Source organism: Copadichromis virginalis, linkage group LG1 (genome assembly GCF_057382275.1).
Source record: "Copadichromis virginalis isolate Kocher_CV1m ecotype Utaka linkage group LG1, C_Virginalis_male_GT1.1, whole genome shotgun sequence".
Classification (NCBI taxonomy): domain Eukaryota; kingdom Metazoa; phylum Chordata; class Actinopteri; order Cichliformes; family Cichlidae; genus Copadichromis; species Copadichromis virginalis.
In genome coordinates this window covers 23,409,242-23,868,806 of record NC_140618.1, presented here as the reverse complement: position 1 = coordinate 23,868,806, position 459,565 = coordinate 23,409,242, and the positions used below count along the sequence as shown (strand labels likewise).

The window sequence follows — 459,565 nt, the reverse complement described above, 5'->3', positions numbered from 1 at the left end:
TTTCAATGTCAGCAGTATTAGAAAATATAACGTTGAATCAACGTCAGGTTTCAACATTGATTCAACATCAAAACCTGACGTTGTTTCAACATTAAAAAAGGGTGCAAGAGTGGCGTTAGGTCAACGTCACACTTCAACGTTGGTTCAATGACACAGCCTGATATTGACTCAACATTGTTTCAATGTTTCCTTGCTATCTGGGTAGTGTTGTACGCCACATCCCCATTGAGTTCCTGATGAAGGCTCTTAGGGTCCCATTGATCTTGTACAATTCTAGGCATTCCAGTATCCAGCTGTGGGGCATTGAGTCATAGGCCTTCTTGTAATCAATCCAGGCAGTGCACAGGTTGGTCAGTCTGGTCTTGCAGTCTCGGCTGATTGTTCTGTCTACCAGTAGCTGGTGTTTTGCGCCTCTGGTATTCTTGCCAATTCCTTTCTGTGTCCCGCTCATGTATTGACCCATGTGCCTGTTCATCTTAGCCGATATGATGCCTGACAGGAGCTTCCATGTAGTACTGAGGCAGGTTATTGGTTATATATATATATATATATATATATCATAAAATTCAAATTCAAATTTTTTTATTTGTCACGTACACAGTCATACACAGTACGATATGTAGTGAAATGCTTGGACAACTGCTCGTGACCTAAAGAAAACAAAAAAGGAAAAGGCTATGAATAAGATAGGAAATAAATATGAAAAATTACAAAGGGTAAATTTAACTAGGAAGGAATAAAATATAAATTATGGTTAAAAATGAAATAACTGTACAACACAAATTAGAATGAAGGGTAAATTTAACTGGGAAAGGATAAGATAAAATATATAAATTAAAGTTGAAAATAAAATAACTGTACAACAAAATACACAATATAGAATAATAATCTGACAATACTATAATATTGGCCTAGAGCTGGGCGATAGAACGATAACGATATGTATCGCGATATAACTTTTACGCGATAGAGAAATTAAGCTATCGCGATAGACCTCGCCGCTCTCGTCCTCTTAAAAAAAAAAAAGAAAAAAGGTCAGCCAATCTAAATTAAGTAGCGCAGAGCCGAACCAATCACAGCCGCAGCGTCACGTCGCGTGACTTGTTACGTACAGCACAAGTGCCAAGCCGCACGTGGGTTTGTTTGGGAAGCAGCCAGCGGGTAATGGAGCCAGCGCGTAATGGAGGAAATGAGTGTGCCGACTAGAAAAATCAACCGAGCGTGACCGAAGAGAAAACAGATGATGGTTCCAATGCCGGAGAGATTGTTGAACGGAAGAGCCATAGAAGTTCCGTAGTGTGAAGGTATTTCGGCTATTTCAAGTCTGACAAAAAACAGAGTAGCGTGCACTGTAAATTGTGCCGAAAGCAAGTCTGGAAATACAATAAACTGGTGCATGCGTCACACTGTGCGCCACGTTATTGTTTCGGTGAAATGAATTTCTACAATACTGTTTCTGTTAATTGTACTCTCTGCAGTGTTTAAATGCTTACATATATACACACAGTTACTGTCCCTCCACACATACGACTCGGTTCTGCTTCTATTAGTGATGGGTCGTTCGCGAACGAAATGGCTCTTAGATCCGGCTCTTTGACGTGAACGACGCGGGCCGGCTCCTTATCGCGAGCCGTCACGTGGGTTTTTTTTTTTCTTTCTCTCAGCCTCTCTCTCGCACTTTTTTTCCGCTTCACTCTGCACGCGAGCCTTGTGCTTTACGCTGGGCAGAGGGGGGAGGGGCGGTAGTTACACTCAGTAGCACAGGAACAGAGCCAGAGAGAGAGAAAGAGAGGCAGGGACAACAACATTAGAAAGGTATAGTAATCATCCACAACTATTTTCGGTTGCAGATGATAAAGGATTGAGAAAGTTTATTCATGCAGGTCCATATGACAGAGAATATGCATGTTCTTTTAGTTTTCATATTATAATTTATATTTAATTGTGTTGTGGTTTGCAGTGTTTTGTGTTCTTTTCATTTTAAATTTGTGAAAGGAAAAAGCTGAAAATTTAAATAGTTAAAACTTGAAATGTGAATAGTTGATTTTTGTATTATATGATTTATTTATTACATTTTATGTGGAGTGAATAAATAAAAGTATATTTACGGTGGCCCCTAGAGACAAAGCACATACAAACTTCAAATCACGTACGAACTCTGAAGCATGTACAAACTCCAAAACACGTAAAAACACGTACAAACTCCAAAACACGTAAAAACTCGTAAAAAACACGTACAAACTCCGAAGCACGTAAAAACTCAGAAGCATATAAAAACTCAGAAGCACATAAAAACTCAAAACACGTACAAAAGACAACAGAAGTGCTCCAGGATGCTGGGCGCAGTGTTGAGCCTTTGTTATCTTGTGGCTACACAAGCCAGCAAGTACCAACGACCGGATTTGGTGTGTGGTAATAACAGGTAAATGAACTTTTTTTTAAATTATTTGAATATATATATGAGTGCCTGTGTATAAATACACAAACAATACACACATGCTTTCAATTGTGTAATTTAAGTGATCTAGTAGCTCTGCTTTGGAAGTTCAGTTCATGCTAGAAATGTGTTTTGGAGTTTGTACGTGTTTTGTCTCTAGGGGCCACCGCATATATTTATATAAATAAAACCACTTGTTTTTATGTTAGTAATTCCTTTTGTGCATAATTTTATATTATTGTTAATAATAAATTAATTAAAGCAACAAAACAACCTGAAGAGCCGGTTCGGAGCCGAAAGAGCCGGATCTCTAGTCTCATGAACAACATTAACTAATTGTTATTTACTAACTAATCTTAACTGTTCAGCACAGAAATGAAGCCCAACAATCATGTTTTACAGTCCCGTGGTCTCAGCCTCAGATACTCAACTAATCAAAGTGATGTCATGACAAAAATGAATGACTAACAAAACATTTTTCTCCTTCATTTCTGTCAAACAAAGCTGTATGTACCGTGTCTCGCGGTTAGTATCATGGTTGCTAGGCAACCTGAACAGCGCGACAAAGCGTATACCGTCCCATTTCACAAGCCTCTCACTTCCGCACTTCTCATACTTATAGTACGCACCGTACGTAGTATGCGTAGTGCGCGTACTTCAAGCGTGCAGACCCTGAATTGGGACACAGCTTCAGGGCCTGTTGAGCTGATCGCTGGTGTCCTGAGAAAAATGGCGGCTCATTCTTTATGTTACAGAAGCAAAGAGACACAAGACCAGGCGGAAAGGGACGATCGTTTGGTGAAAATGAGAATCTGCGAATATGTGGAACACGGAGAGTGGAATATGTAAACAAACTAACAAACAAACAAACTAAAAAAAGTAAAAACAAAACAAAACCAGTGAAGCTGGAACACCGGGGCTGTGAGCTCGGTACACTCTGTCAGCTGACTGTTAGCAGAGCTAGTGACATCTCTGAAAACATCTGAGCACTTTTGCAAACATGTTCTATGTTGACAACCTGACCAGACAAGTGACGCAGCAACATTCGGGGCTAAAACACTATTAAAAGTGTAGTTGGTGACAGAAAAACGGGATATTTTACTTTACACCACCACCATTGCTGCCTGTTCATTCTGGGATACTTACTGGGCTTAAGCCCGGGTTGTTTTGTCAGAAGCCCGGGGTCTTTTGGAGTGTAATTTTTTCATAGTTAGATGCCTGGCTGACAACTGTATAAAACAAAAAGTACACACAATACTCGAAGCACATAGTGCACACTGCCTAATATTGGTATTATCCGAGCGCGGGCACTAAGGACTTAGCGAGGGGGCGGGGCAGCTGCTGCCTGCGAGTGCTGTTGGAGAAGCGCAGCCAGGCAGACAGAGGACAGCTGAAGTTTGACCAGGTACCAAAGCAAATCATTCGTACTGTACAAATAATGTAAATGTGACGGTGTATCACGAAAGATTGATATCAAACTTTTTTTTTTTTTTTTTTTTTGGCCTGTCCCGTTTGGCTCTTTTGCCATCAGAATTGTTGTCTAAAGGCAAAGAAAGATGCCCAACGGGTTTACTTTACCAAACTGACCATCCCAGCCTTGCCGTAATGGTCCATTTGATTCACCTTTTATTGTTTATTTTATTTTCACTTACTGAATACGGGACAGACTTGACTGGGGGAAAGAAGGGGAGAAAGAAAGAGGGAAAGAGAAACAGCTGAGAAGAGGGACGGGGGAGAAGGGCAAAAGACAAAAACCAACAGAACGGGCAGAGAAAAAAAAATGCATATATCAATCACCTGGATCACCTGCTGAGAAAGAAAAAAGAAAGCAAGCAGAAGAGAACAAGAGTAATAGAATAAACAACATCACAATGATATATGGGAATATGACAGTAAATACTAAATGTTAAACATTATTGTGCAGCACATAAGATCAACAGAACACAGTGTGCTTTGAGGTAGGAGCCAAAAAGGGTGTAGTTTGTGGGTGTGATCACCCGTGTGTACACCTGTGAGCATGGACGCGCTTGTTTTTTGTTTTTTTAAAAGGTTCCTTCATGTAATAATCTGCTAGAGGGTGTGGGGGGGCCACAGCCCCGTCCTCCAGGGCGTGAAGCAGGTGTGGAGGAGATCAAAACTCCAGACATCCAGAGGCCCCCAGAACACAAGAGACCAAGGAAGACCAACAGAGGGGCAGCTGCGCCACTGTCCCGGAAAGAGCTGAGGAGAGTCCCAGATGAGGGCTCACTCAGCAGCCGCGGAGCAGAAGCCAGGGGGAGTCGCAGTGACGCGCCCGTGAGCTCCGCCGGCAGCCAGCTGCGCCTGAGTGACCGAGCCCCAGGCCGAGAGGCCGGGGGCACCCCACCTCCGAAGTGGCCCGAGCAAGCCCCAGGCTCCAGGCCCCGATAAGCGGCTGCCAAGGAGTGAGCCGGTGTGTACCTGGATGCCCATCCCCGGACACAAAGAACCACCAACGCACCGATGTCTGAGGGGGTCCGCCACTGGCAGGGGAAGTGGTGGTAGGGGGAGATAGGCCTCCAAACCTTGGAGGGCCTGAGATGTCCCCAGAGAGGTGGCGCCTGACACCCAACCTGACATATAGACACAGACATACAGGCACACACAGATACAAACATCCATTCCCACCCTCATGCTCTCATATGCACTTACTCCACACTCAACCAACGTGGAGACAGACATAAAGAGACGTTGTACACACGATCACACTCCCCAAGCGTACTCTACAAACCGGGTCTAGGTGCCCCCGCCCCTGGAGGGGGGAACTGCACCCAGACCCAGGTGGTGTTTCCCTTTTCCCTGCGGTGGGGGGAGGCAGACCGCCCCGACTCCGCAGCAGCAGGAAGGCTCCACACTCCAGACCGCAGTCGGACGGCCAACTCCTCCTCCTAGTCCTAGCCCCCCTGCTCCAGCAGGTCGCAGAGAACGGGGGTGAGAGAAGACTCCGAACCTCCCTCCACCCGCTCATTGTAATGTTGATGCATGTGTGTTCTAAGGTGCATTTAAAACCCAGGAGGGCTTGGAGCTACCTGCCAGAGAGCAGATTGATATCAAACTGATCACTTGACCCATATTACGTTACTTGCTCTTCAAGTGAATCAACAAATGGCGAAATGAAAAGCTGAACAACAACAATGCTGTTTCTTTAGAGAGTCTTAGCTTACGTGTGTTTATTTCATATTTTCAGTTGTTTCCCTCCATGGCTAAATAAATCGGTTTCAGTAATGCAGTGATATACAAGAATGGACATAAGGAGCTTCTTTCAAAGAAAAAACTCTGGTAGATGTTATTTTATATATTATGCTTTGTATGTTGTTCAGTATATTTCTATGCAAAACAAGAGGAATTTCAACACACAGCAGTATATTCACAGTTTAAACCAGATATTTACATACACTTTATGGAAAACACAAGAACATTGTTTTACTGTACAACATCAATTTAGAGTAAACTTGTTTTGTTTTGGATAAATAAATATTGAAATATCTTTTGAATTCGTTAAATGTCAGAATAAAGAGAGACAGAGCTGTCTATTTTTTATCACTTTCATCAGATTTAGGAGTACATATACACTAAGTTTATTTTTAAGAAGCTTCTGATAGGTTAGTAGAGTCCATGTGAGTAAATTGGTGGCACACCTGTGGATATAAGGCAAAACACAGAGCCTGTTTCTGTGACATGGGAAAATCAAGAGATGTCAACCAAAACACCAGGAAAAGAATGTGTGTGGCTCCATTTGGAATACAATTTGGTGATATTTACAATTAAGAAATACAGATAGTTTCTCTCTTTACTCTTAAAGTTAACAAATATGTTTTTTATTTGTTAACTTAATATCTAGTTTCAACTGTATATTTTATGATGTTGGTGTTTGGCTTGATTGTCAGCACAAAGAGGGAGAGAGAGAGAGAGAGAGAGAGAGGAACAGAGAGGGAGAGAGAGGAACAGAGAGGGAGAGAGAGAGAGAGGAACAGAGAGGGAGAGAGAGGAACAGAGAGGGACAGAGAGAGAGAGAGACTGAAAGACTGGAGGCCATTGATAGCAGCTTATGGAGTGTTTTTCAGTGGTGAGTAATACTATATAGTCTTTTGTGTCCAAGTAGTTCATACATTTAAAGCTATAAAAGAAACCCATTGTACATTTTGAAAGCAGTCATTGAGAAAATGTACCACTTGTACTACTTTTCTTCTTTTGTCCCGTCAGTCTCTGTTTTTTAACATGTACAGATTTTCCCACGTTGCTGACTTAGCTGTTATTTCCTCTTTCAGTGTGAATACCTGCATACGATATTTGGAAATTACTGCAAGTAACCCCCACTGTCTGTGTGACACGTTAATTAGCGTTTCCTCTTTCTGCTTCAGTCTGTGTGGTCATTGTCTGTGTGTTCTCAACAAGAAAGACACACAACAGGAGAGCATAGAGGCAGAGAGGCAGGCGGAGCTACAGACAGACAGAGCTACAGAGCAGATCACAAAAAGGAGATTAGAGCAGAGGCAGCTGAAAGGATATCAAAAGCAGTAAATAGTTTGTTGAAGGTGGATATGGCCAGGTTAGATGTCACAGAGATGTTTCATGGCATTTCGTTTCCTGGACACCTGCACACTCAGGATTCCTTGAAATATGCTGTCAGCTTTCCATTTCTGGATACGGATATTCTCATAGTGTCTTATCCAAAGTCAGGTAAGAGAGAACAAACTTCCAAAGATACACACACACACACACACACACACACACACACACACACACACACACACACACTCCAGTCTAACCAGATGAGCATGTTAAGCAACTCAGTGAAAACATGGTGACATAGATTGTGGTGAGTTTAGCAATTTACATAATAACTTCTTACTTTTCATTTTAAGCATTTCGCTGAGTTTGAGTAACTTTCTATGGTTTATATGACTGAATTTCATCAATGTGGGCTCATCAATGCCTCTCACTCATTCCTCTTAACAGGTACCACATGGCTACAGGAAGTTGTGACTCTCATACGCACCAGAGGGAACCCAGGGTTGTCCCAGACTGTTGAAAACTGGAAAAGAGCTCCTTGGTTGGAGCACTATTATAGCTCTGCTCTGCTGGAGGCCTTACCTACTACAGCTCGAGTCATCACTACACACTTGCCTCATCACCTGCTGGGCCCTGCCCTCCAGCACTCCAAAACCAAGGTCATTAAAGTGCACATTTAATTGATAGATTTATTCTAAACATTCGCCAATGTTGGAGGCTGTTACCCACTGAGCCCATGCCTGCTCTCTGCAGCCTGGCTGACGTTAGCAGTTTGCCGCACCAAACTAGTCTAATAAGGGGATTTATAAAACTACTGACTCTACTGACTATTTAAGACCTAATACTGAAAGCATAACGTGCCGGCATCAGATCTTTAAAATGTGCATGTGTATTTTTAACACAATGAGACAAGTTAATACATTTATCAAGCCAAATAATGTCCAATTTGTAATGTCATGCATTCATTTAAAAATAATTCCTACAGGACATTATTAATTATTTTGTGGTAGATCCGAACAACAAACAACACTTCTTTATCTGATCAGGCAGAGTGTCCAGTTGACTGTAGTGTGGAAGCTTAACTTAACTCCACTGGTTTGGCTGGTTTATATACTGATTTGACAGATACCCTATACTGATGTACACAGTAAGCTGAGTTTTGACTTTTATTTGTTGTTGTTGTTGTTTTTACTAGTTATGGTATTATTTACACTTTGTCTGTCAGATAACACAACTAGTTGATTTTTCTGCTGTAAATCTCATTATTAAGCTGTATCTCAGTAATTGTGTATTTTTTCTTTTAAAGCAAAAACACAAATCACAGAGAAACATTTCAAGATTGACAGCTTTTTCTGAGAAAGCACTGTCATCCAGACTTGACAGACTTTTAGGTGCCATGAATTTAACTGATAAATATTTGTGTTTTCTGTTTTTGTTTCCATTGTGGGAAAGCGTCTAATTCTACTTAATCTTGACTGCTGATAGAAGTCTAGGGATGATTTCTTGAGCGTAAAGGACAAAGCATAATTTCTTATTAAGTAAAGAGACCACACCCAGCTATGACACTGTGGGTCAGTTGTCCAGTTAAATTAAAATCTCTGAAAATGGGGGACTATGTTTAAAGGTCTCTGAAATTTCTACAGTTATTGCAAAACTTTTGTGAAACTCCTGGAGTAAAAGCACATAGTCTGATTTAAAATCCTCTGTGGTTGTGCACAGAGGGAAAGATTACCACAAAAAGGATCAACTAAATATTTATGGACATAACTGTGAGTAAACTTAACAACACATGTCATGTCACAGGTCATCTATGTGAGCAGAAATCCTAAAGATGTGGTCGTGTCCTTTTACCACTTCCACAAAATGGCCAACTTCCTCCCTGAGCCTCATTCATTTCCAGATTTTTTGGACCGATTCCTGGATGAAACAGGTGAGGGTGACTGTTTTGCTTGTTGTATCATTGTGCAGCTACAAGTTTCAATCTGATCAGATGTGCAGTATTTCTTCACACGCTTGTTTGTTTCAGTTTCTTTCGGTTCCTGGTTTGACCACATTAAAGGCTGGACCAGTCAGATTAATAGCAATCTGCTTCACATCACCTATGAAGAAATGTCGCTGGTAAATTATTGCATCACAGCTAAGCACACTATCCCCTGTAAAATATTCATTTGCTTTGTTCCCTGGTCACAAAGTCAGACGCAGGTCTGAAAAGTGGAAGTACACTTCTTCAAACTGAACCCTATGGCTCATTACATAATTATTTAGCATTTCAAGGAGGTCTCTCATGTCAGTGAAGTGAGGAAATTTAAATTGCACTCTTCTTCCTGCTGCCAGGATCTGCACGGCACCATAAAGAAAATAAGCTCGTTCCTTCAGTGTCCCCTGGTGGAGGACGAGGTCAACAACTGCGTGAAACACTGCAGCTTCAGCAGCATGAAGGAAAACAAGATGATCAACTACACTCTCGTCCCTCAGGAAATAATGGACCACAGCAAGGGCTCCTTCATGAGAAAAGGCAAGTTCTGCTGAACTGTAAGCAGATTAGATGTCTGAGAGTGTCTTAATGTGACCAAAATAGTAGCTGCAAAAATGCAACTTGCTGATAATCTACTGACAGACTTTTGGTAACCTATGACACATTGAGAGCTCTCATCAGTGTGTCATAGGGCATGATAGACGAATCTTAGAGGTCTCAAGAAAATAAAAGGAAATGGAGGAAAATTTATGTTCTCAGTAGCTTTGCTTTTTGCATCATTTCATCTTCATGATAATTATCTTCAAAATAAGTAATGAGAGAAAAACTGTCTGTTTGGTTTAGCTGCACAGTTCACCGTTCCTGTTCACACTAAACGGTCTAAGTGTTTTTAATTTCCTTTCAACTGAATAACAACTTCACCCAGCCTAACCGCAACCTGTTCACAATACCGCCATCTAGAAGGAGATATACAGAAATATCACCTTTGGTCTTCTGGCTGTGAAACTATTCAATTAATATTTAATGACTCAATTATAGACATTTGAATTTTTGAAATTGTCCCTTTTTTAGTAGCATAAAATGACGAGGTAATTATTCAGTCTTCAATAGTCCTATTCAGTCTTGTCATACATAAAGGTTCAACTGAATGATAACTCTTTAATATAAAACACAGTACTACCCAGTAAACTATAACCAAATCCCTTTTTAAAATACATTTCTGATTTATATTTGAAAATCACGTCTTTGTTGGCCTTCAGACAACAGTTTTGATGGCTAAGGAACCAAACAGGACAAAAAAAAAAAAGATCATTTTGACTTTTCTCTCTGTCTTTCCTTTTTGCAATGCAGGTAAAGTGGGAGACTGGAAAAACATGTTCACAGAGGAGGACAGTAGAAAATTTGAAACCATCTTCACCTCAAAGATGATGGAGAACAGCACTTTAGAGTTTGTGTGGGAGTAGTGGTCCTACAGACCACGAGAGTATAGATCACATCAACTGATCCCTTTCAAACTAGTTAATCATTTATGTGTGGATTACAGTATATGTTAACCCTTCACTTGTTTTGTGATAATTATGTTTTGAATTCTTTAATTATGTTGTTCATGTGAAACCTACAGTGATGCTTTTGAGGTTGTCTTCTTCTTCTTTTTCTCCTTTTTAAGTTATAAATAGATTAATAAAGCTTATATACTTGAATGTGTCATGTCATTTTTGTTTCCTTGGTTCAAAACAAGTGGCACTTTACACTTCAGGCTAAGAAGTTGACAGTTACGTAACCATGACAACAAAGAGCAGAGGGAGAAGTCCAGGTGACAGGGTTTAACATAAAGCTCTTTGTCCCCATGCCTGAGTCGCCCTTGTGTGTCCTTTTACTTCAAACACCTCACCTCTGTTTAAGCAGATTTATATGCATAAAAAAGTAATTTTATTCAAACATCAGGTATCTGTTTGATTTGGATTTGAATTTTTGAAGCACAACCACGCTTTAGACTTTTTAAGCAGTCTCTTTAGTCTGTATGTATTTATGTCTGTGTAACAAGTGTGTGATGTTGAAACTCACAGCACTTAACATGAGCAGCCACTGAGCGTGCTTTTTATTTCACAGGTGATTGTCTGTGCAGTTCATGTTGATGTCATGGTCCTGGGCCATGTTGGCCCAGTATTCTTAGTTTTTGTGTGTTTTGTGTTTTGTTCCCTATTTATGCCTTGGTTCCTAGGTTATTTAGTTAAGATGTTCCTTATTTGGTTACCTCCTGTGTGCCCCTGTGTATCTGTGAGCCCTCGTCTCTCCTTGTGTTTTATTCCATGTCTTCCTCAGCCCGTTATGTCTGTGTTCTCCCCGTGCTCTCTCTCCTCCTGTCTGAACCTCCGTGTACTTCCTGTTTTACTTTGACAGTCTCTCGTCAGTATGCGTCATGTTGTGTTCACTCCTGCCCTGTCTCGTTATGGTTATCTGTGTCAGCTGTGTTCCCCGTGTGTTCCCACTTCCCTCGTTAACCCTCTGTGTATTTATGTCTGCATCTCCCTCAGTTCGGTGTCGCGTTCTCCCTCATGCTGTGTGTGATTCTCCCTGTGTTTCTTGGGGCGCTTTATATTTAGTTTTTCCCAGTTTAGTTTCGTATTACCTGTGATCTGCCTTTCCAGCAATAAAGCTGTGTTCTCTGAGTTTATTCCTCGTGTCCCCGTGAGTGTGCGTTTGGGTCCTCTCCTGCCTGCCACACAGCCGAATCATGACAGTTAGTGTGCAAGAATCTGCGTTTTGGCTACTTCATTGAGTGCGTGCACCTTTAAATCGAGACGTCATCTGGCCTGATTTGAAAGAAACCATTCAAACTCAAGCTTGAAAAACCTTGAAGCTGTGAAAGCCCCCTAATGAAAGAATCATCACTTCTGAATGCAGTTAAGGTTTGTTGGAGGTTTATTGGAAAGTGAGCCAAATGAGAGAAAGAAAACTATGCTTAGGCCTTCTGCCTTTGATTGTGAGATAAATATGTCTTGCAGAACATTCAATACATTTTGGATTGATTTATCTTTACCATTTATTAGGGATACACATTTCCCTCTGTTTATAAAAGACGCTGGCCTCTTCTTCGTCTTTCACCTTCTGTCACTGATTATTTCGATTTTTGTCACAACGTCCTGAATATTCAAATTGACAAGGGCACACATGTGCTGCTATATCAGCTGCTGATAAAGCCCCATACACAGCCCCACATGCAAACACCGGTGATTGAAGCTCTCGAGCTGTTGTTGTGCACACAGGCTCACACATTTTGGTCATGTGAGAATTCACTTCACACCTCTCGTACCCCTCTCTGACTCTGCTGAGGGCAAGGAGGTTGAAGGGTAAAGCTGCTGCCAGTGTTAAACGGTTTAAACACAGCAGGACTTTTAAAAAATTGGATTTTTCGTCATTTAGCCTCATATTAATCATTATCAATGATGATGGCAGAGTGTTTTGGCAAGGACAAGATGTTTGGCTGATACAAAGGTTGCTGTAAGCTGTAATTAGCCCACACATTCTGAGATTTATATTTTGTTCTTAGATCAAAGATTTTATAGACACATTTATAGACAATCTACTTATATACAAGATGTTTAACATGAGTTATGGCCTGCTCTGGATGTTATGAGATGGACCATCTGTTTTTGAGTAGTTTGCCTCCATTCCTGGAGGAGTGCAGCATGCGGCTGTGCAATGCTGGTTGGTTGTGGCTTTCTTTAAACATGTTGACGCTGCATCTCCCAGGCATGTTCAGTAGGAGGCTTACTGAGAGTAAATCCTGGCCAAGGAAGTATTTGGATGTGCTCCTGATCCAGAAAGGTCTGTACTACTCTGGCAGTGTGGAAGTGGGGATTCTGCCTCACATGTTGATGTGGTAAACTGAACCAAGTCTCAGATGTGCAGGTGAGTTACTTTGTGTTTGGTAAATAAACGACTTCCTGACCTCTTCCTGACTTATTCTTCCTATTACCGGTTTTAGTGTAGACTAAATTACTACATTGTTGTCATAGTATGACTGTATTTTTTAGCCTGTTTCCTAAATGCTTTTACATGAGAGCAATCCATATGTCACCAGTGACATAATGCCAGGACTGTTGATATTATTTAATAATTTGTTTATTTTATGATTTAAAAATGTTAGCTGTATGACCTTTAACCTATGGTACATTGTTATCTGGATTATTACATTCAAAATGGCATATGTTTAAACATAAATACATACAAGCATGAATAAATGTCACAATATTTGACTACAGTACCTGAGTGAAAATATGTAGTTACTTTCCTCCACTCAATAGAGGCATCATCAACGCATTAAAAAAGGGGCTACCCATGGTAATTTGATCTCTATAGCACAATTAAAAGCAACAAGGTTGACTACAAAGCAATAGAGTTTTAAGACAGAGTTTAAAAGACTGTAGAGACTTTTCAGTATGAATATTGAGCGGAAGGTTGTTCCACAGTCTCGTGGCTGTAACTGCAAAAGCCGGATCCCCTCCGCGCTTAATTTGAGACCTCAGCTCTATTAAGAGATTCAGGCTAGATGACATCACTCCAGCACTAAAATATCTATTTGATGAATTCAGTCGAGGTGTCAGTAAAGCATGATAATTATCACGTATAAGAATATATGTAAAAACTGAATACAGACATGGATACTCTTTAATGGATTTTAATGATTCTGAAAAAAAGAGAAATCAGGAGGATAGATACTGGCATTTCAGCACAAAGACTGGTTTATATTTTAATCTTACAGTTGTTTTGATGGCTGACTCTATTATTTCCTGATAAAATCTGAAGGGAAGTGTCCAAGCAAGCACGTCTACCACGAATAAGGCTATCTATGATTAACAAATGACAGGAAAAAAAATCCTGCTCTATTATTGCCTTATCGAAAAACGTGCAGTGCAGTGAATATGGCAATGGTCAGTGAAGCCTAAAAGGATTCTGTTTCCCAGTTACCCACGACAACAGAGTACACAAACCAGCAGCTGAGTACACAACGCACTTCTAACTGACTGACTGACTTAGAAAATAGCTTTATTTTGCAGAACTGGTGTCACAAAGACCCATTCGTTCCCATGAAGATTAAATTTACAGAGTAAATTTGCCTTGAAACTGAGTTCCTGTTTGTTGTGACAAATAAGCAGGACGGGAACTACAGGAACAGGGCTGTGTTGGGAAGTCTGAATAAAGAGCTTGAATAAAAATGACTAGACGACAACAATAATGACTTCCTGTCAAGATGAACCCATATGAGTTCAGGACCTGCTAAAACTTTGAACTGAATTTTACGTGTGACACCTCTTTTCGTTTGGCCTCATGCCCCACAGTTCATCAGATGTGACATATAAACCTCCAAAATCTTGTCTCATCTTTAAAAGTTTGGTGTTTTTACAGAACTTGGGTAACAAATATTCAGTAAAGTGGCAGTTGAGAGCAGTGAATATTTTAACATGAATGATAGTCTACTTCTGCTGTAGATGCAGTTAAAAAAACTGAATTCAGTTTAAGAACTAATGCATATGATTGTATAAACTAAACAAAAATGTAAGTATGCATTTAAAAAAAATGTCCATGTTAATTCTACAGCTGTGACCTATGCTGGTGCTTTCAGGGGTGATGGAGTCAGACAGAGCACTCCCTGACACTGGTAGAGAGTAATGGTGTTTGACAGGGATATTAATATTTTAACAGCCATGGAGAAGAACTCCTTGCACTCTGCTGCAGATCAGATAAAAAAAAAAGTACTTTTTAACTCTCTGGATTTTTATTTCAGCTAAAAAAAGGTCAAAGCATTAAATGATTTTGCGCACACTTCAGCGAGCAGCTTAAGGGGTAGAACTTCTTTTTCTATTGTTCCTGCCCAGGACTGTCAGCATGCCAGACAAGTGAGCTGTTATAAGATCGTGAAGTGATTTACAGACGTGGAATTAGTATAAAAACAGTCAGACCACCAAAGAAAGGACTGTAAATTCATGTTTTCTTCTCTTAATCGTGAGCTTTCAAGGGAAAGTCCTGGCCATGGGAAGCGCCTTACATTTGTGGTACGATGAATGGTAGGTGTCAGTAATAAGGATAAATATCTTTGATGTCTCGTTTCAGGGGCAGTATGTTGGTACAGTGAGGCAGTTTGGTTTAAACCTCCTATCACCTGCAGTCTTTTAGAGCAGAGGTACCAAAGAGTTTGAGTTCTCTCCTGGTACCACGTCTTCACCTCCTACAGAATCAGAATCAGAATCAGAAAGGGGTTTATTGCCAAATGTTGAGCAGGTTTACAACATTAGGAAATTGCTGCGGTGCTTCAGTGCAAACATAGTGTCATAAATAGCACTTAAATAGACATGGAAAAAAATAAAAGTAGGGATAAGAATTAAAAGTGCTACGTGGAAAGATATGTGCATGAGATATACATGAGATATATACATGAGAATAAGAATTAAGAGTGCTACGTTGAAAGATATATACATGAGTGCAGGTGGTGATCAGTGCCAAACATGGAATGATGCAGTGACACAGCGTAGGGTCATGTGTTAGTGGCGGGTACAGTCATATGGTTTAGAGATGGACCGATCCGATATTACGTATCGGTATCGGTCCGATACTGACCTAAATTACTGGATCGGATATCGGAGAAAAATAAAAAATGTAATCCGATCCATTAAATATCACAAAAGCACCTCACAAAACTTGCAACACGCCGTAACTCGCCTCAGAACGTTAGCAGTCGGAGCAGTATGCATCACGTGATAGAGCAGCTGTGGCATGCGGGACCTGCTTCGCTAGCAACCTGGCATTTCATCTCCGACAAAGTTATCCCCGAGAGAAGTAAAGCAAGTGTGTAAGTCCATCTCTGAATGTTTGTAAAGCATTCCCACGTTAAGCTTAACGAGCGACTGCCTCTCGCTCTCCGGCTGCTACTTCAATCGTGAAACTGCTTAAATCAGCTGATCGGCTTTTCTGTCGCGAGTCCGTCTCTCTTGTTTGTTTTTGGTCCACTTTGCACCAGAAAGAGGAAACCAGCGGCTGAACAACAGCAGCACGTTTAAGCTTGATCAGCTGCTGTTAGAATTTATTTAATATTACTTTCTACTCCAGGATCTTTTTCTACGTAGCTGACGGCTGGTAACTGTGCAGGGGCGGATCTAGCAAAGTTTAGCCAGGGGGGCCGATAGGGCATGAACAGGGAAAAGGGGGCACAAAGACATACTTTTCTTTCTTATTCTCATTTAAAATGTCTAGCTTTTAATAAATAATTATCTGACACCCAAAGTTTTAATTTGATGTAAAATGAATAGAAGTCAATTACTGTACATAGTGACTATTAAGTCTAATATATATACCCTAGTAAGCTATAGTACATTTTCCTTTGGGAAGGTACCATCTGTGCAGTCTGCAATTTTGTTGAAGAAAGATGTTGAATCTATTTAATATTTCTTGAAAAATAATTGATTTCTGTGCATTTTTTTTCACACTGCATCAAATTAAGGTTGATTACGTTGATTAAGCATCATGAGGTGGAGCGTGAGGGGTGGTTCCCTATTTTTTATTTATTTATTTTTGTTGTTGCTGGGAGTTGGAACCCTATTAGTTAGGTTGCTTAATATTTACGCTAAGTACTCTTTAAAATACCAGAATAGGGAGGATGGTGTAGGTCTAAGTTTATTAGATTGATCAGTATTGCTGAACTATGAAATATTTTTTTTGTATACAGGTATAACAGAATAGCTTTAGTGTAGTTGTTGTTTTAAACTTGAGTATGAACTTGCAGACTTGCAAAATGCAGCAAGATATTTTAAAAAACAGTTTTGTTGATTAAAAAACACTATATCGGATTCATATCGGTATCGGCAGATATCCAAATTTATGATATCGGTATCGGTATCGGACATAAAAAAGTGGTATCGTGCCATCTCTAATATGGTTATTGTTCATGTGTCCAACAGCAGAGGGGAAGAAACTGTTCTTATGGCGAGAGGTTCTGGTGCGAATGGACCGGAGCCTCCTGCCTGAGGGGAGCAGGTCAAACAGACTGTGTCCAGGGTAGAGATGGACCGATCCGATATTACGTATCGGTATCGGTCCGATACTGACCTAAATTACTGGATCGGATATCGGAGAAAAATAAAAAATGTAATCCGATCCATTAAATATCACGAAAGCACCTCACAAAACTTGCAACACGCCGTAACTCACCTCAGAACGTTAGCACGTCGGAGCAGTATGCATCACGTGATAGAGCGGCTGTGGCATGCGGGACCTGTCGGTGGTCTGGATAGCATTTGGAGCTTCGCTAGCAACCCGGCATTTCATCTCCGACAAAGTTATCCCGAGAGAAGTAAAGCAAGTGTGTAAGTCCATCTCTGAATGTTTGTAAAGCATTCCTGCGTTAAGCTTAACAAGCGACTGCCTCTCCTGCTGCTACTTCAATCATGAAACTGCTTAACGATCAGCTGATCGGCTTTTCTGTCGCGAGTCCGTGTCTCTAGTTTGCTTTTGGCCCACTTTGCACCAGAAAGAGGAAACCAGCGGCTGAACAACAGCAGCACGTTTAAGCTTGATCAGCTATTGTTAGAATGTATTTAATATTACTGTCTACTCGAGGATCTTTTTCTACGTAGCTGACGCTGGTAACTGTGCAGGGCAGGGCAGATCTAGCAAAGTTTAGCCAGGGGGGCCGATAGGGCATTAACAGGGAAAAGGGGGCACAAAGACATACTTTTCTTTCTTATTCTCATTTAAAATGTCTAGCTTTTAATGAATAATTATCTGACACCCAAAGTTTTAATTTGATGTAAAATGAATAGAAGTCAATTACTGTATATAGTAACTATTAAGTCTAATATATATATATATACCCTAGTAAGCTATAGTACTTTTTCCTTTGGGAAGGTACCATCTGTGCAGTCTGCAATTTTGTTGAAGAAAGATGTTGAATCTATTTAATATTTCTTGAAAAATAATTGATTTCTGTGCATTTTTTGTCACACTGCATCAAATTAAGGTTGATTACGTCGATTAAGCATCATGAGGTGGAGCGTGAGGGGTGGTTCCCTATTTTTTATTTATTTATTTTTGTTGTTGCTGGGAGTTGGAACCCTATTAGTTAGGTTGCTTAATATTTATGCTAAGTACTCTTTAAAATACCAGAATAGGGAGGATGGTGTAGGTTTAAGTTTATTAGATTGATCAGTATTGCTGAACTATGAAATATTTTTTTTGCATACAGGTATAACAGAATAGCTTTAGTGTAGTTGTTGTTTTAAACTTGAGTATGAACTTATACAAAATGCAGCAAGATATTTAAAAAACAGTTTTGTTGATTAAAAAACACTATATCGGATTCATATCGGTATCGGCAGATATCCAAATTTATGATATCGGTATCGGTATCGGACATAAAAAAGTGGTATCGTGCCATCTCTAGTCCAGGGTGAGAAGGGTCAGCTGAGATCCGAGCTGCACGCCGCAATGTCCTGGAGGTGTACAGGTCCTGCAAAGATGGGAGTCTGCAGCCAATCACCTTCTCAGCAGAGCGCACAACACGCTGCAGTCTCTGTTTGTCCCTGATAGTGGCTCCAGCGTACCACACGGTGATGGAGGAGGTGAGGATGGACTCGATGATTGCAGTGTAGAACTGCATCATCGTCCGTGTTGGCAGGTTGAATTTCTTCAGCTGCCTCAGGAAGTACATCCTCTGCTGGGCTTTCTTGATGACGGAGGTGATGGTGGGCTCCCACTTCAGGTCCTGGGTGATGGTGGTACCCAGGAAGCGGAATGAGTCCACAGAGGTGATGGGGGTGTCAGTCAGGATGATGGGGGGGAGTGGGGCTGTGTGCTTCCTGAAGTCCACAATAATCTCCACTGTCTTCTGGGCATTCAGCACCAGGTTGTTGTGGCTGCACCAGGACACCAGACGTTCAACCTCCCTCCTGTAGGCAGACTCGTCCCCGTCCGAGATGAGTCCAATAACGGTGGTGTCATCTGCAAACTTGATTAGCTTGACAGACTGGTGGGTGGAGGTGCAGCAGTTGGTGTACAGGGAGAAGAGCAGAGGAGAAAGAACACAGCCCTGAGGGGAGCCGGTGCTGATGGTCCGGGAGTCCGAGACATTCTTTCCCAGCCTCACATGCTGCTTCCTGTCCGTCAGGAAGTCAGTGATCCACCGGCAGATGGGATCAGGCACATTCATCTGGGAAAGCTTGTCTCGGAGATGGTCTGGAAGGATGGTGTTGAAGGCAGAGCTGAAGTCCACAAACAGGATCCTGGCGTAGGTTCCTGGGGAGTCCAGATGCTGCAGGATGAAGTGTAGGGCCATGTTGATGGCGTCGTCTACAGACCTGTTGGCTCTGTATGCAAACTGCAGGGGGTCCAGGAGGGGGGCCGTGAGGGTCCTGAGATGGGAGAGAACTAGGCGCTCAAAAGACTTCATGACCACAGATGTCAGAGCCACGGGTCTGTAGTCATTTAGTCCAGTGATCCTAGGTTTCTTGGGGACAGGGATTATGGTGGAGGACTTGAAGCAGGCAGGCACATGACATGCCTGCAGTGAGGAGTTGAAGATGCCAGAAAACACTGGGGCCAGCTCGTTTGCACAGTGTCTGAGGGTGGCAGGAGACACACCGTCTGGGCCGGGAGCTTTCCGAGCATTCAGGTTCTTAAACTGCTTCCTCACATCTGCTTCATGAATATGAAGAGTTGTGGTGGGAGGAGGTGGTGTGAAATCCTCTTTTGTGTGGGGTGAGGAGGGGGGTGTTGTAGGTGAACGGTTTGAAGGTGGTGATGGCTCTATGGAGGGGGGAGAGGTGGGGGAATTAGTGTCCAAAGTGCCTCTATTGTTGGGGCCGTTGGAGGTGTGAAGGCTGCCTGATGGCTCGTCAAAACGGCAGTAGAAGTCGTTAAGGGTATTGGCTAAGAGCAAGTCATCAGTGGAGTGGGGGGTTTTAGGCTTGTAGTTTGTGATATTCCTAAAACCTTTCCACACAGAGGCCGAGTCATTCTCTGAGATCTGCTGCTGCATCTTCTCAGAGTGCTGATGTTTAGCGATGTCCACTTCTTTAGTGAACCTGTACTTGGCCTCTCTGTAGCAGTCCCTGTCTCCGCTTCTGAACGCCTTTCTCTTTTCCAGCCTCAGCTTTTTGAGTTTAGGAGTAAACCAGGGTTTGTCATTGTTATAACTCACCCTGGTGCGTGATGGCACAATGCTGTCCTCACAGAAGTGGATATAGGAGGTGACAGTGTCCGTAAACTCGTCCAAGCTGTTAGAAGCAGCCTTCATTGTGTCCCAGTCTGTGGTATCCAAACACGTGCGAAGCTCCTCCACAGCCTCGTTGCTCCACAGTTTTTTAGTCCTCACGACAGGTTTGGAGAGCTTCAGCCTCTGTCTGTACGCGGGGATTAGGTGGATCATGACGTGGTCAGAAAGTCAAGCTCGGGGCACCGCGCGATAGGCCCCGCTGATTGTGCTGTAACAGTGGTCTAATGTCCTCTCCTCTCTGGTCGGGCATTTAATATACTGCTTATATTTTGGAAGCTCATGGCTCAGATTGGCTTTGTTAAAGTCCCCAAGAGCAATGATGAGAGAGTCCGGGAATGTCCGCTCCGTGTGGAGAATCTGCTCCGCGAGTGCGCACTGAGCTGCCTGCGCATCTGCGTCTGGCGGGATGTAAACAGCGGCCAGGATGAATGAAGCAAACTCCCGCGGAGAATAAAACGGTTTGCAGTGGATAAAAAGATATTCCAGAGAGGAAGAGCAGTGCTGAGCAATCACTGTCACATCTGTGCACCCAAAACATAAGAGTTAGTTTAGTTGTTGCTTTGATTTCAAACTGTTTAGACATCAAAGTGTTCAGCAGAAAAGGCCCCAAATGGATTTGTTAAATGAAAACGCATAGCTTGATGGGGAACTCAACAAAAAACAGAAGCAAACAGAGGGCTTAAAAACATGGGAGGATATAAGGGCAGTGTGGCAACACATGTATGTATTGGTATATTAGATGACAGGCTATCAAAATAAAACAGGAAGTAACAAACAAGGTAAAAAAAACATGGAGATTAGACTGACTTTTGCATCACTTCATGCTTCCTGGATGCCTCTATTGGAAATGTTGGAGAGAATATGATTTTTGACTGTCTTGGGTTGATTTATAAGTTTTTCTTTTCTTTTTTTTCCTGGTAAAATCCTGCTCTCCTCCTTTTTTAAGATAAAGTAACTAAAGAAAATCACCATAATTAGAAATGCATGGAGGAAGAAATGAGAAGAAGGAAGAGAATCACAGTATTTCATTTCTTGAGCAATTTTATAAAAGCCAGCAGCAGTTTCCATCGTGGAGGCTGGGGACTATAGCAAGCAGATGAAATGACTCACTTATATATTTGAGATGATAGTAATAAAGACCATCAGTCTCATTATGCCTGTCTCCTTGACCTAAACTTGTTTGTCTTTACAATACAATGAAAAAGATTCCAAGGTATAAAATCAATCATCTCTCCTCCACACTTTGATTTTTCCTTCTGTTTTATCTTTGCTATCACATTGAATCAACTAGACAGGCGGCTGTCGTCATATCACTGTTCAGGGCATTTGTTGTTGAGACAGTTCGTGATTTGTGGCAGAGTGAACACACCTGCCAGACAAAAATATCTTTGAAGTCTTGCTGCTCTAGGTGAAAGAAAAAAAATGTGGAGGCAACACTTAAAGTCCTCAAATTCTGAATTGGGTTATTTTCTTTTGATTTATTGTTAACTTTTGCTTTCACGCTGATGACTGCACATGATGAAATGTAGTCTCAACCTTTGAAGCTCTTAAGTCTCTTTTCAGAATGGGCAACAGGGAAACTTCACGTCTGCGCAGAGCAGTTCCTCATGAGGACACATTATTAATCTGACACCTGTATCAGCAATGATGTCTCACATCATTGTGTTTAAGGAAAGTAGACAAAATAAAATTCAGTTTTTGAAAGTCAGTAAAAGATGATACGGAGCATTCTGAATACAACATAATTTTTCTTTCATAAATTATGGCCCTTTTAGAAACATCAAGGAGGACAATAAAAGGTTATTGGTTTCACAAACAAATCTGACCCATGCTCATAATTTCTTTTTTTAAGAAGCTGAGATGGATCAGCAGGACTTGGTGGCTACATCCATATTTGCATAGTCACTGGTCCAAAGGTTGTGCACCCATTTGTCCTTTTACATCATTTCATAACTAGTTGATATTGGCAACATCTATTCACCACATAACCAGCCAAAAGTCTCAGACTGACAGCTTAGCTAAAAGGAAGCAGTTTTACCATTTTAGAGCTGTAATAGCAGCAGCATTCTCTTCCTTGACAGAACTCCTCACCAGTGTTGTGGAGTTGTGTTTCGCTTGCAAGTGTTAGTTCAAAATGTAAAATTGAGCCAAATGGGAACCTCCAAGGCTAAAAAATTATGCCAATGCCAATGTTTCTCAAATGGCCACTTGCAGCTCCAAAAGTAGGTCAGCCTTCTTTAAACTACCCACAGCCAGCTACAATATGCATGTGTATCAGTGGATGTATGGCCATTAATTAGAGTTACTGAGTAACTTGTGCTTTTGGAGGACTTAATATGATTAGCCTTCTAGTAGTATTGGTTATTGCCAAATACAAGAAATCCCATTTAAGAATAAGTTTATGCTTACATTTTGATGAGTGAAGGTCTAGAGTCTCTTTCTTAACACTAACTAGCCAATAACTGAGCACAACACTCATCCAAATATGGTCCCAAAATAAAGAGTCAGATAGCAGTGGGTAATATTAATGTCACATCTTTATTATACCGTCTTTGAGTAGAGCTCCATAGCAGCTGATGGATTTCTGTTATAACCTTGGCACAACATAACGTGAACACTTCCATAATTTGATAACTGAGCTGTTGTATTTTATTAGACCTCACATCATCAGAGCTTTCTTTGTTAATGTATTAAATGAATTATTAACAATTTTTTCAAATTTTACATCGCACATGTTGGACAAAGTGGTTAGCAAGATGAAACTCCTTTGTTTACGATGCTATATCACTGAAGCTTGTTTACTTGCTAATGGTCATTGTGTTTCCATATGAAGCAGCAATCATAACTGATCCCAGAGCAGTAAAAGCTGAGACACTGGCAGCTTGCTTTGTATACTGGTCTTTCCTTAGTTAACGGTGAAATACTAGTGCTTTATCCACAAGGAACATGTGCAAACCACCAGAAAAAAAATCTGCTAGCATTTTAGCTTTAGCTCGAGTCTTAACGGGAGATAAACACACTGGTTTGACAGAGAAAGGTGCCGTTTCCTATGAGCATGAAACAAGCGCAACTTTCAGCGAGTTGCAAGAAGGCAGTATGTAAATGATGGATACACATATTAATTGACAGTTGAGATGATGATGATGATGAGATAGCCTTTATTTGAGGAGCTTTATGACATCACTGTCCAAGATGAAAGGAGAGAGATTGCTTTTACTGTGGTACATTTTAATGTCTGTTCCTTCTTCTTCTTTTAAAAAAAAAATATTCAGTGTATTTTTCCCTCTCTTCACAGATTTAAATGATACAAAACAACAGGTGTTACTTCACAAGCACTTTAAAAAAAAAAACAAATCACAGATTAAACACCTCCTCAACACTTAAAGGACAGCCGAATTACTACTGCCTTTTGTACATCTCAGACATCGCTTCAAAGCGCACAGCAGTTGATGTGTCTGTATCTCCTCTCATAATGCTGTGGATCCAGGGCAAATACGAGGAAAGCTTCATATACACTGCATGCTTGTACCTAGTGCAGGATTTATCATAGGAAAGGATCCCTGCAGCATATATGTCCCCAGTTTCAGGATCTGTGACAGCCAGAGCGCCACCTGCATCCCCAAAACAGACATTCTCCTGATATTCTGTGGCAGCAGTGCAGATCATGTCATCATCTACAGTTGGCGTGAGTGCAAGACTTTCATATTCAGCCCTACACTCAGAGTGATTGGCCAGTGGGACTACGATGTGTTTGAGAAAGGGAGAAGGGGTGAGAAGGGGTCCCCAGCCCCATCCAGTGATAATTCCTGACCCACGCACGGCCTTGGCCAGGTCCTGGCCTCTCTCTGGTAATGGGATGGGGGTCACTTTATCATTTATAACGACAGGCTGCTTCAGCTGGATCAGAGCCAGGTCGTTGTTCCAGTCAGACTGATTCTGAAAGCCTGGATGGAGAACAACCTGCAGGAGGGAAATGCAAAAGTTTGTTCTTAAGTTTGATGTTGCATTTAGCTTTGTATTTTTTTTTCACTTTCAAGCAGTGCTTCCTAACACAGAATAAACGTGTAATGAAGTATGAAGTAAGAGCCATTAAAATGATGACAAATTTCCCGTTGATAATAAATTTTAAGGTCTAAAGACACGTAAGTATGCCAGATTTCAAAGAAGTTCATAAAAAGTGATATATTTTCACATGAATCATTTGGTCTCATTCAGTAGAATTCACATCACTCACCCTGAAGGTTTGAACAAATTTCTTTAAGCTCAGAAATGCTAGCAACTATGTGGTGTTAAAAAGCAATCCTTTCATGACTTAACTTTGACTTTAATGAAAAAGATATCCACATACTTGATTATTTTATAAACTTGTGGAACCTTAAAAACATGGTGTGTATAGAAATGACAGAACAAGAAAACAAAAGAAAAACAAACATATAGTAAAATAATATAATTCTTGACTCTACAACAGTTTCCTTTCCTCACCTTCTCAACAGCAACCTCATTGGAAGATTTAGCATCATCCTTTTTTCTAATTCCCAGGTACACTTTAGGGATGACAGGCTCCTGTCCCTGAATGTCCTCCCGACTCTTCCTAACAAAAAGGTTTCTTCCAGCCGTCAACACCCAGCGGTCAGAGATGAGAGCACCGCCTGCATAACCTCCATCCAGCATGCTCTCAGCAATGTAGACCATGGCCTGCCAGGGCACATGAGGAGCCAGTTTCCCACCAACCATTCGCCTGGAGCGGACAGATGCTGTCCTGGAGGCTGGGAAGTTAACGCAGACATTCTTATTTATAATCCTGTCGATCCTGTCAAATATTGTCTTGGCCTACAGTTCAAGTTTACACAATTTAGTTCATCACAAAAAAGCTTCGCCATCCACATTTTACAAAAACTATTGACCTCTGGAGACCATTTATCCACATACTGGGACATTAGACGTTATACTCGACCGGCACCTCATACTTTAATTCTGCTCAGTAAAGTGTTTAAACTCATTATCAACCTCTTTAAAATACTTTGTGTTAAAAAAGGATACATTTTTTACCTGTGATGTCCGACTATAAGGCACTCTCAAAAATCGACAGTGCACCTTATAATCCCGTGTGCCTTATGTATGAATTCTGGTTGTGCTTACTGACCTCAAACCGATTTTATGTGGTACACGGCGCTCAGCAATCTGTCAAATGTTTTAGTACGACTTTGCTAAGCTACGAACCCGCAATGCTTGATCGACTGTTGGAGCATTACGGCTACCGTAGTCAGGAGCCTCCCGGAGTGATACGTACTGTGCTTCAACATAATATTACTGTATTGTGTGTGTATAAGGACCCCAAAATGGCACCTGTTAAGAGACATGCGTATTAAGCGGATTTTAAACTCAAGGCGTCACGCAGTACAACTTGGGAACAGAGCAGCTGCGAGAAAATTCAGCATTAATGAGTCAATGGTGCAGAAGTGGAGGAAGCAAGAAGAATGAGTTGAATAAAGTTAGACTTATCTGACTGCTTTATTTTTGCTTAATGCGCCTTATAATCCCGTGCACCTTATGATCTGAAAAATACGTATTTGACTTATTTATTTGGCACACTGCAGTTTCATGTTGCAAAGCACCTCTTTTTAACTTTTGTGGATATTATACATGGTTATGCTCAGGATATGTCCATATATTCCACTGCAAATGCCTTTTGGTTAAACTGTCAGCAAGGCATTTGCACTGTTACATTTTTATATAGCTTTAATGCACATAAAAAACTGCTGCTTGTTTAAGTGAAAATACATTGATGGAGGGTTTTTGCACTGTAAACTATTTTGTCTCGCATCAGTTACATCGTCAGTTATATCGTCATCGCAAATTTTCAAATATATCCATCCATTCAAATTGGTTGAAATTAAACATTTAAAGTAAACTACTGTGCTTTGCTGCAACTCTTAGCCCTACATAATTTGCACAAAAAACAACATTTATGCCCATAATGCTGACTTTAAGTAATGTGATCACATGTACATTTTCCATGTAATTTTGTCACATAAACACAATGTAAACCATTCAATTCAATGGCATCTGGTCAAATGCAAGTACAGAGTATAGATTTGTTGTCCTGTAGTATCTTTGTTTTCATTCATTTTATAGTATAAAGTGCTTTGAGATGACTTTTATTGTCATCTTAATTATTATCTTTTTTAATGAAGCACAAATTTTTTGGTATTCCCATAAATTCTAATTCATTTGTTGTTGTTGTTGTTGTTGTTGTTTTAAAAAACAGCTTGCAATTTTTTCTTTGCCTGAAACTGTCACAAATGTTATGTTTGACTCGCTCATCCTGTTTTGCTGCTTTCTAATTTGTTCTCTCTCTGTCTTAATGAGACCTCCTGCATAAACGGATATTTAGAACATGTTTGTTTTAGGCGTAGACCTTAAGGACACTTTGTCAGTTTGAGCATTTCTGCTTTGTTAACAGCACTTTTGCTCTTTCCCATTTTCCCTCAAGTAGAACTTAAACCTAATTAATAAAACATGACCTGCTTGATGTCAGGCTTGTCACGTTTTACTTTGTGCCCTTCAGTCATTAAAGAATATTGTTATCTCTTCCTGCTTTTTCAGCAGAGCTTTTCCATCTGAATACGACACTTTCTTGCTCTAAAAAGCCTTTTCAAAAACAACAGACTTTAAATAATGTATCATGGAGCAAAATATGGAATCTGTTCTCTGTGCTTTTCATCCACTAGTCTTTTGTGTGGCTGAGATAATCATGAAGACCGCTTTGACTAATGTATTGATAGCTCCGTACAGCACTGAAAGACTATCATCAATTTTCTTCTAATTTTACATCCTTCTGGCAGAATTAATATACCAAGAATGAGTTCCAATATTTTGTTCATTTATTGTATTAAGTACAGCACATAATGTATTACAAGAAATGAACAACTTATTATTTTAACACATCACAGCAACAATGAATGGATTTAGTATCTGTGCTACATTTCTTGTTTTCTTTGTCTCATTATGTTAATATTTTTAGTAAACAATAGCATCCTTTGTCTTATTAAAAATGTCTTTCATCACGTCTCCAGTGGGTTCAGTTATCTTTCACTAAAAACTGATTGTTTGGATTATTGTAAAGTTTTTATCAGCTGTTTGGGGAGAAGCAGGGAAGCAGAAGATTTCCCTTTCAAAGGCAGTAGCCTCAGAGCCAAATGAAGGGAAAAAAAGTCACCAGTCCTCAGATCCCTCAGGAAAGCACGTGTCATTTAATGCAGGAGTTATCTGTCTGAACAGCAGCTGCAGAGGAGGTTTCGTTATAACCCAAGGGTGTCAAAGTCATTTTAGTTCAAGGAATACATGAAGCCCAATTTCATCTCAAGTGGGTTTGACCACTAAACTCATATTTAATAACCTGATATTTATAAATTCTTCCCTTTTAGTTTAAAGAAGTATAAGAGCTTTATTGCAGTAATCAAATTGAATGGTATACCCATTTACAGAACTGATGAACAGCCTGCATTTAAAAAAAGCAACTTTGGCAGCTCTCACACCACACTGTGGTATGCAAATGTGTTAGGTTGCAAAAATAGACCAACAATATAGGAAAAAAGTCTAAAAACAACAAAAAATTTTTGCAGCTGTTACTGTAATTTGCAAGCCCCCCCAACTGGCATAATTTGGAGCCCTTTCACAGCCCACTTCTACGTTTGACACAGCTGGTGAAAACTGTTTTTTTCACAGCTTTGAACTTTGTGGGTGGTTGAAGTGAAAAAGCGGCTGCTGCTGCTGATACTGAAGGAAGTGCAGTGGTAAATGTCACAGTAATCTGAGAGTATGGCAGTAAGTCAAAATACGGTTTGTTCCACACTCATTTATCGGAACAAAGCTGGAATGGATTACCATAAAATTTCATGTACACAACAATATCACAGGGGTATTCCCTGTATATTGTCATTTTGTTTTAGTTACGTTTCCGAATTTACAAAATCAGTTCAGTTAGTTACAGTTAATTATTTTTAAAAGTCATGTTTATATGTAATTAACAAAAATGTCTTTTGACATATAGTTGTAGTTTTTAGTTTAGTTTTGGTTAAACTTTACTGAACTTTACTGAGACCCATATTTAAACTGCAAGCGTTTTGATTTTTTTAACTTGTGGTTTTTAGAAGCGATGAAATGCTTCTCCAACTGAAAACGCAACATTGAGATAAGAGAATCAGCTTTCAGGGTAACTTGATGATGCTTGAATACTTTTAACTATCCTTGTTTGAATTATTTGACTTTATGCTGTTATTTCTTATTTCGAGGCCAACTGAGCCTACTATACTGGCTGACTGATCTTTAGCTGTGATAACCTCTGATTATTCTGCTGACATTCAAAACAAGTTACTACAATCTGCAAAATGAATGACTTCTTTTTGTAGTAAGTGCTAATTAATGTCAATTGTTAGAATGCTTACATGGATATTTACATCACTGGCTTACTTATAAAGCAAGATATGACATGATAAACATATCTGTTAAATATCAGCTGTCACGGTGAGCCAGTTAGCGTGCTGACGTCTCAGTTTGACTCAAAGCAGCATTGCTTTTTAAGGCTGCTTTTTAAATGCTTGGCTGGTCAAATACTATACCATGCAGAAACCTTTTTGTTACATGAAATATTGAAGTAAAAAGCTTATTTCGAATTAAGAGTATGTGTTACCTAACACAGAGGCTTTCATCCTTTCTTCAGCATGAGCCACATCTGCCAGGCAGGCCCACGCAGCCAGGACGACCACAGTCAGAGAAAACCTTCACACGACAACAAGAGAGAGAAATGATGAATAAAAATTAAATGCCTCTGCTTCTGTGGGTCGGTGGAGCTGGGAGCAGATAAAAAAATAGAATGAGAAACTGTAAGGAGTCAGTTATTTAATTACTGAGATCGATATATCAGCATTGGATTTACAGCATGTAGGAAATGATAGATGACGAATGGAAAACCTTTCATGGTAAAACAATGCTTTGATTTATGGATTGTAATTATTAAGAGATTTGATGAAAACCAAAAAATAATCCAACTTACGCCATTCTGTGGATCATATTCATCTTCTTCAACAATGCTAAGTCTCTTCTGTCGAGTGTGTTGTGCATTTTTCTGCTGGGAGTATTTATATCTGCTCAGAGGCAACACCTCTGCTCTGGAAATTTCTGTTTAGAACAAAAACATCGATTCCTGAAATCTAAAATAAATAATTGTGCAATCTGACTTTTATTCCTCTATTCAGACGCTCTCTAAAGACTAGAGTCAGGGTGCATACAATCTGGGGCATATCCATCTTTTGTTAATATATATGATATATTTTGTTGTATAATAAACTGAATTAAATTAAGTATAAAAATGCACAATGGCAAAATACCATAGCACAGTGGTAAAACGTGTTAATTTCTGCTGGTTTAGTCTATTTTTTTATTTTTTGTATTTTAACACTTTAGCTCAGCAGTGGATCTAACGAACTGCAGGTTTTGTAATTCTGTGTTTTTTAATTTTGCAAAGTATAACAGTTTGTACTTTGGTCATAGATTTACTTCATAGTTTACTAAAGATAAACAGTGCTGACGGATTCTGACACACTGCTATCACTTGTGGATGAGAAGTATTTTGCAACACTGTGTTCTGTTTATTTTGTTATTACACAAAACAAGGTTCAGATGAATGGGTTTGTCTGTAGGGAACAAAAACACAGCATTTCATCAGATTCATGGAAGTAAATAGTTACCTTGTGCTGGAATAATTTAGATGTGTTTCATGGTGGGAAGTCCAGAATTGAGGCTTTGGGCATTTATTTAACAGAGGCTGTGTAGAGGTTACTCAGACGTGCGATTAAAACACGTCTGTGTTCACTACAATGTTCTTATTAGTGATTATAACTTTATTTCGCATTGGGAGTGGTCTAACCAAGGTTGAAACTATCAAGAGGAAGAATCATACAGCCTTAATGCCTAAAATGTTGCGATGCGGTGTAAAATGAAATCAGAGTTTTTCAGAAGTAAAGATGGGCAAAGGGCCCAATAAGATAAAAAGACTCTGAGAGAAATCTCTCTGCACAAGAGACAAGGCCGAAAATCGATACTGAACGCCTATGATCTCTGGGCCCTCAGGCAGCACGGCATTATAAATAGTCATGGTTCTGTCATGGAAATCATTGCATGTGCTCAGGAACACAGTTAACTATGCTAGCCACAGACGCAGGTTAAAGCTCTATGACACAAGGAATAAGACATATGTGAACATATGTTTTAATTGCCACGATCTTCACTGGGCCAAAGCGCATCTAAAATGGACTGAATTGAAGTGGAAAAGTGTTCAGTGGTCAGATAAAACAAAATTCGTATTTATTTTTGGAAAACATGGAAGATGTGACCCTCTAAAGGGACTAACAGTGCTAGGTTCAAAAGCCTGCATCACTGATGGTATGGGGCTGTATTAGTTTGGAATTGGCAGTATTGGCACATGTGAAAAAGGCACCATCAGTATTGAAATGTATATACAGGTTTTACAGCAACATATGCTCTCACTATTTATTTTTAAGGGAAAGCGTTGCATATTTCAGCAAGACAATGGTAAACCACATACTGCATCTATTACAACAGCATGACCTGCGTGCAGTCCAGACCTTTCACCAGCTGAAAACAATTTGGAGCATCATCAAACAAAAATATGGCAAAGAAGGCCCAGGACTAGAATCCTATATCAGACGAGGCTGTCCTCAATTTCCTGACATTTATGGGCTGCTGTTAAAAGAAGAGGGAATGCTGCACAGTGGTAAACAGGCCCGGTCCCAAGTTTTTTGAGACATGTCAATGACATCAAATTCAAATTAGACTCAATATTTTCCTTAAAATGACACTTTTTAAAAAAAAATGTTTGATATGTAAATAAAATATGAGATTTGCATTGGATTCCGCTTTTATTTACATGCCACACAGAATTAGTCTTGTATGTTATAGTGTTTGCAACACGTATTGAGGATTTTTGGACCACTGCGATAGATCATCAAAAGACCAACTGAGGGAACTGCTTATGGACAAATCGTATTCTTCCCTCCAGTAAAGTTCAGACTTGCAGAATCAATGCCAAACTGAAGGGAAGCTGTTTTGGCAGCTTGTGCTGGCCTGACACATTTTATTTTGTGTTCATTTTTTTATGAGTACTGACAGAAAATGTGTGGAGGCCATTATGCTCTCATTCTCAGTCATGCATTAAAAACTATCAGTAACTGACTAGATAGATTTAATATTCATGCTCTGTACTTAAAATATAGTCTAATTGGGTGTGAAGATTTGACTTCTAGGGAGCCCTGAGAAACATTTCCTAAGGGTAATCAGTTTAAGAACATAACTTGGTAGCAAAACCCTAAAACTCTAACACTAATGTCAGGGTAAGTCACTTTATGGCGGCGGTGCTAAGGAGATGACACTCAGGCGAGTGCACTTTTAATTGGGTCAGACACAGAGCTGTTCATTTAGGAAGCCCTTCTGTTCTCTGAAAGTCCACATTTCAACCTCATCACCGTGTCAGTGGGTGCAAACTACTCAGATCATGCAAATATTTTTCTGGGACAGAAAATGTCACAAATGTTTGTTCTTTACCCAGCTTTGTTAGCGGCATTGCTCTGGAAGGCAAGGTTGAGTAAAGTTGCTATGAATCAATCCAGTATGTGGGAATGGCAGGAAAAATGTACACAGACAGAAGTTAAACCTGCATTCTTTATGATGACCAACAGAGGGCGACTCCTCTGATTGTGGAAACAAAGTAAAAAAGAAGGAAAGGAAGGGTTGACAAATCACTAACACATGTGTTGTCCCTGATCTTATAGGAACTTCATTCAGGTTAATACTGCATGTTTTATGTTGGATTATTCACAGTGTGACTCCCACCAGAGCTTGAGCCATTCAGTTTGTCTGCAGGCTTCACACAGCAATAGATACAGTATGTATAGCTGACAGTGCTGTACCATCAAAAGACCTGTCACTCAGGTTGGTAGGCCTCCAAATGTAATCAACCAGAACAGAAACCAGGCTATAGCTCCCTGACTATAACATGGGATATGTCCTATTTATTTGGCAGATTTACAAACCCCTTGAGGATTAAGTTACATAAAGCTGCTCAGCACGTACACTGTTGTTTATTCCTCAGGCCTCATCAACATTTCTTCAGCCGAATGCTTCAATTTCCATTTCAATCTCAGTGCATTTGCTGTTGAATGACTTCAGCCCGTCTCGTGGAGATTTTGTTAAGGCAAGAACAAATCAGTGCTGTGTACTTAAACCTGATGTTCAGTGTTTCCAATCATATTTGAAGGTAGGAGGTCTCACTTGAAAGCTGTAGTCTTTTCTCCCTGAGGAAAACAACAGAGGATGGATGTGACCCTCAAGCTAGACAAGCTTTGCACATGGGCCCAGACCACTAGGGGCAAACGATGGGTGCCATTGAAATGGAGCTAGAGATGATTTTCAGCAGCACAGGCACGTGAAAAGTTCAAAAGTGAAAGCATGTAAGAAAGCTACAATAAGCTTGAGGACAAAGAGTCTATGCAGATAATGAGGCGTGGACTGAAAGTGAGAATTCAACAGCAACAGAAGCTCTGAGACACAACAGCATGACAGATGTTCAGAGCACCGAGGACCAAAGAGAGAAGATGAGAGAGGGTGGGGGGAGACACATGAGAGGCCAAACATGGGAGGGAAACAAAAAGAGAAAGGGAGCAAAGTGCTGCTGTGGACTTTACCTTGAAGCTCTGGGAAAGACCGTGTGCATGTGATAAGCTGTAGAGAGGGGAAACAGTGAAGTAGTGGGGACTGGAGATTAAGCGCTCAATGCAAGGAGAGAGAGTGGGAGGAAGGAGAGGGGAGAGGCTGAATCACATGGACAGAGAGCCGGAGTGTGTGAGAGGCTTTGTGCTTAATGTGTGCTTCTCGGGAGAATGAATGATGAGGACTACAGCTCCACTTTCTTCTCCACTGGACGGTGTTTAACAGGAATTTATTTCCACTAAGTCAGCATCTAAATACTGGATTTTGTTCCTGCTCTCAACCTCTGTCTTGCCAAGTGCTCTGAGGAAATGCCGGTAAGATTGTCTCATTAGATTTCTTGTAAATTGTGTTTTGATTAAATGACAGCAGCTCTTTTATTTTGACACAATTTCTTGATAATATAAGGCTAAATCCCCACGCTGTATGCATTTAGCTCTGAATATTAACTCATAATTACTCACTTAACAGAATTAAATTGTAATGTGTAACATTCAGAAAAATACTATAATTATTTGAAGCATAAGACTTATATTTTCACTTTAAGTTTACCAAAATATTTATATTTTAAATAGTCCCATTGCATTTTTCTTTGCTGGTTGTTATTGGACACAAACACTGAGTAGTCTCTGCGGCCACACAGATACGTGTCTCGTTCAATTTCAATGATATTTTTCACAACAGTTGTTTTTAGTGTTTTTATTTTCTTCTGTTTTATTAAACAAGAAAATTTCTTCAGTTGGAAGCTTTTTAAGAAATCTTAATCAGTGTAAGCTAGCAGTGTCAGCCTAATCAAACCTTCAGTGCTTTGTATTGGGGAAAACGCTTCATACTAACCTGCTAATCTGTCAGGTGTATCATGCTTGGTGTCTGACCATTCAGGCATGCAGCAGCTGTTGGCTGAGTCCAGAGGTGGGTGTGATGTCTGTTAGCTGTGCATAATTTCGATAGGGACAGACAGGATGTAAAGACATATAAGGACAAGTCCAGAAACACATGCTCTGATGTAAAAAGTTCATCATCTTGTGGGTGAATGGGACTTTTCAAATGTATTTAGTTCATTATTAAATACCATTACTGGGAAACAAGGCAATAGCAATCCTTGAGAACCATGATATCACTGACAGAAACAGCTTTTAGAAATTGTAGTGTAATTTTAAAGAAACATAGGTTTTAATTGATAAATTATTGATTTCTATTTTTTTCTCCCGGGAAACAAACCTGAGAAGAAGGGTGTAAATGTAAAAGCGTAAACTGGACATTTGTCAAATGTTTGATATGTTTTTACAGTTAAATACCAGAATGTCAAGTCTGTGATGCACAGTTTCTTTTATTCAGTTTGTTTGGGATCATTTAAAAATCCTATTAAACTATTTTTGTTCTTCTTGTTGTTCTTGTACTCTCTAAGTATTCATTTGTTACCCTAAATGCACAGCAAAGACCACACACAGAAAAAGAAAAACCTAATTTAAGTGGTTTAAAAAGGGTTGAGGGACTTCCAGAGTATTTCCAGATGTTGCAGTCCATAAAAAAGGGGGGTACACCCTGAATGTCTTATATGATCTCTCCATATAGGGTATCTATATATGTTAAAAAGGGGCTTTTTCAGTGTTCAGATCATCATTTTAAGTGTAATGTTAAGAAATTTTAAGCAATGGAATAAAAAGAAGAAAAGCTAGAATGAGAAACTACTGAAGTGACAACAAACACTGCCAGAGATTTGTTTTTTCAGACAGAACAAGAGCAAAAATATTCCCAATGATGTCAAAAACACACGAACAAAGGCAAAAATGTGAACTCATTTAAAAAAAAATTCAATGCTTTATAAACTGCATACAACTATATAACTGAACTGCAGTGATTTGATCATTCAGACTCTAAAGTTAAATGAAAATAGTACAAGGATAATTGTTTTATTTTGTTTTTTGAACACTTGCTTTCATTTATTATGAAAGCAACATGTTTAAAAATGTTGGGACACGACCATGTTTACCACACGTTTCATCACCTCCTTGTTTTTCAATTTGGGAACTGAGGATACTGACTGCTGTAACTCTAGAGATAAACACCTTTCCTTTTATTAGTTGATATTTTAGTTACTAAACAATCCAGGGCTTCCTTTCTCACATTTTTTCATCATTTCATAATGTGCAATTTTAAGTTGGGGACGACTCTGGACTGAAGGCAGACTCTTTGTGATGAGCCATGGTGCTGTAATACATGCAGAAGGCGATTTGGCATTGTGTGTGTGAAATTAGGAGTCCTTCCCTGAAAGATTTTGTAAAATGGCATCATGCATTACTCCAAAGTCTGCAACATCATTTAGCAATAATGGTGCCTACACAGATGAGCCCATGCACTGCAGAAGCTCAGACCATCCCAGGTGTGGATGGGAAATTAGATGCTTACAGCTTAAATAGATTAGTCTGAGGACAGCAGCTCATACTCTGGCAAAAGGATATGAGATGGATCTTTGTCAATTTTATAAATGAATCACTTTTTTTTTTCATATTTTGACTGGAGAGACTGGCACTGGTTTCCTAGAATGGTCAAGAGGGTGGTCAGCTCAACCAGGTGAGCCACAGCAGTGCCTTCACCTGGTGTTCTTTAAATGCTCTTTAAATCCTTTGAACCCTAACCCTGTGATGTTCCTGTCCATCCAATTTTTGGACGTTGCTGGCATCATATTCAACAAAACTTCTGCGTTCAAACATTAGAAATGTTAGTCTTGTACTATTTTAAATAAAGTAAAACCTTTAATAAGGTTCTCACATTTTATAGTGTCCCCACTTCTTTTTTTATAACCCTGTTTTTGTGAACAGGGTTATAAAACAACCCTTTTTAAATGTGTGCCTGTATGTGTTTGCTGTACACAGTGAAACAAACACAGACAGAATGACAGGCCAAGATGTGAAGACAAAATTGTATTTCTGCTCATGTGCTGTGGCAGTCGGCCTCAGGCGACTCTGACCCACTTATTACTGCAGATGACCCCTGTGTGCGTTAGGCGACCTGGCTCGAGAGCCCTGACCGGGCCCCCACGGTCTTCCTACATTATCTGTCACTCAGAGACACAGCCCTGTCAAAGAAGGTTCACTGCATGCAAGAACAACAACCTAAATGCAGCTATTCCACCACAAAGGACTCCATATAGCACAGCATTGTTACTGGAGCTTCTTTCGGGTAGTTTTATCTGTGCATGTGTTTAGAAACCAATAATGAACACTTAATCGAATAAATAATTAGAAATGACTTATTAAGTCAGAGTTATTTAGTCAGAAAAAAGTTTTTCCAGAAAAAACTAAAGACGTTAGATGTAGCAAAAACTATCCAATTAATACTCACACATGCAAACGCAAACTTTTTTTAAATCTGTCGGAAATGTCAATAAATTAAAAAATTTGAGTGTCTGGCAATTATTTCATGGTTCAGGCTTTACAGGGTTCAGAGGCATCTTTATTTCCAAAATTATTTATTCTAATGGCCATCATCTTCACTGTTATTCCTCATATCGGTTTGCACTGTTGTCAACACTACATTCCTGTAGAAAAAGACCTGATAACAAGTCTTGTAAATGGCTGTTAACTCAACAATTTATTTCTTGAGTAAAAAAATAAATAAATAAAATCGGGGAAGATCTGAAGACCAAAAGAGGTGAGAAACAGGAGAATTTCACTCGAATACACACAAAGAACTGATACTGTAGCTTATATATTTACTACTTTCATACCTCAGAAACATGACGCACATTGAATTTTTTGAAAATATTTTTTTAAAACATACTACACAGTAGACAGCCCTGCAAAGTCTATATCAATTAAAGAAGTGTTGACAGAGACTGAGCATGACTAATCGTCATTATGTGAAGACTTATTTGTTATTTGCTATGTGCTAAAATGTGGACATGGCAGAGTGCCTATCAGCCACTGCAACTACTTTTGCAGTTAATATGATGTAATTAATGATAAGATTCATTAAAACTGGAGATGAAATAAACATATATCTATGTAACGAATCACAACCAACATAGTATTAGCAAAAGAAACAAACCAAAAGACAGTGACGCCGTTCTCATTCACAAAAACCTGAGAAAACTGTTCAAAATACAGTCACCTGCTCAACTGATCATTACAGTTTTTCTCAGTCGATTTGGCAGTTACTGAATTTTACATAGTACCTGAGTCAGCTGCAACAATCAAAACCCCATTCACATTTTCAAAACTTGAATAGTTCACCACTCTTTAAAGTCTGAGTCATCAAAACCTTCCTGACTAAAGAGTTCTGCAAACAATGTAGAGTAAGAAATGTTCAGAAGCAAAAATGAAATGTGAAGGATTTTTTTATATAAAATGGAGAAAAGTAAAAACATACTCGTGAAATTGTGTGCATCAGAAAACAGACAAAGAAAATAGATCTGAGAACAAAGCACCAACTACTCTATGAAGTAGAGTCACACTACATACACTCAGCAACCACTTTATTAAGTATGCCTGCTCCACTGCTCAATAAAGTAATCCAAATATCTAATCAGCTTTTCACATCAGCAGCAGCTCCATGCATTTACGTATGTAGACATGAACAAGACAGCCTGCTAAAGTTTAAACCGAGCATCAGAATAGATGAAACATGGCCGAATGTGGCATGGTTGTTCGTGTTAAATGGGCTGTTCTGAGTATTTCCGACATTGTTGATGTACTGAAATACACAACCATCTCCAGGGTTTATGGGGAATCGTCTGAATCAGGTTGAGGTCAGAGGAGAATGGCTAGACTACTTTGAGTTTATAGGAAGGCAAGAATAACTCAAATGGTTGATTGTCTCAGACGGGCTGGTTTGTGTATTTCAGAAACGACTGATCTCCTGGGATTTTCTCTGCACACTTATCTCTAACAGAGAATGGTCTGAAAAAGAAAATATCGAGTTCTTTGAGTGAAAATGGCTTGTAGATGCCAGAGGTTAGAGGAGAATGACCAGACTGCTCCAAAATGATAGGAAGGCATCAGTAACTCAAATAACCACTTGTTGCAACCAAGGTATGCAGAAAGGCATCTCTGAATGCTTGATAGGTCAAATATTGAAGCAGATGACCTTCAGCAGCACACCGGCTGCCTTTCCTGTCTGCTGAAAACAGTAAACTAAGAGTAAAGTTTCCATGGGTCAACCAAAATTGGACAACAGAAGATAGAAAAATGGTATTGTAATGGTGTGGGGATATTCTCTTGCCACTCTTTGGGCCCCTTGGTAACAACTAAGCATTATTGTATATTGAGCAACTGTGTGATGCTATCTTGTCAATATGAACCAAAATCACTGAGCAAGGTTTCCAGCACCTTGTTGAATCTGTGCCATGACAAGACAGGGAACAGAGGAACTTCAGGAACGATTCTAACTCCCCCCTAAAGACTGCTATAGATACCTGAATCATAAAGAAAAAGATTAATAAAACTCCTAACAGCATAGAAGAATACTTTATTAATATTATGGAAAAACATCTCCCAGCTAAGAAACATGTTTCTCATATTTACAAAAGGATTATAAAGGAGTCATGCCAAAACACAGGCTATATTAAGGAGAGATGGGAACTAGAATTAAATGTTATAATCACAGATAATATATGAGAAGAGTTGTGCAAAACCTGTCAAGAGGGAATAAGAAGTCAATTGTAGAGAGAATTTGATTGGAAATTTAAAATCAGACTTTTCAGTACACCTCTTGTTATCTCCTCAAACTATAAAGAACCTAATATAGAACTATGTTGGAGAAAATGTGGGGAAATAGCAGCAAAGTGCACCTAATAAAGTATCCAGTAAATCTGTGGTGGGTAACAGAAAAGGTGTACAAAGCCTCTCTCGATGGCGGCCATCTTTGAGCTGTAAACATCCACACCAATCCCATGCAGGAATCTGCACACTCTAATTATTACACTCTTACTCAGATTTAAGACACAGCAATGGAGGGCTTTTTATAAAAGGAAAGAAAAGCACATCAGTCGCACAAGACGACAAAAACAGCAGTCGTAACGCCCACAAACAAATGCGCAGGGTAACTGTTGATAGTTAAGCAGTTTAGATGTTGGATCTTTGGTCCAGAACTGATTTCTACTGAGACATAAAAAATAAATGACCTTTGTCTTGAGGACTTGAAATTTCAAGTTGTGAAAAAGCTCGTATGTAAATCATCATGCAGCCTATTTTGTTGTGTGTGTGTGTGTGTGCGTGCGTGCGTGCGTGCGTGCGTGCGTGCGTGCGTGCGTGTGTGTGTGTGTGTGTGTGTGTGTGCGGTCTTTGCTGTCAGCTGCTTGTCTCACTGTGCCTGAGGTCTTGCCACAGGGAAGGCTTCCACTTGTCATCTTCACTCAAGGTAAGGGCAAAAAGCCCCTTAATGAGGTTCATCTCCCATCCTCCCTTAAATAATTTTCCTTTTGTTTTACCACCAGCACCATCAGGAAATTTAAAGTAAAATAATTACTCTGACTTGAAAGCAGTTGTCTAATCCTGTTGATTTTAAGAGCATATAATTTAGACTAGAATCAGTTTTTTTAAACACCCCTATGACACTGTATCTTTCACAGACAAAAGAATGCACTCATAAAAAGACGAAACAGTCAAAGGCTGAACTATGCTTGACGTCATAATTCCTCACCATTCGCTGCTACCCATTTTAAGAATTTTAGATTTTCAAGAGCTGCTTTCATAAATTGTAAAATGAAAACAGTCTTCTTTAAACACTCTCTTGGCCTTGTTCAGGCTGAGTTATCATTGTGCCTGCAGCTCAGTGTTACCGACACAGAGGGGGAGCAAATATCAAGCTTTAGAGAAAATCAAAAGGGCAGATGGATTTTCTCACAATCTGAATTTTGCTGAACTGAATAACAGATAACGATTCTTCGAAGCTCAGAATTGATTTTCAACATATCTGGCTAATAAAATGAATGCCTTTGGCCACTGCAGCACTGAAATGACAGGGATATTAAGTTTTTGGTCTGAGACTTATAAACTATAATCTAGTATAATCTGTAAAAGAGGAAAAATCTGTTTAAGAAAAGAACAAAACATAGAAATATTCTGGCCACTGATAAAGTCATAAAAATACAGAAAAATAATTGTTTATAGCTTTAAATGTCATATTTTGTGTTAAATAAAACTAATTTACAAGGGTGGAAGCAATGAAATGAGATCTTTCTTTTGGCACGATACAGCATAGACTACAGAGCACTGTGAAAACGTCTCAAGTTTCTTTATACGTGGCTTGGAAAATGAGTTAGCACATTTTTAACAAGCTTGAAAATCAGTATTTATTCTACAACACTTCCCTGGGTAAGTGTTCTTGTAATTTCTTGAAGTAGTCTTCAGGAATAGTTCTCCAGGCTTCTTGAAGAACATTCAAAGCCCTTCCTTGGATGTTGGCTGCCTTGTTCTGTTTTGGTTCAATAATACTGAGGTCCAGGCTCTTAGGAGGCCAATCTGATCATCCTAAATGATGTGTTTTTCTGCCCAAGCATATTTTTCCTGCACTAGCAGTGTGTTTTTGATCGTAGTCAATCAGATGCTTTCCAGATAGTATTGCATGTTGGATACAAATCCAACAATACGTTCCATCAATTTTGACAAGATCTCCAACACCACTGCCTGAAGTGCAGCCTCAAACCGTGACAGAGCCTCCACTGTGTTTACAGATGGCTCACTGTAACACTCACAGTTTTACCTCTCTGAGCTCCTCTGCATATATTAATGACACTGTGAACAAAAGTTTAAAATTAACAAAGTGCATAAAGACACAATTTAAAATAGGTTCAGTTGTCTGTTTTGTGTAAACACAACACTGGTTCATCACTTGAGTAAGGTGCCTTTTTTATTTGAATGATCGATACTGTAGCTCAGTGTTAAGTGTGCAAAACAACAACAACAAAAAGCAGAAAAATGATAAAAGCATCCATCGACTGCTTATTTCTGCTCTAAAGTGTAATCTTATCATGGCAGGTCTGGGAGGACTGACTTCCTTTAAGGAGCTGCAGTTAATGACACTTCTCCATTGTCCTAATTTTAAAACCCTGGAAGTTGCCCCTTGGTTTTTGCTGTGAACCGCAGCTGAAAGAGACTTGACTCCAACTAAATGACAGTTTGGGTTTCACTGACGACAACTTTCCATTGTTAGCTTTCAGATGCACCACAGTGGGGCTTGTGAGACGGCGAGGATGTAAAATTCATTTTAACAGAACTCCACAGAGAGCCACAGCTGTGCATTTTCCTAAGCATGCTTGAGCAGCAGAGGGGTCTTTGGGAAACTCAGGAACATGATACCAAAAAACAAACATTACAGATATGCACCGGATGTGTCTGCTGTTATTTATGTGCAGCTAATTTGTAACAACAATAATGTTTTCATGGAGGCATATGGGGCCAACCAGATTATGTTTCTGTTAGGATAAAGACAAACAATGTTAATATTGAAGTATTCAACATACTTTTAAGCTTGTGTTGAGACACTGTCAGCACACATCAGACTGCACTCTAGTTTTATGCAGAAAGAGACTGAACAATACAACAATACCACCCTGACCGAGTTGGTATTGTTGCCCAAAATTAATCACAGACAGGAGTGTGCTCGCTCTTCACACTTTGGACTCACATGTCTATCCTTTGCATTCATATGACTGCTGCTGTGGCCAGGACGTATAAATGTAGAACATCGTTCGCTCTGAAAAAATGTCTCTAAACAATCCAAGCAGCAATTGCATTTCTCAGCACAACATAACCATGAAAACGAAAGATTCGTAATTGTCTTTTGAGGCAGGGTTGACATGAAAGAGATGAGCTCAGAGGAAGAAATATCAGAAGTGACGAGAGCTTGACAGGAAAGCCTTGCTTTGAAAGTACAAGAAGACAAATAAAGCTCTTTCTCTTTATTTTACAATGCGAAAAGGTGAGAAAACCACGAAAGCTCATTTGTACCTATGAGGAACAGCATGCCCCGTTGTTTCATAAGCATACGCAAACGATGGGTAAACATGAAAAGTAATCACATACTTAGGATTTCTAGTATTTTGAAAAGCAAATGAGATAAAGCAGCCAATACAGAACATAACAAATTAAAATTAAGGCGTTAGGAGTGATCCAAAATCTTTTTGTCACATGAAAAACAGAAATGTCAGACAACCAAATGTCTTTTTTTCGTTTCAAGATAACCAGGGATGGAAAACCTCCAATAATGAGAACACTGTTTATAATTTACTCAGATGATAAGTGTGAACACACCACTGACATCTAGACATTTGCAATCTGACAGGCCTTATCAACATTAGCAGGAAGTAAAAGTGTTTCCAGCAAGTAAACGATTGACCCACACATGCTGGAGACTGAATCAGAATCAGAATCAGAATCAGAAAGGGGTTTATTGCCAAATGTTGAGCAGGTTTACAACATTAGGAAATTGCTGCGGTGCTTCAGTGCAAACATAGTGTCATAAATAGCACTTAAATAGACATGAAAAAATAAAAGTAGGGATAAGAATTAAAAGTGCTACGTAGAAAGATATGTGCATGAGATATACATGAGATATATACATGAGAATAAGAATTAAGAGTGCTACGTTGAAAGATATATACATGAGTGCAGGTGGTGATCAGTGCCAAACATGGAATGATGCAGTGAACACAGCGTAGGGTCATGTGTTAGTGGCGGGAACAGTCATATGGTTATTGTTCATGTGTCCAACAGCAGAGGGGAAGAAACTGTTCTTATGGCGAGAGGTTCTGGTGCGAATGGACCGGAGCCTCCTGCCTGAGGGGAGCAGGTCAAACAGACTGTGTCCAGGGTGAGAAGGGTCAGCTGAGATCCGAGCTGCACGCCGCAATGTCCTGGAGGTGTACAGGTCCTGCAAAGATGGGAGTCTGCAGCCAATCACCTTCTCAGCAGAGCGCACAACACGCTGCAGTCTCTGTTTGTCCCTGATAGTGGCTCCAGCGTACCACACGGTGATGGAGGAGGTGAGGATGGACTCGATGATTGCAGTGTAGAATTGCATCATCGTCCGTGTTGGCAGGTTGAATTTCTTCAGCTGCCTCAGGAAGTACATCCTCTGCTGGGCTTTCTTGATGACGGAGGTGATGGTGGGCTCCCACTTCAGGTCCTGGGTGATGGTGGTACCCAGGAAGCGGAATGAGTCCACAGAGGTGATGGGGGTGTCAGTCAGGATGATGGGGGGGAGTGGGGCTGTGTGCTTCCTGAAGTCCACAATAATCTCCACTGTCTTCTGGGCATTCAGCACCAGGTTGTTGTGGCTGCACCAGGACACCAGACGTTCAACCACTTGTACCAAAGTCACTTGTACCAAAGGTGCATCTGTGTAATCTAATTTATTGTTTGTAAAATCTTACATCTCAGTAAGAGTCACTTAATTAAAACAAATAACAAAGTGACCAAAATTTCAAAATGATGAAATTTCTTATCAGCTTTATAAATATAAATTTATTTTTCTGTTCATAAAGCTACGTTCAGCTGATCCCTTATTCACGAAGGGTCACCACGTGTTTCGTTTAGCAGATATTTAGCGTGATATCGTTTCCGTGATATCATATAATTTTTTTTGTCTCCGCCCAGGATCAAACCCACTTCACTAAATTGCTAATAACAAGTAAAACGTCAGGTTGTTTTATATCTGGCCCTTGTTTCCAGACAAGCTTTGAGGGTCTTTCATATCTGATCTTAATTCAACCCTGAACCATGAGCCAGTCACAGAAAAAATACACAAGTGTTTCCCTTGCTTCTCAAGAACCTCTAATTCCCTGCTGATATTAGTGAAAGGACTTCAGCCACAGCTGTGATGTTTTGTTGACCATGTTTCTGCACACAAAGCTGCACAGCAAATGCAGGCTTTGATTTGGTTTTGCTCTGGTCTGAATATGTCCACTCCTGTTACCTTTTGTTTCGTCCTCTGTGCGTACCTTCCTGCTCTCTGGCCCAGTGAACAGCATAAATGATTGAAGGACTCGTGTATTTAGTTGTCAGCTGAGACAGACATTTGGTACTGAACTCAGAGTTTCAGCATGGGAACTGACAGCATCGAGGTGCTTCCAACAGTGTTAGGGCACAGAAACAGCACGTAGCTGGTACACACAAGTAATAAATTCAGTGCCAATACTCTCCAGCTGGAGAAAAAGAAGACTACCTATGATTTGTAAGGCTATTTTTTATTCAGCCTTTAGTGTAACATATCTGTACTGCAACATAAGCACAACCTCTCTACCCTACACATGTCATATACTACAGACTTTTAGCACTTCAAACCCTTTGAGTCAAGCATATTATTGGATTACATGCTTCAATTTATATTAAAAGCTATGTTTGTAAGAACTGTTTTAATGCCACTGTTTGAATGGCAGCAAAGATATAGAGTATACACACTTATGTCTTATGGTGGCTTTCAGAGGTTAAAATCAAACATCCCTAAATTTGCAGATGATACATATATATTAAAAGGTTTGCTACTGACTGCAGTAACCGATTCAAAGCTTTAAATGATGTGATTTTGAGTGCTGCAAAAGTGCTATTGTGTCTGGTATGAACGACCTAAAATTATCTGACATTTGTTAAAAAATAAAATTTCTATTGAAATCATGAGAAATAACAAATTTAATGCGATTTTTAACAACTGCATTTAGAAAATCTTTTTAGAAATAGAGAATTAGAAAAAAAAACATTGGTTCAATTCGGCCATCAAAAAGAGAAATACCATGACTGTTAACTGTTGGACATAATGTGCTTATTATGTGATATAAGGTTTTCAATGCTTACCTATTTTTTTCCCATTAGGAGAGTTTCCCAGTCCAGGACATGGTCTCCTGAGTGGTCCCGCCACCACTGCATCACAAGCCTTAAAACCAGTCTAACCTGGGACATGACTGCTCTGCTTCCCAACGTCAGTGTTCCTGGGAGTACGGCAGCTTTGCTGGTGACCACTGACTGTCCGTTTAACCTGACTGCAGCTGCTCAGGCAGGACTGGGGTCAGGCCATTCACTGGCCCCACTATGTACCGTGTGTTGCTGTGGGGTTCTCAATCGCACCTTGGCAGTGGCATTCATGGTCAGCCTAGCATTTGCCATCGTGGTTGGGAACGTGGTCACACTTACAGTGTTTGTGCAGACCAGACAGTCGAGAACACCACAGGGATACCTGAAAGGTAAATGTTGTGAACTGTGTGTTGAGACAACTTTTGTTGTAATTTTGTGCTATATAAATAACATTTATTGAATTGAATTAAAAAATAATAATTGAACTGCTTTATCACCACATCTTAACATGTACATCTAGAGTGTAAATCAAGTTTCATGGATTGATTCCAGTAGAGCCCGACCAACATCAGATATTTACCGATATTTGATATGAAATCTGATATCAGCTGATATATTTTTTTCTTTCAGGCACAGGAAACATAAACAGATTTACCTGACATTGGTCATGTGCAGTTATTTATAACTCCTTACTAATATAATATAACGATTCTGTTCATATTGCTACATTAAGTCATAGATCACTGGTTTACATTTCTTGTATCTGCTGGCTGTTGTGTTTGTGTGGTTCCACATGCAGGAACGTTGTAGAGTGCCCTCTGGTGGACAAACTATGCAACCTTAATACTAACAACAAGATTATAAGAGTTTGTTCCACCTCTTCTTTCCTTTTGTATTTTAATTTATCCTCTGGTATATCACATAGATATTACTGGGCAATATATCGTCCCTCAACATTATATTGGTAGGGCTCTAATTTCAAGAAACGCAAAAAACAATTCCTTAGTAAAATTTAATTTCCTGTTTGTAAAATGCAGTAATATTAAAGAAGACTTTTTTTTTCAGTCTAGAGAGATATAAGAGAATCTTTAATTTTAAGCAATAAATATATTGTAAATTGTATTATATGTATAATGTATAAGTATTGCATTCCTTTCACAAGGTGGCAGTGACCAGAAGGGATTATAAAGTATTATAAATCAACTTCAAATTCAAATTCAAATTTTATTTGTCACGTACACAGTCGTACACAGTCGTACACAGTCATACACAGTACGATATGTAGTGAAATGCTTAGACAACTGCTCGTGACCTAAAAAAAAAAAAAAAAAAAAAAGGCTATGAATAAGATAGGAAATAAATATGAAAAATTAAAAAGGGTAAATTTAACTAGGAAGGAATAAAATATAAATTAAGGTTAAAAATGAAATAACTGTACAACACAAATTAGAATGAAGGGTAAATTTAACTGGGAAGAATAAGATAAAATATATAAATTAAAGTTGAAAATAAAATAACTGTACAACAAAATACACAATACACAATATAGAACTATATAAGAATGTATGAAGAAATATAAATAAATAAATAAATAAATATATACACAATAACAGCAGCTGTACAAGTATTAACTGGAAATGAAGAATATAGTGACCAGTGTTGTGCAATCCACATTATGTCTTATATTAAATAGTTTCATTCAGCACAACCGATTCATTTAAATTTATGGAAAACCTAAATCAGAAAGGTTGTTTTTTAAATTCTGCAAATAAAGCAGTTCTTGTGATTAATGGTAAAATGCTAAGTAAATGATAATAAGGAAAACTAAATACAGCTATCCAACATGACATCTTCCTCTTCTTTCTTCTCTGTGACAGTGTCTCTGGCCATAGCAGATATGATGGTCGGTGTCCTCGTGGTTCCTTTTTCCATCTACACTGAAATCTCTCTGATGGTAACCACCACGCCCCCTGTTTGGTATCAGGGTACTTCTACTTCCCCTGCCAACTCCTCTTCTCGTGGTGGACTAGTAAGCCCATGGCAGCCCTGCATGCTGATTGGTCCAGTGTTTGCTGGATGCACATTTGTTTCCATCAGCACCATTTTCCTAATGACTTTGGAGCGCAGTGTGGCCATCCTGTGGCCACTCCAAAAGGACGCCTTGGTGACCCGAAGACGAACTCTGTTCCTCATCCTGTTCTCCTGGGCTTCCAGCTTTCTGCTGGCTTTAGCGCCTCTCATCTTCAGCAGAAACTTCACTTTGGAGTACAATGAGTGCAGTCGCATGTGTAACTACACCCCACTCATGCTTGGAGGCCATCTCCCGCCTGATGCCAACATCTTGTTGTTATTCCCAGCGTTCGATTTCACACTGCTCGGTGGCACATTGGCTGTTAATATCGTGTCTTTCACTAGCATTCGGCGGTACTCCCAAAAACGCAAACTACTCTCAGAGGGGAGTCTGAGCGATGGAGGAGGAGGAGGTGGAGGATGCCCTCACAGGCCCTCTTTTTCAGACATCAAAGCAGCCAAAACAATTGGCATATTAACATTTGCCTTTACAGCATCCTTCACGCCCATTGCAGTGTTTGTGCTCGGGAACGTGGTGGGATACACCTGGTGTAATTTCTCCTTTTTTGCCTTCTGGATTCTGACAGGAAACAGTTGCTGTAATGTTATTATTTACAGCGTCAGGGACCACCGCTTCAGGAAGGGTGTGACCCTGCTGTTTCAACGAGATCAATCCCCCCCGCATGGCGAGAAGAACTAAGAGACGCGTAAATCTGTGTTGTGGCTGTGACCCAAAGTATGACTTGGAATAGTTTAAAAAGTAGAGAAAGGTGAAGAATGGGTTTATTCGCTTACTCTGTGAAAAGATTGTCATCCCTTTCCTGTTTTCAAAGAGAGGAAAAAAGGAACCCTGCCTATTTCAACTTGTGGTCCTTAATATGCCATCAATAATCTCTCTTGCTAAAGCATTATGTTAAAAACATATGAATTTCATCCATTAAAAAAGCAGCAACGTTATTCCATATTATGACCTATAAAGGCTGTGATTATTTTACATGTGCAATGCACTCTGGATTGATGATGGAAACGAGTTCGACTCATTACGCTACGAAATGTCTAAAGGAAACAAGAAAAGAGATATTAATCTACACAGTTTTCTCATCCATAGCAAGAGAAAGGGAAATGATCGGGCACATGCGGATGAAGACAACTTCCAAAAGACCCCGAGCTGTGTTCTTGACACTTCTGTACTAACACATTTGATTAATTTAGAGCTCACAAACACTTTTTGTTGTTGTTGGTGAGAAGCAGAAGCTAAGACCAAAAGCTGCACCTATAATTTGTCTCCCCAAAAATGCAGACAGCAAGTGAAAGTGAAAATAACTTTAAGATAGCCTGGGAACAGAAAGTATTAAATGTAAAGATGCTCTGCAGGCAGCAAAATATAACTTATGGCAGGTGCTGCCTTTGAAAGTGCACCAAAGTGTGTTTAAGAGTCTATAAACATAAAGTGTCTTGAGGAGAGATTGACTACATTAAAAAGGTGGATGGTCGGCTGAAATTACAGGTTAGGAAAGACATTTTATCATAACCTGATACACTCCCCTTTCACACCTCTCAAGTGGCTGCACAGAAAAGGATTTTGTCCCATGCTTGCTTCTTCAGCTCTGTGATCGTCTTCATTGTTGGGGTTTTTTAGTGAAGAGGAAACAGAAAGCAGGAAGAGAGAGTGGTGGAAGACACTCCACAAAGGGCCACGGTTCAAAGTCAAATCTGGTTAAATGCATTTAGCCTTTCAGCACATGGTTGCCTGCTCAACCTGGGAGAAGGTCATCCTCGTTTTTTGTTTTTTAATTCTGAGTTATGCCAACAGTCTTTTCATGTTCAGTTATGTCATTCTCAGATTTTAGTTGAATGGGATGTGCTATCTAGCCCAGCGGTTCCCAACCCCTGGGCCTCGGACCGGTACCGGTCCGTGAGTCGTTTGGTACCGGGCCGCGAGAGTTGAGGCTCAGGTGTGAAATGTATAGTTTTCAGGGTTTTTATCGGTTTTCAGCGTTATTTTGTTATCGTTTTTATCGTTTACTCGGTTTTCCTTGGTCTTTTCACGTGTGTTATGAATAAATCTTCTTTTTTTCGCTACCGGTACTAGTTTTATTTTGTTGTATTTATCTGCGACACCTTAAAGGCCGGTCCATGAAAATATTGTCGGGCATAAACCGGTCCGTGGCGCAAAAAGGGTTGGGGACCGCTGATCTAGCCTACCTGCACCATAAATAACAATGGTGGCCTATTATTTTTTTTTATTAAAAAAAAACTAAATATCTACATTACATCATGTTTAAGTTGTTGTGGTGTTGTGGGCATAATAAGTCATGTCTTTGTAGTCGCTTTTTTTTTACAGTTAGTAAACATATTTATTTCTGCTAAGATGTTGACCATTTTACCACTGACTTGCTTTTTAAATCAGCCTCAAGTGGTCATTTGAAGAACTGCAGTTTTTGGCATTAAGCATTACCTTCATTATTAAGCCCCATAATGATCAAATCTGCCTATAAACACATAGAAAGTTTCCTTACCTTTCTTTTTTTTTTTAATGTGAGTTTCTGTGGTTCATGTCCAGGGTAAAAAATAAATCAACAAATAAACAGTTGCCAAGTAACCACTCTAGACGATTATTGGTGTCAACAAAGAAACAATTTAGTAACACCTTTGTGAGGTTTAGAGGTGCTGGTAGGCGGAGAGTTTTGTTTTTGTATCCAGTTTTTAGACCAAGCCATTTCCTGGTTTAAGCTAATTTGAGGTGTTTTCATCACCTAACACGTTTCCAAAAAAGCCGAGGCTCAAGAGTTCCCATAAGTCAAATGTAAATGCCATTCAAATGGAAACACATAAAACTTTAAATGAAAAAGTTCTGAAAAAGTTAAAAAACGCTTTCAGGTTTGTCCACATATTATGGATCGTGACTGAAAAGGTCATTAACTGCACAACAGCAAGTCCTTGCAGTGAGTCTACTGCCACAACAAATCCATATCCTCTCCCCGGGTGTCCTTGTTTCCTCTCTCCAAATCTAAACCTTGCTTTCAAAGGGCTTTAATGAGCCTTTCACAAATTTCAGAGAAAAAAGTATGTCAAGGAGCCACAACAGCCACAACTGCATAATGAGTAGTTTATTTGTAACTTTTTTTTAATCTTTTGTTTGTTTTTGTGTTGTTTTTTAATGACAGCAATGTTTTTGTCACCTGTTAATTTATAATGGGGTTTGTTTGTAATTAGAAATCATGTTACAGCCTCCTCATAGGAAACAGTTAAGGTTACTTTTAAAATCCATTAATTCAGTTTATTTTGATAACAGTCTGCCTCAAGTATCAGAAATGCACTTTATCAGTTGCTATATGAGCCATTTCCATTGTGCCAGGTGTCGGACACAAATATTATTTTGGACAGATTTTTATTTTTAGCTTTGTATTTTGTCTGCATATTAAAGAATGATCTGTGTATTTATTAACCCTTGTGTGGTGTTTGTATTTTTGTTACTCAGCCAGTGTTCATGGGTCTGGTGGACCCGCTAGAGTTTTGGCTTTCCAAATTAACACTATCAAACAATTTTATGTTAAATTACTCAACAGATGTTTACTTCATCCCAATTACAAGACATATGAACAGCAAACATGGTTAATTTTTTCCCTTTACCTTTGTTAGATCACATTTATGAATTAATGTGCTTCTCGTTTTTCTTTTATATAAAATGTTATAAATAAATCAGTTATAATCAAGTGGAGTGAGTGGAAAGACACAACACATTTACACGTGAAAAAATAATTAATTGTTTAATTTTTCTTTTGAAAAAAACTGAACACGGGTCTCACAGACCCGAACACCATACAAGGGTTAAATCAGTACTGACTAAATGAATGGGACTCCAGCCACTTGAGATGTAGAATAAAAACATTATGATATATAGCGGACCCTCGGTCTATCTTTTCAGGGTATAACATACAATGTATAACATGAAATAATGTGTTTCTTGTGTACTTAAGAATTAATTATATTTATAAATAATGAGAATTTTGAAGTATAAAATGTCATTAATTTATTTCTTGACAGAATAGCTTAATTTGAGCTATTCTGTCACAACTGAGATCCCTTTGAATGCAGGGAGGAGGTTATTCTTGCCATTGCTGCTGTAAGCAGTTTACAGATTATTCTGTGAATCCATAAACAGCAACCCAACAGTTCGATTGACATAAGAGTGAAAACATTTTTTGTAACTTACCATGAAGTGATTGTTTGACATTTGGAAAGTACATTTATTAGCTCACTGGTCACCTTTACCACAGCAACGAAATTGAAAAGAAATTGGTATTCCACACACAAGTACCTTGGTTTTTAATGTCAAATATGCTGACATATGGTACATGGAAGTTTGTTTTTGGCAATATTAAGAAACATTTGATTGATGCTAATGTGTTTTAAATGGACACTCGCATTGTAATGGCTGATAGGCAAGTTAGATTTTAGAGGTAAGTCTGAAAACAAGTTCTAAAATACACTACATAATAAATCAGCCTCCCAAATCAGGGAACTGGAGGAATCTGTGGAGCTTGTGATTGCATATTTGGATAAAAGATTTAAAACTGCAAAAAAGACAAAAGGATAAGCCAATCATGTAGCTGGGAAAATATTAGAAAACGACGACGTAAGATAAAATAAGAATTTACCTGCCAGCAAATATAAAGCTCACAATTAATATGTTTTATTTATTTAACCCTTTCACGCATAGTGGTCGCTACAGTGAGCAGCTATTCAAAGACTGTTTTCTTGTATTTGTGTCAGTGTTGATGGTATACTTGCACATAGACCACTACGTTGGACACTGATGTGTCACTCCATACCCTGCCACCCTCTGGTCGTTTAATGTTACTATAGATGTATGCCGTGTTTCATTGTAAATATTGTTATTTAACCTTGTCATGGATGAATTATGACAACCTCAATCAGGATTTTTTCTTACGTATTTTTATTCATCTTTTCATGCCTAAAGATGAATAAAAACACTTAAAAAAAAGTCCTGATTGAGGTTGTCATAATTCATGCATGACAGGGTTAAACCATAAAAAATGAAATCAAAGACACTTTATTTTTATTTATTTACACCAAACACCATTAAACACCATAGACATGCAATTGTATATATTATAAAACATTTACAGTCGCACAAATTTTAAAAACTTGCCCAAAATTTGTACATAATTTTTAGGATGAGCTTTATTGGGGCTGGAAGGATTGTGTTACCTTTGGACAGACCAGTTTAGCAGTTTGCCCCGCCGTCCAGTGTTTGTGTTAAACCAAATTGCGGGATTTTTACCTTTCTCAGTTCTCAGTAAGAAGATTAATAATGTACTTACCAAACTGTCAAACTAACCATCCATCCAGCCATCCATCCATCCCTCTCGCCCTAAGACAGCTGGGATAGGCTCCAGCACCCCCCGCAACCCTGAAAAGGATAAGCGGAATGGATGGATGGATGCAAACTGTCAAACTACTCATTTAAATCATAGATCTCACAGAATGGATGAATGAATGAAAAACATTTTCCAGGAAAAACTATCATTATCTTCTAGTTTAAAAATTTGTCACAGCAAGGTTTCAAATCAAAAGCATTTCAATCATCTTGGGCTCAGTGTAAAGGTCAAATTGTCTACTACTACTGCACTACTGAGACTATAAACTTGTATGAGTTGTGCATAATTCCTCAGTGGTGACTGCGTCAGATTTGGTAACAATAAATGTGTTTGTGAACACATCATTTGTGACTTTAATAGGTTTCAGTGTGACAGTAATGCACTCAGTTTACTGCGATGATATTCACAACCTCCACAGTTACTCTTGAGTATTGAAGGGCTGTCACATTATGTAATGTGAAGAAGAAGGAGTGGCAGTGACGCTATGGGACACCTGGATACTTAGCATGGAGGACTCTTTGACTGTGTACAGGAGAGAAAGCAGAATTAGGTAGACCGAGTTCGCATCTTTACATCTAGAGAAGAGGATCCTAAAACCGAGTGACCTAAATTGTATTTTGCGTGTGTGTGCATTTGGGTAGATGGGGACAGAGTTTATATTTTACATTTACACGGTTAAAGCGCAATCTTGTAATGTGGGAAGACATTTGGGTGGAGACGGAAGTGTAGAGCAGTAGACTTCTATCAGTAGTGACATGATAGAAGTCTACTCCACCACCAGTCCCACCACAAGATAAATGAGCTGACATTTGGTTGCTCATGTAATTGAGTTCAACGATGAAAAACGCAAAGCTGTCCGACAGATATCGGGAGAATGGGTAGAAACAATAAAGAGAGAGAACAAATCATGTACTCTGGAATGGCATCTAGCAGCCAGTAGCCTCATATGTCATTTATAATCAGTACAATAAATGAATCTGATCTGTATTTCTGCTGTGGACTCATTAATCAGTACATTGTACCCTCACAACAGTCCTGTGAATCATGTTCATTGTGCAGAGCACTGACTCACTGCATCATTCATGCATGCTTTCATACTTGCTGCAGGTGGATTAATGGTGGGTTTGTTATAGTTGTTGTTGTTGTTTTTTATATTTTGTGAGTCACACTTTTGCAAAGCACGAGGCATGTTTAAAGCTGCATCTGGCATTTTGAGACATATTTGAACTATTGCCGCTTGTCAAGTCAATCTTAAAGACATAAATCAGTGCCGTGGAGTATTTGCCTTCATGATTTTTTTTTTTTTTTTTTTGCATACTTCAGCTCATGAAACAAATGTTAATATTAGACAAAGATTACTTGAGTAAAAACAAAATTCCCTTTTTAAATGATGATTTCATTTAGTGAGATGAAAAAGCTATCCAAAGTAACTGCTCTCCCAACCTTGGCAGCAATGAGCCTTTCACATCGCTGTGGAGGAATTTTGCCCCATTCTTGATGGTAAATGGTAAATGGCCTGTATTTATATAGCGCTTTACTAGTCCCTAAGGACCCCAAAGCACTTTACATATCCAGTCATCCACACATTCACACACATTCTTCTGTGCAGCACTGTTTTAATTCAGCCACACTCGAGGATTTTTTCACGTTTAACTCATTCCCAGACAGAGTTTCTGGTAGACAGCAGAATTCATGATCCCATCAGTTACGGCAAGTCCACATCTTGAAGCGGCAAAGCAGCTGCAGACCATCATACTACCACCACTATGATTGACACATGACTGTTTGTGTGATGTTATTTTTATGAAATGCTGTTTTTAATTACATGTCTGATTTAATGGGACTCAAACCTTCTAAATTGTTTACATTGCTTCCCAAAACTCATAAAATTTCAGTGGGCTGGCCACTCCTGGGCAGGTTCCCCACAGTTCCAAGTTTTCACCTTTTGTGGACACAAGCTTTGTGTAGTCCAAAAGCCAGTCTGTAACCCTGTCCAGATTGATAGATGTCAGTGACTTCATTTGTCACCTGTTTCTTCAGATTGTGACATGTGTGAAGCAGAAGTGTGCAGGAGGAAAAAGTCACGTTTCATGTTTTGTTTTGTTTTTCTTTCTATTCACCTGTCGTTCAGAATCTTTGTAAGACAAGTAATCACATGATAGAACTGCAGTGTGAATTTATCTGGATCTGAATTTAGTACATTACTGTTATTTATAAGTCAACAAGGAGCGGGAGGCTGAGGGACGGTTATTTTTCAAACAGGGCTCGGTAGGTTTGGATAATTAAAATTTGTTTAATGATGTGAAATGTGTAAGTGTGACAAATATGAAAAAAAAAAAAACCATAAGAACTGGAGAAGAGGGGTAAATACTTTTTTTTACAGTACCATAAGTTTATATCATTTTAATTTTCAACAGCAATGAAAAGACTTGTTACCTGAATATGTTTTCTATTTCTTTTCTTCATATAGTAAAATCGTCCCTGACAAAAGATTTTATGCTATAACGTCTGCTGCTTACTTGTTCTTTTTCCACTGTCTTTGCTGGACCTTCACAGTCCTGAGTGTTTGTGTGTTCATGCAAATAAAAAGGAAACTAGATCTTTCAAAACATCATGCTAGTAGGCTTAAAAGTCCACATGATGTCTTTAACACACTGTACACAGTAATTATGCTTCTTAAAAAACAAATAAAAGTACATTGGTCTTATTTCTACTTGATTACTTACAAAAGACTATGGAAGCCCTTCAAGACTCACTAGCTTGATAATCACCACTCATGGATATGCACACTTAATGATTACACGGGAACAGGAGGAATAGGTTTAAAGGTGTTGTGTGTTATAACAAGGATACGTCAAGGAGAAAAACAAATTCAGTTCCTTATTTTAAAAAAAGCTATAGAGTGACAGTAAAGGCTAATTTGCAAGTAAAAGAAAAAAACATGAGGGAAATATTTGTTATTCAGAATCATTTAAATGTGTTCAAATGTCTGACGATAGTGTACTTGAGACATAATCCCCACCTTTGTTTTGATGGACTGAAGAAGTGAGAAACGAACTGCTTAAACACAGAAGAGACTTTAATCAACGGCTTGAAACAACAAAGTAGAGATTAAAGAAAATGTCCGTTTCCCCCGTGACTCTAAGGGCAGCACCAGGGCAACCTTCTTTTTTGTTTTAGACAAGCGCTGTATCTCTATAGTTACACTACAACGAAACCACACACAGACGTGCACAATAATACCGCCAGCGAGACATATTGTAAATGGTAGGTCAGAGATCTTTAGAGCCACAGCAAGGTTATATATTTTTGTTTGTCCCGTTTCTTTTATTTATTTATTTTTGCCCCCTCTCTCGTTTCAGTGTCCTAATGAATTTTTAATTGTCTCTCTAAGCTCTTAAGGCAAGAGATGTGTGTCAGAACCAATAAAGCACAGAGACCACCTGTGGCTGGTGTCTGTTTTTGGCTCAACAGAGGAAAGGGCAAAGGCAGAGATGGCTGAGAGGGGTGACATGGAAGGGGGGCGTGGGAGCGGTGCTTAATCCAGCAGGGGCAACAGCAAGCCACTGTCCACTCTGGGTTCACATGAATTAAACTAATCTGTAAGATGATACAAAACAACTGGGACTGCCCTCATCTCTGTATCCCTCTATGCTTTGCAGCAGTTAAAGTCATGTGAGAAAGTTTCCTGCAGCAAGGTGTTCAATGCACCACTGTCTGTCAGCGTGTCCCTGACCTGGTCTGTTAATATTCTGAAGACCTGGCTGTACACTTATCATGGAGACTGCTATAGTGACGTTTGGGAGTTCAACTATTCACTCAGCTGCAGAGAGATAATTGGTCCTTATCCCGATCTGATTGCCTGCCATCTCTCATATGTAATTGACATACTCTGGAAAGTGAACAGCTTCCCTGTTTACTGGTTTATTGGTGATGTTTGTGAAGTGCTGCATACAGCTTGAAGGGAGAATTGGAAAAGTGTAAGGTTGGCATTATTAAAGTAATCATTCATGCAGGGTCAAAAAGAGCAAAATATCCTTTAAGAGCCCAAACAAAACCCCAGCGCCATCACCACCCATCCATGCTGCTCAGTCACACATCATGCTGATATGTCAGCTAGATTATTCATCCATAATCACAGCGTGGCCCCGGTGAGCTGACCTGCCAGCGCACGTATGCACAGACCTTTAGTCTTCCTGGACTCCCCGCTTATGTTGTCAGCTATAAATACACAAACCTGCACAGTTCATCCAGTCTCCTCAGTGAGCTCACTAGTGCACTTAACTTGAGTGTTCCTGTCACTGCAGTCTGTCCTCGTGCAGAGAGGGTGCCCTGTAATATTTAACACAGAGATTTTACCCTGTTTGAAAAAGGTGCGATGAAAAGACAACATCTGCTGCTCATGACGTGATCAGTTTTCAAGTGAAAAGTACACTATGAACTTCAAAAGTTTCATGCCTTTTAAATATTAATCATTGTTCGCATCTGCTTAAAAATAGAAATTTTATTAGTTACACTGCAATAAAACACTGCCGTTAGTTTCTCTATCTCTCACTTTGATTGATTCCAGTGCACCTAGTGTGCGTATTTACTGAATGGCAGTTATCTCTGATGCCTTTCAGCCAGCTTGTTTTATGCTGTCCTGGGCTAATGAGAACTGAAGTCCCATATGGCTATACAGCATGGCTGAGAGAGAGTGGCTGTTTACTTACTGTTTTGGAAGTGGGAGTTATGTAAACCAACTGTAGGACAAGATTAAAAATAGAAGCAGAAAAGTCACACAAGCTAGGAAAAATTGGAACAGGGTCATTTGCTCTTTTGCCTAATACTTTCAATATTCTGTGTGTATTGAACCAGTCATTAATAGGAAATGTAAACAAATTAACTCTATTTAGATTGCAGCAATATATGTACTGTATTGCAGCAGGATTATCTGAATTCACCTTTTGCAGCTATAACCATATCAAGGTTTAGGAGTGTGTTTCTGGGAATTTCTGACCATTCTTCTAGAAGCACATTCATGAGGTCAGTAATTTATGTTGAAAGAGAAGGTCTGGCTCACAATTTCTGCTCTAATTCCTCCCAAAGGTGTTCTGTTTGGTTGAGTTGGGGATCCCCAACTCAACCAAACAGCATACCAAAACATTTTGGAAAATGTTTTGGTATGCTGAAGCATTAAGAGTTTCAGTGTAACTAAGAGGCCGAGCCCAGCTCCTGGAAAACACCCCAACACCATAATCTCCCCTCCACCAAACACAGTCAGACAAGTTCTCCTGGCATCTACCAAGCCCTGGGAGCTTGAGGGTGCTGCACAGTATCTTAGCTGTTCCTAGGACTGTGCTCTTCTGGACAGAGATCTCCGATGTTGTTCATGGGATCTGCTGAAGCCATTTGCCTAGCTTGGGAGTCACTGCACCTAGTGCTCCAATTACCACAGGGACCACTGTTGCCGGATTGCGGGGCAAGCTGTGTGTAAATTATTAAAGCACCCAGGATGCAGACATTATTGAAGTGAGGGAGCTTTATTAATGGAGGGTGAATATACAAAAAGGCGAGGGTGGCATAAACAGAACTCAGTAAAACCTAAACTGGGAAAAACTAAGCATGGAAAACAAACCAGAAACCTAGAGACACACACGTAGATACACGTAGATACACGTAGATGCAGGGAGATGCAGGGAGAGACAACGGAAGAAGATACGCAGATGAACCAGCAACCCACACAAGAAAACACAGGGCTTAAATACACACAGGGCAATCAGGGAATGGGAAACAGGAGGGAGGCACGGCTGGGAATAATTGGACATAATGAGAGAAGGGAAGTGAAACTAGAAACACTGATGAGAGACACAGACTTACAAAATAAAACAGGAACTCACACATGCAAAGACAGACTAAGAAATGCGGACATGGCACAGGAATACACAGGCAGAAAAGACTAAACACTAAACTGACGAAGAACAGAACCAAAACCCAAAGAAATAGAAAACCAGAACCAAAATACATCACAATAATAGAAAACACAAAACACTGGGTCAAAAGTCCCAGAATCATTACAATATACAGGGTGGGCCATTTATATGGAAACACCGTAATAACATGGGAATGGTTGGTGCTATTAAAGTTGTGGCACAGATAATATATATATATATATATATATATATATATATATATATATATATATACACACACACACACACATATATATACAGAGGGGGTGGCTGATATCCAGAAATCCTACCAGTGGTTGGACAAAGCTGGACTGAAAGACAGCACAGAGGCACTAATCATGGCAGCACAAGAACAAGCTCTGAGTACAAGATCCATAGAGGCTGGGGTCTATCACACCAGGCAAGACCCCAGGTGCAGGCTGTGTAAAGATGCCCCTGAAACAATCCAGCACATAACAGCAGGGTGCAAGATGCTAGCAGGCAGGGCATACATGGAACGCCATAAACAAGTGGCCGGCATAGTATAGAGAAACATCTGTACTAAATATGGCCTGGAAGTCCCGAGGTCAAAATGGGAGACGCCCCAAAAGGTGATGGAGAATGACCGAGCTAAGATCCTGTGAGACTTCCACATACAGACGGACAAAATCGTGGTGGCTAACCAACCGGACATAGTGGTGGTAGACAAACAGAAGAAGACGGCCGTAGTGATCGATGTAGCGGTTCCCAATGACAGCATCATCAGAAAGAAGGAACACGAGAAGCTTGAGAAATACCAAGGGCTCAGAGAAGAGCTCGAGAGGATGTGGAGGGTGAAGGTAACGGTGGTCCCAGTGGTAATCAGAGCACTAGGTGCGGTGACTCCCAAGCTAGGCGAGTGGCTCCAGCAGATTCCAGGAACAACATCTGAGATCTCTGTCCAGAAGAGTGCAGTTCTAGGAACAGCTAAGATACTGTGCAGCACCCTGAAGCTCCCAGGCCTCTGGTAAAGGACCCAAGCTTAAAGGAGAGACCGCCCGCAGGGGCGAGTGGGGATTTTGTATATATATATATATATATATATATATATATATAGGCATATATTGGCATGATAACACTTTCAAGTCAAACTGCTGCTGATTGCAAGCTATTGTAAGGCATTTTCCAGGCTATAATATTTATATAAAAATACTAAACCTGTGTCAAAATAACTTTGGTAGTACAAAGCAAAGAGCACCCATATAACATACATCTCATGCAAATTAGATCATCTAACAGGGCTGTATCTCCCTCCTGCCTCTCTAGGGGTTTTTTTTTTTTTTTTTGTATGTATAGACACCCTCCCATCAGCTGTAATCGGTTTGGGCAGGGTGGTGTGTGATTTATAGCTCTCTCTGCCTCCACCACACCTGTGACTTCCTGTAGCCAGAGGCTTCACCAGCTTTCATAACAGCCATCTGCAGAAGGACACTTGTCTTTATTCTTCAGTCACGCTGCAGTGCGAACATGGAGCATTCAAGTTCAAAATGAACAAAGTTCTTAAAGTGCTCACGCCACCATCTTCCTTTTCCACCCTTCTTTTAATACATGTGTTTTGTATCCAATTACACTAAATTGGAATTCTTATCTCCATCACCTTGCAGATGTTCCTCAGCAGTGTCTGATTGTTCATTTATTTGGTATTTATATGCATTTTCTCCTGTGGCACACCATAAAAACAAAAAAAGTAAAAATCCTGGAAACAATCTTTCTACAAAGCTCTTGTTTGCATGAAATGCAATGATGTATGAAAGACGAGGAGGGTGTGGTAATGCTGGTGCCCACTGTGGACATCAAAAAAGATGTTTCCTATACCGAGAACTGCGTAATGAATAAATACTGCGGATAACATAGGTCAGAGACTTTTCCTGAATCAGACACCATCCTACAACATACTAATACTCATTTTTAATATTTATATTAAGATTAAAGGCACTCATTTCAATTCAGTCGGTGGATGTGGATAAAATCAGCAATGATTTTAACTCTACTTTTTCTCTAAAACATAAATGACTGGTACTATAAGTGCTAATTTGGTCTCTGTTCATTTGAAAGATATATATTCTAGAAAATACTCTTGTGACTGGGTTGACTACCAATGTAACAACACGCGCATGATTTAACAAGGTAATAAACTAGCCAAAAGATAATAAACAACTAATATCTATAAAATGTGTAAACCTTCAGTGAATCTTTCAGCAAATGTAACTTTGATAAGTCACGCTCAGCTTAAAAATATGTCAATACAAATATCCAACTGAGATTACATCACCAGCAGGATTTGAGAAGAACATGTTCCTTATTTGTTTGACCTGACACGCTCTCACCTGTCATTCGTCCTGCTTGTTAAGGAAAACAAACACCTCAGACAGCACGGCTGCAGGCTGCTTTACATCCACCTTACTTTCTATGGATAGCTTCACTAGACAGACAGACAGACGGACGGACGGACGGACGGACGGACAGACAGACAGCTATTTAATATTAGTAGGTGCATGCTAGCTGCAACAAGTTTGCATCTGTTAGGTTAGCAGGTTTACTTAGTTATTAGAAAGTGCTCCCGAAGATTTGGGGAACATGTTGTAACAAATAATGGTATTTTTTCCTACATGCCGTTAAACAACTAAATGAAAATCGCAGTCAAGTGTAATGAGTTATTCTTGATGCTAGAAGTGTTCTCTTGCTCTTGCTTTCAGTTCTGTGTATCATTGAGATGTTGCACACCTTCACATGATGTTAACATACGGATTACACACACACACTGAACTGTATATGGTCAATGAGAACACAAACATTATGGTACCGTGTAGCTACATAAGAAGCGCCTTCGGGTGCAAATCCTATTTGGACTTAAAATGCATACATCAACATGTAGACTTGGAGGGGGGGGGTCCTCGCAGATGTGGCTTGGCTAAATCAGGATGCCTGAAAATCATCTGTGAAAAAGCTGTTTTCAAGCAACCTCAGTGGATTTCAGAGTGATCACATCATCTTTGTAACATTTGTGGATGGCCAGTGACCCAGAAGACACTGAATCCTTCAGTCCTTATATTTCCCCTCTCTGAGTCCCTCTAATTTAAACAGCGTTTCTTCTGCTTTGCCACATAACAATGAAATGCCTCACCTCCCCATTTACAGAATGTTATCTTTATGATTGCATCATTCTAAATGTACAAATAAATAAATGAATATTAATATTAATAATAATAAAATGTGTTCTGGTGACTTGGCCTGGCATTTACTGGACATAACATCACACTGCAACACCCCACAGTGGATCTTTGTACTATACACATTTAAAGCAGACCGGCTAAAGGAGCGGACGTGACCACACCAAGTGTCACGTCTGTCAGCTAAGAACAGGAAAATGAGGCTACAGTTCACACAGAATAGCAGTATGAGAATTTGGTGTAAACATCCCAAAAGTATGGATCCATCCACCCATATTAAGCAGTTCAGGCCAGTAGCGGTGTAATGATGTGGAGGATATTTTCTTGGCAAACTTTGAAACCTTGAATTTCACATTCTTCAAATGCCACAGCCCACCTGAGTATTGTTGTTGACCATGTTTATTCCTTTATGTGTATTCAACATTAGATGGCCACTTCCAGAAGGATAAAACACCATGTCACCAAGCTCAAATCACTTCAAACTGGTTTCTTTAACATGACTATGAGTTCACTTCACTCAAATGACCTCCAAAGTCACCAGATCTCAGTCCAATAAAGCAAATTTGGGATGTTATGCCATGGCAGACTTGTATCACTGATATGCCGCTAACAGATCTGCAGCAACTGTGTGATCCAGTCACACCAGTGTGGAACAAAATCTCTGAGGGAGCTTGTTGAATCTATGTAACGAAGCATTACAGCAGATCTGAGCAACTCTGAGCACACAGATGTTAATGACAATCAGCCCGATGTGTAGAAGTTGAATGTTTACTACACTTGAGACATTTACCAAAACTTCACAATGATGCTGGAGAAATAGTGATAAAAGCCGGCACCATCATCTTTGGGGACCATTCCAACCTGTACAAAAGTTTCAAGCAACTCGTTTAACAGTTCATAAAACATTTTTTGTAATGACATTTTTTTCTCGTGTGACATTTAGCCATTTTACACACAGCTAGCTGCTTTTGGGTTTGATCAAATCATGTAAAACAGCCAATTTGTGAAAACTACTTTGTGCTCTGGAGCATTTTTCATAATTATCTGACATTTAGGCACTTCATTCAAAAACAATGATTTGCTTTCTACACCAGTGAAAAAAAGCTGCAACCCTGAAATTTCACAAAATTATAAACCTTGGAACTCTTCTTCCACGCTTCCTACCGCATTAGCAGAGCTTTAAACGTTTTTGCAGACAGATTTTAAGACTGAATGAGCGCTTTGTGCTAATTGACTGTTTTTTCATTCAGCAATTTTCTTTTTTCCCTCGCTGTCCTATTACAAGGACATGCCCTCCACGGAGAATAGTACGATCCATGCAGTATTGAGTAGAAGAAAAAAATGCTTCCGCTCTACATCCACATATTGGCCTTGTGTACAACACTATCTACAAAAGACAATATTTGGTTAATCCTTGCTGAAGATGATGTACCTGGCCTTTCCTATTAGTGTTCAGATTTTAAAAAACGCAGCACAAACACCATCTCAGGGACAGATAAGTGCTGCCTCCTGGCTACAATCAAAGTTATAAGAGTACATGTAAGTGGCCCTCAGTTTTAGTTTTGCTTGTCTGGAGGCTAGGATTCGCCTCTCCTGCCCCTCTAACACCACACATGGGATAAAACCCAGTCTGGACCTAGAGTAGCCTCAGGAAAGGAAGGAGGCGGCGCTTGGCAGCTCACAGCTGATCCTCACAGATTCTCTGGCTTCACTGGTTGTACCTAATGACCGCCGTCTATTCTGGGATTAACAGGCAGTACTGTGACGGGATAGAAAGGCGTCTCAAAGTGTCAATAAGTGAGAAATCCAATAATAACTATAAAAGCAGCAGCCGACACCAATGGGAGGCCATGATGCAACACCGCTAATAGAACAGAGAGGAGTGGGAGTCCAGCTGAGAGGAGCATGACTTAAGGGCTTCATGCGTTGCTGTCAAGAACACAGAAAACTCAGAGTCCTTTCATGTCTGAAACTACTTCAATCACAAGAAACACTTCATGTATGGATCTATAATAGAACATATATGCACAGTTCCTCCTAGAGTGAACCTTTTATGTTGTTGCTGCACCTTCATTTTTTTCTACTCCACATGAATTATTCCATTATTAAGACCTTTATATCTCCACATTTATATAAAACATGCCAAAACAATTTATTAAGTCAGTTCCAATCCCCATCACTCTCTCACACACACACACACACACACACACACACACACACACACACACACACACACACACACACACACACACACACACACACACACACACACACACACACACACACACAGCAAAATGTAGTGATGTATTTAATCTACTTGAAGGCTAAAGGCAGGCTGTTAAAGGAAACTGAAAGATGTTTATTCTTTGAGGAGCATCACAGCACTGAAAACAGATTCTAAGATGACGTAAAACTTCATTTTTGTTAGCATGAGAAGTCAACACATTCAGCTTATTGAATCCTCTGGATAGTGATAAACATGGGCTTTCAGTAGTGGTTACCTTTCAGAACACAAGTTGGGTTTTGATCTTTGAAGTGAAAAAGGTACGTTTTACACACTGAATCAGAAATAAGTCTAGAATCTTTCTAATGCGTCACCTGCAAACGTTTCAAAGCACATATTCAGAATACACCAGAACAAAACAAGCGCTCTGAAAATTTATCAGCCCAGCAATTCCTGAATACTGGCCTTTGTGGCTCATTGGTTACTGAATATTTTAGTTTTGCACTTAGAAGTAAAAGCACGACATTCTCTGAGCAGGGAAATGAATAACAAAACTATCCGTTTTACTTGGTGCATGTTGTCAGGTTCAGGGCATTCTTCTTTGTAACTTGAAGCTCCACCATGAAACAGTTCAAGTCCTTCAAGGATGCTCCTGTGATGTTTCAGAGCAAAATAAATGACTTGATGGTATCTGAGCCTTTAAAGTCTTTGATTTTATTTTCACACAATACCATTACAAATATGTTTCAAGGTCATATACTCTGCATCACAAACAATGATTTTCTTCACACTGAAGAAAAGTTTGCATCATTAAAAATCAGTTGTGGGGCTTGAAAGGTTTAGGCCTGCATATGAGAAACACCAACTGCTGTTACACTGTAACAAAGTCTGAATGTCTGAAATCAAGGTACAGATCTCAGGTTCTTAATACTTACGACAACATAAAACACTGATCATTACTCACTTACTGGTTTTTACTGTGATTTCAGACCATAATGTGTACTCCACCCTGGAAATTAAGATGGACGGATAATAAATACTCCGGATTCACCCCAGTTCAGGAGCCACGGCTGGCTACGTTAGCAATCCCCCATCTCCCGATGTGGGCTCTGCTTAGGAGTCGACTCATCTGCTCTGCCTGTGATCAGCTCCAACTGCCTCGGACACACTGCTGAAACCCTGATCTCTGTGGAAGCAGACACAGCAGCGTAGGTTATAAGTATTTGTCCTGAGAAGCAAAAGGACCGGAATAAACTGATGGAAGCCTGTGCTCCAAATTTGTATCCCGTAATAACATAAGATTTTAGGCACAGCTGTTTCATGCCTTGCTGAGGTGTGCCAACAAAGGTACTGATAAAACTGAGGAGTGATACAGTCTGGTTAAATGGTTGCTGTATGCATGTACAAAAGTTCTTCTGAAAATGCAATGAAAGGGAAGTTTTTGGGGGCTGGTGATTGCTGCTGTCTCAGACTTTAAACAATCATATATAAATAAGGATCCTCCGACCTAGCAGCTAAATATCGGTATATCACATCAGCCTGGCTACATAGTAGAGTAGTTAGTGGGCAAAAAAAGATGTCATCTACTGGCTGCTGTATGTCTGTTATCATGTTAACACACCTTTACACTGGCTTTAAAAAAGGGGGGGGATGAAGAGGTTTTAAAACACACAGGGAGGAGTGAACGATAAAGTATCGCCAAACTCTTATTTCAACATGGATATTGGCTAAAGAGTTTAAACCTTTAGCAAAACTTATAGTATGAATACAATCTTCATTGGTGTTAATACAGAACACACAAGTTTGTGTTTCTTCATACTACAACCATTCCTGGAGCTTTAACATCTTCAGATTTTTTATTTTTCCTTCTATGTTCACCTTCAAACTAAGTGAAGTTGTACTTGAAGCCTCTATTCTGTTTCTACAAGCTTGCATATCAGCCCAGACAGTCACAATTCTTGTGTCCCTACACTAAAATTAAAATTTATAAACAGTAGGAACAACATCCAATAGTTCTAAGAAAAATGTGTCCTAAACAAGAACAACTCTTAAAATAAACTATTAAAAACACCAGAAAAATTCTTAAACCTTTCACTTGAGAACTCGGCCTTAATGGTTATTTTCATACTCACTTAAGAAGCTGTTCCAGTTCTCGCTTTATCTTTATCACTACAGGTGGACCCTGATAGGTCAAAGCAGTGTAGAGCTGAACCAATGATGCACCAGCACGGATCTTATCCATTGCATCCTGCCCACTAGCAACACCGCCAATCCCAATAATTGGTATTTTACCTACAATAATAACAACATACAGGAAATTTACTTTATATGCACAGTCGATACTGAGGGAGATGGACATAACTCCGTACCTTTGGTGAGGTTGTACATCTCTCTGACAGTTGTAGTAGAGAGGTCTCTGAGAGGTTCTCCACTCAGCCCTCCAACCTCAGACTTATTTGGGTCCTGAAGTGTCTCTGGCCTTGACACAGTGGTGTTAGACACCATTAAACCATCCACTCCCAGCTGGAAACACAGAGCATAAGCGGAGATAGAAAGTAGGTGTCACAGGTGGCGGCACCTACAGCAGCAGAACTGATGTATGTATGCGAGTGACCTCTGATGTGAAATACTCAGTGACAAAGAAAGAGACAAAGTGTGATTCGCTTTCTGTTCCGTCCTCAATGTCACATCTACTAAAGTGCAACTCCTCACCGCTCCAATGAGCACAAAAACCTACTGAAGTAGTGACAAGGTTACCCGAGCACAGAGGAGGAAGGGAGCCATGTGAAGCTTTACGCAGAGTTAAGGCTGTTTTTTTTTTTTAGTTTTTAGATAAAGCATGTTTTACTTTAGACATAACAATGATTCCCACCTCAGTGACGACATCAGCAATGTCTTGTTTGTCTTGGGCAGTTAGGTCAGGAGCAATCTTCACCAGGACGGGAGGTTTACGCTGTTCCTGCAGGGCATCACGTTCTTTCTGCACCTGAGCAGATAGTGCAAGTGATGAGGTAGAGAGACTAGTTAGAAAGATGGTTTACTGTGGCATAAGATCTAAAGCCTTGGAAATAGGAAGGGCTAAAAATACAGCCTATGGTTCAAGAACTGATGTACAGAAAAGAGACTTTGGAGCTACAGATTTTATTACATTGAATACCTAACATATACCCATCAAATCCACTTGAATGCCTTTCTAATTATTTTCAGTCAACCTAACGGGGAGTTTATAAAAATGCCTTTTTTTAAATTCCATTCTTACCCATCACTACCCAATCTGAACCAGTGAAGCCAATGAGTACTCAAATTGGTGCTGATGGGGCATGAAGCTTTTATCACAGATGTCGCAGTTCTGTGACATTCATTAACCCTGTCCTTGACTTATTTTCCCCTTTTGCTGCAAGGGAAAACAACATTTGCTTCTCACTGGAGGGGTGTGGGTGGAGGAGGGTGGTGGTGGGTGTGGGGGGGAAATACTACAGCTGGGGAAGCTGTAGAAGTTAAAGCAAAACCAACACGGGAGAAATACTATCGATTATACAAATATCAGCTGAACAAATCACTGTTGAAACCATTTTTCAGTACACAAAGGCAAAATTAGCACATGGCTACAGGTCAGATTCAAAGCATTGTGTTCAAGTTACAAAAAACTACAAACTGTTACGTCAAAAGAGCAGCACATATGACCTAGTGGCATCTAGCAGTGAGGTTGTGGATTATAACTTCAGCCTTGAATAGCATCCTCATCGTCACTTTTCAAGAGTGTAGTCTACAGGTTAGTAAAGATAGACAGGTTATGTTGAAGAATAGAGGTGATCATACCAAATTATCAACTTCAGGCTTGTTAGAACTGCTTCTTACAAATGTTATTGTCTTATAAACTGTATTACATGGCATGCGTCCATTAATCACTGCACCAATATGCCGGTGAGGATTTGTTTGTGCTTCTCAGTGTTTGCAATTCAATTATCACTTCTGTAGTCCTACTGTGTGCAGAAGCTGGCGAAGCTCAGCCTTGCCCTGTAGATCCCGGAGACCTGGTGTATTAGGGCTGCTAACGTTGACCACCAGGTAGTCGGCCAGCGGGCCCAGCACTTTCACGCCCTCCAGATAATCTGTCCCCGCATCCTGTGACAGCTTGTTCTTCCCCAGGTTGATGCCGAGGGGAAGGCCAGCTATAAACAAACATGCACACACACACAAACAGGAAAGTTCAGAAAACACAGACACAGGTTGCATCATCAGGCACATGACTCAACTGGGGCACAAGCTGCTGACGTGCTAAATGAGATTTAAGTAAGTATGCAGGCGTGATTAAAATACAAGATGAGGAAAGGTCAAGATCATTAAAAACATATTTAACCTTATACATAATTTAATGCTGACATCCCACATCTCAAGCCACCAAAAAAACAAAAGTATGTAAGATCTAAATGAAAGTGAACTATGTAATCTCTGGTGCCACATTTACAGTACTTCAGAGAATACAAAGAGAATCTGCTAACCTTTACTTCGCCCTTGCTGCGTTTCTTCTCTGGCCTTCAGCCTCGTGTGTACTTCTGCCAGACCACAGCTGTTGAATCCATATCTACACACAGAGGGGGTAAAAAAAACCCTGTTAAAACATTGGCTTAAACTCTATGCACGTACCAACAGACAAACTGAAGCTTAACCCTCTCAGGCCCAAATTAAGTTTTTTGTTGCTAATGCACAACCAAGTCCTGCAGTGGTACTTCTGAGTAAAAGAAACTCATAAAATATGTATGTGGGGTAATCAGGTTGTCAGTTCTTAACTGTTGCAAATCTGCAACGTCTGCCTGGAGAGGGTTAAAATCATGTCTGTCCACACACACACACACGCACGCACGCACGCACGCACGCACACACACACACACACACACACACACACACCCTGTTTAGTAAAGAATGTAATTAACTGACCAAATGTCACATACAGTCAAAAAACTATAGGTTTGTTATGGCACGTAATTTTGTACAAGACATGATAATGTGACAGTCAAGCTGACCTTTGACATTTCGACATCATATTAAACATCTTTGAAATCATGAGTGCATGAAATCTCTACCTATGTAAGAAAAACCTATAATCATCTCAGAAACATGTAATTTAATGCAAAAAAATCCAGTGATGAATTACTAATGCTTGTTTGTTGTATATGCTCAGACCTGCAAACATCCAGTGCAAGTATCAGTATAACTAATATCTGGCTTACTTTTTGACATCATTCTACCTTTCTAGTATTTTCTACAAGCAAACATCCTCTGCTTCCGGATTAGGCTGGCAAATGCACTAAAGCAGCGGTCCTCAACCCCTGGGCCTCGGACCGGTACCGGTCAGTGAGTCGTTTGGCACCGGGCCGCGAGAGTTGAGGCTCAGGTGTGAAATGCATGGTTTTCAGGGTTTTTATCGGTTTTCAGCATTATTTTGTTATCGTTTTTATCATTAACTCGGTTTTCCTTGGTCTTTTCACATGTGTTATGAATAAATCTTCTTTTTTTCGGTACTGGTACTAGTTTTATTTTGTTGTATTTATCCGAGACACCTTAAAGGCCGGTCCGTGAAAATATTGTCGGGCATAAACTGGTCTGTGGCGCAAAAAAGGTTGGGGACCGCTGCACTAAAGGATATGAACAGCAGATGTGGCAAAAGTACAGACTTTCTTCGCTTAATTCATTCAGTGAATTAATGTAAGTATCCTCATTGTAAATGCAATTTAATCTCTGCTATGTAACCTAAATGTGAGCATGAGCACCACTGTGGCCCAGTCCAACACAGACCTTTAATTCACCAAATTACTGCAAAACACATCAAATACAGATCCAATATGTGATTCAAATTACACATAAGCTGTAAGTTGTCTGAAAAATAAATACTCAAGTACAGTACAGGTACCTGAAAATTCTACTTAAGTATTTGCACTTTGTTACTTCCCACCTCTGATGTCAGTGTGATGTGCATTTACATAAGAGTTCGACAGGTTACTTACAAGCCAGTGATATTATTTATATTGGCGCTGAGTGTCCTATACTTGCTGCTGTATCGTCCTGAATGACAGGTGTCACTACACAGACAAAACCTCAGCATCAGCACTAATGTAAGTCAAAAAAGCAGAGAAAAGATTTTCTCTTTCCTAGCTGTTGCATCATTGCCCTCTGAATAATTTGGGAAACTCACTGACATGACGGTAAAAACCAACATGAGCATACACTCGTGTCTTCGACATGGCTGTGGTGAGGTACACGACTGGCCAAAAACAGCATCAAAAACACAACACCTGTTGTCGTCATCATTGTCGTAAGCGCACGCCAAAAGTGACGTCACACACCAACACTGATGCTGCGGTTTTGGACAATTTACGACACCTACCATTCAGGAGAATACTGCCCACAACCTCAGTGGCAGTGTTGTCTGTGTTTAAACAGTTGCAAATGATCTCTCATATCGCTCATGAACGACATGTTGTCATTTCGAACAACAAAGGACATTTCTGTCACAAGATAAAAGCTGCAATCAGTGCTCGGCAAAGAGATTTAATATATTCTTTATTTATTAAGTCTCACTGAGATTTAAAATCTCTTTTTCAAGAGCAATCCAGCCAAAAGGGCATCAGGAATGACAACAAATAGAACTTAACAAACTTAACAGTTCTACAAAGATGTTCATCCAAAAAATTGTAAAACTCCTTCATAAATCCTGTCGATTACAGACTATTTACAACTAAAGATAAGGTTATTAGACATAAAACACACACAGAACCATGAGCCATCACTTTTTACTTTCAGCTAAGTATGTCAACCTAAAGACATAAAACAGGCCTTTTAAAGCACCAACTGTGGTGCAGCACTTCCAACCTCACCTGTTGATTATTGCATTATCTGCAGTGAGGCGAAACACGCGTGGCTTCGGGTTCCCCTCCTGAGGTTTGGGAGTAACTGTCCCCACCTCAACAAAGCCAAAGCCCAGTTTGTACAAGCCATCAACGGCTTCTCCGTGCTTGTCGAAGCCGGCCGCAATCCCAATCGGGTTTTTGAACTTTAACCCAAGGACGTTGACTTCCTGCAGACAAACAGAACAAACCCTTAGAGAAGTCCAGAAGCGCATGCAACCCACTGAGGAGACAGCCCTGTGACATGCTTACCAATGACGCAGGGTCCTGGTAACGGTTCAGAGGTACCAGACCCAAACCTATCATCTTCACTGCCAGCACATGGGCTGTCTCAGGCCCCACAATCCTCTGCAGCAGGGGCATTAGCTGGTTGGCATAGAAACGCTCATCTCCAGTCACAGTGAGGTAGGAAGCGAACAGGAGGCTACCTGAGCTGATGACCTTCACGGCTTCTTTTAACTTTTTCTGTTGAACGGTGATAAACATCATGTGACCAGACTGCTAAGAGTTCAATACGACTACTCACTCTGTTTACAATGACACAATCTGGGGTTGAATAAACAGACACAATACAAATAAAAGTATGTGTGGTATCAAACACATACCTCACTCATGTGTGTTTTAATACGAAAATGCATTTCAAATGGACAAAAAATAAAGTATTATTAGTAAAAAAAATAAATAAAAAAAAAATTAGTTTTATTTTTTGAGGTCAGGTTTGGTCCCTGTCAGTAGTAGATGCAAGATACGCATTAAAAAACTTAAACAGCAGACTTTGTTCAGCTTTCTTAGAGTAAATGCAATTAAACCCAATAACAACTCATTCATTGCATGCAGAAGAGACGACCTGGAGTGTTTTACAGTAATATTACTTTCAGGCAGAGAAAACGAGCTAGCAAACAGGAGCACAAGTATCGCTGCGACGCTGAAACCCTGCCAGACAAACTCTGTTGTCCACGGTCTCTGACGTTACCTTCAATCCCGCCATAGACGCAGTTTTGCCTTCGCAATAAAGGGCATTGAATGTATTTCCTAACATGTTACACAAACCCACGCGGTGTTAACTTCCGGCACATCATCTCGCGATATTTCAATCATGGGCGGGCGGACAGTGACATTCTCAGATACCACGGGTGATTAAAGTTGACGTGCATTACACTACATTACGTGTGTATTAGATTTAATACAGGTTTTTTTTGGTAATTATTTTTTTAATAGCCTCTATTTTTTATTCAGTCTAGTGTCAGTTGGTTTCCAGAGTGGATTTTCTCATTTCAGTTTAGTTTTTATTGTTGTGAAAAAGTTTAGTATTATTTTTTTAATCTTATTTAATTTTTATGCTTTATTATTGTATGGAGAGCATATGTTGGGGACAAGACTTAGGAAAAGCAGTACAATAAAAACACAGAATTTCTTGAAAGTAGTTCAAGTCTGTTGTACACAAAGTCTTAATAAACATGTTCATCTAAGCCTCATTAGGTGTACTGTAATAAAATTAATACCAGACTAACATGAAATAAAACGCAGGATATTTCCTCATTTTAATTTAATTTAATTGAATTTTAGTTTTCCAAATTCATCAAACTCTTTTGATTTTATATATTTTTTTCAAAAGTCAAATTTTTATTTTTATTTAATTAAGTAATTTTTTTAGTTTAGTATTAGTTAACTATAATGCCTTAGACAGGGAATAGGCAGGGAATTTAAGAAGAGAGACCTGATTAAGTATTAACCTCTTAACCCCTAGTGTATCATATTTGATACATACAGTTTTTGTCAGACTTCTACACCATCAGTGTGATTTTTTTTCCACTGAAAAAAACACAAAAAATTGCACAAAGTCCTCAGGAACTTCTACAGATGTACACTGTTCAGGAAAGCATGTGGTAAAAAACTGCACAGTACATCACTTTACAGTAGCAGGGTTGTTAAGACAATACTCACCCACAACACAGCCTGTTCACACATTTGCCCTCAGGTAAACTGTACAGAAGGCTGAAATGAATGATTAAAAGACTCTCACTTCTATCCACAGGCCATCAGACTCCTGAATATGTCAGCACAACCCTCTCCCACCCCATCACTACTGTTCACTGCTACTGTAATTATTATATTCTGCTGTTGCTGGGACAGATATATTTCCAGACTAGCTCAAGGCATTTCTTTAAACTCATTTAATTTTTTTTGCATATTTATTACTTATAAGCATAAGTAATAAATTATTTAATAGTAATAAATAATAATAAATCATTAATTAATTAATCATTATCATAAGTAATAAATCATTTTCCTTTGTAAATTTCTTGGATCTTTATTGTTATTTTATTAGAATGCTATAATTGTTTTGTGTGAAGGGAGACTGACAAAATAAGAATTTCACTGTACATTGTAAACCATTGTGTTTATCTCCACTGTGCATATGAGAATGAAACTTCATAACTTCTGGTAACAACAGGGTAATACTGAACAACAGTAGACTACAGGGATCATAACAATGGACAGCTAAAGCAAAAAGAAGACAAAGAAAGAAAAGAAAATGCAAACGACTAATAAGAAGATGCTTCTCACAAAAAGTCAACACGAAGACAGGCAAGCGTTGATTCAAGAATTATTTTGGGGGAAAAATGTCATTGTAATGGAATAAAGTGTTTTTACTGTTAACTGCAAATCAAACAATGGAATTGTCCTTACTCTTAGAAGGTCAGCCTGACTGGCCTTTAATGACACCGAGTGATTCCTTCAGTTTGCATCTTGTTTGAGTGTCTCGGGTGATTTTCCTAATGTATTAAGAACATATGCAGGGTTTCTCTGGAGAAAGCTCTCTGATTTTCATGTGATGGATTGAAGTGACCTTGCTCAGTATCTGTTCCAGCCACAGTTCGAGCAGCACTAAGCGCTCGTGCTCTCCACAGAACAATAACAATGGATACGGTACTCCGGACAGCTGTCTTTGTGTGGATTTCAGCTGGATTTCTGTGTGTAGCTGAAAGAACCGAGAACTGTCCAGGAAACAACTTCACGGCAAACTGTGAATTTGTTTTCAGAAATGTATGTTTCGAGTTTGTTGGAGAACCGAAAACCTATTCCCAGGCTAGGAGCAGCTGTGAAAAGCAAGGAGGAGAACTCCTGAAGGTGATGAACAACCCAACCAAAATCTTCTTGGACAACATAACTCAAGACTGGAACACCAACTTCAATCACACATGGTGGCTTGAAAAGACAGTTGGAGAGGATAACTGGAAATCCACCGATAGTAAGTAAAATACACAAACACAACATGCATTTTGGTGCCGTAATTTTATTTTCTGTTGCACAGGTTATTGTGCTTTTGTGGCCTGTGAGTTTTCAAGTGAAGGCATGTCTGACAGACGTTGGGAAAGAAGAAAAGAAAAAAGTAATACTTGTCTGTTTGAATTGATCAATCACCAGTGCTTTGGGTTTTTTTGGTTTTTGGGGGGGTTTTTTGGAGGGGGGGGGGGGGTTGCTAATGGTTTAATCACAATAGTTTTGTTGGCAAGCAATAAGATACTGAATGTCGATTGTCAGTTTAGCCCACTCTGTGAGCAAGTAAGTCCTTCTCTCTCTCACTCAACTTCCCTGTCTGTCTTCACTGCTCCACTATCTAAAAAATCAAAATGCCATAAAAATAATCTTAAAAAAGAGACTGAATGTCTTGTTTGCTTTAAACAACCCTCAAATCTCTTCACTAACTGTGGCAGTGTCATCATGAGTCTCTCACTGAAATACTGCCATTTTCAAATCAACCAGGACCTGAAAGTAAGTTCAGGTCACTATATCGTTAAGAAGAAATAATTATACATTACAATAAATTGACATAAATGTAAGAGAGGTTGATGACGTTTGTGTGCTGAGAAAAGGCTGGGTTTCATTTGAATTTTTGTCATGTCACGAGCACCAATTGAATTTAAATATTTTTGAATATGTTCCCTTGGGTGTGTAAATGCTTTGTTTTGTTTTTGTTTTTGTTTTGCTTTTTAAAGAAGATTCATGTCATAAAATAAGACAAACTTGCAGATCACAATAAATAAATTACCCAATAAGATTTCCAACACTATTTGCTTCCTGTGAGGGATTAGGTTAAGGTTTTTTTTACTTTGCGTCTTTATGCGAGGCCTGCTTTGGAGGGTGAGACGAGTCAGGCTTGGTAGAGCCTGAATAAAGCTCGATGAGCTAACCGCAGGTCTTCTGCAGAGGGTTCGAGGATAGCCTGGTTGCATATTGTCCAGCTGTGGGAGAGCGCATATTCTCTTGTCTAGAAGTGAAAGTAGATGTAGACAAGGAATGAAGGTATAAGGAAATCTCTGTGAAATGAAATCCTTCAAAACTAAATGAACACCTGTGCTGATAACTCTTCTCCTTGATTATATATTTTATGCTTTACACCCATGTCTCCAGAATATGGAAATTTGTTTCCACATCTGTAACAAAGAAAACTTTTTGTGTTTCTCAAGCGTTGAGAAAACAGCTTGAAATTTCAAGTTATTAGGTCAAAATGTTTAGATAATAATACAAAATTTTAACTTATGGTGGCAGAAATAAGTTTCCGTACCTGAAGGATTATCTCTACGATGAGATGTTTGCCTCATAAGATTCCCACAACACTACCAGGATCAAAAAGGAAAATCTGCTCCATCCACCTGTGTTATGATCATTCAAATGTGTGTTTTTAATTACATAAAGCAAGAAATGAGAAGACTTTACACATGGCTTTATGTGGCTTCTGGGATCATCTGTTTACATTTTACCTATAGATTATTGATTTGTAAATAATTAACCGTGTATTGACAGTTGCAGCCCTGTTAGTTGTTGTCTCGTTGTTAAACCTTTGTCTCAAAAACTAACCTTTCCTAATGCCATTTCTTTTCAACAGAAAACACCTCATGCACATACATGAAGCTGAATCCTCTCCAGCTCGTAACGTCTGACTGTAAAAAGAAAAGAGGCTTCCTCTGCACCCACAGTACGTGAAGCTTTCTGATCCGAGCTTTAACCTAACCAGATTTGTTTTCATTCTTCATTTGTGCTCTTTCATTCATAACATAACTTTGTGTTTTAAAGGTTTACAGTCTCCCTCAAACACAAAGGTAAGACAAATAAATTTCACAGGCAGTAATAAGCCATGCAAGCCTCCAAGACTCAGCTTTCATATTGTCCACCTTGTTCATGTTTTCTTTGTAGTGTACCGAAATTTCCAGCCATGCAACCAAACTTCGTAAGTTAGAATGCACTTTATTTGTGTCTTCTTATTCAACACCCTAAATGACATAAATCTAGTGTTGTATCGCTTATTTTTTCCCTTTTCTTTTCTTTTTTTTACTGGACCTTGTTAAACATCACATACTCTTTGATTCCAGGGCACAAAAGGGGTCTACTTTCAGATTTAATTCCAAACCTTGACGATCAAAAGATCCAAACAATCCTTAAAACAGCTTTGGGTACCTTAAACATTAACGTATTTCTCAAGGTGAGACAAATCATTTTACATATCAACATTTTTTTTTATAAATTATGAGGAGCTTTGAATTACAATTTTTTTTTTTTTATAAAAAAGCACCCCAGAGTTAAAAGCTGTCCCTTGTTTCTGAGACAGGATGCAGACAGAGTACTAAATACGATGGACGTGACACCAGGGGAACCGACAAATAGCAACGGGGTGGGTACCTTTATTTACGAAAGCAAGAACACTTTCATCATTACTGTTTTTAGTTTTGTACTGTTATTTTTTTTAATTGACATTTAGGAATCACTGTACCATACCATCAACTTTAGCAATTTGTTACTACATCCTCCTCCCTTTTTCTGTATTTAAACAACTAAAATATCGATACAAAAAGAATGAAAGAAGAAGAAAGAAAAGAAAGAAAAAAGAAAAAGAAGCAAAACAGAAAAATAAATAAAAAATACAAAGGAAAAAAAAGGCATGTAGGGAGTGTGTTTCTGTTTCCATTAATATAATTTATATTTCCTCTAGTCTTCAAAGGTAAATATCTTCCAAATGTCTCTTGTATTTTTGCATGTATTCCCTTCCAATAAGTTTTAATAACATGACAGTCCCAGAAAATATGATAGTGATTTGCATTTGTATTTCCACAATTTCTCCAGCAAGTGAGAGGGTTACCTTCATAGTGAGATTTTTGGTGAGGTGTAATAAAATATCTTATCAGGTTTTCCACCCAAATTCCCTCCAGCTCTGTGAGCTGCTACATTTCCATTGATATGCCCATATTGTCATCATTACTGTTTTATTCTCATGTTTTTATATTCATGCTGTGCTAAATTCTCCCTCCTTTTTCTTCCAAAAGAAAGCATTCGTGAGTAATTTGTTGAAAAGTGTTGCGTTACTGAACGCCTCATTTGCTTTGAACAACACCGAGACACTCAATCACATCCTCAACTGCAGCAGTGCCATCCTGAGTCTGTCACTGAAAAAATGCGATCATAAAAACAACCCAAACCCTAAAGTAAGTTCACGTAACTACATCACCAGCAACATAAATGTCTCTGTTATTGTTTCAGCTCTCACACTGGAATGATGTTTTTTCTTCTCCAGGATTTGTTTGGAGATGTCCTTAAGATTTTTGCGAAAGTTGCTAACCTGCTATCAGGAGAGAACGAATTTGTCATGCAATACCCAATGGGCACCATTCATCAGAAAACGTGGGTATTTTGCTTTAAAATGTCACTTGCCTCTGCTTTAAAAACTTTTACATATAAAATTAATTTTCCCCTCCATCAGACAAAAACCTGCTGACATTGGCAATTCAGTGCTGGGTTCAGAAAAAGTTGGCAGTTCCGCTAAGCTCCCTTCAAATTCAGTGCTTGGACCAGTGCTTAATAAGTACAACAACAACATCATCTCTCAGGTCTGAGTATGTGTGTGTGTTATCATCATTAGTGTTTTTATCTTTGCTGACATCCACAGCCTGTTTAACTGAGCATTTGTCACTATTAGATGACTACGTTCAATGAAAATCCCTATCCATCTGAAGACAACATAACAGGGAGTGTGTGCAGCCTTTCACTTAGTGATGGAACGCAGGACATTAAGGTGGCAAACCTGACAGAGATGGTGGAGGTACAGCCAACTTACTGCTTACTGTATGAGAACAGCTCAGTCGACATTATTCATTATACAGTGGACATTTTGACATTGCAGTGTCTTGCAGTTGTAGTAGAAAAAGACAGAAAAACAAAAATAAATACACAATTAGACAAAACATAATAAACATGCTGAGATGCTTACGCAGACAATGAAGCCACAAAACAAAACAAACAACATAAAAACGGTTCAAAATAATCACATACAAAGTCCAAAAATTCATAATGTTTAGTCATTTAACTTACATACTGTTTTTCAAGCCTTCATTCTCAGTGTACTCCAAACATGCTGTCTTCCTGAACTCCTCTTTGCCAACACACCTGCCAATATCAAATTTCTCCGCACAGTCAACACACCCAACGCAATTACAAAAGTGACATCACAGCTATAGAAAAATTAAGAAAAAAAATCTAATCGCAAATCTTGTTTTATTGTCAGTTTTGAAAATATCAGTACCGGGAGGTATGAAAGTGCACAATAACCTACTGGAAGCACAAAGGCACAATTACTTAGATGAGATCAATTATATGCGTATGCATCAATAACATGACGTTAATAATTAACTGTTTAAACATCGTGATTAGTGTCAATTATCTTTACTAAAATAACATGATTTAAGGTCATAGTTTTACTTTTTTGTTTTATTTAATTTTTGAATAAGGAATACCAGCAGTTCCTTCATTTGCTAATTGTTTCAAATGTCAGTTGTCACAGGAGGTGACTTTTACATTCTTAGTGTAGCTACAGTTAGAAGAATGGAGGTGTAAGTACAGTAAAGCTTTCAGTGATGCCTGGTTTATAGTTTTAATCGTTTCTAATATGTAACTAGTAAATAACCGATTAAATATGAATCAAGATGGGTCGGTTAATACTAGGAAGCTTGCTTTAAAACAAAAACATCTGAATATTTAATTTTAAAACCCAGACTGAAATAAGATGTTTTTCTTCATGCCACAAATTCTTTCCTTCCTTTCACCAGATCTTTTTGGCTCGTCCAAATGCTGCAGCTCTGATCAACACTACTGTCGTGTTAGAGAAAAACTCAAAATCGGTGACTACACTCAATGTCTCAGACCCTAATGTGACGATCTTCTTCGGCGTGGAGCCCAATGTGAATGTGTCACTGGTTCTCCTCTTGTCTCATGGGTTGCCTCCTAATAACACAAACTACAGCAACAGAACTGTACTGAACCGCACAGGTAGCTGTCAGCAAAGTCAAATTAGGTCACTAGAATGGCCACACCTCGCTCTGGTATTATTTATATGTACTGATCATAGCAAAAACACTTATTTATGCAGTATATTTAAGTTTTGTTTTCGGGGGGTTTTGCTTTTTTGCTTTAGAGGGATTTCGCTGGATGATAACACCAGAGATGTTACAAAAGACTCCTGGGATTTGGTATATTGATACAAGAGTTTCTGATTCTGAATGGCAGCCAGACATGAACCTGAAGATCACCACTTTTATGAGCAAGTGCCTGTACTGGAACACAGACGCAAAGGAATGGAGCACTGAAGGCTGTATGGTATGTTTTCCCCTGGATAAAATCTGATCATTTGGCTCTGCATGCACTATAATATTCTAGCATAGGTGAGTACCAGTCAGTCATGTGTTGTGTTTTTCCTCAGGTGGGGAAAGAAAGCACTCCACACCGAACGCAGTGTCTCTGTAATCACCTCACTATCTTTGGGAGCTCCTTCTTTGTGATGCCAAACTACGTCGACATATCCCGCACTGCAGAGCTGTTTGCCACTGTGAATCAGAACTATGTGGTGCTGGCCCTGCTGTGTGCATTTTTCGGACTCTACCTGATGACACTGCTGTGGGCCTGCTATGCTGACCGGAGGGCACGCACAAGGGTCAGCCTGTCTCCCGCCAGTTTTCATAAATCCAGCCTTTTTTTGCATGTATATTTTCATGTTATTTAACATCACAATGTTGTACGTTTTTGAACCATCAGAGAAAGATGACACTCTTGGAGGACAATCACCCAGCTGCACAGTACAGCTACCTGATCGGCATCCAAACTGGACGCCGCAGAAATGCTGGGACCAGTGCCAATGTAAGTCTTTTTTCCACTGACAGCAGAGATGGGCAGATCAATCAAAATATCATTTCAACTCAGTTTTATTTATATAGTGCCAAATCACAACAACAGTCATCTCAAGGCGCTTAGTATCAATAATACTAATACAAGTGCTGGTATTAGTATTATTGATACTATCACAATAGGATTGATACTTTGCTTGTATCCTCTAAGTTCAGTATGTAGTCCACTGAACTGTGTTAAATATTCTTTTAATGAAAAATATACCTCAAACATGCTCTATTAAAAATCTCTGAAGCCTTTCGTGTTGATGGTCACGTCTTTATTTGTAGCTGATGGCACAATATAGCTTTAGAGACACATCAACATTCCAGGTCGCAGTTTCAAAATACACAAAAAGCTGAGAAGCATTGCTTTGTTGCATTAACTAAGTTTTGTGAAAAGTACAAATCACAGTTTTTAGTGGTCATTAAAATGTGTTTAGAATTTGCAAATTGATGATGACTCATCTGATACATCATGACCCATTGCTTTCCCCTGCAAAGTGTCGATCTTCACAATACTGGCCCTGTATTTACACGGTATCAGATTGATACCAAAATTTGCAGTATCATGCAGCACTGACAATCACTACCTTACAGACAGGCAGTGGATTCAGTTCAGTTTATAGTGGGAATTTAGTTGATAAAGAACATTTACATTTAAAACAAGTCAATATATTTGTTAAAAAGAAAAAAAAAGCTCCATTTAGGCAAACAAGAAGCAAACACGGCCATCGGAAAAAGGACTATGTAAATATGGGCGCCTCCCTAAAGGATAGGCTCATTTAAATTTTACTACATGTAGAAGACTATAAACCACAATCACTGCGGATAAGAGATGATTACAGAAAACAAACCCGATTCAACGCTCAGACAGGCATCTTAGTGTTGTTTTCAGACAGGATGACATACCTGTCTTTAATGAATAAGACTATTTTACAGCCAACTCACAACTTCCCACTGACACTGGATTACTGGATAGGTTGACAGAGTCACTCACTATAACAACAATACTATGATAACTATAAATGAAGAAGTATGAAAGAAATTCCTAAGGACTACATGTCAAAGAATATTGTTAACTTGTGTTTTCCTAACATTATTTTGTCAAGCACTAATATTATATCTACAAGAAGAGGGAAGGTACTTAAATTAATGGAAGCCGGTTTGAAATTACATATGAAATCCCTCTAGAAACCTCGGTCACCGGTTATGTCAAGTCTTCACAGTTTGTTGCACAAGGCCAAAAATAGTGCGGTCCTTCAAGTACAGGGAGTGCAGAATTATTAGGCAAGTTGTATTTTTGAGGAATAATTTTATTATTGAACAACAACCATGTTCTCAATGAACCCAAAAAACTCATTAATATCAAAGCTGAATGTTTTTGGAAGTAGTTTTTAGTTTGTTTTTAGTTTTAGCTATTTTAGGGGGATATCTGTGTGTGCAGGTGACTATTACTGTGCATAATTATTAGGCAACTTAACAAAAAACAAATATATACCCATTTCAATTATTTATTTTTACCAGTGAAACCAATATAACATCTCCACATTCACAAATATACATTTCTGACATTCAAAAACAAAACAAAAACAAATCCGTGACCAATATAGCCACCTTTCTTTGCAAGGACACTCAAAAGCCTGCCATCCATGGATTCTGTCAGTGTTTTGATCTGTTCACCATCAACATTGCGTGCAGCAGCAACCACAGCCTCCCAGACACTGTTCAGAGAGGTGTACTGTTTTCCCTCCTTGTAAATCTCACATTTGATGATGGACCACAGGTTCTCAATGGGGTTCAGATCAGGTGAACAAGGAGGCCATGTCATTAGTTTTTCTTCTTTTATACCCTTTCTTGCCAGCCACGCTGTGGAGTACTTGGACGCGTGTGATGGAGCATTGTCCTGCATGAAAATCATGTTTTTCTTGAAGGATGCAGACTTCTTCCTGTACCACTGCTTGAAGAAGGTGTCTTCCAGAAACTGGCAGTAGGACTGGGAGTTGAGCTTGACTCCATCCTCAACCCGAAAAGGCCCCACAAGCTCATCTTTGATGATACCAGCCCAAACCAGTACTCCACTTCCACCTTGCTGGCGTCTGAGTCGGACTGGAGCTCTCTGCCCTTTACCAATCCAGCCACGGGCCCATCCATCTGGCCCATCAAGACTCACTCTCATTTCATCAGTCCATAAAACCTTAGAAAAACCAGTCTTGAGATATTTCTTGGCCCAGTCTTGACGTTTCAGCTTGTGTGTCTTGTTCAGTGGTGGTCGTCTTTCAGCCTTTCTTACCTTGGCCATGTCTCTGAGTATTGCACACCTTGTGCTTTTGGGCACTCCAGTGATGTTGCAGCTCTGAAATATGGCCAAACTGGTGGCAAGTGGCATCTTGGCAGCTGCACGCTTGACTTTTCTCAGTTCATGGGCAGTTATTTGGTGCCTTGGTTTTTCCACACGCTTCTTGCGACCCTGTTAACTATTTTGAATGAAACGCTTGATTGTTCGAGGACGTTGCCTAATAATTATGCACACCTGATATAGGGTGTTGATGTCATTAGACCACACCCCTTCTCATTACAGAGACGCACATCACCTAATATGCTTAATTGGTAGTAGGCTTTCGAGCCTATACAGCTTGCAGTAAGACAACATGCATGAAGAGGATGATGTGGACAAAATACTCATTTGCCTAATAATTCTGCACTCCCTGTATATACAGTCTGGGTCACTTCACCGGTACGCTGTGCTCTCCCGCAGGTCACAGTGAAGCTGATTGGCTCAGAAGCAGAGAGTAACGTACACACTCTCACAGACCCAGAGAAGCCAGTGTTTGAGAGAGGATCTGTTGATTATTTCGTGCTGACCACACCCTTCCCACTGGGTGAAGTGCAGACCATCAGGCTGCAGCACGACAACTCTGGAGGTCATCCATCGTGGTAAGGACATGAGCAGCAAAAAGTAGATCGTTTGGCGTTACGTCAGATCAGGATGAAGTGCTTTTCATCAGAAATGAGAATGTTTTCTCTCATACGTGTTGAAAAGTTGGCAACTATTTAAAGACTACTATACTACACAGACAGCTGTGTGTGTTTTTTTATACTTGGATTGATTTGGTATTATACAGGTAAGGGACTAGTCAAAAGGGACTAGTGCATTAAGGTGCTTAAAAATGCCTTTAAATACCTTCCTGATGGGTTTATTTATTCGTTTCAAGTCTCCTTTAATGCAATATAATGCTCATTTTGTTAACTGTGACTCTATTTAGAGTAAAATAGATGATAAAGCAAGGTATGATTTACAGTGTGGCTATGAATATATAGATTTGGGTTCTACTAATGACGTCTGGTGAGTGTTTCTTTCACATGGTATGGCGAGTTAAATAACTGAATTCTTTTTTTTCTGTTTTGGTGCTCCTAGTTTGCAATGTTGCTTTTTATTTCCATGATTTTAATTCCTTAGGTAAATGTTAAATGTGTCATCTTTCATTTCTGTATATTTTTTCTTTAAAGGTACATAAACAAAATGACTGTACAGGACCTCCAAACGCGACACATGTGGCACTTCTTTTGTGAATGCTGGCTGAGTTCTGAGCGCGGAGACGGCATGACCAAAAAAACCTTCAATGCTGCAAAAGTCAACGAGGTTGCCAGCTTCAGGTTAGAGTCCCTTTACACTGCTGAAAATAAATTGCTCATCACATCGCTTAAATTAAGTGATTATTTATTCTCCGTCCTCTCTCAGGAACATTTTCCAGACCAGGACATCGACTGGTTTTAGAGACGAACACATCTGGGTGTCCATCGTGGATCCTCCCTCACGCAGCCCGTTCACACGTGCCCAGAGGGTTTCTTGCTGCATGTGCCTTCTGCTCTGTACCATGGCCATCAACATCGCCTTCTGGAACATCCCTGTGGATCCAAACTCAACAGTACTCTTTTCAATTGGTGATTACAAAGTCTTAGATTATTGTTTGATTACTGATTACATCTGTTTCTTAGCATCAAACAACAAAGTTTAATTCAGGAGGGGAACCTGCTCTTTGTGCTAATATTAGCAGTGTTTGGATAAGGATTACTGCTCACAAGCGATTGTATCTAGGAGCAAGGCTGCATGCCGAAGGTGAACATGACTGGTTCTTAATAATTACCTACAACACATTTGCATCCAGATGTGCACCAAACTCAGAACCTTACTAACTCCACCTGGCCAAACACTGTTAAAACTGGTGCTTTCTTAGCAGATCTACGTGTTATTGAGTTTTTACATTTTGCACTTGGATCTTCTGTTGATGTGACCTTTAGTCACACCTTTCTATTGTATGGATAGATATTCAATATTCAAACTGAAATAATGTAAAGTTGATTCCACGAGGTCAGAGAGCAAACAGTCGCACACAGCTTTCTGTTAAAATCAACTGAGAAAGAACCCTGCAGTAAAACATTGCATTACTGTTTGCAGCTGTTTATTTGGGTGTTATTAGCTGGAGCTGTATTAGTTGCTTCACATCATCATCACCGTGTCCTTTGTTGTGTCTGTCCAGGTTCAATAAAGATGACCTGGCAGGACCTCATGGTGGGCGTGCAGTCCGGTCTCCTCATGTTCCCAATCAACATCCTCATCATCACAATCTTTCGAAGCATCAAACCTCGCATAGTTCCAAAATCTAAAAAAGCTGACCCTGAGGAGAACGTGAAACCCCCCATACTCAACATACCGACTGTGCTGAGGGTGCGTTACATGTTTATATTTGTCAGATGACCCGTACTCATCACAGAACCTGCAAGCCTGAGATGTTTTTTGAATATAGTCCATGTCATAGTCCGTGTAGCTCTGGTTTCTCCTTTACTATTACATACTTATCTATGCAGTGAAACAGTGCACCGCTCATGTATAATTTAGTACTTGTTGTTCTTCCCTGCAACAGGATGTAGAGCAGATCATTTCTTTGGCGAGCAAGAGCCCAAGAAACAAGATGTTAGAGATGCACAGACTGGAGTCCGTTGTTGATCTCTTCTCAGCCTTGGACAGGTTGAATGAATTAATTCAGCACATGCAAGGTAGTTTTATTTCATTCACTTTAATCTCAGCAAAAGAAAGAAAAAAGAGACAGATAAAATGTTTATAATATACTCAAATTAACATGAATACACATAAGCAACATACTATTAGTGATCTTAAACTAATAAAAGAGTACATAAGATGCATAAGCTTATGAATACAGCAGTTTGTTGCTACTCTAACTGAGAAGAACCAATAAGACGGCTAGTGAACGCTTATTTCCTTGCTCTCACCCCATCAACAGTTATTTCAAACAATCTAAAAACTATCTCAAAGACCTATCTCAAAGAAACAACAGTGCTGAGAAACATGACGCTTGTATTTAAGGCTTATTTTCTTTTTTTTTTATGTTGTCAGGAAAAAAACATCAATACCATCAGACGTGTCTTTTAAAGATTTCCATGTAGCACACTGCTAGGACCTATTTCTTTCTATTCAAATTGAGTTTTAGGCAAATAACTTCTCCTCTGTCTGATCAGGCCAAGCAGCAGCACTTTTCTGCCTTGTGTAGTGTGACAGTAGTGTTACCTTTCTTCTCAGAAAGAGGTAACTTCAAGAGAAATGTAACTACCTTCTTATGTATATGTTTGAATATAAATCTTTCTCAGGAGAGAGTGAGAGCGACCATCACTTGGTGTACTGCAGCAAGTTTCTCCTAGCTAGTCTCTGTCATCTCCTGATGTGCCTGGAGAAACTGGATTTCAGATACTTTGGGACTCTAGACCAGTACCAGCAGGCCCTCAACTACACCAACGCACTGGTTCACAAGACTGAGATGGTCTTCAGCAGCCACTTGGCCTACTGGTCAGTACTCCAACTGCCAGTGAGACAAAAATATTTGCAGAGCTATTTGTGCTATTATACTGAACTGGTACGTCATGCGTGTGTTTTTTCTGTCCATCTCGTCCCAACCCAGCCCACCTCCTGCGAAGAAGCCAAAGAAGAAGGCAACGACCATCCTGGGCTGTTGGCTGCCATGGTGGTTTGTGTTTGTAGGCTGGTTCCTGTTGCTGTCCATCAGCGGCATTTCAACTTTCTTCACCTTGTTGTATGGCTTTCAGTACGGCAAGGAGAAGTCCATCAAGTGGGTCATGTCTCTGGGCCTCTCCCTTTTCGAAAGCATCTTTATTCTGCAGCCTCTAAAGGTGGGTAAAATAAATCCTTTTTTTTTTAAAGTCAATTCGCTTGGCTGATAATCTGAAGTGTTTCCTGCATGTCACACTCTGAGATGATGTATGTATTTGAAGATACTTGGGTTTCTACAGAATGTTATAGTTTGTTTCTGTTTTTGAAATTTCTGCAAACGTGTATGCAACACTATTCGTTTCTTGTGCGGTCTGCTTTTTCTCACAGGTGATAGGCGTTGCTGTGATTTTCGCCCTGCTGCTCAAACCTGTAGCTGTAGACGAGAGTGAAGAAGTTGAGCAAGTCCTGTTAGGTAAGAAAACTTGTTCTGTAGTCTCTGTGCAGCCAGAACAGGTCAGTGCAAAGCTTTAAGTATATACTGTGATGTGATGTTTTTGTTGAATAATTTTTTTATATTTACAAAAAAGTACCCATTTTTTCTCTTTTATAAATATTTTTATAATATTTTATAGATATTTACTATAGATATTAAAATTAAATAAACATTTTTTTCTTTGATAATAATCATTAGTAGTATTAGTAATAACAAGTCACTTTTGTTACTCTCTTTAATGACCTCTTTGTGCTACTTGTGACGTTTTTCTCAGCAGCGTATAATCAGTATCTTTTCTTTTTGGAGTACTTTTTTTAAAATAAAAAAAATTAGAAAGCCTTATTGTCACCGTACTAAAATATAATGATGTTAGGAGAGCTGCTATTGTTTAGTGCATTAAAGTTCTTAACATATTGTCCACTATAACACTATGCATCTGTGTATGTATCAGTCTTATACAACTGAATGTAAACAATTAGATTCATGAATATATATAAAAATTAGTAGATGCAACAAGGATGCATTTGTTGCAAAAAGCAAAATTGTGGTGGACTGATTTCATTTTACATGTTTGCACTGACTTAGAGTCCAAATGGCCTTGGCATTATGATTCCTGTGGCCTGTAGCTCCTGTCAGAGGACAATGGGTCAGATAGGTGGTCACCAGGCTGTCCTAAAATCAAAAAATATGAAGTTTTCATTAATTCACAGAAAATGAAACAGGTTGGATGAACCTATTTTGCGTGTACATGTAAAAATAATCATTCATATTTCAAATTAGAAGAATTTATTTACCAACATGCAAAGATTATATGGATTCATATTAACCTGAGATAGTGTCTAAATATTATTCAACACACAGGAAAGATTTACTGCAACCGTCTCATTCATATTTCACGAAGCAGACCAAGGAAGCCTTTTCCCCTTTTTTCAGCTTGGCTGCCGAGAGCTCTGATGTAATCATGCAGATCACACACACCCAAAATTTTGTTGACTGCGATAAAGGACTGACCCTTTTCTTTTCCTGTTACCTTTCTCTCGTGCATCTGTGTATCCATGTACCCTTTGCGGAGCTTAAGATAAGTGCTTTGAGTCTTACAGTTGTGTCTTCTCCATTTAACAGAGCAACAGGAAAAGTGCAGACAGTACAGCGGCAGGGACACAATGTGAGGTTACTGCATTTGACGACATGAGCTGACTCCTCTGACATGCACAGCTGCGACACATGCCCCGCCCCCCCGCTTCTTAGGAAATCTTTTGCACTTATTGTAAGTTTTACTTTCTGGATATAGAGTTGCATTACACGTCATGGTGTTTTGTATGTGTACAGAGGTTCCAGTGCCTATGAGAATCTTTTTGAAGTTGTGAGTCATAATAATGGGCAATTAAATAACTGTTCTTGTATGTGAAATTCACCAGGATTACGTATGAGAAAAAGAGATTTTTTTTCCTTTTTAAAAAAACTGTTGATACATTCATTTAATGCTAGTGCAAAACACATATACAGATTCAGACATATGTAAACACGTTAAGAACTATTATCATCGAGTGTGAAAAAAGCTGTCTTTTATCCAATAAAGTAGTGATCCAGGAGAAATAGAAGAGAAATTTCAACAGAAAAAAACCTGCAAAGTAACTTTAACACAGCTTTCTGTTTAAATGCTTCCCTATGATTCTAACGGTTAATAGTTGTAAATGAAGTTGTGTGAAATAGTGCGAAGGTGCTTTTATGTTGCTGCCCATCTGGGAGCTAATGATTAATTGATTACATTTTTCATTTTACTCCTGTCACTGTAATTGATTCTGAAAGTGTGTTTCATGCCTCTTTATCACTCTTGGCTGCATCTTTGAGATTCATTCAGTCCTCAGTTTAAAAGGCTTATGTAACAGATCTCATTCAAGTTTGTGCTTTTGGTTTGGGAATACAAGCTGTTCTTCAGACAGCTGATTGTCCTGTCTTAGATCTTCTGTGCTTAATCACAAATGATTTAAACTATTTATTCACTGGTGTCATACAGTAGTATTATATGTGTGAATTTCAATAAACAGCTCTCTGGTAAAATCTGCAGTTGCTTAGTTGATGTTTAATGTTTAAATGATTTATAAAATTGAACTCAGGTCAAAAAGAGATGTGCTGATCTGTGTATGCATCCCTAGTGAATCCCAGAGATGACCAGCAGCTTACATAACAATTAACAGTCATTGCATTAGTAAAATAATCAGTGCACAAAGACTATCACACCAGATTACCCTGGAAAGCGGAACCAAAAGGTGGTATTTGAGACCTTTGCATGATTACTGCTAAACCTCTTGCAAATTTTGTATGTATGATTTTATAAGTTCAATATAAAAAAAAGAAATTAACTACCTCCCAGCTTTAGTACTTCCCACACACGTTCATCCACATTTTCCCTGGCTGAGGCTCAGGAGGTGGAGCAGATTGTCCACTAAAGGTTGGGAGTTCAGTGGCTGGCTGCTCCAGTCTACATGCCAAAGTATCGTGGGCCAAAACATTGACCCCCAGGTTGCTTCTGATGCGTTCGTCAGAGTGTGAATTGTGAAGTGCTATATAAGAAGCAGTCCACTTACTATTTACAAACACACTCCCGCATTTAGTTTGTTGGGATCTACTCATCTCAACAGCATCCCAACCCTTGGAAACAGAACTCTCGAGTCTTTTTTGGACACCAGTTTAAAAAACAGTCGGCTCAATCACACAGAAAAACACAAATATTATCACAAGTGTGTAAAACGGTGTGACCACAGACTACAAGACTCAAGAAATTCATCTCATACCAATTCAAAACTACAGCAACCTCAAGGCATTTTATATTGTAAAGTAAAGATCCTACAATATTAGATAGAAAACCAACAACAAGCCTATAATTAGGACTAGGCAACAGTGGGGAGGAAGAACTCCCTTTCAACAGGAAGAAACATCCAGGATAACCAGGCTCAGGGAGGGAAAAGAGAAAAGGAAAAAAGGAGATGATAGGGAGACACAGATAAAACAAACTATGAAAGAGAAAACATGAGCTTTAGGAAAAAGTAAAATTTTAAGCCTAATCTCTCTCCCAAATCCAAACTGAGAGCTGGAGTGAGGCCTGATACCTGAAGGCTCTGCCTCTCATCCTACTTTTAGAAACTCAAAGAAAGAACAAAGAGGAGACTGTCCAAAGCCAAATGATCACTAAAACTTAACAGGATGAGTTTTCACATGATTGAGCCGCTCTTAACTCACACCTGTATTGATCACAAGTGTCAAACAGAAAATGAGTCAACTATGACTTGATGCAAGACTATGTTGCGATAACTGAAAGGATCCATTATGTAAAGAGGTTAGTTTCACATTAACTTAAATCACAGTATGTTTTACATAATTGAAAAAATTATTTCCCTTTCAGAGCTTTCCCTTAATATTAGCGACCTCTGCTGGTTACCATTGAGCATTACAGGTTGTTTTTAAAAAGAAAAACTGATGGAAAATTATGTGCAGACCTTACAAGCTTTCCAGTTCCAAATAGTCTTTTATTAAATTGTTATTGTAGTATACATTGTTTGGGGGGAGGGGAACTATTTTTTGCAACAAGACACTATTTTGTGTCTTAAAGTTTAACATGAAAGAACAATCGAACATAGAAAAGACAGTGAGGAGATCACAGTTCTGTAGGGTTAATTATCTCTCTGTTTTTTCCCAGCTCATGTAAAACTATTAATTAACTGCACGTATAACCCAGTGGGGAAGCTTTTCAAAGCGCTGAGTCATATTATTCAAGGCCACCGTCTATTTGCCATGCAAGCAGAGCCCGGTGTAGTCAGGTTACAGGAACAATAACAAAAACCTCTCACTACACTTATTACAATAATTAGAAACATCTACCTCTAATGCCTGTACAGATTTTTTTTAATCTATCAAGCAAATTAAAACTCAGAATCTGTGGAGTGTAACGCAAATAAGGTCAATTAGAAACTGAAAAACGCATTATGTGTCCAGTCTTGGTGGATAACAGATGCTTAATCCTAAAACAGACTGGCAAGGCCTCAGATGAGAGGTGAAAGGTAAGGCAAATGGAGTGGTGAACATACAGTACAAGACCCATGCACAAGATCACAATGGCACGAACTTTTTCCTCTGCTCTCAAACTTTACATCTAATCAAATCAGTTTGCTGGCTGGCTGCTTTTGCCTGCCAGGATTTTAATTGCAAATTTGTTTGTTCAGTCATAAAAAAAGTGCAGGTATTTTGTAAAACTGAAATTCAAAAGGGCAAAAAGAAAACTTTATTTGGAGATAGTGTATATAAAACAGATTTGTCAAATATTGAACAACTCCCGGTTGCCAAACTCCTTTTCCTATACAGTTAAATCATTCATGTACATAAGTCTACCTATATTGCTGTAAGTGTATTAAATTACAGATTTCCATACATGTTGTCATTTTACATCTGTGTCCCATCGCCCTCAAACGGAAAAGGTTTGAAACCATACTATTTTTCTGATACAAATACACCTTGAAGTTTGAGAACCTCGGTAATAATGAGTATTTAACAATCCCACAGTGAGAAAAACTGCGTAACACACTGAAAATATGGCTTCTATGTGTCCCGGTACAGCTGAGAAAAACCTCACTACTGTTGGAGCCTCACTTTGGAAACTAAATGGTGATTTTAATGCGTAAAAGCTTGTTCGCCACAGAGGTGGCGCAGCCCGCTATACCTGTCAAACTGGTCTGAGACGGGACTGAGCGACACAGTGGCAAAGATCACAGCGACAGTGTGTCCAAAGTAGAATAAAGGCATGTACTATAAATATCAATCAAACCCAAAACCTTCAGAAAAATCAACACTTAAGATCTAAATGTGAACATATTAATTACCACACAGACAAATGGAAAAGGTTAAACTTCAGTGCGATTTTAAATAAGGAGCGAGAAGGGGTGAATACCCGCATGATTGTTTAAGATTTTATCCAACGTGCCAAATAGAAGAAATGAAAACATGTGGCGCTAAAAAGTACTCTCTCTCATTAGCTGGTCACAGCTATATAAATGAGGTAATAGATTACATGTATGTTTAATATTTGTGTAAAATTACTTCACCAAGAAAGAGGGAGGAGAGCTACCCAAATCTGATTCAGAGCCTTGAACAATTCCTATTTCCTGTTCTGAGCTGTGTAGGTGACACAGGCCTGTTTATGTATATCAGGTTAAAGGATTTAGGTCTTCTTCTTCAGCTCCTCAAAGCGCCGCGTCAAATCATCAAAGTCAATGTCATCCGAGGTGGTGTTGCTTCTGCCCAAGGAGGATGTTGGGAGTGTGTCAGGAACAGATGGGAGTTCTGGAAGAGCGTTGTTGTCATAAATCTGAGCCGAAGGAGCGGGACCTGGAGAGTAACAGGCATTAATTATTTAGGAAAATGTTTGGCAGGTGAGCATTTTAAGGATAACTTAAGTCCTACCCTACTTTATTTTCCCACCTTGTTAAAATCTACTGCAAACAAGACAGATTAAAATAAATAAACAAACGAGGTCTGTTCCACAGACCTCCCCCACCTGTGAGCTGCACTCTGTAACCTTTGCTTTCATTAGTATGAGCCTCACCATCCTTCTGCAGCAAATACACATCAAAGCAGCAAATCTGCTTCCAACAAGCACACTGGCATGCTAATAATGCTCAATTTGCACAATAAATTACAAGATAATTTTGTCAAAGAGTTACGTATATATATGAAATGTTTTAAAAAATTATTTCATGTGGGTAGAGTTAAAAGATTTAAATGCTATTCAAGACTAACTGGCACAATGTGGGTTATAGTTATTTCAGTTGATTCGCTGACAATAAGAAAACAAACTATTCCCCTCTCATCATTTAAGTGCTGCTGATTGTTGACAGAACTCACCTACGCCCTGGGAAGGAACAGAAGGTTTTTCAGTTAGGTCGTCAATCTGAAACAAACAAATGTGTTCGTGATGAACTCATCCCCATATTTAAAAACAAAAACAAATATATACATATATTTGTTAGTATTAATAAGATTTTGATTAATACTTCATTTATAAAAGGCAGATGCAAAAACAAACCAAAAAACAAAAAAGAAAAGAAAAATGGAAACCATCACCTTTAGTGTGCAACACTAAACATGATTTTTGGTAAAGGGCCTCAGTTATCGCTTCTTTCAGTCCCGCTAAGAAAAGCTGATCAGGTCATAGTTAGTAGGTTAAAGTTGGCCAATTTCAAGCTACCTACATCCGTGCAGATGAACCTGAATCTGGGCCTACTCTGAGAAATAATGTTAAAGTATGGAGGACAGGCAGAACTGTAAGCAACCCGAATAAACAGTTCTTCCCTGAGTGGTTCCCTGCCCTGTCCGTCTGTCCATCTTTGGAAACATGAAGGGGGCATGGATGGAGGGGAAGGGTTCAGTCGTACAGACTTACAGACTCGTATGTAGGGGGAGAAGTGGGCAACTGAGGTGGCTGCCCTCCTCCCATGGGGGGCTGGAAGCTGTTGTAGGTTCCAACGGGTGCATGAAACGGTTCCTGGGGGTAAGCAAAAAAAAAAAAAAAAAAAAAAAGAAAAAAAAAAAGAAAAAAGTCAAACAAGTTTGAGGAAGGTAGTACATATTACACTACAAGGTCAAAAGTATTGGGCCATACCCCTTTTGTGAACATTTATGAATGAATGGGTCATTCACTGTCACTGAACAGGTACTGTAATACAATGTTACCAGGTTAACAAGTCAGGCTGTTAAATGAGTCACTAAGACTGCTGACTCAATAACTATAGAGTTCTAACATCTGGCATTAACATCAGCCCAAAAACTGCGTGCCAGGAGCTTCATGATATGGGTCTTGATTGATTCCAATAGGTGTAGGTAGCCCAGTACTTTTATCAATATAGTGTATAGTTCTCATACAGAGTAAATACAACAAACTAGAATCTATTTCATCCTGGTGATCTTACTGCCATTAAATTGTCCTCAAAACAACATGCTTCAAAAGTCAGAAGCAGCTGTGAAGGACTTTTCATACTGTTAAAATGTAACAAAATATACTTTTTTTTAGAACAAGTGCTGTAAATGCTCCATGCCATCTATGCCTTTCAGAAATGGATGAAAAGCTGAGGGGTCACTGCCAGTAGTAACAATTTGCTAATTTCTTTAGATGTTCTGAGAACCAAAAACAAAATTCCATCCAGATACACATGTAGCAATATCCTGAAAATGAGCATAACATTATCTGCATGTCATTACAAGGCAAAGTTAAAAAAAGTGTTTTTGTTTTAATATCAGTGAAATGTTCACATTAAATCTGTAACAGAAAGTAAAAAGCAACACAATATTATTCAACTAAATCATCGTCTTTAAAAGGAAACTCTTACAGCTCCATTGGGAGGTGGATAGTTGAAAGCTGTTGGCATTGGCATAGCCATAGGCATGGGCATAGGCATATGGATTCCAGGAGCTAGAGGAGCTGTGAATCCTCCACCACCTCCTCCTCCAAACTTCCTGTCATTGTCGACATCAATCAGGTCTGCCTCCTCCCCAGTACACACCTCGGGCTATCCGGAGAAGTAGCGGATGGTAAATAAACAAACAGAGGGCAAAATTTCCAACTTTCACATTGAGTAACAACAGATTCTTTGCTGCTTACCCGGACCATGGCGTCAGGTTCATAGGGGACATTGTAGTTCTTTGCGATCTCTATCAAGTAGCGCTCGACCAAGATCTTGGGAGGAGCCTCAACACTCAGTTTGTGCATCAGCTGAAATCAGATATTTGATTAGATGTCGCTAAGAGCACACTAGACAAAAGGTTCATACATTCCTATACAAGCTTGTGGACAGTCACTGGGGAAAAAAAATTACCCTGTCGTTGACTGTGCCAATCTGGTTTGTCCTGCATAGCTTGCCGTACTCCTTGCTATATTTTGCACACAGCTGTTCAGACACCTGAAAGAAGATTTTAGAAACAAGATTGTCAATACTGACTTGAAAGGAATAGATGTAAATACCAAGTGTTTATTATCACTGGAGACAAATTTTTAGATAGAACTTACAATTTTTAGCTCAGACACCTCTGACTGCAGACGAGGAGCTGCCCAGATGAGAGTGGACACTGCTTCCTGTAAGCCTGGATCTAGTTCTCTAATAATGGATAAACAGCAACCGTGTTAACGAGGACGGACACTGAAGGTAAGGAATTTACAATGCTCAGTACTCACTTCATGGACTGAATGAGGCCAAAGCGAGTCAACAGCAGGTCACAGTAAAGCTCTAAGATCTCCATGGCTTCAACCAGATAGTCCTCTCTGATGATGTGCTCCACACGGATCCGTGCCCGCTCATCCTTACCTGATGACAGGTAATCTGCAATCTCTTTCCTGGCCTTCTGAGCAAGCTCAGCTTTATATTAAATTTGGCAATATGGGAAAAGGAAAAAAAAAACATTAGAACTACTTTACAAATAAAGAGCCACTTCAGCTATTGGAGAGCAGCACAGTGACTCACTTTTCTTTTTCTCAAGGAGTTTGAGTCGGTTGATGACCAGTCGGAGATTGACTCTCAGCCTCTCTGATTTGAAACCTCCTCCCAGCATGATGACGGACAGCCTTTGGACAGGAGAGAGGAGAGGGGAAATAAGTGAAGACGACCTATGGAGCCCATCTAACTTACCATCTCTGATCCAGTGAGTCACTCAATCATGTGAGCATGACCAACCCATCGTAACACAATGACTCCGCACATTCACGCGAAACACAACACAAACACACACACGTAAACAAGGTCAGGAATAAACATAAGTTAGTTACCAACACAAAGTATTAAACTACCAACGACTCAAAACATTAGCTTTAGCTTGACGCCGAGAACAGGTAACAAGAAGGCCAACCATGCTACTTTAAACGATACCGTCTTATCGTGTCCAGTACCGTTTTATCCATTAACATTACAATCATTCATTTTTAAAAACCCGAGCCGGTGCTTGTGTGAACAAATCTGCTAGCTACAGCCTTTGCTTTGTTAGCAGTCTTCTGTTATCGTTTGTGCTAGCTACCGACCTAGCTCCGTCGTTTAACGTCAACAAAACCAAGTCAAATACACTGAAAGACTTTAAGAATTCAGGTAGTTTCGAAATAGTTTAACAGGTTAAAAAAAAAGCCAGAAGCTTACCTGTAAATACGAGTCGAGCGCACACACCAACTTATTTGAGTCTTGTTTCGTCGCTCACTTCACTTCCGTGATTATCTCCAGTGACGTCATGGGGAATAACCCAGGGGCGGGGTTGCTGTCCGAATCAAAGGAGCGTCAATCACAGGTGCAGGTGTGACCCAGTTGTCAGCCGATGACGTTACTTTTTCCTTTTCTTTTTTTTTTTTTTTTTTTAAATATGGCCCCAATACTTCTTCTTATAGATAAATAAAACAGTTTGTATGCTATTTTAGAAATACCGCAGCTGTCCACAGTACAGGGTAAACCAATCAGTTTAAATGCTACCTAACACAGAAAACTCCAAAAGTTAATAGTTAACAGAGGTTAAGTTAGGTGGAGGCTAATTACAATGTTTGTTTGTTTTTTTCCTTTGCTTGAAATAATTTAATTGTGGGATAACCCAGTTGATAAAATTAGGGGGGACAAAGGTGGGTTTGGGGACTAGGGGGTATGAATATATTATCAAGATGAAGCAGTCTGTTTCAAATCTGTGGTTTATCACAGCATAAATTAAATGAAATAAACCTCAAAATTAAGTATCCAAGTAAACATTGTACCATAGATTTAAATGAAATAAATATCTGACAAGGATGCCCCCTGGGCGCCTCCTGGGTGAGGTGTTCCAGGCATGTCCCACCGGGAGGAGGCCCCGGGGCAGACCCAGGACACGCTGGAGAGATTATATCTCTCGGCTGGCCTGGGAACGCCTTGGTGTTCCCCCGGATAAGCTGGAGGAGGTGGCTGGGGAGAGGGAGGTCTGGGCCTCTTTGCTTAGGCTGCTGCCCCCGCGACCCGGCCCCGGACAAAGCGGATGAGGATGGATGGATGAGTATTTTGTCCACATCATCCTCTTCATGCATGTTGTCTTACCCCAAGCTGTATAGACTCGAAAGCCTACTACCAATTAAGCATATTAGGTGATGTGCATCTCTGTAATGAGAAGGGGTGTGGTCTAATGACATCAACACCCTATATCAGGTGTGCATAATTATTAGGTAACGTCCTTTCCTTTGGCAAAATGGGTCAAAAGAAGGACTTGACAGGCTCAGAAAAGTCAAAAATAGTGAGATATCTTGCAGAGGGATGCGGCAGTCTCAAAATTGCAAAGCTTCTGAAGCGTGATCATCGAACAATCAAGCGTTTCATTCAAAATAGTCAACAGGGTTGCAAGAAGCGTGTGGAAAAACCAAGGTGCAAAATAACTGCCCATGAACTGAGAAAAGTCAAGCGTGCAGTTGCCAAGATGCCACTTGCCACCAGTTTGGCCATATTTCAGAGCTGCAACATCACTGGAGTGCCCAAAAGCACAAGGTGTGCAATACTCAGAGACATGGCCAAGGTAAGAAAGGCTGAAAGACGACCACCACTGAACAAGACACACAAGCTGAAACCAAGACTGGGCCAAGAAATATCTCAAGACTGATTTTTCTAAGGTTTTATGGACTGATGAAATGAGAGTGAGTCTTGATGGGCCAGATGGATGGGCTCGTGGCTGGATTGGTAAAGGGCAGACAGCTCCAGTCCGACTCAGACGCCAGCAAGGTGGAGGTGGAGTACTGGTTTGGGCTGGTATCATCAAAGATGAGCTTGTGGGGCCTTTTTGGGTTGAGGATGGAGCCAAGCTCAACTCCCAGTCCTACTGCCAGTTTCTGGAAGACACCTTCTTCAAGCAGTGGTACAGGAAGAAGTCTGCATCCTTCAAGAAAAACATGATTTTCATGCAGGACAATGCTCCATCACACGCGTCCAAGTACTCCACAGCGTGGCTGGCAAGAAAGGGTATAAAAGAAGAAAAACTAATGACATGGCCTCCTTGTTCACCTGATCTGAGCCCCATTGAGAACCTGTGGTCCATCATCAAATGTGAGATTTACAAGGAGGGAAAACAGTACACCTCTCTGAACAGTGTCTGGGAGGCTGTGGTTGCTGCTGCACGCAATGTTGATGGTGAACAGATCAAAACACTGACAGAATCCATGGATGGCAGGCTTTTGAGTGTCCTTGCAAAGAAAGGTGGCTATATTGGTCGCTGATTTGTTTTGTTTTTGAATGTCAGAAATGTATATTTGTGAATGTGGAGATGTTATATTGGTGTCACTGGTAAAAATAAATAATTGAAATGGGTATATATTTGTTTTTTGTTAAGTTGCCTAATAATTATGCACAGTAATAGTCACCTGCACACACAGATATCCCCCTAAAATAGCTAAAACTAAAAACTACTTCCAAAAACATTCAGCTTTGATATTAATGAGTTTTTTGGGTTCATTGAGAACATGGTTGTTGTTCAATAATAAAATTATTCCTCAAAAATACAACTTGCCTAATAATTCTGCACTCCCTGTACTTGAATTCCACTTTTGAAATAAAATAAAATGAAGAGCTGCTTTTCACTGTGAAATTGATCGTTTCCAGTCTGGGAAATTACATGTCTTTGATCTATAAATACAGTCTTTACAAAAAGATATCAATTAATATGCATTAGTGAGAGAAGTACCTACTTTATTCAAGGTTTAGAGGCTATTTTATATTATTTGCATAGTTCCCACACTACAGAGTGAGTACAATACCCAGTTGTTGTCTGCCCAGAATGATTCAGAGGATCACTAGCTTACATTTTATAAGAGTGTAAAGAGATAAGACTCCCTTAGAAAATGGCTTAATATTCAGAGGACCGTCTAAAGCCATGTGGTGGAGTCTCTATTCATACAGAGGGATATGGGAAATGAGCAAAAACCAAACAGAGCACCAGCACATCTGTAATCCTGATTATTTTTAATCAAAATGTTACAAGAATTTCAGACATAACATTTATTTTGCATTTTCATAAAAATATATACAATAAATCATTGCTAATCCCTAACAAACCATCACAGCTATTATAACTTGAGTTTGCTAACAGAAACCTCTTTGTTTTTCTTCTTCTTCTTTGAAGGCTGGTCCTTTGCGCTTTTGATCTGACTTTTGACCTGGTCCTGCAGCTGAGAGAAGAACGCTTGAGAGGACCGCAGAGCCTTGTCCTTCCCCTCGTCCTGAAACAGGAACACTTGGTTAGTAAAGTCACCTCAGGAACATCTGCAGCATAAAGTAGGAATTTGTGTAATGTTTACAACAAAAGCCTTCCTTAAAGGTGTGGTGTGTCTGAGAAGTGGAAAAGGCTGACTAATTGTTTGCTAAAAATAGATTACCCAGTCTGTGATGGCACTACATAGTTAAAACATGAGTTAATCCATAGAGCACAACCTGCTGAAGTTCAAACTGTGCATCAGAATGAGGAACACCGGTGACTTTGAACGTGACACAGTCGTTGACTCTGAGAATATTCTGAAGCTGCTGATCTACTGGGATTTTCCCCAAACAATGTCTAGTATTACAGAGAATGGTCCGAATAAGATCAAAATATCCAGTCAGCAGTAGTTCCATGTGTGAAAATGGCATGTTGATGTAAGAGGATAACGAACTGGTAGGAAGGCAACAGTAACTCACAGAACTGCTCGCTACCACTAAAGCCCCGTTTCCACTGGTAGCTACTCAGATCGACTCGCAACAGTTCGCCACAGTTTAAGTGTGACGTCGTCAGACTACATGCCACCGATTGGCCTGTCAGGGGGTCACTCCATGAGTCATTAGATTATCTCATTCATGAAAATCAAAACTGCCATTTTTTAAACCCAGCTAGGAGGGAAATGGCTACAAATAATGCCGGTGCCTCCCGAGTCTGACGGAAAGCCATAGACCGAGTAGCAGGTATATTCTTGCCTCGACATCCACCTTTGTTGTAGGGTTCACGTCTCAAACTAATCACAGGATGCTTGGCCATGTTGCTATGACAATGACCACACACATTAGGTGGTACTCTATTGTATTGGAAAACCAGTCGATCCCAATCAAGTCGTGGCGAACAGTGGCAAGTCGATCCATGTAGATACTAATGGAAAAAGGGGCTTAAGGTATGCAGAAGAGCATCTCTGAACGCACAACTCGTTGAACTTTGAAGCAGCAGAAGATCACACTGGGTGCTGCTCCGGTACGGACATGAAACTGAGGCTGCAGTTTTCAGAGGCTCAAGAAAATTGAACCACAGAACATTGTAAAAATGTTGTCTCGTCTGATGAGTCTTGATTTCTGCTGCATCACACAGATGCTGGTTATAAACAACATGAAACAGGGCTGTAGAGTGTGACCAATTTGGTCGCAAATGTGACCTAATTTCTCAATGGTGTGACTAAAAAAAACATCCTAGGTCGCACCGGTGCGACCAGGCGTTCGAGTTACTAAAAAAAAAAAAAAGTCTCCACATCTCTGAAAGTCTCTGTGTGGCCAACAGCAGACAACATTGAGCCCAAATCATGGTCTAAACCAGGGGTGCTCAATACGTCGATCGCGATCGACCAGTCGATCGCAAAGGTAGTATTGGTAGATCGCATGGCATTAAAAAAATAGATGCCAGCCTACCATCCATCCCGTCACTTGATTGATACAGGGAAGCCAGTCAGATGACATCGGATTTTTTTCTGACGCTTAGGTCGCTGCGCATGTGCAAACAGCGGCGCGAAGTGTAGTAAAACTGACAAGCTAGTCAGCGAGTTAACTCCAATTTTTAGCTCTCGGTTTTTTCTAAACCTAAGAAAGGGTTAAAAATGAGTGAGGGAGCTGGACCAAGTAAGAAGACAAAAACGTATCACTTTCATACGGAATGGGAGGAAGACTTTTTTTTCACGATGTCATTTTCGAAGTGCGTTTGCCTCATCTGCCAGGCTGCCATCGCAATGCCAAAGGAGGGAAATGTGGAGCGGCATTTTCGAACTGTTCACGGAAAATACGACACTACATTCCCGCCGAAAAGCGAGCTAAGAAAGAAAAAGGTGAAGGAACTAAAATCCCAGTTGTCCGGACAGCAGTCATTTTTCACACAACAAACTTCAAAAGCGAAAGCCGCCACCGAAGCATCGTTCCGGGTGAGTCACATCATCGTTAAAAACAAGAAGTCTTTTCAAGATGGAGAGATGGTAAAAGAGGCATTCGTTGAAGCAGCTGACTCATTGTTCCGAGACTTTAAAAATAAGGCAGAAATAACATCTTCGATCAAAGCTCTCCAGCTGTCAAGAAGTACAGTTACACAGCGCTGTGAAGCCATGGCGGAGGATTTAACCCAGCAACTTTGGAAGGACATCGGAGATTGCCAGTGTTTCTCTCTGCAGTTGGACGAATCTACGGACGTGAGTGACACAGCCCAGGTGTGCATTTTCATTCGTATGGTGTTTACTGATATCACTGCAAAAGAAGAGCTATTAACAGTCCTGCCCATGAAAGAACAGACGCGAGGAGAGGACATATTTCAGTCGTTCAAAAACTTTATCGAGAAAACCCAGCTCCCAGTGTACAAATTGGTGTCTATTACCACAGATGGAGCACCCGCAATGGTTGGCCGCTTGAATGGATTTATTGCCAAGTGCAGGCAGGACGATGCTTTCCCGGACTTCCTAAATTACCATTGCATAATCCACCAACAAGCGTTATGCGCTAAAATGCTCAACATGAAGGAGATCATGAATGTTGCAACGAAGATCGCCTGTTCTATTCGCGCCAGATCTCTTCAAAGACGGTTATTTCGTGCACATCTGGAGAAGGCTGACTGCGACCACTCTGAGTTGTTGCTACACACTGACGTGAGGTGGCTTAGTCGAGGGAAATTCCTGCAAAGATTTCGAGAGCTCTGTCCGGAGATTAAGGAGTTTTTCCGTGTAGCTGGACAAGCAGAATACATGCAACTTAATGACGGTCAGTGGCTGTTAGACTTGGCATTTTTAACCGATCTGACAAACATGTTGAATGACCTTAATCTACAGCTGCAAGGAAAAGACAAAACAGTGATCAACATGATCAGCTCAGTTAATGCTTTCAAACGAAAGATGCAACATCTCTCTTTAAAGCTGCAGCGCCATGATTTGATAAACTTTCAAAACCTGGCGTCAGAGCTGGAGATGCAGGGGATGGCCTGTTTGCAACTTGACAGTGCACGCTACACAGAGCAGATTGACAATTGTCTGTCAGAGTTTGACAAACGCTTTCAAGACTTTTCTTTGCTCGAGCCAGTCGCTACCTTCATGTGCTATCCTTTTCGGGAAGATGCTGATGTCGATTCACTCGCATCAAAAATTGCAAAACTATTTCACCTGAACTCTTCTGGAGTGGAAGATGAGATTTTGACACTACAAGCCGACATTGAGCTGAAGTCCAGAGATCATGGACAGTTCTGGAACTTACTCACAGAAGTAAAGTACCCCAACATGAGGAAATGTGCTGCCTCTTTGACTGCATTATTCGGCTCCACTTATTTATGTGAGTCATCATTTTCCCACATGAACATCATTAAGTCCAAGTACCGTTCCACCATGACTGATGAACATTTGGAAGTGTGTTTGAGGCTGGCCGTCAGCAGCTACTGTCCGGACTATGCATCCCTGGCTGATTCAATTCAGTGCAAGTCATCAGAGTAAACTCAGGTAATGACAAAAAATTTACATTGTTAATTGTGTTGTGAAATATTGGATATTGCGGTTATGCATGTATATACATTGTAGATATAAAGAATCCTCAATATATTTATAAATAAGTATATGTTTTGGATTTTTGTAGTGGGTAGATCATGTTGACTTGGTCATTTTATAAGTAGCTCACATGCGGAAAAAGTGTGAGCACCCCTGGTCTAAACCAATCTGAGGTAGTCAAGGGTAGAACCTCTCAGATGATGTCAGCGAAGCACCTTAAGCACAATAACTTTTTCAGTACCGTATTTTTCTGACTAGAAGGCACACTTAAAATCCTTTAATTTCCTTTTTTTTTTTTTTTTTTTAAACAAAGCATCACATTGGTGTTTAGTGATATTTAGACTTAGTTGTATCATATGAATAATGATTACTTTCTCCTGTGTGCATCTTTAAAGCACTTCCAAACATTTATAACGTTGATCTGACAGAACTCTGAGCAGGTTGATGACGACTTCCTACCGAGAGCAGCAGAGTGAAGCGAGATCAGGCACTCACCTTGAGTATCGTCGCTTTGCCTCCTTTTGTGACTTTCTTGAGGGTTTCTGTCACTTGAGCCTTCGATGGCTTTTTGTTCTCCTCTGTTTTATTGGCCTCTTTAAGTTTCTGTTTCTTTTCCTTCTCTTTGATCTTCAATCGCTTAACCTTCTTTTTGTTGCGCCTCTCACGTTTCTTGTCTGTTGATGTCTTCTCTGTCGCTCCCAGCAAATCTCCCGCTTTGTTCTTCTCCTTTGGTTGGAGGAGAGGATTGTTAGACAAAATCCTCATATGAAAATAATGGACTTCTGTACATGGATTGAAGACTAACCTTGATTTCTTCTGGTGCGAGTAGCGTAGCATCACTAGTGCTGACAGGAGCCACCTCCTCCATTGTAATGGATGGCAAATTAGACACCACTTTGACCTCAGGAACGGGCTATGGACAAAAGCAAACATGAATACAAAATGAATCAGAAACCTTTTACCTTTCACAGTACAGCACTGTGTAAATATACATTCAGTTTATCCAACGATAATTACAGCTTAAATTAAAGACTACAATCACGTTGGGACAGGTTTTTAAAGAACCATGCACCTGAGAAACTGCAGAGTATCTAGTTTTAGTCACTGCTAGCAGGAAAAACTCACCGGCTTAGGTGTGAAGTGGAAGTTGGAAAGAGCATCTAACTTTAGGAAGAGTGTGTCCATAAGCTTCTGAATTTCTACATGGGCTGGGTTCTCCTCCTCCTCCGTTTTTTGCTGAAATTACAAAAGATGATAATAATAATACAATGAATATTTGAGGAAATGCTTCATATGTGTCAAAGTTCTAATGAAAACAAGAAAAAAAGTCAAACCTGATTCTGCTTGAGATATTCTTGCTCATAGATTTCTGCTAAACTCTGCTTGCTCTTCTCATGGTCCAACGTGAGCCTCTTCTTGTACTCAAACACCTCCTCCTTAGGCTTCTCTTTGCGAACCACGTCATCGAAAGCCTTCCAGAAACACAAGTATAAGTAACTAGGTTATTCATTATAATAATATAAAAAATGAATAATAATAATAAAAAAATACTGGTTACTGTTACTAACTTGGTCTTTAATTCTCTGTTTGATGATGTCTTCCAGCTGTAGTGTAGTTTCTTCTGTGATTGCAGGGGCTGAAAAAACAAATGAGAAATTTTACTCTATGATTTGACATAATAAGGCTGCTATTAATTATTCAAACTAAAGCATGCACAAACAGAGTGGGAGTTTGGGAGGTGCTGGGTGGTCACTAACCCGTCCTGGACGTCTGCTCAAACGCCACGTCTTCCTCCAGCATGCTGTTTTCAGGACGGGTCTGTGCAGTTACTTCTCCGGACAGCTGCCAGGGTTTCTCTGCTAAAGCTGCTTTCTCTAGCTCTTCAATCTTCTGGGACATCTGCAGGTTACAGCAAATGCAGGATTGCACAGTCACCAACAGTGAACTAAAAATCAGCCCTGTTGGGTCAATGTTGGGTACCCATGATCTGTGCTCCTTCAGGTACAGGTGAGACATTCAATCGAAGGAGGCAGGTAAGGAGTTAAACTAATCTCCACTCTGAAGCAACTACCAACAAGAGTGAAGGACGCCGTTCACTAATGTGATACGTTGGGAAATTTACACTATAGGATCACCTATAGTGCAAGAATCTGAAATTTATGATTTCAAAACAAATAAACAAACAAACAAAAAGTGGTATTAGCACTCCGGCAGATTTAAAGAGTGTACTCACACAAAGCAATCAGTATCGTGCCTAAACCCCCAAATTCTAGTTCATTCGTCAAGTGTGATCGCTGCTCCCCACTGTTTAGTTCAACTCAGGCCTGATACAGATGGATGCAACTACTACATCATCATTCACTGGTTTCTGAACTCCTGATACCTCGAAATGAGAGTTTTCACCCTTGCCATCTCGGTGTTTTAAAACCAGATGAGATGAGGGGTGGATCTGACTGTGAAACCACAAGTAAATCGCCTAATAAGCTGTCAATCACAAGCCAATGAGCATAACCTGGATAATTCTCCTTTCTGACAAACACAATGACCAAAATTAATCAGCAAAGTGTTTACAGAGGTTCATTTACTTGTAGACTTGAATAGGATTTTAAGTCTTTCTGCAACCACAACTATGCCACCTGGGGGCCATTCAAAAGAATGCAAGTTTAATGGGGCCTTTTAAATACATCTATAACACATGTGAGAGGACACATGCATCCTAGAATTATGAACTGTGCTCTACAAGAGCACTTTTAAGAGTTTTACGTGCATGAAAGAGCAAGCACGATACAAGACAACCACACTTAGTGTGAGCACACCCTCAGTCCTCTTGTGATTTAACACTTTATTTTGCTTTTTATTATTCTGGAGGGCTTACAGCTGCATCCTCTTAAGTCAAACAGGGATAAATTGGAATCAAATTAAAAAACTTGCTCCAACTTGCTGTGTTGGATATGTTAATCAAACCAGAGACATCTAAAACCTCGTTTCAATTGCATTTCATTTACCTTTTCTTGCCGTTTCTCAAACGATGATTTTGCTTCAGACTTGGCTGAGCCTTTGGCTTTTCCTCCCAAAATGTCCTCCACATCCTCTCCCTCGCTGTCTTCATCATCCGAGAGATTAAAGGTCACTTTCTTATGAGACGACCTAGACTGACCCCTCTCCTCTTCCCTGCCAAAGTGCAGACACGAACATGGTGAAATTGACTTCTCCCACACATAACTGCACGTTTTATAATTTTTGATTGCACTTACTCATCATCACCCTCCTCTTCGCCATCATAGTCGTCATCTATTACTTCTTCACCTTCCTCCTGGCTTTCATCCACGCTGTCATCCTCTCCATCTGACGGGTCGTCTGTTTTAGCGGGTTCGCTGTCCACGGCGTCAAAGAAGTCCTTGTACTTGAGATTCCTGGAGCTCTTCACCTGTCGGTATAAAGAACAATCAACATATTTGCTGTAGTTTGAACTATTGGGAGGCAAAAAAAAATGAGTGGAAAATGTGTGATAAGTTACATACAGTATTTTTCTTTTGCTTTTTGGTGGAAATGATTTGCTCTAGGTCAAGATCATCATCCTCATCTGAGGGCAGATCCTGAAAATAGTCTACGTCATCTTCATCCTCCTTTCCCTCGCGCTTGTCCATATCATCCAAAAATGCCTCCATCTCTGACAGTTTAAAGAACTTATCATCAACCTCAGAGGGCACCACTTTTGCTTTGGATGCCTTCCTTCCTGTATCCTTCTTCTGTTTCTCTTTTTTCTCCAGAGCATCCACATCAAAATCCAAATCAGAGTCATCCTCTGTGTTATCGTCTTCCTCCACAGCCATTTTCTTTGTCCGTCTCGGTGGTTCCAATTCTTGTTCCTCCTCCTCTTCTTCATCGTCATCATTATCTGCTGATGCTCCTTCTTCTTCTTGACCACTCTCTTCCTGCTCCTCTTCCTCCAGCACAGTTAACGTCTCATCTGCTAAAGCTTCGTCTATGGTGTTTTTAAAGTGTTTCAGTACGGCTTTGTTCTGCAGCTCTAGCTCCTGCCAAATCTGTTCTTCATCAAAATTTTCCACAACCAGCTGAGCTAGCGGGCTTCCTGTATAATGTCCAGGTTCCTGAGCTTTGTGGAGGTCATACAGAGTCTTAGTGATGGAGGTAAAGTCTGTTGCCACTTCATCTTGAAGGCTGCAAAGATGAAAAGACACAGAATTAGTCGGGTATGTCTTATGATGCGATATTGGGGGGGGAAATTTGTTGTTGTTTTTATTAAATAACTGAATTGGATGAAAGTCTGTGGTTTATTTGTTAATGTGTTGGTACAAAAACAAAACCACTACATTTCATCCATACATCTTCTACCGCTTATCTGGGTTCAGGTCGCAGGGGCAGCAGTCTAATCAGAGAAGACTTCCCTCACCACCTCTTGCAGCTTATCCAGATGGGTCCAATCACATCCGTGACCTCGTTCTTTCGGTCACTGCCCAGAGCTCGTGACCATAAGTGAGGGCAGGAATGTAAATCGATCGGTAATCCAAACTTCATTTTTAGGCTCAGCTCTCTCTTCACCACAACAAACCGACAGACTATCCGCATCACTGCTGATGCCGCTTCAATCCATCTGCCAGTCTCCTCCTCCCCTCATTCATGCTTAAACTCTTCCACTTGGGGCAGCAACTTGCCCCATGGGACTGTTTCATCCTTCAAATTATTGATTTAGTTGCCATGGGATGATGTGGCCTGTGGTTTTGGGCTGGCTCTAAGATCACTACTATACCACATACAGTCTAGAAGTGCACGTTTTGCCACTTTTCAACAATTTTCTTCTCTTGTTTCAGTAGCTCAGAATGAAGTGAAAATTTGATACAGAAAATCATATTTTTATGACTGCAGCAGTAGCATTCGACATAAATTACTACAGTTGCCACTCCAAAAAGCAATGAAATGCCACAATTTGGGATTGATTAACAATTTTCCTGTATTACGCCGACTTTTGGGCTCCTCAAGAAAAAGCTGTGCTCTGTGTGTGTGTGTGTGTGTGTGTGTGTGTGTGTGTGTGTGTGTGTGTGTGTGTGTGTGTGAGAGATCCAGGCCTCCCACACCAAAACAGCATTGTGCTTATTTGTTAAACTGCTTAAGCAGCTCCAGCACCAAGAGCTCAGGCCTTTTTTGACTACTGGGCTTTGAGATGTGCCGTCTATGGCAAACCTGTGGAATCAGTCCTGTTCTGTTGGGAAAAACTTCCCTGTCTGATTGTGGAAATTCAGTAGGGCTTCTCCACCATTTTATTCATACAAGTTGTCTCCCGTTTGGTGAGGGGTCTTAACCCCCATTTGAAATACGGTAACACAGACTTGTGTGCACAAATGCATATACCGTACTAGATATTTACTTCATTCAAGACATTTGAAGTTTTACATTTTCTAACAGGTGTGGACTTTCTGAGTCTAAATCAGGATTGACAAACATGATATGCAATGAATAAACATCTGGTGTGTCACAGCAGTTGGTAGTCTAACACACGTCAGTTATTACAAGCACATCATCTTTGTTTTCTTTTCTTTATTTTTTTTTTACGTAGCTCTACAGACAGCTTACAGCAATGACCTAACTTTTATTTTATGAGCATAAATGTTACTGCAGTTGGATACGCTCATACCATGAAGATCTGTTTAAAGGTGTAGCAATCCCCAAATGCGTGAGCCAGCTGATTTTAGGAACATAAAGCGACTAAATGTTTCTACATGAAGCAAAAAGGAGAAACTCGCCTAATCATTTATATCTTACCAAAACCTCGACGTATAAACGTGTTGTCAGGTAAATGTGTTAATGCTGTGCTAACGCTACAGTTAGCTTCAGCTAGCTGGAGCGAATTTATAAAAATATTTAACAGCTTCTTCAAAAGATTAAAAAAAATTACTCAACGCAAACAACAAACACTTACCCGAGGAAGTTTTCTGGCTGTGCTGTGTTGGCATTTATTTTCTTTACACACTCTTCCAGAACACCGAGCACATCTCCACTAGCCATGATTGTCCCCACATGTGTGGCTGTCTGTGTCGCACGTAAACAGGCTCACCGAGAAACCGCTCTGTACCTGCCACTTGGTTCCGGGGAACGAACATGGCGTCCGCCGTGCTGAAGGTTGCAGGTCTGTGTCAACAATTATTCAGCTTCGAAATTTTCGCTATTAAGTTCACTGTTCTGCAAACGATAAACGATGATACTAAGCTTCGTTATAGTGAGCTGTAATTTTTTTCGGAAGCTCAAACGAGCCCGCAAAGTTGACGAACATAAACAATGTTTACGTTACATCATGAACCAGAAGCACTCAAAAAGCGCAAACCTCCGCCAAGGCAGCTCACTCTGTATACAGTATTTACTTTTAAGGGAGTAGTATTGTATTTTCTCTATATTCAGTTATTTTCTTTGTTCTTTTCAAATATACTTTAGGAAGTTTGTAGTGCAGCAAAAAGGCTTTTGTTATTTGCCGCCTTGAAACCCATTTGAATATAGTTGGCATAATTTTGAGTATCATTTTTTATGTGGATATAGTACATGTGTAGCATTTATTTCAGTGGTTCCTAAAATGTTTAGCAATACATGTCAGGTGAAAAAAGTCTTTGACCAAACTAGTTTTTACTTTTGTTTTCCAATAAAATAGCTCCACATAGCGTTGTTATCACCTCTCAATCAATTCAGTCTATCAGGCTATCAATTGATCAATCAATTGACCTTGAAGGTGACACATTTGAAATCTTTACAATCTGCTTTCTCCATGTTTACAATACACAGGACAATCATAAGAATTATAGTTTCTAAGTTACAAAGCTTTTTGTGAATTTGTGACCAATAAATCATTACGCTGACCTTGGCGGATGTAAGCCAAGTTAACATGACCCCACGCTACACCCCTACAAAGTTTTATCATTCACTTCAAGCTGTTGCGTTTACAGACAGAGATGCTTGGCCAAGGTACCTATTAACTTCCTAACTACTAACTTAAGCCAAAGCCATACCATGAAGTAACTTCACACTGGAGCATTTTATTCCAAGATTTTTGTATGGCAAGGAGATGTGTGTAAAATTATATGGGTACTGTTATTTACTCTCTGAAACACAGGGTTGACCTAATAACCTAATTATATGTATATGTTCAGTACATAAACAGCAGGTTTCCCAGACAGGGATTAAGCCTTGTCTGAGACTAGGAGAAGAATTCAAAGATGACCTCCAATGAAGGCAAAAACAAGATTATGGCCTGGGAAACAAAAGATTGCTCTTATAGTAATAAAACAAAGATTATTGATATGTTCTCCTGATACTTCAGCTTTAAAATAAAAAACTAAGTATCATCAGTAAAAAACTATGTCTTCATAAGGAGACGGTAGGTTTATTTTACAACATAACTCAATAAAGTCATTTGAAAGTATGAAACACTTTATTGAGTTGAATGAATGGTAAGGTGCAGAAAAGCCAAAATGAGGGTATTATTTTATGCTCAGTATGAGCACTTTACTTTAAAAAGTCGTCTTTAAGGAATTGCCCTGTCGATTGGTCGTAGGAGGAAAAGTCTTTCTTTCACAAATTAGTGTTATTCATGTTTACATTAAGTCAGCAAGCATCAAACAGAACACCAAACGGTAAAGATTGGTCTATTTATTATTTATATGATCTAAAACCAACAGTCAGTCACACAAAGGAGAACAGATTTGGGAGTGCAGGAAGCATAGGATTTAAATATCATTAATGTAACTCGGGACTTGGTCCAGAATATACAGCATACATCAAAGCTACTCGAGTAGAAACAACAAACACAGCTGATCTCTTTGTATTTTAATTTCATATTTAGCGGCGGGTGTTTCCAGATGCTCTCGCGTCGCGCTCCGGAGGGCACATTCAACAACGGTGCCCCTCCATCAGGGTGTTCCCGCGTCTCTGTGGAAGCTGGGCAGGCTTAACCACATCGCCATCGCTGTCCCCGACATGGAGAAGGCCACGGCGCTGTATCGGGACGTGCTGGGGGCCACGGTGAGTGAGAAGGTGCCCCTGCCCGATCATGGTGTCTACACTGTGTTCGTGGAGCTCGGCAACACCAAGCTGGAGCTGCTCCATCCTCTCGGAGAGAAGAGCCCCATCTCGGGCTTCTTGTTGAAAAACAAGTCAGGAGGAATGCATCACATTTGTATCGAGGTGAGACGGCGATGACAGGGGAGAGCTTTTATTACATTTTTGCATGGCTCTGCTTCATTTATCTGTTCACGTGACCCCAAATTCACGAGACTGAATTCAGAATTTGTTCATTTTCGTACTTCCTCTTGTCTACGTCTACTGTGACGTGTATATAATGAATGAGTGTACTGGTTTAAAGCATTAGTTGCACTAGTGTTTTATGAGACAATCCTTGCCTTCTGGTTCATATTCATTTTCCTTTTGCTCTGAGGATGTGCTGCAGCAAAATCTTTCTCTCGTGTTTTATGAGGATTGTGAGTCAGAATGGCCCAAAGAAAACATGCTTTCCTTCAGACTGTGACATGGTATTTATAAGAAACTGTTGTGTTGCATTTGTTGTGTTGTGAACCGGTGTAGTAGTATGGCTATTTGGTACATATAAATACATATGATATGACCTGGGATGACCACACGATTATCTTTGCTTGTGTTTTTATTTTAAGATCTACTCTGAATTTACAAATACCCATCATAAGGTAATAATTTAAAAGACGGAAACTAACAAATTAATCTAAAAATGAACATCTTCAAACACTAAAAACTGAAAAATAATTGTCATCACTGACCATGAGAATGGCCTAATGTAATATTATGAATTTACTAAATTACATAAAGTAAAATAACTTTTTTTTTTAAAAAAGCAGTTCAGCTTTTGCAGAAATCATAATTACTACGTGTATCGAAGCTTAAAAAGTATTTAGGAATAATTATCTAGGGCCTGTGTGAGTGTAGTAGAGTTTGTTGTTAGTGTTATGTGTTCATGTCAGACAACAAATGTCAGTGTTGTTGTTGGTCCTATAAATCCAGTAACAGCTTGTCCCAAATTATGTGACTCAGCACGGGGGGCCTGTGCGTTAGTTTGCAGTGTTATGAGAGTTGACACTCAGTTGTGATCATTTTTAACCCTAATGATAACAAGTGAATTGAACAATAATGTTTTGTTCCCCCTATGACTGCAGGTAGACGACATTAGCGCTGTGATAGCCGACCTAAAAACCAAGAACATCAGAATGCTTTCGGCGGAGCCGCGGATAGGTGCTCACGGCAAACCGGTCATGTTTCTCCATCCTAAAGACTGTGACGGTGTGCTGGTGGAGCTTGAAGAAGCGTGAAACATCACATCCTGCTGTTGACTGAGAGTTTTCCAGGCAGTTTGATGATCAGAGTGATAGCGGGGATTGTTCCTTATAGCACTTCTGCTTTTGGAAAAACAGTTCTTCTTTGTATGGAATAAAGTTTTATGTGGTACATTAACATGTGATGTATTAGTATGCGGTGTGTTGTTCTAACAGCTTCCCCTAAAGTGTTTGTGATAGAAATTTGATATTTCCCATATCTGCTAATTTGTGACATACAGTAAATGGTGGCTTTCTTAGATACAGCACTGGGTTGGACTTCCTCTTGGGTTCAGAGCATGAATTCAACAAGGTGCTGGAATCATTCGTCACAGATTTTGGTCCATATTGACATGATAGCATTTTTTGTCAGCTCATCCACAACGTCAATCTCTCATTCCACCACATCCAAAAGGTGCTCTGTTGGACTGAGATCTGGATGGTGACTCTGGAGGCCATTTGAGTACAGTCAGCTCACTGTCATGTTCAAGAAAACAATTTGCGATAATTTGAGCTTCGCGACATGTAAGATATCCTGCTGTAAGCAGCCATCAGACGATGGCACACTGGTGTTTAAAAGATGCTCAATTGGTAAAAAGAGTCCCAATAAAATCTCTCCATCACTGTTACAAAACCAGCAGTCTGAACAACTAATACTGACCCTACCATCTAAATACTGAAGCAGAAATTGAAAGGCAATGTTTTTCCAGTTTTGGTGAGCCTGTGAATTGCAGCCTTAGCACTCTGGTCATTCTTCTTTGAACTCTTGCATTAGGACTTTTTTCACCCACAGAAAATTCTTAAAGCATTCATAGTTAAAGGATTTGTTGTAATGTAAATATCCAGACTTTACTTAACTTCACTAGTAGACAGAAGTGCATTTACAAAGTATGTAAGAGGAAAACGCTAAGATAAAATTAGCACCTAAATAAATAGAGAACACAGACTATCAATATCAACGTCTATGAAGACAATTATGCTTTTAAAGAAAAGAGAGCTTGAGAGAAAATTGAGTAGATCAACTCCTGAAAATCTCAGACCACCACATCTAACACCAACAACCATATTATGTTTAAAGTCACTGACGCTCAGTTTGAACCTCAGGTCATTTTGACGATGTCTACATAAGTTGCTGCCACGTGATTGGCTGGTAAGATTTACAGTAGGAAGCAGCTGAACAGGTTTTCCTGATAAATTGCACAATGGGTGCATATAAAGTAGGATAGCTTCAGGTGGGAGTAAGTTTGATTTTCTCACTAACATGAATTCACTTTTGCATTTTGACTGACATGGTTTAAATTGGACTACTCTGATGCATTGATTACTGTCCCTTTAAATTTTGAACTAGTTCTGAATAAAATATGTTGATAATATATTTTTAAATGCAAATCAAGCCAGGCAGCACGGTGGTTAGCACTGTTGCCGCACAGCAAGAAAGTCCTGAGTTCAATTCCACCTAGGGTTGCCAACTCCCTGAAAAATAAATAAGGGACACCTCGTGGCCAGGGCCGGGCGACCCAGTTGTCTTCACCCTTCCCAGTGTGGTGAATTTTCTAGCTCTTTTTTTGTGTGTGAAATTATTTTTTTAACCATTTGACTTGAAGTTGATTTAAGTACATGCATATTCTATTCTTTGTGATATGAACACATGGGAAACAAATGATCATTTAGCCATTTATTTTTAGCTCAAAATGACAACATTAACACAGTAAAACAGGTCTCTTTCTTAAACAGAAGCCTGTCATGCTTAACTTTTGAGAATATAAGTAAATCTTTCTTTAAAAGAACTCTGTCCTGCTTAACTTAAAATAATAGAAAACAATAGAAAGAAAAACATTCTTGTAACAGTGCACATATAGTGCATTTAGTACAATTGGCTTCAGCTGAGGTATTATTTCAGCTTTTCTAATGCTAATCAGTTGCTCCTGTTTGTAAACCCGCTTGTTCCCATGATTACGCATCATAACTCATCATCATTATTCATCTATGTATTACTTTTATGTATTAGTCATCTATTTGTTGTAATCATCTATCCTTGCAGTTGTTTATTACACAAAATAAATTATATTATCACACTTCTGGCCACATAGCGCTGATATTCATTGCACATGCCCATATTAACTTTTTCCAGCCAGGTGTTTTCCTTTTCCCATTCTTCCCTTTCTCTGAGGGGAACAAACATTGCTGCTCTAACGCTGGGCTCACACTGTGCGGTTTTAGGCCCATTTTGAGACGATTTTTGAGTGATCGGACCGATTTTGGCCTTCATCGTGCGTCGTGTAGTATACGTGGGGTAACGAGAAGTGATTAACACCTCACGACCAGCTCCCGATCATCAATCGCTCGTGAGGGTGTCACCACAGGCGCTCACACTGCTCACACGTAAACGTTGGTGAAAAAGACGGCGCAGCACGGCTGTGCAGCGTGTGATCTGGACACAAGCGATGGAGGCACAACTTGTAGAACTTTGAAAAGCTCATCCGAGCCTTTTCGATGTGGCATCACAAAATTATCACGACCACAACAACCGTGAAAATAGTTGGATTTACACTGCTGCTCAATCACAGCTGCCTGATCAATGTTTTTCATTAGCAATTTAGCAAAGTTGATGGTGGTGTGTCTGTGTGAGTGAAAGACAGAGAGAGCGAGCGACAGATTTTCTGTTATAACCTTCATGTTATGGAGGCACAGTGTGAGCACTCAGGTCGCATCAGAGCATCGGGCGGTATAGTGTGAGAGTACATCGTGACATACGAACTTCTAACCCCTGCGAGTCAATCGTGCAGTTTGAGCAGGAGCTGAATAACGTGACTGAAAAAATCACACAGTGTCTGCCCAGCTTTAGGTGTACTGTCATCCGAGACTTGCACCGCAGAGTCGGCGTTTGTTCCCCTGTTGGCCATGCTTCTTGTTGTGGTCATCTGTTGTCTTCCGGTATTTTCTCCGCAAGCGACCTTTCCTCGACCAATGAGATGAGCGGTAATCTGAATAGTCATACTCGAATTGTCATAAGTGTGCTGTCAGCTCATTGGTCACAAAGCAGGAGAGGGGCTGGGAATTATGTTTTCAAACAAAGCGTTAATTCCATTAAAAGTTATAGACTACTTTTGATTCTCACTGTATTACGGGACAAAGTGCGTCCCTTATTAGCTCAATACGGGACGTGTACTTTTGTTTCTAAATACGGGACGATTCCGTATTTTAAGGGACGGTTGGCAACCCTAATTCCACCATCAGGCCGGGATCTTTCTGTGTGGAGTTTGCATGTTCTCCCCGTGTTTGCGTGGGTTCCCTCCGGGTACTCCGGCTTCCTCCCACCGTCCAAAGACATGCAGCTTGTGGGGATAGGTTAATTGATTAATCCAAATTGTCACTAGGTGTGAATGTGTGAGTGAATGTGAGTGTGAATGGTTGTCTGTCCCTGTGTGTTAGCCCTGCGACAGACTGGCGACCTGTCCAGGGTGTACCCTGCCTCTCGCCCTATGACAGCTGGGATAGGCTCCAGCGCCCCCCGCGACCCTGAAAAGGATAAGCGGAAGCGAATGGATGGATGCAAATCAAGCCATAAAAAATAAATCTTAAGTTTGTTTTAGGTGAAGCCCAAATACGTTCATTTCATTTAGGCTAATTAACACATTTCCCTGGCATACATTATCCTGCATTTAGTAACTTGCAGTTTTTTTCCATTATGGCGGCTTGTAAGGCATTCTTCCGCCTTGCTGACACCTTTACTCTTGCCACCAACGCTGTTGTTAGTCTTGCTGGCTGTAACTTACCACTGGAGGGAGTCACAATTAATACCAGAGCGCACAGTCTGTATCCTTGGAAGAAAACATGTATGCGACTGCAAAACAGAGGGAACTGCTGATGACGCAGACTCTCGGACATTTCATCTTGATTTCCTGTACAAGCTTTGCTCAAGCTGGAAATCCCCAGATTAGTTTCGTAAACTTTGAGGGAAAAAATAAAATAAAATACTGAGGGAGCTTGAGAACGTAAATTTGAAAAACTTGGACAACAAACTGCCAATTAGTATAACATCAAGGTGCTTATTTGGGATTTCTGGTGGGTACGTTTCAGGAGAATTGAGGCTCTCTGAAAACTGTTTACGTTCAGCTAAACTGACTATTTTGCTTGTTTATGCTAAAACAAGAATTGCTGCCAGACTTTAAACTACCAGTTGCTGAAAAATTTAAACGGACCTGACATTTGTGCCATTTAGCTCCAACGTGTGTGAATTTTTTATCTGAAGGCAATCAGCTGCAGTTTATTTTCTCTGGAGAAGGAACTGAAACAGATTGATGTTTGGTGTAGGCAGGTTTTTTTGCACTTTTACCATCACAGAAACATGAAAGACAAAAAACTGTTCAGAATCCAGAGGGTTGGTTTATTTGGTCTGAGTAACACCTCCAGGCTTTAAAATACAGCAAATATGTAGCAATGACGAGCATTTCTAATTGTAGAGAGACATGCAAGATATAGGGAGGGTTTGAACAAACTCACAGGGGCTTCTAATAATAACATGAGTAATAACTTTAAAGGTCTAACCAGCAACATGCAGATGGCTTTTCATTTTGAAGCAAGATACAAATACACATAAGCTGTAGTAAATGTGGTGTGAGAGATTTAGCTGCTCTCTTTGCCAAGAGTGTGTTTGTCAAACAGGTACTCCGCCATGCCATTCTGGGGAGCGCCCATGCGGCGCAGATTAGTCACCCAGTCAGCCAGCTCTTTGATGGACTTCACCTGCTCATCCAGGTAGTGATTCTCAATGAAGTCGCACATCTGAAAGAGACAGTTTGGTTTAATAAGACGACACCAAAACAAAAACCAAACAAAAAAACCAAGAAAGGAGAGACATCTCCTGCATTATACGTACACTTTAAAAATAAATGTCATACAGGCCACATCAGAGTCACCTATGTTTTTATATTACACAAAAAATAAAATGGATTTCCAGATTTGCAGGTGTACAACCAATCAGCATGCCTTACGTGTGTTCACAATTTAATTTTGGTGTTCCTTCTCACTGCACTTTGCTGTGTAACATACACATCATATTTTAGTACTCACATGTGGGTCATTGTGTTCAGAGCAGAGTTTGTGCAAATCCAGCAGTGACTGGTTCACGCTCTTCTCGAGCTGCAGGGCACATTCAAGAGCCTCGACACCACTGCCCCACTCATCCCTGTCTGGCTTCTGCAATTAAAGCATCATAAAAAAACAAAACCCAAAAACAAGTGAGACATTTATTAATGAAAGATAAACGTTCACCAACCTGACCTAAAAAACAAGCTTCCTGAATATGTAAAGCAGATTTGCGGTTTAACGTTTCACTCGAGTTCTGGCGGTCATGTTTGCACGCCCGAAAGCGATAAGAGACTCTGCACGCCCACGCCCTTGGTATCTCTCTGTCCCTATGTGAAGCTTAAGATAGCCCAGAACAATCTCACACTCAGCCAGAAGTTAACATAAGTTACAGTCCATTTGTTTTCACAAATCTCATACCTTGACGTCTTGGAGGAAGATCCTTCCACCCCTCTGGTTCTGCAGTTTCATTAGCTTCTCAGCGTGCTCACGCTCCTCATGCGACTGATGATGGAAAAACTTGGCAAAGTTGTGCAATGCCTGGTCATCACGATCAAAGTAGTAGGACTGTAAGGAAGAAAGTTTGTAAACTTTAGGTAAGGTTTTTAAAATCTACCTGCCAAAACCATTACAAACAAAAAGGACTTGTCATACAGAGGACAGAAACCATAGTTGCCTGCCTGTTCTTTATACATACTCAAAGGAACTTCAACTTTTTTTAATTCAATACCTAAACATTAATATCCCCTCAGTTTAAAAACCTCCCTTATATTTGACTAATCCTGTTTAAAAAGCAGCTTGCTCTGATAGTGGGTTATTTATTTATCCATTTTAAATGGCAGTAGGCTGCTTCAACACCTCCGAAACCACTTCCCCTGCCTTTTTCTCAGCTCAATGGCTGTACCTGGACTGAAACCAAGCACAGCACTTATACCACATAGCAGCCTAGTTAAAAGGAATTAAAATCACTTCTTGATTATAAATAAAATCTACTCACACTTCCCTTTTCTCTGAGCACGATTACCCAAATGTCACCAGATGTTACAGACTGGTACTTTCCACTGAGCTGTCCTTCAATAACCCTTTTTAATCTGACCGTGCACCATGGATTGCTCTTACCATAGACAAGTAGACGTAGGAGGCATACAGCTCCAGGTTGATCTGCCTGTTGACTGCAGCCTCGCAGTCCTGGTGGAAGTTCTGTCTGACCTGGGAACTCATGGTTCTGAAACATAAAAATCACAATTATATCAGTAACTAATTGCAAAGGTGATTAGAGTAGGACGAGTTCAAGAGCAGTGAAAAGGTTCTGATTAATTTATTTATTTATTTATTTTTTTTAAATAGGCTCCTTTTACTGTGTTTAAATACATTTCTGGGGTTTGGCCCACGAACCTCAGACAATAGCTCGACTTATAAGTGTCACACCTCATAACAGCTGCGTAATACTGATTGTGTTGCTCAGTATTTTTGATGTTTGACGAACGTTATTCTTTCATCAAACAGTATCACTGGGCTAGGCCATGTACGTTACGTAAGGCAAAAATCAGGGGAAAAAAAGTTTCATGAAAACATTTGCTAAACTTTGCACTCTTTACCATTAAAACAGGCCTTAATTACATAAGTCACAACGTAAAGTATGAATCTGGTTAAAGCTCGACTTGTTTAAATAAAGTAAATATTTATTTAGTACGATGTGTTTGAAGGAAGCCACACATGGCGCTGAAAACACTGCGCAAAGCTTGGGCAGCCAAATGCGTACAGGCCCACACTGACTGCGACCTGAAGCGGATAAATCGAACCAGTATTATCAAACTACAAAGCCAATGGCAGCCTGGAATCTATAATCAAACATAACGATAAGAAAAGAAAACATAGGGAACGTTTCCTTACCAAATTTCAGTGGCAGGTCTTGCTGAGAGGAGGTCGAAGCAGTGCGTTGTTAGCAAAACAAAGAGTTAGCTTCCGAGCTAGGTGGTTTTCAAGGCTGACTAAGCTAGCTAATGTTTCAAGTTTAAATTCACTCGATGTATCGGAGCGACTGGTCCCGTGCTGTGCTGTATAAAGACAGTTGAAAGGTTGCCGTTCAAGCACTGTTGAAGCAGGTAACCTTCACTGTCCGATAACGAGAGACACGACTGAATGTTTCGACTCAGGCGCCTGTAGATTAGCACTTAGTGACGTCACCTGGCGGGGGTGTGGGAGGGGCCAAGAGGCAGAACATCAGAGCACGTACCCCAGTGTTAGTGAGCCTATTTGACTTTATTTTGTTTAATTTCAAAACATCCTTTTCATCATTTTCATTCACATGTGAACAAAGTCAACTTAGAAGTGATAATACTAACTAGTTCATACGTCTTTGGTCCTGTTTGTGGTTTGTAACAAGATCTGCTGACTCACCTTTGATCACGTGGAATGATTCATCTATTTTTTTTTATTTTTTTTTTACTATGTCATTAAAACATTCCAGAAAATTGGAGGTTAAGAAACAGTCTCATGATCACTTACCAGAACATGACTAACAAGTTCATTATGACACCCTGCACAGGAGTTGCCTTGGTAAAAATCCATAGCGTAGGCTTGTTGTGTCATTACCAAGGCAAGGTTTCCCAAAGGGGCAACCAGCTCTCCCTAGGGTTGTTTTTGTTTGTTTCTTCACTTTTTGTTTTTAATGAGAGAAAAAAATAAACACTACTTGCACATACTAAGTATTGTATTTGTTGGAGCATTGTGTGTAGTTTTCCTCACTTAGATGCCAACAAACTGGGATCTAGAGTACACTCACAATTTCTAGTACAAGTTTGGACCAGCTAAACTCTTCATCGCCTAGATTTAACAAGGTGCTATAAACACTCCTCAGAGATTTTGGTTCATATTGATGTGACAGCATCACACACTCGCTCCATGATGTACATTTCCTGACCCACCACACCCCAAAGGTGCTCTACTGGATTGAGATCTAGTGTCCATGGAGATCATTTGTGTAGTGAACTTATTGTCATCTTCAAAAAAACAGTTTGGGATGATTCAAGCTTTGTGATATGGCACATTATTCTGCTGGAAGTAGCTATCCACAAATAAGTGCATTGTAGTCACAAATGGATGGACATGGTCAATAACAGTACTCAGGTGGGCTGTGGTGTTTAAATAATGCCCAGTTGATATTAAGGGGCTCAAAGCATGGTGAAAAATATCCCCACATCTTTTCACCACTACCGCTAGTCTGAACCACTGATCCAAGACAGTATGGATCAGTATTTTCATCTTGTTTACACCAAATTCTGATCAGGATTCTGAATGTGGGAGCAGAAATTTAGACTCATGAGATCAACATTTATCCAGTCTTTTGTTGTACAATTTTGGTGAGTTTGTGTGAATTGTAGCCTCCGTTTCCCATTCTTTGCAGACAAGAGTAGCACACAGTGTGGTCGTCCGCTGTGTAACTGCTTCAGGTTTTGTGTATCCAGTGTTATGCTCTTCTGCACACCTTTGTTGTAATGAGTGGTTATTTCGGTAACTGTTGTTTTCCAGAGTTTGAAGCAAGTCTGGCAATTCTCCTCTGACATCAACAAGGCTTTTCATCCAGAGAAACTGCATAATTTCTCTTTTTCATACTCCGTAAACCCTAGAAATGTTTGTGTGGGAAAATCCCAATAGATCAGCAGTTTCTGAAACACTCAGACCAGCCTATCTGACACCAGCAACCACGTTCAGAGTCACTTGAATCATCTTTCTTCCCCCATTGTGATGATAGCTTGGTTTGAACTGGTTTGAACTAGCAAGTCATTGTGACCATCCTTAAAAACCTACTTGCACTGAGCCGCTGCGGTGTGATTGGCTGATTTTAGGTATTTACATTATCAAGCTGTTGAACAGGTGCACCCAACAAATTGTCCACTGAGTGTATGTTTGCTTGGAACCCATTTCTAAAGTTTGGAGGTTGTTTGAATTTTTTTTTAATGTATCTAACTTGAAAAGTAAACACGGACAAGGTGTTTCGGTTAAAATTTTGGCACAGATCATAAAAAAGAACAAATATGCTGTAATTGTTTTTAAATTAAAATGTTAAAGCTTTTTACAAGGAAGCAAATATTTCAGCATTTGATCTTTAGTTTTCAGTAGGAACGAATCCATATTTGAGCCAAATCTTTCTAGGGAGCTATCTGTCTCTTTTAAACAAGAGCCAAATATAGAGCAATGTCCTAATATGTGGGACAAGGGTTCAAGGTATAAAAATGCTGTTAAGCTCCACGTGAAGCAGGACACCTTGTCACCCTAGATACTTGGAAGAGGCATTCAGTAGAACTCCCAGTCAATAAAAACAACATGTGATGTTTGGTCCCATATAATGAGAGAAAATCGCTCTTGATACTGGACGCCTGCGCGGTTTATACTGTGGTGAATAATTTACATTCTGGGTGTTGACCTTTACACGCTGATAATATATGCTTTCAGGAGAGTGTTTGTTTTAATTTTATTATTGCTTATTACACCTGAGCTGTTTTGTAAAACCGTTTGTTCCCTGCTAAAATCTAATGAATTAACCATAAAAGTATCATTTCTAGACCAACGTTCGAATTTTACATACATGTAGTTTTACGTTTTACTCACATCAAGCACTGCAAAACAGTCTTCTTACTTGTTAAATATGTATTTTATAAAACATTAAGATGTATGCGAATAGATATTTACTAATGTGTAAAGTTGTCATAGCGACAGGCTGCCGACACTCAATCGGCGAAGCGTTTATCGTTTACACAACTGTCTTATTTACCTTTACGCTATGCAATTGAAGCAGCAGCATCCTTTCTTTTCCTCAAAACTAATACTTCTTTTTTTGCAACTTTGCTTTTCCCCCTCTGAGGCTCACTGCTGCTGACGCACAGAGGACTACGTGCAGCTTCAGCCGTGCCGGCAGCAGTTCGCCGTCACGTGACACTTTGTCCCTAGCTGTTAATAATTTAAGTGTTAGCCTCACAGGTGTCAAGTGTGGATATCTGCGTCTAAGCTCGTGGATAATTCAAACCGCTGAACAAAAGCCCAAAAATGAAGGATTTGGTGTCGTCTGCTTTAGCGCTCAAAGGCTCCACAGCGCCATCTACTGAACACTGGGCTCAATCTCATCAGCCAGAGCCTTTTCAGTTTTTTTTTCTCCATTAAACTGAATAAGATCACATACCCGAACAAAGAATAGGCCCGATCAGGTCAAATTACACAACCCCCCCACACACAAGTTTTAAAGTAAAGAGAAAAGCTGCATAAGAGGGATTTTGTAAAAACTTTATTGATCAGTTCAAGGAGTTTAATCGAAAAGGCCGAATCCCATGTCGTCATCGGACTCCTCAGACTCTTCCTTCTTCTCCTCTTTCTTCTCCTCAGCTGAAAAACAAAAAGCACTTGACATCACGTCCTGCTGTCATCACCATGACACAGCAACCTGCTCACGTGGTTGCCTAATATAACGGTTGTTTTAAAATATATTTAAATGCAACTGATTTTTATTTTGGAATTTCCCAGTTTTTGTTGAGTGTTTCTTACACGCTGCTGTATTAATATAAAAACAAAAAAAGCCTCTTTTCTAAAACCATTCAACTTAAAACCGTAGAATAAATTTAAATGCCTGCACTGTATTTACCCAGTATAGTGCGGATTTTGTGTAGATTAACTTGTGTAGATGCATCTTTCATGTCAACAGATCATTATTTGGCTCCATGTAGTCGTACAAGCATACAAGGTGAAGGCAAAATCACAAAGTGGCAAATATGATTGATGGTGCCAAACAAGGTGCTAAGCTGCAATGCTCACCTGCAGCAGGAGCTGCGGCTCCGCCCGAGCCAGCAGCTGCAGAGCTGGCAACGGCTACGGCACCACCTGCTGGCATGCTGGCCAGCTTACCGTAACCTGAGGAGACACGAGTTGGCAGACATGAAGCACAAGTGATAACATCGACACTCAGCAGTCAGAAACAAGACAGAGGTCAGAAACGGTCCGTTATCATTACATGTGGTCTGACTTTACACATCTGATTAAATACAACTTTTTTCTTATCTTATATTCAAATCGATTCACTTTGTCCAGTGAGATATCATGCCCTGCGGGTTTATAGAAACTATGGCAAGAAAACTCATTATCACAGCAAATGCACCATGACACACTCAGGAAATATTTTATTTCAGCCCACAAATAGGGTGCAAGATCAGCTATCACGAAGACCCAAATAAGAAAATCAAATATTGATGTTTTGCAACTTGCACTCACACCATCCCAACTGTATTTTAGGATTGTTTTTGCATTACAAGTATCACTTGCTGCATGCACCAGTAGCACTGATATTAACCCTTTAACACTGTGCCACTTTTCTGCCCATCTGCAGTACTCTACATTATGACGTTTATATTTCATTCTGTTGTTCTTCGCTGTATCTTTTTTAGTAGTAGTTTAGTAATGAGTTCTTTTTTTAGTCTTTTAAACTTGCTACTGGGTTTCTGTTTTTTACTCCTATTGCACTGAGTGTGTAAGATGACTAATAAAAATTAATTAAGAAGTATAATTTGTGCATACAATAAGTAATTTGTCTATACACAATACCCTTATGAACCATTTTCAATGAACAAATTCTCCAGTATAACTGTGGTCCATACACAGTGTGCCATCCTCCATTACGGAGGAATCCAGCATTGAGAGCTTAGTTCACTCATATTTTTAATAACTCTTTTTTTTTTTACCCTTAAATCTGTTTTCCCTGTGCGTCAAATGAGTTTATCACTAGTCACAGTATCCAACATCATAAACTAGTTCAGACCCCTGCAGGGAGTCCATGTCAGTATTAAAATACTGCCTGAAGCCATTTAATTCTAAACTTTCAGACCTAACAACATTTCAGCCAAACAAAATTGTAAACCAAAATTAATCATGGTCTCACACACACATAAATGAAACTGTGGGAAACTCACCTGTGGTAATAACGTCATTCACGTTCTTGCCCTTCAGCTCACTGATAACCTGTTGAGAGAGAAAGATAGACGCAATTATAAACATAACCTAAAGGTAGGAACCAGCTGCCGGGAAAAACTGAAGCCACAACAGTAATAAAACACAAACAGGAGCAGGTGGCTGTGTACCTTGTCGAGGCGTGTGTCATCGGTTTCAATGCCAACGCTCTCCAGGATCTTCTTGATGTCCTTGGCATCAGGGTTTTCATTGCCACCGAGGGCAGCCAGCAGGTAAGCAGCAACGTAACGCATCCTGAAACACCAAGTTTACTGGAAACATTAGTAACCATGCGGGATGTTTTTATGGACACAGGAAAATGAGTTATGTCTAAAGTTCAGACAATCTGTTTTTGCATTAACAAAAGTGGAAACACAACAACTCATACAACATGTTAATTTTTCTTCATTATCAGCATATGCTAAATTTTTATATAAAAATCAAAGCCTGGAGAAAGTTATGGTATGCCTCAAAAGCTCAATCTCTGATTTTTATGTGAAAATGTTACAGTTTATAAGCAGGGGAATATTAAATGCTGTCCTTGTTAGTGCATCATTTAACAAAAAAAACCCCAAACAAACAAAAAACATCAAAAGACGTAGGGTCGACCCCTTTAGGGGTCCGTTTTTTCCTGGGTTTAGACAGCTACAGGACTGTGATCCCAACGCATTTCTGAGTTATTACGGCGATTTTCAGTAAAACAGAAGTTCGCTGCTTTACTTTACAGCCGATACCCATCGTCCACTCATCTAAAAACTACATATTTTCGAATATTGAATATGCTTCTACTAAAATACTGTTTTCTCTACCTCTATAAATCCTCAAAAATGCGACAATGTGGGAAAACACGGCATAATTTTAACACCCATGCGGCTCTCCGCTACCATTAGCCAACCTAGCGTAAGCTCCGGGAGCCAAAGAAAGGAATTAATGTTGGCTAAACGCTCTTTAATATTCTTAAAATGCCTGGGCTGAAAGTGTACATGCTTATCTGGGTGGCTCAGTTATTTTCTCAGTGTTTAATACGTTATTTACGTTTTAAAACCAAACTTACTTGAGCTAGATAGGAGAGCGCGTGTTCACTCTGAGGTTAGCAGGGACAGAAAGGAAGTTACGTCACCGGAAAAAAGCAAAGTAGCCTTTCTTCTTCGTAAAAGCATTAAAAGTAAGCAGGAACCGAGGCGAGGCCTGCTGCTCAGGAGTGTGTTTGCAACCTCGGTGTAAAAACTTTACCTAACGCGAAATATTACACAAAAAATACATTCTTCTTCTTCTTCTTCTTCTTCTTCTTCTTGGATTGGATTTGATCTTGGATTCACCGTGGATTGAATATCTGCCTTAATTTCACTTTATGTCTTGCATCCTCCTCTGGTATACCAATCCTCTCCATGTCCTCCATCTCTCACTCTATGAATCAGTTTTGTGGTCTTACTCTTTTGCTCCTAACTGGCATCTCCATATTCAACATCCTTTGTCTCTCTAACTTTGCTTTCAAACCGTTCAAACTAAGCTGTCCCTCTGATGTACTCATATCCTGTATAAAAGATTTGGAGCTTGTAACTACATGCTTTATTGATATGAAGCGCTGGATGAAATGTCACTTTTACAAGAATCAAGGTTACTTTAATGTCGCTGTGTAAAAAAAAAAGTGACACTACACTTCCTTGAAAATTAATTTCTCAGGAGTTCTCAGGAAACAGTCTATGTTGTACTTTTTGTGACGAGGCAGTGTGTGTTGTGTGTCTGTGTGAGGCCCCTGAAACTTGACACTCTCTCCAACCCTTTTCCATATATGTGTTGTGAACAAATATGAAAAAAAGACAGAAATCAGGAAGAGGGCAAATACTTTTTCACAGCACTGTATACATAAGGGCGTCTAGAGAGTCTCCGGTTTCAGGGACCTCACATGGACACACAACACGCACCGCCTCATTAAATAAGCATAACACAGACTGTTTCCTGAGAACAGCACTGTATGTTCAGTGGTAAGTGGCCATTCTGACTTCTCCTGAAATCAATTATCAGCTCTCTGGTCCTGTTGGTATTTAGAACCAACTTGTTTTTAGCACATCAGCCTGTCATCTTCTGAACCTCTGCAGGCAGAGTCATCTCCTCCACTGATCAGCCCCGCCATGGCATTGTCTGTGGACTCAGTGTTGGGTTTTGTGTTACAACGCAGTGTGCAGTCATATGCATACAGAGTATGTAGAGTAAAGAGAAGGGCTCCAGCCGCAACCTTGAGAGGCTCCTGTACTGAGTATGTGAGTGGTTTGGCTGTGGACACTTGGAGGCCTAGAGTGGACATCCTGTGGACATTTTTCTTTGATTATAAATTATTATATATGAAACTTGACCAACTGTGAATAAATGTAAAAGTTTACAAGTTGTGGGCCGAGTTTCTTTGGAACTAACTTCCAGTGAGCCAGGGTTACAATATGGACAAATCAATGTCGCAAAACACAGCTGTTTTTTGTTAACATAGTGCCTAATATAATGCATAATAGTAATCAATTGCTAATTAACTAATAATACAGTATTAGAGACGTTTGTAAAGCCTAATCATAACCCTGTTAGATAGTGAGGAACTAAACAAGAAGAAAAGCAGTAAAGACATTTATGTAGATGTATTATTTTAATCTTGTGATTTTTCAAGATGGGTGGGAACGAACCTCTGAGATTTATTTCAGCATAGTGCAACATTAAATTATAGTTCGCTTGTTTTTTAATTTGCACTCTGTCCAGTTAAACAGGAAAAGTAAATAAAATCTTAAATGATCCACAAAGGTTACTGGGAATCCATATTTGTATCTCATCCAGGAGACTTTTATCAGCCTTCTTCTGGTGCTGTTTGCAGAAGTCCATCCCCACCTCATTATTTGGGTCAATACTCATGTATAAGATAAGATAATAATCAGATAATATCTATAAATCATCTGCATCTTTTTGCACATGAAGCTTTGTGCTTTCGTGACTCTGCAGCAGCTCTCCTCTAACCATTTCAGTGTGTGTTACACTGTATATGAACATGAATCAGCTTCTTCCTCCTTGTCTGCTGCTACTGCTCACTTGGCTCCTGGTCCGGTTTGGCTTCCTGCCTCTTCTTCTGTCCCCGCTGCTGCTGCGTTTGGTCCTGGGTGTGATTGATTTCAGTTGCCAGAAGAGACGAAGTGAACCATCCACACATGAGAGCCTGCGACGGATGGCGTCAATGCCATGAGAAGGCAGCAGCTGTGCTGTGCTCTCAAGCTGTAGTGTGAACAACCAGCTCTAATGAATCGCTGTCACGTGCGCTGCTTGGTTCCAGGAGAACAGGCCCGAGCTCTTGTTACAGACCTCCTTCCTCTCAGACATATACAGTCTGGATGGGGTGCAAAGACTACTTAATACTGACAAGAGCAGCAAACTTGCAGGAGTTACCTGAGAGGGATACTTGTCAGATAGGCAGACTGTTGTCTTAAACGATCTTGGATGTATAACATTTAGTGAGTAAGCATTTATTTCTGGATTTCATCATTCATGGCGATTTGTACCTCAAAGCTACCTGTGCACAGTCTTCATGTTGATGTTAATGCCAGAGGTTTGGAGCGCTGCAGTTTCTGAGTCTGCAGAGTGTTGGTGGCTTAGGTGCTTTTTACTACAAGCCCCAATAGAACCTTTTAATGTTTACTTTTAAAATTTCAAAGATTAAGAAGTGTGGCCCAATACCTTTGTCTGTATAGTGTATTATTAGCCTTGATATTTGTGAATGTTAACAATTTATCTTTGCATTGAAAAAACCTTAGGAAATACTTGTTTTATGGATTTGTACTTTATCTTTCCTTTTTTGTGGAAGGAGCCAACAGAAAATATCTCTGGATATCAATGAGTGTCAGCTCCTCCGCCCTCTGGAGCAATCAACCCACAGAGATGACTCATATTGAATATGTTTCGAATATAAAGGAAAACGATGGACACAAAAGAACTGCTGACCTTCACGCAGTCATGTCATTCGTTCCTTTACTTTGTTCCCCGCTGTTATCCTATGCATTTCGCTCTACCCCTGATGGCCGTGTCTCTCTTTGTGTGATTGTGTGACGTCAGAAATTAATTTCAACCTGCCACATAGTATGTCTATATGTTTGTGGCATAGAGCCATAGTTGGTTATATTAGAGAAGTCAAAATAGCTGCTGTGAAAAAGGCTTATGAATCACATTCACACGAAAGCCGTTTATTCAGACAACGAATTTCCAGTTTCTATGCTACTTGATTTTTCTATATGCATCTAATGATTAATACAGTTTTAAATGGAATTCTGAACTTACTCATGATTGTCATGGTTGTGATTTTATTTTTATGTTCTACTTTCACATCCATTTGGGTATTTCCATAATGCTCCGACCACGTTTCCTTACCTTTTAGTTTTGGTGATGATCTGGAAGTATGTGAAAGCAAATATTTGACCATTTCCTCTATGCCATAACAAGTAGTGCTACATGTTTCAAAAAATAATTAAACATCCTGGAGTGAAAGAAAAGAGAGAAATAACAACAACTATGCAATAAAAAAAACATAAATATTGCCAGGGTCCATAAAGATCACCAGGCCTATATTTGTTTTGTTGAGCTGGGAAATCACAGCTGCTTCCTCCACTGATAGTTCAGTTCTCCACACTGACTCATGCTGGTTGATTAGTGTCTCTTCTTTTTAGCTGATAGAAAGGCCAGTGCTTTTCTATTTACAGTTTTTTTGCTTATGCAATGGACATTTTTCCATCTAGTGAACAAGTAAGCAGACGAGGTTTAATTTCCAAATTAAAAATACCTCAAATACTTAGTTTTATCAACTAAAAATGCTTAATGAGACCAGTGTAACTGCATTAGTTCAGTTGAGTTTGAAAACCTAGGGGCCATCCGAAGCAACGGACAGGGCCTCTTTTCCACAGTGTGTTTTTTGTCCTGTCTTCCTCCCCTCACCCTCCACTGGAGACTGTAGATGGCCGTCCTTATGTTAGCCTGGTTCTGCCGGAGGTTTCTTATTGTTAAAAGGGAGTTTTTCCTTCCCACTGTCACCAAAGTGCCTGCTCATAGGGGGGTTATGATTACTGTGGTTTTCTCTCTAGCTATCATTGTAGAATCTTTACTTTACAGCGCCTCAAGGCAACTGTTGTTGGGATTTGGTGCTATATAAATAAAATTTAATTAAATTGATTTTAATCGCACAAGAGATGTGAAGAGGAGAGTGCAGGCAGGGTGTAGAAAAGGGGTGAGTGTGAGAGAAGGACAGCAGAAAAAGTGAAAGTTTATAAGATGAGACCTGCTGTGATGTATGGTTTGGTTTGGAGATGGTGGCACTGACAATAAAACAGCAGGGTAAGCTGGAGGTGGCAGAGTTAAAAAGACGGGAGTGACCATAATGGAAAGGATAAGAAATGACAGAGGATGTTTAAGATGGAGCTACCAGGAAAGGAGGATTGTTCATGGATGCAGTGAAGAAGGACACACAGTGGACTGGAGGATGTTTGATAGGGTGAGATGGAGGCGGACCCCTGAAGAGAGCAACGGAAAGAAGATGATGTTATTTTTGCTTCATTATTTTTGTACTATTTTGCATGCAGGGTTAGCAGAACACAAGCAGCTAAAACCTGCTGAGACTGCACCTCTTCTGACAGCAGGAACCATCAGTTCATCTTCCAGAGTTTTCCTTATTCCCTGTGTCTTTGCTCTTAGAAAGTATCCGCATTGCAGAAATCATTTGCAGATGAGATGAACAGATTTCTACGTGGAGCTTGCACATTCTCTTTGTGCCTTCCAGCTCCAAAGACATGCATGTTAGGTTAACTGATGACTAAATTGGCCCAAAGTTTAAATGGGAGTGTGAATGGCTGTCTTTCTCTCTCTGCTAGGCCTGCAATAGACTAGCAACTGGCTCCAGCACCCTCAACAGCACTTTCAAATTTGCCTTGTGAATTCCCTGAAGGGTCCATGTTACCATTTCTGATCACATGACCCACCTTTTTCATGCTGCGCTGCTGCCATACTACTCTTTTCTTTATAGATTTACCTTTTTGACACCTACCTTGTACCACAAGAGTGACAGAGATGTGTCTTTCTTTCTAAAAATGAATGTAACGTGTAACAGATAGTGGAAAAACACGTTTAAAAGTCATAAACTTAAGCATGGTTTATTAAGCCTCCTGTCCAACTATTATGTTCTACATCACAACATTTTACATTCCACATCAATGTAACACAGTAAATTAGATAAACAGACTAGAGAACATAAAATAACACAACACTATCTACAGGCAATCATAAATAAGCAACGACTAAAACAGTATCAACATTTTAAGTTTGGTCTCGGTCCTAGAAAGAAAGGAGAGATCAGTGCAGAGCTCAGAAAAGAGGAGCTGATCTGTGACAGTTAATCTGTCCCACATCTGCCCCGCTTTTCAGAGACGCTGCGCTGATATGGCCCTGGTACACAGTCAAAATGGAAGTACCAATCATTCCTGGTATCTGATTTTTTTTTAGGAAAATCACTTATAAAAATTGAGAAAAATATCAAAAAAAGAAAACCATTATAAAAAAATACTCTATTGACCAATACACAATGAAAACGGGTAGAAAGTTGAAGGTTTACCTCACCAAAGGTTTGTAACTAAAATCAGACTATAGTCAGTGACATTCAGTGGAGAGTGTGCAATATCAATACCAAGTCTCATTACATTTTTTTCCTGATTTACTATACATGTTTGTATGTGCGTGAGAAGTGAATCTAGCTAGCTAATGTTAGTTAAAACACAATCAAGGGACAAACTATACATCATATTAAGTCTTTTATGTACACCCCGACTGCTGTGCTAAATGTTCTGCCTCCAAACAAAAGCATAATCAATGTAGTTTAAATAAACTGTTACGTGAAACTATTCAGGAACGCTTATTTAAATCCCACTATTTAGCATTTTAGTGTGTACAGCAGTGTACAAGTAACCAACAAAACCACACTATACTGTAGTTGTAAGGACACGTAAGAACATTTCTAATGTTTTTAAATATTTTTATTCTATTGCCTGTCACAATTTGAGAATACATCACATTGTTGACAACTTTTAGTTTACAACTACATTATAGCCTGTTAACTACTGCTTATGAATGTTTAATAGAGAGCCATCTCCCAAAGTTTTGCCAATTGCCTTCTTTGACTCCTTCATGGTAATCAGTATGTTACATCAAAAAAACAAACAAAAAACCTCCCAAAATTTGTAAACATCTCATAGGATCATCCAACTACATGCAACTCTTCTCAAAATCCTGCTGAATGTCATATTTCATTAGACATTCGTCTACACAGCCTTATTGTTGTAAGTTTAATAACATTCTGGAGGAAAATGACAACTATTTTGCACCAATAAAGGTTTTTTTTTAAAGACCTTGCATAGATAATTGATGTGCATTCCACATTTGCAGCGCGTTTTACTTGAGACTTTGACCTTCAACTCAGCTGTCTTCATAAAGATAAATGGATTACAGGGGATTCACCCACCAAATTTTACCTGTACTCGTCATGTGTCGTCATTTCTTGTGATATTTAAAGCATTATTTAAGTACCATACGATCAGATGAGAGTCGATGACCCCTTTCACTGACTTACAAAAACCTGCTAATCAAAGCAACAGCTGAGCAAGTTGATGTGAGGGAAACGTGCAGAGACATTCAAATCATCAACACTAGCACGCCACTTTCAACTAATAAAAGGTACTGCTTTTTAACCAGTGATTCATTTCAACGGATTTAATCTACAGTAATCTTTTTACGAGTCTTTTAAAACTTAAAGGATCGATTACCAAAAGCTCAGAAGCCGGATTTTAGATTTTATCCTCCCAAAAACAGTACCGATGGACCTCTGAACATCCCATTTATGATTTGTTAGTAACTTGGGGAACATCAGAGTACGCCAGGAGACGGTGGATAAAGTAATAAAAGAAACAGATGGAAATACAAACAGCTATGGAGCAGCTAACCAGGCAAACGGAAACTCAAAGTGACCTCATTTCAGATGACATGGTCACAAGAACCAGACAGCACACATCTATCGTGCCCGCACACGCCAATCAGCGGCATGCTCATAAGACTCCCTCTCGATAAAACGGTTCGCTTCTGAAGAACAGTTTGGCATCGGATGGTTAATCTACACCGATAGGAATCACTACCGTTACGTTACTACCTTCCTGTCTCAATAATGCCAGGTGTTGATCCTGAGACTGGACAATAGTATGGCTTAGTCAGCAAAAGCCTGGTTTCCATAATTCTGTACACATATTATTAGAACTACCCTGCAAACAAAAAACCTCTAGGAATAAATCTTTGAAGTTAAATCTGTCCTGTAGACATTTTGCCAAAAAAGGTGGATGATTAGACATCTAGTGAGTTGATTTTTTTAATTTAAACAATACATTTTATTTTTAAGAGAAAACCAAGACTTGTGGACTTGTTTGACTGAGATGCTGAATGAAGATTTCCCTATGATGACTATCAACACAGTAGCTAAACATGCAGCCACTTCATAACTATAAAATGTGGAACATGAATAAGTGTAACTGTGGCAGCCTACACATTAAAATATACAGTAGACAATTAAGACTGTTTTGTGATTTGCCTGCTTAACAATTCACATCAGAACAAACTTGATTGTTTGGCAGTATTTGGTAATAAAGTGTTTCTCATTTTTATGATATGCATTTTGTATATTATATATGAGTACATTTGTGCCCAACCCACCTAAAAAAGAAAAAAGAAAAAAACTTATTTGCGCAAAGATGAATGGAAAATGAATTGGTAATAACATGCAGGCAAGACCAAGTTTGAAATTATTGCTGTAAATTATTGAAATATGGGCTTTACTAACATTTTATTAACATTTTACAAGCATCAAAAAATGGTTTTTTTAAAAGTAGCTGTCGATAGATCTTACCCAAGCACCTGTATCGTCTTTTGTTCTTTAACATGAATGCGATATGTGAATAAAAAAACGTCAGGTTAAGCGAATGTTTGATTTACGACTCCCTTGCTAGATGTTAAGTTACAAAATGTAATAAAAAAAACTGATGAAAGATTACAAATAGATATATGTCACTGCAGCACATTTACAGCATAATACACCAAACACTGTAGAGGTTATATACAGTATGTGTACTAACATTTCATTCATTGAACAAGTGATCAAAACTCACATGCTGCATTAATGTGACTGAAGTTTTGGTCACACGGGCTTAGAGGCTGGTTGGCAACCCCTTGGTGTCCTCTGGTTGCTAGGGGGAAAACGTGTATTCCTTGACTAGTTGGTGATTGCTTGCAAGCAGGGGGAAATGAGCTCCGAAGAGGGCGCTGCACCAAAAATCTCAGACACTCGCCAATTACTCGCTGAGCGATAGTGAAACTTGAGGGAGTGCAAGTTTGGAGAACTTTCACCTTCAAAGTAAAAGTTGTGTCTTACTATTGCTGTCAACATGTTTTAAAAGGCGCAAATGGATCAGCTTCTGGTTTGTGTCACAGTTTTTGAAATTTCACTCAGTGAACAGTTGGCGAGTATTTGGAGCTAAGTTGGTATTATCCATGCAAACTGTAAGTAACCACAGCAATAAGCTAGCAACCAAACCTCTTTGTTAATCATTTCACGTAGTCGCTGGCAGCAACTACTTGCCAGCTGGTTGGGGAGCACACTTATTTTCCCTGGCAACCAGAGGTTTCCAGGGATTTGCTAACAAGCCTCTGAGCCTTTGTGACTGAGGCTGTAGCAGTCGATTTCACAGATAGCCAGCAATCTCCAGCAAACAATCTCCAATCGGCTGGATAATATACATTTTTCCCTAATGATCGGTGGTTGCCAGGGGGTCACAGCTTGGTTTCTAGGCTTGCATGACCAGGGCCTTACAGAGACTGTAGGCATCTGACTAGCTGAATTTTACAAATGCCTAATTTTATCTTATTCTGATGGTCACTGGATAACTGACTTCTTATCAAGTTCTGTCACTGGCAGAGTAAAAATGTGACACAGTACATTCCTCATTTATGTCAAAACAAAATAACTGACTTTCATCTCATGTCATACTGACTCCAGAGTTTCGAGGGTTTATTTTTTTTTGATAAATGTGCGAGTCTTTGTGGTGTCAGCTATTTAGTTCACAAGTTGCTGAGACCCCATTACATCACTTACTGGAGCTTTTTATAGCGTGGCATGATGTTAAAGTCTTGCAGGGTAAGCCTAGAGAACGCTCAAACATAATCCAGCACTTTTGCTACTTTTTGTAGGGTAGCCATAATACCAATCTAACAACTTATCACTTTTTAACTAATTTAGACTGTCGTCAGCACCTCTAAAGCTACGGTCTCTGAGAAAACAGGTGAAAAGCATGAATTAATTCCTGCCACAATAGTTTAATTTCCAGAAATTTAAACGGCTAAAGAAAGAAGAGAAACGAAAAAACAGTACATAAGATAAATGTGTTTGCCCTGAGGCACTTGGTAGTGGCTCTGATAAATCACTGAAAAACACTACCTTTTCAGTCAAAGCAGTTGTATAGTTTGTCTCAGAAGTTGCATTCAAATTGTCAATTCAAAAATAATGCACATGGTGTGACACACACTGACAATCGTGATCTTCCTAGTGTTCGTCTAGAGTTGTAGTGTCTAGTACAATACACGATGCTGAATATCAAAATGCTAAAGAAAAGGGCAGAAGCGCAATATACAGTATGTATGAGCTAAAACTAAACATGAGCGTGTTCTTTTTTTGTTCTTTTTTCAGGGGCGGGGAGATGAGAAAGGGATCAGAACAGATGGCCAGAAGGCTAAAGAAGGAGAGACACGGGAGCTGGGCATCAACATGGGAAAATCCTACTTGGGAAAGTTGTTCTGTTGCCGGCGCTTCGCCGACCTCATTTTCTCAAAGCGTGACTCCATTTCCTCTAGGACTTTGGGGGTGTACCTTACTACCAGCTTCACTGTGCCCTGAGCTGCTTTGAGGAGTTCCACAGCTTTCTCATGGTGCTCTCCTTCCACACTCTGAAGGCAAAAGAAACAGAAATTGAGTTTACGATTTCACCAGGAACAGATAAAAGTCCATGATCTCTACAGATTAACCTACTGGGTCCAATTATTAAACACAAGAGCAACGAGGTATGTGGCCACTTTTGGAGTAAACAAGAGTTTTATATGTACTGGAGTGAATGTAGTTCCAACATAAGCTCTAGCAGCTGTTCACATAAAACAGCCTGCAATTTGGAAATTTTAATGAGGGAACAAGCTGAGCAATAAACAAAGTCAACTGGATGATTGCTATTGGCTGAACTTTGAGATTTACACTTCCAGACAATAGCATGGCACGTTTACATTCAGTGTTCCATCAGTACTCACTGTGTCCATCTTTAAGCCATAATAAACATGTTGAACACATTAAGATTTCCAGAGCTTTACAAGAGGAACCTGACACCTTCATTATTTACATCAATGTACTATTACTACCATCATTATTATTATTATTATTAGTATTATTTCTAAACGTACACAATTGACAGCTTCCTGTCACTGACATAAGGAAATGCTTTTCCATTGCGGCAAGAAGACACCAAAGACTCCACAGGGTTTCTGAGGTTTTTTTCTGACAGCTCACTGGTAATATGGATTACTGAAGAAGGTTTAGCTGGTAAATGGCCATCATTGTCAGACTCTATGGCTAACAATGAACCAACATGATGATGATAGTCTGAAAATAAAAAAGCACAGGTGAGCAAAGGGGATTTTATTGATTTTTTTGGTTTTCTTTGTTGATCCAAATTCCACTGATTGAATCCTGTCAGTCCCTATGATGGACAAACTGTTGCCAACAACTCCAAGCTACAAGCTGATATCTTCTTATAGCACTCCCCTGTTTATTAGGCTTTAATAAGCTTAATTTTAAGGCACTACTAGAAGAGTTTAACGAGCGGGAGAGTTGTTGACCTGCCTTACAAGTTCTCATTAATAAATTATGGTGTAACAAGTTAATAAACAACGATTTTACAAGTAGATGGGACCCAGATTTTTGCACGGTGATTGCAGTTCCTTTTTTTTTAAATCCTGAAACAAAATCTAGCTGTGCATTTGTTTTTTTTGAAGAATGTATTATTTCTAATATCTGTCTGTTTAAAAAAAAAAAAAAAATCTGAAATAGAGAATTTGCTCAGGCTCAGTCTAAAATGTAAACCATGCTGTGAATTACACACACACACCACTCCATTCACTGAGAGAAGCTGGTCCCCTCTTTTCAGGCCTCCATGTCGGTCAGCGATGCCTCCTGGGATGATCCGTGAGATGTAAATTGGTGAGTTTTGCTCCTTTCCGCCCATTATATTGAAACCCAACCCTTCTTCTGTCTTGGGCAGTTCCACAACTCGTGGATGTGAGTGTCCCTCACTTGCTGCAAAAGCTGCCACTGTAGCCTACAAATAGGAAAGTGGTGTTTAGATATCTCGTCTGTATGTACTGCAGTCAAAGCACAAAATTACCCATTTTAAGAAATTAAATGTCTGAAATTAAGATTACAAAAAGACCAAATCTTGTATTCAGACAGTAACTGACAACTGTCTACCTTTGCTGTGGCATTGGCCCTGACCTCGGGGCTGCTGTTGATGTCCACCGTTTCATACACATGCTCATAGACCTGAGGAGATATTAGTGGACAGTATTTCAACCGGCGAACACAAAGAATTCAAACCAAACCAAAGGGTTAATCTTCTATAACCCATAAAAGCTGTGGGCAGCCAGCATATTTCTACTACTGTCACAAACACTTTTGGACACAGTATACTTTAAAAATTTGAATAAATCTGGGGGAAAAAAGAAATGGCTGTGCAATTTAAGTATTTTGCAATATTTTACATTTTATTTCACACTATGGCTGACGTACATCTGTAAACAGTGTCGGTTGTCAGTCCACTATTTACAGCATTCGATCACATCAATTTCGAGGAGGCTGCAAAACTTTGTAAAAGGGGACTTATATGATGTGAAAATGTTTATCAAAGGGAAATGTGATTGTTCAGACTCTCTAGCTTAATGTTATCTGGTATACACTAGCTTTTGTTCTTATAGCCGTCTGGCTATCAGCTGTCCCAAAGTGGCAGTACACTTTTAGTTATTTAGTTAGTTATATTATCGGGAACGAATAAGTATGTTTATGCATGTTTTATTATGTTAGAGTCTCAATTTCAGTTGCGGGGATGAGGCGTGAGGTGAGGAAAACGAGAATGAGTTGGAGGTTAGGGAGCAGAGAGGAGGGGTGGATGTGCCAGATGAAGAAGAGGAGGACAAAGAAGTAATGATAAAGAGATGTTGAAAACATAAATGTACAAATCTTAAATGGTCATATATAGCTGGACATTAAATTTAAACTAACTTTTTTACCAGACTTCCACTCTTTTTCTTAATTCTGGAGTATTCTATTGGGAATCCTATTGGGATGCAGAGGGTTAAGCTCCAAACTGTGAACTAATGTCTCTTAATTAAGTGTTTGATAAGTGAATGATACAAGACGAAAGAGACTCACTTCTCTGACAGCATTACAGAATTCACTCTGTAGGACCCTCTGCAGTGCCTGCAGCTTCTGGGGAGGCACTTCCCCTGTCCTCTGGAGTTTATCAAGCAATTCAATAGCACGGTTGATATCTGTCAACAAGAACATGTACATAACCATTACTGAGGCCTGCAAATGTAGATTTTAGCATTGGCAGTGAGAGTTTCCCACATCAGTGTCAGAGCACATTTACTTGCACTACATTTGTTCTGATTATAGATATGCTCCGGACAAGCTTGACTCCCACGGTCACCAGAACATACTACAATTAGTACAAATCGCTATAATGCAATAATAAAGCAACTCTCAGAGTAACATGAAGTAAATTCAAGGCACCAGGCATCACGTTTTTGTTTTGTTTATTTTGTTTTTGTGAATGTACAGCTTACGTTAATAGCAATGAATTCATAAGCATTTGTAATTTTATTAAATATTTCTAATCGTGAAGGTTTACGTGTGTATTTGTGTAACCCGTAAGTTTAAACTATCACACAAATCTGGGCTTCCTCTGCACATTTCAGCAACACACACCCAGAACTTGTTATTTACAGACAGGTCACAAAAATGAATATAATGATACAACCAGCGTAACTGTAAAATCTTCTTTCTTTTATGGTAAGATACAGTGAACAAACCAGCCAGATTGACTAATCACTGTCTGTTGTCATTAATATTAGCTAGGTGGCTAATGTACTAAGTACAAAAATGTAGCCGTAATAGCTGTGGCTGCTTTAGCTGGGTGACTATATATACATAATCATACAAGAATTAACCGCAAGATGTCTATTCTATCGTTATCCCACCATAAAACAGAGTACACAGACAAAAAAATAAACCGCTTGCTTTAATGAGCTAATGCTAGCTAGGCTAGGTTTATGTCGCCCGCATATCACAACAAATATTTTTAAGCTAAAGCTAGCTAGCTAATTAACTTCACCTCTTTCCAATCGCACGGGCTCCCCAAGCGATGCCATTATTGAACTAGGAGGATGTTTGGCGTTAGGGAGATAGTTAGCTAAAAGGAAAAATACTGAAAACTAAATTTGGTAATCCTGGCTGGCGTTATGTGCGCTTAACTGAGACGATAAATCAGATTAGCCAAGTTAGCCGGCTAGGCTAGCTGCCAGTGTCGTGATGCATTCAGGGAAACCTCGTAAAACTGTGAACTCGGAATGTTCAGTCACATTCTAAAGTCACTGCGTGTGTATTTGTTACCCTATCCTTTTACTAGACGACTACTCGTGTAAAACTATGATATATCATACATACATAAGACACATAGCTTTACCAATATTCCACCTCGCTTTAGTGTACAAATGTCCTTTCTTTAATTCGTCCAAACGTACACCTTAGATAGCAGCTTCAAATGTTGTATATTAGTAATGCCATATTTAGTTTTAAGCACAGAGGTTTGATTTTATTATGTTTACTGCTGATGCTGACAATGAGAGTAGGGATATTTTTGTGCCATGCATATAGCCCACTGAAGGTCTCGTTGGCTAGAATCCAAACCTAGATTCCATATCACCATTTACCAACCTGAGGGGCGGAGAACTCTCCATTTAACAGCTTCTCTCAGCCTCCACAGACATAGCTCAAAGGACGATTACATTAATATGTACTGTCATAACAAGGGCCAGCCAGAGGAAACTTTATTTGGCTTTTTGTTGACGTCTGATATGAGCGCTCTCTCTGCCACCCCCTACTGGTGAGCTGCATCACATTTTGAGCCTCCATAAATGCAGAAAACTGCAGCTGCACTGCTTCTCTGTATCCTGAAAGTTTCGAGCATGATTCACTCCTGACCACACCCCAGTGGGCGATGAACGCAAATCTTTTGACAGGTGATGAAAAATACCTAACGTGACATCACAAATGTGGGCGTGGCATAAAGCAGACACACGGAAAGACTTGGTGAGCAGCAGCTTTTGTTCTTTTCTTAACACAGTAGACCCATTGTTTTCCTAAAATATTTTTTCTTCTTGTTTTTATTTCCTCAGCAACAGCAAAGTAATACCACATTATACTGTAGGATTCACTCATATGCCTGATTTATGGTCACACCGAAAAACACCATGGGCTTCACCCTGCCTCCCTTTATGCACTCTTTTATTAAATGTTGAATTGGCAGATTACTTTTTTGATCTTTGTAAAAGATAATAGCCTAAGGCTCATGCTCATGATAAACAAAACACATCCTTATCATCTTATCTAAAATGTTGAATGGCTGATTCATTGTCCTATGTGCTGAGGACGGGATAGTGTCATTCAGGTGGATTTTTCTGGAAGACCAGATCATTTATGATATTGTTCGTCTTCCCACTGTTTGTGTTGCAGAAGCCTCTGTATCTTTTTTTTAAATTTATGATATTAACTCACAGCATCATCATCAGCCTTCTGTGAAGGGTCCAAGCAGGGCAGTGAAGAAGCTGGCCCATCCTTCCTTCAACATCTTCAGATCTGGCTGTCTTCGCACTTACCTTCAGGCTGATGGAGGCGTGGTAAAATGAGGTGATTGTGTTCATTCATAAGGGATCGCTGGTGTTTTGAAGAAATTTTGTATATTCATTTTCTTGTTGTTGTTTTTAATCTTTTTGCAGTATGTTCTAGAAATGTTTCATGTAACGAAGATGAGACGCTGAACATATTTTATTGTATTCCCACTAAAACCTTAAGCTATGGAATCCAGACTTGGCAGGCATGCATTGCAATGAGTTATTAGCTGCCTGAGGGAGAAAGTTGATTCTTTTAACCCAGGTGCCAAACCAGTTATGGAGATCGGCTTCTCCTTCTGATCGCAGTGACTTTAGAGCTAGAAAAAATCAGTGGTGATTGTCCTATTGTGGAGGAGTTAAAGCTGGGATTACAGCACACTAATAACAAAACACTGGGTGTACGTTTTTAATGTACACAAATGTATGGGTGGTTGAATCCATCACTGTCAAGCTCAGGCAGTGTACCCACTTGTACTAGTCTGCACTTGAACGTGTAGGCGCTTTTCTTGTGTTAATAGGGTCTCGTAATTGTGCGACATCACACATGCCGCTGGAGCAAAAGCTCTGAACACCTGTGTATGAACACTAAAGATCCAAAGCACATAAATGTGTTTTGAAAAAATGTGCTGGTGGAGAGCAGGAAGCGGTTTAGGGGCACCTCCTCTCTCCTTCTCCAGTTTCTTTTCCTTCCTGAAGTAGCTGAATGACAGCAGGAGCTGCTTTCTGTACTCTAACACTCGTTATCTTTCAGTGACCCAAAGCAAGGTCTCGTTTTCTTCTCTTAAAACATCACTTCTTGTTGCTCAGGATTTGAATTTCTGCTCTTTCATGCTTCAGACGTGTGGCGGTTTGTGCGCATGCATGTGTGCATATGTGCCTCCTCCCTCCTTGCCTGCAGACTGTCCGTATAATAAAGTTTACTCTGCCTAAAAATGCACCGTTGAAACTTTATCGACATTGATTTTGTTTTTCAGTTGCCTATAGTCATTTTTATTTCTTCAAATATTTCAGTTTAATATTGCAAACAACTTCACAACATACAAAATGAATAATATTAACCCAGAAACATGTCAATGAATAAATTTTATATATATATATATATTTATATAATTTTTTATATATATATCTTGTCCTCTGGTGGGGATAAAAAAATAAACAGCAAAGCTTTGACAACAGCACCTTGACATAGTATGTAATTCCAACATTACCTTGAGAAGTTTAGAACAGTAAACAGATAAATTACTTGAGAGGAAATTGTTTTCTGCTGAATATGTAAACGGAATGTTTTTTTTAATAATTTTTTTTGGTCAGCATCATATCCTTTTTTTTCTGTAAGTGGAGAATTTATCGATTTACAATTGAAGCAGCATGCAAGCTTTTGAAGATGGAACTGTCCTCGCGCTCTCTCTGTCTCCCTCTTTGTCTCCCTCTCTGTCTCCCTCTTTGTCTCCCTCTTTGTCGCTCATTTCTTGCCTGTTAATTTTTTTTCCTTCCTTTTCTAATTCTTGGCAACGTAAACAAATCACAATGTCTTGAGGAATGTGATATAGTAATTTAAACTGGGCGCAAATGACTGATCAGATTTTTTTTAATTGTTTACAAGGTCATGAATATGTTCAATAAATAGACTGTAGTATCACTTTTACTGTATAAACTTCATCTTTTTTTACATGCAGTCCATAAAATTTTCATTTGACGGAATAATTTACCCTGTTATGTATATATACAAATAGATATTTTCTCTTTATTCTCTTTTTTAAACTCTTCAATAAAATCTATACATTTTATACACTATCTCCCTCTTTTAATGGTCAATGTGCATACACATGAAGTGTCTATCCTTATAAACCGCCAGCCAATCTTCTTTTTGCTATCCATGGTAAGCGCTCGCACGTAGGACTGGGTTGTCCTGCATTGGGAATTATAATGCCGCTTGTCTATTCCTCTGCAGCCCTCCTTTGTGTACCCCATGGGGTTGCATTTGGTCTCATAAAAGTATTGCTTCAGTTGGCCATTGGGGACAGGGACCTTTTCCATGACGGTAACTTGCTGCCCGGACATGTCTATTGCAGTCTTTTTATCCACAGCTGTCACCCACTGGCTAATACTGTCACACACACTGAGCTCTCCACGTCGTGAGGGATCGGAGTGTCGCCGCACCCTCATGGACATATTAGCGGCATCCAGATAGTTTTTGTATTCCTCCAGGAGAAAGAGCAACGGCGGCTCCAAAGGCACTTGGTTGCTGATCATCACCCGTGAGTTGTACAGATCGACATCCTTGGCCTCCGTGGTGACCACAGAGGATGGGCCACCACCTCCCTGGCTCTTATCGGCCCCCTGTCCCAGCTGCGCCGCCTCGCCCTCCACCTCCAGCAACTCCTCTATCACTTGCTCAAACGTGTCTGTGAGCGAGGGCAGTTCCCCACGCTGGCCTGGGCCTCCACCGCTCTGGGGAGTCCCATGGCCTCTTTCGGCCGTTGCAGCAGCGCCCAAGTAGCCTTCCGTCCGATGGCCCCGCATGCCCGGGGCATCTCTCAGGGGCGCAGCTCTCATGCAACTGAAGTATGAAATAACCATAGTAAGGAACAGGATGGTCATCACTCTTCTAACCTGGTGGAACTGGAGGGACGGGAGAGAGACACAGAAAGAAAACAAGAGGAGAGAGGAGGGTTGGGGGAGGGCGAGAGAACGAGATGGTCAGTCAAAGAGCATCTTCAACAAAGTTAGCTTATTTTTGATCCATAATGCACCATGTAAGCCTCTCCTCCTATTTCCACCCTCCACTCTTTGTTTTGCAAGCCAAAAAACTGGAGCCAGTAGCTTCGGAATAATCATAACATGTTTTTATTAAACTGATATTGGCACTGTGTCATCGGTGTTTTCAAATTGTTTGCAAACTGTAATCATTCTGTTCCTATGTGAGGTCTGGCTTAGATCTCTATTTGTTGGCAGCAATGCACAAAAGCTGTGCTGAGCATCAAAGCGGCTGCTTATTACAAAAGATAAGATTACACAAATAGATGTGGAAACATCCTAACAGCTTTTTGACTGGTCTGTTAAAAGTCCAATCATGGCTTTCTGTTGGAATAATTGGCTCTTTTTCTTTCTTTCTTTTTATTTGGCTGTACTAAAAGCTCACAGGTGCCCCCTGCTTTTGGGTAAGGAAATTGAGGATTTTCATTCTTGCACTTCATCCTGTAGTTGTTGAATTCTTGTGGATGGATTTATGCCCGCCCCCCCAACCCGCGTTACGAATACGCGACCGTGACGTTACCGTACAAACAAATCACCGGTATTAACACTTCGGGAACCTCCGGTGTGGACAGCACTACCTAACAGAGTCAGTGTGTTTGTGTCAGCGCTGGCAAACACTGATGCTCCAGTATTACTTTATTAAAAAGAGAAAACAAAAAAAAAACTGGTCAGTACTACACCTTGTAGTCATGAATGGGAACTATGGGTTTGTTGAGGGACACTGTTTGTTTTCGGCAGGTGGAAGGCGAGAGCACTGCGGGATGAATTAACAGGAAATTGAATGACAGAATGATTTGACATCCTGCCGTGCAAAGCACTGCTATCGAGGCTCTGGAGAACAACTCAAAGCACACGCAAAACCAAACTGAAACACTGTACATATATATTGTAAAATTACCTGAGCATGTGTGCGTCCCTTACCTCTGAGAAGCTCTAAGATTCACAGCAAATCAATGAATCCAAAGGACATAGATCTTAAAACACCCATAATTTAAAAAAAAAAAATCTAGATCTTGCTTACCACAGGGGCTAATTTAAAAATAGCCCGGCCGAGGCTTTGACTGCACTCTGCATGTCCAAGCCTGACACAGGAAAACACGGCGAGAGCGAGCCCCTGCTCCAGCCTCCACTCACAGAATGGACACAAGGACCTTTACAGTATAAGGAGGAGCAAAACCCCACCTTAAAAGCATTCGTTTCATTCTTAATTGGTATCTGGGGCTGTGGCTGCAATTAACCGACACCACGGTGACTGCCATAGAGATATCTCGTCTAAAAATAGACGTGCTGGGAGTCTCACAGTCTCTATTCAGAATATCACATCCTTCTTCTTAATGAGCCACTCATTCCCTGAGCTCAGTGACGTGCTCCTCCGGAGTGTGTGAGTGTGCGTGTTAGAGGGAGGGCATGGGGAGGGGCTGGCTTGTATGTGTTTTGCAGTGAGGTGGTGATGGTGGTGCTGGTGGTGGGGTGGGTATTTTTCCTCTTACCAACTACAATGGGGACAAAGCCAAGAATAAAGAGCTAATTGTCAACTCGGATATTGTTAACAAAATTCCATTTATGGCTCATTAACCCTTCAGTTTTGTGAAGGTTGTGGTTAATGATATCTGAAATGATATCTGAAATGATATCTGCGAGGCTTCCCAGCACTGAGAATCGTGTAGGTTTTTACGGGATCGAGGCCAGTCACGAGCTTTATGTGTAGGATGCATTTAGGCTGATATTATTATCAGCATCGCGCTCAAATGGTTCCACTTCCACAAGAGGGAAATGAAGGCAGAGGGCTGATTACTGTTAGGCGTCAAACTTCATGCTGGAAATGGTGCAGACGAAGAGTGCTGCATCTTCCGTAACAGACCACAGGGGTAATATTGCAGTAGCAGGGGGTGGAGAGAGTGCCAGCGTCATTTCGCAGCATAACAACCACAGATGACGTCTCTTCCAGGTCTCCATAGGGGAGAGAATGGAGAGAAGGGGTGGGGTGGAGGAGAGGGGGGGAGAGGTTGCTGGGGGTAATGCCACTCAACAGTGTGCAATTGCAGAGCCATTCCCCCGTGTATCGTCACACCGGGAACAACAGATGATTTTATTTCTATCTCGCTGATTTCCTGTTTCCATCAGTACAATCAATATGGCTTATGCTCTCAATCAACATCCTGTTAAAATGCGATAAAGCCAATGAATCATTTAATTGCTGTGGGACCGGCGGAGGATCTCTGGCTTATATCTGTGAGAGGCTAAATGTGACAACATCCAGTGTCTGAAGATTTTATGTGGATTTCACAGTTAATAAAAAAGCAGCCCGAGCATTAACAGGATGAGCAATGAATAATAAAGCAAGGGATGGATTACATATGGAAGAATAAGACCCCCCCCACACACACACACACTCCTTTGGAGCTTCTAGTTCTCAGCTTTGTGGCAACTTGTGCTTGAGAAAGGTGCAGTTTCCTCTGAGCTGACTGTTTAAAGAATGCACAGCCATCTAAACATGACATGCTGAGAACTGAGCTAATAACATGAACGAGGGAAAATAAAGCCCACAATAACTGCTGCTCAAACATGCCTTTATTCATGACAGCACGCCTAGAGCGTGAAACACCCCGAACAATAGCAGCAGGTGAGTGTATGGACTCTGTCTTCTGTTTAGCTCCAGATGACCACCTGTTCATCTGCTTTGAGAGCACGGCTGTATGGCAGGGATATGTAACTTACCCTTGCAGTTATTCTTTGTGCCAGGTGGGGATTAAAGTGATAAATGCCTCCTCTGACAGACGCTGAAAAGTTTCCCTAAAGCATGAAAGGACTAGCGTGGCTAGTGTTATTACACACTACAGTAACGTTCCCAGCCTCCACGCACATGTCTGCACACTTTATGGGTTCATCTTTACTAACGGCAGGCGTGATATCTTATAAACCACTGCATGGGGAAAAAAAAAACACATCAAGAGAGGAGATCTGAAGTGTGGTTACCACATTTGAATGGAAATGTGCGACCCCATGGCAACATTTGTTCTCTGCCTCTGTCTCTGCTCCCTCGTAGGCACCCATCTTTGTTAAATTCCTCAAGAATACGGTTTACCTGGCAACATGTTTTATCACGCTCAATAAGTATAACACACAAAGCCAAATGTTCCGTTTGAGAGCAGGAAAAGTACAGCAAATATTATCAAAATGGCTACCATAGGACCCCTTGTGCACTACAATGCAGCACTTAAAGAAAAAAAACAAACAGGCATTTAGACTTAATTGTGTTGTCTGCAGTAATGGCTGACACATGTGGAAGCTTGCTAACTGAGATCTGTTTTCAATCTGATGCAGCATCAGAGCACGTTTTACTAATACATGAGCATCACTGAGGATTATACCTGGCCGCCAGGCCAACCCCAGCCACTGCCACAGAAAGCCCAGCATTCAAATACCTGCTGAGTGATTTATGCTACCCAAAAGAGCTGTTAACTCCCTCCCACATTGCGTGCAGCAGTGGGCACTTTAGAGGATACAACAGCAACATACAGCATGGTGAAATCCTTACTGATGTGCTTAGGTTCTTGTAAGCTTAGCGAAGAAATCCTCATTTTAACCCATGAATGACCAACAGACCTGCGGCTGCACACTGACAGCGCTGCTGTGCCCAGCTTTGTACACTAGATGGCATATGAGACCGTCAAATAGTCTGAGCTCGTTTTCTTCCACCCTTTCTCCACCTTTCTCTCCTGTTTTTCCTTCCTCCCCATGATAGATAGATAGATAGATAGATAGATAGATAGATAGATAGATAGATAGATAGATAGATAGATAGATAGATAGATAGATAGATAGATAGATAGATAGATAGGACAGACATTGTCTTTTCCAGGGCATAGTCATACAAGACATCTATAAAGTTAAGTTGGATGTTGTTTAGTTACAAGAATGGTTCATCAAAAAAAAAATTCGTCATTAAACCATCTATTAATCTGAGATTACTTCTTGAACCACATATTTTCACATCGCAAATGAGCCAGTTTCCTCCCACTTTGTTTGAATCCATAATTATTGTGAGGTTTTGGGTTTTTTCAACACGAGCACACACCGCCAAAAAACAAAACAAAAAACCCAACAGTGTGTGTTGGCCGACCGAGCTAGGCGTTTAGGTCTCGGGTTTCCTATAAAGTCTTAATGAGTTCATCAAAGTTTTTTCCCTCCAACAAAACAACAATACAACAAAAACTGTCTGGAGTGTTTCTGTCTCTTTTCTCACAGAGGAGGAGGTGGAGAAGGAGGAGGGTCCAAGCTTGGACGAACAAATGCAGACAAACAGCCGGAGGAGAGAGTTTATTGAGCAATTTATGTGCGTAAGGTTTCCTTAAAAACAGCCACACAGATGCACACTGGACGGCTTCCACTTTGCTAGCTATGGAGAAATGCCTACCTATATGTACCACTGGCTGCTCCAATAATGTAACCACAGACCTTTTCCCCCCCTTCTTCTTCTTCTTCTTCTTCTTCTTCTTCTCGAGATTACATCTGCTGAGCTCGTGCTCCCCACTGGAAACCCAATCAACATAATAACTCCGTTTTTTATTAATGAACACGAGGATAAGGTTACACATATCCCCTCTCGGGCTGCTGCGCTGTCTGTTCGCAGGATAACCGGGCTTGATCGAGCTACTTTTAGACCCCCCCCCTCCCCCGCCCTACCCAGTCCACCCCCCCCCCCCCCCCCTAAACACCACACACACACACACACACACACACACCAGCTGTCTTTTCCACTAGCAGCATCAAACACGGCGAAAGTGCTTAAAACAAGTTATCAGAAAGAAGCAGACACATACCTTTTAGTGCCCAGTCGTAAAACAGACCATTCAACAGGACGGTAGTGTCATCTGGGATGTTTTGGACAACTCCCCGAGTAATTTACTTAAGCGGTATTTCTGACCCCCCTTCCCCCCCAAAAAAACACTCCTCTCTCCCGACAAGCTTCAGGATATCTCTTCAGCTTTGGAGCAAATAGATTAAATTATTGATAGTGGAAATTGCATGGCTGAGGTAATGCACTCCCATGGCTGCACGGCTCCTTTGGAGATCGCCTGAAACTGAAGTTGTCGCATGCCGAGACGCCGCCGCCGCAGCACCACCACGGAGATGAGAGACCTCTGGAGCTGAAATGAGGAGCCTCTTTGCAACTACAGTAACTTTACTACAGAATGACGCTGCAACATGTGACCTGCCGCTGGCTGACTGCCTGGTCGCATCCAAACTCCTGTTTAAAAAGCCCCGAGGCGGAACTATTAATGCGCGTTCAGTGTGCATTATGTATTATTATTGTTTATCTGCATAAGCCGTAGCCTGCAAAGGAAGCCTCCTTCTTCCGTATTTTTTTTGTACTCAGCCTAAAAGAGGTGGCATTTTTTTTAGAAGGTTTTGCGTAACAGCGCGTCTCTACCAAGTCGTGATACACTGCGTGCCATTTACAGATGGCCTATTTGTGTAAAATTAGACATCGGAAAAATTAAAAATAAGCATTTTCTGTTACGGGTCTCGAAATAGTGTCGAGACTGGGTAAGTTATATCAAAGAAAGCTTAAGTATTTGTGTGAAGGAGCCATTTGCGTGCCCCTTTCACATCATTTAATCCATCTTGTGTTAGTATCCCTGATATAACATATGAAGAACCCTCTCATTTTCTTATATAAACTAGATTTTGATTGTAATTCTGATGCTATATACACAGAATAAACCCAAATCCAGTATAGGATTATCATCTTATAATTTAGCTGCTGTAAAATGGCAGTGTTGGATGCTAACAGGCACAGGAGGGAGGTAAAGATGAGAACTTATTGAAAGCAGTTCTCCTCCTTGCTTTTAAAGTGAGCCATCTCTACAACAGATGGATGGCTCCCCTGCAAGGTGCTCTGCAGTGTAGTAACCAGCTTTCATGGGTTATTATTCCCAAAATGTTAACCTAAGCAAACCACATCATATTTACAGGGAAATCTTGGACTGCGAGGCTGATTTTGATATTGTTTCTCCCCTTGGTTCACTTTCTTTAATGAGGCAGAATTCAAGTGAAGATGTCAGCCGAGGCACAACCTTTCAATGGGTGATGAACGTTTGGAAATTCCACCTCTGATGAATACGAGAGCGAGCATAATGGAGAAACAGAAGCTCATTATCCTTGTGACTTGGCCTCGGTCCAGTGCAAAGATTTATTGTGATGTGTTGGCTATATTGCCATAATGATTCTTCCCTGCACAAGCTTATGAACTGGAGAGCTCATGTTTGGCATGTAGCTGTATGGGAGTGGATGCTCACACCTGCTTAATGAGTCACTCCCACCTCCAACACCCAGGGAAATGCCAAGATAGATATAGCCCTCCCCGAAGGCTCACAGGAGGTGAGGGCAAACTCTAGATGACAAAGAGTTGCATCAGCAATCACTGAGCGACATGACTCCAAAGAGGATAAAAAAAATGCACACTGCACAAGGGGGCTGTTCCAAACAAGTAATTCATAAATACATCACCTGGCATCTCATTAGAGGAGCAAAAAACAACAACATGGTCTCTCTCATTTCTGCAAATACAGCACAACTGAAGGTGGTTTATCAAGAGAAGTTGTATGGCTTGCACGTGTTTGAGGCTGGATTTCTGAATGAAATCCACACAATGCCTAATATCTGCAAGGAAATAAGGGGTAGTGGGGAGTATTAGAAGCCCTTTGACTCCTCCAGTTGAGGACCAGACTGAAGCATGACATTGTTGACCTAATACAAGTCACCCATGAGGTCGATTTGAAAACCACTAAACCATCATTGGATCTTGTTGAGGTTTGAGATCTCTGAAGATGAAATCTTCTTTTGATGTCGTATGGCAACTTTTCATATGCTTTAGTGATCAGAATGACAGGCGAACACATGTAATTTGAAGTAGCAGTTGGGTAGTTCTCTCCTTATATCTTCCCAGCTCACGACCCTTTTTGCTGTTTGGGCTGCAGGAAGAAGAAGAAGAAGAAGAAGAAGAAGAAGAAGAAGAAGAAGAAGAAGAAGAAGAAGAAGAAACAACCACAAGACCTGACAACACGACCCACTTGTATAACCTTTCAAAGCTTCTCTCGCCAAATGCAACACGAATGCTGACAGGTCCACACTGCCGAAAGCTTCACTTAACAAGTAGAATTATGCCTCCTTGCATGAGAGAAGGGGACCATGTAACACAGGCGAAATGACTTTTGCGAAATGTCATTTTCACCGGGGATAAAGCAAGGCGATGAGGGTATTTTGATCAAAGGGAAATTGCATTGCTCCTCAAGGAGGCAACTGAGAAAACATTTCTTTGGATGGAGGTTGTGTGACGTCAAAGGAGACGAGGAGTGAGCTGAGTGAAAACTCTAAATTGATAAAGTCAGTGCAGGGCCTTTTTTGAAAAAGAAATAATCAGATGCTGGTGTGAGGAGTTAATGTCATCCCTCCTGTGATGACAATAACCTTTAATGTGATCATGAAGCAGACAGCAGACTGGGTTTCTAAGGATCATATATGGCCTATAGACTCCTCCTTCCCACACCCTCATTCAGCTGATACATTATTTCTATAGTGGCAGACTGCAAGTCACTCCATAGCCTGTGAAGCCTCTGTCTCTTTTCTTGCCTTCTGCCCCCCCAACACCACACTCCCCCATCACTAATGTTTGCTTCACTGCTTATAATAAAAATATTTTCTATTTTAAAAAAGAAAGCAGAATTTAAAAAAATGCTAAGCAAGAGAGGATGCACAAAATTAAAACCCTGCCTTGATTTGCTATAGAGCGATTTCCTGCCACCATATGGAAGCAAAAACGCAATTTTCAGAATAAAGGCCTGAAATTAGATACTTTAAATCAACCTTACGGGCCAAAGCCGGCTCACTTTCCGTCTAACTGGCACTCAGGAAACAGCATTAAAAAAAGCTGTTTTGATGGCTTCTGGAAGCTGTCTGAAATCACTGATGTGCTGCATGTTCACATACTGCTGGGAGACACACGTGAATGGTTTGCCGGAATCGTCGAGCATTTCCTGTCACGCCGCGTCATGCATCCTTGTTGTCCCGCAGTGGTCCGTCATATAAGATGTCTTTACAGTAAGAATATTCCAACTATGTATTAATAACTCATCGTGGGCTTCATCGCTGCGAAACCACAGTCACGCTGCTGAATGACGAATAACTGGTAATTAAATGTTCGGAATAAAGGTTCAAGGCTTCGCCTCCTGCCAGAACTTGTTTAAACAAGCCTCTTAATTGGATGAAGGTGCCAGTGATGAAGATGACGATGATGTGGTGACTAAAGCAGGAGCAGCAGCGGGGACAGCGACGGTGGCGGCGGGCGATGTAGCCTACATTTTCATAATGATTAAGATGATTAATTTTCAATCTAAATATATCGTGACGTCCGCCTCTCTGCGGAACCCAGATTTTCGAGATCTATACACCCCCTGCCCCCAATAAAAGAAAAATAATAATCAATAGCCTATTTATAATTTATATCAGACATCAAGCGATTGCATTTCATGAATGAAAGCGGGGGGTGGAAAAAAATCCGAAATCCGAGTTTTACTGGGGGACAAACGTCGCCCATGTCTATATAGGGAAAATGGCATTTAAATCCGGATTTTTCCACAAAGTGCAGAATTAATGGCGTCGGGGTAAAACAAGAAAGAAAAAGAAAAAAAAGGATATAAAAACCGACACACAAAGACCAACAATTACATGATGGAGAAAAAAATAGTAGCTGCACGAGACAATCTAACACGTTAATAATGCTATCTTTATTTCCACCCAGGGCGTTTCTTTTTCTTTTTTCCCCGTTTAATTTAAAAAAGGCCCATCCGAAAGAATTTCATCGGATTTTTTTTTGCAAAGAAACCTACCATCAGGTTTGTTTTTGACGCCCACCCCAACTCTGCAGAGCTGAGAGTGCAGAGAGAGAGGGGAGATTCTCGGTAAAGATAACACACGCGGAGACGCACGCACACAGGCGCGAGCGCACGCAGGCGCACGCCCGCACACAAACACGCGCAGCCCCATTTATGGACTGATCCGCTGACGTACATTGCAGAAAAGTGCTATAAAAAAACCTTCATACATACAAAGTGTGTCGTGCCACCCCACAGACCCCTCCTAACCCGCCTCCGCTCATCCCTCCTCCTCCACCCAACACGCCCACGCCCACACCATCTAATCCCACGTCTCGATGGAAAAAAAAAACAAAACATAAATAAATTAGAAAATAAAAATAAAGCCACGGCCAGAAAATAGAAATAGAAAAAAATGCTTACGTTTATAAACAGTGCAGTCGGAGGGGAAAAAAGATGGTGCAGTAGAAAAGAAAAGAAAAGAAAAAAGGTGAGACAATGATAGCATCTGTGAATTAAAAAAAACATAAGGCCAAAAATTTCTTTAAACTGTCACAATTCCCCCGATCTGTCATCCAATGAACCCTTCCTTTCGTTTCGTTCGGCAAATTAATGATTGGTCGTAATTTGTGCAATCAGCGGGTTTTGTGGCACTGATGCCTGGAATGTGGCTATTAAAGTCGCGTCGCTGCCTTTATTAAAGGAGCATTTTTATGAATGTCGGGTTAGCCTAATAAGTAATGTGATCTATTTGGGTTTCAGCGTCTCATAAAATGAGGAGTAATAGGTCATAATATGCGGAAACCGATCTGGGCGCATTACATTGCTGGGTTAAAATTACGGAAAACGCCAGCAGAAGAAGAAGAAGAAAAAAAGGAGGGGGGTGTCCCATAATTCAAATGTAATTAGGGATTTACTGGATACTTTCATATTGGAAGTATTTATTTGAAATCGCAGCCCCCTGCACGAGAAGTCTTGATTAAAACAGGACTGCCAGTGGGCGTTGGGGCTTTTCTCTTCCCATGCTGTTGTTTTGCCATGCAATTGCTTCGACTTGGATCAGAAATCTTAAATCTTTGACCAAAGGGGGTGTGAGTGAGAGAGCCGGGGGGGGGGGGGGGGGGGTAGACAATATCCACTGCTTCTGCATTGGTGCGAGACGAATTTTTTAAGGCTACAAGTCCTTCAGGAGGGCACAGAAATAAAATCTCGGGGCAGTTTTGGGTGATGATCATGTAAATCAAATAGGCGAGATGAGTGATGCTGATTGCTTTAATTTTAAATTACACAAAAAGAAGAAGAAGAAGAAAAGAAAGCAAGCGAGAAAGAAAGAAAGAAAGAACGAAAGAAAGAAGCGATGCTTCCCGAGCAATTTCCTCTCAAGCCATCTTATCTCTCACCATAACGTTCAGCCATAACATCTGTCAGAGGATGGACTTTGACCACGCCCATCTTTATTGTAATTTCACACAAGAATAAAGCGAACAATTTGTACACAGTAAATGAGCCTCGCTTTGGCAGCAAATCACACGAGTCTAAAAGGGGCGAGGAATTATTTATTCTACCCCCACCGCCCTTCGCTTTTTTTCTTACATTTAAGGCTTTATTTATCTTTTATTATCACTAATATTTTTATTCATTCGTAGCCTGCAGTCTGACAGGTCGACACAGAGCCGTGTACGGACAAAGAGGAGGAGGAGGGGAGGAGGAGGGGGGTAGGGTAGCAGGTGAAGTGAAAAGCACCTTATGAATGAAACCGTGGAGCGGTCGTAGTAAAAACACAAGTGATTTGATGGCGATGACGGGAGGGGGGGCTATGGAGGGAAAAGGGGGGGGGTGCTGGCGCGGGAGGGGGGGGGGGAGTAGGGCTATTTTTGGTCGATAACAAAATCCGGAGGGTTTGACATCAAGACAAAACATGAATGCAGCAGACCAAACAAGAAAAATAAGCACAGATAGACAGATAGGTAGATATTTTATGATGTGCACGAGCATCAGTATTCCAGTTCGTGCTGAAAGTATCACTGCAGCGTCTTAAGTCCCATATTGGGAGCATGATTAGGCACAACGCAACGATTACGCAAATTGTGTTGCAGCAGTGTTCGGAAACTCCAAAAACGCTTCGCAAAGCTCCCCGCATGAACGTGCACGCACCTATATTATATTTAAAAAAAGAAAAAAAGCTTAAAAATAACAATAAGTTCAGGATTGTTTTTAAGAAAGAAAGAAAGAAAGAAAGAAGGATATGCTCCGCCGGGTCTTGGTCACCTGGATCGTGCTTCATTTCGGACTTATTTCGGTTATTCATGTCCACAATGAACACACTGCAAAAGACGAAGGGCTGCATGCTGTAGTTTTAAGTTCATTTCGGAAAAAAGCCAGCCGAAGCCTCGTGAAAAAAGCCGACAGGAAGAAAGGATTCACACAAAAAACAATGGATTGTGCTCTTACCTTTATAAGGGCTGACAACCACTATGTGCGTGGTTAGATCTCCGCGACCAAGACTTGCATGTCCCAAAGTTTAACGCAGTGTGGGGGGGCTTATAGGTACCGAGAATGTGATGTGCAAAAGACCAGACGCCCTAACATTTCAACTTTCACAGTGCTCTACAAAAAAAAGGGGAAAAAAAGAAAAAAAAAACACATCTGAAGCACGAGCTCTTTTAATGGCAAGCGCTTTTCTTTTACCCCCTTTTTTAAAATGTTTTTTCTCTCTCTCTTGCTCTCTCCCTCTCTTTCTTTTTAGAATCCGGTTTATTTTCCGTTTACAGATCACAGGCTCCTTCAGAATAAGCTTACCAAAAGTTGAAAAAACAATCCCAGGTTTGGCAAAGGGGGGCTGGGAAAAGAGAGAAAGAGAGTTGGCGTCCACTCGGCGTTTTAGTCCATGCACGACTCCGGTGCCTCTGTCCAACGTGCTGAAAGCATAACACAGCCAGGGTAACTATGAGGGGCCAAGAAAATAGCTATATACTTTTTTTTTGAGTGCCCACTTTAAACAGCTCTTTTTCACCCCCCTACTCAGCTTGCTTCCTCGCGTCTTGTCACGTGTATTTTCCCACCCCTTGCCAAACCAGTCCTCTTAATATTTGATCACATTTTGGTCGGACATTTCCTCCCAGATAAACAGCACCTATACACCACAAACGCCGGCTCAGTTCGCTTGCCACAGAAAGGCTACACTCGTACGCCAAATTGTAACCGGCAGCGCTGATACTGTGCCCCATTGTTCTTAATGTCATGCTTATGACAAGTGTGACAGCCAAGTGGCACATGTTGCTTATGTTATTTAAACAAGCATGGCCACCGCTCGCAAAAGGCAACATAAATGCATGCATAAAATATAAACCCTTCTCTGCCAGCACTCAGCCCTCCAAGGCAGCCTGTACAGCCCACATCACATCCACACACAGCGCGCAGACACAATGTAATATTTCCTTACCCCTCTCACTGTACCGGCATATCCTGAGCAGAGAAATGCCACACAATCCTTTCTCACACAGGCTTTGTCAACATCAGCCTCATCAGACATGGGTCTCGATACTGAGTTTCTCAAGTAGAGTCCAACCCTTCCAGCAATGCGTTGCCAGACTAAACAGCAAGCACGACTATTTGCTGGTAATCATCCCTTATATGCTGTGTGTTTCCATTGCTACTTACCATTTTCCCCTACGCTGTCCTGGAGATAGAAGTGTCTTAATATCCACTCACTCCAACAGATGCTGGTAGGTAATGTGTCTTGTTTGAAGTCATCATATGAGAACTTCTGCTGTGCTCAGTAGATCGCCCACCACTTCGCTGACTTATGAATCTAATAACCCTTTGCAATATCGGCGTGCTTAAACTCTGTTAGGCAACACCTTGGTGGCTCTACAGTAAAGACAAATATCAACAAGGCTGGCTTGTCAGAAAAGCTTGTACAGATATACGTAACACCCTCGCCAGGACAACGCCATTAGGGGGTCTTACGTGATTGAAATAAGCGACGGCAATACAAGTTTATGGGGGGCACTCGCTCCTGACTGATCGCCTCGTTCACCGCCTCAAATCTTTAAATCCGCATCGAGGAACAACGAAAGAGACATAAAAACTTCTGAGACATTTCTCGATTCACGTGTTTGTGTAATAGACTGTTAACTCCCTCTTTGGCGAAGGGCCATGGGCCTATTACGCATACGCACAACTGGTCATTTAGATTGTTCTTACGGGCGATGCGCAGCGGGCTTTTTGTCTTTCTTTCTCTCCCCCCCCCCCCCCCCCCCCCCCCCCCTCACAAAACAAATAGACATTTACAGCGCCCCGGTGTCTGCTTGTCAAGTTCTAGAGGAACTTGTTGCTGCTCAAAACGAAACCCCCCTCCGCCCTTTTCTTCCTCCCTTTCCTTCTTTCTTCCCCCTTTTCTGCTGGACCACACTCCGTCTCTCTCATATATATATTTACATATATATACACATATATACTTACACTGTCAAACTCTGCTGAAGTGCTGCGTTTCCCCCCTTCAGGACAGAAATAAATGTGAAAAAAGTTAATCCACGTCCTCCGGAAGCGTTATTACACCGAGAGAAGCGACCACAGTGCGTGAAGTCACGGATGATACTTTTCGATCAGGAATATCTGGAAGTTCAAAGGCGAAATCTGTTTTCAGTAAAATTCCATCAGTTACACTGCCAACACTCAGCCATCTGATTGTTATGCAGTGACGAAGCGCCGTACTTGCAAGTGAAGCCCCAAATGTACTAAGTAACATGAGTAATAGGTGATGCCTGACTCTTTGCCAACATCCCAAACTTTTTGAGTGCGTGTGTAAGAAAAGTGTCATTCTGTGCTATGATCTTTTTTTTCGTCTTTTTTTTTTTTTTTTGGTCATAGCTTATGGAAATAACGCTGCATGGGTGGCGCGCTATTGGAACCTGTAGGCGTGCTTCTTCAAAAGAAAAAAAAGAAAAAAAGAGACAATAGCACCAATCTAACAAATCTTTGGACTTTTCTCTGGAAACAAACAACAAAAGCATTAAATCCCCCCCCCCCCCCCCCCCAAAAAAAAAAAACAAAAACAAAAACAAAAGCTGCTCATCAAAGTGTTTCAGGTACCTGGATGCCATCCCACCCACACCTGCTGCTCTGATACTGCTGTTCGCCTTCACGTAGGGGAGTACATGTGCCAAAATACGCACTGATTTTAATATTGAACCTGAAGTCACATTTCTCTGTTGTCAGTGGCACTTGTCAATATTGTACCAAAACTTCTGACACATTCAAAAAGTCTTTTCTTGGCGAGCGCAGCTGATTCTAATCTGGTCTGACTACGCATGTAGCTACTGTGTCAGCCTGCTTGTAGAGGCAGTGGCCAAAAACAAACAAACAAAACAAAACAAAAAAGAGAAGTTTTTTTGTGGTTTGTGTCAATACATTTCTGCCTCAAAGACACAAGATGGCATAATTAGATAAAAATAAAAAACATATATGTGTGTTTAATCATAATTATTACTGGGCAAGAAAGATGTGGTTCTCCGTGTACCAAACAGGCAAGCAGTGCTGGACTTAAGAGCCACACATAGCTTATTATCCTTGAACTCGGTCCTCGCAGGCTTTTCACACAGGGGGCTACTCATTACAGGCGACTAATAAAAGGCAGTGACATGAAGAGAGAGGTAACACATATCAGCCCGGGTGAAGACAGCACGAACAATTCCCCCTCTTTTCTTTTTCACCTTACATGATTAAATGATTAGGATGTATGTGTCCCCATCACCTCGCAGGCTCCTACCATCATCCTACTCTCAGGCCTTTTTGCTTCCTGACGTGGTAACTTGACTTGCTCCTACTTGTGATGTTGTTAACACTTCCTCTGCTCCCACAGCTTTTCGCAGACTCTGTTACTGACTCATGCTCGTCCCTTTTCCACTATCCGTGTCCTCCCCCGCACTCTTCAGCACAATATCTTATCCGAGTCCGAGGTCATAGATCAATCACTTCATCCCCTGGGCTGCATATGACTGCATGGCATTTTGCTCTATGGTCTGCCAAGATACTTCACCTCTTTTGAGCTTACTCTTGGAACTTATAAGAGTTTGAGTGAAATATATTTTGGCACAGGGAGTGTTATTAAAATGTGTGGCCAACGGGCTGCACCTCGGGATAAACACGGGGGAAGAATGTGCACTGTTCCGGCCTTTTCGAGGTCTGTTAGGAGGTACAGGTGTTGGTGTTAATCGGATACAGGCAATGCAGCAAAGAAGATGTAGGATGTCACAATTATAGCAGAAGCAGTCGTGGTATCTCTTTTGTGATTGGCTCATTACCACTTGTTGTTGTCGTTGTTGCTCTGTATTTTTGTAAACCTGTCTTTTAACCTCCTGAGCTGCACGCAGCTTTTAAGATGTAACTGTGTGTAAGATTTTGTCCAACCTTTTTCCCAAGGAGCTTCCAACAATCTGCCCGTGAATGCCTGAAAATGACTCTCAGCTCCACCTCCTCAAATGACAACTGTAGAAAAATTAATCACCAAAAAAAAAGAAAGGGGGGGGGGGGGGGAGTATTGTTAAAGCCATTTTAACACTGCAGTCATCATACACCCCTGTTGACATCTGCTAATCACATTTGGGGCCCATTGTGGTCTCTGGAATCATTACTAAAATGCAGAGTGCCAGCCTAAAAATTTTGAGTCTATAAGCACTTTCCTCCTCCCCCTCGCCGTAATGACAACTATTAAGCGAGGATGGATCCAGTCAGGGCTGTGTGTATCATTACTCTGTCTTAATCTTTGTCCCATAAATATTGATAACAAGAGCCCCACGTCATGCGTTACTAGTACCTGCTGTTAAAAATAGACGGCTCGCTGATGGCAGGTTATCTCTTACTGTCAGATCCCAGTGTATCTCTACCTCTTGTATCTACAGGAAGTTGAGCTCTGGGACAAACAAAGAGCAGACAGAAAACAACAAATAGTCTGATTACACATGAGTACATCAAACCGCCGGATCTCCTGTCTCCTCTGTTTACCGAAAACAAAATACAACTTGTGGAAAATAAAGTGCCAAGTATTAAAAATGAAAACTACGGATTTGTTTTACAGGAACGCACAATCTCATAACGAAGCAGTCAAAATAGCTTAATACAGTCACCCTGTTGACAATGTGCTTCATGCTGTACATCTGTCATTCTGTAGTGCAGCTTCATAATATTTCTGTAGCGCGTGGAATTAATTATCAGGCTCGGTCGATGACTCAGAGCTCAGGTCTTCAGAAAGTAATGCAGCCCGTAAATAATCGCCCCTACTGCCACCATACTTCACACTGATAGCGAGCATTGCGTTTGTGCTAATTTCGCTGGTCTATGTATAGTGTGATGGACAGTGTTAGAATGAATGATATCTGGGTTGCCCCAGTGGCTAAGCAGGGGCCGAAATTGAACCGAATGAGCTGCTGTGACATTGAGGGGGTTTCTATCTAGCTTTGCTGCCTACACTGTCATCCATCTTCTTGTGACCAGTTAAACACCAGGTGACTGTGTAAACTCTGCCTTTAGGGCTTCGGGGAGGCGGAGGCGGAGGGGGAATCTGGAGCACCGAGTGTGACATAGAAGTACACTGATGTCTTAACTCTGACTAACTTCCGTCTGCTCAACAGCCTGGAGTGGAGGGTGCTGCCTGTCTGCTGTTATCTTTATTCCTGCCCTGGGTGAGACGTGTAATCCGGGCCTGCCACTGGACTAAGAGGCTGCTGAACTACAGCGAGCACAATGAAAATGACTAAAATAATCTAGAAGGTGTAAGCGCAGTCTCCTTTCTTGGTCAACAAGAAAAGTGAACACAGAAATATGGATCTGAAGTCGTCTCAGATCAAATATTGCCCCAGGACTGTGACTTATTCATGGATCAAACGAGGGCTCGTTGCACTGAGATGAGATTGTGTGTGTGTGCGTCTGTGTTTGTGTAAGCCCTGAATGTGTATGGAGTGGTGCGAATTTGAATAGATATATTTGCATCTTGTTGCTTAGCCAAAGGCATTATTGGCTCCCAGTGGTCGTGACCTGAAATTTTGCATGCAAGGCAACCCTGCAAATGGTAGCCCCTTTATGATCAGCCAGATATTGCACAGTGGACGTATGAGCCACTGACCTTCAATGCAGCGCATACATGTAACACTTGTCGACACAGATGTTCACATTTCATGACTGCCTTGGCTTCTTCGGTTCCTCTTCTGAACTCTATGAGAAAAAGGAGACACAGTAAAATAAGTGCAGCTGCATTAAAAGTATTGTGAATGTTCAGGCGGATTTGGCAGGTTCGGTCATTAATATTTAACCCTGATGGCCGATATGTAGTCAGACATGCTGGAATGTAACAAAAAAGGAAGGAAACGATGGTAGTGACAAAAAAAAAAAGAATAAAATAAAAATATCAAGTGTGTGGTTATTTTTATAGGTTACAGATGTACAGAAGTCATTCCACAGTAATATTGCACACATACTCAGGAAGTAGGAGGTAGATTGTCTTCTCAGATATTCACTTTGTGTGATTCAACCGGACACCGGTGAGGTGGACTGAAGCAGCACAGGCTGTTGACCTTGTAATGGATTTCTGAGTCCGACTTTGAGTTCACAGGCATCCTCTTCTATTTGCAAGAAAAGAAAACCTTTTTTTTTTCATTGTTTAGGTTTCCAGTATAGCCACCAGTTCCTTACAGTACAGTTGAGCGTAAGCCAACATAAGCAGTACCACCAGTCTAAACTCACATCGGCATTATTCATTCTGTAAAACAATCTGTTTTTATGTAAAAGCCCTTTTCTGACCCCCGTACTAAAATGTCTATGCGATGAATATAATCTTTATCTGCTTAAGCACTTGTGGGCGCCCCCAGGAATGGAAGGGTCAAGAGTTTTTAGCTCTTTTACTGGTCGTCTGCTATAAAAGACAGCAGCAGCCTGCAGAGGAGGTGGATGCTCGTGACTTGGACGGCTGGCAGTTCAAATCCCTGGACTGACTGACAAAAGCTGTGTAGGAAAGCAACGCTGCACTCTGCTTCAAAAGTGACTCGTCAAAGGGCGGCTGCGTGGAGTTACTTAAGTCCCAGCTGTTTGGTAACAACAGTGTAAAAGCTGCGGCTGCAGATGTGAGCGCGTGAGCTTTCTCTTCACCTTGTCTGGACTCATTTTCAGATTTGAATCAAGCTCAAATTAAGGCCAATGGCTCGCTGATTAAGCATCAAGCAACATGTGCAGCAGCTACTTAAACAGGTTGTTATTCTAAAGGTAGAGCCTCAGAACATTTGAGATTTATAGCTCACCCTTGAGCACAACACCTTTTGCTCCACAAAGCCCATACACTACCTGATCTGGAGCTTTCCGTGATATCTCTTCATCAGTGGATCTGTCTACTTGTCATGCAATTAAAGATCTTGCCTGTTGTTTGCTTTCTTAGTACTTGGATGACTTGCCAGAATAGGCTTATACTGAGTAAATGGCTGTCTATGTTTATGAAGAATACTGAATATCTAGAGATTTTATTTGTTTTTAACGTGCGGTGTCTGCAATAAGCACAACATCATATTATATTTGTAAAGTTTAAAATGGTGACAAAGCGGACAAAATAGCACCAACCTGCTCCAGTTTGTTTTACTAAGCTAAACTGACGCCCTGACCTGACAGCACAGCAACTAAGCATATATGCCCAAAGTCCCACTCCCCACCATCCATCCCCCAAAGCCAGACAAGATACCCCATTACAGTTGACAGACAGACAGTAGGCACAAAGTTTAAAATAATGGTCTTAAAGGGAATAAAAGCCTTGCAGTGACTGGTGAGGGAATTGTTAAGGATAATACAAAGGAGTGGGATTTCTTGTGCATTTGTCTGAGAGGGATATCCCAGCCAAAGTTTCTCTATACATCAAAGGGCCGACACAAATAAAAGCACACTTGTCAGGGGCGAACAAACTGCCTCCTTTGTGTCTTCTACCAACCAAATTCAGGCGCACAAAGCCTTTGGATGTACAACACCGCAAAGAAGACATACTATTCAGATGACATGCTTTGCTCTCTGGTGGTTTGCTGTGTGCTTTTGTGTGCCCTTGACCAGGACAGATATATAATATCACTGGATCAAAATCCTTTCAGTCCCTTTTACTCTCGTTACACTCCCTCCCCCATACACTCCACTATTCTTTCTTTCCTTAAACAAAGTAAACTTGATGCAGCCAGATAACACTTGCAGCCCTCAGGCCTCATGTCCAAAAATGAGTCTCAGGTTCATTCTGGCTTTTTTTTTTTCTTTTTTTTTTTTTACAAACTATGGTCAGACTGCATGGCCACGTCAAATCTTTGTTTGATTTCTTCTAACATCTGCCAGATATTAAAGTCCTGCAGAATAAATTCTTATCGCCCACAAAATATTTCCATGCTATTAACAAATAAGAAGAAGGAAGTGAGATGAGTGCGTGTGTATCATTTATAACTTGCTTTCTTGCTTTCATCAGTCTTTCATGAACTAAATGTTATTTTTTCCTTACAGTGCTTCAATTAAAACCCACGTCTTACACCACCCTGTATCATCCAGGTAATCCAGATAATTAACTGGACAGAAGAAGCTGCACTGTTAACCTAAAGTTATGTTTATAAAACCTTTGTATGTAACCTTTGTATTTCAAAATACTGATCAAATGAGTGTTGCCTCTTCCTGCCTTGAAGATAGTTTAAAAAGAACACAAACAAACAAACAAACAAACAAACAAACAAACAAACAAACAAACAAACAAACAAACAAACAAACAAACAAACAAACAAAAAGAGTAAAGGGAAAAATCACTTTTTGGTAGAAATGTTACTGATATATCTTGATTGAACCTAAAAAACGTTGCTTTATTTTAAGATCTAACAACAAAGATTTACAGTACTGTGCAAAAGTTTTGAGTCACCCCTTATTTCTTTATACTAATTCATTTTTCCAATGTTTTTGCACTAGTTCTTCAGGCTTTCTCAAGGTCTTCTTTGGACTGGTTGCTTTTTCACTCATTTTCAGTCCAGTTCTTGTACCTGGCCATTTTCAGAAGAATTTATTTTGTGTGTTTTTTGTTTGTTGCTTTGTTAACACTGACCTATAAATCATTCAACCATAAAAAGACACCTAACTCAAGGGATGAACCAGCATTGTGTATACACATAAGAGACATAGCAAAGAACCAATTTTAAATGATATCTTTAGGCACTTTGTTACATTCAGTCTATCACAAAACACATATTTTATTCCATTTTCTTCAGCTGAATCCATAAAAAATGCAAAAGATAGCACAGTTTGACAGTCACAATATAGTATTTTTGCCCAACAAGATGATTCCCAAAGAGCCATTTGTCATTAGAAAACTGGACAAATGGAGGTTTAAAGAAGAGGTGGCAAGCCTAAAAACTACTATCTACAGCTGATGAACAGTATCTGAAAAAAATCTATCTATGGCATGAGAGATTCATCAGGCCCTTCAGTTGATCCTGATGCTGTTTACTGAAGCCTCATCAGAAATGGTCTCAGTGGAAGGGTGGCTGTCAAGAAGCCATTCTTGAGGAAGGGAAACCGGGAGAAAAGGCCACACAAGATCTGGAATTTTTCAGCATGACAGTGATCCCAAACAGACTGCCAATGCAGTAGAAGCTAGATAGATAGATTTGAAGAGCACACAATGGAGCACTACCAGTCGTGGATTGGCCTCCTCAGTGCAGAGATTACAACATTATTGAAACTGTGTGGGATCATCTTGATATACAGAACAAAATGCAGCCAACATCCAAAGAAAAGATTTGAATGTTTGAGAGAGAGAATTCAGGTTGGGTTGAAGAATAAAGGTGGTCATACCAAATATTGACTTTAAAGGTTGTTAGAATTACACGTATTATACAGTATTGTCATGTGCATTTGTACATTTTCACTCCAACTATTTCCAATTTTCCTAGGAAAACATAAAGAAATGAGGAGTGACTTGAGATCTTTGCACAAAACTGTATTTACTAAAAAAAAATAGATTTTTAAATCTTTAATTGAATCTAATAGTACATTTGCTTTAATTATCGAGAGTTCCTAGCAAAGCCTTTGCAGTTTTCTTTTTATTGTACATGCATGAAACGAACTAATTCCTGATTCCTTTCAGTACAAAGACAGGAAAATCATTTTAGAGGAACACTGATTAATGATTTTACAAAGATAAGATGTGTGTGTGCGTGTGTGTGTGTGTGTGTGTGTATGGGTGGAAAAAGTGGACTGAAATTTAAAGATTTTATGTACTATTTCTAGTTGACCTTTACTCATGTAAATATATTTGAGAAAAACACAAAAGTACAGCTGAGTTCACTCGGAAAAATAATGGCAAGGACCAGTGTTTAACTCTGCCTTAAGAGATTTCACTTCAGTGTGTTGAATAAAAAAAAAATCTGAGTGAATGCAATGACTCATCATCAGGGTCATTTGCCTTTCACTGCAAATGAGTGTGGGTGTCTGCCTAACTTGCAGTTATAAGCTGGATATTGTTTTCTAATCAGCAAAGAGAGAGAAAGAAAGGGTAAGAAAGAGAGACCTAGTGTTTTTGTGCACAGTATGCATGAAAGAGTGCAGAAGCACGAGTGTGTGTGTGGCTTTGTGCAATATGTGTGTCAGAGAGACAAAGACTGAGGGCCACATTTAGAGTCTTTGAGATACATTGTGCGCCCGGAGACACGCGTGTTATTTATCAAACAGGCGCTTTGGCCTGGAAGTGCAGCTTCCTGTCAACTGACAGAGAAGCCCTGTGTGTGTCAGTAGTGAAGTACGCCTCTCAGACCTCACATGCACACGTGCAGAAAGTGGGAGGAGATATGGCGGGGTGGTTTTAAGTAAGAATTTTTCATCTCTACAAAGCAGATGCAATTTTTTTTTTTTTAAATTAAAGGCGAAGGTAGACAGGAGAAAATTTAATTAACCTCTGTCTGCAGAAATCCAGCCCACATACAGCTAGAATTATATCCATGGTAACACTTCATTTGAAAGGGTGTGGATAAGGCTGGCATTACACTTTCATGGAAACCTGATCATGAATTTAACTTTATGATTGCTGCTAGTGCCATTTAATTCAGAAATGCAGCCTTAATTGGCTAAATGCTAAGTCCAACGACAACATTTTTCTAAAACTTTGGGTCAGTTGGAGAACAGTTTTTGACAGTGAAGAAGCCTATAAAACATGAGTGACACTTCACCCATTGTGCTATTAAATCTAGGGTCTGATATACTAAATAGTGCTGATCAATTCAGTACAATTAACTATTACTCTGGGAAGCTTCAGGTCTTGGCATTCATGTGGCCATGTCCACATGTAACAATTACAAAAACAATCCAGACAGAGCTTGAGAAACACCACAACCACCCCAAAGCAACACAGCCTTCAAATATCTGGAAAATAGCTAACTAAAGCAAGCGGACAACAACATTTCCATATACATAAATACCACATCACACCACCATTAAGGTGAACAGGGTAAAGCTGATCCACTTGGAGCAACCATAGCAGTAATAAGGTATGCAAAGGCGGTAAGTTATGGTACACAATAACTCCTGTCATAAATTTCTGAAATTTTTGCTGAAGTCCCATTTTATGCACAACCGGTGCATTTATATATTATTTTCATTTAGAAGAGGAGGGTAGTTTCTGATGAGCAGTTCATTTTTTTCATCCACTGCCATAACGGCCGTTAGAAAAGTTTAATGCAGGAGGTGAGGACTAAGGTTTATGTGATCTGCAGGCAACTGTAAAGAAAAATCTGATTGTTAAATTTTTACTTTTCTTCACAATAAACTCATGCTTCCAAATAAATAAAAGTATAAACAGCATGGTCTTATAAGCTTTCACTGATTTCCAGAATGCTGGTCTGTCATTGTTGTCATTTATGCTTGCTTGGTTAAGTTTATGCAATAAAACATTTTGGTTAGGTTTACGAAGAGGTCATGATATTGGTTAAATTGAACATTTTTTTTATTGTTAACCACAACAGTCTTCCATTTACCCAAATGGGGTTAAAATGTGATGGTTCTTGCCAAAGCATGATCAAGGTTTAGTAGTGAGAACAGGTTAGTAAAAGCCACTCGGTAAGTGCACATTTGCTTGGATTAATATAATTTGCTTAACAGGTTCAATAGGTTTTGGGTTACATGTGTATTGTGTGGCAATATTCTGGATCAGTTCCCAGACTTTGTGTTAAAGTAATGCTATGTAAACAAACAAAGGGAGAAACAATTTGAAAATTTTGGAGCCTCTGACAACACAAAATCTCCACAATGCAACACCAACACCACATCACACTGTAATATTAAAAATATTAGCTAGCATTGGTATAAATGACTACATATCATTCTACTCTCTGAACCTTAAGATATGAGAGTGAGTGCAGCCTGGACAGGTGTACACAGACAAACAGGTCTCTGAATTAATTTAACATTTAACTCTGTAACATAACAGTCTATGGGGACTGACAAAGATTGATCAAGAAGTTACCTTCAGACCTCAAAAATGAAACCAAAAGTCCCCAAAACCGCTGTTCCTCTACCTCCCACTAGGCTGGTTCTAAGAGGACTAACGTGTCCTCTTAGAACCAACCTAACGGGATTAAAAAGCACATTTTACAGAAATTTTACATTTTGCACAAAAAAAAAAAAAAACAATCAATAAAAATGGCAGCCCCTATCTCATAAAAACTCAGAGTGGATTAAATTATTTTATACCTCATGTATGTGAATGTGCTTTTGGTTCACTTTAAAGATTTGCCTAACTTATATTATCGCTTTCTATGTGGTACAGACATCCAAGAAATCTGTGCTTCATTTGTGGTGAGTCAAAGTTCCTCTATTTTACAAACCTGTTACCCGAGCACCAATTAGCAGGTGGATCACATCTATGCAGTGTATGCAAGCAGCTGCCAACCAAGCCAGCTAGTTAGCTGATCACTTAGCAATCCACCTTCTCATCCAAACATGGTAACTTATGGCTTTAGAAAATACACAAAACATGAAAAAGCTTGCACTGAAGCTTCAAAACCAATATTGATCTTGTTTCTCGCATGAAGACCTCAGGAAGATAGGAATCATCAGCAGGAGGTACTGTTTTAAAACATATATTTATAGATTTGTTATTAGCTGTTTACATAACAACTTTAAATTTCAATAAGGAAGCGCCTATGATTTTGTTGCAGCCCTCCAGCCAAAGATAAACCTGACAAAACCTTCATCAGTTTACTCCAAATAACAATCAGATTGTCGTTTGGGATTGGACTGGTGAGATATTATGTTCCCAACAATAATGTGTCCCGTATTTCTAGGAACTGCAGATGAAATATAATTAAAACATTGCAACAATCATGTGCACCCTAATACTGAAGGAGAAACAAGTGTGAGAGTAATAAGGATGTTAAAGGCTTTAAGTTGTACTAACATAACAAGTGCAAAGAAACCAACAGTAGAGTGATACGAATGTGAATCGAGCAGTTTGTACACACCCACACAGTCCTGAGAGGAGTTCTAATCAGGCAAAGAAAGTGAAAACACCTGTGTGGGTGTAACATGGATGTGGCTCTAACTTTATTTGAAACAAAACCAATTAAACCCAAATAAAAAGTTGCTCCGTTGTTCGATAAAAAGGATGTCAGGAAGTGTAAATGGCCCGTGGTGTTGTGTTGAGACTATAGGCTACTGGCTTTCCCCCTGCAAGAACTACCTGCAGGGGGAAGGCCAGTGTAATCTTAACACAAGCTTGTTTTAACCAGCCTGTGTGAGCACATACATTTTTTACTAAATGGGCAGTGTGGCTGTTGAGTGTTTACTGGTGATACTCAGACGGGGGATTCTCGGTTAAGATTAAAGTTGTCTGGTCTATACAGGCTTTCCCAGCTCCAGGTTGGGAGTGCATTAAAAATGGCTAGCAGGACTTTTTCTTCAAATATTTACTTTACATTGTAATTTACAGGATAATTTATGAGAATATAAAAGTGTCAGGCCCACATTGTGTGTACTAGATGCAGTAAATATTAGCTCAGTCACACTAGAGTGAAAATAAGATGGCAGCCTGCTTAGAAAAATTGGTGGCTGTCCTGTGATTGCTTTCAATTTTTTCACATTTGGTGAGCACTTTTGATCCCATTTTGATTGCGTGGGTCATTCCTAGTCACACAATCATGACAGATGGGTGAATTTTTGGAAGTAATTGCAGTCAGATTTAAAAATACAAACAGATTGTCAACACGTTACAGTCAGTCTCCGCGAATGAGCACAAATTGTCTGCAATGCGTCTCTTTGCAGCAGGGAAGTCAATTCGGTTGCAAACCGGTTTTGTCCTGGTTATATTCCTATATAAACCAGGTTTCTGAGCTCCTATGACAATTTGCGGTTAAATTGCTGTCCTGCAGCAACTACATCAGTATTTCTGGAGGAATATAAAGTCCTGGCTAGACTCTATATACGTATGTAGATGACAACAGATGGCAACACCTTTTCACTGATTTCTTACAGCTAATATTATCACAAACAGACAATTTGATCCCAGTCAACTGGAAACTGATAGCAGACTAACTCCATCTTATTGTTCTGTTTTATTGCCATCAGACATGGCAAACCTGGTCTTGGCTTTAGAATCAACATTTCAAACATGCTCATAAACATGACAGGTCCAAAACATTAAAAGTGAATGCTGTCTAGCTGTTGGGTGGCACATTCTTACTCTTTGACGGCGCAGCCTAATATTAATTGTACCTAATCTGGATGAAGCCTAAAGCAGTCAACGATGTTTTAATGCCCTTTGCCCAGGTTATAACCCCTTTACGTACTTGTTACGACTGTGATTGCAATCATATGTAAATTTGAGTGCGCAGGTGCTCCTCCGTGGTTGGTGCATCCAGGGTGGATGGCTCGCACCGATTGGCTGAGGACCGGGAGGCAGCGAATAAGAAGAGACCGCCAGGGACTGCCATGTCATTCATCCTCGACCCAACCCAAACGGCAGACCGTTCACCGTGTCACTATGGTACTATGTTGGTTAATGTAAGACCATGTAGGGGTGGACCGCCTTTTTGTTTGATCAGTTTTCTCCTGTTTTTGTTAGGCAGGGAGGAAAGTGATTGTCGTTTGGTTTAGTTCTTTTGAGTAGGTAAGTTGTGTTTTTTCCTGAGATAAGCCACATTTTGTTTGTTGTTTTGGCCTTGGGTTCACCCTGAAGTTATGGTATGCTCCCTTCCTTTTTTTAACTGCACTCGTTGTAAATAAATCACTGTCACGAAATATTAAGTGTGTGACGTGCTGCTTGGGGTTGGACGGGGATGGATCACCCTTTATGTTGTGGTCTGGCCGCACCATAACAGTACTCATTTGGTGACAAACATCTTAAAGTGGATATAGTGTCAATTTAGTTGAACAAGAATGTTAGAAAACACAGTTCTTCTCATTTTACCCCCAAGAAGAGGCCACGTGCCATCCATTTTCTTGACTGGGAGCTATCCCAGCTAACACTGGGGGAAAAGCAGCATTCTCTTTGGATAGCGTGCCAGCTTATCACAGGAAAAAATACACACACACAAGCAAAACTACAGCCAGTTTAGCATCACCAATTAATCTAACCTGAATGGTTGACCTGTAGCAGGGAGGTGGAAAAACCCACAGAAGCACACAGAAAGACTCCAGGTGAACCCAGAACTTTCCCCCTAACCACTTCAATCCAATTTCACCATAGGTGAAGTATAAAGTACAATTAAATCACAGCAAAGTGGCTCCCGTTGCTTGGTCATCAGTGATAAACTTTATGGTACGAACCGTATCCGCTAATATGCCAGAAAAACAGGATGCTGCAAAGTAAACGATAAACAAGGGAGAATTTTACATGTTTTAGGGGAACAGTGCGTGTGTGAAAGGCTGCCGGGAATCGAAGATGATTTGAATGGACGCATGTTTCACAACCATCCACAAGAGGCGGAGTCACCCATCCACCCAGCGTGCAGTCTTCCTGGAAGTTGCGGTAAACGGTAACGAGCATACACTCATGCAGTGTATAAAACCACTAGGTTTGGGATTTAAACCCTGTCTCCATGGCAATTGCTGCAATGATGACAAATTTTCTGTTTCAATAAACAAAATGGCAAAAAAAGAAAAAAAAATCCACAACTCTGTGCGTGTGTGTGTCAGGATTTCACTGATGCACACGTCACATGTGTTACACTGAAGGGGCACATCAACACCACAGGACATTTTACACGGTGTGCCTCACAGACAGAATGAAGCAGAATTGGTTTGTCAGAGTTTGTATTTGCAGTCTGCAGGATCAGACTTTAAGTCAGCAAAGTACTTCAGAAGACGCTGCAAATCGTGAAATGTTTATTTGCAAGGCTACCTGCACCTTGCAGCTCATTCTCCCGAGGATGAGTCATCCACAGGCTACATACAGTACATTTGAGGTGAGCTTTGGATAAGCTCCTGGAGGAGAATGTAGAGGGGCAAAGAACACTGCTGAGCCATCACAGATGTACTGATTTTCTGTCACATTGTTTCACAACAGGAGACATTACCTGGTAAAGGAAACTGTAAATCTCACCCATCCTTCCCCTCCCCTTCCCTCACGATTACCACCGCACAAGGTCCTGTCAACAGTCAGATGTGTATTGATAAAGAGAGCCAGATATTTGCTGTCACATCTTTTTTCTCTCTCTTTTCCTCGCAAAATATGCTGGCTGAATCAACTGCAGTCAGAAATGAAACGGTTCTGCAACTGCTGGGTGATCAGCGAGGATGACAAACACATAACCATATATAAATAAAATCAGATAAATCTCTGCTGCACTTATCACCATCACCATCATCCTCTCTGTGCTCCAACATGATCAATCGACAGGCTTTACAAAGTCAACAAAATCAGCAGCTCTCAAACCCCAGCACTTTGTAATGTGTCCAGCGCAATGTTCCGTTTATGAACTTGCTTAGTCCCTTAAATGTTTTAAAATAGTGCAATAGTGCCTACAATTAAACCAAGAGGACCCATTCAAATGAAAGAGAGAAGAGCACTAAATGCTCACACTGGAGTAGCCAGAGTGCAGTCTTGGATAAACAACCTAAACAAATGATCAAACTCACAATTTTCAGAGCACCTGATGAATACATTTATAAACTCTTACCTTGTCTAGAGTACTACACCAAACCACCTTTTAAACCGAAGCACGTCTCCAAATGTGCTACACTTCAACAAACAATACAGGCGAGTTTATTGTGTTGTTAAATCTCTGTTCCTTTGCTTCCCACAGTGGGATTTACTGGACACAAATGTGCACGGTGTAAACAACCATGTTCACATCCCTGTTTTACATGCCAAACCTGGGTGCATCCCAGGAATTTCCATAAACCCCATTTAAATATTTGCATTAGGCATCACGGGACGGGCCAACGAGCAAACGCAAACCTTTGGTGCTTTTCTTATGCTATGTTTTTGTCTCAAAAAAAGAAATGAAAAAAATTGAATGAATGAAAGTTTCTTTTATGTTATATATGACTAAGAGGTCACAGATTTTTCTTGTGCCCCCCCCAGGTGTCACAGCCATGTGATTCAAGGCCAACAGAGGAAAAACAAAAGCCAAAAAAAAGATTAGTGGTAAAAAAAACAAAAAAACCCAAAAACAAAACAAAAAAGGACAGACACTGGTGGTCAGCGCTCCACTCTGACATATTGCTTTAAGATATCAGGTCATCTAATTAGACAGGGGGCGAAAAGTTCACAGCTGTGACGTGCGGCCTTGTGGGAGTCAGGAACATTGCAGGAGAGATCATACGGTTTGCTTTTATACTGAGCGGTCTGCTCATATAATGGCAGCCAAACAAAACAGAAGGTTTCCAATCAAAAATGTATTAAGGATCATATTAAATGCAATTGTGATTTGTGTGTGTGAGATGGTGTGTGTGTGGGGGGGGGGGGGGGGGGTTAGCAGGTTAAATGTGGCAAATGCTTCACAGGCAAATGTTTCATGGACAGCCAGCATCTTTGCTTTGAGCAGCCCTGTCTGTTGTCTGCTTTTAATCACTCACCTCTGACTCTGCATGAGGTTCACTGAAGGTTATTATGCCTGTAATGAGGAGCAATGAATAAAGGAGTAAAATCTAAATTCCTCTGTATGTGCTCCAGTCAGTCTGGTGATGAGACTAAGACAGGTACTGGTGATAACATGATGGCAATCAATCAAAAAAAGAAAGAAAGAAAGAAAAGAAAGAAAAGAAAGAAAGAAAGAAAGAAAGAAAGAAAGAAAGAAAGAAAAGAAAAGAAACGAAAGCACTCCTTCTTGAGGGCAAAATGCTATTAAAGTCCCTGCCATCTTCGTTTAACAGTAACAAAAATAGAGTTAACAACTTTGTGACGCATTTGCACAGGGGTGTCTTTTACTAACAAATGACAACACATAGCATGTAATGTCTCTCAGGGAGGCGAGATAAAACAATGGGTCCGACATGATCTGAGATTCTACCTGCAGTTGCTAAGCAACACCCACCTCCAACCTCTCAATCTGTCCCATTGGTCAGCAGGAAAAACGCACAAGGCGTCCCATTGGCTAAGAGAAAGTTAATAAACTTTAGCCAGAACCTGCCTCCCTGTGTGCGCACACACACACACTCTCTCTCTCTCTCTCTCACACACACACACACACACAATGAAGAGATTCTTGTGAATGAGAGCATGAGAGGGTGTCAGTGCTTGCGCAGTACAGTGCTGATATATGCATTGAGCTCCTGAGCTAAAAATAAAGATCACACCGAATGCTGTGCCACTGGAAGTTGCAAGACTGAATTCAAAGTGACAAGTCTAGTTCTCTCCAGACAGAGCAATGAGGTCCCACCCTCATAATAGATCCAGCAGTTTTTTTTGTCTTTGGTTTTTAGTATAGATTTCAAACAGAAGCCTGTTCCCAGTGATTCACCACATTTCATCAGTCTAAAAATGTAACACAGGGAAGCCCAAAATATCTTCAAGGCACAACTTTAAAGTGGCGTTTAGCAGTACTTTCCAAAAAGAAAAAAAAGTAGCTTCTTATAAGACCATGCTCAAGTATATTATAATGTATGTCTCTTAATTAAAAAAAATAGATATATATAGATATATATCTATATATATCTATGCTGTATTTAGCTTAAAAAAACTGGTGTGGCAAACGTTGGATACTTATTTCGTTTTTACTTTAATCCTGAGTCTCTCTGTTACATATCTATTTCAGCCATTTGTTTTTTTTTTTTAAATGAATTTAAGCTCATTTATCTGTTATTCTTAGCTAAACAATTTATTCATTAGTTGTAGCTGTTTAAAAGAGCTCGACACAAATAAAGAAAACACAAGCAATTTAGGAAACGATTTCACAGGTTTCACAAAACATGTGCATCATTTTAAAAAGTGAGAAATTAACCAAGTACAGAACCAAGTTGAAAATTGCCTACAGTGCATTGGCGCTGCACAGCGCTAACGCATTGACGCCGTGCAGCCCCACACACGAGGCAATCCGCGTGAACTCGCTAACGGAAATCTGCCATGTTAATGCGGTTATGGCGTTAACGTCATTTTAACGAGATTAATGCTGATAGCACTAACATAGTGAGTCAAGAAGAAACCTATTGCATTTTCAATTACAGTGTAACTAAGGGAGAATTCAGGGTCACCTTATCTATTAGCATTATCAAAAAAGTAGTTTTAAGTCTTATCCTAAAAGTAGAGAGGGTGTCTGTGCTGAATTCAAACTGGGAGCTGGTTTCACAAGAGAGGCCTACAATGAATTAGTGCATGACAGTAAACTGATAAGTAGTTTTCTTTTCAATGCAGTCCACCACGATTCCTTTATTGACCACTATCACTCTAACATACCTTCTGTATAAGAAAAAGACTTTTTTTTTTTTTTATGTATGAGGCAACACCAAAGTGATTTGTATCTCCACCTGGGGATCTTTTGCTCAGTATAAAGGAAATCAGCAGCTATATTGACATAAGCAGAAAACTTGATGGCCCAAATATGAAAGAAAAAAGTAGTCATATATCAACATTTACAGACAGCTTTGCTTTACATGCCTATTTGCAGCTGTTAGATTTATTTATTTATAAATGCTCCAGAGAGACCTCTTTGGTAAGGAAACTTAATTCTCTGATCCTGTGATTTAACCCTAACAGCACAAAGGTCCCTTGTTCAAATCCATGCTAGGGCCGTTCTGTGCTCTCTGTGCATATGGTTGAATGCCTTATCTTGCTGCGAGTGGTGCTTAAACCCCATATGAGAGCCACTTTGACATATTTGCCTTACTTGTATGAAGCCTGAATTAAGTTGCCTACATTGGTGTTGGAGTGCAGCCTAACTTTGTGCATTGTTCCTCCTTACAGCCAATACTTCCAAACAGTAACAATGTGACAATTGTGTTACGCTTTGAAGGACAATTGTAAATGGTCTGGCAGTCTCCACCTTTTCCATGTGTTCTTTTTAAACATATTTTTGGCAATTGAACAAAAAACAAAAACAAAAAAAAAAAACCAGAGCAAAAAACACCCAAACACAACACCAAAGTACTTTCATCTGTAAAGATAGCATCGCTGGAATCACGATCTCTTTCCTAAAAGCATATGAATGTTATAGGAAGACAATAAGAGTTATGTGTGACTCACTCCTAGCTCAGTTCAATTTTGCCTGCCATTGTATTTTTCACCTTCTCTGAGGCCGTCTGATGTCACTTACTTAGTGTTGGAACATCTTGTAACTGAAACGTCATTGAGAACCACATTCACGCGCAGCATCAATGGCACAAAAAGCAGATATTACTTTCTTTTTTACTTTTTTTTGATGAAAAGGATCTTTTTATTGAAAAACCACAGATTCTCTTACAAGCACTTTTATTATGAAATATCTATAAACCCATGTTATTACCTGTACAGGATAAAAATAACACAAACAGCTCAGAGTCGAGCAGTTTCGATGTTATTAGCTGCCCTGGTTAATGTGGTCACCTAAAAGCTGATCACCATTTGAAAATAGATCAAAGTACATAATGTACAAAAATATCTGCAGGACACACAGTGATTTATCCATTTTTTTTCTTTTTGCTGTTAGTGTGAACATAACTTTAATAATACAGGTTAAAATACAAAGAAAGGCTCCAAACTAATACAAATCAAGAATAATCTGAATGTTCTACAACTGCCCATACAATGCTTATGTACAAGTGAAAGTTCACTTCAGTGCAAGGCTGAAAGGAAATAAAACGCGACTCAGTAGAACTTTTATCCAATTACATTTAGCATTTCTGTATGATTGAGCACTTTCTTCTAAGCTTTGGAGAAAAAAAAGATCTTCTAAAAACACCAATGAGGATGGAAAAGGTTCAGGGTCGAAAGTGTTTTTAAAGGCGATATGACTTGAGCTCAGTGCTGCCTCACATGCGTTTAGCCACTCGTTTCAGCTGCTGAGATGTTTTATAGAAAATGGACTTGGGTTTCTGCGGTTCAATGAGGTTAAGATATCCTTCAGAAGCGCTCCTCACAACTCTCCGAGGCTTGTTCTCTGAACCTGAGGAAGAAACACCAAACAGAGGATATGGTCAAGAATAAATAAAACTGTACTCCTCTATTCCCGATGGATCTCAGTAGCATTCGGTTACTGATCGCTAAATTCATATGTAATGTGATGAAATCAAAGCATCCTTCTGGTTCACATGTAGAGCAGAATTAATTCTGGAGTTATGAGAGAGATGCACAAGTCAATAAATGCGTTTGGTCTTTCAAAGCAATATCTGGTGTCAATATACACTGTGACCGTTTGCTGGGTCAGGCATTCAATGTTCTGGCTTTACAGTGTGTGTTTGTGGATGTCCTGTTTTGACACTTACCAACAAAACGATGCACTCTGAGTGGCCTCTGGGCCACCAAGGAGTCTTTCTTTACGCGCTTTGCTGCATGTGTTAACTCTTCTCTGAAGCTGCTACAGCACAAAAAAACAAAAATACAAAAGAAAAACAGAAAACGTAATCAGGGCCAGAAACTCAGCACTGTCCTGTCAGAAATGTCTGTTGTCACTTTTGTGGCCATTTTAAACAGCTTTAAGAGCTTAATTGGCCAAAAACACAGAGAGGTATATTACCAGTTAAACTTTCGCTTCCCTTGTGCAGCAGACGTCATACTCATGTAGGTCGGGTTGGTGCGTCTCGCTTCTTGGAGCGGTGCGATCTGTTGTCTGTAGAGCAAAGGTTCATGTTACATGACAAGTCTGCTGTTTGGCACATTTCCCTTCAAATCCACCTCACCTATCTTAATTTTTGTTGTGTATTTCTCAGCTTGATATCTGGTGTGCATGCAATCAGAATTTGGATATACCAACTTTGCTGTCAAAAAGTTGGCTTATGCAAAATGAGCATCCTACCTCATTTTCAACAGTAAATCAATGATTTTTGGTTGGGTGTGGCTCTTTTTTTTTTTTTTTTTAAACAGGACTCTGTAATCTTGTGGCAAACTGATCTTTCTTTTTCTTTACGACATCACTTCAGTTCATTGAGGTTTGCAGATTTTCATTTATGCACAGCTCTCTTAAGGTCTTTCTGCATCATTTCAGGTTGAGGTCTGGACTTTGACTGGGCCGTTGCGACACCGTGATTTTTCCTTTTCAGTCATTCTGCTGGAGATTTGCTGTTGTGCTTGGGATCATTGTCCTGTTGCTTAACCCAGTTTAGGCCAAGCTTTAGCTGACAGATAGATGTCCTTACATTTGACTCAAGAATACTTCGAAGTTCATGGTTGACTCAGTGACTGCAAGGTGAACAGGTCGTGTGGCTTTAAAACAAACCCAAATCATCGCCCCTCCGTGCTTGCCAGCTGGTACGAGGTGTCTGTGCCAATATGCTGTGTTTGTTTTTCACCAAATATAGCTTTCTGCATAATGGTCAAAGTTCGCCACTTTGGTCTCAGCTGTTCTAAGGACATTGTTCCACAAGCCTTGTGGTTTGTTCTGGTCAAACAAGTAATATTTGTTCAGTCTTTTTCTAATTGTACTGTTATGATCTTTAACATCTAACATGCTAACTGAGGCCTGTGGAGTCTGACATGTAGCAATTTTACTAAAGACTGCACAGTCTGACGTTGGGGTGAATTTACGACGAGGTCTGCAGCGGGGAAGATTGTGATGTTGTGTTAATGCATACCAGAATGCGCTGCTTTTATTAAGGTGTTCATATATGGCAAATTAATTGTGGATGTTGCATTAACCATACGTAAAGCTCTGGTCTTTTTTCCTCCATCTAGCAGCAGCTGGAGGGCAAGTGCTCTCTTAAAGGCTGGATTAGCAATGATGGTAAATGGCCTGCATTTGTATAGCGCTTTTCTAGTCCATAGGACCCCAAAGCGCTTTACACTACATTCAGTCATTCACCCATTCACACACACATTCACACACTGGCGATAGCAAGCTACATTGTAGCCACAGCTGCCCTGGGGCGCACTGACAGAGGCGAGGCTGCCGGACACAGGCGCCACCGGGCCCTCTGACCACCACCAGTAGGCAAACACGGGGTTAGTATCTTGCCCAAGGATATTTGGCATGCAGCCAGGATGCAGCCTGGGATCGAACCACCGACCTTCTGATTAGTGGCTGACCTGCTCTGCCACCTGAGCTACAGCCACCCACAATATGATATTTATTATTTGAGGAAAAAACAGCTTGTCATGATGCAGTGTATTTGTGCTGTAGTGAAGATGTTTTGAAACCAGGCAGATTGTTTGTGGAGCCATTTCATTGTTTGAGGTGATGCGTTTTGCTTTTGAGGTTGGTCAGGAACAAATTTATCCAACAAGTAAGAACGATTCTCATTTTGTTTGGCACTTCCAGCCGAAGACACAAGGTCACTGCTCAGCTCAGTTGACTTAAGCCTCTTTGCCCAATGTTCCACTCTGAAGACTTGGTGCTGGTGAGAATAACTCTACTCTCTATCTTGTTTTGATTAAAGTCTGAAGGATTTACCAGTTGTGGGTGGTTTAGTTACCGTGTGCTTTGAAACATTTAGGGGATGATTTTAAAGATCTTGTGGAAAGAATTAAAAGGCTGCATTAGTACTTGTAAACCAGCTTTTAAAAATGTAATTTGTTTAACTAATTCTGTTAAGAGTCTGACTCATACAGTTTAACCCACTGTGCTTCTGCTTCTGTTTTTGTAACATTACCAGCTCGTGTTGAGAAAACCTGTTTGGTGGATGAATAAAGGGGTTATAGATCAAGTATTTTTTCAGCTCTCACTCAAGACTAGCAAGAGAAATCGTGTGCAAACTGTGCAAAAACCTAATGTGGAAATGTGCCTGAATGTTGCACCAGGGAGTTGCCGTAGCACGAATGCTGGAGTTGTTTTGCTGTCTTATACAATAAAAAATTAAGCTCTACTGTAAGATACACTCACTGAAAGCATAGATAACAGCTGAAACAAACATTTGCCGTTAAAATTAATTTTTTTTGTTTTTTTATTTTACCGTTTGGTGGTCATCTGATTCCCCTCCATGGCTTTGTTAGGTTGACCCGAGACGTCTGTGGACGTTGATGCTTGACACGGACTACTGCTGCTTATTATGATGGTTGCGTTACTTGCAGCTTGGTCTTCATTGTCTATAACTTCAAAGGTCATGTTTGGATCCATGGCACTGGAGGAGCCTGGCAGCTGGGCCTGGGTGTTTTTTTGACACGGTTCTGGCGTGCACTGGAGAGGAAACACGTCCTCCTCAAATTCTTGGCTAGCAGCAACTGTGCGGGGGCTTTGCGGTGGAAGTAACGCAGATAAATTTCTCCTGATGGGCATTCTGGGAAGTGATTCCTGTGCCACATCTGTTTGATTTCCTTTGCCTGGAAAACCAAACAGCAGCAGTAAAATCAGTCCAAATCAGAAGACACAATAATAAACAACATTATTCCCACCAACAGGAAAGATAATGGCTGCTCTTATTTTTATCAGGGGCCTAACATTTTCTTAAAACAAATCTAATTATTTATATATTTGTTTTTTCTGTTTTACTGATATCTTTTTTGATATCTTTAAAAGCGCCCAGACTCAGTAAAGAAAACAAAAAGGCGTGTTGCATCAATCTATCAACTCAGCAAATATCTGATCAGATTCTGATGAAAACTGCGGGTTGGTTGCTTATGCATGGCACTGTCAGTGCTAATCAAAACACACCCACACAGCCCTTTGAAAGCAGATTGATTTTTTTTTTTCTTAAACTGTTGGAACTCTTAATGAATATAATTAAAATTAACTTTAACTTTGTTGCTTATTTGGTCAAATTTTGTACAAAGCATTTCTCAAAATTGTTGAGACCAACACATTTCAATGACTGTTAAGACCAACCCATTTCATATACGGATTCTTATCAAAAAAACTAATATTTGAACAGTCACAGATGGTCAAACCTGGACTGAGAAAGTGGAAAAAATTAAAGTGGAATGCCCCTGTATACTGCTTCCTGTTTCCTGAATTCATTTCCTATGCACACACTGTGTATCCAGAGTTTATTGCTCCAGATGCCGTATGTGTTTTCAGCCGGTCACATGATGGAAGAGGATGTAAGTCAGCAATGTCCCCATTTTATTCCGTGACTACAATGTTTGCTAACAGTATTAAAACCACCTCTGCAATAGGTTATTTATATTTTAGAACTGAACATTTTGCAGCGTCATTCGACCATTTTCCACACGTGGAAGCGCACGGAAAGGTTATTCCCCCCGTATGGACTTGATCGACACTTAGCAACTGAGTGTACCTTTGACGATTACTGTGTTTGTTGACTATTTTGTCAATAGACCTTTGTATCACTTCTTAGACAATAATTCAAGCCTGTGGCCTGCCCCACATTTGGTCCTTGAGAAATGATTGGCAACAACTAATAAGCTGATATTATTTCGACCTTTCTTATCAACGTGTTCCTCACAACTGCGGGCCTTGGAAGTGAAAGCAAATTAAACCACTTTAACGGTAAACACATTTCTTCCCAAATGATGCAGTCCCCAATACTCTATCAGTTATACGCGCTTAAGAGTAAGCCCTGAGCTAAAGAGTGCAATTTAAATAATGTCACAGAGAAATTAGACCGTTCCCTTAAGTTACACTAAAAATGTGATCACTGGTGTTGGAGCCATTATGCACAGTTCCCAACCTGTAAACATTAACTCTACAAAGTCAAAACTGAGGCGTGCATTGTTATTAAAAACGTGGAGCTTAAACACATAACAGTAGCTACAACTGCTGGTGTTGTTCTGCTTTGTTTTTAACAAATTGATTTAAAGTTACATTCTGAGAAAACGTGTAGTATTTTGTGAGAGAACCTGACCAATGCTCTAAGAGGAGTACCGATTCTTGTCAGAAAGTATGACAATGACCTCAACTGAAACACAATTTGGGTGAACAGTTGAAGCGGCCTGTATGATGCTTAGTTAATACGAAGGGTTAAATGTGTCAGATTCTGGTCAATTGGGTTTAGAGACCAGATGTCAACCAGAAATTAGCCCTCCCAGGATGGCTGATGGTGTTCGCTGGAAGAGTGACGCCGAAAACCTTAGTCAATACGGGCCTAGAGACTGTTTGGGGAGAAAAAAGTGCATTCCCTGACCAGTTAGTGAGTTGTTGCAGGGGGTTACTTGCTGTTATAATAACTATTATTGTGTAGTATTTCATTCACTGTGAAAATCAACCTTGAAATGAATGCTGATGTGAATTCGACTAAATATTAACATATGTCCACCTTTTTATCCAAATATGGTCACCCCCCCCCGTTGTATATTATTTTATATCAAGTATGTTTATACAGATGATATTTTCTGAAGCACGTTTTTGTCACATTGATGTATATCCATGTCGCAGTGGTGCATTTAAACACAGCAGCAAGAACAAAAACTTTTACAGGCTCCATCGCAGAATGAGGTTAAATCAAGGTGTCTGCATCCCATTAGCAGTAGTTACACTCATGGCATTTCCTGTAGCAGTGTGGTAGGGGTGAGGGAGGAGGCTAAAAGGGAAAGAAGCCAGCACATAAAGGAAACGAGAACACTAAATGCAAAGGTGAATGACTGATTTATACATTCCCCTAAATATCAAATGCAATATTTAGCAAATGTGAGTCAGACTTCAGACACCACACAGAGTGAGGAAACGGTGATAAATAGACCTTTCCTGTGGCTGAAGTTGTCCCCAGCAATAAATGGCAGCAGAGTTCCTTCAATCACATATTTTTGGCTTGTAGGGGATTAATACATGCATGAGTTGCTATTTCTGGTGGAGGCTGCACTGAATTAGGGTCGCCTGGTTGCTGCTGCCTGTTTTTTATAGTGCGCCTTTTCTGGTTGGTGGAGCAGGGGAGTTTACGTCTGTTGACGTTTTTTCCTGCCCTGCTGTGGATCTGCATTTTCATGAATGAAGCTCAAGAGGGATTGGGAGGGTTAGATGCTAGACAGACACAGAAAAACATTTGAGGGTAGGAGGGAAAGAAAGGTAGAATGGAGGGAGGGGGCACACTGAAAGATGTTTGAAGAAAAAAGGATCTAACGGGTGGGGTAAAAAAAAAAAAAAAAAAAAAAAAAAAAAAAGAGTAGATGGGAGAATTTAGAAACAAGATCGAACAGAAAGATATAAAAAGAACAGCCTGTGGGAGGCAGTGGGAGATAGCTGAATGAAAAATCACAGAACTATTAATAAATGCATCTGTGGTCTTATAATTATTAACAGTAAAAGGCTGAAAGTCTCTTTTACTGTGATCACGTTTGTGTAAATTGCTGCTATAAAGCACTCCACAAAGAGTTAACGCTCCTTTGAAACCACAACCCTCTCTAAAACCGATGAAATTTGATTGGCTTTGCGAGCTGCAGGGTGGAGCTATTTTTCTTAACATGCTGCAGTGACTTCCATTAAGAGCCGAGGAAGCAGTGAGGGACTGACAAACAGCACCATGAGAAGATCAGAGCACTTTGTCTGAATGCTAAAAATAAGCCACCTTAACTTAAAAACCTGTGCCATTTCATCTCTGTATCATTATGTCTGTAAACTGGAAAAATGCTTTTTGTGCAGCACTCGTGTGTATATAACACGAGTGCTGCGTGCATATATGACATGCATGTACGACTATTGCCTCTGGACTGAATCCAAGATGGGCAGAGTTGTTTTTGAAGGATGCAAGTGTGCGTCAGTAAGTGCAAGTGAACTGAGATGAAATTGCAAACTGTACATGATACAAATGAAAGAAAAATAGTGATGCAGTTACTAAGCACCCAAATTACACCACTCATATGATGTGTCATGTGAGTGGTGCCAATCAAGCTGTTGGTTAGTCTCAAAAAGGCTTGCATGCACACCTCTACTTGTCAGTCAGAACATTAAATCCACTGGCAGGTGACGTGGAGCCCAATGATCATCTCTTCGCAAAGCAATGTCCTGCTGAGAAACCTGGGTTTTGGGGTTGATGCTGCTTTTAGTGGATGGATGTAAGCCATAACATTACTTGGATACTACTAAAATTCTTCAGAAAGACACAAACACAGCAGTGACGTCCACTTTACTAACTTGCAGTACTCGAGGTTAAGTCTAAAAACTTCCTGTATCTGTTACTATGATTGTGTTCTTGTTCACATTTTCTGCCTCAGAGGTTACTACTTAGTGGACCAAACCAAACACTGCCGCAGGCCCAGCTCAATCCCCTCCCTTTGCAGCGACGCTCCCAGATGACCGCTGCGTACTGGAAAATAATACAGCCTGCCACATCAGGAAAAGCCGAAGACATGCAACACAGTGTCCAAGTATTCTCTGGGACTCCCGAAACCCTGATCCCATCGGCCGTTTGTGTAATGCACCAGAACAAGCCACGCCCCAAAGGATCTGGCGAGTATGCACTGACGGATTAGTGACTTTAGTGGTTCGAGATACTTTAATGTACCTAAAATTCCTGTTTTTTGTTCATTGCTATGTGCATCGTTATATACTCAATTAAGAAAGATAACTGTATCCATTGGAGTTTTTCCATTAGATGTACCCACAGTTTTCTGGTTGTGTCTAACAAAGCATTAAAAGGCAAAGGTTGTCCATTTAAGTCAAACAAATGCAGCATGTGTGCAGACAGGAAAAGGTGCTGCTATGTGGAACTAATAAGAGCAAATGGAAAAAAGAACAATAAAACCTTGTTTGACCAGCAAAGTATAAAGACTAGTCATGGTCAGACAGACCAAGCAGAGAGTGGAGCCTTTTATATCAGAAAAACAAGTCGGTGCACTATCAGAGCTCACTTATTACAATATATTGCAGGGAAATTTAATAGAGGTGGTGACAAACTCCCTGATGCCTCCATATTTCATTTCCATTCAAGAAACTCTGGTCATCTGGCAGAAGTATTTTCTTCAGACGTAACATTTCCCACAATAAGTTTCAATGAAATGTAGACCACCTGCAGTAAATATCATTACAGGCAATTTGAACAGCCATATTTCACAAAGATTTTTGTGTGACTTTCCCCTAAAGGCTCTGCATGTACAGAGTTCCCTCTAGAAAACAGCTTGCGAGCATTCAGCTCATTTCATTATTCAACTTTTGGCCGGGACAGAGGGTCAGCGGCGCAACTATAAATCACATTATATTACGTGTCTGATTTTTATTGTGTATTTTATGGCTCTGAACAAGTTCTTCACAGCTAAACACAGCAAGGTAGAAATGAAGGCGAACACATCAATTTCCAGTTTACATGGTAATTAATAAAAAAACAACAACAAAAAAACCCTAAAAAAAACAAACACTTTACCAACTGGTTTCTGCTTCCGTTATACATAAAACTGTCTGTTAATTTGTGTTTGAGTAATTGATGGTAAAAAGGTGATGAGGGGGAGCACAAATAGGTGAATGACTAAAAGTGAGTAGGATTAACAAGTACGCAGGGACTTTAGAGTAATTACTAACCAGAGAGCAGAGCTGACTTACCTTTTGGTGATGGAGAAGGATTGCACAATCTTTTCGCGTGCCTCTCTGAACCTGTGAATAAAACTTTCAAGTGTCATTAAAACACTACAGGATCAATTTTCTTAGATTTTCTTTCATACAATGTAACATTTTCACAAGTTTTTTGGTAAAATCACATGGATATATATTTTAAAATTGAGTGAGATGATTCACTGAATGCATTCGTGACAAAGAAGAATACGAAGGTGAAACATTTGTGAGCGCTTCTTATCCAATTTTCTCTGGGAAGGCAGCGCAGATGTTCAGTCAGTAACAAATCGTGATTCTATCATGGAAGAAAAAAAAAAAAAGGCAATCTGGCTAACGTAAAATGTGCAGGACAAACAACATTTTAAAAAACAACTTTGTCAAAGCCAATGCATGATGCACGAATGTGGCAGAGATGTGAAGTCAGGAAAACAATAGCGGCATAAACCTCCAACTTTTATTCATAATGAATTCCCCAAAGAACAACTTCAAGTGTTTTGGCGTGTGTACAAAAACACCTAATAATCATTTACAACCGAAACTATAACCCAAGAGAGGCTGCAACGCCGCTATTCACGAGTGATCGGATTCCTCCTTTTACTGTCGACGTATTTCATTAAAAGTCACCAAAAACGAAAAGTAATACGATACTGAACATGCAAGCAGCGGCGCAGACAGCCAAGTCAAAATTTACTGCATGACAAACAACAGACAACCATCAAAGTAAGTGAATATTGTTGGCCGGCTTCAGTTCATGCTCCACTGTCTGTCATGGCTTATATGTCACGAGGGCCCAGTGCTGCTAGGTCATGCAGAGATGACAGTTAAAAATGAACTGTGCCGTCTCGTGGGTCCCGCCACACACAATAGACCTGGACTAATGCCATAAACACTCCCCCTTACCAAACTACCTTATAGCACAACTGAATTTTTATATTTGATGCTGTAATAAAAACTTGCTTCTAGGTGTCACACATGTAGACTTGGTGTCAGAAGAACTTGTGATCCGAACACTGGATACGCTCAATTGTAAGACAAACTGGGGAGGTACGGGATAAGCATTAACATATGTGAACCTTACATCCCCTTTTCAAAATGTGTTACACTAAATAATGACAATGTTACGTTAAAAATCACAATATACTGAATTCTTTAAAGGTTAGTATTCATACAGTGGGGCAAAAAAGTATTTAGTCAGCCACCGATTGTGCAAGTTCCCCCACCTAAAATGATGACAGAGGTCAGTAATTTGCACCAGAGGTACACTTCAACTGTGAGAGACAGAATGTGAAAAAAAAATCCATGAATCCACATGGTAGGATTTGTAAAGAATTTATTCGTAAATCAGGGTGGAAAATAAGTATTTGGTCAATAACAAAAATACAACTCAATACTTTGTAACATAACCTTTGTTGGCAATAACAGAGGTCAAACGTTTACTATAGGTCTTTACCAGGTTTGCACACACAGTAGCTGGTATTTTGGCCCATTCCTCCATGCAGATCTTCTCGAGAGCAGTGATGTTTTGGGGCTGTCGCCGAGCAACACGGACTTTCAACTCCGCCACAGATTTTCTATGGGGTTGAGGTCTGGAGACTGGCTAGGCCACTCCAGGACTTTCAAATGCTTCTTACGGAGCCACTCCTTTGTTGCCCAGGCGGTGTGTTTTGGATCATTGTCATGTTGGAAGACCCAGCCTCATTTCATCTTCAAAGTTCTCACTGATGGAAGGAGGTTTTGACTCAAAATCTCACGATACATGGCCCCATTCATTCTGTCCTTAACACGGATCAGTCGTCCTGTCCCCTTGGCAGAAAAACAGCCCCATAGCATGATGTTTCCACCCCCATGCTTCACAGTAGGTATGGTGTTCTTGGGATGCAACTCAGTATTCTTCTTCCTCCAAACACGACGAGTTGAGTTTATACCAAAAAGTTCTACTTTGGTTTCATCTGACCACATGACATTCTCCCAATCCTCTGCTGTATCATCCATGTGCTCTCTGACAAACTTCAGACGGGCCTGGACATGCACTGGCTTCAGCAGCGGAACACGTCTGGCACTGCGGGATTTGATTCCCTGCCGTTGTAGTGTGTTACTGATGGTGACCTTTGTTACTTTGGTCCCAGCTCTCTGCAGGTCATTCACCAGGTCCCCCCGTGTGGTTCTGGGATCTTTGCTCACCGTTCTCATGATCATTTTGACCCCACGGGATGAGATCTTGCGTGGAGCCCCAGATCGAGGGAGATTATCAGTGGTCTTGTATGTCTTCCATTTTCTGATGATTGCTCCCACAGTTGATTTTTTCACACCAAGCTGCTTGCCTATTGTAGATTCACTCTTTCCAGTCTGGTGCAGGTCTACAATACTTTTCCTGGTGTCCTTCGAAAGCTCTTTGGTCTTGGCCATGGCGGAGTTTGGAGTCTGACTGTTTGAGGCTGTGGACAGGTGTCTTTTATACAGATGATGAGTTCAAACAGGTGCCATTCATACAGGTAACGAGTGGGGGACAGAAAAGCTTCTTACAGAAGACGTTACAGGTCTGTGAGAGCCAGAGATTTTCCTTGTTTGAGGTGACCAAATACTTATTTTCCACCCTGATTTACGAATAAATTCTTTACAAATCCTACCATGTGGATTCATGGATTTTTTTTTTCACATTCTGTCTCTCACAGTTGAAGTGTACCTCTGGTGCAAATTACTGACCTCTGTCATCATTTTAAGTGGGAGAACTTGCACAATCGGTGGCTGACTAAATACTTTTTTGCCCCACTGTATAATGATACGCACTGAACTGGAAACCTTTCACACAGATGTTACATGTCCGCACTTACCTTAGTATCTTAAGTCAATAAACTGATACTGGCTATTTGATTGATTAGTGTAAATCCAGCTTGAGACACCCCAACACTCTTCTGGCATAAAAAAAAACAACTCCTGTATGGATTTACTGAAGGGGTGCTGTGGTAATTACAAACAAGATGTGGATGAAAAAACCTAGAAGCTTCCTTTTCATAACACAAAACTTTTCCTCCCATAAATGACTGACACAGGCTCATTTAGCATCAAAACCCTTCTCTTTATTTCTCTCTTGCTCTCTTTGATTGCTTCTGGTAGAAGTGAGATTGTCAAATACACCTGAAGAACTGGGTAAATGTATCTCCCCTTATTTCTCCAACTGGATTTTGTGCTGTTCATAATTTCTGTATTCCCCGGTGAACTAAAAACAAACATATTTAACGTTCATTAGCATTACTTGCCCTCCTCTTCACGTATGCAACCTAGTAGCCAAAGAGTGAATAGGGTGGTAAAAGTGTGATGACTTACTGCAGGGGCTATTCTGGTGGTATTGCAGATGCGTGAAAGAGAGGACAGGTGCCAGCTCGCTGCGGAGTCCAATTTTTCCTGCCTCATTTGTCTCCTGTGACTCCACACAAATCCCTCCACCTTTCTGCTGCGGCCCCGCCCCTTCCTGGTCAGCCCAGACCACGCCCCTCTCCCTCAGCACAAGGTGTTCGAGTTCTTGGTTGTCCGTCTCGTCAGCTTCTGTGGTCAGCCCGGCTCCACGCAGCGCAGAATAATGCCGACTATAAGCTGGCAGCAAGATATTCACCATTCTGAAAAGAAGCGGGAAAACGATCTTTCAAACTTCTCCGGGTGTGCCGCAGTAAGAGTTCACTTAATTCAGAGTGAATTCACTCTGGCCCAACCTACTTTTGCATGCGCTTGTTTTCCTGATCCTGCAGGTTGGTGAGCTTGACCATCTGCTTGATGTGTTGTTTGAGATCATTTACCTGCAGCTCAAATCTGTGGCAGTGTAGCTTCTTCTCTAACACCTAAACCAAGGGGAGAATTGAGGTCAGACAGCAGAAGTGACAAGTCAAAAGCCATTCTAACATAAGTACTCTGGAGGGCAGAATTAGAAGAAGAAAAAAGAAGAAGAACCAAGAAAAAAAAAAGATGGCAGAGGGGTTAGGATACTAGGGAAAAGACACAAAGTTCATCCATGTTTCACCAGAAAAGCTGTCAACTCGGGGTAAGGAAAGGGAGGGGAAAAAGATGGGGAATAAAAAAAGAAAAAGAAAAAAAAGGGAACTCTGACGTAAAGAAACTACGAAACAACAGCAGAGAGAACATTTGACCGGGTGGATGCGTCATAGTTCTGGGTCAGTTCCTGGAAGAAAGGATAAAGCAGAAAAAAATAACATGGACATGGTTTTAGGTAACTGGCTGCTGTGTGAGGGATGAGTAAAGGGTATTGATTTATTCTCTTCAGTGATCCACGAGTGAGCTAGAGAAATAAAATGAGCACGGTTCTAATTACTGGGAGAACAGATGGGAAGAAAACAAAGACAGTCACGACACCAGTAGAGACACAGCCCACCTTCCAAAATAAACAAACAAAAAACACCAAGCAGTGAGTTTTGACGGATGTAACCCACATTGTAAAGTTTTTCTCTTCATATAATCGTGCTCACTTGTCTTCCAAGTTATGTAATTAGGTAGTGTTACTTACTATTTGGCTCTACTGATCAAAGACTGACAAGTATTAACAATCTTGATTGCGTAAAATGATCAGAAATACTTAATAAATAAACAAATTAAAGGAAGATAGAAGTTGATTCATGTTTGCCAGTGAATTGCTCTTTTCGTACCGCCAGTTAAAAAACACCCCCCCCCCCCAAAAAAAAAACAAACAAACAAACAAACAAACAAACAACGGGCCAACGAGTTCAACTCACCTCTGTGGTTTGATCGTTCGACTTCAACAACCTAATCTCGTTCTCGACGCGGTGAAGCCAGCCGTCGTTTTCCAGGAAACGCGTTTCTGCCTCCTTCAAACGCTTGCAAATGTGTTGCTGCTGAGTCCGTAAGCTGGCAATCTTCCGCTCGTGCTTACAAGTGGCCTGTTGAAAAACACATCAAACGGTAACATGGATTGTGTTGTGCTCGTATTAGAATTACACACCATTAACTGTGTTCGTGGTCTGAATAATTATAGCTGCGAACAAGCTGTTTTTTTGGGGTTTTCTGGTTTTGAGCCAATGTCGGAAACAAGTTGGGTCAACAATTTGAATAAAATAAAAGACTAAAAACATACGCACATAGTCAAGTACACAGGTGTGGTACTAAACACTTCTTAAGAATTCTCTTTTCTATTTAAAATGCTATCACAGCTGAGAATAACACTGGTACACACACACATGACAGAAAAGAGCCAGGCACTGATGAGCAGTGACCCTTTCCCGTAGTGGCGTAAATGAGAGACTGAGACAACTACAGGGAGCGGAGAAGTAAAACGATGAGTCAGCAGCTGTTTTTCTGCAGGGATGATGAAAACTGTGGATAGCAGAGTAAGCATCAGCTACCTTCTCAGTCTTTTCCTTGGCACAGAGGTATTGGACCTGCAGGTTGTCCTCCTCACTGTAGCGCTGGCGCAGCTCATTCTCCTTCAGCTGTCTCTCCAAATCCAGCTGTTCTTGCCTGATTTGGGCTCGGCTCGAGAAGATTCGCCGCAGCGTTTCTGACACCCTGGAGACAGAGACTTTTTCATTAGAAGCTTCAGCTTAAAATGCCAAACTTTTTTTTTTAAAAAAGCAATATGAATTGACCCACTTGGTGTGTAATTACATAAAGTCAGAGCAGGTGTATACTTTGTAATGTATACTTTTAATGGGCAAATGTGGATTTGCCCTTAAAAAAAAAAAAAAAAAAAAAAAAATCAATAACAGGAGTGATAACAGCTTGCAATGCAAGTGTGAAGCTAAAAGGTTTCAGTTTTGCTGGTAATGTCAAAGAGACGCTCGTGATTTTTGAGGCCGTGGCGCTGCAGCTTTGGGAAAATATTACACTGCAAGTTGCTTTGGTTCCCTCCGATTCACATAGATGAATGGGGGCAAAATATTAGAAACACTTCTTAGTATAATCCAGTGCAATAAAACAACACCACCAGAGGGTTTGGAGCCAAATGTGATTAATAGCTGCTGTGTGTGCAACATGTAAAGGGGCAAATCTATCAATCTATCAATACATTGCAGTGCCAAAAGATCTTAAAAGTTTCTAATAGCTCCTTAAAAGGCCACGAGATATGTAATATTTTCACAACACATCTAATCTGCGTCATTATTGTCAGATACATTAGCAAATGCAATAATACAGCTAATAAATGAAAGTATATGATCTGATGACAGCCATCTCTTATAATGTTAACACGAATCATTAACTTTCACAACATGCCACTTCTGTTTGCACTGCGACCGTAAGATCTTCTTAGCTTCTTCCTGGACTAGAGCTGAGGTGATGTCCAGGTTGGATTCAAAGGGCTGTCTAGTTCAGGAGGAGAGATAGCAGAGGTATGCAGGTAAATAAGGCTGGAGAGCTGTCGCTGAAATGTGACTGCACTCTTCAATGCAACTCCAGTGACGTAGGAGACGTCGTGGCCTTGCTAGACTGCTGAATTTTTAATAGTGTGAGAAGCGTGCAGCCTCTATTCAGAGCCTCTCACTGTGCGAGTTGTGAATTCTGATGCCAGTGAATGAAATGTGTGGGAGGGAGACTCATTCAGCTTTTCCTTGCCCCCCTCCCTACCCCTAACTCAAGTACCCCAACAGATGCCGCTTAATGCCTGAAAGATTACTAGATGTAATGATGGTGATGATGTGAAATTTTTTTTCCAAATTAAAATAAATAAATGTGCATATATAATTTCATTTAAAAAAAAAAAAAGGCTTTGGAGGCACGGCTGTCATTCGAGACTCAAGATTAAAGAAGAAATCTATCTAATGTGGATTATAGCAATTTTAATCAGCGCTAGCATAACTTGGTCCCAGGAGACACCAACTAACTGCATATTTGTGTAATTTTATCCATGTTTCAGAATACAAAACTGTCCAGTGCCAAAAGTTTCAAATCCCGACAGATAAAATGTCTGCATAGAAATAATCATAATTCACATAATAACAAATATTTAGTTAGTTACTTTAAATGTAGAGCCAAGTGGGCCCTTTACTTATTCTGCTTTCTTTTGAAAGTTCAGTTAATTGCTGTCACACTGTCGATCACTATTATTATTATTATTATTATTATTAAAATGCATATCCTTTGCACTGAGTTCAGGGATGAGTAAAGGTAAATAATCACGAGGAAATGTTGCAGATGTTAAATTTGCTTGTATCTGCTAGTACAATATTGCAGATTTAATCCAAAGGGGGGGAAAAGCCCATAAAAATAAATAAAGAACTCTCTCTAAATGCTGTGAGAAAGTGTATTTGTGTCTTTTTCTGATGCATTTCCTACACTATACATTACACATTTAATCCCAACAATTAAACCAGTGGTATATCAGTAAAGAGGAGGGAAAAAAGGCTATTTGGGTGGAATGTTTTTTTAATGGGACTTGTTATACCCACTAGTGCAGCATGAGGTCATCACTGAAGACGCGCTGTTTTCCAGGAAGTAACAGTTTTCCAGGAGGCCTAAGCGCAGATTTCAAGGGACAGCATTTCATGGGAGTAACAAAAACAAGCTGCTTAAAAGTAAAAATGATCAGGGAAACAAGGTGGGCTGGACTCATTTCATTAGGAATTTAGCAGGACTGCTATCATTGGCTCACACACTTTGTTTTCAGTACATTGTGGACAGGTCAGCTTTCAAAAACTCTGTTAAAGGCCTAAGTGTGATTATATACGCATGGAGGCACATACAAATAAATAAACAGCAGCTGGTGTTTGCCACTGCACACCAACATTATGTCGGCATACAAAGCATGTAGGATTGCCTTGGGCCAAACAAAGTCACTTTGCTCCTATTTTAGCAACAGTTTTCATGTGCGATACATGAAAAGTGCCACTCCTGGTTTAAGAGTGCATTTAAGCTTTGGGATAATGTTTAGGAAAAACTTGAGGACAAGCTCTTCATAGACTTTGTGCCGTCACAAATCCATCCTGTATCATTTCACAAATTGTCACTGGTGACCGTTGAAAGACAATTAAAATGTGGATTTTACTAGCTTCATTCACAGTAGTTCGGGTGTGTTCCTCTACACTCTGCTAGGAAAAGATAGACAGCACAGATTTATTTAGGAACTACTTGCTTCTCTCCAAAAGAAGGAAATCAAATATCTTTACTTCTTGTTTATCACTGAGGTGAATTTTGCTTGGGAGACTGGCAGGTAGACTGGTATGTTAGATAAAGTAACACGAGTCTTGCAATTGACTGTCAGGAGCTCCACGTGCTGACACTATGAATGATATTACAGATGCAAAGTGCCAGAAGGAGTTTTCGTCACATGGTTCTTCCTTTAAGAACGAGATGAGGGGTGGAGACATTCAGAATGCATCTGCAGTTAAATACCAGCCACTTTTCCTTAAAAAAGGGGCCTGTGGAGGTTGTTAGGGTCTCCGATTAAATCCAAAGGCAAACCCAAACAAAGCTTTAGGAATTCTAGATAATCTTGTTTGGACTGGGAATGCCTTGAGAAACCCTCCGGAAGTACTGGAGAAAGGTGACAGTGATGTCTTGCAACTAAACACCACTTTTCTTAATCGGCTACAAAACCCCAGATTAATTATCAGAAAATACACAGAGCAAAACAGGCCGCAAGACAACAGCTACATAAAAACTGCTCGACTGTTCATGCAGAACTGTGATTCCGAGGTCTGGTGTTCAAAGGTACCTTTTGTAAAGTGGCTGTCTTTAAAGTGGAGCTAATGGTGGATGGCCAAAGTCAGTGCATGTGCAAGCAATCCCTGCGTTAATAAAAAGCTCAGGCTTCAGACTAATACTTGTTTCACATTTTTTCTACTCCTGGATATTTCTGACATCAAAAAGAGCTTCCTTCATACGGTCATCCCACCTACCTGACTATGAGCACCTGAATCCCTATCTATTGTTAAAATCTTCTGTTTGACAGGAGTAGCCAATCAGAAGACAGTGAGCTTAAAGGGAGGCCTGTAGGTGATGCAAAACTACTCTAGTAGAGTCCAAGGGAAAAAAAACCCACATGGAGGTGGAAATGACCATCCTCGTTACATGTCATTTAATAGCCTATTTAGTAGGGATGTAGTCACCTTAACTCATACCTCATCTTTGAACAATGCTGCGTGCTATTTAAAGTTGTTTTTTGGTGGTTTGCTTTGTTTTTAAAGCTCTAGATTAGCTAAACCCACCTGAATACACTACACCTGCCCACCCTAATAGCCTAATAAACAAAATATGTTATTATTATTTATTAAATTATAAAATAACAACGAGCATGCACCATCATTTCTAGAAGACTTCTTAAACTAGAACTGCACCCTATAGGAGAATAACAGTGATGAGTCTCATGTCCTGAGCAATAAATTTCACAAGTCTATAATAATGGTTTCATTTTGAACACAGAGGAGACTTCATAGCTACTCAAAGAGGCCAAAGGCATCAGGGTTATGGCTGAACATGCCTGCTATTATATTTGGCCATTAGATCAAAGATACTGAAATATGCCCACACTCAAAGCCAGACTCGTTAAACACAAAAACTGGAACATCCTCATGCTGTTTTTAAATAACACGCCATGTTGGTTCTTGAATTGTGGGGTGCTGTCTGCAAAGTTTTCAGAATGCCTCCTTGGAGACTTCTTTGACAGGCTGTCAATAAGTTTGGAGCCAACGCTGATTAAAAGTTGAGTGAATGTAAACATTAAATAACGCAGATCTAGCAACTCATATAAAGGCTTTGTACGATGCATACCAATTCAAGACAGCATATTTATGCCACTGACCTCATTTTATTCCATCAAGTGATGGTTTTAGTATAAATCTTGAATCAAGCAGCTCAATATATTCTCAAGCTGCTGAGCAGATTTAATAAAAGGCTCATTGCTATAAGCTAATTTCATAATATTTAATCTACCACAAATGCCAATGAACAAAGACAAAGGGCCACATTAAAAATGCTGTAAATTGGGATATCATTCTTGATTATACAACCTGACCCACTACACCCAATTACACCTTACGTTCCCTGTTCCACTTCTTTATAGAATCTAATGGATCTACAGCTGCCAGAACCATTTACAAAACCACATAATGCGTCATTATTGTCCGATACATTAGCAAATGCAGGCCACAAGCTCTCTGCCTGAATCATTGTCTTCATTCCAGTTACACGCTTTACAATAAAAGTGGTTATGACACATAAAGTAACAAGTTACACTCTGAGTCACGCTCATGGACTTGCTTACCTTTTGAACTCTTCTTGCTTCTGGGAAGAGATTGTGCTAAAAGCCCCAGCCCCCGTGCTCTTCGTCTCATATTCTTTTAGTTTCTGCTTCAACTGCATGATCTTTAGGGATTAAATAGAACATTGATATCAGTCAGGACTTATCATGACCATGTCCGATTGTCCAAATACAAAGTAATTAGTTGTCCTGTTTGTTATTTTGTCTTACCTCTTGCCGCTGCTTCTCACAGACCACAGCATACTGGCCAATGTGACTGTCCAAGCTGACAACATTACTCTTCAGCTGTCAAGGTAAAGGTAGAGAGAAAAACGGATGGCTAATATAATGTCATTTTGTATATTCATGGTCCAAGAATCACAGCTAGGATTACAACTGGTGACCATAACACAATATGACTTGAACACTAACCGAGGACTTGATCTCCTTAGCCCTGTTGGCATACTTTAGGGTATTATGGGTGTCATCATATGATTTGGAAGAGGGGCTAACATTGGCAATCATAACCGTCCTGCAGTTGCCTCCCAAGGAGTCTTTAAGTATCCGCGTCAGCTTGCTGTCTCTGTACGGTATATGAGCCTTTTTACTCTGAAACACATGAGAAAAATCAGGGTTGGCACAAAAAGGGTTAGGTTTCTTTATAATGTAGATAGACAAGTATCCAGAAAACACAGGAAACTCTCCAAGCTTGTGCTTACTTAAAAAAATGATAATAAAAAAAGAAAAGGAACAAACTCAGAATTGAGATTTTTACTAATTAGACAAAACAACACAAAAAATAAACCTGATTGAACCTTATTTATACTTTATGCAGAGTAATAACCCTTCATGGGAATTGCCCTAGGATGCATCTCCATCTGGACACCCGCCACAAGAAAATCTTATTGACATTTCACTGTCTGGTGGGGACCAATAAACCTAAAAGGGAACAAAATTCAGCACGGAGTGTTCATTTTAGATTTGAAATCTTTCTCAGCTGGTCTGTGAACATAGCTCAAGTCTTAATAATGGCAGCAGATAAACTACAGCTGCTTAGGTGAGTCAGAGTCTCGTGAGCATTGGGACTGCAGAAAGTCACATTAAAGACGAGTTAGCAAGAGGAGTGTAAAATGGTCTCTTTTAGGGACCACAGCTGTGCCTCCACTTCTCTTTGGGAAGAAAAAAAAAGATAACATCTGGATTCAGCCATTGTTCATGTCAGGTCTTGGGAGTTTCAGGATAACCGTGCCTTTTGGGGGGGGAAACAAAATCACCGTTTTAATAAGATCAGGAGTTCAAAGTTGTTCCAAAGTCAGTATCTAGAAGGTAATATGTCAGCCAAACTCCAACCGTTTGTTTTAATTTCATTATTTCATTATTATTAAGTCTGTGCAAAATGATCACCACAACTTATAGGTGAATATAAGAATCTGAACTCATCTAAACATTGCAAGTAGCTACGAAATAACACCAAATTCACATTCGCAGGATTGGAAACAAGCCAACACCTTTTACATATCAAAACAACAGGAAAGTTAGCCGAGGCTCTTCTTGTTAAAAATACAATATCCTTCAGAAAAAGTCATGGTCCAGTCACTCTATTGATCCATCTCTTTTCTTTAACACATACAAACACAGTTGAAGAAAAAGTTTGCTTACATGGGATACGTGGAGACGATCCATATCCCATATGTGGAGGTCTGTTAAAAAGGTTGTATCAAAGCAAAGTGTAATGTGTGCATAATAATGACATGAGCTGGGAGAGAAAGCTGGGGGCAGCTGTTACTTTTTGCACTTCTGATAGAGAGCTACCCATCCACTACACTTGGGTGTGCTACAAAATGGTAAAATGGTATTATAGTCATTGTTCAACAAAAGTACAGCCACATAATTAAATAAAAATCATGTGGTTCTTGCTAGGTCTTAAAACTAGCTAATAACAACCTCAGATGAACAAGAACACATGACATATTATTCACTTCACCATTATTTACTTAAAACTAAACGAAAATGCAGCAGCAGTGCGCGAAAAACAGTCCACCCTTACAGTTTCCGTATGAATTAAAACAGTAAGTAGCAGCTGGGTGCTGCCAGTCAATGCATTTGATTAAATGATCATCAGCAAATGTGAGCACCTCTCTAAAAGCAAACGTTTTACGTCTTCTTAGCAGGTGAGGTGTTTCTTAACACAATGCCAAGGAGGAAAAAATCAATAATGACATTAAAGAAGCAACTGTTGCTGCCAATCAAACTGGGAATTTCCGAACATTCCACTGAAAACACTCAAGATATTTCCCAATCACACATTTGACATGTTAACTCTGGTCAGAGACCTGACATGCATGTTAAATGTTAAAATTCATGACAGTACAATTTGAAAAAGACAATAAAATAATGCTTATTTGGAAAAGTTCCCAAGAGAAAGAATCTTCTCTCTAAAAAGAATGTGGCAGCACAATTAGGCTTGCAAAGTCCCATCTGATCACAGCGCAAGACATCTTCAACAATGTGCTTTGAATAGACTATACTAAAGTGGAAATGTTTGGCCATAATACACAGAGTCATGGCATATCAGCACAAATATTTCATACCAACTGTCCAGCATTGTTTTGTAGCCACAAGACCTGGGCGCTCTGTAGTCATTGAGTCGAACATGAACACTTCTATAAACTAAAGTATTCCTGAATCGAATGTGAGGCCACCTGTCCAATAGCTACAGCTTGGCCCAAACTGACCTTATGAGAGTTGCGCACAAATTAATGTCTGCAAACCTCAATAAACTGAAGCGACATCGTAAAAGCCAAGTGGACCGAAATTCCTCCAAAATAACGTGAGACCGATAAATTTATATAGAAAACAAGTACTTCAAGCAATTGCTGCTACAGGTGTCTCTGAGTCGCAGAAGCTAAACTACACTATACTGCCAAAAGTATTCCCTCGTCTGCCTTTACATGCATATAAACTTGAGTAACATCCTATTCTTAATCCATAAGGTTTAATATGATATGTCGGCTTAATCTTTGCAGCTACAGCTTCAACTCTTCTGGGAAGGTTTTCCACAAGGTTTAGAAATGTTTTTATTGGGAATTTACGGGACTGTTCTTCAAGAAGTACGTCTGTGAGGGGAGATAGTGATGTTGCATGCCTCCGCTCTTATTAATCTCAAAGGTGTTCTAGCAGGTTGAGGTCAGGACTCTGTGCAGTCAAGTTCTTCGACACCAAAGTCAGTCATCCATGTCTTTATTGACCTTGCTTTGTACACTGGTGCACAGTCATGTTGAAACAGACAGGGACCATCCCCGAAAAGTTCCCATAAAGTTGCGAACAAGAAATTATCCAAAATGTTTTGATGTGCTGAAGCATTACGAGTTCCTTTCATTACAACGAAATGACGTAGCCCAGTTCCTGTCCCACAGCATAATCCCTTGTCAACTTTACCAATTTTACATTTGGTAATTTACTTATCTATCAGTCTAGAGATCAAATTTGTACCACTATAGAGTCCAGTGGCGGCGTGCTTTACATCAGCGGCCCCCAACCCCCGGACCGGAATTGTTTGGTACCGGGCCGTGAGAGTTGAGGCTCGGGTGTGAAATTAATGGTTTTCAGGGTTTTTAGCGTTATTTTTTTTTTAATCGTTAACTTGATTTCCCTGGGTCTTTTCGCGTGTGTTATGAATAAATCTTCTTTGTTATGGTACCAGTACTGGTTTTATTTTGTTGTATTTAACTGCGACACCTTAATGGCCAGTTGTGTATCTGACGGACGAAAGCCGAACCAGTTCCACACCACTGAAGTTGCAGCATTCTTACAAACCAATTCTGGTTCATCTGCTTCATTCATCAATCCGCTTTCACCCTTCTCATTCTCTGTCGCCGCCATGCTTTTTCCACCATGTTTTACCCATATTCTATTGCAATTAGGGCTGGGCCATATTATACCGTTCACGGTAATACCGGTATAATGTTAGGCAACGATAGGAAAATGAAATATCGCGATAGAATATGAGTAAAACGCGCATGCGCAGTGCCTTTGTTTTCATACGCACATGGCCGATTGTTGAGTGAAACAGATGAACCAGAATTGGTTTGTAAAAATGGTTTAACTTCAGTGATGTGGAACTGGTTTGGTGTTTGTCCGTCAGATACACAACAAAGCACATTTTTTTTGCAGAACATGCAAGCGGCCGTCGTTATTGTCGTATTTGTCGGACTAAGATGCTCTTAAATCTGGGAGTAATCTGGGTCCTAAACTCAGTACACTTCAGGTCAAACAAACACTGCAGCATCACTGAGAGTTAACTGTCTAAATTCTTTCATCTTTAATAAAACGATCAGCATTGCTGCTTTACCAGGTGTAACAATTCAGTTTAACTTCCAGGCATCCATGAAAACAAAATTTATTACATTTAACGGAGTTAGAAGTTAGCAGGAAGCTAGCAGAAGTTAGCTCGCTAGTTTCGCTAGTTACCTAAGCATGATATAGCATGTTCTGACTGAGAGATTTCTGAAAAAATTCAAACGTACAGCTCTGCTATCACTTCCAACATAAATGAAGGCAGGAAACTAAACAGCAGTGACGTTTGTAGGGTTACTGAAGTTGGGCTAGCTGGTATATAATGATGTGCTACGTGATCGCTAGCGACACAGCTATGTTAGCATAACATAAACAGTGAAGCTGGAGGATGAACACTAAGGTTCCTCATGGTTAGAGACAAATGCAATCGCATGGCAGGATGCTGTAAACGGACCAAACGTCAGTCAGGAGAACAACTGAGATAATCCATCCACAATACAAGGCTAGTCATTAATATACTGCAACAACATGGGAATAATCAGAATCAGAATCAGAATACTTTATTGATCCCTGGGGGAAATTATTTTTTGTTACAGTGCTCCATTTTAAACCAACATTAAGACAAGACAGAATAGAGCAGCTGCCAGAGAATTCAACATCAATGAATCAATGGTACAGAAGTGGAGGAAGCAAGAAGAATGAGTTTAATAAAGTTTGATTTATCTAACTGCTTTGTTTAGCTCAATGTGCCTTATGGTCCAAAAAATACGTACTGCACACTACAGTTTAATGTTGCAAAGCACCTCTTTTAAACTTCAGTGGATATTATATACGGTTATGCTCAGGATATGTCAGCCCATTTCTACTGGAAATGCCTTTTGGTTAAACTTTCAGCAAGGAATTTGCATTTGCACTGTTACATTTTTATAAAGCTTTAATGTACATAAAAACCAGCTTCTTGTTTAAGTGAAAATTAATGGAAGGTTGTCTTTTTGCGCTAGTAATGTTGTGGAGTATTTTGTCTCGCATCAATTATATCGTCAGTTATATCGTTATCGCAAATTTTCAAATGTATATCGTGATAAATATTTTTGGCCATATCGCCCTGCTCTAATTGCAATATTTCATTTTCTTATCATTGCCTAACATTATACGGGTATTACCGTGAATGGTAAGATATGGCCCAACCCTACTAGATCATATTTGATTATATCCTTATATCTAAAAGCTAAAAATTGACAAAGGATGCACCTTCTCTGTAATAAAAATGAAAAAAAAAAAAAAAAAAAAAAAAAGCTAGGGTTGATAGTAAGGTACCCCGCTACAACATACCCTAACTGGCTCATGTCAACACTTTAATAAAGCCTAGCTTTGCCCTTCTACGAGAAATGAACTTTCAAATATATCCATATTCTACAACAGTTTCAGAAAGTCCCCTTTTCATGACCACGAAACAGTGGCCTTGTGTAGATAGAAGGCCAAGCTGGAGAGTAGGGTGCATCGTAAAATGTATCTGAATTACTTCGGACATTGCCTAGGGCAAACAACTTACAACAAAAACCTCTGTGCAACATAGCATGAAGATGACACACTGAGCAGCCCAAATGCAAGTACACACATTCTTCTCACTCAAACAAATGGCATGTCATCCCAGACACAAGTGAGGACATTCTTTCCTGTAAACAATGGCCACAACATGAATTCTTGATCTGCCAGCAGCAGACAGTGAAACACCAATAACCATGGCGACAGGATGTGAAACGAATGCTGGGCATTGTAGGCATGACTGCAACACTCAAAAATGGTGGGATGGTAGAGCTGGGCGATATGAGATTTTTTCATATCACGATATGTTTTTTTCATTTCAGGCGATAACGATATCTATCACGATATAAGCCAAATAACTATATTTGTAAGATTTAAATGTGCCGTTGCTCACAAGTAAAATGTGAAATAATCAGCAGCTTGTTTTTATTTAAATATTTATTTCCCATAATAAGTTCAACAGGGTAGATGTACTTAAGGAACATGAGACTTTTTCAGATAAATAAAGGCAAATATTGCAAACTACACAAAAGGCAGCCACTAAAGCGTTTAAGTTTCAAAATAGAACAAATGAAACAGACTAAATTGTCAATTCCACTTAGAAACAAAATATTAATTCTAAAAATAAATCTTAGTTTGTTTTACAGAAGAACAGACAAAACTGACTAACTTTTGTCAATATCAAATAAACTGAGAACTAAAAGGATTCTCAATCTCTCCTCGTTGTATAGCTGAGCTTTTCAAACAGTTTTAACAGTTACTTTAGTCTGACAAAAGCCGAATGACGAATTAGCGCTTCCAGTCAGAGACTGAGGCTACGTCCACACGTACACGGGTATTTTTGAAAACGGAGATTTTCCGTTTTCGTTTTAAAAAATAATCCCGTCCACACACAAAGGGAGAAATGAAGGAAAACGCTGCTATGAACATGCCAAAGCAGCAGGTGGCGCTAGATTCCTAACCGTGCAGAAATATTGGCCAATCAGAAGTCTAGAAGCCTCGGTGGGAAAACGTAAACAAAGCTGGGGCATAGAAGCAGAACCGAGTCGTATGTGTGGAGGGACAGTAACTGTGTGTATATGTAAGCATTTAAACACTGCAGAGAGTAGAATTAACAGTATTGTAGAAGTTAATTTCACCGAAACAATAACGTGGCGCAGTGTGACGCATGCACCGGTTTATTGTATTTCCAGACTTGCTTTCGGCACAATTTACAGTGCACGCTACTCTGTTTTTTGTCAGACTTGAAATAGCCGAAATACCTTCACACTACGGACCTTCTTTGGCTCTTCCGTTCGACAATCTCTCCGGCATTGGAACCATCATCTGTTTTCTCTTCGGTCACGCTCGGTTGATTTTTCTAGTCGGCACACTCATTTCCTCCATTACGCGCTGGCTCCATTACCCGCTGGCTGCTTCCCAAACAAACACACGTGCGGCTTGGCACTTGTGCTGTACGTAACAAGTCACGCGACGTGACGCTGCGGCTGTGATTGGTTCGGCTCTGCGCTACTTAATTTGGATTGGCTGACCTTTTTTTTTTTTTTTTTTTGAGGACAAGAGCGGCGAGGTCTATCGCGATAGCTTAATTTCTCTATCGAGTAAAAGTTATATCGCGATACATATCGTTATCGTTCTATCGCCCAGCTCTATGGGATGGTATGACTCTAACTGGACAGCGCCCATGAAAGGACACTGCTTTAACTCAAGTATGAAGTAACCTGTTGAAGTTGGATCACATTTCAATATGGCTGTGGTAGATCTGCACAGCGCTTCCTAAATGCATGTGGCCTGCTTACGCCTCGTCCCTTGAGACTGTGTGTAAAACGAGAACACTGCTTGACAGGTTAATGTATGCAACTGGAATGAAATAATACCCAAATACTCAGTTGACTCTGTACTTCACAGGCACTCTGTTTCATATAGAGACTATTGGTTAACTTTATGTACCTACAACCACAAAAATCTTAACATTATTTTTTTCACTTATAAATACAGAACAGCAAAGGAATAATAAGGTTAAAAGTTTGACCTTCTGAAATATATTTTATGTTCACTGTATCCGTTTCTATTTATGGAGACATCTACATATAAACCTTATAAATAAACATTATAAATAAATATACCTGTTAACACTGTTGTAGAGTCTGTTGTTGATGATTACGTAAGTGAAGTCAATAGAGCCAACTCAGAATGTAAAACTGTTGAAGTAAACTATACATGACATAAACTGCATTTTCTTTTAGTCTTGCTAGTTATTATAGTATTGTTTAAAATACTGAATTGTATTGTATTATTTATTTGTATTTACGGTTTCCAAATGAAGACATTTTTATAAATACTCCTTAATGTAACTTTTTTATACCAGTTTTTTTATACCTGGCACAATACTCGCTAAAGGTGGTAAGTCATAAAAAAAAGTATGTGTTTTCTCAGTATATTCCTCTGAAATGCTAAACCAAAGAGATGTAGATCCAGTGTTAAATGTAATGCTTGCACAAAATTTCTATTTAAAAAAAAAAAAAGTTGCCAGATATCAGTTTCACAAATTAATTGTACATTTTTAAACAAAACTAATGAAATACTCTTAGTGGTTCTAGTTTAGAGAAGTCTATTAGCACACCTTCATTTTGTACACTATATACTTAGTTGTACACACTTCAATGGGTTAGTGTTATCTGTAAGTTAAAACACCATTTAACATTAGTTACGTTCGTCTGTGACTGTTGCACCAACTACGTCGTTTTGTGAACGTTTCAACTTTTTGTGCCTCTGAACACATAATGCTTAACTTTGTTATAGTGAAGAGGGAAACTTAGCACCCATAAACTATAAATAACAAAAAAGCCTGTAAAAACGAACAAATAAAAAACATTAGCTTGCATGCTATCCTAAGCATAATTGTTAATGCTGGTATAGCTCACTTAAGTTGAAAATTGTTCAGTAGTTCCTCTCTTTCCCAAGCTCAAAGGTCTCAATCCTGTGTCCTGCGCCACATGCACCATTTGTTAGGCGGTATTAATTTCTTTGTTTAGTGTCAGAATAAGCTACTATTAAACTGATTTGTAACAAATAAAGTTAGGATTCAATGTGGCCCATACAGCTTTATACTTACACCATGGGCTGTGGCATATTATATTGTCCACAGTAATACCAGTATAAACTTTATGCGATATAAAAATGCCATATCTCAATATCATTGCTATGGCAACACCATGCCTTTACAACAGCCTCCAAAGCAGCACAATACTTGCTAAAGGTGGAAACAGCAAACTTGTTTCACCACTTGAGACAAAAATGCTGTCCAGTACAACCAGGTTCTGAAAGAGGAGATACTCAGAGGTAGGGATGTGCTACCCAGATGTAAACAAATGACTGCACCCGAGGGCTCGTTAGCTGTAGTGCATATAACGGGAAGAGCAAACGGTGGATGGAAATTACTAATGCAGTTATATGGTGGGAAAAGCAGGGCGTTAAGCAGCTGGTTAAAAAGCTCAACCCTGGAGACAACATCCCAGGTAGAAAATTATTTTCTGTTTTATTATGCAACAATATTCTTCAGCTCCAGAGTTACATGGTTATTAAGTTACTCTAATTATTGTTAAACTCAAGTGTTAAGTTGTCCTTTTATACTTGCTTCAAATTTGCAGGGAAAACACTACTTAGAATACTTTTGTGCTTATATTTGACTTATGTTGTGTTACTGGATGTAATAGTATTGCTGGTACCTTGTTTCAATAAATTTACACTTTAAAATAATGCCACACTATTAAGCATTATTAAGGTATTAGCAAGTGGTTAATTCATCATTTAAATAGCATTACTCCTCCTCAGTATGCCATTTGTGAATACAGATATATTATTATGACTATGCTTATGATTATTACTAGCAGTGATATAGTAGCAGTGATAGCTGTACATGGTGCAACAGTATCAGATGGATAAACATATCTGTATTTATAAATGGAATACTAAGGAGGAGTAATGATATATAAATGATGAATTAAGCACTTGTTAATACCGTACTAATACCTTTCTAATGCTTAATAGTGTGACATCATAATAAGAATATAACAAGTGCTACCGAGACTTCTTATTTTGAAGCGTGAATTTATTGAAACAAAGGTACCAGCAGCAGCATTATAGCCTGTGATTAATGACAGCTCATCGGAAAATAGTGATGTGTCGGTCGCGAACGAAATGGCTCTTGGAGCCGGATCTTTGACGTGAACGATGCGAGCCGGCTCCTTATCGCGAGCCATGGGTTTTTCTTTTCTTTTCTTTCTCTCACCCTCTCTCTCACAATTTTTTTCCGCTTCACTCCGCACGCGAGCCTTGTGCTTTGACAGAGGTCAGTAATTTGCACCAGAGGTACACTTCAACTGTGAGAGACAGAATGTGAAAAAAAAATCCATGAATCCACATGGTAGGATTTGTAAAGAATTTATTCGTAAATCAGGGTGGAAAATAAGTATTTGGTCAATAACAAAAATACAACTCAATACTTTGTAACATAACCTTTGTTGGCAATAACAGAGGTCAAACGTTTACCATAGGTCTTTACCAGGTTTGCACACACAGTAGCTGGTATTTTGGCCCATTCCTCCATGCAGATCTTCTCGAGAGCAGTGATATGTTTTGGGGCTGTCGCCGAGCAACACGGACTTTCAACTCCCGCCACAGATTTTCTATGGGGTTGAGGTCTGGAGACTGGCTAGGCCACTCCAGGACTTTCAAATGCTTCTTACGGAGCCACTCCTTTGTTGCCCGGGCGGTGTGTTTTGGATCATTGTCATGTTGGAAGACCCAGCCTCGTTTCATCTTCAAAAGTTCTCACTGATGGAAGGAGGTTCTGGCTCAAAATCTCACGATACATGGCCCCATTCATTCTGTCCTTAACACGGATCAGTCGTCCTGTCCCCTTGGCAGAAAAACAGCCCCATAGCATGATGTTTCCACCCCCATGCTTCACAGTAGGTATGGTGTTCTTGGGATGCAACTCAGTATTCTTCGTCCTCCAAACACGACGAGTTGAGTTTATACCAAAAAGTTCTACTTCAGTTTCATCTGACCACATGACATTCTCCCAATCCTCTGCTGTATCATCCATGTGCTCTCTGGCAAACTTCAGACGGGCCTGGACATGCACTGGCTTCAGCAGCGGAACACGTCTGGCACTGCGGGATTTGATTCCCTGCCGTTGTAGTGTGTTACTGATGGTGACCTTTGTTACTTTGGTCCCAGCTCTCTGCAGGTCATTCACCAGGTCCCCCTGTGTGGTTCTGGGATGGAAATGGAGCTTAAAGGGACATTCGAGAGTTTGGAATATATTTCCAAACTGCTGACATTTGGACCAACCATAACAAAAGTTTTCTCGGAATGAGGGCACATTGGATTGATCCTTCTACTTTTGTATGAGGACATGCAGCGCTAGCATGTAAAAGAGTTTGAGGGAGACACACATATGATGTCATCTGCAATGAAATTGAGCAAGTACATTCGGCTTATGGACTGAACTCTAATTTTATCAAAGCTTTTAGAATGTTCCAAAAATCAGACTCTGATGAGGAATCCGAAGAAGATGAAGAGCAGACCCTCTCCACAGAATCTGAAGGACAGTTTTCTCTCCCTCCACACTTAAGGTGTGCATCATACACACTGAACTTAATTTTTCATGATGTTGAGAAATGGCTTCAAGCAAATGAGGCAAAATTCATCTACAGAAGTGCAACTTCAAAGTGTTCTGCAATGTGGACAAAAGCAAACCGTTCTTCTGTTGCTTCAGAGTTAGTAGATAATTTTTTCAAGAAAAAACTCATAGTAACTGTTTCTATATATATATATATATATATATATATATATATATATATATATATAGCAGCTGGATAGCGTAGTGGTTAGACTACACGCCTTTGGAACAGAGGATCGCAAGTTCGATTCCTGCCTGGGGCGTCTGTATCCAGTAAGGGTCCTAAGGCTAGACCCCCTATGCTAAGCAAGCCTACCGCAGACATGAGCGAGACAGATAAATATGAAGGCATGCCGGCTCGGACGTCGCCCGGATCAACAAGGTCCGCGTCAGGTGTTGAGGAACTAGATGATGTTAATGCAGCACTACGGGCAATACCTACAACCACGATTACCGACACTAACAAGCTGATCTACAATACGGCAACAGTGATCAGTGAGATGCTTGGCTACAAGTTGAACAGCAACAAGGGGCAGTACCCTCCATGGAGAAGGAGGCTAGAGGGCAAGATCAAAGTAGCACGGAGGGAGGTTAGCCAACTAACGGAGTTGCAGAAAGGTGCGACAAATAAGGTGCCTAAGAAATACAGCAAGCTGTCCATACCTGAGGCCTTGGAAACTGCCAAGCAAAGACTCACAGCCTTGGCCAGCCGCTTGAGGAGGTACACCAGAGAGATAGAAGGCAGGAGAATAAACCAGCTGTTCTCCACAGAACCAGCAAAGGTGTACTCTCAGTGGCAAGGGAACAATAAGAGAACAGCACCACCAAGGCTGGAGACGGAGCAATACTGGAAGAGCATATGGGAGAAGGATGCAACCCATAACGGCAATGCTCAGTGGCTAGAGGATCTGAGGGCTGACCACAGCGACCTCCCTGAACAGGGTCCAGTAACCATCACAGTGGCAGATATCCAAGAAAGGGTCTCCAGTATGAAGAGTTGGACAGCACCAGGGCCCGACATGGTTCACGCCTACTGGCTGAAGAAGCTGACTGCACTCCACAAGCGTCTGGCAGCACAAATGAACCAGCTGCTAGTTAACGAGAGACACCCAGAATGGCTAACTGAAGGCCGGACGGTCCTGATCCCCAAGGACCCCAAGAAGGGACCGGTCCCCTCCAACTACCGACCAATAACCTGCCTCAGTACTACATGGAAGCTCCTGTCAGGCATCATATCGGCTAAGATGAACAGGCACATGGGTCAATACATGAGCGGGACACAGAAAGGAATTGGCAAGAATACCAGAGGCGCAAAACACCAGCTACTGGTAGACAGAACAATCAGCCGAGACTGCAAGACCAGACTGACCAACCTGTGCACTGCCTGGATTGATTACAAGAAGGCCTATGACTCAATGCCCCACAGCTGGATACTGGAATGCCTAGAATTGTACAAGATCAATGGGACCCTAAGAGCCTTCATCAGGAACTCAATGGGGATGTGGCGTACAACACTAGAGGCCAACTCCAAGCCCATAGCACAAGTCACCATCAAGTGCGGGATCTACCAAGGAGATGCTCTGTCCCCACTGCTGTTCTGCATAGGCCTGAACCCCCTCAGTGAGATCATTAACAAGACTGGCTACGGATACCGACTACGGAACGGAGCAGTTGTCAGCCACCTCCTGTACATGGATGACATCAAGCTGTATGCCAAGAGTGAACGAGACATCGATTCACTGATCCACACTACCAGGCTATACAGCAATGACATTGGAATGTCGTTCGGACTGGAGAAGTGTAGTCGGATGGTAACAAAGAGAGGGAAGGTAGTCAGAACTGAGGGGATTGAACTACCAGAAGGCAACATTGCAGACATAGAGGACAGTTACAAGTACTTGGGGATCCCACAGGCGAATGGGAACCATGAAGAGGCCGCTAGAAAAGCTGCAACCACCAAGTACCTGCAGAGGGTCAGGCAAGTCCTGAGGAGTCAGCTGAATGGTAAGAACAAGATCCGGGCCATCAACACGTACGCCCTGCCCGTGATCAGGTACCCTGCTGGGGTAATAGGCTGGCCAAAGGAGGAGATAGAAGCCACTGACATAAAGACAAGAAAGCTCCTTACCATGCATGGAGGGTTTCACCCCAAATCCAGCACCCTGAGGCTGTACGCTAAGCGGAAGGAAGGGGGCTGGGGACTGGTGAGTGTCAGCACCACAGTCCAGGATGAGACAACGAACATCCAAGAATACATTGGGAAGATGGCCCCAACTGACCGAGTGCTCAGTGAATACCTCAGGCAGCAGAAACCCAAGAAAGAGGAGGGAGACGAGGAACCATCATGGAAGGACAGGCCCCTGCACGGTATGTACCACCGGCAGATAGAGGAGGTGGCTGATATCCAGAAATCCTACCAGTGGCTGGACAAAGCTGGACTGAAAGACAGCACAGAGGCACTAATCATGGCAGCACAAGAACAAGCTCTGAGCACAAGATCCATAGAGGCTGGGGTCTATCACACCAGGCAAGACCCCAGGTGCAGGCTGTGTAAAGATGCCCCAGAGACAATCCAGCACATAACAGCAGGGTGCAAGATGCTAGCAGGCAAGGCATACATGGAACGCCATAACCAAGTGGCCGGCATAGTGTACAGGAACATCTGTGCCGAGTATAACCTGGAAGTCCCGAGGTCAAAATGGGAGATGCCCCCAAGGGTGGTGGAGAATGACCGAGCTAAGATCCTGTGGGACTTCCAGATACAGACGGACAAAATGGTGGTGGCTAATAGGGCTGGGCCATATTATACCGTTCACGGTAATACCGGTATAATGTTAGGCAACGATAGGAAAATGAAATATCGCGATAGAATGGGAGTAAAACGCGCATGCGCAGTGCCTTTGTTTTCATACGCACATGGCCGATTGTTGAGTGAAACAAATGAACCAGAATTGGTTTGTAAAAATGGTGCAACTTCAGTGATGTGGAACTGGTTTGGCGTTTGTCCGTCAGATACACGACAAAGCACATTTTTTTGCAGAACATGCAAGCGGCCGTCGTTATTGTCGTATTTGTCGGACTAAGATGCTCTTAAATCTGGGAGTAATCTGGGTCCTAAACTCCGTAAACCTTCAGGTCAAACAACACTGCAGCATCACTGAGAGTTTAAAAACTGTCTAAATTCTTTCATCTTTAATAAAACGATCAGCATTGCTGCTTTACCAGGAGTAACTATGAAGTTTAACTTCCAGGCATCCATGAAAACAAAATTTATTACATTTAACGGAGTTAGAAGTTAGCAGGAAGCTAGCGGAAGTTAGCTCGCTAGTTTCGCTAGTTACCCAAGCATGATATAGCATGTTCTGACTGAGAGATTTCTGAAAAAATTCAAACGTACAGCTCTGCTATCACTTCCAACATAAATGAAGACGGGAAACTAAACAGCAGTGACGTTTGTAGGGTTACTGAAGTTGGGCTAGCTGGTATATAATGATGTGCTACGTGATCGCTAGCGACACAGCTATGTTAGCATGACATAAACAGTGAAGCTGGAGGACGAACACTAACACTTTTCCACTTATAAAAGTTAACGTGCCTGATAGTTAGAGACAAATGCAATCGCATGGCAGGATGCTGTAAACGGACCAAACTTCAGTCAGGAGAACAACTGAGATAATCCATAACAACTGAGATAATCCATCCATAATACGAGGTTAGTCATTAATATACTGCAACAACATGGGAATAGAGCAGCTGCCAGAGAATTCAACATTAAGGAATCAATGGTACAGAAGTGGAGGAAGCAAGAAGAATGAGTTTAATAAAGTTTGATTTATCTGACTGCCTTGTTTCGCTTAATGTGCCTTATAATCCCGTGCACCTTATGGTCCGAAAAATACGTACTGCACACTGCAGTTTAATGTTGCAAAGCACCTCTTTTTACCTTCAGTGGATATTATACATGGTTATGCTCAGGATATGTCAGCCCATTTCTACTGGAAATGCCTTTTGGTTAAACTTTCAGCAAGGAATTTGCATTTGCACTGTTACATTTTTATAAAGCTTTAATGTACATAAAAACCAGCTTCCTGTTTAAGTGAAAATAAAAGGAAGGTTGTCTTTTTGCACTAGTAATGTTGTGGAGTTGTATTTTGTCTTGCATCAATTATATCGTCAGTTATATCGTTATCGCAAATTTTCAAATATATATCGTGATAAATATTTTTGGCCATATCGCCCTGCTCTAGTGGCTAACCAACCGGACATAGTGGTGGTAGACAAACAGAAGAAGACGGCCGTAGTGATCGATGTAGCGGTTCCGAATGACAGCAATATCAGGAAGAAGGAACACGAGAAGCTGGAGAAATACCAAGGGCTCAGAGAAGAGCTCGAGAGGATGTGGAGGGTGAAGGTAACGGTGGTCCCCGTGGTAATCGGAGCACTAGGTGCGGTGACTCCCAAGCTAGGCGAGTGGCTCCAGCAGATCCCGGGAACAACATCGGAGATCTCTGTCCAGAAGAGCGCAGTCCTGGGAACAGCTAAGATACTGCGCAGGACCCTCAAGCTCCCAGGCCTCTGGTAGAGGACCCGAGCTTGAAGGATAAACCGCCCGCAGGGGCGTGCTGGGTGTTTTTTTTTTTTTTATATATATGTGGCCTTACCCTAAAATACATTTTTGTTTTATTTATCATGCTCTTATGTGAAGTGTCTGACGTATTTTTGTCTCATAGGTGATCAAGGTGCGCTTTTCCTCAATGATGGACAATAAAGAAGCTCTCCTGGCTGCAGTCACTTTACCTAAATTTAAGTTACGCTGGATCAGAGAAGAAGAGAAAAAAGACATGGTTAGGGAAATGCTTACTACAGAGTGCCGTGGGTTGTCTCCTGAAGGACAACAACCTGCTCAAGATCACAAGAACCCTGCTGACTCCACTGATGACTTTTTTTCATTTGAGGAGGGCGACTGTATCTACTCTGCTGAAACAGAGGTGATGGAATATTTGAAATCTGCTGGGTCTGAGCTGGGTGTTCTTAGCCAGTTTCCCAGGATTAAGGACATTTCACTGAGGTACAACACAGCCACAACATCAAGCGCACCAGTCGAAAGGCTTTTTAGCCTCAGCAATCTTGTGCTTACACCCAGAAGGAACAGACTGTCAAGTGAACGCTTTGAGAGACTTACATTAATGAGATAAAACAAGTTTTTCAAAAACGAGACAACTAAGTAGTACAAAAAGGTTTTTGGAAAACGTGAGTGCATACAGCATGCAGGAAATATGGTGCTCATTGGTTTGAGGAAGTTTCAGAGGAATTCTGTTTGTTAACCAAAGGTCAGAGTTAACTTCACTTTGTTGAAACACATGACATGATTACATACATTATGTATGAATATGTTACTCATTGCTTTGAAAATTAAAACATTTTAATGTTTACAGCGTGATACATGTCATGTTTAACATTTGTTAGGTTAAGCTTTTTTGTTATTCAGATATGTTGCTAAAGAAAGTTACAATTCTTACCAAAAAATGTAATTATTAAAGAATGTTTTTTTTTTATAGAATGTAATAAAGATGATTCAGAAAGCTAAAAGGCTAAACTATTTCATGTTGACTCGTATGTTTTTAAAAAAAAAAAAAATTTATTATTTAAAGAGTTTAATTTCTATTGTTTGTCCACTCAAGGTTTATAGGGATTTTAAGAAGTATTTAGTTAAATTACTTATTGAGTAATTAAGTTACTTTTCAGACACAGTAATTAGATAATCAATATTGTATTTAACATACTTAAGTAATTAATTACTTTTGTATTTAACATACTTAAGTAATTAATTACTTTTTTAAAGTAACTTATCCAACACTGACAGGAACAGAGCGGGAGGGAAAGAGAGAGAAAGAGAGCCAGGGTCAACAACGTCACATTATGCTGGGCTTACACTGTGCGATTTTTGGCCCATTTTGAGCCGATTTTTGAGTCGTGCGACCGGCCCGATTTTAGCCTTCATTGTGCGTCGTGTAGTATACGTGGGGTAACGAGAAGCGATTAACACCTCACGACCAGCTCCCGATCATCAATCGCTTGGTTGTGAGGATTTCAAACCTGTTTGAAATCCTTGCAACCGTCGTGAGCGTGTCACCGCAGTTTCTCACACAAATGTCAGTGAAAAAGACGGCGCAGCACAGCGTGTGATCTGGACACAAGCGATGGAGGCACAACTTGTAGAACTTTGGAAAGCTCATCCGAGCCTTTTCGATGTGGCCTCACAAAATTATCACGACCACAACAAGAGTGAAAATAGTTGGATCTACATTGCTGCTCAATCACAGCTGCCTGATCAATGTTTTTCATTAGCAATTTAGCAAAGTTGATGGTGGTGGTGTGCGTGTCTGTGTGAGTGAGTGAAAGACAGAGAGGGAGAGCGAGCGACAGCATTTCTGTTATAACCTTCATTTTATGTACGCACAGTGTGAGCACTCAGGTCGCATCAGAGCATCGGGTCGTATAGTGTGAGACCCTGCATCGTGACCTATGAACTTCTAACCCCTGCGAGTCAATCGTACAGTTTGAGCAGGAGCTGAATCACGCGACTGGGAAAAAAAAAAAAAAATAAAAAAAAAAAAAAATCGCACAGTGTCTGCCCAGCATTAGAAAGGTATAGTGATGATCCACAACTATTTTCAGTTGCGGATGATATTTAATTGTGTTGTGGTTTGCAGTGTTTTGTGTTATTTCACTTTAAATTTGTTTAAAAGGAAAAAGCTGAAAATTTAAATAGTAATAGAAATGTGAATAGTTGTTTTTTGTAATATTACATTTTATGTGGAGTGAATAAATAAAAGTATAATTACTTTTGGCCCCTAGAGACAAAACACATAAAAACTCCAAAACACGTAAAAACTCAGAAGAACGTGAAAACAATATACATATGCTTTCAATTGTGTAATATAAGTGATCTAGGTAGCTCTGTTTTGGAAGTTCAGTTAACGCAATAAATGTGTTTTGGAGTTTGTACGTGCTTTGTCTCTTGGGGCCACCGCATATATTTATATATAAACATATCTAAATAAATCCACTCTTTTTTTACATTAGTAATTCCTTTTGTGCATAATTTTATATTGTTGTTAATAATAAATTAATTAAAGCAACAAAACAACCTGAAGAGCCGGTTCGGAGCCGAAAGAGCCGGTTCTCTAAAAAAAAAATCCCATCACTAGAGGCGAGGCCGAGTAACGTTGCGTAGAGACAAAAGTGGACGAAAGAGAGGCAAACTTGCGGCTCCACAAGTATAATTATAATGTAACATATACTATATCGATATAAACAATATTGTCACATCTTATATCTCGTATGAAAATATATCGATATTTTTAAAAAACTCGATATATCGCCCAGCCCTATTAGTAATGTTAATAAACATATATATAGAGCCTATATATATATATATATATATAACCTAAAAGGCTAGTAAGGTAAGATAAGAAATGTATACTTTATCTTAAAATTTGGAAATTATTTTCTTTAAAAAAAATAAAAATTAAACAATCCTAAATCTAATATCTAATATAATTGGCATTAAAAGGCTGTTTTATGGCCTGTATAGATTTTTGGGTTTGAGAATTGAGGTCAAAAATGTCTCCTTTTATAACAAACATATTCAACCCTTGTACTCTGCAATATGGCAGCCGCTTAAGCCGAGACGTGTACAATGAGTTGAGCATACTTATAGTTAAGGGTTCTGTTTACTGCAATATTACAGTTTTAAAACATCAGGTGCTGCCTTATAGTAACCATCCAAACCTTTTATTTGCCAGTTAGGAAACAATATTATCAACTCATTGTTTTTTTTAATGTTACTAAGTTTTTTTAAGCTTTTTAAAAGGTTTTAAATGGCTCTCAGAAACAGCTGTGATTGTAAAGTAGTCCCTTGTACATTCACTTTCACTCACCTTTGGGTCAGCAAGAGCATTGATGACATTTCCCAGGGCGAGGAGTGAACGGTTGATGTTAGCGCCTTCTCGTAAGCGTGCCCCTTTAGCGTTGGTGGCACTGGCTCTCTCTGAGCCTGCCAAGTCAATCAGGCTCATTTTGGCAACACATACATTATGATTGAGGCTGGCAGTTTTGTCCTGCTGTCTCAAATATATCTGGAGGAAAACAATAGAACAAAGTTCATTCAAGGTTATCAAAAACTAAAGTCTGATACACTGTTACATGATTGGAGCGATAAGGAGTCTTTAAAAAAATGTAACTTTTCTATTTATATTTAACATTAGTATTTATATCTTAATTTATTGATGATTTCTGGTCATTTAGCTTACCTGAAATACAGCATGGGAACGAGAAGAGGTGGCGTTCATATCAGTCGGGTGCTGTGTCCTGTTTCGATTGCCAGAATCCAAAGCCTCGAGAATCTGCTCTGCAGATTTGGGCTGTCAGTAAAAACAAAAACAAAGACGTGAACATACACAGGACGCCACACAGGGAAAAATAACTTGCAGTGCACTGCCATCAAAATACATTTCGCACAGCAGCAATCATGATACGATAATTAAGTGAAACGCAGTCTAATACTGCAAGATAATCTGTGATACATCATATCTGCCCCTGACAAAATAAAACATACACCTAAACATGCTTTTATTCAGACATTTACATTTTTTCCCACGTGTTTCTGTGCAATATCATTATTTCTCAGTCTTAATAATGAGGCAATTCATTTAATTTGCTTTCCCCTGCCTTTATCCCCTGTGAGTTCCTTCTTCTGCAACAGGAGTTAAATTCCTCATTCATTTGATAAGCACCATCTCAAGTAGTCATGAAGTATTGATTCTGGTTAGTCACATTGGCAGAGGAATCTATTTAAAGAACCAGCCTGCTCAAATAAAAATGTATAAAATATATTATGGTATATAATATTATGTGTAACACAATGTAATAATTATACATTACAAGAACAAGTGCTATGATATATTTCCCTATATGGAACCGCCACTGAGCAATTCTGGAGAACAATTTTAATGAAAGCAGTAGTTTTACTGATTTGCAAGTTTCTGGTTAAATGGAAAGATAGTTGAACAAACAGAAGTTAATCTTTACAACTGCTGACATCACAAAGTGCAAATTTAAATTTGTTTTCTCCCATATTTATTTCATTTAAAAAAAAAAAAAGACAATCATTACTATAAAAATTTGCATTTCCTGCGAAAATGCAGCGTGGATGCTTTAAAGCTGAAGCTGTATGCAAAAACTAGCTGAAAAAGCTGAAAAGTTGCAGAAATTGTAAAAACTTTGCAGAAGCAAAGGAACTTTGCTAAAATGTAATAACTTAGCAGAACTGCAATATCTTAGAGGAAACATAATACTTGGCAGAAATGCAATAGCATAGCAGAACTTAGCAGAAATATTGTAACTTACCAGAAACATGATAACTTCTCAAAAATACAAGAATTTAGGAGAAATAGTATAAGATAACAGAAAGAATATATTTAGCCAAAAATACTTGAACATTACAGAAACACTATGATTTAGAAAAATAGTACAACATAGCAGAAATACTGTGATTTACCAGAGACACTGTGATGAAGTATGAATATTGTAATTTTAAATTAATACTATGTTTTAGCACAAATACTATAATTTGACAGAAATACTATCATTTGGCAGAAATACTATGTTTCAGCACAAATACTCTGGTTTAGCAAAAATATTATAACATAGCAGAAATACAATTATATAGCAGAAATGCTATATTTAGAAAGAAAAATATAATATAGTAGAAATAGTATGATTTATCAGAAATACTGTAATCAGCACATATACTGTAACATGACAGAAATTCCTCCACTTAGTAGTAATACTATAACATAACACAAATGTTATGATTTGGCACAAAAACCATGATTTGGCAAAAATACTATGATTTAGCAGAAATACTATGATTGAGCAGAAGTACTAAGATGTAGTACAAGTACTTTGATTGAACAGAAATACAATTATGGAGGAGTAATACTTTAAAGTGGGAGAAATATTGATACACACACACACACACACACACACACACACACACACACACATACACAGAGCCTAAAGGGAACAGTATTTGTGCCATGGAGTGTTAACAAGAATGTGAGGTCCATATTAGAAAAGCTGGTAAAATCATAAAAGTTTGCAGAATACTGTAAAAGGCTTTCTCTCTCTCTCTGTCTCACACACACACACACACACAAACACACACGGCGAGAGAAGCAAGTTTCTAGGTCAGTCAAGCAGACTGGGAGCAGCTAAATTTGAATCCACCAATCAGAGAGGCTGTGTACTTTTTCCCGCCAAAACAGGTGCACACACGCAGCACACAGACAGGATTTTTGTAGTCTATTTCTCATAGTGAGGACTCCCCTCAAACAAATGACCATAATTTCCTAACCGTAGGGGCTAGAACGGTTATTCTTACACGGTTTTGTTCAGAAGAGATGGGGGAATCTTCAAGTGTTGACAATTTATCATTAAAATATGGATTTTTAGAGATATATGACATGGATGACTTGTTGGCTTAGAAGCCACGAAGGCCCCAATATGCAAATTTGAAGGCCTCAACCCACATATATGATTGGCTGGCTGGGAAGCAGTCCAGGCCCTGATTTGTAAATTTGAATGTCTCATCCCTAAGATATGATTGGCTGGCTGGGAAGCCGTGCAGGCCCTGATATGTAAATTTGAATGTCTCAGGCCTCACAGAGGATTGGCTGCCTGGGGACCTGGCAGTAATATATAGAAATAGTATGATTAAGCATAAATACTACATTTAGTAGAAATACTATGTTTTAGCACAAATACTATAAAAAGCAGAAATACTATATTAAGCACAAATCCTATAAAAAGCACAAATCCTATATTAAGCACAAATCTTATAAAAAGCAGAAATACTATATTAAGCAATATAAATATCCTATAAAAATCCTTTAAAAAGCAAAAATACTGTACTATGATTTGGTAGAAAAACTATAATTAATCAGAAATACTATACTTGGCAGAAATACTATATTTAGCACAAATCTTATAAAATAGCAGAAATAGTACGGTAATAACTTAAACAGAAAAATTGGAAAAGCAAAATGGACAGCTGAAAAAATGCTGAACATGCTGAGGGTCCCTCAAATATACTTGTTAAATGAAAAAAATCGGCAAAAAATATATATAACAGCCACACAATCAGAAATATGGACACATATGGAAACACACATGCACAGAGAGAGACACACACAAGATCCAATTCAGTCAACCAGCCTAAATATATTGAATTTGAATCTTAAAATGAGATCATCACATTAAAAGTCTTTCTCTCTCTCTCTCTCTCTGTCACCCACACACATACACATACACACACACGCCATTTAACATGTTATTTAACGTTTATCTTGTCTGGACATGTCAACAAAAATATTCAACACAATTTAACATGTCATTTAACGTTTATCTTGTCTGGACATGTCAACAAAAATATTCAACACAATTTAACATGTCATTTAACGTTCATCTTGTCTGGACATGTCAACAAAAATATTCAACACAATTTAACATGTCATTTAACGTTTATCTTGTCTGGACATGTCAACAAAAATATTCAACACAATTTAACATGTCATTTAACGTTTATCTTGTCTGGACATGTCAACAAAAATATTCAACACAATTTAACATGTCATTTAACGTTTATCTTGTCTGGACATGTCAACAAAAATATTCAACACAATTTAACATGTCATTTAACGTTTATCTTGTCTGGACATGTCAACAAAAATATTCAACACAATTTAACATGTCATTTAACGTTTATCTTGTCTGGACATGTCAACAAAAATATTCAACACAATTTAACATGTCATTTAACGTTTATCTTGTCTGGACATGTCAACAAAAATATTCAACACAATTTAACATGTCATTTAACGTTTATCTTGTCTGGACATGTCAACAAAAACATTTGACAGTAACACTTTCCCTTATTCACAGGTTTTTGTTTAGGAACAACAGCATATTTACAGTTTTCCCTCTAAGTCTGCTCCGTTTTTTGCTCACAACCTCTCCTGCTTTTGAAAAGATTCTCTCTGCAGGTACAGAAGAAGCAACGATTCCTAGGTATCTCACTGCAAGTCTGCTTAGGGATGGGAAGGTTTGTTCATGCTCTTGCCACCAAACCAATGGATCCTTATCTCGGGGAATCAGTTTTTCCTCTGAGTACCGGCGTATTTCAATGAGTACATCACTGGAAGCTGACCGGTGATGTTGGCTTGACACAACCTGCATGTCAAAATCTGTCCATATCCCTCCTTTTGTTGCAGCTGGACCTGCGGGTGGAGGACTTGGGATAGACCCTGAAGTAGAAGGCCCTGAGGCAGAGCTAACAGCAGGCATTGAGCTTACAGTTAGAGTGGGAGCAGACTGTCCTGTCTGATAGACTTCTTGCATTTCAGTGTGGAGATGTTTCTTTAATACTTCAACATTGTCTTTGTCACAAAAACCAAGGTGTTTAAACCTAACCTAACATCCAGAAATGTACTTGCAGCTAGACAGTGAATGCTCTGAATACCCCTGAATCTGCGCTGGCATTGCTGTGCCAGCTGTGTGGCAAGGGAGCTGTCCTGATATTCACAGGCTGCTACAGCCTTGTGAATGAGTGACACAAGTGGAATAACTTTGGAGACTGAAACATGTTTTTCAGATGAAACTTCCTGTGTTACTTCTTCAAACGGCCGTAGTGCAACAACTGTTTCCTTGATCAGGGATAATTCTCCCGCATTTAAGCATAGTTGATTCTTCCCTAAAAGGCAGAGGGCTGTGGTCACGGCTTCATTTTGCTCACAGAGCTGCTCCAACATGTAAAAGACAGAGTTCCAGCGGGTATCTACTGACTGAATTAGCTTGTGCTCTGCCACTTTCAATTGTTGCTGAATATCCTTAAGCTTCTCAGTAGCCTTTGTGCTGTGGTGAAAAAAGGACACAATCGCACGGCATTTTTCCAGCACCTGCACCACTTCTGGGACAGCTTTTACACTGTCCTTTACAACTAAATTCAGTGTGTGTGCAAAACATGGAAAATGCCTCCATCCAGCTTTGTGCACTGCAGCAACCATATTTGCACCATTGTCTGTGACAACTGCAACCACCTTCTCAGTTATGCCCCATTCTTCTGTGATTTGCTTAAGTGCTGAGCTGATATTATCTGCTGTATGCCGCCCATGGAAAGAGTGGGTTTCCAGGACAAATTCTCTCATTTGCCAGTTTTCAATGAGATGGCATGTTACAGTCAAATATGCCTCTGTGGACACTGAGGTCCACATATCAGTGGTGAGAACAACACTGGAAGCATTTCGCAAAGATGCTCTTACTTTGCCTTTACATTCATCAAACAAATTTACAAGATGAGTCTCAGTCAGTGATTTTCTTCCTGGGAGTTTATATTTTGAGTCAAGAGCGCTCACAAATCCCTGGAAACCCTGGTCCTCCACTATGGACAGAGGCTGGAGGTCCTTCACAATCATCTCTACAAGGCATCTTGCGAGTGTTGCTGCTCTTGGGGAATCATCTACAAAGAAAATAAAATACAAAGGGCAAAACAAAAGATGGGGTATACTGCACTGAATGTTTAATCTTTTTAGAGTCATGTATGCAGTCTGTTAAAATAGCCTAAGGGGAAAGGAATTGATAGTTTACATATACTTGCTGTTTTACATAGAATGCTGTGTGAATGAAATTGTCAGTATAATACATAATTAAAGGAATAAATAAGTTTGTCAATACCTGCATTTTAAAATATTCAAATAACTCAGCCAAAAAAATTAAACTGAGTGAAAATAATAATAAAGCTAATAGATAATAATAGTATCTATAAAACGTTTCTCTTACCTATGAAATAATCTTCAACTGAATTTTTATGTTTTAAAGACTACAATGCCTGTTTTACTGCAAGTACTCTGTATATTTTAATGCAACCTAGCCTATGTACCCAGCATTTTCCTCCTCTGTACCTGGATAGTGCCTGCCTGCAGCACTAAAGGACTCCGCGAGAGACATCTGTCTCGCCCTAGCAGCACCTGTCCCTCTCCTCTCCTCGGTTCGCCTCGACATGACCTCATCATATTCTGTGTTATGATTAATTCTGAGGTGTTGCCACAACACCTCACTGTCTTGCCACATACATCACAAACCGCGTCTTGGCTGTTTGTGGAGGTAAAATATGTCCACACATGACTTCGCTTGCGTTTGGCCATTGTTTTGAGTGCGCAAGTGCGCACGCCAAGGGGCTGCGAGACATTTATACAGCCGTATTTCGCACATGACTATGAAAGGCGGAAGAGGAAGTAGTTCCTTCAAATGTAGATAATCCGAATGTTATAGTTTCTTTCCACTGTGTTCCTGTTGATGATAAACTAGATATTTACCCTAAATTACTAAAATATCGATATTTTAATGTGAGAATCGATTCTAGAACATAAATGACTGGTATCGGAGGAATCGATATTTCAGGATCGATCCGCACATCACTAATATAGAAATAGTATGATTAAGAATAAATACTACATTTAGTAGAAATACTATGTTTTAGCACAAATACTATAAAAAGCAGAAATACTGTACTATGATTTGGTAGAAATACTATGTTTTAGCACAAATACTATAAAAAGCAGAAATACTATAATTTAGCAGAAATACTATATTAAGCACAAATCCTATAAAAAGCAGAAATACTGTACTATGATTTGGTAGAAAAACTATAATTAATCAGAAATACTATATTTGGCAGAAATACTATATTTAGCACAAATCTTATAAAATAGCAGAAATAGTATGATTTAGCACAATAGTAATAACTTAAACAGAAAAATTGGAAAAGCAAAATGGACAGCTGAAAAAATGCTGAACATGCTGAGGGTCCCTCAAATATACTTGTTAAATGAAAAAAATCAGCAAAAAATATATATAACAGCCACACAATCACAAATATGTACACATAAGGAAACACACATGCACAGAGAGACACACACACACACAAAATTCAATTCAGTCAACCAGCCTAAATATCACAATGAGATCATCCCATTAAAAGGCTTTCTCTCTCTCTCTCTCTCTCTCTCTCTCTCTCTCTCTCTCTCTCTCTCTCTGTCACACACACACACACACACACACACACACACACACACACACACACACACACACACACACACACACACACACACACACCTCTCCCTGTGTGTGTGTAAGTTTCCAGCTCAGTCAAGCAGACTGGGACCTGCTGAATTTGAATCCACCAATCAGAGAGGCTGTGTACTTTTTCCCGCCAAAACAGGTGCACGCAGCACAGAGAGACACAGGATTTTTGCAGTCTATTTCTCATAGTGAGGACTCCCCTCAAACAAATGGCCATAATTTCCTAACCGTAGGGGCTAGAACGGTCATTCTTACACGGTTTTGTTCAGAAGAGATGGGGTAATCTTCAAGTGTTGACAATTTATCATTAAAATATGAATTATTAAAGATATTTGACTTGTAATGCACCATAACTGAGTAGAGGCAAAGCAAAAACTGCCTTGACTTGCCCTCAAACAACGCTTTCTAACTCTAAATCTATTTGGAGTATCAATATCATTCTTTCACCGTAAGAGACAGCAGGCTTTGGTGAACAGTCATGGAAATTTTCAGGTCTCTGTGGAAATCCAACAAAAAGTTATGACGAGAGAAAAAAGTGGTTCATTTCCAGAGTTTGAAATCTGAAGAAATCTGAGCGAAGGACGAATTTCCTACCCTCAAACAAGTCTAACTCATTTCAGAACGGTAATAGGTGAGAAAGAAATTCTTGAATTGTGAGCGTCAGGAGTGTCTGAAGATATACTGGGACAAGCCTCATGTCTTAACTTTGTTTCGTTAAAGAGATATGACGATTCGAATATGCCGCTCATTACAGAAATCAAGCGGTGATTTTGAACAAACTCTCCATTGACTTTCTATGGAGAGTTTTCCAACTTTGTGTTGGTCTGAGGAGATTTGCAAAAGTTCTATAAGTCCCACAACAATGATAGTGACATTTCCTGAAAGCCAGCACAAATACCTACATTTTGATGTATAATTTTTGGAAGTTGAGTGAAAATTGAGCAAGTAGCAAGAAGTTGTTCAGACATGAAGAGAAGACTGCAAAACCTTCAGTGGCACACTGGAAGCCAAGAGCATAGCAACCATAACAACGCATGTATTTTGTGAAAAATCACAATTTTGCAACTCAAAACTTTAAGAGGGATAAAAGTAAAGCGGTAAAAGATTTGAAAAAGCTGATTTATACCTGAATAGCCCAATAATTTGAGAACATTTTAAAGTTTGAATGGTTGTTCTACGTGAAAATATGAGGAAGTAGTTAAGTTTCAAAAACAAGAAAATTTAGCAGAATTGCAGAAGTTTCCCATTCATTTCAAATTAAAGGAAAAAAGCTTAATATTTTAAAAAGTATAATAGTGAAAAATACCAAAAGATATAGCCATCATTAGCAGAAATAACAGAATAGTTTAAAATTTGAACGGTGAAAATAGCACAAAAATTGTGGAAGTAGATCCACGGCGAAAAGTGTACGGAAACACCAAGAAGGAACTCAATAGTGTGGATGCTTAAAGCATCCACACAATTATTTTTTCCAACCTGCTCCTGTGTCCTGGCCCAAGATGAGCTACACAGGTTTCATGCTTATTATACAATGAGCTAGCACCACCTGCTTTTACCCAAATATTGCTCACTTTCATGCAGTTTTTTAATGTTTTTAAAAGGACGGGCATTTTTCAACAGAAGTGCATGCATGGAAGTGTTTTTGTGTGTGTTTATTTTAATAATAGATGGTAGTACTGACCTTATGCAGTGTGAGGCCTTGTACAACCACTCCTTTAGAACTGTCCTCCCTGACTGCAAGAGGTCCTGCATTAGCCAACAAATCTCTGATCTGTTCATTGTAAACCTGTGAACACGTGCAAATACAACAAAACACTATGAAACCACACAAAGACAAAAATGTATGGTCAGGTAAAAGCTTGCAGACACAATGATACTGCAAGGTGTAGAAATCATGAATGCGTACCTGCTGCGATACCTTTACATACAAGCAGTGTAGGTTGAGAACACATTTTACAACTTAAAGTCTTCTGTACAAGTCTGACTATCCAGACTTGACACAGTGATGTTGCACAAACAAACAACGTAAGAAACAACATTCCATAAACAACAAGGAGAACAAAGCAAAGTAAAAATAAAGGTAAAAATAAAGAATCCAATACTCACTTCAAGATATGAAAATGCAACTGCAAACTCCTTCTCCTCCTTGGCGTCATCCATGCGTTTGAAGAGCTCTTTCATTGTGCGGTACATGACCCCAGGGTCATTTTGTGAACCTAACATGGTATGTGTCTTGCCTGCTCCGGTAGCACCATAGGCAAACACTGCAAGTGAAAAAGTAATTAAGAGTTACAGAAAACTCTACAAAAACAGTTTCAACATAAAGCTTGCTTAGAAAAGAGCATAACCAAACATGTAATGTGAAAAACTTGGAATGTGAGCAATGGAAGTATCAAGTATATCCAAAAGGAGAACTGAACTTACACTATTTAAAAGTCTCAAGCCAGCCTCCAATGTTTAAAATTTTTCTTCCAAGGAAGAAATTTTGTAATTGTTTTTTTTATATGTTCTTGAGCAAACACAGTTTTTCTCTGGACATTCACTGCTTTTTCGTTTATTTTTGGTCCAGTTCTTCCAGCTGACAATTTTCCAAGGAATGTTTTTTTTGTTGTTGTTGTTGTTGTTAACCCACTTAACACCGATTATATGACTCATTCATAAAAAGAGCACCTAACCCAAGGGATGAAACAGTGTTTTCTCAACACATAAGAGAGAACTTTGCACAGTTATAGATGGCATCTTTAGGCACTTTGTCATTTTGACAACACTGAGCATGTACAACCATCTGTAAAACACATTGGAGGCTGTCTCATGGTTTGGGGCTGCATTTCAGCCAGTGGTGCCGGGGATCTTGTTAAAAGTGATGGAATTATGAACGCAGAAAAGTACCATCAAATTGCAACCTACTTTGCAAAACCACCTGGAAAGCATTCCATTGGCAACAGCTTCATTTTTCAGCATGACAATAATCTCAAGCCTACAGTCAATTCAGTAAAAGTATACCTGGATCTAAGAACACACAATGGAACACGATCAGTCATGGATTGGCCTCCCCAGAGTCTGGACCTCAACATTATTAAAGCAGTGTAGGATCCCCTTGACGGGGATTGATCTACCAACATCTAAAGAATGTGTTTTGAGAAGCCTGGAGAACTATTCCTGAAGACCACTTTTACTTGGTATACTGTTTTTTTTTATAAATATTTACAGATGCTTCGATAAATCACTGCAAATATTTCCCATTATATTAGCAAAGCATAAGGGAATGAGAGGTGGTTTAAGACTTATGCACAGTACAGAACTATACAAAGTAATACTTTCTCAAGCTTTAAATTCACATTAGAGAAATAAATACAATTCTTTCTTTTTTTTTTTTTTGGCTTAGTCAATTGCACCAAAATATATGGTAAAGAATAACACTCTGCACTCCATTTATCCAGCCCTGGAATAAAATCGTATCTTTGAAGGTCTATCCCCTTCACAGCAGTGAGGGTAATTTGTCGCTGCAGACAGATAAATAACTAGCACACTACAGAACGAGTTAATCAGCTCCACATCTTTTTATAATTGGCAGACATCATGACTAATTCAGACAGACTGTAGCTGCAGCTTGTACTCATTAATTTGTCACCTGTACAGTTGAATCCATTCATCACCCCATCCAGCACTCCTTTAGTGGTGTTCTCAAAAATGTCGACTTGTGTAGCATTCTCGTCGAAGACTAGGTCAAAAACAAACTTCAGGTCTTTGTTAGCCTTCTTATTGATGTTTCTGTTTCGTACTCTTTGTGACCCAAAGCACGACAAGTCCTCTTCTTTGGGGTCAAATATGAGCATGTGGTTATCGACGACCTGGACCACATTTCGACAGTTTTCGCGCTTTTCACTGTCATTGGCCGGCCTCACTCGAACAACAACCTTTACATGGCTGCACACATCACTCGCCATCTTGGTTTCCCTGCAAGGAATGAAGCATTACAAAACAAGACAACAAACAAATAAAATGTTAACTGGATTTCACAATCTTGAAAATATGCTGATAAAATTCAAACATGGTCTGAGGACTTTGAAGGCAGAGTTGAACTTGTTTTATGGTAAGCGAACAGCCTAAAAGTGTTTTCATACAGAATGCCACAGGAATGAGTCCTAAAAACTGGAAACACTTTAGCTTTTTTGAACTTCCAGTTCCATCGTCTCAAAGTGCAGACTAAGGTCAGGTCTCACTGTAATTTATAATATTTCTTGTCTGTTAACTACCAGACAAGCAATATGCACTCTGTGTAGAGCAAGGTTTCAACATTTGAAATCAGAGCAAGTCAAAGCTGTGCAAAGCTTGTGGTCAGAGGTCTACATACACTCATCATGACTGTTCTTTTTCTGGAGTGAAATGATTGTACAGGACACATCTTTACCTACTTAAAAAAAACAAGAATTGGGTGCACATGTTTGAATTTATTTGGGATTTATTTGAATCCAAACAGGGTCAAACATATACATACAGGTTCAAATATATAAATACACCCCCACACTAATATTTGGTAAAATGTCCCTTAGTAAGTTGCACCTTAGATGATTTTGGTAGCCATCAACAAGCCTCTGGCATAATTTTGGCTCAATATTTGATCAATCTTCTAGGCAGAAATGGCTTTGGGTAGGCAATTCCACAAGCTTACTGTTTAGTGCTTTATCCATTCCAAAAGCAGTTTTTATGTGTGCTTGGGCTCAATGTCCTGCTGGAACACCCAACTGTGACCATATTTCAACCATCTAACTGTTTATTTGAGATAAAGTTAAAGAATTTGGAGGTTGTCCTTGTTCTTCATTATTCTCTCCACTTTGTGTAATGTACCAGTATCACTATGAGTGAAAAAAGCCCCAGAGCATGTTGCTACCATTACCATGCTTGACGGTTGGTACAGTGTTTTTAGGATTTATTACCATGACATGAAATTACCATGGCATTCATGCACATGATGAGTCTATCTAAACCTCTGACCACAACTGTACATAAGGATACTGAAACTTTCACAAAACTAATAACAATAATCTTTAAATAAAAAAAAATAATACAACAAAAACCTACACTTGTGTTTTAAACGTTTTGGGTCAGGGACTGATACTCATGGACATTTTTCAGTGACATTAAAATAAAATAAAGATATATATCTATATATACACACACACATACATATATATCGTGGTAATCGGAGCACTAGGTGCGGTGACTGCCAAGCTAGGCGAGTGGCTCCAGCAGATCCCGGGAATAACATCGGAGGTCTCTGTCCTGGGAACAGCTAAGATACTGCGCAGGACCCCGAGCTTGAAGGATAAACCGCCCGCAGGGGCGTGCTGGGTGTTATTATATATATATATATATATATATATATATATATATATATATATATATATATATATATATATGGACCGGGGATTCACTTTAATAACAGCATAATATAATCAAATGCTGTCTAACATGTATTAACACGCAATTTTCAGGTACAGCTAGCTCAGTACTATTAAATGGAATAAACAGTCGAAGTCGAGCACACGTTACAATGTGATGACAATCCTGCCAACGTAAATACAGCAGGACTGGCCAGCCCCTGCCATCTAGCTAGCTGTAGTACAGTCACTAACAGTAAGATGGCATTGATTACTTCGTCTCCGATGCAATCTTCGGTCTTACCTTTTGTTAGTAACGACTATCGTCCATATCCCTACTAAGGCGACACTTTCAGATCAAACGCTCGGTTTAAAAGTAGCTCGAATTAAGTGAATAAACTCGCTAACCTTGTCGCTAGCACAACCGCCGCCAATATTTTCAAAAAAGCTGTCGTCTTCCTCTGTGGCATCTGATAGGTCGAGAGGGGCGCGTCACTAGGCGGGCCGTGGTGACGCACAGTGCACGCTGCGGAAGGTGGCGCTACTCCGTGGTGTGCTACGGTAAGCTACTGCCGCTTTCTGTGCATAAGCACGGTTGTCTGGCTCAACATTTGTGAAACTTGATTAAATGGACCTGACTACACCGTCGGGTCCTTTTCAGTATATTTTATTGACAGTCTCTGTAGGTATGAAGCGCGGTCATCCAACATGGTGGCATAGCAACGGTATCCTCTGCATCGCTTTATTTAGATGTAACATGTCCAGCCTCTGCTGATATCATAGCCTGTATACACGTATTACAGAGCATTAGGGTGGGCTAAACATTCAAAATTTAATAGATAATAGCTTTACAGTCATGGCCACGTCAAACACGTGCATGCCTTTTTGTATCTGCTCCATGTTCAGGCGTTTTTAGCTAGGTAGATAGCTAACCTTTACACCAAAATACTGTTTTTGTGTGGGGAGTTGCTACTAAATATCACCATAAATGATGGCACATGTTTGTTTAAGGGAACTGCTAACCTCTAACAACCTACAGATAAGTTAGTACGACCTTCCTACTCCTAGCTTGAAGGATAGCAGCTAACGTTTAGTAAACAGCAAGAAGAGGTAGGTGTGTGTGTGTGTGTGGGGGGGGGGGGTTCATGAGAAAAAAGGACCTACTTATTAAACTACACAATAATATCCGCATCAGTCTTTCCCTACAATACAACTCTTATTGTAGTTGTAGGCTATAAAATACAAAATAATCACAGGCATCTGAGGACAGACAGACAATAGTGAGGTGTGTGATAGGAATGACAGATGGGTTCAAGGTAGGGGTGGGATTACATCAGGGATCAACTCTAAGCCCCTTTTTGTTTGCAGTGGTGATGGACAGATTGACAGATGAGGTCAGGCAGTAGTCTCCATGGCCTATGATGTTTGCAGATGACGCTGTGATCTATGGTAAGAGTAGGGAACAGGTGGAAGAGAGCCTGGAGAGGTGGAGGTATGGTCTAGAGAAAAGAGGAATGAAAGTCAGGTGAAGCAAGACAGATTACGTGTGTGAATGAGAGGGAAACAGGTGTAACAGTGAAGCAGCAAAGGACAGAGTTAGTGAAGATAGATGAGTTTCAATACCTGGGTCAGCAAATCAAGGCAATAGAAAGTGCACAAGAGAGGTGAAGAATAGAGTCCCGGCAGGCAAGTGTCAGCAGAGCAAATGGCCTACCACCTACATAAAAAGGGAAAAAACTGTAAATAGAAACTATTGAGATAACTTCATGTCTTATGGCTGAAGCTGAAATGGGGACGTCATTTGCCTGGAGGAGTTTACTCGTGCTAACATGGTGTCATGTAGTTTAGATACCTGCTAATGAAGCTCATTGCAATAATAATAATAATAATAATAATAATAATAATAATAACAATAATAGGTGTTTTCCTAGGTCCACAAGATAAAAAAGCGCCGTCAATTGACAATAAAAAGAAATATTGCTGTGAGATGGAATACAGGTTTTTCACACACATGAATTCACATGTGTCTGAACCACTGCTGTAAAGTATGTATAGACGTGTATAGAATGCTTCACAATATTACTGCAATCATGAACTGAGAATCATGGCCACATCTTTAAATATATTCAAAATGAAGTGTGTTATTGGAAAGGTTTAGTCAGTCAACAGTTTTTGCATCTGCCTTGAATTTAGAACCGTAATGTTTTCCTCTTCCAAGTAACGTAAGATAGCTTTTAATTCATAGTTTTGTATTGTTCCTGTTCCCACCTGTTTGGTCTCAGTGCAGCTGTTAAACTGGATAAACCCCGGAGTATACTATAAGCTTCTCCAGAGCACAGCTTCATGATGATGGAGTGTCAACTTTAAAATAGTACTACACACCAAGTTCCTCTTGATTAGCTTAACCTTCCATCTTTCTTCTCATCATGTAACTTTGCTAATTTACTTCTCCACAGATCATTATAACGATCATGATTTTCCACATGACTGTCCGCTCTTACCCAATGATGCGAAAAACACATCTGGCTGCGCGGAGAGCATGGAGAAGGCTAAGGCCGAGATTGAACTCCTGTTTCGTTGGTGCATCTTCTGGTCCAGGTCATGAGGACAGATCCGAAGACCCGTCTGCTGTTTCAGCTGAAAAGCCTCCTCACATGCCTGTCATGTTGAAAGAGGTACTTCAATACTTAGACATTCAACCAGCTCAGGTACAATTTTTTGGTGTCCTTAATAAAGTTCATGTCTGTTTGTTTAACCATTCTTTTAGAAATATGTCAAATATTCATTCGGACAAAATGAGGGCTTTAGGCGGGCATTCAGGTAGCAGTGGGTTGACTTTTTACTTGTGTTTATTAACATTATTTCCAATTGAACCTTTTTACCTGGTGTATTTCCATATTAAAAAGGCCCTGGAATGTGCTCAGACTGTAGGCAAATCTGACGCAGGACTAAATTGAATCTCCAGACTGACTGCCGACAATATTTGCAAGTGATTAGATCATATTTGTGTTTTCAGGGATTGTTATCCGGTCTGCCTCGGTTGCTGTGGTAATAGCATAGGCATGCAAACTCATACTGAGAGGTGTTTCTCATGTCCCCAAATTTTGATTTTCTTATGTGTGTCAGAGCTTTTGAAAGCAAGTTATTGGCAGGCTGTTGCGTGCATTGTGTCGGCTACTGAGGTTTACAAAAAGGTCTCTTCTCATTGTGATTTGAGGATTGAAATGACCTGTTTCCTGATTAACCATCCTCTTCACAAAGGTGTTTGTTGCTAAGGTAAAATTCTGTTCACACACTACATAACAACTTGTTGTTATAAAGGCATTCATGAGTTGGACAGGGTGGCAGTATCTTGGCTTTCACTTAATGTATGTACTACCAGGACAGATGGGCATGAGTCAAAAGCCTTCTGGCGTGGCAGGCAGGAAAGGAGGGAAAAGTAATGGCCCCCTCCACCCCTCAGATAATGGATGGTCAAGGCAGGTGGGGGCCATGGGTCAACAACTTAGTCAGGAATTGCGCCACTGTAAGTCTGTTGGCAGGACACAGGGTGCTGCATCGCTCCTGCCTGAACTTTAGCACCTCTAAACTCCTCCGCTACCCGCCCATGTGCCAACTGTCCCAAGACAGCTTGCCAATCAGATGCTATTAAAAACAGTTTGATAGATTTTATTTTTTTTTGTACAGTATGTGCTGTAGACCTCACTTGGTGTGACGTTCTGTGGAAATGATGTGTGATTACCTTCAGAAGTCTTTCTTTAGTGTTCCTTCACTGCAGATGTTTGTTCTTTCATGTGAGAACATAGTGTTACAAATGAACTTGGTCTTTATCTACAGCAATGTTACAACCTTATCGTGGTGCTGACTCATAGTCATTCGTATTCATATATCTACAGGGCTAAATATAACTGCATAACTACAAAAATATAACTATAACTTGTCAGGGAATCAAATGTGAATTCTGACATGGCTCTGACAGAGCTGCCATTTAAGTGCTTAAATTTGTAGTGGGCGTGTGGTGTTGTCAGTAACAGATCAGTTGCTTTGAGGAGGAAAACCTGCCCTTAATTGCAGACAAATGTCCAAACGATTAAAGATTAAATGGGCTTTATAAAAATAATCACTAATATGTAATTGCTCTTGTTGGCTGAAGAAGAGTTTGTATGAATGGAGGACTTACACGATGATGGGTGTCAGAGCAAATACTGCAGTTAAACTGAAGTGTGTAAATGGAGGCTTTCAGTGCCCTGCTGCCTCCCACACAGGACGTCTGGCTGTAAATCTGTATGCAGGTATCTAATTTGCAGTGGTAGCCTGCGCTCTATTTTCTCAGTTTTACAAATGGCCATCATGCTTGTTGGGTCTTGATTGATAGTTTGTCATATTCTTGTCTGAAATTGTATCCTTGCTTAATGAAGAACACTCTATCTCACCATGAATTGCCTTCAAAGCCCCATATGATGGCTTTTCTTCCTTGGTTTAATGCAGGTCTGTGTGAAACAGCTTGCTGGGACAGGACTAAACCTAAGGTGATATTTTCTTTTCTCTGCCTTTTTAACTATTTTGTTATAGGGATATTTAAATTGGTGTGTCAGGCCTCCACTTTGATATAGACTGAAATATCTCAGTAGATAGATTATTTGTGTACACTAAGGATAAATTAAAATGGCCTTTAACAAATGTTAATTCTGTTATTTGATTTTTTTTTTTTTTCACCAGAGAAATCTGAAATATGGTATGTGATGTATCTGAGGGATGTGATGGCCAGGGAAAACAAGATTGTTAAGCTGTGGCTATGTAGCCAACGGTTAACGTAAGTTAACATTTTAACTGTTAGGTTAAAGATTTCAGTTGTATTTTTTTTATGTATTTATTTAAAGTTAGGTAGGGCACTCTAGATGGCCTGACAGCAAGCTATAGCGATAGCCTTAGCCTTAGCTATTAGCTCGTATTAGCTTTGGTCAGTTATTTGGTCAATGTTTTAAAGGCCCTACCTAGTTGAATAGATAGAGACCATGACTTTAACTACATATATGGAGCTACCAGTCAGATTTAATAACAGCTGGTTAAAAGGTTTAATGACTTTATCCAAAGTTGACTTTAAAAAGTTTTTATATTCGCACAAGTTCCTTGACTTTATTTATCACTTCCAGTGGCGCCAATCAACATCATTGGCTCAACCCAGCAAAACATTTGAACAATGCCATGCCATGTTAATTTGCATTATGAATGCAGCAAGCTAAGAAAAACCTTTGCACTGAACCATGCACCGTGTGTGCATGGTTCAGTGCAACAAAAAAATGGGACTGTATGTTTCCCGATTTGGCTGTTAACTGGCTCTTTGGGGTGCAGGGCTGGGATATATGTGTTCAATATTCTTTGAGTGTTTTTGTTTCTCCCATATAATGTTTCTGACGTAATTAGACACGATGGTCAGCTGATATGAAGTACTTTATTTATCCCATATTTGAGTTGATTTGAATTGGAGCCTGCTCATTCCCTTGTTGTATACAGAATTTGTATTTGTGTTTTCTAGTTTAGCCTGTTGTCATGGACGCCCAGGTACTTGTACTCCTCCACCACATCAACATCCTGTCAAATTCACCCACTAGTGCTCTGTACTCCTCCTGCCCTTCACTAATACATCCAACCACTGCAGAATCATCAGAGTGTTTCTGTAGGTGACATGACCTGGAGTTGTACTGAAAGTCTGAGGTGTAGGAGACAATACAGTCCCTTATGGAGCTCCTGCACAGCACCAAATCAGACAGAGCACTGTCCAGTGTCACATACCTACCTGTCTGTCAGGCAGTAATCCATGAGATGGTGGACAAGTTCACTTGCTTGCTGACTTTTTCCATTTCCTCCCTGAGAAGCAGCAGCTGGATCATGTTAAATGGATGTGAAAATTCAAAGACAATGATTCTCACAGTGCAGCTGTTAATATCTACGGAAGTGCAGTCTCTCTAGAATGTAGATGATTACATCATCCACTCCCAGATTATGTTGATTTGTTAACTGCAGAGGGTCTCCCTGTGGTCTCAGGTGGGCTAAGACTAGTCTCTCCAGCACCTTGATCATCATTGGTGCTCATTAAGTTCTGATGGTTTGGACTACAGGAACCAGACAGGAAATATTTTACAACACTTGTACTTTCCTCTACTTCAGACTCAGGTTGTAAATGTGACTCAGGATCACAGACAACTGCACAGGTCAACTGAACCTAGGTGCTGTTACTATCGGGTTTCGCTCCTTTTCCATTATGTACTTTCTGCAGCTGATGCCTAACCTGCCCAGAAGAAGGGCAAAATCACTGACAGTGGTGGGGGGGATGTGGAGGCCAGTGATTTTCTTCCTTCCACTCGAAACATCCCTCGTGCTTTTCTGCTCAAGTTTAGCCTTCAGCTTCCTCTTGTTCCTCCTACTGCACCCTCCGGAGTACTTACTAAGATCTGAAAGTTATAAGAATGCAGTATTGCAACTTTCGGCATGGAGGATTATATTTGCCATGTGCATCTTTACCTTCAAAACGCTTTTCTGTTAGCTTACTGCATATGTTTCTTTTCTGTTGCTTTGTTTTCTGCTGATAAGCTATTGCGCGGGACGTATACCAATCTGATGTTGCCGATGCAGTGGGCGGGGCATAGTCTGTTATCTTCCGACTACAGAGACAGAGAGAGGTAGCGGTGTCACAGGCTAAATTATTTACTTCATTTTTGTACAGTTTTCTTAGTGTTTCCTACTTTAGAGTCACAGATTTGTTTATTTTTTTTAAATGTGTAACTGACTCGACAATTCGGCACTAAGAACACCCCTAACTGCGATTGCGGTATTGTTCCTGAGACGGCGCTGAGTGAGTTTATCATGGGAATTTGCAATCATAGAGATTCTGGCAGCTAAGAGTTGGGAATGACTGCTCAGATTTTTCATGAGACGCCGATGAGAGCTGGAGTGACTCAACTCCACTGTGTGCAGACAGAGATGGAGTTGTATTTTATTTAATTAAAACAAATGTACTCATTTTTAAACTTTTCTTTGTTACAGTGCTTTCACGTGGTTAAAAAAAAGTTTAAAAGGATGGAGTTGTACACTTGCGCAGGCTATCTGTTTGCGTAGGGGCCCTCCTCTAGAATAGATTAATGAGCCATCAGCTGAGAGTCCAGGAGAAAAACCCTGAGCTGCTGTAGGAGGAGAAACGAGCTGCCTACTCTTAGATGTCAGCCTCAACACACTCCCCCTTGTGGAATTAACGAGGCCATGTTAACCTTGCCTCAATATCAGTCCTTCAGCAATCAATTAAATATTGAGCACCATTTCACAACAAAATAACTCTAAATCGCATAACATTATTCTTTTGTCATCTATAGCAAGGGTCAAATATCAAACTGTATCAAACGTGTTGGGATTTAGGTGGTGGTGGGTTTAGGTTAACACAATTATCATCCTATTGACAGTTTCTGTTCAGCTGTAACATGGCTGTAGTACTAATACTCCTACAACTTTACAAATCCAAGGCAGCAGCAATAAGTAAAAATAATCAATATAAAAACTTTGATTAAGTGTCCCAAAGAAGTGCATTAAGCCATTCTGGGTAACTGTAAAGAAGAGCAGAGAGCAGGTGGCCACCGATGTGGTGCTTGCGATCCATAAATAGCGCAGATTAGGCTAGACTCATGACGACAATAGAAATGTAGCACAAAAATACAACAAAACAGGCAAACCACAGGTGTTGTGGCTGTTAAGTTGCTGAATCGTTGCAGACTTTGTTGAGTGCTGCGTTTTTCACTTTGTTATTTGGGTTATTGAGCTTGCTAGAATTCGGACACATGAAGAGGCAATCCTTTCTGGGAAAGGTGACCACAAAACACTGCCAGCTGTTTCTTATGAATGGTAAAATGGTAAATGGCCTTTATTTGTATAGTGCTTTTACTAGTCCCTAAGGACCCCAAAGCGCTTTACACATCCAGTCATCCACCCATTCACACACACATTCACACACTGGTGATGGCAGCTACATTGTATCCACAGCGCTTTACACATCCAGTCATCCACCCATTCACACACACATTCACACACTGGTGATGGCAGCTACATTGTATCCACAATGTAAGTGAATGTGTTTTAGAGCATCCCTTGGATGCTAAGTCAGATCGCAATCTGAATTTGGATCCTGGGCTCTTTGTCGAGTTCTTTAAATCAAGTCCTGTGCAGTTTTTGCGGTATGCTTGGGGGAGGGGGCGTTCCCATCAGGGAGTGGCATGATTGTATGTGCCCAAACAAACATCTGCAAAAATGCAAGGACTCTTATAATGATAAACACTATTAATACACCTCACCTGTTAGTAGTTTTTTAATTATCTGTGGCTGATCTGTATATACTTTATTGTAGTTTAAGGTAATGATAGATCACAATCCTTTTTTTTTTTACTAGGTACTGAGTGTACCAGCTTAGAAAGAAGGGCATAGTTGAGGCTAATATGATCTTGTCTCGCTAAATTAGTTTAAAGTCTTGCAGATGAATTCTGGACCTCCTTAGGGAAAAAGAGAAATCCCCATGTGGACAAATCCACAGTACAGAGAGTACAGTTTACTTTAAAACTAATATGAAATCTCTCTTTCGATTTCTTTTTTAAATATATCCAGTATATCCAGTCCATTGTCAAGGTGAACTGCTGTTGTCAACACAAGCATACAAGCAAGGGGTAATATGATCTTGTTAAAACCATTGAAGTTGCTGTTGCAGTCAACATAAATATGAAGTACACCAAGTCAGACAAGTTAGACGGTGAAAATGTTGTTTTTTTTTTTTAAATTTTGTTTTGTTTTTGTAACTAGCCTTAGAACACAGTTGGGACATGCAAAACATATTATTAAAGGTTCATTAATTTTATAAAAGACTTTGACTAGTAGTTAGCTCAAGACATTGCTTGACTTTAGTCAGAAGTTCATTTTATCAGTATCCCTGCAGTTTAGTCTTTTTTTTTTTTTTTTTTTTAGCTTATCACTTTCTATAGTTGGGTGTGTATTAATCTGCGAGCACTTGTGCCCATTTAGTCATTCATTTAAAAACAACATCAACAAAGTCAGCTTACCATTTTATCTGTACTTAATTTGCTGCCACAGTGTCTTCTGGGTCATGCTGGTGTTCTTTTTTCTTTTTTTTCTCCTTTACACTCCTTTTTTGGAAGCACTGAGTAGTGAAAGACGAGGCTGGTAAATAATTGATCCTCGTAATTAAACACTCCAGCCAGGGATGCTGGGGCTGATTGACGGCCAGATATTAGGCCCTTGTCTCGTAAGGTTGCAAGTTTAGTCTGAGGTTATCAGTGGCCAGAAAGTCTTTCTCCCTCCCTGCCTCATTACTTTCATGAGTAGAACATTTCATAGTGGAGTGGTGGGTGGGGGTGTGGTGTGAAGACAGTCTGGGACTTCATTAGCCAAATGGGGTGCCTCAGTCTACAGAGCGCCAAATCGTTCAGCCTTGCTGAGCAGACAACCCCTTTGTGGGTGCCGCACCGCACTGTCCTGTAGACATGTTTTCGTCCTTTCATCTTACACATTCTTCAGCCGCCAGTTCACTTTAACAACAATAAACAAACAAATAAAGAAGACTCTTTAGTGTGCCTCGCTGTTACAGCTTAACTAATGAAACCTTCCCCCTCCCAACTTCCAAAATCTAAGTGCTCTTTTTTTTTTCCAGTTTTGCTGCATCGCTTACAAAACTATCTTACAGTTTTTGGCACACTATGCTCCTGAATCTGAACACTCCCTTCGAAGTGAAAATTTTCCTAGTTGTTGGACCTTATTATTATTTGACTGGCTTTACCACGGTAAGACAATTTAAACTGCGCGTGTGCATGTATGTGTGGATACAAGTGGGTGAAGGGAAAGGGGAGAGGCAGAAGGTGTGTGAGAGAAATCTTCCAACAACTCACGCACACGTAACATCGCAGAACAGCAGCATAAATCGGAGGGGAGTGCTCTGCTACAACATCAATTCCTGAGTTGTATTTGCATATAGTTTTAATAACAATTATTGACACTGTATAACTCACACGAATCAAATGTTGTTAAACTTGGCAAAAATACACTGGAAACTCTCCTTCATGTCGAATTGAAGCTATTATAGCAGGTTTTATTGCAATATTTACATTTGTTCCTGGTGTGTGAGTGTGGGTATGCAAATCAGATACATGCCCTGTGGACAGCTGGATTGAGATGACTCATTCCTGCAACACATCTTCATATGGTGTTTGTGTGAGGTCCAAGTACATTATCTGAATGGTCTTTCTTTTAAATATGTTCAGCATGAATCTATAATCTATTATTATAGCTTGCCTTTGGTTAGCTCATTTATCTTTTCTTTGTTGACTGTGATTTTTTTTTTTTTGAATCTGTCTTAAATGAAGTTGTTCCCGTCGTTTTTATTTTGTAAGGGCTTCAAAATGTGCAGACATAATTCCTGTAATTTGGACAAACTATTTTGAACCCTAAATGGGGTAATTCTACTCTTCACCTGAAAGCTGATAGTTAAGACAGTAGTTGTAGAATCCCCTCTGTTAGTATTATTAGCCTAGGTCATGTGGCCTATTCAAACTGAGGATGATTTAAATCAGCTTTCTTTGTGTACTCCTTTACTGATCTTCCTCTGCATGTGTTCCTGCATTTAAATGAGCTTTATTAAACTACTGTTGTGCCTTTTCTGATAAAAGTCAGTTGCAGTGACCTTATCTGTGTAACTAACATTATCTATATTCCCACAGCATCCAGATGAAGTGCTGTTGTTCTCAGCTGGAGTGCTCCTACTCCTCGCAAACCCTGTTCCCTGACTAATTTGGCAGGGAAGACCATGTCCGCTCGACACTACATGACACTACAGACCTAAACCAGTAGCAGAGGTTTCCCACTTATGCTCACACAACTTCCCCGCCACATCTACCTCCACAGTTTTAAAAATACCTACTTAATGAACACAACAGCGAGCACATTTCAAATATTTGTAGGAAGGCATTTCTGAGGACTACTGCATCAGTTCGAACATCAAGTCCCACAAGTCTCGCCCTGTCCTCTTGACATTGGGCAACTTCTAAATTTAATGCTTTAGAGGCCAGTTATGCTTTCCCCTCACCTTTTGCTGATGTGTACCCGAAGGAAATGTATTTACACTGGCACCACACCCAGTTGTAGTGAATCGCAGCATCCCTATATTAGAGATGGACCGATCCGATATTACGTATCGGTATCGGTCCGATACTGACGTAAATTACTGGATCGGATATCGGAGAGAAATAAAAAATGTAATCCGATCCATTAAATATCAAAAAAGCACCTCACAAAACTTGCGACATGGCGTAACTCTGCTCATAACCGTAGCACGTCGCAGCAGTATGCGTCACGTGATAGAGCGGCTGTGTGTATTTGTAGCCTCGCTAGCAAACCGGCATTTCATCTCCGATGAAGTTATCCCAGAGAGAAGTAAAGCAAGTGTGTAAGTTCATCTCTGAATGTTTGTAAAGCATTCCCGCGTTAAGCTTAACAACCGATATATGGAGTGACTGCCTCTTCTCTCTCCCTCCCTCTCCTGCTGCTACTTCAATCGTGAAACTGCTTAATGATCAGCTGATCGACTTTTCTGTCGCGAGTCCATCTCTCTTGTTTGTTTATTGCCCTATTTGCGCCGGAAAGAGGAAACCAGCGGCTGAACAACAGCAGCAAGTTTAACCTTGATAATCTGTTGTTAGAATTTATTTAATATTACTTTCTACACCAGGATCCTTTTCTACGTAGCTGATGCTGGTAACTGTGCAGGGGTGGATCTAGCAAAGTTTAGCCAGGGGGGCCGATAGGGCATGAACAGGGAAAAGGGGGCACAAAGACATACTTTTCTTTCTTATTCTCATTTAAAATGTCTCGCTTTTAATAAATAATTATCCGAATCTTACACCCAAAGTTTTAATCTGATGTAAAATGTATAGAAGTCCATTACTGTATATAGTAACTGTTAAGTCTAATATACCCTAGTAAGCTATAGTACTTTTTCCTTTGGGAAGATACCATCTGTGCAGTCTGCAATTCTGTTGAATTGCAGACAAGAAAGATGTTGAATCTATTTAATTATTATTCAAAATAAATTGATTTCTGTGCATTTTTTTCACACTGCATCAAATTAAAGTTGATTACGTCAATTAAGCATCATGAGGTGGAGGGTGGTTCCCTATTTTTTTTAATTTATTTTTTTTGCTGGGAGTTTTAGAACCCTATTAGTTAGGGTGCTTACTCTTTAAAATACCAGAATAGGGAGGATGGAGTAGGTTTAAGTTTATTAGATTGATCAGTTTTGCTGAACTATGAAATATTTTGGGTGCAGTGTATTTTTTGCATACAGGTATAACAGAATAGCTTTAGTGTTTTTTGATTTTTTTTTTTAACTTGAGTGTGAACTTAGTTAGTTTTATTGATTAAAAAACACACTATATCGGATTAATATCGGTATCGGCAGATATCCAAATTTATGATATTGGTATCGGACATAAAAAAGTGGTATCGTGCCATCTCTACCCTATATCAGCAGCAGCATACACGTACCCTCTGGGCAGCTTATGGTTTGTGATGCTGACCACTACCCCCCAAAAGACTTACATGCCTCAGATTTAAAGCATCCATCCATTTTCTTAACTGCTTGTCCAGTTCAGGGTTGCGGGGGTGCTGGATCGTATCCCAGCTGTCACAGAACCAAAGGTGGGATACACCCTGGACTAACTTTGGGAGAAGAAACTCCATACACGCCCCAGTCAGCCAGTGGATTTGAACTCAGGACTTTCTTACTGTGCTAACCACTGCGCCACTGTTCTACCTTCTCTTTCTTTTCTTTTTACCTTGTTATTTCTTCACTAACCCAATGAGGTGGGGACAGGAACCCCAGTCTGCTTCTAGCTTTTGGTGTCACCCACTGGGCACATCACGCTCTGCGGAAAGGTGGGGAGTTTGACTGCAGCAGTACACCTGTCAAACTGTAATGCATGCATTATAAGGCAAGCTCAGGGAGGACAGTAACCTCCCATGGGGCAGAAGGGCAAAAGCTCACCCAGAACTTTGGCCATTTATATCCATATGCTTAGACAGTTTGACCGTATAGACAGCAAAATAATTAAAATTTGTCAGGCGTGAAGTGTTATTACCATGATAGAGTGGTTTCAGATATCTGATTTGGATGAATCTGTAAAACAGTCACTAAAAATCGCCACAGAATAACCAGAAATGGAGATGAGATCAATACAGCAACATGTTATTGAGCATATTCATCCAGTTCACAAGACTAAGGTCGGAATGAGCCGGCATGTTGTTGAGCGTGTTGTTGCTACTTATTCGTTTAGGCTTAATGCACCATCCCAAACAGAATAATGGTGAATTGATAATGAATTAATACAGATTGTCCAGTCACATGTGTTGTCACTTTTTCAGGGTAATGCATTGAAATGTGTTGTCACTTTTTCAGGGTAATGCATTGAAATGTGTTGTCACTTTTTAATAAGCACGGAAGGTACCAAACATTGGTGGACAGATTATAGTAGCAGTCGTGGAACAGCCCAGGGCAACTTTATCAAAAATCTGTGTGTTGCACTATGAAGCTTCCTTCTAAAGCTTTCCATCAAGCTACCTCCACTGCCCTCCTCCACCCTATTACCTAGTTCCTTTTATTTCATACATTGTCAACCCAGTCTTGAAACTACAGTAAGCATCTTCATAAACGCCTCTAGATGTCTTTTCCCTATTACCAAGCCTGCCACCATGTAGCCTTCATTTAGCTCAATTCTTCCTTGCACTCCCTAATGGACTTGGCCCTGTTCTTCTTTTGTCTTCCTTTAGTGCTAGGAAATTCACCTTCAGGAGAGATAGCCATCTTTCGTGATGCTTCTTTACATTTTGTGAATATAGTTAAGATGATTTCACCCCCTCGTTTCAGTTCCACTCGTGTTTACTCTTGGGCTTTATGCAGTTTGCATTGTTTCCTTAGCACACTGCATTGACGGTGGTGTCACACTTAAGAAAAATCTTTCAGAGCAGGCACCAATGAAGCACATAATCATTTTGAATAGATCCAGGGCATCAGATTTGACCTTATTTCGCATTTCCTTTCAAAACACAGATTTACAGTTTCTGTTTTTTATAGGGTTTTTTGTATTTACCATCCAGCAGAAGTTAGCAGTCTGTTCTTTGTATTTTAAATCAGACTGATATATAGTCTACAAATATTAAGGGCCAATACTGGCCTATCACATATACTGTAAATATATCAGCTTTAGCAGATAGCTTCGTTGCTATTATTAAAATTTAATCAGAAAAAGATGTTTGGAATGGTAAATGGTAAATGGCCTGCATTTGTATAGCGCTTTTCTAGTCCATAGGACCCCAAAGCGCTTTACACTACATTCAGTCATTCACCCATTCACACACACATTCACACACTGGCGATGGCAAGCTACATTGTAGCCACAGCTGCCCTGGGGCGCACTGACAGAGGCGAGGCTGCCGGATACAGGCGCCACCGGGCCCTCTGACCGGAATGTTTGTGCATGTGTGTTTGTATATCTTAGAAGACATTTTACTGCTTAACAATCAGTGTTTATGGGCAGCATTCCCCAGAATCTAGGAGAATGACCTCTAAAGAAGCTTGTCAGAGTAGGATTGAAAACTGTTTCCATTTTCAGTTGAGTTGATTCTGACAAGAAAAAGAAGACATCTTTTTTTTCAGCTCAGACTGCCAGTGTTTAGTCTCAGTGACACATGTACAGATAGACTGACACACAAGGCGAGCACACTCAAAGGGAGGCGTGTTTCTGTCGATACTTTAGACCAGGGTTTGCCCCTCCTCTTCAGCCCACACTCAGTGATGATTTATATTACTTGTCATGGTTATCTTTCCACAACCTATTTATAGATGTTGTAGGTACCTAAATTTAGCCATAACATTGGCACTGTCTATTGCCATGGCTTTTTAGTTAATAATAGCCGATAATTTTTTGCTTACTCCAGTATCAATAACAGATTTGCTGCTGATACTAAAGGTACACAATACTCTGCTTTGTGATTTCTTGTCTAAAGTGCAGCACAATGGCAGTATCTTACATATAGACTTGGTATAGCTGGTATATCTCATTCACAGATTCTTAGTACTGGAGAAGTCCAAACTGGTCTGATTTTTATGAAATTGGTTTACATATTTTTAGTATATGCAGGTAAGGATCTATAAGCTCATGCAATGATAGGATGTCTGTTCTCAATTCACAAGAACTGCTATTGCAAGAGGATTGGTCTGATTGCAATGTTCACAAAATGGATGTAGCCCTCACCCATCTCTATATGAATACCATGATTAGGTTTATTTATTCCATTTTGTGCACAAAACCATTACAGTTACTATTTGGCGATCCTGATTTTGAAAACGGAGATTTTCCGTTTTCGTTTTAAAAAATAATCCCGTCCACACGTAAACGCAGAAATGAAGGAAAACGATGCTAGTAACATGCCAAAGCAGCAGGTGGCGATATATTCCTAACCGTGTAGAAATGTTGGCCAATCAGAAGTCTAGAAGTCTCGGTGGGAAATAGTAAACAAGGATGGGGCATAGAAGCAGAACTGAGTCGTATGTGTGGAGGGACAGTAACTGTGTGTGTATATGTAAGCATTTAAACACTGCAGAGAGTACAATTAACAGTAACAGTATTGTAGAAATTCATTTCACCGAAACAATAATGTGGCGCAGTGTGACGTCAAAAAATGCGCACACCTTTGACGCTGCGTTTTCTCCGTTTTTCTCGTCCACACGTAAATGCAAAAACGCCGTTTTCAAAAATATCCACCCTGGACGGAGTTTTTAAAAATCTCAGTTTTCAGTGACCGAAAACGCCGTTTACGTGTGGACGAAAGGTGCAAACGCATAGAAAAATCTGCGTTTTCAAAAATACCCGGGTACATGTGGACGTAGCCTAAATGTCTCCTGCATCACTGAGAGTGAATTCTCAATGCATTTGTGTTTTTGAATCACATTTTGTTTAAGCTGTGTATTGGATCAAGGCTCAATTTTCAATCTGTTGTGATGACACCTATGTGTAAATACTAGGGGTGCAACAATACACAAAATTCACGGTTCGGTTCGGTTCGGTTCGATACTTTGGTGTCACGGTTCGATATTTTTTCGATACAAAAAAAATGTTCATGCCTTTTTAATTTGTCATTTATTAAAATTATAAATATATATTTTTACTCAAAAGTACAGTTTTTAAATTTAATGTTGCTGAAACAACAAAGTAATAAAAAAAAAAATATATATATATATGATTGAGGAATCACTCATCTTTGGAAAAGAGAGTTTATTACAGAGAAATGTCTCTTTCCAAAATAAAAGCTATACTATACGCTTCTTCTGGGGTATATTCTCAGCAGCATATTAAACATATCAGGTCCCCATAAGGAGACTCATGTGCTAACGGCTGTCTAAATGACTCGGGTAAAGTTTGTAGCATGCGTGCTTGTTGTTTTTGTCTGCTTCCACTTGTCTTTGCACTAGGATGATGTCGGTGTAAATGTGCAGTCATATTCGTTTTGTTCCCACTAGTGCTGTCAGCGTTAATCTCGTTGAAATGACGTTAACGCCACAACACGGCAAATCGCCGTTAACAAGCTATCGCGGATCGCCCCGTGCATGGGGCTGGACGGCCAACACGTTAACGGGCTAACTGCACTAACACACTAGTTCCCACCAATGTAATTGAGCATTGCGTGGCACATCCAACATACTGTTTTACTTTAGTCCATGACGCGCTTACCTTCAGGGTCATACGTCACATGAAAACCAAAATAATTCCAAACGCCACATCTGATTGAGGGTGGGGGAGGTTCAATTTGCCATGTTGCAAGGAGAGCTTAACTTCTGTCTCGCTAGCTTGCCCTGCGCTCAGTGAATCTGCGTTTGACTACTCCGCCTAGGCTGCACTGTCGAGCGGAGATCCACTGAGCGCTCAACACAGACAGCATCATCAGAAGGAAAGTTGATAAAATAAATTACAAATTTTGTATTGTTCGATACATATGCGTACCGAACCGAAAGCACTGTATCGAACGGTTCAATATCGATATGAGTATCGTTGCATCCCTAGTGAATACACATGCTAAATTCTGATTTTTATGAGCACAGGGAAATGTTCGTCATCAGCAGATAGATATGGGTATAACTAGGGATGGGTATTGATAAGATTTTAACGATTCCGATTCCATTTTCGATTCTGTTTAACGATTCGATTCTTTATCGATTCTCTTATCGATTCTTTTTTTTTTTTAAGAAAAGGAGAACACTAAGGTCGATTAGCTCAGAGCTTTGTTTTATATCTTCTCTTTGAACAAGATAGAAATTTAGGAGTAACATGGCCTTACAAACCCAACAGTGAGATCTTGAGAGATCCAGCCTACGGCTCTTCAATGGGGTGTCACAGGGTCCCCAGGGAAAAAAAAATTGTAAATGTAAAATAATAAAATAAATATTCTTGTGAGACATATCACATATTGACGGGGTCGGGTTATGTTAAAAAGTATAAATTGTTATACTTTGTTCATTGGTTCAAAGGTACCCCACACTTCTTTTTTTGTTTGCTTGTTTGTTCTGGTGTATTTTTCATTTGAACTGTTACTCTGCCAGAGTACTCATATTTACAAGATGGCATTGAACGCCCCATTGGTGTATCAGGAAAACTATTTTGTACGTATGTTCCTTGAAGGGGATTGAAGTCGTTCTTTTTTCCACCGCAGCGAAGGGCTAGGAGTAGGAGAGGAGCTGCTGTATGTTTTTGTTATCGAATCGATCTGATTGTGAAATAAAGCATATGCAGTGAGAAAGCAACTCCAGGAGTCATCCCTGCCTTAAAGCTGCAACATTCTTCTGTAGCAATAACAAAGTATAACATAAATTGTTCTGTGGCAATTACACAAGAATATCCAGTAATGTCCCTGCCTACAATTAAACACATTCACTTACCAAAAATCGGGGGCATCTGCTGTGGCAAATGGGTGCAAGCCTTTGACCACAAACTTAGACACTGCTCGGTGACATTAGTCTATCCTGGCCTGAAAGGAGACGCTACCGGTAGACTGCAGCGAGAACTGCCAGCGAGCGCCAGCCAGACTCTGTCTGTCTCTCTCATCATGGTCACCTACATGTACAGTAATGGCAGGTCTTGTAATAAGGCAGATTGCGCTAACATAATATGCACTGTTAGTTGATTATTTACCTGCCGCATTAACGGGAGAGGACGTGCAAACGTTAGCGCTGCTGCTGGGTTGAGAGTCACGAGTCCGGAGCAGAATTAAAAACGCGTGTCATCGCGTGTTTTGTGAGCAAATGCTTTTGCATATTCGTAGTGTTTCCTCCCTTAAATGAAATATCTACTTTGCAAGTTGCCCTGTTGTCATCGGTTCTCATAAAGTATAATCAAACTTTTGAGCGTTTGAGCCGCTTAGGCGCCATGTTTCCTGCCAGGTAAATGACGCTCCGCAACGTGGTGACGTCATTCGGGGCGACTGGAATCGATAAGGGAATCGTTTGCAAAAATGGCAAACGATTCCAAGGAATTGAAACAGTGGGAACCGGTTCTCAACAAGAACCGGTTTTCGATACCCATCCCTAGGTATAACTTATCTCCAGGATTTCTGAAGGTCTTTCAGAGTTTTTCGTTGGCTACCTTTTCACTCTTTCTGTTTTATCATTTTCAGAGGAGTGTTTTTTTTGTTGTTGTTGTTGTTGTTGTTGTTGTTTTTTGTTAAGCCACTTAACACTAACCTGTGAATCATTCAAGCATAGAAAACGTGCCTAACTCAAGTGATGAATCAATGTTGTGTCTACGCATAACAGACAACTTAGCAAAACAGTTTTAATTTGTGTCTTTAGGCACTTTCTTGCTGGTGACCTGTCTCAAAAAACAAAACAAAGAACAACAAAACCAAATGAAAAAACCCAATTTGTTCCCATTTCCTTATTTGAATCAAGGAAAAATGCCAAATACATCAGTTTGAAAGGCTTAAAATGTAGTATTTTTACACCTACATGATGATTCCCAAAGAGCTATTAGCTGAAAACCTGCCATATCTCAGCGTGTTGTGCAGTGTGTCCTTTAAAAAATGAAAAAAGTGGACAAGTAGAGGACAAACAAAGAAGTGGTAGACCTAAAAAACTACCTACAGCAGATGAAGAGTATCTGAAACTCATGATCTTAAGAAGCAGGAAAAAATCTGGAAAAGACCTAGCTGGACCTTCAAGTGATCCATCTGTAAAAGTAAAAGAGTAGCTGTAAGTCATTCCTAAAGCCTCCCCAGAGCCTGGACCTCATTACTGAAGCTTTTTGGGATCAAATTGAGAGAGAATTGAACAAAAGGCAGCCGACATCCAAAGATCTCAAACTTTCAAACAAACATTATATTTTCCTAGCGAAATATAAAGAAGTGAGAGGTGGCTCAAGAGTTTTGCACACTCATAAAATAAATGAATAGCAACAAAATTTGTTGATAAAACTGTGTAATTATATAGAGATATAGCCCTCTTGGATATTTAGATAACAGCTGAGTTGTGACAATGTGTTTTACACATTACAACCCTCTTGCCCCTCTTTTTTTCAACCCAAAACTGACCTGCCAGACTGTGAGAAGCTTTAATTTAATTATTATGAACACTCTCTCCCATAGCTACATGGCACCGAAGTAAGGCCATAGTCTGTGTAGACTGTAAGCCTGTTTTGTATGGAGCCTCTCTGCTAAGTGTGTAGAAGAATAAGTAGTTGGCTAGAGAATTAACAGTTTCTGTTAACTTAACTAATAGAAACACATCTCCTTATGTATGATTTTGCACTGTTTTACTGAAGTAATTTTTTAAACACTAGCTTGAGCTTGTTATGTTCAGTTTTGACCCACAATGTTGTTCTCACTAATTTGCATAAGACCTGCCATAAATTTAATGTAAAAATGAATCTTACCAGCTGAGAAAATGTTGCTCAGTAAATCTCCAACCTGCAGGGAAAAAAAACCAAAAAACAGACAGTTTGGCTGGGGGTGAGGTGGGGGGTGGAGAGTGATGACTCATGCACGCAGTAGAGGTCCCTCCCTTTCCACTTTTTTCAGTGTCCAATCATTTTTTTCACAGCTGTCACTCACTGCCTCCAAATCAAATCCTCACAATGCCTTATGTACTTTATTTGCAAGGTCTAGAACATTTGAGGTAAGAAACAATGCAGCTCACATCATTTTATTACACAGATTGTAGCATGATAATATGATTGTTCTGAAATACACGTAATAGTCCTGTGAATCCTGGACATGTTGTTTATGTTGTGCCAACAAAATTTGACTCAAAAATCCATAAATAAATTTCCTTGTGCTTCAGGATGAAAGTTTAAATTGCTACTTCATAAACATAGACATGTTTATATAAAACTATGTTTTGATTTGAAAAACACTGGGAAAAAAGCTATATTAATTTGCCATTTTTAAAATTTAATTGCTTTCAGATTACTTCTTCAAAACATAAGCAGCATATAACCCAACAGAGAGACTAATCGCTGCACCGGGTTGCCCACGTACAGTAAATATTGAGTTATTGTCTCATAGTTTGAGAGAAGATACAAGTGTCTGCTATCCCCATTTCTCCAGAGAGCTACCCAGCACAACTGTAGTGTAAGAGCCAGTCTCGGGACTCCTTGAAGTGAGCGGATGCTTGACATGGGCTTTATGAGCTTTATGTAGAGGAGGACAGGGACTGGGGGTTTTCCTCTTTGCAGTCAAGTTTTTATTGAACATTTTAACAAATGTACATACAGAACAAAGGCAGACTCTGCATGAATTATGTGAAAGTAATAGTGAGGGGGAAAGAAGACCAAATAAAGTGGGAAGATTAAGAGATTGTGACAGGTTTTGGGAATGTTATGGTGTTTGACGAGGTGGGTAGAGTACTACAAGAACCTCCATAAATCGGCAGCTGTACACGAAGCTTTAAAACTACTCTAGTTAAAACCATTAATCCCAAAAGATGAGATCCAAAAAAGAAGCAACGTGATGTCAAAGTGACTGTGACCCTAAATAGTCGCGCTTAATCCCAGCTCTGCGCTCATGGCCTGCTGCAGTGCAGTTTTGGGTGATAACACCATCGGGTAATTAGGATTCTGCACACTGTTTCCAAATACATCCTCAGCCTCTCGGAGCCCTGCCTTCTATAAATGTACTAAATTATGCTTTCTTGACAGCAATTTTTGCCACCTGTTTAGTTTACCTGAACTAGGGGACGTTCCTGGTGGTCCCAGGATCAGCACCTTGGACAGCGATCATGACAAAGTTATGAAGACAATGTAAAATAAAATTTAAAAAAAATTATATCCACATGGTTAGGAAGCACAAAGATCAATTAATACTCCTGAACCTTTACCACAACTGATCAGAATATTATTTTATTATCATCATGGAACTCAAGACACATAAAATCATATGAACCCTGGTCCCATTATTGGAATCGTAACGGGAAAAAAATTAAAAGTCATATGAATTAAAAAATAAATGTTATTAAGTTAATGTTATTCAGTAATATGACAATAAATTTCTCAAATACTTAAGTGACACAGACCTGTCGTTGACCATCTGACAACCACCAGTTGCCAGGGAAAAGTGTGCATTCTCTGACCGGTTGTGAGTGGTTGTTGATGGTAGCTTGATGTCACAGTGAACATCTAGAGACCAGTCAGTGACCCCTCCTGGTAACTACCAGGCACTAGAGGAAGGTTTGTATTCCATGAACTGCTGGCGAGTGGTTGCTAGAGGTGGTCACTAGAATGAACTTGGTGACAAAGAGATAAATGCACCAAAAACCTTGTAATGGCTTTGTTCGCTATCAGGTTTCCACAGTCATTAGAGTCATTATAGAAGACATGAACTTGTCTGCAAACACTTGCCAACTGCTTGCCAAGTGGTACTGAAACTTGAGTGTGATACAAACCAGAAGGTGTGCCTTACCACTGCTACCAACACTTTTCAGAAAGTGCAAATTTTACTTTGAAGGTGAATGCTTTCCATTTCTGCCTTTCCAAAGGCAGAAATATTTGTGTTGTTAGTTTCTGTTGCACTTTTTCAAGTTTCACTACAGCTTGGAGAGTAAATGCCAAGTATTTGCCGAAAGTCAGCGTCTTCCTTGCCAATAACTGGTGACCACAGAAACATCGCAAGGTTTTCAGTGAAGGTATCCTCTTTGTGACCTGTTTCCCCTGGTGACATCAAGTAACTTATGTCAACCACTCACCAACTGGCTGGGAAGCACACATTTGCTGGGGGTCTAGGGCTTTGTGACTGAGACATACGTTATGTAGTGGTTTCTTCCAAAAAAAAAAACATGGTTTTGCTTGTGTCTTATAAAATCTAACAAATTATTCTTTTGTTTTGTTTTTGATTTTTTTTTTTGTTATACATTTGCAGGATGTTTGCAGGATGTTTGCAGGATGTTTCCAGGAGTTGCCCCTTTCTGTTTTTTTCCAAGAAGGTTCTGACAGTTTGTCAATTCTAATTTGATTTGTGACAATTTTATCTCCTTTTCAATTTTGTCCTGCAAACTTATTTTTTGACTGGCAAATTAGCCACATAATCATTTGGTGTGTTTAGCTTTGACTTTAATGATGATTGATCTGTTACAGTAAATGTAGAGATGGTTTATTTGGTGAAGGAAAGCTGCAGGGACACCCATAATTTTTGAGTACACTGCTGCCATGAACTAATTAAATTGTTAATTAAATGAAATATTCACTTTATTTAATTTTTATTACATATAGACTTTAAATTTTTTGAAGTCTTATATTGGATGGGAATTTTCTGTTCCTGGCAGTTGTGCTGTAGTTGATGGAAAATTTGAGATTATTGTGTGATTTTTCTCTTTACATGTCTAAAGAACTGCTGCTTCTGTTGGTTTGTAAACTTTGAAATTTGAGAGTATTATTGGTCTAGAGATTTTTTGCGAGGGCACTTTTCTAGAAGTACAGATCAGTGTTATTCTTCTTGACTTTATCAGCCCACCAGCTTCACTCTCCTCCTCGGAATGATTATCCCATTTTAAGTAAGCATACATTACTATTAGGAGGCAACTGGTCTATTGTTTACATCAGCTTCGTCTTTGTATTTGACTGCATTTTATTGTATATTACAGTGTGCAGTGTGTTGCTCTATGTGTCCAACTCAAAGATGTGAGTGTAAAAACTGCAAGAATAATGTTAAACTTAATAAATATATTGTATTCTGTGTTTATCAAAATATTTTATATTGATAAATATAGTGCATTTGGAAAGTATTCACAGTGCTTCAGTTGTTCCACATTTTGTCATGTTGCAAAGTTAATTAAATTCACGGCCTTTGCCATAAGAATTGTGCTCAGGTGCATGACAGGATTGTATCGAGGTACGGATATGGAGAAGAGTAGAGACATACTTTTGTAGATGGGAGTTTGGAAAGTTTGGATCCACCGGTTATCGTCCTAGATGTGGTTGCCTGGCCAATCTGAGCCATTGTGATAGAAGGGTCTTAGTCAGGGAGTCTGACAGAGCTCCGGTGTTGGTCATTGCAGAGAGGAGAACCTTCCAAAAGAACAACAATACTGTACTACTCCAGCAATCAGGCCTGTATGGTAGAGTGGCCAGATAGATGCCAGTGCTCAGTAAAAGGCAAGGCAAGCTATTCGAAGTACTTTAGAAGCGAAAGGAGACAAACGCATTAAAATGAGAAAACAGCACATGACGGCTTGGTTACCAAAACTCTCTGGTCTGATGAAACACAGAACTCTTTGGCCTGAATGTCAAGTGTCATGTCTTGAGGAAACCAGGCACCACTCATCACCTGTCCAATATCATTCCTACAGTGTAGCATGGTGGTGACAGCATCGTGCTGTGGGTTTTTTGGCAACAGAAACTGGGAGTCAGGATTGAAGAAAAGATGCAGCAACATAAAGAGACATCCTCCACGATAACCTCCTCCAGAGTTCTCTGGACCTCTGACTGAGGCAAAGGTTCATCTTCCAACAGCACACAGGCAAGATAACAAAGGGACCACTCTATGAATATCCTTGAGTGGCTCAGCCGGATCCCAGACTTGAACCCGATTGAACATCTCTAGAGATCTGAAAATGGCTTGACACTCCCCATCCAATGTGATGGAGCTTTAGAGGTTCTGCAAAAAAGAATGGGAGAAACTGCCCAAAAATAGGTGTGCCAAGCTTGTAGCATCATACTTAAAAAATACTTGAGGCTGTAATTGCAGCCAAACACAGTACTGAGCAAAGACTGTATGTATGTACAAACACTTATGTACAGGTTATATTTTTAATTTTTAAATTTTTAATAAATTTGCAAGAATCTCAAGCAAACCTTATTAACTTTGCCACTGTGTGGTATTGGGTGTATAATCTTGAGGTGAAAAATGAATTGAATCCATTTTAGAATAAGAATGTAACATGACAAAGTGTGGAATAAGTGAAGCGCTGTGAATACTTTCCAGAGTCAATGTATCATGGATTTCATTTTTCTCTACAGATTCCGTAAATAAGCTGCTGTGTGTTCATGGCTTTATGAACATTAATGGCAGTTTTCCAGCCTTACAGCAAGGTGACATAAGGAAGAACATAAAGCCACTTAACCATCCAGGGACAGATTGTGCCTAAAATTTGCTATATATGGTGAGGGGAGACACTATGACAAACAGACTAGCCAGCTTCCTGAAATTGTTTAGATAGTTTTCCAGTATGTCCTCTGCCTTGTGCAGCACTAACAACTACACACATTTGTAGACCAATAGCCATGCCCTGTAGCAGCTATTCCAAAAAAGGGATGTCTATAAGAAAAAAAAAAAAAAAAAAAAAGGCTTAAAAAACAACCCAAGAATGTTGTTTTATTAATGTCTTAGTTGGCAACTTTCCCAAGAAAGAAAGAATTTGACAAAAGTCCAACATTTATCATGTGAAGCTATTTTTTCAGACTTTATTTATGTTAAAACTCTGATAGTGGGTTTTGACTCAGTTATCTTCACTTTGAGTATACATGGCTGACACTGAATGCTACAGCACAAGCACTGTGTCTGTGCAGTGCAGGGTAATGCTAATCTCTGATACTGTGTGACTCTTCATCTCTTCTTTTTCCCAGTAACATTTGTCCCAGGGGAATATCTTTGAGTTGATGTTGCAACTTCTGCACAAATCTTTTCAGCGGTATTTTGTTATTGATTGGATCCAGATTGGTGCTGAGGAAACAAAAGTAGAATGGTGACAGTTATGAAAATGTAATAAACATTCTTGTTATTAGTGCTTTTTTTCCCCATTTATGGGTTTGTTTTATAATTTGAGTCAATAATAATAATATTGATTGAGTATATTCAGATAATATACTCACCAACCACTTCAATAAGTACACTGTACTAGTACTGGGTTGCGCCCTCTTTTTCTTGTAGAACTGCCTTAATTCTTTGTGCATAGATTGAACAGGGAAACTTTGCTCAGAGACTTTACTTCACATTGACATGACAGCATCACACAGTTGCTACAGATTTGATGCAAATCTCCTGCTCAACCACATCCCACAGGTGCTCTGTTGGACTTAGATCTAATGTCTGTGGAGGCCATTTGAGTACAGGAAACCAGCTTGAGATGATTTGAGCTTTGCGCTATCCTGCTAGAAGCAGCAATCAGACACTATGGTCCTAATGGAATGGACATAGTCAGCAGCAATACTCAGTTGGACTGTGATGTATTTTTTATGTTCAGTCGGTATTAACAGGACCAAAGTGTGCCATGAAAATATGTCCCACACCATTACACCACCAGCCTGAATCACTGATACAAAGGTGGATATATTAATGACCTTCCTTGTCATGTTGTTTACACTAAATTCTACCATCTTAATCTGGCTGCAGAAATTGACTCATCAGACCAGGTAATGTTTTTTCCAATCTTCTATTGTCCAGTTTTGATGAGCCAGGACAAATCAGTAGCATCGATTTTCTGTTGTTAGCTTGCAGGACCTGATGTGGTCTTCTGCTGTTGTAGCCATGGGTTTGATGTTTGTGTACTCAGAGATGTTCTTCTGCATACCTAGTTTGTAATAAGTAGTTCTTTACCGTTGCCTTTCTATCAGCTCAAAGCAGGCTGACCATTCTCCTAGATAGAGGTGTATCTAATCAAATAGCAAATCAGTGTATTTAAAAACACACCATGTAGTCATTTTGGAATTTAGAATAGTCATAATGGTCACAATAAGATATGTCTCTTAAATGTCTCTTAAATGTAAATGAGAAGTACTTTAGTACTTCTACATGCGCTTCACCTTGTTAGTCATTTTCTATTATTTGTATACTATCTAGACATTTACAAATGATGACATTTAGATAAGTAGAATTCATTGTTTCAGGACTATCAGCAAGATTTAATGGAGATAATCTGTTTATTCATTTTGACGTTTAACTTTGGGCAGAAGTGGACCACAGGAAGACCGAGGGTTTGGCCAATAGATTAGACCAGACCAGGTTTGAACAGCTGTGCATAAAGGTCATCCATTAAGGATCCAATTTCTCTCACATTTTTAGATGCTAGATGTAAGCAAGGGAATGGAGCAAACAGAACTGTAATAGTTTATATTTTAGCTTTTAATCCTTTAAAAGTAAGAGCAAAACCGAAACCTCATGCCACTGGAATAGCGTCATGAGTTAATTTCCTTGCCTGAGTTTTGACAAAGTTTGTCCCCTGCTGTGCCACTTTTTTTTTCTCCTTTCTTTACAAAATTCCCATCATTAATTTGTGTTTCTGAAAAGGATACTTAACCTTGCATAGGCACTTCTGAAAAAGTCTGGCCTTCTTGATGTCTTCTAAGTGCCTCTAACATGATTTGCTCATTCTCAGGCTATAAATGACCTACAAACTTGAGACGGGTGTTATTGTTGGCAGATGAACTACTGCTGTTTTTGCGTGCATAGACGTGTCTTGTCTTAACTAGCTCAAATACCTCCTCGAGCACATTTATTTAAACTTGTGCCAAAAGAGGGCAAGCGGTGCTGAATAGATGAGGAATTAAAGTATTTGTTGTAACTTTGCAGCATTCCTTTAACAAAAGAGAGATTAGTTCAACATACGCAGAGGCAGGAGACTTCTGGCAAAGAGTTTTGTCAACAGTTTTGTGCTTCCCTATCACTTGTTCATTCTCACTCGCTCACTCATTCACCCACACTTTAAAAAAAATATATATATATTTTTTTTTTACTCACTCTCAGTCCACTTGTCATATGTTAAGTCCACTTTAAGTTTAGGTAGGTGAGTCATGTATGTGTGTCAGACATGAGTGATCACCATCAAGATAATATCATGTCTGCTTTCACTGGCCATCTGTGTTGGACACATTTGCCTCCTACCTGGTGAAGTTAAAGTCAAAACGTGTGTGGAAGCAGTAATGAAACAGACAGTTTGAGGCTGTGCTGCGGAGGTTCGGGCGTGAGATACAGTTGGAACATAGCAGTGAGATTTTATGTCCAGTCAAGTTCACATTGGCCAGATGTGTAGCTATCGGACTATTCTCTACAGCCACCAAATCCCGCATTATTACCACTGATTATATCAGGGTTTCCACATGAATCATTCTGTGCTCTCATCCTGCAAACCTGCTAAAACTGGGCACACTTGTGTCTCGCCATGAACTTTGTGTGACAGAGAAAGAAATGCAAACCGGTTACCTCCACTCTTGCCATGGCAACGGACGCGACAAGAAAAGCGATCCTGTACCTGTGTATCTGTCTCCCAAATGGTCTGTGTGTTAGTGTAACAAGATCTGAAAAAACTCCCCTCAATGACATTTTAGATCCCCCACTGTAACTGACCTGGGCTGGGGAGTCACAAGTAGGATTTAGGTGAGTACTCAGGCTTCTCTCAGGTTCCTGTTTGTCTTTTCCTAATGAATTCAGCCATAAGAAAGCTCCAGATAAGGCCCATTTTTTCCACATGGCCAGGATATCATATACTGGTGCACGAGCTGTTTTTTGTTTGCTTGATGCAAAAGCTTTATTTTTTAGATATGTATGTAAAATATCTCTCTTTGATTTGACATATGAACTGATGAAGCATTTGTCATTTTACTTTGAGAAAAAAAGTGCTCATTAAAAATGCTGTGGGATGACTGCTGAGGTGTCCTGCATTATAGCACCTTGCTGCTTCACTGTTGGACTGCACCACTCGGCCACTCCTAACTCTCCTGTTCCCTCTGCTGGGAAAGGCAGATATTGCACACTCCAGACGAAGTACAAAACGCAGACTTGGAGTAAGTAATTTTGTTTTAAAGATCATTCTTTGCATTGCATTACCGAGAATCACCTGCGTCTTGCTCTGGTTTGATTCCAGTCTGCCGCATTCTCTGCAAAAGGCATGGCCTAGGTGAAAGCCTTGCTGAAAACCCCTCGGTATAAAATATTGTGAATGAGTCATTCCCAAGTTTGGTGTTAATCATCATTTCAAACGCCAAACCTATTATCACCAAATCTTTTCAAGAAGTTCTTGTGTCCATCTGGTGGCAGAAGTAGCAGGTTTGCTTTTCTTTTTCTTTTTTAAAGGGAGGGAGGAGGTTTTTTTTCCCTTCTTTCTTTTTTGCAGCAGCATTCAGGTCGTTTGAAAAAGCTTGTTATCCTCCAGCATAGGAACCAGATTTTTAGTTTACCTTGTAAATGACCTTGTAAACATAAGGCTTCCTTTTTTTCCCCTTTGGACATGCACTCAATTTTTAGGTTACTTTATTTGGTTTGTGCATGCGTGTGTTTGTGCGTGTGTGTGAAGGAGGCGAAACTTTCGCTGAACCTTGTACAGATGGAGTGTCTGTGCTTGGTGCAGTAGTTATTCAAACAAGAATTAATACTCAGCATTTGCATTTCCAGCTAACTGCCTCTAAGAATATTGAGCATCAGCTGTCTGTCTGTCATTTGAACTGGTGAAATAGATCAGCGTTACCTTTGTTCTTTCGGCCACAGCTCCCTCAAGATGTGACAAAAGATTGTTGTGACAAGTGCCTCACCCTCCAGCAGAGGACCAGTTTGTCTCCCGTTTGCTTGTGTCGACTGTTTGATAAAAGCCAGCCTACTTTTGCTGTTTGTGTTTCTGTTTTCGTTTTCCTTTTTTGTATTGAATAGCACAACAGGCAAGTTCATTATGCGTGTGACTCATCCCACTAGCCCACACCCCCTCCCCATCTGCTGCTGTGCGCTGGAAAGGAGAGGGAACCGCCATTGATCACTTCTTCCCTCACACATGCACGCACACACCCCACCTTCAACGTCACTATCGATCGACATGTTTAATGTTTTTGTGGGAAATAGCTGGCATTTCCTTTTTGTGTCCTTTTACATCTGTTCCCGACCATTTGCTGACATTATAATAAATCACGGAGCAGACATGTAGAAGATGAAAAGTAAAAGATAATCTAGCGAATTATTCAGACAGTGTCAGACCATTCAGACTGATTGAACATGCTGTGATTTCTTTTTTTCCTTTTTTTGTAGCAGGCTCAGTCAAGAATATATAAGGAAAAATGTCTGGATAGGAAAACTTTTCTTTTTTTTTTGCATATGGTATTCAGTTGTTACAGCTGGTAACAGCAAAGACCCCGCAGAATGGTCGATAAGCGTTACATATATCCTGCGTAAAACATTTCCTGACTGCCCCGCTCTCAATACTTGATTAATAAAATAAAAAAAACACTGACATCCACATATGAGATTATTTTGAAGTCGATGATTAATATTTTTAACAAACGTTCAAACACATTTTCCCTTCGTTTGTCTTCTCTTACAGTGCTTTAAAAAAAAGTAAAATAGAATAAGAGTTGGTTTATGGAGCAAACAGAAACTTGTGTGCTAAAAAACTGAGAAACATCACAATGAAATCAAGGCAATAGTTTTTTTCACTTTCTCATCTTTCTGACTTGGTCTTTCTTTACATCAAGAACTGAAAGACACTGTTCGTCGATGAAACAGTTTGCAGGTAGTGTATGCTGACTTCACAGCAGTTCTGCCCTGCCAAAAGGTCCAATCTGGTCCCCAGGCTGGCTCTGAAAAGTGTGAAAATTGCAGAAAGGAGGGTATACGTTGTTAAGAATGGATGACATTATGAGATTGGTTGTCTGAACTGTTAATTTAATCCGAGTCAGAGGTCTGAATCATCCTCACTTTTACAGTCTTCCTACTGACAAAGAAGTTTTTCATACCACACCAAAGAAAGGTGGTTAAACCACTGTGTCCTGCTGATGCATTATAGCACATATTGTTGAAACTGCACCTAATTTTGTTAAAACAGCGCATACTGTAAAGGAGTGGTGGAGATCGAATCGGCCTGCGTGCAGCCCGTGAACTGAGTTTGACTCTTCTGGTTTACAGGGATTCCTGCAGCCTTATTACTATAGTGCTTCCCTGCTGCACTTGAAACAAAGAGCACACTAACAGCGATTGAGCTGACTGTTAAGGCCATGACTTCACAACTAAATTGATGATGAGACACGATCCATTAGGGCCTGTCTGATGGTGTCTTGTACATGCATGCTGAGCACTAGTGTGCGTGTGCGTGTGTATGACACAATTATTGTCTATCAGCAGAACACTGCAATATCAAGGGAAAAGAAAGCAAAGAGGTTTATAAGTAAAAAAAAAGGCTGAGGTAAAGATCTCTTTAGGACAGACAAAACAGTGAGTAACCCTTTTAACTGGAAACTGGGGGCTGAATGTGTCTATAGCTTCTGAAATGATGATGCATGCATGTCAAGTTTGCTTCACCACTGATAAACAGTACATATATGGTCTTTATTTAATCAGGTAATCTCTTGAATTGGATTGATAAGAAGGTTGGTAGAGATGAGAAAGATTCCTATGGGAGCGACTTGGGAGTGTTCTCTTCATCAAGGCGGTTATATGATGAAAGAGTCTGTTGTGTGAGGATTAAGGTCATGTGCATTAACATAATAACAGCACTTCCATTAATTTTGGTTCAGTTACCTTGAATTACGGGATTTGGTGAAGTGTTTATATTTGTTTTCAGGCATTTCTGTCACTGCAGGTATCAAAAAGCTTCTCAAAAAAGTTCTTACAGTATAATTTAGGCTCTAAGGCTAACATGAATACATTTGCATTAGCACATCGTCACATCCAGTTTATTAGAGCTTTGTTGCTGAAAACAACTGCCTCCTGCTGTTTAAAATGACTCTGATTTCCTGCAGGGGGAGTGAACTAAAGTTCAGGGAAGTTTTGAGCCGTCAAAGCAAAACAGTGGACTAAAGATGCTGTGGACTAAAAGCCCTCTGTAAAACCGATTGAAACTACAAAGTCAGGTGATAATTCTGTGTGAATTTGGGACTAAAAGCAAAAGAATAGCTATTGGTTTCAGTGAAACAGACACCTTATATGACTTAAGTAACATTTATATTTATTTATTAACATATATATTATATTTATATATTTATATAAAATGTATGCATTATGCAGTCCAGATCTTCATCTGGAATTTCTGGATTAGCATCCATCCATCCATCCATTTCTGGGTCAGCTGCCATGGTGTGAGAGGCGGGGTACACCCTGGACTGGTCACCAGTCTGGCACAGGACAGACAACCATCCACGCTCACATTCACATCAAGAGCCCAAAGTGAACACACGCAGACGGAGTGAGAGCATGCAGACTTCACTAGAGGTGTGAATCACCATACATCCCACGATACGATATTATCACAATACTTAACGCACGATACGATATTATTGCAATATTTTAAAATATTTTGCGATATTCAGATTCTGTACATAAAGGTAAACTTTATGAATATTCATTTTATCTAATATCAAAGTCTCACACTCAGTCTTTCTCTCATTTCAGTCAGTTTTATTGTTGACAAACTGAACGTTTGTATTACAGTTTAGTCCCAACTTAACTGAATGCAACCATCTGGTACAATTATAGCTATTCTGAACTATGCAATTTATGAAAACTATGCAGCCCATTCAGCAACTGAAGAACTTGAAAGTAAATTAAAACAAAATATAATTTTACATTAAATAAAAAAGTTTTAAACTTAATTAAAATAAAACATGTCTTAAATTAAAATAAGTAAACTGTCATGTTTATTGCTGCCAAAAAAAAGTTAAACACATTTGGACAGTGAAGGAATGTCAGGATTCTTGTTCAGAAAAAGGATCAACATGCTCTGAGCACAAAAACCTCTTTTGTAACAAAATATCGATTTCTGCTGTCCCTGTATTGATACATTATTAGCAAACAAAATATCACGATACTACATAGTATCGATTTTTTCCCCCACCCCTAGACTTCACACAGAAAGGTCCCAGCCTTGATTCAAACCCAGGAGTTTCTTAATGTGAGGTGACAGTGCTAACCGCCACATTCATAATGATTAAACTTCTAATAAAAGCTCCACTAAGTTTACCAGAAATTGTCAATCAATCCCAGTTTACACAGCGTTATTGCCACAGGCTAAAGACTGTGCTAAAGAAAAATTTTGCCTGCTGAATGGCTAGGTTGCGCTCCCAGGCTTGTTGGTGCACTGAGTGTGGGTTCCCTGTCACAGCCAAGAAAGTTGCAGAATAAGGTTTGGGGGGAAATATTGTATTGTTTATTTGTAATGTATACATGACGAACTGTTCAATAAGCTACATTTTTCAGACATAGTTTGGAGAGATATTTGCCGACATTAAGGTTAAGATATGGTAAAATATTGGGCAGTCTGTCTCGGTTTTTGGCCAGCTTTTGCCCTTTAGTTTGAGACATTTTGAAATTACATTTATTTCATTATGATCAGGAGGTACTTTGGTACTTATAGGCCTTTATAATTGTGGCTTTAAAATAAGGGTTGGGCGACTGGACGAATATATCGACTATCTACGATAGGCTGAGCCTTTCACCGATTGTTTTTAGAAGAGCGATTTATTTATTTGCCCATGAGTATGTTTGCTAATAATGTTGGTTGAAGCTAAGAGAAGCAGTCAATGGAAAAAATAATAGGGCTCTTTAATGGCACCCTCTTCCATCTGCAAACAAATGCACCCTCCTCAGAGTGCGCCCAAATGCAGCGATTCATTTACTCAAATTCATAACAGAAAGAAAGAAAGGCAGTAGCCTATGTTAAAAAACAACAACATTTTATTTAAATAAAAAAACAACAACACAATGGTGGGGAGGGAAACAAACAGCAACTGCCTTCTTAAATAAATAAATAAATGAAGAATCCGAAAAGTAGCTATATTAATACTGAAACAAACAAGAAAAGAAGGTAAAATATTCCCTCCAAACAAAATGTATAAATTCTAAATGCGCAAATCCACGCATGATTACATTGCTCCACCCATGTGCGCCTGCACATGCCTTTATCGTCATTTATTGGACTGACGATTGTCGGTTGGAAAACTTTTACATATCGCCAAACCTTACTTTGAAACAAGTCCAGGTACAGGATACCTTGGATAAATGTTAGTTTTATATGTATATACTGAGCATGTTTACCTTGAACTTACGGCTTATGTAAATTTTAGCTTTAATGTTGTTAATCCATGAAATAAAAATACTTTTTATTAATTACAACACCCCTCAGTGTGTTGTAATGATCGTGAAATCACTTCCTTTTTAACGTCTTTATTGCTAAATTTGATTGCCCCGAACTGAATGTGAAAAATTCAAATGAATTCTTTTGAAGGCTTGGTCTGAGCTATAATGCATTCATACAGTGCTGTTAAAAGGTATTTTCCCCCTTCCTGTTTTCTTGTTTTTTGTTAAGTCTTTTAAAATGATAATTTCATTTATTAAGGTGAAACGATTATCCAAACTAGTCCTATGTGAAACGTAATTGACCCCTGTAGTTATGAATTAACTGTGACTAATCACATTTTTGTAAAATGGAGTTCAATCTCTCTTGCCACATCCATGCCTGCTTACTGCCAGATCTGTTGGATCAAGAAATCACTTAAATAGAACCTGTCTGACAAAGTGAAGGGTAAAAGATGTTAGAAAAGGACCAAAGTCACTGACATCTATCAGTCTGGAAAGAGTTACAAAGTCATTCCTAAGGGTTCGGAACTCCAGCTCTTATACACAAATGGAGAAAACTTGACTGGTGAACTTTCCCAGGAGCCAACCAAATTACTCCAAGAGTGCATCAATGACTCAGGAGGTCATAAAAGAGCCCAGAACAACAAAAACTGGAGGCCTCAGTTAAGGTAGTGTTCATAATACTGCAATAAGAAAGAGACTGGGTAAAAATGGCATTCATGAGACCATTTCAAGTAGAAATCCACTTCTGACCAAATGTTAATCGCCAAAACTTTTGGGAAAATACTCTTGGGAACAATGAGGCAAAACTTGAACAGTCAAACATGGTAGTGTGGTCTGGGACTGCTTTACTGCTTCAGGACCTGGACGATTTATTGTAATTAATGGAACCATGAATTTTGCTTTCTACCAGAAAATCCTGAATGTCCAGCTATCAGTTTGTTTCCTGAACTCAAGCACACTTGGGTTATGCAACTGAACAATGAAGGGAAACATACCACCAAGTCATCTCTCAATGGAAAAATAACACAAAATAAAGTCTTTTGGAGTGGCCTAGTCAAAGTCCAGACTTATATCAAGTTGTGATGTTTTGACATGATTTAAACAGCCCATTCCTAATCGAAAACCCTCCCCCTACCCAGAATTCAAACAATTCTGCAAGGATAATGGGGCCAAACTCAATGACTCATTGCACATTATGAACAACTCCTTGATTGCAGTTCTTGCCTCTGAGGTTAGCACAACCCATTATTAGGTTTTGGGGACAATTACTTTTTTCACACAGAGCCAGGTGGGTTGGGTTAACCTTTTTCCCCATTAATTAATAAAATCATCATGTAAAAAAACTGCATTTTGTATTTACCATGGTAATCTTTGTGTAGTATTAAAATGTGTTTGATGATATAAAACCTGGACCTCATTTTTAAAAATCAGGTAAGTGCTTCAAAAGTTATGTGGATAAACACACTCTTTCACCTATTGTTGTTGGTACCATAGTTCTTGAGGTATAGACTTTAAACTTGATAAAGAGGCTGGGGAGTTCCCCCAATCAGAACTTTTTACCATACAGATCTAGATGGTGTCACAGACTAAAATGGAAGGTGACAATGTGTGAAAATGTGGGTGCCTATGCATGACACATGTCAGTGCACCACCGTGAGTTAAACACTTAAATGATGAACTAACATTGTGATGATAAAAGATGATTCACGTATATGGAGTCATGTTGTGAGAACTGTTCTTGTGCTTTCTCACATGTAGGTGGTGCTGGACATGACATTTGGAGGTGGTGGTCATACCAAAGCAATTCTGAGCACAGTTCCCGAAGTCACGGTCCTGGCCTTAGATCGAGATCCCACAGCAATTTCTCTGGCCCAGCAGTTAGCCAAGGAACACTTGTAAGTGATTTATTGAGAAAGATCAACTAGACCAAAGTTGAAGCTTCAAGCTACACACTGTTGAGACAAATGTTTATACCTTATCATGGCTAATGTTTGGCCATCAGTTTTTGTTGTTATAGCTGACAGCTTGACAGTTTTAAGCAGTGTGTGTGGTTTGTGGTCATTTCTTAAAGGATACTGTGGGTTTGATATACGGTGTTGCAGCTCTCCCTGTACTTTCTCACTTCTTCCCTGAGCCCGATCAAATACTGCTTGCCAAGATACAGCCCCTGAGTTCCACTGTCCAATCAGAGCCATTCGTCCTTCTTAACTTAAAGCTTTTCTCCCCCCACGCAAAGCTGGTGGGCCCAGCATGTAATTTGTCAGAGTAAGGGCCCACGCCTGCTGTGTGAGGGAGATGCTACCTCCCACAGAGGATCTATAAGTTACTGGTGGGGGGTGTGGGGGTTAAAAATGGAGAGAGAGAGAGAGAGAGAGAGAGAGAGAGAGAGAGAGAGAGAGAGAGGCAAAAAAAAAACAAGAGAGAGAGAGAGAAAATGAAAATATAAGAGAGAGCAGGGAGACACAAGGACACAATGCCAGGGTGAGAGGGAGTGTGTGTGTGTGCATGAGCAAAGCGCGGGTGGATGAAAATAAGATGTTCCTAAGACCATGGCGTGGGAAGGAATCCTTTTACGTAGATTCTGGGGAAACCTCTCTCAAGGGAATCTGCCAGAGAAATGTGCCTGTGAGCGGGGAATGACAATTAAGAGAGAGAGAGAGTGAATGAGAACACTGTATTCTGTCAGCAGCAATATACCCCTGCTGTAAACTCTTCCACGCCTACTCGTGATGCAAGTTGAGAGAGGCTAGAGAAATCTAGCAATTAACCAATATTATTGGATGCCTGAGTAAAAGACCCTGGCAGCCCACGCAGTGCATCCACACAACAGGGTTAGAGGATTTTCTCTCTCCTCTGCACTCCTGTTTCTTGAGGAAAGTCTAACCTCAGTGCAAACTGTTGAGTTTCGGTGTCAGTCTGAACCCAGTTTTACAGCACAAAGAGAACAATTTCAAGTCCAAACATTTCAAAATCGTCAGCTTATGAAGGTAAATCTCTTTTCCCTGAATAATATTCACCCGTGTACTTAATGGGATTTGTCTCCTGCATGTTGAGCCTTGCTATTCTCTGCATCATTCTTCTTGTTGCTATGACTTCCCTCCGCTCGAAGCTCTGCAGTAGTTGTGCCCACAGTACATGTTATAAATCTGAAAAGGCACAGCACGTCATTGAAAAGTCAAACATTGGATTTACATGTACATATATGGTGAAACTGACTGATATGAAGTGAGATCTGAACTGTTTGCATACTCTGTGCTCTTTGTTGATTTACACCGAATGCCATGTTGCCTGTCACATCATGGGTAGTAGGCTCTGAATGCTTTGACACATGAAGCCCATTTTCTTAGAGTTTGCCTGCACATATTGGCTCTCTGTCTTTATTTGGCTTATTTAAAATGTTTTCATAAGAACAGTTTCCCTCCTCTAAGGCTGTAGCGCTTTTCTGCTTTTGTTATTCAGTCGATCCTTCTTTTATTTTTTCCTTTCCACTCTTATTCCACTCTTTCTTACTCTTGTTGTTTGTTTGAAGACCACTGCATGAAATGAAATTATATTTAAAGGTTTTACATTGGAGATTTGTCAGATCTGCAATTAAAGGTGAGCCTATAATAACATGTTGATGAATTATTTGGCACTTTCCTTTAGGGTTTTTACAATACTAGAATTTCAAACGGTAGAGATACCCTGGAAAATACTTACAATTTTCAATGCAATGGGGGAAAAATTAAAATCAATCATTTAAGAGGCGTCCATTTTTAACAATAGTTACAACAGTACTGGTTGGTGCAGATGTTTTCAGCTACAGCTAAGGCTGGGTGATATGACTTTAAGTTAAAAAAAATGACAATTCATGAAACATTTTCCCTCAATTAGGATTAATGAATATGAACAAACAAACCCACACACAGACAGGATATTTTTGTTTGTTAGTGTTGTAACAGATTGGCAGTATTACTTTTGGTCGTTAAAACTACAAAAAGTGTCCAAAAAACAGACACAGCATTTTGTATTTGGCAGAGGCCGCTTCAGTTGTGCTGTCAGCTCGGTGTTTGAGTTTGAATATTAACTGTCATTTTGGGAATAAAGTAGAAATTTCGAGATTAACACCCAGCTGAAGCTTTGCAGCTGCCAGCCACAGGTACACAACAATAGAACCCAGTTCATTCCTCAATGCAGGTGAGGCGTAATTGCTGATGCCGCGCTGTTTTGTCAGCTTCCCCGCAGCGGCGCCACAGACCACTCCCCACAACAGCATCACGTAGGTGTAATTTTTAACCAATATAAAACATGCTGACTTTTGTTTGGTTTATTTTATTACTGAAAAAAATAGCAACACCTTGGAGACCTACATTGATTTCATCTAGGCATTTTGCCATTTTTGTTGCTTTTTTTCATGGGTGAAGTCAACCAGAGCTTACTGGGAGAATAGTCCTGCATTACAACAGTGCAAGGACCAGTGCTATGCATTTAATGCATACAACTCACCAAAACACTTCACAATTCATAAAATGCACAAACTTGAATTTACGTCCTTCTAAGCTACCCAAGCTGTCGGTTTGGTCAAGTGTTTGTAAAATGTAAATGATGTAAATGTTCTCAGGCTACTTATAATAAGAAATGTTAGTTAGATTATAATATACAAGGAGTGACTGCCACAAAGACCTACTTTTACCTCCATCAGCAAACCATGCCAAAGAAGATGTTTGGTATCACTGCTAATAATAATAATGATAATAATAATAATGTCTGTTAATTGGCTCCAAAAAAATCTTTTTTAATTTCTCTCTTCATTCTTGCATGTCATCTCTTGTTTTGCTCTTCCCAGCTAAGTGTAATAGTGTTTGCATTGCTCAGTATAGCCCACACGTCGGCAGTTCTCTTTGTAACCGAGCGATAACCTCAATCAATCAATCAGTCGTACATCATAGACAACATGGAGGGAAGTGCTGATTTCCATGTTTAGAAACTCATGTCGTGTTCGCATTTCCTAACTATGGAGAAATGAGCTTGTCAGCCAGGAAGTAAAGATGATGAAATTAAAGTGGGGAAACAGGGGGGCAGGACAAACTTCACGATTCAATATTTTCCCGTGGCTTTAACAGTACATAAATAAGTCAGAGAGAAGTCTTTTATATCCATCTCTGGGTCATCTGGGGTAATTTAGTTAAAAATAAAAGAGTCATTTCTAAAGGCTAGCCTCTCTGTGTTTGTATCCCTCTTCGGTTTTTTCCTCCACTGGACTGTAGATATTTCCATCACCGGTCCCCTGCTGAAAGCAATCAATCACCATCTTGTCTTAGGCTTCAGTGACGCAGGTAAAGGAACTGAGCAGGTCAACACAAGGGAATATTTCAGGCTTGATTTGTGAAGAAGCAGCATGATGCTGAATGAGCATGCGCTCAGACTGAGGCTACTGTGAAGGCTGCTGATGTCCTCACCAATGGTAGCCTTAAATATTTAGTGAAGGAATGATTTCTGAAAAAAAAAGATTCAGTACTGACCTCAGAAAAGGCAGAAAGAAAAATATCATTGCCACCTATTTTGACAGTTTGATGGATACAGTATAAAGCGTTTTGAGAAAGTATTTTATGAAAGAACTTAAATATAATATTAGAAAAGTATACCTATTTTTTTTCAATTAATTAAAGGAAATGACTCACTCATAAGGTGCTCTTAATATCACCCCTAACATTTTAGAGCTTATAAAAGTAGTAAGTGGATAACTAAAAGTAATTCAAATTCAGCTTCACCATAGCGTGACTTTTTTTGTTTTCTTCACTGAAATGTGCATATTTGTCAAACACAACATGAAAAGATCTTAAAGGGGATTTAATCTAGACCCATTTGTGTTCAGGCAGAACACAAGGAAGACGTGGAGATGGTGTGAATGGATACAAGGTGAAATGAAAAGGCGCGATCAGATGCAAATTCACTCAGGGCAGTGCGACCTGGCAGGATAAAATATAGAAGATGAGGTTTCAGCTTCAACAAAAACCCCATATGGTTCATATTGCGGTCATTAGAATGAGAGAGATAAGAAAAAAGCTGAGATACTGGAGGGGAATAGTGCACAAGCCGAACTTCGTTCATCTCTAATGCCCCCCCCCCCCCCCCCAAAAAAAACCAAAACAAAACAAAAAAACAAACGCCCCCCCCCCCCCCCCCCCCCACACACACACACACACACACACACACACACACACACACACACACACAAAGTGACAATTCATATTTTGTTTGTACTCTTTGTACTCTAATTAAAGTTGACTTGTTATATTATTACTGTATGACTGGAGGTGAAATGCAATCACCAGCCACTATTTTTTGGACAACATTTAGGTTTTGGTTACCAGTTTGAGTTGATTTGAGCTTTGGGAAGTGACGCATTGTCCTGGTTAATGCAGGATGATTCTAAAGAGATGGACATGGTCAGCAACAATACTCAGGTAGGCGTTGAAACAATGCTTAGTTGGTTCAAAATGTGCCAAGAAAATATCCTCCACACCATTACATAACCAGCACCAGCCTCGGCCATTGTCACAAGCGAGGATGGAGCCATGCTTTTATGTTGTTTATGCAATAATTTTCCAATCTTCTCTTGTCAAATTTTGCTGAGTCTTAGTGACTCTTAGCTAAGAACAGAAAGCTTAGACTGACTGGAGTGAACCTTAGTACGGTCTTCTGCTGCTGTAGCCCATCCGCCTCAAAGTTCACAGTCTTGCACATTCAGAGATGCTTTTCTGGATACCTTGTAACAAGTGGTTATTTGAGTTACTGCTGCCTTCCTTTTTTCAGACTATTTTGTGTGAACTCTAGAGATGTTTGTGTGGTAGAATGTGCAAAAAACATTCCAGTAGATCAGCAGTTTCTAAAATACTCAGACCAGCCATCTGGCATGAACTATCTGTTTATCTGTTATCTGTTGTCAAGCTCTGTTTTGCAACCATGCCATTTTCAGAGTCACTTCAGTCACCTTTCTTCTTCATTCTGATTCTCAGCAACTTTAGCAAATCAACTTGACCATGGCTACATGCCTAAATGCTTCACATTGCTGACATGTGATTGACTGACTAGCAGTGTTGGGACTAACGCGTTATTAAGTAACGCGTTACAGTAACTACGTTATTATTGTGGTAATGAGCACGGTAACTAGTTATTATGCCAAAATCAGGAACGCATTAGTGGGATTTAGATAGGGGTTGTTACTCGTTTCTTCGTGTGGTGGCTATCGCGGAGCTTCCACAGATTCAGTAACATTAGCAAGTGGTGGAGGCCAGCAGGTGGATGAGGGAAAGGGGAGGCAGGAGGAGGAGAGACCCGAGGCGGCCGCTGGTCTGAGTGTCAGGTGAACTGAACTTCAGGTAAGAAGTTATGACCTGCAGTCTATCTGGGTCAGATATATGCCAAGTTTCGGTGGAGTTTATTTTCGTTATGCTGACTTTTTCCGTACTGCGTACTAGCTAGCATGACAGAGTTTCTATACAGCTGGATGGGTGCTATAATGTTGATGTTGAACTTTATTTTGTTCATAAGGTTAGTTAGTAGAGTTGCCAACCGTCCCGTAAAAAACAGAATCTCGTATTCAGAGAAAATATTACGCGTTTCGTATTGAGGTGAATAGGAACGCAGTTTGTCCCGTACTTCAGCTAGAATGGAAAAAGACACAAAGTTGGAGCTGCACAGCTGCTTCTTCTTCTCTCGTTCTTTCCCCCTCCCTCTCCTGTTGAAACTGATCAATGATCAGCTTTTCTCTCTTGTTTGTTTATCGCCCACTTTGCGCCAGAAAGAGGAAGCCAGCGGATGTTGCGCTAAACAACAGCAGTGCATTTAAGCTTTATCAGCTGTTGTTAGAATTTATTTAATATAAATTTTTAGTATCAGCTGATGTTTGCTGGAGCCACAGCCGTAAAAGTTTCTGGTCATGATGTCGGTTTGGTTATCTGGTAAGAGGGAAACATGAAGATGAAACCAGGAGATGTCCTTACTGAATCATGAGAGCTGAACAGGTGATGGAGAATCAGGTTTATCTTTTAGGTCACATGAATGAGTTGAAGGGAAGTTATGAACTGTTTCTGAGAGACAAATAACACCAGGATCCTTTTTCTACGTAGCTGACAGCTGGTAACTGTGCAGGGGCGGATCTAGCAAAGTTTTGCCAGGGGGGCCAGGTAGGGCATCAGAGGGGGGCACAAGGAAATACTTTTCTTTCTTATTCTCATTTAAAATATCTAGCTTTTAAAAAATAATTATCTGAATCTTACAACAAGCGATTGATAGATTGATACATATATACCATCAAAACAGTGTACATCACTGTCACAACAGCGTTTGTTTTCATTCAAAGGCTTTATGACTTTTCCTATAATGGCGGGCCGGTCTCTAGTCAAAATGCCTGGGCCGATTTTTTTGTCCCAGTCCAGCCCTGTATGCAGCTCATCTGCAGTCTGGTGTTACCTACATCTTCCTATTCGGAAGGCAGAATTTCCGAGTTCTGAGTACAATCGAAAGCACCACGACTGCAGTTTTTGTGTTGGATGTAAAAAGCGCACCTGACGCTGTGACGTAGGCTAGAATCATGGCGGCGGTCAACAACGGTCCAGGCGTGGGATTTCTCTCGTGGAAATGTGCACATTATTTTTTTTTTTCTACTGGTAGGTGGCACAGTGCACTTGTGGCAAGTAAGCAAGCTAGAAGACTGGCACTCTTGCTGGGTATCCAGCTACGGAAGCAACACATTAACAAGAGAATTCTGAGAAAAACCAAAGTTACTTTCCTTAGTAACTAGTTACTTTGAAAAGAAAGAATTGTATAAATTTACATTGTTTTAAAAAGTGGTACATGCTTAAAACGATAACTCAATATGAAGAATGTGAATGAAATTGGAGTTCATTGAAAAAGGATCCATTATAATTTTTTGTTTTATTTATTTTAATTTTATTTTTCTCCTTGTTACTATGTGGAGTGGTATATTCTGATTGTAAATTTGTTGTTTGGTTTGGGTTAGGACCAGAGATAAATGTTAATGTTAGTTTGTTCCCTGATTTTTGGTGCCCACTTGTAATATAAATTGGATTGTAGATAGGGGGCAGGGTTTAATAAGAATATTTTCTTCTTCCTGCTCCTTTTCACACATGGTTGTAGTGCTTTTTGATAGAAAGTGTGGTTGGTTTGTTTGAATTGTTGTACCAAGTGTGAAATAAATAAATAAATGAAAAATAAATGAAAATAAATGAAAGTAACGAGTAACTTGAAGCAACTGAGTTACTTTTGATAGAAGTAACTAGTAATGTAACTAAGTTACTAATTTAAAGTAACTTACCCAACACTGCTGACTAGATATTTACATAAACGATGAGTTGGAACAGGTGGGGCTTATAAGGTGGCCGGTGAGTGGATGTATCTTCACAAGGCGTTTAGCAGTGAACAAAGCAACCCCATCCACTTACTTTTCAAACCTTTCGCTTACAATCAGCAGCCACTCATAAGAATGTAAAAGGGATGGTTCCCTTATTAAAAGGAGAGGCGCTTAAACTGCTTGTTTCAAGCAAAGAATTACCAGAAGATATGAACTACAACCATGTATAAGATAAATAAAGAATTTTAGAACTGTCAATAATGCAAAACTACTATAGAACTGAAAATGATGCATAATGGGTTCAGCTTGATCCACTGAGATGCCAGAATAACAAAAAACAAAGGCATGTCAATATTGTACGATGCTACAGCTATAAATAGTTCAGATCTCTTAAGCAATTATGAGCCCACTTGAACCTCAGCACATACACCACTGAAACTTGTCCTCTTTAATAATATAAGACCTTACATAAGGCATTTATATCTCCAACTCTGTCTAAGCCACATAAAGAAGTTAATAATTTAGAAATCTTATGTAACTGTTTTGCATATTTTTAAATCCTTCATTGGCTTATAAAAACACGTTAAAGAACAACAGCACAGTGATGGTCAATTTTGGTGCAGAAACTAAAAATTGGCATTGAAAACAAACCTTGAACTTAAAAGGAAACACTGGCATTGAAATACTTCTTTTGAAAAAAGAAAAAGATCCACTCCTAGTGGGCCTAGAGTATACTGATTATAAAACACAGAGTTTTAAAAAAATGACACCTTAAAATCCAGCCATCCATCCATGTCATGCTGCTTATCCTGGACCTGGTTGCAGGGGCAGCGGTCTAAAAAAGTTAGGGGCTGGACTAAAAAGAGAACAACGTTTGTAGAATTTGCATTCGGGGGAGAGAATGTCACTCTTTTTGACCTATTGTCAATTTGCAACCTTTTGTGCTTTCTGCCCTAATTTAAGGAGCAAGACTAAATAGGTCAAGTTTTCTTTGTAGTTTTTTTTTTTTTTAATCTCACACAGAAAATTGAAATGGGTTAAAGAAAGCATAGTTTTCCAGTTAGTTTGCTGTCTTGACACACATACAATGGAATAGGATATAGCCAGTGTTGGGAAGGTTACTTTTAAAATGTATTCCACTACAGATTACAGATTACATGCCCCAAAATGTATTTTGTAATGTATTCCGTTACGTTACTCAATGAGAGTAACGTATTCTGAATACTTTGGATTACTTAACATATTATCATGCATTTTACAACAACGTGAATGTACTGTTGCTGTGTGATTTATTACTATTACTGAAGGTCCGCGGCTCCGAACTGTAGTAAAGGGAACTCTGACTAATACGGGTTCCGTGTCGGGCTCGTAGCCGAAAAATAGCTTTACTTTGTTGTCTGGGTCAAGTTTGCTAACGAGAGACAGAGAGAGGCGTTGAAAGGCTGCTCCAACGGAACTTATTGTTTCGGAGGAAAACACGAACACAGTGTACAGTCGAGTCTTAATAGCTTACTTACAACTGGGCTCGTCAGGCACTCTTCTTGGCTGCAGTGGTTATTATTATATTTACATGCTTCCAGCTCCCGTTTTTGCTCGATGACAGCTCGTGCTTTCCCTTTTTCTCCCTTTTCGCGCTCACAGACACATAACGAGTATGGCAGTCCATTCTCCCTGCAGCACGGACTACACTGCCCATGATGCTACATTCTGCATTCTGCCTATTAGCTTAGCACAACAACAACAAAAAGGCGCTCTCTCACCCAGGAAACACGCAGAGAGAGAGCGTCACCCTGTAACCATGGCAACCGCAACGCTGCCGCCTGGAACAACAGAACATAGCTGTCAAACAAAACCCAAACAGTCCTGACCCGCGACAATATGAAACAGGGAAGTACCGCAGTGTATTCCATTTATTTCAACAAAGTAACTGTATTCTAAATACCACCTTTTTAAATGGTAACTGTAACGGAATACAGTTACTCATATTTTGTATTTTAAATACGTAATGGCGGTACATGTATTCCGTTACTCCCCAACACTGGATATAGCCATAGCTCATTTTTGTTAACTAACCAAATTATGTTTGATAACCAAGTCGTTTAACCTAATAAAAGACAGAAAACAATTAAAAACTGAGTTTACTCTTGTGGGAAGAGTTAATTACTGGCCAAATAAATACTTCATGTTTATTTTATTTTCTATGAAACCATTAATCACATTTTTCATTAATAAAATCATGCAGAACGTTGTTGCACATCACTGTGCAGGTTAGCATTGCTGTCATCCTTTTACTTTACGCTTTGCTTCTTCACAACTTTGCTTTACAGATAGAGAGAGGCAGGGAATACATACTTAGGTTAAACCTTAGGTTTAAATGCATCTTAGGTAATAGTTGCAACATTTCTAATCTAGTTCATGCCTTTTCCCCCCCAGGGATTAGAGGAAGCACTGCTGCTGCACAAGATGATGCAAGTTATTTCACAGTATAACTGAATTTAATGCAGTTACATAAGCTGCAAAGTGAAATTAATAAAGTGAAAATTTTCCAAACAGGCATGCAGTCATTAAGCAGTCCAGTATTTATTTCTTCTTCTTCTTCTTCTTCTTCTTCTTCTTCTTCTTCTTCTTCTTCTTCTTCTTTTTTTTTTTTTCAAAAAATGCAAGGCAAAAATAAGACAATCTTTCAGAGAATTCTACCTGAAATCATGGTAGCTGTTACAAAGGTAAATGGGTCACTTAAGATGAAGTGCCACTCACCTGGAAAGGATGCAGAAGCTGCAGGAGGTAGAGACATATAACTGCACTTACATCAGACAGTTTTCAGCAGCTCTCAATACTTTGTGCAAAACATTATAACATAATAAAACCCAGAGAAAGCTAAAGAGCCAATCAATAGCCAGCCCGGGAAACATATGAGTCAACTTTGTTGTTGCACTGATGGAATTACACAGTTAAAGTTCACTATAATTTCAACTGTGTGATAAGATAAGATAAGATAACCTTTATTAGTCCCACACGTGGGAAATTTGTTTTGTCACAGCAGGAAGTGGACAGTGCAAAAGTCATGAAGCAAAAATTTGAATACAATAAGAATAAATACAGTACACAACTGTACAGAATAGAATAAAATAAAATACTATATACAGTAGAATAGAATAGAATAAAATATACAATAAGATAAAAATAGAATACAAATGCTATATACAACTGAGTAAAAATACAACGATGCCAGAAAAGATTATTGCACTTAGTGTTATTGCACATGTGTGGATGTGTGTGTTTGTTCAGTTAAAGTCTTTGTTGTGGAGTCTGACAGCAGTGGGGAGGAAAGACCTGCGAAATCTCTCCGTCCCACACCGTGGGTGCCGCAGTCTCCCACTGAAGGAGCTGCTCAGTGCTGTCACAGTCTGCTGCATGGGGTGGGAGATGTTGTCCAACAGTGATGACAACTTAGCCGCCATTCTCCTGTCACTTACCACCTCCACTGGGTCCAGAGGGCATCCTAGAACAGAGCTGGCCCTTCGGATCAGCCTGTTCAGTCTCTTCCTGTCCCCGGCAGAGATGCTGCCGCCCCAGCAGACCACACCATAAAAGATAGCAGAAGCCACCACAGAGTCATAGAAGGTCTTCAGGAGTGGGCCCTCCACTCCAAACGACCTGAGTCTCCGCAGCAGGTACAGCCTGCTCTGCCCTTTCCTGTAGAGGGCGTCTGAGTTATGAGTCCAGTCCAGTCTGTTGTTCAGATGAACACCAAGGTACCTGTAGCTGTCCACAGCCTCAATGTCCATACCTTGGATGTTCAGTGGTTGCAGTGGAGAATGCTTGTGCCTGCGGAAGTCTACCACCACAGATGACAGGCACATCTACTGTTATAGTAAAGATGTAGGCAAGTATACTGTTTTTATTGGCTTACTGTAACCATAATGTGAATTAGCATGACATTTGTTCAAATGCTCTGGTGGGATAGGCCAGAAATCTTGATTGTGTAGTCACCCAAGAGTGAGTTGTAAATTCTGTATTGCCATGGCTTGAGTAGCATGTGATGCGGAGGTAAAACCTAGAGGTAAAAAATGTTTTTAGGGTTATGCTATGTTATGTTAACTTTTGGGTTTTAAGTCAAAAAACCTAACCTTTTCTTTTTCTGTCAGCATTAATCTCGTTAATACGATGTTAACGCCATAACCGCATTAACGCGGCAAATGCCCGTTAGCGAGTTAACGTGGATTGGCCCGTGCAAATCCTGCACGGCACTAACGCATTAACGAGCTAACTGTGCAAACGCGTTGACGCTGTTAAGCTCTCAAATGGCCTCATATTTTGAGTCTAGAATGTAGTTTGGTGTATAGAAGGTTTCATGGTCTACTCAGTGACTGCATGGTGGTTGGTGCTGATATGCCATGATTGGTTTTCAGCAAATGTGCCACTGTACATTATGTCTACATATGTCTCATCTGTGAGGATATTGTTCCAGATGCCTTGTGGTTTGTTCAGGTCAAAGTTTTGTAAAAACTAGCAGCCCTAGCAAACTAGCCATACTTATTCAGTGTTGTTCAAATTCTACTGACATGAACTTTAACATGCTAACTAAGGCTTGTAGAGTCTTAGATGTAGCTGTTGGATTTTTGCACTTTCTCTGAACACTGCACTGACTGGCCTTGGTGTGAATTTGCTGGGATGTCCACTCTGGGCAAGATTTTGGCATTGTGTTGACTAGGGCTGGGTCATATCATACCGTTCACGGTAATACCGGTATAATGTTGGGCAACGATAAGAAAATGAAATATCGCAATAGAATATGGGTAAAACGCGCATCCGCAGTGCCTTTGTTTTCATACGCACATGGCAGAAAAAGCATGGCGGTGGCGACGGAGAATGAGAAGGGCGAAAGCGGATTGTTGAATGAAACGGATGAACCAGAATTGGTTTGTAAAAATGTTGCAATTTCAGTGGTGTGGAACTGGTTTAGCTTTCATCCGTCAGATACACAACAAAGCACTATTTTTGGTAGCGCATGCTAGCGGGCCGTCGTTATTACCGTGTTTTTTTGGAAAAATTCGCACACTTAAAATCAATCCTTTGATTTTTCTGAAAATCGACAGTGCCCCTTATAATCCCGTGTGCCTTATGTATGAATTCTGGTTGTGTTTACTGACCTTGAAACAATTTTATTTGGTACACGGCGCTCGAAAATCTGTCAAATATTTTAGTACGACTTTGCTAACCTACGACGCCGCACCGCTCGATGGATTGTCAGAGCATTACAGCTATCATAGGCAGGAGCCTCGCGGAGTGATACGTACTGTGCTTCAACATAATATTACCGTATTGTGTGTGTGTATAACCTCTTTTTAAGTTTTGTGGATATTAAACATGGTTATGCTGAGGATATGTCGGCCAATTTCCACTGGAAATGCCTTTTGGTTAAACTGTCAGCAAGGCATTTGCATTTGCACTGTTACATTTTTATATAACTTTAATGCACATAAAAAACAGCTGCTTGTTTAAGTGAAAATACATTGATGTTTTTTTTTTGCACTAATAAAGTTGTGGAGTTGTAAAGTATTTTGTCTAGTGTCAATTATATCGTCAGTTATATCGTTATCGCAAATTTTCAAATGCATATCGTGATAAATATTTTTGGTCATATCGCCCTGCTCTAGTGTTGACACACACCTGAATGCCCCAGACCTGCAAACTACCAAAACTTCTGTTGTTATAGAGCTGTGCACACTTGCTGATGATCAATTAAACAATTGCATGTCATTAGCAAATTACATAATCATGTCACATAGTCACATAAAATGTGCCTAAATTATTTTTTTATGTTGACCTCGAGGTCAAATATAGTTGTCATGGGTAAATGTTGCGATCTTATATTAATATTTTTAAGCCACTACTTTCTTTGTCACTGCTCATACATAATATGTAACAATAATAATAATAAAGATGGATGGATGGATAAGTAACTTTGTAATGTAGTTACTCAAAGATATGGAGAAACATATGGAGAAAATAGCCACCTAATATGCTGCCTTTGCAGATAAATTTAGCAAATAGCTTTGAAACAGTGCCACATTGTTCTCCACTGAACTTAACTGTAAGAGTTTTGAAACTCTTGCCAAATCATTTACACTGCAACTTTAAATAATGAAAAAAAAAAGTAGAAATTGGAGATGGTGGGTAGAGTGCTACTGAGGAGGCAGAACAAAAAAGGGATTGTGCAGGTGATGGGGGAAAACAACAAAGCCTTTACTATAGATTTTCCAACAAATTAATCACTGTGCGGGATAGTGAATAACAACAGCAAAGCAAAGAAAGGCCCTGACTGTGTGGGTGAGATGCTCCCTTGCCATTTTGTCTTCAGTGGGTTTTGAAATAGAGGACCTGTCAATTTGTGTTCCTTCTTTTAATGCCCCTAGTTAATCTTGAGGAAGGTGGAGTCTGTAATGTACCTAAAAAGAGCAAGTTTCTAATTGAGTAAACTATCTTACTAGAGTTTATTGCCCCCTCAGGGCCAATTTAGCTTACAGGCAGCAATCAGTAGTAGTGAAAATACTGCAATCAATCAATCAATCAATACTATACATGCAAACATAAACAGTTACTACACAGATTACGGCAGTATCCGATTTATTATTGACACTCCTCACAATCTCACACCCAGAGCTGGCGACAAAAACAAATTACATTTTGTTTATATAGACTTTCTGTTATTGTCATTAATACCACGACTGCATCAATGTAGATTTTGAATAATGTTATTGATACATACTTTTACAACACTCTCGGATTATCCTGTATAGAAAATAGTCCAACGATTTGATTGTTTAACAATTTGATAATAATCATCGTCATTAAAAATAAACTGGTTTTTATAAACGGTAATGAATGGGTGTTGTAAGAGTACTGTCTCGGAAACATCAAGCAAATTAACTAAAATGAATAAAAATTATAGCACGGTGGGCAGCACGGTGGCACGGTGGTTAGCACTGTTGCCTCACAGCAAGAAGGTCCTGAGTTCAATTCCACCATCAGGCCGGGGTCTTTCTGTGTGGAGTTTGCATGTTCTCCCCGTGTTTGCGTGGGTTCTCTCCGGGTACTCCGGCTTCCTCCCACCGTCCAAAGACATGCAGCTTGTGGGGATAGGTTAATTGGATAATCCAAATTGCCACTAGGTGTGAATGTGCGAGTGAATGTGAGTGTGAATGGTTGTCTGTCCCTATGTGTTAGCCCTGCGACAGACTGGCGACCTGTCCAGGGTGTACCCCGCCTTTCGCCCTATGACAGCTGGGATAGGCTCCAGCGCCCCCCGCGACCCTGAAAAGGATAAGCGGAAGCGAATGGATGGATGGATGGAATAAAAATTATAGGGAACCAAAGAGCAGCAGCATCAGTTGGGAAGCTAATGACAAAAAAACACTCTTGCAAGGCTTTGATCAGCATGCATTTTTATTATGTGGATTAAAATGTATACCTAAGTGCACCAATGCGTGTTGAAAATGTGTCCTTTACAAATGGAGGGACGGGAAAAATTAATAGCGTGTTGTTTTTGATTAGCTGTGAGCACTTATTGTGATGTATAGCTTACACATGGCAGGCATAGACTGAAATTAACCATCCTTCTCCAGATGGAGGTTCGTGTGTTGAGAGCAGTGACTCAGTCTTTGTGCACAGGTTGCTGATTTTTTTCAAAGATGGGTGAGACATCAGATTTAACAAGGCATTTGAAAGTGCTTTGCATGCATTTAAGAGCAGAGGCTTGCTTCACTAGCTAACATTAAGGCTTGTCAAAAAAAAAAAAGAATCTGGGCAGCGTAGCTTATTGACGCTATCCCAACCATCGAAACACTAAAATATTATTGCAGTGTGATTGCTAAGGGCCAATAATTCCAACATTCTCTCTTCTGAGTTGTCAAAATGTTTGTTTTTTTTTCCAGTAGATGCTCATACTCAATACCTTTTAAGGAATAGAGAAAGGCAAACAGACCAAGTTCAGTAACTACAAAGTTTTCCAGATAATTTCATTTGTTTTACAAGTGATGCCCTCCAGTATGTAGTCTGAACCAAACATTAATAAATGGACATTGGTAGCTTATGTAACTGCGGCAAGTGTAATAAATAAATAAAACTGAGGAAATGTAAACCATTAAAGGAATTAAATCAAGAAGGAGAGATGCAGTTGCAACAATTGCAGTATGTTGATTCTAAACTATTGGTTGAGATTTAGAGAAGTGGAGCAGCCGTTCCATTTTTGTGGTATGAAACATATGAATTCAGATTTTGAGCTGCTTAGCTTTTTGCTGTTACTCTGCAACCTACAAAATTGTTTTTTTGTCATTTGGAAAGGACAATCTGACATTTTGGTTGCTTTTTTGATGAGTAATGACTTCACTAGAAATGTATTTTCATATATCTGGGAGCTGACGAAGGCTGCATACGACCTTTTGCCCCTAATGTATAGACGCTAACTCCTGTTGCTCTTTTCTGCCATCATCTTTGTTCACACAATGTTAAAAGGTCACATGAAAAATGCATGAAGATGGCTTAAGCATCTTACCACTCGTGCATGAGGAAGTCGGTACACAGAGTCTCCTCTGTCAGACAAGGGGAAGGATCTCAGTAGGCTAGCTAAGACGGTCGGCCTCCAAGGGGGTAAAAATAACTGATTCATTTTTTAAAAGGTTCACGAAAAAACTACTCAAGCTTTTATGTGTTGCCAGTCACTCGCTGGTATGTCATACTCCTCTTGAACTCGGCAGCTTAAAACAACCACTCTCCAGATGTTGTGTGTGCGGGTTGTTTTAAGATTTTATGTATTCATGTTTATGCCCCAAAGATTTGCAAGATTCGTTTGTTAATCATTCTTACCAGATGAAGTTGTGCCATTAAGGTCTGATAAAGTGAGAAAAAGAGAGCAGTGTTTGTTTGTGCCAGTTACTTTGGTCGTAGCCCAGACTAAGGGTAAGTACAACCTCTAGCCTCTGACCGGTGTGACAAAACCTCCCAAAAACGAACAAAATCAGAAAAGAAAGGAAAAATAACATTTACAACCCTAGTGCTAAACCTAATTTAATCCTAAGTTTTGGAAGGCAGTAATGAACTTTTGGGGAAAAGATTTCAATGGTTTTTGATGGGAGTCAGAATGAAGAATTTAGTTGTTCGCTGCTTGCTGAGATTTAGGAAAACAGTTGAATTAAAACAAAAATTTTAAATGCTGATAGTTTAAATTTAGGGTTTGGGTTACAGTTGCTGTATACTTGTAGTATACTTGTACTATATTTTTGCGATTAGTCGACTAATCAGATCATGCATCCATTGGACGTAAAACGTACAGCTTATTGCACCAGCATGTGTCTGCTCTTATATAACTATCATTAGCTTACAGTTTTAAGTGTTTAAGGTATGTGCTAACTAAAAATAAAGACAAGATGATAGTTTATTAAATTTTAATGAAATTTGCAGATTGTTTCGGTGAAGTTTAATAAACTCCTTGCTATCTAAAATATAACAGGACACCGGAGTATATTCTCGAGCATCTCACACTTCTGATAATCAGTTGTCTTCTTGATGTTTATTCAGCTGTGTAAAAACTATAACTTTAATCTCAGCCAAACCGATTTACTCAGGAACAAATAAAATACTAAAAAAGCCAAACAATAACATTTTGAAGTTATCTAAGTGACATATATATTTAACCTGAATAGCGAAAGACTGCAGTTGGTTTGAAAATGATCTGCCGGGAGTCCGGTGTTCTCACGGGCTCTAGTGAGCCTTGCCCCCGGCTAGCTATCGAGCTAGTGGGTAACAGACGTCTCCGAAAATTTTTGAAAATATGTGGTGTCTTGATAAACTGAGCAGATATTTGAGGTTTACACAGCTACATTCTCGCCTGAACACATGTTAAATGTTTATTTTGTGACCCAGAAAGAATAATAAGAGTAATATTAAAACTAACTAGCTGCCGCCATTGTTGTAAACTGAGCTGGGCTGCGCTATGAATTCTGGGACACAGCTTCTTCTTCTTCGGGGTTTAACGGCAGCTGGCATCCTTGTACATGCAGTGCTGCCATCTTCTGTTTCAGTCCGTTATTGCACTCTTAAATCCTACTATTTATTCCTGCGTCTTTTGTGAGCTTACAAAGCTTCAAACGACGCGTCGACTACTAAATCAGTCGTCGACGATTTTGATAGTCGATGTAATCGTGACTAGTCGACTAATCGTGGCAGCCCTAGTTAATAGACACATTTTAGAATATAAAATGATGTAATACAACTTCTTTTTGTAAAATATGGAACACATTTCACAATAGTATTAGAAATACTCATTTGTCTCCACATTATAAGCATTTGTGAAGGTAGGTCTTCTTCAATTTACTATGGATTTTTTTCTTTGGTTACAAATATAATCTCTTTGTATTACATTATAAAATATTTTTTTCTAGATTTCGACTACATATGTTTTATATGTAACCGAAACATATTCTCCAGTCTTTTAATAGCCATCATGTCTTCAGTTGTCTTTGTCTCTAAATACACTATTTCGTTCCCTAATTCTTTCTCAGTGGTCGTGTGAAACCAATGCTTGGCCGGTTCAGTGAGCTTGAAGACCTGCTGTCAAACATGAACGTTAAGCCAGGCAGCATTGATGCTGTCCTGTTGGATGCTGGCTGTTCCTCCATGCAGATGGATGAGGCAGAAAGAGGCTTCTCCCTGAGCAAAGATGGACCATTGGATATGAGAATGGATGGAGACAGGTAAAAGATTTGATACATACATTGGTTGGCTTATTGTGATATGCTGGATAATCAGAAGCGCTTGTGCGGTATTAATCAGTGTAATAATGTGAAAGTGCAGATAGTACAAAAAGGCGTACCTAAAATGGGTTACCAACAGCATGGGTCCAATTAATGTTATTTGTTTCTCCTATAAGTGATGACCTGAAGGCGTGAAAAAATGTTTGTTTGTTTTTTTTAAACAATGAAAACAAACCCATTTTCAGTCGACCTCTAGTGGTTATGTTAAAGAAAGCGTTCACCAAAAAAACTTTTGTCCTGTTCCTACATTGAACATTTGCAGAGTGTTTGTGAAGCAAAACTAACCCTCCAATCTGATCAATGAAACTGGCTGTGCCAGGCATGAAAGCACTTTGCATTACAAAAGTTCTATTCTTTTTATATTGTTTATCTTAGATGTGCTCGGGACTTGTACACAGTAACAGGGCAAAAAGTAAACTGATGGTATATGTAAGAAGGGAGCTAGCATTGCGATTTAATTTGGTAATTTTGTAGTTATACCCTTTAGATAATTTACTGTAATTAGTAGACGTTAACATACCCATGTTACACAATCTCAGCAAGGAACTCATTCACTGAGATTGTGATTGGGCTAACATAAAAAAAACCACAGTACATTCAATTCTTCCACAGATGTCAGCATCAGTGTACTAATACCTCAGTCACACTTAGCGACTGGGCTAGCTACATTTGAGTTCCCTGACTGATTGGTGAGTGGTTGATGGCAGTCACAAGGTAAATTTGTCCCAATGAGATGTATGGTGCAATTGCTGTGGTTATGCACTGATTACCATGGTTGGCTCTAGTATCCATGGGAAACTTTGTTTACAAACTACTGTAGCTACGTTCTGAGTTGTAGTGAAACTGAACAGAGGCACACAAAAACGTGTTAAAATGTGTTGGCTACAGTGGTGAAAAGCTCTGTTATTTTATGTTTCCATTTTTCCTCAGTGAATTGTTGTCTCCAGGACCTGTTACGTCCATACGACCTGTTTACGTCCATGTGCCTGGGACCTAAACCTTTCAGAAGACATTCTAAAACCCTTATTCTAGCCTGATTTAGCCATTCCTTTACCACGTTTGATGTCATTGTCCTGTTGGAACACCCAACTGCACCCAAGACCCAACCTGTGTGCTGATGATTTTAGGTTATGTTGAAGAATGTGAAGGTAATCCTCCTTCTTCATTATCCCATTTACTCTCTGTAAAGCACCAGTTCCATTGGCAGCAAAACAGCCCCACAGCATAATACTCCCACCACCATGCTTGATTGTAGGCATGGTGTTCTTGGAGTTAAAGGCCTCACCTTTTCTCCTCCAAACATATTGCTGGGCATTGTGGCCAAAAAGCTAGATTTTTGTTTTGTCTGACCACAGAACTTTCCTCCAGAAGGTCTTATCTTTGTTCATGTGATCAGCAGCAAATTTCAGTCGAGCCTTAAGGTGCCGCTTTTGGAGCAAGGGCTTCCTTCTTACACGGCAGTATCTCAGTCCATGGAGATGCAAAACACGTTTGACTGTGGACAATGACACCTGTGTTCCAGCAGCTTCTAATTCTTGGCAGATCTGCTTTTTGGTGATTCTTGGTTGACTCTTCACCCCCCTGACCAATTTTCTCTCAGCAGCAGGTGATAGCTTGCATTTTCTTCCTGATCTTGGCAGTGACGAAACAGTGCCATGCACTTTATACTTACAAACAATTGTTTGCACTGTTGCTCTTGGGACATGCAGCTGCTTTGAAATGGCCCCAAGTGACTTTCCTGACTTGTTCAAGTCAATAATTCGCTTTTTCAGATCCATGCTGAGCTCCTTTGACTTTCCCATTGTAGCGTTTGTGGGCGTTTGTATCCAATGAGCCCTATTTAACTGGTCTAAGAGAAGTCACCAGCTGTAGTCACTCATAATCACTCACAAGAAGTTAAGAGGCTATGCTATGAAGCTCAGTTCGCTGACAACTTTCTAAGTCACCAAAATTGCTAATTCATGTTGCTGTATGTATATTTTTGACCCAGCAAATGTCATCACTTTTTTCTGTTAACCCATAATAAAGTCATTGAACAACCAAAACTTCATGAATGTTTTTTCTGACAAAGAAGTATCTGTTCCAATCACTCTATCTGAGAAAAATCAGAGTTTTAGAAATAACAGGACACTCAGTAGAGCCATTATATTATATTCTTTACAAGTGTATGTAAATGTTTGACCACAACTGTATTTTCCAAACCAAAAGATCAATTTCTCCCTTTTGGTCTTATCCAATAAAGTATGTATTTCCCAAGTAGTAAAATGTACTACATTGTGATTTGAAACCTAATTGCAGACAAAGTATGTTTAACATTTATCGATCTAAAATGTGTCAGTTTTTATATATTATTTTATAGAAATATCCATATTCCTTCCCGAATATTTTCAGAAACATTTCTGCATCACTTTAAAATGTCAGCATAATCCACAAAGAAACTCCTTTACAAGCTGATGCAAAAGCTGCTTTTCTCTTTTCCTTCCCTCACAATCATTCTATTCATGACTGTCATAAAGGTTTTCAGCTGTAGCTCAGAGTTGTCAGGATTCACCACTGTCAGCAAGGACATGACGTCAAGCGACTTAATTGGGCTTCTTTTTGTGCGTAGGTACCCCGACATGCCCTGCGCCGCTGACGTTGTGAATACCTTAGATCAACAGGCTCTTGCATCCATCCTCACTGCATATGGGGAAGAAAGACACGCCAGGAAAATAGCTTCAGCCATTGTGGAGGCACGCCGTGTCAGCCCCATCACCCGGACACAGCAGTTGGCCAGTGTGGTTGCAGGTAAATAGACACCACCCTGATTAATTCCCTGCAGCATTCAGGAGGCTATAAGGGAAAATAAAAAAGGAGTGGAGTTATTAAGGCTGTCTCCCAGTGGGATGTGTGTGTCTCAGAAAATTATGTGAACTGTGATCTCAGTCATCATCCTCTCTTCTGCCTCTGTTTTGGGTGTTTTTATTCCACCATCCTTGGAGAGATAAAGATGAGGCAGAAACTGAGTTGTAGATGGCTGGAATAAAATGTATGCCTAACTCACATGCAGGAGCCCATCTCTCTCCTTCCACACTGCCTACCTTTTTTGTTTTCTTTCCCCCTCTTTTTTCCCAGTCTTTTCTTTGCTCACAAATACAGACATACACCTGACACAAATGCAAACACCCACATGCACTCACAAACGACACACGAGTTGCATACAACCGGGGTTAGATTATTTGTCTTCGATGATTGTTTTTTTTCCTTTTTTTTCCTCTTAAGCCTTATGACTCCACATTTGAGATGCTGAATGGGAGAGATGTCGTTGCAACAGTTATTGCACAGAGCAGTATGTGCGTCAGTGTCACCCTGGGAGAACAGGTGTGAGTAAGAGCAGCTGTTTGATGCTTTTTGAAGAGCAAAGCGAGCTACCACCAGTGTTTATTGGGAACAATCTAAGAGGTCTGGTTTTTTTAAGAAAGTTCCAGGGGGAGCTCTCTGACCAGTTGTGGCAGTGATACTCGGCATCATTTTCAGAATAAATGACGAGGGGCTTATGCTTTTCTTTTTTAGGGATAATGTGGGACATTACTCAGCAATACACAAATATATTTAAAGTTTTTTTTGTTTTTTGTTTTTTTACATGGACACAACAAATAAGTTCTGCAGAATGTTTTTAACTTTCATTTGTTTTCAGTCATTAATTTACTGAAATTTTATAGCAATAGGTAAACAAAGAATCAAAAAGAATCAAAGAATCAAAAACAAAGGTGCCTCCTTTTTCAAACAGGACCATAAGATCTTTTCAGCTTTATAAATTTTGAATTAGAAATGTATTTATTTTAACTAATAAATTGATTTACAAACCTTATTTTTCCAACAAGCTTTTTGTTTTTTAGATTTTAGATTGAGAGTTGATTGGTTGTTGTATTTATGACAGAGGTTTAAAAATGCTTTCTAAAACTGTTATCGTGATTTGGTGCTGTATATCTAAAATTTAATTTGTGTTGAATGGAATTGAATTGATATGACACACATATGTAAGAGCACAGGGATTCACAGAAAATATTGCAAATGGACAAAGCTCCTGTAATGACAGGTATAAATATGGTTGTGTGATGACATCACGTCAGTGCACAAAGCGACCAATGTGGTGAGCATAAATTGGCCATTAAGCAGCACAAGCTGATAGAAGAAACATTAAGTGACATTTAAAGCCCGGGAATGAACGGGGCGTGGCTGCGTCGTATTGGAGCTGCGACATGGCTACAGGGCGTAATCGCTCCCGCTCTTTGTTTCCCACAGGAGCAGCTCATGATCTGAAACATATCACATCATCTGTCAAACGTGGTGGAGTCAATGTTATAGCACGGGCATGTGTGGCTGCCGATGAAACCGAGTGATAATGTGACTGCTGATAGAGGAGGCAGGATGAACTGTGTGTAGAGGGCTACACTCTCTGGTCAGATTCAGTCAAATGCTGCAAAACTGTATAAACAGCTTACTGTAAAAAACACTGTGTATAAAAGTGTGTATAAGAATGGCTATGATAATTTCTTAACCTAATGCAATACTTTTAATAAACCTCTTAAATCAAAATCGATAATTTGTAGTTAAATCACATTTTGATTGTTTGATTTAAAATCTGCCAAAACATTAACATTGCTTTGGTTCACTCTTAACTACCTGATTCTCCTTCATGTACACATCATAATCTCTTCTGTTCTCAGTGGATCTGTCTTCAGGACCTTTTGAAAGATGAATTAGAGAGGGTGCACATGGCTTGGTGAGGCTAGCCCTGGGCTGGTCCTTGCTGTGCAGGCATTGTATTGATTGCAGTGTGAGTCACACCTTGGGCTGTTCAGTGCAGGAGGAGAGAAATGCCACATCACTCACTTCTCTATTTATTGCGGTTTCTTTTTTGGTCTATGTAAGTGTCTAATTGTTCTTGTCTCTTCTGTGTTTTGGTTGGTTAGAGGCACTAAAAGCTCTTCACTTGTTTTAATGCAAAAAGAAAGATTTTGAAACTTTAATATGCAGCAAATAATCAGTTTTTAGTTTTTGCTTTAATACCCACATGATTTGATTGATTTGACATGACTGATTTGCACATTAGCTCTGTGCATTCTGCACCCTGTATATGTTACTCGTGCACAGTTTGGTAAGTGCAGTTGCTCTGGAAACTTTAAATATTTGGTGAGTGTCTGCCGTTTACAATGCTCTGTATGGCACATGCATTTTGACCACAGGCTCAAATAAATTAAAGGGGTACAAGAAGTTTTGTAAGAAAAAGATTTCTTCCTCTGAATGTCAGGTGCAAATTATTCAGGAGTGCAGAAATGTTACGGCAGCTTGATTTATTTTATTCTAGGAAATGTTTTCATTCAACGGGTTTCTTTTATTTTCCTGAAGAGAGAGGATACCGGGAGTTATTTTAACATTTCCAGTGTTATTCTCATAAGGATAACACCTTAGGGCTGTTGAAGTCACAACGATCAGTGTGTAGATTGGTAATGTGTTAGCAGATAAGTAGTATGGCATGAACCCACTCTGTTTTTAAGATGCTATGCTTGATCTGCTTTACTTGTCAGTATTTCTCTTGTCTGTTCAACTTCCCAGTCACACAGGCCTAAAGACCACTGAGAACCACTGGTCACTAATAAGGGTGGGTTTAAAATATCAAATCAAACTGATTTTAGCTTGAATAGCGCAATATCGACTCATTAAATCCTGAATCTATTTTTAAATATAAATGTATTTAGGCAGAAATGCCAGAATCTCAGGTTAGAGTTCACAAAACTATTTCAGCAACCACCAAACAGCTAAAACAGCAAATGAGAGCAGGTAAACGGATTCCACACAAAGATGCAAACACAAAGCGAGTGTCGTTCACCCGTCGGTGCTGAAAGCCGACATCTCACAGATTCTAAACTTGCAGCTTTTGTCACTCTCCGAACATAATTCACTGAAACAGCAGCAAAAGAACATAAAGACTATGCTCCACGTTTGAAAAACATCGTCATGAATTCTTGCTTACTTTACTGTTTTGCTTCCACCACAATACAATCACACTTCCTGCACACGTTTTTCTCTCTCTCAGTGTACTAAGGAACAGTTTCCCATCTCAAATCTCTGTTTTCTGCGTTATTCGCTTGATTATTACGCACTAGTCTACCGTTGTGTACAGCGCTGTATGGATATGTACTGATAAATGGTCAGTTCTGGTGGATTATGTATTACGTTGCATAATCCACCAGAACTAATATAAAGCGCCTATAATTTTCAAACCAGGAGGCTGTGGGGTTGCACTGGCTGCCATGTGCATTTTTTTGCTCGTCTGTTTAACACCATTCACAAATTTTCAAAACCATGTCCTCCAGTCTGGTCAGTCCAGACGGTTGACCTGTACTGCCAAATTATCAGCTAATGTTAGCTAGCTTGGTCAGCAGCTGCATTCATATACTATATGGGTGCCACATAGAGACATGTTTTTTTGGTGCTTAGTGGTGTACTAATAAAATACAGTGGTCCCTCGCTATACAGTGGTCCCTCGTTCACGTTTCACCGCCTCGCTGTTTCACAGATTTTTTTGGTGCAATTTTGCATGCTTTTTATTTTTCTTACAGCGCATTCTGTCCTTTCTCCTGATTGGCTTAAGACCATTGTCAATCAGTCTCGTGCAGTGTCTCCTGTACGCTACAGAGTGCATTCAGCTTGTCAAATTTACATAAATCTTCGATCGCTAGCAGTGTAACTCTAAAGTGCTGTACTGTATGTAAGTTTTCTCCCCCACACACACCCCAATGTCTACGAAATGTTTTGCACCGTCAAAGGCAACCGCAGGTGCCTTTGTTTTAAAATATAGATTTTTCTTTATATCTGTACCAATATGATTTTTCTTTATGCAGTAAAATTAGGCATTTTGACATGTAAGTCTCTAAGTAGCCTCAATTGGGGCCTAGAGGAACTGCATTGTTTTCCACTTCTGCATGGCTCTGAAGGTTGCCACTGGTCATTATAAAAAAAAATTTTTTTTTTAACATTTATTGTTATAACCTTTCAGGAATATTTCCTAAAAGAGTTGACTCAACTGCATAAAAATGTGTGAATTTTGTGACTGGATAGTAGGGGTGGGGGAAAAAATCGATTCTGTGTAGTATCGTGATATTTTGTTTGCTAATAATGTATCGATACAGGGACAGCAGAAATCGATATTTTGTTACAAAAAAGGTTTTTGTGCTCAGAGCATGTTGATCCTTTTTCTGAGCAAGAATCCTGACATTCCTTCACTGTCCAAATGTGTTTAACTTTTTTTTGGCAGTAATAAACATGACAGTTTACTTATTTTACTTTAAGACATGTTTTATGTTAATTAAGTTTAAAACTTTTTTATTTAATGTAAAATTATATTTTGTTTTAATTTACTTTCAAGTTCTTCAGTTGCTAAATGGGCTGCATAGTTTTCATAAATTGCATAGTTCAGAATAGCTATAATTGTACCAGATGGTTGCATTCAGTTAAGTTGGACTAGACTGTAATACAAGCTGTTCAGTTTGTCAACAATAAAACTGACTAAAATGAGAGAAAGACTGAGTGTGAGACTTTGATATTAGATAAAATGAATATTGATAAAGTTTACCTTTATGTACAGAATCTGAATATCGCAAAATATTTTTAAAAAAATTGCAATAATATCGTATCGTGCGTTAAGTATTGTGATAATATCGTATCGTGGGATGTATAATGATTCTCACCTCTACTGGATAGAAGTGTAACTCTACCTTTAAGTTATCACCAAATTAGTAAGACTATTAGTTTAATTTGTTCTGTTTTTATTTGGAATTAAAATGCAATAATGCTATAATAAATCATTATTGGACCATTAAAATTGTAAGATTAACTCTGACCAATTCTTGTTTCCAGGATCGTTTCCTCCTGCAGTTCTCTATGCACGTAAAGACCGGCTCAACAGACCTGCACACGTGGCCACTAAGACTTTCCAGGCCTTGCGTATCTTTGTGAATGATGAGCTGAATGAACTTCACACTGGCCTGCGTGCTGCCCAGACGTTGCTAAAACCCAGCGGACGTCTCTGTGTTATCACCTTTCATTCACTAGAAGATAGACTGGTCAAACGTTTCCTCCGGGGAGATGACTTGTCTAATCTGGATCACTTCAGCCAGAGGAAGCAAGGTACCAAGAAGGAAAACCTATCGCATGAAAAAAGTGACGGAAGTGTCTATTGGCTTCCTCTGCGAAGAAAAGTGATCACTCCAGAAAAAGACGACGTTAAGGAGAATCCTCGAGGACGCTCCTCCAAACTCAGGGCAGCACTCAGACGATAACTATTGAACATTAAATATAAGACAATAGAAGTTGTAGAAAAAAAGTTGGAGCTTTTTACATTGAACATTAAACTTCTACAAAGACTCAGGGTTAAATCTCAGTAGACTTGGTATCACTTTGTAACAAAGGAGCTCAGCAGAGATCAGCAGAGGTGTGGACTCGAGTCACATGACTTGGACTCGAGTCAGACTCGAGTCATTAATTTTATGACTTTAGACTTGACTTGAAAAAATGTTCTAAGACTTGTGACTTGACTTGGACTTTTACACCAATGACCTGGGACTTGAATTGGACTTGAACCGGTTTACTTGAAAAGACTTGATATTTTACCCCAAATATAAAATTTAACATGCATATTATATAGAGATTGAAAATGTGACGTCATTCAGGGGTAAAACCGCAAAGGATTCTGGGAACTCGTGGCAAGAGGTACTAGCGCACGCAGGCTTTCAATTGAAATCAGTCACACAGCGATAAAAAGAAACACAAAAATGTCAAGAAGCTGTTGTATTATTAACTGCAATAGCCGGTCGCATGACAGCCACGGGAAGCCGACGGGTAAAGAGATCGGTTGTTATCGGATTACGTCGTTGAAGAGAAATTGTTCAAGCCATGTTTCCGAAGTAACAAAGACGCGACTGGATTGCAGCCATTCAAAGATCAAATATAACGTCCCAGAACACTCCAGCTCACAGGTTAGTCTGCTCAAGCATTTACACGAAGGTCAGTGTTTTTTAGTAGTTAATACGTCATTTTTCTTAACATAATTGGTGATATAGGTTACAAGCAAGTCTGGCGCTGAACAGAAATTGTCGCGCTATGCTCCTTTATTTATTGTGCATAAATAGTGAATTGTCCTGACACAATATTGCGTTTCGCTTCTGTTATTATGGTACATTGACAAAAACATATACTTTTATTCACAGGATAAAACAGGTTTTTTGTATCACTAATTGCCCAGTACGATTACAGCATACAATATTATTGTCACTGCTACATTTCTGTGATGGGTACCAGAAATTATTTCCACTACTAATTAATTATCGTTGAGCTCAAAGGTCCTATTGATAAACGGTTAAGGAATGTGTATTTATGACGACGATTTGTGAGACTGGTAAACTTAACCTTTGTTCGTACGATGGTCTTTCATTCTACACGGTGCATTTCAAGGTCCTGCACCCATCCGTCGGTAAACTGTACCTGGGCTTGTTGCAGTGACCTGAAGTTACTAAACTTCATGAGTGTATGCACTCACTCCAAGAACCGTATGATTATAAATATGCATATAAATATGCTACAATGAGATAGCTGACTTCATCTAACTAGCAAATGTTGTCCAGGCTACGTTGGTGATTCAGTTTTTTTTAATATGTATGATATTTTTGTCATGCGATTTTAAAGCCGGTCCTACAACCGCATCCAAGAATAACATGCAGCTTATCTCAGAACTGTCGGTGAAAATTATTCTTGGAGCTAGGTTTAATTGAGCTGCATTTTAAAGAGGTGCAATTTCACAATTTGTGTATATTTTCTAAGTTCACTATTTTGTCATGTGTTGAGAAAAACACATATTAAAAAATTACATGGTCTAATATTTACATTTAGCATATAACTGCAACATTATTTTTTCGTTTTTTTTTTTTTTTTTTTTTTTAAAGACTCGAAAGGACTTGAAATTCAAAATTTCAGACTTGTGACTTTACTCGGACTTTTACACCAGTGACTTGAGACTCGACTCTGACTTGCCTGACATTACTTGAGACTTGACTTGAGACTTGAGGATAAAGACTTGAGACTTACTTGAGACTTGCAAAACAATGACTTGGTCCCACCTCTGGAGATCAGTGTGTTACTGTAAGCTACTAAGTGGACTTTAGACATGAGGTGATTGTACTGTTTCCTATTTGCTTTGTAAGGAACATAAAAAATTAATTTACAGTTAAAATTCTGAATTAAATGGAACAAATGTTTACCAGTGTTGTTTTCATATTCCTAGTTGTTGTGAACAACCTGTTTTTTTCTGACAAAAACAAGTAAAGAAAAACTAATGCACGAGGACAAAAACTGTGATGAAATGTATTGACACTAGGGATGGGTACCGGTATCCGGTGCCATGATGGCACCGGTTCTGACATAAACGGTAGTAACCAGACCAAAAAGCAGCACACATTTCGGTGCTTTATTTCGGTGCTTTTTTTTCCCTGAGATGTCATACACTTTGGATTCCAGCCAATCATTTTACCAATCATTTTACTTTAGCGTAGTAGGCGGGCCCAGGTACGTACGTTCTTTTAGAGCAGTGCTACAGATTAAAAATGCCCAAGGCGAAGCGGTCAAAAGTCTGGCTGTACTTCACAGCAAAAGATGCAAACTCAGCAGCCTGCAACAAGTGCTTTAAGGTGATACTGTGCAAAGGAGGTAACACCTCGAATCCGATGAAACACCTGGCGACGCATAGCGTCAGCTGAGAAATGCACCGTATTTGATAGCTTGCTGCGAGACCTCACATCGAGCACATTTACTGCGGGTGGGTTGCCTGTTATCGGACCCGGAGTTAGCGACATCCCCCAAAAACCCAACGAGGAGAGTCCTGGCCCCTAGCCCTGCCAGTGTAGCAGAAATGATGACCGATGATGATGGCAGCAGCAGCCGTTCTTCTCTGGGTCAGTAGCTTAATGTTGTTCGTGTGTAATTTCCGCTGAGTAGGCTAACCATGTTATTAAATTAATGAACGTAAGGTGAATTAGCAAACACCGTTGTAGTTGCATGCAGCTGTCTTCCTGTTTGATGGCAGATACTCCCTTCACCCTGGCAAAAAGGCTAAAATGACCAAAAAAAAGTGGAAAACAGCTAAACATGAGAGGTTTTTGGACAAAGTGTGTGTTCTTCATTCTTTAGGCACCGGTTTGAGCACCGTTTAAGCACCGGCACCATTTCAAAAGTACCGGTTTGGCACCGGTATCGGATAAAACCTAAACGATACCCATCCCTAATTAACACTTTGGTAAATGAATAAAAATGGATGAAAATATTCTGGAGAGACGAGGTCCAATCAGAATTAATTAACTTGTTAGGAAGGTGGGAGGAGTTAGGGGAAGTGATCCAATCAAAAGTAATCTTGTAATCTTCGCATTTGATGTCACAGAAAATAAGACGCTTTTTAAACCGTGTGGAGGGAACTTGATAAGTGCTTAGCCTTTATATTTTAGTCAACTGTTGTTACCTCGGTCTGCCTTACCGGAGTCATGTACTACCCACAATGTTGGGGAGTAACGGAATACATGTTGGAGGCCGGTGTTTTAGGAGCGGCAGAAGATCTCATCAACAGGCAGTGTTGGGGAGTAACGTAATACATGTACCACCGTTACGTATTTAAAATACAAAATATGAGTAACTGTATTCCGTTACAGTTACCGTTTAAAAAGGTGGTATTCAGAATACAGTTACTTTGTTGAAATAAAGGGATTACACGGCGGTCTTTCCCTGTTTCATATGCTAGGCTGTCCCGTCCTTTTTTTTGGTAATTCCACACTGGTGGAAACTCAAACAAAACACGCATTAAGAGGCTCTAATGTCTGTGTCTCAATCTTGCGGCCTATGTCACCTCTACTTGCGGCCCGCATAAGGACGTGACGAAATATTTTTTAAAATTATTGTTCAAAAAATTATTTAATATGAAGGCAATAGGCAGAGTGTTACAGGCATAGCCCTAAAGAATGTAGCCTCATGGGCAGTGTAGTCCAGTTGTAAGTAAGCTATAAAGAATTCTGTGCTTAAACAGTGTTGGTCAAGTTACTTGGAAATAGAAATTAGTTACTAATTACTGATTACTTCTCCAATATAGTAATCCCATTACTTACTGATTACTTATTTTCAAAAGTAATTAGTTACTTAGTGTTTTTTTTTTTTAAAAACCATGATGCACAACCTGAATGCATTATAAAGAAATAGACCTTTCAGCCCAATTCTATTTTTTTTCTGCGTAATCCATCATATAAAATTGAGTCAAATGAAAAAGTCTCTTTTTAAAAATTGTTTTTATTAGTTTTAGTCTTTTAACTTTATGCAACATTCTCTAGAAGAAATTTGTTTTCTGCATATTCCAGCATATAAATTAAACTTCACATCTGAGCAAGCGCCTGGCACGCTGCCTTGGGAATGTGAAATTAAAAGAGAAACCTGACCGCTGTGGCACCGGGCAAAGTTCCTGCCAAACAGGTGAAAATAGACTTAAGAGCGACAGGACTTGGTGCTGCTGAATCTTTGATTTTATTTTATTTTTGCTGTGTTTTATTTGCATCTATTTGAAAGAGTGAGTGTAAACACAATTTTTTGTCCTGGAATATGCAGAAAATAGGTTTATCATGTCTACGTTTCCATGTTATCCGGTTTTAATTTAAAAGTCATGTGTTCTTTTGTCACTGTGTTTAGTTTCACTTGTGATGTTATTGTTTAATTTCAGTCAGCTGTTTCCCCATGTGTTCTCAATTCTCCTGATCACCTGCTGTGTATTTAAGTCCTCTGTTTTCTGTGTTTCATTGTCAGGTCGTCTGTTATACTTACCACAGCCACCACAGTCTTCATAGTCTTTGTCGTAGTTTCACACTGCGTTTCATAGTTGTTCATAGTTTCATGTGTGAAGGTTCTCAGTCATCCAGGTCATCGTAGTCTAAGGAGCTTGGAAGGAAAAGCGTCTGGACTTCTTTGAGTTGCTTGAAGACGTTTCACCTCTCATCCGAGAAGCTTCTTCAGTTCTAAGGGTCAAATGGTGGAGAGTCCCAGATTTAAACCCAGTGGGAGTTTCCCCCCAAACAGGGAAAAAGGACCCCCTGATCACATGAGCCAAGGTGTGAAAGCGGGTGTAGGTCCCAATCAGCCAGGGTTTCGGGTGAGCTCATTGTGAAACCTGGCCCCACCCTGTCATGTGATTTCCTGAGGTCAGATGGCCCAGGATGTTAGTGGGCGTTAAGGCGTCTGGGAAGGGATCTCAAAACTGGGTCTATAATCCATATAGATTATATCCATATAGATTATCTATAATCCACTGAATGTACTCAGCTACATGAAGAGCACAATTAAATAAAACCTGATTAAAGTCAAAGGTTGTTACTTGTATTTTGAACTAAAAACTTCTGGAATCTGGATCTGGAATTCTTTCATTGTTTTTTGTCAAAAGTGTGTTATTTATCATAAAGTAATTCAGAGTCATTCATACCAGAGTAACCAGAGAGCACAACATATATTTAACTTTCTACAGGACTTAAAGATATTATATTATGTAAAAATCCAGACCCTCTGAGGATTGTCTGAGTACTTCTAACATTACACAAAGCAAAGGTCTCCATCAGTGTTCATGAAATGCTGGGTTTATCCCTCTTGTGAGGGAGCTGCTGGTGAAGATCACAAGCCCTGCTTGATCCCTGCGATGAGTTTCAGTCTTCCTGGTGTTTCTGAAATGATGTCTCTCACTGTGGGTCAACAGAACATCTGGCACAGGACTGTTGTAATGAAATAAAGGGAAGAAGGTCTGAAAAAAATCTTGGAAATGCCCTATATGTGAGAAGCAGATTTTGTATTTAATTTTCTTTTGCCAATCAAGATAACTAAAAGTATAATTTTCACCATACAATTACTAACCTTGTCATCTCCTGCACTGTCTGTTTTGGGCTCTGGGCTTGTCCTTCCTAGCGCTCATGAGACTGCTTTGCTGCACTGTGGTATGAGGTGCTAACCTGTTGACAGTGTTGGGAAGGTTACTTTTAAAGATTACAGAAGTAACATATTCTGAATAGTTTACAACTACATGAATGTACTATTGCTGTGTGATCTATTACTATTACTGAAGGCTACTCGCCATACCAATACCAACTAGATGTTTAAATCTTAATATAAATGAGTAACAGTAGGGTGGACATTAGGCTGCACTTTTTGCAGCGATCTTGTATAGAAAACTATTCCACGCGTATATAAAACAGGTCCGCAGCTCCAAACCGTAGTAAAGGGACCTCTGGCTAATATGTCGGGTTCGTGTCGGGCTCGTAGCTGAAAACTAGCTTTACTTTGTTGTCTGGGTCAAGTTTGCTAGCGACATACAGAGAGAGGCGTTGAAAGGCTGCTCCAACGGAACTTATTGTTTCAGAGGAAAACACGAACACGGTGTACAGTCGAGTCTTAATAGCTTACTTACAACTGGGCTCGTCAGGCACTCTTCTTGGCTGCAGTGGTTATTATTATATTTACATGCTTCCAGCTCCCGTTTCTGCTCGGTGACAGCTTGTAGTTTTCCACTCTCCTTTTTCTCCCTCCCTCGCTCACAGACACATAACGGGTATGGCAGTCCATTCTTCCTGCAGCACGGACTACACTGCCCATAAGGCTACATGCATTAGGGCTATGCCTGTAACACTCTGCCTATTGCCTTCATATTAAATAATTTTTGTATAATAATTTTTAAAAAATTATTATTATTATTATATCTCGCGGCCCATGTCACTGCAAGATACAGGCATTAGATCCTCTTATTGTGTGTTTTGTTTGGGTTTCCACTGGCGTGGAATTACCAAAAATAGAGAGACCATAGCCTAACATATGAAACAGGAAAATACCGCCATATAATCGATTTATTTCAGCAAAGTAACTGTATTCTAAATGTCACCTATTAAACGGTAACTGTAACAAATACATTTACTCATATTTTGTATTTTAAATACGTATTACATTACTCCCCAACACTGCCTGTTGATGAGATCTTCTGCCGCTCCTAAAACACCGGCCTCCAACTAAATTTAGGGACACAGGTGTCCCTAAATTTAGCAAATATTAGCTTCAGGCTAGCTTGCTACCATGAATAGGCTAATACCAGCATTTTATGCTTGGTTTATGTTTTCGGTTTATGTCCGACAATATTTTCACAGACTGGCCTTTAACGTGTCGCAGATAAATACAACAAAATAAAACTAGTACCGGTACCAAGAAAAAAAAAAGATTTATTCATAACACGTGAAAAGACCCAGGAAAACCGAGTTAACGATAAAAACGATAACAAAATAATGCTGAAAACCGATAAAAACCCTGAAATCCATACATTTCACGCCTGAGCCTCAACTCCCTTATATGATTCACTATATGAAGCAAGCCAAATCTTATGCAAGTCTTTTATAAGTCTTTTCTATTTCTTTTCCATATGGGTATTCTTATTGTTTAATTATGAAGAATTGTTATATAGGAATAAAAACCTGAAGTTGTATGTTAATTGACGCTATTTGAACACATATATGTTGTCGTTTAACATGTATATACTTGCCTGGACATTTCAACAAAAACTTTCAACATTCATCCATTCAATTTGCAAATCCTGAACACATTTTAAACACCACTATATCACTGTGATTGTTACTTTCCACAATAATTTTTAACACAACAAAACACATCTTTCAGCTTTTCATGTGTTTCAAACTGGATTTTTGGAGTCCAGGAATGTAAAAATTTCTGTCTCTAAAGCACACAAAAAGGTTCAAACATTTTTCATTGTGCGTGTTTGAGGTTTGTTTTTTCCAAATATATAATTAACACAGTACAGTGGGCTACATACTGAACTTGAAGGATAAAAACAAAGTATCGATTCAATTGTGCTAGTATCTATCTGATACCAATACTAGTGCTGGTATCAGTGCATCGATATTTGGATTGATCCACCTAACTCTACTGTTGAATTAGCTTTGAGATTAACTACTGGATTAGCTGTCAGATTAGCTATTGGATTAGCTATCTCATTTCCAAAATCCTGAAGCAATGCAAATTAGCCACACAGCGCAATGTAAGGAGCTCCCTGATTGGTTGGACAGACACAGGCTGGCTGCCTGGAATTTTATATACTGCTGTTTGTGCTCATAGCTTTGCACCACTAAGTAGTGTGGGTGCTTGCACAATGGCCATTCAGCCTCGAGATTTATACTCTGCCCGACATGGATATGTGAAGAATGAAGGGGCTCTGCAGTGAAACGGAGTGCTGAAGCTCCGAGTGTGGGCCTGGGGACTCAGCCTGACCACCTGTTCAAGTTAACGTGCTAGCATGGCTAACGCTAGAATCACCGCTTGTAGCCCCGTTATTTTAAGACAATCTTAGCTTATGAAAATGTTACCTCGTTACAGTACAAGCTAGCTAGGTTTTTTTGTAAGCCTATGTGCTCTTCACAAATAAAGCTTGAAGCAGCTCAGAGTATTATAACCAGCAACTGAGCCCTGTTACATTTTTACAGTGTTAGAGCAATGGCTGCAACCTACAGCATTTAAACTCGTGATTAAAACGCTGTCTGTAAACATTTCAGTCCAGATGTTACCACATTACTGATACTTAGAGTTAAAAGAACTCAATTCAATTCAATTTTATTGATACAGCACCAAATCACAACGACAGTTGCCTCAAGGTGCTGATTTCCAATGTTACTGGCATGACAAGCAGATCCCACCTGAGGGGACGCCATAATGGTCTGGGGTGCTTTTTCCTTCAGTGGAACAATGGAGCTTCAGGAGGTGCAGGAGCGTCAAACGACTGCTGGCTATGTCCAGATGTTGCAGAGAGCATCCCTCATCATGACTGAAGGCCCTCGTCTGCAAGGTAACAATTGGGTTTTTCAACAGGACAATGCTGCAGTACACAATGCCCTCTTTTGGACCATCCTGCGTGTTCCCCTGATATAAATCCAATTGAGTACTTTTGGGGATGGATGGCAAGGGAAGTTAACAAAAATGGACAACAGTTCCAGCAGTTTAGGGAAAGTTACTTTGAAAAAGTAATTAGTTATAGTTACTAGTTACCGCTTCAAAAAAGTAACTAAGTTAGTAACTGAGTTACAATATTATATCATTCTTTTCAGCACAACCTCACATGTCTGAATTTTTCTTTATTTTTTCATTTTAATGCATACTGTATTAACACATTTGATCTAAAATCAGACAAAAAACATAACATCCTAGTAGAGAAAGCTATATTTTTTACTGTAACAACCACAAACATGTTTAATGAATAATTTTCATAACTTCAAATACAAATGTAAATTGTAAATTTTGAAAACCTATGCATAAGTTCTGCAGCAACAATGCTGCAAAATCTTCCATGAATGGTGACGCCATATTCTAGAGATGTTATTGGTGAGTAGGTGATGATTTCATACCTGAACCTGCTCTGTGCAGGTTAGGTCTGTAGCATAAGTTACCACTGGTATACCTCTGTAAGAAGTGATACAAAAACCCCAGGGTTCACCTTGAAGTTATACCTGGATAAGATTAAATGATACTTCTTGGTGCAGGCATGTTACCAAGATCAAACAGAAGCTACAACAGTAGCAATGGCACATAAACAACATGTTTAATTACACACAAACTCAATGTGCTTAACATAGAAGATGAAACAGTCAGCACAGACTTGTATGAAGCTGGCCATTTTTGAAGTTTTATTCCCAAATAAAGTTATTGTCTGTTTTTGTATTTGTTGTCCTTATTGATCAATTCCTTTAATTCCACCAGTGCTGCAATGATCCCATGCTGTGTTTGAAGTGAAGGAAGGTCTTATGTTTTGGCAATTTTTTTAATCCAGCATATACTTTCTTACACTGCTCATGTTTGACAGCATGTTAAACAGTCACCGTAGCTAAGTAGCTCAACATATAAAACAAACAAACAAAAAGAAAAACCCCACCTTCTCTCATTGACGTCTGTATTTTCCCTGAACCTCCCTGGCTGAGTGAGACCTCTACTGTACCACATGAATCAGTAACGCCACAAAATACTGAATGACGCAAGTGTCAGAAGTGGTGCTGAATGAGCTGGGTGGTTGTTCTTGAGCATTCTCTCACCTTCAACTGTAAGCAGATGAGGTGTTTTGATCTTTACTATTTGACTTTGACTAATTGTAATTGCTCCGTCAAGATTATTAGCACCTTTTTTTTTCTCTTCTGTCTCAGTTTAGTGCTCTCTAAATATACCCTTCTCGTTACCTTGGAAACTAAATGGCGCAAGTAACACTCAGCTGTGTCTAAAATTATATGCTGTTTTAATCTAATATGAAATGATGCTGCATCGTGAGTTTGATTGTCCCTCCCTTTTGACATCAGTGGATGTCAAAACACCATCCCTGCTGACTGAACATGTCCTAACATTTGAGCTTGTGAATACTTTGTTTCTATTTTATGGCCAAAAACTCTTTACTGAATCGTGTTGATCGTGTGTCGGGAGGTGAACACGGGTAGGAAACTTAGACTCACGACTTCATTTCGCACTGACACGTGACAGCGTTCATATAAATGCAAAAGGATGAAGAAAGCAGCAGATAGGGGAGATGAGATGCACTTTTTTCTGAGTAAACATTTTCCTTGAACAGTAATAATAGTAGTCTTTTTCTGACGTTTTCTTGCCCTTTTAACCCTTGTGTGGTGTTCGTATTTTTGTTACTCAGCCAGTGTTCATGGGTCTGGTGGACCCGCTAGAGTTTTGGCTTTCCAAATTAACACTATCAAACAATTTTATGTTAAATTACTCAACAGATGTTTACTTCATCCCAATTACAAGACATATGAACAGCAAACATGGTTAATTTTTTCCCTTTACCTTTGTTAGATCACATTTATGAATTAATGTGCTTCTCGTTTTTCTTTTATATAAAATGTTATAAATAAATCAGTTATAATCAAGTGGAGTGAGTGGAAAGACACAACACATTTACACGTGAAAAAATAATTAATTGTTTAATTTTTCTTTTGAAAAAAACTGAACACGGGTCTCACAGACCCGAACACCATACAAGGGTTAAAGCAGTCATTTCTTCTGTTATCACTGTACCCAGTACGAAGCCATGTTATTGTGTGCGTTCTTATTTTCAGCATATTGTAACCTTACCTCTGCATCTGCAGATCACAGGAGGATCATATTCACCACAAGTAGTCTAGCTACAGCAGTCATGAAAATAGATGCATGACTAAAATTAAGATGAACTTGAAATATTTTCTAATTCATCTGATAAGTAGCTCAACATTTAACACTGACTTTAAAGCTGCAGTTTTGAAAAAAAGGGAAAACACATCATTTAAGTGTGGAGTATGAAAGATGTGGACTCACTAGCAGTTTGCGGGGTCGTTAGCAGCATGCAAATATATGTAAATGTTCATTAATGCAAATATCCAACCAGCCAATCACATGGAATAGCAACCTGCTGAAGTTCAAGCCGAGCATCAGAATGGAGAAGATAGGTGATTTAAGTGAGTTTGAATGTGTCATAGTTGTTGGTGCCCAAATGGTTGGTCTGAGTATTGTTGATCCCAGAGGTCAGAGGAGAATAGCCAGGCTGCTTCGAGCTGAAAGGAATGCAACATTAGCACAAATAAGCACTTGTAACAACCGAGGTATGCAGAACCTCTCAAACCTTGAAGCAGAAGGGCTACAGGAGCACAAGGCCACATCATGTGCCACTTTTATATAAGAACAGGAAACTGAAGATACAGTTTCAAAAGGGCTCACCAAAATGGGACAAAAGAAGATTGGAACAAAATCCCCTGATCTGATGGTAAGGCCAGAGCATGGACTCTGCTATCAGTGGTTCAAGCTGTTGTGTATTTGTTGTTTCACATAAGAGAAAACGATATTCTGCTTTATTATTTTGCAGTCATTCATAAACCTATAATTTATGCTTCAGACAGTGTGAGTTTTCATCATTTCAGATCTGCTGTTTTCATGGACTTTCATGGACGGTTTATTTTTGAGACTGAGTGTGAGCAGTTTCATGATGGGTGATTGCAGGTAAATGCACAAAATACTCGTTGAAGTTCATCACTTGGTGTTTATTACCGAGTGCAGGAGAGACTGATAGACAGGAGCACTAATTAAAAATTACTGTTATCTATGACTGCAAACTCTCCATTACCATGGAAACGGTATCTTCAGATAACAGTAAATATATGGTAAGGTGATGATGTTATTAAAGACTTGGACTCTATACATTGACTGTCAAGTAGATAGCTGTAGCATACTAACAGCAGGTCCTTGGTGTCCTGCCATATATAATGCACACATTTTCCTTAAGTCACATATCAAACATTCTGATGCTGAAAAGATATTTTTAAAGAGATAAGTCAGATATTAAAATTTTGTGTCCAGGATCTGTCACTAACAGTATTGTGGCAACACAGACATCACTTCCAAAAACTGCATTAGCGCCACCTGTAATGCAAGAGTGTCCTCAGTCAAAGTGAACATTCATGCTTCCACAACTTTCAAGAGACACGGATAAAACGACTTGAAAGCTTTCTTTCCACAGCTGCCACCGTTGTGAGGGGCATAATCAAAAGAGACAAGGCTAAATATATGAAGACTGAAAGAATAGCTTTTTTTTTAATTGTAGCTTTTGTTTTTTGACCTTCTCTGGCAGAGAGATGTAATCTTGGCCCTGTGACCATTACCTTTCAGTGTGAGGAGAGAGATAAGTTGGTCTGTGGCTCCATGTGTAGCAGACTGAAGAATGTATGTGTTTCACAGTGTTGAAGGCTAAGACAGTCTCAGAATCCTCTGTTTACATTTTTACTCCTCTGTCTTACTCTCACTGCATGCCCATCTCTTTTTTTTCTTGTGGCAAAATACTAAGGTCAAAACTGTTTTAATCATTTTCATGATTGACACAATCCCTGAAGGTCTCGTGGGAAGGAAATCCAACCACTAAGGTTCAGTTTTGAAACTCAGCTCAAATGATTATACCACAGCACTGAAAAAAACAAACAAACCCTTTTTAAGACTTACTCAAATTTGTCACCTTTGGGTTGGTGTGTAGTTCATTCTTGAGCGTAAGCTGATCACAGCCTCTTCATTATGTTACACCTGTCACCAGACTACCACTTGCTGTGTCAGGTAGTGTACAGAGTGACCTGATGTCAGCTCACATACTCCAGAATCTCAAACTGAAGGAGACAACAACACCAGTTTTCTTGCCTCCTGTAACAGCCAATTGGATTTTTGCACCTGCTTGTTTCTGTCTGGCTATAACAAACCCTGCCGCAGTCGTACTGTCCAAAGTCCCTATTAATGTTAAAAAATAATAATAATAAAAACCCCTGCCGGTTTTTTATAGTATAATGATTTTGACTTCTGTCATCCTAAATGGGATTAAAGAAGTCTTAAACAATGCAGATGTTTGGTTGAAATTGATGGGCCACATTTTAAAAGTTTACATGTTAGAAGTGATTCATTTCTCATATAAGATGCTGTAAGGACTCATTCTCAGGATTGATGTGAATGCTAATAGTAATAATAATAGTTACAGAGGATTTTTAACCTCAGCCGTATGTGTTCTATGGCTTCAATTTCTGGAGGGAAAACTTAATCACAAAGGTTTGCTAAGAAAAGTTAAAATGAAATTCATCAAATGCATATGTAACATACAACAAATACACATGTTCTTTTTATATTTAAAACTTTTTTTGACATGTTTACATGTTTGCAAAGCATGCATAATGTTAATCAATAGCTAAATAATTTACAGTTTTTTTTAGCAATTAGTTTATTTTAGCTAGACTTCGCATCATGACCATAGTGTAGTGGTTAGATACCTTGCAGCAACACAGTGTCTTATTGCGTGTTCTCCCTGTACCTGCATAGGTTTCTTCCCACAGTTCAAAGACATGCAGTGTGATTGGTGACTCTAAATGGATGTGAGGTAGATAAAGAGATAAAAGTGTGGAAAATGAAGCACTGTATGAATTTATGGATCTGTGTGGCCTGGAGTCTAAAAGTGCTTTGCATGATCAGAAGGATTAGAAAAGTGATATATAAATGCTAGTCCGTACTCTCTTGAGCATCTATCACCACAGTCTCTCATGTTAAAATGCAACTTCAGTGATAGTATAAACTCCAGTATTCACCACCTGCGTGGCGAGTGATGTGCTGGAGGTTGTTGGCTGTCACTTGGTGAACCTGGTCACAAAGAAGATGTGGCACCAAAAACTGTCGTAGCCTGTAGTTTGCATGGAAGACACTTATCTGTCTAAAGACAAGTGCTAACTGAGTGGCTGGAAACAAAAACCAGAAGTGTAAGCTGTTTGCCTTCAAAGTAAAAGTTGTGGCTTACTCATGAAACCAACACATTTGAAAAGGCACAAATTTTCTTTGAAGGCCATTGGTCTGTGAGGTTGGTGAGTGTTTGCAGACAAATCAGCAGTCTACAAGTTACAAAAGCAATCTCAAAGAGGAGTTTGGTGCAACACCATATACCTCTTTGCGACCAGTTTCCCCTAGCGACAGCAACCAACCCACTCTAACCACACTGCAACCAGTTTCCTTCGTTGGTGCTAGGTGGCCACCAACTAGTCTCTAGGCCTGTGGGACTGTAAAACCTCGATGTCTGCTGGAGACACTGAGTTCCATTCCTATTATACTTCTTTGAAGTCCACCCCCTAAGTGCATGCATAGATTCCTCATCTCCACTAATTCCAAACATTAACTGGACCTCTAGACTGTGGACAACTGTCCCATCTTTTACATACAGCCTATACTCAGAGGTTAACTAACCAACACTGGTGATTATTTAAGGCTAAGCACAGAAAGTTGCAACATCTACCTACGGTTTGTAACTTATTTGACACTAAGCTAACAAAGCTTTGAAGAATATTGCCAACACCCTGAAACTGAGCTGCAACATGGTGGCCAAGACCATACAGGAGTTTAACAGGACAGGTTCCACTTAGAACAAACCTCGCCATAATCGACCAAAGAAGCTGACTGCACATGCTTAGCGTCATAACCAGAGGTAGTCTTTTGAAAATAGATGCATGATTGCTGCCAGCATTGCTGGCATTGGTTGAAGGTGTGGGGAGTCAGCCCATCAGTGCTCAGACACAGTCAGCCACTGCATCAAATTGGTCTGAGTGGTTGTCATCCCAGAAGGAGCCTATTCTAAAGATAAAGCACAAGAAAACCCACAAACAGTTTGCTGAATACAAGCAGACTAAGGACATGGATTACCTGTGGTCTGATGAGACCAAGATTAAACTTATTTGGTTCGAATGGTGTCAAGTGTGTGTTGCAGCAACCAGGTGAGGAGTACAAAGACAAGTGTGTCTTGCCTACAGTCAAGCATGGAGTTGGGATGTCATTGTTTGGGGCTGCATGAGTGCTGCTGGCACTGGGGAACTACAGTTAATTGAAGGAACCATGAATGCCAACAAATACTGTGACATACTAAAGCAGAGCATGATCCCCTCCCTTCAGAAACTGGGCCAGAGGACAGTATTCCAACATGATAACAACCCCAAACACACCTCCAAAAAGACCAGTGAATGCTAAATAAACTTAGGGTAAAGATACCGGACTGGCCAAGCATGTCTCCAAACTCAAACCCTATTGAGCATCTGTGCATCCTCAAATGGAAGGTAATAAAATATTTACAAAAATGTGAGGGGTGTACTCACTTTTGTGAGATACTGTAGTTAGAGCTGGATCAGGTGACCCTGAATCCTCCCTTAGTTATGCTGCAATAGGTGTAGGCTGCTGGGGGATTCCCATGATGCATTGAGTATTTCTTCTTCAGTCACCTTTCTCGCTCACTATGTGTTAATAGACCTCTGCGTTGAATTATACTTGTTATTAATCTCTGGCTCTCTTGCACAGCACGTCTTTTGTCCTGTCTTCATTCTCTCACCTAAACTGGTCATGGCATATTGCTGCCCCTCCCTGAGCCTGGTTCGGCCAGAGTTTTCGTCCTGTTAAAAGGGAGTTTTTCCTTCCCACTGTCGCCAAAGTGTAGAGGATCAATAGAGGGTCAATGACCCTCTTGGGGACACTCCCATAGGACTTAAAATCTGGGACTCTCCACCAGTTGCTCTTAGAACTGAAGAAATTTCTTGGATGAGAGGTGAAAAGTCTTCAAGCAAACGTAAAGAATTCCAGACGCTATTCCTTCCATGCTCCTTAGACTACGATGACATGAATAACTGAGAACCTTCAAAGACATACCTCCTTATTTCTATCATCTATTTTGATATTTAAGTGCAGCAGTCTTACAGCAAACCTGAGAATAATAATAATAATGATGATGATTGTGATGTATTTGGTATTATGTAAGTTTCTGTTATGTTGTAAATGGACTGATTCTAATATAGCGCTTTCTATTCTCACGGAGTACTCAAAGCGCTCTATACAACATGTCTCATTCACCCAATCACACCCATTCTCACAAGCACTTTATCTACACTTAGTGCTTTCTAACGACATTGGACATGGAACGACATGGAAAGCAACAGATACCTAAAACAAATTCTCACAGGGAGCAAGATAAAATGAGGAGCACAAGGAGGAAGTACACAGACGGTATGACAAAGACTGAGAAAAATAATTGGACTATTTATACACATTTGTCTATCTGTGTGTTTGTTTCTTTGTCTGCCAACTCCTGATACACGATTAGGAGGAACCAAATATGGCCCTCAAGTATATTTTAGGCCTTTTCATGTTTTAAAAAAAATCGATATCATATATTATGATTATGATTATGATATCATGTTTTCTAGCAAACACCTAAGAATTGCTTTAGTACTTATGAATCTATAACACCTTATCTAATCATTGTATCATTTTATTTTCATGGCCAACCACCTAAACAGGCCAATCAACAAAGTAGCATGGGTGTGTACTAGTAGGGTTAGAGAAGTGAAGTCAGCTAGGGAAACAAGACTCAGGTAATCCAGACAATCACAGGGGAGGAAGTAAAGCACAAGTGACAGCGTTTGCAGGAAACTGCAAAAGGAAACCAACCAAACACACAGAGAAGACGACATACTGAACATGAAGCGTAGGAACACAGGGGAGGCTAACTTAACAGAGAACCAAAACATAATATAACACAGAAATCTAAATTACAAACACTGGAATAAAAGGGGAAAAAACCCAAAGTCAAACTCAAATATAGTAATTAAGAAGACTCCGAACATAACCAATTCCAGGGATCATAGAGATTTTTAGGAAAGGTTTAACAGATATTTTATTATGCTTCGTCTTTTGTGCAGCTGACACTCTGGAGGACATTTAACTTTGGTGCAAACAAACCATTGATCACCTTGTTTCAGGATTAGTAACTTTAGCAAACTGAAAAGTGGTTTTGGGATGATTTCAGCTGTCTCTCTGTCTGTCACATGACACCCGCCCTTGCAGGCCATTATAGTCCCTCAAGATTGTCCCACATCAGTTAACTTGACCTTCATGCTCTATGTTTGCTAATAACACTGCCAGTTCTGCCGGTCTAATTTACATGTTGAGTCACAGTGTGGAGAGAACTGAGATAATGTGTATGCATATTAGCACCACGTGTGAATACAAAGACCCAAGACCAGATTTTGTTATAGACACAGTAAAACCAGATGCAGAGCTACATCTCTGAATGCCAGCGAAGATGTGAAACGAGAATGATTTTTTTTAAAAAAATGTGTAGAATCAACTTGACTTGAATCTATATTCGTCATAAACACACATGGTTCACTTTGTCCTAAATTTAGATCATACCTTGTCACCGAAATGTGTTTCATTCCAGGAAAATAACTGCCATTTTTTCTGTACTGCCGTAAAATAACAAAATAAGACTGAGGTAAAATCACACTGCAAGGAAGAAAACAACAACCCCCCCCCCCCCCCCCCCCCCAAACTACCTTTAAATCAGGTTGTAGGAGGTGAGATGGCAAAACCTAGAAACCATAGAAACCAGGAACTGTCTGTAATCAACACCAATGAGGCGATATATTGGATGGTGGCAGTGGAATAAAATCACCACCCTCCAAGTAGGTGTACAGTATATGACTAAATCTTTCCACCCCCCCATTTTCTGCCATTATCCCACCGTAGGGAAAATTGCCTGTCTGGTTACAAGCCTGCAATATTCCCAGCAGTTGTCCATTTGGCTCTTATTGAGGCACCACTTTCTACACTGACAGAGAAACCGAGGCTACGCGCTGAACAGTCACCCTGGGGTTAAAATGATGGAGTTTGTGCAAGTGTAAATTACTCCATAACACAGGACACCTTCACTCAGGCCTTTAATGGGTGCTCTCCAATTTTTTATGGGTATATCATCAGTGTGCTGCTGTAGCAATGTAAACACAGCACTTTGTTAATTCAGGGTTCATTACATTTTGGTAATTTAAATGATAAATACTGGTACTTATAGAGTGCTTTCATATAAACCTCATCCACTCATTCATAGAGCACTTGATCTAACATTCACATATGTTCTCACACTTCAATGGATATATTGGGGGCAACTTGGGGTTCAGTATCTCAACCTTCAGTGTGCCAATACTTCAATATGGAACACTTCATGCAGCTATTAACTCAGTTCATTCAAGTCAATTTCCTCACAGAAAATATCAACAATTACAAAACAATTATAAATCCTATGTGAGGTTGAGCATGACAGTTAATTTTATATCACAACTATTAGTACTGGTAGCACAGTGATGTGGTGATTAGCACTGTTGTCTCACAACAAGTAGGTCTTGAGTTTGAATCTGGGCTGGAGCTTTTGCATTGGTTATCACTGGGTACTCCAGCTTTCTCCTGCTGTTCGAAGACAAACACGTTAAGTTAACTGGTGATTCTAAACTGTCTCAAAATATGAATGTAAGCATGAATGGTTGTCTGTCTTTCTGTCTTAGCGCTGGTGAATAAAATGTAAATATTTTTTTTCTGGAGCTTTCAGACACATTTTCTGGTAGAAACTCTGACAAAAAGTTCTAAGTTCTTTTTTTTTTTTCCACACTAGCGAGCTAACCTCCTGCTAATTTCCAACTCAGCTAAACCTAGTCCTCTTTTTCGTGGATCTTTTTATTGGAGCTGACATAATTTGGACTCTCAGTGGTGCTTTTTTGTTTCTTTGATTTTGGAAACCAAAGTAGCATCTGGACCCAGAAATTACTAATGATGTCAGATTTAACAAGCTGATTGTTCCCCAAAACACTTCCTTCATGTGAACAAATAAACAAAAACCACCAAAGAAACAACAATACATAAATGAAAAAGCTAAAAGTGTCTACTCACAAAGGTTAGTGAACTACCTGTAAAAGTTTAAAGTTGAAGTGACTCTTGCAGTGTTCTTCTTTTTCAAATTGTCTGGATGACATTTAGTTTTGTGCAACATTTGTAGCTAAAGGTTCAACCGCTACATGTTGAAATTAATTACCATTATGACCTGCTCCAGCATCTTAAAGACTTCATAATTATTCATTCTTATGTGGCCTCATGCCTGAAAAGCTGCAATACATTATATACTTGTTAGGCTCAATTTAATCTTACATACAATAAAAAATAAATAAAGCTTTTCCTTACCTTCAAATCAAACATGTTGTAAGTCTCATATTACTGTGTTAACTTTACATCTGTTTGTATGAACAAGGACACGAGTGCAATTTGTATCAACTCTGAATATTCAGCGATGGTTGCATGTGCACTGAAAAGTCAAAACCTCAGGTCAAGTCAAAAAACTTGTCATTTATCACAACATCAACATGGCTGAAAAAAATTTAGTTTGGACCTGATGGCAATTTTGAAATCACATCACCCACCTTCAACAATTTTATCTTGTGCACCTTTAAAGCAGTAAAAACATGGTTGCCAGGGGAACTGTTGGGGGAAAAGCATGTTCTTGTCTAACAAGGGCTGATGCTTCATTTGACTAAATTCAGTTTACAAATGCCCAATGTTGGGTGTAACATTTTCTAAATCACTTCACATTTCTTGGTAATCCAGTGATGTAATGTACTCGTGTACTAATTACTGTAATTACATTACAGCAGGGGTGGCCAACCCGCGGCTCTCGAGCCGCATGCGGCTCTTTGCCTGGTTTCATGCGGCTCTTACGTTCATATCAAAGTTTATGTTTGTGTTTTGATTTTTTTTATGTTGTTGTTTTAAAATGTGCGCGTTCGCTTCGCTTGAGTTCAATACGGTATTTTCATCAAATGCGCATGTGTGTGAGATGAAAATACCGCAGTTTCCCAGTAGGAGCAAGTTCGCCCTTAAAATGGCAGGAAAAAAATGCACAGCAAAAAGAAAATATGAAGATGAACACAGGACGTTTTTAACAGAGTGGGAGAGTTTATATTTTTTTGTTGAACGCAATGGTAAGCCATTCTGCCTTATATGTCAGACGTCATTAGCGCATTTCAAAGCTTCAAATCTTCAGCGCCACTTCAGCTCACTCCATGCTAACATCGACCAGGAATTTCCAAAAGGGACTGAACTTCGCAAGCACGAGTTGGCCACTTTGAAAAGTCAGGCAGAAAAGCAGATACAGTTTTTCCAAAAATTTACGAAGCGGTCAGAGACCATAACGCTCGCATCCTATCAGCTGGCTTGGAACATTGCACGGGCTAAAAAGCCATACAATGAAGGGGAGTTCGTTAAAAAATGCCTCAGTGATGTTGTTGAAATCTTGTCTCCTGAAAACGACAAATTAAAACGCATGGTATCAGACGTCCAACTGTCCCGCCACACTGTTGAACACAGAATATCGGACATTAACACGGCTATTGAATCACAGTTGCACTCTGACCTTCAAGCATGTGAGTATTTTAGTGTCGCATTGGATGAGAGTTGTGATATACAAGACAAGCCTCAGTTGGCAATATTTGCACGGTCTGTTTCAAACGATTGTGTGATCAAAGAAGAACTCCTGGATATTGTGCCATTAAAAGACAGAACCCGTGGCATAGATGTGAAAGAAACCATGATGGCTGCATTTGAAAAAGCAAATCTGCCCATAACGAAATTAACTGCAATAGCCACGGATGGAGCACCAGCCATGATGGGATCTGTGAACGGGCTTGTGGGGCTGTGCAAAGCTGACCAAACTATTCCTGACTTTTGGAATTTCCACTGCATCATCCACATGGAGCAACTCGTGTCTAAATCATTGAATTTAGATAACGTCATGAAGCCTGTGATGGAAATCGTCAACTATATCCGCACACATGCGCTTAACCACAGGCAATTCAAGAATCTCATCGCTGAGCTGGACCAAGGGCTTCCAGGTGACCTGCCGCTGCACTGCACTGTGAGGTGGCTGTCAAAAGGCCAGGTACTCTCTCGCTTCTTTGAGCTTTTGGATGCCGTGAAACTGTTTATGGAAAAGAAGGACAAGGACTATCCCGAGCTCTCGGACCTCAAGTGGATTATGGATCTGGCCTTTTTGGTCGACATGCTGTGTCACTTGGACAGACTGAACCTGACCCTGCAGGGTAAGTTAAAAATGCTGCCTGACCTAGTGCAAAGTGTGTTTGCGTTTGTCAACAAACTGAAGCTGTTCAAGACACATATTCAAAAGGGAGATTTAACGCATTTTCCCACTCTGCTAAAAGCCAGCGGGCAAGTCGCCAGTGCTGCCCTGAGTAAGCAAAGAGCCAGATATGCAACGCTGATTGAAAACTTGCACGAAAGCTTCGTGACCCGGTTCCATGATCTACAATTGAAAAGGCCACAGATTACGTTCCTCGTCGACCCATTTAATGCAGAGACCGGCTGTTTGAAAGTCCCGCTAGTCACAGATGAAGCTGCGGCTGAGTTGGAGATGATCGATCTTTGTGAAGAGGACCAATTGAAACCTGCTTTAAGGGAAGGGACCATTGAGTTCTGGAAAAGTGTGCCAATGGAAAAATACCCCAATGTCAAACGGGCTGCGCTTAAGATACTGTCAATGTTTGGGTCAACATACGTCTGCGAGTCTGTGTTTTCTACCCTAAAACATGTGAAATCAAAGCATCGATCTGTTCTGACTGACACACATGTGAAAGAATTGCTTCGAGTGACAACAACGGAATACAAGCCAGATTTAAAGAGGATTGTTCAAGGCAAGGAATGCCAGAAGTCCCACTAAACAACATGCATTATAAAAGTAAATGCTATTGTAGATTATTATATTTTTGTTTGTGGACTTGCTTGAACTGAGAGTTTGTGTGTGTGAGACAGTGCACACAATGTTCATTGTTGAAAATGACTGGCCTGTGGTTTTAGTACTGTAGGAGTCCATTTCTGTCATTATCATGTTGGTGTGTGACATTTACAATAAATCTGGCTGAGCAGAGATGTGTGTATTTTGTGTGTGTGTGTGAGAGAGAGAGAGAGAGAGAGAGAGAGCGAGAGAGAGAGAGAGAGAGAGAGAGAAAAAAGGATTGGTGATGTTCATGTGTGCCCATGCGTATGATGTGGCTCTTTGCGGTAACACAGTAAAAAAAAAGTGGCTCTTGGTCTCTGACTGGTTGGCCACCCCTGCATTACAGTTACAAACAAAGCTTATTTATTTATCTGCAAGATAAGGACAGAAAGAAAGAAAAAAAACATCAAACATGCATTTTTTTTCTTGCACGCTTAGACTACAACCAGCTGATTTCAGTTAATATGTAGAGAGGAGTAAAACAGCAGCGTCGTCTAGAACTTTTGAGGAGTGGATATATGAGCATTATTTTTATTTTTATTGCAGGAAAGAACAAGAGTGCGATGAAAAAGTGCAAAATGTGGCCAGGACAGAAACAGCTGCATTATAAAGTTAACACATCTGCACAAACAACATGCAACAATAACACGAAAATAACTAAGAGCCTAGAGTGATGTTAGACCTAAGAGTATACCAACCCGAGCCCATGAGCCAGAGCTCGATATATAGCAGGAAACAACAGCTGTGATTTGTAGCATCCAATTCTACCTGTACATGTTTCGACAGTACAATCTGTGTGGCGATCCCTTTGAGGTACCTTTGGACTGTTTTTAAACTATGCTTTGTGTTGTCGGCTTTGTATTAAAATTGAAACACCAAAAGAAAGATCTTGTGTGTTCTCATTAGGATACAGATTTGTTGAGTAACGGCCCCAAAATTGCACGTCTTGTTTTTAATGTACAGATTTGGCGACAAAGTCTTCAGGAAAATATATACCCTTGCTATGCCGATGATAATTATCTGTATATTTTGTTTTAAATAAAAAAATTTCCTGCTTGTTATATTGTATATGGTCAAAATGACACAAGGCAATTTAGCACCGTGGCTGTACAAACCCAAGGTGCTGTTGTTCTGTCTTCAGGGCAACAGCATATGCAGCTTAACTGAGGCTCATTCATTTAATAAATCAGCTTGAAGTTCATGATGATGCTATAGTTTCACTTGGATGCATAAAACTGGTCCAGAAGAGCATTCAGTGCGCTCTTCTTAACAGAATGAAACTCAATGTTCACACAGTATTAGTGAAACCTAGCCAAGCCTGAAAGCAATTCAAAGGCCACATTGCTTGCCTCACAATTTTAGCTTAATTTCTTCTTGTCACTTATTTGTTTTTGTCCTTAAAGGAGGATGTGACAACTGGAAAACAATTAGCATATAAAGTGCAGATGTATTAACGCATACATGCGGTAAGCATCAGGTAAGCACTTTACAGGTATGTGAGAGTGACTCCAAAAAGCCACCTTTGAGAACTGAGATGGCGGCTCAAATATAAGGGGAGGCTCTGCAACAGTGAAAAGAGCGAGAGACAAAGGTAAGTCTGAGGCAGGATCATTGAGGTAACAAGAACTAGAGTTTTACTAAGTGTAACTGTGAGTGTGAGTGAGATTTTCACACAAGTAGATGGAACGATGTGATGGAGAACAAGATGATGAGCTGGTGCTTAAGAGCAGGAGATGAGTGGAGATTGGTTGCAGGTGTGTCAGTCGGCAGCGTGTGCGAACCAGAGGATGGCCATGCCACTATTAAAAAGGTAAGAAAGAGAGCGAGAGAGATTAATAAGGGGGGTTAAAAAAAGGTAGATCGATGCTGGAGGACAGGAGTGAGAAAACATGGATGTTTGTATGAAACAAATGCTGTTATTATAGCCCATACTTATTTTTTAAAGTAAACGGATCTTTAACGCCCATGTTAATCAGTGCATGTAGAATGTGGTCCACATTATTGGGGCTGAAATCAGCACATTAGTAACCTTAACAATTTCCTTTCAGACATGTCGTCAAATTGTTTTAACCAAGTCATTTTTGTGTCTAATCATAAACAAACAGCAGGTGAAAACAAAAGTAAACAGCAGGTGTTGTCTCATCACCCCACCTTCCTCCTAGTGAGGATTTTTTTTTCTTTTTTACTCTTTTCAAAGTAAAAAACACTGCAGTAGGTATCCAGGAACACTCACATGGTTTGTAGATTGTAGGAAGAGATTACCAATAGGACTTTCTGTTATATCAACAATCCTATGATGCCTCTTGAATATTTCTAGCATATGTAAAAAGTAGCAGTATCAGTGGTGCTAATAAATTATTGTGTGCTACTGTTTTTCAGCTTTACTAACGGATAATAAACTGCCCAAAATAAAAAGCTTTTGTAGAGTATTTAGATAGATAAAGAGATAGATAGACAGACAGACAGAAAGAGTGATAGAGAGATAGATAGCTAGATGAATAGATAGATAGATGGATGCTGTAAACATAGACAAATGCAGATTTTCAGGCTCTCTCAGATGTGAGAAAGGCTGAAGTGTGGCTGCTGCACACAAAGAAGTTGAAGCAGAGAAATGCCACAGCGCACACTGAGTGACGTCAACCAGGAGGCCCCGTGGGGATGAGGTGAGTCAGAGCCAGGGCCGCGGCCTCGCCAGCTCTCCGCAGCCATGAGCGCGTCATCACCAGTCTCACTGACACCCTCTCACATTTCTCTGCATCTGCTTCAATGTGCCTCTGCCTCCCTCCATCCCTCCGCCTCCTCAGGAGGATCTCTTCACATCCATGGCATACGCCAGTCCTAGCTATGCTTGTCTATCTTTGTCTCTCTCCACACCTTTGGGGTGGGTGCTCATCAAGCATGAAATGTTTTATTTCTAATTATGATAAAAGCTTTAAAATATATATATATATATATATATAGTCAAAAATGCAGGATAACAAATAAAAGAGTTGACGTTCAAGAGAAGTTCCAGGCTTTGTCATCCTGTGCTGTGTACAAAGGGATTTGCTTTTTCTTTTAGATATCTTGACAATGTGAAAGTGATATCTTTGTATTGATAATATTCAGACAATAGCACAGTTCGGTGGTGGAAACGCAGTGAGTCACACCTTTTCTCTGCACTGCGAGACAAAGAACAGCACAACAGGCCAGCAGCCTGTAATATCTTTCAGACCTAACAGTGTTCAGGTTAAGAGAGCAAATGCTTTTGTAGCTCTGCAGTGAAGGTTTATGCTTATAAGGAGTTCATTAAAGCAGAAAAAAGACTGTTTGTGATGAACAGGAGCTGCTACATCAGAGCTGGGATGATTCACCCATCACTTGCAGAAAAACACTTAAAATATTTTCGTTGAACTGCCCAGATACAAAGATACAAACCTCTTGAGCGCTTTCTTAACAGCAGTTGGCGAGGGATCGCTGAGTGGAGGTAAAGTGTAAGAATAAATGTAAAAATAGATTTAACCCCCCCCCCCCCCAAAAAAAACAAACAAACAAACAAACAAACAAAAAACCATTAGATCATTATTCTTCCACTGAAAACTACGTCCATATGAACAGAAGCTTTACTTACCTGGATGATTGAGCATGCATCAAGACATTAGATCATTAATGCCTCTAGGCTCATTCAGTAGCATTTAAGCTAGAACCTTTCTCTGACATTAACATTAACGTTATGTAACGCGTAAGATGTTACACGTAAAGGTCACAATGTGAAAGCTAACAGCAAAAATAATATCATACAATAAATAAATGTCTGTAAATGAGTACAAATGACAATGCTTGTATTGCAATAGCGACTGCGTTTTCCAATGGCTGCTTTTATTTAACAGGCAGGCATAGAAAGGTCCCAGGTCACAACAAAGCTAAAACTCTCAGTCAATTAATCAATAATCAATAAATTATAAAATAACAGACATTCTAGTTCTAGTTTTTTATCTAATACAGTTTTTTTGTTTATATGGACTTTGTTGTTTTGAAGATGTCAATTCAGGCATGATGGGATATCTTTTTCTTATGTTTACTAAATCAGATAATTTATTTGATGAGGAAAAAAATAGTTTCAACTCCAATCCCTTTCATTTGTCCACAACAATCACCTTAAATAATTTCTCTTAATTAAAGGGTGTACATTTTGCCTGTATACTTACTGTTTTTTTAAAAACAAATACAACTGACACTGTAGGGCAGAAAAGAAAAAAAATATTGATACAGCTACTGCTGTTTATTTTTTTCGATGGTGTGTGGAAAGCCAGCCGAGTTAAATCATTGGAGTTTCTTTGCTGAAGGAAAAAACACTTGGAAAAGGGCCGGAGATCTTAATTTATGACATCAGCAACTGTCAGAATTTCGTCTGGATCTATTTATGTATTTACTTATTTTTAACTTTTACAATAGCTTTTTTTAAGCCTCCCCACCCCGCATTTCCACACATGTCCACCTTCACTTTTTGGATGCAGTTTTCCAGATATACCAGTTGCTCTACAGAGCAGCAGTGCTCCGATTGCATGGCACACACACACACACACACACACACACACACACACACACACACACACACACACACACACACACACACCTCGTGGGTAAGACTGCAGTAGATTCAGGGGAGGGCTGGCAGATATAGAGATGCTGACTTAATTTTTTGCATTGGTTGACACCTGTCTGTGAGCTGCCTGCAACGTGTTCAAGTTTCACTCTTGCCAGGTAGAGGCATCAGCTAGGGGGAGCATGAGGGTGTCTGCTTGGGGAGGGGTGGTGGCAGAGGTGGTGGTGGGGTGCTGTTGGGTTGAGAACAGGGTGGGTGGAAGTAGCTTGCCCGGAGAAAGAGGTCTGCACCACATACAACATTCAAGCGAACATCTGACGTCAGTACATCAATAATTAAAGCATTTTATTCATAGCCTGGGAGAAAAAGAATCAATTGACAAATCACATATTCACTTTGAGTTACTTCAAACGGTGAGACAATTAAAATGCACAACGTGTCTGTCTGTGTGTGTGTATCTGTGTGTGATGCGATTTACACATTTGCTATATATAGCTTCTATGTTATTTAGGGTGCATTTCCCAATATACGGTGAAGACAGGAATACAAATCGTGACTCATTTCTTTAAAAAAATTCTACTCATCTGCCCTTTCTTTCTGATTGGTTATGAGGTGCATTCAGCTATTGTATTTTCCCATCTATCATTCTTTAACATGACAACTGCCTCATTTCTCTTTCATTTATTGCTGTTCCCCAATGCTAACAATATTCACATTTTTGATATGTTTTTGAATTCATGTAAATCACAAAAAACAAACAAACAGCTATTGATAAGAGTAAAGCAGAAGATAGCTTTAGTTTCATACATTTATTCATCATAAAAAAGTCAAATGATCTGGTAAGCTTGTGCCGTCGTTAATATTCATGCTTATTGACCAAATAACTAATCACAGCAAACATGCTCAGGATACTATACACAGATCCCAGATGTTAAGATCAGGTCTTCATCTGGAAAGTGTCTCTTTCTGTGCCTTTGTGTATTATAGATAGAGAAAAAAGAAGTCACTGCAGTTCTCAAAATAAGCTGATTATATATTGATAATAAGTGAACATAACAATAACATTTTGTAACATGTGTTTTATTGTATGTATTGCCTTTCATTACCTTTTAAAATTAACATTAGCCTTTTTGCTTTTTAAATGTTTCACTCCTTATATCTATCTATTGGTATTACTATTTAAAAAATATTAAACTACTCCTTACCTTATTAATTTTTTCTCATTTTATCTACCTGTGTCTGTATAAAATCTTCCACTTTTTATATCCCATGTTGTTAATAGGTAGATCTATAGAGAGAGAGATGTGGAAATCTGTAGCGTAATTATGCAGCTGTAGGCAGCAGGTTAGGTTAGACTGCTATTCTGGCATCAAGAATTTCCTTTCCTATTTCTCTCAGCATTTGTAAAGTTTTCCAGTTAAAAAAATTAAACAAGTCTTCAGTCCAAACCAAACAATAAACTAAAAAAAACTAAAAAAACCCAAACCATATTGATAAAAATGATTTTTTTTGACCTGCAGTGATGAAAAAAAATGTCTATAATACAAATTAAACAAATTACTTCTAACGTATTAATCAGTGAGTGGTGCTGGCAGAGGCATCACTTGCCACCAGGAAAAGGAGGCAACTGTTTGGTGCCCCAAGCCCCAAGGAGTGACTGACCTCTTCACAGGGTCCTAACCACCTGACTCCACTCACTCGCACAGTAAGTGTCAGCATGATCCAGTTTAAAGAAATGTAATGACAACAAAAGAAGCCCTCCATAAAAATATAGAGGAGATATCACCCTCGGAGTGCAAATAAGAAAAAAAGCTAGACAGTGGAGGGTGGAGAATATTAATAAATGGCTAACTATAATGCCATTTTTTAATTTGCATTCTATGTTCTGTTGTTTATGTTCATGTTTAACATTAACTAACCTACCAAGCAAAGTGTCAAGCTCTGCTAGCCACAATGTAAGTTGAGTACCCAATTTTTTTGTTGGTGTCAGATTATTTATAACATAATTATGATGAATACCTGCTGGAGATGCCTCTTGGAATTTTTTTGCCAAGGGACCCAACAAACTTTGGAATCACTGCTTGGCGCTCCTAAGAAGATTTTGTTACTTTTGAACAGTTTTTCACCCATCTTTATGCTAAACTAAGCTAAGTAAGATGCTAACAGTAGTTTGTCTTTTCTGAAAACCCCTTTAGAAGCACTGTAAATAAGAAAGCGGTGCAAAACATTACAGTTCAGATTGGCGAGAAAATCCATAATTTCCTCAGTACCTTCCTCTTTAATGTTATTCAGATTTGGTGGCCTGAGATCATTAACAGCATCAAGACATTTGGCAGTGACTAAAACAACTGCTGGTGATGATAAACTATACCAATGATGCTCATGATGGATTTCTAGCACATCCTATGTACATTTGTGAATATCTGAGGACAGCTAGAGACACTAGTCCATGATGGATGTGCCTGGAGAGCTCATAGTGATGGCCTCTGGCCCACTGGGGGACCAAGAGCAACCACAAAAAAACATGAAAACCCTGCTCATTTGTAAACTAACACATATCAAATGACAGCAGCAACCATAGCTATCACTTCTGGCCATGACAAAAAACTGACATGTACTGGGAAATCTTTTAGGTGTTTTTAATGAGTGCAAACCCTTGAACCATCAAAGCAATATGAATGTTGGCTTCATTAACTTGCCAAGCGTGTCCTCTGTTTTCCCTTTTTACCCTGCGTGCTGGCCTGCCACTGACCTAACCTGACCTCAGCAATGTCTTTGCAGTTGCTGCATCCTGGCCTTTAGCCTTTGGACCTCCCAGGATACTTCTGAATACTCTTTGAGAGGGGTAAGTGCATGTTATATATTATGGTTAGAATCTGGGACAAACCTTTATGTAAAAGAGAACTGGCTTACAATAGGAATAATGAGACAAAGTGTATATAATATACAAAAACATAAATCTATTAGTTTAAATGTGATGCTCCATACCTTAGTCAGACCAGGAGTTGCAAGCGATAAATTAATTTAAAGCAGGTTTGTGTTAATTATCACCTAGAAATTATGTTGTATAGTATTACTTCTTTTGCAACATGTTAGTACTGCACAGAAGTTGCAGCAGCAGTTTAGAAATTGGTTCCAAACTATTCAGTGCTTGGCATGTAATCAGGTTCAGGTGCATTCATCTATTTTAGAATTTAGCACATTTCTTCCCATGAATAAAATATATTTGGATTGATGCATAGTTAGTCAGAATTAATTATATTCACTTTCAGCTGACTTTTAACTAAGCCCGACCTTTAATTAGTTGACAAACCATCCCCGTTTCACTGTTGTAACTAATTTTAGTCAGTAATCTGTGTAATATGTCACTTTGCTCTGTCCACAGAGATGTAAATAGACTCAGAAGCAAACATGTGTAAGCTCTGTGACCTATATGACCCTTGTTTGATTCTTAGTACTTAACAAAAGAATCAAAACATTGCTCATCTGACCTGAAAATCTTTCAGTTTGTGGCCTTGATCAAGTCCCCGAGGCTGTTGTCGTAGACTTTGACGGCATCCAGCTTTTTCCTGCAAACAAGGTAACTTAGGCTTAAGAAGGACATATTTTCACAGGATGTGGACAATGAAAAAAAGTCCAAGGTGTATCTTTGAGTATATTTGAAGCTGGCCATGGCACTTATGCCAGTGTGCCATTCTCTGACTCATGGTGTTGCCTACAGTGGGGGAGGGAGACTCAGTCGGCAGAGAGAGAGAGAGAGAGCGAGAGAGAGAGAGAAAGAGTGAGACCAAGATTTGAAATACTGAGAGTGGGATGAAGTGTTTTCTCCCCCTGCTGACTGAAAAGCTCTGATATTTTCAGAGGAAATTCGCGTAGATTCACATGTTTCCAAAGACCAGCATTCATGCATATTTGCACTTTTTAACTAAAATTACTTTATTAACCCATCTAACCCCACCGGCAACAATAGCTGCCATTTTAACCCTCTATTACATTAACAAAAAATTAAACCTATTGTGTTTAGGGGAAGTCTAAGGAGTAAAATGCATACACTTAAGGAAAAAATTTGGGATTAAATGGGTTCATAATTTCTTTTTGTTTTGCCTTTATCAGACATGAAGCTTTTAATGAAAAACAAAGACATGACAAATATTGGTTTTAGTAATTATGTTTTTTCTGTTCTGAAACATCAACAGGAACCAAGTAAGCAGGATCAACAGTCTGGTAAAGTGCCGAAAACCCTCTGGTCCCTGGCCAGGACTGCTCAAGAGAGCAACCCAGAGGCTGTGTTGACAATGAGGCAGCTAAAGACAACGGCCCATAAGCAAAAAAGCATGGTACCAGGGCAAATGAGTTTAAGGCTACGTCCACACGTACCCGAGTATTTTTGAAAACACAGATTTTTCTATGCGTTTGCACCTTTTGTCCACACGTAAACGGCGTTTTCGGTCACTGAAAACTGAGATTTTTAAAAACTCCGTTTTTGCATTTACGTGTGGACGAGAAAAACGGAGGAAACTCAGAAAACGCAGCGTCAAAGGTGTGCGCCTTTTTTGACGTCACACTGTGATTGGCCAACATTTCTACACAGTTAGGACTATATCGCCACCTGTTGCTTTGGCATGTTCCTAGCAGCGTTTTCCTTCATTTCTGCGTTTACATGTGGACGGGATTATTTTTTAAAACCCATCCATCCATCCATCTTCATCCGTTTTATCCGAGGCCGGGTCGCGGGGGCAGCAGCCTAAGCAAAGAGGCCCAGACCTCCCTCTCCCCAGCCACCTCCTCCAGCTTATCCGGGGGGAATACCAAGGCGTTCCCAGGCCAGCGGAGAGATATAATCTCTCCAGCGTGTCCTGGGTCTGCCCCGGGGCCTCCTCCCGGTGGGACATGCCTGGGACACCTCCACCCAGGAGGCGCCCAGGGGGCATCCTTGTCAGATGCCCGAACCACCTCAGCTGGCTCCTTTCGATGTGGAGCAGCAGCTGCTCTACTCTGAGCCCCTCCCGGGTGGCCGAACTTCTCACTCTATCTCTAAGGGAGAGGCCAGCCACCCTTCGGAGGAAGCTCATTTCTGCCGCTTGTATCCGCGATCTCGTTCTTTTGGTCACTACCCACAGCTCGTGGCCATAGGTGAGGGTAGGGACGTAGATCGACCGGTAAATTGAGAGCTTCGCTTTTACACTCAGCTCCCTCTTCACCACGACGGACCGGTGCAGCGTCTGCATTACTGCAGCTGCAGCCCCAATCCGTCTGTCGATCTCAGGCTCCCTTCTCCCATCACTCGCGAACAAGACCCCGAGATACTTGAACTCCTCCACTTGGGGCAGGAACTCATCCCCGACTCGGCTGAGAACCATGGCCTCAGATTTGGAGGTGCTGATCCTCATTCCCGCTGCTTCACACTCGGCTGCGAACCGTTCCAGTGCGAGCTGGAGGCCCTCACCCGATGAAGCCAACAGAACCACATCATCCGCAAAAATCAGAGATGAGATTCTGAGGCCACCAAAGCGAAAGCCCTCCGCCACTTGGCTGCGCCTAGAAATCCTGTCCATAAAAATTATGAACAGAACCGGACAAAGGGCAGCCCTGGCGGAGCCCATCACCCACCGGGAACGAGTCCGACTTATTGCCGGCAATGCGAACCAAGCTCTTGCAACGGTTGTACAGGGATCGAATGGCCCGTAACAATGGGCCAGACACCCCATACTCCTGCAACACCTCCCACAGGACACCCCGAGGGACACGGTCGAATGCCTTCTCCAAGTCCACAAAACACATGTAGACTGGTTGGGCAAACTCCCATGCACCCTCAAGTATCCTCGAGAGGATAAAGAGCTGGTCCAGTGTTCCGCGACCAGGACAAAAACCGCATTGTTCCTCCTGTATCCGAGGTTCGACTAGCGGACGAACTCTCCTTTCCAGCACCCTGGCATAGACTTTCCCAGGGAGGCTGAGGAGTGTGATCCCCCTGTAGTTGGAACACACCCTCCGGTCCCCCTTCTTAAAGATGGGGACCACCACCCCGGTCTGCCAGTCCACAGGTACTGCCCCTGATCTCCACGCAACATTGCAGAGGCGTGTCAACCAGGACAGCCCTACAACGTCCAGAGCCTTCAGGAACTCGGGGCGGACCTCATCAACACCAGGGGCTCTGCCACCAAGGAGTTGTTTAACTGCCTCAGTGACCTCGCCCCCGGAAATTGGCGGGTCATTCCCCTCATCCCCAGACTCTGCTTCCTCCTCGGAAGGCGTGTCAGTGGGATTAAGGAGGTCCTCGAAGTATTCCTTCCATCGCCTGACAATTTTCTCAGTCGACGTCAGCAGCGCTCCGCCAGCACTATACACAGTGCAGGTAGAGCACCGCTTTCCCCTCCTGAGACGCCTGACGGTTTGCCAGAATCTCTTCGAGACAGCCCGAAAGTCTTTTTCCATGGCCTCTCCGAACTCCTCCCACACCCGAGTTTTTGCTTCAGCCACTGCCCGAGCCGCATTCCGCTTGGCCTGTCGATACCTGTTAGCTGCCTCCGGAGTGCCACAGGCTAACCAAGCCCGATAGGACTCCTTCTTCAGCCTGGTGGCTCCCTTCACCTCTGGTGTCCACCATTTGGTTCGGGGATTACCACCACGGCAGGCACCAACCACCTTGCAGCCGCAGCTCAATGCAGCAGCTTCGGCAATGGAGACGCTGAACATGGTCCATTCGGACTCAATGTCCCCAGTCTCCCTCGGAATGCTGTTGAAGCTCTGCCGGAGGTGTGCGTTGAAGATCTCGCGGACTGGGGCCTCTGCTAGACGTTCCCAGCACACCCTCACTACGCGTTTAGGTGCACCAGGTCTGTCCAGCGTCCTCCCCTGCCACCTGATCCAACTCACCACCAGGTGGTGATCAGTTGACAGCTCAGCCCCTCTCTTTACCCGTGTCCAGAACATATGGTCGCAGGTCTGGTGATACGATTACAAAATCGATCATCGACCTACGGCCTAGAGCGTCCTGGTGCCACGTGCACTTATGGACACTCTTATGTTCGAACAGGGTGTTCGTTATGGCCAAACTGTGATTAGCACAGAAGTCCAATAACAAAGCACCGCTCGGGTTCAGATCAGGGAGGCCGTTCCTCCCAATCACGCCCCTCCAGGTCTCGCTGTCGTTACTCACGTGAGCATTGAAGTCTCCCAGCAGGACAACAGAGTCTCCAGGTGGAGCACCTTCCAGCACCCTCCCCAGGGACTCTAAGAAGGCTGGGTACTCCGAACTGCCACTCGGCGCATAAGCGCAGATGACAGTCAGGACCCATTCCCTGACCCTAAGGCGCAGGGAACAAACCCTCTCGTCCACCGGGAAAAACCCCAACGTACCGGCAGCAAGCCGAGGAGATATTAGAATACCCACCCCAGCCCGCCGCCTCTCACCAGGGGCAACTCCAGACTGAGACAGAGTCCAGCCCCTCTCCAGGAGACTGGTTCCAGAGCCCAAGCCATGCGTAGAGGTGAGCCCGACTATATCTAGCCGGTACCTCTCAACCTCACGCACTAACTCAGGCTCCTTCCCCACCAGAGAGGTGACATTCCATGTCCCTATTGCCAGTCTTGGCAGCCGGGGGTCAGTCCGCCAGGGCCTCCGCTCCTGGCCACCACCCGGCACACAATGCACCCGACCCCTATGGCGCCTCCTGCGGGTGGTGGGCCTGCGGGAGGATGGGCCCATGTCTCCTCTTCGGGCTGTGCCCGGCCGGGCCCCATGGACTAAGGCCCGGCCACCAGACACTCGCCCTCGGGCACCCTCCCCGGGCCTGGCTCCAGGGCAGGGCCCCGGTAACCCTATCCCGGGCAGGGTAAACTGTTCCCTCGATATTCTTTTCATAAGGGTCTTCTGAATCGCTCTTTGTCAGTTTTTTAAAACGAAAACGGAAAATCTCAGTTTTCAAAAATACCCGTGTACATGTGGACGTAGCCTAAGAGAGACAGTAGACTCTTGATCAGGAAGCATGAACCAGACATGGGCTGGGCCACTAGCCACACCATTGGCTTTTGTGTTGAGCAGAATGATTTCCTTGACATTAGGGACTAGTATCAATGAGGATCTGAACAGATTATAGTCTGGAAGCTATATAACCTTCTGGAGGGCTACTCTGAAAGGAATCCCATAGGTGGACCAGGAAGTTCACTGATTGTGTGCTGTTGCACTGGCCAACCAGAGAGAGGCATCCTGTCCGGCATAGAAACTGATTCAGGCTGGAGACAGACAGACCAACAGATTACGAGTACTGGTTGGCTGGCAGCTAAATGCATCAAGAGCTCGAAAAAGGACCAGCAGCTAGATGACAGACAGCAGAAGAAAGCAAGACCTTCAATGTCATTCAGATGCTGTGAGAGTCATTTTAAGTGCTAGCAGGGTTCCTGGGATAGTTGATGGGTGGGAGTCGTTGAGGGTGGAAGCAGGCACGAGGCACTCAGGAACAAGAAGTCGCTAGAGGCTGTCAGGGTCATTGCAAGCAGGCCTGTGGTTATCCAACACAGAGGCAGGAACAGGCAGGTGACAAGTGAACTGAGGAGCAGAATAGGGATGGGTATTGATAAGATTTTCACGATTCCGATTCCATTTTCGATTCTTTTTAAAAAAGGAGAACACTAAGGTTGATTCGCTTAGAACTTTGTTTTACATCTTCTCTTTGAACAAGATAGAAATTTAGGAGTAACATGACCTTACAAACCCAACAGTGAGATCTTAAGAGGTCCAGCCTATGGCTCTTCAATGGGGTGTCACAGGGTCCCCAGGAAAAAAAATTGTAAATGTAAAATAATAAAATAAATATTCTTCTGTAGCAATAACAAAGTATAACATAAATTATTCTGTAGCAATTACACAAGAATATCCAGTAATGTCCCTGCCTACAATTAAACACATTCACTTACCAAAGTGAAATCGGGGGCATCTGCTGTGGCAAATAGGTTCAAGCCTTTGACCACAAACTTAGTCACTGCTCGGTGACATTCGTCTATCCTGGCCTGAAAGGAGACGCTAACGGTAGACTGCAGCGAGAACTGCCAGCATCTGAGCCAGCCAGACTCTGTCTCTCTCATCATGGTCACCTAAATGCACAGTAATGGCAGGTTTTGTAATAAGGCAGATCGCGCTAACATAATATGCACTGTTAGTTGATTATTTACCTGCCGCATTAACGGAAGAGGACGTGCAAACGTTAACGCTACTACTGGGTTGAGATTCATGAGTCTGGAGCAGAATTAAAAACACGACATTTGTTTAAGGTCATCGTGTGTTTTGTGAGCAAATGCTTTTGCATATTCGTAGTGTTTCCTCCCTTAAATGAAATCTCTACTTTTCAAGTATTGCAAGTTGCCCTGTTGTCATCCGTTCTCGTAAAGTGTAACCAAACTTTTGAGCGTTTGAGCCGCTTAGGCGCCGTGTTTCCTGCCAGGTAAATGACGCTCCGCAACGTGGTGACGTCATTCGGGGCGACTGGAATCAATAAGGGAATCGTTTGCAAAAATGGCAAACAATTCCAAGGAATTGAAACAGTGGGAACCGGTTCTCAACAAGAACCGGGTTTCGATACCCATCCCTAGAGCAGAAACAGGCAGGAGGCTAGCAAGATTTTATTTAGCTTATTTAGGTGCTGCAGTTTTTAGGACAGTTTTAGACTTGCTAGCATGCTTGTAGCTAAGTAATGCAGGTGCTGGAACAAAAAGTAGGTTTATCCTATTAACTTTTTCTAGTTACTCACTCCAACTATTTGAGGTCTTAATTTAGAACTATTAACCTGACAAGCTTTTCTTTGTAGGGAGTTTAACTGGACCAAGTTCCAAATATAAACATCTTCTGACTAAATACTTTAAACAAACTGAATTGTGGTATTCTGTCAAGCAGCCTACTTTACAAATGCTACTTTACTGTAGAGAAAAACAAAACAACATTTTAAAGTTGATGTATATAAGTTTGTTTGTTTGTTTTTTTTTTTAAAAAAGGCCTGTGACTACCTAAATATTTATGGGGAAACTGATGCAATTTGAAAAATAGTCACATTTGTAAATTTAAATTTATTTTATATCATTCAAAAAACAAGTAGTTTATGCTGACATTTAACTAATTACATTTAACTTTATTAAGTACAAACAAGCTGTGGGTAGTGACCGAAAGAACGAGATCGCGGATACAAGCGGCAGAAATGAGCTTCCTCCGAAGGGTGGCTGGCCTCTCCCTTAGAGATAGGGTGAGAAGTTCAGCCATCCGGGAGGGGCTCAGAGTAGAGCAGCTGCTGCTCCACATCGAAAGGAGCCAGCTGAGGTGGTTCGGGCATCTGACAAGGATGCCCCCTGGGCGCCTCCTGGGTGAGGTGTTCCAGGCATGTCCCACCGGGAGGAGGCCCCGGGGCAGACCCAGGACACGCTGGAGAGATTATATCTCTCTGCTGGCCTGGGAACGCCTTGGTATTCCCCCCGGATAAGCTGGAGGAGGTGGCTGGGGAGAGGGAGGTCTGGGCCTCTTTGCTTAGGCTGCTGCCCCCGCGACCCGGCCTCGGACAAAGCGGATGAAGATGGATGGAAGTACAAACAATTTAATGGCAGTTTGGATAAGTCTGAAGATACGAGGCAAAGTATATCATGCAATATCCTCACCCACTGTGAGGATATTGCATGATTTAATATTAATATTAATTTAATGTACAACAACAAGAAGAAGAATATATATTTAAAGGGTCCTTGTTTTTCAGCTTAAATGTTTTCTTAACCACTAAACTCAGCTATAAATCAAAGTGACTATATTAGCTTAGGGGTTTATTAAATACATTAAAATTATTAAAACTAAGGTTATGAATATTCCTAGACTGAACAGTTCCAAAAACCTTACAGTTTAAAACCAAGTAAAACCAATAATAATTTAACATTGTTAAATTATTATTGGTTTTTTCAGTTTCCTTCTTGTGTTTGTGGACACAGTTTTTTTTTTTAAATTTTATTTTACCTACTTTATTTTATGACTGTGTCATTTAAAAAAATCTTTAAAATTTCAGAATTCATTCTTGAGATATCTTACTTCAAAGCATTCAATGAAAGGCAATTTGATCAAATCCTAAATGCATAAGAAACAATGAAAAATGTCCTGAATTGTCAAAAAAACAACTTAAAAAGTAAATACATTGAAATAAACTATTTGAAATTTCATTTGTAGCCTTATTGATAGGTATATTTTCATTTTTTTCTTCTATTGACTCTCTACTCATTTATATATACCATATTTTGATTTTGCTGATTTAAATTTTCACACAGTTATAGTATTTGTCCAATATTATTCTGTCCACCTTCATCCACATTTTTTTTAGTTGTTCTTGTTGCACACACTTTACCTTTACTGTTTGTTGTTGTTGTTTTTTTTTTTTTACCATGTTAGAGTGCACATGTCCAAGTGACCACAGGGATCTGGATATCAGTGGCAAACTAGGACTCAGCCTGAACAATCCAAGTTAATACTTTCACCCACTGTGAGGATATTTCAGGTGAGAGGCAAAAAAACTAAACTGAAATCCTTCCTCATCTGATGCAATTCAAAGTTTAGGTCTTATATTGTTTCGACATGGCTTACGCAAATAAACACAGCACAAGCACAAACCTTTGAGCCAGTGCAGACCAGTACATGTGCAAATAAAAATAGCTCATCAGCAGGTGTGAATACATATTTCTGGTATTAGCAGCAAAACTCTCATCCAAATACACACACACACACACACACACACACACACACACACACACACACACACACACACACACACACACACACACACACACTGTCTGCCCTCTGCACATGGGTACATCAGCGTGTGTATGTTACGTGTTTGTATTTTCATTCTAACATGAAAAGGCACTTCCACACCCATATATTACCTTCTAAAAATAAAATCATGACGTCAAACGACAGTTATTTCAGTTGGTCAGTTAACAGTCCCCCTCCCCTCTCAAAACACACTCAATAACTTTTAGGCTTAAAAAAAAATAAAGCACTAAGATATTTCTCAGCAATCCAGAAACACATAAGATTAATATGTAATATGGTTCCTCATATTAACAATCCTGCCGTGCATAAGGAGTTATGTAAGTATACAATTTTAAATGCAGCAAAAATAAGAACCAAATGGACATGACCAAAGAAAGCATTTCCAATAACCATTTCATTTCTCTTTAAACAGATTTTGTTTCTTTTAAAGACAGTGTCGTTAAACTGTTATATGTAGCATTGTGCGCATTTGTTCATATACATATGAAAGGCGAACAGTACATGCTGCTGACATACAGGTTTACAAGGCTGAAGTGTAGAAACAAGTTTAGGATTGTTGCCTTCATAAGTATTCACCTCACATATAACTCTCTGCAGTGAGGATTAGATATGAGTCATAGTCTAGAATGGTAGGAGGGCACATTAACACACTGACTCTTTATTACCACAAAAACAAACGTCTTCAATTGCTGGATGAATAACTGTGGACTGATAATGAGGTACTAATTAAAGAAAATATTTGGTTACTTTTAATACTACAGAATAGTGAATAAAGCTGTGAGTGGAGCTGGAAAAGAGATGACGCAAAGGCAGACTGATTCGAACAGTGACACAGATCAGGGAAGGTTTTCATTCACGTCACACGACACAACTTCTCGCTTACAAAGTCACAGCACATCTAATCACATAACATGTCTTTCACAACATAAAATGTAGTTTTAGTGATGGAGACCGAGTTATGCCAAGGGGATCATATAAAACATATTTTATTGATGAATTTGTTTGAAGTCATTTGTTTTTATATTTGTATTCTGCAAATTAATGACTGGATTAAAAATTCTCTTTCACTTATGAACACAACACTAATTTATTTAAAAATGTTTTATTTAAATAAATGTACAGAACACAAAAATCATTTATCCATCTCTTTATTAATTAAGTTTGTATTTATTATGAGTTGTGTATATATATATATATATATATATATATATATATATATATATATATATATATATAGATATATATATCTATATATATATATAGATAGATATATATATCTATATATATATATATATATATATATATATATATATATAGATATATATAGATATATATATATATATTTAAATGCATCTTAGAGTAGATAGATAGTCAGATAGATGGAGTTTTTTTCTCACACAGAGTGAAACTGGTGAAAGACAAGCGAAACCCCAGAGGCTGACAACACCAGTGCAAACCATTTAATTACAGTGTTAATCTCGATTCGTCTCAATTTTCATACCAAATTTCACTTACAGGCTTTTAAGTGTTAAGTCTTGTGAATGGTAACTTAGAATTGATCAGGAGACGAAGAAAGGATAAATGACTGAAGTAAGACACAGAGCACACTGGTGATTTTAACATGCTTCTGTTATCACTCTGTTCTTAGTACATTTATCATGTTGTAGTTGGCTTCAGGTAAATTAACTGTCCTCGGTGGGTGTGGGTGTGTTTTTTTTTTCAGCAACTTGCACCAAGACTATTATTTTAGTTTATTTTTTGAGAGTTGTTTGATTCATTCTTCCCCTGTGGATATTATAACAAAACTCTCTTTTGGTGTTTGAAAAGATAACTGGAAGTGTAGTTAACATTTCTAATGCAACAATAGTCCTTCAGTGTCTCAAACTCAAACTTCATATCTGAACCTCATCTCGTCTCTGCTGTCCTGCCCCCCAACTTCCAAGGAATTTCTCTGCAGTAAACCCACAGAGATTAGGTCATACCTCCCTGTAGCAAGAGGATGTGATCCTCAGCCTTTGGACATGATTCCACTCATGCCCCGTTTCTTGTTGAAACTTCACTCCAGGAATCAGCATCCACCAGGACACCCATAAGGCACGGAAATTCACAACTAATCAAAACAAAGCACGGAGAGGAAAACAAATCTAGAGTTAGGTATTAGTTGCTTTCCACACAACTGAAGAGTAAAACATGTTTGTTCCAAGTTTTATGTTTTATGGGTTTTTAAAAATCTTTCTGGAACTATTAGTTTTGTGATTTCAAAACTAATAGTTTCAATTGTTTTTATTTATCTATTAACATAATACAATAGGTAGTAAACAGAAAAAAAAACATAAAATAAAACACAAAATACATTTGCACACGGTTTGCCAGATAATCTGCACACAAGTTCTTCAAAAAAATATTAAGACAACTAGCCACTGTTTGTGGATTTCTATCTCTTAATGCAAGCCCAGGCTCACTCAGTGATGTTCAGAATCAGGTCTCTTTGGGGCCATACCATCTGCTGCAGGACTATTTGTTTTCCTTGTGGATGAAGACAGTTTTTTATGACTTTGGCTGCATGTTTGGGGTAGTTGTCATGCTGCAGAATTAATCGGGAACCACACTGACCTCCCTGATGGTACTGTGCAAAAAACCCAAAACCTCTAGTGAGTCTAAAACTTTTACATAGACCTGCTTTCACTTTGGCCCTCTGCAGCAACTAAAGAAAAACATGTCTGTATTACTTTAGGTGTGATATGATGTGATGAAGTAATGGAATGATGAAGTCACACAGTTATACCCGAGCGACCCCACTGGCTTTGCATGTAGCTTGCAAATGGTGGTGGTTTGGGGGTGAAAACATCTGTGTGCATATGCAGCATAAAGTGGGTGTAGGTAAATATCATTTATTAATTTATTAGTAAATGATTAAAAGTTAAAAAAAATACCAAGGTTTATTAAACTGTGCCTTTTAAATCCCTCACAGAATGTTTTATTTATGCTTGCTTTTAAATAACATATTTTAATAATAATAATAATAATAATAATAATAATAATAATAATAATAATAATAATAATAATAATAATAACAAGACCAGCAACCAAACAGTGGTGACATATACAAAGTTGCGCTGTCGTTGTGACAGTTGTTACTAAAAGACTGAAGTTCCCGGCTGTGGATACACTTTACAAAAGTTAGAGAAAGACCTGTGAAATATAATATTTGTGGGAGGGCATGCCTTACAAAAAGAGGAAAGACAAACCCCTTGCTTAAATATTTATCAACCATCCATCAAGTAAGACCAATTTTGAAATCTCGAAAACCTTTGCTTCAGCCTGCCAGCAGTATTACACAATTCTCTGTGACCCACGATATCCAGTTTCCCTGCAGGCAAATCTGCTTCATATATGCTGAAATATTTTTTTTATATTTATTCTTTTCAAGGCATTTTATTTTTCTTTTTTTTCCTGCAGCCACTTGAATAGTCCCCCAAGTACCATCAGACTCTGTTTTTCCGTCAAGATCAACTAAGATGCTTTTATTTTTCACCAAACCAGGACAGGCACCAAACAATTATTAAAATACACTTTCAGAAGGTTTTGAATAAAATGACTGGATATGAAATTAGATCAGTAGAGCAGCACCATTCACCTGAATGTATTTTATTTAACTTTTTACATAAATGAAAATACAGGAAGAGACAGTGATGGCAGAACAGGCATTCCAAAACAATAACGACACTTACCCTCAACACTTAGCATTTTGACAGTTACAAGATGGAGCCTGTAAATGCTTCAAATTCCGTTGAGTCCATGTGACAGCGCTTCAGATATTTTGGGGATGAGGAACTGTTTCCCTTTGAAGAACAAAGCAAGAGCTCTGCACCCTATTCATCCTCCCTTTGTTCAGTCTGCTGCATTTTGACGGCATAGAAAAATGTAAATATTGAAACTTGTCAGGAACTGCTGTGGGAACAGGAGTCAAAACCAATGGCAAATGGCAGTTTACATATTTTGATTGTTGGAAACATATCTCCGTGTGACTCTCACATAAATATCTTACATCAGCGGGGTCAAAAGGACACATCACAGTGGAGTGTGCTCGGTGGAGCATTTCACTGACTTCAATAAAACTGTAAGCCAGACGAGTTTCAGTAAGTAAGGACTTTCCAGTAACTTTTTTTTTTGTTTTACAAGCTTCACTAAATGTCAAGCACACCCACTCCCACCTAAGACTGCGTGCTCATCCTACGACTGCTGGTCATATTTCTTTTGTGGTATTTTTCTGCTGTTTCTTTGTGATGTCTTTAAGCAGCAGGCTAGAAAATGAAGCCAAGTCAGAAGTGAACTGCAGTGCTCTGGAGGCGCCACTTGAGGCTGGCTGCAAAAGTGAGTCACACAACGCTGGCCCCCATGCTACATTGCCCACTTTAAAAGGAGAAATAAACACATTTGCAACCTGGTGGAAGAAACAACAATCATGAACTGCAGCTGCACAGTTCAGAAAATCTAATGTCACTCACTCAATTTATTTGTATTTGTGCTTAAAGTTATGCAGGATATTATGAGTGTTATGTGAGTGCTGACTTCAGCTAATATGAGTCACTGAACTGGACTATTTGACCATGTTTGTGGTGTTGGTGCCTTTTGCAGTTTGCGTACTAGTTTTGGTGAGTGAAATTCTGCTATTTCTGCTACATAGATTCTTATGAGCAAGCATCTGTGTCTGCACAACTCAGTGTGGTGCACCCATTTACCTGCTGGATGCACCTTGCTGACCATGCAAGCCAGCATTAGCTGATTAATGTATCACTCCACCCTTTTTAGATATCCCAAATTGTCTAGTGAATGGATCAAGCTGACAGGAAAGATGCATAAACCAAGTACAAAAAGGTCAAATTTAAATTTAAATTTAATTATTTAAAAGGGACAATGAATTTCAACACAGTTCTGATGTGGAGCGTGAAACTCTTAAATGTAATTCATAGAGGTTATAATTATTGCTGAACTTCAACTCTTGTCCCTTGTTGGGTTCTTACATTCACAATACACAAGCAAGATTTACAACATTCAGTTACACTATAAATACAAAACTCCAATGAATATAAATAGCATAAAACATAGCATAAAAAAGACAGGGAAAGAAATTAATATTATTTCCAAAAGTATGGATAAATGTAACATTATAATATAATTCATGAAATTGATTTAACTTTAACCAGCCTTTGACCTTTACTGTAAAAGACTGAAACCTAACACTACAACTAAAACACTAATCCACTAAAACACTCTAAGGACACTGATATCATGAAAAACAAAACACAAAACAAGACTCAGTATTCCTAATTGAGACAAAAGTGATATTCATAAAATGCTAAATGATATGAGCTGCAGCAGTGCAGCAGAAGCAAAGAAATAGTGGGTGGTGCACTGACGCCTTTAAAGGACCACATCATTGCAAAGATGGCCTTGGATGCAACTTACATCAGAGTAATGACGTATGTACTGACTGGTCTTCTATGTTTCTTTAATTGCTGGTATAATGTCAGATACAGATAAGCAGAAGGTTCTTCTGGCTCAGATCTTTTTAAAACACTATTTGCAGCACATGGAGCTGTGAAAACGAACAGGCTGAAGGGCAGATTGTGAAACGCGAGAGCATGCTTTGCTTTGACCTGCATTTGGATAAAGCTTATAAACGTGAGACATGAGCGATTTAGTGAACTGACGTTACAAAATAATAATCCCTTTATTAAATTAGACCAAAGTAAATACTACAGGCTGTTTTAGCAGGTTGTGTGTGAAGTCTGGTGCATGTGTGTTTGATTTTGATGACATGCACGTTTTGCACGCGTGTATGCAATTACAGCAGTTGCACCAAGACGGTGAATGAAACGAGAGGCTTGAAGCTACAGCAGGATAGGAAGTAATAACTCTTAATGTTGGTCAGCTGGGAGATGCATGAGGCCTCATTATCTCCCTAAACGCCCGAGGTTTTGCGATGTTCTCACCTACTGTTGACCTATGACTCACCAGGCCCTCTATCCTCATAGTAAACCTTTATCACATTACCTTGATCGTCATGTTGAAAGGTTGGAGGGCGAACCCCCGGCCACTCTTTGTTTATCATTTCACTCTCTTCTTATAAATGACATTCACAGGACTTGGAGCCTGTTCATTGGCAAAATACTGTGCATAGTATGGATACTCCAAGCATGATGAATGAAAAGAACCAGTTCAATTTTATTTATATTCGCTGGGGCTGTGGTGTCGACTGAAGTCACTCCGAGACAGAGCACAGGCATGTTTAGAGACTGACGTCACACTATTGAGAATGAATGGAGCAACATTTTGTCAGAGAACTGGTATGTCTGTGCACAAAAATGCTTTAGAGGGAAAGTCTATGTATGTACTGCAAATTCTAATTTATTAGTGAATGAAAGAATAATGTGAATTTTATGCTTAAGGTCATAAGGTCTAATCTTAAGGTCGAGCTTCACTTCTGGATGAACAGCTATACATTTTCATTGGTGTAGTTACTTCAGCTTTTGTCAAACTTCTCAAACTACTATTCAGACTATTTTTAAGGCTATTAGTTAAACAGGATAATACAAGGATCAAAAATGGACAGAAAGATGCAGATTATACAAACATATTCTACAGTTTTAGAGATTGCTTATTTAGTTAATGATTTACTCGCTTTGTAAATATTTTATACAATACAATACAAACCTGCTTCTGTCTACATGTAGTTATTGCCATATGAGATGGGATTTAACAACACAATGACTTTGTCTTGGCTTATCTGTTGAAACTACATAAACAATAGTGTAGTACGGTTAGTAAATAATGCTTGTTTGTAATCTCTGAAAGGTTAATAAGTATATTTAGGAAAAAATGCCTCCATAAATTATTACAACAAATATATGCCCTGTGTGCTATTGGCAAAATTATATACTTAATCTCTGTATTAAAAGTAAAGCCAGACATGTATCATTCAACTTTTGTGGATATAAATGATGTTATAATCATGAAATTAAAATGACAGGATATTTTCCTAAGGTATTGTACATGCATAAAGGTTTAAAATGGGTGTTGCTAGGTGGTTGCTAAGCAACACGATGATATCATAACATCTGATATAGATATGAACCATCAGGGATCTGAGATGTGCCTGTGTGCCAAGTTTGGTCATTCAACTCACAATGGTCTAGAGGGAATTTTTGGACAAAGAAGCAAACAAACACACAGACTGACAGAGAATTTACATATTATTGTAAGAAATGAAGGATAATGAAAACATCAAAGATGGACAGGAAAAGCTAATTATTTAGGGGTTGTATTAATGGTAACAAGGATGCAGAGAAAATCTGCCAGAAAACAAATTACAACATATCTAGGTGTGTTGAAACACTGAAATAATTTGTACATGTAGGCATAATCCGTATCTTTAGAATTTAATTAATGTATATAATAATGTATAATGCATGTATACAGTGTATATCATTTATAAGTATGCAACAACCCATGTAAGATGGGAGTTTAACAAGCATGATGATTATGGCTTGGTTTAGTGGGCGGCCTCATCTGATGAAAAGAGACATTAATTAGCTCCTTACGTTACCATTGTTAACTCCAGGAGGCACTGGTCACCATTAAAGCTATGACTGGGTTTTAACCACACCTTTAACCTTTGTTTTTAATTCATAGTTGTTTCTTGTACCTTTTTGTGTACCTTGGTGATTTGTAAAATATGATTATTTTTAATTATTATTATGTTAATGTATTAGTCCATTTTCACTACGCATGTTGACGTCATTAACAATCGGGTGCAAACCACTGTTTTAAAAGAATTTAACTGAAAATCAGCTGTATATACAGTTTCAGTTATGGGACTTTTTTTTTCAGTAAAATGAAAATTTAAGCCCTGATTTTATTTATTTAATCATGTGTTTAATCATATGTTTTATATACTGAATCCAAGTTTATTTGGTTTTGCTTCTTCAAATGTAAGATGGCCATGTTCGTAACGTGACATTTTATTTGTTACACAGTTTCATTTTCTTTATTATAGTACCTGTCACCTTGAGTTCAATCAAAATAATTTCTAATGGTAAAACAAATAGTGGAAAATATAACAAAGAATTTCACTTCACATCAGCTGTGCTGGCAGTTTTTATTTCCATTTATATCTTTGAAAACTACACAGCATACAGAGCCTATCAATGAACAGCAAAAATAAGTGTCAGTAAAGTGTCATCTGCACTTCTGCATCCATGATTTAAAAGACAGCACTGAAATAGTGAACACACTGTCGGACCCATGTGGACTTTTAACTGTATCGACTTGTTGTAAGTGAATAGAGACTCACTGATATGGACTTTGTGGGTCACATTTGCTGCACAGGAGTAAAGTGTGTCTGTCTTTTAGAACCAGAGGTTTTCATCTCAGCCAGAGGCCACAGTCTTCACATTCCTTATTTCCCAGCTTCACTTCCGCTGATGACTCATCCCCACTGCCTTATTACAGAGAGCAGCACTCACTCTCCGTCGTCGGACTACCAGATTACTTTACTGCACACACCTTATAATGAAATGGGTACGTCACTGCAAAAGGTAGAAGGATTGATTATAAACTGCCCCTGTTTATGCGCCCAAAAGATCTTTGTCAGTGTCTTGTGTCAGGAAGAGACGACCTGTTAGGTGCAGTTTCCTTGCGGCAAAGATATCCTTAACATAGCACACAGATGACGTGAAGAATAATGTATCTAAATCCTGCTAAAGCAGGTTGTTGGATCAGTGCTCCAGAATACCCTGGAAAGAGGTGGGAGCTGCTATTTTGGGGCTGTTGATTATGTTACTCAGATCATAACTGAGACGCAAAGATGTGAGGAGCCAGAGGTGTTCCCAGAATCAAAGTGCCTCTCACTTTGAGACACACCCTCTGTTTACGTCACACTGGCGTCATAGGTCTCAATAAGTCTTTATGAAATATGTTTACTCAGCGGGCTCATGACGTGATTCTATGTTATTTTCAGATTCTTGTCTATGAGATAGAAACTGGCATTTCCTGGAGACCCAGATTTTTTTTAAAATATCGGTAGAGACCAAACCGGAGTTAAAAAAACAGAAGGAATTCATCAAGTGGCCTGAGGATATATTCATATATGTTGGTCTTGAGGAGAAAAGATGATTTGACAGCTATATTTATGAAGACAGGAGGAAAGAAGAAGGTCAGGCAACATTAGAGCGATGTCTTCGGAGAGAAAGTGGAACAGACTTTAAACTGAAAGTAAATGGTTTTGAAGGCATGCACTTTATGAATCACCAGAGACATAAAAAGATATAATTTGATCACAGCATCTGTTTTTTAGTTAATATGGGAAAGGGCAAAAAGAGGAAAATCATCTCATGTTCACCACTTCTAAATCCTAAACTATTAGGAAGCAAGATTATTAGGCTAGGAAGGTACAATGACCTGAAAGTCAAAGTTTTAAAGTCTGAGTTTTGTGTTTTTACCTTTCTACCTAGATTACTATAGTACCTATGCTGATCCGGAGCATTATGCTTTTGTTTACTGTGCACTGAACGAGACATTACTGCAAAGTTACAGAATCACAAACTGTCCATTGCGTTGTGCTCGGCGCCAATCTGATGCGAAGTCTCTTTGACACTGCTGAAATTGCAGCTAATAGAACACAGAGCTGAAAAAAAAAATGAATTAGTTGCATTTGTAGGCTATTGATCACTGACAAGATTGAATCGGTAAAATCAATTTCCCTATGATTTGGCGACACACTATAATGTGATTTCTACATCTGCTTCATTAGGCTGTGGGACAGAGTCAGAAGTGAACACGTTCGAAGTTTCAGAGCTGGAAAGTGAAGCTGTCACATTAGAACTAAACAGCAGCACCAAGTGAGATTAATGCATCTATTTTACCAATGATCATGCCTTATGCTAGTAAAATAAATGAAACAAATTACCAAAATTAACTGTTTTCTGCAGCATTGCTTTATTTGGAGTACCAGCATCACATTTTACTGTTTAACCATTTTTCTATGCGCTTATACATCTCCAGCCTGTCCTTATCTGAAAATGTCTCTGATTGGAGTAGGTGATGCTTAATTGATAGATTTTATTCAGAAGCTGAAGCAGAAAGCCTGGACTAACAAAGAAAGCTGATAACCACCATTGTGATATCTGTTATCTCTGACTGAGGTGTTTAGGTTTTCTCAAGCCAGCTAACTCAAAGAAAACCTGGCTATGTTGAACTTCACTTGCAGGATACACCTCAGCTAATCTCTACTTGTCATTTGTTATCGTGTGCTGCTTTTCCTTTTTGTTTGTTTTGTTAAATTATGTTAATTTATTTTTTTACTGACAGATTTCTGTATTTGTATCTGTATTATCTGTGTGCTTTTTTCTAATTCTTTATTTTCAGAGAACAGTTCATGTTTACAAGGTAACTAACAGAACTAGCATGCTGTGTTATCCTCTGCCATCCATACATTTTACAGATTAATAAAATAAAATACACACAAAAAAAAAGTCCTTCACAAAATCAGGTTTTCTAGGTTTCACTTATCCCATAGTTTAACAGACATATTTTTTGAGACCAAGAGAGGTGGTAATCCTTCCTTAAATTGTTGGAGGCTGATGTAGCAACCGACATCGTGTGAATGCAGATTACACAACCTCATCTGATACATAAAAAGAGTCGTTCCTTCCTCTTTAACTATACTGCTGCAAAACAGATTCCCAACAACTTTTAACTATTTACCTATACCAAAAATGAAATTTTTTTTTTTACAAATTAAGGTGCGCTGCCACTAGGGGGTGTCACATCAGTAATTGTGTTTCCATTTGAAGGCCACGAGTCAGAAAAAGCACTATGATGGGATCGTAATGTTGTCCAGTGTTTGGTAGATGTCTAATCTTTCAACATGAGTCAGCTACGCTTTGCCATATTTACAAGGTGAGAACATTTTGAGGTCTCTGTGTCTCTCAGCTCGTTTTGGAACTCTTCTGCCCTCTAATGGAAAATAAATATATTATTATAACTTAAATTGTAGAGCTCACAGTTTAAATAACACAGATGAAACTCATGTCTATACTCTGCCATCCTCTCGCTGTACATCTGTTATGTGTGTTATGTACCGGTCGGACATGAGAGAATTTAAGTTGTCAAATATGCTTTAAACATATCACTCCCCACTGCCTGTGCTGGCTTTATTACCTTGTTTACTGTATTCTCTTTATTTATCACTGGCACATGCATAGGGCCCAGTGTGTTCAATAACGCTCATTTTTCTCTTCCTTTATGATTTAATCAGTGAGTGTTGGCAGGAGCCTAATAGCAAGGCCAGTGATGAGTCAGCCAGGCTGCAGTTTTGGGAGCTGGAGGTGAGAATAACACGGAGGGGAGGAGGAAGGCAGGGACAGAAAGAAAACATAACCAGAAAGGAAGACAAGGAATGAGAGATACCATTGTGAATAAAACTGAATTTGGAAACAGTTTTTTTTCTCTTTCTCTCTTCCTCCCTCTCTCTCTTGAAGTTATGCAGCTGCAATGTGAAAGGACTGTTACCTCCCTGAACACCTCATTAATAGTCCTCCTTGAAATGTTTAACATCATGATGACCAATAACCTTTGAAATGTGCGGATGTCTTCCTTACATAGATCAGTTTCCAGTCCAAGGATGCCTTTCCTTAATCAGTAGTCCGGGTTAGACCAGTTCAGTGCTGGCTGTACTCGGCGAGGATAACATAAACGTAAATGTCGCTGAAATGTTTCATTCAGGATGCAAAACAATGTTAGACACACTTAAATACCTCCTTTCAACCTGACTGAGGAGACAGATGAAGCATTCCTTCCATATTCCACCTAACACCATTAGGGTTGGAGCGCTTTCCATGCCTGTGTTTACTCCAAGGCCCGAGGTCTTTATTTCCGAATAGTACAATAAATGTACTGTTAATTATGGCACCCACTTAATAGCTGACTGTATTTTCACTGCTAGAAGCATCTAGTGACATTGTTTGGGTATGACACACCACAGTTTAGACAGTGTGGAATTTTCATTCATAACACTTAAGCTATTCCTGTCCCTGTTATTTAGCTAAAGAAACCAAATATATTAGGACTCATCCTTCAGCCAGGAGGGCTTACAAACGATTATTTTTATATTTCACTCTCATTTAAAGGTTGTCTATGCAATTTTCTTAAATTGCATAGAAAGAAAGAAAGAAAATAATGTCCATAAGAAAGAGACACAAAATGGTCCCTTAAAATACCTAATAGGATTTATGGGAACTTTGTACTCATTTCTTACTGAATGAAAAAAGTCCACTTCATCCGAATATATCTTAACGTGATTTCAAAATAGCAGACCTTTTTTCTTTTTAAGAAAAGGTTGGAAAAACACAAAGTAAGTTTAGCTGTTTGTTCCATTTAGCTGCCTCAGTTTAACAGTCCAGTCGGCATCATTAATGCTATCAGTAAGAACTGTTGTGTTACTACTACGCAAAACTTTCCAAATATTTTACAGATTAACTTCAGTATTTAATGTAAACTGTAAAATGTTAGTTTTTCATTAGTTATTTTGACTTGGCATGGGAGAAAAGGCAAAGGCATGACTGAAAATACTCGTTTCAGAATGCTTGTGTGGAATGAACCAGGCACCTGACAAAATTTAAGACACTTTCTTCTTATTCAGTGGCAACTCCAAATGTCTCCTGTGAAGAAGTATTCTTAGGAAAAAGTTCACTGGCCTTCATATTGATATTTTGTAGCCTGGTGTGTATCCCAGGCTCTGGGGATTCAAGGAGTTTTTGGAAATACCACTTTTTTTTCTCTTTTTTGTCACATGGGAAGATCCCACATAGCTGCATTCTCACAGGCCTACAGACCAGCTGGTGATCCCCTGGCAACCGCCTGTCTGTAGAAAAAATGTAAATTCCCTGACAAGTTTGGTTACCACTGTTGCCTGTAGTTTGCATTGACACCAACTACTCGCCAAGTTGTAGTGAAACCTTCAAAATAAAAGTTATGCACGACTGCTTTTCAGTTCAATTTAGTTTTATTTATATAGCACCAAATCACAACAGTCGCCTCAAGGTGTTTTGTATTGTAAAGCAAAAACCCTACAATAATAGTACAAGACCCCCTATAAGCAAGCACTTGGCAACAGTGGGATGGGCAAACTCCCTTTCAACAGGAAGAAGCTGTCACAGGCTGGGTCTCCGACCCAGCACTCTGAGTTTTCTTTGTATTTTTTGATATGTTATTAGTTTGTGTTATTTCCTATTTGCCTTTAGTTTAGGCAGTTATTGTTCCTGGGTTTTCTATGTTTTGGGGTTTTCTATTTATTTCATCACGTATTAGGTCTGTTAAGTTGTGTTGTCATTTCCTGTTTTATTCTGACAATGTCATGTGTTCTTTGTTCATTGTATTTAGCTTTCCTCTCCTGGTCCTGTCATTAGGTTTATGTCTGTCAGCTGTTTTCCCCCATGTGTCGCCACTTCCCCTGATCACCTCATGTCTGTATTTAAGCCTTTTGTTTTCTTCATGCCATTGTCAGTTCGTCTGTTTATCTCACCAGAGTTACAGTCATAGTCATAGTCTGTTTATTTTCCACCTCAGTCATAGTTATAGTTTTTGGTCTTAGTACCTTTAGTGTTTTGTTTCTTAGTGTTTTGCCAGCTTAGTGTTTTGTTTCTTAGTGTTTTGCCTGTTTGCTTTGGTCTCTTGGTTCATTTCCTGCCGTCATCGCAATAAAGGTTCACTTTTCTGTTAATCATTACTATTCCTTGTCATCATCTGCTTTTGGGTCCTGTTTCCGCACACATCGGCGCACCCCGCCGTGACAGAACGAACTGACCAGTCATGGACCCAGCGGATTCTGCTCTCACCGAGTGTCTGGAGGAGACTGCTCGGATCCAAGCGATCCTCGACCGCATCTTTACAGCGCCCGATTTGAAGAGCAAGCTGGTAATGATTAACGTTGCTGAAGCTATTATGGAGAGGGATCCCCGCCTTCTCCAGCTCCCGGACTCACCTGCCATAGTTGATGCCTTTACGAGGATAAAGGAGATGCTGCAGGCCCAGGGACTGTCGAGTCAGGAAATGGCTTCCAGCACCCACCAGTCACAACAACCCCACAATCAGTCATCTCCATTGCTGCCTCCGGAACCTGAGTGTGTTCGTGTCGGTTCGCTGAGATTCGCCGCAGCGTCACCACCTCTCAGCTCACCAGTTTCCACGCCCTCATCACAGTCTCGCCATACTCCTGTCACAGTTCAGCGCGAGGAAGCGCCGCACACCATAGACTTGGACGACGACGAGCGCCAGTCTATATTCTGCGCTCTCTTGGAGGAGGAGCTCCGGTGGAAGCCGTGGCTCATTTCGGAGCACGAGCACTCTTTCCGGGGAACTCGACTGGCTCTCGGGGGACCTCGGAGTTACCAAGGACTTCCACCCATCGCTCCGCCGTCTTCCACTCCTAAGAAAAAGCGGCGTGCGCGCCACCGACGCTCCGTATCACAAACGCAAGTGAGTGATTACATTTTGGCTCCTCATGTTTTCTCTCAGGAAGTTGTTGAAATTGACACTACTTTTCCGGTTAATGAGCCCGGCTATACAGAGACTGTTTGCCCTGGAAAAGCTAGCCATCAGGCTCAGCTAAGCTGCTGTGGGACTGCTATCCAGGCCGGTTTGGAGCCGGAGACGGAGGTACAGCTGGTGCAGCCAATTTCAGTGTCAGCCGGAGGGCCCGGGGAGCCCGTCCGGCCTCATGTTTCGTCTGCTGGAGGTTCAGGAGAACCCAGCCAGCTTCATGCTTCATTTGCTGGAGGTTCAGGAGAACCCAGCCAGCTTCATGCTTCGTCTGCTGGAGGTTCAGAAGAATCCAGCCAGCTTCAGGCTTCGTTTGCTGGAGGTTCAGGAGAATCCAGCCAGCTTCATGCTTCGTCTGCTGGAGGTTCAGGAGAACCCAGCCAGCTTCATGCTTCATTTGCTGGAGGTTCAGGAGAATCCAGCCAGCCTCATGTTTCGTCTGCTGGAGGTTCAGGAGAATCCAGCCAGCCTCATGTTTCGTCTGCTGGAGGTTCAGGAGAACCCAGCCAGCCTCATGTTTTGTTTGCTGGAGGTTCAGGAGAACCCAGCCAGCTTCATGCTTCGTCTGCTGGAGGTTCAGAAGAATCCAGCCAGCTTCAGGCTTCGTTTGCTGGAGGTTCAGGAGAATCCAGCCAGCTTCATGCTTCGTCTGCTGGAGGTTCAGGAGAATCCAGCCAGCTTCATGCTTCGTCTGCTGAAGGTTCAGGAGAACCACACCAGCCTCATGCCTCGTCAGCTGGAGGGCCCGGGGAGCCCATCCAGCCTCATGCCTTGTCAGCTGGAGGGCCTGAGGAGCCCATCCAGCCTCATGCCTCGTCAGCTGGAGGGCCCGAGGAGCCCATCCAGCCTCATGCCACGTCAGCTGGAGGGCCTGAGGAGCCCGTCCAGCCTCACGCCTCGTCAGCTGGGGGTTCAGGAGAACCGCACCAGCCTCATGCCACGTCTGCTGGGGGGCCCGAGGAGCCCGTCCGGCCTCACGCCACGTCTGCTGGGGGGCCCGAGGAGCCCGTCCGGCCTCACGCCACGTCAGCTGGGGGGCCCGAGGAGCCCGTCCGGCCTCACGCCACGTCAGCTGGCGGGCCCGAGGAGCCCGTTCAGCCTCACGCTTCGTCAGCTGGAGGGCCTGAGGAGCCCGTCTGGCCTCATGCCTCGTCAGCTGGAGGGCCCGAGGAGCCCATCCAGCCTCATGCCACGTCAGCTGGAGGGCCTGAGGAGCCCGTCCAGCCTCACGCCTCGTCAGCTGGGGGTTCAGGAGAACCGCACCAGCCTCATGCCACGTCTGCTGGGGGGCCCGAGGAGCCCGTCCGGCCTCACGCCACGTCTGCTGGGGGGCCCGAGGAGCCCGTCCGGCCTCACGCCACGTCAGCTGGGGGGCCCGAGGAGCCCGTCCGGCCTCACGCCACGTCAGCTGGCGGGCCCGAGGAGCCCGTTCAGCCTCACGCTTCGTCAGCTGGAGGGCCTGAGGAGCCCGTCTGGCCACCTTCTGCTTCACCACCTGTGGCTGCAGCGCCACCTCCTGCGGCTCCCATGCCGCCGCCTGCAGGACCACCACCTGCTGCGCTACTGCTTGCTGCTTCTACGCCTCAGCCTGAGGACGACGCCTCACCTGGTTCTGCCACACCTCAGTCTGAGAACTCATACGAACTCATTTCACCCACTATAGACTGTGTGTTGCTGCAACTTGAAAAGCAACCTGCCTCGTCAGCTGGAGGGCCCGAGGAGCCCGTCCAGCCTCATGCCTCGTCAGCTGGAGGGTCCGAGGGGACCGTTCAGCCGCCACCTGCGGCCGCCTCGTCGTCACCTGGTCCGGCTTCATCCGAGTCTTCGTCATCGCCTGGTCCAGCTGCATCCGAGTCTTCGTCATCGCCTGGTCCAGCTGCATCCGAGTCTTCGTCATCGCCTGGTCCAGCTGCATCCGAGTCTTCGTCTTCGTCCTCGTCTGGTCCAGCCTCTGCTTCTGCTACGCCTGGTCCGGTCTCAGCTTCTGCTACGCCTGGTCCGGTCTCAGCTTCTGCTACGCCTGGTCCGGCCTCTGCCTCTGCTACGCCTGGTCCGGCCTCTGCCTCTGCTACGCCTGGTCCGGCCTCTGCCTCTGCTACGCCTGGTCCGGCCTCTGCCTCTGCCTCTGCTACGCCTGGTCCGGCCTCTGCCTCTGCCTCTGCTACGCCTGGTCCGGCCTCTGCCTCTGCTTCAGCGTCGCCTGGGCCAGCCTCTGCTTCAGCGTCGCCTGGTCCTGTGCCCTCCAAGCCTCGGCCGGTACGCCTGACACTTGGGAGCCGCCGCTGCCTTCCGCGCGGCCGGCCCCCTGAACTGCTCCGTGGTCTCCTTCGTCGCCGCCGCTGCCTTCCGCGTGGTCGGCCCCCGGATCGCCGTTGCCACCCGCACGGCCGGCCCCCTGAACTGTTTCCACGCCGTCGCCTTCCGCACGGCCGGCCCCCTGAACTGTTTCCGCCCCGTCGCCTTCCGCACAGCCGGCCCCCTGAACTGTTTCCACGTCACCGCCGTCGAGGTCGGCCCCCTGAACCGTTTCCGTGTCGCCGCCGTTGCCGTCCGCACGGACGGCCCCCTGATCACATGAACTATGGCTTTCTGGACCGTCACCCCCCGGGCCGGCCCCCTGATCACATGGACTATGACTTTCTGGACCGTCACCCTCCGGGTCGGCCCCCTGAGGAGTCATGAACTGTTCCCTGCGCTCCTGTGATTTTGATGGACATTTTGGGGGTTTTTTTGGCCTTGTTTCTGGCCCTCCGTCCTGGACCCCCACCGCCCGCCCTTGGTGGGTTGTTTTTGGTTTTGTTTTTCGAGGTTTTAGGGCGTCTGGAATCCGCCCTTAAGGGGGGGGCTCTGTCACAGGCTGAGTCTCCGACCCAGCACTCTGAGTTTTCTTTGTATTTTTTGATATGTTATTAGTTTGTGTTATTTCCTATTTGCCTTTAGTTTAGGCAGTTATTGTTCCTGGGTTTTCTATGTTTTGGGGTTTTCTATTTATTTCATCACGTATTAGGTCTGTTAAGTTGTGTTGTCATTTCCTGTTTTATTCTGACAATGTCATGTGTTCTTTGTTCATTGTATTTAGCTTTCCTCTCCTGGTCCTGTCATTAGGTTTATGTCTGTCAGCTGTTTTCCCCCATGTGTCGCCACTTCCCCTGATCACCTCATGTCTGTATTTAAGCCTTTTGTTTTCTTCATGCCATTGTCAGTTCGTCTGTTTATCTCACCAGAGTTACAGTCATAGTCATAGTCTTAGCCTGTTTATTTTCCACCTCAGTCATAGTTATAGTTTTTGGTCTTAGTACCTTTAGTGTTTTGTTTCTTAGTGTTTTGCCTGTTTGCTTTGGTCTCTTGGTTCATTTCCTGCCGTCATCGCAATAAAGGTTCACTTTTCTGTTAATCATTACTATTCCTCGTCATCATCTGCTTTTGGGTCCTGTTTCCGCACACATCGGCGCACCCCGCCGTGACAGAAGCTTCCAGAAGAAGTAGGCTGGGGAAGGGGCAGTCAGGTGGCAAGTGTTTGGAGAAAAGTCAGCAACTTCCATGTAAACTAAAGGTAACTGTGGCAATCTACTAGTAACAAAAATAATCACAAGGAGGTTTTTGGTGCAGAATCGTCTTTGTGTCTGATTTCACTGACTGACAGCCAGCAACTTCAAGCAACTTGCCAACTGGTCAATCAATACACATTTTTGCTGGCAACCAGGAAATGGCCAACCGATTTCTAGACCTGTGTGACTAAGGCTGTAGCCCAACTTAGCATTAACCTCCTAAGACCCGAACTCTTTCATGGCATGCATTTTTAATTTCTCTCTGCTATTTGGGCTGATCGGGACCTGATGAATGTAAAAACAAAGAATTATCTTTTTACCTGATGTAGTTTCTGAGAAGAGGATATCAGGCCCTTGTAGAGCAAAATTTGGTGTTGTGGTCTAGACAACCCAAAATGTGATGTCCACATATGTGGATGCCAGGTACTAGGAGGTTAAGAGTGAAAACAGGAATGCTCAAAGAATAGTGGATAGACTGACTTTTGAGACAGATGCAATGAGATTGTAGCCACAGGTTTTCTGTTGGTACTGTGGATATAGTCAACACCATGTTAATGTAGAGCTGGGCGATATAAGCTCTATGTTAATGATAAAACTTTTTGCAGATGCTTTGTGGGTCTAACGTGTATTTTAATCTCTTTTCTTAAACGTAACCAAACAGTGACTGTGAAGTCAAAGTAGAAAAAGGGGTGGTCCTAAACAAGATAATGCATTCTGAAAGTAGTGTGGTCCATGCTATTCCCATCCTGTCTGGATGGGAATAGCAACTGTGAGCGCTTTCTATATGTCCTCATCCAGCCACATACTACAGTCTATCAATATGTAATTGTAAATGGGATACCCGTGCATTGAAACGGTGCTAAAACATCCTGACTAAGTATGATATGCGAGCAACTGGGAATTGTGAGAATGTGTTGGATTAATCTACAAAGGGAAATGTGAAAATGAAAAGCCAGGGTTTCACTGTGAGTAACATGTGGCAACAAGTTCTTGGCTGATTATTGTGACTTCCTGTGGTGTGTTTGCTTGGCAGTGTCAAACTGATGGGAACAGATCACGGTTGTGAACACATTAAACAAATTATTTAACATGTTAATTCGTGAGCTTTAATAGTGCTGCTAGCTCGTGTTTGGACACGTGTTTGGCTAGCCCTTTCCCCTGTTAACAGCTTTCATTCTAAGTTAAGCTAATCAGCTCCTGCCTTTGGTTTAATTTTTGGTGTATAGACACGGTGCTGATCATCAAATCTAGAGAGTGAAGAGTTTGTCAAAGTGCTAAACTATCAATTTACTAAAGCAAATCTTCTGTTTTCTGTCTTAAAGTATTATACAGAATTCAAGCTTCCTAATCAACCCACAGTTGTTTTTTTTGTCTTTTTATGTCTGTCTTTCTGACTCAAATGAAGTCTTAAATAAGTTTACAGAAGTGCTGCATCACTGTGACGCAGATTTTCTCTTGTTCTCTTGTTCACACTGACAGCAAAAGCCTCCTTTTCACTCAGTCCACACATTTCAGGGTAAAGAAAGAGTGTACAATGTCACTGGATTTTGTTACTTTGTACTTATTAGTGGCCACCACCCTACAGGCCAGATTTCTTGCACTTATTAGTAGGAAGAACACAAAGGTGATGCTTACTCATTTTAAAGTAGACAGAATGGTTTGTTCTATATTTCTGTCCATGCAGCCAGTGTTCACAGGTGTCTGCACGTAGCAGATGTTTGAAAATTGATATGCATCATGTGAAATGTAGCTGGTGTGAAGCTTCAAACACAATTTTTACTTAAAAATAGTGCGAAAACATATGAATTCCAGTTAATTATGCATCCAATATTAGTTATCATGTATGATAAGTCATTTTGACATGGACTGCCTGTGAGCTGAATTTCAAAGAAAGAGAGGATGACGCATAGGTGCTGAATGATGGACAGAAGAAATGAGGGTGAGAGACAGGGTTCAGTGTGTGAGAGAGGCGGCTGAAAAATAATTGAGCTTTAGGAGATGTAGTGACGCTGATCCTCCTATAACTTCAATATCTAGCGCTGAATGTTATTTAAATGTATACACGTTGCTCCAAACACATCCGTCTTAATCACCCATTTAAGTGTCACATTCAGCTTTCGAGAGGTTTGTAAAGCAGGAAAAATAATCTGTGTAGATTTCAGGTCCTTAAGTCAAAAAATCCCCGAGTATGTTAAGAAAAATTATGAGACACCTTCCAAAAAATAAAAAAATACAAATACAAAAAATAAAAAGGGACTTGATGAAACTGATTTTTTTTTCCACTGGTGAACACAAAGTTGTGTCCTTCAGTGTCTTGCCCAAGGATACAGGGCACGCAGACTCAAACAGCTAGGGATCAAACCACCAACCTTTCAATAAGTAGATGACCTTCTCTTGAATATACTAACCCTAACCCTAACATGAATATAATCCAACAGTTTTAAATCCTAGCCTCAATCAACTTTTTTAAACACAAAAACACAATCAAATTGCTCAAATTGCCATGTTGGGCTAGCCCTAAAAGTGAGTCCATTTTTCATAGAGTTCCATGTTAAAATTTCCAACTTTGCAGCATGAAAAGGGGTATTTAGAGCCATGATTTAAAAAAGAAAAGTGGTATCCTAACGGAGGCAGCTGCAATGGATAAATGTCTGCTGGCCTCACCCCTGCTGATGTGAGTTAATGATCTGAATCTTTCCACCATATTTGGGCAGTTGGTGCCTTTCAGAGCATTTTAAATGTAACATCTAATAATAATATTGTTGCTTTGTACAGAATAAATCAGTTTGGTAGGTGAAATTCTAATATTTAATAGTCTTTTACTGAGCACTTATTACGCCATATGTGTCTGTATGTTGTATGCACAGTTTATGCGAGCAGTTTACTAACTGAGCTTGCAAGAGTTGGGTGATAACTTACTCCACCATCTCATCCAATTCATCATGGGCCACCTATAGCTCGACGTGAAAACACGTGCAATTGGCCAGAGTCACTGAAATTCTTTATTGTAGTTCTGTAGTTCTTTATTAGAGCTGGCCTCCTCATATGAAACACGCACTTCTGCATATATCTGCTGCTTCTGGCCTTACGCTCATAAAACCTCATGTTCTGCCCCATAACTGAAGGTAATGGGTTGCTCATACAGAGGTGGGAATTAAAATAATTAAATATTTTATGTGGGTTCACTTGGCAGGGTTTGCTTTTTAAACATCCTCTGCTCTTCTCATCATTAGAGGGCAAAAAGAGTTCTGGTCCAGAGCAGACGCGCAGCGAACAAGTCTTCACTTTATGAGAGCAGCTTGCTCACTAAAACACTTGTGATAACTCAACAGAGTTCAACAGCTTATTTCACTTATGTTATAGTTTGCAGTAGCCTCTATAAATTATACCAGTATTCTATCTGCATCTTTGACCATCATTATTGCTTTCCCTACTGAAATACCTCCGGTTCAACATTGCCTGAAGATAAATCCAAACAAAAAAATTACTTTAGCATGAGTAAATTGTGACAGGGTTGTATTCTCTCAAATGAAACACAGCACGTTACGATCTTACTGCAAAGGATGATGTCAACAGCGGTAGGTTAGGTTACCCTAGCCAGCTAGCCGCTAACTGGTTTACTGGGCAAAAATACGAAGGTAGTCCAAGCTGCACTAACTCACATTCTGCCTTATTCTGTTCCTTAGCTGTAGACGTGAGATGGGTTATCCTCACTGTCCCTCACAAGTGTCCTAGTTGATGCTAGTGGCATCCAACCACAGGCTCTTCCATCTCACTCCGGTCCCTCGTGGCTCCGCTCTTTCCTCGCTCTCTCTCTCCTTTTTTGCGGCCTGCTGTCTCTGCTTCCTCTTCCATTTGACCTCTTCTTCCAAAATAAAAGCACCTTAACAACAAACTTAATTTCCACTAATATGGATATACAAAAATGAACAAATAGAACTAGTCATATATAGATGTACATGTACATTAGAAATAAAACTTAGCCCCTTTAAATATCTCCAGGCTACAGTGTGATGGTTAGCACTGTTACAGTAAGAAGGTCCTGGGTTCAAATGCACCATCTGGGTACTCCACCTTCCCCTCACAGCCAAAAGACATGCACTTAGTGATTAGTGATTCTAATTGGAGATAAAAGCTGTGTCCCAATTCATAGGCCACAACCTTCGGAGGCCCCACTTAAAGGCCGATTACGTCAAAGCCAGGCAATGAAGGCTGCTCCAAATGCGGCCCACAAATGCGTCCTCCTTTTCCCTGGATTTGAAGGATTGGTCAGGTGTATCCTTCGTGGCCCAACCTATCCCAGGATTCATAGTGCCGCATTTTGGGGTTTTTTTTTTTTAGAAAAAATGGGGAATGGCTCAAGTGGGGCAGCCAAAGAGTAAACTTTTAAAAGTACAGTGGTCCCTCATTTATCGCGGGAGTTACGTTCAAAAAATAACCAAAGATAGGTGAAATCTGCGAAGTAGCCAACTTTACTTTTTACAATTATTATAAATGTTTTAAGGCTGTAAACCCCCTCAGTACACACTTTATACACTTTTCTCAGACAGGCATGAACATTTTCACACTTTTCTCTCTTGTTTAAACACCCTCAAAGTTCAAACCTTAGTAGAAAAATGTGTCCAGTATTATAGAATGAAACCAAAGATCAAACCCTATTTTCAGGTCCAGAACATGGGAATATAGCAGCTATTTGAGCAACATTAATGAATCAATGGTACGGAAGTACAGGGAGCTAGAAGAATGAGCTGAGTAAAGTTTGACTTATCTGACTGTTTTATTTCGCTTAATGCGCCTTATAATCTGATGCGGCTTATGGTCTGAAAAATACGGTAACTTCTACCTTCCTTTAGCATGTCCAGAAGTCCAACTTTTTGTGCGATGGTTAGCATCTTCATCTGCCTTTTGGATGCTACCGCAGGTGTCTTTGATGGTGCAAAACGTTTCGTCGACATTGTTGTGTTTGTTGGGGAGAAAACTTATAAAACATACAGTACAGCACTTCAGAGTCACACTGCGATAGATCGAAGATTTATGTAAATTTGATAAGCTGAATGCATTCTGTACTGTACAGGAGACACAGCACGGCGGAGATTGATTGACAATGGTCTACAGCCGATCAGGATGCAGAACACAATGCGCTGTTAACAAAGACAAAAAAAAAAGCCTGCAAAAAAAAAATCAGCGAAAGAGCGAGGCCGTGTAAAGTGAACCGCGTCATAGTGAGGGACCACTGTACTGACTTTTATGTCACTTATTTATGCGGTGATACAAACGTTTTAATAACGAAGAACATTAAAAGATCACTGTTGGCCACATGTTGGTAAAGTAATCTGATTTTAGTGATGTTAGTACTTAACGCGGTTCAGGTTCTACTTAGTTTTAAAGCCTTTACTTTAAAACATGAACTGTGACAATTTCATGGATAATTAAAGTTAGTAATATATCTACAGACAGAACAAGATGAAAGTATGTGAATGCTGCCTGGTCTTCAGTCCTGAATATCACAGCACAAGTCAGATTCACTGCACTGTTAATGTTAGCTTGGTTATTTTGCGGCCTCTGTTCGGTGGCCAAACGGACTTCAACATTTATTAAAGGTGACGGTTCACTCGTTAAGCTAAAAGAAAGGTGCTTTATTCATAGGAATCAAACTTGGCCACTGTACCAGCTGGGAACTCTACTTATTTAGTACTGCTAATTCACAAACAGAAAAGACTCCTTCTCCTTTGCAGTTTTGTAATAGTGTATACCACCCATCACTTTTCTGTCTGTCCTGTACTCTCTCTTTTTCTTTCTATCGGATTGTTTAATAAAAGCATGAAAATGTATTTATAAGTGGAACTTGTGTTTGAATCCTGCAGCTTATCACACATTTGATTTCCATGTGCGAGAACCGCAAGTGTCCAGAGTGAGGACGGACTGAAGAAACCACTGCTGCACATCATCTGTGAGGTTTTGCACCCCTGATGATACACCAGGACAAACTCAGCAGTGTCTGAGGAAGGGCCAGCACCAGCTGAGAGATGGAGAGAATAGACAGACTGTTCCCTCTTTGTGAAGGACTGCTAGAAAAATTTAAAATAACTATTTGTCTTGAATCAGTCTTATTAGGTAATGTTAAAATATTTTTTCCATTCAAGTGTTTTCAGTACTCAGGGCCTTTAAGTTAAACACTATGAAAGGCAATAAAAAGTTTTATATTCAGAAACTTAAAGTATGTATGTATTAGCAGCAGAGTCTACCTGAAAATAAATGTCCATATTTTTTTTTCAGTTATATGAAGCATGGAGTATTTTGGAGTACTGCTGTGTTTGTTGCATCATATTGCTGTAAATGTTTATATGCTCTATATATTTTGAGTAAGTTGATCTATAGTGTTGCATCATATTTTATAAGGCTGTTATGTGTTTGTATCATTTCTGCCCATTTAGCAGAAGTCAGCCTGTATAAGGCTCTGATATCTATTCTGTATGACTTAAAGCAGTTATGACATGGTATGATTTTTTTCACCCAATAAAGGAATATTTATTATATTAGTCTACTCTTCATTTTATCTAAAACAATTATCACAGAATGTAAGCATTCAGACAAATTTTATGTAATGCCAACATATTAAAAGAACAATATTTGTCTCTTATATATAATACAACTATAAATACACTGTAAAAGATACTTGTCCTTGAGTGAAGATATAAAGTGATAGGAAATATAAATAAATGCAACTTGAATCTTTACTGAAGCTCAGTATTTGAGTTCAGAGATTGAGTTTTATGCTATTATAAATAAAAATAATTAATATAATAATACATTTAATAGTGGCCATATTATATTTACATAACCAAAGTGAGATGACACTAGTCTTTTGAACAACATTAGCTAATTGTTTTTTACTATCCATCCATCCATAATTGGGTTTATACCTAACTAGGGTTGGCATTTATTTGCCCCTAGTGTGATGGTATTTTACGCTTGATGGTGATGTTTTAAAGTGTGTTTAAAGGAGACTCTAGGATGGAGTCCGTGTTTGTTGTTTATTTGAGTTGTATGTTTTGCGTAATTCTTTTGTCCTTTTCTTTGGAGAAGGTCCGGCCGTTTGTGGGAGGCTAGGCACCTGTGGTGGTTTCCCTTTCCCAAAGCATTCGCATGTGTACACTGGGGTATAGGTATAACACACCTTCATCATGCAGCTCTTCAGAAACTCTCCCTCTGTAAATGGCTGGGCTGATTTGGCTATCTCCTCTGCTACAATAAAACTTGCTTTCACAACCGCTTCATTTGTGATTTTGCTCTGGTGACAAATGTCTGCTGAAATGTTAGATTCTTCTTTACCTCTTCTACTTTCTGTAGCTTCTGCTCTGCATTTAAGGTTTTCAGCTTATCCTGATGTTTTGTCTCGGAGTGCCATCTTAAATTAAATTCCTTAATTACAGCCACATTAGCACATTAGCAGTTTGACACGTGTTCTATGAGGTTTGGTGGAATCATAATCTGTTGTCTGCCGGTTTTGGGGGTTATCATTATAAAAGGCGTTTCTCCTCTAATCAGTCTTTCAATTCAACCAACCCTTCCAAAACTGCTCACCATCACCTCTGTTCGTTTCAGAAATCGGCACAGTAATTATCACTACCTTACCCAAAGTGAATTAACCAGCTAGACACCCCCTCTCCATCCAACTTACATAAGCTTTTATGAGCCGTCTTAAAATCCCGGCATGCGTCACTGTCAGAGCTCAGTTCAGAGTCGAGCCACATCGCTACCTGACTAAGGATTCCCCTCATTCATCTATTAAGGTTTTTCATTGTTCGAATTTCCCTTGATCTCTTCTCCCGCCGTTCCTTCCTAATTTTCCACTCCACTCTATGGAATCCTTGACCACCTTATGGGCTGTTTATCTTCGCTAGCCTGCCTACCAGTTATATTCCTCTCCTTTGGGTGGTGATGTCACTTGGCGTTTGCTCTCTCCGCAAATGTGTTTTGTTTTGTTTTCCTTTTCTCACCCCAACCAGTCGCGGCAGATGGCTGCCCCACCCTGAGACTGGTACTGCCTGAGATTTCTTCCTGTTTAAAGGGAGTTTTTCTTTTCCACTGTCGCCAAAGTGCTTGCTCATAGGGGGTCATGTGATTGTATTATTATTACTGCAGAGGTCTTTGACCTTCATAACGCAGAGTCATTTCTGCTTCTAAGGGATGCCTTCTTTGGGATCTGCCAGGCCCAGGAGCTCCCCTTTGAGGCCTTTCCCAAATCGCAGCTCTATGTTTAAGCCGTACACCTTCATCTACTAAAACACTGTCAAACCTAAAATGAGGACATGGGCCCAGCGAGTGAAATTGCCCATAGGTGTGAGCATGAATGGTTGTCTGTCTCTCTTTGTTGGCCTTGGACAGACTGGTGATCTGTTCAGGGTGTATCACCACGCTGTGGCAGCTGAGATAGTCTCCAGCAACAACTAAACTGGATAAGCAGAAGAGAGTGAGTCGACTTTTATTCTTTCTTATTACAGTTAAATTAATAGAGATTATGACAACAGTTCAGGTTTTACATTGTAGTTAGATTGTTGAGTACACATATTTGATGCAATTTTAATTTTAATTTTCTTTTCATTTTTTTATATAAATTAAATTGCCTTTAAAAATGTGTCTTTTTTTTCTTGGTACATTGATTTATAGAATAAACATTTTAAATTTAACCTATCAGAGTAACAAACATAAAAAGATGCACTTTTATTATGTTTTGTTTTCTTTCTTTCCTTAAATTGTATCATCAGTTTTGGAAAGGGACAGATAGAAATGCTAACTAGCACTGGTATTGCCATCAGGGCTGTCTGTAACTTGGGAGTTTGGCAAAGCAACAATCTTTTCTCTCATTCATTTGGTCGTTTGAACACTGCGGCTGAGCTTTTTCCCAGAATAATTTCCAACCTATTCACATTTTTCTGCATGCATTAACTGATGCTAGACAACACAGTCTTAAGCAGGTAGTGTACTGTTACCTCTCATCAGTTTATACTCTGCACAATCATTCATGCAAGAATGCAGGAAGGGACTTTGACTTTTTGCTTTATGGATTTGAAGGTTATTGACAGTGTAAATCATGACATTCAATCTACAGAAATCTGGTATTGATTGGATACTTTATAAAGCTGCAAAAGCTATCAAGCAAATTAATGAGTAAAGACTGCCTGTGCTTTCCCCTACACTCTTTGGATTTCATGTAAATAATTTAACAGTTTACTTCCTGCTAGTAAATGGGTCAGATCATGCATTTTAGACAACAAATTGCATTTCAGTGGGTCATTTTAAATATTTAGGCTTTACCTTGGTTTGTAACTGTTTTTATGGGTGTATAATGTTTTGGTTTTTTGTTTATTTGTTTGTTTTTGTTAAGGGTTAGCTCTGTAAAGATCCTTGCAGCTGGAAGGTGATAGCTGAACAAACTTTGAGTTTGTATACAGTGATCTGGGAACCATATGAAGGGTGACTTACTGTTGTTATTTACTGCATGATAATAAAGTTACTCACTAAGCAAAGGTTTTATTGGGGTTGCTTCAGTAGCTATAGAAGTGAAAGGGATTCATATTAGCAGTATTTGTAGTGTTTATTAAGAAAGATGTTCAGAAGAAATACCAAGCAAACTGAGAACATATTGTGTTTATTCCACACATTTACCATCCTGAGCAATATGTCACCCTGAACCTGGGCAGAGCTCAGTGGTCTGTTTGTGCTCAGCTAAAACCTGGCATCCTGCCTCTAGCTGTGGAAACTGGACGCTTCCATTAAGTCCCAGAGGAGGGCAGACTGTGTCATCTGTGTGAGTTGGAAGAGATTGTGAATAAAATTCATTTCATCCATTCACGCCCATTCATTTTATCATGATCTTTGAGTCAAACTTTTTATTCTTAAAATGTCTGCTAGCCATCGCGTTCATGTGAAAATTCAGTTGTTTTTTTAAATTGAGTCTGTTTATATCGTATTTAATGCCTTCAACATTTGGAACATAAGGAACATAAGGTCACACATACTAGTGTGACCTTATGTTCCTTCTCTTCTTAGATGCAAGATTATGAAGGATATTCATTTATCAAAATATTCATATTTTCTTCATTGATTTTAGTGGTTTTAATTGTGCATATATTTTCAGGAGTTATACAAACCATGCTAAGCTTGGGTAAGAAAGAAATGTTAGCAGGCCAGATCTAGCTTAACAGCTTGCTTATGCCTGTTCTGGGGACACTGGGACTTGTTACATCTGTTGTTTGTATGCTGTGACTTCTAACTTTGCACTCTTCATTATTTGTTGCTTGTAATGTCAGCCATGTGGGAATTGAAGCTTTTCAATTTTAATTCCATCCAAGTTCATTTGAATAAGATCTCAGAATTTAAGTCACAAATATTAGTGGCTGTAAAGAACAGTTTGAGCTGAAAAGGACAGCAGAAACAAGAAGCAGGAGAATATTGTATAACTATTAGTTTTTTGTAATCGCATGTGATCACAATCAAAATCTCTTTAATTCTTTCTTTCTTTCTTTCTTTTTTTACGATAGCAAAGTGCTGCAAGCTTCACTGTTTGATATTTTCAGCACAGCAAAATCTTTCAATCTCTCATTGGTTCACATAAAGCGATCTCATTCATAATCAGTTACTAGCTGTTTTTGATGCTCAGCATTACCTTCAGCAACAGGTCACTTTTTAAACAAGAAATAATCGATATTTCTCAATGGATCATAAATCTATAAATGTGAAAGGAGTTGGTAGTGCATAGACAAACCCACAGAAAACTGTAAATGGACTGCTTCTTAAACAGTACTTCTTCTTCTATTTGAGCAGTTAAAGGGCTTTATACAACATGCCCCATTCACCCACGTATACATATGCAACACATACAAGTATTTTTTTCTACACCTAACTACTTTATGTCTAACATTCACATACATTCTAACGCAGATGAATTTAGGGCTACTTGGGGTTCAGTATCTTGCCCAAGGATACTTGTAGACTGAAGCAGTCAGGGATCAAACCCCTAACCTTCCTGAGCCACAGTCACCACAAAATTGTGATTTGTGTCTTCAAAGGCCACTCTGCATTGAATGTATTTTGTATTGAATGATGCAGATCATCAGTTGTGAAGCAACTTCAAGCAATGTTGTGGGAAAAGATAAAACAGGATTCCTTGTGACTGATAGCTGAAATTATATGGATTAAAGCATTTCTGCTCTCTCTTATTGTTGATGTACAGTTGACTAATCTAACATGTAAAATATATGTCACATTATTCATCATTTCTCCCTATTTAACAAGGTTCATACTGCTGCAGTCTGTCTGCAGTCTCCATTTCTTTGCTTCACAGCTGCTTCGTTAACAGAATCTCATCAAACACAGAAATGCCTAGAGGTCTTTGGGAAAGCCTTGCTTAACTGTGCTGGCAGAAATATCCACGCAAGAGAGACCCAGTGACGTGATTCAATCCTCTGATGTCTCTCATGGAGGACATCAGCTGAGAAATTATTAATTAGTTTTGCACATGAGTGGTGAGCTAGAAATACTATCTTCTATACTTAGGGCTATAAACTTTGGCTTCTATACAGTGTTATGTTTTTCCTTGGTACACAGTGTGGCTTGTTTACATGATTTATATTTAAACTGTATATATACATCCATTATATTGGTGTAACATTAAAGTGTCACTATGAGACAAAATAACAACTAACGATAAAGGATATTAACCTCAGACAAGGTAGGTAAATGAGCCAACTAACCAAAGGTAAAAATTAGTCCATATTTTGTTGTGTTACAGCATTATTCCAAAATGGATTACATTCATTTTTCACCTCAAAATTCAACACACAACACATCATAATAACAAAGTTAAAACAGTTTGAGGTCAGGTACATCCACTGATCATCTGTCAGATGTTTCTACAGCTCGATTTGAGTTCACCTGTGATAAAGTCGGTTGATTGGACATGATTTAAAAAGGCACACACCTGTCAGGGTCTGGCTGAAGTAGGACCCAAACGCAGGGCTCTTACGATGCAGACAGTGAGTTTAATTACAGTGATGAGAAACACAAAACAAAAGCCAATGGTGACAGTCCTCGCACTGTGGCTCCCATGGTGATTCTGCCAAAATCCCACACAGTGCAAGTGTCCATTAACCTGCTAAGACCCGAACTCTTCCATGGTATGCATTTTAAATTTCTCTTTGATATTTGGGCTGCTTGGCACCTGATGAATGTAAAAACAAAGAATTACCAGATTTTTATTTTTTTAACCTAATTTTTGTTTCTGAGAAAAATGAGATCCACTTATGAGGATATTTGTTTAAAATTTCAATAGAACAGTGGCAGCATAATGTCCTCGTACGTGGATATCAGGCCCTTGTAGAGCAAAATGTAGCATTTTGGTCTAGACAACCCAAAATGTGATATCCACATATGTGGACGACAGTTCCTAGGAGGTTAAAGGTGAATGACAAAAACTCCAAAAAACCCCAAATCCAAACCATGGCTCCACTCCAGTGAAAACAGCGCTCTGCTCTCGTGTGTGTGTGTGTGTGTGTGTGTGTGTGTGTGTGTGTGTGTGTGTGTGCATGTGTTTGTGTGTGCGTATGTGTGTATCCAGAAGGCCAGTTTACAGGCACCGTCAGGCTGACAGGAGTTCCTGCGCTGAAGCCTAGCTCAGGTTTTGCCGTCACCAGCTGTAACTGGTTGCCTTCATCAGGAGCCTCTCTACTTAACAGTGTGGCTGGGCTTCAGTCGATGCTGGATTATTGTGTCAAACCCAAATCAGGAGCAGAGCGCTGTTTTCACTGGAGCGGAGCCACGGTTTGGATTTGGGGTTTTTTGGAGGGGCATCTTGCTCCTCCCTTCTTTTCCTCCCCATCCCCGGCTGCCTCCCTCTTCTCACTCCAACACACCCACCCACACAAGTAGGGCCTTGGGGTGCGGGTGTGTCACCAGGGTGCAGGGGAGGAGTTGGCCATCCGATTGGGATCTGGGATGCGGGGCCTCCCTGCTGCTGCGGAGCCTGGGGCAGTCTGCTTGCCTCCACCCCGGGGAAAAGGGGAAAAGGGTAACATCTCCTGGGTCTAGGTGCCGTTTCCCCCTCCAGGGGCGAGGGTACCTGGACCCGGGGTATAGAGTTTGTTTGGGGAGTGTGATTGTGTGTACAGTGTCCATGTATGTCTATCCCTACGTTGGGTCAGTGCTGAGTATTTGTATATGGGTGCATTAGGGTGGGAATGCTTGTTTGTTTCTGTGTGTGCCTGTTTGTCTGTGTCTATATGTCAGGTCGGGTCTTACACTCCACCTCTCTGGGAACTCCCAGGCCCTCCAAAGGCCTATCTCCCCTCACCACACTCCCTGCTGGTAACTGATGCCCTCAGGGGTTGGTGCGTTGGTGGTTCTTGGTGTCCGGGGCTGGGCGCTCAGGTATGTACCAGCTCACTCCCGGTGACTACTTGGCGGGGCCTGGTGCCTGTTGCTCGGTCAGGCCTCTTCCGGGGCAAAGGGGGCCCTTGGGCCTCCGGCATCTGAGCCTGCAGCTCGGTTCACTCTGGCACAGCTGGCAAGGCCGTGATGATCCATTTGTCAAAGTAAATCCATTGGGTATCCTTGTTGGTCTTCAGACAACAATTCTGACAGCTAAAGAACCAAATGGGACAGGCAAAAAAAAAAAAGGAAAGAATGTCCATCCATCCATCCATCCATCCATCCATCCATCCATTTTCTTCCGCTTATCCGGCGCAGCAGCCCAAGCAAAGAAGCCCAGACCTCCCTCTCCCCAGACACCTCCTCCAGCTTATCCGGGGGAACATCAAGGCATTCCCAGGCCAGTCGAGAGATATAATCTCTCCAGCGTGTTCTGGGTCTGCCCCGGGGCCTCCTTCTGGTGGGACATGCCCGTAAAACCTCGCCCAGAAGTCCCCCTTAGGGGGCATCCTTGTCAGATGCCTGAACCACCTCAACTGGCTCCTTTCGATGTGGAGCAGCAGCGGCTCTACTCTGAGCCCCTCCCGAATGGCCGAACTTCTCACCCTATCTCTAAGGGAGAGGCCAGACACCCTTCGCAGGAAACCCATTTCTGCCGCTTGTATTCACGATCTCGTTCTTTCGGTCACTACCCACAGCTCGTGACCATAGGTGAGGGTAGGGGCGTAGATCGACCGGTAAATTGAGAGTTTCGCTTTTACACTCAGCTCTCTCTTCACCACAACAGACCGGTACAGCGTCCACATCACTGTAGCCGCTGCACCAATCCGTCTGTCGATCTCCGGCTCCCTTCTCCCATCAATCGTGAACAAGACCCTGACATACTTAAACTCCTCCACTTGGGGCAGGTCTCATCCCTGACCCGGAGTGGGCACTCCACCCTTTTCCGGCTGAGGACCATGGCCTCAGATTTGGAGGTGCTGATTCTCATTCCCACCGCTTCACACTCGGCTGTGAACCGTTCCAAGGCGAGCTGTAGCCCATCACCCAATAAAGCCAACAGGACCACATCATCTGCGAAAAGCAGAGTTGAGATCCTGAGACCACCAAAGTGAAAGCCTTCCGCCACTTGGCTACACCTAGAAATTCTGTCCATAAAAATTATGAACAGAATCGGTGACAAAGGGCAGCCCTGGCGGAGCCCATCACCTATCAGGAATGAGTCTGACTTATTGCTGGCTATGCGGACCAAGCTCTTGCAACGGTCATATAAGGACTGAATGGCAATGTTGCATGGAGATCAGGGGCAGTACCCCTGGACTGGCAGACCCAGGTGGTGGTCCGCATCTTTAAGAAAGGGGACTGGAGAGTGTGTTCCAACTACAGGGGAATCACACTCCTCAGCCTCCCTGGGAAAGTCTATGCCAGGGTGCTGGAAAGGAGAGTTTGACCATTAGTTTCTGTGATGAGACAGCCATGCGATGGCCCAAAATCTCAGAGGAATATTTTCAGTACCTTGTTGAATCTATGCCATGAAGAATTAAAGGGGGTCCAACCTGTTGCTACCAAGTTGTGTGTGTAGGTGGCTGTAGCTCAGGTGGCAGAGCAGGTCAGCCACTAATCAGAAGGTCGGTGGTTCGATTCCAGGCTGCCTCCTGGCTGCATGTCAAATATCCTTGGGCAAGATACTAACCCCATGTTTGCCTACTGGTGGTGGTCAGAGGGCCCGGTGGCGCCAGTGTCCGGCAGCCTCGCCTCTGTCAGTGCGCCCCAGGGCAGCTGTGACTACAATGTAGCTTGCCATTGCCAGTGTGTGAATGACTGAATGTAGTGTAAAGCGCTTTGGGGTCCTTAGGGACTGAGTAAAGCGCTATACAAATGCAGGCCATTTACCATTTTTACAATAATAAAATGGCTGGTGACTGCATTTCATTATAAAAATTAGATTCCTGTGTCATCATATCGCTGGTCTTTTGGTTAACAGATTAGCTCAGAGGGGTTAATATTGGAATTGTATTTTAGAAAAACCATCTTGAGACATGTCTTATTTAGTTGTCATTATTTGTAGGTTTTGGTCAAAAGTAAATACCAAATGTGTAGCCATCAAAATAAAATAAAAAAGTCCAAATGTAACCTTTTTATCATTTAAATTGCTATGTACCATTTATATATCATTTAGACTTCATCCTCAGAATAACAAAGGACAACTCTGGACAGCTCCCAATATTCTCAAGCAGTTCATGAGTGAAATGGCTTACCCGCTATTTTCTTGAACATCACTGTATTTTGTCACAGAGGGAAAACCAGGAAAATTTTTTTAAACGCACACAAAAGGAATCATCTGCTGACTAAATCCCTGAGGCTTCCCTCTGTAATATTATATAGCTGACTGCTTAGCACACACGCAATGATTATCATAATGTATTAATCAGAATGTTTAACTGCATTCTGCAACCAAACAAAGCTGACAAATTGTGCATACTTCTGATGATTTATAATTTAGGTGAGACTGTTAAGCTAATATGCAGAGCTAATAGATGAATTACATCAAATCAGCTACCTTAAACAAATTTAAATGGCCTTAATTACACTAAATTAGGTTAATCTGGAATGCTACTTGCCAGTAGGCAACAGATAGACAGACAGATAGATAGATAGACACATGCACAGAGAGTCTGTGGTCCAGTGGTTTTTTTTGGAGAAAGTGCTTTAACTGCAGCATGTAAAAATAGGCTCATAAGTAAAATGCTTACAGTGCGATGCTTTGTTCAAATGTTCACATGGTTTTATTCATCTTCTTATCACTGGGCCAGCTGTTCAGATGGAGCTTGAGTGACCCACGGTCATTTGTGAGCAGTGAATTAACTGGTTGATTGCTGTATTATTAGTAGCTTGTTTCAGTGATTGTGTCCACATTTTTGGAGGGTGTGGTGACTCATATCTTGTTGACATGGAGACCAAAATAGCAGCCAAATGGAAGAGGACATTCGTCTACCCTTGAGACTAAGCACGATGGTGAAGAAAATGGAGAGAGAAAGACAGAATGAGAGGAGTGACAGAAGGAGAGAGGATAGGATAGGAGAGCTTTGAGAACTACGAAGGTTTGTGTTGTATAAGCCAATGGTGAGTCACACTCACCGTTTGAATCTTGAAAACTAATAGAAAATCATTTGTTTTCTCTCACTGGGGAGTTTGTTAACTCTGCAAGGACAAAAAAGGAAAGAGGTTGATCTGAGAAACAAGAAGGAGTTGTCTTATGCAATGTGTGTCACGGTCATTTAGGAATGATGATAGAATTTTGGTGCTCCATGTGCATCACATTGTGCTTCCTTTTGCTCAATTGCATTATATCAACTGCATAATTTCACCAGCAGAACCAGGATCACTAGCAGTGCCATTTACAGGTCAGAGGCAGAGCATATTTGAACACGGTTGTGTAATTGCTTTATGGATGTCGATGTGACATTCACTTGGTTGCTCTTTGGTCCACACTATAATACGACCACATCCACTAAACAGATTGAAAATCTGTCAATCCAGTACATATCCTGAAAAATTGTAATGACTAAAATGGACTTATCAGAGTTTCAGAATATTATCATTTCAAATGCTTACCTGACATTGCTAGTCATTTGTCTCTAGAATAGCAGCTAGCAAGCCTGTTCTGTTAACCAGTATTTCTAGGAGAAACGGTGTATGATAGGGACACAGCTTCTGGGTCTGGTAAGTTAATTAAGTGCTAAAACATGAATTCTTTCTAAAGACCAACATGGGTGACAACAATACTTCAGACTGTACAGAAGTCAATGGGAAAACAGCCGTCCGCTCCCTTTTCTGTGATCTCAGTAAATACTTTGATGATGACTTTATGGGCTTAGTGACTAGTTTCAGGTCATATTGAATAGAACATCTGATCCATTTTGTCAATTACGGTCACTCTAAGAGTCAGAGAGGATGACAAGTCATTGCTGAAAAGTCGTTAGATATTGAGTAAGAAAAGCAGACACCAATCCCAACATGAATCTTAATGAGCCCAATTCATGTCTTCCCAGAAAAAGCAGGAAATCCTCCAGAGAGTATAACAGAATATAATCAGTCTGTTGGGCAGCACTGCTTTTTTAACTCTTTCCATCAATAGTTAACAGCTGACTAAGATGGTATTTATTTGTCAGTTGCTTTAGCCTAAACATGTAACAACCTTTTAACTGATTTTCATTCACTGCCTCCTACATATCACACTGTTTAAACTACACCACCATTTCTCTTCATTGTCCACACCCAGTAGACTTTGTGGGCATACAAAAGGAAAACAGCATGGATTTCTGGTGCTCTATCAGTTGCAAATGTAGTTCCACAATGAACAGGCAAGATAAACCAAACCTCGCCATCAGCAGGACTTTCAGATTGAGAGGTTGAAAATTAATTTGACAGCGTGCTTTCAAAAGATGGCCTGCAGCTACAGGACACACATAGGCTAATATGTGTTTCTATGTTTCGCTTGCCTCTGTGGTTTTCAATTATTATGTTTGGGGACTGTTTGAGGTAGAGTTTCACACAGGGCTAGTCTTTGTGGCTAAAAGGATCCACATTTATTCCCTCACCGGCTGGCTGTTTTTCTTGCTGTATACCAGGACTATACTGAAAATGTATTCTATCCTACTGCCAAGCCTAAAGAGAATAAAAGCTAATTGATTTCAAGCACAGATAATTAGGTATATAAAAAACCCCACCACATCTCAAACAACTGCCAGGTGCCATGCTGAGACAATAAAAACAACTTATTAATGAAAGTGGAAATAGTAAGTCAATTAAGTTGAGTGATGGAAAATATATTTATAATTATATTTGGGGGCATTATAGTGCCAGTAAATGGGATCGTGGATTATACTGCCACTTTTGAACATCTACAGATTTCAGTCTGATGAAGACCATTCTTGTTCTTTTGCGAGAATACTCTATATCAGACATATGCCACTTGTCACAGACAACAGTGAGCACTGTGCTGATGCTAGCATATACTTAGATACTAGAATATAGCTTGAGGGGGTGGTATCACAATGAGCATTTATACAGATAAAAGGGATGAATGACAAGACCACATAGGCTGATCGTGCAAAAATGCGATCACAGGGCATGCACTCTGGAAGATTTCAAAGGGAATTTTGGAGATAAAACATTTAACTTACAGATAATTTGTATCCCAGTGTTCCTTCACTAACAGCCTTTCAGCAGACTGACAACTAGGAAATATGCACTAATCCACGAAGGTGCTTGTATTAAGTTATACAAATTGTTTTTATATATATAAAAACCTGAAACATTTTGCCCTCTTTTGCTTGTGAGGCACTATATCCATGGGTAACCTTTTAATGAGGGCGGGTGCTTTAGGCCTTAAGACTTAGATGCTTCTTTAGAGCAGGCTGTCCTCCATTGCTGCGAAGGAATTATATCCATGAGTAACCTTTAATATAAGACTGTTAGCTGAAAGCCTTAATAGTTAAAAATTCTAGGTCATCATAAACGCAAGCATCCTCTGAGTCAGTACAACCAGCTTTCTGTTTAGTTCCATGACGACAGTTTTGCAGTAAATGTAGTAGGTCTTGGTTGGACAATATAAAATTGGTGTTGTCGACACTTACAAGCAACAACACAACACCATAAATGACTGGAGTTGTGTATGTCCTCAGAAACCCTTTTCAAGGCTTGAAAACAGCAGTGTCACAAATTTATTTATAATACTGTTGGAACAAAATGACAAGTGTTTTATTACCTTGAAAGGCCGATGAAGGCTTTACTTTCATTCGCTGTTTCTATGACCCCTTGTCTGAGATGCTCTTTGGTCTCAGCTTTGGCCAGAAGACAAAAGATGCATTATAATAGCTTGGGAATGACGAACATCGGATATATAAGGCTGCTTTAGAAGAAGGTGACTATTGTGATTACTGACACTTTTCTGAGGGCAGATGGACAGCGTCATCTGGCGTTATGGTCACACTATCTCTGACTTCCTAATGACAGTTCAAGCCTTAGCATCAAATTGCCCCTTAGGGCTTGCCTTTTTTTATATTGAGCATCAGAGCTAAAAGATAGAGGGTAGCCAAGAGAGACAAAAAGTGAAAATCACTGACACTTTTCACAGCATACAGTGAAGCTACATGTCTTGTATGATAATGGAACAAATAAGTTCTACTTAACCTCAGCAGAAAAAGATAACCCTGAGTCAAATCCAAGGTTATGGAGTGCAGGAACAACAAATCAGAATTATATAATCATTTGATACTGGAATCTTAGTAATGTGAAAGCCATAATAGGGAACTGGATGTTCTGCACAGTGCCTGATCAAATGGAAAACAGAGACAAAACAATATGTCCTCCATCCAAATTGACCAGACACGCCAAATAGTGATTGTTGGGGGTTACTAAAAACCAGTTGCACTGGCCTAGAGACTGGTCAGGGTCATTATAGGAAAAGACTGGTTTCCAACTGGTTGGTGGTTGCTAGAGGTTGCTTCCAGTAACTGGGTAAAATCAGTTGCAAAGAGATATGTGCTGTACAGAAAAACTCGTTGCAAGGGCAATAGAAGGGTGCTGTAGTCACCTGCAGATTGAATGGAAAATGGAGATTTATCTGCACTCACAAATTGCTTGCTGAGCTGTGAAAAGTGTGGACAAGCTGGAAATGCAGATCCTTTGCCTTTATAGTAAAAGTTGCACCTTTTAAATTTCATTGGCGGCCGTGATGAGGCACAACTTTAAAAGTGAACATTCTCCATTTCCTAGACACAGGGGATTACCAGGACTCACTGAACTGTCCCATATGGAAAAGATATATATAAATCTTATAAAGTTTGTATCTGTCTTGTGTGAAACTTGTATGAAAAAGAGAGAAAACAGATATAAGATCCCTTGAAAAATTATATAAATGAAACTTGTATGTTTTGGATACTTCCTGAAACAATATATGAAAGTAATGAGAAAGTGGTGAGTAAATCATATAAGACTTATGTGATTCACTATATGAAGCAAGCTAAAGCTGATGCACGTCTTTTATAGGTTTTTCCTATTTCTTTTCCATACGGGGTGTCTAGCCCTTTAGCCTTAGGCTAAAGAACAAGAACAAAGTTTATTTGTGAAAACAGCTTTTCAGTTTTGATCCACTGTGTTAAAGAGACATAACACATAACCCCCTCATTAAACAGAAACACTTCTATTTTAACAAAAAAAACAATGAAAATTAAAATTAAATTTAATGCATGTATATTTTCACTTAATCTAGTCTTTTTCTTAGAGTAACTAGCCAACCTCATGTTAATCACATGGTTTCATTTTCAAATGAAACATCAACTCATGTTAAACAGCTGTAATTGTTAGTTTTTGACACTTTGGGGATGCCCCAAGCTGTAAACAGACTGCTGACATATTACCTTGGGAAGTTAATATGGTGAAAGTTGCAGTTTTACACATCCAGCACACACAAAGGAAACATTGGCCTTTATTTGCAGTCATATTTCAGACAGCCAAATCAATGCAGGTTCAATATTTATTCACTGTCATTTGTGGGTTTGATTTTGTCAACAGTAACTCCTGAGGGAAATATGTGGCTCTCTTCAGCTCTTAAATGCTCTGTTGTATTCACCAGCTAGTCATTTACTGTATCTGCTGCCTCCTGTGGTTGAAAACTGTGCTGATGAAAGTGTTGACGAGAAGCTATAAAGCTGTGTAGAGCTTAGGGGAACTGACGGCATTTGTAATTTTTTGGGGGGTTTTCATCATGAACAGTCACTTTAAATGTGTGTAATGTAGTAATTATATGACATATAGTTAAAGAATGCACTAAAACTTGTAGTAGGTAAATGTACTTTCAGCACTGCAATTAGCTAATTCATTTATTGTTATAGCTCATTTCATCAACTGTTTTATTAGATCTTTTTGTTGTTGTTTATCCTGGCTGTGTGCTGTTAAAAATTAAAGCATTCTTTTCCCTCTTGCATTGTTTCTTTTCTTTTTAAAGACAGATGAGATCTTTTCTGGCAGTGGAGGTTACATTTATTACACATATAGCTTAATTTAAATTGCTCACATGATGTATATAAAAATGCACTTTTGCCTTTTACTGAATCCTTCTGCGGTGGGCAAAAATCTTTCCACTAGTGTGAGACAGGAACAGTTTGGAGCACTGAGAAAATCTAACCACTGTGGGGTAGTATTTCTCTTCATAAGAATTCGCTACACCCACAAATACATTGATAAAGAAAAGACTATAAAAATAATATGCACTTTCAACTCACCTCTCTTTGCTTGGACTGAAATGTCATAGTACATGGACTTCTACTGTGTGGACGTATAAAATAAATGCAGATCTCAATGTTTCTTTCTGCAAACTCTCAGTAAATAGTGCTCCTATTCAGTAATATTGAATACGCACATTATTTTTTAATGTCATATTAATGAACATAATACTAGAATTCAGGCCTCCTCCTGATGTTTTGCAATGTCCTCAGGAAGTATTAGAACAAAAGAAAAGTACGCATTGAAAAGTGTACTCTCTGCAGCACTGCCTAAAATTAATAACCTCAGTCTAGAAGTAAATTAAGTGTGTTTTGACCTTCAGCCTAATTTCTTAGTCAATTAGATACCATGCATGAGAACTTAGCCTGTAATTACAGTGTGCAGATGTTAAATAATCACTTTTTCACAAATTCAATAGAAAATACATTGCTCATAAAGTTGCACCTTCAGGTGAAGTTAATCTTTGCGAGGTCCATAGCTTCCTATATAATCACCTGAAAAAGAACATTTTCACAGGAATCTGCAGTCCTGAAAAAGGATAGTCAAAACAACATCAACAACAAAAATTACAGTACGCCCTTCGTGCTTCCATAGGAATTGGAGGGTAGTGCTGCTAATCAAATTCACTTGATTAACTGATTATCATTAAGTGTCTGCTGGTCTGGAGGATTCAGATATGCATTGATACAATGCCACAATATTCCCAGAAGTGAATGCCCCAACAAACTGACACCAAGGTCAGGCTGTGCAATGTTATTAAAACAAATAAGCTGCAATGTTTGAGCCATATCTCTCAGATAGATTCCTATTTGTTCTAGAAAATGGGAAGTCTTCTCCACACACAAAAGTTAGTCATGGAGTTACATCGTGTTCTGTGTTGGGATCACTCTTTTTTACACTATACCCGCTTCCCTACAGCAAGATTATTAGAAAACCCTGTGCATATTTTCACTGCTGTGCAGATGATACCCAGCTTTATTTATCCATCAAGCTAGATGACACAAATCAATTAGGTGAACTATGAGCCTGACTTAAAGACATAAATACCTGGAATTCCTGGAATTTTTTTCTTCTAAATTCGACAAAACTGAAGTTATTATATTTGACCCTAAATATATTTGAAACATGTTTTCTAATCAGATACTTAATTCTGATGGAATTATTTTGGCCTCCAGCAACACTGTGAGAAATCTTTTAGTCATTTTTGATCAGGATTTGTCCATCAGAGCCCATATCAAACAAATATGTAGGGCTGTTCTATCATCTGCAAATTTCTTTGAATTTACCTCCTGTCTCAGTTGTAAAACTAGTTCATGAGCTCATTACTTCTTGGCTGGACGACTTTAATTCATTATTATCAGATTGTTGTAAAAGTTCTGTGAAAAGCTTCAGTTGATTCAAAACACTGTACTGAGCCAGCTAACAAGGACGAGAAAGAGTGGCCATGTTTCTCCTCTATCACCTTCCTTCCTTAGCTAAATCCAGAATTTAATGTAAAATCCTTTTCCCCACATACAAAATCTTGAATAACCAGGCCCCATCATATCTTAAAGACCTCATAGTAGTTTATAATCCTAACAGAACACTTCACTCTTAGACTGCTGGCTTACTTGTGGTTCTTAGAGTTTCTAAAAGTAGAATGGGAGGCAGAGCCTTCAGCTTTCAGGCCCCTCTCCTGTGGAACTAGCTTCCATTTTAGATTCAGGAGATACACATCATCTCCAGATTCTTTCCTTTTTCATTAAGTTTGTTATTAAGATTTGATCAGGTGACCCTGACCTATTTCTTAGTTATGCTGGTATTGGCTCAGACTGCTGTGGACTTGTGCATTGAGCACTTTTTCTCCATGCGTGTCTTTTCACTCTCCACATGTTTATATACTACTCCAGCATGTTATTTACTTTTCGGACCATAAGGCGCACCGGATTATAAGGCGCATTAAGCGAAACAAAACAGTCAGATAAGTCAAACTTTACTCAACTCATTCTTCGTACCATTGATTCATTAATGTTGAATTCTCTCAAAGCTGCTCTATTCCCATGTTGTTGCAGTATATTAATGACAAGCTTCGTATTGTGGATGGATGGACTTTCCCACCACTGCAAACCGCTTTTCTTAGGATGTTGTCTGATTGTTGGAGTTTTCCCTCGAATACAGTAATTTGGTATAGACTAGAACAATGACTGTCCTAGTCTACACCATTACCCAACTCGCCAGATGTGGCTCTCTAAGACGTCTCTAAGAACTCCTCTGCATAACAAAGTGTTCTAGAGTCACCCATGTCATCTGAATCTAGGTGTTGCAATGGACCAGTCAAAGTCCAGACCTCAACCTGATTGAAATGCTGCAGCAGGACCTTAAGAGAACTGTGCATAAATGAACCCCTGCAAACCTCAGTGACCTGAAACATCATAAAGAAGAGGAGGCCAAAATTTCTCCACAACAAAATCAGAGAAAGATAAATTTAAACAGAAAACTTCAACCTACTATTGCTAAAAGTAGTACAATCTACTGAATTGTGGGGTGTACTTAGTTTTTCAAAGGACTGCTGAGAGTCCTTTTAAAGTGAATATGCAAGCCTGATTTAGATACCAAACAGTAAACACCACACTGTATTGATAGTAATACAATACCACTTGTGCCGCAGGTGCGCCATGTGCCTCTGGGCACACAAATACCTAACATAATCACCACACCCTGTGCGCCTTGTGCCTTATCTGGTTGATTGCCCTTTTGCCCATGGACCACTGATTATTGTGTAATGGAAAGAGTAGAGATGCTCTGAATATCAGGTGCTATTAAACTGAAATTGCATGTAGTGAGCGAATAAGAGGAATTTCTTCATCATGGAAACAAACAAAAAAAAGAGTAGTCAAGCAAGTGCAAGGTCACTAAATTGGGTGAAAAAAAAAAGAAGTAACAGCTGTGGTTAGGGCTGGGCGATATGACCCAGAATTCATATCTCGATATTTTTTAGCTTGATGGCGATATAAGATATATATCTCGATATATTTTTTAAAGCCATAAGTTAAGAACAAAAAGAGAGTTCTTAGTCACACTGTGTCCCAGATGTCACACGGGCACTTTTATTTACATACAGCGTAGATGTACATGAAGAAATTACTTAAAAATAAATTATCAGCATTTATTAAATAATCATGGTCCATAAATAAAAGAAAACAATGTTGTTTTTGTGCATAAAAAGCTCACAATTGTGCACCTTTCATTTTATCAAAACTAATTAGTCTCCCTTCCTCCATTACCATACATAAAGCTGTTAATCCTTTATATGTCCAATCTTTGAATCTGGTGTCCAATTTATTTGGAGCAAAATGTGTGTCATATGCACACCACTTAAGAACTGCTATATCCTCTTCTAGTTTATATTCTTTTATTACTGTTTCCCAAATTTTAAAAGTCAACTTGATCCATGGATTTTCAATAGTTTTTATTAAATTTTGCAAGCTTCTGTCTGCTATAATAGCTTGTATGGGCATGGAAGTCCCCATACAAGCTACATGACAAAAAAAAATGTAATCCCTTTAAAACAACGAGTCTTTGACCCTGCCTTCACAGTATTAGTTTACGCTTAATCATCACATTTCTGAGGTGTGAAAAAAATACATGCACACTTTTAAAAATACATTTATCTGTGATTGCTGTCATATCATTTTAAACTAATTCTAGCTACATGTATGATACTGAACATATGTTTGTTCCTTTACAGGTAACATAGAGAAAAACCAGACTGTATACTTTAGCTGTATTGTACTGCATTACCTGTTACAAAATATAAATATTATGTAAAAGACTGCACATTAATGCGTTACTGTGGTATAAATACAGTGCTTTACAAAGCAGTGTGCATTTTAATTATGGACTTTTTAAAAGATTCATTACTGCTAATAAAGTAGCTTTTTAATTGTAAATGTATCATGAACTGATTACTTACATTACACTACTAATAAGTGATTTTAAAAAACAATCTCTTGGATTGATGATTATTATTAGATATATTCAGAGATGTCCTAACTGCATAATAATGTATATCTTATCCTAAATATAATGTAAAGAGATGTTTGAAGGGTCAGGTGCTCAAAGTTAAAAAAGGGACACATAGAACCAGACTGAATAACAACAACCTACATTCATCAGGAATCTAATATTGAATCACATCATACTATATCACTGTCATCAGGTGGGGACAATGCAAAGCAAACATAGCCTATGTTTTACCTGATGGGGTACAATGTTGCTGTTGAGGGGTTGCTCCTGCTGCTGAGGGTTCTGGAAGCCAGGGCTGTGTTGATCTAGACTGTAGACATTGAAAAGTCCATAGGAGAGATGGTAGCTAATTAAAGAAGTGTTATGAGATAATAATAAAATGCAAAGATTGGTGACAGCACTTAAAACCGTAAGGCAGCAGAATTAAAAAACTTTGGGAAATAGGCTCTCCCTGTGAATCACTCTTTGCCTCTCTTCCAACTCTTGCACCTAATCCAAAATAAAGTAATTATAGAAAAATGTTATAGAACCAAAACATTGCAGTTGTGTTTATTATTGTTTTAATATTTGAATACCTCTGCAATGCAACAACTAGTACATGTGTTATTGTTCCCTAAGCTTTTTAATCCAACTGGTGAGGGATCCACTGCCTTTAGCAGCCTCACATAGCTCTTTTTGTCACTGTTTACTCCTCATGCCCTTACAGGGAATGTCTGGATAATGTTATATCATGAGTAGGGATGGGTACCGGTGTCCGGTGCCATGAGGGCACCGGTTCTGACATAAACGGTAGTAACCAGCACATTTCGGTGCTTTATTTCGGTGCTTTTTTTTCCTGAGCTGTGATACACTTTAGATTCTAGCCAATCATTTTACGTTTCCGAGGATAGTAGGCGGGCCCAGGTACGTACGTTCTTTTAGAGCAGAGCTACAGATTAAAAATGCCCAAGGCGAAGCGGTCAAAAGTCTGGCTGTACTTCACAGCAAAATATGCAAACTCAGCAGCCTGCAACAAGTGCTTTAAGCTGATACTGTGATACTGTCAAAGGAGGTAACACCTCAAATCCGATGAAACACCTGGCGACGCATAGCGTTTTTTTTTTTAAAGCCGAGAAACACCAAGCACATCTACTGCGGGTGGGTTGCCTGTTATGCAACATCCCCCAAAAACACGAAGAGGAGAGTCCTGGCCCCTAGCCCTGCCAGTGTAGCAGAAATGATGACGGATGATGATGGCAGCAGCAGCCGTTCTTCTCTGCGTGGGTAGCTTAATGTTGTTCGTGTGTAATTTACGTTGAGTAGGCTAACCACGTTATTACATTAATGCATGTAAGGTGAACTAGCAAACATCATCATAGCTACATGCGGCTGTCCTCTTGTTTGATGGCAGATACTCCCTTCACCCTGGCGAAAAAGGCTAAAAAGACCAAAGAAAAAGTGGAAAACAGTTAAACATGAGAGGTTTAGGACAAAGTTTGTGTTTTTTCCATTGTTTAAGCACTGCTTCCAGCCAAGAGTGATACCATATATGCCCCATAGCTGCAGAAAAGGCTAACATTGTTATATTTTTACAAAAAACAGCTGAACATGAGAGGTTTTTGGACCGATTTTGTGTTCTCCATTCTTTAAGCACCGGTTTGAGCACCGTTTGAGCACCGGCACCGTTTCAAAAGTACCGATTTGGCACCGGTATCGGATAAAACCTAAATGATACCCATCCCTAATCATGAGTAATGATTATACATACATGGAACGCCATAACCAAGTGGCCGGCATAGTGTACAGGAACATCTGTGCCGAGTATAACCTGGAAGCCCCTAGGTCAAAATGGGAGATGCCCCCAAGGGTGGTGGAGAATGACCGAGCTAAGATCCTGTGGGACTTCCAGATACAGACGGACAAATTGGTGGTGGCTAACCAACCGGACATAGTAGTGGTAGACAAACAGAAGAAGACGGCCGTAGTGATCGATGTAGCGGTTCCCACTGGCAGCAATATCAGGAAGAAGGAACACGAGAAGCTGGAGAAATACCAAGGGCTCAGAGAAGAGCTCGAGAGGATGTGGAGGGTGAAGGTAACGGTGGTCCCCGTGGTAATCGGAGCACTAGGTGCAGTGACTCCCAAGCTAGGCGAGTGGCTCCAGCAGATCCTGGGAATAACATCGGAGATCTCTGTCCAGAAGAGCGCAGTCCTGGGAAGAGCTAAGATACTGCGCAGGACCCTCAAGCTCCCAGGCCTCTGGTAGAGGACCCGAGCTTGAAGGATAAACCGCCCGCAGGGGCGTGCTGGGTGTTTTTTTTAAATATATATGTGTGTATATATATATGTGTGTGTATATATATATACCGTAATTGTCGGGCTATAAGCCGCTACTTTTTGCACCAGCTTTGAACCCTGCGGCTTTTAGTCAGGTGCGGCTTTTCTATGGATTGTCCATGATTTTTGTCATATCGTAAGACGATTTGTTTTGTTTGTTCCGCTGTTGTACGGCACTACGTTGCCTGGCGGAAGGGCATGTGATCAGACACACAGTATCTGGTTCAAGAGTGGTATGTTGGTCACATGTCCATCCGCCAGGCAACATAGTGCCGTACAAGTAGCGCGAAAAACAAACTTCAAAGTAGCGTTATGCGTTCAGCGGGAGTCATGGATGATGTGCGGCGATAAACGTGCGAAAAGCAAGTTATGCCCAACTCCACCGGTGGATTCTGACAGCGTGGAAAAGTGTGAAAACATCCATGATCACCAACGGATTTCGAAGGGCTGGACTGCTGCATGATGGAGAGGAGGACACCGCCACGTCCCTTCTGAGGGTGTTCGACTCTGACACTGACAACAAAGGAAAGAAGCTGAGAGTGGATGACGTAGCCATCCTGAGCCTGTTCGTATCCGACACTGGAGAAGAGGACTTTGGTGGTTTTAGTGCGCAGGAAGATGGTGGTGAATGACTGACTTTTCTTCTTGTTAAAAACGTGTCACTGCACCTGAGCCTAAAAGGTAGTCCAATCTATTTTTCTGGTGTGCTGTAGGTTATTGTTATGTACTACATTTGTTACTCATTTATGAAGCACAGTACATGTTTCCTACTTGTAATTACCGCTACTTGTACATATACCTAAAAAGTTATGCAAATATGTACCCATAACTTGTTTTTCAAAATATTAATAAAAGGGATGCGTCTCCAAACAGCCATCTCTTTCCTGACAATTCGCTTTGTGCATATTCTCTTACATAGGATAAGTCAACATTGAAACACCTGCGGCTTTTAGTCAGGTGCGGCTAATGTATGTACAAAACAGGATTTTCCCCTGATTTTAGCTTGTGCGGCTAATATTCAGGTGCGCTTTGTAGTCCGGGAAATACGGTATATATATATGTGTGTGTGTGTGTGTGTGTGTGTGTGTGTGTATATGTATATATGGAACATCCCACACACACACACACACACATGCACACACACATATGTGTGTGTGTGCATGTGTGTGTTTATATGTGTATATACAGTGGCTTGTTTTTTTTTTTTCATTTTCTTTTACCCCATTGTTTTATACCCGCACGTCAACCTGTGAACTCACTTCTCCAACATCTCTTTTCCTTTCTCCCCAACTGCTCTCATCCAGCTTGCGATTAAATTCTCCGCCCATCCTTAAATACTTTATCACCCTTAAATCTCAGTTAATTTTATTTATTTTTTATCATTATTTATTTATTATTATTATTTCACAGGCAATCCACTGTAAACCACTCTGTCTCCGTCCTTCTTCTTTTCTTTATTTTTTTTACACAGACACACTCCCTTCTCTCCACCTTTTATGACCTTTTCAGTTGCACACACACACACACACACACACACACGCTCTCACTTCCTGTTACACACACACTCCACAATCCTATGTTTGTCTCAGAATTCACATCAATCCTAGTTACGTTTTTACTCAACAACTTCACACAGTGCACTAGCAAGAGCTCTAGTTTTTAGAGAGGATTTGAACTAATCCCAATTTCCTCTCGGTGGGAAACGTATGGGTTTCCCTGTCACCAATCCTCTATACAAGCACTTCGTTTTATCACACTCTTCTCTTCTTATTTTAATTCTACACACTTAACTTTTTAACTTTTTACACAGCTTCTTCATTCATTATTCTGTATTTTTTCTATTTCTCTTTCCACAACAGCATTAATAATACCAAATAGACTGGATGCGTGCACTCGAGGACAGCTCAGGTAATTTTAGAAATGTTTAATATGCAGAGTTTGTATAACAGACTCTGCTCACTCTTTGTTAGACCAGTCTCTCCTTTTGCCATCCTGTCCTGCACTGCTCCTTGGCCAATCAGTCAGCTGATAATCCGGGTCACGGCACCAAATTGTCGAGATCATTCTCATCGATCTCTCTGGTCCTTTGTTACTCACCTGGAAAAATAAACAGATAGATTTAAAACCTTTGTAATGCTTTTATTTAAAAAAAAAAAAAAAAGAACCTCTGTGCAGAGGGAGATCATGCAACCTACAAGCAGATCTGAGGAGCTGTCCTCATACACACACCTTTATAGAGTAGGTGAGGGCTGCCCTTTGCCACCCCTCTTCAGTAGTTTTCCACTACTCTCCCCTAATTCTATCTTCAGTCCCCCCCGGCTGTCCTCCCCCGGACTAGTAACTGTGACTTCCTATTTATATTGCTGAGGCAGCTCTTACTCTTCATTTTAAGACAGGCAGACCCCCACTGTCAATAAATTCCTCACTCTACACAGTTACCCTCAACCAGGCCTATACCTAAAACAGCCTAAAAATAAGTAGTATACAGCATTCATACAGACATATTAATTCACCTTGATCTGGACAGTTTAAATCCTTCATTCAACAGTTTGTACATTTGGGGTAATTGGCCCATATACTTAAGGCTGTAAAATTTAAAAAAAAAACAAAACAAAAAAAAAACAAAGGAAAAAGAAAGCAAAATAAAGAATATATATATGTATTTCCCTAGATAACATAGTCCCTGCAAAATAATCCTATTCATTCCCACTCTCTTTTCTGTCACTGTTTTGTTAGTAATAATGCTTCATGCGATGAGCCTCATCCATGGAGCTGAAAAACCTTCTGGGGCTGCTGGGCTGCGTTATGCGATGTCGGGCTGGGAAGAGGAGAGCCAGCCTCAAACCTTGCCCGTAGAGCTCCGACATAATGTCCTTGTACTGCGACCGCTGATTAAGGACCTCGGGACTGTAGTCCTCCACAATTTGGATGAATGTGCCTCGGTAGTTGAATTTCCATATCCTCCTAGCTTCTCAGATGATGAGGTCCTTGGTCTAGTATTGGTGCAGGCAAAGGATCACTGGGCAAGGAGGTTGCCCCATGGGCTATGAGGCAGCGGTGTGCTCTATCGAGCTTGGGTGGAGATGGAAGTACTTCTTTGCCCAATAACTCACAGAGAAGATTAGAAAAGAAGTGATAGTGGCACCCATTTTCAGTGTCTTCAGGTAATCCGAGGATGCGGATGTTCTGACGCCTACTACAGCTTTCCAGGTCTGTAACTTTGTTTTTTAACTGAATATTGTCTTCGCAAAGAGCGGCACATGTGCCTTCAAGGTCATCGACTCGATGACTCAGGTCTTCCGTTGCAAGCTACAAGGACGAAACTCTCTCAGCCTGTTCCTCGAAGGCTTGTCATACTTGGTCCAGTTTTGAGTCAAGGGCATTAAATGAGGATTTAAATTCAGACACTAACTCATCTTAGTTTTGTGCTTCCCTATCACTTGTCATTCTCACTTGCTCACTCATTCCCTCACACTTAAAAAAAAACCCTTTTTTTTTTTACTCACTTTCAGTCCACTTGCCATATGTTAAGTCCGCTTAGGTAGGTGAGTCATGTATGTGTGTCAGACATGAGTGATTGCAATCAACATAATCTCATGTCTGCTTTCACTTGCTCTCTGTGTTGCACACATCTGCCTCCTTACCTGGTGAAGTTAAGATCAAAACGTGTGTGGAAGCAGTAATGAAACAGACAGTTTGAGGCCGTGCTGCGGAGGTTTGAGTGTAAGATACAGTTTGAAGATAGCAGTGAGATTTTATGTCCAGTCAAGTTCACATTGGCCAGATGTTTAGCCATCGGACTATTCTCTACAGCCACCAAATCCCGCATTATTACCTGATTATATCAGGGTTTCCACATGAATCATTCTGTGCTCTCATCCTGTAAACCTGCTAAAACTGGGCACACTTGTGTCTCGCCATGAACTTTGTGTGACAGAGAAAGAAATGCAAACCGGTTACCTCCACTCTTGCCATGGCAATGGACGCGACAAGAAAAGCGATCCTGTACCTGTGTATCTGTCTCCCAAATGGTCTGTGTGTTAGTGTAACAAGATCTGAAAAAACTCCCCTCGATGACATTTTAGATCCCCCACTGTAACTGACCTGGGCTGGGGAGTCACAAGTAGGATTTAGGTGAGTACTCAGGCTTCTCTCAGGTTCCTGTTTGTCTTTTCCTAATGAATTCAGCCATAAGAAAGCTCCAGATGAGGCCCATTTTTTCCACATGGCCAGGATATCATATACTGGTGCATGAGCTGTTTTTTGTTTTTTGTTTGCTTGATGCAAAAGCTTTAATTTTAAGACATATATGTAAAATATCTCTCTTTGACTTGACATATGAACTGATGAAGCATTTGTCATTTTACTTTGAGAAAAAAAAGTGCTCATTAAAAATGCTGTGGGATGACTGCTGAGGTGTCCTGCATTATAGCACCTTGCTGCTTCACTGTTGGACTGCACCACTCGGCCACTCCTAACTCTCCTGTTCCCTCTGCTGGGAAAGGCAGATATTGCACACTCCAGACGAAGTACGAAACGCAGACTTGGAGTAAGTAACTTTGCTTTAAAGATCATCCTTGGCATTGCATTACCGAGAATCACCTGCGTCTTGTTCTGGTTTGATTCCAATCTGCTGCATTCTCTGGAAAAGGCATGGCCTAGGTGAAAGCCTTGCTGAAAACCTCTCGGTATAAAATATTGTTCTTGTGTCCATCTTGTGACAGAAGTAGCAGGGTTTTTTAAAAAAGGAGGGGAGGATTTTTTTTTCCTTCTTTGTTTTTGCAGCAGCATTCGGGTCATTTGAAAAAGCTTGTTATCCCTCCAGCATAAGAACCACATTTCAGTTCAGATCATTTTACCTTGTAAATGACCTTGTAAACATAAGGCTTCCAGTTTTTTTTTCCTTTGGACATGCACTCAATTTTTAGGTAACTTTATTTGGTTTGTGCATGCGTGTGTTTGTCTGTGTGTGAAGGAGGCGAAACTTTCGCTGAACCTCATAAAGATGGATAGTGTTTGTGCTTACAAACAAAAATTAATACTCAGCATTTGCATTTCCAGCTAACTGCCTCTAAGAATATTGAGCATCAGCTGTCTGTCTGTCATTTGAACTGGTGAAATAGATCAGCGTTACCTTTGGTCTTTTGGCCACAGCTCCCTCAAAATGTGACAAAAGATTGTTGTGACAAGTGCCTCACCCTCCAGCAGAGGACCAGTTTGTCTCCCGTTTGCTTGTGTTGACTATTTGATAAAAGCCAGCCTACTTTTGCTGTTTGTGCTTCTGTTTTCGTTTTCCTGTTTTATATTGAATAGCACAACAGGCAAGTTCATTATGCGTGTGACTCATCCCACTAGCCCACACCCTCTCCCCATCTGCTGCTGTGAAAGGAGAGGGAACCGCCATTGATCACTTCTTCCCTCACACATGCACGCACACACCCCACCTTCAACGTCACTATCGATCGACATGTTTGATGTTTTTGTGGGAAATAGCTGGCATTTCCTTTTTGTGTCCTTTTACATCTGTTCCCGACCATTTGCTGACATTCGAATAAATCACGGAGCAGACATGTAGAAGATGAAAAGTAAAAGTTAATCTAGCGAATTATTCAGACAGTCTCAGACCATTCAGACTGATTGAACATGCTGTGATTTCTCTTTTAAGGAAAAAGAAATCACATATAAGGAAAAATGTATGGATAGGTGAGCTTATCCATTCTTTTTTTTGCATATGGTATTCAGTTGTTACAGCTGGTAACAGCAAAGACCCCGCAGAATGGTCGATAAGCGTTACATATATCCTGCGTAAAACATTTCCTGACTGCCCCGCTCTCAATACTTGATTAATAAAATAAAAAAAACACTGACATCCACGTATGAGATTATTTTGAAGTCGATGATTAATATTTTTAACAAACGTTCAAACACATTTTCCCTTCGTTTGTCTTCTCTTACAGTGCTTTAAAAAAAGTAAAATAGAATAAGAGTTGGTTTATGGAGCAAACAGAAACTTGTGTGCTAAAAAACTGAGAAACATCACAATGAAATCAAGGCAATAGTTTTTTTCACTTTCTCATCTTTCTGACTTGGTCTTTCTTTACATCAAGAACTGAAAGACACTGTTCGTCGATGAAACAGTTTGCAGGTAGTGTATGCTGACTTCACAGCAGTTCTGCCCTGCCAAAAGGTCCAATCTGGTCCCCAGGCTGGCTCTGAAAAGTGTGAAAATTGCAGAAAGGAGGGTATACGTTGTTAAGAATGGATCACATCATGTGATCGGTTGTCTGAACTGTTAATTTAATCCAAGTCAGAGTTCTGAATCATCCTCACTTTTACAGTCTTCTTACTGACAAAGAAGTTTTTCATACCACACCAAAGAAAGGTGGTTAAACCACTGTGTCCTGCTGATGCATTATAGCACATATTGTTGAAACTGCACCTAATTTTGTTAAAACAGCTCATACTGTAAAGGAGTGGTGGAGATCGAATCGGCCTGCGTGCAGCCCGTGAACTGAGTTTGACTCTTCTGGTTTACAGGGATTCCTGCAGCCTTATTACTATAGTGCTTCCCTGCTGCACTTGAAACAAAGAGCACACTAACAGCGATTGAGCTGACTGTTAAGGCCATGACTTCACAACTAAATTGATGATGAGACACGATCCATTAGGGCCTGTCTGATGGTGTCTTGTACATGCATGCTGAGCACTAGTGTGCGTGTGCGTGTGTATGACACAATTATTGTCTATCAGCAGAACACTGCAATATCAAGGGAAAAGAAAGCAAAGAGGTTTATAAGTAAAAAAAAAGGCTGAGGTAAAGATCTCTTTAGGACAGACAAAACAGTGAGTAACCCTTTTAACTGGAAACTGGGGGCTGAATGTGTCTATAGCTTCTGAAATGATGATGCATGTCAAGTTTGCTTCACCACTGATAAACAGTACATATATGGTCTTTATTTAATCAGGTAATCTCTTGAATTGGATTGATAAGAAGGTTGGTAGAGATGAGAAAGATTCCTATGGGTGTAACTTGGGAGTGTTCTCTTCATCAAGGCGGTTGTATGATGAAAGAGTCTGTTGTGTGAGGATTAAGGTCATGTGCATTAACATAATAACAGCACTTCCATTAATTTCGGTTCAGTTACCTTGAATTATGGGATTTGTTGAAGTGTTTATATTTGTTTTCAGGCATTTCTGCCACTGCAAGTATCAAGTCAAATGCATAAGAGCTTTCCAAAAAGTTCTTACAGTGTCCTCCTGTTCAAAATGACTCTGATTTCCTGCAGGGGGAGTGAACTAAAGTTCAGGGAAGTTTTGAGCCGTCAAAGCAAAACAGTGGACTAAAGATGCTGTGGACTAAAAGCCCTCTGTAAAACCGATTGAAACTACAAAGTCAGGTGATAATTCTGTGTGAATTTGGGACTAAAAGCAAAAGAATAGCTATTGATTTCAGTGAAACAGACACCTGATATGACTTAAGTAACACTTCTATTTATTTATTAACATGTATATTTATATATTTATATAAAATGTATGTGTTATGCAGTCCAGATGTGAGCGGGGAATGACAAGTCCAAAATTATCTTCATCTGGAATTTCTGGATTAGTATCCATCCATCCATTCATTTCTGGGTCAGCTGCCATGGTGTGAGAGGCGGGGTACACCCTGGACTGGTCACCAGTCTGGCACAGGACAGACAACCATCCACGCTCACATTCACATCAAGAGCCCAAAGTGAACAAACGCAGATGGAGTGAGAGCATGCAGACTTCACACAGAAAGGCCCAGCCTTGATTCAAACCCAGGAGTTTCTTAATGTGAGGTGACAGTGCTAACCGCCACGTTCATAATGATTAAACTTCTAATAAAAGCTCCACTAAGTTTACCAGAAATCGTCAATCAGTCACAGTTTACACAGCGTTATTGCCACAGGCTAAAGACTGTGCTAAAGAAAAATTTTGCCTGCTGAATGGCTAGGTTGCGCTCCCAGGCTTGTTGCTGCACTGAGTGTGGGTTCCCTGTCACAGCCGAGAAAGTTTTTGAGAGATATTTGCCAACATTAAGGTTAAGATATGGTAAAATATTGGACAGTCCATGGTTCTCTGTCTCGGTTTTTGGCCAGTGTTTTCCTTTCAAGTTGATGCATTTTGAAATGAAATATATTTCATTATGATCAGGAGGTACTTTGGTACTTATAGGCCTTTATAATTGTGGCTTTGAAACAAGTCAAGGTACAGGATGCCTTGGATAAATGTTAGTTTTATATGTATGCATTAAGCATGTTTACCTTGAACTGAATTCAAGGTAAACTGAATTCAAATCAATTCTTTTGAAGGCTTGGTCTGCGCTATAATGCATTAATGCATTCATAAAGTGCTGTTAAAAGTTATTTTCCCCCCTACCTGTTTTTTTTTGTTTTTGTTTTTTTTAGTATTTTGCATATTTGCCACACTTGCATGTTTCATGTTATCAAGAAATGTTAATATTACACAAAGAGCAAATATACTGTGTGAAAAAGTAATTGAGCCCTATTGTTAAATCATGAATTTACTGTTAGCTAATTAACTCACATTTTTGGAAAACAGAGGTTATTTTCCCTTGCCACACCCATCCCTGCTTACTGCCAGACCTGTTGGATCAAGAAATGACTTAAATAGAACCTGTCTGACAAAGTGAAGAAGGGTAAAAGATGTTAAAAATGCAACACATCAAGCCAAAATCGTTTCTTTTTTTTTTGCCTGTCCCGTTTGGCTCTTTTGCCATCAGAATTGTTGTCTAAAGGCAAAGAAAGATGTCCAACGGATTTACTTTACCAAATGGACCATCCCAGCCTTGCCGTAATGATCTATTTGATTCACCTTTGCTTTTATTGTTTATTTTATTTTCATTTGCTGAACATGGGACAGACTTGACTGGGGAAAAGAAAAGGGAGAAAGAAAGAGGGAAGGAAAAAGAGCGGAGAAGAGGGACGGTGATAAGGGGCAAAAAAAAAAAAAAAAAATAAGCAGGCAAAAAATATATATATCAATCACCTGGATCACCTGTTGAGAAAGAAAAAAGAGAAAACAAGCAGAAGAAAAAGAGAGCAATATAATAAACAACATCATCACGATGATCTATGTGAAGATAACAGTAAATACTAAACATTAAATATTATTGTGCAGCACGTAAGATCAACAGTCCACAGTGTGCGTTGAGGTAGCAGCCAAAAAGGGTGTAGTTTGTGTGTGTGAGCACCCGTGTGTACACCTGTGAGCATGAGCTCGATTGTATTTAAAATGTTCCTTCATGTAATGATCTGCTAGAGGGTGTGGGGAGCCATAGCCCCGTCCTCCTGGGCATGAAGCAGGCATGGAGGAGATCAAGGCTCCAGAAATCCAGAGGCCCCAAGAGCAAAGGAGACCAAGGAAGACCAACGGAGGGGCAACCGTGCCACTCTCCCAGAAAGAGATGAGGGTTCGCTCAGCAGCTGTGGAGCAGAAGCCAGGGGGGGTTGCAGTGACGTGCCCGTGAGCTCCGCCGGCAGTCAGCTGTGCCAGAGTGACCGAAACCCAGGCTGAGAGGCTGAGGACACCCCACCCCCGAAGGAGCCTGAGCGAGCCCCAGGCTCCTGGCCCCGACAAGCAGCCACCAAGGAGTGAGCCGGTGGGTACCTGGACGCCCATCCCCGGACACAAAGAACCACCAATGCACCGATGTCTGAGGGCGTCTGCCACTGGCAGGGGGAGTGGTGGGGGGAGATAGGCCTCCATACCATGGAGGGCCTGAGATGTCCCTAGAGAGGTGGTGTCTGATACAAAACCTGACACATAGACAAACCAACAGGCACACACAGATACAAACATCCATTCCCACCCTCATGCTCTCATATGCAATTACTCAGCACTCACCCAACGTGGAGACAGACATAAATAGACACTGTACACACAATCACACTCCCCAAGCATACTCTAAGCCCCAGGTCTAGGTACCCTTGCCCCTGGAGGGGGAAACTGCACCCAGACCCAGGTAGTGTTACCCTTTTCCCTGGGGTGGAGAGAAGCAGACTGCCCCGACTCGGCAGCAGCAGGGAGGCCCCACATTTCAGACCCCAATCGGACGGCCAACTCCTCCTATCCCGCCCCAACAGACAACAGAGAACGGGGGTGTGTGAAGACTCCAAACCTCCCTCCGCCCGCTCCTATATAGTGTTGATGCATGTGTGTTCTAAAGTGCATTTAAAACCCAGGAGGGCATAGAGCTACCTGCCAGAGAGCAGCAGGTAAGCACATAGCCCCTCCTGATAGCCCTCAATGTATATGTGTATTTGAAATTGAGAGGTGGGCAACAACGCCAGGGGTGAGGTTGTACACCCTGATGGTCTTTTGGATGACATGTCACATCGTGCCACAATCTAAAGAAACAAATTCATTGACATCTGTCTGTCTGGAAAGAGTCATAAAGTCATTCCTAAGGGTTTGGAACTCCAATGAACCACAGTGAGAAGAACCCAGAACAATGAGAACTAGAGGCCTCACTTTCCTCAGTTAAGGTAATGTTCATAAAGTCTGCCTTTTTCTTTGGAAATCAAAGAAAAGGGCAGACTTCCATCAAATATGAATTCTGCAAACATTAATCTCCTGCTAAAACCAGGCAAAGACCCTGTATATTCCTCAAGCCATCGTCCAATATCCCTTATAAATGTAGACCTTAAAATAATCTGCAAAGCTCTCTCAAAGAGATTAGAGAAAATAACCCCCCTCTTCATCCTGACCAAACTGGTTTCATAAAAGGTAGGCACTCATCAACAAATACACGTAGATTACTCCTACAGTAAAAACATTGAAACTACAATGTTTTCTTTGGATGCAGAAAAAGCATTTGACAGAGTTAACTGAAAATTTCTGATTGCAACTTTACACAAATTTGGTTTTGGAACCTCTTTCATTAACTGGTTAAAAATATTATACAATTCCCCAACAGCTAGTGTCAAAACAAATGACCAAACATCCTCCAGCTTCTGTCTCCTGAGGGGCACCAGGTAGGGATCCCCACTCTCCCCTTCACTGTTTGCAATTTTTATTGAACCACTAGCAGCAGCAATTAGACAAAATTCAGTAATTAAGGGCATAAGATGCAAGAACGTGGAACATAAAATCAGCCTTTATGCGGATGATGTGTTACTTTTTCTCCAAAACTCACAAACCAATATCTCTGGGGTGATTGAAATGATAAACTCTTTTGCAAGAATATCAGATTACTCAATTAACTGGTCAAAATCTACAGTCCTCCCGATTAATTGCTCCTTCCATAATTCTTCTTCTACACCACTGCAATCTCCAATTCACCAGACAATTATATCCACGCTCTTTGGTTCTGTTCACCATTTCAGAAGTTTTGGCGCGAGATATGTGAAGACTTATCGAAGTGTCTGAAATGTAGTATTCCAACTTCTCCTTTAGTGTGTTTGTTGGGCAGCTTAGATAATGTCACTACAGAAAAGAATATAGCCCACATGGTTTTCACTGCCCTATGCATAGCCAAGAAAACAGTCCTCATGAACTGGAAAAATAAAAATAATCTTAATTCTAACCAATATAGAAATTATCTATTAGATTACATTAGTCTTGATACAGCCTCTGCCACCACATCAGATCAATTGCTCTGGGCTCTTTTGATCAGCTCCATCACCTAGTGGGGGTGGGGGGTCATAGTTTGGACCCACCTTCGCTGTTGTAATTGGTGTGGGGGTAGGGGCAGGCTTGGGGTGTCGGGGGATTCCCCAAGAGCATCTTCCTTGGAGGGCTTAACCCGAGGTTGCGGTCATGGCCTATTAAGGGCTCTGTTGGCTCTTAGCTGATGGTTTCCTCGTGGCTGCGTGCAGCGGGGCTAGGGGAGGGTCTGTGCTGATGGACGTGGGTTACTGACCTGGTAGCCTGGCTGCCCCTGGGTGGGTCTGGGACGGGCGTGGGGTTCTGGGGGTGCTTCGTCTCTGGGCTGGGGCCCTGGCTGGGCCTTGGGTCCTGGTTGGTGTGTTGCCGAGGTTGTGGGCGGGTGGGTGTAGGGGGGCCCAGCCCTGGCGCAGGGTGCCACCAGTGCATCGAGCCACCTGGGGGGCTCTTCAACTGGTGGGGGAGGCTGTTACATCTTGCAGGAGGTCTCCTCTCTTCAGGAACTCACCCTGCAGGAGGGGGAGATATTGGAGAGGTGGAGGAAGATCTCAGCCTGGGCGTCTATTGTCTTGTGCAGTCTGGAAGATGAGTGGATGACGGGGTGGGTGCAGTTTTCTCTGTGGTGGGGTCGGGGGGGCTATCCCGGGTTCTGTGGGGCCAGGCGGTGCTGGTGAACTGGGCCCCGGTCCGGATGGGCCTGGGCCCCCTTTCCCTGGTGGGTTGCAGAGTATGGGGGTTCCTCAGCTCCCCCGCTGACCCCAGGGATGGGTCGCTTTCTCCTCCCTTCCTTCCCTCCCCATCTCCAGCTGCCTCCCTCTTCCCGCTCCACCACAATCACCCACACATGCAGGGCCTTGGAGTAAAGGTGTGTCACCAGGGTGCAGGGGAGGCTACCCCCCCCCCCCCCCCCCACTCTGTCCCATTCTGGTTGCCTGTGCCTCAATTTTATCCCACAACTTAGACATTCACATTACTCACACTCTCATAACACATACATATAGGATCTTGGGGGTGGGCACGCTACATGGAATCCGAAAGAACCTCACCCCTGGCGTCGTTGCCCACCTCTCCATTTTAAATACACATAGACATTGAGGGCTATCAGGAGGGGCTATGCGCTTACCTGCTGCTCTATGGCAGGTAGGTCTATGCCCTCCTGGGTTTTAAATGCACCTTAGAACACACATGCATCAACACTACATATGAGCGGGCGGAGGGAGGTTTGGAGTCTTCACGCACCCCTGTTCTCTGTTGCCTGTTGGAGCGGGGGGGCTGGTAGGAGGAGTTGGCCGTCCGATTGGGGTCTGAAATGTGGGGCCTCCCTGCTGCTGCCGAGTCGGAGCAGTCTGCTTCTCTCCACCCCAGGGAAAAGGGTAACACTACCTGGGTCTGGGTGCAGTTTCCCCCTCCAGGGGCAAGGGTACCTAGACCTGGGGCTTAGAGTATGCTTGGGGAGTGTGATTGTGTGTACAGTGTCTATTTATGTCTGTCTCCACGTTGGGTGAGTGCTGAGTAATTGCATATAAGAGCATGAGGGTGGGAATGGATGTTTGTATCTGTGTGTGCCTGTTTGTGTCTATAGGTCAGGTTTTGTATTGGACGCCACCTCTCTAGGGACATCTCAGGCCCTCCAAGGTATGGAGGCCTATCTCCCCCCACCACTTACCCTGCCAGTGGCAGACACCCTCAGACATCGGTGCATTGGTGGTTCTTTGTGTCCGGGGATGGGCGTCCAGATACACACCAGCTCACTCCTGGTGGCTGCTTGTCGGGGCCTGGAGCTGCTTCGGGGGTGGGGTGCCCTCAGCCTCTCGGCTTGGGGTTTGGTCACTCTGGCACAGAGACCTCTGTTGGTCTTCCTTGTTCTTTTGTGTTCTGAGGGCCTCTGGATGTCTATAGTTTTGATCTCCTCCATACCTGCTTCATTCCCTGGAGGACGGGGCTGTGGCTCTCCACACCCTCTAGCGGATCATTACATGAAGGAACCTTTTAAATACAAGTGCTCTCATGCTCACAGGTGTACACACGGGTGTTCACACAGACAAACTACACCCTTTTTGGCTCCTACCTCAAAGCACACTGTGCACTATCGGTCTTATGTGCTGCACAATAATGTTTAATATTTAGTATTTACTGTTATCTTCACATACAGTAGATCATTGTGATGTTGTTTATTATATTGCTCTTTTTTTTCTTCTGCTTGTTTTCTCTTTTTTCTTTCTCAACAGGTGAACAAGGTGATTGATATATGTATTTTTTGTCTGCTTATTTTGGTGGTTTTTGTTTTTCGCCCTTTATCCCCATCCCCCTTCCCCTCTGTTTTTCTTTCCCTCTTTCTTTCTCCCCTTTCTTTCCCCCAGTCAAGTCTGTCCCGTATTTAGCAAGCATAAATAAAATAAAATAAACAATAAAAGGTGAATCAAATAGACCAATACGGCAAGGCTGGCATGGTCTATTTGGTAAAGTAAATCCGTTGGGCATCTTCCTTCGCCTTTAGACAATAATTCTGATGGCAAAAGAGCCAAACGGGACAAGCAAAAAAACAAAAAAACAAAAACCATGTCCTCCAGTCTGGCCAGTCCACACTCTTGACAAGTACTGCCAAATTATCAGCTAATGTTAGCTAGCTTGGTCAGCAGCTGCATTCATATACTTCATGGGTCCCACACAGAGACACATTTTTTGGTGCTTAGTGGTGTACTAATAAAATACTAGAATTTCATCCCCATTACTGAAACACAAATCTTTGTACACACAGCAAGCCATATTATTAGTTCGGGAATACAATAAAAATACTCCCAAATTCATCAACAGCACATACAGTCAAGAGGTCCAGTTTAATGACTCAAGTAGTGTATAAAGGCCTAGCACACACTACAGCTGCCGGTGTCAGGACACTCGTCAGTCAATGTGTACTCACCCCTAACTTACTTATCCAAGCAATTATGCAGAGATAAGAAATCATTCACTCCACTCGGAGTTGTTACATTTCTAGAAATCACCTTTAGAGGCCAAAATTGTTTTACCAATATGATTTTTTTATGCAGTAAAATTAGGCACTTTAACATGGAAGTCTCTGGGGACTGGCTCACTTTTATAGGTAGCCTCAAGTGGGCTTAGAGCAGGGGTCTGCAACCTTTAACACCCAAAGAGCCACTTGGACCCGGTTTCCACGCAAAAGAAAACACTGGGAGCCGCAAATACTTTTTGAAATCTAAAATGAAGATAACACAGTATATTTATTGTTTTTTTTTTACCTTTATGTTTTGTGTGAACAACTAAAGTAAGTAAGTAAAGTTTATTTATCAAGCGCTTTTCACAGACAGGCAGTCACAAAGCGTTGTACACAAATATTAAAATAAACAATACAATCAATAGACATTATACACAATGTAAAAGATCAAATGTAAATAATGTAAAGAATATAAAATACATAGATCAACAAAAGACTTGTTTGAACAGAAAAGTTTTTAACTGCTTTTTAAAAGAATCCACAGAGCAACTAAGGTGTGTTGCTTATGAAATCCATGAAGTGCTACAGAGAAAATTACATTTTATTTCTGTAATTAACACATTTTGAACTCTTAAAGAAATATAACAAAAGGAAAGACACCCAGCTGAACTAAAATGATCCATGTAGCAAACAAAAACTGTTGTGAGCCGCCTCCCTCATATAGCCTTTGGGCTTTTGGAGCCTTGACCTGACTTTTAAAAAATAATTGGAAAAAAAGCACTATGCTGCTAAAAAAAATCGATATTTGCAAAATTCTGCCTAAATATGTATTTTACCTGGTTAATGTGTGTGGCGGGGCGTGGTCTGCAGTGCCGCTGCATGGGAGTCGGACGCACCTGACCGGCACCCGCAATCACGCCTCGCCGTCTTAACGCCTGTGCTATCTATGCTGTTGTGTTGTCGGGATGTGAGCTGCAAAGCTACAGCCGGCTGTATGCGTACAACACCGTGTGTGAAAAGTGGTCAATAAAGAGATGCTATAAAGCATGTTCATGCAAACATCGTTGGGTCTGCCGTGATATGTTTACGATGGGACTTCTGGTCCCGAACCTCTGTGCACAGCGTCTGCTAATCGGGGCTGTACGAAGTCACCTTCATCTTTACGCAGGACTGTAAGCTGTCATCTGTGAGGCGTGAGCGGCGTTTGTTTTTAACATAGTTCATGGTGGAGAACAGCTGCTGAAATAATGTGGATCCGAAGATCCATAATTGGCCTACCTGGGGTCGAAGGTCTCGATAAATGCACACCGTTTCGGCGGGTACACCGGCTTCCGCGAGTGTGACACTTATTTTGAGCGATGAAAAAAATAATAAGATATAATTTTATTTTTATATTTCAAAATCACAATAATCTTCCAATTTAGAACTACAAGTTAAAAAAAGAACTAAACACAAATAAAATACACTTCAGCTAAATACTTCTAATTTATTTTTCCAAACCACCCGGAGCCGCAAAATAAAGACTAAAGAGCCGCATGCGGCTCTGGAGCCGCGGGTTGCCGACCCCTGGCCTAGAGGAACTGCAGTTTCTTCCACTTCTGTGGAAATGAAATGTAACAATGCTATAATAAATCATTCATTAATAGACCATTAAACTTGTAAGATTAACTCTAAACCAATTCTTATTTCCAGGATTGTTTCCTCCTGCGGTCTATGCGTATAAAGACCGGCTCAACAGACCTGCACACGTGGCCGCTAAGACTTTCCAGGCCTTGCCCAGACGTTGCTAAAACCCAGCGGACGTCTCTGTGTTATCACCTTTCATTTGCTAGAAGATAGACTGGTCAAACGTTTCCTGTGGGGAGATGACTTATCTAATCTGGATCACTTCAGCCATTGGAAGCAAGGTACCAAGAAGGAAAACCTGTCGCATGATAAAAGAGACGGAAGTGTCTGTTAGCTTCCTCTGCGAAGAAAAGTGATCACCCCACAAAAAGACGACGTTAAAGAGAATCCTCGAGGACGCTCCTCCAAACTCAGGGCAGCACTGAGACGATAACTATTGAACATTAAATATAAGACAATAGAAGTTGTTAAAAAACGTTGGAGCTTTTTACATTGAACATAATTAAACTTCTACAAAGACTTAGGGTTAAATCTCAGTAGACTTGGTCTTGCTTTGTAACAGAGGAGCTCGGAGGTCAGTGTGTTACTGTAAGCTACTGTCATTAGAAAATTGTACATAGTAGTCAGTATAAACTTTTAATGATATAAGTTTATATATGATAGAATACTGCATGTTGACCTTTTGATGACTTAGACTGTTGTTCACTACAAGACTTGTTCTGTTCTCTTTTACAAGTTTCTTCCCACAGCGATAATAAGAGCTGAACAAGCAGTTTCACTCCATACCAGGAAGAGGAGAGCTGAACACTCTTATCTTCACTCCCTAACAAGAAGAGGGGCCGTTTCCTTCAGAATCTCACACACATACACCTACATATGCACCAACATTCCTCTGTCTACAAACAGACGTATTCAATATTGTATTACCCTTGTATATAAATAAAGACAGGAGCAATCTCAGAGAGCACATCACAGGGCCCCCACTCTCGTGTGAGCGCTCTGTGACTGCCCTTGCAAGTGAAATCTGCAGCGTGTGTGTCTTCACTCTCTGACTCTCAGCTGAAGAAGTGTCTTTAGAATACATCTACGTCATTAGAATACAGGTTTGAGGTCTTCACTATTCAGGGCTGGGGGGCTGGGAGGAGGTGCTGGCCGTCAGACTGGGGTCTGGGATGCGGGGCCTCCCCGCTACTGCAGATAAGGAGGTGGTCCGCTTGCCTCCACCCCAGAGAGAAGGGTTACATGTCCTAGGTCTAGGTGCGGCTTGCCCCTCTGAGGGCGGGGGTACCTGGACCTGGGATATAGAGTATGTTTGGGGAGTGCGACTGTCTGTGCAGTGTCTATTTGTGTCTGTCTACACGTTGGGTGAGTGCCGAGTATTTGGTGGTGCATATGGGGTGGGAATGCACGTCTGTGTCCGCGTGTGCCTGTTCGTCTGTGTCTATATGTCAGGTTGGGTCTTAGACTCAACCTCTCTGGGTACATCTCAGGCCCTCTAAAGTACGGAGGCCTATCTCCCCTCACCACACTCCCTGCCGGTGGTTGATGCCCGCAGACGTTGGTGTGTTGGTGGTCCTTGTCGTCTGGGGCTGGGTGCTCATGTATGTACCGGCTCACTCCTGGTGGCTGATTGGCGGGGCCGGGCGCCTGTGGCCCGGCTGGGCTCCTTCCGGGGGGTGGGATGCCCTCAGGCCTCTGGCCTCTGGGCCTGAAGCTCGGTCCTCTCTGGCACAGCTGGCTGCCGGCAGAGCCCGAGGGCATGCCACTGCAACCCCCTCTGGCCTCTGCTCCGTAGCTGCGGGGTGACCTCTCTTTTGGGGCTCTACTCAGCTCTTCCCAGGAGGGTGGCACGGTTCCCCCCCTTTGGTGGTCCTCCTCGGGTCCTTGTACTCTGGGGCCTCTGGATATCTGGGGCCTGGATCTCCTCTATACCTGCTTCATACCCTGGTGGACGGGGCTATGGCTCCCCACACTCCCTAGCAGATCGTTACATGGAGAAACCTTCGGAATACAAGCATGCTGATCCACACAGGTGTGTAGTCCGGGTGTTCACAGACACGGACTACACCTTTCTTGGCTGCTGCCTCAAAGCACATTGTGCGCTGTCTATCTTGCGTGCTGCACAATATCGTTTATTATTTAGTATCTACTAGAGATGGACCAATCCGATATTACATATCGGTATCGGTCCGATACTGACCTAAATTACTGGATCGGATATCGGAGAAAAATAAAAAATGTAATCCGATCCATTAAATATCACGAAAGCACCTCACAAAACTTGCAACACGCCGTAACTCACCTCAGAATGTTAGCACGTCGGAGCAGTATGCATCACGTGATAGAGCGGCTGTGGCATGCGGAACCTGTTGGTGATCTGGATAGCATGTGGAGCTTCACTAGCAACCCGGCATTTCATCTCCGACAAAGTTATCCCGAGAGAAGTAAAGCAAGTGTGTAAGTCCATCTCTGAATGTTTGTAAAGCATTCCTGCGTTAAGCTTAACAAGCGACTGCCTCTCCTGCTGCTACTTCAATCATGAAACTGCTTAACGATCAGCTGATCGGCTTTTCTGTCACGAGTCCGTGTCTCTAGTTTGCTTTTGGCCCACTTTGCACCAGAAAGAGGAAACCAGCGGCTGAACAACAGCAGCACGTTTAAGCTTGATCAGCTGTTGTTAGAATGTATTTAATATTACTTTCTACTCGAGGATCTTTTTCTACGTAGCTGACGCTGGTAACTGTGCAGGGGCGGATCTAGCAAAGTTTAGCCAAGGGGGCCGATAGGGCATTAACAGGGGGCACAAAGACATACTTTTCTTTCTTATTCTCATTTAAAATGTCTAGCTTTTAATAAATAATTATCTGACACCCAAAGTTTTAATTTGATGTAAAATGAATAGAAGTCAATTACTGTATATAGTAACTATTAAGTCTAATATATATATACCCTAGTAAGCTATAGTACTTTTTCCTTTGTGAAGGTACCATCTGTGCAGTCTGCAATTTTGTTGAAGAAAGATGTTGAATCTATTTAATATTTCTTGAAAAATAATTGATTTCTGTGCATTTTTTTTCACACTGCATCAAATTAAGGTTGATTACGTCGATTAAGCATCATGAGGTGGAGCGTGAGGGGTGGTTCCCTATTTTTTATTTATTTATTTTTGTTGTTGCTGGGAGTTGGAACCCTATTAGTTAGGTTGCTTAATATTTATGCTAAGTACTCTTTAAAATACCAGAATAGGGAGGATGGTGCAGGTTTGAGTTTATTAGATTGATCAGTATTGCTGAACTATGAAATATTTTTTTTGGATACAGGTATAACAGAATAGCTTTAGTGTAGTTGTTGTTTTAAACTTGAGTATGAACTTATACAAAATGCAGCAAGATATTTAAAAAACAGTTTTGTTGATTAAAAAACACTATATCGGATTCATATCGGTATCGGCAGATATCCAAATTTATGATATCGGTATCGGACATAAAAAAGTGGTATCGTGCCATCTCTAGTATCTACTGATATCTACTGCTAGCTAGTTTATTGTGATGGTGCTGTTTTTTTATTATGTTTTGTTTGTGTTTTTTTTTCTCCCCCCCCCCCCCCCCCTTCTCACCGTCTCTTCTCCCCTTTGGTTTTTTTTCTCTCCCTCTCTTTCTTTCTCCCTGTCCTATCCCCCAGTCATGTCTGTCCCGTTTGTAGCAACTGAAAATAAAGTAAATACATAATTATAATAAAGGTCAATCAAATGGACCAATATGGCAAGGCCATGATGATCCACTTGGTAAAATAAATCCGCTTGGCATCTTTCTTGGCCTTAAGACAACAGTTCTGATGGCTAAAGATCCAAACGGGACACAAAAAAGAAAAAAGATAAGAAAAAAAAATACATCTCTTGACAGCTACTAAGTAGATTTTAGACATGAGGTGATTGTACTGTTTCCTATTTGCTTTGTAAAGAACAAAATATTTTTTACCATTACAATTTTGAATTAAATGGAAAAAAGGTTTACCAGTGTTGATTTCATAGGCCTAGTTTTTGTCAGCAACCTTTTTTATTCTGACAAAAACAAGATGATAACTAAAGGAAAACTAATGCACGAGAACAAAAACTGTGATGAAATGTATTGACAATTTGGTGAATGAATAAAAAGGAAGGTGGGAGGAGTTTGGGGAAGTGATCCAATCAAAAGTAATCTTGGGAAATAAGATGAGATTTTTTGGGTAAATGGTACAGCTAGCTCTCATGCCCTCTGTTTCTCAAGAAAATGTGACACAATGTCAATGCTTGGGAAGAAGACAAGTCATATGTAGAGTCATATTCAGAGGGCCCGATGGCGCCAGTGTCCGGCAGCCTCGCCTCTATCAGTGCGCCCCAGGGTGGCTGTGGCTACAATGTAGCTTGCCATTACCAGTGTGTGAATGTGTGTGTGAATGGGTGAATGACTGAATGTAGTGTAAAGTGCTTTGGGGTCCTTAGGGACTAAGTAAAGCGCTATACAAATACAGGCCATTTACCATATGTAGCCATTTTGCATTTGACGTCACGGAAAATAAGACGCTTTGTAAACCGTGTGGAGCAAAACATGATAAGTGCTTACCCTTTGTATTTCAGTCAACTGTCGTTACCTCGGTTATGGAGGATCATGTTGTGGAAGTTTCCCATTTAGTAAAGCCTGCAGACAAATGGTGAACATAGCTAACATCCTTTAATCAAAAAGAACAAAAACCCAAGCTTGGTGAAAGCAGCCATCAAGGGGCAAACAACCGGCAGAGTCTCTCTTGAACCCGGCAGAGCCCTGGGTTTAAATACTTTCTACAGAAACAAAAGGCAATACACAGCTGTTTTCACACCACTGGTCTCCCCCCCAAAGAAAGAGTTCACACTCCCTTGTTACCTCTTACAATGGAGAAGAACAAAAAACTCCACTACCTGTGGAGTCTTCACTGGTGCTCTCTAAGTAAACCCTTCTCGTTACCTTGGAAACTAAATGGCGCAAGTAACACTCAACTGAGTCTAAAATTATATGCTGTTTTAATCTAATATGAAATAATGCTGCATTGTGAGTTTGATTGTCCCTCATTTTTGACATCAGTGAATGTCAAAATATGTCCTGACATTTGAGTCGGGTGGTGAACACGGGTAGGAAACTTAGACTCATGACTTCATTTCACACTGACAAGTGACAGCGTTCATATAAATGCAAAAGGATGAAGAAAGCAGCAGATAGGGGAGATGAGATGCACTTTTTTCTGAGTAAACATTTTCCTTGAACAGTAATAATAGTAGTCTTTTTCTGACGTTTTCTTGTCCTTTTAAAGCAGTCTTTTCTTCTGTTATCATTGTACCCAGTACGGAGCCATGGTATTGTGTGCGTTCTTATTTTCAGCATATTGTAACCTTACCTCTGCATCTGCAGATCACAGGAGGATCATATTCACCACAAGTAGTCTAGCTACAGCAGTCATGAAAATAGATGCATGACTAAAATTAAGATGAACTTGAAATATTTTCTAATTCATCTGATAAGTAGCTCAACATTTAACACTGACTTTAAAGCTGCAGTTTTGAAAAAAGGGGGAAACACATCATTTAAGTGTGGAGCATGAAAGATCTGGACTCACTAGCAGTTTGCGGGGTCGTTAGCAGCATGCAAATATATGTAAATGTTCATTAACGCAAATATCCAACCAGCCAATCACATGGCATGGCAACCTGCTGAAGTTCAAGCCGAGCATCAGAATGGAGAAGATAGGTGATTTAAGTGACTTTGAATGTGGCATAGTTGTTGGTGCCCAAATGGTTGGTCTGAGTATTGTTGATCCCAGAGGTCAGAGGAGAATAGCCAGGCTGCTTCAAGCTGAAAGAAATGCAACATTAGCACAAATAAGCACTTGTAACAACCGAGGTATGCAAAAGAGCATCTCAAACCTTGAAGCAGAAGGGCTACAGGAGCACAAGGCCACATCATGTGCCACTCTTATATATTGTAAGATATAATATTATAAAGCTATATTCTGCTTTGTTATTTTGCAGTCATTCATAAACCTATAATTTATGCTTCAGACAGTGTGAGTTTTCATCATTTCAGATCTGCTGTTTTCATGGACTTTCATGGACGGTTTATTTTTGAGACTGAGTGTGAGCAGTTTCATGATGGGTGATTGCAGGTAAATGCACAAAATACTCCTTGAAGTTCATCACTTGGTGTTTATTACCGAGTGCAGGAGAGACTGATAGACAGGAGCACTAATTACAAATTACTGTTATCTATGACTGCAAACTCTCCATTACCATGGAAACGGTATCTTCAGATAACAGTAAATATATGGTAAGGTGATGATGTTATTAAAGACTTGGACTCTATAAATTGACTGTCAAGTAGATAGCTGTAGCATACTAACAGCAGGTCCTTGGTGTCCTGCCATATATAATGCACACATTTTCCTTAAGTCACATATCAAACATTCTGATGCTGAAAAGATATTTTTAAAGAGATAAGTCAGATATTAAAATTTTGTGTCCAGGATCTGTCACTAACAGTATTGTGGCAACACAGACATCACTTCCAAAAACTGCATTAGCGCCACCTGTAATGCAAGAGTGTCCTCAGTCAAAGTGAACATTCATGCTTCCACAACTTTCAAGAGACACGGATAAAACGACTTGAAAGCTTTCTTTCCACAGCTGCCACCGTTGTGAGGGGCATAATCAAAAGAGACAAGGCTAAATATATGAAGACTGAAAGAATTGCTTTTTTTTAATTGTAGCTTTTGTTTTTTGACCTTCTCTGGCAGAGAGATGTAATCTTGGCCCTGTGACCATTACCTTTCAGTGTGAGGAGAGAGATAAGTTGGTCTGTGGCTCCATGTGTAGCAGACTGAAGAATGTATGTGTTTCACAGTGTTGAAGGCTAAGACAGTCTCAGAATCCTCTGTTTATATTTTTACTCCTCTGTCTTACTCTCACTGCATGCCCATCTCTGTTGCTCCACGTGCTGCAAGATTTTTCTTACGGCAAAATACTAAGGTCAAAACTGTTTTAATCATTTTCATGATTGAAGGTCTCGTGGGAAGGAGATCCAACTGCTAAGTTTCAGTTTTGAACTCTGCTCAAGGGATTATACCACAGCACTGAAAAAATCCCCCTTTTTAAGACTTACTCAAATTTGTCACCTTTGGGTTGGTGTGTAGTTCATCCTTGAGCCCAAGCTGATCACAGCTTCTTTATTATGTTACACCCGTCACCAGACTACCACTTGCTGTGTCAGGTAGTGTACAGAGCAGAGGTGGGACCAAGTCATTGTTTTGCAAGTCTCAAGTAAGTCTCAAGTCTTTATCCTCAAGTCTCAAGTCAAGTCTCAAGTAATGTCAGGCAAGTCAGAGTCGAGTCTCAAGTCACTGGTGTAAAAGTCTGAGTAAAGTCACAAGTCTGAAATTTTGAATTTCAAGTCCTTTCGAGTCTTTAAAAAAAAAAAAAAACGAAAAAATAATGTTGCAGTTATGCTAAATGTAAATATTAGACCATGTAATTTTTAAATCTGTGTTTTTCTCAACACATGCCAAAATAGTGAACTTAGAAAATATACACAAATTGTGAAATTGCACCTCTTTAAAATGCAGCTCAATTAAACTTAGCTCCAAGAATAATTTTCACCGACAGTTCTGAGATAAGCTGCATGTTATTCTTGGATGCGGTTGTAGGACCGGCTTTAAAATCGCATGACAAAAATATCATACATATTAAAAAAAACTGCATCACCAACGTAGCCTGGACAACATTTGCTAGTTAGATGAAGTCAGCTATCTCATTGTAGCATATTTATATGCATATTTATAATCATACGGTTCTTGGAGTGAGTGCATACACTCATGAAGTTTAGTAACTTCAGGTCACTGCAACAAGCCCAGGTACAGTTTACCGACGGATGGATACAGGACCTTGAAATGCACCGTGTAGAACGAAAGACCATCGTACGAACAAAGGTAAGTTTACCAGTCTCACAAATCGTCGTCATAAATACACATTCCTTAACCGTTTATTAATAGGACCTTTGAGCTCAAGGGTAATTAATTAGTAGTGGAAATAATTTCTGGTAGGCATCACAGAAATGTAGCAGTGACAATAATACTGTATGCTGTAATCGCACTGGGCAATTAGTGATACAAAAAACCTGTTTTATCCTGTGAATAAAAGTATATGTTTTTGTCAATGTACCATAATAACAGAGGCGAAACGCAATATTGAGTCAGGACAATTCACTATTTATGCACAACAAACAAAGGAGCATAGCGCGACAATTTCTGTTCAGCGCCAGACTTGCTTGTAACCTATATCACCAATTATGTTATGAAAATGACGTATTAACTCATTCACTGCCATTGACGTCTATAGCCGTCAATGGCAGTGAATGAGTCAATGGCTTTAACTCATTCACTGCCAATGGCTGGCAGTGAATGAGTTAACTACTAAAAAACACTGACCTTCGTGTAAATGCTTGAGCAGACTAACCTGTGAGCTGGAGTGTTCTGGGATGTTATATTTGATCTTTGAATGGCTGCAATCCAGTCGCGTCTTTGTTACTTCGGAAACATGGCTTGAACAATTTCTCTTCAACGACGTAATCCGATAACAACCGATCTCTTTACCCGTCGGCTTCCCGTGGCTGTCATGCGACCGGCTATTGCAGTTAATAATACAACAGCTTCTTGACATTTTTGTGTTTCTTTTTATCGCTGTGTGACTGATTTCAATTGAAAGCCTGCGTGCGCTAGTACCTCTTGCCACGAGTTCCCAGAATCCTTTGCGGTTTACCCCTGAATGACGTCACATTTTCAATCTCTATATAATATGCATGTTAAATTTTATATTTGGGGTGAAATATCAAGTCTTTTCAAGTAAACCGGTTCAAGTCCAATTCAAGTCCCAGGTCATTGGTGTAAAAGTCCAAGTCAAGTCACAAGTCTTAGAACATTTTTCAAGTCAAGTCTAAAGTCATAAAATTAATGACTCGAGTCTGACTCGAGTCCAAGTCATGTGACTCAAGTCCACACTTCTGGTACAGAGTGACCTGATGTCAGCTCACATACTCCAGAATCTCAAACTGAAGGAGACAACAACACCAGTTTTCTTGCCTCCTGTAACAGCCAATTGGATTTTTGCACCTGCTCGTTTCTGTTTGGCTATAATGTTACACCACTCCAGGACAACTTGGTGTAAACAGCAGAACCGAGTTTATTTGGGTACTTCAGAACCGTGGCTTTCACATACAGAGCCCAAGAATACACTCTTCTCTCTTTTTCTTCTCTTTTCTTTTTTTTTACATAGTTTTTCTTTTTCCGTGACTGCCCCCTACTGGTGGAAAAACATGTAGCAGCCAAAAATCCAAACATATAGTTGAATAACACAAAAACCAACAGATTCGTGCAATGTTTTGGACATATTTTAGCTTTACACTTTACCAAGTGCTACATTCCTCCCCTGCTAAATAAATGTTGTCCCAACATTGAGAAAACATGACAATAAGTGTAGCGGCGGCACTCCGTCCCTATTTCACTCTTCTGTACCGCTGTTAGGAGTCAGTCCGGCAACATGCATTGAAACGCGAGCAAGTCCAAGTATCCTTCTTGCAAACAATATGTTTATTGACGCTTTTAGTTTACATGGCAAGACTCGGTCAAAAAACTGTGTCGCTTCCAGCTTATCCAACTCCTCAACTACGTAACTACAGTGCGCCGGAAGCTCAAAATACTAAAAAGCGCTTTAGAATGTTGCACTTCTCTATTCTATACATTTAACAAACAGTATTTTAAAATCAACTAGAATTATATTCTTAACATCAAACATATATATTTCTCCTCTAATCATTTTACCAGTACCAATAAAATTAACCTTTAATTGGCTCTTACATCATCCGGCCCCTAATTGGTTAGGCGAGAGAACTAAACAATTACTAACTTACACATTAATCATTAAGAGCCAACCTAATCGTAATGTCCATGAACAAACATTCCTTCTCTTCATCGCTCAGATGAAGCCTCCTCCAGAAGACAACTTGTTAACAGGTCTTTCCAGGATGTTGCTTTTAGTTTTTACTTTCAATCTTCGGACTGTTCCACTTGAGTCTGGCAACGTCTCAACCACTCTCCCCATGAGCCAGGAGTTGCGTGGAGAAGAACTGTCCACCAGCAGCACAAGATCTCCGACCACGAAGTTTCTTCTTAGTTTCAGCCACTTCTGGCGCTCTTGCAGAAGTGGAAGATATTCACGAGTCCATCTGGTCCAAAACAAATCTGCTAGATATTGAACCTGTCTCCATCTTTTTCTGGTGTATGCATCATTTTTGTTGAAGACACCTGGAGGCATGAGGGGCTGTGACTTAAGCAGCAACAGATGGCTCGGCGTTAAAGCTTCAACGTCATTTATGTCTTCTGAGACGCTTGTGAGAGGTCTGCCATTAATGATGCTTTCAATCTCACACATTATTGTATGAAGACAATCTTCATTTGGCACTTGTTCCTTCAAGAGAGCGCTGAGAATTCGACGCACTGTTCGAATTTGTCTCTCCCAAACTCCACCTTGATGTGAAGCAGCCGGGCTGTTAAAAATCCACTTTATACCTTTTGGTTTTAGGACTCTTTCTATTTTGTCGTTATCCAGTCTTTGAATGGCTTCCCTCAACTCCCTTTCCGCTGCCACAAAGTTTGTGCCGTTATCTGACCTCATGATGGTAACTTGACCTCTTCTGCAGATGAAACGTCGAATCGCGTTGATACAGGAGTCTGCGTCAAGACTGTCTGCAACTTCAATATGCACAGCTCTGAGAGTGAGGCAGGTAAACATGACACCATATCTTTTGACAGTACCCCGGCCCCGCTTGACATCAAATGGGCCAAAGTAGTCGACACCAGTGTTTGTAAACGGAGGTTTGTCTGGTAGAAGACGGTCTTCAGGTAAGTCTGCCATCTTCTGCTCACCAACCCTTCCAGAAATCCTACGGCAAGTTTGACATTTGTTGATTATCTTTCTAATTGCCGAATTGGCTTGAGGAATCCAATATCTGCATCGCAATTGCGCCAGCACATAATTGCGACCGCAGTGACCAGTTCGTTGATGGATGTCTCTCAAAATGATTTCAGAGATTTTGCTGTGTTTAGAAAGAATTGCTGGTTGTTTAGCATTTTCTGGCAAGCCTGATTTATTGAGTCTGCCGCCAACTCTCAGCATCCCATCCCGAAGAACTGGGTCTAATTTGAACAGCTGGCTGCTACAACTGAGCTGTCCTCCCTTCTGTAGGATTTTGATCTCCTCTCCATGATGTTGTTTCTGGCTGAAACGAACAATTACTGATTCGGCAGCCTCAAGATCCTCCAAAGCAAGCGCTTTCTGTCCCATTGCAGATTTAAATGTCCTCATGTGCCCTTGCAACTTTAACTTTTGCTTTTCAGGATCATTTTCGTTTTTCTGGACTATTTTTGAGTACTGTTTTCTTTCTTCTTTTAACATCCACAGCACCTTCCTTAGCTTCACTATCCAGGCTACTGCTCTTTTCAGTTTATTCCAGTCCGAATAGTAGTCTATCACACGTTTCATTGGTTCCATGCCTTCCTCAACTGTCAGTATATTAACCGTTGCTGAAGTCTTGACTTCTGGATCATTTTGAAGGTTTTCCTTCTTTCTCACTGGCTGTTCTGGCCATTCGTTTTCATCTAAAAGATAGTTCGGCCCGTGAATCCATGAACCTCCTTCCAACAGATCTTTTGCCTTTAAGCCTCTGCTTGCTTGATCTGCAGGATTTTCTGCCGATGTCACATACTTCCATTGCGATGGCTTGGTTGCTTCTCGAATCAGTGAAACTCTATTTGCAACAAATGTTTTGAAGCGAGATGTTTCGCTATCAATGTATCTAAGCACAGTTGTGCTGTCCGTCCAAAAGACTGATTGTTGCAGAGGAACTTGAAGTTCTTGTCGCAGTAATCTGTCCATCCTCACTGAAATCACTGCTGCAGTCAGCTCAAGCCTAGGAATTGTGACTTGCTTGAGCGGAGAAACTCTGGATTTCCCAATGAGAAAGGCACAATGTCTCTTGCCTTGTCTATTTTCCATCAACAGGTAAGAGACAGTTCCATATGCGTAATCTGAAGCATCGGAAAAATGGTGCAACTGCGCAACAACAGTGCATCCGAAACCTGTAGGCTTTAGGCATCTACTCACATGGAAGTTGGAGAGGAGTACAATGTCTTCTTTCCATTTTTTCCAAATTTTTGCATGCTTTTCATTGATCTCCTTGTCCCAACCATGCTGCTCTTTACAGAGATCTTTCAACAAAAGCTTTGCAGGCAAGATGACTGGTGCTAGAAAGCCAAGAGGGTCATAAATTGAATTAATGACTGACAAAATGCCTCTTCGTGTCATTGGCTTGTCTTGCAACCTTATAGTGTAAGTGAAGTTATCTGTTTCTGTGTTCCACTGTACACCTAGAGTTCTCTCAACTGGCAAAGTGTCATGCCTAAGATCCAGATCTTTCACCTCGTTGGCTCTGTGTTCTTCAGGAATTGACATCAACACTTTCCTACTGTTACTTGTCCATTTTGTTAATGTAAACCCTCCACTGGTACACAGAGCACAAAGATCACTGACTAATTTCACTGCAGCCTCTTCTGTAGCTACACTTTTAAGACAGTCATCTACGTAGAAGTTGCACAGGACTGTCTGAACAGCTTCTGGAGATGCTTCTTCCTTGTGATCTTCTGCCGTTCTTCTTAGCGCATATGAGGCGACACTTGGTGAGGAAGTAGCTCCAAAGAGGTGCACCATCATCCTATATTCCTTCATGGGCTCATCCAGCTTGCCATCTGGCCACCAGAGAAAACGAAGAAGATCAGCATCCCTTTCTGGTACATTGACTTGGTAAAACATTGATTCAATGTCTGCCATCAGCGCTACTGGCTCTTCACGGAATCTTAAAAGAACACCCACCAGTGTGTTAGTCAGATCCGGTCCCTGCAGTAACTCCTTGTTTAGAGACATATCCTGGTATGAAGCCGTACAGTCGAACACGACCCGTAACTTTCTCTTCTTCGGGTGATACACCCCATGGTGTGGTATATAGAACACTCTGTTGTCGTCACGGCTCAACTGGTGGTCTGGCACTGGAACTGCATAGCCCCTGGTGATGATGTTTTCCATGAAGCACTTATAATCTTCAAAAAACTGAGGATTCTTCTTAAACTTCCTGAACAAACATGCTATCCGCTGCTCCGCAACACAATGGTTGTTTGGCATTTGAAGATTCTCATTCTTAAGTGGCAATCCAATGTTATAGTGTCCATTTTCGAAGGTCGTTGTCTTTTCTACTGCTCGTAGAAACTGTTTGTCTTCTTGTGACATTTCCTCTTTGTCATCATAATTACGTTCTGAAAAATCGATGTTATACTGTTGGACCAGTAGCTTCTCAACTTCTACTAAGGAGATTCAGCTCACTGAGAAATGTGGTTCTTTGTTTTCTGAGTCATTTAGTTCTTTTCTTATGGGTCCATTCACAACCCAACCAATGGTGGTCTTCACTGCATAAGGACCTCCATTTTGTCCATTAATGACACGCCATGGCTCCATTGCTTTTGCACAGTTGGCTCCTATAAGCAGGTCTACATTAGCCTCTATCTCTGGTAGCCTCACTTCATGTAGATAAGGCCACTTCTGGATGTCTGACTGCTTGGGTATGTTTCCACTACTCACAGGTATACTAGTGTGAGTGAACACCTTGGGTAAGTCAACGAACTTGGAATCTTCCAACCCACACACTTCCAGGTCTGATATAACAAAACTGTTAATGAGTTTCTGTTCTCCTGGTTTTTCTTGACTCATGGTACTTAGAAGTATCCGTGTAGGCTTTCCTTTAACATTCAGTTTCCTTTGTAGATCTTCCGTGCAGAATGTTGCCGTGCTTCCCGGGTCCAAAAAGGCATATGTCTCTATATTTTTATCACTCATTTTAGATTTAATCTTGACTGGTACTATAGAGAGCACACACTCCTCTTCTCCGGCCCCTGTAAGCCCACAAGTCTCTTGACTGACAGGAACTTGAGCACAAGGTGCCTCATTACCATCAGTAACATCCTTCCTTTCTGCTTCCACAGAACTTTCTTTTTTCCCCATGTGCAGAATGTCTGGGTGCTTTAGTGAACACTCTTTACATTCCATTCTGCGCTTGCAGAACTTGCTGAGATGCCCATAAACCAAACATCCAAAACAGAGTCCCTTTGACTTTAAGAAATCCACACGTTCTTTGTGTGGTTGATTCTTAATCTTGCCACAAGAAGCAAGAGTGTGAGGCTGCTGACAATACAAACATGGCTTCTCAAAGGCACTCACTGTCTTGATTGAATTTTCAGTTTTAACGTTTGTTTTTTGCAGTCTTTTGTTCTCGGCGGAAATGTTGGTGGCAAAACTGCTTCCTCGAAACTCCTTCTTTGCTGGATATTTTTCCTTTTGGTCAGTCTTTCCACTTGTCGCTGCACGGTTGTCTGGGATATTACCAAAGAGTGGATCCATAGCTATTTTAGCCTGGCGGTCTATAAAGTTCACCAAATCTGCAAATCTTGCTCTTTTGCCCCTCTTTTCTTGGAGTTCAAATGCTTCTACGCGCCAACGTTCTCTGGTTTTGTAGGGCAGCTTGGATATCACTGTGCGTAGATTGGTTGGATTATCCATCTCTTCCAAAAATTCAACATCCTCCATGGTGTTGCGACAGCCAGTCAGGAACATAGCATAGGCATTTAATGCCTTTGCATCGTCATTTTTCACTTGCGGCCATTTGAGTGCTTTCTCAATGAATGCGCTTGCGATCCTTAGCTCATCTCCATAGTGCTTATGTAGCAACCGTCTGGCCTCACGGTAACCTTTGCTAGGAGTCATGTGTACACAACTGCGAATTAGCTCCTGTGGTTCGCCAGCAGTGAACTGTTCCAAAAAATACAGCTTATCTTGATCGTTATCAGTCTTTTGCTCTATTGCATGTTCGAAGGCTCTTATGAAGGCCTTATACTGTAGTGCATCACCTTTAAAAACAGGAATGTCCTTTGATGGCAACTGAGCCAACTGCTGCTGTTTCACAAGTAACTCAGTGATTACATTCTGTTTCTGCATGACTGACAATAGATCATCATGTCATGGTCCTGAGTCTGAGGACTCAGTGTTTTGTGTTTCCTTATGCTTTTGTTCATTCCGAGTGTGTATTCTGTTGTGATTTTGCCATTTGTTAGGTTTCTGTTCTTTGCCTGCCTGCTCCCACTTCTCTGTGTTCCCTCTGTCTGTCCATGGTGTTATTGTGTCTGCTCATGAGTCTGCCTGTCATGTTCAGTGTCCTGTCTGATTCTCTGTGTCTGTTAGTTTCCTGTTTTATTCTGAAAGTTCATGTCTCATGTCAGTGTGTTCAGTTTTACCTCTCCCCTGTCTCGTTAGCCTTATTGCTCCCAGCTGTGTCTCCCTCCTGTGGCCCATTCCCTGATTACTCCCCGTGTATTTAAGCCCTGTGTTTTCCTGTGCTCTCTGTCGCGTCGTCTGTTTAACTCCATGTCAGTCTGCATTATTCTGTTACCTGGTATTCATTCTGCGTCTCTCTTTGTGCATTTCGCTCCTCCTCCCGTGAGTGTCTGGTTTAAGTTTTGTTCTTTAGCTTTCCCAGTTTAGGTTTGTTTACTCCCCGCTCTGCTCTTCCTGTTTTGTCACTTTATCACCTCTGCAAATAAATTTTCACTCGCACCCCAGTCAGTGCCTGCATCTTGGATCCTTTTCTCAATTCACCACACGACTGCTGTGCAGCCGTGACAGTACGCAGAGAGATGGCAGAGAGACGCAGAATGAATACCAGGTAACAGAATAATGCAGACTGACATGGAGTTAAACAGACGACGCGACAGAGAGCACAGGAAAACACAGGGCTTAAATACACGGGGAGTAATCAGGGAATGGGCCACAGGAGGGAGACACAGCTGGGAGCAATAAGGCTAACGAGACAGGGGAGAGGTAAAACTGAACACACTGACATGAGACATGAACTTTCAGAATAAAACAGGAAACTAACAGACACAGAGAATCAGACAGGACACTGAACATGACAGGCAGACTCATGAGCAGACACAATAACACCATGGACAGACAGAGGGAACACAGAGAAGTGGGAGCAGGCAGGCAAAGAACAGAAACCTAACAAATGGCAAAATCACAACAGAATACACACTCGGAATGAACAAAAGCATAAGGAAACACAAAACACTGAGTCCTCAGACTCAGGACCATGACACATCACTTCTGTCAACGTGAGCATTAAGCCCATGAGTGGAGACTGGATGAGACAGTTGTGGTACCTGTGAGTTTTGCACTTGTGAATTAGCGTGACTACTCACATCAGCTTGTTGTGGGAGCATTATGCCAACTCTTTCCTTTTTAACTTCTCGACCTTGCGATCTTTGTATTGACACATAACTGCTCAGACCATCTTCAGATCTTTCATATTCTTTGAGCACCTTTAATTTTGCTTGACTTTCCGCTAGTGCAGTCTCCAACTCTAACTCTTCCTTTTCCGCTTTGACTCTTGCTGTTTCCAGCTCAAGATGTTGCCTAATCCTGGCCAACTCCAACTCAAGTTCTTGCCTTTTCTTCAATGCTGCGGCTCGTTCCAGCAAGGCTGCGTGTTCTGCCTCCTGTTTAGCACGAGTGGAGGAAACTCTAGATGTTGTAGATGCTCGGCTGACTTGAGACCCACGCGAGCTATGAACTGCATCCTTTCTAGCTCCAACCTGTGATGCGCTGTCATCTGGGTTAACAGCTTCTTCCAAGTCATCTGTAATGTGCTCCTGCTGCTCAGCTTCATTTGGAATCATATGCTTATGATCCTCTGCGATCCATTTCTTTGTTGTTTGCATAAACTCTCTTATAGATGCCATTTTGGGCTCAAACCAATTGTCCTGGTCAAATATTTTTTCTTCTTCAGACAAAAGGCTCTTAACCTGGTTATTGTGACCGTGAAACTCATTCAGAGCCAATGCAAAGTCACTTTCCATTACTTCATTCACATTTTGAAGGTTCTGAGCATCACTCATCATTATCTCCTTTATTTTGCCTGTGATTGTTCCTAATGTTCGTCTTCTTAAGGCAATCCATCTGTGTACTTTTTCTTCCAAAGCTTTCTCTGTTAACTTGCATGTTCTTCCCACCTCTCTTTCCTCCGCCATCTTATAAGTTGCAGGGGTTTATTGGCTCAAGTAGCATGCACTATTTGTCTTCTGCTTAGAATCTTTAATAGACATAGTGTAAACCATCTTCATAACATGCCAAAAACTCCGCATAGACCGCATCAAATCTTGTTTTACAACATGCAGTCCCACAGACAAAGAAAGAAAAAAGAGATCGGGTTTGACGATAGCACGCAGTTAAGTTTCACTTTCGTTTTCCACCAGACTTAACAAGCCTCCGAAAAACGTATTTTTCTTCTTACTGCACGAAGTAATAAGAGAGTTTGTTACCTTCTTCTACAGAATAATCCAAAGAATTATCCGGTTTGGTGCCAGCATCCTTAAGCAGTGCCTCTTACTTTCCGTTAGGCTGCTCCCTTCCGTCCGAGCGCCGTGCAGCTGATCCTCCACATGTCGGTGAAGCTAGTTTTTTTTGACTTATGTAGCGGCGCCACTCCGTCCCTATTTCACTCTTCTGTACCGCCGTTAGGAGTCAGTCCGGCAACATGCATTGAAACGCGAGCAAGTCCAAGTATCCTTCTTGCAAACAATATGTTTATTGACACTTTTAGTTTACATGGCAAGACTCGGTCAAAAAACTGTGTCGCTTCCAGCTTATCCAACTCCTCAACTACGTAACTACAGTGCGCCGGAAGCTCAAAATACTAAAAAGCGCTTTAGAATGTTGCACTTCTCTATTCTATACATTTAACAAACAGTATTTTAAAATCAACTAGAATTATATTCTTAACATCAAACATATATATTTCTCCTCTAATCATTTTACCAGTACCAATAAAATTAACCTTTAATTGGCTCTTACAATAAGAAACAAAAATAAACAAATATACTTCTCTCTTCCTTGTGACAATGTAGAGATGGCGTAAGTTGGCATAGGGTTTAGCAGTGCTCTAAGATCACTTTCACGATGCACTATTGGACCTCAGGTGACAGAATCACATGTTACTCTCTTACCAGATAAGCATCGGCTTACAACAGTGCTGAGTTGTTTCCGACAGTCCACATACAAATATTACCCTCTAAGACGTTACTATCACTTTACCACGTGCTCCGGAGCTTGTCAACTTAGATAGTAACCATTTAATCACAATTTACCTCATCAAACATAATGATCCAATGTCTTACGCTACCATCCCCAAAAGTATCAAATACTTGTGTCACCATATTGGTAAGGCCTTGTAAGTCCCCATACATTTTTGAAAAATAACATCATTTAAATTCAGAAAAACTCTTTCACAGTTCAATAATAACTAACTGGTACATAAGCTGCATAGTAAGGCATTTGTAGAGCTGCCCAAGGTACTCCAAACTGGTCATAGAATGGCGGTGCTGCTGCACTGGCATACAATGGGTTAACACTGTGACCAATTGCTCTTTGAACTGGTTGGCCAAATGCATCATAAGTCAATATTTTCCGTGGACATCTCTCCCTCTGAGATCTTCTCGGCTGCGGTTCCGACAGTTCTGGGTTCATTTCACTGGGCTGACCTGACGAAGCAACAGTGTCTGGTGATGCTGAGGTGTCATGTTTAGCGTTACCTTGTCCATTCACCATATCTACTTGAAACTCTTCAGCATCCACTCTAAGCTCCGTGCTCTTTCGCTGAAGGTCCTGGTCCAGTTCAGTAGCAGGTGCAGACACCATTAAATCCCCTTGAGGCTGACAGTGGTGGTGCCTCACTCTCTGAGACCAATACTGCTCTTCATCATCTGAGCTCTCTATATGGTTCGATGCGTCTTGTAGGTCTCTTTGTTTTTGTGTCTGTGTAGTGTGGCTTCGTTCAGTTCTTGTTATTGTGGGAAGCGGTAATGCATTACAGGGCATTAACATGTTGCGGTGGAGGATACGGCCTCGCCCAGCACCACGCTCCGGCTTAACCTCATAGACAGGGCTGTTTTCCCCTTTTGAGAGATCACTATGTGAACTTGAGCCTCCCAATAGGAGCGTAACTTTCCCGGGCCTCCCCTCTTTGACATGTTCCTGACAAGTACCCTGTCCCCAGGTGAGAGTACAGCACTTTGTCTCTTCAGGTCATAATGTGATTTCCCTCTTGCCAGAGTCTTTTTAATGTTTCTGGATGCAATGTCATATGCTTCTTTCATTTGTTGTTGCCATTTGTGAGCATAATCCTCATATGATTTGCATTTGTTCGTCTCACTCAGTCCAAAAATTACATCAATAGGGAGACGTGGATGTCTACCAAAGAGTAAATAAAAGGGCGAGTATCCTGTCGAGTCACTAGTTGTGCAATTATAGGCATGCACAACTTTGTTTACGTAGTCACTCCAGTTTCCTTTCTTTTCCTCATCCAGGGTCCGCAGCATTGACAGCAAAGTGCGATTAAACCTTTCCACCGGGTTCCCCTGTGGATGGTAGGGTGTAGTCTTTGAATTGGCTATTCCTGTGTACTTCTGCAGCTGTTTGAATAAATGGTTTTCAAATTCTCTGCCTTGATCGTGATGTAATTTACCAGGAAAACCAAATTTCAAGGAGAAGTCATTAAAAATTGTATCTGCTGCTGTTTTGCCAGATTTGTTGCGTGTAGGGTAGGCTTGAGCAAACTTGGTGAAGTTGTCCTGTAACACTAAAATATACTCATACCCTCCCCTGCTCTTTTCGAGATGGACATAGTCTATTGAGACCATTTCAAAGTGTGCAGTAGCCGGCACATGACACATGGGGGCCCTACACTGAACTGTAGGTTTTTTCTGAATATTACATTTGCACACCTGTGTAATGAAAAACTCAATATCTTTGTACATGTAACCCTGGTAAGATTTACAGCAATCAGAAGTACAGGGTTCTTTGAATGCATCGTAGTCCTTGTCTGATAGTTTAATTTCCGGGCTTGCCCTGAAGGCACCATCTGCGGCTCCGTGCACGTGAAGGTGTGGTGTAGAGGAAAAAGGACGGCAAGGAAAAACTCCATGCTGCCGCGGAGCACGGTTTTTTCCAGTTGAAAGAGAGGAAAGAGGTTTAATTAACATTTGTGAGAGAGCTGTCGTTAGCGGTGAACCACAGACGGGTACCTACCTGAAAGGAGCCGGAGTATTTCTTTGAACTTTTTGAACTATTCTGGTGAGTTAGCCTAGCTCACTTAGCACCGCTATTGCAGTTCAATGCACTGGAAAAAAATAACTAACCAGTCAGAATAGTAGTAAATGTGTTTAATGATGTTTAAGATGTGTTTTCATAGTATTGCAATGTTGTGACAGTTTTGTTTATTATGAGTGTCTAATGTTTTTACTTTCTTGGGCCTGCTAGTTCAGCCGCGGCCAGCTAAGTGGTTATGCGCAGTTCACGTGCAATAGCTGTGCTGTTACTGTAACTGCGGGTGATGCACAGTAATACGGTGTATTTACTTTTAATGTGTCACAAGATGCAAATTTATTTTAATATTTCAAAAGAACCAAGGACATTAGGAACAAGGACATTTAAGGAATGTGGACATCTAACATTCTGCATATTTGTGTGCAGACTGGTTTTTTTTTGAGGTACAGTTCCATGGGTGCCAAGTGAGGAGCTGGTATCGTGGGTCTAAGACACTGTTGCTGCTGTGGAGGCCTTCTCTGTGTCAGGACGCCGACACGTTGATGCCTGCCGTACCAGGAGGGCGGTAGGGAAAAAAACAAAAGGAAGCCCACCTGAGAGATACCTTATCATTTTCTTTGCTACTTATTCTCCGCCTGAGATTCAGGTCGTTTTCAGTTCTTAACCCAGGACAGTGGGTAACTGAATAAACTGACACCATAAGGAACTGGACACTCACATGCTATTTTCTTTTCTTTTTCCTTTTCTTTGGGGTGTTGAAATATTGTGTTTCTTGTCTTACATCTATTTTGATTGTTTCAATTATTTTTGTGATGCATTTGAGATGGTTACTGCATTTGAAGGTATCCCTACATTGAGGATGAGCAAAGGGAACTGATCCAAAAGGAAATATATAAAGCAAACTTTGTTTCATAAACCTGTGGTCGTGCGTGTTATGTGGGTTGGAAGTCTCATTGCTCTTACAGAGTTGCTACCGCCAATCTCCTTCCCAAACCTAGATTCGGATATTGTAGACATTGCACTTGGGCGAGCAGTATAGATCATCTCTTTATAGATAGAGGGACACACGTCCAGGTTACATACATATTCGGCCAATAAAACCTACTCCTTGCCAAATTCATCACACGGTCCACCCCCAAGTGACCCATTTTGCAGTGAAGGTGTTTGTACACCAGTTCTTTGTGCGATTCCGGAATCGCAATCTGAGTGTAAGTCACAGTCTTTCGTATCAGCAACCCGTCATCTGAGATAAACAGCTTTTTCCACTCGTGTAGTAGCTGTTTTCCTTTAGGGGTTTTGAGCGCTGATGTCTTGTCAAAACTCGCACCAGTACTCTTTAAGTTGAGAACATAAGCTATGGCAGGGTCCTGCTTTTGAGCTTGCAATAGCTCCTGCGTTGTGATCCTCACATCTGGCGGATTTTCTGTAAGTATTTTGTTTACTTCTGGATTGCACGTTATGGCTGATATCCAATACAGTTGTTTGTCTTCCTGTGTTTCAATGGCATTCAGTACTGCGCTTAACACTTCAGGCGAACACAGCTCAGTACATTCTGACATGTATGAATCCATACTAGAAGGTGTTCTGGACAAAAAGTCTGCATCAACGTTACTTTTTCCGGGTCGGTATTTCAGTGTTATGTTAAAATCAGCCAGCTCGGAAAGCCATCTGTGTCCTGTTGCATTCAGTTTAGCTGTGCCTAAAACATAGCTTAAAGGGTTGTTATCACTGTACACTGTCACTGAGGGAGCATAGAACAAATAGTCTCTAAAGCGCTCAGTCACAGCCCATTTTAGTGCCAAAAACTCAAGTTTCCCTGAGTGCCACCTGTAATTCCTCTCAGCTTGTGTTAATGTTCTTGACCCATATCCAATGACTCTTAATTTACTGTCCTGCCTCTGATACAAGACTGCACCAAGGCCTTCTTCTGAAGCATCGATGTGCAGAATGAAGGGTTCCTCAAATTTAGGATAAGCCATCACAGGTGGATTAGTCAAAACATCCACCAAATAGTCTAGTGCTTTTTGGTGGCTGTCACTCCATATGATTTTTTGGGTGGGTGCAGCATGCCCCGCCTTGGCTGACCGCGCTGGTGTTTGCGTGTGGTCAACTGAGAGTAAATCATATAGGCACTTTGCATGTCTTGAAAAATCTTGTACATAGCTTCGGTAGTATCCTAAAAATCCTAAAAGCTTTCTCAGCTCTTTAATGTTTGTTGGTGGGTTGTCCTTCAAAGCTCGTACTGCTTGTACCTCTTTCTCATCCATTTTGTAGCCGTCTGCTGAAATGATTTTGCCCACATAGCGGACCTCATTTTTAAACAAGTCACATTTATCAGGTCTTAGTTTTACTCCCCAAGCCCGCTGACGTTTGAGAACTGATCTCAAATCTTCAATATGCTGTTCAAATGTTTGACTGTACACCAAAACATCATCTAAATATGGAGTGCATATTTTGTCCCTCCAGCCTTCCAAACTTTCCTCCATGCTCCGCTGGAAAGCTGCAGGTGCATTGGTGAGTCCAAATGGGATCCTATTCCATTCGTACAGCCCCCAGGGTGTTGTGAAGGCGGTATATTTTTTCGAGTCTTCGCTGATTTCACCTTGATAGTACGCTTTGCCTTGGTCAAGCACACTAAACCACCTATTGCCGCCAAGTCCATCAAGGATTTCCTGTATTCGTGGAATAGGGTGTCTGTCTGGAATGGTCTTTTTATTGAGGCCCCTATAATCGACACACAGTCTCAGGCCTCCATCCCGCCTTCTCACACACACTATTGGAGAGGCATATGGTGAGGTTGATTTGTGAATAAAGTCTTTTTTTAACAAGTCCTGAATGTGACTTTTTACTTCATCGTAGAGAGCACGTGGGACTGCATTATAGGATTTGGCTACAGGAATCTGATCAGTGAGTTTGATATCCATTTTTAGATTTCTTATGTAACCAACTTCCTCTTTGTGTTAAGCAAATGCGCCTGACTCCTCCCTTAACATTTTCATGACGACCGCCTGTTGTTCTGTGTTAAGGTGGCCCAAATTGACAGGTGGTTCCCAAGGCTCTTCTGCTGAGCTAGGTGAGTTCTGATTGTCTTTTTCTACAATCGAGCCTATCTGAGCTTCTTTGAGATTTACAGGATAACTATGTGTTACCCTCTCTATGTTACCTAGAAGGGTTTTAGGTGGCAACACAATGTCATGTTTGGTAGCATTAGTGTCATGCGCCGTGGTGCGCGGGCACGAAAGGATCCAGGCGCAGACTCCGAGCTAACAAAAAGACACTTTAATAAAACAATGAAAGGCGACCCGGGGAAAGTAGAGAGCAAAACAGAAACTAAAAATCCGGGGAAACAATGACACGAGGAAGCCGGGATCGGGACGGCGGGGGGCTGCAATAGAAAGGGGAGATGATTACTAGGGAGCCAGGAAGCGGGGAGAACATATCAGGACTGAGTTAGAGTAGGGGCTTACGATAGAACGGAACCGTGGGAGCTCGGGAGGGAAGTGTGGCAGTCCGTGGGGGCAGGAAGTCCGTGGAATGGCGAGTGGGCCAGGTGAGCACCGCGAGATCCAGTTGAGCCGGAGGACAGGCAGGTAGCAGACGCCGAGTAGAAACCACTGTGGGGATGACTACGAACTGGCGTGGAGCATCCGTCAGCGCCGGATTAAGTGGATCTCCGTGTAATCACCGGGATGGAGAGCAGGTGTGCTGGTGATGGCCCAGCCCGGGGGTGTGGCTACCCGAGCATCACGCATTCCACAGACACAGGACCACGGACCATGACAATTAGTAACATAGATATTGACTTTGCAGGTGCTGCCTGATATAGACAGCAACTGGCAGTTAGATTTCAGACCCTCATCTAAAGACAAGTTTTCATCTGGCTCGAAAAGCATTTCACTTTTTACCTTTAGGTCTGTTTTGATGGAACAACTAACGCTGTACATTTGCCCACCCGGTACGACAATAGCTTTGCGTCCTGATCTGATAGGATAAGTAACTATCTCGTTACTGGTGGTGTGGATAAGGTTCAACAGTGCTTCTGCTTTGCTTGATCCTACTCTTAGAGAGTTTCTGAGTAGAGACAAGCTTTCACTGGACTGAGTAGTGTCTTTTTTGATCAGTTCCTCAATAGCATTAAACCCTATTATTGGTTTTTGCATCACATCCTGACTTACTAGGATTGGAACCCGAACCTCATTCTGAGCTGCAGCTTTTCCTCTCGAATCACAAAGGCTAAGGCTAACTTCTACCCAACCCTGGAAAGGGACTTCAGATCCATTTACAGCTCTCAAGTCTAAAAGTTCATCCTTACTTAATAAATCGCTGATGGGGTGAACTTCTAAGTGAGGTAAATTGTCTGATTTCCAGCATGCACTCATTATTGAAACTTGGGCTCCCGTGTCCCACAGTGCCTGTGTTTTGCAGTTATTCATTCTACACCATACTAGACACTTTCTGCCCACGAGCTGTGCTACTTTTCTTTTTTTGGTACTTAAATTGAACACGTTTGGGGGTTGGTTCCTAATTTTAGGATTTCCTGAGTCAGTTGGTGATGCAAGGGATAAGCTTCGGGCCTTGGGAATGTTATCACATTGGGACACTGGTGCTGAAGCTGTGGCTTGTCCCGCAGTCACAGCCCCGCCCAGTTTTCCTGCTTCTGAGCTCCCCTTACTTTGCATCCCTTTGCCCAGTGAGAGTCACTGCCACATTTGAAACAATGGTCACAGTCCATGTTTTCTTGTTGACATGCAGAGCATCGCCTTTTTGGTCTCTGAGCTGCCTTTCTGTACGCCCTGACTTGTCTATCACCATCACCACTTCTATGTCGTTGGACAGTTTGCACTAGTGAAGCTACCTGTCCTGTGAGTTCCCTGATTGCTGAGTTACTTTCCTCAATTTTTGCAAATAAGGAGTTATCTTTGAGGGTTTTAGCCGGTTTTGTGTCAGGCTGGCTTGTGCGGGGATCAGTAAGCGCTACATTCTGCTCAACTACATTTAGTCCTGTTCTAAATGACCTGTGGGCTTTTGCCTTTAACGCTCTCTCGCTTTCATTGTACTGGGCTGTTTGCATTTTCATTAATAAGAGTTCATCGCTACAGTTTTCATCCTGCACAGGGCTCTAGACTAACTTTTTGACATGGGCGCACCGGTACGCCTAACTTTAAAAAGTTAGGCGTACCGGCACAAAAGTTAGGCGCACTCAAATTTTTCAACCGCATCGCTTAACACCGCAGTTTTACATGTGCACTTTCTTTGGGGGGGGGGAGTCCATACAGACAATATTAATTTCTAAATTATTAACTAACAAACTTGTGCTTAAAGTGCTTTGTCAATATTGTAGAAAATGTTAAAAACTTAATCATCATCTTGGCCTCCTCTGACGACCTGTTTGCTGCTGTCTGCTGCTGAAAGGCCGTGGGGAGAGGGGACACTTGGGCAGTGCATTTACTGCAGCATATAATGTGTTTTTCTGGATACACTGTGCTTTTTCAGCATTCAAATATTGATGGCACCATGTCAGAGCACTGGCTATGAATTTCAGACAGATCAGGCCTTAACTTAACAAAAAAGTTATCAATAGTTCTTTTCATCTTTTCTTATTACCCACAGCTACAGTACATCCACTTCTCTCAGGCCTAGGCTGCTCACTAGGGCTGAGTATCATCACTGATTTCTATAATCCATTCAATTCCGGTTCTCAAAGTCCTGATTTGATTCAATTTAGCCTCAGACAGTCAGAAATATTATAATTCTGATCATTTATCAGTACTGATACACATGAGACTTCATCAGAATTGTGAAAATCACAGCAGATGCCTTTGTGTGAAAGTAACTGAGAATAAAACACAGGAAAACATGAAGGAGATTTTCCTGGTCTGGCTTTTTATAGCAGATAACCTTAAAAATATTCTGCAATTTTGCATAATTTTAAGAAATTTAAATTTCTTCAGTATTGAACAGCAGAAATTAGGCTATCTTGTCCGAGGTCATTTAAGTGAAAAAAGAAAAAGCGCTGTAAACAACGCTAGACTGGTGGGTAATAAGCGAATGAATAATGCAGAAAACAGATTTGAGACGGGAAACTGTTCCTGAAGTACAGAGAGAGAGAGAGCTGTGCAGGAAGTGTGATTTTTATCGTGGTGGAAGCAAAACAGCAAAAGTCAGAGGGAATTCATGACGACATTGATCAAATGTGAAGCGCAGTTTGCTGCTTCTTTTGCTGCAGGCTCGGTGAATTTTGGTTGGAGAGAGGCAAAACCTGCAGCTCAGAATCAGCGCAAAAAGACGTAAACACAGCGCGGACCCGAAGAATCGCTAAGCTCCGACAGCGTGTCCGTGTTCAGGCCGTCGGGTGAGAAAGCCGAGAAAGACGAAGCTGATTCTGATGTGTTGGGTCCGCTCCGTGTTTGGGTCTTTGTGTGGAATCCGTTAATGAATTGATATCGCTTTATTCAAGCTACTCACCTCTCTCTTCCACCTGCACTTTCAACTGGACCACGGCCAATCAGAGAGGTCCCGCCCCTGACTATCTCTGATTGGTTTAGTCCACGATAGGGGCATAATGTGTGTCTGTTGTTGACCACATGGAGAGTTACAGAGATTTTTTTTTTTTTGTTACCGGAACAGTTGGTTGCACCTGTGCGACCAAATATTTATTTTTAGTCGCACCACTGAAAAATTTGGTCGCATTTGCGACCAAATTGGTCGCACTCTAGAGCCCTGCTGCAAATATGCTCTCATTTCTGCTCTGACATTGTCATTTAGAAGACCCGTTCTAATGGACTGAAAACATTGACTTTGAACAAGTTCTTTGTTATACTTTAGGCTAGACTGGGTGTGCTCAGATGCGAAAAGGATTTTTTGACGCAAATCCAGCACTCTAATCAGGAACTCAAGTGGTGTTTCATTTGCCCCCTGTGTAGCTTTGGTTAATTGCTGGTACAGTACTGTTGCATCCGTTTCTGCATAATGGGCTTTTAGAACTTGTCTCAGGCTGGTCAATGTGAGATCTTCTTTCCCTTCCAAATAGCTCCTTAGTTTTAACCCAGGACTGATGCACGTATGACAGCCTCCACAATCTCAGCTTCAGAGTAGCCCGTTTTTAAGCCGCTTTCCATCTGGTGCTCTAAGCTACTGAAACTCAGCGTGTCTTTAGCTGTCGACTTATCCATGTCCACTTATCCTGAAGTCTTTTCTGAATCCACCTGATGAAACATTACAGCAGCTGTTGCCAATACAGTTTCTCCCCCTGCGCTGTGTTTCGCCGTCCAGCGACGTCCTCATGGCCACCTGCTGCTCTGCTGATGTCCCTTGAGCCGCCTGATGCTCCAGCGATGTCATCGGCCCTGTCCGCCGCTCCGGAGGTGCCCGCGCCGCTGCCAGTTGCTCCTCGTGCACAGCCTCCGCCGTCATCTCTGCTCTGTCTGAAGATGAAGACCGGACCACCGCTCCTGCGCCGACAGCCGCTGACCGCGCCTCCACCAGCAAAACCAGCACATCATTTAGCTCCAGAAGCACCGACATGCCTTCATCCTCTCGCTGTAAAAACTCTTCTCGTTCACAAAACTGGCTAATAAGCTTAACGAGAGCTCTGCGAGATTTGCTTTGTATTTCTTCGCTGCCCTTTTCTGTAATATTACATAGTTCACATACTCTGAGCAGTTCTTCCAAAGAAAGTCCACATAACTTCTGCTCCAATTCCAACAAAAAATCTTCACGGTTCACAGACATGCTTGAAAGATAACTAAGATGAATAAAACTCTCTCAGTGTATCCGACCGGAGAAAACACAGTTTGCGTGGCATTAGCTAGACTGTCGCAATCCGTTAGCATTAGCTCCTTTGCTCTGTCATGCTCCTTTACCGTGTTCCTCTGTGTGAAGTAGTCCCAAAACGATCTCGGTGGAACCTCCAAAATGTTACACCACTCCAGGACAACTTGGTGTAAACAGCAGAACCGAGTTTATTTGGGTACTTCAGAACCGTGGCTTTCACATACAGAGCCCAAGAATACACTCTTCTCTCTTTTTCTTCTCTTTTCTTTTTTTTTTTTACATAGTTTTTCTTTTTCCGTGACTGCCCCCTACTGGTGGAAAAACATGTAGCAGCCAAAAATCCAAACATATAGTTGAATAACACAAATACCAACAGATTCGTGCAATGTTTTGGACATATTTTAGCTTTACAGTAACAAACCCTGCCGCAGTCATGCTGTCCAAAGTCCCTGTTAATGTTGGAAAAAAATTAAAAAATAAATAAAAATAACTCTTCCAATTTTTTACAGTATAATGATTTTTACTTCTGTCATCCTAAATGGGATTAAACAAGTCTTAAACAATGCAGATGTTTGGTTTGAAACCTATGAGCCACATTTTAAGGGTTTTGTTCATGTTAGAAGTGATTCATTTCTCATATAAGATGCTGTAAGGACTCATTCTCAGGATTGATGAGAATGCTAATAAGTAATAATAATAGTTACAGAGGATTTTTAACCTCGCCCATATGTGTGCTATGGCTTCAATTGCTTGAGGGGAAACTTAATCGCAAACCTTTGCTAAGAAAAGTTTAAATGAAATTCATCAAATCAAATGCATATGTAACATACAACAAATACATTTGTTCTTTTATATTAAAAAATGTGATGTTTGCATGTTTGCAAAGCATGTAAACATGTAAACATTGCAAAGCAATAAACATCTAAAAAATTGACTTCTTGTTTTCGCAATTATTTCATTTTAGCTAGATTTCATGGCCATGGTGCAGTGGTTAGCACTGTCACCTTGGAGCAACATGGGGTTTTTTTGTGTGGAGTTTGTGTCATGGCTGTGTGAAGGCAGGCAGGAATGGTGGACCCAAGAGCAGGACTCACGGAGGCAAAGGTGAACTCAAAACACTTGGCTTTGATGGGAGATTGCAGACTGAACAAAAAAACGAACTAAACTGAGAAAGCAAATAAACAAACAGGCAGGCAAACGGAGCACTGGAAAACACACACTATAAATACATAAGTAGGAACATGAGGGAACAAGGAACAGGAGGCAACACAGCTGGAACTAATTGGGCAAGATGAGACAAGAAGCAAAACAGAACACACTAACATGAGACACAGACCTTCAAAGTAAAACAGGGCACAGAACTAAACCTCAAAACTAGAATAGAAAACAGAACTCAGAACACTAGAAGTTATATACAAAGAAGGAATCATGAAATAACAACAATAATACAAAAAACACTGGGTCACTGACCCAGGACCGTGACAGTTTGTGTGTTCTCCCTGTATCTGCATGGGTTTCTTCCCACAGTTCAAAGACATGCAGTGTGATTGGTGACTCTAAATGGATGTGAGGTAGATAAAGAGAAAAGTGTGGACAATGAAGCACTGTATGAACTTATGGTTCCGTGTGGCCTGTAGTCTAAAAGTACTTTGCATGACCAGAAGGATCAGAAAAGTGATATATAAATGAGGCTTGGTCCAAAAGTCCATTAATCACCATAGTCTCCCACGTTAAAATGCAGCTTCACTTATAGTATAAACCTCAGTATTCACCACCTGTGTGGCAAGTGGTGTGCTGGAGATTTTTGGCTGTCACTCGGTGAACCTGGTCACACAGGTGTTGCACCAAGAACTGTGGTTGCCTGTAGTTTGCAACGAAGACACTAATCTGTCTAAAGACAAGTGCTAACTGAGTGGCTGAAACACAAACCAGAAGTGTAAACTGTTTGCCTACAAATTTGCATAATGACTGAAACCAGCCCACTGAAGGAACAATGGGCTGGGAGGTCAACCCATTGTTCCACTGAAGGAACAATGGAACAAAGGAACAACCTCCCAGCTGATTGTTCCTTCAGTGGGCTGGGTTTTAGTCATTATGCAAATGTACTGTTTATAAGATTGGGGAAACCTGCCGTCAGCTGAGACTGAAGAAGTCACTTGGATGAGTGACAAAACGTTTCTCCCCCAAAACGCTATGTCCAGATGAACAGAATCAACTTTTGGAGATATATCATATATTATGATGTTATGTTTTCTAACAAACACCTAAGAATGGCTTTAGCATTTATGAGTCTATAACACCTTATGAAATCATTGTATCATTTGATTTTCATGGCCCGCTACCAAAACAGGCCAATCAACACAGTACCATGGGTGTGTACTATTAGGGTTAGAGAAGTGGAGGCAGCTGGGCAAACATACTCAGGTAATCCAGACAGTCACAGGTTCAGAAAAAAAAGTCCATGAAAGACACTGGAGCTCAGGAAACAGTTCACACGCAGTTCAGGGGGCCGGCCTGGAGGTTGACAGCACAATAGTCCATAACAGGGCAGTTCAGGGGGCCGACCCGGAGGTAGATAGCACAGGAGTCCAGACCAAAACAGTTCAGCGGGCCGACACCGTGGAAAGCAGTAGTGCAGGCACAGTTCAGGGAGCAGACCACGTGGAAAGTGGCAACACAGGCACAATTCAGGGAGCCAACCTCGTGAAAAGCGGAGGTGGTAGCAAAGCTCCCTGGTGGATGGCCAGTGTTGGTGTGGTTTGGTGTATAAAGAATGTTGGTGTGGTTGGGTTGTTGGACAAGGACGCGGAGGCCAAACAGGACATGGATAAGGACACAGAGGACCAGATGATGACGTGGCAGCCGCAGGCCGTTGACCAAATGGTGGCCTGGAAGCCAGAGGCGGTTGAACGGCTGGCGGCGTGGCTGTTGCAGGTGATGGATCTGATAGCAGCGTGGCTGCCGCAGTCATGATCCTGGTTCATTTGACCCAGAGTTTTTTTGTGTTTTTTGTCATTTTGTATTATGTTTAAGTTTACTTTTTTATTCTAAGGATTTATATTATAGTACCTAGGTTATTCTGTTTAGCTTTTTGATTATTAGATTCCCCCTTGTGTCTTTGCCCTCTGTGTCTCCCTCTGTGTGTTTGTGTTTATATAGTTTTGTGAATTCTTGTGTTTTGTTTTCCCTCCTTGTGTTTTATTCCACGTTTATCCAAGTTTCCCCTTCGGTCATGTCTCCTCGCTCTTTCCCTCGTGCTCCTTTGTGTTCCCTTGCTCCTGCTCGTCTGCGTCTCCTCCACTCCTATGTCATGTTCCCCAGTTTCCTGTTTTATTATTATTGTGGCATGGAAGCCGCGGAGTGTTGGAGCAGCTAACCAGAGCCCCCAGTGGAGACGAGGAAATGCTGGAGCGGGAACAGACATCTGGAGAAGTTCTCCAGAGCCCCCAGCGGGAACAAACAGCTGGAGCGGCTCTCCAGAGCCTCCAGCGGGAACAGACGCAGGACCAGCAGGTATGGAGACCTCTGGGTGAGGCGGAGCAGGGCCAACAGGTGCAGAGACCTGAGCTGATGACTGAGCAAGTAACAAAGCTAATGATTGAGCAAGGGACAGAAGTGGCGGTTGTAGTGGTGGTTGAAGTGGTTGTTGTAGTGGTTCTCCTGAGCCTCCAGAAAACAAGGGAAATGGCTGGACGGGCTCACATGAGCCTCCAGCGAAGACAGGAACGGGTGCAGACATCTGCCGGACATAGCTGCTCCAACCCAAGGAGTAGGTAGGGGTGCGGAGGCCGGCTGTATCCTGGCTGGCCTCACCTCAGGGACCGGCACGGGTCCCGGGGCAGACAAGACACCAGCTGCTCCCACCCAAGGAGTAGGTATGGGTGCAGGAGTAAACTGGTTCACAGGTGCCTTCACCCTGGGATCCGGAACAGGCACCGGCAACTGCTGGCCAGCTGCTGTCCCCACCTGAGGAGCTGGTACAGGTGCAGGGGCTTGCAGAGCTTCATCCGACCTAGAAACTGGATCAAGGACCAACTGGGCCCTAGCTCTCCTCACCCAGGAAACTGATTCAGGTGCAGGGGAGACTGCCTCCCACCACTTGTGCAGCTCGAAGTCTGCTGGGTCCATAGTATGGTCAGATTGTACTGTTACGGTTAGCAAGGAAAATGAGAGAGGAGTGGACCCAAACACAGACAACGGAGAGACAGGTGGAGGTTTAACAGAAAGCGAGCCTTTATTTGGGCTGCACAAAAACGCTATAAACAAAAGGCGACTGGAGACTACGATAAACTAACAAAGACCTAAACTGGGACAGCTAAATTTAACTGTGCGAAATACATAGAAAAACAATACAGAAAGTAATAATACAAAAACTCCTGATGCTGGGAATGAGGAACCTGAGGCATGGAAAGACAGAGGAAGAAACAGGGGATGATACGCAGGAAGATGAACAGACAATCTGCTGAGGAACAGAGGTAAACACACACAATATTTACACACAGAGAGAAACGAGGAAATGGTAAACAGGAAGGAACACAGCTGTGACTAATCCAACATGACGAGACAGGGAGAAAGCAAAACTGACTACACTGACACAGGACACAGACTCGACACTGAGACATGGCGACATGAGGTGCAGAACCAGAACAGAAGCCTAGAAACCAGAAACAATAAATCTAATATAACAAAATAACATAATTCCAAAACTAACAACACGACCATGACAAGATATTTCATTATGCTTTGTCTTTTGAGCAGTTGACACTCTGAAGAACATTTAACTTTTGTACAAACAAATAATTGATCACCTTATTTCAGGATTAGTAACTTTATCATACCTTGTCACTGAAATTTGTTTCATTCCAGGAAAACAACTGCCATTTTTTTCTGTACTGCTGTAAGATAACAAAATAAAACTGAGGTAAAATCACACTACAAGATCACCTCATCCACCCATTCATAGAGCACTTGATCTAACATTCACATACGTTCTCACGCTTTGATAGATATATTGTTATCTTACCCTTCAATATGCCAGTACTTCAATATGCAGACTGGAGGAACCAGGGATCAAACCATCAACCTTCCGATAAACAAACATCCTGAACCACTGTCATGCATTGTTCATTTAACAATCTAACAATTATCTAACAATTAACTCAATTAATTCACCCATTCGCTTCCGCTTATCCTTTTCAGGGTCGCGGGGGGCACTGGAGCCTATCCCAGCTGTCATAGGGCGAGAGGCAGGGTACACCCTGGACAGGTCGCCATTCTGTCGCAGGGCCAACACACAGGGACAGACAACCATTCGCACTCACATTCATTCGAACATTCACACCTAGTGACAATTTGGATTATCCAATTAACCTATCCCCACAAGCTGCATGTCTTTGGACGGTGGGAGGAAGCCGGAGTACCCGGAGGGAACCCACGCAAACACGGGGAGAACATGCAAACGCCACACAGAAAGACCCCGGCCTGGTGTTGGAATTGAACTCAGGACCTTCTTGCTGTGCGGCAACAGTGCTAACCACCGTGCCACCGTGCTGCTGCAATTACTGTGCTTCCTAAATTTGTCCAGTTTGTGGACTTTGCTACGAGAGGAGAACACACTTTGGACCATGTCTATTCAAACATCAGGCATGCTTTCAGAGCGACACCCCTCTCCCACCTGGCTGGATCTGACCACCTCTGCATGTCCCTCACCCCCACCTACACCCCCCTGCTGAGAAAAACAAAGCCCCAGACAAAGACAATAAAAACCTGGCCTGAAGGAGCCCTTTCTCAACTGCAGGACTGCTTCTCAACAACTGTATGGGATTTATTCTCCAGCCACAACCTCCAGGAGTACACGGACACTGTACTCTCGTACATCAGGAACTGTGTTGACAATGTCACCGTCAACAAAAGGGTCAGGGTGTTTCCAAATCAAAAACCCTGGATGAATAGCGAAGTGCAATCCCTCCTATAAAGCCGCAACACTGCCTTCAAGTCAGGGGACAGGGCTGCGTATAGGGCGGCCAGGGCAGACCTGAGTAGAGGCATCAGGAAAGCTAAGGCTGCCTATAGGAGGAGGATTGAAGATCACTTTGCTGACAACGACCCCAGAAAAATGTGGCAGGGGATCAATCACATTACCAACTACAGAAGCAATAACCAGGCAACATCTAGGACTGATGCCTCACTGGCTGAGGATCTAAACCGTTTCTTCACCCGCTTTGAGACGACCAAGCCCTCAGCTGCCACACCACTTCCACCCGCCCCCAGCACTGGCACACTAACACTTAGGGAGCACCAAGTGAGGTGTGTTCTAAGGTCAGTGAATCCCAGGAAGGCGGCAGGTCCTGATGGAATACATGGAAAGGTTCTCAGAGCATGTGCTGACGAACTGACCGGAGTCTTCACTAAAATCTTCAACCTTTCCTTGTCATCAAACACCGTCCCGCCCTGCCTCAAAACCTCCACCATCATCCCCATCGCCAAGAAGACAGCTGTGGCCAGCCCAAATGACTACAGGCCTGTTGCACTTACGCCTGTAGTGATGAAGTGCTTTGAGAGACTGGTCTGTCAGCACATCAGGGCCGGTCTGCCTCCCACTTTGGACCCCCACCAATTTGCCTACAGGACAAATCGTTCCACCGAGGACGCTATCACCATAGCGCTCCACACTGCGCTGAGTCACCTGGAGCACCGAGGAAGCTATGTGAGAATGCTCTTTCTGGACTTCAGCTCAGCATTCAATCATATCATCCCGGAGATCCTGGTCCAGAAACTGTCTCACCTGGGACTCTCCACCCCCATCTGCCTCTGGATCAAGGACTTCCTGACAAATAGACCACAGTCTGTCAGACTCGGCCCCCACCGGTCCAGCACCATCACACTCAGCACCGGGTCTCCACAAGGATGTGTTTTGAGTCCCCTCCTGTTTACGCTCTACACATCCGACTGCTCCCCTACCCATCTCTCAAACACCATCATAAAGTTCGCGGATGACACCACAGTGGTTGGACTCATCTCAAGGGGGGATGAGTCGGACTACAGAGATGAGGTCAACAGACTGACTGAGTGGTGTTCAGTTAACAACCTCCAACTGAACACCACGAAAACTAAAGAACTTATCTTGGACTTCAGGAAGGGCAGAGCAGACCCGGCCCCACTTTACATTCACGGGAGCTGTGTGGAGAGGGTACACTCCATGAGGTTTCTGGGCGTGCAGATCTCTGATGACCTCTCCTGGACTGCAAATACTACAGCGGTGGTTAAAAAGGCCCAGCAGCGTCTCCACTTTCTGAGAGTGCTCAGGAGGAACAACCTGGAGGAGAGGCTGCTGGTGACATTTTACAGAGCCACCATAGAGAGCATCCTAACGTACGGCATAACAACATGGTATGCAGGGTGCTCAGCTGCAGACAGGAAAGTACTGCAGAGGGTCATCAACACAGCCCAGAAGATCACTGGCTGCTCTCTGCCCAGCCTGGAGGTCACTGCAAACTCTCGGTACCTCAGCAGAGCTGGCAATATCATCAAGGACCACTCTCACCCCAGCAACCAACTGTTTGAACTATTACCGTCAGGCCGACGGTACAGGTCACATAAAACCAGGACAAACAGATTCAGGGATAGCTTCTTTCCCAGAGCTATCACCGTAGTAAATAAGCACAAAAACAATTGAACCTATTCCATACCGTCACTGTCATTATATTATGCTGCTATTCATACTGTCATTATATTAATGCTGCTATCCTGTATATATTGTACATACTATTGTTTGAGTACTTACGATTGTTTTTTTTGTACCTTTTATATTTTACATTTATATTTATTATTGAAACTTGCACCAAGGGAGTGGCACTCCAATTTCGTTGTACTCTGTACAATGACAATAAAGGCTATTCTATTCTATTCTATTCTATTCTATTCTATTCTATTCTAATTCATTTAAGTCAATTTCCTCACAGAAAGTACCAAAAACTGCGAAACAATTATAAGTCCTATGTGAGGTTGAGCATGACAGTTTGGTCTGAGTGCAGTCAGTTGCCCATAGACATTGCCTGATGAGTGCTAATGACTAAAACGAGTGCACCTCTGTGTAATCTAATGTCAGTACAAATACAGCTGCTCTGTGACGGCCTCAGAGGTTGTCTAAGAGAATATTGGGAGCAACAACACCATGAAGTCCAAAGAACACACCAGACAGGTCAGGTATAAAGATATTGAGAAATTTAAAGCAGGCTTAGGCTACAAAAAGATTTCCCAAGCCTTGAACATCCCACGGAGCACTGTTCAAGCGATCATTCAGAAATGGAAGGAGTATGGCACAACTGTAAACCTACCAAGACAAGGCCCACAGGGCGAACAAGGGGAGCGCTGATCAGAAATGCAGCCAAGAGGCCCATGGTGACTCTGGACGAGCTGCAGAGATCTACAGCTCAGGTGGCGGAATCTGTCCATAGGACAACTATTAGTTGTGCACTGCACAAAGTTGGCGTTTATGGAAGAGTGGCAAGAAGAAAGCCATTGTTAACAGAAAACCATAAGAAGTCCCGTTTGCAGTTTGCCACAAGCCATGTGGGGACACAGCAAACATGTGGAAGAAGGTGCTCTGGTCAGATGAGACCAAAATGGAACTTTTTGGCCAAAATGCAAAACACTATGTGTGGCAGAAAACTAACACTGCACATCACTCTGAACACACCATCCCCACTGTCAAATATGGTGGTGGCAGCATCATGCTCTGGGGGTGCTTCTCTTCAGCAGGGACAGGGAAGCTGGTCAGAGTTGATGGGAAGATGGGTTGAGCCAAATACAGGGCAATCTTGGAAGAAAACCTCTTGGAGTCTGCAAAAGACTTGAGACTGGGGCGGAGGTTCACCTTCCAGCAGGACAACGACCCTAAACATAAAGCCTGGGCAACAATGGAAGGGTTTAAAACAAAACCTATCCATGTCTTAGAATGGCCCAGTCAAAGTCCAGATCTAAATCCAATCGAGAATCTGTGGCAAGATCATTTCCTGCAAGAATCTGACAAAAAGTTTGAAGTTTATTTAGCAATTTTTGGCATTACAAAAATAATTAAATCAAACCCGCTTGTTAAGTGATGACGTATCAACTCTGCTTCCGAGTCCAAGTGTGTGCTGTGTTGATTGAGGCTTGCTTGGTGTCTTATTTTATTTAACTTAAACAAGCTCAGAAAAAATAATCAGTGGTAATTTTTGGCCTTTTATTAACACTATTTATTTGTCAGTCTATATTACATCCCATGGGCTCATGTGAATGCTTCAGAAGAGAATCCCTCTCGGGTCAACATAATTTCAGTGTGGACATTAGGCTTAGGATCATAATCCCAGAAAGCTGATTTTGATCATCTGGAGATTGTGTTTTCAGAGGGGGGAATGTTTCATCGCTCATACAAGTGATTTTTTTCAGTCTTGACACTGGGATTGAGCATACATCAAGACTTAGGATCATAATGTTTTTCATAGTGAGTAATCCAAACCACACAGCAAGAAACTAATGACCAACCACGTGTTATGGATTGGCTCTTATCTGAGGTTTTCTTAGCTGGAGTTGGGTCCATTTTAAGTGTCTTCTTCCTGCCATATGATGGGCCTACCTATCAGGGATCCTCCAAATAAACTTTTCCCGGGAAGCATTAAACCTCCATCCTATATGTTCTGCTCTTTGATTTTAGCCTAACCACCTATTAGCCTAGCTCCATAGCTAGCTACCAATTAGTACATCATTATATATGTGAGCTAGCCCAAATTCACTAATTCACCCTCCAAACTTTATTGCTATTTTGTTTTCCATTTTTGTTTACTTGCAAAGTGGTGGCAGAGCTGCACACTAGTGAGCTAACTTCTTGCTTATTCATTTTTATGTGGCCTCTTGCCTGGAATGCTGCAATACATTATTTACTTGTTAAGCTCAATTTAATCTTACACACAACAAAAAAAATAAAGCTTTTCCTTACCTTCAAATCAAACATGCTGTAAGTCTCACATCACTGTGTTAACTTTACATCTGTTTGTATGAACAACGACATGAGTTCAAAGAAAGAAAGAAACATCAAACATTGATATTTTTTTTGCATGCCTAGACTACAATCAGCTTATTTCAGTTCATATGTAGAGAGGGGTAAAATGGCAACGTGGTCTAGAACGTTTGAGGAGTAGATATTATAAAGATCGACCCAACACACTGTTATTATCTACAGTTGAGGAGTGTTTATTGAAGCACCACACCTGTGATTTTATGGTTCGGCACCGTGTTCACCAACTTTCCAGTTGCTTGTCCACTTCCAGACACACACACCTCTCTCCAGGTTTCCAGCTTCGCTAAGAACCTAGAGTGATATTATAGCTGAGTGTATACCGATGCCAGCCCGGCAGCCAGAGCTCGATATATGACAGGAAACAAAAGCTGTGATGAGCCGTCAGGCTTGTAGCTTTGTAGCCTCCATTTCCACCTTTACACATTTCTATGGAGACAGATTATGTGTGGCGATCTCTTTTAGGTATCTTTGGGCTGGTTTTAAACTATGCTTTGTGTTGTCGGCTTTGTATTCAAATGAAAACACTAAAAGAAAGATCGTGTGTGTTCTCATTAGGTTACAGGTTTGTTGAGTAACAACCCCAGCACCGCACATGTCTTGGCTTAATGTACAGATTTGGCCACAAAGTCTTCAGGAAAATATATACCCTTGCTATGCCGATGATAATTATCTGTATATTTTGTTTTAAATAAAAAGATTTCCTGCTTGTTATATTGTATATGGTCAAAATGACACAAGGCAATTTAGCACCGTGGCTGTACAAACCCAAGGTGCTGTTGTTCTGTCTTCAGGGCAACAGCATATGCAGCTTAATTGAGGCTCATTCATTTAATAAATCAGCTTGAAGTTCATGATGATGCTATAGTTTCACTTGGATGCATAAAACTGGTCCAGAAGAGCATTCAGTGTGCTCTTCTTAACAGAATGAAACTCAATGTTCACACAGTATTAGTGAAACCTAGCCAAGCCTGAAAGCAATTCAAAGGCCACATTGCTTGCCTCACAATTTTAGCTTAATTCCTTCTTGTCACTTATTTGTTTTTGTCCTTAAAGGAGGATGTGACAACTGGAAAACAATTAGCATATAAAGTGCAGATGTATTAACGCATACATGCGGTAAGCATCAGGTAAGCACTTTACAGGTATGTGAGAGTGACTCCAAAAAGCCACCTTTGAGAACTGAGATGGCGGCTCAAATATAAGGGGAGGCTCTGCAACAGTGAAAAGAGCGAGAGACAAAGGTAAGTCTGAGGCAGGATCATTGAGGTAACAAGAACTAGAGTTTTACTAAGTGTAACTGTGAGTGTGAGTGAGATTTTCACACAAGTAGATGGAACGATGTGATGGAGAACAAGATGATGAGCTGGTGCTTAAGAGCAGGAGATGAGTGGAGATTGGTTGCAGGTGTGTCAGTCGGCAGCGTGTGCGAACCAGAGGATGGCCATGCCACTATTAAAAAGGTAAGAAAGAGAGCGAGAGAGATTAATAAGGGGGGTTAAAAAAAGGTAGATCGATGCTGGAGGACAGGAGTGAGAAAACATGGATGTTTGTATGAAACAAATGCTGTTATTATAGCCCATACTTATTTTTTAAAGTAAACGGATCTTTAACGCCCATGTTAATCAGTGCATGTAGAATGTGGTCCACATTATTGGGGCTGAAATCAGCACATTAGTAACCTTGTCTCTTTGTGTCTAATCATACACAAATAGTAGGTGAAAACAAAAGTAAACAACAAGTATTGTCTCCACCTTCCTCCTAGTGGGGATTTTTTTTTTCTTTTTTACTCCTTTCAAAGTAAAATCCCTGTAGTATGTATCCAAGAACACTCAGATGGTTCGGAGATTGTAGGAAGAGATTACCATTAGGATTTTCTGTTATACCCGATATCAACAATCCTATGATGCCTCTTGAATATTTCTAATATGTGTATAAAGTAGCAGTATCAATGGTGCTAATAAAGTGTGCTATTGTTTTTCAGCTTTACTAACATAGATAGATGGATGCTGTAAACATAGACAAATGCAGATTTTCAGACTCTCTCAGATGTGAGAAAGGCTGAAGTGTGGCTGCTGCACACAAAGAAGTTGAAGCAGAGAAATGCCACAGCGCACACTGAGTGACGTCAACCAGGAGGCCCCGTGGGGATGAGGTGAGTCAGAGCCAGGGCCGCGGCCTCGCCAGCTCTCCGCAGCCATGAGCGCGTCATCACCAGTCTCACTGACACCCTCTCACATTTCTCTGCATCTGCTTCAATGTGCCTCTGCCTCCCTCCATCCCTCCACCTCCTCAGGAGGATCTCTTCACATCCATGGCATACGCCAGTCCTAGCTATGCTTGTCTATCTTTGTCTCTCTCCACACCTTTGGGGTGGGTGCTCATCAAGCATGAAATGTTTTATTTCTAATTATGATAAAAGCTTTAAATAAAAAATAAAAATAAAAATTATATATATAGTCAAAAATGCAGGATAATAAATAAAAGAGTTGACGTTCAAGAGAAGTTCCAGGCTTTGTCATCCTGTGCTGGGTACAAAGGGATTTGCTTTTTCTTTTAGATATCTTGACAATGTGAAAGTGATATCTTTGTATTGATAAGATAAGATAAGATAAGATAACCTTTATTAGTCCCACACGTGGGAAATTTGTTTTGTCACAGCAGGAAGTGGACAGTGCAAAAGTTATGACGCAAAAATTAGAATACAATAAGAATAAATACAGTACACAGCTGTACAGAATAGAATAAAATAATATACTATATACAGTAGAATAAAATAGAATAAAAATATACAATAAGATAAAAATAGAATACGAATACTATATACAACTGAGTAAAAATACAACGATGCCAGAAAAGATTATTGCACTTAGTGTTATTGCACATGTGTGGATGTGTGTGTTTGTTCAGTTAAAGTCTTTGTTGTGGAGTCTGACAGCAGTGGGGAGGAAAGACCTGCGAAATCTCTCCGTCCCACACCGTGGGTGCCGCAGTCTCCCACTGAAGGAGCTGCTCAGTGCTGTCACAGTCTGCTGCATGGGGTGGGAGACGTTGTCCAACAGGGATGACAGCTTAGCCGCCATTCTCCTGTCACTCACCACCTCCACTGGGTCCAGAGGGCATCCTAGAACAGAGCTGGCCCTTCGGATCACCCTGTTCAGTCTCTTCCTGTCCCCAGCAGAGATGCTGCCGCCCCAGCAGACCACACCATAAAAGATAGCAGAAGCCACCACAGAGTCATAGAAGGTCTTCAGGAGTGGGCCCTCCACCCCAAACGACCTGAGTCTCCGCAGCAGGTACAGCCTGCTCTGCCCTTTCCTGTAGAGGGCGTCTGAGTTATGAGTCCAGTCCAGTCTGTTGTTCAGATGAACACCAAGGTACCTGTAGCTGTCCACAGCCTCAATGTCCATACCCTGGATGTTCAGTGGTTGCAGTGGAGAATGCTTGTGCCTGCGGAAGTCTACCACCAGCTCCTTGGTTTTACTGGCGTTGATCTGGAGGTAGTTCAGCTGGCACCAGTCCACAAAGTCTTGAGTCAGTCGCAGTGTAGATGGTGAAGAGGAACGGAGCCAGAACCGTTCCCTGTGGGGCCCCCGTACTGCAGACGACCCTGTCCGACACACAGCCCTGAGTCCTCACATACTGTGGTCGGTCGGTGAGGTAGTCCAAAATCCAGGTAGTGAGGTGATGGTCCACTCCAGAGTTCTCCAGCTTGTCCTTCAGAACCGAGGGAAGAATAGTGTTGAAGGCACTGGAGAAATCAAAGAACATGATTCTCACAGTGCTTCCAGCGGTCTCCAGGTGAGCGAGGGAACGATGTAGGAGGTGAATGACGGCATCATCCGCGCCAATGCCAGGCTGGTAGGCAAACTGAAGTGGGTCCAGTGATGAGCTTGTTAGGCGCCGAAGCTGAGCCAGGACCAACCGCTCCAGGGTCTTCATCAGGTGGGATGTCAGAGCCACCGGCCTGTAGCTGTTGAGGTCCTTGGGGCGTGAAGTCTTTGGCACTGGTACAACACAGGAGGTTTTCCAGAGCTGTGGGACTCTTCCCAACCTCAGGCTCAGGTTGAAGAGGTGCTCCATCACCCCACACAGTTGGTCCGTGCAGGACCTGACGACCCTCGAGCTGATGCCATCTGGGCCCGCTGCCTTCTTGCCATTAATCCTCCTCAGTTCCCTCCTAACCTGGGTGGTTGAGAGAGACAGGCTGGAGCCTTGTGTTGAGTGTGTATTGGATGCTGTTGTTGGGGGTGGGGGGGAGTGAGCAGGGTGAATAGAGGAGGTGTGAAGTGTCTGAGGTGTCAGAGGTGGAACAGCAGCAGTGGGGGTGGGTGAGTCTGCAGCCGATGTTGTAGACTGTCTCATGGTTGAATCAAATCTGTTGAAGAAATGATTCAGTTCATTTGCCCACCTCACATCCCTCCCAGGCAGAGAGTTCTGCTGTTTGTGGCCTGAGATGGTTCTGAGGCCTCTCCAGACTTCACCAACGTTGTTTTGCTGAAGCTGGTTCTCCATCTTCTGCCTGTAGCTGTCCTTCCCATTCCTTATCAGTCCCCTCAACTCTCTCTGCACCCTTTTCAACTCCTCTTTGTCTTTGGATTTGAAGGCCCTCCTCTTCTGCTTGAGGACAGCTTTAATTTCTGGGGTAATCCAAGGTTTGTTGTTGGAGAAACACCGTACAGTCCTGGTAGGTACGGTGTTATCCACACAGAAATTAATATAGTCAGTAATGCATGTAGTAAGGCTGTCGATGTCCTCTCCATGGTCGTCACAGATCACCTCCCACACAGTCGACTCAAAACAGTCCTTAAGAGCCTCCTCGCTCTCCTCTGACCATCTCTGCACTGTGCGGGTGGCTGGTGGCACCCTGCGCACTAAGGGCTCATACACAGGGACAAGGTGCACCAGGTTGTGGTCAGATTTGCCCAGTGGAGGGAGAGGTGATGAACTGTATGCCTCTTCAGCATTGGCATACAGTAAGTCCAGTGTTTTATTGTCTCTGGTTGAGCAGGTCACATACTGGGTGAAGGTGGGCAGTGTGGAGTCCAAAGAGGCATGATTGAAGTCCCCTGATATTATGAGAAGGGCTCTCGGAGATTGTGTTTGCAGTCTGCTGACCACTGAGTGGAGAGTGTCACAGGCTGCATCCGCGTTGGCCGAGGGGGGGACATACGCTGTTATTGCGATAACATAATATTCAGACAATAGCACAGTTCGGTGGTGGAAACGCAGTGAGTCACACCTTTTCTCTGCACTGCGAGACAAAGAACAGCACAACAGGCCAGCAGCCTGTAATATCTTTCAGACCTAACAGTGTTCAGGTTAAGAGAGCAAATGCTTTTGTAGCTCTGCAGTGAAGGTTTATGTTTATAAAGAGTTCATCAAAGCAGAAAAAAGACTGTTTGTGATGAACAGGAGCTGCTACATCAGAGCTGGGATGATTCACCCATCACTTGCAGAAAAACACTTAAAATATTTTCGTTGAACTACTCAGATACAAAGTGCGGCATAAAGCTTCATAACCCTTTGAGCTCTTTCTTAACAGTAGTTGCAACTGAAAATGATAAAGCGGCTGTGGTGTGCGAGACTTGTCAGCGGTCTGGTTGAGCATTTGTAGCCTCACTATGTGCTTCCAAACTGGCATTTAATCTCTTAGAAAGCTATCCCAGAGAAGTAAGGCAACTGAATGTTTGTAAAGCACTCCCACGTTAAGCTTAACAACCAATATATGGAGCCACAGCTGGACTGGCCATTGGCCGCCGATGTTGATTTTTCGTTTTTATGGGCCGATGTTTATTATTATTATTGTTGTTGTTTTTGTAACAGTATAAACAATGAAAGGTGGTGGATTGGGCAATTGGTCATGATGGACTCTGGGCTGGACCAATTACAGCCGAGGAGTTCAAACTTTAAAGTATTGAGGTGTATTGAGGTGAAAAGGAATGCGATTTGTCCCATACTTCAGCTAGAGTGAAAAAAAGACACAAAGCTGGAGTTATTCTGTGTCTTTACGCTGCGCACCTGCCTCTTCTTCCCCTTTCTCTCCCCTTCCTCTTTGTGCACCCCTTTCCCTGTTAATGCCCTACTTGGCCCCCTGGCAAAGCTTTGCCAGACCAGACCCTGCACAGTTACCAGCTGTCAGCTACTTAGAAAAGGATCCTGGTGTTATTTGTCTCTCAGAAACAGTTCATAACTTCAACTCATTCATGTCACCTAAAAGGTAAACCTGTTTCTCCATCACCTGTTCAGCCCTGATGATTCAGTAAGGACATCTCCTGGTTTCATCTTCATGTTTCCCTCTCACCAGATATCCAAACCAGTATCACGACCAGCAGCTTTTACAGCTGTGGCTCCAGCAAACATCAGCTGACACTAGAAATTAATATTAAATAAATTCTAACAACAGCTGATCAAGCTTAAACGTGCTGCTGTTGTTTTGCGCAACATCCGCTGGTTTCCTGATTCTGGTGCAAAGTGGGCGATAAACAAGCAGTTTCATGATTGAAGTAGCAAAAGGAGAGGGAGGGGGAGAGAATGAGAGAAGAAGAAACAGCTGTGCAGCGTAAAGACAGAATAACTCCAGCTTTGTCGTTTTCTATTCTAGCTGAAGTCGGGACAAACTGTGTTCCTTTTCAGCTCAATACGAAATGCTTAATATTTTCTCTGGATACGGGACGATTCCGTTTTTTACGGGACAGTTGGCAACTCTACTAACTAACCTTATGACTAAAATAAAGTTCACTATCAGTAACATCATAGCACCCACCCAGCTGTGTAGAAACGCCGTCATGCTAGCTAGTAGTATGAGTTGTTGTAACTGACTGTAAAAAGTCAGCACAACGAAAATAAACTACAACTAAACTTGGTTTATATCTGACCCAGATAGACTGCAGGTAACTTCCTACCTGAAGTTCAGTTCACCTGACACTCGGACCGGAGGCCGCCTCGGGTCTCTCCTCCTCCTGCCTCCCCTTTCCCTCATCCACCTGCTGGCCTCTGTGGAAGCTCCGCCATAGCCACCACCAAACAACGGAGTTATTTTTACACATCGACCAGCATCTGGCCAATCCACTTCCTTTCATTGTTTATACCGTTACAAAAAAAAATAAAAAATCATCGGCCCATAAAAACGAAAAATCACCATCGGCCCCACCGATGGCCAGTCCAGCTATAGTCGTGCCCAGGGTTGCCGACCCCTGGGAAACTAATTTTATATTTTAATATAAAATGAGTAACAGTAGGGTGGACATTAGGTAAGGCTGCACTTTTCCGCGCGTATATAAAACCATAGTAAAGGGACCTCTGGCTAATTCATCCGGTTCCATGTCGGGCTCGTAGCCAAAAACTAGCTTTTCTTTGTTGTCTGGGTCAACTCTGTTAGACAGAGAGAGGCGTTGGAAGGCTGCTCCAACTGAATTTATTTTTTCGGAGAAAAACACGAACACAGTGTACAGTCGAGTCTTAATAGCTTACTTACAACTGGGCTCGTCAGGCACTCTTTTTGGCTTCAGCGGTTATTATTATATTTACATGCTTCCATCTCCTGTTTCTGGTCGGTGACAACTCGTACTTTTCGACTCCCGCTCACAGACACATAATGGGTATAGCAGTCCATTCTCCCTGCAGCACGGAATACACTGCCCATGAGGCTACATTCTTTAGGGCTATGCCTGTAACACTCTGCCCATTGCTTTCATATTTAATTATTTTTTGAATAATAATTTTAAAAAAATATTTCTTCACGTCATTATGCGTGCAGGGGTGACATGGGCCGCGAGATTTAGAGTCAGGCATTAGAGCCTCATAATGTGTGTTTTGTTTGGGTTTCCACCAGCGTGGGATTACCAAAAATAGAGAGGGCATAGCCTAACATATGAAATAGAAAAAGACCGCCGTTTAATCAATTTATTTCAACAAAGTAACTATATTCTGAATACCACCTTTTTAAACTGTAACTGTAACGGAATACAGTTACTCATATTTTGTATTTTCAATACGCAACATGGGTCCATGTATTCCGTTACGCCCGAACACTATCTGTCCACTGCTGTATTTTTTTTTCTTTTTTACTTAACCTCTTAGCCCCAAAGGAGTTTCTGAGCTTCCTGCTCAAAAATGAAACGCTCAAAATTAATTGATTATTTCTCTGCAAATCAAAATAAAGCTAACACTTGTAAAATTTCATCAGAGGTATAAATATTTTAGCAGATAGTACTGTGTCAAAGTTACTAAGACTGGAACACAGAAAGTAGATTTTATCCTTGCCTAAATTTTGCATTTATTTTTTAGCATATAACCCTTTTAAAAATATGCTTCAGTTCACATTTCATTCCAGAAATTCAGTAACCAACATATAAACATCATCTGTGCAAAGATTTATGTTTCTAAAGTGAAACAGTGAAAAATTACAGCACTGTCAATACATAAATATCCAGATGTTGTACAAAAATGTCCAATTTTGGCACACATTGGACACCTTGTCAGTTGAATTTTTTAGGTATTAAAGAGCAGAAATGATTTAATTTTATTAACAGGCCTAAAAATGCTTGTTTTTTTTAAATATTTTCTTTGAAGAATTAACCACACATTTACATGGCAATGGGCCTTTTCTGCCGTGCATGCAGCGTTTAATTGGCCTCTGGTCCTTTAACCTCTGAGGGGCTGTAACTTTGGTTTCTTTTGGCTAATTTGCATGATTGACACCTGTGTTTGTTTGTTTTTTATTTGTTTATCAAGAGATTATACAAACTCATATACATTGTATGCATCTTATATGACATATTTTCTCAAACATTTCCTTCCCACACATTTTAACTTTTCTTGTTAAACAAAAGACAAATGACACCTTTTTAAAAAAAAATTGTTTAAGTCAATAGGATCACAGTAATGATGCCACATTCACGTAACTTCAGCCAATCAGAAGTTGCAAAGCCAAATCCCACCCAAATTTACTGCATGTGGCGTCTGTCCAGTCACGTGTCTGTGGGTGGGTCTAAAATGGAGGTTGTTGACGGAAATGGCTACTGGCGAAAATAACAGAGGAAATCAGGTTGGTGAGCCAATTTCTGTCTTAGCGCATTTGTGCCGCTGTGCATTTTTGTGGTCTTCTTTTGCGGCTCTTTCAGTGAATTTTGGTCAGAGCTTGGTGAAACTTGGTGTTTGGAATTGGTGATAGCTCTGGAAGATAACTAGCTTTCCTTTAGCCGGTTACATGAAATCTGAAGAATTTCTGGTTCGGTTTTGTTTGTTTAGCGGACTTCTGCGCATTTACTTAACTGCTTGTTTAATCATGTCTTAATTTTGTTGTGTTTGGTGATTGTAGAAATGGTTTATATGAGATTTTAGCAGAGATTCAGAGGTTTCTGTGGATACCACATAGGGCTGGGCGATATGGCCTAAAATCCATATCACAGTATAATTTGAAGCCATGAATCTGTCCATGAAGCCAGATAACACACACCAATTAGTTAAACTGCAGGAATGTCTTAAAGACATAAAGACCTGGATGGCCGCTAACTTTCTGCTTCTTAATTCAGATAAAACTGAGGTTATTGTACTCGGCCCTGAAAATCTTAGAAATATGGTATCTAATCAGATTCTTACTCTGGATGGCATTACCTTGGCCTCCAGTAACGCGGTGAGGAACCTTGGAGTCATTTTTGACCAGGACATGTCCTTCAACGCACATATTAAACAAATATGTAAGACTGCTTTCTTCCATTTGCGCAACATCTCTAAAATTAGAAATATCCTGTCTCAGAGTGACGCTGAAAAACTAGTTCATGCATTTATTACTTCCAGGCTGGACTACTGTAATTCATTATTATCAGGATGTCCAAAAAACTCACTGAAAAGCCTTCAGCTAATCCAAAATGCTGCAGCAAGAGTCCTGACAGGGACTAGAAAGAGAGAGCATATTTCTCCTGTTTTGGCTTCCCTTCATTGGCTTCCTGTTAAATCCAGAATTGAATTCAAAATCCTGCTCCTCACATACAAGGTCTTAAATAATCAGGCCCCATCTTATCTTAATGACCTTGTAGTACCATATCACCCTATTAGAGCGCTCCGCTCTCGCTCTGCAGGCCTACTTGTTGTTCCTAGAGTATTTAAAAGTAGAATGGGAGGGAGAGCCTTCAGTTTTCAGGCCCCTCTTCTGTGGAACCAGCTTCCAGTTTGGATTCGGGAGACAGACACTATCTCTACTTTTAAGATTAGGCTTAAAACTTTCCTTTTTTCTAAAGCATATAGTTAGGGCTGGACCAGGTGACCCTGAATCCTCCCTTAGTTATGCTGCAATAGACGTAGGCTGCCGGGGGATTCCCATGATGCATTGAGTTTTTCCTTTCCAGTCACCTTTCTCACTCACTATGTATTAATAGACCTCTCTGCATTGAATCATATCTGTTATTAACCTCTGTCTCTCTTCCACAGCATGTCTTTATCCTGTCTTCCTTCTCTCACCCCAACCGGTCGCAGCAGATGGCCGCCCCTCCCTGAGCCTGGTTCTGCCGGAGGTTTCTTCCTGTTAAAAGGGAGTTTTTCCCTCCCACTGTCGCCAAAGTGCTTGCTCATAGGGGGTCATATGATTGTTGGGTTTTTCTCTGTATCTATGAAGCGCCTTGAGGCGACTTTTGTTGTGATTTGGCGCTATATAAATAAAATTGAATTGAATTGAATTGAATTGAAGCATGTGCGGTAACGATATATATCGCGATATATATCGTTACTGCTTATCGCATATTTACAAGGTGTGTATGTCTCTCAGCTCGTTTTGGAACTCTTCTGCCCTCTAATGGAAAAGAAATATATTATTATAGCTTAAACTGTAGAACTCATGATCACTGTAGTGACAGTTTAAATAACAGATGAAACTCGTGTCTATACTCTGCCATCCTCTCGCTGTACATCTGTTATGTGTGTTATGTACCAGTGGGACATGAGAGAATTTAAGTTGTCAAATATGCTTTAAACATATCACTCCCCACTGCCTGTGCTGACTTTATTCCCTTGTTTAAGGTATTCTCTTTATTTATCACTGGCACATGCATAGGGCCCAGTGTGTTCAATAACGCTCATTTTTCTCTTCCTTTATGATTTAATCAGTGAGTGTTGGCAGGAGCCTAATAGCAAGGCCAGTGATGAGTCAGCCAGGCTGCAGTTTTGGGAGCTGGAGGTGAGAATAACACGGAGGGGAGGAGGAAGGCAGGAACAGAAAGAAAACAACTAGAAAAGAAGACAAGGAATGAGAGATACCATTGTGAATAAAACTGAATTTGGAAACAGTTTTTTCTCTCTCTCTCTCTCCCCCTGTCTCTCTCTCGAAGATATGCAGCTGGAATGTGAAAGGACTGTTACTTCCCTGAACACATCATCAATAGTCCTTAAAATCTTTTTTTTTTTTTTTAATTCGATTGAAATTAATTTTTTTTCACACATCATGGTCACAATACATAATGAAAACATTGTCATTATACACAAACAAACAAACAAACAAACAAAAAAACCCAACAAAAAGACCCCCCCTCCCCACCCGAGGCTCATATAAAAAGAAACAGAACAAAACAAACAAAAAATGTATGTCACACATCTGGAAAATACGTTTTTATATAGTCAATAAATGGGTTCCAAGTCGCAGAGAATTTTTGTTGTGATGAGAGATGTCATGGTCCTGGGCCGTGTTGGCCCAGTATTCTTAGTTCTCTTGTATTTTTGTATTCAGTTCCCTGTTTAGGTTCTGTTTCCTGAGTTGCCCTGTTATGTTGTTCCCTGTGTGCTTTCCCTTTGTGACTCTCACCCCCTGTGTGCCCCTCTATGTATTCATGAGCCCTTGTCCCCTTTCGTGTTTTATTCCATGTTTTCCCCAGCCTGTTATGTCTGTGTTCTCCCCGTGCTCTCTCCTCCTGTCTGAACCTCTGTGTACTTCCTGTTTGACTCTGCCTGTCTCCCGTCAGTGTTATGTTCACCCCGCCCTGTCTCGTTATGGTTATCTGTGTCAGCTGTGTTCCCCGTGTGTTCCCACTTTCCTCGTTAACCCTCTGTGTATTTCTGTCTGCGTCTTCCTCTGTTCGGCGTCGCGTTCTCCCTCATGTTGTGTGTTATTCTCCCCGTGGTTCCTGGTACATCTCATGTTTAGTTTTTCCAGTTTAGTTCAGTACTGTTTTGTGTTTCACCTTTAAGCCAGCATTAAAACTGTGATCTTTAAGTTTATCCCCGTGTCTGTGAGTCTGCATCTTGGGTCCTTCTCCTGCCTGCCACACAACGAATCATGACAAGAGAACTCTGTATCTGAGTTTTCCAGTGGTAAAAAACCATTGTATGTATGAAGGAGCCTTATCAGAGTTCCAGTGGAATAGAATAAGTCTACGTGCAAGCAATGTAGCAAATGCTATGGCATTTTCCTGAGATTTACTAATTTTGTATTGAGATGGCATAACTCTGAAAATGCCAATGCGGAAATCAAGCACTAAGTTCTGCGCACTGATATGAGATAATACTTTAAATATATTTCCCCAGTAATTACCAGGTTCGGACAAGACCACATCATGTGACCCTCATTTGCTGGATTATGTCCACACCTGGGACAGGCAGGATCGGCTTCTGGGAAAAATTTTGAAAGCCTCTCTCTTGTTTAATGAAGACGATGAAGAATTTTAAACTGAATTAAACCATGGCGAATGCAAAGGGAGGAAGTATGTATACGATTCAAAAGAGATCTCCACTCATCATCAGATAAATCCACCTCAATGTCTTTTTCCCAATTATTTTTAGTTTTTTCCCAAGTAATAGGCCTTAAGCTCTGTATCAGTTTGTATATGACGGAGATTCTCCTTTTGCCAAAAGGATCCATTTCCAAAATGGTATCCACTTGATTTTTAGGAGGTAGGTAGGGGAAAGAAGGAAACAATGTTTTGCAAAACTTCGTATTTGCAGGTATCTACCGGTAAACATGTGTGAGGTTGGTATATTGTAATCTCTCATCAGAGCGTCAAAGGTGTTAAAAGTTTTTCCTGAAAATAAATTGTAAAAAAAACTTCAAAACATTATTATGCCAAATTTGGAATGCTTTATCTGAAATGGATGGCAAAAAAAGGGGTTAAAAGCAACAGGGAAAAAATTACTAACCTGTTGCAAACAGAAGTGCCTTCTGAATTGAAGCCATATTTTAATAGATGTTCTTACAACTGGATTTGTTATTTTCTGGTTTTGATTTAGAGCTAGGGATGAGGTTAGGAGGGGAAGTGGATTAGACATCAGTTCCATTTTTACCCAAGCCTCACCCTCGCTATTTTCATAAACATATTTCCAGTGCAATAATTTGGTGATAATAGCCGCCCAGTAGTAAAAGATAAAATTTGGCAACCCTAGCCCACCAGCCTCTTTCATACTTCCAAATATGTTTTTTCTATTCTGGGATTTGAATTTTTCCAAATAAATGTTGCTATTAATCTGTCTAAATCTTTGAAACTTGATTTGGTTATAAAAACAGGGACCATTTGGAAAACAGAGAAATTTTGGTAAGACTGCCATTTTAACTATATTTATTCTGCATGCTAATGAGATTGGAAGTATTGCCCATTTTTTAAAATCTTGTGATGTTTGTTCTAACAAAGTGTCAAAATTATGAATTTATTGTGCGGGTTATATTTATTCCCAAATATTTAAACGTTTCTTTTTCTAATTTAAAAGGGAAGGCAGAGAAATCTTGCTCTATGTTATTAATAGGGAACAGTAGGCTTTTTGAATAGTTCAATTTGTATCCAGATATGCGTCCGAAGTGGTCTAATACCTTGAGCAATTTAGGGATTGATGCCGTTGGATTAGATATATACAGCAATAAATCGTCTGCATACAATGATACTTTGTGCACTGTCCGGTCCCTAGAGATTCCGGCAACCTGACCGTCCTCCCTAAGAGCGATAGCTAAAGGTTCAATTACTAAGTTGAAAAGATAGGGAGATAAACTACAGCCTTGCCTGCAGCCTCTACTAAGCAGAAAAATGTCAGCGGTTACATTATTTGTCCTCACTGCCGCAACTGGAGAGGAATAGAGTATTTTAATCCATTTTCGAAACAATGGGCCAAATTCAAATTTATTTAGGGCCGCATGAAGATATGGCCACTCATTGAAATCTTTAACATCACAATGACCAATAACGTTTGAAATGTGCAGATGTGTTCCTTTTTCTACTTATTTTTTTAATTGTTTATTTATTTTATTTTATTTTCAATTTTTACGTACGGGAGAAAGAGAGGAGGGAAAGAAAAGCAGCGGGGAAGAGGAACAGCGATAAAGGGCACAACCCCCCCCCCAAAAAAAAAAAACAAAAGGTGTGGGGGCAAAAAAAATGTGTGTGTGTGTGTGTGTGTGTATATATATATATATATATATATATATATATATATATATATATATATAATCACCTGGATCACCTGTTGAGAAAAAAAAGAGAGCAATATAATAAACAACACTATCACGATAATCTGTGTGTATATAACAGTAAATACTAAATATTGAATATTATTGTACAGCACGTAAGATCGACAGCGCACAGTGTGCTTTGAGGTAGCAGCCAAGAAAGATTGTAGTTTGTGTCTGTGAACAGCTCGCTTGTATTTAAAAGGTTTCTTCATGTAACGATCTGCTAGAGGGTGTGGGGAGCCATAGCCCTGTCCCCCAGGGCATGAAGCAAGTATAGAGGAGATCCAGGCATTCAGAGACCCCCAGAGTCCAAGGAAGACCAATGGAGGGGCAACTGTGCCACCTTCCCGGAAAGAGCTAAGGGAGCCCCAGAAGAGGGGTCACCCAGCAGCCACGGAGCAGGAGCCAGACGGGGTAGCAGTGATGTGCCTGCGAGCTCCGCTGGCAGCCAGCTGTGCCAGAGTGGACCGAGCCCCAGGGCCAGAGGCAGAGGGCAACTCACCCCTCTGAAGGGGCCCGACTGAGCCACAGATGCCAGGCCCCAATAAGCAGCCACCGGGAGTGAGCCGGTGCATACCTGAGCGCCCAGCCCCAGACACCAAGAACCACTAACGCACCAATGTTTGAGGGCGTCAGTTCCTGTTCCTGTTATTTAACAAAAGAAACAGGATATAAAAACCAAATATATTAGGACACGTCCTTTAGCCGGTAGGTCCCTTAAAATAACTAAGTGGATTTTTGGGAGAGCTGCAGTACGAAGTGTTTGTGTGGCAAATCATGGGATTCCAATAGCACTTCAGAAGCTCAGAAGAAATAATAATAATAATAATAATAATAATAGTAATAATAATAATAATAATGTATTGGATTTATATAGCGCTTTTCAAGGCACCCAAAGCGCTTTACAATGCCACTATTCATTCACTCTCACATTCACACACTGGTGGAGGCAAGCTACAGTTGTAGCCACAGCTGCCCTGGGGTAGACTGACAGAAGCGAGGCTGCCATATCGCGCCATCGGCCCCTCTGGCCAACACCAGTAGGCGGTAGGGTAAAGTGTCCTGCCCATGAGAGGGGTTGAGAGGGGGTTTGTATGTCCCAGGGATCCCAGAGGATATGTTGTTACCCCCTGGTAGGGTCTCCCATGGCAAATTGGTCCTGGGTAAGGGACCAGACAAAGAGTGATTCAGAAGACCCTTATGAGAAAAACACAGAGGGAACGGGTTACTGGGGCCCCGCCCTGGAGCCAGGCCCAGGGACGGTTCCCGGGGGTGAGTGTCTGGTGGCCGGGCCTTAGTCCATGGGGCCCGGCCGGGCACAGCCCGAAAAGGGGACATGGGCCCATCCTCCCGCAGGCCCACCATCCGCAGGAGGCACCGTAGGGGTCGGGTGCATTGTGTGCCGGGCGGTGGGCAGGAGTGAAAGCCCTGGCGGACTTACCAAGACTGGCAATTGGGACATGGAATGTCACCTCTCTGGTGGGGAAGGAGCTTGAGTTAGTGCGTGAGGTTGAGAGGTACCGGCTAGATATAGTCGGACTCACCTCTACGCATGGCTTGGGCTCTGGAACCAGTCTCCTGGAGAGGAGCTGGACTCTGTCTCAGTCTGGAGTTGCCCCTGGTGAAAGGCGGCGGGCTGGGGTGGGTATTCTAATATCCCCTCGGCCTGATGCCGTTACATTGGGGTTCTTCCCAGTGGATGAGAGGGTTTGTTCCCTGCGCCTTAGGGTCGGGGAACGGGTCCTGACTGTCATCTGCGCTTATGCGCCGAGTGGCAGTCCAGAGTACCCAGCCTTCTTAGAGTCCCTGGGTGGGGTGCTGGAAGGTGCTCCACCTGGAGACTCTGTTGTCCTACTGGGAGACTTCAATGCTCACGTGGGTAACGACAGCGAGACCTGGAGGGGCGTGATTGGGAGGAACGGCCTCCCTGATCTGAACCCGAGCGGTGTTTTGTTATTGGACTTCTGTGCAAATCACAGTTCGGCCATAACGAACACCTTGTTCGTCCATAACAGTGTCCATAAGTGCACGTGGCACCAGGACGCTCTAGGCTGCAGGTCGATGATCGATTTTGTAATCGTATCACCAGACCTGCAACCATATGTTCTGGACACTCGGGTAAAGAGAGGGGCTGAGCTGTCAACTGATCACCACCTGGTGGTGAGTTGGATCAGGTGGCGGGGGAGGACGCTGGACTGACATGGTGCACCTAAACGCATAGTGAATAGTGATGGGATTTCCGGCTCTTTTTAGAGAACCTGCTCTTTCAGCTCGGCTCACTAAAAAGAGCTGGCTCTTTCGGCTCCGAACTGGCTCTTCAGGTTATTTTGAATTGAACTGAATTGAATTGAATGAATGCTTTATTGGCCATATGCAGGTTGCCCCGCAGAGGAGTAGGACCCCCCCCCCCCCCCCCCCCCCGACTTACACACACAACAAAGACATCACATGGGAATACAGTCGGAGATCGGCAGCGTTACAGAAAAAAACACTGAAAAAGTACACAACAATGGGAAAGTACAAGAGGAAAAAAAGAGACCCCTTCTCACGCTGGGCACCTATGGGAGGACAGCATGAGAACAGGAAACAAAAAAACTCCTCTGCACAGAGAGCACATAAATGTCCACATTACAACATTGGAGCACGTGACAAGCCACAGGGGTTGGGTGGGGGGTGAGGGGTAATCCGAAGGAACACAGCAGTCGTCCTACACAGCGCTACCATTCCAGCGCGGCACACAGACCCGCCGTCTTCCCCCACAGGAAACAAGCATCGAAGGCGTTTGGAAAGGGAGGGGGATGAGTGCGTGCTTATCAGTGTAAGTGTATGTGTGTGCGTGTCCAGAGTTCAGCTGAGACAGTGTCCTTCGCTCTATCAGGCTAAGTAAACAGTCTGCCAGCCAACCCAGGTGGCCTTGCATGGGATGGGAATAGTCATCACACAGGTCGTTATCAGGGAGTTGTTGTTCGGCTCCAGCCTTGGGCCTGAGCAGCTGGCGCCGTGGTGTCCGCATGTTGAATTTACTTTTATGCGAGCAGCTCCGGAGAATTTCAAGCTGTTCTTTAACACTCTGACACTGGTCTCTCGATCTCCCGTTGGAGAGCCGCGAGCCTCCCCATGATGGTATCAAACTTCTTTTCCGTGGTGTTGTCATTCTTTTGATTCTGAGACCCCACAACTGCAGTGAGCCGTTCTGCGATGTGATCCAACTTTCTTTTTTTTATTATTTTATTTTTTTTTATTTTCTTTTTTTTTTGCCTGTCCCGTTTGGCTCTTTTGCCATCAGAATTGTTGTCTAAAGGCAAAGAAAGATGCCCAACGGATTTACTTTACCAAATTGACCATCCCAGCCTTGCCGTAATGGTCCATTTGATTCACCTTTTATTGTTTATTTTATTTTCACTTACTGAATACGGGACAGACTTGACTGGGGGAAAGAAGGGGAGAAAGAAAGAGGGAAAGAGAAACAGCTGAGAAGAGGGACGGGGGAGAAGGGCAAAAGACAAAAACCAACAGAACGGGCAGAGAAAAAAAATGCATATATCAATCACCTGGGTCACCTGCTCAGAAAGAAAAAAGAAAACAAGCAGAAGAGAACAAGAGTAATAGAATAAACAACATCACAATGATATATGGGAATATGACAGTAAATACTAAACATTAAACATTATTGTGCAGCACATAAGATCAACAGAACACAGTGTGCTTTGAGGTAGGAGCCAAAAAGGGTGTAGTTTGTGGGTGTGATCACCCGTGTGTACACCTGTGAGCATGGACGCGCTTGTTTTTTGTTTTTTAAAAGGTTCCTTCATGTAATAATCTGCTAGAGGGTGTGGGGGGGCCACAGCCCCGTCCTCCAGGGTATGAAGCAGGTATGGAGGAGATCAAAACTCCAGACATCCAGAGGCCCCCAGAACACAAGAGACCAAGGAAGACCAACAGAGGGGCAGCTGCGCCACTGTCCCAGAAAGAGCTGAGGAGAGTCCCAGATGAGGGCTCACCCAGCAGCCGCGGAGCAGAAGCCAGGGGGAGTTGCAGTGACGCGCCCGTGAGCTCCGCCGGCAGCCAGCCGCGCCTGAGTGACCGAGCCCCAGGCCGAGAGGCCGGGGGCACCCCACCTCCGAAGTGGCCCGAGCGAGCCCCAGGCTCCAGGCCCCGATAAGCGGCCGCCAAGGAGTGAGCCGGTGTGTACCCGGACGCCCACCCCCAGACACAAAGAACCACCAACGCACCGATGTCCGAGGGGGACCGCCACTGGCAGGGGAAGTGGTGGTAGGGGGAGATAGGCCTCCATACCTTGGAGGGCCTGAGATGTCCCCAGAGAGGTGGCGCCTGACACCCAACCTGACATATAGACACAGACATACAGGCACACACAGATACAAACATCCATTCCCACCCTCATGCTCTCATATGCACTTACTCCACACTCAACCAACGTGGAGACAGACATAAAGAGACGTTGTACACACGATCACACTCCCCAAGCGTACTCTACAAACCGGGTCTAGGTGCCCTTGCCCCTGGAGGGGGGAACTGCACCCAGACCCAGGTGGTGTTACCCTTTTCCCTACGGTGGGGGGAGGCAGACCGCCCTGACTCTGCAGCAGCAGGAAGGCCCCACACTCCAGACCGCAGTCGGACGGCCAACTCCTCCTCCTAGCCCCCCCGCTCCAGCAGGTCGCAGAGAATGGGGGTGAGAGAAGACTCCAAACCTCCCTCCACCCGCTCATTGTAGTGTTGATGCATGTGTGTTCTAAGGTGCATTTAAAACCCAGGAGGGCTTGGAGCTACCTGCCAGAGAGCAGCAGGTAAGCGCATGGTCCCTCCTGCTAGCCCTCAATGTCTACGTGTATTTAAAATTGAGAGGTGGGCAGCGACGCCAGGGGTGAGGTGTACACCCTGATGGTACTTTGGACTCCGTGTATCGTGCCCACCCCCAAGATCCTATATGTATGTGTAATGAGAATGTGAGTAATGTGAATGTCTAAGTTGTGGGATAAAATTGAGGCAGAGGCAGCCAGAAGGGGACAGAGGGGGGGGAGGGGGGGGGGGTAGCCTCCTCTGCACCCTGGTGACATACCCCTACTCCAAGGTCCTGCATGTGTGGGTTGTTGTGGTGGAGCGGGAAGAGGGAGGCAGCTGGAGATGGGGAGGGAAGGAAGGGAGGGGCAAGTGACCCTTCCCTGGGGCCAGCTCCCCCGCTGACCCCAGTAGGCACCCCCATACTCCGCGACCCGCCAGGGAAAGGGGGCCCAGGCCCATCCAGACCGGGGCCCAGCGCAGCAGTGCCTCCCGGCCCCACAGAGCCCGGGACAGTCCTCCCAACCCCACCACAGAGAAAACTGCACCCACCCCACCATCCACTCATCTTCCAGACTACATAAGACAATAAACACCCAGGCTGAGATCTTCCTCCACCTCTCCTGTATCTCCCCCTCCTGCAGAGGGAGCTCCTGAAGAGAGGAAAGCTCCTGCAAGATGTGACAATCTCCCCCACCAGTTGAAGAGCCCCCCAGGTGGCTCGATGCACCGGCGGCACCCCGCTCCAGGGCTGGGCCCCCATGCACCCACCCACCCACAACCCCGGCAACACACCAACCAGGACCCAAGCCCCCGAGGCCCGGTCCGGGTCCCAGCCCAGAGACGGAGCGCCCCCAGAACCTCACGCCCATCCCGGACCCACCCAGGGGCAGACAGGCTACCAGGTCAGTAACCCACGTCCGTCAGCACAGACCCTCCCCTAGCCCCGCTGCACGCAGCCGCGAGGAAACAGTCACCTGAGAGCCAACAGAGCCCCTAACCGGACATGACCGCTACCCCGGGTTGAGCCCCCCAAGGAAGATGCCTCCGGGGAACCCCCCGACGCCCTAAGCCTGTCCCTACCCCCACACCAATCACAACAGTGAAGGCGGGACCAGACTATGACCCCCCACCCCCACTAGGTGATGGAGCTTCCCCAAGATGGTATCAAACTTGCGTTCCGTGGTGTTGTCATTCTTTTGCTCAGAGAGCCGATTCTGAGAACTCACGACTGCAGTTAGCTGTTCCACGATGTGATCCAACTTTCGCTCAAGGGTGTCATTTTGAGCAGGCCTCTCTCTGATGTATCCCACCATACGCTCAATGTTGTTATTTTGAGTCTTCACAGCAGCTGTAAGCGTCTCCAAGGTGTTAACTATGCTGCCTTCGTTGTGAGAGGTCACGCCTCGTCCCATCGCTTCGATTCCAGCGGGCAGCCTTGGGGGGGTTTGAACAGCTGGTTCCGCTCTCTTATTTCTCCGATAAGTCAGGGCCAAGCCAGCTCCGATCAGCAAGAACCCTGTTATCATGGTTCCGAATAGGTAGATATCTTCAGCGTCCTCGATCGACAGTCCCGCCAGGCACATGACCCTCCAGTTCTGCCACCCGTCCATCGTGTATCCGGCAGGGAAAGTCTCTCCAGGGCACTCGGGCTCTCCCGAGCCCAGACTTCTCATGGAGAAAAGGGTGTCAATAGCATTCAGAGACCAGTTGATCAAATCCATAATTCTCTTTTAGGTTTTAGAGAACGACAGTGAGAGACTGTTCGAGGGAACGTAATACTGCAAGCCACAACACAATTAAATATAAATTAAAATATGAAAACAAAAAGAACATGCACATTCTCTGTCTTATGGGCCTGCATGAATAAACTTTCTGAATCCTTTATCATCTGCAACTGAAAATAGTTGTGGATGATTACTATACCTTTCTAATGTGACGTTGTTGTCCCTGGCTCTCTTTCTCTCTCTTTCTCTCCGGCTCTGTTCCTGTGCTACTGCAAGTGTAACTACCGCCCCTCCCCCCTCTTCCCGGTGCGAGAGAAAGGGTGAGAGAAAGGAAAAAAAAAAACCACGGCTCACGTCGTTCACTTCAAAGATCCGGCTCTAAGAGCCGTTTCATTCGCGACCGACACCTCACTAGTAGTGAGAGTGCGCTAGGAACGCCTAGCAGAGGCCCCAGTCCGCGAGATCTTCAACACACACCTCCGGCAGAGCTTCAATAGCATTCCGAGGGAGACTGGGGACATTGAGTCCGAATGGACAATGTTCAGCATCTCCACTGCCCAAGCTGCTGCATTGAACTGCGGCCGTAAGGTGGTTGGTGGCTTTTGTGGTGGTAATCCCTGAACCAAATGGTGAACACCAGAGGTGAAGGGAGCCACCAGGCTGAAGAAGGAGTCCTATCAGGCTTGGTTAGCCTGTGGAACTTCGGAGGCAGCTGACAGGTACCGACAGGCCAAGCGGAATGCGGCTCCGGCAGTGGCTGAAGCAAATGGTAAATGGTAAATGGCCTGTATTTGTATAGCACTTTACTAGTCCCTAAGGACCCCAAAGCGCTTTACACAACCAGTCATCCACCCATTCACACACACCGGAGGGTGTGTTCCAACTATAGGGGGATCAGACTCCTCAGCCTGCCTGGGAAAGTCTATGCCAGGGTGTTGGAAAGGAGAGTTCGTCCACTAGTTGAACCTCAGATACAGGAGGGACAATGAGGTTTTCGTCCTGGTCACGGAACACTGGACCAGCTCTTTATCCTCTCAAGGATACTTGAGGGCGCATGGGAGTTTGCCCAACCAGTCTACATGTGTTTTGTGGACTTGGAGAAGGCATTCGACCATGTACCTCGGGGTGTCCTGTGTGAGGTGCTGCGGGAGTATGGGGTGTCTGGCCCATTGCTACGGGCCATTCGATCCCTATACAACCGTTGCAAGAGCTTGGTTCACATTGCCGGCAATAAGTCGGACTCGTTCCCGGTGGGTGATGGGCTCCGCCAGGGCTGCCCTTTGTCACCGATTCTGTTCATAATTTTTATGGACAGTATTTCTATTGTCGCGGAGGGCTTTCACTTTGGTGGCCTCAGAATCTCGTCTCTGCTTTTTGCGGATGATGTGGTTCTGTTGGCTTCATCGGGTGATGGCCTCCAGCTCGCACTGGAACGGTTTGCAGCTGAGTGTGAAGCTGCGGGAATGAGGATCAGCACCTCCAAATCTGAGGCCATGGTTCTCAGCCGGAAAAGGGTGGAGTGCCCACTTTGGGTCGGGGATGAGTTCCTGCCCCAAGTGGAGGAGTTCAAGTATCTAAGGGTCTTGTTCACGAGTGATGGGAGAAGGGAGTCGGAGATCGACAGACGGATTGGTGCTGCAGCGGCAGTGATGTGGGCTGATAATGACTATGAGGAGGAGATTGAGGCTCTGAGTAAGAAACATGCTACGAAAACTGAGGGTCGCCAGAAGTCCAAGGGAAAAGCAAAACAGAACAAACAAATAAAGTGGACAAAGACTGGCTTGTTGAATGCTAGGATAGAGGATAGTGGGACAAATAGAGGAAGAGGACACAACTGGATCAGAAGTCTGTTTTTTCTATGCACGTTTTTCCAGTTCTGTGGAGAAGATAGACTGTTTAACTCGTGCCTCTTCCTTGACTGAAAGTAAAATAACTCAGAGGCTATTTATTCAAGCTGAATGGACTGTTAGCCCAGGGTCAGTCAACCAGAGTCAGTCACCCTTGAGACTGTTAACTCTGAGTTTGTCATCCCTGAGACTGTTAACTCCGAGACTATGCATTGTTTGGCCACGTCAGGCCCCCCAGAGTCTGAATCTCTTCCCAGGGCTTTATCAGAGGCTGAGCCTGTGGCCCCTAGAGGTAACAAGATCTGCACAGCTCTTTCCACCTTGGAGGCTAGCCGAGTCGTCTCAGCCTCCACTGAGAGCTTGGGTGTGCTGACCCAGTCACCTCCATCATCTGCCGAGTGCACTGGTGAGCTCACTCAGCCACTAATGGACCTCATTTCACTGTTGCTGCGTGAACAGGCTGTCTACACTGCGCAGCCCCAGCCCTAGCATCCTGAGCCAACTTTGTGCCCTGTGCAGCTTCAGCCTGCTTCACCTCAACAAGAGTTCTCTGCACCTGCTGGCCCTGTGTCTGTTCCCACTGGGGGATCAGAAGAGCCGCTCCAGCCATCTGTTTTCCCTGGGGGATCATGAGAGCAACTTCAGCCATCTGTGGCTTCCATCCAGCCGACTGTGGCTTCCACGTCGCTGTCTGTTTGTGCTGGGGGGCCGCTCCAGCCGTCTCCAGCTTCCATGCCGCCGTCTGTCTCCGCTGGGTACTCTGAGGAGTCTGTCCGGCCATCTGCAGCTTCCATACCGTCACCTGTTCCTGCCGGAGGCTTAGGAGAGCCCATCCAGCTGTCTGTGCACCACCAGCTGAACCACCTGCAACTGCCACTCTGCCATCTGGGCCAGCGATGTCTCCGCCAGAGGTCAGTTCAATTCAATTCAATTCAGTTCTATCTTGTACAGCACCAAATCAAAACAACAGTCACCTCAAGGCGCTTTATATTGTAAGGTAGACCCATAAGCAGTACATTGCGCAATAATTGAAACCAGCCCACTGAAAGACAATTGATCAAAGACCACTGATCACTGATCTGTTTATAAGGTTGGGGAAACCTGCACTAGGCTGAGACTGAAGAAGTCACTTGGATGAGTGACAAAACGTTTCTCTCACTGAAAATGCTACGTCCAGATGAACAGAATCAACCTTTTGGGAACATCGGCCTTTTATTTGCAGTCATATTATCACGTCTGGACACGTCTGGCATCCGGCTGTCATGAGGAGCATCGGCGACATGGGCGCTGCTTCCTCCTCGAAGGCAGAACCAATGGGCTCAGCAGAAAATCCTTCGGTGGGCTCGGCAGTGAATCCTCCGGCGGGCCGAGCAGAAAGTCCTTAGACGGGCCGGGCAGCAAATCCCCTGGTGGGCCAGGCAGGTAAGTGGTTGGAGTCGGAGCGTTCCGTGGGTAAAGTGAATTCGGTAGCCATGGGAAGCCAGAAATAAGTTGCTGTAGCTAGCTTGTTACGGCGTGACGATACTCCCTCCCGGAGCCATTGATCCCCGACTGTAGCCACATTTTTCATTGGTCTGGTGCAAAAAAATTTTATTTGTTTTTTTTAACAGTTTGGTAACATTACATATATCATTTATATATGAGTAATTTAGGGCCTAACACAGAGCTCTAAGGAACCCCACAAGTTACCTTCAACTGATTTGATCTTACACCATTGACTTGCACATATTGATGTCTATTCCACTATCCACTTATACGCTATCCCTCTCATACCATATCTCTCTAGTTTATTCATTAATGTTCTATGATCAGTTGTATCAAATGCCTTTTTAAGTCTATAAAATTATGGATTTGATCAACTGGTCTCTGAATGCTATTGACACCCTTTTCTCAACGAGAAGTCTGGGCTCGGGAGAGCCCGAGTGCCCTGGAGGGACTTTCCCTGCCGGATACACAATGGACGGGTGGCAGAAATGGAGGGTCGTGTGCCTGGCGGGACGGTCGATCGAGGACGCTGAAGATATCTACCTATTCGGAACCATGATAACAGGATTCTTGCTGATTGGAGCTGGCTTGGCCCTGGCTTATCGGAGAATTAAGAAAGTGGAACCGGCTGTTCAAACCCCCCCAAGGCTGCCCGCTGGGATTGAAACAATGGGACGAGTAGGGATGGGTACCGGTATGGTTCTGTCATAAACAGTAGTAACCAGACCGAAAAGCAGCGCACACTTCAGTGCTTTATTTCGGTGCTTTTTTTTTTCCTGACCTGTGATACACTTCTAGCCAATCATTTTACGTTTCCGAGGATAGTAGGCGGGTCCAGGTACGTACGGTCTTTTAGAGCAGAGCTACAGATTAAAAATGGCCAAGGCGAAGCGGTCAAAGTCTAGCTGTACTTCACAGCAAAATATGCAAACTCAGCAGCCTGCAACAAGTGCTTTAAGCTGATACTGTGATACTGTCAAAGGAGGTAACACCTCAAATCCAATGAAACACCCGGCGACGCATAGCGTTTTTTTAAAACCCGTAAAATGCGCCGTATCAGAATCAGAATACTTTATTAATCCCGAAGGAAATTAGGGTTACAGCGGGCAGCACGCTAATGGCGCATGCGCACTTACAAAGGAACCTTCTGACCAACTTTACACAAACATCACATTGGGGAGACATGTCAGAAAGGTAGGCTGATAGGAAAAAAAAAACAACGAAAATACATAACATGAGGTAAGAGGAGGAGAAAAAAAACTCCACTCAGACTGAGCTCCTAGTGGGAGAACAGTTTGATAACAGAAAAAACACCTCAGCACAAAAAGCACATGACTATCAATACACCATAGAAACACAAGACAAAAAAAAAAAGAATGCCAGTTCTAATATTTAACCCTGTAATGTACAAAGCTGCATCATCACAGTTCATTATGCTCTCTGATCACATTGCTGCAAACCGCTTACATTTTGTAAGACTTTATCACTGGATCTGTTGCTGGTTCTTCTGAGCAGCTGACCTGAATAGAGTCCAGAGTGTGGAGAACTAATCTGAGCAAATAAACAATGACATCCAGATGGGTTTCAGGCCTGAACAGGACAGCTGAGGAGATGAAGCAGTGTGGACGCTGGATGAGAGGCTGTGGGTTTGATGACTGGAGGCAGAGGTGGAACAATTGATCAACTGTGATTGTAGCCAATCAGCTCTTCAATCTGTTTCAGAGTGAGCACTAACTTCACTGGCATGCAGTGATCTTAGTGCAACTAATGCCTCACATTATCAGAAGTTAATTTTTTAATTTTCACAATGTTCTTCCTTTTTTAAAAATTAAAATAATTAGCTGCAAAAAAAAAAAAAAAAAAAAAAAGAAACACAAGACAAGCAACAGGGGCAGGTAAAGGGTGAGAGAGAGCCGGTGTAGACAGCGCATCCGGTCCTGCAGCATGTCTGCGCTGGTCCAGTTGACTGCCATCTTCCCCGGTAGGGCACAAGCATCGAAGGCATTTCGAAAGGGAGGGGGGATCAGTGTGTGCATATCAGTGTATGTGTGTGTGTGTGTCCAGAGTTCAGCTGAGACAATGTCCTTTGCCCCGACAGGCTAAGTAAACAGTCTTCCAGCCAACCCAGGTGGCTTTGCATGGGATGGGAAGAACAGCCATAACACAGTCGTTATCAGGGAGTGATTGTTCGGCTCCAGCCTTGGGCCTGCAGCTGGCGCCGTGATGGGGGTCCGCAATTTTGATATTGATTTTGTAAATTTCCATGCGAGCAGCCCAGGAGAATTTTCAGGTTGCTCTTTAACACTCCGACACTGGTCACTCAATCTCCCGTTGGAGAACCGCGAGCCTCCCCATGATGGTATCAAACTTCTGTTCCATGGTGTTGTCATTCTTTTGATTCTGAGACCTCACAACTGCAGTGATCCGTCCCGCGATGTGTTCCAACTGTCGCTCAAGGATTTCATTCTGAGCAGGCCTCTCTCTGATGTATCCCCCCATACGCTCAATGGTGTATTTGATAGCTTGCTGCGAGACCTCCCACCATGCACATCTACTGCGGGTGTGGTGCCTGTTATCGGACCCGGAGTTTGCAACATCCCCCAAAAACCCGAAGAGTAGAGTCCTGGCCCCTAGCCCTGCCAGTGTAGCAGAAATGATGACGGATGATGATGGCAGCAGCAGCCGTTCTTCTCTGCGTGAGTAGCTTAATGTTGTTCGTGGGTAATTTACGTTGAGTAGGCTAACCACATTATTACATTAATGCATGTAAGGTGAACTAGCAAACATCATCATAGCTACATGCGGTTCTCTTCTTGTTTGATGGCAGATACTCCCTTCACCCTGGCCAAAAAGGCTAAAAAGACCAAAGAAAAAGTGGAAAACAGTTAAACATGAGAGGTTTTTGGACAAAGTTTGTGTTTTTTCCATTGTTTAAGCACTGCTTCCAACCAAGAATGATACCATATATGCCCCATAGCTGCAGAAAAGGCAAACATTGTTATCTTTTTACAAAAAAACAGTTGAACATGAGAGGTTTTTGGACCAATTTTGTGTTCTCCATTCTTTAAGCACCGGTTTGAGCACCGTTTAAGCACCGGCACCATTTCAAAAGTACCGGTTTGGCACCGGTATCGGATAAAACCTAAACGATACCCATCCCTAGGGACAAGGCGCGACTTCTCAGAACGGGCTCATTGAGAGCAGCATGGTTAAGACCTTGGAGACACTTACAGCTGCCATGAATACTCAGAATAACACCTCTGAGCATATATTGGGTTACATCAAGGAGAGGCCTGCTCTGAATAACACCTTTGAGCGAAAGTTGGATTACATCGTGGAACAGCTAACTGCAGTCGTGAGTTCTCAGAATCGGCTCTCTGAGCAAAAGAATGACAACACCACGGAACGCAAGTTTGATACCATCATGGGGAAGCTCGCGGTTCTCCAACGGTAGATTGAGAGACCAGTGTCGGAGTGTTAAAGAGCAGCTTTGAAATTCTCATGAGTTGTTGCGAAAGAAAAATTACCATCATAATCCGGCTACCCCTTCGGCGCCAGCTATGGGCTCAAGGCTGGAGCCGAACAAAAACTCCCTGATAACAACTGTGTTGAGTCTGTTCCTTCCCATTCCAAGCAAAGGCCACCTGGGTTGGCTGGAAGACTGTTTCTTAGCCTGGCAGGGTGAAGGACACTGTCTCAGCTGAACTGTGGACATGCAAACACATACATATACTGATACTGATAAGCACTCACTGACGGATCACCCTCTCTACCCCGGATCCAACGCCACCTCCAACGCTTACCTCCCCTCTGATGTGGACATCGGGTCAGCTGGAGGCGCAGTCGAAGATTGCAGCGGTCCCAGATCAGATGTACACACTGGAACACTTTCCCATGTTGCTTGTCTGTGTTTATTGTGCTATGGTGTGTTGATATCTGTGCATTCCTGTATTATCCTTTTGTGTTACACATTTCGATGTTTTTTCCTCGCTACCTAGCCTGACCTGTCTCCCCAACAGAGATGGGCAGTAATCAGATTAATTTTTCAAGTAACGAGTAAAGTAAGGGATTACTATTGCAAAAACGGTAATTAGATTACCGTTACTTTCCCGTAGGAACGCTGCGTTATTGCGTTACAAAAACCTTTTTTTTCTTTGTGAGAATGTCTCATGACAGTGACGTAAGCAAGTGCGTCGTTTGTGACAACAGCTGTGTGCAGATCAACAATATCGAGTGCAGGAGAGAGTAAGAGCGTGCAGCGTTTAAAGCGTGGAAGTACTGACCTTACTTTAAGTTTGATTCCATAAAAAGTGACAAAAACATTAGCGTCCGTTGTGCGTGGGAAGAAAACTTCTTTTTACAGCGAAAAACCCTAAACTTCCCTAGCAAGCACCGAGTGCGCTACGACGTAATGGGAAATTCACAGAGAAACTCGCGGATTCTTCAACTGACCGCTGCAGCACACCTGCACCAGGGTAAACCTCCGCCTACGCCACTCCTGCTTTACAGGTGAAAATAGAGCAAAAGGACCGCTAGTCTTTGACTTTATTTATTTTCTGCTGTGTTTTACTTGCATCTATTTGAAAGAGTGAGTGTAAACACAAAAGAAAATTTGCTTGATGCATGAAGTTAAAAGATTAAAACTAATAAAACAAGTTTTAAAAAGGGACCTTTCCATTTGATTACATTTTGTATGATGGATTATGTAGAAAAAGTAGAATTGGGCTGAAAGATCTATCGCTTTATCACCTATTCAGGTTGTAAATCGTGTTTTTAAAAAGTAACTAAGTAACTAAGTAATTAATTACTTTTGAAAATAAGTAATCAGTAAAGTAATGGGATTACTTTTTGGGGGAAGTAATCAGTAATTAGTTACTGATTACTTTTTTCAAGTAACTTGACCAACACTGCTCCCCAATGTGATGTTAGTGTATTGTATGTACGGTCGGCAAAGTCTGTCATCTCGGTTGTGGGCAAAAGACCTGCAACTGACAAATAAAGGCTATCTCATCTCATCATCTCATCTATAAAAACACCAACAGTATATTTCTTATTATCTAATGTAGTAGATATCCCTTCGACAAGTTCCATCACTGCCATCAAAGTGGACCTTTTTGCTCTAAAGCCATATTGGGTGTCACCTAAAAGATTATGTTTCTCAATATATTTATCAAGTCCTTAAACAAACAATTTTTCTTTTCTTTTTTTTTTTTTTTTTTTTTTTTTGTGTCCCGTTTGGATCTTCAGCCATCAGAATTGTTGTCTTAAGGCCAAGAAAGATGCCAAGCGGATTTATTTTACCAAGTGGATCATCATGGCCTTGCCATATTGGTCCATTTGATTGACCTTTATTATAATTATGAATTTATTTTATTTTCAGTTGCTACAAACGGGACAGACATGACTGGGGGATAGGACAGGGAGAAAGAATGAAAGAAAGAGAGGGAGAGAAAGAAAACCAAAGGGGAGAAGAGACGGTGAGAAGGGGGAGAAGAAAGAAAAGAAAAAAAACAAACAAAAAAAACAAAACACCTGGGTCACCTGTATGGAGAAAAAAAACAGAAGAGAAAGCAAACAACAAAGAGCAACATAATAAAAAAAACGGCACCATCACAATAAACTAGCTAGCAGTAGATATCAGTAGATACTAAATAATAAATGATATTGTGCAGCACGCAAGATAGACAGCGCACAATGTGCTTTGAGGCAGCAGCCAAGAAAGCTGTAGTCCGCGTCTGTGAATACCCGTGTGTACACCTGTGTGCATACCTGTGTGGATCAGCATGCTTGCATTCCAAAGGTTTCTCCATGTAACGATCTGCTAGGGAGTGTGGGGAGCCACAGCCCCGTCCTCCAGGGTATGAAGCAGGTATGGAGGAGGTCAAAACTCCAGACATCCAGAGGCCCCCAGAACACAAGAGACCAAGGAAGACCAACAGAGGGGCAGCCGCGCCACTGTCCCAGTAAGAGCTGAGGAGAGTCGCAGATGAGGGCTCACTCAGCAGCCGCGGAGCAGAAGCCAGGGGGAGTTGCAGTGACGCGCCCGTGAGCTCCGCCGGCAGCCAGCTGTGCCTGAGTGACCGAGCCCCAGGCCGAGAGGCTGGGGGCACCCCACCTCCGAAGTGGCCCGAGCGAGCCCCAGGCTCCAGGCCCCGATAAGCGGCCGCCAAGGAGTGAGCCGGTGTGTACCCGGACGCCCACCCCCAGACACAAAGAACCACCAATGCACCGACACCTGAGGGAGTCCGCCACTGGCAGGGGAAGTGGTGGTGGGTGGAGATAGGCCTCCAAACCTTGGAGGGCCTGAGATGTCCCCAGAGAGGTGGCGTCTGATACCCAACCTGACATACAGACACAGACATACAGGCACACACAGACACAAACATCCATTCCCACCCTCATGCTCTCATATGCACTTACTCCACACTCAACCAATGTGGAGACAGGCATAAAGAGACGCTGTACACACGATCACACTCCCCAAGCGTACTCTACGAACCGGATCTAGGTACCCTTTCCCCTGGAGGGGGGAACTGCACCCAGACCCAGGTGGTGTTACCCTTTTCCCTGCGGTGGGGAGAGGCAGACCGCCCCGACTCCGCAGCAGCAGGGAGGCCCCACACTCCTGACCGCAGTCGGATGGCCAACTCCTCCTAGCCCCCCCGGTCCAGCAGGCCGCAGAGAACGGGGGTGAGAGAAGACTCCAAACCTCCCTCCACCCGCTCATTGTAGTGTTGATGCATGTGTGTTCTAAGGTGCAATTAAAACCCAGGAGGGCATGGAGCTACCTGCCAGAGAGCAGCAGGTAAGCGCATGGTCCCTCCTGCTAGCCCTCAATGTCTACGTGTATTCAAAATTGAGAGGTGGGCAGCGACGCCAGGGGTGAGGTGTACACCCTGATGGTAATTTGGACTCCGTGTATCGTGCCCACCCCCAAGATCCTATATGTATGTGTAATGAGAGTGTGAGTAATGTGAATGTCTAAGTTGTGGGATAAAATTGAGATTGAGGCAGAGGCAGCCAGAAGGGGACGGGGGGGGGGGGGGGGGGGGTAGCCTCCTCTGCACCCTGGTGACATACCCCTACTCCAATGTGTGGGTGGTTGTGGTGGAGCGGGAAGAGGGAGGCAGCTGGAGATGGGGAGGGAAGGAAGGGAGGGGCAGGTGACCCCTCCCTGGGGCCAGCTCCCCCGCTGACCCCAGTAGGCACTCCCATACTCCGCGACCCGCCAGGGAAAGGGGGCCCAGGCCCATCCAGACCGGGGCCCAGCGCAGCAGCGCCCCCTGGCCCCACAGAGCCCGGGACAGTCCACCCAACCCCACCACAGAGAAAACTGCACCCACCCCACCATCCATTCATCTTCCAGACTACATGAGACAATAGACGCCCAGGCTGAGATCTTCCTCCACCTCTCCTGTATCTCCCCCTCCTTCAGAGAGTTCCTGAGGAGAGGAAAGCTCCTGCAAGGTGTGACAATCTCCCCCACCAGTTGAAGAGCCCCGCAGGCGGCTCGACGCACCGGCGGCACCCTGCGCCAGGGATGGGCCCCCATGCACCCACCCGCCCACAACCCCGTCAACACACAAACCAGGACCCAAGGCCCCGAGGCCCGGCCAAGGCCCCAGCCCAGAGACGGAGCGCCCCCAGAACCTCACGCCCATCCCGGACCCACCCAGGGGCAGACAGGCTACCAGGTCAGTAACCCACGTCCGTCAGCACAGACCCTCCCCTAGCCCCGTTGCACGCAGCCACGAGGAAACAGTCATCCGAGAGCCAAAAGAGCCCCCACCCGGACATGACCGCTACCCTGGGTTGAGCCCCCCAAGGAAGATGCCTCCGGGGAACCCCCCGACGCCCTAAGCCCTAACAAACAATTTTTCTAAGATTTCTGAGAACTGCAGAAGTAGTGATATTGGTCTAAAGTTGGTAAATTGACACCTCTCTCCATTTTTATGGATGAGAAAAACTTTTACTATTTTCATTTTTGAGGGAAACATACCAGTTGGAAAGGACAGGTTACAAATGTATGTGAAAGGTTGCACTATATATTCTATAACAGTTTCAAGCAATAGCATATCATTACCAAAACAATCAGCATACTTTTTAAGTGTTTTCACAATATCAGGTATTTCTCTATGACTTACAGCACCAATAAACATGGAGGACAAATTTTGAGTAATATGTTTATTTATTTCATTATTATTTCTTTGCTCTGGTATTTCTTTTGGTATATTATAGCCAACATGTACAAAGAAATCATTAAATTCATTTGCATTAAATTAAAGCATTCTTTCCCCTTTTGCATTGTTTCTTTTCTTTTTAAAGGCAGATGAAACCCTTTCTGGCAGTGGAGGTTATATTTATTACACATATACCTTAATTTAAATCTCTCACATGACGCATATAAAAATGCACTTTTGTCTTTTACAGAATCCTTCTGCGGGGGGCAAAAGTATTTCCACTTGTGTGACACAGGAAAACATTTTGGAGCACAGAGAAAATCTAACCACTGTGGGGTAGTGTTTCTCTTCACAAGAATTTGGCTACACCCACAAATACATTAATAAAGAAAAGATCATAAAAATAATATGCACTTTCACCTCACCTGTCTTTGCTTGGACTGAAATGTCATACTACATGGACTTCTACTGTGTGGACGTACAAAATAAATGCAGATCTCAATGTTTTTTTGTTGCAAACTCTCAGTAAATAGTGCTCCTATTCAGTAATATTGTTTACAGTTCTTTTTTTTTATTATTATCTCTTTTATTGGGACAGCTGTTGAACATAACAGTAGTTTGCCTTTTTACATTTTCTTTGCTGTCACATTTTAACTTATAATTGAAAAATAAAGAAGACAGAAAAAGAA

The 459,565-nt window shown here is 40.9% G+C and overlaps 15 protein-coding genes and 2 long non-coding RNA genes across 28 annotated transcripts; 7 read left to right on the top strand and 10 right to left on the bottom strand.

The window, feature by feature from the left end:
- The first annotated feature begins 6,407 nt into the window (after positions 1 to 6,407).
- On the top strand, positions 6,408 to 10,642 carry sult5a1 (sulfotransferase family 5A, member 1). The gene is made up of 7 exons (XM_085455540.1): positions 6,408 to 6,521; positions 6,817 to 7,135; positions 7,415 to 7,626; positions 8,771 to 8,897; positions 8,994 to 9,085; positions 9,302 to 9,482; positions 10,293 to 10,642. The coding sequence occupies exons 1-7, from the start codon at positions 6,504 to 6,506 to the stop codon at positions 10,403 to 10,405; spliced, it is 1,062 nt and encodes a 353-aa protein (XP_085311666.1). The 5' UTR covers positions 6,408 to 6,503; the 3' UTR covers positions 10,406 to 10,642.
- A 12,707-nt stretch (positions 10,643 to 23,349) lies between these two features.
- Positions 23,350 to 29,346, bottom strand: hp (haptoglobin). Its single transcript, XM_085455525.1, has 4 exons — positions 29,264 to 29,346; positions 28,901 to 28,989; positions 24,691 to 24,974; positions 23,350 to 24,168 (listed from the first exon to the last, which is right to left on the bottom strand). The coding sequence occupies exons 1-4, from the start codon at positions 29,329 to 29,331 to the stop codon at positions 23,608 to 23,610; spliced, it is 1,002 nt and encodes a 333-aa protein (XP_085311651.1). The 5' UTR covers positions 29,332 to 29,346; the 3' UTR covers positions 23,350 to 23,607.
- A 15,489-nt stretch (positions 29,347 to 44,835) lies between these two features.
- LOC146718782 (trace amine-associated receptor 13c) lies at positions 44,836 to 47,550 on the top strand. The gene is made up of 2 exons (XM_085451572.1): positions 44,836 to 45,169; positions 46,658 to 47,550. Exons 1-2 carry the CDS (start codon positions 44,887 to 44,889, stop codon positions 47,548 to 47,550), a joined length of 1,176 nt encoding a protein of 391 aa, XP_085307698.1. The 5' UTR covers positions 44,836 to 44,886.
- A 16,139-nt stretch (positions 47,551 to 63,689) lies between these two features.
- dhodh (dihydroorotate dehydrogenase) lies at positions 63,690 to 71,595 on the bottom strand. The gene is made up of 9 exons (XM_085455517.1): positions 71,497 to 71,595; positions 70,776 to 70,988; positions 70,494 to 70,693; positions 68,121 to 68,203; positions 67,603 to 67,790; positions 66,491 to 66,604; positions 65,988 to 66,141; positions 65,751 to 65,910; positions 63,690 to 64,804 (listed from the first exon to the last, which is right to left on the bottom strand). Exons 1-9 carry the CDS (start codon positions 71,560 to 71,562, stop codon positions 64,744 to 64,746), a joined length of 1,239 nt encoding a protein of 412 aa, XP_085311643.1. The 5' UTR covers positions 71,563 to 71,595; the 3' UTR covers positions 63,690 to 64,743.
- Positions 71,596 to 73,401: 1,806 nt separating this feature from the next.
- pkd1l3 (polycystic kidney disease 1-like 3) lies at positions 73,402 to 88,311 on the top strand. Its single transcript, XM_085455501.1, has 23 exons — positions 73,402 to 73,776; positions 75,415 to 75,504; positions 75,603 to 75,628; positions 75,723 to 75,756; positions 75,899 to 76,008; positions 76,135 to 76,197; positions 76,847 to 77,005; positions 77,095 to 77,201; positions 77,281 to 77,407; positions 77,497 to 77,619; positions 78,623 to 78,842; positions 78,988 to 79,169; positions 79,273 to 79,503; positions 79,605 to 79,706; positions 82,491 to 82,669; positions 83,243 to 83,389; positions 83,475 to 83,677; positions 84,274 to 84,461; positions 84,658 to 84,790; positions 85,400 to 85,595; positions 85,708 to 85,936; positions 86,145 to 86,229; positions 87,373 to 88,311. Exons 1-23 carry the CDS (start codon positions 73,446 to 73,448, stop codon positions 87,417 to 87,419), a joined length of 3,312 nt encoding a protein of 1,103 aa, XP_085311627.1. The 5' UTR covers positions 73,402 to 73,445; the 3' UTR covers positions 87,420 to 88,311.
- A 2,195-nt stretch (positions 88,312 to 90,506) lies between these two features.
- Positions 90,507 to 95,521, bottom strand: ist1 (IST1 factor associated with ESCRT-III). Its single transcript, XM_085455506.1, has 10 exons — positions 95,418 to 95,521; positions 94,755 to 94,855; positions 94,469 to 94,649; positions 94,304 to 94,391; positions 94,113 to 94,196; positions 93,899 to 94,009; positions 93,627 to 93,806; positions 92,684 to 92,785; positions 92,146 to 92,191; positions 90,507 to 91,629 (listed from the first exon to the last, which is right to left on the bottom strand). Exons 2-10 carry the CDS (start codon positions 94,840 to 94,842, stop codon positions 91,463 to 91,465), a joined length of 1,047 nt encoding a protein of 348 aa, XP_085311632.1. The 5' UTR covers positions 94,843 to 94,855; positions 95,418 to 95,521; the 3' UTR covers positions 90,507 to 91,462.
- A 2,693-nt stretch (positions 95,522 to 98,214) lies between these two features.
- mphosph10 (M-phase phosphoprotein 10 (U3 small nucleolar ribonucleoprotein)) lies at positions 98,215 to 108,095 on the bottom strand. Its single transcript, XM_085455502.1, has 11 exons — positions 107,946 to 108,095; positions 105,529 to 106,189; positions 105,262 to 105,434; positions 105,013 to 105,178; positions 103,765 to 103,906; positions 103,576 to 103,643; positions 103,342 to 103,479; positions 103,133 to 103,243; positions 102,813 to 102,920; positions 102,503 to 102,733; positions 98,215 to 98,488 (listed from the first exon to the last, which is right to left on the bottom strand). The coding sequence occupies exons 1-11, from the start codon at positions 108,029 to 108,031 to the stop codon at positions 98,336 to 98,338; spliced, it is 2,037 nt and encodes a 678-aa protein (XP_085311628.1). The 5' UTR covers positions 108,032 to 108,095; the 3' UTR covers positions 98,215 to 98,335.
- On the top strand, positions 108,075 to 111,487 carry mcee (methylmalonyl CoA epimerase). The gene is made up of 3 exons (XM_085455509.1): positions 108,075 to 108,152; positions 109,854 to 110,194; positions 111,193 to 111,487. Exons 1-3 carry the CDS (start codon positions 108,125 to 108,127, stop codon positions 111,343 to 111,345), a joined length of 522 nt encoding a protein of 173 aa, XP_085311635.1. The 5' UTR covers positions 108,075 to 108,124; the 3' UTR covers positions 111,346 to 111,487.
- Positions 111,488 to 115,714: 4,227 nt separating this feature from the next.
- Positions 115,715 to 118,627, bottom strand: fth1a (ferritin, heavy polypeptide 1a). Its single transcript, XM_085455500.1, has 5 exons — positions 118,330 to 118,627; positions 117,556 to 117,661; positions 116,857 to 117,003; positions 116,422 to 116,547; positions 115,715 to 116,133 (listed from the first exon to the last, which is right to left on the bottom strand). The coding sequence occupies exons 2-5, from the start codon at positions 117,655 to 117,657 to the stop codon at positions 115,975 to 115,977; spliced, it is 534 nt and encodes a 177-aa protein (XP_085311626.1). The 5' UTR covers positions 117,658 to 117,661; positions 118,330 to 118,627; the 3' UTR covers positions 115,715 to 115,974.
- A 3,073-nt stretch (positions 118,628 to 121,700) lies between these two features.
- rplp2b (ribosomal protein, large P2b) lies at positions 121,701 to 124,563 on the bottom strand. Its single transcript, XM_085455490.1, has 5 exons — positions 124,481 to 124,563; positions 123,558 to 123,681; positions 123,390 to 123,438; positions 122,242 to 122,337; positions 121,701 to 121,815 (listed from the first exon to the last, which is right to left on the bottom strand). Exons 2-5 carry the CDS (start codon positions 123,678 to 123,680, stop codon positions 121,739 to 121,741), a joined length of 345 nt encoding a protein of 114 aa, XP_085311616.1. The 5' UTR covers position 123,681; positions 124,481 to 124,563; the 3' UTR covers positions 121,701 to 121,738.
- Positions 124,564 to 129,571: 5,008 nt separating this feature from the next.
- lin7c (lin-7 homolog C (C. elegans)) lies at positions 129,572 to 138,162 on the bottom strand. The gene is made up of 5 exons (XM_085455480.1): positions 137,952 to 138,162; positions 136,988 to 137,106; positions 136,031 to 136,102; positions 135,672 to 135,881; positions 129,572 to 134,466 (listed from the first exon to the last, which is right to left on the bottom strand). The coding sequence occupies exons 1-5, from the start codon at positions 137,986 to 137,988 to the stop codon at positions 134,299 to 134,301; spliced, it is 606 nt and encodes a 201-aa protein (XP_085311606.1). The 5' UTR covers positions 137,989 to 138,162; the 3' UTR covers positions 129,572 to 134,298.
- A 2,417-nt stretch (positions 138,163 to 140,579) lies between these two features.
- On the bottom strand, positions 140,580 to 155,812 carry bdnf (brain-derived neurotrophic factor). 6 transcript variants are annotated; one of them, XM_085455466.1, is made up of 3 exons: positions 155,607 to 155,812; positions 153,942 to 154,060; positions 140,580 to 142,131 (listed from the first exon to the last, which is right to left on the bottom strand). In XM_085455466.1, exon 3 carries the CDS (start codon positions 142,108 to 142,110, stop codon positions 141,301 to 141,303), a length of 810 nt encoding a protein of 269 aa, XP_085311592.1. In that variant the 5' UTR covers positions 142,111 to 142,131; positions 153,942 to 154,060; positions 155,607 to 155,812; the 3' UTR covers positions 140,580 to 141,300. The 6 variants fall into 6 exon arrangements, with proteins under 6 accessions (XP_085311592.1, XP_085311586.1, XP_085311564.1 ...); XM_085455460.1 differs by lacking the exon at positions 155,607 to 155,812 and adding an exon at positions 154,803 to 155,188; XM_085455438.1 differs by lacking the exons at positions 153,942 to 154,060; positions 155,607 to 155,812 and adding an exon at positions 154,803 to 155,188.
- An 18,175-nt stretch (positions 155,813 to 173,987) lies between these two features.
- On the bottom strand, positions 173,988 to 225,946 carry kif18a (kinesin family member 18A). 4 transcript variants are annotated; one of them, XM_085455396.1, is made up of 18 exons: positions 225,834 to 225,946; positions 223,676 to 224,001; positions 222,151 to 222,308; positions 221,726 to 221,830; positions 213,159 to 213,269; positions 212,787 to 212,984; positions 193,746 to 193,922; positions 193,545 to 193,619; positions 193,338 to 193,438; positions 188,485 to 188,647; positions 187,858 to 188,022; positions 186,830 to 186,951; positions 186,443 to 186,732; positions 183,110 to 183,160; positions 177,639 to 178,005; positions 175,271 to 175,363; positions 175,020 to 175,108; positions 173,988 to 174,700 (listed from the first exon to the last, which is right to left on the bottom strand). In XM_085455396.1, the coding sequence occupies exons 1-18, from the start codon at positions 225,893 to 225,895 to the stop codon at positions 174,567 to 174,569; spliced, it is 2,787 nt and encodes a 928-aa protein (XP_085311522.1). In that variant the 5' UTR covers positions 225,896 to 225,946; the 3' UTR covers positions 173,988 to 174,566. The 4 variants fall into 4 exon arrangements, with proteins under 4 accessions (XP_085311522.1, XP_085311517.1, XP_085311530.1 ...); XM_085455391.1 differs by having other exon boundaries at positions 175,020 to 175,111; positions 225,834 to 225,945; XM_085455404.1 differs by having other exon boundaries at positions 175,020 to 175,111; positions 225,730 to 225,860.
- On the top strand, positions 225,924 to 289,507 carry mettl15 (methyltransferase 15, mitochondrial 12S rRNA N4-cytidine). Of its 4 annotated transcripts, none has more exons than XM_085455422.1 (7): positions 225,924 to 225,986; positions 226,794 to 226,874; positions 227,882 to 228,100; positions 260,802 to 260,938; positions 278,961 to 279,152; positions 281,821 to 281,999; positions 287,115 to 289,507. In XM_085455422.1, the coding sequence occupies exons 2-7, from the start codon at positions 226,872 to 226,874 to the stop codon at positions 287,534 to 287,536; spliced, it is 1,152 nt and encodes a 383-aa protein (XP_085311548.1). In that variant the 5' UTR covers positions 225,924 to 225,986; positions 226,794 to 226,871; the 3' UTR covers positions 287,537 to 289,507. The 4 variants fall into 4 exon arrangements, with proteins under 4 accessions (XP_085311548.1, XP_085311536.1, XP_085311543.1 ...); XM_085455410.1 differs by having other exon boundaries at positions 227,882 to 228,133; XM_085455427.1 differs by lacking the exons at positions 225,924 to 225,986; positions 226,794 to 226,874; positions 227,882 to 228,100 and adding exons at positions 228,119 to 228,133; positions 256,709 to 256,819; positions 256,974 to 257,177.
- Positions 242,830 to 244,093, bottom strand: LOC146718771 (uncharacterized). The gene is made up of 2 exons (XR_014918913.1): positions 243,707 to 244,093; positions 242,830 to 243,628 (listed from the first exon to the last, which is right to left on the bottom strand). It is a non-coding gene; the product is annotated as an uncharacterized LOC146718771 (long non-coding RNA).
- An 18,779-nt stretch (positions 289,508 to 308,286) lies between the features above and the next one.
- Positions 308,287 to 309,429, top strand: LOC146718769 (general transcription factor II-I repeat domain-containing protein 2A-like). The gene has a single exon (XM_085465074.1). It carries the CDS (start codon positions 308,287 to 308,289, stop codon positions 309,427 to 309,429), a length of 1,143 nt encoding a protein of 380 aa, XP_085321200.1.
- A 98,874-nt stretch (positions 309,430 to 408,303) lies between these two features.
- LOC146718768 (uncharacterized) lies at positions 408,304 to 409,504 on the top strand. Its single transcript, XR_014918907.1, has 2 exons — positions 408,304 to 408,615; positions 409,015 to 409,504. It is a non-coding gene; the product is annotated as an uncharacterized LOC146718768 (long non-coding RNA).
- The last annotated feature ends 50,061 nt before the right edge of the window (positions 409,505 to 459,565 follow it).

Bases quoted from the DNA above. Each gene is read 5' to 3' on its own strand.
- sult5a1 (XM_085455540.1), top strand. The intron at 7,136-7,414 runs GTAAGAGAGAAC...TCCTCTTAACAG, and splicing joins AGTGTCTTATCCAAAGTCAG to GTACCACATGGCTACAGGAA. The intron at 9,483-10,292 runs GCAAGTTCTGCT...TTTGCAATGCAG, and splicing joins GGGCTCCTTCATGAGAAAAG to GTAAAGTGGGAGACTGGAAA.
- hp (XM_085455525.1), bottom strand. From the start codon at position 29,331: ATGCACAACACACTCGACAGAAGAGACTTAGCATTGTTGAAGAAGATG. The intron at 28,990-29,263 runs GTAAGTTGGATT...TGTCGTGTGAAG, and splicing joins AATATGATCCACAGAATGGC to GTTTTCTCTGACTGTGGTCG. The intron at 24,169-24,690 runs GTGAGGAAAGGA...TCCCTCCTGCAG, and splicing joins ATGAGGTTGCTGTTGAGAAG to GTTGTTCTCCATCCAGGCTT.
- LOC146718782 (XM_085451572.1), top strand. From the start codon at position 44,887: ATGACTGCTCTGCTTCCCAACGTCAGTGTTCCTGGGAGTACGGCAGCT. The intron at 45,170-46,657 runs GTAAATGTTGTG...TCTCTGTGACAG, and splicing joins ACCACAGGGATACCTGAAAG to TGTCTCTGGCCATAGCAGAT.
- dhodh (XM_085455517.1), bottom strand. From the start codon at position 71,562: ATGTTAGGAAATACATTCAATGCCCTTTATTGCGAAGGCAAAACTGCG. The intron at 70,989-71,496 runs GTAACGTCAGAG...ACCGTTCAACAG, and splicing joins CGTCTATGGCGGGATTGAAG to AAAAAGTTAAAAGAAGCCGT. The intron at 66,605-67,602 runs GTAGGACTACAG...CTATCTGCTCAG, and splicing joins TTCGCCAGCTTCTGCACACA to GTGCAGAAAGAACGTGATGC.
- pkd1l3 (XM_085455501.1), top strand. From the start codon at position 73,446: ATGGATACGGTACTCCGGACAGCTGTCTTTGTGTGGATTTCAGCTGGA. The intron at 76,198-76,846 runs GTGGGTACCTTT...TTCTTCCAAAAG, and splicing joins AACCGACAAATAGCAACGGG to AAAGCATTCGTGAGTAATTT. The intron at 82,670-83,242 runs GTAAGGACATGA...TTTTCTTTAAAG, and splicing joins TCTGGAGGTCATCCATCGTG to GTACATAAACAAAATGACTG.
- ist1 (XM_085455506.1), bottom strand. From the start codon at position 94,842: ATGCTGGGAGGAGGTTTCAAATCAGAGAGGCTGAGAGTCAATCTCCGA. The intron at 94,010-94,112 runs GTAATTTTTTTT...ATCTGATTTCAG, and splicing joins TTGGCACAGTCAACGACAGG to CTGATGCACAAACTGAGTGT. The intron at 91,630-92,145 runs GTGAGTTCTGTC...GTTACTCTCCAG, and splicing joins TGTTCCTTCCCAGGGCGTAG to GTCCCGCTCCTTCGGCTCAG.
- mphosph10 (XM_085455502.1), bottom strand. From the start codon at position 108,031: ATGGCTAGTGGAGATGTGCTCGGTGTTCTGGAAGAGTGTGTAAAGAAA. The intron at 105,435-105,528 runs GTATGTAACTTA...TTATACCGACAG, and splicing joins AAAAGCAAAAGAAAAATACT to GTGAAGAGCTCCAGGAATCT. The intron at 98,489-102,502 runs GTGAGTGCCTGA...TTCCTGTTTCAG, and splicing joins GCAAAGCGACGATACTCAAG to GACGAGGGGAAGGACAAGGC.
- mcee (XM_085455509.1), top strand. From the start codon at position 108,125: ATGGCGTCCGCCGTGCTGAAGGTTGCAG. The intron at 108,153-109,853 runs GTCTGTGTCAAC...TTTCATATTTAG, and splicing joins CGCCGTGCTGAAGGTTGCAG to CGGCGGGTGTTTCCAGATGC. The intron at 110,195-111,192 runs GTGAGACGGCGA...CTATGACTGCAG, and splicing joins TGCATCACATTTGTATCGAG to GTAGACGACATTAGCGCTGT.
- fth1a (XM_085455500.1), bottom strand. From the start codon at position 117,657: ATGAGTTCCCAGGTCAGACAGAACTTCCACCAGGACTGCGAGGCTGCA. The intron at 117,004-117,555 runs GTAAGAGCAATC...TCTTCCTTACAG, and splicing joins CCTACGTCTACTTGTCTATG to TCCTACTACTTTGATCGTGA. The intron at 116,134-116,421 runs GTGAGTACTAAA...TGTCTCTTTCAG, and splicing joins CTGAACACAATGACCCACAT to ATGTGCGACTTCATTGAGAA.
- rplp2b (XM_085455490.1), bottom strand. From the start codon at position 123,680: ATGCGTTACGTTGCTGCTTACCTGCTGGCTGCCCTCGGTGGCAATGAA. The intron at 123,439-123,557 runs GTACACAGCCAC...CTCTCTCAACAG, and splicing joins ATGACACACGCCTCGACAAG to GTTATCAGTGAGCTGAAGGG. The intron at 121,816-122,241 runs GTGAGCATTGCA...TTTGTTTTTCAG, and splicing joins AGCCGCAGCTCCTGCTGCAG to CTGAGGAGAAGAAAGAGGAG.
- lin7c (XM_085455480.1), bottom strand. From the start codon at position 137,988: ATGGCATCGCTTGGGGAGCCCGTGCGATTGGAAAGAG. The intron at 136,103-136,987 runs GTGAGTCTCTTT...ATATCTCCTCAG, and splicing joins TCTGTAATGCTGTCAGAGAA to GTCTATGAGCATGTGTATGA. The intron at 135,882-136,030 runs GTAGACAGTTGT...TCCTATTTGTAG, and splicing joins GGGCCAATGCCACAGCAAAG to GCTACAGTGGCAGCTTTTGC.
- bdnf (XM_085455473.1), bottom strand. From the start codon at position 154,674: ATGTCTGATGAGGCTGATGTTGACAAAGCCTGTGTGAGAAAGGATTGT. The intron at 142,132-154,584 runs GTAAGGAAATAT...CCGTCCCTCCAG, and splicing joins ATGCCGGTACAGTGAGAGGG to TTCCACCAGGTTAGAAGAGT.
- kif18a (XM_085455391.1), bottom strand. From the start codon at position 225,895: ATGCCACAGAGGAAGACGACAGCTTTTTTGAAAATATTGGCGGCGGTT. The intron at 224,002-225,833 runs GTTAGCGAGTTT...CATTCCTTGCAG, and splicing joins GCGGTTGTGCTAGCGACAAG to GGAAACCAAGATGGCGAGTG. The intron at 178,006-183,109 runs GTAAGTCAGCTC...TTGGTTTTCCAG, and splicing joins TCCTTCTCCATCACCAAAAG to GCAAAGGAAATCAAACAGAT.
- mettl15 (XM_085455410.1), top strand. The intron at 279,153-281,820 runs GTAAAAGATTTG...TTTTGTGCGTAG, and splicing joins ATGAGAATGGATGGAGACAG to GTACCCCGACATGCCCTGCG. The intron at 282,000-287,114 runs GTAAATAGACAC...TCTTGTTTCCAG, and splicing joins GTTGGCCAGTGTGGTTGCAG to GATCGTTTCCTCCTGCAGTT.
- LOC146718769 (XM_085465074.1), top strand. From the start codon at position 308,287: ATGGCTGCATTTGAAAAAGCAAATCTGCCCATAACGAAATTAACTGCA.